Source organism: Lissotriton helveticus, chromosome 4_1 (assembly GCF_964261635.1).
Source record: "Lissotriton helveticus chromosome 4_1, aLisHel1.1, whole genome shotgun sequence".
Classification (NCBI taxonomy): Eukaryota; Metazoa; Chordata; class Amphibia; order Caudata; family Salamandridae; genus Lissotriton; species Lissotriton helveticus.
The window spans coordinates 2,048,884,120-2,049,460,835 of record NC_136063.1 but is presented as its reverse complement, the minus strand read 5'-3'; the positions used below and the strand labels follow the sequence as shown (position 1 = coordinate 2,049,460,835).

Below are 576,716 nucleotides of genomic sequence, written 5' to 3'. Positions count from 1 at the left end.
TAAATTGGCTCTCTTTTTCTGGACTAAAACATGTTCTGTAGTGATACTTTTTTTCTGGAAATGTTTCTTAGGAAAGATTTCGTTCTCTTACCCGGACCTTTTTTGGTGACTTGACAAGTTTTTATTGTAGAGGACTGCTGCAAGCATGTAGTAAGCTGCTGTGTTTGACGTTTTGTAGCCTTTCTCCTTCTTTGCTTCGAAGGCATTGTGTAATTTTGAAATGATCTGCAGTTGAATCTGTGGTAAAATATAATAAAAAATGTTATTAACCACTATTACCAAACAGTAAATCAATAACAGTCGTCAAAAAAATTAACACACTACTTGTCAATTCTACATACAATAATTTTTAGTGCATTGGCAAATTTAAAACTCACAAATAGTAGCAAAGAAATGGAATGCTTCTACATTTGACCTTTGCTCTTTTATATGTGAATCTGAACTAATTTTATTAGCATATTTCACTATTTTATTAAAGACACTTCACACAAGCTGTTTTTGAATTTGTATTTAATTTTAAATGAAACGGTTAACATGGTTACTTTTCATTTCCAGTAACTTTTAAAAATAAGTCTTTATAGATCCAAAGGCTCGAGCAGGTCAGCTTCCCACCCTATGTCATACAATTCTGACAAATCGGCATCCTCATCATATTCTTCATCATCCACAGGATTTAAATCATCCAAGGGATCTACTTCCACTGATGTTTCAATGACAAGTTCCATGATAAGATCGAGATCAACAGATTGCTCATTATCACTCATGCTTGATGTTGTCGTTATCTTTAAAGAAAGAGAACAACCATGAGATGTTGCAGAGTAAGAGACAAATCTCAGAGACTATAATAGTAAAATTGTTTAACAAGAGTAACATTTTGCAGATATTATTTAACCATGTCCAGCGATGCTTAGGAGGTGAGGCCTATGTCCAAGTTTTCAGTGAACAGGACTCATCTCTTCTTAACCTTGGATAAGCCTCACCAACTCTGTGTCCCCTGCTCATACTTAAATGTAAAGGGGCAGATTTATGTTAACTGGCGCATCCCCAGGGATGCACCAGTTAACGTGCGCCGCTGCTCTGCCACCCATGATGTGCCGCATTTACAATGTGGAGTACCATTGAGCAAAAACAGCACAGATGCGTCACGCATCTGTGCCGCAAAAGCGGCGCATTGCAGGAATCACGTCGTAAGCGCGACATATCTACTGCAATGCACAGGGGCAAGCCACACATTGCATGGTGCATCACTCCTTATGCCTGTTTCAAACAGGCGTAAGGATTTGATTCAGCAATGCCATAAAGCTGACTTAGTGAAATCTTCTAAATTTCACTGTGTTAGTTTTACAGGGATTTCATGTAAATGAATGCCCACCCTGCAACAAAATGCCCACATGAAACCTGACGCAGGTTTCATGTGGCACAGGACTTTACACCGTGACACATCTGCCTAGATGCATCAAGTTGTAAATATGTCGCAACATAGCGCATCTTTTGCGCCGCCGCTGCGTCACAAAAGTGACGCACAGCGGCGCAAAAGAGGCACACGGCCATCATAAATCTGCCCCTAACATTTTAAATGATTGGTTCAGGATGCCGATAAGGTGTGGCCTATCCAGGGGTTTGTTTGAGGTGAGGCCTACTCAGGGTTACAGATGAAATTTAGGCTTGTTGAAGAGTACAAAGGAGATAATACATGTGCAGGCCTACCAATGAAGTGAGTCATGTCCACTGCACTCTTTAACAAAGGCCAGACCTCCTCTGTCTCCCTGGACAGGCCTAAACCTGATCTGCACAATGTGATTCGTAATGTTAGGAAACACAGGTGATGTAATTGAAAAACGTGCAATTTCTTTTGCTCATTTCACAATCACATCACTTGTGTTTCCTTTGCTTAGGTATCTCATTGTGCAGATGTAGTCTAGCATATCAAAGAGTACGCAGAAGGTGAGCACTGTATGCAACAATTTTGACACTTACAGAAGATTCAGCTTCTCCATGCCCCCTACACAGTCCTAAATGTATACAGTTTAAACTGACGGTATCTTGTTGCAGATGAAGTGAGGCCTATCTTGCAACATGGTGCATCTTTTGCACCACTGCTGCGTCACAAAAGTGACGCAACAGCGGCGCATAAGAGGCGCACGGCCATCATAAATTTGCCCCTAACATTTTAAATGATTGATTCAGGATGACGATAAGGTGTGGCCTATCCAGAGGTTTGTTTGAGGTGAGGCCTACTCAGGGTTGCAGATGAAATTTAGGCTTGTTGAAGAGTACAGAGGAGATAATACATGTGCAGGCCTACCAATGAAGTGAGTCATGTCCACTGCACTCTTGAACAAAGGCCAGACCTCCTCTGTCTCCCTGGACAGACCTAAACCTCATCCGCACAATGTGATTCGTAATGTTAGAAAACACAGGTGATATAATTGAAAAACGTGCAAATATTTATGCTCAATTCACAATCACATCACCTGTGTTTCCTCAGCTTAGGTATCTCATTGTGCAGATGTAGTCTAGCATATCCAAGAGTACGCAGAAGATGAGGACTGTATGTAACAGAGCAATGTACATTACTCACCTCCCTTGACACTTACAGAAGCCTCAGTTTCTCCATGCCTCCTACACAGTTCTAAATGTATATCATTATCATCATAGTGACTATGAAACTCTTGCAGAACATATTGTGAAACCTTAATGACTTCAAGAAACGTGTTTTTAAACCGGCAAACAAGGAAAATTATTCTCACATATTCATGGTGGAAAGTAAAATATTTATTTAAAGAAGCAGACACCATTATGACCTTCTCATAAATGTGAAAAGCATGTCTTTTTAAAAAAAAATGATTTTCTGGTCATAATTTGAAAACACAACACAGCTCCTATGTAGAAGCACACCCTGTCAGTACTTAAATTTGCCAAGCACACATGGGTGTGTATTTACAAGGACCTTGCACCACGGGGAAATGACTTAAATTAAAATGGGGAAAATAACATCAAAGTGACTCAAAGGCCTTGTAAATATGCCCCAAGCAGCCTATGAAACTCTAGCAGTACATATAAAAAAACTAATTTACTTCAAGAAACGTTTTTAAACACATCAAGTAAACCAATTATTCACCCACATTCATGGGGAAGTGACTTAAAATGCCCTAACACACATGAAAGCGTATTTTTAAGGGCCTTGCACCATTTTTGCGTCACTTTTAACATGGCCATGTAACTCAAAGAAACAAAATCTTAATTTGCCAAGCACACATGGGGGCGTATTTACAAGGACCTTGCACCACGGGGAAATGACTTAAATTAAAATGGGGAAAATAACATCAAAGTGACTCAAAGGCCTTGTAAATATGCCCCAAGCAGCCTATGAAACTCTAGCAGTACATATCAAGAAACCTAATTGACTTCAAGAAACGTTTTTAAACACATCAAGTAAACCAATTATTCACCCACATTCATGGGGAAGTGACTTAAAATGCCCTAACACACATGAAAGCGTATTTTTAAGGCCCTTGCACCATTTTTGCGTCACTTTTAACATGGCTATGTAACTCAAAGAAACTAAATCTAAATTTGCCAAGCACACATGGGGGCGTATTTACAAGGACCTTGCACCACGGGGAAATGACTTAAATTAAAATGGGGAAAATAACATCAAAGTGACTCAAAGGCCTTGTAAATATGCCACAAGCAGCCTACGAAACTCTAGCAGTACATATCAAGAAACCTAATTGACTTCAAGAAACGTTTTTAAACACATCAAGTAAACCAATTATTCACCCACATTCATGGGGAAGTGACTTAAAATGCCCTAACACACATGAAAGCGTATTTTTAAGGCCCTTGCACCACTTTTGCGTCACTTTTAACATGGCTATGAAACTCAAAGAAACTAAATCTATTTGTAAAACACTTGACACAAAGCAACATTTTAAATACACAACTTTCTTCATAATTTTCTCCCTAAAGCATACTATTCTCTATCTAAATTAAATGAATCTTTTCTCACCTTAGCAAATACTTTTTGAGTTTCAAAACAGTCTCAGACACACACCAATTTTTCTTTAGCAGAGCAAAGGGTATGCACTCCAGAGGCTGCAACCAACAAAGGCACAGAAATGCTGTAATTCATCACACATATCTCTCATGTCACCCAATCAAAACTCTTCCCTCACTTTTTTCAAATCAACACCCTTCCCCCCTCTGCCCTTTCTGCCTTTTTTCCATAGCAACCACCTCCTGAAAGACCTGTCATGTTTACAAGTTCACACAACAATGTTTCAATTGAACTCTGAACTCTCAGTACACCTGCGTATCCAGTGCAATCTTTCATAAAATGATTTTTTCTTGACCATTCAAATTACATCTTTCAAAGAACTCATCCATGCACCCTAACTTTCTGTTTTCAGCAATCAAAATCCACCAATCACTGCTACTGAATCATTAGCACAGAAACTCCACAGTTTTTTTCATTACAAACTCCTACTGTTTTAACTGCCATTTGATTCCCACACTTCATCTGACTGCAGCAGAACCTCCCCTCACCATGTTTTCTGTCTGGATTGTTGGACATAGTTACATCCACTGGGCTCAAAGGTATGCTGATAACAGAAATTTACACAACCTCAATTTACAAAATGTGGAAATCAACTGGATTGGTCACAGAGGATTAAGATGTCACCAATTGATACCACTGGTGAAAACCTTTTTGCATTTGCCAAACCCTGACCTGTTAATTGTGCACTGTGGAGGAAATGACTTGGGCACTTTGACTGGGGTAGGTCTGGAAATGCTTTTAAAGGACACCTTTGAGCAATTTATGGCACTTTTTCCTCAAACTGCCTTGTTATATTCAAATATATGCCAAAGACAGAAATGGAGGTGGTCCAACCAATTTTGTCCACAAATTGAGAAATCGAGGAAGCATGTAAATAAGTCTGTTTCAGCTTACATGAGAGACCATGGAATGGGCTCCATCTACAACAATAACTTGCGTTACTACATGCAAGATATCTACAGAGGAGATGGAGTTCACTTCTCAGATGAGGGGAACAGAGTTTTCATCCTGAATTTAAGACTATGTATTGGTACCTACTTATAAGTACCTAAATCTACCACATACCCATAAGCTCTTCTCAGAGCTACCCTAACTATGATCACTCTAAACAAATTTTAAATGTAACTTTTTTTTTTACAAATTTTCACGATTTACGCTTTCCGGAACGCTACCCGGTTCGCGCACCGGACGCTAACCGCGCGAAATTTTTTTAAAAAATGTGTTTTTTTTTCGCACATATGGGCCTCCTCAGCCACCCTCAGAAAACCTAGGGGGTCAGGATACGTCTCCCGTGCCCCCTTATACCCATTTTCCACGTTGTTTTTCTTCCATCTTGTGATTAAATTTCACCGAAACACAAGATGGCGGACTCCCGTTACGCTACCGGTTCGCTACCCGGTTCGCGTACCGGGTAGCGCCTCTACCGCGAAAAAACGAAAAAATTTTTTTTTTGCCCCGCGGGACCCTTTAATAACCCCCTCATCAATCCTAGGGGGTCAGGAGGGGTCTACCTTGCCCCCTTTCATTAATTTCCCCCTTCGTTTTTCTTCACCTCTTGTCTCTCGATCCTACCGAGAGACAAGATGGCGGCCGCTCCGGACTGTTTAGAATGTTGACAGACACCGGAGAGCCAATCAGCTTCGCTTCGCGAAGTTCCGTTACGCGTCAAGTACGCGAACCGGGGCGCTAACCGGGGCGCGCCTACAGATATATATATTTTTTTGAACGTTCATTTATCAAAATCCACTGGAGCACATATATTGAGACCTAGCAAAGGCACATCGGGCAAACAATATCTACAATTTTGCCAAGTTTCGTGGAAATCCATTCAGCCGTTCGAGTGAGTCCAACCGCCCTATGGAAAATTGCATGTGAAAAACGCATTTTGGGACCCCCCTTTTTTCTCGGCCCCCCCTTGATGGAACCCCCCAAATTTTCAGGGGCTGCTAGAAACAAAATGTTCCATTTTCCTGAAAACTTCAGCCAATTCCGTCCTCAAACGCCAAAGTTATTCGACATAGAATTTTCCAAAATCCCATAGGAAAAAAATCCTAACTATATATACCTACTGGCGACCGCCAGTAGGTAATATATACATATATATATATATATATATTTATATATATATACACACACAGTGACATATATTGAATTATAGAACACAACAAAAGACTACCAAGGTCAAATAATACACGCACCCCCAATCGTCCTACAAACTGCTGGTGAACCACCAATCCTTCGGAAGGAATGGAAGCAAATATTTTACAGCTATCTAGCATCTGTAAATGGCATGTACTGTCACCCCTGTTAAATAAAAAGCACCACTCATAAGTGACATCTCTCAGGCTGAAGGACAGATGGCCTTTTATTTTCAATGAAAAGGGCATTGATGAAGAAGGCAATGAAATCTGTGATGCCTTCGAAAATGCCATGCAATGCTTGTAAAAGCATTACACAAAGAAAACAGATGTAGTCATTATGAAGCAAATTTTTTTACACATCCTCAGAAAGAGAACAAAAGCACTGCCCAATCTGTGCGCACTCAAAGAAATTGACGCGGTGTGTTAATTTAGAGAAATGTAAAAGCAACAAAAAACATTGGAGAGACTTTTCTTATGTAAGGATTTCAACACACAAGAAGCAATCACCATTGCTAGCATACAGGCGGAGTCAATACAATAGCTCAAAGAACTAAATATTTTTTAAAAATATTGTGACGACGTCAAACGTCCTAAAAACGCAATGAGCTATCATTACCTTCTGAAGGGCTTTTTTGAAAAGAATTTCTAATTTGAAAATTTCATTTGGTGTCCAGAGCGTCTTGTTCACTATGGGAGTATACATAAATCTTGTACATAGAAAACATATAGTAAGTGAATCCAAATTAGCAGAATAAATGTGACGTTATGTTAGTTGGCTTTGTTGATCATTCATAGACCTGAGAGTTTCTTGAAGCTGGACGTAAATGTTGAATAGAAACAGGTAGTTAACAGACTCAATAGTTTGGAGCTGTTTTCTAAACTCCAGGGGCAGATTTACAAGACACTGACGCATCTGTAGAGATGCGTCAGTTTCCCTGCATCAGCCTGCGATACCCTTGTGCCACCATGGATGCGCCGTATTTACAATACGGCGCACCATGGCACAAGGATTGACAGATGCGTCCGAAATTCGGACGCATCTGTTGGCCCAAAAGTCACGCATTGCAGGAGTTGTGTTGCAAGCATGATGCAAATCCAGCAATGCATGGGGAGGCCTACATTCATTGTACAAAGGAACAGTTACAGGAGTAAAACCATTAACCCAGGTGAGACCGGGTGAAGTTTGTAACAAAACAACAATGTCTCAGCTGGAAGTCATTCGAACAGGGCAATTACAATAATAGTATACATCACAAAAGGCTGGAGCAAAAGAAGGGAGACCACAATAGAAATGGCAATGCGAAAAGATATTATTTGTGGGTAGTTGTACCAGCGGCGCAGTGACACAGGGGTGAAAAAATACAGCATGAATGGCGAAAGGGTAAGAACAAATAATAATGTGGTCAATAATGCAATGCAAATATATACAATATCGGTATTTTTTATTCTGGATAAATAGATTGACCACAACAGCGTCAAAGTTCTGTGCTGGGTAGTCGACGGCGTTTCAACCAGATCAATTTCAGGTCATCATCAGGACAATGGTCACTAATTCCAAGGTAGTGCTGAGAATAGCACAGAAAAGGTAATGCGGTGGCCTTAATGGTCCAGCAGAAAGGGATCAATCAATCTGGTCGTCCAGCAGAAGGGTGACTAAATGACGGTTAGGCGAGGCCGTGAGTCAAGGGTAATCCCCTGTAGTAATGGAGGATCTGGCGTGGGGAGCAGGAAGACTGGAGACTAATCGGGGCGTGGTCCGTCAATCCCCGTTACGGTTGCAAGATCCGGGTGATTTGTAGATCTGAATCGGGAGATCCAAACTCCGGGAAGTCCGGTACGAAGCCAGCTTCAGGAACGCGTGATCGGTAACCGTACCACAGAGAGGGGAGCCGGACGATTTGTGGAAGAGGAGGCAATCCTCTGATTTGCAGGAGTGGGGGGGGGAGAGTAAAACGCCCAGGGTTTGGGTAAAGTTCAAGAAGTGGAGCAGTGAAATCTTGTAGATTTCACTGCAGCACTTCTACAAGGCTTTCCTGCATGGGAATGCCCACCGTGCATACATCATGCCTGACGCAGGTATCATGTGATCCAGGGCTTTACAACGTGATGCATCTCCCTAGATGTGTCACGTTGTAAATTTGCCGCAGTGTTTACACCGCCGCTGTGTCACAAAAGTGACGCAATGGCGGGGCAAAAGTGTTGTAAAGGGCTTGTCCCCAGGTGTGTATTCAGGAGTCTAAAATGTACAGGAAGTGCATTCCTTACTACCCTTTGTGAGCAAGATTGGGGAAGGCATTGCATCCCATGGTGGATCTTCTTGTCCCCTGGGTCTACAGAAGAGCCATGTTAGAAAAGTGAAAATATTTTGAAAGCAGATTGATAAGAATATGGATGCTAAACCTGAGAGGTGTGCGGATATAGAGCCAAATGGACCAGCCATAAGGTCTTAAACAGGACTCTGGTAAAAATGGGCAGCCAGTGAAGTTGCAGTAGCAGCGGGGGATGCCCTCGCAGAATGAGAAGTGGAAAGAGCTACTTCGTGATGGGTACTTCTAGCCGCAGCTTTCTCGCCTTTAGGCTATCTCCATGCACAGGAATGGATCCAATTAATTCTACAGCAAACCTTCTGAATGCAGATACATGGCGCCATTTGGCTCTGCGCTGACTCTGAACCTGTGGATGTCAGTTGCTGTCTTTCCACACCCTAAATGCGGTTCCAAAGCTCCACTCCCAGCTTGATCTGTTTTCCAACAACTCCAAAATGTACCCCAGAGATTATGCCAGCGACAAAAATGACAAGATTCAAGTTATGCCATGACTGCAGAAAGCAGATGTTTGTCACGTATCTGCACAACATATGTCTTTGGTACCAGGGCGACTTGAAGTTATGTGATAAGAAGCCTGTCCCGTGCAAAGTTCCACTCACCATCAAAATCTCCAGATAAGTTGAAGATGTGCCATGAGCACAAGAAAGCTAACCAGGACTTGACCCCATCCCACCACTAGAAATTAGGTGAGAAGGTGCTAGGGTGTTAAAAGAAAGCTCATACATAACAAGCATATTTTGACTTGGCCCAGTCTTGCAACTGGTTCCAGCACACTCCGAGTTCCCCATGTCATGGTCCATCATGCAGCAAATAGTAGCCTTCTATGAGGGCGTGATGTAGCTTTTTCACTCTTTCAGACATTTCAGGCTCGGCTCCCTCTGGCGCCTCTTCAGGCCCAACAGAGCCGCAAGGGGCTCAATTTGGACTTTTGCTGGTGGGCCTGCCTTTAGCATCAACTGACCCAGGATACCTCCTGTTCCCGGGCCTGTACTGATATCAGTTCCGAACTCCACCCTGGTCCTTGTGGGGCCGCCAGTGCATGTTGTGCCTGCTCTAATGCTGATTCTGCCCGAATCAGCCCGGGACCCGACTCTGACACAGGTTTCTGACCCTGAGCCATTGTTGGCTTAATCCAGGCCTATTTACAAGATTAGAAAAGCACAACCAGTCAGTATCGAACCAGACTCTAGTCCTTGGCCTTTGCCTTTAAGCCAGTAGTATAGAGACTAGGGCCCAGATGTAGGTAGCCAAATACCGGTCGGTAACGGCCGAATTCGGCCGTTACCGACCGGTATTTGGCTTTTGAGATGTAGGGGGCAGGAAACAGGCCATTTCGGTAATTTTACCGATTCGGTAAATATACCGGTCGGTAAATTTACCGACCGTTATTTTTACAGAATCGGTAAAATTGAGATGTAGGTGGGACTCTTCTGAGTCCCACAAGCCCTACAAATTCGGTATTTTACCATCAAATTCAATTTGATGGTAAAATACCGATTCAGGTGTGCATGCACATGTGTGCATGCACACCTGTGCCATATGACAGGCAGACCTGCCCTTAGGGCAGGTCTGCCTGCCACATGGCCCCCGAACCTTTTTTGGGGGTGCTAGAGGGTGTCAAAGTGACACCCCCTGCACCCTTGTCAAAGTCGGTATTTACCGATTCGGTAAATACCGACCGGTAATGCCCCATTCATTCCTATGGGCTTCAAAGCCCATAGGAATGAATGGGGCATTACCGGTCGGTATTTACCGAATCGGTAAATACCGACTTTTAAAGATTCGGTAAATCCACATCTGGATTTACCTACATCTCGGTACTTCTATTTTACCGATTCATAAATACCGAATCGGTAAAATTCGGTATTTATGAGTCGGTAAAATAGAATTACCTACATCTGGCCCTAGGTGCCTTATTTATGTTGACTGGATATACCTGGACTTACAAACTGCAGTGGGCGAGATACATTTCGAGAGACTGAGCTGAACTACTTACCTGGGACACCAAAGGAAGAAAGTGCAATTTTTCAGTTCTGCGATGGGCAGCAGAATTATCTTTAGTTGTTTACTGCTGAAAATAAAACAAATTTATTAAGTGAGATCCTTCAATCAGGTCCTATGTCTTCAGAGCCAGAATCTGAGCCACTATTGCTATTCAAAGAGGCTCTCAAGGATGGTAATGCACCGTTACTACGCGGGCAATTACTACAATGTACTTTTTCTCCGCATTTTTTAGTGCACGTTCACCATTTAGCATGCTTTTACTTCACAAATGCATTTAGTACGCATTTCTTTACTATGAGCCATGTGAGTTACTAGGAGACGTGACGTGCCAAGAGGAGAGAGGTAAGAGGGACTGTGTATCTTTTTTAAGGGAAGGAGTCTGAGGAGTAGTTTTCTTTGTTTTAGGGTAGTGCAGGGGGTAGTGTTGTAGTGTTTAGGATAGTGTTGTAGTGTAGGGTAGCGTTTTAGGGTTTTGGGAAGTAACAGGGGGTCATGTAGGGTAGTGTAAAAGTATAGGGGACGGAGTGGGAGTAGAGGTAGGGAAGTGCTGGGGGTTGTGTTTTAGGGTTTAGGGTAGTGTTGTAGTGTTATAGTGTAGTGTAGGGTAGTGTTTTAGGGTTTAGGGAAGTGACAGGGTGTCGTGTAGGGTAGTGTAAAAGTATAGGGGACGGAGTGGGAGTAGGGGTAGGGAAGTGCTGGGGGTTGTGTTTTAGGGTTTAGGGTAGTGTTGTAGTGTTATAGTGTAGTGTAGGGTAGTGTTTTAGGGTTTAGGGAAGTGACAGGGTGTCGTGTAGGGTAGTGTAAAAGTATAGGGGACGGAGTGGGAGTAGGGGTAGGGAAGTGCTGGGGGTTGTGTTTTAGGGTTTAGGGTAGTTTTGTAGTGTTTGTGTAGTGTAGGCTAGTGTTTTAGGGTTTAGGGCAGTGTCATTGGGTTGTGTAGGGTAGTCTTTCAGTGTAGGGGACATACTGGTGGTAGGGTCGTTATGGGGGTAGTGTGTTAGGTTTAGGGTAGTGTTGTAGTGTTTGTATAGTGTAGGGAAGTGTTTTAGAGTTTAGGGTAGCGTCAGGGGGTCGTGTATGGTAGCGTTTAAGTGATGGGGACGGACTGGGAGTAGTGGCTGGGTCGTGCTGGGGTTAGTGTTTGAGGGTTTAGGGTAGTGTTGTAGTGTTTGGGTAGTATTTTAGGGTTTAGGGTAGTGTGAGGGGAATGTGTGGGGAAGTGTTTGCGTGTAAGGGCAGGACTGTGGAACAGGGTAGTGTGGTGCTAAAGGTAGTGATGCAGGGATTAGAGTAGTGTTGAGTATTTTACATAGTTTTGGAATGTTTATTTATTTTTTGAATGTATTAAAAATATTATAATACCTTTCTAAGTGACTGGGTGTTTATTAATAGAAAAAAGCGAAGTTAAACTATTCGGTGTATTAAATTACATACCTGAGTACTAATTAAAAATATATATTTTAAATTACTCCCCCACCCAAAACCCCTATTTCCCTGCAATCCCGTCCCAGGGTTTAGGTAACTTAAAAAAATAATAATAATAAAAATTGTCCTTCTTTGCGTAGTAGTGGTATGCGAAGAAATTAACAGCGAAGTAAAAGAAGATTCCTATAATTTAAATGCTTTTGCGTAGTAATGGTTTGCACATTAAAAATATGCGGAGTAAGGAAGTTGCGATGTAAAAACATCGCACTAAAAGCATGCGTAGTAACGGCATACTGCACAATTTCGCCTGAGACTTGAGCCGGGCGGTCCTCTTTTTAACCTGAGACTTTTATTGTATTGCCAGCACTTGCCCTGTGTGTCCGCTCCCCCCCCAGCACCAGCGCGCTGATCTTAATTGCGACGCTGTCATCTCACCGATTTTAGGGTGTAGATTTGATTTTAACAATTGCATTGGCACTTTAGTTTAACTTACCTAGCTAACGCTGCCTCCCCCCAGAGTTTCCGGCCGATTTAGGGCTGGGATTCCTGGGACTCGGGTGGAAGTGACTACGGCGGCCATCTTGGGTGAGTCACCTGTATAAATTCAACTGGCCATGGCTCCGCGCAGCGGACGCGTTCAGCGGGCGCACCGCATTCGCGCCGGAGGTGCGCCAGAGGTAAGCCCGTCTGTGCCCGTCCGTGCCGCGGCCGGGCACAGGGCCCCCCCCCCGGTCAAAATACGACAGTAACTTCATATACTAGAGAGGAGTTACTCTCATTAAACATTCCTAATGAGAGATGTCTAAATATCTTAAATGTGGCGGACTGTTATGATCCGCTTTTCTGTAGTTACTGCGTCCCGCTCACAACCCCTGAAGACTGTAATACCATACCCCGACCTTCCAAAACTATGAAGGGAGGTTTAATCAATGCAAGATCCATGTGTAAACATGCTGCACATATTCACGATATGATTGAAGAGAATGAGTTCGACTGGCTCTTCGTCACGGAAACGTGGCTGAAGGACTGGTGTACCCCTGATGTGGTCAATGCCTTACCTCAGGGGAATCATATCCAGCGCTCTGATAGGAAAATCAAACAAGGAGGAGGAATTGCTATTGTACACAGAGATTCCATAAAGTGTACCATCTTTGACCTCCCTGATGTAAAAGGAGCAGAGTGTCTATGCTTCTGCCTTCACACACATGAATCAAATGTCTTTTCTGGAGCTCTGATATATCGCCCTCCCGGTTCTCATAAGGAGTTTCTGGAGAGTTTTACCGAAGCGTTCTGTAACATCATCCCTAAATACGCTAACTTTACTATTTTGGGAGATATAAACTTCCATTTGGACACAAATACTGACCCCAATACCAGGGACTTTCTAGAACTCCTTAAAATGTGGGGGCTATCGCTATTAAATAGAGACCCCACTCATGAAGCTGGACATATTCTAGACTGTATTTGTACGAATCTAATGACCCTTAAGGCAAATAAACCATGCCCCCAGATATGGACCGATCATATGCTTATCCCTTTGGAACTAACTATAGCAAAGGAACCAGCGAACAAAAGGCAGCGATTAGTACCTTCCCAAAATAAACACGATTGGAGTAAAATTAGTCAGGACCCGGACTTTCAGGATCTTATGAAAGAGGGCAAACCTACTCTGACCGGTGATACCAAGGTAGATAATGAGATTTTTAATCACTGGATCACGACAAGTCTAGAATTAATCAGTACAAAGGGATTAAAGAGCATGTCCAAGAATAAGAAAAAAATAGCACTCTGGTTCTCACAATCTCTTAGAGAGAAGCGTGCGGAGGTTAGACTATTGGAGAGGAAGTGGAGACGCTCATACACAATAGAAGAACGACGAATTTATAAAGAAGCAAGAAATCAATACCATCTGCAGATTAAAGCTGCCAAAAAGGTATTTTACTCTGGGGCAATTTCATCAGCAGAAGGAGATCTTTAAAATAGTGGATGACTTCCTAAATCCAAAGATTACCAAGCAATATATCCCCCCTCTCAGACCTTATGTGACTCCATTGCAAACTATTTTGAGGCAAAGGTCCAGGAGCTCACAAAAGCTTTCCCGATACCATCGAAGGGACAGGAAAAGGGAACATTAGACCCAGATACCAGAAGGGCTGAGTTGAATGAGTTTCTTCCAATTAGTCTGGAAGACAGCAGACAGGCAATCCTGACTGGAAGATCCGGATCCCCTTTTGATCCGTGCCCCCCCAAGGTACTGCATTCTTTGATTGATTTAGTGAACCCGATCATTAATAACATAATAAATTCCTCCCTTGCATTAGCCACAATCCCTCAGGAATGGAGGTTAGCGGCGGTTAAACCTCTGCAGAAGAAAGCGCTGGCTGATCCCTCCATTTTATCAAACTTACGGCCAATCTCATTATTACCGTTCCTCTTTAAGCTCACCGAGGCAGTTGTAAATAAACAACTGACCAAATTTTTGGAGGATGAGGATCTTTTACACCACAACCAATCGGGTTTTAGAGCCTCTCACTCCACGGAATCAGCTCTCCTTTACACAACTAAGACACTGAGGGCCGCCATGGATCAAGGAGACAGGGCTGTCCTAGTTCTCCTGGATCTGTCGGCGGCCTTCGACACGGTCTCGCATGAGATACTGATTAACCGTTTAGCTACGGTGGGCATAGGAGGCACGGCATTGGCATAGCTGGAAAATCTCCTTGTGGATAGGGAACAGATTACTGTTCTTGGACAGTATTTATCAGCTAAAAAGTCAAATCCCACAGGTGTACCCCAGGGATCAAGGCTAAGCCCGGTGCTGTTTAATCTATACATGACACCTTTAATTGAGCTAATAACATCATTTAACATCAATACAGTATCATACGCTGACGATACTCAGCTCATTTTAGTATTAGACAGCAAGTCCAAAAGAGCAGAGGAGAATCTTGGAAATTGCCTCACTGCAACCTTCAATTGGATGAAGGCTAACCATCTAAAATGCAACACGGGCAAGACTGAAATTCTCCCTGTGGGTCCCCAAAATCTGTTTTCCCCTCAGATGTGGTGGCCCCCTAATGAGGAAATTCCGCCAAAAACAGTATCATCCGCACGTTATCTGGGAGTCAGATTTGATGAAAAACTTTGTTTTAAACAGCAAGCGGTTGCAGTGGCAGGATCTTGCTTCAACATCATTCGTGGACTTCGAACGTTTTTTAACTTTCTCCCTTTGGAAGCAAGGAAGACAGTTGCAGTGGCACTAATTTCATCACGCTTGGACTACTGCAATAGCATATATGCAGGAGTGAATAGAGCTACCCTGCATAGGCTGCAGGTGGTCCAAAATGCTGCTGCACGCCTGGTGCTTAATCTTCCTAGGAGGTCTTCTGCCTCTGCTGCCCTAAAACAGCTGCACTGGCTCCCCATACATAAGCGAGTGCTTTTTAAAATATTGGTAATTACTTTTAGAGCTTACCACAAAAAAGTGCCTAAATATCTGTTCTCACGGTTCAAGCCATACATACCAGCTCGGAACCTGAGGTCATCAGATATGTGTCTTCTGACAGTCCCCAGATTTAGATTGGCCACCAAAGGAGGAAAATCCCTGGCCGTTCTAGGTACCAAGGCCTGGAATAAACTCCCACAAAGCCTACGGCAAATTCCCACTGAGAGCGAATTCAGGAAAGCCCTGAAGACCTGGATTTTTAACTTACCAGACACGATCAGCAAACTGCTGGTCTAGGCTCTAAATGACTCTCAGGTAAAATGAAATTGATGTGAGTAATTTTTCCGGCCCTCCACTCTAGGCTACGGACTACAGCGCCAAGATGCTCCTTGGAGCGATAGAATGCGCTTTACAAAAACTGTTTTACATTTACATTTACATGCTAAGTAGCATCATATGTTACTCAAGGACACTCTCATAGCTACCTGGTCTAAGCCTGGCTTGGGCCCTCTAGTTAGTCGACCCGCGGCCAGGCAACATACACCGGTCCCTGGTGTTCCCCATTTTCTGAAGAGGCACTCATAATGCCTTTCCAACATACCATATGAACAGAGAGTCGAAACATTGATGCCGTAGCAAAGAGAATGTTCCCTTTGGCTAGTTTAGCCTCATGATTTTAGAATGTAGTGTATCTTCATGGCAGGTACACTTATGCTTTATAGGACATGGCCAATGAGATAATCCCCGAAGATCTCAGAGCCTCGCTGGCTAAAACAATTCATGACGGGCAGAAATTGGTGAAGTATGCCTTCTGTGCTGGCTTGAACACCATAATTGTGTTGGAAGAGCTATTGGCACCAGTGATCTTCTAACAAGGCACGGCTGGATGAAATCAACTGGGTTTTCAGGAGATCTCAAAGCATCCTTGATATACATGTCCTATGATGGCTTCAGCTAGTTTGGAGAAAAAGATAATATGGCGCTTAAGGACAGTCGAGCCACAGCATGATCATTGGGACTCGTATCTTCCTCCAAGCAGTTCCACCGAGAGTACACAAAATGTAGGGGGTTTTCCAGCCAGGGGTCTAGCTTACAGACAACACCAGCTCTTCCAGCCTGTGTAGCAACAACAGCCCATGTACTTCCAGGACAAAGGTCGTGGTGGTGGTGGAGTCTGTTCTTACTTGAAGAGATAGCTCTCCTCTAACTTTTGTTCCCTGTTGTCGGCCCTGCGGAATATATTGTCCCACTGCGGCACAGATAGGACTCCCACACTCCAAGGGTGGTTACACAGGTTGTACAATAGAATGTGGTGTGCGGCACACCCTCTAGGTAAGGTCAACTTAAATCTTCTTAGTCTAATAGTGGTGGATCTTCGGGTGCCGAGGAATGAGCCCCTCCTGGCCAGTGGGGACTCCGAATTTGAACAAAAGAACTGGGGGAGTGTAGGGAACACCTACACTATTTCCAATGGCACTCCGGATGGAGAGAAAATCTCCTTCAGAGAAAGTTTTAGGAATGTAACCAATGTAGTCAGTGAAAAAAACTATTCTTCAATCATCCATTGTAGCGTTTTATTTGAAGAGTCACATATTTTAATCATAGCGACTTCATTCGAATGGCATGTAATCACATTGTAATCCAAAATATCCAATTGCAATAACGGTGTCCCTATGCATTTCGGGACTGTCGCCCTTCCTCAGGGGACTGTTCAAAATCTGTAAGTGAAAATACAAAGGTTCAGGAAGTGGAAGTACCCCCACGGGGCAAGTACATCGAATAGAAAATGAAAATGTACCCTAAAACAAGCCGGGATATGCAGTGATGTGAAAGGTTGCCAATGGTGGTAGACGGTGGTGGAGAGTCTATGACGATAATGTGCTGTGTGAAAGAAGTGTCCGATAAAAAGTACATGCAAGGAGGAGTTTAACAAATGGCGGGTAAATGCAAAGGCGTGATTAAAACATGAGGTGCTCGAATAAAATCGGGGGTCCTTGAGTGGAGAGCGACCATCTGAATGATGTGAATTCCGGTCAACAGAGATAAAATGCCATCATAAGGGAGCAAAAAAAATGCAAGCTGATGGGTAAAGTCGTCCGAGGCAAAGTGTGCGAGCCAAGTGTGCATGCGTAAATCGCTGGTGAAACAGCTGACAAAAGAAGCTGAGAACGGTGCGTGTTTACCGGATGGTTCTGGAAAGACCTATCTAATGTCTCTCGGCCGTGTGAAAGTTCCGAGTGAAAACGCGGAAGTAAATAATTGCATCGGGCGGTGTGACGTGCATAGTGAAAACAAACAAAGGACTGACGTTGGTTAAAGGTCGATGAAAAAAACTACAGAATAAATTGTGGCGGGGAATGTAAAATACGATATGAGAAATCCACATAGTAGTAAGAACGTAGGAAAAATGAATATGAGAAAAACAATCGTGGTGATGCTAAAAACGATGAACATCGATATAGAAGACAGACACATGGGAGTAGCCATCTTAGGTGAGGGCAGGACAAACCAAGGAGATAAATGACGTAGAGTGCAAAAAGATCATAAGAAAAAGTGAATAAGTGAGAAATGGGTGAATATCAAAAAACATGGAGTGGTACATAGTGAATAATGTCAGAAATGACCATAGGCATGTAAAGTACAGAAAAGGGTAAGACGGAGCGAAGTAAAAAAAGGATTAAAAAAGAACCTATATGCATAAGAACGAAAAAAATATAGGCAAGAAAATAACAGCATGTAGATCAAAACATGTAAATCAAAGAAAACAGCTGTATTCAATTCTGTCATTAAGGCCTTTCGGCTGACAAGCATCCAGTCTCTTCATCCAAACAATTTCTCTTTGTAGAAGTCTTTTTTTGTTATCTGTGCCTGGTCTCATCGGAACAATCTCCAAGACAAGGAACCGTAATTGGCTGACATTGTGATGGTATGCGGTAAAATGGGCCGCAAGGGGTGCTTTGGTGGTCTAGTTCCTTATAGTACTTTAATTTTTCTCTCAGTTTTTCCTACGTAAGGTAGTCCACATGGGCATTTGAGTAAATACACAACATTTTTAGAGTTGCATGTGGCATTGGTCATGAGTTTAATGGTTCTACCAGATGTTGGATGATTCACGGTATTTCCTTTGATGATACTGTGACAGTGACTGCAGTTGTGGCAGGGTCTAGTGCCCGTGAAACAGGTTGGTGATTCAGTAGGTCGAGACTCCAAGATGTTCTTAATGTTCTTAGATCTTTGATATGCAAAGAGTGTTCTGTGGTTAAAGATTCCCTGAAAATCAGGTTCATGTTGGATCATTTCCCAATTTTTCAAAATGATGTTTTTGATGGCGATGCTTCTAGTGGAATATTTCGACACAAAAACCGGTCTCTGATTGCTCATTAGTTCAATGCGTGGGGTCAAAAGATCATGCCGATTCTTGGACGAAATACGTGCTTTGGCTGTTTGTAAAGTAGATTCCGGGTATTTCCGATCTCTGTATTTCTGAAGGATGTTGTGCTCAGAGAGTTCATATGATTCAGGTTCTGAACAAATTCTTTTGGCCCTTAGCAACTGAGAGTAAGGTAGGTGTCTCTTCAAAGATGTGGGATGGCAACTTGTGAAAAATAGGGCATTATTTCTGTCCGTAGCTTTCACAAACAGGTCGGTGACTAGTTTATTGTCCTGTAATGTAACCTGAACGTCCAGAAAAGGTAGACTAGTGGTACTTACAGTGTCGGTGAATTGTATATGATCATCTAAGTTATTGATGTAGGTAAGAAACTCAGTGATTTCCTCTGGTGGGCCAATCCAAATTAAAAAAATATCATCAATATACCGCCAGAGAGTGCGGATGTTTTTTGTCCATTTGTTGTTGTTCACAATGTGGTCTAGTTCCATGCGGTGCATGAAAAGGTTGGCGTAGCTGGGCGCTGCGCAATTACCCATTGAGGTACCAACTAACTGCAAATAGTAGTCGTTGTTCCAAGAAAAATAGCTGTGATAGAGCGTAAATTGTATTAACTCTAGTAGTAGAACTTTCAAGTCATCGTCGATGGGATGCGTCAACAGAAAGGATTCAATCGCTTCAATACCTCTGTTGTGAGGTATCGATGTATACAATGCACATACATCGATGGTGACCAGAGTGTAAATGGTGTTAGGTTCCAGGGTCACTTGTTGAAGTCGGTTTAAGAAGTCAGTGGTGTCACGTAAGTATGTTGACATGCTTTTGACTATGGTTTGAAGGTACAAATCAATGAATTTCCCTGTTGGTTCGTGTATAGAGTTCTTAGTGGATACAATTTGGCGAAAACGAGGCTGGTGCAGATTTTTGTGAATCTTCGGTAGCATATGTATGCTTGGACATTTGGGATGAGGTTGAGTTCAATATTTTCGATCTTTCTCAGTGATGGTTCCCATCGTTACGGCTTTATTCAAAATGGTTTTCAAAATCTCAGAAAAAGTCTCAGTCGGATCTTGTGTTAACTTCATATACAGATTAACATCATGAACGTGGTCGGTCACACTTTCATGGTAGTAGTCGCTGTCCATAATAACCAATGCTCCCCTCTTATCTGCTTTGCAGCAGACTATATTCTGGTTGCAAGAAATTTGATTCAGCGCTCTGGTTTCCCTGCGGTTGAAGTTGTTACGTTTTGGGGCTGGTTTTCTGAAACACTCCTTGATGGCATTCATAGTGATTGTTTCATGTGAATCAAAGATCTTGTGGCTGACAGGAGCCTGAAAGGTACTTTTACTTCTCAATTCTTTACATGTGTGTGCCACGGGGGGACCCGTGGGAGGACTAACGTTGGTGAAAAAGTGACGTAGTCTCAGATTGCGCATGAATTTACATAGACTCACTTCAGTTTTCAATTCAGTGGCGTGGTAAGTGGGAACAAATGACGTCCCTCGTTCAAGTGTGGTCATTTGGGAATTGGTTAAAGTCACTTTGGAGATATTAATGACTAAGGTTTTTTGCTCCTGGTTGCCTGGGCTATGGACGTGGTTGATTCTTTTGCGACTTCTACTCCTCCGGGTTCAACGGTGATGATGGGGCCTTTCTCTAAAAAAGGAACGCCAGATGTTGAGGCAATGGTTTGAGAAATGTTTTCAGGAGTTCTGGAGGGTGGAACATTTCTAGGGGGTCTTCCAAAGGATGTGCCCCCTCTTTGTGATGTTGATCTGTCGGTTGAACTACCCTCGTCTGATGAGGGATTGTTGTAAGGTCTTTGTTGTCTACGTTGGGCATAGACCTCAGCCCAACTGTAGACTTCCCCCAATTTATAGTCCATGGTGTCACGTTTATATTTTCTAATCTTTCTGTCATTAATTTCCTTTGTATATTTATCCAATTGGATGTTAATGTCATCCAAGGCTTTTCCCAGTTCTTCTTTAGACATGCTGGGGTTAGAAAATGTGCTCGTGGAGGATGGATCTACTTCCTGAATCAGAGAGTATGTGCGACTGGTTTCTTCGGGAGTGAATCCGAACGTTTCAGCGCGATTTGCTGTGGTGCTAGCAATCTCTTCATATGACATCTTGGATGGGTGCTCGCACAGATGTGGCCAGAGAAAATATATAAATGTACAATAGAATGTGGTGTGCGGCACAGCCTCTAGGTAAGGTCAACTTAAATTTTCTTAGTCTAATAGTGGTGGATCTTCGGGTGCCGAGGAATGAGCCCCTCCTGGCCAGTGGGGACTCCGAATTTGAACAAGAGAACTGGGGGAGTGTAGGGAACACCTACACTACTTCCAATGGCACTCCGGATGTGTTAGGCATGGAACGCATTTCCCTTTCACTTCAGGGAGACGGGCCAGGGCCGGACTGGTGGTGCTGGGCACCAGGCAATTTCCCGGTAGGCTGGAAGGAATGGGGGCCGGTTTTGTCACAGAGGGCCGGTTTTGTTACTGGGGGCCGATTTCAATTTTAGCAAAATCGGACCCCAGTAACAACATCAGAAGGCCACAGTGACAGTCCCTGTCACTCTGACCTCTGAATTTGGTATGTGCGGTGCGCGTAATCACCAACCACCTTATTGTGGCAGTGCATGCAACACCAGGAGCCATGCGGAAGCGCCAATCATTGGTCCGACTCGCGCATCGCACCCTAAACTCTCACTGCCATTGCCAATGAGAGAGTTTAGGGCATGATGCGCGAGTCGGACCAATCATCTGCACCCCCTTTCCAAGTTCGCCTGCCTGCAGCATAGTACACAGCGCGCCCCCACCCTCTTAGTCAGTTAGGGAGTCACACGCACCAGACAGCACAGCCTTAGTCTGTGTAGGCCTGAGGCCTCCAAGATGTTTAAGTAAGTGTAATTTCTACTACTTTAAAAAAGAATTAAAAAAGAACACACACTTGTTTGTGTACCTTTATATTAGCTAACAACATTTTAGAATGGTGCGCAATGAGATGAGCCAAAGTGCACGAGCACGGACCGGGCAGGAAGCAGGTCGTTTCACGCCATCATTCTCGAGATTCCCCTGGGACCGTGCAAGGCCCGGGCGTGTTCTTTTATGGTGGGTAAAGTCCTTCTGCTGATAACTGTTCATTTATTGGCCATTATCGTCTAAAAATATATTTACGGGCATCCGGTGCCTGCAGTTATATAAGTAATGAGAGAACGCCCCTAGGGGGCAGTTATCAAGTGAGAGTTTCTCTCCAGTCCTTAAATTACTAAAAGAATATTGAGCGCTTAAAGCCCAAGGGCCAGATGTAGGTCACCAAATACCGGTCGGTAACGGCCGATTTCGGCCGTTACCGACCGGTATTTGGTGATTGAGATGTAGGGGGCCTTAAATTCACCGATTTGGTATATTTACAGTATCGGTAAATTTACATATTCTGTAAATTACCGAATCTGTAAATTTACCGAATCTCAAATTTGTGATATAGGTGGCACTGAAAACAGTGCCACCGGCCCTTAAGAATTTGTTATTTACCATGACATACTATGTCATGGTAAATAACGAATTCCTGTGTACATGCACATCGGTGCATGTACACCTGTGCCACACAAGCCAGAATCAGGGGTGCAACAGGGTGTCAAAGTGACACCCTGTCCCCCTTGCAAATTCGGTAATTTTACCGAATCGGTATTTACCGATTCGGTTATTGACAATTGATTCCTATGGGCCTTAAGGCCCATAGGAATCAATGGCAATTACAGAATCGGTAAATACTGGTTCATTAATTACTGAATCATACCGATTCGGTAATTAATTCGGTAAAGTTACCTACATCCCGATTGCCAGTTCTTAAATACCAAATCGGTATGATTCAGTATTTAAGAATCGGTAATCTGGGATTACCTTCATCAGGCCCTAAAGTCTCACCCTCAACAGTCCACAAGAAAGAGGGCATGGCTTCTGTGGGGCACGTGACCCACATCAGACTTCCAGATGTACGTCATCACAGAAAATAAACTTAAGACTTGCGCTTTTATTTGAATTTCTATTTTTCTCTTCGTGGTATACACTTACCCTTAAGAGAAATAGCAACAATTATCGGAGTAGCTATAGTGTCTTTCTCAAGCACACATATGGCTCAATTTGTGAAGATTGTTGTGTGCCAAAATTGACAGATTAAATCACCCGTGGTTTGCCATCTTTGGATGTGTTCACAAAATGGTCAGGCATTAATGTGTTTCCAAAATGAAAATGGGGATGAAACATCCCCAAAGTAGTGGTGCGGAAAAAAAGGTTTCTTCTTCATGAGAAAACCTATTTTGGCTTTGGAGAAATAACCTAAAAAATTAGAAATATGATGAAATGTGAAAACGCAAATTTCTTCTCACTTTACACACCTACCTCTTATAATTCTACATGGGTAAGGAGTCAGTAATTTTAGTTTTCCAAGAAACCTTCAGATGTTGTAGATTTCCCTGACCTCTTCTGGAATTCCTTGAGAATACCAAAAATGCTAAAATCTACTCCAAAGGTATGTGTTGAAGAGCAGATCTTTCAAAAGTTCATGACTTTTGTGAAACTGGCCATATGACGTATCTTTTTTGGGACAAATAAATGGGATAAATGTATTAATCTTAGTGTGAAACTACCTGCAACAGTTTTCAGTACAATGTAATAAATTCCCACCCCTACTGAATTTTCAGATATTTGGAGACAATGCACATAGAATTAGGATAAAAAGGCATACACAAGAAAAGATGCACAAAGAATACATGTTCATTGCATGTTTCCAGTGCTTAATTTGTAATAAAATAAGTGCAGGGGTCCAAAGTTCCAGAAAGAAATTGAATATATGGGAGACATATGTGATTGTAGTTCTTTGTTTTGTCATATAATACAGACTTTAGATGACGCATGCCTTGCATTAGGTCTCAGAGCTTTTTAAAGTTTAGGTACAGTATTACACTTATAAAATGCAGGGTCTCTGCTACCCATTACTCAATAAGTGACCTTAAGCATACAAAATAATCATGATTTTCACACAAAAATATCCTATATTCAATATAGGCCTGGGTGAAGATCAACATGAATACTGTACCCTAGCTATGCCCCTTGTCTGCACAAGTCATGTGCAATATCCGATCCATTAGTTTTCCTTGCAGTATGTAAAGTAACATGGAGAACGTTGCATGAACGCCAAGTGCAGCTGTGAAAATTATGGGGAATATTCTAAGCAGGATTTTAAGAAAAAGGCAAAGTAAATGACACTCATTAAACAGGAATTCTGCTACCAGAATGCAGTTGCTTAGTAAAAAATATCGACAAAACCTAATAGTAATGTGACTTCTGTATCTTTATGATCACTGGTTGGAGGATTACCTCTAGGATTTGAATACATTTATGGATGCCAAGGTGGCCCCAAATATTCCTGTTAACATAGTAGACCCTTTTACCTGGGTTTTTGTGGTCCCCGCCCCAAGTGCATATAGACATCACAACTTTGAGTTATGCTTCGAATTTGCTGCTATGCATTTTGCATCATGATTGATCGGATTTGATGTCATTCCTATTTTATGCTCTTGCTTTATTTGTACTTTATATGCTTTGTATGTAGCTTTATGGTCTTTATTGACCGAATAAAGAAATAATCGACTTCTGCCCAAAACAGTAGATGTTTCCCAATATGCCCTACAGCAGAAGCCTTCTCATCTGCCCCCTTCTCTTTTCTGTGCTCGGTTAGAGCAGAGACAGGAAACTGATGAATGGGGTGGCAGACTCTTCATGGGGTCTACAGGCAGGTGGAGGTAACCATGTCATACCGGAAGCCCAGCTTTGGCTGACTGCTCTATCGCCATTTACAGTGGTAGCACCATGCCTGTGGAAGACCAGCATGTAAACGATGACGATCTTGTATGCGCAGCTAAGTAAGTGTCCCCGACGTGCCAGTAGAAAACCCATGAACAATATCCCAACAGGTAATTGTCCTTAAACAGAGAGGAAATTGAGCTTAGAAAACCCACTGTAAGGGCCAACTTTATTGTTGCCAATCCTCCAGGACCTGAACTTTACCTTGTTTTAGTTAATCGTTCTTACCACAGGTTTCTTTTAACACGTTTTCGTTTAAATATGATCCATCTGAACTTAGGTCACTTTTCTGAATGGAGCTGTCCTGAACAGGCTCCACTGTGTTCTTGCGATAATTTTTCGATGCAGGACACAATGCATTTTTTGATGTTTTGTGGTCACTACACGGCAGTAAGGACTATGGGCCCGATGTAGGTGGCAAATACCGGTCGGAAGCGGCCGAATTGGGCCGTTTCCGACCGGTATTTGGCATCTTGAGATGTAGGGGGCCAGATTTGACAGATTCTGTAAATTTACCGAATCGGTACATTTACAGAATCTGTAAAATACCGAATCGGTATTTTTACCGATTCGGTACCTTCCAGATGTAGGTGGGACTCTTCCGAGTCCCAAAGGCCCTACAAATTCGGTATTTTACCACCCAATCCAATTCGATGTTAAAATACCGAATTCAGGTGTGCATGCACATGTGTGCATGCACACCTAGCCATGTGACAGACAGACATGCCCTTAGGGCATGTCTGTGTGCCACATGGCGCAAATGCCTATTTTTGGGGTGCCAGAGGGTGTCAAAGTGACACCCCCTGCACCCTTGCCAAATTCGGTATTTACCGATTCTGTAATTACAGAATCGGTATTGCCCATTGATTCCTATGGGCTTCAAGGCCCATAGGAATCAATGGGCAATACCGATTCGGTATTTACAGATTCGGTAAATACCGAATCTTAACGATTCGGTATTTACAGAATCTGTAATACCTACATCTCCCGCCTTCATATTTACAGACTCTTAAATACCGAATCGGTAAAATTCGGTATTTAAGAGTCGGTAAATATGAATTACCTACATCTGGCCCTAGGTTTCTTGTTCCTATCCTTAAGGAGGCAGGGTTTTTTCAAGTCAAGCCCGCTCTCCTATATTTACAATTACTAAACAGCCCTAGGGTTATTTTCCATGTTGCCAGTTATTTGGTGGGTGCTGTTAGGGATAGGAACAAGAGAATGATAAACTGTAAATGATTGTATTTCTATAAAGTTGGATTTTTTTGCATTGTATATAGTGGATTTTTTATAGAGTAACGTAATATGGTAGATACATTTATTGTAATATGATTCTTTTAACAATTTTATGAAATCTGTGGGATATTTTTAAACACATGAATTGTACTGTTTTTATAGTGCATTTGATTGTATAGTATGCATCACCGTCTTTTTATGATATTGAATTATCGAAATAAAGTATTTTGACTGACTGACTGAGGTAATAGTATAAGACAGATAAGCATGTATGCAACAAGCATTACAATGACAGAAATAAGGAGGAGACCACTATTCAGTTGGATTGTTAATCATCTTATATATTTTTTTAAATTATTATTCATGGTCGGGCATATACAGTTAAAGCAGCACTGTATAGAACAAATTCTGTGACAACCATAATGCACTTGGTGCTCAAGAACCTGTATGTGAAGAACGTGGCGACGCAAGTGATAGGGTGAACAGCGTGGACAGCGCACAGTGAACAATGGTGCAAATAATGTACAGTGGGTGGCTCAAGTATGCTGACAAAGTGACATCACTGTATAAGGTAATTTGTACTTTATATTGAGCCACAATGAAAGGTGCGCCTAGTATTGCGCTGCAGAGTCGACGGCGTTTCGATCCTCTTGAATTGGGATCGTCATCAGGACATGGTTGTCTTGCTTATGAAGTGCTGCGAAGAAGAGGGGACAAATCAGGTGGAGGCTGGGAGGGGGGATTGCGTAGGAATGGCTCAGCGCCGCGAGAGGTGGCCAGGGACTATAGGCGGTAGAGATAGCAGCCTATGAGGGGGCGCCTGAATGGCCTGTGCTGGTTAGGAAAGGCCGTGCATGGCAACATGGTGATGAAACAATCTTGTGGGAGGATCAGATAATTAATTGCCAGAAGTAGGGACAGGGACGTGCATGTTAATGACCGACCCGGGGTGGTAATCGGGGGTGAGAGGGGAAGTGTGGAATCTAGGCGGCCGGCAGAGTTAGACTATGGGGTGCCGAAAAGGGGACTGGCCTGCGCGGGTGTAGCGGCGCTGAGGTGGTGAAAATGGCTAAATACCCGCAGGAGGGGCGTGAGGGTGAAGTCGGGGATTCAGGGTGTCTGCCGGATTTGGAGGCCGGAACATGCAAGCAGTAAACGTTCATAGTAGCTGTCGGGTGGACGGGGTACTGAGCAGTCAAGAATGATGGGGAAAAGACAAATGCGGGGAGGCGGTGGCTTGGGCTGGCGAGAGAAAGACAGCGCATACCTGGGTGGCGAGCGGAATCAAGGAAGTGTTCCGTCTACAGCAGATGGCAACGCGTCTGCACGAGGGCACTGGGGGAAAAAGGAAATCGTGAGCGCCGTGCGGGAGGGGAATTAAAAAGCGATGTAGAGAAAACCACGAGATACTAACGGGTTTCCGATGAGTCGAGGCCGAATATTCAGGCTCTGCAGTGAAACCACAGGTTTGAGTGGCCCAGCATCAGTGCAGCATTTCCGACTCCATCCAGATATCGCAGGAGACGGTTTAGGACCTTCTGTGATGGCAGACATGCTGCAAACTGACCTGCATCAGGCCACTCTCCCTTCCCCAGCCAGACTTCATGGCTGTGAAGGATGCATCACTGTCAGGTTGGGGTTATCGCCTGGGAGAGGTGGAAATCAGAGACCTCTTCTCTCGTATGGAGAGGCAGTTCCATAGTCAATACGTCTGGCTCTAAAAACCCTCCTGCCATCATTAAGGGGAGGCTGGTGCAGGTCCTTACTGACTACATGCCTGCAATGTGGTACTGCAACAAGCGTGAGGGAGTTAGGGCCCTATGCCTTGGGAAGTGGCCGGTTCTAGCATAACAGCCTTCTGATAGCCAAACATCTAGCAGGATCTTTGAAAGTTAGAGCAGATGTGTTAAACAGACATCTGCTACAGGAACACAAGGGGCATCTCTATCCCAAGGTGGCATGGCCCAGTGGGGCATTTCATACTTAGATCTGCCTCACCACTATCAAGAATGTGAAGTGCCAATACTACTGCTAACAGGAGTTTACCCAGAATGGTCACTGGGATATGCATTTCCACTGTGATGGGAAAAATAATTTCTTGTACTCCCACTGCTACCTCTTCTGCCTCATGTTCTGAGAAAAATCATCAGGGCAAGCTGTGCAGGTGTCATCTTAATGATCCCAAACAGGGTCAGGAGGGTAGGGTACCCAGAGGTCCTCAGCAAGAGCATTTGCCCATCGATCCAGCTAACACTTCGGGAGGAACTCCTGCATCTGCAATAGGGGAGAGTCCTGCACCAAGTCTCAACAACCTACACCTCCTTGCATGAAGATTCAACAAAAGCATTTAAATGTGTTCAAACTGCCGGCTGCAGTAATCAGTGTCAGTCTTGCAGCCCAATGCCCTTCCACAAATGCCACCTATGTGAGATGCTTGGAGAAATGTGTTGCCTGAGAAATTTGTTGTCTGGTGCGGCACTTGTCATACAAACCCTCTCCAGGCAAAAAATGTGGATGTATTATTTGTTCTATTATTGGCCCAGCAAGGACTTGCAGTGGGCGCAGTTAGGAGTTATCTGTTAGCCCTTTTGGCCTTTGTTCATTTACCTGATAAACCCAGTCTATTTAATTCACTAGTTGTGATGTACTTTATGAACGGTCTGGCTCATATGTTTCTCCTCAAGGTGTTCGGCATAAACAGTTGTCAACTTAGTGCTGACATTTCATGTGTGCATGTATTTTGACCCAATGCACAGTTGTTCACTGCTACTACTGACACTAAAAACTGCTTTCTTGATTGCCATCACTTCTGTGTTCCACATGCATTATCTGCAGGCACTCTTGGTGCAACCGCTGTACACTTCCTTCTTACCAGACAATTTAGTTTCAAGGAACCAAGCAGCCATCCTCCCCAAAGTTGTGACTTCTTTCAAGTCAGACATAATACTACACTGCTCCACCTTACCCTTCAAAAGAGAAGGAGAGGCTCCATCAGCTCAACTCTAAAAGGGCTCTGAGTTTCTACTGCACAAAAGAACACATTAGCATGGCAGGGGTACTGCGGCGGACGGAATGACCGTCAGCTGCTTTTCCGCTGGAGGCAATCGTCGCTATTGCCTGCCGGGCGGAAAAGGTCCATAATATGGTGGTGGTGCCTTGCAGGCACCGCCATCCATATTATGATGACGGTGGAAAGGCATGCAGAATTTACTTTGGGGGTCCGTTGCGGGCTCCCGGGGAATGGGGGGCTGCACTTGGGGGGTACCCCCCTACATTGGCATTCACAAGGTGGCAGGTACCGCGTGGTGCCTGTCATGTTGTACATGCCAATGCACAACATGCATTTTCAACATTGTGGCGGGTGCTGCTTACAGCACCGTCCACCACAATGTTGAATATGAGGGATGCGACCCCCAGGGTGGGGGTCGCATCCTAATTGGCAGTGGGGGACTGCCTCACCACTGGCGGCCGGTCCCAGCACCGCTAGGGTGGCGGACGGACTGAAGTCCGCCTGCCATCTTAATGGGGGCCTTAGTGTGGATGATTCTTTCAAGCACAGAAAGGGAAGTTGGTGCAGAAAAGGCCCCTATCAAAAGGGGTAGTCCTCTCCAATATAATCTGAAATGTGGTTGCCTAGAAGCAACCACCTGAATACCTACAGGCTCAATACTCCACAGCCAAGACAACTATAACAGCATTGGCAGGGGGAATGCTGGTTGTGGACACCATCCAGGCTGCACCGTGAACACAGGGCGCACACATTCAAATAACTTTTCTGTTTTGATACTAAGGTCCACAAGAGGGACCAGAAAAAGGGATATGAAAGATAAGCAATTTGTTCTTTGCAGTCTAATTCTGGATAACCTGCAAACATCGGAAGCAATACTTCCTAAGTCCTCAGTAGGCTGCATTGCAGTCTGGACCCAATCAGCACTCAGATTTCTGTACATTGCCCTTCCGTGAACAAATATCTTACACAGCTTGTGGAGATGGAAGCTACAAGGTGATGCAGCAACAGAAACTTGAGTTGACCTGTTCAATGTTTCATCTAATCTGACCTCCAGGCTTTTCATCATTGGCCAGAACCAATCTTCCCAACACACGGAACTGCCTCCTCTTAGCAAAATGTTTGTTTTGTCTGAATATAGGTGCAGCCAGTTTTCGACTTACTAGCGGTAGGGGCAGAGGCCTTGAGCAGCCTAAGGAGGTCCATTCAGCCTAAAGAAGAGCTGGGTATTATCCGCATAGGTATAAAATTGCAGCCCACAACTGTGAATCAAAGCAGCAAGTGGCTGCACTTAAATATTAGGTGATTTTTTTTTAAATGGCTTTTGTAGTATTGGAAATATCACTATGCACCTATAATGTTGCCTGCCAAAGAGGTAACTTAGGGGGGCCCATTAGGATGGCGGGCGGATCGCCCCTGTCGGGCTGCAGGGGCGATCCGCCCGCCATCCATACTGAAAGACCCCCCCGCCATTTTAGTATGGTTGGGGGGTCCGCGGCATAATCAGCTGTTAATTAGTATAAATTACAATGGCAGACGCTTTGCGCAGCGGACACGCGCTGGAAGCGAGAGCCTGAAAAACAGTGGCTGTGCTAGCATATCGTTTAGGAATTTTAATTCTCACTTGCAACATTTTTTAAATTGCACAAATTGTATTGTCTGCACTATCGCGCCTACCTGTACACCTCTGACACCCGTTCTCTCACCGCCTACTCCCTGGTCCACCACGGCATTTCCTGGTTGTTGTAGAGGGAGCCGCGGTTACAGCCATTTCCGGGTTAGAGGCAAGGGGAGGCGGGGATCCGCTGGTTGATGATCAGCTGGTTAATTAGTTTAAATTCCAATGGCAGACGCTTCGCGCAGTGGATGTGCACTGGAAGCGAGAGCCTGAAAAACAGTGGCTGTGCTAAAGTATCTTTTAGGAATTTTAATTTTCACTTGTGACATTTTTTTTTAAATGCACAAATCGTATTGTCTGCACTATCGCGCCTGCCTGTACACCTATGACACCTATTCTCTCACCGCATACTCCCTTGTCCACCACGGTATTTCCGGGTAGTTGTGGAGGGGGCCGCGGTTACCGCCATTTCCGGGTTAGAGGCGGGTATCCACTGGTTAAGAATCAGTTGGTTAATTAGTATAAATTCCAATTGCAGACGCTTCACGCAGCGGACTAGCACAGTGGGCGCACCGGCGGCGCGCCAAATGCAAGCCCATCTGCTCCCGTCTGTGCCCGAACTCATTGATGTCTTTTTCTATCATAAATAAGGTTGCTCTCCAAAAGGAATTCACTTTTTTTTGCATAAATTGTAGGTCACTTCCCTAACACAAGGAAGATATTCATGACCTCCTACTTAACACACAACCTAATGCCATTTTCCTTACGGAAACATGGTTGAATGAGAGCTCGGGCCAGATGTTGCAATCGCCCTACCTCCCAACTACACAATCCTTAGAAAGGATAGGATGGATAAAATTGGAGGGGGAATTGCACTTATATTTAAAAATACTTACACTTGTAAATGGGAGGACCTCCGCTTTAAAGGCTGTGAAACCAGTTTGTTTAAACTCTTGCTTACATCCCAATTTACCTTCTCCGGGATTTTGATTTATAGACCTCTGGGCCTGGCAGGTTCATGGGTATCGATGCTCTCAGAACGTATCGCCCCTCTGTTGTTGGAAGCTACGAACTTCACTCTCTTAGGAGACTTAAACATCCATTTTAATGACCCGACATGCACTATCAGCTCCACTTTGATTGCTGATTTGGCAGCCATGAACGTTCTACTCCACAACTCAGGTTCCACTCATAAGGCAGGGTATTTACTAGACACAATTTTCTCCAATTTAGCTAGTATTTCATGCCAGGCAGCCCTCCATATACTCTGGTCAGATCATTTTTTGGTTGGATTTAGGGTAAAAATGGAGATGCAGTGTAAAAATGACCTCTTCTTTTAAAGAGGAATTCATAAACTGGAAGAATCTAGATGTTGATCAACTTAATCAACATCTCTTAAACAATATTCCGGCCATCCCCTCTACCAATACAGCTGATGTGGCTTCTATTCATACCTGGTTAATGACATCTATTGATGTTTGTCTTCCTACGTCTAACAAAAAAATGAACAATCATCGTCCCCCTGCCCCTTGGTTATCTGAAAAATTAAAAATAGAAAAAAACAAATGTAAAGCTTTGGAGAGACGGTGGAGGAAGGACTATGCGCCAGAATCAAAACGATCTTATAAACTGGCAAAAAAAGTTTATCATGACCTGTGTAAAGCTGCTCGTGCTGAGCACACAAAAAACATCATTACATTGGCTCATAACAATCCTAAAGTCCTATTCAAAATAGTGAAAGAGTTGTCAGGCGCATCTTGCCAACCCTCGTCACCTGAGCTAAATGCAGCGCAATGTGAAGATCTGGCTGAGTTCTTCATTTTTTTTTTGTGTACATATCTTTTTATTGCAGCAAAATAAGGTGTACAAGCAGGTCACATATGCCATTTCAACCGTTGTCTGTCATAACTATGAATCACCAGTACACGTGTCACACAGCCATTTAGCTCACACCCCGAAGGTCGAGCGGCGCAAGAACGGAGAAAGTTATGAGCTGGTGATGACAGCATAGTGCAGCGACAGCCAGTAGTCCGGAAAATTGCAGGGCTGCTTTTCGGTCCTCTCACCCCCCCCCCCCCCCCCATTTCCGTAATTGCTTAACAACCCAACTAGACCCTCCCCTCCCTCTCCGAACAACATCCCCTTATCCGCCCAACTCTCCCATCCCCCTCCCCTAGTCCTACCCCCTCCGCCCCTCTCCCCGCCCCCTACCCCCCAGGCGTGCCAGAGTATCACCAGTGCGAGCTTGCATCCACCCCAATCAAACCAGACCCTAAACAGACCATCGGGAGTAATCAACAAAAATTGCCAGTCACCACGTAGGAAGCAGGGAAACAAGGGAGGGAGGCTAGGCCAACACCACCCCAGGCGGCGGCGCCGCCAGTTCAGGACTAGGCGCGGGGGTGTCTTCATCATCCAGGCCCAAAAGTGTGAGGTCTAAGACCAATTTTTCCCATGCCCTGGCCCTCTCCAGAGCAGTGTCAGTGCCCGCTCGAAGTGCAGCCTGCAAACGGAGCTCCCCCTCACACCGGGCCCATTTTTTAAGTTCAGCCTTCCATCTCTCTACAGTGGGGCCCCTACTCGCTTTCCATTGGGATGTTATGGCACGTTTCGCTAAAAGCAGACCCAGGTCCAGAAACTTGCTAGTGATTTTGTTCTTTGATGTGTGTGGGAACCAATGTAGGATGCAGTGCGCCATGGTGAGTTGCAAGTCCCTCTCCGTAACCTCCCTCAGGCAATCCACTACCTCCTGCCAGAAGGAACTTAATTTCTAATTTAAAACATTTGTACAGCGCAACGTACACCTTGCGGTTTCTTGGCGCTAGTGGTCAGTTCGACACCTGAGGAAAATCAGACCTGTAGTGGGTAACAAAGGGCAATTTATACAGGGAAAGCTTGGTTGAAGAGAAAAGTTTTTAAATCTTTGCGAAAAGAAAGATAATGGGTTGCGTAGCGAAGATGATCGGGAAGGGAATTCCAGAAAGTGGGGGCAAGAGTAGCGAAGTTGGTGCCGCCCCACTTTTTACGTTTAAAACGTGGGGTTTGGAGAAGGGATTTGGAGGAGGAACGAAGCTCTCTGGTGGGGACGTATTCCTTTAATAACGAGGAAATGAAGACAGGGGCAGTGCCTTGTCGAGCCTGAAAAACCATACAACCGGTCTTAAACAGGGAACGTTCTCTGACAGGGAGCCAGTGAAGCTCTTTAAGGAGGGGTGTAGAGTGATGGTACCGTGGGAGACCATAGACCAGGCGAGCCGCCTGGTTCTGAACCAACTGGAGTCTCCGCAGGCTATATGCTGGGATGCCGTTGTAGATGGCGTTGGCATAATCTAGCCTCGAGATCACCAGTGCGGCCATGATCAACTTAAGTGCCTGTAACTTAACTCCGGACAGGACCAGAACATATGCTGGAAATCAGCCAAGTCCGCCGAGCACCGCGGGCAGGCCGCCGGATGGGTCGGGAAATATTTATGTAGTTTGTCAGGAGTCAGGTAGGCCCTATGCAGGACATAAAAGTGCACCAGCTGAAACCTAGCGTTGCGCGTCCCATTCCGGGCCCGTTCCACTATGCTAGACCATGCCTTTTCAGGGATCTCCATCATCAGGTCAGTCTCCCATTTTGCCTTCAGAGACAGCAGCGGGGTGATAGCCTCCGAGACCATGCGCCTATACAGGCACGTAACAGCTTTGATCGTCCCCGCCATCATCACCACGTATTGGCACCCTAATGACAGTGGCGGTTCTGTCATGCCCGTTTTCCAGTGCTTGCGGATTGCCGTTGTCAGTGCCGCATGTAGGAGGAAATCTCCCCCCGCCAGTTCAAAGCGATCTCTCAGAAGGTCAAAAGGCAGCAGTACACCATCCTCATAAAGGTCTCCCATGGACTTCAGCCCCAGCAGGTCCCAGCTTTCCAATCGGTGCCATGAGCCCGCATGCGGGAGTGCCCCGCACAGCCTGAGCGGAATCTCAGGAGCGTATGGGACTGCAATACGGCCCCTCCAGAGATATCTATTCCAACATTTCCTGGCCGTCGCAAATTCCTGGGTGAGGTGGAAATCCCCCATAGGGAGTCTCAGAACAATGCGGGATAACACCTGGACCGGTCCCGCCGGCTCCCCTGACCCATCCTCCTCTCTCCTGGCCCTCGCGACCCATTGTGTCAGCCATTGCAGCTGAGCCGCCAGGTAGTACAGTTCGTAATCTGGCACCGCTAGTCCCCCTTCTGCTCTAGGGCAGAGAAGTGTATCGTGCGCCACCCTGCGCCTGCCCGCCCCCCACAGGAAGCCAATCACCATCGACCGCAGTCGGCGGAAGTAGCTCACCGGGATCCAGATCGGGAGTGTCCTGAAGAAATAGAGCAGTCTCGGCAGGGTCACCATCTTAAGGAGCGCCACCCTCCCCATTAGTGACAATGGGAGCGTGCTCCAGAAGTCGAAGTTCGCCTTAGTGAGCCTGATCGCCGACCCAATATTGCCCTCAAGGATGTCTGCCTTATCATGGAAGATCGAGGTACCGAGGTAGCGCAGACTCCTCTCCTCCCATGCCACTCCGTCCGTGGACTGCGGACACATTCTACGTGGGCGGGCCGGGAACAAGTAGGACTTCGTCCAGTTCACCCGGAGGCCAGACACCCTGCTCAATGAATTTAGTAGGGACTTAGCCCCTCGCAGAGAGGCAGCCGAGTCCGCCAGGAACATCAGCAGGTCATCTGCATACAATGCGATGTGGTGTACCTGTCCATAGACATCCAACCCCTGATATGCCTGTCCCAGCCGGGCTCGCGCAGCAAGGGGCTTGACCGCTATGGCAAACAACAGGGGGGAGAGAGGGCACCCCTGACGGGTGCCCCTGCCCACCGCCCACATCTCCGAGATAATTCTTCCAGTCCGGACCCTCACCGTTGCATTCCGGTAGAGCAACATTGTCCAATCTACGAAGTCCTCGCCTAGTCCCATTGCGCGCATGACATGGAAAAGGTAAGGCCATTCCAGGCTGTCAAAGGCCTTCTCCATGTCAACTGCGAACACCACCGCTTCATCCCCGTCATAGGTGTCAGCCTCCAAGACATGCAGGAGCCTTCGTATATTGAGCGCTGTGTTGCGGGTCGGGATGAAGCCTGACTGGTCCGCGTGGATCAACGTGGACATATGGGGGGGCAAGCGCGACGCCAAGATTTTACTCAGTATCTTATAGTCTAGATTGAGCATGGACAATGGGCGATATGCCGCCCTGTCCCATGGCTGCTTGCCCGGTTTTAGTAATGGGACGATAAGTGCCTCGCCAGTGGTTACCGGAAGGCTGCCCATCCGTTTCACCTCATTGTACAGCCACGTCAGTCGGGGCGCCAGGAGGTCGACGTAGGTGAGATAGAACTCTGTGGGGAGCCCGTCAGAACCCGGCGTCTTGTTCCTTGCCATACTCTTGATGGCGACTCTCACCTCCCTCTCCTCAATGTTACTCCCGAGTAGCTTCGCGTCTTCCGCCACCAGCTCCGGCAAAGCTAGACCCTCCAGGAATCCCTGGAAGTCGCCCACTGACGGTAGGACCCGGCTGCGATAAAGCTCCGTGTAGTAGTCGTGGAATATCTCATTGATCCCCTGCTGGTCAAATCGTGCCACCCCCAGGTGATCTCTGAGTTCAAGGATGACCGAGCTCCGACGAGCTGGGTTGGCCAGCCAGGCCAAAGGAGCCCCCGTTTTATCACGCTCCGAGAGCGCGCGTGTGAGATAGGCCTTGTAGTCGAAGCACCGGAGACGCTCCACCGTCGCCGCCACCAGCTCCCGCGCCTCAAGTAGGGCCTCGTGAGTGTACGGCCGCTCAGGCCTCGCTCTCTCCAGCCCCCGTAGTTTCTCGTCCTCCCGCGTAACGTCCGCCAGTAGCGTTTTCCTAACTCCCGACGCCGTCACCATACACTGTCCCCGCACTACCGTTTTGAAGGCGTCCCATTCAATCGCGGCCGAACCCGCGGTGCCCGCATTGATCTGAAAGTACTCCTCGATGTTTGAGGCTATTGTGGCTCGGAAGGGCTGATCGTCTAGCGCCTCTGGGCGCAGCTTCCAGGCGGGGATTCGTGGGCGACGCTGCGACCAGCGCAGTTGCACAAGGAGCGGGTTATGATCAGAGATCGTGCTCGTAAGATACTCACTGTGGCACACCTCTGCGTGCACGTCCTGGGAGCATAGGAAGGCATCTATGCGGACGTGTAAGTCATGGAGGGCGGAAAAAAAAGAGTAGTCCCTATCCGACGGGTGGTTCGCTCTCCAGGAGTCGACTAAATCCCATTGGCATTGCCAGGCAGAACGCGCAAGCGCCAGTTTGCCAGCCGGTGCATTCGGTAGGGGGGGGGGGCAATCTGTCCAGTGCAGTGTCAGTCACGCTATTGAAATCCCCACCAAGGAGCAATGGTTCCACTAAGAACGGGGCCAGCTTGTTGGACAGCAAGGAGAGAAAGGCAGGTTGTTCAACATTCGGGGCATACATACAACCCAGTGTCAGGTCCCTCCCATCCAGTTTGCCTCACACCATAACATACCTCCCCTCTGGGTCTATTAGTTGCTGTGTGCATTGGAACGGTACCCCTGCCCTTATCCAAATGGCCACCCCCCTAGCATATGCGGAGTAATCGGTGTGGTAGACCTGCCCCCTCCACCTCCGTTGCAGCGCCTTCCCCTCCTTAGCTAATAAGTGTGTTTCCTGGAGGAAGGCGAAATGAATGCCCCGTCTAACGAGATAGGCGTGAATTTTGTGGCGCCTATGCATGGTATTCATCCCTCTTACGTTCCACGTGATACATTTGTAGCCTAGGTCGGGTCCCATTGTAGATCCCATTGTGCTTCATCCACTCTCTCAGCAACCCCCCCGACACGCCCAGGTCCCACCCCCATCCCCCCCAACCTGAACAACTAAACTTCCCCAACTCCCACACCCCAGGACAGACAACCAACATGGAATCCCCATCCAAACTCTAGCAAAGCAAGTGTATCTCAGCAAAAGAGGGCTAGGGTGGTCAGGACACCGACCCCGACAGGTCCGAAGCCCCCCGCCCCCCATCTCCCCTCTGGGACATGCAGAAGGGCCCCCACGGCTCAGCCTCCACCCCATATCGCAGTGTCAAGTCCCAGGAGGCATCCCTATGTCGCCACCCAGCACCCAGGGGCAGCCTCAGCCCACAGCCCAGTACCTCACAAACGTGTCCAGAGTTCACCGAACCATTTCAGCTAAGGATTTCGTCTGCTGTTTGGGGAGTCACCACAGGTAGGTCCGCCTCCGAAAGATCATGCACACTGCTGGAGCCAGGACTGAGAGCACTGTTCTTCGACTGTTCCGATGCATTACTGGCAGGGCTGGCGTCCCCCTGACTGATGGCCGCCACCGCCAACACCGCCTTGGCTCTTTCCTGCTGCCATCCCGATGGGGAGCCAGACCTCCGCGTCGGCGTCGCTCCAGCAGAGCGCCCCCCAGGCGAGGTCGCCAGGGGGATATCTGCGCCGGACTCCCCCCTAGTATCCAGCCAGCTCCAAGCCTCCTGCGGCGTGAGGAAGAAGTGAGTGTGCCCTCCAGCGATGACCCGCAGCCGGGCCGGGAACAACATGGCATAGGGCAGCTGCAACGATCTCAATTCCTGCTTGACCGCCACGAAAGAGGTCCTTTGGCTTTGTACGTCTCTGGTGAAGTCCGGGAAAACCATGACCCTGCTGTGGTCAATTCGCAAGTCCGGCAGGTCCCTGGCCCTCTGGAGAATGTGGTCACGATCCCGGAAGTGCAGGAGGCGCATCACCATCGGTCCCGGCGGGGCTCCTGGTTAAGGCGGGCGCGCCGGGACTCTGTGGGCGCGTTCCAGGGCAAAAAATGGGGAAAGTCCCTCTGGGGCCACCTCAGTCCGCAACCACCCTTCCAAGTAGGAGACCGCATCCTGGCCCTCCGCTTGTTCGGGGACACCCATGAGGCGGAGGTTGTTGCGTCTGGAGCGCCCTTCGCTGTCCTCGGCCCTGAGTTCCAGCACTCGAACTTTCTGCACCACCTCCGCCAGAGACGCTCGTAGAGTAGCCACATCTCCAGGTAGGTCCTTCAGGGTTACCTCTGATGACGTCACTCGCTCCTTCAGCTTCCTGTGGTCGTCCTTCAAGAGGGACAGGTCCGATCCGATGGTGTCCATCCGTTTTTCAAGAGCTTCCCGCGATTCTACTGTCGCCTGCATGATATCACCCAAGGACGGATCTCGCGAGCGGGTCGAGCTCCCCGGCCCAGGCGCCGGCTCCTCTACCTCCAAGGGGTGCCCCGGGTCATCCAGTTTCAGTGCGTCGAAGCCCCTCTTTTTGCCGCCTCTCGCCATTCTGCCGAGTGGTAATACTGGTGTGCCTCTTCTGGGGTCCCCAGGGACTCAAAGCACCGTCGGTCGTTATCCCGGTCCCGCTGTAGCTGTCCGGCACTCCCTCGCCTTCGCGTCCCTCGCCAGGCGGTGCTCCAGGCCGCCAGCAGACTCAGGGAACGGACGTCGCACTCCCAGGAAGAGGGGGGGGGGGTCACCAGGATCTCCGCTTCAGGCGTAGGGCTCACTGGGGAGTCGTAGTGTGTTCGGCGCCTCCAAACGCCAGTCCCGGGTCAGCCTCTAGTGCGCGGGCGCCCAGTAGTCCGCCTCCCCTGGTCAGGCAGCGTGCCCTCACCTCGAGCAGCCCGGGAGCCTCTTTGATGCGAACGACAATCCCTGCCGCCGCCGTGTGCCCCACCGCCAAATGCAGCTCCCCACCGGCTTGTTCAGTATGCCAGTGGCGCTCTCCCCAGGGCGAGTGGCACCAGGGTCTCCGCCCCAGTAGCAGTGCAAACCCACCACGCTATGATGGCCCGGGGACTCTGTGCTCGTTAGAGCCAGGGCAGCCTCCGCCTCGCGGGCGGCGCCATCTTGGAGTCAGGCAGGCCGATATTTCTTCGCCCTCCGGTCGCTCCTACACCACGACACCAGGCGGAGCTCCCCACCTCTCTCAGCCTCGGGGGGACCCCCGCTGCAACGTGGAGTGTTTCCGCTGTCCTCCTGCGCCCCTCACCTTTGGCCGCTCATCCTCGTCAGGCAGAGCAGGCAGGGACACCAGCCGCCATTTTAGGCGCTCGCCCCTCCGGTCGCACCGCTCCGTGCAAGGAGACCGTTTCAAGCAGTCACAGGGCTTCCAGGGCCATCAATTTCTTCCCCTGTGCTCCCGGGATCCTCCCATGCGTGCCCGGGGGTCTGGGGCTCGAGCCGGGGGTCAGGATATAGGACGGAGAGAGGTGGGCGCGGAGGAGCTCCGGAGTCCCGCTTCCACCTACATCGACGCCTAAGCCACGCCCCCGGCTGAGTTCTTCATTGATAAAATAGAAAAATCTATACTGAATTTAATTCCACGCCAACTAATGTGGAGTTGCAATTAAAGATCAATGCATCTACATCAGGCTGCACCATTCCTTCCACGACACAGGCCACTATTGCAACCCATAGTAAGACGTTGGAAAACTGTCTGCGTCTAGATATTCCATCTTTTAGTCGCATCCTTTCTAGTCTTAAATCTGGCTCTCCCAAGGACCCTCTCCCCATTCCCATTCTTCAAAAACTGGAATTACCTCTACTCAATGTTATTATGGAACTGCTTAATGTGTCGCTACGTGAAGCAACAGTACCAGCGGCTTGGAAACATGCCATGGTCCTACCCCTGCTAAAAAAAAGCGAATGCTTCTAATTTCCGCCCGATTTCATCACTCCCAGCATTATCTAAAATCTTGGAAAAACATATCAATCAACAGCTGACGCAGTTTGTGGACTCACAAAAAATCCTTCACACATCACAATCAGGATTTTGAGCGGACTTCTCTACAGAATCCACGTTCTTAGGCGTTACAGAAACTCTTCGCAAACGTCTGGACTTGGGAGAAACTATGGCACTTATACTGCTTGGCTTGAGCGCTGTGTTCGACACCATGTCCCACACTGCCTTGTTACATGCTTTACACTCTAAGGGTATTGTAGGATCAGCACTCAAGTGGCTGTCGAGTTTTTTCTCCGATAGGACCTTTCAGGTTTTCTCTCCATCCGGTAGTTCTAAGGCCCATGCTTGCCCGCATGGAGTGCCACAGGGATCTATCCTAAGCTCTTTACTCTTCAACATCTATGTCAGCCCCCTGGCCACAATTGCTGAAGATGCTGGGTTGACCATATTTTCATATGCAGATGATACCCAGCTAATCTTCTCCTTGTCTATCTAATGTGTCATCTCTCCAGGTAGGGCTGCAAAAAATAGCTAGCTGGATCCATACTAACAGGCTGAAATTAAACGGGCGGAAAACCGAAGTTCTTATCCTCAGAAGAAATAAAGATCTCTGGGGCCCCCAACATTGGCCGTCTCAAATGGGCGATCCCCCCTACCGTCACAAACAGTCCGAAATCTCGGCATAATCATAGATTACCAACTTTCTATGAGGCAGCAAGAGGTTAAGGTCTCCTCAACCTGTTTCACCATCCTAAGATAGCTCAAAAAAATACTTTGGATGCTGCCTAAGTCTACGCAAAGATCAGTTATCCAGGCCTTGATTGTGTCCAGACTGGATTATGGCAACATCCTGTATTTGGGAGACAATAAGGGGGTGGTTTGAAAGCTGCAAGTGGTCCAGAATTCTGCAGCCAGACTACTTGGCCAGTTGCCTAGTAAGGCCTCCATCTCAGGTTCTCTCCGCGACCTTCATTGGCTTAGGATGAAGAATCACACTAAATGTAAAGCCCTATGCTATCTGCATACTGTTAAAGATCAATTCAAAATGGTCAGGCGATTTCAGTAGATGTTTCCTAAGTTAAATTTGCCTGGGGTAAAACGCCTCTAATACCATACGAAGTTATTCAATAAAGAGGCAGGCGCTGGCGACAGGAAGACAGGAAACAAGTTTTATTCCGACGGAATAGAACACATCAGATCGGACAACAAGGTATCGTCTCGAGGTGCTCTCTCAACCTCTCTGAGACCTGGTCTTTTATACACTGGTTTAAGACATGTGAACGTTCTTTATTACAACAAGGGCATTGTGAAGTATGAGAACGACATCCCCGGCACCCCCCCAGTTCCGGCCCATTCCAACACATGACAACAGTAGAAGCCCTTTCCCCTCATATGATTGGGAGGGGGTTATCACGCAGCTGAGTGTTCTGCCGATTCCTTTGGAATGTGTGCGCCTGATCGAATCTCAGGGGGTGGGGAGGTCGTGATCAATAGTGGTCTCTTTCAGGAGAGGCGAGTGCATACAGTAGTGGGCAATAAACTGTATCTTCGGGCTAAGGGATGACCAGCGGTTCGTACAGGCAGTCGGGCTCAAAGGAAGGGGTCATCAAAGGAGGGGTATTCATGGACGGAAAGGAGGTGTTGGTCAGGCGCGGGGTGTGATTCCCTGAGACAGAGTCATGGGGGGGCTTCATGACTTGTGCATGTGAGCGCGGGGGCAGCCAGGAGGCGCGGGGAAGGCTTGCAAGGTTCAGGGAAGTGTGCTGACGGGCGATCGTGAACAGGGAGACCATGGTACCTAAAATGGCTGTCGTGTATGCTCATACGTGAGTCCGCAAGATGGCGTAGATAATGTTTAGTACACGAACTAAAATTCCACAGTCCTCCCTTTAACATGTCTCGCCAGCTTGTCAGTTCGGATCGATCCCCATGAGACCACGCACCTCTATCTCGTATAGGGGACTCATGTGCTCAGTTTTAAAGTTCAAAGTCTTTGGGCACATACAGTTGGAAATGAGTGCACATAAAGATGGTAAACATTGAATACCTAAGCAACACCCACACAGTATCATGATTGGTATCAATATAAACGTGAACAATCTCCATCCCCAGTTCTTCAAAGTGTCCCAGAACCAGCCTCCAAGCGACCATCCTTCCTGCTCCTGGTGAACCTCTGAGGACAGTCTGTGGAGGTGTTCGATTGCTTTGTAGACTGAAGGTGAGTTATCTGGCACGTAGGTGCAACAGCTGGAGCCGATGATGCGGCATGCTCCTCCGCGGTCGGCCAGAACCACATCCAGAACAAGACGGTTTTGAAGAGCCACCAGGCGGACGGCCTGAAGCTCAGCCGTGTTGTTGGCGAGGATGCCAGCGGTGATGTTAATGGTTGTTTCTAATGCCTGAGTCAGGTGTCGGATAGCGCGGCTATTTGCCATTGGTCCCCACAGAGGAACAAGTCCCTTTGCTGCATCCAGGAACTGTGCTCCGGTGGAGTCGGCTTGTTCAACATCTCCGGCGCGCTTTTGCCGGTGGTGGTTGGCTGGAGCCACGTACGTGGGAGGAAGAATGAAGGCGATGTAGCACGTACCCCTCCAGCCTCTGGGGAGCCAAGTGTAAGCTTTGGTGCCACAAACAAAGTACATATTCGGGGAAGCAACAAAGGAGGGGGGGTCAGCTGAGACCAATGTTTTGGTGATGCGACAAGAACTGTGACCCACCAGCTGCGTTCCTTGTCCTTCGAGGCATACGAGTCCTGTGACATTGATGACAGACAGGGCCACGGTCAGGGTGGCAGCCGTTTGTTTCCGCAGGTGGGAGAAGGTGGGTCTGGCTGGATTGTGGAGCACTTGCATTTCGACCCTTTCTTTGGCAGGGATGTTCGTGAGGAAGGTTGAACCTGAAATTGCAGGACAAAAGGGCTTTCCTGTTTTGTTCAGCCAGAACCCATAGTAGAAGTGTGACACTGTCTGACCAGAAGCGACGTTGTCCTTGTGGCTTTCCTGCATGAGGATCAACCAGGCGAGGCAGGAGCCGTGAACTGAGAAAGGAGAAGGGATGAAGGGGATGGAGTGTCCGGTAGCATGCGGGAGCAACCCACAGATCCAGCAGTTTGTGGCATTTGCAGCAAGGTTGTGCTGGTGCAACAGTTGTACGAAGGAATTGTTCCAGAACTCCCTACGCCTTTCTCGGAGCTGAGGTGAAAGGGTGATCAGGTGGTGCTCTTTCATGGTGGTTGGCTGGACAGTGGTTGGCAACATCTGGTGAGCGGGTGTGCTTTCCTCCAAGATCCAGAAGGAAGTCATGAGGAGGAGGCAAAAGAGGAAGACAATGAAGAAAGCGATTGTCTTTGATTTGTGCAAATTGTCAGTCTTTGGATTCCTGTAGTGGGTATTTCCTGTTGCTTCCGACGTCTTCTTATCTGGCGCTTCCATCATCTTCTTATCTGGCACTTCCATCATCTTCATCTTCAAGGTGCTCGGTAGTGGGCAGAACCACAGACTTTGTTTAGCTTCTCTCCGGGTAACCCTTGGTTGCTTTGGGTCACCGTTCTGAGATTTTTAACTTAGTCAGTGGCCTACTTAGCCGAAGCTCCCTCCTTTCGACGCAGGAAATACCCTTCTCGAGATGGCACAGTGGGATCAGAGTGTTTTGCAAGTTCAAGGGCCTCGGTATCAGGATAGCAGTTCAGTGATGGTCGGTCTTTGTTCAGGAGCTCTTCTTGGGTGCTGACGTTGTCTGTCGTGGCCAGGGTCGAGGAAACCTTCTTGCAGTGGTGTGCATGCAGCCAGTTCTTCTTCCCCTCCACTCGAAGAGCCGTCCGAGTGGTGATCAGTACTTGCCAGGGGCCCGTCCACCGGGGTTCCAGACTCTTCGCTCGTTGAAAGTTCCGGATTAGGATGTAGTCCCCCGGTTGGATATCGTGACCGGGACCCCTGGAAGCATCGGGGATGGCCTGCTGCACCTGTTGATGAATGACAGACAACGTTTTAGTTAATTTGCATAAATAATCTGACAGCAGGACGTCGGGGACGTCGTGAATGGAGGTCGGTTTGGGGGCAGTCCAGAGGTTCATAGGCCGCCCAAACACAACTTCGTAGGGGGTCAAGTGGTGCTTAGTGGGAGTGGAGCGCATCGATAGTAATGCCAGTGGAAGGGCATCTGGCCACTTAAGTCCTGTGGTGGCCACTATTTTTGACAGTTTCAGTTTCAGTGTAGCGTTGTGTCGTTCAACCAGGCCAGCAGATTGGGGGTGGAAGACTGCGTGGAATCTTTGTTTTACCCCCAACCCCTTCAGGATTAGTTGGATAACTTCAGCTACGAAGTGGGGGCCATTGTCGCTCCATAAAATTCGACAAAGGCCGTAGCGAGGGAAAAACTCTTTCAGTAGTACTTTGGCAGTAGTCATGGCAGTGTTATCTCGGGTCGGATAGGCTTCCACCCATTTGCTGAAGGCACATACAATGACTAATACGTACTTCAAGCCTTGGCACCTCTCTAATTGGATGTAATCCATCTGGAGGACCTCAAAGGGGTGGTCGGGGATCCCAAACCCTCCCTGGGGTACCACAGTTCCTTTCCCGGGGTTGTGTTGTAGGCAGATAAGGCACTGCTGGACTAGGCGTTTGGCTGAGTCGGGGATCTTGTTGTTGTGCCAGACTTTAGAAATGAGTTCAATCATAGGGTCAGAGCCTATGTGTGCAGGGGAGTGTGCCATTGTCAGTATGGGGATCAAGTATGCATCAGGCAGCAACCATTTGTTCGTGTCTTTTGTCCGCCAGCAGTCCTCATCGTCCCTTAGACCCACCCGCGCCCACTCAGTCAGTTCTGTGGTGTGCTGGCCGATTGGATGTCCCTGATTGTTTCCCTAGCGTCGGTCCATTTTTCTGCTTGTGACCTGGTCACATACATGCGTGTCGTTGCCCTATTCTCAGCGGAGGTTCGGGCAGTGATGTCGGCTAGTGCGTTTCCCTGTCCAACTAAATCTGTCACCTTCTTGTGTGCCTGGCATTTGATCACTGCTAATCGTTTGGGGAGAAGAACTGCTTCAATCAGGGCGGAGACTAAATCTCCGTGAAGGATGGGCGTACCGTGGGACGTCAGGAATCCCCTTTCCCTCCACAGGACCCCAAAATGATGAACCACCCCGAAGGCATACTGGCTGTCCGTGTAAATGTTTGCCGTGGTTCCTGCTGCTATGATACATGCTCGTGTGAGGGCAATTAGTTCTGCTGCCTGTGCGGATCGTTGTGTGATGCGAGCGGTTTCAACTACTGTTCGAGCTGTCGTCACCGCATAGGCAGCAGAAGTGGTGCCGTCTGGGAGTTTGATACAAGAGCCATCTACCCATAGTTCTCCATCAGGATCTGTAAAAGCAATGTCTCGGAGGTCAATTCTACTCCTAGTCTGTTCGTCCGTGAGGGTCACACAGTCGTGTATAGGGGGCACATCGGGGTCATTTTCGGGCAAGGGTAACAGTGTAGCAGGATTCAATGTCGTGCATCTCTTCAGGGTGATGTGGGGTGCAAGTAGAGGCAATTCGTACCCTGTCAGTCGTGCACTAGTCAGGTGTTGAGTCTTGGTCTGGTTCAAAAGGGTGTCAACTGCATGGGGCACTAATTCCGTGAGAGAGTTCAAAAGCACAATTCCCTCACTCTGGCGGATAGAGACAGCAGCAGCGGCTACTGCTCGAAGGCAGGCAGGTAGAGCTCTGGCGACTGGATCAAGAGTGGCAGAGAAGTAGGCACAAGGGCGTTGTTTGGCGCCGATGGGCTGAGTTAGAACAGACAATGCGCATCCCTCCCTTTCGTGAGTGAAGAGGGAGAAGGGCTTGGAGTAATCTGGTGTTCCTAGAACGGGTGCCGAGCAAAGAGCATCCCGCAACTCCTTAAAGGATGCTTGGCATTCTGGAGTCCACGGGAGTGGGAACGGAACATCTTTGGCCAACAGGGAAAGTAGGGGTTTTATAATGAGACTGAAATTTGGTAACCATTGTCGGCAGAAAGAAGTAAGGCCCACTAATGAACGGACTTGCTTCTGCGTTTTTGGAGTGGGGGTGTCTAGGATGGTTTGGATTCGGTCGGGCGTAAGTTTCCTCCCTTCTTTGGACAGGAGGTGGCCTAGGTATGTTACTTGGGGCTGACAGAACTGCAGTTTCTTTTTGGAGACTTTGTGGCCATTCTCCGCAAGAAAGTGCAGGAGTTGGATAGTGGCTGTGATTGCAAGTGGAGTGGTGTCGGCCGCCAAAAGGATATCGTCAACATATTGGATCAATACCACTCCATCTGGTAGCTGGACGGCGTCCAGCTGTCTTTTGAGGGCCTGGGTGTAAATGCTGGGACTTTCAGTGTAGCCCTGGGGAGCTCTACAAAATCGGTATGAACGTTTTTTTAAAGTGAAGCCGAAAAGATAACGGCTGTCTGGATGGATGGGGATAGAGAAAAATGCATTTTTAAGATCAATAACGGTGAAGGTGGTGGCAGTGGACGGGATGAGAGTCAGGATGGTGGCGATGTCTGAGACTACGGGGTACTGTGGCACCACCACTTTGTTGACTTCTCGCAGGTCGATGATGAAGCGGTACGCTTTCTCATCTCCCTCACCTTGCTTCTTAACAATGGGTAGGATAGGGCTATTGCAGACATTACTAACCACTTCCTCTACCACTCCTGCATCCACCAAGGACTGAATAATCGCTACCAATGCCTTCTCGCCTTCGGGCGATATCCGGTACTGTGGGAGTTTCGGGAGTATTGCATCTGGTCGAACAGTTATGTGTACAGGATCGATCATCATTCGTCCTACATACGAGTCGTTTCTGGCCCATAGGTACAGGGGTAGGGTATCGAGCAAGGATAGGTCAGCATCTGTTATGGCGTACATATGTCGTGCGGGGTAGGGTCTGGACATGCTCGGGTTGTCGTACAGGATGACTCGGACTCCATCCGGGGAACACCTAATAGTAGCTCGGAAATGTTTCAGTAAATCAATACCCATAATAGCGTCAGGGGAGTTGGAGGAGAGCAGAAATGTTGTGTCAGTGGGATTGTTTCCTAGGTCAAAGGAGATAGGTACAGACAGGGGATTAGTGGAGGGCGTTCCATCGAAACCTATCGAGGTGATGTGTGAGCCAGACAAGGGTGCCCTTGGAATCAGTCGTTTTGATAATACACTACGTGTCGCTCCAGTGTCTACCAAAAATGGAGACTTTGTACCCAGGACCTTAGCAGTGACGTAAGGACCTTGCTGGTCAACACAGAGCTCGACTGGATCCCTCCCTTGCCCCTGGCAGTCCTATGCAGAGTCGTGAGCATTGTTGCAGTCGGACTGTTGGCACTGATTCTGTCGGGGGCGATCAACTGTGTTTGGTCTGCCAGATCGGTCATTGGTGGTGTCGCGGGTCTGCCCTCGTCCCTGCCCTCCAGTTTTGGAGCCATTTGTCATGTCCCTTGTCTCTTTATTTTTAATCATTTCCCGAAGGGCCAGGCATTGAGACTTCCAATGCCCAAATTCTTTGCAAAATGCACACTGGTTCTCATCGAGGTCGGTTCGTGGAGCGCCAGGTGTGGAGTTGCGGTCTCTAGGGGCCGAATTCCTAGGGGCACATTCCCCTATATCGTTCCCTTCCTGTAGTCACTTCATGCAATTGAGCAATCATCACTCGTTCCTTTAAGTCCTTTTTCTTTTTCTCATTCGCCCTCTCGTTCTCGTTCTTCTGGTGTTCATAATACTGAGCCATCTGAAGGATAGCTGCAGGTTTGGAGGCTCCCCAACTACTCTCACTCGTCTGTAACTTTTGGGAGACCTCTTGCGATAGCCCTTTTACGTAGTTTTGCACGAATAGGTGTTGTCCGGTTGCGGTGGTCATGTCTTGACCACTGTAGTCGGAGAACACTGTTTCAAATCGGGAGAAATATTCTGATACATCTTCCTGAGGTTTCTGACGACAAGCCGTGACTACCGACCAGTCTACCTTCTTTTCTGGGATCAACGTCTTTAGCTTCTGTACTATTTTGTCGGGGAGTTCCAGTATGTCTTTTACAGGTTTCTTTCCGGGCTCTCGCTGCCTATCTAGGTCATCGAGTTGTTTCCAGGTGTGTCCGAACAGGTCCGTGTGGTCGGCTTTCCGGATTTGCTTCCACACATCAGCCGGCAGACACAACCCGAAAAACAAATCAATGTCCGATAGAGTCATTATGGTTGAGCCCAAGGCTGTGCCTAGTTCTGTATAAAATGCTGTAGGGTTCTTTCGTAAATCGGGCAGGGTTTGTCTAAAAGTTAAAATATCTTGCCGATCCCATGGTTGGTAAACCCAGTTGTACACAACCCTCCCTTTTGCATCTGCGTGGTTGATATCATCGTTTGTTCCCTGACCTCTTGGGGGAACCCAATAGGGGGCGGCTTCTCTGATAGGCATCATAGTGTTGGCTGCTTCTAATGAGGGCTCAATCGTCTCAGGGACTGTGATCTTGACCTCTGGTTTCTGTTCCGCGAGGTGGCGGAAGACCTCAAGCGTTTGCATGAAGAGGTCCGTCACATCGCTCTCAGTTCCATCTCCAACATCGACCCTTCTATATAGAGCCGTCAATTTAGCAGGACCCTTATTCTGGTACCTATCCTCATATGCGTTCAGGGTGTGGTAGCTGAACCGTAAAATGAAATGCCGTCTGTGACTACCGGCATGTGAATTGTGCATATTCATCGTATATTCTTCGCTCTCCTTCCGTTCTACCAATGTTTTTGCTATCTTGTCGATTCCATCCCGCTCATCTTTGCTCAACCTATTTGGTCTGGCTGTTAGGTGCCTGCTAGTCTCATGTTCATCTGCTGTTGTTACCAATGCGGCTGGTGCGAAGGCCGTAAGAGCCGGGGCACTAGCGCTAGGGTCACCCACACCTGCACTTTGAACTGGTGAGTGTTGTGCTAGAGGCTGGCTGGGAGCATAAGGAGGAGGCATGTAGATAATTGGAGGACCGAGCAGTAACTCATCATTTGCCCGCTGTTTGGAGGGCATCTCCGGGTAGAGCGCAGAGGTGGTCCTGACAGGGCATTGGCCTGCCAGTCCTGATTCTTGCGTTTGTTTAACTTCCTCTCTTCTTCTTATTTCTTCATCTAGTTCTTTTGCGGCCAGATGGGCAGCTTTTCGTAACTCTTTCACTATTTTCGCTTCCTCTCTTTTCCTGCGATGTTCTGCTTCTTTGCGCCACATGCCAATACTATCAAGCATAGTGGGCGTTGCCTTGTTTATTTTTACAGCTGCTTCTAGTGTTTTTATTTTATTTTCATCAAAAGAACCTATCAGTGGCCACTGACTTTCAGGATCCTTTTTTGTATATTTATGCCATAACTTACTATAAGCTATAGCGACTAGTCCTTGCTTAGTAAACATGTCCTTATTAGGGGTGCCTTCCAGTGGAGCCGGATGGTTCATCTCTAATAAGCGGTCCGGGTTGACCCAACTATTAACCAATGGGGAGAAGATAGGCATGACGGATTACAATGGGGCACGAAACTGGACGGGTTTGGCGATAAGCACAGTAAGGCTGCGCCACTACGTAGTAAACAAGAAAAATGCCAATACTGTGCACTAGTTTTCAACCATTTGAATAAGACACTCCTAGTCGTTGCCTCAAAAAAGACCACTTTTTCAGTCAAGATTCTTCATAGAAAATTCAAAAATTCTTTATTTCTATTTTTCTTTTAACTTGTGGTTTAATTTGTTTTTTTTGTATTTCAAACGAGAAATTTATACATGTAAATGTCTGTACATCTATTTACAAAATCACACTATCATCATGATTAATGATAGACGAGGAATAGAGTTCTTTGGGGGGCAAGAGGACAAAAATGTGTAAAAGTGGTTTGTCACAATAATAACAACACAAATAGACATAAGACACGTGTACACAAAACAGTGAACATATATCAAAACATTTCAGATACGTGGTGGTAATTGGTGTCAGTTTTTTTTCAAAATATTCGCCAAAGTTAGATTGCTGTCTTTTAAGGTGGAACTAGAGCCAAACCTATTTACAATCATAGGAGTGGTATAATACAATCAGTGAGCTCCATAGATCAACACAGTAATAAAGACCAAAACTCTATTTCGCAATCGTTTCTAATCACTCTAAATTATATATAAATCTATTTAGAGCCAAAACTTGGCACCACACACGACTACCACCTCGGTCGACGCGTTTCGAATCCTAAATCATTGTAAAGGATTCTCTTCAGGACCAAACACAATTAATCTGTCGCTGGTTCTTAATGTAGTTAAAGTGGTGGAGGTTCTAGTCAGTGGTGAGTTTCAATGTCCTGTCCAGCTAAAGGTATAGTTCTCTTTGCACCCTCGGCGTGTAAACACACGATGGCGGAGTAATCAGGAGAAGACGGATGCTCTTTGGCAAAACAAACATCCGGAAATAATACAAATCCATTGCCAACTGGTGTGGTCACGCCGAGGGTGCAAAGAGAACTATACCTTTAGCTGGACAGGACATTGAAACTCACCACTGACTAGAACCTCCACCACTTTAACTACATTAAGAACCAGCGACAGATTAATTGTGTTTGGTCCTGAAGAGAATCCTTTACAATGATTTAGGATTCGAAACGCGTCGACCGAGGTGGTAGTCGTGTGTGGTGCCAAGTTTTGGCTCTAAATAGATTTATATATAATTTAGAGTGATTAGAAACGATTGCGAAATAGAGTTTTGGTCTTTATTACTGTGTTGATCTATGGAGCTCACTGATTGTATTATACTACTCCTATGATTGTAAATAGGTTTGGCTCTAGTTCCACCTTAAAAGACAGCAATCTAACTTTGGCGAATATTTTGAAAAAAAACTGACACCAATTACCACCACGTATCTGAAATGTTTTGATATATGTTCACTGTTTTGTGTACACGTGTCTTATGTCTATTTGTGTTGTTATTATTGTGACAAACCACTTTTACACATTTTTGTCCTCTTGCCCCCCAAAGAACTCTATTCCTCGTCTATCATTAATCATGATGATAGTGTGATTTTGTAAATAGATGTACAGACATTTACATGTATAAATTTCTCGTTTGAAATACAAAAAAAACAAATTAAACCACAAGTTAAAAGAAAAATAAAAATAAAGAATTTTTGAATTTTCTATGAAGAATCTTGACTGAAAAAGTGGTCTTTTTTGAGGCAACGACTAGGAGTGTCTTATTCAAATGGTTGAAAACTAGTGCACAGTATTGGCATTTTTCTTGTTTACTACGGATTACAATGGGGGGCAAAAGCCTGCACTACCTGTCTTTTCACTACTTGCAAAGACTGGACAGAATATTCTATTCTACGCTATTTGCAAACAGAGAATACCTCCAGAAAGAACCAATTTCAAACAGTCAATGTTTGGACAAACAATCAATCAATGAGGAATGAAATAGGCACGACGTGTTAAAGGCTTGCGTTGCCTACCCTTCACTATCTGCAAAGGGAGAGAGAATATTCCTATTCTTCCCCGTTTGTAGGCAGAGAAGATCCTTAAGAGAACCAACTTCGAACAATTCAATGCTCGATTCAATCAATCAATCAATGAGGAGAAAAGTAGGCACGACGTGTTAAAGGCTTGCGTTGCCTACCCTTCACTATCTGCAAAGACTAAACAGAGTATGGCGATTCTGTGCTTGTTTGCAAATAGAGAATTTCTCAGAAACAGTCAATAAGTAATACTAGTATTTTCAAACAATCAATCAATCAATTTCGCAATTTGTCGTATGTCACGACCTTACCCGGACCGCATGGACAGTTTCTCGTCTTCCGCTTCCAGCGCCCGATTGTCCTCTATTCTCTTGTTGCTATCGCGGCACTCCTGGTGGTTCCCAGTCAGGACCGTAGATCACTCGGGAGAGGTCTGCTCGGAATCAGTGAAGTTCAGATGATCGGCTGTCAGACGAGGGTCTATCGGACAGGAGCTCTCCCGATCGTTGCAGTTGTTCACTCTGTCGTCGGGACCTCTCCCACTGGATCCACGTGTCGCTGATGGGCCCCGCGTTTGGGACGCCAATTGTTAAAGATCAATTCAAAATGGTCAGGCGATTTCAGTAGATGTTTCCTAAGTTAAATTTGCCCGGCGTAAAACGCCTCTAATACCATACGAAGTTATTCAATAAAGAGGCAGGCGCTGGAGACAGGAAGACAGGAAACAAGTTTTATTCCGACGGAGTAGAACACATCAGATCGGACAACAAGGTATCGTCTCGAGGTGCTCTCTCAACCTCTCTGAGACCTGGTCTTTTATACACTGGTTTAAGACATGTGAACGTTCTTTATTACAACAAGGGCATTGTGAAGTATGAGAACGACATCCCCGGCACCCCCCCAGTTCCGGCCCATTCCAACACATGACAACAGTAGAAGCCCTTTCCCCTCATATGATTGGGAGGGGGTTATCACGCAGCTGAGTGTTCTGCCGATTCCTTTGGAATGTGTGCGCCTGATCGAATCTCAGGGGGTGGGGAGGTCGTGATCAATAGTGGTCTCTTTCAGGAGAGGCGAGTGCATACAGTAGTGGGCAATAAACTGTATCCTCGGGCTAAGGGATGACCAGCGGTTCGTACAGGCAGTCGAGCTCAGAGGAAGGGGTCATCAAAGGAGGGGTATTCATGGACAGAAAGGAGGTGTTGGTCAGGCGAGGGGTGTGATTCCCTGAGACAGAGTCATGGGGGGGTTTCATGACTTGTGCATGTGAGCGCGGGGGCAGCCAGGAGGCGCGGGGAAGGCTTGCAAGGTTCAGGGAAGTGTGCTGACGGGCGATCGTGAACAGGGAGACCATGGTACCTAAAATGGCTGTCGTGTATGCTCATACGTGAGTCTGCAAGATGGCGTAGATAATGTTTAGTACACGAACTAAAATTCCACAGTACCATAGCATTAAATCAGGCGCAGCTCCACAGTATCTTAGTACTTTGGTAAATCCCTACCTCCCCACCCGTCTTCTTCGATCCTCTACTCAGGCAAAGTTTCAAGTCCCCAGGATCAAACAAGCACGTATGGGTGGTCGGTCTTTTGCCTACTAAGCCCCTTCACTGTGGAATTCTCTCACTTACAACTTCGGCACGAAACTATTTATCATAAATTCTGCAAAGATCTTAAAACATGGTTATTCAACCAATAGGGTAGCTATTTCCTCTTGCATGGGTCCTGTTGGCCCCGGGAAATATCTGGGTAGCTATTCGCCTTAGAAATGTAATAATAATAATAATGATAATATGGTGGCGGTGTCTGCAAGACATCACCATCCATATTACGATGCAGGCGGAGAGCAGCCTTTCCATGGCGACGTTGCCGCCATGGAAAGAAAAGCGTTTTTTGCTGTTGGGGGCCCATTGCGGGCCCCCATGGTGTTGGGGTGCACATGGGGGTACCTATAGTACCCCCCTCATTGCCATGCACTGCGTGGCAGGCACCATGTGGTGCCTGCCATGTAATGCATGGTAATGCTGTGCACAGTACTTTTACATTGCGAGTGGGTCTGCAGCCAGCAGATCCACCCTCAATGTGAAAGGCCCAGGATGTGTTCGCCAGTGTGGCGGGCACATCCTAATGACAATGGGAGGACCGCCGCAACTTCGGCGGTCGGTCCCTGGCTCCCTTGTGATGGCGGGCAGACTTTGTCCACCCGCCATAGTAATGGACCCTTAAGTTTGAACTGAACAAGGGTAACTGAGTACCACTCTTGGTCGCAGGAGAGAGACCAAGGCCCTGGTTGAACTTCTGGTGATTTTGGCCTAGTACATTTCCAAAAATCTGAAAGGATTTTGTTATCCTTTTTTCTTATACCTGTCTACAGATACTTGAATTTAGGGGCATATTAGTGTTGCAAATAGTTAAGGAGTACAGTAAATCATTCATTTTGTTTATATCAGCATCTGCCTTCCTCTACTGACAACCATACAACCATTAAATTATCTTCATCACTCCACTTATTCTAATCAATTTCTTACGGTATAGAGTCATAATATCGATATGCCATAATATCAATGTTTAAATATCGATGTGACACAATATCGACCTGCAAGAATATCGTCGACCAGAATACTGACATGCAGGTAAAAAATATTGTTTTTGTTAATATCGAAGTTAATAATATCGTTAGTCAAAATATCGATGTTGATAATATCGAAATTTATTTTAGTGTTCTGTATTTTAGTATATGTGTTAAAAGTATAGTTTATTTTTCTAATGTATGTTTGAAATTTTTAAAAGTAATTAATTTTATGTTAAGTAATGTTTCGTGTTTTAGTTCCGTAGCTGATTGTGGGTTCATAGGGGAATAGGGTTGGAAGTAATTAAATTATAATATATTTATTCATAATTTTTAGAAGTTATTAATGTTATAAAAATTAAATATTGCGTTTTAGTTCCGTAGCGGGTTGTGGGTTTAAAGGGGAATAGGGTGGGAAGTAATTTAATTATAATTGATTATGAATAATTGTAATTAATAATTTTTTGCTATTTAATAATTTATATTGTTAATTATGTCAATTCGTGTGTTATTCATTAGTTATTAATTGGTTATTAATTATTAATTTGTAAATATGTTATTTGAGTCATTTTTTTAGGAGCGGGTTGTGGTTTTACAGGGGAATAGGGTGAAAGTAATTTAATTATACTTAATTAATACTTTTATTAATTAATATTTATGTATTTATAAATTTATATTGTTAATTGTGTTAAATAATTTGATATTAATCAATTAATTGGTTATTAATTATTAATTGGTAAATATGTTAATTGTGTAATTTTTAGGAGCATGTTGTGGTTTTATAGGGGAGTAGGGTAGGAAGTAATTTAATTATAATTAATTAATTAATTTTATTAAGATTTATGTAGTTAATATTTTAGATTGTTAATTGTGTAGAAAACAGTTATTAATTAGTTATTAATTGGATATTAATTACTAATAATAATTGGTAAATATGTTAATTGTGTGACTTTTTAGGGGTGGGTTGTGGGTTGAAAGGGGAGAAGGGTGGGAAGTGATTTAATTTTAATAACATTTGTATTAATTTTTTTATATAATATTTATTTAAAGTTATTTTGGAGCGTTGTGTGATATAATTTATTTTTGATGGTTTTTAAATTGCTTATTAATTGTTATTAATTAATAAATTAATTCATTGTAATTAATTTTGTTAACTGTGTATTATTTCACAATATTGGTGGTGTTGCTTATAGGGGAATATGGTGGGAGGTAAATCATTTTTGACTAATTATTTATTTCTTAATTAATGTTAATTATTTTGCAGGAGTGGGAATACTAAATTATTCCCCTCCGCTATTCAACACTTTCCCTACTGTTGCATTTGCTGGAGTGGGAATAGTAAATTATTCCCCTACGCTATCCAACACTTTCCCTACTATTACACTTGGTGGAATGGGAATAGTAAATTATTCCCACCAGCTATCCAACACTTTCCCTACTGTTGCACTCACTGGATTGTGAATAGTAATTTTTACCCTACTGTTGCATTTGCTGTAGTGGGAATAGTTATTTTCACCCACCCGCTATCCAACACTTTCCCTACAGTTACACTCACTGGAGTAGGAATAGTAACTTTTATCCCTCCAATATCCAACACTTTCCCTACTGTTACACTTGTTGGAGTGGGAATATTAATTTATACCTCTCAGCTATCCAACACTTTTCCTACTGTTGCACTCACTGGAAAGGGAATAGTAATTTTTACCCACCAGCTATCCAACACTTTCTCTACTGTTGCATTTGCTGGAGTGGGAATAGTAATTTTTACCCACCCGCTATCCAACACTTTCCATACTGTTGCACTCACTGGAGTGGGAATAGTAATGTTTACCCAACCGCTATCCAACACTTTCCCTATAGGTGCACTCACTGGAGTGGGAATTGTAATTTTAACCTCTCCGCTATCCATAACTTTCCCCACTGTTACACTTGCTGGATTAGGAACAGTAAATCAATTCCCTTCCGCTATCCAACACTTTCCCTACTGTTGCACTCTCTGGAGTGGGAATAGTAATTTTATCCCCTACGCTGTCCAACATTTTCCCTACTGTTATAGTTAATGTAGTGTGAAATATTTTTTTACAATTAAATATTAATTTTTATATTTTAACTTTATATATATATATATATTCACTGAAAAAACCATAGGTTATAGACCATATATAGTTAGGAATTAGCATTTACAAAACCTTGAAAATTCACTGAAAAAACCATAGGTTATAGACCATATATAGTTAGGAATTAGCATTTACAAAACCGTATTTTACTCACACAAAACCATTGAAATTCGCATATATAGTTAGTTGTACTAACTATATATCGCGCACCTGCAATCCACTGCTGATCATGTCACATATTACATCATTCATGACATGGTCAGTGACATCACTGATGACATCACTGATGACATCTCAAATGACATCACTGATGACATCACTGATGACATCTCAAATGACATCACTGATGACATCACTGATGACATTACTGAGCAAATCACTGATGACATTATTCATGTGATAATACGATGAACCTCTTCAGACTCTAATATAACCTTAGATACACTCAGTGTAAACAGACACTCACAGACTGTCACTCATCCATGGAGTTACTCACACACCTACTCAGTCATGCAAAGAATCAATCACACCTCCATTTTCTCAACTATACAGTTATACACACCTTACTTATTCAAACAGATACTAACACATATTTACTCTCTTATACAATCCCTGAAACAATTTCAGAATGATCCATACAGCCACTCACACATTCACTGGCTCTTATGCACAGTTATTTATATATGTCAACTCTCACATGTACTGTGTTTTACATATGTACTTACTTTGACATGTAGCACTGAGATATCCATTCACTCACCAATACACTCATGCACACAGTCAACCGCCCATACAGCTGTTTCCACATGCACTTTTGAACCCATACATCTAGTGAATCAACTGCTCACACATCTATGCACAGAGTCATACACCTCCCAGCCACCCACACACACACTCAGTCTCCCATAAAAATACTTGGGCAACCAATCAATAACCCATATAGTTACTCATATAGCTACTGAGCAACACATGCAGCAGTTTACAGAACAACAGACATAATGATGCACAAATTAAGACAGTTTAGTCACTAACCCATGCACTCAGTGAGACACATTTAATCACTCACTCATACAGTCAGTCATGCACCTACTAAATCCTTCATCCAGACAATTATACATCCACTCATTCTTCAATATGTAAGACATATTTTAACTTTACAGAAATACACAGTCACTGGATGTTGTCATCAGTGATGTCATCAGTGATGTCATTTGAGATGTCATCAGTGATGTCATCAGTGATGTCATTTGAGATGTCATCAGTGATGTAATCAGTGATGTCACTGACCATGTCATGAATGATGTAATATGTGACATGATCAGCAGTGGATTGCGGGTGCGCGATATATAGTTAGTACAACTAACTATATATGCGAATTTCAATGGTTTTGTGTGAGTAAAATACGGTTTTGTAAATGCTAATTCCTAACTATATATGGTCTATAACCTATGGTTTTTTCAGTGAATTTTCAAGGTTTTGTAAATGCTAATTCCTAACTATATATGGTCTATAACCTATGGTTTTTTCAGTGAATTTCAATGGTTTTTTAATAGCAAATATCAAAAGCTTTAAAATGTATTCTTCTTTAAATCGAAAAATATATTTTATATGTTTTTAATACAATTGTTTTATGTATTTTTTTTAATTATTTTTTTTTGTTTCGCTCCCGGTCCGCGAACCGGGTAGCTTCCCGTTAGCTCAATTTGGTGCCGCGACCCGGTCCGCGAACCGGTAAACGTTCCGTTTGCGCAACTGCCGCGTTAGAAAACAACATCGTGACGCGTCGCATAAGCGCGATGTATGGCGTTCTCGCGTAATGCGTCTTATGACGCGCCGCGTTAGCGCACCCGGAAGTGCTCCGGAGCGCGAACCGAGGCGCGAAGCGCAGCTCCCCGGAAGCGATCCGGGGCGCGGCGCGCAGCGCGTAACGTAAGCGTAACAGGTCATGTGACTTGTTAATAAAACTTTTCATTGGTTCATTTCACTTTTGGTTTCCTAATGATGTAAGGCTAGGTCATGTGACCTAAAAATAACACTTTTCATTGGTTTAGAACATTTTTTTTTCCCAAATGATGAAAGCCCGCACCTTTTTTCTCACTCTGACTTTCAACTTTGTGAGAGGAAGACCTATTTTCACTAATAAGCAATGGCTTCATTAGTAGCTGCAGCTGGTGCACCCCCACCACCACCACCACCTCCTAGGAAGAGAGGACCACCTCCTCAGGTAATCCTCAATCAAGAGGAGAAAGAAGAGGAAGAAGAGGAAGAGGAGCAAGGGGAGAGGCAGTTTTTGCCTGAAGAACCAAGGAGGTCCCATGTAAAAGAAGATTACATCTGGCAATTTTATTCATTTCCCATGGGGCCAAAAGAAAGTAAATGCCCGCTATGTTACTTGTCTCATCTGCAAAAAAGATTTGTCCAGAGGGACTGATAAGAAATACAGCTATGGCAATTTCACCATGCATCGCCACATGGAGAGGTGGCACCCTATTAATTATAGTGCTGCGCAGGTACGTCACCTGCAGGATAACCTCCCTCCTGTGGCCAGAACATCAAATGAAGAGGCTGTGACGGGACCAGAGGCGAGGGAGACGGTCTCAAATATCCAGCTGAAGTTTGGGAATGTGAAACAAGTGTGCGTTTATTGCGGCCAATTGATTTGCTACAGGGAGAGTAGCATAAATGTAATCAACGTTGCTATTGACAATCATAATTGTCCAAAACGCCCCAGAAAATAAATTATCTTTTTTTTTGTTGCTCCTGTTGAGCCCTTTATAATGAATCATTTTCGTTCCCCCCCCCCCAAAAAAACCAAAAAAATATAAAACCGTTCAAAAAATACAAAAAAAGTAAAAAAATGTTCAGAAAAATAATAAAAAAAATATAAAACAACAAAAAGAATAAAAAAAAGTTCTTTTCAGAACTACCTCCCCTTTATAAAAAAATGCTAGAATGTTTAGCACTCTGGTAACCTCTATTTCTTTTGTTTCGCGTGCCGGTACGCGAACCGGAAGCGAACCAGAATTATTTTTTTTTTTTTTTAAAAAGAAGAGTAAGTATAAGGGAAGGAAACAGAGAGTAATGTTAAAAGAAAGACAGCTAGAGGGAGTAACAGAGAGATACTGTTTAATAGATCTATTTACCGAAGAAAAGATGGAAGAGGGTATAATTGTGAAAAACAAAATAGATAAGGAAGTGAAAGAAAAAAAGGAGAGTTGAAGAATAATAAACAAGAGTTTCTTAGAGAATGTGAGTGAATGTTCAAATTAAGAAGAAAAACAGTAAAGGATGTGGAATGAGAGGTAGGGATAGAACCGGACTAAAAGAACAATCCTGAGGGAAAGTGTTAAGAAAACAGTGAGCGAAAGTAAATAGGAATAAAACAAGATGTATGACAGTGACTAAGGTTAAAACATGTGGAATAACAGAGAGAAAAAACAGAAAGCAGAAAAGAAGAAGTGACAGAAAAGGAATGATTGAAACAGCAAAGAAATGTAAATAACATAGGGGCATATTATCAACACAGGCGATAAAATTATCGTTGCTTTTATCGGCAGAAAACTGCAGCTAAAGCCACTTTTGCGGCAGAAAACTGCCGCTAAAGCCGCTTTTGCGGCAGTTTTCTGCCGATAAAAGCAGCGATAATTTTATCGCCTGTGTTAATAATATGCCCCTTAGTGTGCTTGAACTACAGGGAGAAAGCATAATGAACAAGTAGTGAAAGAGTGATGAGTCAGAGATAGTGAGAGTAATAGAGACGGAGTGAGTGAACAGGAGTGAGGAACTATGAGAACAGAGGGACTGAGAAAAGGAGTGGAAGGAGTGGAGTAAGTAAGTAATAGAAAAAGTAATGAGGGAAGTAGCAAAGGCAGGAAACTGAGGGTTAAAGAAATGAAGCAGAGGAACTAATAGAAGTTAAATGTGATAGAAATGTAACGAAAAGAGTACAAAACACTTTCCTTATAATTGTCGTTAACTTAGTCACTTGTTATTTTTATACTTTCAATCTGTGAAAGAAAGAACAAAAATTTGAAAAATATTAAAACATGTATTTAAAAATTAGAAAAGACAAGGGAAAAGATTGAAAATCATCCAATTTTACAAAGAAAAAAGTTAGAGATAAACATGCAGAAAAAAAGAGAAAGAAACGGTGATAGACAGTCAGAGACAAAAAGAAATTGTAATTGAGTAAATTACTAAGAGAAAAAAAGGAAGATACTTTCAGTGACAGAAAAGAAGGATAGAAGAGAAAACTAAATTGAAGTTGTGTAAGCTACTAAAAGAAAGTGAGTAAGGTAAACTATATAAGGAAAGGGTGAATAAGGAAAAGAGAGTGAGGGAGAGAGGAGACAGAGGAAGTGAAGGAAAGAGTGTCAGATACAGACTGAGTGAGGCAACAAAGAAAGATAAATGAGTGAGGGTGAGTTATACTAACTGATTGCACCAAAAAAGGAGAACCCAAAAATATTTAATTTAGAAAACAAAGGGAGGAAAGATGGAAAAGACAAGCGAAGCAGAAGGTCTAAAAGCTGGAAAATGGTGCAAGGAAGAAAAGAAAAAAGCAGAGTTGGATTAGGGAAACAAAGGTTGAAAGATAAGTGGAGTTAGAGAGCAAGGGTGAAAGAGAATAAAACAAAAGGCAATGTGAGTATGTAAGGAGGATTGATAGAAGGTAGTAAAAGATGAGTGAGCATGAGATAAGACGAGTACAAATTAAAATTAACTATACAAAGTACAGAATTAATTATACATGTTAAATGGTTTATTTTTGCTGTTCTCAGAATATATCAAATTTCACTAAAAACAGTGAGTTGAAGGTATTCATCATATAACAGCGGGGGAAAAAAACACAATCAAAATGATTGTGTTTAAAAAACCCATATAACATAACCAATCAGAAATAAGAACTCCTTAAAAGTAACTTACTTTCCATGACGTCGAAGGATGTCCTATGAACAGCTTATACTCTGTTGTGCTGTTATTATTTTCAGCCCGCCACTTTCTGAAAGAAAAGCTCCATCGTTTTGACAAATATGTTACATACAATAAATGACTTCTCGCTCTCTACCGCACTTCTCCTCAAGGCCAAATCGTGTAAGAGCCATTTATAACTCTTGGAATTCTTCTAAGCAAATCCCGTCATTTTCTTTTTCCGCAACTTTCAGAAAGAAAACGTCCAAGATCACTTTCACAATCCTGTACTAGTAATATCTCACCCTTCTTGCTCACTCATGTTCCACATTTCCTATGACACTGATACTGCTTACTATGAGGCACACTTACACTACCTCTATGACTACTACAATTATTTAATTCTCTACATCACTTTTAATCACAAAGCAATTTAAAACAGTCCATAAAATTATATCAACTCCTAGAATCATTATAGGCCAGTTACCTACCCTAAATTCTCTCTTCTGAAAACAGAAAGTAAGAATATTTTTAAGTCAAAAGGCAACATTGTTTCATAGTCAAATGTGAATCATTTCCGAAACATCAGCTTTTTTTACATTTTCAATAAGCTGTGTAATAAGCGGATGTTGTCAAAGGACCATCATGTCATATAATAGCTGCAGTTAGAAATGTTCTTCCTAAAATCAACGACTGTGTAGCCACAACATTTGTAATTAAAGTTGAAAACTTACTTTCATCAGGTTTATATAGTTGGAATTTTAAAATGACATTATAACCAAAAGTTTGTACAAATAATGTGCACAGCATTGCAGACTTACATTACCTCTACTCCATGTTTTGATTGGCTGCTTGAATTAGCTTATTAAAAGAAACAGTTTTTCTGAACTCATTCAAAGTGCAGTTATTTTTCCATGACGTCAAGTGTTATAGTAAGAACACCGTTTGCTTTGGGAAATACTCTGTTGTCCTTTAACTAATCCGTGCCCACCACTTTCTATAAGAAAACCTTCTTTTTTTTCAGGAACTACTTAAAACTCAAAAATAACTTTTTACTCTGTACTACACTTATCCTCAAGGCCAAATAGTGTAGGAGCCATTAGAACCTCTTGAAATTCCTCAGAGCAAATCCCGAGATTCTTTCCCTAAAATTCTGGTTGTAAAAACACCAGGTAAGAATTTTTAAGGTCAAAAGGCAATTTTTTTTTAAAGTTAAAACAGAATCATTGCAGAATGACCAGCCGTTTCTAGACTTCAAATAAGCTGTGTAATGTCCGGATGTTGTTGAAGGACCGTCATGATATATAATTGCTGCAGTTACAAAAGTCCTTCCTGATATTGACAACTGCGAAGCCACAAAATTTTTAATTAAAGTTGTCAATTTTGTTCCATCAGGCCTACATCGTTGGAACATTAAAATGACATACTGGCCTTATGTTCGTATAAATAATGTGGACAGCATTGCAGAATTACATTGGCTACACTCCATGTTGTGATCGGCTGCTTTTACTAGCTTATTAAAGGACACTGATTTACTGTCTGGCAAAGTTAAATATATAGGGGCAGATTTATCCCCCAGGGATGCGCCAGTTAATGTGCGCCACAGTGCGCCACAGCTCTGCCACCCATGGTGCGCCGCATTTACAATGCGGCTCACCATGGGGCAAAAACGGCACAGATGCGTGTCGCATCTGTGCCGTAAAGGTGGCGCATTGCTGGAGTTGCGTCGCAAGCGCGACGCAGCTCCAGCAAGGCTCGGGGGTGTCCTATCTGACCAATGCTGCATCAAGACCTACGCCTGCTTCAAGCAGGCGCAGGCTTTTGACGCAGCATTGGCCTGAAAGTGACTGAGTGAAATCTTATAGATTTCACTCAGCCACTTTTGCGAGGCGCACCTGCCCCGGAACGCCCACCCTGCGCCGGAACGCCCACAAGCGGCGCAGGGCTTTACAACGTGACGCATCTGCCTAGATGCGTCACATTGTAAATCGTTCGTAGGGATGCGCCACGTTTACGCCGCCTTGCGTGACGCAACAGCGGCGTAGACGTGGAGCAAGGGCCTCATAAATCTGCCCCATAAATCTTTCTGTGTCTACACTAGTAGTACTTGATACCCTACAGTTCTCACAGTCATGCTGCCATTGATAAGAAAGGCCAAACAGATGATGTACATCTACACCTTCATCTTGCAATACATCAAGCATATACATTAAAAACTCCTGACAATCTTGCTGAATATTTTGAGAGAATTGCGTTTGACCTGAACATTTGTCTAACAGATTTCGAATTTCAGACACACTTTCTATTTTTGTTCTATCAGTGCTACATTTCTCTAACACAGAGTTCAGTAAACAGCAAAAACTTTGATCCGAATTGATCACAATCTGTTCTTTTAAAGTTTCTAGAGAAAAGACAACATTAACCACTACATTAGCATAGCAGTTGACACCAGAACTATTTTCAAATTGAAAACCAACAACATCTTCAACAGAATCCATTTTCTTTCTGCTTATAATTTCGGGGTCATCGACTTTTCGTCTTTTTGCTACAACCTCCCTACTATTGGTCACATTTCTTCGTTTCCGGCCTACCACACGTTTCTCAAACAAAGGATATTGAGGCAAATGTGGTGCATACTCTCTTCTTAACCTATTGTATTCCTTAACACAATCTAGATCCGCACAAATGTTTGTGACATCACACTCAATCAAGTATAATCCCGATAAAGTTCTGACTCGTGACAATGCCACATATGCCATTCCCTCCTTGAACACAGAACTGCCAATATTCACCAATGCACTGTCTACACTTAAACCTTGCGATTTATGGATTGTCACCGCATATGCCAAGCAAACAGGAAACTGCTTACGGCGAACATATAAGTCTTTTACAAGCAAAAATCTAGCAGAGCAACGACCAATTAACTGTACTTCCTCAATGCCATCAAATTTAATTTTTAAAAATTCAATTCCATCTCTATTTCTGTATTTCTCAAAATCAACAACATTACCCATTGATCCATTTACCAGACCTCTTTCAACATGTAAATTCCTTCTCAAAATGATACGGCAATTTAAGCACACATTCAGAGTCTTTTCAAAACCAGCAGTTTTAGATATAGTCTTCTCTAATAAATCCAATTTTGATTTCAAATTCTCAGACAAAATAATTGTTGCTCCCATATGCTCTATTCTGTCAATAGCTTCCAGTTTCACAATCTCTTGGTTTTCTAAATTCAACATTTTGTTGTTGAAGATGGCACATTCTGCAAGAGTTGGCATCAAACATATTCCAGATTTCTTCTCAGTAATTTTCCGAAAAATATTCTCTGGCACAACGTCTTCTTCTGGATACAAATTTGACAGTAATCGTGCATGTAAAGCTTCTTTCCCATGCTCGGTCAATTTTCCGATCCTAACATCTTGTAGAATATTCTTATAATCTTCATCTTTCGCTTGACGCATATTTTCATGCAGTTCAGCATAATTGAAGTTTAACCATATATTAACGTTGCCAATGCTCCCTAGGCACTTCCTGGTATCTTCATGTGTAAGTAGTTTAAACACTGGTTGTCCTTTCACTGGTGTCAGCTGCAGAAGATCACCGAAAACAATGATGTGTTTGCCACCAAATAACACATCATACTCTGTTTTAAGAACTTCTTGCATTCTCAAATGCACAAAGGCAAGCATGAGATTGGAAACCATGCTTACTTCGTCAATGATAAGAAGTTTCATTTTCCTCAAGACTCTTGAAACTTCACAACAAGCATCTCCAGATAACTTGTGGTATTGTAATTTGTTATCATGCTCCACTGGCAGCATCAGTAGACGATGCAAAGTAATACCTTTAATGTTATGTGCTGCCAGTCCAGTTGGAGCGGTGACAACACAAGACAGCGATGACTCAGTTCTTTTCTGCAAATAACATGAAATTGCTTTAATGAGGAAACTTTTTCCAGTTCCTGCTTCTCCACTCACGTACAGTCGGACAGGCTTCAACGACATACATGAGCACTCTTTCTTCTCATGACTTAATCCATGATCAATTTGGTTGGTAACTTCGTCATATATTTTCCTCTGCTCAACGTTGAGTTGTCTTTCCAAATCTTCTAAGTTAACCGCATCCTCCTGAGCATGTGCCATGGCTCTTTCCACTTCAATCATGGCAGTGGCAGCTTCATTTTTGATAACTGGTCCTCCTAGTGGATCCTGACTCAATGAAACAGAACTCTGACTGTCCTGAGAACTGTCTCTAGCAATCTCGGCTGCAATCGTTGCTTCCTGCTCGATTTCCGCATTCAACATTTCTAGATATTTGGGAAAAACAGGACATTCTATGGTGTCCTTGGCGGCATTGAAAGAGTCTTCGTAACAGAGGAAATCTCCAAGCAGTTCCTCTTCTGCACGCCAAGGCTTGAAAAGTTGCAAAAGAGCTAAATAGAAAAACTCTTTTCTTTCAGGAGATTCGCCACTCAATTTTCGATGATTTACCAATTGGCATTTTCTTTGCTTGACCAGACATCCCTCAGTTCCAATTACAGCATACACTCCTTTATCAATATCTTCTTTGATGTTCCTCTTGAATATGTAATTTTGTAGAACCTCATACAGACAAACATTCTCGAGGTGACTGCTTCTATTTGGATAATATGTATCCAACATGTTGGTCTTCAAAATATCTGTACTGTTTGGCTCCTTTTCCGCCAAATACTCAATTTCCCGTACAGGTTTCAGAACTCGATTACGTGTTGCAGCAAGACCAAGACTCGCCCAAATGATACTCCTAGATTTGGCATAGAGACTTGCTGAAGATAACCGGTCAGAACATTCGTAAGCTCCGATTTCTCGATGCGACAACATCTTCAAACTGAAACTGTACAACTTCTTACTGAGGCTCTTTTCATGGGAAATGTCCTCCCACATATCCTTCAATTCTGTCTTTTCTTTTTTTGTGATGTAAGATGTCACATACCGAGCCACAGCCATACAGTTATCAGCCACAAACTGTATATCCATGTTAGCATTCCACATGGACAAAATCACTGGGTTGTAGTCGTTGATGTACTTGGACTCTTCGTTTCTTTTCAAATTGTATGTATTTTTGGGTGATTTCCTCGTCACATTATGTCGCAGCGAAGACATCAAACTGTTAACTCTTCCTTTAGAAATCACCGGTCGTGGAAAGCTGTAACGACATTTTGTGTAGAACTTGTCCTTGTTTCTGAATTTACGACGACAGTACTTTCCACAACGATGGCTTTGGAAGCGTAAAACTTGTTCTCTTAGGCTTTTGTCTTCCTTTGTCTTTGGAACAGCACATGTAGAATACTGTTCTATGAAACTCATCACTAAGTCATCCGGATCTGTTCCAAATTTGGGTGCATCTTTGATCCAAAGCAGCATATGTATATGAGGAGCACCTCTTGCTTGATACTCCTTTCTCCAGAAGAAATCCAACACCTCTCCAAGAGGTGGATTTTTCTTGTTCATGATGAAAGACATCATAGCTTCAAATCTAAGATTGAAGTACCTGCATACATTCACTGGATCCAAAGAGCGCAGTTCTCCGGGTGTCTTGAATTCGATATTTTCAATGTTTCCATTTGCCTCTCGTAGAAATTCAAGTAAGTCTTCCCAGCCATACTCGGCACAGCTGAGAGTGAGGAACCATGTGGGAGTTCCTAAGTTCCTCAGCATACATTTTAAATCTCCATGTCGACGGTACCAGTACTCATTAGTACCACGCTGACATGCCATGAGATTAATCAGGTGAGAATCCAAAATACTGTCTTGCACATTGACTTTATCCATAAAGTCCCTTGCTGAGATATTTTGCATCTGTATACCACTTTTCAAGATGTGGTTCACTGCATATGACAGTCCAGACAGATCGCTTTCAAACAGTAGATGAAACAAATAGGGAATGCATTGACGAAACCTAGGATCTTGTGCATACAATCGTAAAGTCCGGTATTCAGAAGCAGGAATTTGATCAGGTCGCTCATCATATCTTCCTCCTTGACCTGTTGGAAATAGTTGTGGGAAACACCGAGCTTCCAAACTTTCCTCCCAAACACTAATGGGACTCCCTTTGGCTTGTTTCATTTGAAACAACTCAATAGCATTCCCCATGACTTCCTTGGAATGCAAAGGATGAACACTATAATGTTCATATATTTCTTCATTTTTAGAGGCTTCTACTTTCTCAATTTGTCCAGCACACAAATCGCTGTCCTCTTCTTCACTTACTTCCCCTTCTGCAACATATACATTCTTGTAGTACTTATTGTTTTTCTTCAAATACAATGTTGCCTTTTTGACTTTCCTAACATCCACTAAATCTTGCCAGATTTTCTTACTCTTTGTTGGAACCCCATTAACTAAGATAACCAGAGGTTCCTCTTCCACTTTCTCTACTCCAATTGTATTAATGTTTTTCTTCAAATCTAGTGGCAAATAAACAACTCTTCCCTTTAATCCTCTCTGTAAATCTGATGGAGGCAATTTCCCTGTCTTTGGCTCCATTCGTACAATAGCCTGAAAGGGATGGACACTTTGAATCAAAATAGATTCATAAGTATTTAAATCCTTCAATTCAGAAGGAATCTCAACCAATTCCATATTATTATGAACCGCTCTAGCAGGCATCTGGTTTTGATTTAATTTGTTACAACAATAAGTACACACACGTTGATCCGATCCCAAATCAAAACAATTTTCTACCATCAAGTATGTTGCAAAATCCTTCCATTCACTATTATTTTCCCTTTCACTTTTTGCATATAAATCCACTAACTTAGTCTGATTCTTATAATAAGTGCGTCGACAACACACACAAGTGAAATTAGGCCTCTCACTTGATTTCACCTGAAACATGGCAATTTCCTTCTGAAAATTATCTGTACTGGAAACCTGTACACTCTCTTCCACATTACCTTCTTCTTCTGGGTCAATTTCAACATTCTTCTCTTTACTTGCAAAGTAACAAAACTCAATTTCTTCACAAATATTCTTCACATCTACTTCAGAACCATGCAAAAGAGCAGTGCATAATTGTTTAAGCATAATTGCTGGACTCTTAGCATAATACAACATTCTAACTAATTTCCTCACTTTATTATGATGCACTGCTAGCATCCTGAAATGATGAAAAACACTCTGGCATACTCTCCTGGAAAGACAAGCCAGTGAATGACCATGCAAACCTGTCACTTCTCTCACTCTGCAAGGATCTAATTCTTGCAACCACTTCATTTTCTGTTTTAAAGTTTTCTTATTAAATGTCCGTACAAAATCACAAAGCAAATTGATGGAATCCTGTCGCACACTGCAAATACTACTACACTTCCAGGTGTACACTGGTCCCTTAGGACGTCTTCCTAAAACCTCATTACCAAACACCTCTTCTGCCTCTGTTGACACAAGTTTTTCTTTTTCAACCGGACAACCATCTTTCACCTCATATGCTCGACCACTGGTGTCAACTGCATGCACCAAATCATTATCCTGGAAATAACTCTCCTCATTAAAAAATGCCTCACAACTTGAACTATGCATCCATTCTCCTGAAAAAACTTCACAAAAATTACTACGATTAACTGTTCTCTTCCATCTACTATTTGTTTTTAAATCATAAATTACCTTGTTTAGTTTCCTAATTCTATTGATTATCAAAATAAATAACTTTCGCTTAATTTCGAATGCCTGATCAATAATTTTCTCAATGTTTCTCTTTCTCTTATAAAAAGTCACTTCCTGTTGACCTTTCTTAATATTTTTTAACAAATTGCCAATTATCCTGTTGCGGAACATTCGTCTACGAATGTCCCTAAACTGATTTTTCCTTCTACTACCATGCACAGAGTTATCTCCTGCTCTAGCAGTAACATTTTTGAGTGGCCTTTCCTTTCCGTTTAAATTGGCTCTCTTTTTCTGGAGTAAAACATGTTCTGTAGTGATACTTTTTTTTCTGGAAATGTTTCTTAGGAAAGATTTTGTTCTCTTACCCGGAGCTTTTTTGGTGACTTGACACGTTTTTATTGTAGAGGACTGCTGCAAGCATGTAGTAAGCCGCTGTGTTTGACATTTTGTAGCCTTTCTCCTTCTTTGCTTCAATGGCATTGTATAATTTTGAAATGATCTGCAGTTGAATCTGTGGTAAAATATAATAAAAAATGTTATTAACCACTATTACCAAACAGTAAATCAATAACAGTCGTTAAAAAACTTAACACACTACTTGTCAATTCTACATACAATAATTTTTAGTGCATTGGCAAATTTAAAACTCACAAATAGTAGCAAAGAAATGGAATGCTTCTACATTTGACCTGTGCTCTTTTATATGTGAATCTGAACTAATTTTATTAGCATATTTCACTATTTTATTAAAGACACTTCACACAAGCTGTTTTTGAAGTTGTATTTAATTTTAAATGAAACGGTTAACATGATTACTTTTCATTTCCAGTAACTTTTAAAAATAAGTCTTTATAGTTCCATAGGCTCGAGCAGGTCAGCTTCCCACCCTATGTCATACAATTCTGACAAATCGGCATCCTCATCATATTCTTCATCATCCACAGGATTTAAATCATCCAAGGGATCTACTTCCACTGACGTTTCAATGACAAGTTCAATGATAAGATCAAGATCAACAGATTGCTCATTATCACTCATGCTTGATGTTGTCGTTATCTTTAAAGAAAGAGAACAACAATGAGATGTTGCAGAGTAAGAGACAAATCTCAGAGACTTTAATAGTAAAATTGTTTAACAAGAGTAACATTTTGCAGATATTATTTAACCATGTCCAGCGATGCTGAGGAGGTGAGGCCTATGTCCAAGTTTTCAGTGAACAGGACTCATCTCTTCTTAACCTTGGATAAGCCTCACCAACTCTGTGTCCCTTGCTCATACTTAAATGTAAAGGGGCAGATTTATGTTAACTGGCGCATCCCCAGGGATGCACCAGTTAACGTGCGCCGCTGCTCTGCCACCCATGATGTGCCGCATTTACAATGCGGAGCACCATTGAGCAAAAACAGCACAGATGCGTCACGCATCTGTGCCACAAAAGCGGCGCATTGCAGGAATCACGTCGTAAGCGTGACATGTCTACTGCAATGCACAGGGGCAAGCCACACATTGCATGGTGCATCACTCCTTATGCCTGTTTCAAACAGGCGTAAGGATTTGATTCAGCAATGCCATAAAGCTGACTCAGTGAAATCTTCTAAATTTCACTGTGTTAGTTTTACAGGGCTTTCATGCAAATGACTGCCCACCCTGCAACAAAACGCCCACATGAAACCTGACGCAGGTTTCATGTGGCACAGGACTTTACAGCGTGACACATCTGCCTAGATGCATCAAGTTGTAAATATGTCGCAACATAGCGCATCTTTTGCACCGCCGCTGCGTCACAAAAGTGACGCACAGCGGCGCAAAAGAGGCGCACGGCCATCATAAATCTGCCCCTAACATTTTAAATGATTGATTCAGGATGACAATAAGGTGTGGCCTATCCAGAGGTTTGTTTGAGGTGAGGCCTACTCAGGGTTGCAGATGAAATTTAGGCTTGTTGAAGAGTACAGAGGAGATAATACATGTGCAGGCCTACCAATGAAGTGAGTCATGTCCACTGCACTCTTGAACAAAGGCCAGACCTCCTCTGTCTCCCTGGACAGGCCTAAACCTCATCTGCACAATGTGATTCGTAATGTTAGGAAACACAGGTGATGTAATTGAAAAACGTGCAATTTCTTTTGCTCATTTCACAATCACATCACTTGTGTTTCCTTTGCTTAGGTATCTCATTGTGCAGATGTAGTCTAGCATATCAAAGAGTACGCAGAAGGTGAGCACTGTATGCAACAATTTTGACACTTACAGAAGATTCAGCTTCTCCATGCCCCCTACACAGTCCTAAATGTTTACAGTTTAAACTGACGGTATCTTGTTGCAGATGAAGTGAGGCCTATCTTGCAACATGGTGCATCTTTTGCATCACTGCTGCGTCACAAAAGTGACGCAACAGCGGCGCAAAAGAGGCGCACGGCCATCATAAATCTGCCCCTAACATTTTAAATTATTGATTCAAGATGACGATAAGGTGTGGCTATCCAGAGGTTTGTTTGAGGTGAGGCCTACTCAGGGTTGCAGATGAAATTTAGGCTTATTGAAGAGTACAGAGGAGATAATACATGTGCAGGCCTACCAATGAAGTGAGTCATGTCCACTGCACTCTTGAACAAAGGCCAGACCTCCTCTATATCCCTGGACAGGCCTAAACCTCATCTGCACAATGTGATTCGTAATGTTAGGAAACACAGGTGATGTAATTGAAAAACGTGCAAATATTTATGCTCAATTCACAATCACATCACCTGTGTTTCCTCAGCTTAGGTATCCCATTGTGCAGATGTAGTCTAGCATATCCAAGAGTACGCAGAAGATGAGGACTGTATGCAACAGAGCAATGTACATTACTCACCTCCCTTGACACTTACAGAAGCCTCAGTTTCTCCATGCCTCCTACACAGTTCTAAATGTATATCATTATCATCATAGTGACTATGAAACTCTTGCAGAACATATTGTGAAACCTTAATGACTTCAAGAAACGTGTTTTTAAACCGGCAAACAAGGAAAATTATTCTCACATATTCATGGTGGAAAGTGAAATATTTATTTAAAGAAGCAGACACCAATATGACCTTCTCATAAATGTGAAAAGCATTTCTTTTTAAAAAAAAACGATTTTCTGGTCATAATTTGAAAACACAACACAGGTCCTATGTAGAAGCACACCCTGTCAGTACTTAAATTTGCCAAGCACACATGGGGGCGTATTTACAAGGACCTTGCACCACGGGGAAATGACTTAAATTAACATGGGAAAAATAACATCAAAGTGACCCAAAGTCCTTGTAAATATGCCCCAAGCAGCCTATGAAACTCTAGCAGTACATATCAAGAAACCTAATTGACTTCAAGAAACGTTTTTAAACACATCAAATAAACCAATTATTTTCCCACATTCATGAGGAAGTGACTTAAAATGCCCTAACACACATGAAAGCGTATTTTTAAGGCCCTTGCACCATTTTTGCGTCACTTTTAACATGGCTATGTAACTCAAAGAAACAAAGTCTAAATTTGCCAAGCACACATGGGGGCGTATTTACAAGGACTTTGCACCACGGGGAAATGTCTTCAATTAAAATGGGGAAAATAACATCAAAGTGACTCAAAGGCCTTGTAAATATGCCTCAAGCAGCCTATGAAACTCTAGCAGTACATATCAAGAAACCTAATTGATTTCAAAAAACGTTTTTAAACACATCAAGTAAATCACTTATTTACCCACATTCATGGGGAAGTGACTTAAAATGCCCTAACACACATGAAAGCGTATTTTTAAGGCCCTTCCACCACTTTTGCGTCACTTTTAACATGGCTATGAAACTCAAAGAAACTAAATCTATTTGTAAAACACTTGACACAAAGCAACATTTTAAATACACAACTTTCTTCATAAATTTATCCCTAAAGCATACTATTCTCTATCTAAATTAAATGAATCTTTTCTCACCTTAGCAAATACTTTTTGAGTTTCAAAACAGTCTCAGACACACACCAATTTGTCTTTAGCAGAGCAAAGGGTATGCACTCCAGAGGCTGCAACCAACAATGGCACAGAAATGCTGTAATTCATCACGCATATCTCTCAGGTCACCCAATCAAAACTCTTCCCTCACTTTTTTCAAATCAACACCCTTCCCCCCTCTGCCCTTTCTGCCTTTTTTCCATAGCAACCACCTCCTGAAAGACCTCTCATGTTTACAAGTTCACACAACAATGTTTCAATTGAACTCTGAACTCTCAGTACACTTGCGTATCCAGTGCAATCTTTCATAAAATGATTTTTTCTTGACCATTCAATTTACATCTTTCAAAGAACTCATCCTTGCACCCTAACTTTCTGTTTTCAGCAATCAAAATCCAGCAATCACTGCTACTGATTCATTAGCACAGAAACTCCACAGTTTTTTTCATTACATACTCCTACTGTTTCAACTGCCATTTCATTACCACACTTCATCTGACTGCAGCAGAACCTCCTCTCACCATGTTTTCTGTCTGGATTGTTGGACAGAGTTACATCCACTGGGCTCAAAGGTATGCTGATAACAGAAATTTACACAACCTCAATTTACAAAATGTGGAAATCAACTGGATTGGCCACAGAGGATTAAGATGTCACCAATTGATACCATTGGTGAAAACCTTTTTGCATTTGCCAAAACTTGACCTGTTAATTGTGCACTGTGGAGGAAATGACTTGGGCACTTTGACTGGGGTAGGTCTGGAAATGCTTTTAGAGGACACCTTTGAGCAATTGATGGCACTTTTTCCTCAAACTGCCTTGGTATATTCAAATATATGCCAAAGACAGAAATGGAGGTGGTCAAACGAATTTTGTCCACAAATTGAGAAATCGAGGAAGCATGTAAATAAGTCTGTTTCACCTTACATGAGAGACCATGGAATGGGCTCCATCTACAACAATAACTTGCGTTACTACATGCAAGATATCTACAGAGAAGATGGAGTTCACTTCTCAGATGAGGGGAACAGAGTTTTCATCCTGAATTTAAGACTATGTATTGGTACCTACTTATAAGTACCTAAATCTACCACAGACCCAAAAGCTCTTCTCAGAGCTACCCTAACTATGATCACTATAAACAAATTTTAAATGTAACTTTTTTTTACTAATTTTCACAATTTAGGCTTTCCCGAGCGCTACCCGGTACGCGCACCGGAGGCTAACCGCGCGAAAATTTGAAAAAAAAATGGGGTTTTTTCGCACATATGGGCCTCCTCAGCCACCCTCAGAAAACCTAGGGGGTCAGGATACGTCTACCGTGCCCCCTTCTACCCATTCTGAACATTATTTGCCCTCCATCTTGTATCTCAATTCTACCGAAACACAAAATGGAGGACTCCCGTAACGCTGCCGGTTCACGTACCGGGGCGCGCACCGGGAAGCGCTCGCTTAAAAAAGGTGGGAAAGTAATTCACAGAAAAACCACTGGAGACACTTTCACCAAATATAGATTAGCTCATACTACATACCAATCCCTACCATTTTCACAAATTTGATTGGAATTCCATTTAGCCATTTAGCCTGTAGACCTCTCTAAATACCCTGAGGTAAATTACTTCACAAAACACATCTGAGGTGTTGGAATTGACAACCAATTAAAATGTTACTTTCATTTTCTACTTTTTTTACCTGACATTTGATTGGTTATGTACCTGAATATATATAAAGAAAGAGAGAGAAACACAGCCATTTTGACTACTACTTCCTGAAGTACATTGCAAGAGCATTTTCACTGACAACTTAAACTTGTTTTTAAAAGGTAAGATGTTATTTTGAAAACTGAAGTATATTGTGCACTTTAAGTTAATATGGAAAACTTTTTCTGATAGTTATATACTATCCCTCTGTAATAGTTATAGATTTAGATAGACTTCTCTGTTATAGTTATGGATGGATTTAGGCTTGTCTTGTATAATTATGAATTTACTTAGGTTTCATCACATACACTGTTTTATATTTCTACTTCCAGTCTGATACCATACACTGCCCAAAGATAAATTCACTGTTAAAAACTACCTATCTAAAATTAATCCCAACAGTGCCCTATCTCTACTGATATATATATTTTTTTTATGCAAATTTCAGGCAAAAGGGAAGGAGAACAAAAAGTGTCATTTGAAATTGTCCTTGCAGAGACCAATCAAGAAAACATTGAACCAAATGACATTGAATTCATGGATGAATCACGGGACCATGAACTACTACAATGTGTACAATCTATAGATTTCCTCCTTCAAAATGAGGACATTTCAGACACTCAAATGTTGCAAGTTATGTCCACTCAAAATAAGGACATTTTGGACACTCAAATGTTGGAAGTTATGTTCACTGAAAATGACGACATTTCGGACAGTCAAATGTTAGACGTTCTTTTAAATTTAGAAAAACAATCACAAAAATAAATGTATATTTAATAATCAAAAATTGTTCGAGACTTTAATCATTTTTATATGTAATTCATGAACTAGTACCAAATTGATTATAATGTAAAGTCAGACTTATAGTATACTGTGCAACTTTTTTATGTTACATAGTAATTTTGCTCATAGTTACTTCCTTTCTCCAACTATATTATCTCCAATGTGTATTTAACATCTCTTTATCATCTCCTGCCTCCATATTGTTTCTGCTTTCCTGACACACTATGGTATGAATTCCATATTCCACAATAACTTCTGAAACAACATGCAAGATATCTACAAAGGAGACGGTGTATATTAGTTTTTTAACTCTGCATTGGTACCTACATATTGCTACTTAAATAAAAAAAATAAAAAAAAACAACAAAACGAACAATCAATAAACATACAATATTTGAAAAGTCTATCATTCTTTTTTCCTCATAGTACGCTCCCTGGACCGCTTCCCGGTGCGCGTACCGGGCGCTCCCCACGCAAAAAAAACATTTTTTTTTTTTTTGCCCCGCGGGGCCCTTTTAAAGCCTCCCCATCAAACCTAGGGGGTCAGGGAGGATCTACTATGCCCCCTTATGGTCATTTCCCCCTTTGTTTTGGCCTCCTCTTGTCTCAGGCGGCCGCTCCGGACTGTTTAGAATGTTGACAGACACCGGAGAGCCAATCAGCTTCGCTTCACGAAGTTCCGTTACGCGTCAGGTACGCGAACCGGGGCGCTAACCGGAGCGCTGTTACAGATATATATTTTTTTTAACGTTAATTTATCAAAATCCACTGGAGCACATATATTGAGACCTAGCAAAGGCACATCGGGCAAACAATATCTACAATTTTGCAAAGTTTCGTGGAAATCCATTCAGCCGTTCGAGCTAAAAGTGAGTCCAACCGCCCTATGGAAAAATGAATGGGAAAAACGCGTTTTGGGACCCCCCCTTTTTTCTCGGCCCCCCCTTGACGAAACCCCCCCAAATTTTCAGCCAATTCCGTCCTCAAACGCCAAAGTTATTCGACATAGAATTTTCAAAAATCCCATAGAGAAAAAATCCTAACTATATATACCTACTGGCGACCGCCAGTAGGTAATATATATATATATATATATATATATATATATATATATATATATATATATATATATATATATATATATATATATATATATATATATATATATATAACACAGAAAGGCTCCTGCCGAGATACTGGGACCCAACGAGGGGTGGCGTACACTCCGGCGGAGCGTGCCGGTAATCATATGTCAAAATCCTTTTGCAAACCTCATTCGTACGCTCTCAGGAAATGAGTCCAATGACACGAAATGCTGGAACACTGGTTTATTCCACACAACGCGTTTCGCCTTGCGGCTTGTTCACGTGTAGAAAATGCAGAGACCAAACCACAGTGATAAAGTTAATAGTGAACATAGAAGAAGGACACCGGACCAGAAAGTCAAAATAAACAGTGGCCATCTTGAGTAAGTCAAATACGTAAGCCAAATGAACACAAACGGAAATGTTTCCATAATTTGCACAATAGTTAAAGTATGACCAAAAAGATAATTAAAGTATAATCGCCTTGATAAATACAGAAAGTCTCATAGTAATGGCAAGTGCCCCTATCTAATGAGAATGTCAAACAGTAATCATATGCAGTTTAACAGTGTGCCTCTCTTGGTCGAAAGAATCTCCATCTGAGTTACAGTGCCTTACAACACAGGTCCAGTCACAAGGCACTGTAAGACCTGTGTTGTAAGGCACTGTAACTCAGATGGAGATTCTGTATAGAAGTCAATCTCAGCATCCTAATACCAACATTACTAACAGCAACCACAATGAAAGCAACATTTTGAGAGAGACTGAGTCTGATATTACAGAAGGAAGTGTATCAGGCGATGAAACCACCTCTAGGAAACAAGTCAATTTTTTAGACGAGTTCAGGGTGATGCAACAAGATCGTCAGAATGCAAGAGAGCATGCGTCACCGACACCAAGGGGAAGAGGACGCGGACGAGGCAAGACAAGGGGAAACGCCGCAACCGCAAAAAACGACTCAAACAACGCTGGGAATACCGACAAAACAAAGGGCGCCATGGGAAATCGAACAACGCGCTCAAACAAAACATACTAATGGATGCTCCAACGGTAAATAAAACAATTGTGAATTTATCAAAAAAACAATTGACTGACTTTGAAAAAAGAACTTTGTGCTTGGGGTTATCTTTTTGTCCTTCTACACATTTTAATTGTACTGATACTAGGATCGATACTTTCAAGTTTGTGCGCAAACTTAAATTAAGGAAATGGCACAAACTTAAAAGACTGGGGCAGCATGCTAGAACTGTGTCAAATGTTGATATAGATGCCAACAATTTGAATTTTGAGATTGGTGATATAGACGCTTTGGTTACCATAGCGGAGTTGGATACTCTTGAGACAACTTTAGATACACACACAAGTACGACACAAGTATTAGATGACATGCGATTAGAACAGAGCGCACCAGCCAAAACTGATTTTAGAGTGAAATCTACCTTTATGCCTATACTTCCCCATGACAGTGTAGACACCTTCCATGAGTGTGTGATTAAGGGGCTGTTAGACCTGTCTGCTTCTGAGAGTCCCCTCACACTATGATTTATTTTGTTCCCCCGTGCCTCCTAAAATTTATCGCTTTTTCTTTGTCTACCAGGACCTTTTTGTGTGTTGTCCCATGGGGCTAGATGCTCTTTGATGCCCAGTTGCTCACCAAGTTCCTGGCACCTATGTACAAGGCGCCTGACGGAACCGGTGGCATAACCAACTGGGGTTGTCAACCCTAAAATGGTGGACACCATTGTCCCCTATGAGAGTGACTCCCATTGGAGCCCCTCTGACCTCTGACCCTTTGAAGGTTTTGGCGCACTTTGTGTAACCTGCAAACCTGACAGGAATCCCCTCAGGAGTTACAAGTACACAAAATGGCTGCCTTAGGAAGCCCAGTACGGTGGCTCCTAATGACCAAAAAGATACCTTGAAAGGGCCATGTCATTGACATAGCCAGGGAAGGTTCTAGAACCTTCTGGCTCGTGCTGGCATCCTAGGGCACTGGCTATAAAAGGCCCAGTCCCTGGCGGCCATGTTGGAGAAGAATGATCAAAGAACACCAGAAGAAGAGGACTTGACCCCAGATTGACACCTGCCCTGTTAACCCCCTGAGGCAGCTGATAGTTCAGGCAGAAGAGCAGCAGAGGTTGCTGGCGTGGACCCTGACTGGCGTTCCAGTCAGAAGCGTGAGCAGTGTCCTCTAGCCTTCAGCGCCTGGTCAGCGAGTGCCCAATTGCCCCTCCGAGACTTTGTCATAGTTAGAGCCTCCCCGCCCCCCCAGTGGTGAGATCGCAACCGCAACTCCTAAAGTGCCACCTTCAACTTAAGTGCCTCCTGGCGGGCGTTCGGACGTCTCCGAACCCACCGCCGTCGACGCGCTGTTTGTGGATAGAAGGTGAGGTGCTGCGCTGGGGCGGGGAAAGGCTGGCCTTCATTGGGGCGAGATTACTGTCTCTGCCCTGCCCGAGTGACTTGGGAGCTGGTGTGTGGGCGGGAACCCCCCCGTGAGTGAGCTCGGAGGGAGGATCGCGGAGCCCCTGGAACCCCCCTTCGCCCTTGGGAGAAGTGCCATACTGACTGGAGCGCTTACCGGCGCCGCCGAAGTGAGGTGGGCCGTCTCTACCCCTGAAGTTGCCGCGTTGTTGTGGAACTGTGATGTGGTCTAATTTTGAACTGTGCGCGCAGGTGTTTTGGCCCCTCCAGCAGCCCGTTCGACGGTCCCAAGACTCGTGAACTGGAGCCGCCTTCGGAAACCCCGCCTGCGCTGACAGAAGCGCACAGACTCCTCCGGCAGCAGTAGCATTGAACCGGCTGACCGCGGAGTGTAATTGCCGTAGTCATTTTATGCCTTTATCTTCCAGATATACGCGCAATGAGTTGTGAGTGCAACTAAGGGATTATCACGCGTATCTTGTGCCCAGAGACCCCGAAGCCGTGAACGCTTAAAAAACTGTAAGAGCACGCATTCCGCATTGAATGACAAACGTAATGTGTTTACCCTGAAAGTGATTAATTGGTGGCAGCGATACCAGAATGACCCTGTGATATTTATTCCAGTCATTGCTGATATTTATTCCAGTCATTGCTGATATTTATTCCAGTCATTGCTGATATTTATTCCAGTCATTGCTGATATTTATTCCAGTCATTGCTGATATTTATTCCAGTCATTGCTGATATTTATTCCAGTCATTGCTGATATTTATTCTAATGTATTGAATCCTGATATTTATCCAGTATATTTATTTATTAGAGTCCAACTATTTATTCCTGAGAAACCAGTACACAGCTAATCAAACCCATGTAAGAAATGTGAATGTGATTACCTAAGTGAACTTCCTTCAAACCCAGAGAACTTTTACATAAACGAAACGTATTTTTCTATAACAGTGGTGTGGTGTCCTTCTTTTTGTGTGGTGTGCAGGGAGTTATTATTGGGTCAGAGCCGGCTTAACACTACAGCCTTCACTTGCCTCGTCACTTGAGCCAAGCTACCCCCTTTGTGCTGGGCTTGCCCATCGCAGGTCCAACAGGGGCTCACTGATCTCAGATGCAAATGTGGGAAAAATAATGAGAGGAATTTTAACAATATGTCCTTAAACCAACGCAAATTCCTCAAAAGCCTCCATGATGACACCTCCATAGTTATCCGCCCTGCGGACAAGGGGGGTAATATTGTGATTCTAGAGAGAGATGATTACATCAGTGAAGCTATGCGACAATTGAGCGATAGCAATTTCTATATACCTGTGACCTCCCTGATTTATAACCAGAGTATTACTTCTATCTGGGACAAACATGTGAACTGGAAAGACAAAGGTTTACTTACATGGGAGGAGTATTGTTATCTCAAAAGAGACTATCCTAAACTCCCAATCTTGTACCTTTTACCTAAGATTCACAAGCACGATACCAAACCTCCAGGACGCCCTATTGTGTCCTCCATAGGGAGTGTCGGGGAACATATTTCCAAATATGTTGACTTTTTTCTGAGGGAATATGTCTGCCGATTACCCAGTTACATCAGGGATACCAAAGATTTTTTGGAATAAATACCAAAAGTTCAACGAAGGACCCTTTCTAATGTCAGCACCTGACCCTTTATCACCCCTAAATAATAATTAGCCCCAAGATAACTAGAGGGGAGTGTGTGCACACTGACTAGCACCCATTGTTACTGTGCTGATTCCTAACGGAATTATATACAAGTCAAAGCACTGCAAAGGTGCACCACAACAAAATATTGAGCAGATTACAATGCTATTAATAAGCATGAATGAAAACGTTTTGCAAATAACAGGATGTTCTTAATCTTCAAATGATCTTTATTTTCATCAATACAACAATGTACAGCCGACGCGTTTCGTCCCAAGCTGGGACTTCTTCAGGGCTGTCGGCAAAAACATACAAACAAGTGATTACTATACTAGCTACGTTAAGTGATAGACAATTTGACAATCACACAATTTACAAAACAGTTATTTTTAAAAAAAAAGAAGAAACAACACATGTTAAAACACGGACCTAGGAGCTTGTACCAACAAATGACCTCAATCCTCAGAGAGCATGGTGAGAAAGAGGCTTCCGTATTTGGATATCAACAACTATGTACAATGGAAGATATATTTACAGAATTTTAAAAAAGGATTTCTTAGTTAGGCAAAGGGAAAAATGCCTATGGGGGAAATAACAGATCAATGTTCATGTCTTGATGGACTATTTTATACAAAAAATCTCTGTACAATATACACAGCTTGTGGAGATGATCACCTACAGTGGGTAATTACAAATTAGTAGGGAAAACAAAACTTCATAGATAGATAACATTTACGAAGTCATAGACCAAAGACAGAAAGTTCTCTTGTCTGACCAGGTCCTACATGGTATGTGAGGGCTGAGAGGAGTGGGCAACCCCCCCCTTGGTTCTCCCCCTCTTCCTACTTCAAAAAAATAACTCTGCAACAAGGTCATACAGGGCTCAAGAAATAAAACCAGCTGGGAATATGTCTAAGCTCTAATGTTCCTAACAGAACCGTATTGGGAGTTGCTCTCAGCCTTGAACAGTATCTGAGCAGGTTTAATAATATTAAAAAACCCGTCTCACACAAGCAAATATATGTATTATATCTAATTACCTTTTATAAATGTGAGCTGTCCCATAAGGAGTATTCACAGATGCAGTCTTCCAATATGTGTGAGTTGATGTATGGGAAGTCTGATGTATCCTTTTATCATTCAGTATGGAACAGAACAGGTTGTACCTCCAAGTGACACAGAATAGGAAGAGAAATATAATCAGATTTGACAAGATCCAAAGTGAAGGACAGAATAGGAGACTCCTATGCTTAGACATATCTGATAAGGACAATAACTTAACTTACTATATATCTATTTGTTTGGTCAGGACTTGTTCAAGTTAGAATCCTAAGTTAAGGAGAATAGGACTTCTCCTGAATTCATGTTTTTGAACATCATATACATGTTCTGAAAAACATATAAGCAGAAATAAATAAATGAATGACAAAAAAGAAAAAAATTCAAATAAAGTCTGACGTTTAAGATATAGAGATAGAGAAACTGTCACAAGACAAATTACCTGTAGTAATTATCCAGGAAACCAAGGACAAGCAAATCCTCTAAGTTCCCAGTAGGAGGAGGTGGGCACTGTATTCCAGTAGGCCTGCCAGGTAAAAAATAGATTTAGAAAATGTTTTCTGTCATTCTGTAACTTCTTTAAGTATCAAAAAGAAAAAGGAGAGCCACTATGCTGTAGCCATCTCCATGTGCATAAGTAATCCTGCCCGTGCACATTAATAACCCCCCAATTTTACATGTATGGAAACTTAAAGCATCTGGGAAGATAGTAAAGCATTGTCCAACCCCGTGGGCTAATATGGGTCTGTCCTTATCCACTGAGCAATAAGTAATTTGCATGAGTGGGGATTTAGAGGTAAAGGCCCCAAAGGGCAAGTCCCCCAAAACCAAATACAGGCCTAGAGTATAAGCTTCCTGATTCTGAGCAGTACTTCACCTGACTTTTTTTATTATTATTATTATTGTTGCAACATGAGCCCAAAAAGCAGTATTGGGTCTAGTGATAATAAATGGGCAAGGTAGGCACTAGAAAAGAACTTATTCTAAATTTTATTAAGGCTGAGTAAAAAGGCAAGCCAAACAACCTAACTTGACCTATCAATCTTACCGCTTGTGTTAAAAGCAGCCGGCTCCCATCCACCAGACCTCCGTCCCGACGAAACACCCGTGAGATCGCTGTGTTTAATCCTTGTCATAGCTGCACCGGTTTATATACCGGTACTGATTTGTTTGAAATGCTCTCAGCTGTGAAATTCCCGCCAAAGAAGAGCCATCGCCTCACTACAGCAAAGCGGCGGCCATCTTGTAGTGTATCTCAAGATGATATAGGAACCAAGATACATTTGGCAACAAACAGTGCAAGTACAAGATCGTCACCCATATTTGCAATTTCATTGTGTGAAAAATAATCCTAACCATTGGCACATTTGAACTCACATAGATTTAGATTGGACGGCGAAAAAATGGATTTGTATCGTTTTTCCTAAAAGGTGGTAATTAAAACCAGAAATGATGCTCTGGGCCCCTTTGATAATGATTTTACTCATTATGCCTGTCACAGATTGAAGAACAAGAAAGTCTAGATACATAATCCAGACGGTATTTGCAAACGCGACGTATTGAAGTGGGCGGAGTCTCGAGGTGTACGGCAAAGTGTGCCAAAAATGCCAGTTAACGCAGCGGCCATCTTGGCCTAGGGGTTTTAAGCCGGACAATAAGGGAAAAAGGCCGAGGCCTGTGACGAAATATATTAAATTCAATAGGGTTATCACAGTGGTTTAAAGAAAAATGGCAAATCACAATATAATGCCAATATCCATATTTTTATATGATCCCATCTCAACTGGGACATATGTCCCAAATATCCCATGCAAAAGAGCGATGTAAGGCGAGGTGCGCCTGCGGTGAGGTATATTGCATTTATTGGGGTATGACCAGCAGAATTTGTAAGGCAAATGATGTTAATGTGCCAGTGTGCATATATTTTATTGGGAATCAAACAGCCACTAGAACATAAGACCAGGGTACTCCATACAGAAGGGACAGTATCTGGCAAAGTATGCCGAAAGTGTGGTCAAAACGGCGGTCATATTAACCTCCGTTTTTTAGAAAAAATTATATGATAAGACGCCCGAAGATTGTTAATAAGCCAATATACATCTGCTTAATTTGGGCCAATCTCCCATCTGAAATCTATTTTAACCCGAATATGAAAAAGTTGTGATTACTATATATCAAAGGATCCCTGTGTTTTGGGTTATACCAATTTGGCATTCCAGAAAATGATATTACTAAGGACACCAAATAGACTGGAGTTTCCAAAGTCTGTTGAGTAAAATGAGGGGGTGAGTCCCGAATTGTAAGGTAACGGGCGTCATCGGGGGGTCATTATAAACCATACCATAACACAGTGGCCATCTTTGCCTCTGTCCTTAAGCAAGAAGTTTAGAACAAAAAGTTCAAAGCAAAAAGGACCCGAAGTCTTTGGCAATTGTCATTCGGTTTAGCGTATTCCTAAGCCTTATACCTAAATTTGTGAGTTTCACCAATGTTGACTCAGCCTTGGACAGAATAATAATAAAAGTTCCACCAACTTTTAGAAGTAGATGACCCTTTGGGCCATCCTAGTCCCCAGAAGCTGAAAAGGAGAATATATAGAAAGAAGATGAAAATAGATGAAAAAAGATGACAAAAAAGGGGGGGGCGAGGGAAGAGGAGGGGGAATATGTAGGTTTAAGAATCGAGTGTATGTATATCAGGTGTGAGGGAGTGCACCTGCATATAACATTTGCACAGCTTATCACTACATAAATGCACATCCATATAGAATAATGGTATATTTTGTCAAGTCTCATTTTGAGAGTCTGATAATATGCCTTGTCCCTTACAAACAAGGAAAGTTCTTTGCAGAGAGCAACCCCCACGACGGACCTCACTAGTATGACACGCAGTTGGTTATACATTAGTGCAGTGTATATTAAAAAGGGGTCCAGAAACCAAAGACCAGATTCATGCTAGGAAGTGGTGTAACTCATCTTCGGTGTTATGACCGAGTTCAATACAGCGTAGTCTACATATCCAGCCTGCTTCTCGTTTTCTCAAAGCTAGTTCCCTGTCACCTCCCCTTGGGTGAACGGGTTGGTGATCAATGCCTATGAACCACATGTCCTCTGTGTCTTTATGATGTTGCTGCATATGAAAAGTCATGGGGTGTCTCATATCCCCGTTGCGTCTTGCACGGACATGTTCCTGAATCCGGATCTTAAGAGCTCTCTTGGTGCTGCCGACATATATTTTATTGCAACCACATCCCAATATATAAACTACATATTTGGTGTTGCAATTGATCAGGGAATCTATTGTGTAGCTTTTATTGCTGTTAAAGCAGAAATCCTTGGTCCTATTTCTCCCCAGGGCGCACATATTGCAGTCACTGCAGGTAAAAAAAACCTTTGTGGACGGCAACAGCCAATTAGGCCTCTTGTTGGATTCTATATAGCTTGGACACAGTATATTCCGGAGATTTTTTCCCCTCCTGTAGCATATTTTGGGTGTCCCAGAGATCAGTCCTTCTAAGCTTGGTATATCAGCTATATAGTGCCAATTTTTCTTAAGTATGTTAAAAAATTTTCCACTTTGGTCTGAATACTGCGTGCTAAACGCGGGGGGTCTACTATAGTTCATGCATTTGATTTTAGTTTCTAGCGTGCTCTGCCTGGTCGTTTTAAGGACTTTTTTGTTCGCTCTCCCAAGAGTAACCTTTGGATAGCCTCTTGCAAGGAACCTTTGTTCTGTTTCATGAATGTTTTTCTTAAACAACTCCTCCGTGCTGCAATTTCGGCGCATACGGACCATTTCACCATAGGGGATATTTTCGATTACGTGCCCACCTCCTCCTACTGGGAACTTAGAGGATTTGCTTGTCCTTGGTTTCCTGGATAATTACTACAGGTAATTTGTCTTGTGACAGTTTCTCTATCTCTATATCTTAAACGTCAGACTTTATTTGAATTTTTTTCTTTTTTGTCATTCATTTATTTATTTCTGCTTATATGTTTTTCAGAACATGTATATGATGTTCAAAAACATGAATTCAGGAGAAGTCCTATTCTCCTTAACTTAGGATTCTAACTTGAACAAGTCCTGACCAAACAAATAGATATATAGTAAGTTAAGTTATTGTCCTTATCAGATATGTCTAAGCATAGGAGTCTCCTATTCTGTCCTTCACTTTGGATCTTGTCAAATCTGATTATATTTCTCTTCCTATTCTGTGTCACTTGGAGGTACAACCTGTTCTGTTCCATACTGAATGATAAAAGGATACATCAGACTTCCCATACATCAACTCACACATATTGGAAGACTGCATCTGTGAATACTCCTTATGGGACAGCTCACATTTATAAAAGGTAATTAGATATAATACATATATTTGCTTGTGTGAGACGGGTTTTTTAATATTATTAAACCTGCTCAGATACTGTTCAAGGCTGAGAGCAACTCCCAATACGGTTCTGTTAGGAACATTAGAGCTTAGACATATTCCCAGCTGGTTTTATTTCTTGAGCCCTGTATGACCTTGTTGCAGAGTTATTTTTTTGAAGTAGGAAGAGGGGGAGAACCAGGGGGGGGGGGGGTTGCCCACTCCTCTCAGCCCTCACATACCATGTAGGACCTGGTCAGACAAGAGAACTTTCTGTCTTTGGTCTATGACTTCGTAAATGTTATCTATCTATGAAGTTTTGTTTTCCCTACTAATTTGTAATTACCCACTGTCGGTGATCATCTCCACAAGCTGTGTATATTGTACAGAGATTTTTTGTATAAAATAGTCCATCAAGACATGAACATTGATCTGTTATTTCCCCCATAGGCATTTTTCCCTTTGCCTAACTAAGAAATCCTTTTTTAAAATTCTGTAAATATATCCTCCATTGTACATAGTTGTTGATATCCAAATACGGAAGCCTCTTTCTCACCATGCTCTCTGAGGATTGAGGTCATTTGTTGGTACAAGCTCCTAGGTCCGTGTTTTAACATGTGTTGTTTCTTCTTTTTTTTTAAAAATAACTGTTTTGTAAATTGTGTGATTGTCAAATTGTCTATCACTTAACGTAGCTAGTATAGTAATCACTTGTTTGTATGTTTTTACCGACAGCCCTGAAGAAGTCCCAGCTTGGGACGAAACGCGTCGGCTGTACATTGTTGTATTGATGAAAATAAAGATCATTTGAAGATTAAGAACATCCTGTTATTTGCAAAACGTTTTCATTCATGCTTATTAATAGCATTGTAATCTGCTCAATATTTTGTTGTGGTGCACCTTTGCAGTGGTTTGACAAAGATTTTTTGGGTCAAATTGAGAATCTTGTGTGGTGCTCCAACTATTTGTTTGTAGTTTTGGATGTTCATTCCCTGTACACTATTATTGATCACCAACAAGGGATTGAAGCATGTGAAATTTTTTTGTCTAATCGAGCGCTTAGGTACAGGGAACACACCAAAATGGTTGTGGAGATGATACTTTTTTGTCTTCAAAACAAAATTTTTTCCTTCAATGGCGCCCTCCACAGGTAGATCAAAGGTACTGCGATGGGGTCGTGCTTTGCACCCAGCTTTGCGAATCTCTTCATGGGGTTCTGGGAACAGGAGATTTCTGCAAGCACGACCCTGTCTGGGGATTTGTCCAAAATCGTCATGTGGCTTCGCTACATTGACGATTTGTTCATTGTGTGGAGTGGCACCAGGGAAGAAGCAGAATCCTTTATTGAGAAATTGAACACCAACTGCTATAACATTCTCCTAACTGGTAACATCAGTAGTACCACAACTGAATACCTTGATGTTAAATTACAGATTGTTAATAACACTGTTCGCACCTCCCTCTTTCGCAAAGCCATCGCAGGTAACAGTATCCTACATGCCCTCAGTAGCCAACCTCAATCATTGAAATGGAGTATTCCATATGGTGAGCTACTGAGGGCCAAGAGGAACTGTAACTCTAATATAACCTTTGAGGCTGAGACTGGCAACATAGTAGAAAAGTTCCTTAAAAGGGGGTACCCACAGTGGGTGTTGAACAAAGCACTCAAACGAGTAGCAGACGTCGACAGAAGGGATACCCTTGGTGAGAAATCCGACATTGTTTCTTCTCAAGAAACGGATGTCACACGGTTGATCCTCACTTTCAATTCTGATTCTCAGAAAGTTAAGAGGATCATCACAAAAAACTGGGATATCTTGAAGACTGATGGTATACTGGGAAACTCCATACCTGAGAGACCAAATATAACATACAGACGTAGCAAAAACATACAGGATTTTGTTGTGAAAAACGATGTGACGAGCTTTACACCCAGCACACAACATGGTTTAGTTGGCTTTTACCCATGTGGCCACTGTAAGGCCTGCAAAAACAGTACATACAAGAACACGGTGACCTACAATGGAGTAACCAAAAAATTGACACAATTCCTGACCTGTGGTATGACTTTTGTCATTTATGTCATTATGTGTACATGTGGGCTGTGGTACATTGGCAGCACTACCTGTGCTGCGAAGAAACGTGTCTTGGAACATCTACGAGCCATAACCAATCATGATCCTAAATACCCAGTGGCTAGACACTTTGAACAGCAACATTTTTCCAACATCTCAGAATGTAGCTACATGATTTTGGAACATGTTCCCAAAAAACCGAGAGGAGGTGATAGGATTTTGGCTCTCAGAAAGAAGGAATCACGGTACATAATTGATTTTCAGAGTAAGACCCCGGGTGGCCTCAACATGGATGAGGAATTGGCAGTACACCTGAAAGAATAACCACACATTTATGGGGTTCTGTTCATTACTGTTATTGAAATTTGGGTTTTCTAATATGCGTTTGGAATGCATTGAGTGATGATGTAAATTGACTGCGTGTTACAACAGCAGTGTAGAAATTTTCTTGTTATTTTTTATTTTTTCTAATTCTTATCTTTTCTTCTTCTCTCTACAGGAGGAAAGGAAGGGGCCCTCTCACGAACATTCACCTTCACGGGGCCACCTACCCTTTGCACTCCTTAGTTGAGACCACGTATGTTATTCACTTTTGTATCATATGTGAACATTCCAGATTGGCAATTTGAATTTCCTTTTAGACATTTGTCCGTGTGATTTGGCACTTGCCAGCAGTAACTGGACCTGTATTGTAAGGCACTGTAACTCAGATGGAGATTCTTTTGACCGAGAGAGGCACACTGTTAAACTGCATATGATTACTGTTTGACATTCTCATCAGATAGGGGCACTTGCCATTACTATGAGACATTCTGTATTTATCAAGGCGATTATACTTTAATTATCTTTTTGGTCATACTTTAACTATTGTGCAAATTATGGAAACATTTCCGTTTGTGTTCATTTGGCTTACGTATTTGACTAACTCAAGATGGCCACTGTTTATTTTGACTTTCTGGTCCGGTGTCCTTCTTCTATGTTCACTATTAACTTTATCACTGTGGTTTGGTCTCTGCATTTTCTACACGTGAACAAGCCGCAAGGCGAAACGCGTTGTGTGGAATAAACCAGTGTTCCAGCATTTCGTGTCATTGGACTCATTTCCTGAGAGCGTACGAATGAGGTTTGCAAAAGGATTTTGACATATATATATATATATATATATATATATATATATATATATATATATATATATATATATATTTAATTTTAATATTTATATTACAGGTTTATGTATATATATATATGTATTTATAATTTTTTGTTATTTTCGAACATTTTATAATGAAATTAAATAATTATTTATTAATATTATTAAGTTGATATATATATATTTAAATATGTATGTTGATATTTGTTTTATATTATATGTATTATTTATCATTTTTAACTTTTAAAAAGAATTCTATGTTTTTATTATTTATATTTATTATTTAATTAAATGTACATTATTTTTAAGATATTTAAAAAACGATATGTTAAACAACGATATTTTAAACAACGATATTTTTTGGTTTCGTTATTTTTGTACTTAACTTTGTAGAGATAGGATGTTGATATTCTTGCAGGTCGATATTCGGTCCGTCGATATCCATTTCTTACTGACAGGTGTATTTGATATGCAATCTGTAGGCAGATTCAAATTGCCAAAGATCAGGTACATTTTATATTGGTATATGGTGAGAACATCAAAATACTAAGGGGCCCATTAGGATGGCGGGCAGGTCGCCCCTAACTGGCCGGCAGTAGCCACCGCTGGCCCGGCAGGTGCGATCCGCCCGCCATCCACGCCTGATTGACCCCCCACCATATTAATATGGCTGGGGTCCGAGGCGGACGGAAAGGCCGTCTACCGCTTTTCCGCCGGTCGTTTCGTCGACCGGGCGGAAAAGGGGCATAATATGGTGGCGGTGTCTGCAAGACACCACCATCCATATTATGATGCAGTCGGAGATCAGCCTTTCCATGGCGGGGAAAGGAAGGTCGTTCTTGCTTTTGGGGGCCCGTTGTAGGCCCCCAGGTTGTTGGGGGGTGCACATGGTTGGTACCTATGGTACCCCCTGCATTTGCATGCACAAGGTGGCAGACACCGTGCGGTGCCTGTCATGTTGTGCATGCAAATGCACAACATTTATTATTTACATTGCGGCAGGTGCTGCTTACAGCAATGTATAAATGCGGGATGCGCCCGCCACTGTGGCAGGCGCATACTAATTTGAATGGCGGGACCGCCGCAACATCGGCGGTTGGTCCCGTGCTCCAATCCGGTGGCCTGACATCGTAATAGGCCCCTTAGGAAGGTGTTACAAAGAATCCTAGACAATGGGTTGCCCTTACAAAAGGAAAAATTAAGATTTTTTTAGATCTAATGTGTTATATTTAGGTCATGTCATCGGGATGTTGTTCTTCCAAAACATTCTTGATATAGGTTGTATCCATATTACCTTCTTCAATAAACAAAGAGGAATTAGCATCCTTCAAAGGAATGTGTAAATTTCATTACAATTTTCTTTAAAAAAGACTTTCCAGAGAAGGTAGAGTCGTTCAGAAGGATAAAGAAGAAAGGTATTGATTTCTCATGGAATGCCTTATGTGAAAAAAGTATGCAAGAAATATAAATAAAGTTGGAAAAAGCAGTAGCTCTTAAACCATGAAGTGAGAACTTGCAGTGCTTTGTAACTGTAGATGCGTGCAAATTGGCTGTGGTGCTGTTGTTAACGCTTTTTCATATATACAGATTTTGAATAATAAATGGTACATGTGAAAATATAATTTCAATAATGAATATAGTCCTAACCGATGACATGATGATGAAGCACTTGAAACGAATTAAAAATGAGGCTTAGAAGTGTGAAAATAATGTCGTTCAGTTATGCACATTTTTACCTCGATACCATTTTAATAAAAATGGATGCAGTTTCTGATGTTTTGCTCGCTGGGCTCCTGCTCATCTCATTCTCAATCAATGCTCTTCTGCAAACACAGAACAACATGACGTAACCAGCTGTTTCTTTAGAGAGTGTGTATAGTGTATGAAATCTCCACAGTGTTCTGAATGTAGCACATTGAAGGTCACTTCCTGTGGGAGGTCCGGATGCCGTCTTGCTAACACATTAGTGTATTGGTCTTTGCTGGAGAATGTTTCAATATTCTGGATTGCACCTCTGGATATCTGTTGCTGTGGAAGGTAATGGAAGATTTTGTTTATTCTTAGAAGTGGGTTAGTGTTATAGATAAAGGTTGTGACGACCCTTTTTAAAAGTTGTCTAAAAAGTACTGTTGATTATCATGCTATGCTGAATCTGCAATCTTTCCTAATTGTTTATGCATAAAATGTGTATAAAAATCCCTGCTTTTAGGTGGTTTGGGGGGGTGACTTTTATTTTCCTCATGGAACTTTGTGTTAGCTGAGCGCGCTGCGCTGGTGAATCTCCATAGCTTGCCTAATTGTAGGTTTTTAATATTCCCGTTTTCGATATTTTTGTTTTCTTTTCTTTTGCCTTTGCCCCTTTTTAATCTTAGAAATCTGTACTGCCCACTTACCTGCAGCATAATTGTAGAAAGCACAGCTGTTTGGCGGGTCCCGTTTTCGGCACTCCCGAGTTAGTTGCTTTCGGCGGCCATATTGGGGGGGTAAAGGTACGCACGGCGGCGCCTTTCAGACGCGGTGACGGTCTAGTGGTCACCAGGACGCTAGGCGGGTACTTAAGCAGGGTAAATCTAGGGGAAGCCCTGTTTGTGTTAGCTGAGCGCGCTGCGCTGGTGAATCTCCATAGCTTGCCTAATTGTAGGTTTTTAATATTCCTGTTTTCGATATTTTTGTTTTATTTTCTTTTGCCTTTGCCCCTTTTTAATCTTAGAAATCTGTACTGCCCACTTACCTGCAGCATAATTGTACAAAGCACCGCTGTTTGGCGGGTCCCGTTTCCGGCACTCCCGAGTTAGTTGCTTTCGGCGGCCATATTGGGGGGGTAAAGGTACGCACTGCGGCGCCTTTCAGATGCGGTGACGGTCTAGTGGTCACCATGACGCTAGGCGGGTACTTAAGCAGGTCACATTGACGCGCAGTGGAATCGCGCAGCGGGATTGCCGGATTTTTGCCGGAGTTATGCCAGAGTTCTGCCCGTCTGCGCCCGTCCGCGCTGAGGACGTGCTGCTGGACGAGCCTTGCGAGGAGGATGATGTTTCTTCGGCAGTCAGTCAGGTAGTCCGCTTTTATTCCTTGGCTGATCTGACAGCTTTGAAACCCTCTCCCCTACCCTGTCACCATAAATCTACTCCTGAGACCCTGGTTAGCTCTTCCCTCTGCCGTTTTTGTTACAGTGACCCTCCACCTATCTCTGCTTTCGGAAGTTTACAAGCCCCCTCCATTGATGGGGCCCCCCTCTACTCGGAAAGGTTTTTTTTAATTAATGCCCGATGACTCATCAAAAATAATATCGCTTTCCATGACTTTGTCTCGGCTAGGAACCCTTCATGGGTTTTTAAAACAGAAACCTGGGCTTCGGATTCGTCGGGTCCGGATCTTTTGAATGCTATCCCGGAAGGTTATGCGCTACATAGATCTGATAGAGTAAAATGTAGAGGGGGAGGACTGGCGATTCTTTATAAATCCTCTCTTGTATGTCGCATTAAAGTCCTCTCTGAGCCCTCTGACCCCTTCCAAGCCCTGTATTTCTGCATATCTTCTTCGCCTTCGATGTCCTTTACGGGTCTTCTTATCTATAGACCTCCGGGTCCTAGATCTAATTTCTGTCATGATTTGTTCGAATTTTGGAACCTTACTTTGGTAAATCTTATTTTACCATTTTGGGGGATCTAAATTTCCATCTTGATGACCTGAATTCTAAAGACACTCTTTCCTTGACGGACCCTCTCACGGCTTGTGGTCTTCTTCAGCTGGTGTCCAGCCCCACCCACCTGGCAGGGCACATCCTGGACGGGGTGTTCTCCAACGACCCCAGGCTTTCTTCCGGCCCCCCTATACCATTGGTCTGGTCTGATCATCTGGCCGTGCCCTTAGAGTTGATTTTCTCTCCAGGACCTCTGACTTCCCAGGTCTCCGCTAACAGAATCCCCAAGAGATGCCTTAGGAATATTACCAATGAGGCACTTGCCCCCCTACTAGGATCTGTGGCCGATCTGGCTTCCAGAGACGCCGGTGCGGCTGCACAGGAGCTTGACAATTCCATCTTGAGAGCAGTTGATGTTCTAGCTCCTGCATCCCTTTGCTATTCAGCAAGGGTTAAACCCTCTGCCCCATGGTTCACAGAGTCCTTGAGACTCCTGAGGCAGAAGTGTAGGAGGCAGGAGAGGAAATGGCGGAAAACCTGGGAGTTGGCTGAAAGAGATTGCCACAAGCGGTTACTGCGAGAGTATAAAGCTACGATCATCAGGGAAAAACAGGACTTCTTCTCAAAACGCACGATGTCCCTTACTTCACCTAGGGAGCTCTTTAAGATTGTCGATTCCCTGTGCTCCTTACAGGAACCGGACCCTGTCGTAGGCCCGCAAGATCTCTAAGACGGTATCTCAGAATTCTTCCACTCCAAAATTGTGGATATTTACATCATGTTAGAAGCACAGAGAAAGATTCTTGATGATAATTCCAGTTTTACCCAAGACAGTATAGAGCCCTGGTCCAGAGACTCGGCTAAGACCCTTATGGTCTTTCCCCTTCTTACCATCGAAGACCTTGATTCTCTGTTGAACAAAACGAAGTCGGGCTCTCCTTTGGACCCCTGCCCTTTAAAAGTTCTGAGGGACTGTAAGGATACCTTGTTATCACCATTACTGGAGGTGATGAACGGGGCTATCCTTCAGGGTACCTTACCGGCAGCTTGGAAAAGGGCGATTGTTAAGCCCCTTCTTAAAAAGTCTACTCTGGACCCGGAAAAATTTTAGGCCTATCTCCCTGCTCCCTGCCCCTGCTAGGATGCTGGAATCTCACCTTAATTCCCATCTCATCGCTTTTCTTGATTCCTCTGGCTTCCTGGACCAGTCCCAACATGGGTTCAGGAAATCACACAGTACGGAATCAGCACTTACTGTGGTGATGAATAATATCCGAACTAAGGTTGATCAAGGACAGCCCACCCTGCTAGTCCTTTTAGATCTGACGGCAGCGTTTGATACCCTATCTCCCTCGATTCTAACAACTCGTCTGAGGGAGGTAGGGTTGCGGGGCCCAGCGCTTAGCCTGCTGTCTTCCTTTTTAGAACTCAGGGAGCAGAGGGTTAAGCTTGGAGAGTTCCTCTCCCCTGCTAAACCGTTGCAATGTGGGGTTCCGCAAGGGTCAGCGTTAAGTCCGACCCTGTTCAATATCTATGTGGCCCCAGTTGCTAGGTTAGTTAAATCGCAGGGGATGGAGGTTGTATCATATGCAGATGATACACAAATTATGGTGTCCCTGGCCCACTCGGTCAGCACCACTGCATCCAGCTTCAGGAACTGCATGCAAGTAGTTGCAGAATGGATGATTCGAAATTCCCTGAAGCTGAATGGCGACAAAACTGAGGTGCTGATCTTTGGTAAGGACCAGGATGTTTGGTCCAGTGAGTGGTGGCCTTCATCATTGGGAGCTTGTCCTACACCATCGCTTTCGGCCAGGAATCTTGGTGTCATTTTTGACACCTCGTTGACCATGAACCTTCAGGTAAATCGAACTGTGGCCACCTGTTGGGGGGTCATTAGGATCCTGAGGAGAATCGTCCACTATCTCTCCCCTCAGGCACGTAAACAGATCGTAGTCGCGTTGGTGTCTTCCCGACTAGATTATTGCAACGCTCTGTATGCAGATATTAATAAGGGCCTTATTCAACGCCTTCAGATCGTGCAGAACGCTGCGGCGAGATTTGTGTTGGACGTTCCTAAGTCTTTCTCTGCTACCCTAGCCAGGAAGAGTCTCCACTGGCTTTCGATCCAGCACAGAATTGTGTTTAAAATTCTGTGCTTGGTTTTCGGAGCGCTCCAAGCAGGAACTTCTGATGCCTTAGGCCCCCTCCTAACTTTTTATTCTCCTATTAGGAGCCTTCGTTCCTCCCATATGAATCTTCTATGCATCCCGCGTAGTAAGAAAGTCAGATGGGGAGGCAGGGCCTTTGTCACCGTGGCCCCCCGTTTGTGGAATGCCCTCCCCTCCGACATTAAGGTACAACCTTTGTTGTCTCTTTTCAGAAAGGCATTAAAAACGTGATGCTTTATTAAGGCTTATCAATAAGCTTGCTCTGTGGATATTTTTGGATTTGGCGCCTTGACGCCCTTCGGGCTAAGTTGCGCAATATAAATTGGATTTCATTCATTCATTCATTCAACTCTGGCTGTTTGGGTGGGACTTTCTTTTCCTTACTAAACTCTTGATGGAGCAGATTTCATCTGGAGTCAGTCATTGCTTTATTTTTGTGCTTCAGACAGACTGCATTTAAATTGGCATGCACATTTTGGTGCAAGTTAAAAACATGGCACATGAAAAATATGAAACTGAGGCCTAGTCAGTCTGAAATGCTTGTGCTGAATTAACATTTGTTTTGCAGTGTAGAGAAAAGTGGCCTTTTTAGCTTTGAAGATTAATAGAATGAGTTCTCTCTTCCCAGTTCACCCCTTGCAATCTAGATTCACTATTCCTGTCTTAAGAGACTTTGGCTTGTTGCATATTTGAATAAACATGTTTAGTTTAAAACACCTCTTTTTATAATGTGTGTGAATTAACAAATGCACCAAACACTACACAGGGGGCTAAATGCTTTTTTGCATGAAAAGCTATCTAAAACATTAAAGCATGTTGCTGTGTGCGCTGTATTAACTGTGTGCCCTGTATGAACTGTGTGCGCTTTTAAAATTTACACTAAAGCATAAAAATGCTATGTTGCACATTGCACATTTATTTTGCATGTTGTCATAAATAATAGATAAGCTGCTTGAAACTAATAGCTTGGCTAGGTAAATATGTATATGGGGTATTGGTATAAGAGAGGGAAACATAATGGGCTGATTTCCATGAAATTAATATTCTCTTTTGTGTCTGTTTTGTTTTTGGGCATACCATTAAATGGCTGCCTGTGAATCCATCAAGTATATGACTTGCATTACAGAGAAGAGAGCAGGCGCATACTGTGACAGCTGGCCTCAAACCATGAAGGAGTCAAGACCACTTTGAACTGTGCATTCCTGTGATTGTGCCAATGTACCAGTGTTAGCTAAAATATCCTTCCTGCTGCGATGTGACAGGAAAGAGGAATTAGAAAGAAACATTTTTCTTAGTAAATGTTGCAAAAGCATATAAAATGTATTCATAATTTGTGCTTCTTTTGTTAAGACTGGTATGCTCTAGAATTTTCAATAAGTCAGGATAGTGAGACCTCATTCCATCGTGACTGACCAATCAAGTACAAGCTTTTGTGAAGATGAAACATTTTTGTGTAGTCTGCCAAGAATTAGAGTATAAATAATGACCTCTTTGGAGGCGTGGTTGGCTTTTAGCTCACTTTTGCTTTTAGCTCATTTAGGCTTTTTTGCTCATTTTGGCTTTTGGCTTAGATTCTGCAGATCAGTTGACTGGGGGTGAGTGTTTGTATTGTCAACGCTCCATCCATCACCACCTTTGGTTTTTCTTTGTTCGCCCTAAGTTGGCAGGGTATGCTCAGACGTGAGTCCCTTGCTCACTTTGCCACTGGAGTCAAGCAAGCCCGGCTGAAGACGGCTGTAAAGCCAGAAACTGGTCCTGGGAAGCTTGATTCCGGTCCAGGGAAGACATGGCTTGGCAGTTCGGGCTGGACTGTTCCCATGAGGCACAGGGTCAGACTGATTTGCATATGGCCATGTCTGAACTGGGGTGGCGGAGTGAGCTAAAGAACGGTGATGGATTAAACCCAGATCAGTTGACTGGGGGTGAGTATTTGTATTGTCAACGCTCCGTCCATCACCACCTTTGGTTTTTCTTAGACTCTGCTTCATTCATATGGGTTAGGTACGAGAACGTCGTGGGAAGAAATTGCTGAGGGTAAAGATTGCGTCCGAGGAGAAAGAGGGTTCCCTTACTCATGTTTTTTTTCAGAGAGTCCTTGCACGTTATATTTTGGTACGGCAGGCCACATTCCTTTGAGGTCTTGTGAAGGGCGCCCTGTTTTGCTCTTTAGACACAGACAGGAGCAGAGAGTGCAGCTGATTAGGATAGAATTAGATGCTAAACTTTAAGTTTAGGCTTTGACTAATTAATTAGGTCTGAAAAGATTTATTTGTCTTATGCATTTATTTTTCTTAATGGGAGATTTTTGCAAACTATTGATTAGCCTTACAAGACTATTTTTCTTAGAAACCCTGTAAGAGTTTTGACTGATATTTTGCGCCATATTTTCCTTTCTACATGTGATGCTTATATGCAGACTGTAATATGTTCTGTATTAATGCTATTTTTCCTGTTTTCCAAATTCTGTAACCTGATTGATATTTTACTAATGAATAAAGGCTCAGAGAAAAACTTAACTTTTGACTAGAAAATAAAACCCTTTAAAATACTCAACAACTCTCTTCATTTGGCTTAAATAATAATTGCATTTTTGACTGTTCATGTTTATTTAAAGTCTCCTGAAGGTAATACATGGTGTCAAGGGCCCAACACCTTTTCAGCGGTAAATGGAGGTAGCATTAGGGTTTTGCATTGAGAAATTACCAGACGAAATTACCGCTGCATCAGTTTTTGGTAGCAAAGGATGGTTATTATTGATTAGTTTGGTGATTAATGATTATTGATTTCACCATCAACTACTCAACTAATGGATCATTGACCTTAAGGGGGAAGTAAAATAATTGCCCAAGTTAGATAAATGTCTAAGTCCTGATTCCTGACTCAAATGCTTAGAACCTGAAGACTGGCAAAGCAGTACTGGAAGGTGATGCAAGAAGGTGATTGCTGGAGTGGTGTGAGTATCAATAGGGTTGTGAAATGTTGTTAATGTGCAAGGATTTATTTTTGAAGTGTTGAAAATATTAAGATTTTTTTACTGTTGGTGAAATATTGCTCATTTGAATTGATGGTGTTATTGATTATATTGGTAATTTCATAGGACATAATTTTTTTGATTGAAATTGAGACTGACAGCTTTGGAGAAAAGAAATTGCATTGAACTATTGCAAAAATGAAAATGTTTGAAGGTTTAAAGAAACTGCTGGGAGGTAAATGAAAAATTGTTTTTATTGGTGATGCTCCTGAAGGAACACCTGCGCATTTTATGTCTACCAATTTGAGACAAAATACATGTATGTGGGTTTACCAATGGTGCAAGATTACTGAAAAAGAGGGTGATTTGAGGTTTCCAAAAGATGGTACTTTTCAATTGTAAATTATTGACAAATTAAGGGAAGTGTTATGTAAAATAAAGACACCATCTAAAGCTGCACAATTTGAGGCCTAAAGCATATGGGAAAAGATAGCAAGACAGAACGCAAGTGAGGATAAAAAGGTAAAGCACCAAATACAGGAGAAGGGAATTAATTATGATAAAGAGCTTCAAATAAATAATAATTCAGGGGATGAAATAATGGATGCATTGTTAACTGAGTGTCCACCACTTTACGTGGTTCCCATTAAAAATACTGAAAATAGTGCACCAGTAAATACTACAGTGGCTACTGCTTCTGTTGAACAGAGAGAAAAACAGATTGCGAGAACTGTGCAGACATCCCAGGTTGACCCATTACTAAGCTGTTGATTCAGCACTGACAGTGATACCTCCAGGTGTTACTATTTCAAATGTGCCTGTTTCAGTCCAAGAATTGCAAACTGCGCATGCACAGATAATGCCTAGAAAAATTATGACTGTCCCAATAAATATGGTCCCTACTGAAAAGGTTCAAAGAGCTGCAGAAGGAGTGATTTTGAACGTTTCTTTTAATGTCGTGCTTGGAAATATTGGCTATTCGAAAGCTGGCTTAATTAGACTAACATTAAAGGCAGCGTAAGAGTTCAGATTGATGAAAGGGATTTTTTTAAATATGCAGTGTAATTGGGACGGCTTACCAGTCCGACCAGGTCATCCAGTCGTTCTCCCCAGTCTCCCAGAGCGTGGGCCGGCGGCACAGATTTCCGGATTAATATGTTCTGTATTAATGCTATTTTTCCTGTTTTCCAAATTCTGTAACCTGATTGATATTTTACTAATGAATAAAGGCTCAGAGAAAAACTTAACTTTTGACTAGAAAATAAAACCCTTTAAAATACTCAACAACTTTCTTCATTTGGCTTAAATAATAATTGCATTTTTGACTGTTCATGTTTATTTAAAGTCTCCTGAAGGTAATACATGGTGTCAAGGGCCCAACACCTTTTCAGCGGTAAATGGAGGTAGCATTAGGGTTTTGCATTGAGAAATTACCAGACAAAATTACCGCTGCATCAGTTTTTGGTAGCAAAGGATGGTTATTATTGATTAGTTTGGTGATTAATGATGATTGATTTCACCATCAACTACTCAACTAATGGATCATTGACCTTAAGGGGGAAGTAAAATAATTGCCCAAGTTAGATAAATGTCTAAGTCCTGATTCCTGACTCAAATGCTTAGAACCTGAAGACTGGCAAAGCAGTACTGGAAGGTGATGCAAGAAGGTGATTGCTGGAGTGGTGTGAGTATCAATAGGGTTGTGAAATGTTGTTAATGTGCAAGGATTTATTTTTGAAGTGTTGAAAATATTAAGATTTTTTTACTGTTCGTGAAATATTGCTCATTTGAATTGATGGTGTTATTGATTATATTGGTAATTTCATAGGACATAATTTTTTTGATTGAAATTGAGACTGACAGCTTTGGAGAAAAGAAATTGCATTGAACTATTGCAAAAATGAAAATGTTTGAAGGTTTAACCACTTGGCTGCTAAGGGTGCTCGATGAGCTCCATTGACTTTCCATTGAAATCAATGGAAAGTCCATGACGAGTTACCCTTGTCATTAGCGCTGAAGGGGTTAAAGAAACTGCTGGGAGGTAAATGAAAAATTGTTTTTATTGGTGATGCTCCTGAAGGAACACCTGCGCATTTTATGTCTACCAATTTGAGACAAAATACATGTATGTGGGTTTACCAATGGTGCAAGATTACTGAAAAAGAGGGTGATTTGAGGTTTCCAAAAGATGGTACTTTTGAATTGTAAATTATTGACAAATTAAGGGAAGTGTTATGTAAAATAAAGACACCATCTAAAGCTGCACAATTTGAGGCCTAAAGCATATGGGAAAAGATAGCAAGACAGAACGCAAGTGAGGATAAAAAGGTAAAGCACCAAATACAGGAGAAGGGAATTAATTATGATAAAGAGCTTCAAATAAATAATAATTCAGGGGATGAAATAATGGATGCATTGTTTTTTTTTTTTTATTTTTTTTTTTTTTTAAAACCTTTATTGAATCACAAAAGCATACAGACACGGGCCTACAACCATCCTGGCCGGCCTCAAAAGCAATATGCAGCACAAACGTAACCATAGAATGGCTCAACAGTCTCCAATGAAAGACCAACCATTGGCCAAAATGACACAAGTAAAAAGGTGACCGTAGAGCACAGGATAAATCAGGTTAGATTTTAAAGTTTATGGATGAAAATTAAATCACCATGCGATCCGCAGTCCACAAGGAGGGGGCAAGGAACCCAACAAGTTATCAGAAATGCCAAAAATTGCAATCGGAGGAGTAGCTGAAAAATACGATATCAGGATAAAATCACAGTTAAATCAAATAAAGAGCAGAAGGCCATGAAGCAACCTCCAAAAGTCAAGTCATCGTTTACACCGGATCGTAACTTATAAATCCCAGCGATGCCAGCAACAATAAAGCAGGCTAGAAGATCAGGATCGACAGCAGTTGTACAGGATGTGAGAGGCGTCCAGTTCAAATAAAATTTGAGGATTCAAAGTAAATGCAACAATACGACATCATTCGCTCTACAATGCACATATATGCACAATAGCCTACGATCCAGCGCAACAATGAGAACATAGTAAAAGGATAGAAGTCCGAAAGCAGTCTATCAAGGCACAGTTACCCACCCACCAAGCGAGTAATGTGAATAGGATCATGTAACAAAAAGACACAAATAACCATCCACCCGAGGAACCTAATCCCCGGACTCCAACTATAAAGGTAGAAGGAAGAAATATTAAGACATAAGAAAGAAAGAAGAGGAAAGAAAAAGCGGGCCATAGAGACAAAGAGAAACGAAAAAACACACCCCACCCCCACCCTCCACCCAGCATGCAGCGGAAGGCCACGGCCCACCCCCCCCATAGGCATGCCTGTCGCCCCAGAAAAACCCGAAAAAGGGAAAAGAAAAGGGGGAGTGAAAAAAAAAGGGGGGAGAAAGGGTATCACAAAAGTATGGAGGAGGGTCATATACATAAGTCCAAATCAGTTAGCATAGAAATCCTCGGCCGCCCAACCCCGGCCCCCGACCCAAGGCAACGATAGTCAACTCCACCGTCCATCCCCCGCAGCCCCAGCAGTACCAGCCACCACAGTCAATGATAAGGGAGCGGTCTCATCCCTGGCCCCTCCGAACGGGGGCAGCGATGGAGTCCAGCCGCACGGTCGCCATCTTGAACAGCACAATGAAGCGAAGTTGCCCCAGCAAAGAGGGACACCGTCCAACAAGGTCTATCCATCCGAATGCCAAGCCTGCGATGATGATAGAAGGGGGGGCAATGTAGGGCAACAGGTCACCAACGTCCGCCAGCCAAAGCGGTAGCATACGAAACAGGAGAAAATCATAGGAGTCACCAGCAGAGCACAAGGCATCCAGGACCAGCTTACAAGGACGAGTCTTCGGCCCGTTCATAAATCCACCTTCCTCAAACTCCACGAACCGGGCAATCGACACAAAAGTATCAGCGGGTGCACGCACTTGCAACGCCCCCGAGAGTGCCCGGGCAGGCACTCCGCTGCATTCGGGAAACGGATGTGGCGCAGTGTCCTGCATTCAAAAAACAACTCTTCCCACCGGGGAGATGGAGAGGGAAATAGAGTCCAGCTGGAACCCCAAATATCGGCTAACACTCCGTAGATCAGAACTCAACGTACCCAGGGCACATAGGATATCTCGGATCCCCGGTGGTGCGGCAGAAGGAAGGGGGGCAGCCAGTCCCCGCACACGGGACCCTCGAAGGCGCTGTGGGTCCAGAGGCTGGTCTCCATGAGAAGCGCCGCGTGGCCGGTCACCCCCTCCAGATTCCGAATGACCCGGCCGGAGTGAGGGTACCAGAGTAGCACACATCATGTCCACACAATGCGCGGTGCCAAAGCGATCGGGGCTGTAAAATATCTCACCGGCAACTACCTGGAGAAATCACAGGCATAGGGGACACCGCCATCAATATGGCATCCACCGCAACTCCGGAAAGGATAGGCAGTCCTTCAGCGCCGGTCGCGGTTCAGAGCAGAGACACAATGTTGCACGTTTAAACACAACAGTCCCCAGGTGCGAGAATAAGCAAGACCGGCAAGACTCCTCGGAGGGTAACCCAGGATAATAGCTGATCCCGCTGGTCGTGTCCACCCCACTGCAGCATCAGACGAAATGGCAAAGATGGCCGGCCATCACGAAACAAAGACCCAGGCAACATCAGCCAGCGCCGAACAGGGAGTGAGAGCGCTCCGGTATTTCCACTGCGTGGGGTGCGGTAAGAGATACACCGCCGGATGCAGAATCGCCTCCCGGTCCCGGAAAATCAACTTAGAAGCAGGATCAGTGGCATAAGGAGGTGCGGGCCGGGAGGACAACGGAGAGGTCGGCGGAGCCGAGAAGTCAAGCGGCCATCATGGATCTCCGTTAAGCCCCTCCGCCCAATGGATGCATTGTTAACTGAGTGTCCACCACTTTACGTGGTTCCCATTAAAAATACTGAAAATAGTGCACCAGTAAATACTACAGTGGCTACTGCTTCTGTTGAACAGAGAGAAAAACAGATTGCGAGAACTGTGCAGACATCCCAGGTTGACCCATTACTAAGCTGTTGATTCAGCACTGACAGTGATACCTCCAGGTGTTACTATTTCAAATGTGCCTGTTTCAGTCCAAGAATTGCAAACTGCGCATGCACAGATAATGCCTAGAAAAATTATGACTGTCCCAATAAATATGGTCCCTACTGAAAAGGTTCAAAGAGCTGCAGAAGGAGTGATTTTGAACGTTTCTTTTAATGTCGTGCTTGGAAATATTGGCTATTCGAAAGCTGGCTTAATTAGACTAACATTAAAGGCAGCGTAAGAGTTCAGATTGATGAAAGGGATTTTTTTAAATATGCAGTGTAATTGGGACGGCTTACCAGTCCGACCAGGTCATCCAGTCGTTCTCCCCAGTCTCCCAGAGCGTGGGCCGGCGGCACAGATTTCCGGATTATGCAGCGCGGAAAACTGCAGCACCGTTGAGACAAATAGTTTGGGTGAATATACACTTACGCCAGATGTAGAATTGAAACGAAGACCGATTTTCCGCTTTACAAGGTCCTCGGCTGTGCATAGTTTCTCGGCCCGGTTTGGGGGTACAAAAGAGGTGGCAGACACTTGAACCTTAGTGATTGGGAGTACAAACGAAAATGAATGTCAACCCCAGCGCTGAAACAAGCGGAACTAAGTTTCCATGGCTGAATGTAATATCTTTCAGAAGTGTAGTGTAAGGAGATGTCTTCTCAGGGGGCAATCTAGGTGGTAGGGGCGGGATCAACACTTGTAAGACCTGATCAATCCACAAGAAAACATGAATCCAGAGCTTGGGTTATGGGAAACGTGTCCCGGCACAGAGAAACTAGAGGCACTCATTAATTCATATTGCGTTAAGCACACGGAAAGAACTGAAAGGCTGCGTTGAATTTTACAGATCTTTTAGTTAGCGATGGCCTTTACTTCCAGATATGGGGTTTATCAAGGAAAGCGGGTCATTGTGGGGGACAACTGGGTTTTTGAAATCTTACGGACATTGTTTCCCATGCAAGAGCGGGGCCAGGGTTTTTCTTCCTGCAGCACATGAAATATGGAGAAACAGTGTTGAATATGTGATCTACTCGTTCTACAATGCTGCCGCCGTACGTAGTATTTTGCATTTGATGGGTAGCAAGTACGTCACATCGTCAGTATCACATGTTGGTAGTTTAACTACGTATAGGAAGCGCTAGGAGCAAATGTACAGCAGATATATGACTGGGTTTTTGATGCTGTCAATATATGGGCACAGTAATTACAAGGCTAAAAGATCCCCATAATTGGTGTCCAGGGCTCTTCAGTGAAAAAAGGGCGCAGGCAATGATCTTGGCTCCCTGTGATTGCTTCCTCGCCGCAGACAGAGGATGCTGGCAAAAAATATGTCTTTGAGATGTGGAGATAGACATCTAGGCTGCAAGGTTAGTTATAAAATTAATGATAAGCTTCTCAATTTATCGAGACCAATGATCAGAGCATGCTTGCAAAATCTGTCTTTGAGATTTGGAGATAGACATCTAGGCTGCAAGGTTAATTAAAAATTAATCATAAGCCCCTCAATTTATGGAGACCAATGCTCAATGTATTTTGGAGAAGCCAATGCTCAAGGTAGTTTGCCTCTAGGCTTAAAAATTAGATATTGTTGGTAGGGCAACAAAAACAAAAAATTGCATACAATTGCCCATATATTTGAACGGGAAGATATGGAACAAGCAAAGGGGGTCCATAGAAGGGAAGTCCATGCCATAAGTATTGCGGCATGGGTTCATACCAGTATATAAAACTGCAGCTTACAAGAGTTAACAATCAGTGCGCGTGCCTGCCGTTAGGCGTGCTTTATGGAGAAACAGTGAACTGTTACTCGAGAAAAAAGCCTGTGTTAATTATTATTGATGCAAATGTTGCTAGAATGGTAATCAGTTTCAGTAAGAAAACTTTATTTGGTTAATTACAACCATAAAAGTATACCCTGTACATAAAATTGCTATTAAAACATAAACAAGATCATATTAAAAACATGGCATATGTACATAACATAAAATACACATTTCCTTCATACAAGATACAAATGTCCACCTACGAATAATTAGGTCGAGTAATTGTTTCATCTGCATCAAAACACTTCCAAGGAATTCCATGCCGTACCATTACCCTTTACATGCACAGCATCATCCTACCCCGAATGCGCAGTAGATTAAATTTACTCTGTACACTTGAGGAACACTCTGACCTTACTCATAAATTTCCCCATAGCACAAGCAATGTCTAGGTTCGTCATTTCAACTAGAAGGCTAGCAGCTTGCATCCTATTTCTGATCATATATTTTTTAAATATCGGGCATAAAATCTCTTTTCGAAAGTCTAAAAACTTCATACAATCTAGTAAAATATGCACAATATCGCAATGATTACCTATTACCATTACTATTCAACATAGAATTTTTGATCTCATTATTCCCATAGCAGGGATTTATCCCCATTCGCACTTTTAGTACCTCCCGTCTTAGGTGGAAGCTCGGCAATCTGTCTAAATAGGGATACTGTTGGTTAGATTCCCAAGCCAAGGTCATATGCGACACCGAAACTTTCCGCGAGAGGTATTCTCTAATGTATATGCGGGAAGTCTCAGCTCCCAGTGTTCTTAGTTCTTTCTTAGCTATACTTGGATGGCCCAGTTGCAGGCATAGTTTTAAACCCAACTCTCCATATGCTTCACTTAATGCGGCTCTTGTCTCTTTCGCCCAGGACAGTTCACTAGTGACAATTAATTTTTAGGCGCTCTCCAGACCCTAGGCGCTGCCAAAAGCGAATTAGTGCCATGCAGGCAGTTGCCGCCCAAGAGGTAGTGCCCAACTCGAGTCTTGCAGCTTGTACCATAGAGGATTTTGGCAGTGAGAACAGGCTTTTTCGGATATTTCCCTCTTCTTTATCCCAGCCTTTTTTCCCACTTAAATAAAGCACTTCTGCCCCGTACAGGAATTGGGGAAGGACCATTGCTAGGTAGGCTTTTATGACCGGTCTATCTGAGTTTTCTTCATAAACACTTAAATCTTTTTAGTCCCTTCACAAAGGCAGATGCCCTCATTTTAAGGGCCTCCAGATGGGTATACCAATTAAGGTTACTCCTAAACCAGATTCCTAGGTATCTGTATTCATTCACCCTCTCAAGTGAATTTGTGCCCAGACACCAAGGGAACCTGGTTTTACTCCTGCCGAAGCATAAAATGTTGGTCTTTTCCATGTTCACTGTTAACTTTTTATTTAGGCAATATTCATTGAACATGTTTAATTTTCTCTGGAGACCTATCTGCGTCAGGTCCATAAAAACTAGATCGTCTGCGTTTAATAGACAAGAGACATGATTACCGCCCACTTTTGGGCTATCCCCTTTTATCCGCTTAATTTTGCTGGTAGGTCGGCCAAAAACAGGGAAAAAAGCACAGGGGCAAGTACGCACCCCTGCCTCAAGCCATTTCCAATCTGGATACTCCCAGATAGTCCACCCTTCTCATCCAAGATTATCTGGGCCCAGTTTTCAGTGTGTAAGGCTTTTATAATCGCCAATAGGTCTCCATGTAGATTGTATCCTTCCAGGGTTGACCATAGCTGCTCCCTACTCACAAGATCGAACGCCGCGCGGAAGTCCACGAAACAGCAGAATAAATTACCCCTCTGTTCTATCGATTTCCGCGCGATGGCCCAGAGAGCAAAACAGTGGTCCACCGTCGAATGCCCTTCTTTGAACCCACCCTGTTCTGGGGGTACTATCTGGTTATCCTCTGCCCAGTCCTTTAGCAGGCCTAGGATTACTTTGGAGAATACCTTTTCCCCAATGTCAAGGAGATTTATTAGGCGGTAGTTTTTGGGGGAGTTTACATCGCCTTTTTTGTGTATCTGTCTAACAATAGCCCCTTTCCAACTTTCTGGTATTAAACCTGTCTTTAATATCCCCTGAAACATATTTGAAAAAAACTCAGCCCACCAGTCAGGATTAGTTTTTATAATAATTGCAGGTAGGTTGTCTGGGCCGGCAGCTCGAGTTAAGTTTAGACAAGCTATTACTCTCTAAATATTGTAGTGTAGTTCCTATATTCCCAATAGGCTCTGCGCATTGGAATAACATAAACGATAGTTTAGACGTAGGACTGAGGTCGACTAGGTCTCTACTGAATATGTTAGACTTAATTATGAATGCCAGCTAGCTCACAGGTCACTAGAAACTTTCTCAAGTGAACAGGAAGGTGTTAACTTTCCTGAATAGACAAGAAGGGATTAGTTTCTGACAACCGCATAAACATGACAACTTTGCTCCCTCCAGAATAAGGAGTATATCTCCAGAGTCGTGTGAAAACAATAGACAGCTATTTCACTCAGTCAATCGTGCATGCTTAGTTTCACCAGGAGTGCAGAGAAATAGAGAGACGTGCGTTTTCAATAAAAGTTGTTATTTATTGAGCAGTCCTCTTTCTCATGCAAGAGAAGTGAATTGCCACAATGGTTTCTAAGCCATAAGATACTTAAAACGGATAAAATATATACATACATAAAATCATTGACTAAACGTACTCAACTGGTGCTTCTAAGATACGCCTACCTCGGTGTACCTAACCTAAGCCTAGTACGTGGGAAGGAGTAATGAGCTGCAGTTTAAGTTAAGTTAGTTTTTGCCAAGAATCTGAATCAAGAATTCTCTAAGGATCTAATCAGCTCCGTACCTTGGTTATAGAATGAAGGAGGTCTTGTATCTCTTTCTCAGGACTCGATCTCCCAGCAACCCGCAAGGGTGACTGGAAACACCGGAGCTGGATTTCTCGGCAGGAGAAAAGACAGCGTCTCTCTCAGTGCGTCAAGGGGAGGGTCGGCTTCCTTCGGCACTCGCTACAGCTGGGCTTCGGGTAAGTAAATAGCCGATCTGCTCCAAACCACCGTGTGTTTGCTTAAGGTAGATGCTGGTATATTTATACCTGGAAGGTGCCGAGTTTGACGTAAGGTTGGACATAAGACGTCACTAAGAACTTGCAGTTCTTTCAGGACTCCAGGAGTTCTAGGACAAATCAAAACAAAAGCAGGGAAAATTCCCGGGCTGCTGGAGGCTTTGGTTTGTTTAAAGAACGCGTTGTACTTTCTAGGAGTCTATGGGAGTAGCCTTGCCGTATTTGGACTGCATTGGCTATGACTAAATATGGATATGATTCTTATGCCTTTATAAGGATATGATTTGTTATAACCACATAAGGGCATGAATCGGGAATATGTAAATAGGGTCCTAGATACGTTCACAACAATATAGCCTGGGGTGAAATGTACTAGTATATCCTCCCTGACTCCTGGCCAGCTTATCGATATTATTTCCCCTTTGCTAGGCCATTTACCATATATTTCCTCAAGGTAGGCAGCCCACTTATCCTCTGGAACGGAGCACTGCAGGGATCCCACAACTTCCCCCATGCATTCCTTAATCAATTTCCAGAACCCTTTAACATTTTTTTCCTCAATGGCCTCAAGTAAGTTAACCCAACATTTTTCCTTAAAGGACCTTTTTTTCTCTAATTGTTGACTTGTATTTTAACCTTGCTTTCTTTAGTTCTAGTGATGATATATCATTATAACTACGCCTAAGGCCTCTTTCGTGTTTCTTAATAGCGGCCTTAGCATTCCGACATTCATCATCAAACCAGGGTTTATTGGCTGGAGGTGCACTAGCTTTACTTTTTAGCCCATGATTTCCCCGTTTGATTTTTATCCTGAGACACTCCACCAGTCGTCTTATCATATCCTCATACCAGGGTAAGGCCTCCCCTGGTAGGGGGTTTTCTAGCCCAACTAATAACTGGAGAGCTCTCAGTTTCTCTAAGTATTCTTCACTAATCCGGGTTGTGATCCGCTTTGGGTATTCAACATCTATTTGTAACACTCATGGTCTTGGCAGGACCCTGTTTACCTGTAATACCATCAGCAGTGGGAAATGGTCGCCACCCTCTACCCCAAGTACTTCAAAGTGTTTTATTAGATGAAAGCACCATGCTTGAATAAATACATAATCTATGGGGCACAGTTGCTGCCCTTTTTTAAAGGTACGTTTAGCGGGCCGATCCGTTTCTTTCCTTCCGTTAACACAGATCAGGCCCATGGCTCCCAACAGCTGCCCGAGATTTACGTCTTGGGTGGAGATATCACTATAGGGAAACTTCGCAAGTTCTATACTATAGCCTCTTAGCACATCACTCTGCCATGAGTCAATTTTTTGGGGATTTAGTCTATGGTTGAAGTCGCCCAATATTAAAAACACATCTTTAAGGTATATCTCATATAATTCCTCCAGATCCTTCTTTAAACAATACAACTCCACTTTGTACTCCTTTGTTTTCCCTTTATGTATGTACACATTTATGATGCATATACCTCCGCCACCCACGTTGTTATTGGTTATCAATACTCTACTGCCTAGTGCCCAATTGCATCTAAGTTGAAGGGATTGTATATCTTTCACTATCCTTGTTGATACTAGGGTCATCTGGCCGCCTGATGGCTTTCCTACTTGATTCTTTTTTGTCGGCCTTACATGGTGAGCAAAGCCTTCAATAACTAGGGTATTGTCGCGCAGCCAAGTCTCCTGCAGACAAACAATGTCGGACTTCCCAAGGATATTTTTAAACCATTCCTCTATCGCTATTCTTTTATATCCGTTTACATTCCAGGACAAGATGGATAGGCTGTGTTTCCTAATCATTATTGCTCAAGTACCCCTCTTCTTCGTAGCCCATATATGCCAATTCTCTGTAGCTATTTCCCACCAAAACATCACCATCCTCCCAGTCTATGGGGCATATTACCAAGGGCCATTATCGCCGCCTTAGCGGGACTTTTTCCCGCTAAAGCGGCGATAATTTTATCGCCCTATTACCTAGCTGTCGCTAACACCAGTTAGCGACAGCTAGTAGGAGATAGCGATCATCTTGCGGCCCACTTTGCATGTCAGCGATATTTATCGCTAATGACATGCAAAGTGGGCGTGCCAAGATGTTAGCGACTGGAAACAGTCGCTAATATCGCTATTTCCAATTATCAACAGAGCCTTACTTTTGGAAATAGTCGCGCTAAGCGCGAATATCTCCAAAAGATAACGCCTGCCCAGAGCAGTTCTTAGCCATGTTATCCAATGGAAGGTGGATAACATGGCTAAGAGCATTGTCACGATAATGCATGAATATCGCTGATTTTTCAGCGATATTCATGCATTTCGCAGGATTTTTACCGCTTTTGAGATAAACCTTGATAATATCAAGGTATCTCAGCGGTAAAAATCGTCGGAGCGCGGCGATATAATTTTAGCTGCTAACCATGCATAGCGATAATTATCGCTATTGCTTGGTAATATGCCCCTATGTTTTTGGGGATTATCATGATTTCAAGGGCTTCCTTTGTACCCCGACCTGATGTAATCATTTTTATTTGCCGGTCACCAAACCCGCATGGTTCCTGAGGAATGTTTTCCCTTGATTCACCATCATCACCTCTTCTCTCTTCAATATTCTAATCCCTTCCCTTAGAATCTCAGCCTTTGCTTTTTCCATAGCAACTTTTATTAATGCTGAGTGAAGGAGGACTTTTGTTACTTCATCCCTGCTGATGTTATTCAGGAACCCTACTTCTTTGCGATCATCTGTGCTGACATATTTTACACTGGGACATTTTGCAAATGAAGCGAGGAGCTGGGACCGATTTAGGGGCTTTAGTTTCTTTGCCCTTTTTCCGCCCTTTTCCTGACCTAAGGGTTCAAAAATAGCCAGGTGTCCACCATCCTAGTTTGCTGTGAGGTTTGGGATCTTCCAACCACCCATCCTTTCTTAATTACTTCTTCTCTACCTCCAGCCCTACAGCTAATCTCAGATGTTTGATTGCTATATCCTACACATATCAGCGTCTCCATCCCGCCTTCTAGTTCTACATCCTCCTTCCATCCTGGGTAATTCCTCCAAGGGGCCTTGGTATTCTTTACTGTACTTTTACCTGCTACCCTCTTGGCTTGGCCCCCAGCACTATGGACTCTTTCTCTTGTATCTACAAAAGTTAGCTTTTTTGTTTCTAGCCACACCACCTTATCTCGTGCCCTTGTAACTGGGGTTGCCCCCTTCCCTTCCTCCTGTTGCTTTGCCAAGTGCTGGTTATATGGGGCCTTTTTGCCCATTCGCCCCCTCGGGATAGTTTGTTTTATACACCTCCTTTCCCCCTATCTCTTTATAATCATAGGACAGCTGTTGGTTCCTCTTCTTTGGGTCTGCTCACCTTTACTACTTCCTCTTCCCTTACCACTTCATCCTCCTTTGCCACTTCATCCTCCCCTACCACTTCGTCCTCCCTATTCTCTTAAATATACTCCTGAATTTCCACTGCTCTTACTAGAGTGGGCATTAGGCCTTTAATCTGAATCAGCTCCCCTACTATGTTCTTAAATTGGTTACTTTGTGTTTTTAGAATTTCATTGTTTAACACTGAAACCTCTAAGATGCCCTGTAATGTTTTCTGGAGCATTAGCATAACCTCAAGCATAGATGAGCTAGATGAACCCGTCACCTCAAAACTATGTGCGGCAATGCCTGATAAATCAGTACGAGCAACATAGAGGTTTTCCCTTCTTGGATTCACACATGGGCTCGAATCCCTCTGGGCAGAGTCGCCCCCACCCGAGATATTACTCTCTTTCCCTTCCTTCTTCCTCCACTTCTACTTCCATTTCCTGAATAATTAACGACTGAACTAACCGTGGAGAAGATGACAGGCGGGGTTCCAACGGTATTCCAGCAATGTCAAAATCAGTCTGGTCAAGGGATTCCACATTTATAGCTGCCTGGTCCTCAATGATTAGCGGCGACTCTAACACATTTGGCTCCTTTTCTGGCGTCTCTTTCCCTTTAAAGTGTTTGCCTATGAAGTCCTTGATGGATTTTGAGACTGCCGATCTGCCCTTTGCGTCTGCTTTCTTCGAACACTCCAACACCTTCTTTGGGATTAAGCCTGAGGGAGGGGTAGACCCTCTCGCTGGTGTTTTACTAACGACGGGTGTTGCCATATCCCCGATTATCTTTTCCACACCTCTCGATGTTTCAACCAAGTCCTCCACCCCATGGCTTTTATTCCCTGTTTTCTTGGGGTTTTTAGGGGCCTTACGTGGCTTGTTTTTTCCTAAGGCCATCTCTTTTAATCCCCTTCACTCCTTCCTTACGAGGTGCAGCGGCTTTGTTTTTTTTTTCCTCCTTAGCTTTCTTTAGATTTCCCAGTTCTTCCGGTGCAAAGACACCCCTTCTTCCTAGTGCCCTCAAAATAACTCCCCTTAATGTTTCTTAAATAGGGGGAAATTTCACTTACCTCTGTTCTGTGGGCCCGTGCTCTCGCCTCCACCACTGCTCAGCGATATTCTCAAGGTGCTGCCTCTGGCCTGAGTGCACGGCCACACAGAGCTTCACCCCTTTAATCCTGCCGGAGGATTGGATATCCTCTTTGTCTTTCAGGCTTCCGTTGTTTCTCACGTTTGAAACTTTAATCAGCCTCCTATTATTTATTTATTTTCCCTCATAAGCTCATATGACCCTTTCTATAGTTTGGGCCTTTAGGAGCTCCTTCCCTCTACCGCGTCAGCTGCAGGCAGACTGCTCCTACTCCCGGCCTCGTGGTAGGAGCTCGCGGTGGTTTTAAAGGTGCGCCTACCACAAGACTCACTGAATGTGGCTCGTGCCGCCCACGCCGCCCGTGCCGCGCTGCTCGCTATCCGGCCCGTGATTTACCTCCAATTCCTTTCAGCCCCTTTCAGTCCCTCACGTTCTCCCGGGTACAGCAGCCCACCGCGGCGTTACAGCGTTGCAGCATCTCAGAAACCGGAAGTCCGTTCACCGAGGAAGGAGCTAGCAGTGGGAGGTTCCCGTAGAGCACGGAAAGCACGTAACCAGCGCGTTACTCACGCAGAACAGAGAGTCAGAAAGTTTGAGTGCCAGAGTCTTGAAACTTTGGCCAGCCCCCGAACATTATACCAATAGCGCCACCGTGTGTCAGAATGTTAATATAAGCAGATGCATGGTACCATTAATGCATATGCCCTCTGTAGAGATTGTGGGGGTGATTAAGTGTCTTAGAATTGACTTAGCTGATTTACCGGTAAAGATCCTAACGTAAGACAGTGAACATAATGTACTATATGCAATAAGCATGTTCCGCAGATAGCCGCCCGTATTAACTACAAGTAACATACGGCTACTGAACCACATGTAAATGGAGCATGCATGAGTCCAAGAGAACACATGTCAGGGGTTTATTTTAATCATTTCAGGTTGGCGTGGATGGTATGTTACCTATCCAAGGCAGTACTGTGGTGAATGGAGGGGTAAAAGGGCTTTGAGCCATTTTACAGCTCGACATGGATAGCAATGTGCTAATCCTATGCTTAAAGACTTTCTGCTGAACTGGCGAAAGACTGTGTCCCTTTCTATCATGGCATGGAGGCTATTGAGCTAATCCTATGCTTAAGGGCTCTGATAGACAAGCAAACATTTGAAGTGAGGTTATGGGCTTCCAACATCATGTCTTATCTCAGCTATGTTGGATTTGCACTGCTCAGAGTCACTTAGCTTTAGGTCAACCAGCCCTGAAAGGAGCGGACGCTCTATTACATTATTCCAAGCGCTCTCATTTGAAAGTACGACGTCAATGTTACTCATGTAAGAACAATGATACTGGGCTTAGCGGGGGGAATCTTTAATAAGGGCACTAGAAGAGCTTCAATTGATTTTCCGAACCTTCCTTAAGTAACCATGAAGACGCTATTGTTTTATTGTAGATACGGCATATGCCTTCGGTGGAAATTGTAACAATAACGAGGTTTACGGTTTCTGGTAGCTATAAGTGATGCGCCATGGCCTTTAAGCCACATTCTGGTAGTGGGCTTGCACCACTGGTAGGGCCTCCCGCGGGGGTGTCCCTGGGAAATGGGTTTTCAGACTTATCAATGTAGGGTTAGCTCACAAAGTTAGTGAATTACCAAACATGGGCCCAAATCTTCTTTTCTCTACATATAGGTTACCCCTGGGGCGGGCTTCAGGTTGCAACAAGGGATTGTGAGGGGGGTATGCTTTGCATATTACAGCGCTTTCTGTACATGGTGTAGAGGTCAGGCCTATTGGTGACGTCAAAACAAGTACACCCCAGGCGCTATTGCATTCACTGTAGACTCCAGGTCTTTTCTTTCATGAAGGTCATACTACCAGGCACCCTCACTGTAGCACTAATTCAAATGCTCCACATGTGACACAGACTGATGCTATGCTAAACACTTGCAGTTGCAAGTTTGATGGAAATGCATCTGGTGCTAATCGTAGCTAAGGCTTAGCATATAACAGCAATGTAATACGGGCATGTTTACTGCATCTTTCGTCAGGAAGCCAGAAACACTAATCGTTTGTATTTGTTTTTCCATTTATGTATGTCCGGATCCATGGCGGACACCTGGGAAGTGCTCCACACCGCAACAACTGCAAGAGGGGGACAGCCAAGGGGACCCGTACATCAGGAACCGGAGTGGCAAGCACCGGCATCAAGTCTGATGGGCGATCGATCAAGGGCTCAAGAGGTGCAAACACTGGGTTGATTGTTTATTGGTGTGTTAACATAGGTTGTGCTGGCCGCAGTAATGTAGCAGGATGTTGCTTCGCATAATATGGCAGTATGTTTCTTATCGGGAAACAGTATTTCTACCCGTTACGGCGCCTGTGCTCGCAGGTACCACTGTGGTTATGGTAGTGTATATTGGTAGGTTACCAATTGGTCGTGCCAGTCGCAGTAATGTGGCAGTACACAGGGGTGAGCCTTGCCAGCTTGGCCAAACCCAGGAGTAATAGGCGTATGCAACGCCACAGCACCCCTTGGTGGGAAGCAGTACTCTGCCTTTACGGCGCCCGGGATCCCAGTTGCCATCATAGCAGACACAGCGCGGTGGGGATATTCCATAGTTAGGGGGTAGGCATACACTGAGCATTTCCCAGAGCATAGTAGTCAGGTGTGGGGGATTCACGGACTTCACGATACGCCAGAGGGACATTTTAGCGGGGCCCGTAGATCCCCGGGTAGCCTTTTCAGTTGCACCTACAGTGGGTGTCAGCGTCAGGAGTGCTGTGTCTTATCGGGCACAGCGTAATGCCATCAATTAGGCCCATCTGTTGGCCCTATGGCGGCAGGTCTAATTCTGGATCAGACAGCCCTAGCATATGTAGCACGCACTTGGGGAGGGGGCGAGAATGGAACAGGTATACCAGGACACTGGGGTAGAAGTAATCTAAAAGACTAAATGTGATATAGATGACTTTGAATCACAAGAGTTATTTATGCATGTTTTTGGAAATAAGGTTTTTTGATTTATATATTTGGAGTTATGTAAATACATTTTGAATCTCCAAACCTTTATGCCTATTAAATAAGAAGTCTCTGACAAATAGAATTGTGGTGAACTTTTGAATTTTTGTCTTTCGAAACTGCTTTTTAAACTTTCGTAATGCCTTTTGTCTGAATTGAACAAACACTGACACCTCTCTAACATACTTACCCCTTGACCCAGGTCAGGTTGTTTTCAGGGTATACCCCGTTGAAACACAACACTAATCTTGCGGAAAAACAAAGGCATCGTCAGCATATAGCGAGATCATATGGTACTTGTCCAGCTCGTGAATGCCCCAGGCTGTCACTCGCTGCCGGCACTGGCAGGCCAGGGGTTCCATGGCAAGAACAAAGATGAGGGGGGAAGGGGGCAACCCTGCCTTGAGCCTCTGCGAATGGGGAATTCAGACGATACCACCTGTCCTGTCTTAACGCGGGCTACTGGGTCCGTATAGAGAGTATGTACTCATCTAAAGAATCCTGTGCCTTACCTCATATTCGAGGAGGCGGAAAGCAGGTAATCCCACCCCAGGGTGTCAAATGCTTTCTCGATATCAAAGTACACCGCAACCCGGGTGTGAGCGTCTGGCGGGGTGTTATGGAGGAGGCGCAGGAGGTGGCACATGTCAAGAATGTAAACAAGATCAGGTAACAGCCAGGGATTGGACAGCCGCACTACCTGGAATTGTCACTTATATATAGTACATTGTGATTGAACATTGCCGACATCAATGGTCAGCTGGGTAGTGACCAAGCTTAAACATTGAATATATACAAATAGAGAGGCAAACACAAACAATTCATGAATGTAATGAATTCAAGAAGTAAGTGAATAAAAGTCGCAGGTCCTCGTCGTTGTGTTGGTTACTTTTCTTTATTGATTTTTCTCCTATTTCTTTTTTTGTCAGAACTAGCGCAGCCAACGCGTTTCACCTTAAAGAAGGCTTCATCAGGGCTGCAAACATGAAAGATAACACACATATGTAAAACCCTGTACAGTTCTATGTGACACTAAAATAAGTCTATTTACAAAACAAGACATATACAAAAGTACACACTATACACAACAGTACAGTCTCATTATCAAAACCCATTAATGAAACGTACATGTGAATCTCTATTCTCCAAAGCAATGCTTTTAGTGGAGTTGGCAGGTTTAATTGACTGTTCCATTTAGGTAGACCAGTGAATTTCCTTACATCCAGTGAGTGTCAGACACGAGCACTAATGCAAACGTATGGACAATGCCACATAAAGTATTTAACATACTTAAAACATAACTGAAACAAATACTGAATATGAAAATATATTCACATCCCAAGATTAAGAAGCACCAAAATACTGAAGTTAGACAAGATGAAAGGAAGACACAAACAAATTCCAAGGCGTGCGTGGAGTCAATACAATCATACGGGAATTAGTGAATGAGCGTGCTTATTGAAGTGCACTTTAAAAGATTACACAGAACGAGTACCTCATGCTGTGGTGAGTGTCTTATGCACATACCTGGATCAATTTATAATGTGTAGGGATAGCCCAGAAGAAAGAAAAGTATTTATAACTTCATGGTATTCTTTTTTTTTTTTATTCTTTTTATTAATGCACACAAAGTAAATCATAAACACATACAATAAAACACTGGGTTGCATCGTAGCAAGTATTACAAATAGGTACATCCTCCGAAACAGAGAAATACAACAAAGATGTCGACATTTGGGTTCAGGGATCTTCCGACAATACAGGGTCATCCGGTACGGCAGGGGGGCGCAGATATCACCCCTATACACATTCCAGGGCCCCCAAATTTTGCCCCATTTCTTGGGCCTCCCCCTGGCCACATACACCGCCCGCTCTCTAAACATGCACCAGTCCAGATCTTCCATCCATTTTCCAATAGTAGGCGCCTGATTCGCCCCCCATTGTTGAGCGATATTACGCTTGGCGATGCCGCATGCCAGTGTGGCCCACACCTTTCCATGGGTCGTGAGGTCAGTGGGATCCCAAACATTCAAAAGACAACGCCGCGCATCCAATTCAAAGCTCACTCCCCACGCACCTTGGCATGAACCGCGGACCAATACCCCCGAATGAGAGCACAGTCCCACACCACATGAAAAAACGTTCCAACCTCGCCACATCCTCTCCTACACTCATCACTAACAGCCAAACCCATTCGCACTAATCGCGGGCCGGTGACATAGCTGCAAGGGAGGATCTTTAATTGGATCAACCTGAATCTCATTTGGATTGCAACGACCCCTGGAGAGGCCACTGCCTCCCTCCAGTCTTCATCATCAAGGATCAGTCCTTCAGCTGTCCATTGGTCTCTAAGACCCACAAGGGGATCCTCCGTATGGTTAACTAACTTTTTATAAATCAAAGAGATCGTCTTTGCTGGGAGATGACCGTCCAACACTCGATCCTCCAATGGGGACGCCTCTGGGAGTCCCATCCGAGGGAACGGCGGCCAGCAGCGCATGCCTAATCTGGAAGTAGCGAAACCGCTCACTCCCTTGCAGCTGATAGCGTTCCTGCAAAGTTTCAAACGGGAGGATTCCATCTTTACCCCAGAGATCTCCCATTCGGGAAATCCCTATGAGGTCCCACTTGTCAAAACCCTTAGATTTCCAGAGACTTCCCAAGCGTTCAGCATTCCAGAGAGGCGTAGCCAGAGTAATCCTTCCCTCCCATTTAAGAGAGCGGGTAGCCTCATGCCATACCTGGACAGCGACCGCCATTGGCCCCACCAGGGGAAAACGCCCACGTCTAGCATACAGTACCCTGGAAAACTCCCCCCCGGGTACCTGACCGCGATCCATAGCATAGCCGGGATTTACTGGCGAGCCATAGATGGCATGAGTTAACGCCGCCAGTTGGGACGCCCAATAATACTTACGTATGTTAGGCAGGTCGATCCCCCCGTCATACCACGGCAACGTCAATTTTGTAAATGCGATTCGGGGCCTGCCATCCCAAAGAAGTTGTCTCTGGAGAGACTCGACCTCCTTGAAATACGACGGGTGAACCGGGTCCATAGAGTTTTGAAGCGCGGACAAGAAACGAGGAAGGGCCATCATCTTAAACAGAACAGCACGACCAAGAAGGGAGAGCGGAAGCGATTTCCATCGGACCACATCTCGCCTAAGCCGAACCAGGGGTGGCAGCAAATTATTAGAGTACCTACTCCGAGGGTCCGAGGAAATATAAATACCCAGATATTTGAATCCCTCCGTTTCCACTTTAACCGGACAGCTGCAGGAACCTCCGGGGGATCGCCATTTAAGACAAAAAGGACCGACTTTGCCCAATTGATGGCAAAGCCGGAATATCTTCCAAACACCTCAAGAACGTCCATAAATGCTATGAGCGAAGCTCGGGGATACGTCAAATACAACAAGATGTCATCCGCATACAACGATATCTTATCCTCCCACTCGAGCGTCCACCTAATCCCTTTTATCGATCTGTCCCAACGGACCCAAGCCGCAAGCGGCTCGAGTGCCAAAGCAAATAACAGCGAGGAAAGAGGACATCCCTGTCTGGTGCCCCTCCCCAACTCGAATTCAGCCGATCTATGATTATTGACAACTACTCGGGCCAGTGGTCCGGAGTATAAGAGGCGGACCCAAGAAACAAACTCCGGGCCAATGCCCACCTTGCCCAGGACGGCAAAAAGATAAGGCCATTCCACTCTGTCAAACGCCATGGTGGCATCCAAGGATAACAAAATCGTTGGCTCATGTAGTTGTGATGCCCCACCCAGAACCCCATGCAACCTGCGTAGATTAAGAGCCGTGTTACGGCGGGGCATAAAACCCGACTGGTCCGGGTGAACCAGTGTCATGATGATCTTAACCAATCGGGACGCCAGTAGTTTCGCTAAAACTTTGGGCTCGGCATTCAACAAAGAGATCGGCCGGTAGGAGGAACACTTCGTCCTCGGCTTGCCCTCCTTGTGCAGGACTATGATATTTGCTACACGCTGATCATACGAAAGCTGACCCCTCTCCCTACTTTCTGTAAACATTTCTCTAACGAAGGGAGCCAATTTATTCGCGTTCACTTTATAGAGCTCAATGGGGAGCCCATTATGGCAAGAAGCCTTACCAGAGCGAACCCCTCTGATCGCCTGTGCCACCTCGTCGTTAGTAAATGGGAAGTCCAGGAATTTCCTGTCCTCTTCTGATAGGGTGGGCATTGGGATGTCACGAATCAAGTCCGCTTTTCGGACTCCGAGTATGTACATTCAGCCGCGTACACCGACTTATAATAGCCAGCGAATGCGTCAACAATCTCCTGCGGATCCGTTATTTTATCTGAACCAACGGGATTCAGCACCGGTACCAGCTGCGAACCCTGTTCCCCCTTTTCCAACCAGGCAATTAGCTTTCCTGCCTTATCCCCGTGTTCGTACACTCTACTCTGGGTATCCGCCAATTGTGTCTTCGCATTATCTCGGGCCATGCTCCGATACTCATCCCGACGGAGGGGCAGGCGATGCTGACCCTCCGGGGAGGAGTCAGACGACACCTCTCGCTCCAGTATAAGCAGCTCCGATTCCACCCTGTCCATCTCAGCGCGCCCCTCTCTCTTCTTACGGGAAATAAACGATAACAGTTCCCCTCTAAGGACAGTTTTATACGCTTCCCAAAGGGAACATTTGGAGTCCACCGAATCAACATTCTCCTGAAAATAGCTATCGGCCACACCCGCGATCTCTTTCCTAGCCGCTGGGTCTCGGAACCGCCAAGCACTAATAGGTGCGACCCTGGCCACATCACGCCTGCCAAGGTTTACACTAATCCAGCTAGGCGAGTGGTCCGAAACCCCCCTTGCCATGTGCCCCACCTCTCGGAGCCACGCCGCCTGTCCCGCAGGTATCAGTACATAGTCTACCCTGGAAAGGGACTTGTGTGCAGCCGTTCCGTGAGGGTATTCAGTGTCACCGGGGTTCCGTAGTCTCCAGCCATCCACCAAACCCACAGTCTCCACAAACTCAGCCAACCACCTCCGGGACGGCAACAACTCCCGAGCCGGGCTCCTGTCAACCTTTCCCATCCATAACAGCATTAAAATCCCCACCAACAATCAATAACACGACAGGCAACGTAAAAAAAATCTTGCACAAATCATGAAATGTATCAAACTGAAGGGCCGGAGGAACATAAACAGACAAAAAGGTTACAATTTGCCCCTCCCACAGCCCCGAGATACCAGCATATCAATTCAATTTATTAGTCTTTATTCGGTACTTAAAAAGACACCATAAAAGCACATACACAATATACACATGAAAATGTTGTTAATTTTTTTTTTAAATCAGCTAAAAACACGTATTTCATTAAGCTAGGAAAAAGGAGTTGTCTATACAGGTTTAAATGGTATTAGAGTCAGTTTTCTCTTGTGTTCCTTAACCGTAATGCAACTCGAATAAAGTTCACAATACAGAGCAGTGTATGAGCATCTGAGGCTTCCTGTAGAAACTTCAAGGCCATTTTTGCTTGTCTGAGTTTTGTTTCTTTCAGAATCCCTACTAAAAACTTGCGGCTTGGGGCAGAGTAAAAGGGGCATAGCAAAACAAAGTGAAGGGTATCCTGCGGAGACCTAGCGTCGCAGCCGCAGGTACCCTTCGCCTCCACTGTAAGAGTGAACCCAGGGGGAACCGCAAATAAGTGGTGGAGCATATTCAGTCTAAAACGGGTCATATGATAACAATCCTGAGCATTATACATGACCCTCAGGTATGGTTCCATTCCTTGCTTCACTGTTAGTTGGCAATAAGATAAGACAGTGGGCTTTCGTCTTTCCCTCTCTGCCCTGGTCATACTTAACCGTTCCGAGAAAAGTCTTTTAACCATTGTTTTATTCTCAGCAGTTAGGGATTCTGGGGCTGCAAAGAAGTTTTTACAATCAATATCCTCCATAGAGTTCCTAATGTACTTCAGCCAAGGTATATGAGCCCATTTATCCCGTTTGAGGCAGTCTTTTATAATTTGCCTTGTGAAGGACGCATCGGGATTTGTCCAGATTTTAACCCAGGCTAGGAGAGGTTTACTTCTAATACGATCTTCAATGTACGACTCTCCAACTTCCTCATGAATGATGAAGGCCGGTGCACTCTGTGGTAATTTCAGAATTCTTCTGAAGAACTTATTTTCTTCCACCTGTATCAGTTGCAATTTTTTATCAATAAAACCCCAAACTTCTGCACCATAAGTGACCTTGGCACAGCATATTGATCTATACAGATTTAATATTTGCTCTGGGGACCATCTGCCCAGTCTTCTCCCGAACCCCATAATAGCGCCGGATGACGCCGCCAGTTTAGTTGCATGTTTCTCCACCAGGGGTTTAAAGGTCAACTGATTGTAAACAGTACGCCAAGATAAGAAAAAGTCTTAACCTGCCCAATTTTATGTGAACCAATATGATAAGTAATTTTCCCTTTTTCTTTAGGTCCTGTTGACATAATATAAGATTTTTCCAGGTTTGTTGATAGATCAAGTTTGGCCATAAAATCAACAAAGCCATCAATCAACTTCTGCAACCCCAGGGGGGTTCTGGCTAGCAATACCGCGTCGTCGGCATATAGTAATACCGGCACCGCGCGATGGCCAATTTGGGGCGAATCTACCTGTAACTTAAGAAGTTCTTTTTCCAGGAGGTTTATATATATAGAAAATAGGAAGGGCGCTAAAATGCAGCCCTGCCTCACTCCACTGGTGCATACAAAGGGGTCGGTCTTACTTCCCTCTTGGTTATATCTCACACTTGCAGACGTATTCCAGTGTAGATTTTTTAGGACATCTACAAGGGATTGATCCACTCCTAAATATAGCAATAATGACCAAAGTTTTTCTCTGTTTACGCGATCGAAGGCCGCGGAGAGGTCCATAAACCCCATATATATATTCCCACTACCAGCGATGGTATATTTTGCTGCCAGTAGGTACAGGTTCAAACATTGATCAGTGGTGGATCTACCCTCCCTAAAGCCATATTGAACATCTTAGGACCTGGTGCTCCTCAGCCCATTCCTGCAAACGGCGTAAAATGACACATCCCAAAACTTTCGCCGTCACATCTATAAGGGATATGGGGCGATAGCATTGGGGGTCATCACGATTCCCCTTTTTATAATTCGGCACTATAGTTGCTGTTGACCAAGAGCGAGGCAGTCCTGCCACCACTGCCTCGTTCAAAACCCTCGTGAGCAGCGGCGCCCAAAGATCTATATTACTCAAGTAAAGATCAGGGGGTATTCCGTCAGGGCCGGGTGCTTTGTTCTTGCTGAGCCCAGCTATTGCCTATTTTACTTCTTCCAGGGAGAAGTCCAATTTTGGGTGTTGTGTTAACCTTGGTCCTTCTCCTTGGATTAGATGTCCTGTGTAGTTATAAAGACTCTGGAAGTGAGTCTGCCATTGTTCAGGTAAGATAGTATTCATTATTTTAGGTGCTCCTGGGTCCTGGAAACATGGGGTATTAATGACCTTCCAAAAAGCTGAAATATCTCGCCTTTCTGCAGCCTCCCTTAAATCCTCCCAGGCTTGAATTTGTAGACTCTTTTTCCGTTCATTCAGTGTTTTTTTGTATTCAATTCTGTTTTGTGCTATTATCAGCTTATCTCTGGGTCTAGTATGGAGGCTAAGTTTCAGTTTTTTGTGCACCTTAGTGCAAACAGAATCAAACCACCGTGGGGTGGAAGGCACTTTGTTATTTTTTGATGTCCTCAGAAGATTATCTACGTAACGTGCGATTTCTTCAAATGCGCTAACCACTAGCGCTCCTTCCACTAGGGGATCAAGGCATGCATTTATGGCATTTAGACCCTCTGTTATCAGTTTTTTGTAAAATCTGTCTTCATCAATCTTAGCCCACTTAATCCTTCTTCCCTGATCCACTGCCTTTTCCGTGACATCTAATCTCTTAGTAGATTTTTTAAAAACAAACCTTTTTAGCGCAAAAGTCAGAGGGTTATGGTCACGAAAGATGCTAGTGTCTATGGCCATGTTGCTAATATTTTTCTTTAGTAGGGGTGAGACTAGAATGAAGTCAATATAAGACTGGCAGCCTCTACCTCTAAATGTTGGGTTGAGGTCTCCCTTTTCACCCAACTTAACGAGGTCCAGAGTGTGGACCAGATTATGCCTTTTCGTTAGTTTCTCTAGATCCCATCCCTCCGTTACATGGGCAAAGTGTGGCCCTTTCAAAATAGTGCATCTTGACCAATCTCTGTTGAATGGTTTTAAATTATCACAGAGATGACAATTAAAATCCCCCAAGAGTATTATACTTGGGGGGTTTGGTGTCTCATTCGAAGAGCTCAACTTTTCTAAGCAGGAGTCCAGTTCCTTAACAACGGACCCCTTTCCCGTCGTACCAACGGCATTATACCAATTTAGAAAAATAAGATTGAAATTTTTAAAACGAAATCCGACAACTTGTATATTATGTGAGTCCCAGTTATAACTAGACCATACTCCCTGAATTTGAAGGTTTACATACATTATTAGTCCTCCCCTGGCTCTCCCCGATGGTGATTTTATGGCCGGGACAGCAAAGCATTTGTACCCTTCTAAACTATATGGATTGGGATCAACAGCCCATGTTTCTTGTAGGCATATGATTTGAAATTTAGTAATATAATTATGCCATTCCTGAGAATCAAATTTGGCTGCTAGTCCTGCAATATTCCAGGATATAATTCGGATGTTTTCGTGATTATCCCCCGTACGTTGTTCTTTTGGACCCCTTAGAGAATGTTCCTCCTGGTCTACCTCTATAGTTGATATATGGGTACAGACTTCAGGGCTGATGTCACTAGCCTGTCTGCTCGGCACAGGGGTTTTCTTATGAGTTAAATGTTCTTTTATTTTATGTCTCCCTTTTTTTGACTTAAAACTCTTTTTACTGGGTCCTTTAACATTGTTAGATCCTATAATACTAGGGGTTCCTAATTCTATTGCAATTGACCCTTCCTCCTCAGATCTTATGGGGGTGTCAAGAGCACTAGATTTTTCCTGTGCATGTCAATCGACCTCTTCAAGTGCGCTAAACCTATTCCAGTGCGTTAAAAAATGATCATAGGTTGGGGTCGCTTGATGTGGCATTTGCCATTGGGCCGGTCTGTACTGGAATTCCATCTGATGGGCCCTATTCATCGGGATTCTAATTCTCTGTGCAGGTCTTTGCACAGGTCTTTGTGGTGTATAGGGATAGAAGTATGATAAGTGTACGGGATGGATTTGGGTATGAGATGTGCTAGGGGGTGCATTGCATATATAATTGACTGCTGCAATGTCTCTAAAGTTAACTGTTATTATATCCCCTGCTATTATTTTTGTTCCTCTCCCAATCCAATCCCCCCTCCTTACTGTGAGGATTTCGCCACAAATATTATGGGGTAAGGGTTGATTAATCTGCAACCACTGTGCACATTTGTTCTTTAGTTCCAAATATGTTTCCCTTTTACCCTCTCTTAATGGTGGAACTCCTGTCAACACAACCACAAAGGGCAAAGCTTCAGGGGGAAGATTAATTGTCCTAAAACGGGTCGATGTTGATTTGTTTTCCGGGGCGTTCGCTAGCGGGGTGGAATTTGACCTAGGATTATCTTTTGGAGTTTGAGCTTTGTTTCCATTTGATACTTGAGCAGTTCCTTGACATTGTTGTTTAGTTTGGGCCTGTGTTGTTGTAAAAAAGTAAGAGGTTCCTTTATATAAAATTGTAGTTTATTTAAAGTTGTATTGAAGAAGCACAGCACATCCGTTAGGCTGAAGATGCAGGAGATAAAATACAGTTGGAGTAGAATCTGGAACCAAGGATGTAGGATGCAAGCACGCATCACACATTCCAGGCTCCAGCACAATGGGGCAAATTACAGAGAATAAACAAGCACAGGAAAAGCAAGAATGCAACACATCTTATCCCTATAAAAGAAAATTTAACACAGATACCTACTAGGTGTATTCTTAGGTCTAACATCAGATTTGACCCTAGCAGCAACGGACAAATCTTTATGGGGAAAACTTTGGGAAGATCCATTAACTTTCACATGAGGAGATACATTAACCTGTGCACAAGATGGTGATGGAAAAGAGTCAGAGGAATTGGGACACCTTGCCAACCTACGAACATTCCAAACTCTACCATCTTGTGTGGCAACACTGTTTTTGAACACTTTGACCACCTTAATGGGAGGGAAAAATTTAGAAGATCCTTTAACCAGAAATCCAGGTTTTTTCACCCTCACCCACTCACCTACAACAAAATCATGAAGTTTGACGTTCATTTTTGAATCAAATACAACTTTCATACATTGTTGCTTATTTTCAACACGTTTAGCAACACTCTCAACATCGACTTTAGAATCATTCTTATTAAGCTTTTTAACCCACCAGGGGCAAATGACAGAAGTAGGTTCCCTACCCTTCAGAAGTTTGAAAGGACTCACACCTGTGACGGAGTGAGGAGTGATGCGATAGACCCAGAGTCTATTCCTGACCACATTCAACCAAGAATCGTCAGAAGAACTAATCCCCGTAATGCAATCCTTGAGGACACGATTAAAACGTTCTACCTGACCATTCTCCCTAGGCTCATATAAAGAAACAGTATGATGTTTAATGCCACAGCTGTCAAGAAACTGTTCCACTTCAGAAGAAATCAGCTGCGTACCATTATCAGTGACAAAGGTCTCAGGAAAACCTTCCCTAGCAAAAGTCTCTTTCAAGAAAAGCAAAACAGCCTGAGAAGAAACATTACTTACAAATTTAACTTCCGGCCATTTCGAATGGTAATCTACCAAAACTAGGGCAAAACGGGCATTCAAAGGCAACTGTTTAAAAGGGCCGGATATGTCAAAAGCCACCTTTTGCCAAGGGAATTTAGGCCAAGCTACAGGTTTAAGAGGAGCAGAAGACAAATGAAGCATTTTATCGCTGCTAATACACTGAGAACATTCCCTTACCATCCTATCAATCATTTTGTCAATGCCCGGCCACCAGAAATTTTCTCTAACCAGACGTTTCATAGATGACATACCATTATGACCTTGGTGGGCCAACAACAAAATCTTCTCTTGTAAAGAGGCAGGAGGAATTAGCTTACCAGTCTTGAAAAGAAGACCACCAAACTCTTCAATCTCCGAAGCAACTTGGGAAAAAGAAGCCAAGTCAGAAGGAATGGACTTACTATTAGGCCATCCACCTTTTACAAAGTCCAAAATTTGTTGACAAATAGAATCCTTTCCCATTTCTTTAAACCATTCTTCCTCAGTTAAAGTTAAGAACTCCTGAGATATACAATCTTCAATGGAAGCAACTACATCAACATCCAGGTCAATGGTAGAAACCTTATCAACACTACATGGTAACCTGGAAAGAAAATCTGCCGTGACATTGCTTTTTCCAGGAACATATATGATCTCAAAGTCGTATTCCTGAAGACGTGAAGACAAACGAGCAATCCTTGCAGTCGAGTTCCAACAACCCCCAGGGGACAAAATTCCTACTAACGGTTTGTGGTCCGTTCTCAAAACAAATCTGTTCCCCCACACATAATTTCTAAAATGTTCCACAGCCCAAATGCAGGCTAGTAACTCCTTTTCGATAACAGAGTATCTTCTTTCAGTGGAAGATAAGGTTCTAGAGGCAAAAGCTACGCACCATTCATCCTTCCCAGCACTCTGACTTAACACAGCACCAATGCCATACAAACTAGCGTCCACAGTGATGATACATCTCTTATTAATACAAAATGATTTAAGTGTAGGAGCATTAACAATCTCACTCTTAATTTGTTTGAAAGCAACATCTTGCCTGTCCGTCCACACAAATTTGGCAGAATTCCTAGTCAGTTCTCTTAAGGGTTCCATCTTGTTAGCGAAATTTTGAATGAATTTACTATAATATTCGCATAACCCCGCAAAAGAGAGCAACTTTTCTTTAGTATCAGGGGCTGGTGCTTTCATAATGGCATCTACAAGATTTTTTTTTGGTACTACACCTTCTCCAGAGAGGGTATGTCCCAAATATTCTACCGATTTACAGAAGAATTTACATTTGCTGGCCTTAATAGTTAAACCAAACAGTTCTAACTTTGCACAGACATCCTTAAGATGAGCATGATGTTCACAGTTATTTTTGGAAAATACAAGAATATCATCTTGAAAGCATTTGACAAATGTTAGGTCTTTAAAAATGTGATACATTGCCCTTTGGAACACTGAAGCAGCTGACGCCAGACCGAATGGCATTCTCTTAAACTGAAATAATCCATGAGGGGTGATGAATGCAGTAAATTGTTTAGAGTCTTCAGTGAGTTCGATCTGGTGATAAGCAGATCTAAGGTCTAATGTTGAGAACACACTAGCCCCATCTAACATGCAAAGCATTTCATTTATGTTAGGAAGTGGGTGACAATCTGTAACCAAGCTCTTATTAAGTGCCCTTAAATCCACACATAGCCTAATACTTTTATCGGGTTTAATGGCCAAAACAATGGGGGAAACCCATTCGAACGATTCCACTTCCTCAATTATATCATCTTTCACCATGGAATCAAGCATGTCTCTAAGTTCGTCCCTAATACTAATCGGCACTCCCCTTAATTTCTGTTTAACAGGTACAGAATTGGGTTTGACTTTGATCCTGTGACTAAACCCATTCAATTTGCCTAATTTGTCTGAAAACACTTTAGGAAAGCTACTAGAGATCTCTGTGAACTCAGGTGATTCAGTAGAGTCTCCATCAGATATAGCTAGAACTAACACAGGGTCCTTAAGCCTAGGGTTTAAGGAAACACCAAGTTTTGCTTGATCCCTCCACCCCAATACATTCACTCCCTTCCATGCAACATAAAGTTTTATACAAGCAGAATTACTTTTGATCGTAAGCACAACTTCCTTAAAGCCGATAAAATTGATCCTGGACCCATCAAAATTGAAACCACCTATATCAGGTTTCGATAAAGAATCAATATCAATTAAATCCCCAAAGGACTTAATACAATACTCATGTGTGATAATGGTCCAAGGAGAACAGGAGTCCACCATAAGCTCTAATATTTTGCCCAAAATAGTAACAGGACTCTTAGGAGAAGATAGTGTGTCTGTTTGAGATAAGTCTATAAATTCCTGTACAGAAACGAAAATACCAAATTCCTTAATATCTGAATCATTACAAGCTTCGTCATTGACATATGATACATTTCCAGAAGGACGTTTATATGTAGGAAAGGAAGACCTTTTAGTGTCTTGGAATGGTCTTGCGGGAGTCTTACACATTTTGGAAAAATGTCCAGAGCGTCCACATTTATTACATTGTCTAGTAATGGCTGGACAATGTGGAAAAGAAGCAACGTGGTCAGGATTACCACATCTAAAGCAAAAGATTTGTCTAGCCCTCCCATCATTCCTGTTGGCAGGCACAACATTTCTCTGTTCCTGGGGTTTAACTACACTAACTTCGCTAGAAGAGGTAGAATTACTCGAAGAGGTGGAAGCAGTAGATGCTTTATCTAGTGTTTTTATCCATTTATCAGACTGTTCAAGAGCTTTAGCAGTACTAATCGCTATTTCCAAACTAGGATCACCTAAGATCCACAACTGCTCTTGAACCTTCTTACTCTTTACGTGTACAATGATCTGATCTCTGATCATTTCGTCTGTCATAAGGCCAAAGTTACAATGTAAAGATAACGCACGTAAAGCTGTAATAAAATCATCAAAACATTCTTTTTCATCTTGAACCCTGGTATAAAACTTAAACCTATTTAGTGCGACACTAGTAATAGGCTTAAATCTCCCTTCAATCCTAGAAACTGCTTCGTCATAAACATTGCTATCACCCCCAGATCTTACATGAGGTAAAGTTCTAAAAACGAATTGCCCTTCTGAGCCGAGACAGTGTAGAAATATGTTCTTTTTCCTCTCCGCAGACATGCGTTCTCCATCCATGGCTTTGAGATATGTAAAAAATTCTTCTTTCCATCTTGTCCATGGAATAGGTGGATCACCCTTAGACTGTAAAAATTTTGATGGCGGATCAAATTGCATGTTGGAAGTAGGAAGAAATGAATGTCAAAATAACTGTCTGAAGATAACACTAACAGAAATGAAAAAAAAATTCTAAAAATATCCAGTAGATGGCAGTATAATAAAAGGAGTACAAACTTCTACTGAGGATTCCACAAAAATTTCGGAATAAAACTTGGAATATAGAAGAAGTTTGGAGCCAAGTAGTAGTCATTTAAGTCACTGAAATTATATTCCCAAAATAGTATTGATGAGGAAAGAAATATCAAGTTTATGTCCATAAAAATTATTTCAGAAATAAATAATTATAGGAACACACGCAATGAGAGAGTGCGTGTAATACAGTACCTTTATCCTTTCGGTTCGAGCAAAATGATTAAAATGTGTTTGCCCGGTGAAAATGAAGTAATCCTTCGTGTGACACACACTCGGTGATTTGGTTGTTATGGCAACCAACACGGCAGGTCTGAGTGCTGCGCAAAGGCTTGAGAAACAATGCGCGATGATGCGCGATGACGCTTGATGACTCACAGAGGCTGGTTCCCAATAGCCAATCAGGAGTAGCAAACACTGCGAGATGCTGATTGGTCCAAGCGTCGGTGTTTGCTGACGTAGTGCAGCTGCCGTTTTCACGAAGAAAACTGAGGAAAACTCGAAGAAATCAATAATAAGTAGAATACTTAGCGCAGCTTCACCAGAGTAACAGGAAAATATGCAGGAAATGTTCCTTTTCCTTCCTGAAGTAGACAGATCAACATCTGATGATAATAACGTGGATTCTTTATGTTTCTGCTCCTGTGCTTCGAAGAGATGTGGCAGAAAATAGATGAGGGTCCCTCCGTCGCCAATGTAAAAAAGTAAGAGGTTCCTTTATATAAAATTGTAGTTTATTTAAAGTTGTATTGAAGAAGCACAGCACATCCGTTAGGCTGAAGATGCAGGAGATAAAATACAGTTGGAGTAGAATCTGGAACCAAGGATGTAGGATGCAAGCACGCATCACACATTCCAGGCTCCAGCACAATGGGGCAAATTACAGAGAATAAACAAGCACAGGAAAAGCAAGAATGCAACAGTTGTCTCATTAGTACTGCCAAGATTTAGAGATATTGGGGCTTTTTGTGCATCTTGAGCGTTCATTTGTTTTACTCTTGTTGGTTTACTTGATGCCAGTTCAGTAGTTGATGTTACCTTATCTTTTAAAATTGTTTTGGGTGAACCCCCATCCTGTCTCGCTTTTATCGAGGCACCGTCCTGTGCCAATTGTCTTGCTGTGCCAACTCCCTTAATATTTACCAGAGAGGTTAATCTGTCTATTTTTGACATAAGGGGTTTAATCAGCGCAGTGATGGTATCTTCTAGATCAGCTTTCAGATCAGCCACCATATTAGTAATCCAGCAGGGGATTCCCGGTGTGGGCGGGTTTATGGGTGCCACTAAGTTATGGTTTGTAGTCTTACTTTGGCCTTTTTTCCCCTCATGGTTTGAGTGATCTTTGGGTCCTTTTCCCTTTGTGTTGTTTAATTTTGCCTTTTTTGTGTTTATGTTCGTTGTCTCCTTCTTGTTCTCAGTAACAGCCTGAGCACACGGGAGATCCACAAAAGAGGAAGAAGTGACACCAAAACTGATATCTGGGTCATCTATAGCCTCCAAAGTAGCTACAGAAATATACGTATCCCCCTCCTGTGTGTCTCGAACGATAATCGTCGGTGGTAGGGACATCCTTCTCTCCGTATTTGCTATTGCATCAGCTACGACCCCTATTGTCTGCTGTAGCATTTTGTCAATAGCAGTTAAAGTTGGTACTGGTTGAGGGGTGTCCATTTTTTGTTTAGTGCTCGACCTTAGTGTAGGCATCCTTGTACTTTTTGCCAGCTTCCTCATAATAGGTTGCTTATCAACACAGAGTAATACGTTTTACTGGTCGTTCTAATGTACTGAATGCACAATTACCTTTTCACACGATGGATTAAAGGGGGGTGCCCCAGCCCAGCCTCTTCTGGCCGCTGAGGGCCGTAGAGGGCCCGCCCTTTGCCCGGGCTTTGCCCTGGGCGTCCCGCTAAGCGTTGGGCTAACCTTTATGTAGGCGGCGTTGCAAGCATGGGGCGTGTCTCCCAGGGGGCGCGTCCAGCAACACCTGGTCACCGCAGGGACTCCTGGTGTATTGAGTCCCTGCTCGCGCTCCGCCTCCCAGGCTCCTTCGGTCTTTCTTCCTCAGCGGATTGCCCAAGCAGCGTCAGCCCCTCACCGCTAACCGCGATGCGGCACCCGCGAAGGGGGTGCTGCAAGCTGTAGCGCGGAAGCGGCGGTAACCCTCAGCAGAGGGATAAAGGGCAGCCTGCACAGTTTCTCCACCTCAAGCAGCAATGGTCTGTCAATGTCGGCGTTTCAGCGTTTAGTCTCCTGTCGAACTCCGGGTGCTCCCGCCTTAAGTTTGAACAAGCATGGGGCGTGTCTCCCAGGGGGCGCGTCCAGTAACACCTGGTCACTGCAGGGACTCCTGGTATATTGAGTCCCTGCTCGCGCTCCGCCTCCCAGGCTCCTCCGGTCTTTCTTCCTCAGCGGATTGCCCAAGCAGCGTCAGCCCCTCACAGCTAACCGCGATGCGGCACCCGCGAAGCGGGTGCTGCGAGCGGAAGCGGCGGTAACCCTCAGCAGAGGGATAAAGGGCAGCCTGCACAGTTTCTCCACCTCAAGCAGCAATGGTCTGTCAATGTCGGCGTTTCAGCGTTTAGTCTCCAGCATATCTACCCCTATTGTCGGTCCACGTGGCCTGTATGGCCAGCGGGAAGGATTTCTTGATCAAGATCCCAACCCCTCTTGATCCAGTCGTAAAACCAGCATGCACAACCAATTTATAGCCTCCTCTATGAAGTGCCATGCACCGCTTTCCCATAAGATGAGTCTCCTGCAATAACACGACATCTGGGGAGTGTCTCCGAATCAGCTGGCCAACCATACCCCTCTTGATCTTATCTCCCTGCACCCCTGCATACAGCTTTCGCTCATCCCCAACTAGCAGTGTGCCTGTCTCCCCCTACTACACCACAAAAATCTAAAAGTAGAAAATAGAGGAGGGCCAACGGACTTGCTCCCCCCCACCGACTCTTTATGGATATACCCGCATCATAAAATAACACAATGACATATGAACACTAATCTGCTGGCAATCCAAGCATTAGCCCCCATTGGAACATTCCCCCCAAAAATTATTCAATAAACCCCTGTTGGCCTCACGCTGCACCAAATCATTGTTCTTCTCCTTCCCCTTGATCGCGGGACTCCGTATCCGGCCACTGAATGGTATCCAGCCAGTCCGCCGCCACTTCAGGATTATCGAAAAACCAGGTCTTCCCATCCAGTTCCACTCGCAGGCGGGCAGGAAACATCATTGCATACCTCATGCCCCTGTCTCTCAGCTTCTTTTTGATCGAGAGGAACCGCTGCCTTTGCTTCTGGACCGCCTGCGTGAAGTCCGGAAAGAACAGGAGCGTCGCATTCTCAAACTCCAAAGGGTCCACCGCACGGGCCGCTTGCAGGATGGCGTCACGGTCTCGGAAGTTAAGGACACGCGCTATGATCAGTCTAGGATTTGCCCCAACCCGGGGCCTGCCACCTGGCACCCTGTGAGCGCGTTCCACCGTGAAAAACTTACTGAGGCTCTTGGGTTTGAGATGATTAAGGATAAGGTTCTCAACAAATAGATCCGTGGCCTGCCCCTCAGCTTTTTCCGGGACTCCCAGAATGCGAACATTGTTGCATCGGGCCCTCCCTTCATACTCATCGAGCCGGCGATCCGTAGACTCCCTTGAAGCCCGAAGATCACGCACCTCCTGCTGCAACTGGTTCACGTCGTCAATAAGGCTTGTCGTTTGGTGTCAAGAGTCTCCATCTGTTGGCCCAGGGACGTCCAGACCCCAGTGATAGCCGCCATGAGGTCTCTTAAGGACGGTTCCTCTTCCGCGGATTGACCATCGGAGCTTCCACCAGGACCCTTCTTGGACTCGAGAGGCGACCCCTTGGGCATGGTGTATCTATCTAGCTTATCCGACTGCACCTGCCTGGCACCCCTGGTGATCTTGGGTGCCTATCGCTCATAGTCCGTCCTAGTCACTATGATGCACCCCCAGGGGCTTCCGCCTCCACACGCAGGAATAGTTGGGCCAACCGTCGAATAAAGGGACCGACGCCCTCACCCACACGGCCACTAAACCAAGTCTGGACCTGGCCCTCCAACACTCAGCAGCAACTGGGCCAAATATCTCCACCGGACCACACAGCGTACCGCTCAACTCCGGCCGCAGACCGCCGGGCAGAGGAGGGACCACACGGGATGTCTGGCGCTCAGGAGAACCAGCTGCACCCAATCCAGGCTCCAGGACAGGCATACGGGTCCAGCGCAGTCCCCAGATCAAAGGGGGCACCTCACCACATCCAGGCCCCCCGCGGCGACTCACCGCTCATTCCAAGGGACCAACCGTCCCTCGCCGCAGCCACAGCAAGTTCTAGGCGGGTCCCCGCGACAGGGCTCCACCAGGGCCCACCAGAAAGGTCTCCGAGACAAGGCGGCCGCCTGGAGCCTGAAACCAGCAAAGCTGCCGGGGCACGATCCACGATTCAGAAAAGGGGGTGGTGATGAACAGAGTGTCTGAATTAAGCAGACCACTCTTACCCAGTCCAAAGATCAGGGCTTGATCCATCACCGTTATTTAGCTCACTGCCCCATCCCAGCTCAGAACCTGGCTATATGCAAATTAGTCTGTCCCTGGCCCAGTGCATCATGGGAACAGGGCAGACCAAACTACCAAGCCAATTCTTCACCAGAAAGGAGACAAGCTTCCGGGGACCGGTTTCTGCCATTTCAGGCGTCTTCGGCCCGGCTTGCTTGAATCCTGATGGAGCAGTGAGCAAGGGACTCATGTCTGAGTATACCCTGCCACACCTATAGTGGCCAAAAACGATTCAGAAAAGGGGGTGGTGATGAACAGAGTGTCTGAATTAAGCAGACCACTCTTACCCAGTCCAAAGATCAGGGCTTGATCCATCACCGGCACGATCCACAGCCCCACAGTAGAAGGAACTTCAGGGCTCAAATAGCAGGCCAGTCGTCCACATACCCCTTATCTGGCTTCCCCCACGTCCAGGGGGGGGGCCCAGGATGATATGCAAGGCCCGGTCCACAGCCCACAGTAGGAGGCACCTCAGGGCACAAATAGCGGGCCAGACCTCCAGGAAACACCCTTATCTGGCTTCCCCCACAACTGGGGGGGCCCAGGATAATATACAGGGCCCGAGGGGAGAAAACAGCCTGCGATCCTCGAGACCGCCGCAGGCCAACTCGCGCACCTCCCCGTAGCCGCTGTTGTTCAATCGTGGCCGGGGGACCACTGGCACTCAATACCCCGGCCTCACAGGGCTACAGGCCGCAAACTGCCGAGTGAGGCAGCGCGGACACCGGGGCACGCAGGAGAGCCGGGAATGTCCCAACCGGCATCGCTTTGTTTCCCCCACCCGTCAGACGGGTCGGAGGACAGGATACCCAGCAGGATGGCGAGTCAGGAGGCGGAGGTCGGCCGGAGCGGATTGTCAAGCGGCCATTTTGGTCGCCGGCTCGGCTCTTCCCCCGTTCATGGTATTTTTACCATAAAATTGTATAAGCCACACAAGAAGTAACACGATTTCTCTTCAGCAGATAGTCAGGCTTATTTGAACTCTACAAAAATCCAAGATTGATAACTATTATCGATCTTTATTTGCCATACACGTAGTAAATGTACCGCTCAATAAAGTTTTATCAATCTCAAGAGTTACACATCTTTCACAATTGCTACAGGTTGTTGTACCACAGTTTGTCGGTGTTTCCAAAATTCAAGGGTATAGGCAGAGTAAGCCCATGCAAGTGTCCTCATTTCCCCATTGAAATCAAACAAAAATGGATTCCTCTGTATAAAAGAAAAGGAGAGGACAAATAAAAAAATAATCTTTCCTCAGATTAGACCTTCATTGTATCAACTCATACTGGGTATGGGCTCATACTGGGAATCAGACATTTATTCAGTGATCATAATATCACCAGAGTTATCTATTACTATCAACGTAAGCCAACCAGAAAAGACAGGATAAATGACTGGGTGTCCAGAAGTTAAACAACATGAACACCGTAGGACTCCACATTGTTCCGGCATACACTTCCATAAAAGTCAAAGTACGCTACAAGTTGTGGTGCCTACTAGGAATACTTATACTAGTATAACACTGTTGATCAATAACTTACACCAATTTCACAACATAAAGTGCTTACAAATTAGGTGATATTTTCCCAAGTGTATTTGTGACCCGTAGAGCTTGCTGTGATAGTTCCGGAAGGCCCCATAAATGCCCAGTTGCGTAGTCAACAACACCCAGTCTATGGAGCGAATCACGCCAAGAGAGGTACGTTGTTGGTCATCGTGTACTAGTCACACAAGCAGCTTTCCCGATTGGTCTCCAACTCCATCTGCATGCTGCAGAGCCGTGCTGCGTCTGTAGTCGTGTTTGCTCAAAATCTGTTCAGCTTCGTTCCTTGCGCAGGTATTGGAGCTGTGAAAGCCTTTAGCTCCATGGAGATCCATGTCAATCGTCAGAAGTCTTCCGATAGCCTCCTGTGGAGCCCCTAGGAGGACGACAGGCACCGGCAGCATGCCACAACCTTGTGGGCATCCCATTCAACTGCCGATGAGGTTGCAGTGTTGGTGTTGAGCTCACAGTAGCATTCCAGGCGCTGGGCGAGTTCAGCACAAAATGGCGGATGAGATAGTGCCTCCACCTGCAGGCGCTAGGTGGGCATAAGGGGGAGCTATCGGCCCCAGCGCACAGTGGTCAGCAGCAGGCAGCGATCACACAAGGTGTGCGCCAGGAATTCTGAACCAACCAGTTGGGTGATGAGGCTGAGCGTGCAACATCATGCACAAGAGTAAAAGGAGTATTCTCAGCACCCTGGGTGCAGAAACCGCCAAGTGTCCAAGTGACACATGCGGTTTAACCGTTAACATGGATGGAGCACAGAGCAACCAGAGGCCGCGGCTCGGAGAGGGGGGGTGGAGCGTTCAAGCGCCAAATCTGTAATGTAATTAAAGTTACCTCCCCAGAGGGCGGGGGAAGACGGCTCATGTAGAAAAGCTGGCAGGTATTATAGGCGTGTATAGCAACCAACGACACGGGCAACCTGTCAAGTTGGCCCTCAAGTGCCACGTATCTGCCCGCTGCATCTATCTTGTGTGCAGCTATAGTATAAGGAACACCCAGCGCCATCTAAATGAGTACCCCGCGAGCAAAGGAGGAGGTCACTGTGCCATGCACCTGTACTCTCCATTTGGAGCGAAGTTTTCGGAGTTCAGTGGCGGTGAGGTGTGTCTCCTGGAGCATGGCAATATGGACATTGCACTGTTTAAGATACGCATGTGCATGGTAACGATTCAACGGTGTGGCCATGCCCTGCACATTCCAGGTCATGATGTGATATTGGGGGAGGAAAGCGTCAGACTGTCCGTCAGTCATTTGCTCCATACCTGGAAATAAAGGAGGAAGGCATGCACAGTGCATACCAACCTCCAGGCCAACCCAAGAGATACCAGAAAAATGTGTGTCACTTTGTAGCATGATGGCAGGGAGAGAGCACTGTCTTAATCAGTAGTAGAGCAACTCATACAATCATACCAATAAGAATAACAAACCTAATCTCCCCAAAGACATTTGCCCAGTCAGGGCCCATCCAGAAAAGCATCCCCAAATTAAGCAACAAAGGCAACATTAAGAAAGAAGAAACATGTGAGTGGTGTGGCATCTAGTTGGCAGTTTAATGTGGCCCACGTGGCCAGGTGTCAGTGTCCTGTGAGTCAGTAGTGTGGGCCCAGCATATAAGAGCACCTCGCAGTGCCATACCCATTGCGCCTTACCAGGAGGCAACAGCGTTTGCTTAGAGTGAGTCACTCAGCCTAGGACCACAGTGTTGCCCCAGTCATCTACTCACAAATCATCTGCAGATCGAAGGGTGACCATCGGTCCATGCTGTTCCCCCGTCGAGGAGGACTGGAAGCTACGCGAGTCCAAGCCCGACTCCGATGGGTGTTTGTTCTGTAAGGCGGCAAGAGAGTTCATGCTATGGAGCAAAGCCTCTACCACTGCGCAGGCCTGCTCCTCTGCCGCCTAGTTTTTAGTAGTTCGCGGTCCAGGAGGATGTCGTCTGTGGCGTCGCAGTTTGGGCACCAGCCAGTCGTCCAAAGAGGGTTCCGGGGGATTTGATGGCAGCAGGTCCTTTGCGTAGAGTGAGGTCCAGGCGTCCTCTGGAGATTGAAAAATGTAGGTCTTGTCTCCATCGATGACAAGAAGCTTGGCAGGAAAAAGGAGCGCATACTTGAGGTTCAGGTCCCCGAGGCGTTGCTTGACCCGGTTATATGATAACTGGCGACGCTGCAAGTACACAGTGTAGTCGGGGCAAGCCGATATCCAAGCATTTTTGTGGGACCGAGGGCCCATGGTGTGGAAGCGTTGCAGGATCAAATCACGATAACAGTAGTTGAGGAGGCATGCTATGATAGGTTGAGGGGTTGCCCGCGGGGAAGGGAGTTGGCCCGTGGTGTGGTAGGCCCTTTTTGATTGAGAAGAAGTTTAGAGCTTTGCCTTCCAGGCATTACTCCAGGAACAGTTCAATATTAAGACACTCTAATCACTCAGGAAATCCCACCAGGAGGATGTTATTACATCTGGACCTGCCTTTGCGTCCTCTGCTCTGCGGTGTAGCACGAGAAGCTCTGCTTCTACCTTCTCTAAGCACTCCTATAATCCCTTGGTCGAGGGGTGCAAGACCACCAGTGTTGATTGGGTTTCCCCCACGTGATCAAATAACTTGCGCTGGTCAGCCAGTAGTAAGTTTACCTCACTGAAATTAAGTCAAGGCTTGCTTCCAGGGAGGTCTTGGTGTCCAGTATGCCCTGTAGCACCATGTCAAATTGTGCAGAGGGGGTTTGTAGAGTCCTTTCAAGTAGTTGAAGACTGCTTAGGGACCCATCTCCCGGGGTCCACTTCAGCATCTCCGCAGCTCGAGTTTGCCAGTCTGGTGCGCTTGCAGCCCTTCTGACCCATGTCCACCAAAGACCTCAAGAACATTATTCTAACTATCTCTGCTGCCTTACCAGTAAGAAGAATCATCAACAATTTCTTAACTGAGGAGGAGCTTCGCGCGCACCCAAGATGGTCGCGTGAGCACAGGGCTCCCGGACCCTCGCCACCTCCATCGACTATCCTGTACTTTATCCTGGTTCTGACGACGGGTGTTTATTGGCGTAGTTCTACTGATCATTTATCTGTTCCCAAAAACTTTTTGGGACTTCGGGGTCCAGAGCTACAGATCGCCGCAGTTTTCTGGCCTGCTCCTAGGTGACGCCCCGAGCTATCTTGTCTGGCCTGCCGTTCAGTAAGTGAACAACAACGGACTGCCGGACTTGCATGGGCTGGCGACTGCTTTTGGTTTCGATTCCTGTCCGGAGATCAACCTGACTTTGTTAGCTACGTAGACGGCCGGACGTGCCTATATTTTTGGTCTATCCGCTTCTGATGCCGATCTGTCGTGGCTTTCAGTTCTGAGACTGGCACCACCTTCGCCCTTTTGGTCCTGCATTTGCCACCGCAGTCATCATTTTCACCCGACAACAGGCGACCCGTACGGGTCCAGGATCTAAGATGGCCACCAAGCCAGAGAGTGAGAGGCGCAAGACTAAACCGGGCGTTCGAGGGAGTGCTTTGCAAACGAACATTATGGACCGGTACACCCTTACTAAAGGATCGCCGGGCGCAGCATCTAAACCCTCGACGACAATACCGGAGGACTCATCGATTGAGGAAGAGCCTTCGTTGCGGGATCTCATGGGCGCCCTTTCCGGTATGAAGGCTTCATTGGGGCAACAATATGAGGCCTTGACTCTCAAACTGGATACGGTGTCGATTGATGTCAATTTGATCAGGGCGGATTTGGCGAAGACAAACGAAAAGGTCAAATCCCTGGATCTCAAGACCACTAGCCTGGTCACTGACGTCTCTGACTTACAGGCTGCAGTCGGGAATCTGCGGAAAGCTAATGACTATTTCTCTGGGCGCCTAGAGGACTATGAAAGCCGTGCCAGGCGCAATAACATTCGCCTGATTGGGGTCCCGGAATCATCGACTGCTGCCTCGACGGACTTATTGGTGGAAGACCTGGTGCTGAATCACTTGGCGCCCAAGGGTCTCAGCAAGTTTTTCGCTGTCGAGCGTGCACATAGGATCCCCGGCGGCACACCTAAATCGGGTGCTAACCCACGACCCATCATTGCGAGGATCTTTCATTTCCGGGACAGAGACGCTATCCTGCAGGCTTCGAGGCAGTCTGGTCCCATTGCCTTTGAGAACTCTACTGTCAGCTTCTATCCGGACTTTACACAACAGGTCCAGAAACAGAGGCTGGGGTTTCAAGGAGTCAAGAAGAGACTCCGGGAAAGGTCTATGAAGTATGCCATGCTCTTCCCGGCCCGTTTGCGGGTGGTTCATAGGGATCGTACTTTTCTCTTCGACCATCCTGGGGTCGTGAGTGACTGGCTTGACTCGCTGCCTGCGGATCAAGAACCTTTTGAGGACTCTGGCAGATCGGATCGGGCGGACGGTGGCCCGACGGAGCAGGAATAGTTGTCGACTTTGACCCCGTACCCTTCACATTGGCTTTGAACTGTGCTATGCTGTGTCATTAATGTTTGCAATTAATAGTCCTTTTGGGGGTGGGTGGGGGGTGAGCGGGTCCTTTCTCCTCCTGGGTTTTCTTTTCGTAGATTAGTTGGGCGGTTGGGCGACAGGCACACTGCAAGTTTATGGGGCTTTTTGGTCTTCAGCAGGGGTGCGGGGTGGGGGGTATAGTTGTTTTTGCATTGTTGGGGGGACTGGGTTGTTGGTTTGAATTTTATTGTTATTTGCAAGGTGAAGGAAAGGCAGATCTCCTGTTTTTTGCAGTTGCTTTGGGTGTGGGGCGGGGGAGGGGCTGAATTCGGGGATGGGGGGTAGGGGACTTCAGATATTGTGTTGGAACGTGAACGGGTTGGGGGACGGGATCAAGAGGAGGGTGGTGCTGCAATTGCTGAAACGTTTGTCTCCTGATGTTGTCTTACTGCAGGAGACTCATTTGCTCGGCAACAAGTGCTACGCTCTGAATAGGAGTGGTTATCGCCTTGTGGCGCACTCGGGTTTCACTTCGGGCTCCAGAGGGGCGGGCATTCTGGTTCGGACCTCCCTCCCCTTGGCCATTGATGATGTCATACTGGATGATAAGGGACGATACGCCGCCATTGTGGGGCGCTGGGAAGGGAAGGTTCTTATTCTGATTTCCGTGTACGTGCCCCCGGGCCTCCAAGCCACCACATTCGCTGATCTGAGTGGACTTATCCTGGGTCTCCCCGAGGGTCTGCTTTTGGTTGGGGGTGATTTTAATGCGGTGGTCTCGAGGATGTTTGACCGTCACCCTCCCAGGGAACTGCCGAAGGCCCAGACTTGGTTGAGTGACTTCCTAGAGACGCTGGGGCTCACTGATTGCTGGCGCTTGCTTCACCCGGGGCAGTTGCAATATACCTATCATTCTGGTGCTCATGGTAGTCTCTCGAGGTTAGATCATATATTATTGCCCTCGGCCCATGCATCCCTCATACGGGAAGTTAAACATCTGGCAAGGGGTATCTCGGACCATTCTCCGCTTTGGCTGGTGGTTGATGCACGGCGGGGTTCGGCGGGCCGAGTGGCTCCGATTAACCCCTGGTATTTGAAGGACCCCAGGGTCAGGGCTGAGCTGGTTAAAACACACGATTGTTATTTTGCGGAAAATGTGGGCTCTGTTTCCTCCCCAAGTTTACTTTGGGAAGCTTACAAGACTGTCATTCGTGGCCAGGCCCTCTCGTTGATTGGTAGCGTGAAGTTGGCCAACCGTGCTGAGATGGTTCGCCTGGAGGGGGAGGTCACAGCCCTGGAGGGGTGCTTGGAATCTGGGGTCACCGCTGAGGGGTTATATCTATTGGAGTTGAAACAACATGAATACAGGGCTCTGGTCACGGAAGCTGCTAAGGAAATGGGAAGGGAACAGCAGGGCCGCCTGTATGATGTGGGTGATAAGGCTGGGAAATTACTTGCTTGGCTGGATAAGAGGGAGAATGCAAGTCATGTCGTCCCTGTGATTGTTGCGGAGAATGGAGAGTGTTGTACTGACCCTGCTGATATTGTTACATGTTTTGCCGATTACTTCCGCGAGGTGTATTCCCAGGTGTCTGATCGATCTGAGCAGGACTCCCACCTGCTATTGCGGGATATTGCACTTCCCCGATTGCCTGACATTGATAGGGATGCTCTGGATGCACCGCCTACTGTGGACGAGATTGCCGCTGCTGTCCGTTCGGTCCGATCCGGCAAGGCTTCGGGCCCTAATGGGCTCCCCATTGAGCTATATAAACTACGCCCGGACACGCTAGCTCCGCATCTGCGCTCTATGTTTCTCGAGTCTTTGGAGGTGGGCTCTCTCCCACCAGACCAGAGACTGGCCACTATAGTCGTCATCCACAAAGATGGTAAACCTCGGGATCGCTGTGCCTCTTTTAGACCCATTTCGTTGATTAATGCGGAGCCTAAAATCTTGGCCAGGCTGCTGGCGACACGTTTGGCGACTGTCATTGGGGACCTGGTTCACCCTGATCAATCCGGCTTTATACCGCATCGCAACACGGCGCTTAACCTCCGACGGTTGCATGGCGTCTTGGCACGAGCCGAGACGCTGCGTGAGCCTGCCATCTTGGCGTCCTTGGACGCTACGATGGCGTTTGATACAATAGAATGGCCGTATTTGTGGGCGGTTCTTGCCAAGTTTGGTTTCGGTCCGGAGTTCGTTCGGTGGGTCAAATTGCTTTACGCCGGTCCCATGGCTCAGGTGGTGGTCAATGGTCGGGTCTCTGCACCCTTTGCACTGGGCAGGGGTACGCGACAGGGCTGTCCCCTGTCCCCCTTGTTGTTTGCTCTCGCCTTGGAACCGCTGGCGGCCTGGTTGAGGTGGGAGCCGTCCCTGAAGGGCATTAGATGGAATTCGGAGTTTGAGGACCGTGTATCTCTCTATGCTGATGATATTCTGCTGTATCTCACATCTCCCCGTAAATCCCTCATTGTATTGTTCGATGTCTTAACGTCCTTTCGCAAAAACTCGGGTCTTGTCATCAATTGGTCGAAGTCCTGTGTATACGTCCTGTCGGAAGACGCCCCTCTTCTGCCAAGTGGTTGTCCTATCGCGATTGTGAGAGATGGATTTAAATACCTAGGCATTTTTATCACTCTGAAACCTGAACTGCGGTTTGACCGGAACTTGCTGCCCCCTCTTCAGCGCCTTCGGGCAGATGTTGTTGCTTGGGGGAAACTCCCTCTCTCTCCCCTGGGTAGAGCGGCATTGTTTAAGATGATGTCACTGCCCCGCTTCCTCTACGCATTGCAAAACACACTTGACGTTGTCCCGGCTAAATATTTCCGTGAGGTTGAGAGTTTACAGAGACAACTGGTGTGGGGGGGTAGGCCCCGGATCGCCATCGCTAAACTGTCGCTCCCGTGGTACGACGGTGGAATTGCTTTGCCTGATATCCGTCGCTATTATTGGGCGTCTCAATTGGGGGCAATAAATCATTGCATGTATGGCCCTTGGCCGAATCCGGCCTTCGAGATGGACAAATGGTTGTTGCCGGGGGGTGACTATAATAGAGCCCTCTACTCGAGACTCACCCCTCGAAACGTAACGGGCCCCACTAGGACGGCTGTCCAGGTGTGGAGACAGGCTTCCATGGCGCTTGGGTGGACTGATAAATTAACTCGTGCCACCCCACTGTATGCATCCGATAGACTTGGCTCTCTCTGGCAGTCGAAGGGGTTTGATAGGTGGGACTTGATAGGTATCAGCAGGATTGATGATGTTTGGAGTAAGGGGAGAATGAAGACGTTTGAGGAATTGAAAACTGAGTACGCTCTGAGCGATCGCGAATTTTTTCGCTATGCGCAGGTCCGCCACGCGGTGCTCTCGGTCTTCCCTTCGGGTGTGGAGATTCCGGAGTCGTCCCCGCTTGAGGACAGGGTACTGGACGGACATGTTCCTGATAGTACGATTTCGCTTATTTATAAAAAGTTGATTAACTCCAGGTCTGATCTCCTGTTTCGCCTTAGAGAGGTCTGGATTGGTGATGGGCTGGAGCTGGACGATGAGGACTGGCAGGCGGCGATCTCCTCCCCTAAAGAGGTGGCCATCCAGGCGCGCCTTAGATTTGTGCAACTTAAAATCCTGCATAGGGTGTATGTGACTGGTCCCCGTTTGGTGCACATGGGCTTTTCTGTGGATGGTTTGTGTCGGTGTGGATGCGGTCTCCTGGGCACCTTTTTCCATATCATTTGGGAGTGCCCTGAGGTAGTGCGATTCTGGACCCGTGTGCACGAGGTGATGAGTGAGGTTACGGGGGTGCGATCGATGCCGGAGGCTAGGAGATGCTTGCTGAATGTATGGGAACCGAACGACTACTCCGTTTCGCAGCTTCGATGGGTGACCTTGGGCAATATGATCGCCAAAAGAGACATTGCGCAACTGTGGGGCGCTCAGGGACCACCCGGGATTCGGAAATGGAAACAAAACATGGACTGGTGCATGTTCAGGGAAAAAACTGTATATATTTCTCGGGGTACCCCCCGAAAATGGGGGAAGATATGGACTCAGTGGAACACTTACCGTGGCGATATATGTTCCCCCCCTCTCCCTGACCCAGATGTTGCACCTACGTCCCCGTAACCCGAGGGTTCCTCCACTTACTACTGTGTATTGGATACATTTTGTTCCATCTGCCCCCCCGTGCGAGACTCTTTCTTGATAGAACATACGCTCATTGGTTGACCTTCCCGCTCCCGCACCATGTAATGCAACGTTGTTTATATTGCTGTCTTCTCTTTCTCTTTATTCCTTGCAAATTGTTTGTGTTTGTATTTATAAAATTAATAAAAAGTTTCAACAAAAAAAAAACAATTCCTTAACTACTGGAACAGTTCCAGAAGATCTATTTTATTTTATTTTATTTTATCCATTTGTAAAGCGCCTGGTTACACCACCGGTGTGTCCCCGCGCTAGAAAAAGACTCTCAGTGAGGTAGTGGAGAGCCCTTTGCGGGAATCTAGAAGCATGTGACAATAGTACTAGTGGATCCAAGCTGATTTGACGGTGGGAACAGCCATGTCTTTGGATTTTTGCAAAAGGTAGTTTCACGGGGTTCTGCTCTTAGGTCTGCAGGCAGTGTGCTCGAAATCTTGCCTGCGAGGTATCTAAAGGAACACGCACCCATCCTTGCTTTCTGTATTCTCGGCACAGTTACCAGTGCCCTGCCTTTGGATCCTAGGTTGGGACTCGGAGTAAAGGATGTTATCAAGGGTTGAAGATACTGCAGACCTTTTTAGACATGATTTGGTAACAATAGCACATTGCCTTAAACGTGATTCTCTTCTCCACAGGCAGCCAGTGCAAGCTTGCTAGAGAGAAAAATATGATACATACGCCCATTGAAAAGAAAACAAACCTTGACAACGTTAACCCCATCAAATACAAACCAAATACAAATGGACTTTTCCTGGGTAAACTGATAGAAAGAGCAGCATTTGTCCAGATACCACAATTCATTAAAGACAGGGCTCGAAAAATCATACATTTTTTACTGAAGGTCTAGTAACTTTAATAATCTACTCGACCTAACTGTAATGTACTTGACCTGTGTACTGGTCTCACAATGTGTGATCCTAGGCAAAAATGTTGTCTTATGGAGTCGCCTTTTTCTTTAATATCACATATGAGAGCACCTTCAAATATAAAATTCACTATTTCTACTGTACAAAAGAAAAGTTGCTTTATCGAAAACACAGACTTGGGGTCTGCTGTCCCGTGCAGGCCATCATCACTATGTTTGCAGGCCCTTCCCAATGGGTCGCAAATTGCGAACTGTCTCATGAATATTAATAAGACAGGTCCCTTGCGACCCATTTGAGAATCGCAAACAGTGTTTCAGACACTGTTGTACATTCCATTTTGCGAGTCACAAATTGTGAGTCGCAAAACGTCACAATTTGTGACAGGCTAAATGGAATGGTCGTACATCTGGCCCTTAGTTCACTAATAGCACTGTCATCTAGGCAGGAGCAGTAATAATTCCCAGTTCATATTTAAAAACTAACTTTTCATAAATATATCTAAAGCATGATGTGAAAGTGCACTGCCATTTACAAATGGCATATCTTCCATTTGAAATGGCCACAAACCTTTTCCACTAACATGTCGTTTCACCAATGAAAGTGCATAAATAATGTTTGGAAAAATATTTAAAAATTGCACATCCCCAAGTGAAGTGTTCTAATTTGTTTTGAACCTATAAAAATATTTTTTACAGCAGAATTACAAAAATGTGTCTTCATAACTAATTAAATATATTTGAAATGTTTGAACAGTTCACTTAGCTATTTCAGTGTTGTATTAGAAAAAAGGCTAACATCTTACAGCCTTTTATTCCACATGCATTGCACAGTTCAATTATAACACAGTTCACTTTTCAAACTCCTCTAAAATCAGTCACAGAAAAATAAATGTAGAAAGACAAACTGACTTTTGACCTCTGTCTCTGAAAGCCAGCAAATGTGACAAGATAAGATTTAAACTCATCTTTATTGCTCTTTCACTTTGTGAGTGATTAATATGCCTTTAAATCTTGTTATCTTGTCACATTTGCTGTCTTTCAGAGACCAAGGTCAAAAGTCAGTTTGTTTTCCACAGAAGAGGATTTTCAGCTCCCAAATAGGGTGTGTAGTCTCTAAAAATAGCTCGTCCTGATTTAATCTTGCTTACTTTCAGACTTCCAAACAGGATTCCGTCCAGGGACAGGCAAAGATTCTACTCTAATTGCCATCTGGGAAGACCTAAAGAACACATTTGACCGGAACAGGGTTGCTGCACTACTTCTCTTGGACCTCTCAGCTGTCTTTGACACCATTGACCATGACACTCTAATACAAATACTCTACGAAACCGGCATAGAGGGGGCTGCTCTCAACTGGATCACATACTACCTTCAAAACAGAACTAATGTCATCCATACCCCCCTTTCTCATTCAAACTTTGACAAAGCAGGGGTCCTTCAAGGCTCTATCACCTCACCCATGCTTTTCAACATTTACATTAAGTCATTACCAGCAATCAATTTCACCTCACATGCTATAACTATGCAGATGACACACAAATACTCCTTAAACTGGAAAGCCCCAAAGACATCGGAAACTCACAAATTTTCAGTTGTCTCAGAGCCGTCGATCAGTGGATGACATGGAGCCACCTCAAATTGAATGATTCCAAAAAGAAAATGCTCACATGTGGCGACTGGAAAATTATGACCCACTCATCGCCTGGCCTGCTGGCCTGACGATCTGGAAACACCGTCTAAAGTATAAAAGGAAATAAGCAACCTCTGAAATACCATGGACTCTAAGCTATCAATGAATGCCCAAGTGGACAAACTAGCAAGATCAAGCTTTGTTACTCAGGGCTCGAAAAATTCGAAAAATGGTACTAGTCCTGCAGGTCTAGTCCCTTGGAAAATCACCTCGACCCAACTGCAATCTACTTGCAAAAGTGACAAGTTAACAAGATTTAAAGGTAGCTTTATTGCTCATTCCCTATGTGAGCAATAAAAATGCCTTTAAATCTTGTTATCTTGTCACTTTTGCTCCGTTTTCAAGGACAAAGGACAAAAGTTAATTTGACTTCCTACTCGCCAGAAAGTGCGAGTAGGAGCTAAAAATAGCTCGTCCTCATCACCTCTCCCTCGCAAATGCGAGCGGGCGAGTGGATTTGTCGAGCCCTGTTACTATAAAAACTCTGTGACCCATCTTCCCCCACCTGAGATTTCCACACAAAGTCCAGGCTACTACCTATATTGTACTTGTAAGACCTTGCACCATTGGCGTGGGTCTCCCTTCCATTTTTTACTGGTGCCTCATTGTTGTTGCTGGTATTAGATGCTTTGGGCACTGTGCCACTGCTATTCAGTGCCACAGTGCAAGTGCTCCCTACTGTAAATTGATGTATGGATTAGTGATTCCATGTTTGGCTATTTGGTTTACTTGTCAGACCCTAGTCTAGTGCACTGAGTGTGCCAGGGCGTGTAATCCAAATGCTGCTGGTGGGCCTGCAGCACTGGTTGTGCCACCCACAGATGCAGCCTTGTAAAATGTGTCCAAGGTCTGCCATTGCAGAGCCAGCTTGCAGTCTGGTACTGTCATGCTGACTGGGCAAGTGCACCCACTTGCCAGTCCCTAAACCTTCCAGTTTCTTCATATCAGTCACCCCTATGGTAGGCCAAGCCCTGAAGTGTGTGGCATGTCCTAATAGTGAATTACAGCCATTTTCGTGTTTCACTATTTCAAGGCTACCTGTTCTCCATAGGCCAGAATGGGCTGTTAGAGTTATTACCTTTTATAATCCTAACTGTCTCAGAGAACATGGTAGAAATTTGAGTTTAGTATGCCTGAACTCAGAATAATAAAATACATCTTTTAGTAAAGTTTATTTTAATATTCTGTGTTTGCAAATACCACTTTTAGAAAGTAGGTATTTGCTTGTCTAACCATTCAAACCTGCCTCTGCTAGTTTGTGTATTCCTATGTCTGGTTTTGTGAGTGACAGGGCTGGGGAATTCCAGGAGACAAGCTGAGTCACCCAGTGGTGAATAAAGAGATCTTCATCTAGATGGGAGGGAGGGGTGCACCTGAACTCTGAATAGGGCTGTGCCTGCCTTCCACAATACTGGCTCCACCCCCTGGGGAGCTGCTGATGTCTCTGCCCTGCACACTGAAAGAAGAGAAGGAGTCCTGTAAACAAAGTGCTCCAGGACTGTACTTGCCTTCCACAATGCTGACTCCACCTCCTGTGGGGCATCTTATGTGCATGCCCTGCACTGTGAAAGGAAAGGCAAAGTCTGGTAAACAGAGTGCTTCAGAACTGGTTTGGACTGGGCAAAGGCCCCTCTCCCCTCAGAGAACAAAGGATTTCTGGGTATAAATATTGGGACCTTGATCCCATGAAATTAGATCACTTTGGACTACAAGAAGAAACCTTTACTGAGGAGAGGAACCTGAAGAAACTGAGGAGAGACTATTCCCAAGCTGAAGTGCTGCTTGGGGAATTGGCCTGCAGTAGTTGCCTTACTAACAATATCAACAAGAGAGATAGGGCGCGAGTAGACACTCCTGTACCCAATAAGTATATTTTAAACAACTAAGGAGTGACTTAATGAAAACGAAATAAGACAAAACAAGGTGTGTTAGGTTATGCAATGGTCCCTACCTGGTTGGCGTAACTGTAAGGTTGGAAAAATCCAATCCTAGCAATCAGGAGGTCGCAACCCAGTAAAATAGTGTAACTACACATGACTGGAAGGGACAAGTAAACCTCTTTGTTAAAAGGACCCTCACTCACCACTAGTTGGTGACATGCTTCATCATAGGGTCCCCGCTGGGGTGGCCGAATGCCCTCCCAGCGTGCTACAACGCCTGATTTACAGCGGAGCGGGTTGGTGTTGAGTGTGACAGTGATTTAACTCAAAAGAAATTGTTGCAAAATAAGTGAGTGCAGAATTTAAAAATTACAAGGTTGAAACCCGGACAAAATCTTCAATGTGGGCCAACCTGTATCCAGATTAAAAAGGCAGACAAAATAGGTTCTGAATTCGGAGACCTGTGTCCTTAAGTGAGATATAAGGTCAACATGTTTCTGCTGTAAAAATGCAGGATCGCACAGCATTCGTCAGGGCCACAGACAAATAGCACTCCGGTGGTATGTACACACTAAGGTACACCCTCCTGTGAGGCACTTGATGTGAAAAATGAAAGAGTATGGTGGAATTACTCACGGATATTGCCCGTGTCGGCACACTGTGATTCACAGCAGCCCAAGTTACCTGTAGAGAAAGGAGAGGGACACACTAACACATAGACACACAAATCAACATGTTATCCATTTTTACAACATGTAGCAAGGTAACGTGAGAATTATCACATCACCTCTGTTTCCTTAACACCCTGTTAAAGTGGTGGGATAAAAGTACCCTCATGATCATGAATTCGATATAGAGGGATGTCTAGTTACAGACTACTAAACAAGATTATTCATATTAGAATAATGGAACCAAAGAAGGAGGTTCCTGAAACGCAGTAGATTTATTTAAATCAGCGTATTTTGGGCTACAGTTCTAGAAAGGCTAAGAATTCCTTACCCCTCCATAGTTTATACTTAAGCCGGGTATGTAATAAATAATTAAAGCAGAAAAAAATGTAGAGACTCATAAACGGCAAAGGGGGCCTCACAATGTGGAAACCAGAGCGACAACGTGCATTAATCTGCAAGGTTCAATAGCGTGTCAGCAAGGAGCTCAGAGCACTTACAGCTAGAAGGAGGGAAATTCTCTTCATGGGTCAAGACAGCACGGGAATTGTTCACGCGGTGTAAAATCTAGCGTGTAAGGAGGAAAACAAGATGTTACCAAACCCTCCGTAGTTCGACGGTCTTCGAGGCAGAAGGCAGCTGCACGGTAGACAAGCAGTTTAAAAACTTACTTTTCCACTCGCGACTCCCCGTCCAAAACCTATGCTACAGGACTGCCGTCTGCCCGGAGGTAGTAGAGATACCCATGTGAGCTCTTTTCAATACCATAGTTGTTCCGGCCACGTGACTGGCGTGCCCGGACATGAAAGGGGCGTAGCACGGGGCGTCACAAAGGGCGAGGCGGAGAAGCCTTAAAGGGACAAAGCCAATTTGGTCACCCTGAAGGTAATGCGGTTCGAAACCCCGTTCCGCCTCGTTGGTGAACCAATAAGTAGAGGGAAATAGGATGTTAATTTTGAGGAACAGTAGTTCTCTCCAAAAAATGTGATTAATATTCATAACGATCACAATTAAGGCAAAGACGTGCGTTGATTAAAACGAGCCAGTCCTAAATGGGAGGCTACGCCTTCATACTATATGATAGGCAGCCAGTTTGTCTGCGCCCATACCTTCCGAAATAATGCATCGTCATAGAATCTTCTTGGGGCATTGATAACTAATGGCCCATTTGGTGCTGTATTATTATTGAGATATGCTTAGATCATGATGCCATCTGAAATGGCTCTAGTACGGTTACATTCTTGGTTCACCTTGTTTCACCCAGTCACCTGTCTGGGATATGGTATGCGCTAAAAAAGGTCGAGAAATAAGGCATGTTGTCACCAAGCAAAGCAACCACCTCTTCTTTTGAAAAAGAGGGGCCCTGTTCTTCCATGGTAGATTTATGGTCTCGTTATTAATAAGTCTCTGCCAATAATAAATCAGTAAGTCTCTCGCAGCTGCACGCTGCTCTAAGAACCAACAATATCAACAAGAGAGATAGGGCGCGAGTAGACACTCCTGTACCCCAATAAGTATATTTTAAACAACTAAGGAGTGACTTAATGAAAACGAAATAAGACAAAACAAGGTGTGTTAGGTTATGCAATGGTCCCTACCCGGTTGGCGTAACTGTAAGGTTGGAAAAATCCAATCCTAGCAATCAGGAGGTCGCAACCCAGTAAAATAGTGTAACTACACATGACTGGAAGGGACAAGTAAACCTCTTTGTTAAAAGGACCCTCACTCACCACTAGTTGGTGACATGCTTCATCATAGGGTCCCCGCTGGGGTGGCCGAATGCCCCCCCAGCGTGCTACAACGCCTGATTTACAGCGGAGCGGGTTGGTGTTGAGTGTGACAGTGATTTAACTCAAAAGAAATTGTTGCAAAATAAGTGAGTGCAGAATTTAAAAATTACAAGGTTGAAACCCGGACAAAATCTTCAATGTGGGCCAACCTGTATCCAGATTAAAAAGGCGGACAAAATAGGTTCTGAATTCGGAGACCTGTGTCCTTAAGTGAGATATAAGGTCAACATGTTTCTGCTGTAAAAATGCAGGATCGCACAGCATTCGTCAGGACCACAGACAAATAGCACTCCGGTGGTATGTACACACTAAGGTACACCCTCCCGTGAGGCACTTGATGTGAAAAATGAAAGAGTATGGTGGAATTACTCACGGATATTGCCCGTGTCGGCACACTGTGATTCACAGCAGACCGAGTTACCTGTAGAGAAAGGAGAGGGACACACTAACACATAGACACACAAATCAACATGTTATCCATTTTTACAACATGTAGCAAGGTAACGTGAGAATTATCACATCACCTCTGTTTCCTTAACACCCTGTTAAAGTGGTGGGATAAAAGTACCCTAATGATCATGAATTCGATATAGAGGGATGTCTAGTTACAGACTACTAAACAAGATTATTCATATTAGAATAATGGAACCAAAGAAGGAGGTTCCTGAAACGCAGTAGATTTATTTAAATCAGCGTATTTTGGGCTAAAGTTCTAGAAAGGCTAAGAATTCCTTACCCCTCCATAGTTTATACTTAAGCCGGGTATGTAATAAATAATTAAAGCAGAAAAAAATGTAGAGACTCATAAACGGCAAAGGGGGCCTCACAATGTGGAAACCAGAGCGACAACGTGCATTAATCTGCAAGGTTCAATAGCGTGTCAGCAAGGAGCTCAGAGCACTTACAGCTAGAAGGAGGGAAATTCTCTTCATGGGTCAAGACAGCACGGGAATTGTTCACGCGGTGTAAAATCTAGCGTGTAAGGAGGAAAACAAGATGTTACCAAACCCTCCGTAGTTCGACGGTCTTCGAGGCAGAAGGCAGCTGCACGGTAGACAAGCAGTTTAAAAACTTACTTTTCCACTCGCGACTCCCCGTCCAAAACCTATGCTACAGGACTGCCGTCTGCCCGGAGGTAGTAGAGATACCCATGTGAGCTCTTTTCAATACCATAGTTGTTCCGGCCACGTGACTGGCGTGCCCGGACATGAAAGGGGCGTAGCACGGGGCGTCACAAAGGGCGAGGCGGAGAAGCCTTAAAGGGACAAAGCCCCTTTGGTCACCCTGAAGGTAATGCGGTTCGAAACCCCGTTCCGCCTCGTTGGTGAACCAATAAGTAGAGGGAAATAGGATGTTAATTTTGAGGAACAGTAGTTCTCTCCAAAAAATTTGATTAATATTCATAACGATCACAATTAAGGCAAAGACGTGCGTTGATTAAAACGAGCCAGTCCTAAATGGGAGGCTACGCCTTGATACTATATGATAGGCAGCCAGTTTGTCTGCGCCCATACCTTCCGAAATAATGCATCGTCATAGAATCTTCTTGGGGCATTGATAACTAATGGCCCATTTGGTGCTGTATTATTATTGAGATATGCTTAGATCATGATGCCATATGAAATGGCTCTAGTACGGTTACATTCTTGGTTCACCTTGTTTCACCCAGTCACCTGTCTGGGATATGGTATGCGCTAAAAAAGGTCGAGAAATAAGGCATGTTGTCACCAAGCAAAGTTACCACCTCTTCTTTTGAAAAATGAGGGGCCCTGTTCTTCCATGGTAGATTTATGGTCTCGTTATTAATAAGTCTCTGCCAATAATAAATCAGTAAGTCTCTCGCAGCTGCACGCTGCTCTAAGAACCAACAATATCAACAAGAGAGATAGGGCGCGAGTAGACACTCCTGTACCCCAATAAGTATATTTTAAACAACTAAGGAGTGACTTAATGAAAACGAAATAAGACAAAACAAGGTGTGTTAGGTTATGCAATGGTCCCTACCCGATTGGCGTAACTGTAAGGTTGGAAAAATCCAATCCTAGCAATCAGGAGGTCGCAACCCAGTAAAATAGTGTAACTACACATGACTGGAAGGGACAAGTAAACCTCTTTGTTAAAAGGACCCTCACTCACCACTAGTTGGTGACATGCTTCATCATAGGGTCCCCGCTGGGGTGGCCGAATGCCCCCCCAGCGTGCTACAACGCCTGATTTACAGCGGAGCGGGTTGGTGTTGAGTGTGACAGTGATTTAACTCAAAAGAAATTGTTGCAAAATAAGTGAGTGCAGAATTTAAAAATTACAAGGTTGAAACCCGGACAAAATCTTCAATGTGGGCCAACCTGTATCCAGATTAAAAAGGCGGACAAAATAGGTTCTGAATTCGGAGACCTGTGTCCTTAAGTGAGATATAAGGTCAACATGTTTCTGCTGTAAAAATGCAGGATCGCACAGCATTCGTCAGGACCACAGACAAATAGCACTCCGGTGGTATGTACACACTAAGGTACACCCTCCCGTGAGGCACTTGATGTGAAAAATGAAAGAGTATGGTGGAATTACTCACGGATATTGCCCGTGTCGGCACACTGTGATTCACAGCAGACCGAGTTACCTGTAGAGAAAGGAGAGGGACACACTAACACATAGACACACAAATCAACATGTTATCCATTTTTACAACATGTAGCAAGGTAACGTGAGAATTATCACATCACCTCTGTTTCCTTAACACCCTGTTAAAGTGGTGGGATAAAAGTACCCTAATGATCATGAATTCGATATAGAGGGATGTCTAGTTACAGACTACTAAACAAGATTATTCATATTAGAATAATGGAACCAAAGAAGGAGGTTCCTGAAACGCAGTAGATTTATTTAAATCAGCGTATTTTGGGCTAAAGTTCTAGAAAGGCTAGGAATTCCTTACCCCTCCATAGTTTATACTTAAGCCGGGTATGTAATAAATAATTAAAGCAGAAAAAAATGTAGAGACTCATAAACGGCAAAGGGGGCCTCACAATGTGGAAACCAGAGCGACAACGTGCATTAATCTGCAAGGTTCAATAGCGTGTCAGCAAGGAGCTCAGAGCACTTACAGCTAGAAGGAGGGAAATTCTCTTCATGGGTCAAGACAGCACGGGAATTGTTCATGCGGTGTAAAATCTAGCGTGTAAGGAGGAAAACAAGATGTTACCAAACCCTCCGTAGTTCGACGGTCTTCGAGGCAGAAGGCAGCTGCACGGTAGACAAGCAGTTTAAAAACTTACTTTTCCACTCGCGACTCCCCGTCCAAAACCTATGCTACAGGACTGCCGTCTGCCCGGAGGTAGTAGAGATACCCATGTGAGCTCTTTTCAATACCATAGTTGTTCCGGCCACGTGACTGGCGTGCCCGGACATGAAAGGGGCGTAGCACGGGGCGTCACAAAGGGCGAGGCGGAGAAGCCTTAAAGGGACAAAGCCCCTTTGGTCACCCTGAAGGTAATGCGGTTCGAAACCCCGTTCCGCCTCGTTGGTGAACCAATAAGTAGAGGGAAATAGGATGTTAATTTTGAGGAACAGTAGTTCTCTCCAAAAAATTTGATTAATATTCATAACGATCACAATTAAGGCAAAGACGTGCGTTGATTAAAACGAGCCAGTCCTAAATGGGAGGCTACGCCTTGATACTATATGATAGGCAGCCAGTTTGTCTGCGCCCATACCTTCCGAAATAATGCATCGTCATAGAATCTTCTTGGGGCATTGATAACTAATGGCCCATTTGGTGCTGTATTATTATTGAGATATGCTTAGATCATGATGCCATATGAAATGGCTCTAGTACGGTTACATTCTTGGTTCACCTTGTTTCACCCAGTCACCTGTCTGGGATATGGTATGCGCTAAAAAAGGTCGAGAAATAAGGCATGTTGTCACCAAGCAAAGTTACCACCTCTTCTTTTGAAAAATGAGGGGCCCTGTTCTTCCATGGTAGATTTATGGTCTCGTTATTAATAAGTCTCTGCCAATAATAAATCAGTAAGTCTCTCGCAGCTGCACGCTGCTCTAAGAACCAACAATATCAACAAGAGAGATAGGGCGCGAGTAGACACTCCTGTACCCCAATAAGTATATTTTAAACAACTAAGGAGTGACTTAATGAAAACGAAATAAGACAAAACAAGGTGTGTTAGGTTATGCAATGGTCCCTACCCGGTTGGCGTAACTGTAAGGTTGGAAAAATCCAATCCTAGCAATCAGGAGGTCGCAACCCAGTAAAATAGTGTAACTACACATGACTGGAAGGGACAAGTAAACCTCTTTGTTAAAAGGACCCTCACTCACCACTAGTAGGTGACATGCTTCATCATAGGGTCCCCGCTGGGGTGGCCGAATGCCCCCCCAGCGTGCTACAACGCCTGATTTACAGCGGAGCGGGTTGGTGTTGAGTGTGACAGTGATTTAACTCAAAAGAAATTGTTGCAAAATAAGTGAGTGCAGAATTTAAAAATTACAAGGTTGAAACCCGGACAAAATCTTCAACGTGGGCCAACCTGTATCCAGATTAAAAAGGCGGACAAAATAGGTTCTGAATTCGGAGACCTGTGTCCTTAAGTGAGATATAAGGTCAACATATTTCTGCTGTAAAAATGCAGGATCGCACAGCATTCGTCAGGACCACAGACAAATAGCACTCCGGTGGTATGTACACACTAAGGTACACCCTCCCGTGAGGCACTTGATGTGAAAAATGAAAGAGTATGGTGGAATTACTCACGGATATTGCCCGTGTCGGCACACTGTGATTCACAGCAGACCGAGTTACCTGTAGAGAAAGGAGAGGGACACACTAACACATAGACACACAAATCAACATGTTATCCATTTTTACAACATGTAGCAAGGTAACGTGAGAATTATCACATCACCTCTGTTTCCTTAACACCCTGTTAAAGTGGTGGGATAAAAGTACCCTAATGATCATGAATTCGATATAGAGGGATGTCTAGTTACAGACTACTAAACAAGATTATTCATATTAGAATAATGGAACCAAAGAAGGAGGTTCCTGAAACGCAGTAGATTTATTTAAATCAGCGTATTTTGGGCTAAAGTTCTAGAAAGGCTAGGAATTCCTTACCCCTCCATAGTTTATACTTAAGCCGGGTATGTAATAAATAATTAAAGCAGAAAAAAATGTAGAGACTCATAAACGGCAAAGGGGGCCTCACAATGTGGAAACCAGAGCGACAACGTGCATTAATCTGCAAGGTTCAATAGCGTGTCAGCAAGGAGCTCAGAGCACTTACAGCTAGAAGGAGGGAAATTCTCTTCATGGGTCAAGACAGCACGGGAATTGTTCATGCGGTGTAAAATCTAGCGTGTAAGGAGGAAAACAAGATGTTACCAAACCCTCCGTAGTTCGACGGTCTTCGAGGCAGAAGGCAGCTGCACGGTAGACAAGCAGTTTAAAAACTTACTTTTCCACTCGCGACTCCCCGTCCAAAACCTATGCTACAGGACTGCCGTCTGCCCGGAGGTAGTAGAGATACCCATGTGAGCTCTTTTCAATACCATAGTTGTTCCGGCCACGTGACTGGCGTGCCCGGACATGAAAGGGGCGTAGCACGGGGCGTCACAAAGGGCGAGGCGGAGAAGCCTTAAAGGGACAAAGCCCCTTTGGTCACCCTGAAGGTAATGCGGTTCGAAACCCCGTTCCGCCTCGTTGGTGAACCAATAAGTAGAGGGAAATAGGATGTTAATTTTGAGGAACAGTAGTTCTCTCCAAAAAATTTGATTAATATTCATAACGATCACAATTAAGGCAAAGACGTGCGTTGATTAAAACGAGCCAGTCCTAAATGGGAGGCTACGCCTTGATACTATATGATAGGCAGCCAGTTTGTCTGCGCCCATACCTTCCGAAATAATGCATCGTCATAGAATCTTCTTGGGGCATTGATAACTAATGGCCCATTTGGTGCTGTATTATTATTGAGATATGCTTAGATCATGATGCCATATGAAATGGCTCTAGTACGGTTACATTCTTGGTTCACCTTGTTTCACCCAGTCACCTGTCTGGGATATGGTATGCGCTAAAAAAGGTCGAGAAATAAGGCATGTTGTCACCAAGCAAAGTTACCACCTCTTCTTTTGAAAAATGAGGGGCCCTGTTCTTCCATGGTAGATTTATGGTCTCGTTATTAATAAGTCTCTGCCAATAATAAATCAGTAAGTCTCTCGCAGCTGCACGCTGCTCTAAGAACCAACAATATCAACAAGAGAGATAGGGCGCGAGTAGACACTCCTGTACCCCAATAAGTATATTTTAAACAACTAAGGAGTGACTTAATGAAAACGAAATAAGACAAAACAAGGTGTGTTAGGTTATGCAATGGTCCCTACCCGGTTGGCGTAACTGTAAGGTTGGAAAAATCCAATCCTAGCAATCAGGAGGTCGCAACCCAGTAAAATAGTGTAACTACACATGACTGGAAGGGACAAGTAAACCTCTTTGTTAAAAGGACCCTCACTCACCACTAGTAGGTGACATGCTTCATCATAGGGTCCCCGCTGGGGTGGCCGAATGCCCCCCCAGCGTGCTACAACGCCTGATTTACAGCGGAGCGGGTTGGTGTTGAGTGTGACAGTGATTTAACTCAAAAGAAATTGTTGCAAAATAAGTGAGTGCAGAATTTAAAAATTACAAGGTTGAAACCCGGACAAAATCTTCAACGTGGGCCAACCTGTATCCAGATTAAAAAGGCGGACAAAATAGGTTCTGAATTCGGAGACCTGTGTCCTTAAGTGAGATATAAGGTCAACATATTTCTGCTGTAAAAATGCAGGATCGCACAGCATTCGTCAGGACCACAGACAAATAGCACTCCGGTGGTATGTACACACTAAGGTACACCCTCCCGTGAGGCACTTGATGTGAAAAATGAAAGAGTATGGTGGAATTACTCACGGATATTGCCCGTGTCGGCACACTGTGATTCACAGCAGACCGAGTTACCTGTAGAGAAAGGAGAGGGACACACTAACACATAGACACACAAATCAACATGTTATCCATTTTTACAACATGTAGCAAGGTAACGTGAGAATTATCACATCACCTCTGTTTCCTTAACACCCTGTTAAAGTGGTGGGATAAAAGTACCCTAATGATCATGAATTCGATATAGAGGGATGTCTAGTTACAGACTACTAAACAAGATTATTCATATTAGAATAATGGAACCAAAGAAGGAGGTTCCTGAAACGCAGTAGATTTATTTAAATCAGCGTATTTTGGGCTAAAGTTCTAGAAAGGCTAGGAATTCCTTACCCCTCCATAGTTTATACTTAAGCCGGGTATGTAATAAATAATTAAAGCAGAAAAAAATGTAGAGACTCATAAACGGCAAAGGGGGCCTCACAATGTGGAAACCAGAGCGACAACGTGCATTAATCTGCAAGGTTCAATAGCGTGTCAGCAAGGAGCTCAGAGCACTTACAGCTAGAAGGAGGGAAATTCTCTTCATGGGTCAAGACAGCACGGGAATTGTTCATGCGGTGTAAAATCTAGCGTGTAAGGAGGAAAACAAGATGTTACCAAACCCTCCGTAGTTCGACGGTCTTCGAGGCAGAAGGCAGCTGCACGGTAGACAAGCAGTTTAAAAACTTACTTTTCCACTCGCGACTCCCCGTCCAAAACCTATGCTACAGGACTGCCGTCTGCCCGGAGGTAGTAGAGATACCCATGTGAGCTCTTTTCAATACCATAGTTGTTCCGGCCACGTGACTGGCGTGCCCGGACATGAAAGGGGCGTAGCACGGGGCGTCACAAAGGGCGAGGCGGAGAAGCCTTAAAGGGACAAAGCCCCTTTGGTCACCCTGAAGGTAATGCGGTTCGAAACCCCGTTCCGCCTCGTTGGTGAACCAATAAGTAGAGGGAAATAGGATGTTAATTTTGAGGAACAGTAGTTCTCTCCCAAAAATTTGATTAATATTCATAACGATCACAATTAAGGCAAAGACGTGCGTTGATTAAAACGAGCCAGTCCTAAATGGGAGGCTACGCCTTGATACTATATGATAGGCAGCCAGTTTGTCTGCGCCCATACCTTCCGAAATAATGCATCGTCATAGAATCTTCTTGGGGCATTGATAACTAATGGCCCATTTGGTGCTGTATTATTATTGAGATATGCTTAGATCATGATGCCATATGAAATGGCTCTAGTACGGTTACATTCTTGGTTCACCTTGTTTCACCCAGTCACCTGTCTGGGATATGGTATGCGCTAAAAAAGGTCGAGAAATAAGGCATGTTGTCACCAAGCAAAGTTACCACCTCTTCTTTTGAAAAATGAGGGGCCCTGTTCTTCCATGGTAGATTTATGGTCTCGTTATTAATAAGTCTCTGCCAATAATAAATCAGTAAGTCTCTCGCAGCTGCACGCTGCTCTAAGAACCAACAATATCAACAAGAGAGATAGGGCGCGAGTAGACACTCCTGTACCCCAATAAGTATATTTTAAACAACTAAGGAGTGACTTAATGAAAACGAAATAAGACAAAACAAGGTGTGTTAGGTTATGCAATGGTCCCTACCCGGTTGGCGTAACTGTAAGGTTGGAAAAATCCAATCCTAGCAATCAGGAGGTCGCAACCCAGTAAAATAGTGTAACTACACATGACTGGAAGGGACAAGTAAACCTCTTTGTTAAAAGGACCCTCACTCACCACTAGTTGGTGACATGCTTCATCATAGGGTCCCCGCTGGGGTGGCCGAATGCCCCCCCAGCGTGCTACAACGCCTGATTTACAGCGGAGCGGGTTGGTGTTGAGTGTGACAGTGATTTAACTCAAAAGAAATTGTTGCAAAATAAGTGAGTGCAGAATTTAAAAATTACAAGGTTGAAACCCGGACAAAATCTTCAATGTGGGCCAACCTGTATCCAGATTAAAAAGGCGGACAAAATAGGTTCTGAATTCGGAGACCTGTGTCCTTAAGTGAGATATAAGGTCAACATGTTTCTGCTGTAAAAATGCAGGATCGCACAGCATTCGTCAGGACCACATACAAATAGCACTCCGGTGGTATGTACACACTAAGGTACACCCTCCCGTGAGGCACTTGATGTGAAAAATGAAAGAGTATGGTGGAATTACTCACGGATATTGCCCGTGTCGGCACACTGTGATTCACAGCAGCCCGAGTTACCTGTAGAGGAAGGAGAGGGACACACTAACACATAGACACACAAATCAACATGTTATCCATTTTTACAACATGTAGCAAGGTAACGTGAGAATTATCACATCACCTCTGTTTCCTTAACACCCTGTTAAAGTGGTGGGATAAAAGTACCCTCATGATCATGAATTCGATATAGAGGGATGTCTAGTTACAGACTACTAAACAAGATTATTCATATTAGAATAATGGAACCAAAGAAGGAGGTTCCTGAAACGCAGTAGATTTATTTAACCCCTTCAGTGCTAATGACAAGGGTAACTCGTCATGGAGTTTCCATTGATTTCAATGGAAATTCAATGGTCCTCATTGCACCCCCCTTAGCATCCAAGTGGTTAAATCAGCGTATTTTGGGCTAAAGTTCTAGAAAGGCTAAGAATTCCTTACCCCTCCATAGTTTATACTTAAGCCGGGTATGTAATAAATAATTAAAGCAGAAAAAAATGTAGAGACTCATAAACGGCAAAGGGGGCCTCACAATGTGGAAACCAGAGCGACAACGTGCATTAATCTGCAAGGTTCAATAGCGTGTCAGCAAGGAGCTCAGAGCACTTACAGCTAGAAGGAGGGAAATTCTCTTCATGGGTCAAGACAGCACGGGAATTGTTCACGCGGTGTAAAATCTAGCGTGTAAGGAGGAAAACAAGATGTTACCAAACCCTCCGTAGTTCGACGGTCTTCGAGGCAGAAGGCAGCTGCACGGTAGACAAGCAGTTTAAAATCTTACTTTTCCATTCGCGACTCCCCGTCCAAAACCTATGCTACAGGACTGCCGTCTGCCCGGAGGTAGTAGAGATACCCATGTGAGCTCTTTTCAATACCATAGTTGTTCCGGCCACGTGACTGGCGTGCCCGGACATGAAAGGGGCGTAGCACGGGGCGTCACAAAGGGCGAGGCGGAGAAGCCTTAAAGGGACAAAGCCCCTTTGGTCACCCTGAAGGTAATGCGGTTCAAAACCCCGTTCCGCCTCGTTGGTGAACCAATAAGTAGAGGGAAATAGGATGTTAATTTTGAGGAACAGTAGTTCTCTCCAAAAAATGTGATTAATATTCATAACGATCACAATTAAGGCAAAGACGTGCGTTGATTAAAACGAGCCAGTCCTAAATGGGAGGCTACGCCTTGATACTATATGATAGGCAGCCAGTTTGTCTGCGCCCATACCTTCCGAAATAATGCATCGTCATAGAATCTTCTTGGGGCATTGATAACTAATGGCCCATTTGGTGCTGTATTATTATTGAGATATGCTTAGATCATGATGCCATATGAAATGGCTCTAGTACGGTTACATTCTTGGTTCACCTTGTTTCACCCAGTCACCTGTCTGGGATATGGTATGCGCTAAAAAAGGTCGAGAAATAAGGCATGTTGTCACCAAGCAAAGCAACCACCTCTTCTTTTGAAAAAGAGGGGCCTTGTTCTTCCATGGTAGATTTATGGTCTCGTTATTAATAAGTCTCTGCCAATAATAAATCAGTAAGTCTCTCGCAGCTGCACGCTGCTCTAAGAACCAACAATATCAACAAGAGAGATAGGGCGCGAGTAGACACTCCTGTACCCCAATAAGTATATTTTAAACAACTAAGGAGTGACTTAATGAAAACGAAATAAGACAAAACAAGGTGTGTTAGGTTATGCAATGGTCCCTACCCGGTTGGCGTAACTGTAAGGTTGGAAAAATCCAATCCTAGCAATCAGGAGGTCGCAACCCAGTAAAATAGTGTAACTACACATGACTGGAAGGGACAAGTAAACCTCTTTGTTAAAAGGACCCTCACTCACCACTAGTTGGTGACATGCTTCATCATAGGGTCCCCGCTGGGGTGGCCGAATGCCCCCCCAGCGTGCTACAACGCCTGATTTACAGCGGAGCGGGTTGGTGTTGAGTGTGACAGTGATTTAACTCAAAAGAAATTGTTGCAAAATAAGTGAGTGCAGAATTTAAAAATTACAAGGTTGAAACCCGGACAAAATCTTCAATGTGGGCCAACCTGTATCCAGATTAAAAAGGCGGACAAAATAGGTTCTGAATTCGGAGACCTGTGTCCTTAAGTGAGATATAAGGTCAACATGTTTCTGCTGTAAAAATGCAGGATCGCACAGCATTCGTCAGGACCACATACAAATAGCACTCCGGTGGTATGTACACACTAAGGTACACCCTCCCGTGAGGCACTTGATGTGAAAAATGAAAGAGTATGGTGGAATTACTCACGGATATTGCCCGTGTCGGCACACTGTGATTCACAGCAGCCCGAGTTACCTGTAGAGAAAGGAGAGGGACACACTAACACATAGACACACAAATCAACATGTTATCCATTTTTACAACATGTAGCAAGGTAACGTGGGAATTATCACATCACCTCTGTTTCCTTAACACCCTGTTAAAGTGGTGGGATAAAAGTACCCTCATGATCATGAATTCGATATAGAGGGATGTCTAGTTACAGACTACTAAACAAGATTATTCATATTAGAATAATGGAACCAAAGAAGGAGGTTCCTGAAACGCAGTAGATTTATTTAAATCAGCGTATTTTGGGCTAAAGTTCTAGAAAGGCTAGGAATTCCTTACCCCTCCATAGTTTATACTTAAGCCGGGTATGTAATAAATAATTAAAGCAGAAAAAAATGTAGAGACTCATAAACGGCAAAGGGGGCCTCACAATGTGGAAACCAGAGCGACAACGTGCATTAATCTGCAAGGTTCAATAGCGTGTCAGCAAGGAGCTCAGAGCACTTACAGCTAGAAGGAGGGAAATTCTCTTCATGGGTCAAGACAGCACGGGAATTGTTCACGCGGTGTAAAATCTAGCGTGTAAGGAGGAAAACAAGATGTTACCAAACCCTCCGTAGTTCGACGGTCTTCGAGGCAGAAGGCAGCTGCACGGTAGACAAGCAGTTTAAAATCTTACTTTTCCATTCGCGACTCCCCGTCCAAAACCTATGCTACAGGACTGCCGTCTGCCCGGAGGTAGTAGAGATACCCATGTGAGCTCTTTTCAATACCATAGTTGTTCCGGCCACGTGACTGGCGTGCCCGGACATGAAAGGGGCGTAGCACGGGGCGTCACAAAGGGCGAGGCGGAGAAGCCTTAAAGGGACAAAGCCCCTTTGGTCACCCTGAAGGTAATGCGGTTCAAAACCCCGTTCCGCCTCGTTGGTGAACCAATAAGTAGAGGGAAATAGGATGTTAATTTTGAGGAACAGTAGTTCTCTCCCAAAAATGTGATTAATATTCATAACGATCACAATTAAGGCAAAGACGTGCGTTGATTAAAACGAGCCAGTCCTAAATGGGAGGCTACGCCTTGATACTATATGATAGGCAGCCAGTTTGTCTGCGCCCATACCTTCCGAAATAATGCATCGTCATAGAATCTTCTTGGGGCATTGATAACTAATGGCCCATTTGGTGCTGTATTATTATTGAGATATGCTTAGATCATGATGCCATATGAAATGGCTCTAGTACGGTTACATTCTTGGTTCACCTTGTTTCACCCAGTCACCTGTCTGGGATATGGTATGCGCTAAAAAAGGTCGAGAAATAAGGCATGTTGTCACCAAGCAAAGCAACCACCTCTTCTTTTGAAAAAGAGGGGCCCTGTTCTTCCATGGTAGATTTATGGTCTCGTTATTAATAAGTCTCTGCCAATAATAAATCAGTAAGTCTCTCGCAGCTGCACGCTGCTCTAAGAACCAACAATATCAAAAAGAGAGATAGGGCGCGAGTAGACACTCCTGTACCCCAATAAGTATATTTTAAACAACTAAGGAGTGACTTAATGAAAACGAAATAAGACAAAACAAGGTGTGTAAGGTTATGCAATGGTCCCTACCCGGTTGGCGTAACTGTAAGGTTGGAAAAATCCAATCCTAGCAATCAGGAGGTCGCAACCCAGTAAAATAGTGTAACTACACATGACTGGAAGGGACAAGTAAACCTCTTTGTTAAAAGGACCCTCACTCACCACTAGTTGGTGACATGCTTCATCGTAGGGTCCCCGCTGGGGTGGCCGAATGCCCCCCCAGCGTGCTACAACGCCTGATTTACAGCGGAGCGGGTTGGTGTTGAGTGTGACAGTGATTTAACTCAAAAGAAATTGTTGCAAAATAAGTGAGTGCAGAATTTAAAAATTACAAGGTTGAAACCCGGACAAAATCTTCAATGTGGGCCAACCTGTATCCAGGTTAAAAAGGCGGACAAAATAGGTTCTGAATTCGGAGACCTGTGTCCTTAAGTGAGATATAAGGTCAACATGTTTCTGCTGTAAAAATGCAGGATCGCACAGCATTCATCAGGACCACAGACAAATAGCACTCCGGTGGTATGTACACACTAAGGTACACCCTCCCGTGAGGCACTTGATGTGAAAAATGAAAGAGTATGGTGGAATTACTCACGGATATTGCCCGTGACACTGACACTGTGATTCACAGCAGCCCGAGTTACCTGTAGAGAAAGGAGAGGGACACACTAACACATAGACACACAAATCAACATGTTATCCATTTTTACAACATGTAGCAAGGTAACGTGAGAATTATCACATCACCTCTGTTTCCTTAACACCCTGTTAAAGTGGTGGGATAAAAGTACCCTCATGATCATGAATTCGATATAGAGGGATGTCTAGTTACAGACTACTAAACAAGATTATTCATATTAGAATAATGGAACCAAAGAAGGAGGTTCCTGAAACGCAGTAGATTTATTTAAATCAGCGTATTTTGGGCTAAAGTTCTAGAAAGGCTAAGAATTCCTTACCCCTCCATAGTTTATACTTAAGCCGGGTATGTAATAAATAATTAAAGCAGAAAAAAATGTAGAGACTCATAAACGGCAAAGGGGGCCTCACAATGTGAAAACCAGAGCGACAACGTGCATTAATCTGCAAGGTTCAATAGCGTGTCAGCAAGGAGCTCAGAGCACTTACAGCTAGAAGGAGGGAAATTCTCTTCATGGGTCAAGACAGCACGGGTATTGTTCACGCGGTGTAAAATCTAGCGTGTAAGGAGGAAAACAAGATGTTACCAAACCCTCCGTAGTTCGACGGTCTTCGAGGCAGAAGGCAGCTGCACGGTAGACAAGCAGTTTAAAAACTTACTTTTCCACTCGCGACTCCCCGTCCAAAACCTATGCTACAGGACTGCCGTCTGCCCGGAGGTAGTAGAGATACCCATGTGAGCTCTTTTCAATACCATAGTTGTTCCGGCCACGTGACTGGCGTGCCCGGACATGAAAGGGGCGTAGCACGGGGCGTCACAAAGGGCGAGGCGGAGAAGCCTTAAAGGGACAAAGCCCCTTTGGTCACCCTGAAGGTAATGCGGTTCGAAACCCCGTTCCGCCTCGTTGGTGAACCAATAAGTAGAGGGAAATAGGATGTTAATTTTGAGGAACAGTAGTTCTCTCCAAAAAATGTGATTAATATTCATAACGATCACAATTAAGGCAAAGACGTGCGTTGATTAAAACGAGCCAGTCCTAAATGGGAGGCTACGCCTTGATACTATATGATAGGCAGCCAGTTTGTCTGCGCCCATACCTTCCGAAATAATGCATCGTCATAGAATCTTCTTGGGGCATTGATAACTAATGGCCCATTTGGTGCTGTATTATTATTGAGATATGCTTAGATCATGATGCCATATGAAATGGCTCTAGTACGGTTACATTCTTGGTTCACCTTGTTTCACCCAGTCACCTGTCTGGGATATGGTATGCGCTAAAAAAGGTCGCGAAATAAGGCATGTTGTCACCAAGCAAAGCAACCACCTCTTCTTTTGAAAAAGAGGGGCCCTGTTCTTCCATGGTAGATTTATGGTCTCGTTATTAATAAGTCTCTGCCAATAATAAATCAGTAAGTCTCTCGCAGCTGCACGCTGCTCTAAGAACCAACAATATCAACAAGAGAGATAGGGCGCGAGTAGACACTCCTGTACCCCAATAAGTATATTTTAAACAACTAAGGAGTGACTTAATGAAAACGAAATAAGACAAAACAAGGTGTGTTAGGTTATGCAATGGTCCCTACCCGGTTGGCGTAACTGTAAGGTTGGAAAAATCCAATCCTAGCAATCAGGAGGTCGCAACCCAGTAAAATAGTGTATAGTGCAGTTTAAAAACTTACTTTTCCACTCGCGACTCCCCGTCCAAAACCTATGCTACAGGACTGCCGTCTGCCCGGAGGTAGTAGCATAGGTTTTGGACGGGGAGTCGCGAGTGGAAAAGTAAGTTTTTAAACTGCTTGTCTACCGTGCAGCTGCCTTCTGCCTCGAAAACCGTCGAACTACGGAGGGTTTGGTAACATCTTGTTTTCCTCCTTACACGCTAGATTTTACACCGCGTGAACAATTCCCGTGCTGTCTTGACCCATGAAGAGAATTTCCCTCCTTCTAGCTGTAAGTGCTCTGAGCTCCTTGCTGACACGCTATTGAACCTTGCAGATTAATGCACGTTGTCGCTCTGGTTTCCACATTGTGAGGCCCCCTTTGCCGTTTATGAGTCTCTACATTTTTTTCTGCTTTAATTATTTATTACATACCCGGCTTAAGTATAAACTATGGAGGGGTAAGGAATTCTTAGCCTTTCTAGAACTTTAGCCCAAAATACGCTGATTTAAATAAATCTACTGCGTTTCAGGAACCTCCTTCTTTGGTTCCATTATTCTAATATGAATAATCTTGTTTAGTAGTCTGTAACTAGACATCCCTCTATATCGAATTCATGATCATGAGGGTACTTTTATCCCACCACTTTAACAGGGTGTTAAGGAAACAGAGGTGATGTGATAATTCTCACGTTACCTTGCTACATGTTGTAAAAATGGATAACATGTTGATTTGTGTGTCTATGTGTTAGTGTGTCCCTCTCCTTTCTCTACAGGTAACTCGGGCTGCTGTGAATCACAGTGTGCCGACACGGGCAATATCCGTGAGTAATTCCACCATACTCTTTCATTTTTCACATCAAGTGCCTCACGGGAGGGTGTACCTTAGTGTGTACATACCACCGGAGTGCTATTTGTCTGTGGTCCTGACGAATGCTGTGCGATCCTGCATTTTTACAGCAGAAACATGTTGACCTTATATCTCACTTAAGGACACAGGTCTCCGAATTCAGAACCTATTTTGTCCGCCTTTTTAATCTGGATACAGGTTGGCCCACATTGAAGATTTTGTCCGGGTTTCAACCTTGTAATTTTTAAATTCTGCACTCACTTATTTTGCAACAATTTCTTTTGAGTTAAATCACTGTCACACTCAACACCAACCCGCTCCGCTGTAAATCAGGCGTTGTAGCACGCTGGGGGGGCATTCGGCCACCCCAGCAGGGACCCTATGATGAAGCATGTCACCAACTAGTGGTGAGTGAGGGTCCTTTTAACAAAGAGGTTTACTTGTCCCTTCCAGTCATGTGTAGTTACACTATTTTACTGGGTTGCGACCTCCTGATTGCTAGGATTGGATTTTTCCAACCTTACAGTTACGCCAACCGGGTAGGGACCATTGCATAACCTAACACACCTTGTTTTGTCTTATTTCGTTTTCATTAAGTCACTCCTTAGTTGTTTAAAATATACTTATTGGGGTACAGGAGTGTCTACTCGCGCCCTATCTCTCTTGTTGATATTGTTGGTTCTTAGAGCAGCGTGCAGCTGCGAGAGACTTACTGATTTATTATTGGCAGAGACTTATTAATAACGAGACCATAAATCTACCATGGAAGAACAGGGCCCCTCTTTTTCAAAAGAAGAGGTGGTTGCTTTGCTTGGTGACAACATGCCTTATTTCTCGACCTTTTTTAGCGCATACCATATCCCAGACAGGTGACTGGGTGAAACAAGGTGAACCAAGAATGTAACCGTACTAGAGCCATTTCATATGGCATCATGATCTAAGCATATCTCAATAATAATACAGCACCAAATGGGCCATTAGTTATCAATGCCCCAAGAAGATTCTATGACGATGCATTATTTCGGAAGGTATGGGCGCAGACAAACTGGCTGCCTATCATATAGTATCAAGGCGTAGCCTCCCATTTAGGACTGGCTCGTTTTAATCAACGCACGTCTTTGCCTTAATTGTGATCGTTATGAATATTAATCAAATTTTTTGGAGAGAACTACTGTTCCTCAAAATTAACATCCTATTTCCCTCTACTTATTGGTTCACCAACGAGGCGGAACGGGGTTTCGAACCGCATTACCTTCAGGGTGACCAAAGGGGCTTTGTCCCTTTAAGGCTTCTCCGCCTCGCCCTTTGTGACGCCCCGTGCTACGCCCCTTTCATGTCCGGGCACGCCAGTCACGTGGCCGGAACAACTATGGTATTGAAAAGAGCTCACATGGGTATCTCTACTACCTCCGGGCAGACGGCAGTCCTGTAGCATAGGTTTTGGACGGGGAGTCGCGAGTGGAAAAGTAGGTTTTTAAACTGCTTGTCTACCGTGCAGCTGCCTTCTGCCTCGAAGACCGTCGAACTACGGAGGGTTTGGTAACATCTTGTTTTCCTCCTTACACGCTAGATTTTACACCGCGTGAACAATTCCCGTGCTGTCTTGACCCATGAAGAGAATTTCCCTCCTTCTAGCTGTAAGTGCTCTGAGCTCCTTGCTGACACGCTATTGAACCTTGCAGATTAATGCACGTTGTCGCTCTGGTTTCCACATTGTGAGGCCCCCTTTGCCGTTTATGAGTCTCTACATTTTTTTCTGCTTTAATTATTTATTACATACCCGGCTTAAGTATAAACTATGGAGGGGTAAGGAATTCTTAGCCTTTCTAGAACTTTAGCCCAAAAATACGCTGATTTAAATAAATCTACTGCGTTTCAGGAACCTCCTTCTTTGATTCCATTATTCTAATATGAATAATCTTGTTTAGTAGTCTGTAACTAGACATCCCTCTATATCGAATTCATCATCATGAGGGTACTTTTATCCCACCACTTTAACAGGGTGTTAAGGAAACAGAGGTGATGTGATAATTCTCACGTTACCTTGCTACATGTTGTAAAAATGGATAACATGTTGATTTGTGTGTCTATGTGTTAGTTTGTCCCTCTCCTTTCTCTACAGGTAACTCGGGCTGCTGTGAATCACAGTGTGCCGACACGGGCAATATCCGTGAGTAATTCCACCATACTCTTTCATTTTTCACATCAAGTGCCTCACGGGAGGGTGTACCTTAGTGTGTACATACCACCGGAGTGCTATTTGTATGTGGTCCTGACGAATGCTGTGCGATCCTGCATTTTTACAGCAGAAACATGTTGACCTTATATCTCACTTAAGGACACAGGTCTCCGAATTCAGAACCTATTTTGTCCGCCTTTTTAATCTGGATACAGGTTGGCCCACATTGAAGATTTTGTCCGGGTTTCAACCTTGTAATTTTTAAATTCTGCACTCACTTATTTTGCAACAATTTCTTTTGAGTTAAATCACTGTCACACTCAACACCAACCCGCTCCGCTGTAAATCAGGCGTTGTAGCACGCTGGGGGGGCATTCGGCCACCCCAGCGGGGACCCTATGATGAAGCATGTCACCAACTAGTGGTGAGTGAGGGTCCTTTTAACAAAGAGGTTTACTTGTCCCTTCCAGTCATGTGTAGTTACACTATTTTACTGGGTTGCGACCTCCTGATTGCTAGGATTGGATTTTTCCAACCTTACAGTTACGCCAACCGGGTAGGGACCATTGCATAACCTAACACACCTTGTTTTGTCTTATTTCGTTTTCATTAAGTCACTCCTTAGTTGTTTAAAATGTAGTTGCCTTACTGCCAAAGGAATGAGAAAGGAACTTTGTGTACTTTGCTTTCAACTTGTGAAGGATCTCCATGGGCTTGAAAAAGAGCTTGCCTCCTACGGAAGTCTCAGGGACAACAGACTTCACCCCCCAGCCTTTTTTTGTGGAAGTGCCTGCTGCTGTTTTGGGCCTTCTGAGGAACTGTGTGCCGCAAGGAGCTGGAAGCGCGACTCAACGAGAAGAAGCGTGCCGCCGTCGCTGTGCCTGACTTCGCAACTCCGGAGAAGGAGGGTGTCGCCGCTGGAACTGTCGCACTGCACCGCATCGGAGAGAAGCGTGCTGCAACGAAGAGGAAGCGTGTCGCCGTCGCTGCTGCTGCCGTCGCAACTCTGAAGAAGGAGGGTGTCGCCGCTGTGGTTGTCGCACTGCACTGCATCAGGAGAAGAATCTCGCAATGAGGTCGGAGCGTATCGCCGTCGCTGTGTCTGCCGTCGCAACTTCGAAGGAGGGTGTCACCGCTGGAACTGTCGCATTGCACCGCATCGACCAAGAGCACCTCTCATCCCCCGAGAAGCGTGCCGCCGTCGGAGCTGCTGCCGTCGCATCTTGGATGTCGCCGCTGTAGTTGTCGCATCGAGCGGAAACTTCACTCATCGTGGGAGAAGAGCTTCGCCGCTGGAGCTGTTGCCGTCGCATCGTAAGGGTGTCGCTGCTGCAGTCCATGCATCGGACCGAGAGCTTCTTGCATCCCCGAGAAGCGTGCCGCATCTGGAAGATCTTCACGTCTTTATTTCTTTGCACCTGAACTTTGCCGCATTTTCCATCGCTGCGACATTGCTTGTCGTGGAAGCGCAACACAACTTGAGGTAAATTGACGCAGAGTGTCGCATCTAAGAACAGAACTGAACTAAGCTTAAATCTACCATCTTAAAGTAATCATAGTGTGTATTTTTGTCGTTTAATGGTCTTGTGGTAACACTGTATAAAGTATACTTATTTTTTATATAAAACCTGTGTGGTGTCCACTTGTAGTGTTGTCACTGGGTTACTGTATGTGGTCACAACTGCTTAACTTACAACGCCTCTGAGATAAGCCTTGACTGCTCGCGCCACGCAACCTAGAGGGTGAGCAGGGGTTATTTTAGGAGTGTAATCCCCTTGTCCTGACTAGAGGAGAGGGTCCCTGCTTGTCACAAGTACCTACCTGTGCCAACCAGAGACCCCCAAATCTAACATTGGTGGCAGCGGTGGGATTCTGGATTTGCATTTGTGACTCATGTACAGTGACTGGTGAACACTACTTAGTGAGTGCAGACCATAACGATACCGCATACTTTTCGGTAGATTTCTTTTTGATTTTTGGATTGCCTATTTTTGTGAAATGCCTAATTCAGTAGAGACAGTAGAGTCTGTAGCCTCCCTTAATTTTCGAATGGGAAGATTAGAGGCTGGAATGCTACACAGTAAAGCAGATGAAGTTCTTTTGCAAGAAATTCAATGTTTCCACTTCTGGATTTAAAGTGAAGGAAGAATTCTACAAGGTGCTGAGGGCCTGGGTAGAAGCAAGGAAAACTCCTGTGATTGAGGAGGATGAATTGGCAATTATGCAACAAGGGCCAGTGGGCCTACGAGGAAGGAAAGTACCTTCCCCCGCATGAAGCAGTGCTTCTAACAAGAGTCTGTCTCCAGAGGAGCTGGAGGACAGAGAGAGATTAAGAAGGCATGCAATGGAAAAGACCAGGTTCAAGGTGGATAGGCAGTTAGAATTAGAAAATAGAAAGTTAGATCTTGAGGAAAAGAAAATGCAGTTTGAGCATGAAAAAGTTTTGAGGGAGGTGGAGTTTAAAACCAAACGTTTAGAAGTTGCTCCCTCTGGTGGCAGCATACCGTCAGTACATACAGAAAGTAGAGTGTATATTCCCAAGGATGTGGTGAAAGAGTTTTACAAAAATGATGATATTGGTCAGTGGTTCAGAGCCTATGAGGTAGCCATGTCTTCCCACCGGGTCCCCGAGAGAGATTGGGGAGCGGGGTTGTGGGGAAGGTTCCTTAGTGAGGGGCGGGATACATTGTTAGACTTGCCTTCTGAAGTCCACAATTCATACAGCCACATGAAAGATGCATTGATGTCTAGATATGGTTTGACACCTGAGCTCTATAGGCAGAGGTTCAGGAAATGCAAAAAGTTAGAAAACAGTACTTGGGTTGAATATGTCACTTTCTTTTGCAGAGTTGGGTAAAGGGCAGCAAGGTTAATGATTTTCAAGGTCTCTTTGATTTGATTGCATGGGAGCACTTGTCTGATAATTGTTTTCCAGAGCTGCGCCAGCATCTGATAGATAGCAAGCTAACTAACCCTAGGAAGCTTGCTGAGGAGGCGGACCGCTGGGTCAGTACCAGGGTCCACAAGGGTCACATGGGAGACTCAGCCAAAGATGGGCAGGGTCCCAGAAGAAGAGTGGGTGGGACAAGGGTAAACAGAAGGAGTTCCGCAAAGGGCCCTAACGTAGTCCCCAAGGGAACCCCGTGAAAGGTTCCCAGCCTCCCCCTGAGAGAAAGCAAGGGGCCCGACAGGTAGTCCTGTTCCCCAGGGGCCCCTGAAATGTTACAAGTGTGGTGATCTGGGTCATAAGGCGAATGATCCCAGGTGCCGCCTGTTTGGTAAACAAGCACCCACTGGTGCTCCGCCCCGGCAGATGGCTAGTGTAGCCTTGTGAGAGGAGATTGAAGTCCAAGGTGGGGGGGGGGTCCCCGCACAGATGACCCTTGTCTCTTTAGGAGACTGTGAGACGGTCTCAGAAGCTCAGCTACCCAGGAACACTAAGAAATAAGGGCAGCGAGTGACCGTCAATGGCCAAAAGGTGGAGGCTCTTAGAGACACAGAAGCCAGTGTGACAGCTGTCAGGTGTCACCTGGTGTCTCAAGAGCAGATTGTACCTCATGCATTTTGCCAAGTTGTTAACGCCGACAACACAGAGAGTCATTGTCCAATGGCTCAGGTTCCCTTTGAGTGGGGGGGGGGGTCTCTGGTACTCTTCAGGTAGCTGTGAGGCCCGCCATGCCTGTTGACTGTTTGTTAGGAAATTATTTGGAGAGCTCCCCTTGGGAAAAGGTGGAGGAGACAACTCACTTAAAGATGGTTGGACTGCCTGACTGGGCGTGCGTGACCACCTGTTCAATGTCAGCCAGTAGGGGTTTTCAAGAGGACCTGGAGCCTGAGAGGGAGGCCCAGGACCCTGCCAAAGAGAGAAGTGGTGAGGGGCGCGGGAAACAGGCCCCCGAAGTTCCCACGGCCCAGGAGGAGGTAGACCCTGAGGGGGATGCCCTGGAGCCTACAGGGGAGCAAGTAGCTGACCTGGGGGACCTGCCTGAGCTGACCCATTGGCAGCAAGAAGGAGGCCCCTCCAGGGAGGAATTCTGCCGGGAGCAGAAAGAATGCCCTTCTCTCGTGGGTGTGCGGCAGCAGGCTGCAGGCCAGGCCAATGGTGATCAGTCCGGTACACATTTCATTTACTGGATACTTCCACTTTTTGCTGATGTGCCTCATGTGTTTTGCTGGTGTTAGCTGCTCAGGGCACTGTGCCACTGCCAATCAGTGCCACAGTGCAAGTGCTCCCTATGAAAAGTGTATACATTGATTGGTTTCTATGATTGGTTTATTTGATTTACTATCAGTCCCCAGTAAAGTGTACCAGGAGTGCCAGGGCTGGTAAATACAAATGCTGCTGGTGGGCCTGCAGCACTGGTTGTGCCACCCACAGAAGCGGCCTAGTAAAATGTGTCTAAGGTCTGCCATTGCAGAACCTGCGTGTAGTCTGGTACTGTCATGCTGGCTGGGCAAGTGCACCCACTTTCCAGCCCCTAAACCTTCCTTTTACTTCATGTGAGTCACCCCTAAGGTAGGCCCAAGGGCAGGGTGCATTGTACGCATAAGGTAGGACAAGCCCTGATGTTTGTGACATGCCCTAATAGTGAATTACAGCCATTTTCGTTTTTCACTATTGTAAGGCTACCTGTTCTCATAGGCCAGAATGGGCTGCTGGAATTATTACACTCTATAATCCCAGCAGGCTCAGGGAACATGGTAGAAAGTCAAGTTTAGTATGCCTGAACTCAGAATATTAAAATTCTTCTTTTAGTAAAGTTTATTTTAATATCCTGTGTTTGCAAATGCTACTTTTAGAAAGTTAGCATTTGCTTGCCTGACCATTTCAGCCCGCCTCTGCTAGGATGTGTATCTCCTGTCTGGTTTCTGTGAGTGACAGGGCTGGGGGATTCCAGGAGACAGTCTGGGCTGCCAGGTGGTGAATAGAGGGATTACCCCCAGGATAGGTGGGAGGAGTGCCCCTTAACTCCGAATAGGGCTGTGCTCTGCCACCACAATGCTGGCTCCACCTCCTGATGTCTCTGCCCTGCACCCTGAAAGAAACAGCAAGAGTCTCCAAAACAAAGTGCTTCAAAACTGGGTTGAACCAGGCTCAGGCCCCCTGGCCTGCAAGAACAAAAGATTTTGCGTATAAAAGTGGGAGCCCTGCTCCTAAACATGAGATCCTGCTTTGAACCAAGAAGAACCCTCTGCCTGAGGAGAAGGAACCAGGAAAGCTGAAGGAGGAAGACTGTCCCTTTCCTGGGGACTGGCCTGCAGTGGTTGCCTTGCTGCCAAAGGAGAAGAAACCCTTTTCAAAAGACTTGCTTTATTTTTGCTCAAAAAACTTGTGCTTCAAACCAACGGTCTCCAAGGGCTTGGAACCGAGCTTGCCCCCTGAACTGAGCCCCGGGACCATTGGGCTCATCCTGCCTTTGCCCGTCTGCTGCTGGACTACTGTGTCTCCCCCCTCGCCGGAGCCGTGATCTCTGGTGTGCCTCGCCCCTCCTTGGGCTTTGAAGTTGGTGCCTGGCCGCCCCTGCCTGGTGAGAGTCCCGCTCGAGTCGAGCCGCTCTCCCTACGCTTCGTAGGGCCGCCCGCCCCCCCGTCACCTCGTCTGCTCCGGAGCGCGTTGTGCGCCCATCACCCCTCCCGCCGAAATCCGATCGGAGTGCTGTTCTCTGCCTCGGACGGCCCGTACATTCGTGACGTACCCGGCCGCCCCGCTCTGCACTCCTGAATCGGAAGGGCCGCGCCACACACTAACGGGTCTCCAGTACGGTCCGTACTAGGAGTCCAGTGCCGCGCCTGCCTGCCTGGAACATCGCGTCCCCTGCAGACCCGAAGGTACGTTTCACCCCCAAAGCGTACTGAAGAAGTACGCCTCGCTTACTCAAGAAGTACACCTCGAACCATCAAAGATTAACTGAAGGTACTGTGCCCGAGCTGTACTGTTTGCCGCACCCCGGACGGAAGTGTCCGCGAGGCGCGTATCAACTGGCAAAGCTGTTTTTTTTGTTGTCCCCAACGCGGTACGAGTCGCAATGAAGCCTACGACTCGCACCGCCCTTTGTAGATAGAGCCTCTGGTACGCTCTGCACCGTGCGTCGCGCCCCTGACTGAAGTGTCCGCGAGGCGCGTACTGCCTGGAAAGCCTTTTTTTTTCCTATATCGAGGTACGAGTCGCACTGACGCCTACAACTCGTACCCCCATGCAAACCAGCCGCGCCATACGCAGCATACCGCGAGGTGCGTGGGACCTGGTAGGGCCTTCCTGTTCAACTCACACAGATCACGCCAGAGCGCTACGAAGCGCACAGCCTTGAACGAACCTTGCCAAGAACGGAATCTTGCCTTGAGTGTTGCGGTACAGTTTTTAAGTTAATGGAACTTGCGAATTAAGCCTTTTGAAGCATTTTTCAAGAACTCTTGCCTACAAAAGTACTGTGGCCTCATCCTAAAATAGTTATTATGGTCTTGTAATTTAAACCTGCATAGAAACTTATTTTTACATAAAGCATACGTATTTTTATAAATATACACTGGTGTCTATTTGTGGTGGGTCATTTTTATTACTGTATGTGGTCATAAATGCTTAACTAAACTAACGCCCTGAAGATTAGCTTTGTCTGCTCGCGCCACGCAACCTAAAGGGTGAGTAGGGGTTATTTTTAAGGAGTAAGTCCCTTGCCCTGACTAGAGGAGAGGGTCCCTGTTTATCACAAGTGCATACCTGTGCCAACCAGAGACCCCCAAATCTAACACAACTTCATTTCCAAGTATATTAAGTCCCTGTGGCAAGAGTGTGGTGTAACCTACAAGTTCACCACTCCTTACCACCCCCAAGGAAATGGGCTGGTTGAAAGGTTCAACCGGACCCTGAAGGGCATGATAATGGGTCTTGAGGAACCCATGAGGCACAAGTGGGACGTCCTCTTACCGTGCCTACTCTTTGCATACCGTGAGGTGCCACAGAAATCTCTAGGGTTCAGTCCCTTTGAGCTTCTCTATGGACACCCAGTCAGAGGACCTCTGAGTTTGTTTAAGGAAGGCTGGGAGCAATCTCCCAGGAAACCTCCCAAGGATGTGTATAGCTACATGCTGGCCTTCAGAAACCAAACTAGGCGTTTCAGGCAACTCGCTGAGGCGAATCTGAAAGCCAGCTAGGAGGAGATGAAGCGCTGGTATGACCAGAATGCCACTCTGGTAGAGCTTCAACCTGGCCGGAAAGTGTGGGTCATGTCCCCAGTGGAGCCCTGTGCGCTCCAAGATAAGTGGACCGGACCGTTTGAGGTTGTGGAGCCCAATTACCTATTTGGTGGACTTGCGGTCTCCTAAGAACCCCTTGAGGGTCCTACATGTCAACCGCCTTAAGCCCCACTTAGAGAGGTCTGAAGTGGGCATGCTCTTGGCCACAGATGGTGGGATGGAGGAGGAGAAGATGGGTCAGTGGATGGTGTTAATCTCTCTTCCACCCTGACCCCTGAGCAACAGAATGCCTGCCGCCAGTTGCTGGGCCAGTTTTCTGATCTGTTCTCCCTGGTTTCTGGTGTCACAGATTGGTGCGTCCATGATGTGGACACAGGAGACAGCTTACCTGTGAAGCACAAGTCTTACAGGGTAACTGACAGAGTAAGGGCTTGCATTAAAGAGGAGGTCTCAAAGATGCTTGCACTTTGGGTGATTGAGTCATCTAGCAGTCCTTGGGCCAGCCCAGTGGTCTTGGTCCCTTTCGGATGAAGAATGCCCCTGCCACCTTATAGAGGTTGGTCAACCAGGTGTTGGTTGGACTGGATGAGTTCAGTGCCGCCTACCTGGATGACATCGCAGTGTTCAGTGCCAGTTGGGAGGAACATCTGCGCCACCTCTGGGAAGTGTTGATGGCGCTGCAGAATGCAGGCCTCACGATCAAGGGGAGTAAGTGCCTGATCGGGCAGGGTTCTGTGGTGTACTTGGGACAACCCAAGATTGAAACCATCCTGGTTTGGGAGCAACCCAAAACCCAGACAGAGGTGAGAGCCTTCCTAGGTCTCACAGGGTATTGCAGGAGATTTGTCAGGGGGTTTGGCAACATTGTTGCTCCCTTGACAGAGCTGACTTTCAGAAGCAGCCCAAGAAGGCGATCTGGACTGACACCTGTCAGAAAGCTTTTGAGGCCCTGAAAGCTGCCATGTGCACGGCGCCCGTGCTCCTGGCACCCAACTTCTCAAGAGAGTTTATCGTCCAAACAGATGCTTCAGAGCATGGTGTGGGGGCTGTTCTGTCACAGATGAATGAGGAGGGCCTAGATCAACCTGTAGCCGTTATCAATAGAAGGTTACTTACCCGGGAACAGAGGTGGAGTGCTATTGAGCGTGAGGTATTTGCTGTGGTCTGTGCACTGAAGAAGCTGAGACCATACCTGTTTGGGGCTCACTTCCGGGTTCAGACAGACCACAGGCCCCTCAGATGGTTGATGCAGATGAGGGGTGAGAATCCAAAGCTGTTGAGGTGGTCCATCTCCCTACAGGGTATGGACTTTACGGTGAAACACCGCCCTGGTACAGAACACGCCAATGCTGATGGTCTGTCCAGATTTTTCCGCCTTAGTGAAGAGAACTCCCAGGAGTTAGGGTAGTTCTCCCCACTTTTCAGCTGGAGGGGACACGTGTTAGACCTGGCACCATTGCCGTGGGTCTCCCTTCCATTTTTTTGCTGTTGCCTCATGTGTTTTTGCTAGTATTAGATGCTTTGGGCACTGTGCCACTGCTATTCAGTGCCACAGTGCAAGTGCTCCCTACTGTAAATTAATGTATGGATTAGTGATTCCATGTTTGGCTATTTGGTTTACTTGTCAGACCCTAGTCTAGTGCACTGAGTGTGCCAGGGCGTGTAATCCAAATGCTGCTGGTGGGCCTGCAGCACTGGTTGTGCCACCCACAGATGCAGCCTTGTAAAATATGTCTAAGGTCTGTGTCTGTGTGCAGTCTGGTACTGTCATGCTGACTGGGAAAGTGCACCCACTTGCCAGTCCCTAAACCTTCCCTTTTCTTCATATCAGTCACCCCTATGGTAGGCCCAAGGGCAGGGTGCATTGTAAGTATAAGGTAGGACAAGCCCTGATGTGTGTGGCATGTCCTAATAGTGAATTACAGCCATTTTCGTTTTTCACTATTGCAAGGCTACCTGTTCTCCATAGGCCAGAATGGACTGTTAGAGTTATTACCTTTTATAATCCTAACTGTCTCGGAGAACATGGTAGAAATTCAAGTTTTGTATGCCTGAACTCAGAATAATAAAATACATATTTTAGTAAAGTTTATTTTAATATTCTGTATTTGCAAATATCACTTTTAGAAAGTAGGTATTTGCTCGTCTAACCATTCAAATCTGCCTCTGCTAGTTTGTGTATTCCTATGTCTGGTTTTGTGAGTGACAGGGCTGGGGAATTCCAGGAGACAGGCTGAGTCACCCAGTGGTGAATAGAGAGATCTACATCTAGATGGGAGGGAGGAGCAGTGGCGTCACTGGGGTTGGTGTCACCCGGTGCGGGTAACTCATGGTGTCACCCCCTCACGACTTACTGCATGGACCACCTCTGTCGGAAATGTACGGTGCTAGGTACTGTCTTATTCCCTCTAGCTCCCTCTCTCTGTCTAGCTCCCTCTAGCTCCCTCTCTCTGTCTTACTCCCTCTAGATCCCTCTGGTTCCCTCTCTCTCTGTCTTACTCCCTCTAGCTCCCTCTGTCTCGGTCTTACTCCCTCTAGCTCCCTCTCCCTCTGTCTTACTCCCTCTAGCTCCCTCTCTCTGTCTTGCTCCCTCTAGCTCCCTCTCTTACTCCTTCTAGCTCCCTCTCTCTCTGTCTTACTCCCTCCAGCTCCCTCTCTCTCTGTCTTACTCCCTCTAGCTCCCTGTCTTACTCCCTCTAGCTCCCTCTCTGTCTTACTCCCTCTAGCTCCCGCTCTCTCTCTTACTCCCTCTAGTTCCCGCTCTCTCTCTTACTCCCTCTAGCTCCCTCTCTCTCTATTACTCCTTCTAGCTCCCTCTCTCTGTCTTGCTCCCTCTAGCTCCCTCTCTCTGTTTTACTCCCTCTAGCTCCCTCTCCGGCTTGCTCCCTCTAGTTCCCTCTCTCTGTCTCACCCCCTCTAGCTTCCTCTCTCTGTCTTACTCCCTCTATCTCCCTTTCTCTTACTCCCTCTAGCTCCCTCTCTCTTACTCCCTCTAGCTCCCTCTCTGTCTTGCTCCCTCTAGCTCCCTCTCTCTCTGTCTTGCACCGTCGACCTCACTCTCTCTCTGTCTTGCTCCGTCTAGCTCCCTCTCTCTCTGTCTTCCTCCCTCTCTCTCTATCTTAATCCCTCTAGCTCCCTCTCTCTGTCTAGCTCCCTCTCTCCCTGCCTTACTCCCTCTAGCTCCCTCTGTCTCCCTCTCTGTCTTACTCCCTCTAGCTCCCTCTCTCTCTCTTACTCCCTCTAGCTCCCTCTCTCTCTGTCTTACTCCCTCTAGCTCCCTCTCTCTCCGTCTTAGTCCCTCTAGCTCCCTCTCTCTGTCTTGCTCCCTCTAGCTCCCTCTGTCTCTCTTACTCCCTCTAGCTCCCTCTCTCTCTGTCTTGCTCGCTCTAGCTCCCTCTCTCTCTATCTTTCTCCCTCTAGCGCCCTCTCTCTGTCTTGCTCGTGCTAGCTCCCTCTCTCTCTATCTTACTCCCTCTAGCTCCCTCTCTCTGTCCAGCTCCCTCTCTCTCTCTTACTTCCTCTAGCTCCCTCTCTCTCTGTCTTGCTTGCTCTAGCTCCCTCTCTCTCTATCTTACTCCCTCTAGCTCCCTCGCTCTCTGTCTTAATCTCTCTAGCTCCCTCTCTCTCTGTCTTACTCCCTCTAGCTCCCTCTCTCTGTCTATCTCCCTCTAGCTCCCTCTCTCTTGCTCCCTCTAGCTCCCTCTGTCTCCCTCTCTCTCTGTCTTACTCCCTCTAGCTCCCTCTCTCTCTGTCTTACTCCCTCAAGCTCCCTCTCTCTCTGTCTTACTCCCTCTAGCTCCCTCTCTCTTACTCCCTCTAGCTCCCTCTCTGTCTTGCTCCCTCTAGCTCCCTCTCTCTCTGTCTTGCTCCGTCTAGCTCCCTCTCTCTCTGTCTTACTCCCTCTAGCTCCCTCTCTCCGTCTTAGTCCCTCTAGCTCCCTCTCTCTTTCTTGCTCCCTCTAGCTCCCTCTGTCTCTCTTACTCCCTCTAGCTCCCTCTCTCTCTGTCTTGCTTGCTCTAGCTCCCTCTCTCTCTATCTTTCTCCCTCTAGCTCCCTCTCTGTCTGTCTTGCTCGCGCTAGCTCCCTCTCTCTCTATCTTACTCCCTCTAGCTCCCTCTCTCTGTCTAGCTCCCTCTCTCTCTCTTACTTCCTCTAGCTCCCTCTCTCTCTGTCTTGCTTGCTCTAGCTCCCTCTCTCTCTATCTTACTCCCTCTAGCTCCCTCACTCTCTGTCTTAATCTCTCTAGCTCCCTCTCTCTCTGTCTTACTCCATCTAGCTCCCTCTCTCTGTCTTACTCCCTCTAGGTCCCTCTATCTCTGTCGTACTCCCTCTAGCTCCCTCTCTCTCTGTCTTCCTCCCTCTAGCTCCCTCTCTCTCTCTTACTCCCTCTAGCTCCCTCTCTCTCTGTCTCCCTCCCTCTAGCTCCCTCTCTCTCTATCTTACTCCCTCTAGCTCCCTCTCTCTGTCTAGCCCCCTCTCTCTCTGTCTTGCTCCCTCTAGCTCCCTCTGTCTCCCTCTCTCTCTGTCTTACTCCCTCTAGCTCCCTCTCTCTGTCTAGCTCCCTCTAGCTCCCTCTCTCTCTGTCTTGCTCTCTCTAGCTCCCTCTCTCTGTCTTACTCCCTCTAGCTCCCTCTCTCTCTGTCTTGCTCCCTCTCTCTTATTCCCTCTAGCTCCCTCTCTCTCTGTCTTTCTCCCTCTAGCTCCCTCTCTCTGTCTTACTCCCTCTAGCTCCCTCTCTCTCTGTCTTGCTCCCTCTAGCTCCCTCTCTCTTATTCCTCTAGCTCCCTCTCTCTCTGTCTTGCTCCCTCTAGCTCCCTCTCTCTCTATCTTACTCCCTCTCTCTGTCTAGCTCCCTCTCTCTGTCTTACGTCCTCTAGCTACCTCTGTCTCCCTCTCTCTGTCTTACTCCCTCTAGCTCCCTCTCTCTTTGTCTTACTCACTCTAGCTCCCTCTCGCTTTGTCTTTCTCACTCTAGCTCTCTCTCTCTCTCTGTCTTACTCCCTCTAGCTCTCTCTCTCTCTCTTATTCCCTTTATCTCCCTCTCTCTCTGTCTTACTCTCTCTAGCTCCCTCTCTCCCTTTGTTACTCCCTCTTGCTCCCTCTCTCTCTGTCTTGCTCTCTCTAGTTCCCTCTCTCTGTATTACTCCCTCTAGCTCCCTCTGTCTCCCTCTCTCTCTTACTCCATCTGTCTTCCCTGGATTTGTATAAACAAGAGTGCGAGCAACAGGTGGCACTGTAGTGAAGAGCAAGCTGAAATTTGGAACTGGTTCACTGGAAACCTGAAGACTGCAAGATACTGAAAAATAGGAAACTATGCACCCTCAGATGAGCTAGGCTGCTATAGAGTTGCCTTGTGAGCAAAGAAAATTACAGTCAAGCATTGCAGATCTCCTGCGAGACACTGGCGAGTGTGAACAGCATGAGGAACAAGCTTGCACAGGGAGCGACAGTAAAGGTGAGAGCAGAGGCGAGGCTGCAGGGCAGATTGGTGTCACCCCATGTGTTGGTGTCACCCGGTGCGGGCCGCACCCCCCGCACCCCCCTAGTGACGCCACTGGGGAGGAGTGCACCTGAACTCTGAATGCCTGCCTTCCACAATACTGGCTCCACCCCCTGGGGAGCGGCTGATGTCTCTGCCCTGCACACTGAAAGAAGAGAAGGAGTCCTGTAAACAAAGTGCTCCAGGACTGTACTTGCCTTCCACAATGCTGGCTCCACCTCCTGTGGGGCGTCTGATGTGCATGCCCTGCACTGTGAAAGAAAAGGAGAAGTCTGGTAAACAGAGTGCTTCAGAACTGGGTTGGACAGGGCAAAGGCCCCTCTCACCTCAGAGAACAAAGGATTTCTGGGTATAAATATTGGGACCCTGTTCCCATGAAATTAGATCACTTTGGACTACAAGAAGAAACCTTTACTGAGTAGAGGAACCTGAAGAAACTGAGGAGAGACTATTCCCAAGCTGAAGTGCTGCTTGGGGGATTGGCCTGCAGTGGTTGCCTTACTGCCTAAGGAAGGAGAAAGGAACTTTGTGTACTTTGCTTTCAACTTGTGAAGCATCTCCAAGGGCTTGGAAAAGAGCTTGCCTCCTGCTGAAGTCTCAGGGACAACAGACTTCAACCCCCAGCTCCCCAGAGTTCTTGTGGAAGTGCCTGCTGCTGTTTTGGGCCTTCTGAGGAACTGCATGTCGCAAGGAGCTGGAAGCGCGACTCAACGAGAAGAAGCGTGTTGCCATCGCTGTGCCTGCCGTCGCAACTCCGGAGAAAGGAGGGTGTCGCCGCTGGAACTGTCGCACTGCACCGCATCGGAGAGAAGCGTGCCACAACGAAGAGGAAGCGTGTCGCCGTCACTGCTGCTGCCGTTGCAACTCCGAAGAAGGAGGGTGTCGCCGCTGTGGTTGTCGCACTGCACTGCATCAGGAGAAGAATCTCGCAACGAGGTCGGAGCGTGTCGCCATCGCTGTGCCTGCCGTCGCAACTTCGAAGGAGGGTGTCACCGCTGGAACTGTCGCATGCACCGCATCGACCAAGAGCATCTTGCATCCCCCGAGAAGCGTGCCGCAGTCGGAGCTGCTGCCGTCGCATCTTGGATGTCGCCGCTGTAGTTGTTGCATCGTGCGGAAGCTTCACACATCGTGGGAGAAGAGCGTCGCCGCTGGAGCTGTTGCCGTCGCATCGTAAGGGTATCGCTGCTGCAGTCCACGCATCGCACCGAGAGCTTCTCGCATCCCCGAGAAGCGTGCCGCATCTGGAAGATCTTCACGTCTTTATTTCTTTGCACCTGAACTGTGCCGCATTTCCCATCGCTGCGACATTGCTTGATGTGGAAGCGCAACGCAACTTCAGGTACATTGACGCAGAGTGTCGCATCTAAGAACGGAACTGAACTAAGCTTAAATCTACCATCTTAAAGTAATCATAGTGTGTATTTTTGTCGTTTAATGGTCTTGTGGTAACTCTATATAAAGTATATTTATTTTTTATATAAAACCTGTGTGGTGTCCACTTGTAGTGTTGTCACTGGGTTACTGTACGCGGTCACAACTGCCTAACTTACAACGCCTCTGAGATAAGCCTTGACTGCTCGCGCCACGCAGCCTAGAGGGTGAGCAGGAGTTATTTTAGGAGTGTAATCCCCTTGTCCTGACTAGAGGAGAGGGTCCGTGCTTGTCACAAGTACCTACCTGTGCCAACCAGAGACCCCCGAATCTAACAGTACTGTTTAAACTTGATTACGCCAATAGCCTCTACCAAGGATCATTTTTAATAACTATGCAAAAGCTACAACGGACTCAGAACTCTGCTGCCAGACTACTTTTATATATAAAGCCACAAGCCCACATCTTCCCTGCCTTGAAGGCCCTACATTGGTTACTGGTTGCCAGAAGATCTACATTCAAGCTGCTTTGAATCACCCACAAACGATACATGGAACAGAATCGCTCTTCATCAGGAATAAAATCACCAAATACATCAACAAAGGAACCTCTGCTCTAGATTGCCACCTCGGTTCAAAATCCCTCCATTCAAGAAAAACCCCATAGGTGGCACATCTTTCGCTGTTCAAGCAGCCAAACGACGTAACTCTTTACCCCCAAACATAAGATCCATGGATAACTACCTTATCTTCAGAAGGCTACTCAAGAGTTCGGTCTTTCCCATATAATCACCATACTCAAACATAAATATACAACATATCCCTCTGTATGTAAGCATTTATTTGGACTATAGATGTGAACCTACATATGTGAATTGCTTTGTATAAATGTGTATAGTAATCATGTTTATAAATATATAGATAGTCGTTAGTTCTGCTTAACAAATGTACAGATGAGGCAGACAGCTTCATCACTAAACTCAATGGCAATGATCACAACATTGTTCTCAGCGGTACCAAGAGTCAAACCAGCATTGAGTACCTTGATGTGACATTAGAAATTAAGAACAATAAAGTTCATACTTCCCTTCATCGGAAAGCCACTGCAGGCAGCAGTATCCTGCATGCCTTCAGCAGTCACCCCGAGAATCTTAAATGGAGTATTCCTTATGGGGAACTGCTGAGGGCCAAACGGAACTGTAACACTGCCGATGCTTTCTTCACGGAAAGCAGTATCATCTTAGACAGGTTTAGGGATAGGGGCTATCCCAATTGGGTCCTCAAAACTGCCAAAGAAAGAGCTGACAAGGTGGAAAGGGCTGAAACCATTACGGAGAACATCACCAACAGTGATAACAGAAATGAGACCACCAGATTGATACTCACTTACAGTTCTGATGCACAGGCCATTAAGAAAATAATCACGAAGAACTGGGGGGTACTTAAAACTGACACTGTCATTGGTGACGTCATCCCAGAAAGACCCAGCATCACAAATCGTCGTGGCAGAAACACTAGGGACATGCTTGTCCATAGTGATGTAACTTCATACCCTCCCACCAACGTACAGGGCCTTGAAGGTTTCTTTCCGTGTGGCCATCGCAAAGCCTGTGTCAACAGTAGGTCATGCAAGCAGGTTAACCACAACGGGATCACTAGTAGTATCGGACAATTTTTGACATGTAGCCCAACGTTTGTGATCTATGCTATTATCTGCACTTGTAATAAGTGGTATATTGGTAGCACCACGTGTATGGCCAAAAAGCGCATTCTTGAACACACACGGGCCATCACGAATTTTGATCCCAAGTACCCAGTGGCATGACACTTTAGGGAACAACATTTTTCCAATGTGAAAGATCTTAGCTACATAATTTTGGAACAAGTGGTTAAGAATCCCAGAGGAGGCAATAGGGTTCTCATGCTGAGACAGAGAGAGTCTACGTTGATTATTGACTTCCAACAAAAGCCCCGGTGGGGATGAACCAAGATGAGGAGTTATCAATTTACCTTAAGAATTAGATTTTGGTTTATCGACACACGTTCCTCATGATCTTACCATTCTTTTGCATTGTTAGTTCTGTGCCCTAGTATTAATATTGCTAGTAATTTTATTCTCATGTTATGACCAGTTATTTATTTGTTTCTAATTTGTGTGTTTTGTGTTTTTACTTTCAGGAGGATGAGAAGGGGCCCACAGCAACAACACTCACTCTGCACGGGATTTCTTCCCTTCTTCTTCTCCTTTTTCACGAGCACCAGAACAACCTGACACGCACCATGTTTCTGTCTGACTGCCAGGGGTAAAGCTTTTTACTTGGATGTATGGACTGCAACTTCACAGTTATTATAAGCTCCCGATGTTCTTTATTGCCCTCCTTCCGTTTTTTATTTCCATCTTTTTATACAACATTCTGGCACTTGCCGTTAACATAAGTTGTGTTTTTTCTGTGTTATGGGCACAGACGTGCATTGATCACTAGTATTGTTTTAAGGGTGGGGACGATTTTGGGCACTTGCCGTTTCTTACACTTCCTGCATATTGTTAGGAATTATTTTAACAATAGACATCATTTATTACAAGTCAGGGGGTTTCTTTTTCCTTTAACTGATCCTGGTAGACCTGCAGGTTGGTTTGCAATATGGGCATTGAGGTAGATCTCTTTTTTGCTTTGTATTAACTTTATTGAACAGCCACAGGAACACTTACTGTCGGAAGGCGCAGCTTTTACGTGACCTAGGAGCTTGCGTCACTGTGGCCGTTTGCCCATGAGTTTTACTAAATGTACAGCGTCCGCGCACTGAAATTAGGTACATGGGCTATGCAGTTACATCCAGTTATATATATTAGTTATATATATATTCTTCCCAGGGAGCATGCAGTATTGTATATTGTGGACACAATTGTGTGCAATTTGATGAACCTATATATATATTCATTCATGCAAAATCATTTTCCGTATTTGACTGTTATATTCCGTTATGCAACATTCTATGTTTATGTAATAATACTGCCACGATCCATTTACATTTTGTACACGATCGTTACCAAGTCTCCTTTCTATGTTTATTTTCCTTGGCATATTTGTACACTGTGAATGGTGGGTTATCTTCACGTGATCAAGCCATTGCAGATGGCGCAACGCGTTGTGAATTAAACAACACAACCCACATTTGGATGCTGGGTCTTATAGATGTCCTGAGAGCGCGCTGAATTTTGGCTTCATTTGGGTATATATATATATATATTCACTGAAAAAACCATAGGTTATAGACCATATATAGTTAGGAATTAGCATTTACAAAACCTTGAAAATTCACTGAAAAAACCATAGGTTATAGACCATATATCGTTAGGAATTAGCATTTAAAAAACCTTATTTTACCCACACAAAACCATTGAAATTCCATATATAGTTAGTTGCACTAACTATATATCGCGCACCCGCAATCCACTGCTGATGATGTCACATATTACATCATTCATGACATGGTCAGTGACATCACTGATGACATCACTGATGACATCTCAAATGACATCACTGATGACATGACTGATAACAACATCCAGTGATTTTTTGTTTCTGTAAAGTTTAAATATGTCTTACATATTGAAGAATGAGTGGATGTGTAAGTGTCTGGACGAAGGATTTAGTAGGTGCATGACTGACTGTATGACTGAGTGATTAAATGTGTCTCACTGAGTGCATGGGTTAGTGACTAAACTGTCTTAATTTGTGCATCATTATGTCTGTTGTTCTATAAACTGCTGCATGTGTTGATCAGTAGCTATATGAGTAACTATATGGGTTATTGATTGATTGCCCAAGTATTTGTATGGGAGACTGAGTGTGTGTGTGGCTGGCTGGGAGGTGTATGACTCTGTGCAGATCAATGTGTACTTGTATCAATGATTGTATAAGAAGGTAAGTATGTGTTAGTATATGTTTGAAAATGTAAGGTGCTCTATGTTTAACTGTATAGACAAGAAAATGGAAGTGTCATTGATTCTTTACAGGACTGACTAGGTGTGTGAGTAACTCCATGGATGAGTGGCAGACTGTGAGTGTCTGTATAGGTGTATGAGTGCATATGATAGTGTTGTAAAGATGAGTGATTGTATGTATGAATGATTGTATGGGTGAATGAGTGAAGGTGTGTGTAGACGTAGGAATCAGTGAGTGCGTATGTAGTAACTAGTATTGGTGTGTCAATGGTTTCAAAAATTATACTCTGTATTTAACACTGGGTGAAACAGAGGTTATATTAAAATGTGAGGAGATGCATTGTATTGTCACATGAATGATATCATCAGTGATGTGGTCATTGATGTCAAATGAGATGTCATCAGTGATGTCATCAGTGATGTCATTTGAGATGTCATCAGTGATGTCATCAGTGATGTCACTGACCATGTCATGAATGATGTAATATGTGACATCATCAGCAGTGGATTGCGGGTGCGCGATATATAGTTAGTGCAACTAACTATATATGGAATTTCAATGGTTTTGTGTGGGTAAAATAAGGTTTTTTAAATGCTAATTCCTAACGATATATGGTCTATAACCTATGGTTTTTTCAGTGAATTTTCAAGGTTTTGTAAATGCTAATTCCTAACTATATATGGTCTATAACCTATGGTTTTTTCAGTGAATTTTCAAGGTTTTGTAAATGCTAATTCCTAACTATATATGGTCTATAACCTATGGTTTTTTCAGTGAATTTCAATGGTTTTTTAATAGCAAATATCATAAGCTGTCGAATGTCAAGTACGTGGTAAGTAAAAACATTTTCGTGTTTATGCACACTGATCTGCTTTGAATGCTGCCCCCCCCTCATTTCTATTAGGAGTACTCTCTCTTTGCAGATAGTGAAAGGTAGTTAACGCAGGCCTTTGCCCCCGTTGTAATACGTCGTGCCTGCTTCTCTCTCCATTTGATTGATTGTTATCCAAGCATTTACTGTTTTAGAATTGGTTCTCTTTGGTTCATTCTCTATTTACAAACAAACACAGAGTCGCAATACTCTGTTTAGTCTTTGCAGATAACGAAAAATCGTGTAAAAAAACAAAAGGAATCGAGCAAAATCAGTAGGCCACTAATGGGATCTCTTTTTGACCTCGCTAAAATAGAAACATTAAGAACAACCCCTCATGACAAATACGAAACTAGTGAGATGAACTGAACTCCACACCATGATGGCTGCAATACAGCTCGGCTCCGCCACCCACCCCGCCCAAAATAACGATAAAGAGCGGCTGCCATGATTGCTCGCGGAATGGCCACGACGGAGCTACGAAATGGTGGTGCTCTCATGCTAACGCCAGCTTCAGTCTGAAACATCCAGAAACACTGTAGACTACCAATTCGATCAGTTCCGGTAGCGCCCCAATGTAACCCGGTAGAGAAGAACTAGCCCTCCCCTCTTTGACTGATGGTTCTTGTTGCCTGTCCCTTCTGTTGTCATTTAACAGAACTATTTAGCCTGCTGAAAGGGGTTGTGTTCCGACCGCTGGATGGCGGAGACATTTTGACTATATTCTGGACCTGCGTTGTCGCGTAATGCGTCATATGACGCGCCGCATTAGCGCATCCGGAAGTCATCCGGGGTGCGACGCGCAGCGCGTAACGTAAGCATAACAGGTCATGTGACTTGTTAATAAAACTTTTCATTGGTTCATTTTACTTTTCTTATTGTAATGATGAAAGGCTTGGTCATATGACCTAAACATTACGCTTTTTATTACTTCCGAACATTATTTTTTCTTAAATATATGTTATAATGTTCCAGGCTAATGTACTTTCCCGGAAAATTTACAACTGTCCTGCAAGTAAAATATATTCTTTTTTCGAGAAAAAGGGCGTTTCTTCGTCCCATGACGGAGCCGTTGAGCAAAAGAGGGTCGACCTGCTGTCTTAGTCGCCGATACGCCTGAATATGAGATTCTTATCGATCACTTTATGTTGCAGGAGTAGAAAACACAACAGCCCTTGACCATTTATCTTTACTGCGTTCCTGCATATTATACCTTTTACCCTTCATGTAATTGGTCTGCTTTATTTCACTTGCCTTTTAATGATTCTAAAACAGTGACTATTATTAAAAACTTTACCAATGTATATACTACTACCATGTTTTCTTTTAAAAACCTTTATTGTGAAAATTTCATTATACAAATACGAGCCTATAACCACGTGGGCCGGCCACGGAGCAAACTGTAATCGTATATGATGAGTAGACATTTACACTGTAGAGGAACGTAACGGGCGGGCCATTAGGTTGCAAGAACTAAGGTGTCTAACAGTTGCGGAATCGGTGGACGTACATTTTATAATTAAAATACGACAGGGCCAGTTACAATAAAATTATCTAGATATACATTTGCGGGCAAGTACCATGCGTGACGTTAATTCGAACTTTCAATAGTACAGTAATCAATAACACATCAGAACTTAATATCAATAGGGATGTCGAAATACTCAATCAATTCTCGTCCCCGCCCGCCATGTGCTTCAAAACTGCATACGTATCCCGTGATCTCAAGGTTCTGCAACCAGTACACAACAAGGAGTTACGAGTCCCATTTATTCCGGCGCCATTTTGGGCGAGGACGGGCAGGTCCAGGATATAGTCAAAATGTCTCTACCAACCATCGACTATGATGATGTTCATATGCTGTATTTATAGAGTAACACTCATCTGTCCACATGAAATTAATTTGCCACAATCTAAACATGTCATTTTAATCTTTCCAAAGTTCTTCTAAATATTTGGGACCGTTTCCCTTGCCTCTGATGCTGTCAGTGCCACTTCTTTGATGAATGTACTGGCAGGTCGGGGGTTCTCCTCCAAATCTCTCTTTTATGCAGCACTATAATTAATTGGTGCCACCTCTCCATATGACGATGCATGGTATAGTTACCATAACTATATATTTTTTCGGTTCCTCTGGAGAGTACATCGTGGCAGATGAAGCGTATAACGTACCGGGCATTTACCTTTTTTTGCATGTAGAGGAAAGGAAAAAAAAATCGAGCGTCCGAGTTCTAAGGTGTCCCAGGGCCATTTTAGTGGACCAGGCCCAAATCCAAAGAACAGGCCGCCATTTTGAGAGTCCTGTTGCAGCCGCCTGTCGCTGTAGCATCAAGAGCGGCCAAAACTCAGCTGAATGGCAACTGAAACGGTAAAGGGGCGCCCCACTACAGCAGACGAGCCTCCACCTAGGAAGGCCCGTTCACGCCGCCTCCCCCCCCCCTTCGGGCACCCCACGCCGTTATTCGGAGCAGTATTGTAGGATGACCACACCAGTGCAGCAACTTGCTAGACACCACCTCGGTGGTAACCGAATCTCAGCGCCTTGTGGTATCTTCTATTCAGAAAACATTGTTGTGCTGCCTTCGACCTATTCGCCGCAAGTGCGCACGCAACTCAGCTGCATAGCTTGCTAGACACCACCTCGGTGCTAACCGAATCTCAGCGCCTTGTGGTGTCTTCTATTCCAAAAATATTGTTGCGCTGCCTTTGGCCCCATTCGCACATCGGTCCGCTACTGCCGCCATCTCACAGGCCAACGGGGCGCCCCACGCCGACTTTCAGCATTGTAGGATGGCCACACCAGTGCACCTTACTAGACACCGCCTCTGTGCCATCCGGATCTTGGCATCTCAGCGCCTTGTGGTGTCTTCTATTCAGAAAATATTGTTGCGCTGCCTTTGGCCCCATTCGCACATCGGTCCGCTACTGACGCCATCTCACAGGCTAATGGGGCGCCCCACGCCGAGTTTCAGCATTGTAGGATGGCCACACCAGTACAGCAACTTGCTAGACATCACCTCGGTGCCATCCGGATCTTGGCATCTCAGCGCCTTGTGGTGTCTTCTAGTCAGAAAATATTGTTGCGCTGCCTTTGGCCCCATTCGCACATCGGTCCGCTACTGACACCATCTCACAGGCCAACAGGGCTCCCCACGCCGACTTTTACCATTGTAGGATGGCCACACCAGTGCCACAACTTGCTAGACACCACCTCGGTGCCATCCGGATCTTGGCATCTCAGCGCCTTGTGGTGTCTTCTATTCCGAAAATATTGTTGCGCTGCCTTTGGCCCCATTCGCACATCGGTCCGCTACTGACGCCATCTCACAGGCCAACGGGGCGCCCCACGCCGACTTTCAACATTGTAGGATGGCCACACCAGTGCGGCAACTTACTAGACACCACCTCGGTGCCATCCGGATCTTGGCGCGTTGTGCTGCCTTCGGCCTATTCGCACATCGGTCCGCGACTGACGCGAACTCACAGGCCAACGGGGCGCCCCACGCCGACTTTCAGCATTGTAGGATGGCCACACCAGTGCTGCAACTTGCTGGACACCACCTCGGTGCCATCCGGATCTTGGCGCGTTGTGTTGCCTTCGGCCTATTCGCACATCGGTCCGCTACTGACGCCGCCTCACGTGCCAACGTATTTTCTCCGCATTTTATACCCTATGCCGCATAACAGGTCATGTGACTTGTTTATAAAACTTTTCATTGGTTCATTTTACTTTTGGTTTCCTAATGATGGAAGGCTTGATCATATGACCTAAAAATAACACTTTTCATTGGATGAAAACTTTTTTTTTTCCCAAACGATGAAAGCCCCACCTTGTTTCTGGATGTTTCACACTGAAGCTGGCGTCACCATGAAAGCACCACCATCTCGTGGCTCCGTCGTGGTCATTCCGCGAGCAATCATGGCAGCCGCTCCCCACCAGAAGCCTGCAGGAGTCGGGGGCCCCCAAAACTTTTGTTGAATCCTCAAGGCGGAGGGGACGCTTTCGAGAATGGGGTCCAAGACCTAGCAGACAAGCGTCCGATTTCCAAGGTGTCCCAGGGCCATTTCAGTGGACCAGGCCCAAAAAGAAAAGAGCCTGCCGCCATTTTGAGAGTCCTGTGGCAGCCGCCTATCGCTGCACCGCAAGAGTGGGCGCAACTCAGCTGAATTGCGGCTTTTGACACAGTGGACCAAAAGCGGACGGAATGGCAACTGAAACGGTAAAGGGGCGCCCCACTACAACAGACGAGACTCCACCTTGAGAGGCCCGTTCACGCCGCCTCCCCCCCCCCGGGGCGCCCCACGCCGTTATTCGGAGCAGCATTGTAGGATACCAAAACCAGTGCGGCAACTTACTGGACATCACCTTGGTGCCATCGTTCTGCTGCCTTGGAACTATTCGCACAACAGTTTGCTACTGATGACCCACCCCCCGCGACGCCCCACGCCGGATGCCGAAATCAGTGCGGCACCCAGGCAACATCACCTGGGTGCCGTCCAGAAATCTGGACGTTGTGCTGCGTTGGGACTATTCGCACAGCCGACCGCTACTTCGTTGTTTTTCCCTAAAAATGTTTATATGTTTTTACTGTTTTTGTTTTGTTGTATATATTTATAAGTTATTAAAGTTTTATAATCTTACTACTTTGTTGGAGTGCTATATATTTTTAATGTGACACATAATTGTAAAAACTTTGATGTACAAAGAGTCATCCCTGGAATCTTCCGCTTCAGGCTCGGTCCCCTCCCCAATCACAATACAGGATGGTTTTCAGATAGTAGGAACGCGTGTGCTGTGATGGATCTCATCGAGTGTGGGCCTTGATCTACTATAACTCCTTTGAAGAGGGGTGATTCTTTACAGCTGGGGCCATAAACTACATCTGCAGGGCTAGCTGATAGCCTAGGACCGGCCTGGACAATCGGACACAGAGGAAAAGGAGTGTCAGAGGGTGCGGTAGTGAATAGGGCGAAAGGGAGGTGTCGGGCGGGCACAGGGTGTGATTCTCAGGGAAGAGCAGCGCAGATGGGGGGAGGTTTATTACCCATGCATAAGACAGAGAACGAGGGTGACCAGTGCCTGGGGGAGATGCTTGCGAGGGTGGGGAGCCATGCTAAGGATCGACAGCGTGCAGAGAGTGGGTCTGGTCAAGGCATCTAAAATGACTGTCGTGCACGACAAAAGTGTGGCATTTGAAAAAAGGCAAGATGGCGCAGACAATGTTTTTCAACACTTCCTGATTTCCTTCGAATCGAACGTTAACAGACGTTGGGGCATATTACCAAAGTTAAGCGATATTTATCCCTAACGATGCTTAGCAACGAATTTTTTACCGCTAAGCATCGTCAGAAATTATCGCAGATAAACCTTACTATTATCAAGGTTTATCGCAAATGCCATAAAAAACGACCGCAATGCATTAATATCGCTGAAAACTCAGCGATATTCATGCATTACCGAGCTAATGCTCTTAGCCATGTTATCCACCTCCCATTGGATAACATGGCTAAGAACTGCTCAGGGCAGGTGGTAGCTTTTGGAGATATTCGCGCTTAGCGCGAATATCTCCAAAAGTTGGTAATAGGAGATAGCGATGTTAGCGACTGTTTCCAGTCGCTAACATCTTGGCATGCCCACTTTGCATTCATTAGTGATAAATATCACTGACATTCAAAGTGGGGCCCAAGATGGTCACTATCTCCTACTAGCGGTCGCTAACTGGTGTTAGCAACAGCTAGGTAATACAGAGATAATTTTATCTCCGCGGAGCGCTGTTACAGATATATATCTTTTTTTGAACGTTAATTTCTCAAAATCCACTGAAGCACATATATTGAGACCTAGCAAAGGCACATCGAGCTACCAGTCCCTACAATTTTGCCAAGTTTCGTGCAAATCCATTCAGCCGTTCGATTATTATTATTTTTTTTTTTTTGCCCCGCGGGGCCCTTTTAAAGCCTCCACATCAAACCTAGGGGGTCAGGGAGGATCTACTATGCCCCCTTATGGTCATTTGCCCCTTCGCTTTGGCCTCCTCTTGTCTCTCGATCCTACCGAGAGACAAGATGGCGGCCGCTACGGACTGTTTGGAATGTTTACAGACGCCGGAGAACCAATCAGCTTCGCAAAGCTCCGTTACGCGAAAAGTACGCGAAGCGGAGCGCTGTTACAGATATATATCTTTTTTTGAACGTTAATTTCTCAAAATCCACTGGAGCACATATATTGAGACCTAGCAAAGGCACATCGGGCTACCAGTCCCTACAATTTTGCCAAGTTTCGTGCAAATCCATTCAGCCGTTCGATTATTATTATTTTATTTTTTTTTGCCCCGCGGGGCCCTTTTAAAACCTCCACATCAAACCTAGAGGGTCAGGGAGGATCTACTATGCCCCCTTATGGTCATTTGCCCCTTCGCTTTGGCCTCCTCTTGTCTCTCGATCCTACCGAGAGACAAGATGGCGGCCGCTACGGACTGTTTGGAATGTTTACAGACGCCGGAGAACCAATCAGCTTCGCTTCACAAAGCTCCGTAACGCGTAAAGTCCGCGAACCGGAGCGCTGCCTGGTCCGCTGTTACAGATATATATCTTTTTTTGAACGTTAATTTCTCAAAATCCACTGGAGCACATATATTGAGACCTAGCAAAGGCACATCGGGCTACCAGTCCCTACAATTTTGCCAAGTTTCGTGCAAATCCATTCAGCCGTTCGGGCTAAAAGTGAGGCCAACCGCCCTATGGAAAACTCAATGTTAAAAACACGTTTTGGGACCCCCCTTTTTTCTCGGCCCCCCCTTGACGAACCCCCCCCAAATTTTCAGGGGCTGCTCAGAAACAAAATGTTCCATTTTTCTGAAAATTTCAGCCAATTCCGTCCACAAACGCCAAAGTTATTAGACATAGAATTTTCAAAAATCCCATAGAGAAAAAATCCTAACTATATATACCTACTGGCGACCGCCAGTAGGTAATATATATATATATATATATGTATATATATATATATATATATATATATATACAAACTTTCACTTCACGGCCGTCGCTCCACACACCTCGGGTGCTTCCAAGACGCGGTGGTGAGCCGCGTAAACTTTACAGCACAGTCCACTGAAATCGTGTCAGCCGACACAAATAGGAGCACACCGCAAGTCCGTACAAAAATGTGTTTAATTTCATAAATGAAAAAAAAACTCCAAGCGTTGACAGACGCGTTTTGCCGCTCTGGCTTTGTCAAGGACATTGACAAAGCCAGACCGTCTTGGAAGCACCCGAGGTGAGTGGAGCGACGGCGGTAAAGTGAAAGTTTGGATATATATATATCCATTCAGCCGTTCGATTATTATTATTATTTTTTTTTTGCCCCGCGGGGCCCTTTTAAAGCCTCCACATCAAACCTAGGGGGTCAGGGAGGATCTACTATGCCCCCTTATGGTCATTTGCCCCTTCGCTTTGGCCTCCTCTTGTCTCTCGATCCTACCGAGAGACAAGATGGCGGCCGCTACGGACTGTTTGGAATGTTTACAGACGCCGGAGAACCAATCAGCTTCGCAAAGCTCCGTTACGCGAAAAGTACGCGAAGCGGAGCGCTGTTACAGATATATATCTTTTTTTGAACGTTAATTTCTCAAAATCCACTGGAGCACATATATTGAGACCTAGCAAAGGCACATCGGGCTACCAGTCCCTACAATTTTGCCAAGTTTCGTGCAAATCCATTCAGCCGTTCGATTATTATTATTTTATTTTTTTTTGCCCCGCGGGGCCCTTTTAAAACCTCCACATCAAACCTAGAGGGTCAGGGAGGATCTACTATGCCCCCTTATGGTCATTTGCCCCTTCGCTTTGGCCTCCTCTTGTCTCTCGATCCTACCGAGAGACAAGATGGCGGCCGCTACGGACTGTTTGGAATGTTTACAGACGCCGGAGAACCAATCAGCTTCGCTTCACAAAGCTCCGTAACGCGTAAAGTCCGCGAACCGGAGCGCTGCCTGGTCCGCTGTTACAGATATATATCTTTTTTTGAACGTTAATTTCTCAAAATCCACTGGAGCACATATATTGAGACCTAGCAAAGGCACATCGGGCTACCAGTCCCTACAATTTTGCCAAGTTTCGTGCAAATCCATTCAGCCGTTCGGGCTAAAAGTGAGGCCAACCGCCCTATGGAAAACTCAATGTTAAAAACACGTTTTGGGACCCCCCTTTTTTCTCGGCCCCCCCTTGACGAACCCCCCCCAAATTTTCAGGGGCTGCTCAGAAACAAAATGTTCAATTTTTCTGAAAATTTCAGCCAATTCCGTCCACAAACGCCAAAGTTATTAGACATAGAATTTTCAAAAATCCCATAGAGAAAAAATCCTAACTATATATACCTACTGGCGACCGCCAGTAGGTAATATATATATATATATATATGTATATATATATATATATATATACAAACTTTCACTTCACGGCCGTCGCTCCACACACCTCGGGTGCTTCCAAGACGCGGTGGTGAGCCGCGTAAACTTTACAGCACAGTCCACTGAAATCGTGTCAGCCGACACAAATAGGAGCACACCGCAAGTCCGTACAAAAATGTGTTTAATTTCATAAATGAAAAAAAAACTCCAAGCGTTGACAGACGCGTTTTGCCGCTCTGGCTTTGTCAAGGACATTGACAAAGCCAGACCGTCTTGGAAGCACCCGAGGTGAGTGGAGCGACGGCGGTAAAGTGAAAGTTTGGATATATATATATCCATTCAGCCGTTCGATTATTATTATTATTTTTTTTTTGCCCCGCGGGGCCCTTTTAAAGCCTCCACATCAAACCTAGGGGGTCAGGGAGGATCTACTATGCCCCCTTATGGTCATTTGCCCCTTCGCTTTGGCCTCCTCTTGTCTCTCGATCCTACCGAGAGACAAGATGGCGGCCGCTACGGACTGTTTGGAATGTTTACAGATGCCGGAGAACCAATCAGCTTCGCAAAGCTCCGTTACGCGAAAAGTACGCGAAGCGGAGCGCTGTTACAGATATATATCTTTTTTTGAACGTTAATTTCTCAAAATCCACTGGAGCACATATATTGAGACCTAGCAAAGGCACATTGGGCTACCAGTCCCTACAATTTTGCCAAGTTTCGTGCAAATCCATTCAGCCGTTCGATTATTATTATTTTATTTTTTTTTGCCCCGCGGGGCCCTTTTAAAACCTCCACATCAAACCTAGAGGGTCAGGGAGGATCTACTATGCCCCCTTATGGTCATTTGCCCCTTCGCTTTGGCCTCCTCTTGTCTCTCGATCCTACCGAGAGACAAGATGGCGGCCGCTACGGACTGTTTGGAATGTTTACAGACGCCGGAGAACCAATCAGCTTCGCTTCACAAAGCTCCGTAACGCGTAAAGTCCGCGAACCGGAGCGCTGCCTGGTCCGCTGTTACAGATATATATCTTTTTTTGAACGTTAATTTCTCAAAATCCACTGGAGCACATATATTGAGACCTAGCAAAGGCACATCGGGCTACCAGTCCCTAATATTTTACCAAGTTTCGTGCAAATCCATTCAGCCGTTCGGGCTAAAAGTGAGGCCAACCGCCCTATGGAAAACTCAATGTTAAAAACACGTTTTGGGACCCCCCTTTTTTCTCGGCCCCCCCTTGACGAACCCCCCCCCAAATTTTCAGGGGCTGCTCAGAAACAGAATGTTCCATTTTTCTGAAAATTTCAGCCAATTCCGTCCACAAACGCCAAAGTTATTAGACATAGAATTTTCAAAAATCCCATAGAGAAAAAATCCTAACTATATATACCTACTGGCGACCGCCAGTAGGTAATATATATATATATATATATATGTATATATATATATATATATATACACAAACTTTCACTTCACGGCCGTCGCTCCACACACCTCGGGTGCTTCCAAGACGCGGTGGTGAGCCGCGTAAACTTTACAGCACAGTCCACTGAAATCGTGTCAGCCGACACAAATAGGAGCACACCGCAAGTCCGTACAAAAATGTGTTTAATTTCATAAATGAAAAAAAAACTCCAAGCGTTGACAGACGCGTTTTGCCGCTCTGGCTTTGTCAAGGACATTGACAAAGCCAGACCGTCTTGGAAGCACCCGAGGTGAGTGGAGCGACGGCGGTAAAGTGAAAGTTTGGATATATATATATATATATATATATATATATATATATATATATATATCCAAATGAAGCCAAAATTCAGCGCGCTCTCAGGACATCAATAAGACACAGCATCCAAATGTGGGTTGTGTTGTTTAATTCACAACGCGTTTCGCCATCTGCAATGAATTGATCACGTGAAGATAACCCACCATTCACAGTGTACAAATATGCCAAGGAAAATAAACATAGAAAGGAGACTTGGTAACGATTGTGTACAAAATGTAAATGGATCGTGGCAGTATTATTACATAAACGTAGAATGTTGCATAACGTAACATAACAGTCAAATACTGAAAATGATTATATATACAAATAAATTAACTTAAAGTACTAAAGTAAAGCAACACTTGAATGTCTGAGTTTATTAAATACAACTTGAATCTACATATATACCTTCCATGTTCTTATGTATCTTTATATCTATTAGTTTACTTCTAATTCAGTTTCTCCAATGCACTACCCAATATATCACCCTATATCATCTCAATTTACCTCTACCTCCACTCTCTGACTCATCTCAAACCGCATTCTACTACTCTCTCCAATGCACTACGCTATTTCTCACCCTATACCTCTCTCAATATATCCTCTACCTCCATTCTCTGACTCATACCAACCCCATACTACTACTATGATTTCCACAATAACCCTTTCTAGACTCTTCCCTCCTCTACCCCTCCTTGCATCATCTCATACCTCTTTTACTATTCAGATCTCCCAAACAAGCCTTTCTAAACCCTTCCCTCTGACTCTTCCCCCCTCCACCTCCACTTTACTCATCTCAAACCTCCTCCTAATGCTGTGCGCTCCACAAAAAAACCCACTTTCTAGACCCTGCCCTCTTCTATATTTCCCTATACTAATTCCCCACTAATCTTGTTTGGATTCCGGAGTAGCGTGCTACCCGCCAAAAAGCTTTTTGCCATCAGGGGTACCAAGCACTATATAAATGCAAACCCTTCACTCTTTTTTTATCCTTTCACTATCCTTTTTCAATCCAAATAAGAAACTCACATGCCCACCGCTCAAATTAATTTCATATCTCCCTATACTAATTCACCACTGATCCTTTTTGGGTTCTCGCCGGAAAAAATGACTTGACGCATTGTTCGGGGTAGTAAGCGCTATATAAATGCAATTACAATAAAGCCGAAGACAATATAAATTCATTAAATGTTTGCTTTTGAACATGATAATGCTAAAAGTGTAACGTTTTCTCAAAAATTCGAGGTTTCAGGGTATATATTGTTTCCCAGAAAGCATACTGGTCATACCTGCGTGGGATTCAGAGCAAACACTTGGGCTCCTCGGATTGCTCCTCTCTCTTTAGATGCTGCTACGTTTTTTTGTCAGAAGTGGAACAGTGCCAGCTTTCACTGTCCATGTTCCGAGGCTGTTTGGTTTCCTATTCCGAGTTTTTGCTGCAGCTGAGTTGAGCGGCTCCTGTCTCTCCGTCCTCGAGCGACTTACAATTTCTGGAGCGCTCGAACGGAAACGAAAACTGGAGATAGCGGATAGAACTGCCACCCCGCAGCCTAACGCGGCCGTAGCGGCCTACCTTACCTTACCTTACCTGCGGCAACCAGGACCCCGGCAACCAGGACCCCGGCACCGGATCCCAGATCCCGGAACTACGGGCTACACGGCGTGGTGCAGGCTAAGCGGCGGCTGGCGGTGGCGGTAAGCGGGAGTTGTGGGTCGGCTCCTTCACAGTCCAGCCGTTTAGCCTGCTTCAGCCTGCTTCAGCCCCCTAGCAGACTCGGGTTGCACTGCCTTTCCTGCCACCTGTGCTGAGTTGTGCTGCTTGCTTTGCTCACAGCTTTCCTCAGCCCTCCCCAGCCCCGCTGCCGCCTGTAACTAACCCCAGCTTTTGCCTGACAAAAAATCTGCAGACTGCCTCGAATTCTCTAGTGCTCTCAGCAACGGGTGAGTGGGTCTGCGCCGGCGGACGACACCAGCGTGACAGCGGAGACAGGCTGAGGAGGCGAGACGGTTTGGCCACAGGAGGGGGTAGCGTACCTCCAAAAACAACTGTCCTCACCTCACCTTTTTTTTTTTTTTTTTACCGAAGGACCAGGTTTGGAGCAGCCTTGAGCAGCCTCGAGCAGTAGGGACAGGAGTAGGCAGCTGCCGTTGGTCTCCAGCTGAGTGGTTTCCTTGGCACATCCAGTGCACCCGGATTTCTGCCTGCTGCCTTTTGCTCGTCCTTTGTTACATTTCTCACTTGATATCCCAGAGAGGATGTTGAATTGAAGTTGGCTTTGCCGTGCTGTGTGATCTTGGGCGAGCACTGGCATAGGGCGTGTTTGCAGCATTCAGGTGGAGGAGGCACGAGGCCTGGGCTTTGTGGCTCGAAGCATAGCCTAGCCTAGCCTTATCGTGCCCTGACTCCATTTATCTATTAAACCTATTTTCCCCCACCCCCAGCCCTAATTCCACACAACCTGCTGTTCCTAGTTCTTTTAAACAGCCTCAAAGTGAAAGTCCGGAGGGCATTTTCTCGAGGTGGTTGCCCGATATAAAAGCCAAGAATCTGTCAGCAGTGTGTTAACAAGCTCACACCATTGGGATAGAACTCCATTAAAACTCCATCAAATCCTTGGCGAAATTAAAAAAAAAAAAAAAAAAGCACTTTTCAACTTTTCAGAGTGAGTAGCTACCACGCCACATACGCAACAACCACGCTGTTTCTCCCTGACGGCAGCTGCTCCAAACCAGAGGGGTGCAGACAGGCTTGGGAGGAGGAGTGGAAAATAGAGCGGAGGTGGTGATGTTTTGCGCTTACAGAGTCTAGGAAGCACCAGGCTGTTAATGAGAGTACGCAAGAGAGCTGCAAAACACTACGTAAGCTCACGAACTCAAAAGATCTCAAAAGAGAAGAGGTGGTGCTGAGCGGAGTGGTCTTTGTGTGATCTTGTGTGATCTTGTGCGTTTCACGATGAGGTCTGGTCTCCAGCGTGGAGCCCCGCAAAACTCTAAACGAACCCAGTCGACTGAGGTGAAATCAGAAGTGATGGTAGGGATTGGAGAAGACCCAGTCGGACTTAGCAGGGATAAGGGAAAAGGAGGACAGGAGGGAGACGTGTTAATTAACGGAAGAAGTGCTGGTTCAGAGGAGAATGTGGTTATCCCAGCTGAGGAAGGGGCTTTATCCGCTTCTCTAAGTAAAGACTATGTTCATATGAAGTCTCCATGTGTGGCGCAGTCGTCTATAAAGAACTACTTCTTCAAGTACCATCAAATACAGTCAGATAAAGATATTCATAAAGAAAACCATAAAAGAAAGTTCTTTGAGAGGGACGAACCTAGCGGGGGGTTCAGTGAGCGCACATTGTCCTCTCCCCTGTCCTCCCCATTGTGTAAAAAAGAAAAAGAAAGTTGCCCCGCTAATGATCTGACCCAAACTAAGCTGCCTGTAAAAATGGATGTTGTATCGGTTAATCAGGACAGGAAGATTTTAGTGGAAGAGGTTGTGACAGATAGAGCACTGACATCCGCACTCGCACCCTCACCCCATCCCTTAATTGTAGCAGGGCGGTTACAAGCTCTGGCTCAAATTCACGTCTGTGACTCTACAGCGCTGGAGGAGCCTTGGCCGGCTAATGATTCTCAATTTGCCAGTCAAGAGTTGGGTTTTGAGGGGCTGGATGTAGGGCGTGCTTTGTCTCCACTGAAGGCACTGAATGAAAATAAATATGATAGTGTGATTGATAATACGTATGTACAAGGAGCTGAAGCTGGAGATGGAGTTGAAGTTGGAATTTCAACTTTCAAAGATGGATCCAGCGAATCCATTCTAGTTACAGAGGACTCACAGCCTGTCCCAAATAGCTGTTCAATTAAAGATGGTAATAGCTTGATTAATCTGGATCAATCAAGTATAGATATGGAGAATAGCTTTAAGAGCTTCACTATTAATAAATCATTGCTCGATCAAGAAGTTGGTAGCCCTGAGAAGAATTTTAGTACAAACGATCAATGTAGCTCAGACCTTAAAGAGAATATACCGTCATCATCTAAAGCTGAGGTTACCCAAAAAAAGAGTGAGGTTAGCACAGAGCAAGGTTTATGGGATTGTTTAATACATACCATGGGCTCAATTACTAATGCGCTAAATTTCCACTCAGACAAATTGGATGTTCAGGTGGATATAATAAACACTCTGGCAACCCATGTGGCGGGTATTGACACAAAACTCTTGCATCTAACCAATCTCATTATGAAAGTTCAAGCAGATAAGGATACTTCATATATAACCTGCACCTGTGCACAGTTGATTGATAAGATCTCGGATCTGCCTTCAATAGTAAGTTCCATGGTCCAAGAAGTAAAATCGTTGTCTAGTAGAAATGGTCAAGGTAGGGATGAAATGACTGCACCATCTAATATTTTAGGCAGACCGATTGATGATGTTAAACCTCAATATGGAAAATATGCTAGTAATACACAAGCTCTCATTGAAGTCCCTCATTTAGATTCTTTAGAAGATAGCTTGGCAATAGAAGGGGGGAGCAGTGATGCCTCTGGTGGAATTAATGATTCAAGTAATTTGGAAAAGACATGTTCGAAACAAAGAAAAGAAACAAGGGTTTCACCAAAACCAACAAATCTGTCAAAAAGGGCTAGGAAAAGGTTAAGGAAAACTCACAATAAAAAAGCATATGAACTACAAACTCTTAGTAAAGAAGTGAGTGTAGATCCTAAGTTATTGAAAGTAAAGGGATCTGAAATAAATTCATACTTTCCGATCTTTGGCCCCAAAAAGAAATCAGGACTAATTGTAAAGGTAAACCAATTAGAGTGTTGTACAAAAAAACCAGGGGAGGTAGAGGGCACATCCGGTTCCGTCCCCATAGGGGAAGCGCCAATAATAATAAAGGAAAAAGTATCCGATCAAATGATAAGTGTAAGGGCAGAAGTCCATAATTTGCAATTTGGGCAAATTAGGAATCCAGCTAAATCTACCAGTCATTTAACAAGCCTGAGTAATGAACTAGGGATTGAATTAAGTCGGATATCAAGTAATGAATTAGTGGTCGACCAAGGAGCTCAAAACAACATTGATAATCAGATACTAGCAAATCATACTGACAAGCAAGGTGATAATAGAACCATTCAGGGGGCCCATTTAGGGACACAAGAGCGATTAATCAAGGAAGGCGAAGAAGTGACTTTGCTGAGGGAAAGAGATGGGTCGCCATTTATGGAAAATACGTGCCCCCCTGTTACTATGGAGAAAGAGAATATTGAGTATTTAAACCAGTCGCCTGAAACAAGGAAAGTAGCCTTCAGCCCCCAATATATATCTAGAGGCCCGCACGATATTTTAAACCATGGTAATATCTTGAAATTACTACGTGTTATTACAGATCTTAAAGATGTGGTAACTACGGATCTGGAAGCAGTGGAATTTAAGAAAGAAGATGAATACCCCGATAAGGATATAACAATTACAACTTGGCTAAACCGGGACATTGCGGACAAAATAATGACGAATGTTAGCGTATTTAAGAAATGGGGTATTAAAGTTTGGCGACCAAAAGCGTCTTGTTATCCAATGGTGTTGATTCCAAATGAGCCCCTTGATATAATGCAGCAAAAAAGTGGTGATAATAAAATATGTATGGCTAGTCAAAAACGAGATGATAGAAAAACAGCCAGAATAAAACAGGTTAGAGTTTTAAAAAATGCATCAGGTGCATCTAAGGAATTAAATATAGCTTACGGCATTAAGATAAGGAGCGGTCAGTCTGGTTTGCGAACCTGTGAAGCATTGAAGAAAGTCCCAGAGTTACAAGACGATTGGAGTTGGCTCCCAGGAATATTAACCAAGCAAAATCTTGAAAAGAAGGATTGATGCTGTTCAAATCCTCTGACTCTTTGTTCCTGGAACACCAATGGCTTAAAATCGTTAATTGAAGATCAAGGGGTAATGGATTTCCTGAAAGCTTCTAGTATAATAATGTTGCAGGAAACCTGGTCGACGTTTAATGAACCCCTTATTGGCTATATTGAATATTGTAATAATGCAACACATGAAGCGAATTCAGGTCGCTCATGTGGTGGTCTTTCTATATATATTTCTACAAATCTTAAAGCATCTCACTTTGAAATAGACCTCCATGTAAAATGGCTCCAGTGTGTTAAACTAATAGCCAGTCACTCAATTATCTTATTAAATGTGTATTTAAGTTGTAAAAAGAAAGTTAGATCCTCTCAAATAATCCTGCTATGGGGAATGGTAAAAACTTTATATTATGAGCACTTGGATTCAGTATTTATTATTTCAGGTGATTTTAATATGCACTTTGTTCCTTTTAATAGGCAGACTCTTGACTTAAAACGGTTAGCTCAATGGACAGAATATGAGTTCAAAAAATACAATCTAAAGATTTTGCATGATTCAGATAATATTCCTACATTTAACAAAGCTGACTGTTCCTCTGTAATAGACTATACTATACTGTCTGAGAAATTATATAATTTAGTAAAAAATTACGAGATTGTCCCAAGGATTGAAAGCGATCACAATCCACAAGTCATTCTCCTTGACATTGATCCGGAGTATCTGCCAGAAACTAGGACTTTGATAAAAGCTCCAACGGCCTTTAATCTTAAAAGGTTAACATGGAATGGAAAAACTGAGGATAAAATCTTGAGCTTTCTTGGCTGTCTAATTCAGGATACGCATTCTGCTTATGCTGAAGGGCAGTCTATGGTTGAGCTTTGATCCCATTTGTGTGATAAATTAGTAGCTAAATTTGCAAGAGACGAGCCCTGTAGGGGTATTGCACTTAATCCTAGGAGACCAGGATGGTATTCTTTCTATTTAGTATATCAAAAAAGAAAACTTAGTAAAGAAATAAGATTACTTCATAGGAACAATAATAGGCTACCGCGTCTCAATATATCATGTAAAATTAGAGAGTTGAAACAGAGATACAAGAAGGAAATATGGATAGCAAAACAAGCCTATTATGAATTAACTTGGGCAAAAGTCCATCACGCATGTAAATCCAAAGATCTTCGGTTATTCTGGAGCAGTATTAATGATATTGAGAAGGGTAATAATAGAGGCAGCAGTGCTAATGTTGATGAAGTGAGTTGGGTGAGCTTTTTTAATGAAAAAATTGATACAGAATATTTAGATAATGATACATTTAGTAATAATAGTTTAGTTGATATGCATAAACTAAAAGATAGGGGGAGTGGGGGCGGCATTTCTCCCCCTCAATGTAGAATGGAAATGGAACCCTGGTCGCTCGACAAAGTAAAAAAAGCGATTAAAAGGATCAAATCCAACGGAGCACCGGGTCCAAATGGTATCCCAAATGCAATATTTAAGGCTGAATTGAGTAATTGGCCGGAGTTATTAATGCTTTTATTTCATGAAATTCTTAAATCAGGTTTTCTTCCGTTATCTTGGCACGGCAGTATCATACAGCCGATTTATAAATGTGGCCCGCAGGATAAACCGGCTAATTACCGTTTAATTACACTCACTGATGTAGAGGCAAAAATATTTGCTAGTTGCTTGCTGGATGAGTTAGAGACTTGGGCCTCACAGAAAGAGTTGATTCCTAAATTTCAAACTGGATTTAGAAGGGGCGAATCAACCCATACGAACTTGATTTTATTAACGTTATTAGGTGAGAGAGCCAAAACTAGGAAGCAAAGATTATATGTTTGTTTTATTGATTTAAAAGCCGCTTTCGATTCTGTGCCACGAAATAGTCTTTGGAGGAAGCTACGGAATTGGGGTATTCCAGAGTCTCTATTAAAAATGATTATACTGTTATACTCCAACACCTGGGTGCAAATCAAAATAGGCGATGGTAAACATATGACCCAACGTTTAGCTACGAATGTGGGACTAAAACAAGGCTGTGTTTTGGCTCCTTGCCTTTTTAATCTTTTTATGGCTGATTTACCAGCCCATTTTAAAACTATAAATTCGCATTCGCCTTTTATTCATGGTCAGGAAATCAAATATATGCAATATGCAGATGACACGATTTTAATGAGCCAAACAGAAATAGGATTAAAAAGGTTAATTAACTCTTTTAATGGTTATGTTACACAAAATGGTCTGACAATTAATATAAAAAAGACAAAGGTAATGACTATGGGAAAAGGGAAGCCTAGGATTAAAGAGTGGAATATTAATGGTATGGTAATTGAAAATGTGAAATTATACAAATACCTTGGAATCACGTTTGATGACGGTCTGATTTTTAGACAACATTTTAACAATCTTGAAGCCAGGGGTTGCTCACTTGCATTTGCTTTTAGAAAATTAAGAGACAAACTATTATGCCCCAACTACGACCATCTGATAAAGGTGATGCGAGCAAAATTAATGCCATCTTTGGAATATTGCTCAATTATCTTTAGGGGCAAAGACGCGAAAGTGCTCGACGATATAGAAATTAGAATATATAAAACTGTTTTTAAAATCCCCAAATATATTAGTCGAGCAAACATAAGGCTGGAATTTGGTTTGAAAAACCAATCTCTGGCGCGTCAATCTACATTCTTGAAGTCTCTTTTAACATTAGTCCGTTCGGAGGAAGGATCACTGGCAAAGTTATGCTGGCTTGAAATCTCAGAAGGGGAATATTCAAAAAATTGGCAGCTGTATTTTAATGAATGCATAAGTAACTTTGACTGCTCTAATTTGGCTGACGAAATGAGGAGCAGGATAGTTTTAAAAAAAGAAATGAATCAAATGGCCGCATTATTAACGACTATAGCGGATAAGGAGGAATTAAGGAAAAGAAGTCATTTCTGGTCAGTTGCTAACTCTTTCGGTAGGCTGTCACCTCAATCTTACTTGTCGTATCATTTAAAACCTAGGCTTAAGAATACATTTATGTATTTAAGGTTGGGAAGATATCCGACAAAGGATGGCATACCAAAATGGGAAAATCAATGGTCATCGAGCATTTGCAGGCTTTGTAGTCAAAGGGAGGAAACATTAACACACATAGTAACCATATGCCCAGTTTTGGCAGAGGCACGGTAGTTGATCCTAAAACCAATCTTTAATGAACTAGGAATTAGAACATGCAGGCAAGCAATTATTACCTGTTTGAGTGGGGTCAATATAAAGCTTACTTATCACTTTGTTAAGTTCATTATTATTGCTGAGAAGAAACTTAAAGACGAAGAACAAGTAAATAACCATTTTCCGTGATATAAAAATACTTAAAGAAACCTATTTTAAGAATTGCTTAAATCAAAATGTATGCCAGTTGAAGGGTCTATTAGTATAATTTACAATAGTTATGCATATTGAACTTTATTATAGCTTGCAAATGGAAAACAGCAAAAAAAAATGTATTTATATTTGAATTTCCAACTGCTAACACCTGTCACTTTAGTTAAATGCTGCTATAATAGTGATTGCTGCTAATATATTGTACTTTAGTTAATACCTGTATTTTAAACATTGTGTAAACGTTTTTAATATTATTATGGAATTGACTGTATTAATACAATTTTAGATGATCATTTTAGGAAGATAATAACTTTGTGCATAGTATATGTTTTTTTAATGTTGGTTGCTTTTTTCTATCCTTGTTTGTAATGATTTTAATTAATCAACAAATAAATACTTACTTACTTACTTACTTACCTGCGTGACTGTACAACTTCATTTAAATATCCCTTTGCTTCAGAGAGATTGTCTTTAATTCCCTTAACCTGTGAGATCTTGGGCAATTGTATTCTGTTTGATATTTAATGACACAATATCTATTTATGGTAAGTAAGGTGGCTTGGTAATTTAAAGCTGTTCTTAATCAGAAGATCACAGGATCCTGACTGATTCCAACATTCAACCTTCTAAGCTAAAGAAAATGAGTACTACTAATAATGAGATACCTTGTCCTGTTATTGTAAAATGTTTGACCCAGTCCAGAGCAGTGATTTGACAACAGAATTAACTCAGGGAATTGTAGTCTTGGTTTGCTTGTATTGCGCTATTAATGTACCAGATAATAGTGGTTTTGCTAATAAATTATGTTTATAGGACCTGCATTTTGCAAAAGTAAACTGTTATATCTAAGGTCTACCTTACATCTCACCTGTTTCTCTGCCTCTGCAATTCAGCCAGTGAGTGTAGAGTGTTAGTGTGAATGTGATGTCATAGGAATGTTTGGTATGCTGTGAGTGGACTGTCAAAAACAAATGTAACCACCACAACCACACCAACTGGTTGTGGCGATTACATTTGTTTCTCTGCTTCTTTGTTAGTTTTCGTGGTATTCTTACTTCTTGTTCATGTATATTTTCTGCAGTTGCTTTTCCGTTCTTTTATTTTTTCCTTCCTTTTGAAACTTCCTGCTTCAATTTTTCTCTGCTAAGGAAGGAGATGTGTGTCTTTTCTATTTTTGTATTCCTTTCGTGCTGTATTCTTTGCCATATTGTTCACACTTTGTGCTTTACTACGTTTTCTTTTCCGTTATTTCTTCTTTTTACATCACATTTCACCTTGCTTATTTTAGAATGTTTTTTCATACTTATGTGCATTTGCAATTCTTCTACTGCAATTTTTCTTTGATATTACTGTGATGTTACTGCAATGTTGCTATTTACATTTGCTTTCTCTTTGTTCATTTTATAAAGAGGGAAGGTGTGTTATATCTAAGGTTTCTACCTTACATCTTCCCTATTTCTCTGCCTCTGCTGTTCAGGCAGTGAGTGTAGAATGTTAGTGTGAATGTGATGTCATTGGAATGTTTGGTATGCTGCGAGTGGACTGTCAGTTGGATCCTGGGCTGAGCAGCAGAGAGGATGCTCCTGGTGGGGTTTATATTACATATCTACTGGAAAACCTATCTAACCATCTAAGAAGAATAAACTTATCATCTGTAACCTAACCAAGTCTTCTGGAACTCTTTACTATGACACAACATAAACTAAACAGAACAGTGTCCAATAGTTGAACTTGTCTGTGTGTTTGTTTAGTTGTCTGCATTTGTGTTCACTTGCATAGGGGCACAGTGAAAACTAGCAAGCCATGACAGCTGTCAAGCCATTCTGTGCCTCGGGTAACTGAAACCTTCAGTTTGTCCTTTCTTATTATTTTTTTGTACATCACTTTGCTTTCTTGTATTTTTTAAGACAATTTCTAAACCATTATTTGTGCAAAGGATGTGCTTTCTGATCTCTGTGTTATTTTATGGTTACAGCTGTTTTATTACATTTAAGATTAAGTGTCACTTGGTCCTGCGGCCTTAATATATGACACACATAAGCACACTAATAACTGGAAATGTCACACAGACACAGACACATTTAAACCTTGGCAAATCACGTAATCTCCCCGGGCCGTGCCTTCCAAAAGCAATGAATGCGTCCTTGTGTAATGTAACTGGTGCTCAAGTAAAGCGCTCCAAAACCTTAGGGTCGAGTTCACGCTGCATGAAAACAGCAACAACAAAAAATGCAAGACCTACGGCCCTCAAACTTCTGGATTATACACGCAGATCCCATGCAAAGTTTGTTGAGCCTTCTTGTACACCGAGGAGATCGGCATAACAAGCTAATAACTAGACTGCGCGATTTAAAGGGCATATGCGAGGGGTAGTAAAAGCTGAATACGTACGCGGTAATCCACACCCAACATGGCGGCACCCGCACACCGCGTATATACACAACTGTTGTTCAGTCCACTCTAAAACGCCATCACGTGAAAGGGCGGGACGATGCACTTGTTTTCCCATCTTGGTTGGCTGCTCGGAACACGTCGAGCCGTCATATGATCACCAGGTGGGAAGTAGCACCACTAGACGTTGTAGCCTTTGCAGAAGACGTGCGGTGCTGTGTCAGCTGGGGCCGGTTGTAGCTTGTTTCTCTCCTCCGTGTACAGCTGTGACCATGGCCGCCTGCGTCCGGACTTTCCTCCTACCCATCTGTCTTTTGCTGCTTTTCGGTAAGTGTCGTCACCTCCGCAGGTTGGTATTCAGGGACAGGTGCAGCACTTTCTAAGCGGATTAGACCGGAGAACCGGAGCTCTACAGGGGGCTTTAAAGCTGGGAATGGCTGGGTGATAAACATACTCCATGTCGAGGCTGGTAATTGTCTCCGCAGAGGTACCATGAAAGGTAGGCCCTTTGTTGAATGTCCTGGAGAGTGACTTGCCCAGGTGCACTCTTGGCTCCTGGCCAGCGCTGGAGAAAGAGCAGCTCCTCTACGGGAAAGGTCGAAGGCCTATTCTGTGCCCCAGCTTTTGTACCTCTATTGCTCGTTATGTTCAATTAGTGTGTGTGTGTATATATATATTTTTTTAAGTTGGAATTTGTTTTTCGCATAACATGAAGCTGACCCGGTGTTTTCCGTTATCACGTTTTCCCCATTGCTTGTAGAATTTAGCCTTTTCTCTTTGATATTTAGTTCTTGAACTTTTTCTTTTTCAAATCTATATTTCGCTCTGCACCTTGTAGAACGAAAAGTGGGTGTGGAATGTACCTGGCTGAATTGAGCATAACTGCTTTTCAGTATCGTGCGTATGTTCCCCAACATGGGTCCTCGCATATTTGTTTGCTACTCTGACTTTGTGATGCATTCCAAAAGAAAGTCTGCAAAGGGTCAGGTTCTAACCTTTTGGTAAGCTCATTCATGCTAGTAAACTAGCTCGTGGAAGTTAGTTTTTCTCTTTTAGAGGACACGTACGCGCTACTCAAAATCTTAATTACTTTTTTTTTTTTCATACCTTGTTTTAGCGCCGACCAGCTTCGTTCTGCAGGGTGAAACAGATTATGCTTTAGCTGTTGCTAATTACTTATTCATTGCTGTCGGCGCTACGCTATCGCCAGAATACGAAATAAGTGGTATTTAACCGGATCCCGGAACTGTCAGCTACTAGACTAGTGAGCCGGATCCGTGCTGGCCCAGTAAAACGTGCTGAATTAGCCCCGATGTAATTTGCCGACAGTGGGACGCCCTCAGGAGCATGGTGACTGCTTTTTTTTCTTTTGAATTGTTTGGAGGGGGGAGGGGTCTTGTATAAAGGCCCAATTTAAGGGTCTTGAGTTATTATTGTGTGGGGACTCGATCTTTCGGAGAAGTGTCTTGAGGAGGCCCAACTATAAGATTTGGGAACTGGGAGTGCCATGAATAAAAAGATGGTTAGAGTTGTCCCAAGTATCTGTAGCCTGGGTATGCTGGATGGTTTGTACGGTTGCGAGCTGCCAACCATACCTACTGTCCGGTTCTGACTCGTAGTTCCAGAGGTTTAAACCGATGTGCTTATTATTTTTCTTTCCGCTCGCCCCCTCTCCTTCACTCTGCTGTCTCGTTCAACCCATCCTCTACTTCCTTCCACCTCACTTTTCTCTCCACCTTATCCACATGTTTCCGTGCTGTGCTTTTCTTTCTCCACTCCACCCTCCTATTTCTGCCATCTTCTCGTTCCACCATGTCCTATTTTCACTGCCTCCAGAGTTTGCCATCCTCGTCCGCTTACTATCACTTCACCCTTCTATTTCCATTCGCACTTCTTGTTTCTTCTCCCCCCCCTTACCATCCTCCATATCACCCCAATTGCCCTCCTGTCTCTGCTTCATCTTCCCCTCTTTTTAATCACTACTTGTTTAATCCACCTGGTTTCTTACCATTCTTTTTGTCTTATCCTTTTATTTTTTCTTACTCATCTTTTCTATCCTCGTGCTCCTGTGATCACCCTCAGTCTCTCATCTCTGTACCCCGATCACCTTTTCCTCTTATTAAGATTGTAAAATCTTAAATTGTGTTTACTACTCCATTGAAGTCAGTTCTGAAGGTGGCTGTGGGTTTTTCAAGACCAAAGTTGAAAGGATACCACCAACTTCCTCAGCTGTGAGTACATTTTTAGGTTTCGACTGCAAAAAGCTGCGCAAGCAGCTTTTGCGCAGGAGAAATCTTATGAGAACTGTAGTGTGGCTTTGGGTCGGCCCTCGTCATTCATTGGCTGGCTCCATAAATGGAGCCTAGCCATTGGACGAGGGGCCTGTCCGTCAATGCCGGACCAGATTCGGGGGCGTTCCCGAGATTCTTTGGCTTTTGCCGACGTCACGCGACGTCAGCCGAAAGCCGGGAACGCCCCCGAATCTGGTCCGGCCGGGCCGTGCTTGCTGCTGTCCTGCCTTACTCTGTGTCCCTCCTCCCGCCGTCCCCCTCCCTCCTCCCGCCGTCACCCGGCAGACAATGGAGTTGCCTGAATTCTATCCTTCCTATAATCAGGCAAGCATGCTTGTTTTACAAATGTTACACGCTAGTTGATATAGCGATAAAGTGTCAATAACACCCAACACTTGCGCCTGACTCCAACATGGCAGCCCTTCAGACACGCCCATTCACGAAACGAAATGCGTTGCATTAAGGTACTGGTGTGGAAGGGGCGGGCTTCTCCCTGAAAGGCGTGGCTTTCCCTAGTAGAGGGCGTGGTTTCTGCTATCGCAGACCCGCCCCTACCCACTCAGGTGTGGTTTGATCCTCACCGGGCTCCGTACTGGAATGTCACCGCATGACGTCACGAACCTCCCTGCAGCCTAGGCAGCGTAGACAGCGGAGCATGAAGTTTGGGAGTCAACGGTCCTAAGTTACCGGGCATGGAGGAAGCGAGTCCGGGGATGGTGGCTGCTGAGCAGACGGCCTCGGAGAATTCCGGAGGTCAGTGGTGGGAGGGAAGAATGGCGCCACGGGGTGCAGTGGGGGCAAAATAAACATTTAAGTGATAGGGCTGGGGTAGGTGAGGGAAACATTAAGTGAGGTGGAGGGGGTATTCTGTTGGGATGTAGAGAGTGAGTAGCAACCGCCCTTTGACCTTATACCTGGTTCAGCCCCTCCATCCCCAGGGACCATTAGTCCCCATCTCCTGGAACAGTGCCTTTACCTACGTCCCAGGCTCTTACCTTTACCTCCCCTGGACCCGTACCATCAGCCCCCACCAGAACCTCTGCCTCTGGTCCGGAGTCCCCTTGCAGCACTCTCCGTCCTTCCGTGGACCAGTAAAACTCCCCCCTCCCCCCACATTTGACTAGGGTTTGCACGCCTCTTTTCTGCATTAAAAATTCTTTGAATGGCCCATTGACTGACTCCCTGTCACTCTTCATTCGTCTACATCGGCTTACCTCATTCCCTTTGGCAAGATGTCCATTTGTCCTTAATCAGCCCCACCCATCACCTCCCCTGCTCACCCTGACCGGTGTACCTTCTTTATCTCGTTTTTCACGTTCCTCCTGTGATGGGAATCCACTTATTGCTAAATTTACTCTGGTTATGATGGCCCGAGCCAGTCGCAGACTGTCACCTCCATGACTGGCTCTCACAATTCATCCTTCCTGGCACAGGTTTGTTACACCCACACAAAACACCCACAAACACATCAGATTTTTGTTTAGTTTATTAACAAATACGATGAACCTTAAGCTTAGACTCTAAGTAAAGTACATACAAGCTTCCTAGGTTACAAGTAAACCTATTGCTGCAGGCGCCTCACGCCCTTGTATGTAGCTGGCAGGCAAAGAAAAACCGTGGCGATTAATGAAGGAAGCGAATGCTTTAAGAAGTTATGCATTCTTAATGTTGGTTGGCATACATTATTTTACGCCCATCAACCTGATACCTATGAAACACTGATTATGATCTTTTAGATCACGTCTGTTTTAACCAGCCCTGCGCCTGAGTGAGCGTATGAAAGTAATAAATATAGTCTCACGTATAAATGCGGAAAGACCATATGGAAGTTGTTTCACGTAATGTAAATCGCATGTACCTCTTACATTTAATGGGCTGCTTCAGCCTACATCGCACTCAAAGTGAACACATTTTAAAGCCTTTGTTAGCACATAAAAACACATACTTTTCCCTCCTATTGAGTAAATAGAATGTGCTGCTTGTATTTTTAGGTTTCGCTGGAGGGCGGAGCTGTAAGCTCCGCTTCCAGAGAAATCTGTAGTTTCTAGTATGGGTGACTTGAACACACCCCTCTGCTTCATTGGCTAGCTCCATAAATGGAGGCTAGCCATTGGAACAGAGAGGCGTCCGTCATGGCTGGACCAGATTCGGGGGCGTTCCCGAGAATCTTTGGCTTTTGGCTACGTCATGATACGTCAGCCAAAAGCCGGGAACGCCCCCGAATCTGGTCCGGCCGGGCCGTGCTTGCTGCTGTCCTGCCTTACTCTGTGTCCCTCCTCCCGCCGTCCCCCCCCCCCCCCCCCTCCTCGCTGTCCTGTGCACGATTCCCGCCTCCCTCCCGCCGGCCGTCCATGTCCCCTTCCCCTCCCACAGAAGCAAAACAACCCTTGTGTCCCATTGTCTTTGCAGCATAATTTTTAAAAATACATGTATAAATCCTCCCGCTGTCCGTGCAACGTTCCCGCCCCCCTCCCGCTGTAAACACGCCCCCCGAATCTGAAAAAATTCAGGAGTTGCCGGCCGCCATTTTTTTTGGGTCCCACGACGGAAGATTAGTCACCCGGCTCACGGCAGACAATGGAGTTGCTCGCCCTGCCCTGCTGGCACTGGGTGTGTGTGGCTGGCTCTGGGTGTGTGGGGCTGGCTATGGGTGTGTGTGTGGCTCTGGGTGTGTGTGTGTGTGTGTGTGTGGTAGTAATTGCTGTCTGCTGAGCTCGTCCGTAGGGTACAATAGTTCTCACATTTGCGAGATATTAAGCTATTGGCTATGTAAATGACAATGCCATTTATTTATCTGTTTTCAAAACCAACACATTTTGTCATTTACAATGCCAATAGCTCTAACTTCTCCAAAGGCGAAACCGTTGCATTGTAAATGCTTGTTAGCTAATCTCTTTAGTGTTATAATTGGGGTATGCACTCTAACCTTTCCAAATTGCCCCAAAAAAGTGCATTATTTGTAGCTTAAATACGGGTTTATCCAGATCAGGAACACCTAGCAGTTCAGAATTTTTATATTGACGGTAGGACATCTAAGCGTTTTTTGCGCCTTCATTGTCCCGAATTACTACAAGTATTTGGTGTAAAAAGTCCTGAAGGGGTACCTACCCTGCTTTGTGGACGTCAAATAGGAGCCTACCCGGTCGTTAAGTGAAGCCCACCGCTTTTCTGCGGGTCTGCGACAGCACCATGAAGGTGCTGCAACAGTCTGAACAGAGATCAGCTGGCGCCTTAGCAGGGGGGTGTCAGCTGTATATTGCTCCTATTTGATGTCCACAAAGCGGGGCAGGTTAACTTTTTTTTTTTTTTTTTTTTTTTTTTTTTTTAGCATCAGATCGGCTGCGAAATCGCAATACAGCACAAGTACTGGGCAGTGGAGAAATAAACGGCGCTGAGAAAGGCGCAAGTGCAGGAAGGGGAAAGCCAAAGAAACAATGGCGCAGGAGACGATAACAAATGGCAACACTGTGGTCCATCTTTTCTCTATGGTATTGACCAAAGCTGAGACACAGATACTAGCCCTTGGAATGTCTTACTGCCTAGAAAGCAGCCTTAATTATGGAAGAACACGCATTGATGTATATAAATACATTAGAAAGCTTAAACTCCAGAAACTTTTCACCATCAAAAATGGAAACAAACTAGCGGAGAATGAGGGTAACCCAATTGCTTTTTCTGCTGGCATGCATTCTAATCTCCGCATCTGACGCAACCACCTTGCTGGTGATCAGTGAATTGAATAATGAAAACTATCAAATGGACATGGTCAGTAGCCAAGCACCAACCCAGGAGAGACTTTGTGTTAAACCTTGTTGAATCAAGTGCGGGAATCCGTCCTTTCAAGGCCAAATCTAAATTCTATCCTATGATGCTGAAGGATGCTATTGACATCTTTCATGAAAGAGTGACTGAAGATGTTAAAACACTATATTACAAATCCAACTATAACCAAGTAGGATCTAAACATCAAAATATGGAATATGAGAAACTCATCCGCAAATTGAGGAACAACAAGGATATTGTGCTAAATATGTCAGACAAAGGTGACAATGTCGTCATCTGGCCACGGGATCAATACTCAGGAGGCCTATAAACAATTGTCAAATGCAGACTGTTATGCCAAAGCCACTCTGCCTGAATAGAATAAAGCCAAAGATCTGATGGGATGGAAAAGGCCAGGACTTATCTCCAATCAAGAGCTTAAATTCATGATGAATGATTTTCCTATCATACCTACATTATATCTAATACCGAAAATCCACAAGGAGATGAATCCCACACCAGCCAGACCTATCCTCTCGGCAATTGGGGGCATGAGTAAATGTCACTGAATACGTTGGTTATTTTTTGCAAACTTTTGTGCAGTCACTGCCCTTGTATATAAGACACTGGGGATTTTCTAGACCAAATTCAACATATTGTTTGGGAAGATTATCTACTGCTCATTGCGATGGATATTGAATCGCTTTATACTAGTATAAACCACCATGCCGGATTGACTGCTGTCAAACACGACTTGCATAAAAGGCCTTTGACCTTTTACAATCGCAACATGATGCTTTTAGAGATGGTCAAGTGGTTTCTGGTATGGAATGGTGACCAAGGCAGTGCAGAAGATTTCATAGCTGAACTGAATAACAACAATATTAACCTTCAGTTCACCGCACATAAGTCAAGAGCAGGTGTCATTTTTAGACCCTAACATCTATGTATCAGGCAACCGACTAGAGTCTACATTATATAGGAAACCAACTGCTGGTAATGCCACCTTACACGCCATTAGCTCACATCTCAACCACCTCATCAGGAGTATCCCATATGGGGTACTCAGACTTAAGAGAATTTGCAGTACTAATAAGGAATACATCAAATGTACCCAGCAGACACTGATCAGATTCAGGGCTAGAGGATACAGTGATGTTATCCTTCAGCAAGCATGTGATAAGGCTGCTCCCAGGACTAGGGGCTCTCTTTTGGGCCCACATGTTGGAACACAGGATAATGAGCATAAGACCGAGGGAGAAAACAACAGCGCACCTCGCCTTATTACCGCATTTAATCGGCAACACAAACCGCTCAAGGTCATCGTTAACCTAGACTCCCCGCTGCACCCACCATCACCTTTTAGGCGGGCTGTTTCCATGAGAAATAATTGGTTAGAAGCAGCCCTGAAGTCATCCCTAATGGGGCTTGCCTACAACCCATTAAAGGTTTTTTCAAATGCACCTCTTGCGGGGCCTGTAAATTCGGCGTCAACAAGACCCACTATAACACTCCATTCAGTCCTACACCTGAACAAATCAGAGGGCTAGATTGGAATAGCGCAGGAGACCGTTGCCTCGCTGATGCGCTGGTAATTTGGTGATTTTTAAACTGAAAACTGAAAGTTGCACTGTTATAATTTTTGTTTTTGCACTGCATGCAATACCTTTTTGCCGCCTCCCCGGTCCACCACCGACACTAGGCTGGATTGTTGTGGAGGGAGGTCTGCATTCTACCCCTTACACACCGGAAGTGATTAGACTTCCGGTGCGCACGCATTGCAGGTCATACGGTGACGATAAAAGAACATGCCCCCCAGTACGCGCAGCGGGCGGGCGCACCGGCAGCGCCCCGAAGTTGTGCCAAAGGTAAGCCCGTCCGCGCCACGACTGGGTCCGGGGCCACGCTCCCTGGTCCAACCATACAACATTCAAGGGAATTCTTAATCGGGATAAACTCCGACCCAACTAGATGTATACAGCCATTAAATATGACAAACTGGGTAGGACCATGGAGTTGTAAAATATGCAGGGGGAATTTCGGGCCATGCAAAGATACCCAGGCAAAGAGTCAAATGGAAGTCCTGAGATGTGGCCTCATTAATGTTAGGTCAATGAGCAAACATGCCCTGCACAATTTTGACCTAACAGAAATGGACCTGGACTGCCTCTTCATGACGGAAACGTGGCTGACGCCCAACAGTAATCCGGATGTTACAAACGCTCTTCCCCATTGATACCTTATTTCTAGAGAAGATAGATCAATCCGGGGGGGGGGTCCCGATTGTCTATCGAGATACTTTCCACTGCCAAACCTTTGCGATCCCAGCCCTTAAAGGGGCTGAAAATATGGGCTTAGCAATAAAGGTGCATGATTCATTTACTCTCACTGGAGCACTAGTATATCGTCCACCAGGGAAACGCACAGACTTTATGGAGAGCATCGGGGAAGCTGTTAGTGACCTAGTTCTTAAATCTGCCAATTTTACACTCCTAGAAGACTCCAACGTACATTTAGACTCCGCCCACGGACCCGGGGGCAATATGCTTCAGGGACACGATGAATGTTCTAGGTTTAACTCAGCTCACAACAAACACCACTCACAAGGCGGGCCATATACTCGATTGCATCTGCTCAAATCTAGGGACACTCGGTGTAAAAATACCTCAAGTATTAACGTGGACAGACCACAGTTTTATTCCTTTTGACCTCCCAGTGCTGGCTGGCAAGACTGTAGATCGCCTAGGTATGACATCTGGGCTTTCCCAGGGGGAACCCTGGTGGAAAAACATGATGGGACAGACGGAGTTTTTAACTATAGCAGCAGGAAATAGACCCACCCCCATAGGAGATCCAACTAGGGATAGTCAAATCTTCATGGAGTGTATTAATACATTTAGCTCAGAAAACATTGACGCTGCGCCCAGGCGAGGCGAGGCGCCAGAAAGAAGCAGAGGCCCTCTGCCCCTTGGTTCTCACCGGCTCTGAAAGAAGAACAAAGTAAGGGAATGGCTTTAGAGCGGATATGGCACCTTAATTATGGAGAAACCGATCAAAAGAACTATAAAGCTGCTCGCCGCCGGTATTATGGGATCATAAAAACTGCAAAAAAGGAATATTATACTGAGGCTATAACCAAAAGCAACAACAAGCAGAAAGACATTTTCAAAATAGTCAGCACCTTCACTAATCCCAAAATTATGCAGAAAGAGATTCCCCCCCCTCCCAGAGTCTGTGATACAATAGTGGATTTCTTTGAGGAAAAAATTAAAACTCTCACAAAGGATTTTCCTCATCTGTTGACTCAAGAGAAGCCAGGAAACAGATGTCAAAACCATTGCCCCCATGTCCACTTTCCATCCAGTTAGCCTAGAGGAATCCCGGGCAGAAATTTTAAAGATCAAATCAGGCTCCCCTTTTGACCCCTGCCCTCTTTTTGTTCTTCACTCAATGGTGGAGATTGTCAACCCCATCATAAATAGCATTATAAAGTCCTCCCTCAATCTTGGCTCAGTCCCTGAAGAATGGAAACTGGCGGCTGTGAAGCCCCTGCAGAAAAAACAAGTGCCAGACCCAACAACACTGACCAACATGCGACCCATTTCCCTGCTTCCAGCTTTCTGCAAACTAACAGAAAAATTCGTAAATAAGCAGCTCACTGCCTTCTTGGAGGCCAATAACATCTGGGACCACAACCAAGCGGGTTTTGGGGCCCAACACTCGACGGAGTCAGCCCTGATTTTCACCTCTGAAACTTTAAGGGCCGCAATGGATCAGGGAAAGAAGGCGGTCTTGGTACTTTTGGGCCTGTCCGCGGCGTTCGATACGGTCTTACATACCATCTTGGTGGACCGTCTTGCCGCGCAGGGATAGCTGGAAACGTGTTGGGCTGGCTAAAAAGCTTTTTAGCAAATAGACAAGTGGTCACCTTAGGTCAATTTAGGTCAGAAGAAAAATGGCTAATTTCAGGAGTGCCTCAGGGCTCCTGCCTGAGCCCGACACTTTTCAATGTATACATGGCCCCCCTGATCTCAAATCATCCTTTAATATCCATACCATCTCGTATGCGGATGATACGCAGCTCATCCTGGTGATGGAGGATGACACCGGTGAGGCCGAAATGAAGCTTAAAAACTGCTTAAAAGCCACGTTCCAATGGATGAGCGTGAACCATCTCATATGGAGACTGATTCTAATCCACTGAAGGGCCCAGGCCAGCGACATACTGTTGTGCAGGCAGCAGAGTTGGCGCTTGAGGTGCTGGACCTTCTCCCATCCCCACTTACTGGTGACGGGCCAGACTTTCAGGAGAGGGAGAAATTGCAAGGCGGGAAGCAGTAGGTTCTATGAAGTCCATCGCAGGCTGAAGGGCATGTAATTAAGCCTACCCTATTGGTTGGCAGCATTGGAAGCCGGTTTGGGCCAGCCAGCCGGTCAAAGGATTGAATAATTGATGCCTAGGCATTTAGGGAACAAAAAGATGTTGGTTGGGGCACTGTCAGCGAACTTCAGCAGAGGACGACTGGTGACAAACGGGAAGTAAGGAACATCAACCTACTCTGAGGCGCTGTGAGCAATCACTGCGGGCACACACCAAGGAGCAGCAACTGACTGGAGAGGGCCCTCGCAGGAAGAAGGAAGCGTACCTGGAGGATGCGTTGAGGAAAAACATAATGCCACAGAACAGTAGGGCTGGCATCGAGAATCCCTCAAGAAAAAGAAGGCGGTCATGACAGCGACTCAGCGGGCTCCAGAAACATCACCGCATGCATCTCGCCTTGGGAGTAAAACTACCCCTGAAACTGCAGCCACTGTATACAGTGTGACCAGGACCTTGCCATTGCAATGCTAGGAAGAGTTACACAAGACTAATCACATACCAAGCTTAATCTCAACCTTACACTGCCTGATTACTAGGGTATGGAAGCCTGTGAGGAAGAGCAAAAGAGGAGGCATACTGCGAACTTCAGATACTAGGCCCACCAAGCCTCCCACCTGGATTCAAGCTTGCCTGGCTGAGTGGTGTTACCCCCAAACCGGTCCCAGGATGCTTGTTTCCTGTCCAGGGAGGATCTGGCCTGGCAGTTGAGGCTGGACCGTTTCCATGAGGAATAGGTTCAAGACTGATTTGCATATGGCTGAATCTGAACTAGGGTGGCGAAGTGAGCAGAAGAACAAAGATGGCTTTAACCCTGATCTAATAGGGGCTGGGGGTGAGTGTCTGAAGTTTCAGCGTTCTGTCAATCATCCTTTTGTGTTTGTGGTGGTTGAGCTAGCCAGAGCACAAGGAGACATCCATACCCAGGATTGGTTCATGAGATGGGTGCTGGGTATGACACGCTGTGGATATGTGGCAGAAAGGAGCCAAACCCGCTCATGGCAAGCCAACAGGTGGTTGTTACAGCAGTACAGAAAGATGAGCAACAAAAGAGGAGGCAGAGGACACTCGGTGTGGCGAATGCAAGAAAGGAGGTTTTAAGCCTGGCATCTGAAGCCATCACGATTTTGTCTAGTGGCTGCACTGCAGTCAATGCGCGGCTGTTGCCAGTGAATAGTGAGAATGAACCGTGCTTAACTGAATGGGACTTGCAACCAGAGGAGGAGGGGGGTGTGCTAGCAGGGTGCCTGCAATAGCATGGACTTTCACTGGCATGTATATTGGCATTATAAATAGTAGGGCAGCCAGGTTCTGCACAAGGGTATCTGGACCCTCCAATGAGGACACAACAAGCAGCACCTCTGGTAATGTTCGGAAGTATGCAAGAAGCAAGAGATGGTAACACCTTGGTAGCAGCACACACTGGCAACATTGCAGATCAACCAGCACCATTCAATGGGCCAAGCAACTGGGCCTCCCCACTACAACTCTTTTATAATGGTTGTTTTGACACCCAAACCAACAATTATGAAGTGGTCAGTCTCCTTGCCAGCCACAAATACATAGGCAAGTGGGGCGTGTAGGAAGGCTGTCAACAGGATACATGAGGAGTCCGCAAAACTGGTGGCACTCACTATGGTAGGCTATATGGGGTTTGTCCAGCCATGGTTGGCGCAATTGGTATAACTCCTGCAAGTGAACTATTTGGCAAGTCAGAGTTGGCCAGCAGGCACCATCCACCAAGAGCCTCAAATGTAAGCATGGAACCCGCTGCAGACACACCATTGGCTGAGGTAGGTGGCCTGTAAAATAGGCCAGGAGCCAGCCAACGTGAAGACTGGGCCACACAAATGCAAGCATCTGTCTTGTCAGAAGCAGCCCTTGAGATGGGGCAGTGCTGCAAGTGCAAACTAGAGGGCACAGGCATGCAAGGAGGGGCAGGACGGATGCAGTAGTTCTGCAATTGGATAAAATGGTCTCCTAGAAGCTAGGGGATGTTTGAGTGCAAGGACACATGCTCCTTTGATCAAATGTGGGTGGAGGAGGAGTTTACTAACTCGTCTGAATGTCCTGATATACATACACTGCAGACCTGAGAGCAGGAAGTATGTATTGTTGGCAAATGCTGCACTGGTTATCTGATTTTGTTATTGTTAAACATAAAAAGAATGATAAAGATTGTGATATGCAATCCTACATGTTGTGCGTTGCACCACTTGAAAATTGCTGAGCTTTCAAAAGCACTGCAATTTATTGTTTTAACCACTCCTTAACCCCCTGAAATATTTTAAAATGCAGCCTATTTGCGACCAATTAAGTATATCTTAACTGTCCGATTCTTGACTGCTCTCCCCGTGACTCCACCCCCTTTCTACTGCCACAGCTTGGCCTCCAGTTTATAGGGTTCCGGAGTCCTCCACACTGCCAACCTGCACTGCACTGGCTGCAACAGTTTAACTACTGAAAGCCGTGAGATAATTTAGAAACTTTCTTGCCGAGTTCAGCCGAGCAAGCATTCGCATGAGACCTATGGCTCGTTAATTATAAACGATTACAGCAGCAGGCCAGGTGGCTTGTCTCACATGCGGTCCACGCAAACTCAAAGTCCGTTAGTCTACAGGCTTCGGGACTTGTGATGTGCATTTCTGCTGCGGTAACGATAAGCTCTAGTATCCAAAGGCACCTTATTATAATCACAGATGCCAGTTGGCCAAAGTGCAGATTGGCTGCTCGCATTGTCTTTGCACTGGGGAGTAAAGGTATTTAGCGGCTTTAATACCCTGCTACTAGGATTGCCATCGGACTATTTATTGATTTTATTTTTTTTTAAAAAAAAATTTTTTTGACCGGTATTTTAATGTTCTGTAGGTACAAATATTAGCTGTCTCCTACGGATGGTATTTTGTCCCCCTTCCTTGCTATACGTACCTTGAAAAGTAGATGAGACACAAGTACTTTAAAATATGTTGTAAAGCGGTCTTAATGGCCCCAACTAAGTAAACCCAACAAAAAGGCTGTTAACCTGCATTGGCAAAGCCAAGAAGTCTCACCCTTGTTGACCTATTGGTGTTGTCAGATCATTTTGCCGTTGTTTTGCAGCCCCAACAACAAGCAAAATGCTATTTAAGCAATTTTTTGACAAGTCCTGTATGGCCTTTAATATGAAACGCATTGCATGCTCCTCAGGTAACAGGGATGCACTGTCCTGCTACAGGGGTACTTGAGATAAAGACTTTCTGACATCCATAGGGGATGCTAGTCGTAGCAGCAACTAACCCTGCTTGTCCTTTGCTACACCTAACATTGCCCTTGCCATCCCGGGTGACAAAAGGTATCGAACAAAGTAAGCAGAGCTCTGCGAGCTTGGTTTGCTTTGTGTAGTTTCTCTTCATCTCCTATTCTCCATCCCACCCCCTGAGCAGCGAATAGGAAGCTATATACTACCTAATCTGCCAACATCCAGACAACCGAAAAGCATACACATTTAGGTTACAAGAACTAGTAAAGAGCCGGTCATTACCCACAAATCTTAAAGGAAACCAAATGTCAATTGATTCACATAGTCTAATGCCCATTTCAAAATCCCCCAGTGTCGTGGGTGGATCACAATGATGGCAGGCATCTCCTTATGGGGCCCCATATTAAGAACAAATTGGGAGGGGAGCCCACGAATTGTGGACCAGTTGGGAGAGGAAGCTTACATGATAGCCAGACACCTGAAGCTTATGACTAAATGCTGTGCTCCAGTTGTGGGTCAGCCTGTGAAGGGCATAGATGAGGGTGAGTGAGCAAGCTTACATATTTTATTGTAATTGCATTTATATAGTACTTACTAACCCTGACTAGGCGTGGACGCTGTTTGGAAGCAGCACCACAGTAACCTCTTTTGCTTGGGGGTATAACAGGACCAAGCTCACAAAGCACTGTTGGATAATAATCTTGACCATAGTGCTTGTTGTAGTGTGTGGTGTTTATTTATTTATGTTCGGTCCTGGGGGTATGTGGACAGTCCACAAAGGAAGTTGGGGGGGGGCAAAGCATAACCAGATGGGGGGGTGCGGGGGGGGGGGGTAGTGGGAATAAGAAGCAGCAACGCGGGCAAGCACGCCTGTGGAGTACTGCAACAAAGTCTTACGTAAACGTGAGCATTGCCCCCCGTGTGCATGCATCCCAGTTCCTGCAGGGCATGAACTTTTTAGTCCATGCCGTGCTTTCAGCGAATGTTGTGCAGGAACTGTTTTTTGGGGTTCCCATTACAGTGCCCATTTTTTTAAAGGCCGCTCTGTGAATGCCCAAAAAAATCCTCCCAGAAAGGAGGCAACTCCTACTCTGGTGGGTGACCTCACTACAGGTAAGGCGGTGCGGCGGCAGGGCAGACCTGGCGCTTCACCGCCAAACTCTTAATTGGGGTTCTTAATGTGTAGGCTAACTGGTATCTTCCCGCATAGACTAGTTTCTAACCCATCCCCTATAAGGGAGAGCCCGTGCTCTGAGTTCAAGAACCATTGATGCTCCGCAGAATGTGTTCCGACCTCTTCTAGCAGGATGGATAGTACATCCGTATATCCAGGCCAGTGGCTTGAAAGCCTTTACCACCTTTGCTATAGATATGCGGCCCCACAATTGTGTTGCTGATTTGGAATCAGCCCAGGCAAATTAGATATTCAAGCGACGCGTTTGACTCCTAGGCTAGTGGACAGCCAAAGAGTGCTTTCACCATCTTGTTTCAAGGTTATGCCCTCTCCCCCACAGGAAATTGTCATATTGGAGGGCGGGGTGTAGTCACCCTAGTGGTAGGTAGCCCATTGGCTACTACCATATACTTCCCTAGTTCGAGTTTTTAGTGGACCCCCCTCCCCAGAGGACTGAAGAATGCCATACTGCATAAGAATTAAGGACCTGCACCGACATTGACACCAAACCCTACCTGACTGCTTGCTCCTTGACAATTGCAAAGACCCAATTCGTCCTGCGGATGTGATCATCCCCTCCAACACTTGGAGAACTGCCCAGCTCTGACAACTAGCGACCACATCTTCCTGGTTTACCATGCTGGTCATCTGGCCCACTGAGAGAGTGTAACACTGCAGGAGAAGGTTTTTGTGGCTCTAGGGGGCTATCCCGACCTCTGGCAAGGTTTGAGATGCTAATCCATCCAGGACCCCACCCTCCAATACCCAGAGTACCCGAGCACCAGCCAGTTTGTGTTTAGTCTGGGCACCACTGGTGTGGAAAATCTTCCTGCACATTGGGGGCTTCAGGACCGACATCCATGACGAGTGGCCCTGCTGTCTTGTTTTTTCCTCCTCTGCAGAAACGACCGACAACCATGAGTGCATAGACCTCCAGTGCCTGCCAGCCAAGATCCTCTGCACCTGTATACAACAACCCGGGAATGTGACTCCTGACTGCGTCCCCGAGGCATAGGGGTCCTCCCAACCTGAGCCCCTCCTTGAGTTAATCCGCACTGGTTCCCAAGTCACTCCTTGCAGCCTTTGCTTTCAGCGCCTCATTAACTTCCCCGGTGTAGCGCTCGAGGCTACCATCCTGGCTAGCACTTCTGCCCCTAGACACCCCAGGGCAGGTTACCTGAAACTGCTGGTGGTTCTTTGGACTATGGACCCCTAGCACCTGAAGTCCAACAGGGCACCCCTGAACTACAACTGCAACCTTTGTATGAGGATCATCTCCCCTATGATTCCCCGTCCGAAAAGGATATTGAATTAGCTATTAGGGGCATGCACTCTTCGGGTGCGATGGGTCCAGATGAGAATCCGATTTCTGCTCTAAAACCATTGTGAACTATGGAGTAAAATTCTCTATCCAGTATTCAAATTTTGTTTTATTAGCGGTACTGTTCCTACATCTTGGAAAGGGAGCATACTAGTTCCTCTCTTCAAGAAGGGAGCTAGAGATCTCCCTCAGAACTATCGCCAAATTGCACTTTTAGACGCTATTGGTAAGGTTTTTGCTAAATGTCTCCTTAATCTAATCAACGATTGGGTGTCTCTGGCTGAAATCTTACCCTATGAACAAACTGGCTTTAGGAAGAAGCATGGTACCCTTGATAATTTTGCCGCACTTCAAGTTTTAACAGAGAAATATGTTAAGGTTCGTGGAGGGCGAGTTTATGGCGCCTTTATCGATTTTCTCCACAGCTTTTGATAAAGTGGATAGATCAGTACTGTGGGGAAAGCTATTCGATTTGGGGATGCCATCCTCTCTCATTAGATTGGTTCGTGCTTTGCATACGGATACCTGGTGTAGAGTGTTGCTAGGGGGGGGGAAAGAGGTCTGTCTAAAATTATTGCTACATCCAATGGGTTAAAGCAAGGTTGCCTGTTAGCTCCTTTGCTGTTCTCTTTATATGTAGCCGATTTACCCCAGGCTCTTTCTGCGAGTACCGGTATTGCTCCGAATTTGGGGGGTTCCCCAATTATATGTCTTATGTATGCTGACGATATTTTAATTCTTGATTTAACGCCTAAAGGGTTGAACAATCGACTGCATGCATTACACAAATATGCAGGAAAGCATCACTTGACAATAAACTTCGCAAAAAGCAAAGTGATGTGTTTATCGGGCAGGAAAAATCCCAAATATGTGAACTTTCATTGGACTGTGGGGGGCCAAAAATTGGAAACAGTAAAATCTTATAATTTCCTAGGCAAAATTGTTATGAGCAATTTAAGTGAAAAAGCCCACATAGCCAATAATATCCGGAAAGCTATTGTCCAAGGAAAGAGCTTGGTGTCCTTCTATAAGGCCACAGGCAGAAGACACCTTTCGATATTGTTGGAGGTATTTAGAGCAAAAATACCCGCCTCCTTACTGTATGGAATGGAATTAATTGATATAAAATGTTGGCGTTTCTTAAACTCCTCTGAAGGTAAAATCCTACGTAGCCTTTTTTCTATCAATACAGCCAGTTCAACAGCTGCTCTTAGACAGGAACTTGGTTTACGTAGAAGTTGGGTTCAAGGTTTAGCGGGGAGTGTTTGCTGGGCTTTTAGCCTGGCTAAGGGTGAACCTGGCACGTTACGGTATCTCATTAAATCTGAGCTACTGGGGAATCTTAATGAACACTCCTTGATCCTAATTTTTTTTAGATATGCTGTGAACCATTTACAATTAGATGAAGAAGTTTTATTTTCTTTATCGTCATATCAATTGAAATTCCTTCTGAAGTCTGCATCTTGGGAATTAGGGTTTAGATTAGACAGAGTTTCGTATTCAGAATAAGGGCACCACTCCAGTCATTGATTCCTGTATGATTAGGAAAGCGCAACCTTATGTTCATTGGAATATTCCTCACAGAGTTAGGCGTTTGGTGCTTTTATTAAGGCAGGATTTACTCCCTTTGAAATCACTTATCAAAATGGTATGGTTCATCAGCCATATGTGATTTTTGCAATATGAATAATCAGGATTTGCCGCATGTTATGTTTGTTTGCCCAGCTCTAATGTCACACAGGCGCAAGTGGTTAAGACCGATTTGCCTCCAATTGAATATTTTATCTGCTTCTGCTTTCATTGTGGCCATGAATAATCCCCCAAATTAAATGTTTTGTTTTAAATTGTTTAATTTCTTTAAATGTTTAATGAATCTGTATTAGGCGAAAGTTTTGTTGTCCAGTTTTATTATGTATATTTCCATATTTTTTTATCTTTTGATGTATACATAATAATCCTATTTAAGTGTTTTTTTTTGGTTTTTTTTTTTTTTTTGGAATGTAATTTGTCTTTTATGTGGATCTCATGTGAGTTCCGTAATCATATAAATAAACTTAAACTACAACTGCAAGTACATGTATGCTGTGTGTTTTTTCCTCCATTAGGATAACCTTACCGCGTTTGAGGCTCATACCTCAAAAACAGTTGAGTATTTTTGCTATTTATTTGTGAAATCAACCACTCGAAAGTTATTCTAAAGATCTTGTCTAAAATTATATAAGACTATTTTTTTCCAAAATTGGTCCCATTTTTCTAATTGTGTATGCATCATTTATTGACTGTGTGGCGTGCGCAGCAAATACTTTTCGTAAATCTCTGATAAGCCTAAGGTGCTCAACCACACTTCCACAAATAGAGCAGTTTGGATTATTTAAGTAACCCTGTAAACCACATGAGGGGGCATCTGAACTTTTTGCATGGCACTACATAAAAAGCCAGTTTACTACATTGCAGATTCAGACGATCATAGAGTTTTGGGAGCAAGCATCCAAGTAGATGAACGCATAAATATAAAATGTAAACGTGCAGCAATTGATTCTCCCCCCACACCCTCCCCCCACCTGGAATATGGGGATTTGTCCCGAAAAGCCAATTTTTCTGAAAAAGAGAGGAGGTAATGTGCACCCTGTCATTGTGAGACTTATGAGGACAGTAGAATGAATGGGTATGCAGCCTTCTGTGCCAGGTGGGGAGTAGCCAGCAGATGCTGCTTGGCATACGTTGGATTGGTGGCGGTGATTCCCTCCGGAACCGGACGCTCAAGATTTGAACTAGATATCGCTGGTAGCGCGAAACTAATCAGAACTATAAATGCTGATTCTCCCATGCACGACTCCTCGAATGGCTACACTCAAACAAAATGGTGGAGGACATAGGGGATTTTGAATGGGGAACTTTCTCTGTAAATGTAGGCTGGTCACGCATAATGCGAGGGTGACACTGATCCATTACAAATATGTGCATAGAAATTAAATAACATCACAATGGCTACACAACTATACTCGTGTAAATTGGAGAAATGCCTGAAATGCAGATCGACAGATTCTTACTTACAGTGCCGGGGTATAAAAGACTATTGCAATGAGTAGGTCACCACACTGAGGTGTAAAGTGCTATTGTGTGTGCTAGGTTCTGTCCCCGGCTCTAAACATTCTTAAGTCCTGGGCAAGGTGGTAGAAGTAGGCTGGTTGTTGCTAAGAAATACATTGCATTGCAGTCTATCACGGGTAGACTCCCCACTAGGTGTTGGTTGAGGAAGGAGCTCTCCCGCTCTGTCAGGGGTGTGGAATTTAATTAAATATCTGTTTGTCCGTGGGACAAGTTTAAAAAAATAAATAAATAAATTACCTGTTCTATGGTAAACAAAAAGAATCCACTTGTTGCTTTGTTGCCATGTAGTGCAATGACAATGGCAGCAATCTCATATCTGAGCTCTGATGATGGCCTTGCAAATTGTGCCAGGGCTAATGCCATAGTCTGGCTTGAATACTAGCAATTTCCTTATTTTGGCAAATTTCTGCAGACCTACATACTGGGGCTGGAGAGAGCAGTAAGCAAGAGTCAGCGTTGGAATATCCTTTCGAGTCTGTGCAAACCTACTAACTTGCATGGTTTTAAGGGTTTTCACCAGCACTTCTCTAATCTTTTCCCATACTGAGAGAGGTTGGAAATTTACACCTGACCAGGGCAGTTGTAAAACTTCTTCCGATGATAGGGAAAAAGAGGTTGGAGGGAAAGTGGACTTGGAAACGCTCTACACATTTTCGCAAGAGCAAATCTACTACACAATTTCGCAAGAGCAAATCTACATATGCATATTTGCTACTGCTAAAATACAGTTCATTATTTTTTTAAAGTACGCTTTCCTGGTCTACTACTTTAAATTCTGGTGAATTCATGAATTGCGTTAATCTGCGCCAGTGCTAAAACATTCAACACGGGTGCAAATTTGTGAGTTTCTCTGAGTTGTGCCCCTAATTATAGGTGTGCGTTGACCAGGACATCTTGGTTTTATTAAAATTCTGTCAGCTGGCTTTCTTGTGAGTGACCGCATTCTGCTGTTTCACGGCGAGCATATGCGGACACAAAGCAGTTTGGAGTGCCCGGAATTACTGTGCCAATGTGTACGTTTTGAGACGACCGCTCCCACAACCGTAAAGTTTTACAAAAGCAATGTCAAATTAAGACTAGCTTTGACAAAACCAAAAGACTGATCACCGATGTCCAGCCTATTGGTTTTTCCTATTCTTGTTGTTTTCATGTTTCTCATGACCTTGTTGAAGCTGCTTAGATTTTTAGGTCTCTGCTAGCGTAGGCTGCGCACATGCGCAGTCTCGCGGACGAGATTTAATGACTTGGAGTACATTTTACTAGCGAGGTTAAGCCCCGTCCCTCTTTTCCATTGGCTGGCGTCACCGTTCATGCTAAACAGTGGCCAGCCTTTGGAAAAGAGCATCCTGTGACGTACTCTTTTCTCTTTTAGAGCCGTCCCTTTCAGACTGGCTTCCTTGACTTACTGCTGTGGTAAAAGGTTTCTTATCTTCTTTATAGGGCCATCTGTTTCGCCCCATAAAGAAGATAAGAAACCTTTTATGCCAGCAGGGCAGTCCGTCCAAGTGGGACAGCTCTAAAAGAGAAAATTGTTTCATTTTAGTATAATCGCAGCACCCGCGCTTTACTTTTAAAATGATACAAGTAAAGCGCGGGTGCCGCGATTATACCAAAATGAAAGAAAAAGATAGATTTATTTATTTTTATTTTGGTTGAATGGGCGGACAGGCACAGAAAAGGGAGGCGGATCGAGCCTACCCATCCAAGGCCCAGATTGGGTCCTGCTGCATGTGAGCACAATATGAGCCCTTGGGATTTTGAAGTGAAATATGGAGTCGGTGGAAGCATTGGGGCACTAACTGAGGGCGATATTGATCCCCCAGCAGTGGCCGGCATTGTTTATGAGCGAGTCCCAGCGTTGCGGGCTCGTGAGAACACCCAAGATGACGGCCGGTACATGATATGCAAGCGGGACCTCCCAGTCATTTGCCACCGGTGAGGCAGCGTGGAGCGAGCAGGACACACTTCTAGCCTGAACACAGCATCCCCTTAAAACCCCACTAATAAACTCCCTGCCACCGCGCGGACCTGGGGGGTGGGGGGGGAGGCGTGGCGTGGCGTGGTGGGCAGGCTCCCCAGACTCCAAATGCTCCCGACGCAACAGTCTCCACGGCCCGCTTGTTCACGACTTCACTGTTTTGACAAAGGCATTGTCCGGAACCTGGCACAGTGACACGCTGTACCTATATCTTTAAGTACCACCAAGTCTCCACACGTAATCTCCCCTTCACCCAAATGCTCATGCCATGCTGGTTGCAATGCAGACACAGCGGCAGTCCTACACCTTTGTCATGACACTGCCGAAAGAAGCTGCTCACCCAACACTCCTCCAAAACCAATCTAAGACTACCACCCTGGAAAAACAATCCCTCTATAGTGCACCCTGTCGTGGCAACAAGAATGTGCTGCACTTCAAAGACGGAAAACGATCCAACTGCAATTTCTCTGGCTGTATTGCCAGGTCACCAACACTGTTTCCAAGACGCACAACCCATGCTGCCTAGTCTCCATCGCAAAAAACAGTATTGTACCTGTGCCCTCTTATACAACACTAAAGGACTCCGGTAAAGGATGCAGTCATTTAACTCTCTCTGTGGACCGCTTTGAAGCCTTTGTGTTTTCACATTATGAAACTCTTGGATACCGTGAACAGCTGAGGTATTATAAAACTGCCTATCTCGGGCACCGTGCAGTAGAATCTCAACTTTTCATGACATTGTGACTTGTCCTCTTATTAAGATCTTGCTGAAGATGAGGACCTGGATCAATGAACACAGTCGAGAGGCAGAATTCGGTAATTAATTTTTCAACAATTGATCTACGTAACTACAAAATTGTTTTCAAGTATTTGGATCCATGTTTTTATTGATTAGTTGTTAAATTATTTATCCACAGCAAACACATGCCCCTTCAGTCCTTTTATCCCTGGACTGAACCAAACTCTGCCTCTTCCCTATCTCCCTAACTTAGTGCCCTCCTCGCCCCTCTGCTCCCCCTGCCGCACCTTTTCTCTATCCAACCTTACACCTGTTACCTCCCTCCTAACGCCCCCCCCCCGCCCTGGGCATCCGCACCCTCCAACGTTAGCCTCCTGCAGTCCGGGATTCATCTCCTTCCCCAAGCGTCACCCATATCCCCATTCCTCCTGCACCTCCTTCCGTGCCCTGTGACCTTCCCCCACATCACTCATCCAAATTAGCCATACTGAGATCTTCCAATCGCTGACCAGCATTTGCCCAAACCTGACCTGCATCCCCAAGTGTCCCAGCTTCCCACTCTACACGCCCTGCCCCCCTTGAAGGCCACACCACCTGCGCCAAGAACCCCCCCCCCGGTCCTCCCTGCCTTCCTTGCCCCAGTCCCCCCGCCCCCCCCCCCCTGCCCATGTGTCCGTAGCCCCAGTAGGAATTGCCACCGGCCTAGAAGGATGAAGGCACCAAGACTGCGTAAGTTATGCCCACGTCCCCACCTGCCAGTCCTCCTCCCCGCTGCCCCATGAGCACCGCATCCTCCAACTGGGTCCATACCCTGTCCTTCGCCATGGCCGCAAAATGTTCTGTGGCTTTCAGACTGACGTCTGATGCAAGCCATAGCCTGGCGAGCGGGGGGCAGGGACTCTCTGATTATTCTGCGGGTCTGTGGTTAATCCCCTTCCCCCTGTTTTGCAAATGAAGGGGGCTCTCCCCGGATCAGGAGCAGAGGGGCAGGGGCTGGGTAATCTCTGCAGTGGATCGAAAGACGAGCTGGGAAGGGGCAGTGCCGGAGTGAGCACTCTCCAGTCAGCAGGGCACTTAAGCAGGGCAAGGGGAGGCCCTGGACCTGCCCTTCACTGGTGCCTTTGTCCCAAGGAGCTGCCCACCCTAGAGCTGCCCATCTGTGGCGCCAAACACTCCTGGGGTTACCCTCCACCCAGAGGCTAGCCTCCCTGGACCTCCGCATCCTTGGCCACCCTTCTCTGGAGCTATCCACCCTTTGGAGATACCCCCTGGCCCCTAGAAATACCCCATTTGGATTGTCCCACCCTTGGAGTTACCTACCCCTGGAGCCACCCATCCCTCCTTTGGAACACGAAACGGCTCCCCCTGAAGCTACTGAAACAGTGGTACCCCCCCCCTGGAGCCACCCACCACTGCGCGGGAACAGGGGGGACCCCTGGGATCTGAGGGCCGACAGACCCTGGCCAGAAGATGTCCCGGTTCAAGAGGACAAAGATCACCGCGGAAGGTCAGTGTGTCCCGCTACACCCTCACTCCCCCCCCCCCCCCCCCCCCCCCCACACGTGTGCTCTGGTTTCGCCATCTCTCCCTGCATCGGATGAGGGGCTGCAGGGTAGGCTGCTGCCTGCTGGACCCCAGCAGTGGTGCAGTGCCCGGGGCTGGTAAGGCATGGAGCTCGCGCTATGGGCACTAAACTGCATTGCAGCTGCGTGGGAGGCAAGTACGTTGGCTTTGAATTACTAAAATGTGCGCTGACGGGGGCTTGTCACCCCGAGACACGCATGATGGAGGAGGCTTTCTCCTGGTAAAATCAGATGCAATTCCCTAGGCTGCCGGGGTGGATATATTTGTTGGTCCGAGTGGGCACCCTCCCAGCACAGCAGTGACAATGCATGTAATAGTGTTCCGCCCACTGACACATACACTGAGTGCACACGTTCATATTACAGCTGATATGTAAATGCGTCTTTTTATTACCTATTTTACTCCGTTTTGGTTCCCCTGCGCAGCGGTGACGATAAATATTGTATTATACCCATCACTTTTGCACATTTTTCCATGCACTTTTTTTCTGCAATCGGCACCTCTCCTCGGTTAAAGAAGTGTATAAGTAATTATTTCACGATCTAATTAATGAGTTACACGTGTGACATTCACACGGGCTAATATAGGCACTGTTTATCCACACGCAGTTAGCACAGGCTGCTAATTGCCCCTCTGTGCGCGGCAGAGGAGAGCAGGGTGGGGGACGCGTGTGCAGCTGCGCGGCCTCTCGAGCCAGGCGCGTGCACCTCTGGCGCTCTGTCCATGAAGGATTCCTCGTCCCGACCCGAAAGGCGACTTTCGGGTCTTCTCTTCAGGCGCAGGTGGCAAGAAACCCCAGCAGGGTGGGCGTGTGTGTGGCTCTGTGTGTGTGGCTCTGTGTGTGTGGCTCTGTGTGTGTGTCTCTGTGTGTGTGGCTCTGTGTGTGTGTGTGTGTGTGTGTGTGTGTGTGTGTGTGGCTCTGTGTGTGCGCAAATGCAGTAGGTCTCGCATTTGCGAGAGATTAAGTTATTGGCATTGTAAATGACAATGCTATCTGTTTTCAAAACCAACCCATAAATAGTTTGTCATTTACAATGCCAATAGCTCTAACTTTGTCAAAGGCTAGACCTGTTGTATTGTAAATGCTTTTTTTTTTTTTTTGTTTAAAAAAAAAAAAAACAATTCTCCTCCATTATGAATGTTTGGAAATACTAAAATGCATCTTGACATTTTACTTAATGATTCTTTTAAGAAATGGTACCGCTAAGTTTAGACCAATGTTTTTTTTCCTGTTTGCATCTAATCAGAGCATTCTGGGAGATTTCTACATAGCCTCATATTACGCTTTGAAAATGTTGCGTTTTTTTTTTTGTTTAGTTTTTTACTGGAACCACTGGCAGTGCAGTCTGAGTTTACGACACTTATTTAGAGCACTCATCCTAATAATATTGTCATTAATGCACCATATATACAAGTATGGACACCAATATTGCCTTATTTGCTGACCATTCTCTTCCCTGCTCCATAATGTGATGCTGTAAACTGGCAGCCAAAGGGTTTGTGTTGCAGGAGGGTTGAGCCTACTTGTCCCAAGGACAAAATAAACATGAAAACGTGTTGTCCTTGATCCCCCAAACAATATGCCCTGAACAACGGGCTATAGGAATTGCACACCCCTGCGCTGGGTGCTTGCAGAGTGCGGCGTACATCGCAAATTGATTTACAGGAACCCTGGCTAGGACGGTCTAATGGAATGGGGTATGGTAGATATTAATATATAAAGGGCAATGGAAGATTCTGACAAACGGACCAGTAACATGAGGTTGGGTAGACTGAGGGAGGAATGGAAACTTCTGGCTTTGCTAAGATTATGTAATAATAATTTTATAAATGATGGTGTTGCTAACTGAGCTTAACTGCTGGGGGGGAGGAATGTTATAAGAAGGCCGTTACCCCTTTTGTTGGAAACAATTGTTTTTTGTTTTTTTCCAAATTTTATGCAAAAGACCCATCGGCTCCTGCGGCCAGGCCACTTTGCTCCCTCCCCTCCCCGTCAAACTGCCATCTGACTTGCTGGTTTACCCCACTGAGAAGTTAGAATGTAGAGTACTTCAATGGGACCAATGCCTAGCAGACAAACTTTTCTGGACCTGTTCTTCAGACTTTGCCCGCTCAAATGTTTCCAGCCATTGATGTTGAGCCTCAAATATCCTGCTGAGGTTCCCACCATGGCCCTGAGCTTCAGTAGACTGCTGTCGCATCCAGCTGGCATCCTTACCCGCCAACTGTCTTGTCAACAAAGATTTTCTTCAGGGTGAAGACTATGGGCCTGATCAAGAGTTTGATGGTGCTGCGCCTGGTTCGCCCTGCCGCCGCCATCCAGATTACAGGTTTCCTCCTGTCTGGCGGGCTATTTTTGTCTTTCCCTCGACGGTGCCTCTAGAAATAAACGCGAAAAACAGTTCCTGCCAGGCATGGACTGAAAAGTCCATGCAGTCAACGAACTGGTGTGCATGCACACGGGGGGGAGCATATACTGTCCGCCCCCCCCCCCCCCCCCCCCTCTCTGTATGCATCCACTAGGCATGCTGCATCAGGGGGGCCTGTAAGCCCCCTTTGTTTTCTCTCCTTTCAGGGTTTTAGTGGCGGGACCGCAAGCATATTGATGCCACTCTGGCGGCTGCAGCGGGGCTGTGGTGGTCTGACCTCCCAAATTGTAACGGGGCGGTCTGGAGACTGCTACCACAGTGTCCCTATGAGTCTGGCAGTCCGTGGAAGTGAAGTCCCACTGTACAAATATTAGACTGAACTGCAAGAGATCTGCAGTGGTGGCTGATCAACTGCGATTGGGTCAGCTGCAGGCCCCTCTCCGTTCTTCCCCCTAGAGCTCAAGAAGTGACAGATTCATCCCTCTTGGGCTGGACCAGCCATATGAGAGGTGGATATCTGAGGTCTCTGTTCTCCGGCAGAGTCTCTGCTGTAGCTCAACTTCCTGAAGTGAGTGATTTGATTGGCATTGAAAGCCTTTCTCCCATCCATCAAGGAAAGTCTGGTTCAGGTGTTCACATACCTCATGGCAGTTGTGTTGTATCTGCACCAGTAGATGGCTCAAGGTCTTTCAGACCTCTGGAGAACCGTGGCTCGATATGGTCATCACCACATAGAACACACTGTCAGCATTTCTGCATGTTGGAGTTTCCAAAGTGTCTTTCACTCGAAGATGCGTTCCTATTAGACTGGAATGTCTGACTCCTGTAACCTTTTTCTGCTGCTACCACTCCCGCCCCAAGATCTCGATCAGGAGAGATCAAGCCCAGGTCATACTACTGCTTTCAGATTGGGCACAGAGTATCGTATACAGAACTTCTGGGCATGAGGATCTCCTGTCGCCGCCACAGTGCAGGGTTCTCCATCCAAACCTGCACCTGCTCCAACTCCATGCATGAACATTGATCAGCCATAGTTGGCGGTCCTTGACCTCTCACAAAGTCTCATTTTCATTTTAGTAATCGGGGGCCCATCAACACTTGTTTGGTCTGTTCTTAGCTGGCCCATCTCTGCTTTTTTGTGGTTGCCATATTAACACCCCCCCCCCTTGCCTGTTGTGGCATGAGTTTTGATTTGTCCTTTCCCTTTTAACCCAAGCACAGCTGCTCTCTCTACGACTTCTCACGGTCAAGATCGTTGTCTTGTTGGCATCACATCTGCCAGGAGTGTCGGCGATCTACAGGCTCTTACTACTCACCCTCCATACACCAGCTTTTTTCCAGACAAACTGGTTCCCCGTACCTGTGGCTCTTGCCAAAGGTGGTGACCCCTTCTTAAGTCATCCAAAACATCACAATGCCCATTTTCTTCGCTCTGCCTCACTCCACCAAGGGGGTAAGAGAGGCTACATTGCTTGGGCACTGTCCTTTTCCATTGATCACACAAAAGAACACCAGGTGGATGATCAGCTCTTTGTAGGGTGTATTGGAGCCAAGAAGGGCAAGGCTGTGCAGAAACAGACCATCTTCAGGTGGATTGTAATCTAGTCAAGATCTGCTATGCGTTACCTAACAAACAACCGCCTGCAGACTTGCGGGCTTGTTCCGCTAGAGCTTTGCTTACTGCATTAGGTCATGGAGTTCCTGTCCTAGACGTCTGTCAGGCTGCTGCATGTGCATCCTTCCACAGGTTCACCAAACACTACTATGTTGATTTCCGGTCAGTTGTGATGGAAACTTCGCCTGTCCGGTCCTTCGCCAGTTTGCAGGTCCACATCTACGGTGGTACTCCTTTTTGTATCGTAAGGTGAGGAACAAGTTGGTTACCTTTGCGAACGCCTTATCTGGCAGACACTGTATCTAGGTGCAGATTTCTTACAGATGTGCTCTGTTCTGTGAACTGGTCTTTTTCCACAGGATGTTCTGTATCCAGTCTGATGCCTGTGGATTATTCTATGGTAAGGAATCTTCAGCTAGACAGGTGCTAGGTAAGTAACTTGTTCATTAGGATTTAACTGGGCCTAGTAAGAGGTCCAATCTTCCTTGACAAGAACTAGCAAACACTAACTAATAATCCACTTCCTCACGCATGCATAACCGTAATCTACCCCACTGTCCAACTGTTCCCCAGCTGATCTGGTGCAGTTAACAAGTAAAACAGTTGTTCTGTCGGGTTGCACTGCCATCAGAAACCAAAGCAATTCATGCACATTTTGTGCAGGAGGAAAAGGGATTTAATATGTAGTCCATTAGCGGAGAGTTTTGCTCTTGTGGTTGAACACAGAACGTGCTGTAAAGGGGTCATTGGGTGCACAGAGTTTTTATCAAGTAGTCCTGCGTATCTTACAGTTGCCCCAGTAGGCATTCCAAATCGTTGCTGTCTTTTATGCCTGCTTTGGTTTGGAGATTCATTGTGAAATCTTTAAACAGATTGACCCTTTAACATCGTGAGTGATTTGGATCAGTGCAAACTGGCCCTAAGTAACTGCACACATATCAAACGCTCTTTACTATTCCAGTAAAATGAGGGCTTGAGCTCATATCGGATAGAGCATCCAAAAACAGATTGCTGTCTGTCTTGATGTGTCAGGAAGCCAGGGCTTTGTGAATATGCCCTCGGACTAGTGGGAGACCTGTGACAATTGTGTGCCATGCTCTTTACTACTCCCCGCCTCAACAATTCTTTGTAAACTCTGATTATCGGAGAATAATTTCTCTGGCCAACACCACTTCATATTGAGTTGCTCCTATTTGTAAAAGTGTCCAACTTAGTCTTGTTTTAAAATGGACTATCCAGTGAATGATGACCCAATGTCTGGCTTCCCAAGACACCATCAAAGGCACATTTTAAAATGCTTATCCCCGATTGTTAGTGGCGTGGGACTTGGTATGGAGACCTATTTTGTGTTTTGTTTTTTTCTTCTTTTCTTCCCGTTCTCATTTTCACTGGATGGGCCCCTTTTTTTACATTAATTTCAAGGTTTCTACGGTTTTGAAGTTTGGGGATCTTATATGCTCTTATGAAAATAATGCGTCTCATCGGTGTAGAATTTGAACAGTATATTTTGGTTAAGTACTCTAATCTGTACTGACATATTTGCAATATAAACAAACAGCTGTCAACCGTGAATCCTGGATGCGTTCTTGTCACAGTCCCTTCCTGAGTCAAGCAATGACACAACACTGATTGGAGGTACTAGTAGTGTAGGGCACATTCGATTTGATGCACCAACTAAACCTTGCATCTCTTCAGACAAACTGAAAACCATTTTAATTGGTAGTTCTGGTAAACTGTTTTTGAGCTGGTCATATCTGCTGAAGGCAGAAGTTGTCCTTGCAGGGGTTTCGCGAAACCTTTCTTGGGTATTCATTTCAAATTGTGCATGAATGAATTCCCATTTCTAGAGGAACTGTTGGATCCAGATTCCCATCTCATAATTCCCCTCCACCCCCCCCCCCCCCCACCCCCCAATCTTATTATGGTAGAAATATTGCCAGTGGACTGCCCTCTGGATTTAGCATCTTCCCCAGCAACGAAGAGTATCGTTTACTACCAATCTCTAAATCCGATCCTTCATTTCTGCAGTGCTTATGCTCCCATGCTCTGGTAACATCTGCTTTACTGTGGCAAGCTTAGGGTATATAAATGCAGGTGAATGTAAACTCTGGCCTTAAACCTCACTGTGATTACATAAGCACTTTAACTCCATGCCTTCAATTTCCCGCTGCGTTTTTAATCTATTTTTCCTTTTCATTTTGCAGGTGTTCTTCAGTCAAAAGCGTGGGAAGTTGCAGTGAAAGATAAAGCAAATAAGACCTGTTTGTACGCCAGCATTATGTTGAACATCACAATACAATATGAAACCAATAACGGTAGCTTTGTAAGTGCATATTATCATGTAGTGTTTTTGAAGCATCTTTAAATTTACATCTACATAATAGACTTGCTTTATTTTAAAATAAAAAATAGTTTTATTACGTTTTGGAAGGTTTTACCGTTCATCCTGTGGCCACTTTAATGGTAAACAAATGATGGGCATTATCTAGATTTACAGGCGTTAGTTTGAAATCATTGTACATCGTGCACCGTTCTCACAGTATAATTCATAACCTGTCTAATCCTCAAATTGATTGAATTTGGTGGTTAACCACAGTAACCTACTTTTTGCAAAAACCTGTGTAGCCTAGTTTTGTGATCTTGTACTTTTGAGTGCTGTGCCTATTCCAAGTACAAATTCAGTCACGTGAAAAACACAGCAGTCCTTAGAATCCTATGCTTCAAAGATAAACTGCCTCTTGGTGCTGTCTAAGGTGGAGAACAATCATCTCACTCACATTTATTCCAATCACTAGAAGACCCACAACAGACCTAGTAATTGGTCTTGGCAAAGATTAGCATACATTGATGTGCCATGGGCATCTTATGCTTCCCTTTATGTTTCTCAGACCACAGGGCAGATTGCCCCCATCCATAACCCCTTCTTGACTTAATTTTGCCATTTGCTGTGAGGTGGGTGCTCTGGGGACCACCGTTGCATCGCTGTCTCTCTCTGTGCAATGACCAGGGAAAGGTCCAAGAATGCTACTACCCTTCTTTGGTTTTTGAGGAGCATATAAGCTCAACGGGGATATTTCTACGTTGTCCAAATTTCCCCTAATTATTCTTACTAATTCAGCCCCAACCTTGACCAAAAGTGATATATCAAAGGGCAGCTACAGAACATATGCATAACGTCAGCAAAACAATAGCATCTCTTGTCGTCTTTGCCCATAATATTGTTCAGTTTGAGGTATGTGGTGGGGGGTGGGAGGGGGGGGGGGGAGAGGTTCAGCCTTGCGGCCCTCTGGAACAAAAGCAGTAGCGGGGTTTTCCACCAGCACCCCCACCACCCCGAGTTCTGAAATGTTATCCTATGGAAGGAAGAGCAAGATCTGCAAACCGGTTGAGTACATCAACTTACAGGATCAATTGCCTGGAGTTAAGGTGAGTGGGGTTCAAGGCAGCACCAACAGTAAACCACTAGTTGCACGAGGGCGGCCTGGTAAAAATCAGGACCAGGAGCCCAAAGAATTTCAATGGGGACTGGACTCATTACAGAGGCTGCTCAAGGCCCAGAAGTGTCTTTAGACGTTGGATTTTTCCTTAACGGAGCAGTCTCATTAGGGTGTACCTGTAAGCAGAAGCTGCAGGCGACATCGGAGTCCAGGAGAGGTGAAACCACAATGGTCTCTAGCTCTGGAGGGCTGGGGAACCTTGTTGGCACTATTGGCACACTTAAACCTGGGCCAAAGGTGACTGGTGCAGTGGTTGCTTCAGGTGTCTGTTTTTGGCAGTTCCAAAGGACTCCGTACTCTTTTTGAAGTTCCTGCTGAACAAGTCCTCTGTTCATGGGAGGTCTTGGGACTCCAGAAACTAGGGAGGACTCCCAGCCTACAAAAGAGACCCTACTGCAGTAGGAGTCTACATTGGGGCTGTTTTCGAGTTGGGTGCTTGCTTCAGTATTCTCTGGTTTAGTAGCTCTTCAGTGTCCTCTTACTTCATCGGAATCTACTTCTCTGGTGCCAGTGGCACTCCAAAATACTGAGTTTAGGGATGTTAAATGGATGTAAGGTAGTAGCCAATGGGCTACTGACCCTTTGGGGTCAATAACGAACTTCATGACCACTTCCTGGGGGAAGTGGGCATAATCCTGTCCAGGAATTCCTAGGTATGCCATCACAAAGATGGCTCCTACTGAAAAACGTATCCACCTCGCAGTTAGCCCACCTTAGGGGTGGTGGTACTAGCCTGGGGGTGGCATGCCTACCTGATAAGCTGATTTTCCCACCTGTCCAGGTGCCAAGTGTGCTCTGGACGGGTGTGGCTTCTTCCTCTCCTGTGACTGGATCAAGATCCACATGCCACAGGATGTGGCTCTTCTGAAGCTTGCCATGACAAAGAGGCTAATCGGAGGTCCTCCTGTGTGAGTGGTGCGTCGCCCTCCTTCCTGGACTGGCCTTTGTTCTGGGCCCCCCCCCGTGTACAGTACATGGTTTAAGATGGCTTCCCTGGTCACTTGCATTACAGCAATAGAGCTGACTAGCACAGGGGCATATCCTCTCGTGCAGATATGCCCTCCCATATATTAAGCACTCTGGCTTAGAACTGTCAGGTCTGCTGTTGGGGTGATTTACAAATCATATGCAGTGGTAGGGGACATGGCACACATGGATGTGTGACTTGTGTTTTCTGTTTTGTCTGCACCAAGAAACCCATCCTGCAGTGGCAGTTGGTGAGGGGTTCCTTACGGTGGCACAATTCGTGCTGCAGCCTGATGCCAGGTGGGATCTATTTTCCACAGACCATTCATTCCTTACTTTCCAGAGTGCCGCTAATTCTTTCTCAAAAAGTGCTTCTCTAGCCGAGCAGCCTTGACACGCGCCATGACTTTAGACAGCATATTATCTTGTTGTAGTCTGCCATCCATACATCTGCACCAGTAGCGACTCTTGGAGGGAGTGCTGTGTGGCGGGGGAGAGACCACGGGGTAGTAAAGTACGGCACTATGTCGAACCGAGGTAAGTTGATAAATAAAACGAAGTGCATTGCGCACGCTGCATCGCCACTTGGTGTTGCAGCGTGCAGTGTAACTCGTATTTATTTATGTACTTACCTCGGTTCGGCTGTGTACCGTAGCTTACTCCCCACCCCTCTCTGCACCGCGCCACAGCACTCCATCCAGGAGCCGCTACTGATCTGCACAAGTACTTCGTAATTCACCTGAAAATACAGTTGCTACCAAACCATTATCCCACTCGTTTCTTGTGTCCTCTTTGATAGTTTAAGGTAAGGTTATTTGCTGAGGAAATCAGTTATTTTGTTGAAAGCACCTTGAACATAAGACTGCCTACGCGTAGTTCAAAAGTTGCATAGACTGTTTGGTTAGTCTTTATTAAGACCTTGTGAGGTGAGAATTTTAGTTGGAGGTTTTTGGTAACTCCTAACAATTGCTTTAGCGCCCCAAATGAAGCCTCAAAGCTGACCAGTTGTCATTAAGTGGCTTTCTTTGTGAGGTACATCATTTAAGTGCTCGATAAAACATTTCTTTTATACCATTGTAATTTTCACATTTTTTATTAAGTGGGGAAGTAGATTCACTTCTTTTAGTGAAGTGGCTTTATAAGTCTCTAATTTAGAAATTTTTAGGGTTATCTTAGTGGTCATCGTTCTATTATCTGAATTCCCATTCCCCCAAATATACTCCATCCATGAAGACTAAAGCCATATTTGGTTTGAACGGTCTGTCGGGTCCTGTATGCTTAAGGATGAATGTCATATAAATGAGTTCTAGCATTCTGCCCCTACAACACCACAGATGACACTTTTTTTATTTTTTATATATTTTTATTGAATTCAGTTATAACATGTGGACAAAGCTCATCAAAACCACATACATTCGCAATGATACACCAAGTGCATGTTCGAGGAGGTACTGGTATGGAAGCGGAACATCAGCCATGATATTTACATTTCCAGCATGTCCAGACGTTGTGCAATTCTTTCGTTTGTAGTCAACGGGGGTTCGCATATCCCAGGTGGCCAAAAAAGACACAGGAGATTTGGGAATGGTATAGTAAGCAGATCTAAAAAGATGGGTTTTCAATGCCTTCTTAAAAGGCACAACATTCTGGATTGATCTTAAGAACAGTGGTAGAGTGTTCCAAGCAGATGCCGCAAGGACAGCAATTGACTGGCCTCCAAGGCGCACTTGCCGAAAGCGAGGTACACAACAAATTATGATCAGCTGACCGTAAAGATCGAGTGGGGGCATAGCGGCTAAATCTTCATCAGATACGAAGGCCCAAGGCCATTAACTGCCTTAAATGCCAGCGTCAGGATTTTGAAAGTAATCCTTCGTGACCCTGGCAGCCAATGCAGTTCTTTCAGATGGATACGTACACTCTCTCTACTGGGCACATTACAGCGAAGTCTCGCCGTCGCATTTTGAATGATCTGTAGTCTAGCGACTAAAAAGGCTGGAGTTCAACTAAAAAGAGTTGGCATAGTCGAGCCGTGATAGTATTAAAGCCCTCGCAACAGACTCTCTTGCCGAAGACGGAAGATATGGAAAAAACTTTCTCATAGCCTTAAGAGACCCTAAGCACAGCCCTGTAAGTTTCTTTATATGTGCCTCAAACCTCAGGTCCTCCCCAAACCATACTCCCAGTTTTTTTGCAGGGATGGTGACTAAACTTGGCAGGGGAAAATCCGGAGGCCACAGGAGTTGTCTAAAATTGGGCGCAAATTGGCCATACAACAACATTTCTGTTTTATCTTCGTTGCATTTCAGCTGCGCCGCCGCTAGCCAGCTGAAAACCGAAGAAAGACCGGATCGGATAACCTCCGTGCCTATTGCTGTACCAGGCCAAGTAAATAATAGTTGCGTATCATCTGCATACGCTATAATTTTGGCCCCCATTTGTTCAGCCATCACTATAAACTGGGTAAGATAAACATTAAAAAGCAGGGGGCTCAGTATAGAGCCCTGGGGTACCCTGGTGGTAAGAGGCTTGGCCGCGGAGGAAAACGGCGGGATGCAAACCCGCTGGGACCTGTCAGATAGAAAAGATTACACCCATTCCAGAGCTGAACCCAACACACCTATCTCAGCCAATCGAGTCAAAAGAAGAGTTCGGGACGGTGTTAAACGCGGCAGAGAGGTCCAATAAAATTAGGACCGCTCTACCGCCACCGTCCAAACACTCCCTAATAGCCTCTGTGATCTCCACCAAAGCTGACTCCGTGCTATGCGCTGCACGAAAACCGGACTGAGCAGGGTGGAGAGCCCCAGACGATTCAACAAAGGCATTCAACTGACGAAAGGCGAGTTTCTCTCCAATTTTCGCCATAGCTGGAAGCAGGGAAATTGGTCGATAATTACCCGGCACGTCCGGTTCAGCGCCCGTCTTTTTCAACAAGGGTAGGAGCTTTGCCTGTTTCCATTCCTCAGGCACCTTAGATGTCTTAAAGGATAAGCCCATTATTTGTGAAACCTCCCTTGCCACTGAGTCTGCCACTACTGCCAGCACCCGAGCCGGACAAGTATCGCCAGGGGCGCCAGATCTCAAAGACTTAATCGCTACCAACGTGTCTTCCACTGAGGGAGGAGAAAAAGCCTCCCAACGTATGGGTGGGTCTGAGGCCAAGGTCCATGTGTAGGGGGGTGAGAGGAGTACTTGGTGGTAGACTAGAGTTGTCTCAAACTTATTCTCGGATCTGACCTGTGCACCTACAGTGCTGTGTCCCCAAAGTTCTGCCCCATACATAATTGCGCTCCTGATTTGAACTTTATAAATCTCCGTCCAAGAGCCCAGTTGTGTAGATGTTACATTCCTATATAGTTTTTCCAGGCCCCCGGTCATCTGTGCTAGCCTCAGGCCTGCCTTTTCTTGATGCAGACCCCACCCAAAGGTTTCCGTCAGCGTAATACCCCGGGAGTGAAAGACTACCACCCTCTCCAGCAGGGTACCATTTAGGGTGGGGTTACGGCGATACGTTTTACTAGGATTAAATACCATATACTTGGTTTTTGAAGTATTAATCTCTAGCCCCGTGTCATTCCAGAATGTAGAAAAGGAGTCGAATTCTTTGGATACCCATACCTGTAGTGATTCAAGCAATTAAACACTCCCAAGCACCCTTTACATTGGCAGATTAACTCCTAACATGACCTTTGCATGTCATGCAGGTACCCTGTCATGAAGACTTACTTGAAGGATTGTTTTACCAGGCCTCTTCCTTTAATAGGACATGAGACTCCATTTGACTTCAGCAAGAGCATTTTAATGATTGGAATGAAAGGTCTGGGCCGTTGTCTTTGTCAAAAATGAAAAGCACATTTTGTATTCCTGGCAGAAGTTAGGCCCCGAAATGCGCGACCCCCCTTCCCAGGCTCCACGGCGCCCCGCCTCACAGATTGAAGACCACTGTTCTAAAATAACTTGCAAATGGCACAAACCAAAAAATTATCCAGATTAATTGATATTGAGGAAATTGCCGGTAGTCCTGGATTTTTCTTTTTATAGCCTGTTTCCAGTTACCAAAAACACAGCAGAACTGTATTTTATGGATACCATCAAAGATCTGGTGTTTATAGTTAAATTGACAGGTAATCGTATTTCATTGCCATTCGTTACCTGACTTCAATAAAATGTGTTTTCATTGCAGAATAATGCAACTCTTGCGAGTCCCAGTGAAGTGAAACATAATGGAAGCAGATGTGGAACTGCTACCCTTGCCCCGCTACTTTTTGTAGATTTGGGCCGTGGTCACACATGGAGCTTAAATTTTACACGAAGTAACTCCAGTTACGAGGGAAACGTGATTACCTTCACATACAACACTACTGATGCCGAGCTGTTTCCTGATGGCAAGCCAAACGGTAATTCATCCAGTTATTTCGAATGTTTTAAAGTTTCTCTTTTATTTTAATTGTTTCTGGGGAATTCCTTTATGCATTCAAGCATCATACTTATTTGCATGTACTCTGAACAGACTTCATGACTTAGAAATTTATTTATAATGAATGTAAGGCTGTATTGCTGATCCACCCTTGTTTTATAGCAAATCCTACTCTTGACAGTGGTAGTCCGCTTTCACCATGCTCAGAAAAGTATTGCTGAACCTGAAATGGCGCAAAGTAATCAGGAAGGACCAATCGACCAGGTTGAAGGCCTCCTCTGCGTCCAATGAGAACAGGGCTGCTCGGATATGTTTTCCAGTGTCAAAGTGCATGGCTGACTGTTTATCTAGGCTTCCAATTAATCAGGAAAGAGAAAGTGGATAACCCTGGTAGGCTGGGTGTGCGAGTCTGCACTGGATGACAATGAATGAGCAATTGCCAATTCTAAAGACTGATTTGTTGAGCATAAATGATTTAATTGCCACGTGTTGAACAGAGTAGGAATATTCCTCTCACCTTGAGGGAGTTCTCTAGTGTCCAGGATGTTATGCATTGTGGAAGTGAATTTTCAGAGGGGATAGAGTGGTATCCTGCCCCCCACCTCCCAAGACTTGAGAGGAAAAACTAATCAATGTGGCTCATGAAGAGCATTTAGGGGTAGAGGTGACTAAAGGCAGGTGTAGTAATAACTTCCACACGCAGAGAGGTTCCAACACGTTTATTCAGTTTATTTCAACACTGGTGCTCCCTGCTTGACAGGATCATAACAAACTGAACATTATACTGCAGCCTTCAGGAAACATAGCGGGCCATACCAAGAGGGAAGAAGACAGGGGGGGGAAAAGGAAGAAGGGGACGAAACCAAGAGGTAAGTTACAACACATCATCCTCCCTAGGGAGGCCACAGGGGAAAGGGGGGGGGAAAAAGGCAGAGGACCTCTATAAATGGAAGAGAGGATGAGGAAAGGAAGATGGAAAGAGTGAGTAAGATAGAGAGACTAGGAAAGCATAAAGGGAAGAGATGAGCAAAAAACGAAAACCAGCATAACAGCGGGTCCTGCAAGGTGGACCCAAGCCCCAGAAAACACCGGGGACAATGTAGAAGGAGGAATCCCTGGACAGCAACAGGGGCTGGCAGGGGGGTAAGAGGACAGAGGCGGGTGGGGGGGGGTTAAGACTAAGGCTCTAACTTCTATGCCGCCCCCTCGTACCTACCAACTAATATGTGACTCTAAATCCCCTGCTCTCCCGGAAATATATAATAAAGGAAGGGAAAGCAAGGACAAGACACCCAAAACTACCCATCCACCCCAAGCCCTAAATACTAAAACAAATAACTGTGAGGCATAAAGCTCCTGATAATATAAGGGACTGTCCACACGGAAATGATGTAGACACTGGGGAGGAAAGGCTGCCCCGATGACAAATCCTAAGGAGCCCACACATCAGGCTTGAAGTAAAACTAAGTTAAGAATTCACAAAAGGTATTGCTATCAACAAAAGGTTCTGTGATGGCCAACTAAAGACCAGGCCATAGTGCAATGTGGAAACCAGAATTGCCCCAGTAGTGGCTGCAGGACAAAGACACCTCAAGCTCCTAATTATCCGCTATGCCAGACAGCCACCTGTCAGTGCATAAGTTTACTTCGAAGAGTGGACCATGAACCAGATGGTGAGCCTCTTTACACTCCTCCATAGTCTTCCTAGACACTGGGGAACTCTTTTACTATTGTGCTCCATACTTTTCTCCCCCGTAACATCACTTCCATCCAGGTGAATGATAATAACTTTAAGGTCTTTTCCTTGGGTAGTTTCCTGGACCAGACTGCACTGCGCCTGCGCCTTGTAACACCACAGGCCTCATTCACTTTTACATCATCGTTGTTTGGTCTTGACCATCCTCTCACTTCGGGTCTATTTCCATACTCCGATCCTGAACCACTGGACATGTTCTCCTTCCATATTCTTACACACCACTCTCTCCAAAAATTGTGTTGAATAGGATTACTCCTTTCCTCCTTTACTCCTTTAGTTGAGGTTATCATACATTTACCTTTTCTAATTAACTCATTCCTTTTTTTCCTAACATCTTCACTTTTTTCCTTCAGTTTCCTTGCTCAAATTCTCTCTCCTTTCAAGTTCTTTATAAGTACCATGTTTGAGTTTGTCCTTAACCACATTTTTTTCCCATTCCACACTCCAAGCAGTTCCTTTCCATGCCACTTCGACATTATATGGTGGTATTCTTTCGTTCAACCGTTTCTCTCCAGATCACTCCTGTGTATATCCCTTTCTAGGTATGTCATTATTCTTAATTTCTTTTGTTCCGCCCCTCCCAGATCTGAGGGTTCATCTTCTGTGATGTAAATAGTTTTCCTAGTACTACTTTTCTTGTATCTCAAATCCAAATCTTTGCCCCCAATTATGTTAATGACATCACCTACGTACGTTTTGAGGGATATGATGGTCTCTTTGAGTTCTCTTCCTTCTAAGTTGATGATGCCCCCAGGGTTAACTTTACTCACGTTCATCCCCACTTTGTCATCCTTGTTATCCCTGTTAACTTCATAACTTTGTACATCAAGAGACATCAATTGCATATAATAATCCCCTGTATTTGCTATCATATCTTCACCAACATTTCTTCCAGCACCCTCCTGGTCCTTCTTTACATTGCTAATGTAGACTTCTTCCCCTCCTGCACCTAATTCATTCAACACTATTTCCATTTTTTCATTTGGAGATGAAGGTTGTTCCTCATTTTCTATTATTGCTGCAACATTGCGAAAAGTTTTCCTTCCACTCTTTTCTTGTAGTAGTAGAAATACCATCCCTTTCTAACAATGGCTCCGGCGGTGATAAATTATACCTATAGTATATATTCATGTTGATTTAGAAATAAAACCGGAAATGTAGAGCTCAAAGAGTAAGTTTCTCACGGTACTATATTAATAGCTGTGCACACAATAGGTGAAAAGAGTAGGTAAGCTAAATTCTCACAATGCCAGCCAGGGCGGTGGCGAGATAGCTATGGTTTTATACACCTTGTAAATACAGTCCACTTTTACTCAATTCTGTATCTTTTTTAATCTTTATACACTCGACTGGAGCAATATGGGAATAGGTTCCCTAACGGACATGACACCCACGTTTAATTCTCAACCCTGCTAGGAGTCTTCCTTACTCAAAATGGCCATTAGACACAATGACGTTATGACGGTAGCTCTTGACTGACCACTGAAGATCCGAAGGAAAACTCGATTGAAATACTTAAAGTGTTACCTTCACCTTTCCTTATTTTAGAATAATATACTTCAAAGATTATTTTTTTTTCTTTGCTGCTCTACTTCGTCGCGTTATATAATTGAATCCTCTATTTTCATAATAAGCACAAACGCGCTCTTGTTTAGTTAGAATCTCAAAGGGAAAACATCTGTTATGATAACAACTTTGCTCAGCTTTTAATGTAATTGTTCTATGAGCCTTGACCTCACGCAGAGTGTTTTAATGTTGAATACTCAAAGTCTTTTACTACCATACGCTCCCCTGTGCGCCTGGCCGCTTCTGCTCTTGTTTATTTTCAACTCAGACTCGGTGACACATCTGCTATGATAACAATTTTGCTCAGCTTTTAATATAATTGTCCCATGAGCATTGACCTCGCGCAGCGTGTTTTTTTAAATGTTGAATACTCAAAGTCTCTTTACCACCATACACTCTCCTGTGCGCCTGGTCGCTACTACTCTTGTTTATTTTCAATTTCAACTCGGACTCGGTGACCTTTCAATTCCTCATAGGGTGGCACCCACTATCGCTCAGGCGTGCTTCACACAAATTCAAAATGGGGTTTCAGAGAAAAGATCGCTCCCAGCCATAAAGACTCACCCAACAGCCTTTCGCAGTAGCTCATGTGCATAATATCCGGGTCTCATTACTCCCTTCAGTCGAAACTCACTGAAGCTGCAATACTGCTACGGTGTGGTTACGTTCCTATGTATGGCACTGAGGAGAGTTACACTTCTTTCCTTCCGGCGGTAAACACCAAAGAGGGAAACCACCACCGATTATGCATCACTTTTCCAAAACACGGTAGATCTGTCATGCGCTGCCCTCACTGGATATTTTCATGAGCTTTCATGCTAAAAATGACCACACGGCGGCAGTAAATTATTCACTTGGTCTAGCGATTGCGCTGTAAAATTTGAGGAGAATTATAATAATAATGACGGAACGATAGGCTTGCGCTACGATGAGATGAGGAGAGTTTCACTGCGAACGCTATTTGCGCTGAATAACCTCAAAGTGAGTAGCGGGAACAGAATGCTTCGTACCCTTGCCTCACTCACATTTCAACTCCGTCACCAAGGCTCCTTTTCCTTTTCAAATTTCAAGACGCTGTGACAACAATAAAAATACGTCTCCCGCTCCACACAGCTCTCCTCATAAGTTTAAGCTGCACCTCCTGAATTTTCGCCTTACCAAAGCTCAAACTCGGGTCTTACTCCTCTTTTCAGTCTCAATTTCACACGAACGCCCGAGGTAGCTCATCAATTCATTTCTTCATATATTCTCATTCCTTGTCCAAGCTCATACAATTCCAGGGGAGAGCACCCCACTGACCCTGGCTCAGCTCCGTTTCCTCCGTCGCCAAAATGTAGTAATAACTTCCACACGCAGAGAGGTTCCAACATGTTTATTCAGTTTATTTCAACACTGGTGCTCCCTGCTTGACAGGATCATAACAAACTGAACATTCTACTGCAGCCTTCAGGAAACCTAGCGGGCCATACCAAGAGGGAAGAAGACAGGGGGGGGGGGAAAGGAAGAAGGGGACGAAACCAAGAGGTAAGTTACAACAGCAGGTTATGGGAGTCGTATTGGTTGCCGGGTATAGATGATTAGGTTGAAGTGCTAGATTGTTGGCAATGCACTAATAATGATAAAAGCAAGAAGACTCGCCACCCCTCTATCCCCAGTTGAGATTCCATCAGAGCCCTGGACCAAGTTCTGTTTAGGCGTTTCTGGCCCTTTTGAGTTGATCACACATAAGGAATGATGTTATATTGTTATTTGAATACACTCCCAAATGTGTAGCTACAGTCCACACTAAGACTGTAATAGAGTTCCTCAAGGAGATGTCCTCTCTGGAGGGGTGGGGGGGGGGTGCTATGGCTTACTTGCAAAGTGATTAGAATGCTACTTAGGAACTCACAGCTCTCTATACCGGTTGTGTTCTGATGTATGAATTGCAGACAGTTGTTGCTGCCTGGAAGCTGCCAAAACAGGTGATGGATAGAATGCAGAACAATGTCATACATTCACCCCAGTAAAGAGATCTGTGCCTAAATCCATCGTTTTTATTTTGCTCACCATGCCATTCCAGTTTGAACCTAGCCATATGCAAATCAGTCTTGATCCTGTGCCCCATGGGAACAGTTCAGCCGGAACTGCTCACTACGCCACTGGCTCAAGCTATTCTGGCTGATGAAGGCTGATAGCCAGAAACCGGTCCTAGGATGCTTGATTCCGGTCCAGGTAAGACCTGGCTTGGCAGTTCGGTCTGGACTGTTCCCCTGAGGCACAGGGTCAAGACTGTTTTGCATATGGCCATGCCTGAACTGGGGTGGCTTGGTGAGCAAAGAACGATGGATTAAACCCAGATCTGTGACTGGGGTTGAATGTTTTGCCATTGTGCAACATTCCGTCCATCATCTTGTGTGTTTTGCTGCCTGGAAGCTGCCAAAACTGGTTTGCTGTGCTATTGTTGTACTGTACTGAAAAAGCTTCAATGAAACCAACACCTGGGTGTTTGTGTTTATTTGAAACCTAACACCAACACATGCTCACATAAAGATAAACACACATATAAGCATGCTGTCACTGACCCGCAAAGGGGTACACAACATACAGTTAAAAGTATTTTTTTTACTTGCCTTTGCTTTCAACAAAAGTCTAGCTCCATCTCCTGGTGCTCTATTTATTACACTAATAGTGAATAATGTGTGGATGACGTTTACCTTGCAAGCTGACAGGTTTTCCGTTACTTGGTAATGAACACAGCCTGACACAGTAAATATTAGCTTAATCCTAGATATTTTAGAAGTTCTAAAAACATGTTAAATTTGTACTCCTCTGAACTTTTCAATTCATAGGAACAGTAATCACCGAGACTCCTGCTGTACCACAGCTGTTTACTTCGATACCTCTTAAGACCAAGTACAAGTGCAACCATCCAGATTTGATACAAGTGGATAATGTTGTTCAGATATATTGGAATGTGATCCTCCAGGCTTACATTGAAAATGGCACAATTGGAGAGAACGGTAAGAATAGAATGTATTCCAAATTGGGTTTTAATAGTGTTTATGCTGTAAATCTCCTCCATATGGTCCTAATGTAGTCCTGTCCATCTAGTGTAATATTTTTCTGGAATCTCATTCACATGTTTGTTCTCTGCCACAACCTGTTTTTGCTGTGTCGCAACACAACGCCCTTCTCACTCTCTTATTTCAACATAGTACAATGAGCTGGAAACCTGCAAACTGTTGTCATGATCTAGCAGAGCCTAATGGTAGTATCTGTAGATATGTACACACTAAATGTGAGGCTACAACAAGAGACTAGAAGTGGTTGAAAAGCAGCATGCATCCAAACATTGCTTTCTAGCCAGGTTAGGCCTGCTTCCAGGACTGCCCGCCCACTCCACTAACTCTGTGGCTGCCGCCTCTGCCACTTTTCTCGAAACTAATAGACTAGTTCTTTGAGAAGGAATGGATGCAACAATGAGGAAAGAATATTCCCTGCACTTTGTCCCTGAAAGTGCCCTCTTTCCATTTGTGCTACTCATTGTTGCCCAGAAACACTCGGATGGTGGATTTTAATCTAGAAAGGGGAGGGCATGTTATCTATTGTTGGGGAGGTAGGGGAAGTGTTTAGAGTGGTCCTGGGTGATGTGGAATCTGCTAAGGGAGGCTGTAGGGTAGCTATAATGGTGGGTTGTTTGCCATTTTTAAGGCTTTTTATAGACCTGCAGGGTTCTGTCTTTCCATTTCTCCTGGCTTTCTGCACGTTTGTGGTCATGTTGGGAGTCTGGACAACGTAGCAGGTGGATTTAGGCTACCCTGGTGTCATTGGCTACTAGAAGCATTTCAGATGCTTTATTTCCTGGTGACACCTGGCCTACTTGATCCCCCAAATCACCTTCCATCTGCTTTGAGCTGCAAGAATTGCATTTGGGCCCCATTTCCATTTTCTGCATCTTGTAGGCCTTCTTGTCCCGGCTGCCTTTACTTCTATAAATGCCTGGCTCTTTACCAGTGGGTGTCCACAGCTTTTCCCTCATCAGAAGCAATGTCTTTCGCTTTTTCCTCCAACCAGTTTGTAACTAAATCTAATCTTCATTCAACTCCTTCATTCGCAATATGAAATTAGACTACCTTGCTATTTGGCTTGGGGTATATTCAAAATGAAACAGTTAATTACCATACTGAGGCAGAGATCCTACTCTATTGAGGGCTGTTTATGATTTTCAACCAATATCCTTTTCATTGGTGTCTAGCTAGATCACTCCTAAAGTCATGGACGAACACTGCTGGTTTTTCAACTGAGTGCGCTGAGGCTTGCGAACCATACCTCCGCGCCAGTACCCTGACCCTTAAATGTGTATGTTTGAAAGGCCTATAACCAGTTGGCATATGCTAGCTTACTTCTACACCACTAGAATATTGTATTAGAGGTACCCAGGGCCTGTAAGTTGGTGTCCTGTGAGAAGCTCGCCTGGTATATGATGTCCACTAATGTAAGTGGGCACCAGTCCAGACCACCTTATGGTGATTGAGGTGGTCTTGGACCACCTTAGAAAGCTCTCCAAGTGGTGGCTGTGGAAAGTAGCCTTCAGGCTTAGTCCAGAAGAAGTGTAAAGCAGTTGGTTTCACCAGAATGCAATCTTCTAGTATAGATAAGTGAAAATAACCACACAAATATTTATAAATATGTATTTATTATATAGTACTCTCTAGTATTTTCCAATGTCTCCTACATGGGAAAAAAACACAATGCACACAGTACTTTAGCAAAGAAACGCAGTAAATAGCACAAAATACACAGTGGAACCCCGGGGTGGGGGGGGCAAACCATATACTAAAAGTAGTGTAAGAACCACCACTTGAGTCGGGATGTAGAAATGCTGGGGACCCTTAGAACCTCACTGTAGTGGGGCGCCATCACGCCCCCAACAATCGCACTGTCAAATGTGCCAATGGCCTTCATGTTTCCTTATTATTCATTTTTTCATGTTCATCCATTTACTCCATCTCTCTTTCACATTTGTCATCCTTCTTAATCAGTTTTAATGCGAGCCTGCGCGCTGAGTGTACTTGCTGTTTGCGAGTTTTTACTGTTCACCCCATGTCTATCCGGACTTTGCGAATGAACAGGACCAAGGCAATAATTCATGTCAGGCAGCGTTTTATTAAAAAAATACCCAATGCATTTCGGGCTCAACGCCCTTCTTCGGGGGTCACTGTAAACAAATGACAAATAACCACAGTCACGAGTTGTGTTATTCACTTTAAAAACATTGCTTAATGCTAATCTAATTGATAAACATGTTACCCAGTGTGTATTCAGCATTTTAGTGTATTGCGCTATCTACTGAATGTTAAACGATTTGAATAATATGCTTTTCGTTACTCCAGATCCTAATTTTTGTTTCATTGCCGCTTTTCAAAAAGTTGAAACCCCCTCGTTCTCCTCCCCACATGTGAACCACTCATCAATCCCTCGGCATCTGCCTGTACCTCAACTCTATATCACACATATTCCCCTTCCCAATCTATTTCCATCTCTCTTCGCGCTCATTTACTCTAACGGTTAACTGTATGCAAACTGACGTGCCCCGTCTCTCACTTTAACCACGACCTCACAGTCATCATTATTCCATGTAAACTCTCCGTACCCTCCCCTCCATCTTAGGTGTTTTTTACTACCGGAGATAAGCTTACGATATGCACGCTTAACACATACCTGCTGCCTGTTGTTTAAAACCGTCTGTCCTTACTCCATCTGACTTCCCATGTGTGTCCTCCCAGAATCCCTCTCTTATTTAATAATGATGACTGTGAGGTCGTGGTTAAAGTGAGAGACGGGGCACGTCAGTTTGCATACGTTTAACCGTTAGAGTAAATGAGCGCGAAGAGAGATGGAAATAGATTGGGAAGGGGAATATGTGTGATATAGAGTTGAGGTACAGGCAGATGCCGAGGGATTGATGAGTGGTTCACATGTGGGGAGGAGAACGAGGGGGTTTCAACTTTTTGAAAAGCGGCAATGAAACAAAAATTAGGATCTGGAGTAACGAAAAGCATATTATTCAAATCGTTTAACATTCAGTAGATGGCGCAATACACTAAAATGCTGAATACACACTGGGTAACATGTTTATCAATTAGATTAGCATTAAGCAATGTTTTTAAAGTGAATAACACAACTCGTGACTGTGGTTATTTGTCATTTGTTTACAGTGACCCCCGAAGAAGGGCGTTGAGCCCGAAATGCATTGGGTATTTTTTGAATAAAACGCTGCCTGACATGAATTATTGCCTTGGTCCTGTTCATTCGCAAAGTCCGGATAGACATGGGGTGAACAGTAAAAACTCGCAAACAGCAAGTACACTCAGCGCGCAGGCTCGCATTAAAACTGATTAAGAAGGATGACAAATGTGAAAGAGAGATGGAGTAAATGGATGAACATGAAAAAATGAATAATAAGGAAACATGAAGGCCATTGGCACATTTGACAGTGCGATTGTTGGGGGCGTGATGGCGCCCCACTACAGTGAAGTTCATAACCCTGTTGCCACGTGGGCATGGCAATAAACTCAATCTGCACGCACTCTGGAGAATAAAAAGACAAGCATGAAAAATAAGTAAAAAGGTGTGCATCCTGACCCCCACTTACAGCGCAGACCCTTAGAACCTCCCATGGTAAGTAGATGGGGACCCCGCGGAGAGTGTGGGAATGCAACCATGTGCTCCGTACAAGTCTATGCGCAAGTCAATTTTCTATTTTATTTTTTTATTTAAGATTAAGTACCCTTCCCAGTGGACCCTGTGAAAGACAGAAGGTTGGAGAGCCACCCCACCTGTGGATACCCTAGTACCTACACCAGGGATGCCGGGTACGTACATGTGAAGTGGTGTTGGAAACCACTGTTGAACCCAATGGAGGACTTCAGGAAAGTGCCGCTGTGGAAGAAGTGTCTGGTGGAATCCGAGGATGGATTCTTAATGAGCGGTACCGGCAAGCAGAGGGGACTGAGTCTGTCACTCAGTGACCAGGGGACTTGAAAGACAAATGCCCTTCGATGGGCGGTGTTGCAGGATGGGTGACTATGCCCAGTCGCTTCAGCTATGAGGACCAGGCGATGCAGAGTTGGACCAGGAGCTGTGCACAAGCTGTCCCACGAAGGATATTGAGTGCTGCGACGTCTGACCGGCGGGAGCACCAAACAAGCCACGGCAAATGCAACCAACGCAGGCATCTTAAGAAGGCGCAACATCAGGACCAGCAAGGACCAGCAAGGTCCAGGTGGACTCGCCAAAAGCAGAGTAGTCCGGGCAAGCCTCGATTAATCAGTGGGCCCAAAATAAATAAGTGTGGCCCTCAAATGTACCCTCTGGCCAGAGGCACAGGAGTTGCTGGAGGACCTCGTGCAGCTCGCCAAAAAATGCAGGCCATGATGCACATGGAGCAGTGTGGCTGAAGATTCTGGTCACAGGAGATGCTTGAGGTTGGGGCTTCTTGGCATGAAGCCAACAAGCCTTTGCAACTGCAAGTTTGACACTGTGCACAGGGGTTCTGTTATTTCACCCCCACAAGCGATACTGACAAACTCTGTGAGGGCAGGCCTCAGGAGCTGTGGAAAACCACCACCTGTGTTGCAGGACCTTGGAGTCCGGAGGAGCTCAGGATCAGCAGACAAGTGAATTTGGCTGCAGTGCTTGTGAATGCAGTGGAGTGACTCCTTCACTCCAAGGGAGATTCCTTCAAGTGTCTTTGATGATTCGCAGGCCTTGGATGGTTCCTGCACAGATGATGCAGCAGACTGGAAGGGGGACCAAGTCTGGCCTAAACTAAGTCCAGCGAAGTCCAGAGTGCCCAGACGGTAGGAGTAGTGTCTGATCTGAATCGCATCCCACAACTAATTTAGGGACCTACACCCGGGTAAGCCCTTAAGCACCCTAGGGAAAGGGTTGAGAAGATTCAGGGGGACCCTTCTAGGGAGGGTCTGGATGGGAGTTAATCCCATGTCCTTTGTGCAGTTTCATGCGCGAGCAAACGGCACACAGAATTGGTTTGACCTGGACTATGCACAGGGACATCAAGTGCGCCCCTCATGCAGACTTTCTGGCGCAGATTATCGCACCCTCTGGGCCCCATTATACTAAATCCTGTCAGGGAGGTGGTCTCACCTCCCTGTGACAGGATGCCTATTCTACCTTCCTCTGCTCGAGCTTGGCTCTGCAGCAGGAAAGCAGAAATGTGTCCCTAGTCAGCAGCAACCATTGTGCTATCCGGGGCTAGAAGGTTGGCACCAGAAACACTGAGGGCCTATTGGAGGGCTCTTCCATTGCTTGGAATCATACCTTCCACACCGTTGACGTGTGGGAGGTATGGTTCCACCATGTTTGATACAAACATGATCGGTTTGTTGCAACTGTTTTCGAGATGATCATTGCGTAATTTCGTGGTGCCCCTCTACATATTGATATGGCTGCTTTACTGACAACCCGCGAGAATAGATTCTGTAGGCTGCAGGGGTGTCCTGCTCATGCAGGGTCACCCTCTCACTGAAAACCTAAAAGTCCCCTTGATAACAGGCCTTTGCAATTCTGAAGGCAGGGTGCTTGGACCCTTGGATATAGGATAAAGGAAACCCTTGGATATAGGAAACCTATATCTTAAGCGGTGCAAGCACCAACTTACACAGTCTGCAATGGCTGGCCTGTAGTTTCATTTTGCATGGTCTCCCATGGGTGGCATAATGCATGCTTCAGCCCTTGGGAGACCTCAGGGTTACCTATGCCGTGGGTACCTTAGTACCATATACTAGGGTCTGATATGGGTACCCCAGTATCCAATCTGGAATGTACCTAGGTATTAAACACAACAATTTAGGGAGAACGCAGATAGTGGGGTCCTGGTTAGCAGGATCCCAGTCAGACCTGACAAAAACAGCATCACATCAAGGAAAAAGTGAGGTAGAAGTTGATACTTTCTTGCATGTGCCCTGGGGACTGAAGAACTGATTGTGGCACAATGAGTTGGACAAGGTAAAACTTCTCCCAGCCTGCAACTGTAGAGCAGTTTAAAAACTACTAACTCGACTTTGCCATTTAAAGCGATGGCAAAGCCCAACCCCCTTTTTAATATGTACAAGTCACCCCTACAGCAGGCCTGTTGAGTCCAAAGGCAGGGTGCAGAATATTATAAGGTAGGACATGTGTTTTTAACAGTAAACTCGCAAGTAACTGTGTGCGTAATTTTTTTTTTTTTTTTACAGTGCAAGGTTGGTAACACCGTTGTAAGCGTGTAGCTCTGTTCTCCAACTCTGTTGTGCTAACTTCTGACTAGAACTACCAAGTTGCTTTAAGCTCGACTAGCTCCCCAAGTAGAAATTAATGTTACCTGTTGCCACATGCAGCTTTTAGAAAGTTATTCAGAAAAGGGGGTGGTGATGAACAGAGTGCCTGAATTAAGCAGACCACTCTTACCCAGTCCAAAGATCCGGGCTTGATCCATCACCGTTTTTTAGCTCACTGCACCATCCCAGCTCAGAACTTGGCTATATGCAAATTAGTCTGTTCCTGTCCCAGTGCATGATGGGAACAGGGCAAACCAAACTACCAAGCCAATTCTTATACTGGGAAGGAAACAAGCTTCCGGGGACCGGTTTCTGCCATTTCAGGCGTCGTCGGCCCGGCTTGCTTGAATCCTGATGGTGCAATGAGCAAGGGACTCACATCTGAGTATACCCTTCCACGCTTATGGTGGACAAAATGATTCAGAAAAGGGGGTGGTGATGAACAGAGTGCCTGAATTAAGCAGACCACTCTTACCCAGTCCAAAGATCAGGGCTTGATCCATCACCGTTTTTTAGCTCACTGCACCATCCCAGCTCAGAACTTGGCTATATGCAAATTAGTCTGTTCCTGTCCCAGTGCATGATGGGAACAGGGCATCCATCAGGATTCAAGCAAGCCGGGCCGACAACGCCTGAAATGGCAGAAACCGGTCCCCGGAAGCTTGTCTCCTTTCTGGTGAAGAATTGGCTTGGTAGTTTGGTCTGCCCTGTTCCCATGATGCACTGGGCCAGGGACAGACTAATTTGCATATAGCCAGGTTCTGAGCTGGGATGGGGCAGTGAGCTAAATATCGGTGATGGATCAAGCCCTGATCTTTGGACTGGGTAAGAGTGGTCTGCTTAATTCAGACACTCTGTTCATCACCACCCCCTTTTCTGAATCAGCTTTTAGAAAGTTGGCACTCTGTCAAATTTTCCAGCGGTCATTTGCCGAAGCTGACCAGGAAACAGCCTGCTGGCCTCCTGGAGATACGTGTTAACAGCTCCCAGGACCAGTAACAATAGAGGCCTGCCGCTGGAGGAGATATTACCACCTCCTGGATGGAAGCCACATGAGGTGTTAGCCCAAAAAGCGAACTTCAAAGAGGAAGCCCCCTTTGAAGGGCATATGGTGATCACACTCCAAAGGGGCTGCCCTTTTGTCAGGGTAGACAGGTTTGGTTTGGAGACTGAGCAGGAAATACTGGCCAAACCAGTTTTTCCTTGGGTGTGTAGCCACACCTCGGTCAGGCTACGGAGCTCCACACACCAAGAGAGGAGTTCAGCCATCTTGAAAGTTGGCAGAATAGAGCACTCTAGAGTAGCTAGGTGCCACAATCCACAAAGTTGTCGGCAGGCTGAGGGTAACCAAGTAGCCCATTGGCTACTGACATGACCTCTCTAAGGGCATATTCTGGGCATCAATGGGGGCACCTTGCACACACAACTCAGATTTCGTTTGGACTGTAGAAGTGGACTAAAAGCCTGGCCTGCTGTCCCTGCCACTGGCAAAGAAGCTGCATTGAAGTTTGACTGCACCTACAGCTCATTAAACTTGCGAAGAGAAGACAGTCTGTGGTGTCCCGCTTGTGGAGAAGTCTTCTCAATGTCCAGCCAGAAGCAGAGATCCTGCCAGCCGGTTGGTTCACTTCCTGTTTGCCTCCCTTTCTGTGGTCCTGTGCTACATACAGCCTTTATGGGCAAGTTGGTAGCTCAGATCACCTAATTGCTGCCACTCATTGCAACACCGCCCTGGAACTGAGACCTAGGGCCTGATGTAGGTAGGTCGGTCGGTAACGGCCGAAAATCTGTATTTTCGGCCGTTACCAAGCGGTATTCAAGAATTGGTATGTAGGGGCGTTATTTTACAGAATCGGTAAATTTACCGATTCGGTAAATTTACCAATTCTGTAAATTTACCGATTCTGTAAAATACCGAATCTGTATTTTTACCGATTCGGTAATTCCCAGATGTAGGTGGGACTCTTCTGAGTCCCAAAGGCCCTACAAATTCGGTATTTTAACACACAATCCAATTGGGTGTTAAAATACCGAATTCAGGTGTGCATGCACATGTGTGCATGCGCACCTAGTCATGTCACCTAGCCAGGTGACAGACAGACATGCCCTTAGGGCATGTCTGTGTGCCACATGGCGCACATGCCTATTTTTGGGGTGCCAGAGGGTGTCAAAGTGACACCCCCTGCACCCTTGCCAAATTCGGTATTTACCGATTCTGTAATTACAGAATCGGTATTGCCCATTGATTCCAATAGGCTTCAAGGCCCATAGGAATCAATGGGCAATACCGATTCGGTATTCACAGATTCGGTAAATACCGAATCTTTATTTACAGAATCTGTAATACCTACATCTCCCCCCTTCATATTTACCGACTCTTAAATACCGAATCGGTAAAATTCGGTATTTAAGAGTCGGTAAATATGAATTACCTACATCTGGCCCTTAGTGCTCAAAAGTTGCACCTGGACTCTCGTAAACCAGTCTGAGTGCAACTTGGTCACCCAGAAAAAAAGATGGTGTGGTTGTACCTGGTGACTAACCGTCCAGTGGCGACTGGACTTTTGCTTGACTCAAGGACTTTGAGGGACGTCGACTCATGTGACAGGAGTTGCCCTATCTGGAGTAGCCCCAGGAAGACCCCTGTATCCCTTGAATCGCAACCACTACATAGAAGTTCGTGGTAAGGGATCACTGACACTGAAACTGGACACTTCTTTTGCTGCCAAAGTAATTGTTTTTCGGACCTTGTTGGTCCCTTTGACTGGTTTCCTGCCGGAGTTCGTCACTTACTGGCAAGTAACTGCATTAATCGTTGATATCACTTTTTGGTGAAAACGTTTTAAAGTTTCATTCTTTGACTTTGCCAGTGCTTGTTTGTTGAGCGAGAAGTGTTATTCATAGCTGCCAAGGTTTCACCTTACCATGTGTGACATTTTCATAATTTCAGTGTTATTATGAGTGACATTTCAACCAATATGAGTGATACTTTCTCACTAGCAAAATGAAGACAAGGGAAACACATAAATATCACAAACTACATCAATTCACGAATGAGAAACCCTACAACTTAAGGCAGATACGGGGTAGAAAGTCACAGGGAACTCGCAACAAAACGTAGGGCATAAAGGTATGGGTGAATTGGCACTGACCAACACGGGCAGAAAGACAGAAACTGAAAAAAATGAGTGACCTTGTGTAATGTAACTTGTGTTTAGTAACACTTACCCCAACAATGCAAAGTCGATGTCACTGCCCCCTCGTTCCACGTTATAGAGTTTCACTCATGACTGGTGACAGACAGCACATTGCCCGCTCAGTGGTCTACTTCTCGTGGGTGTGATGCCCCCCTCCTCCCCCCCCCCCCCCCCGATCTCCTCTGCAAACGCCAACGACGCTGGTACTTTCCAGGGGTGTGTTGTCACTGCTCGCTTGCTGATTGTTAGCGAACAGGTGAAGGAGCATGGAGGACTGGTACATCTGCGAATAGCAATGGGTAGCGCGGTTCAAGAGGAGAGGACTCGAACTTTCGCAGCAGCATTCTCACTTAGCTGCTTTGCTGGACTGCAGTGGCAGGGCAGCCAGGCTGCTGGTACCTGGCACCAATCCGCCGCGGGCCCCATTGACTTCAAATAGTGCGCAGCAGCACAGTTTAATGACTTCGAGTCACGACCTCAATGAAAGCTTCCTGCCGAGTGTCTGTAAATACATACAGGCTGTCAAAAGATTTCAGCTGACCCGACTGGGCCATGCTGCAATGCATATCTTCACAACAGCCCTCTGTGGCAGAAGAGTTAAGACCTGGTGCGTACAAAATCCATGTTCTTCCGCCTCACTCGGAATGGTAGATATGACAACCTTCCGACGGGTGGCAGCTGGTTGTGTCACAGAGAGAGGGCTATCTGTTCAGTGAAGTGACCCCACTTGTAGCTATCAGTAGCAGGTAAACGACAGTCCGGAGCATCTCCAAATCCTTACGCCACCGTGCCCTGGACTAGTCACCAGGCAGAACGCGGTGCAAACTGAAGCAGTGTTCCCGCCTGCGCTACCTCAAGGTCAGCTCATTCCACACTTAAATGTACAGCACCCATTTGTGTCACTCTGTCGGCTGTTGTATTTGGTAGACCTGCCAAGTACCACGCATCGTCATTAACTCATCAGTTAATGACAATGCATGGTACTTGGCATTAACTCATCAGTTAATGACGATGCGGCCAGGTCAACAAGGTTTAGCGGGGGGCAAATCGATGTTTCATGACCCCAGCTCCCTCTTGCGGCCCCGCAGCGGCAGGCGGCCATGGCACGAGAGAAACTAGAGTCTCGCCTGCACTCAGATTCCCCTGCCGCTTCTGCCTAGTTCCTCCACACATCCGCCGGCACATCCGGATTATCCCGCCCCCCATGAGGTGATTGACAGCTGCAGTATTGACTGCTGAGAGGGCAGCCTGCCTTCCAACCCCCCCCCCCCCCATTTGCCGCATACATTGTTTCCAGGGCAACAGCAGGCAGCTGCCTGGGCAGAGTGTAGAAATACATAGTAGCGCTCTCAGCCACTCCACAGAGCTGAGAGCGCTCTGGTTAACTATTTGCGAACTCTGCTCAGCAACCAGCACCTCTCTCGGAGCAGTAGAGAGGCTGGCACAGACGCCACTGGTGGCGCGCCTGGCCCTTGGCAAAAATGCGTGACAATGCAATTCAGTGCGGTGATGCGGATCACCGCACTGAAATGCCTGAGCGTCACACCTGTTGCGTGACGCTTGGCGCAGGACTGGTTATTGCTTATTTAAAAAGCTATATCGAACTCTGTATGGATCTTTTTCGTTTTGGTGTCCATCAATTCATAAAAATTCAAGCTATATTTTGGGTCTCGCATTGGCAGTGCCTTTGCTGTCTCTTTGAGACCTGTGTATCTACTCTATGGGCTTGCATTACTCCCATAATTGTTGTTCTGTTTAAAAATAAAAAAGCTTGCCTGTAGGTGGCTACTCTGACTTTGTTGTCCCTTCTTTTGGCGTTTGGTGTTTGTCATGCCTACGGAGCTAAGGCCTATTACTAGTCTCTTGCACCTGTACTCTTAGTTTTTTTTTTTTTTTTTTCTTTTTTTAAGAATACTGATCAGCTTGTGCTTTGGTAATGTTTCCTTTTTGTTAACTTTCCGTGAGGATGTTTTTTTCTGGGGCTAGAACAAGTCACATGATCTGCTCGTCACTTATTCACTGGCTTTGTGAGGTACTGCGTGTGAATGATGTAATTTAAACCATCTTGCTTGGCACGGACTCGTGAGCCTAAATGGATTTCTATTTTTCTGTAAGTAAGTACTTTATTCGGTTAAGATTATTAACCATAAAAGCATACAAAATACAAAATTAATTTACATTAAAATAACAATACAATTTTAAATAAAAATACATCAGATTTCCTTACAATAAAACAATACAAAGTTGATAGGAGTGCTATCCTAGTTCTATCAGAGTACATATCTGGGCCAAGGGGTAGGTTCTAGTAGTTATAGGGAGGTAACTGCTGATATCTAGTTGGTTCAGGACCCCTCCTGCCCTCCCAGTGGTATCCCTCTACGCTCCACCTAATGCTTGGCGAGTATGCAGTTCTTGGGTAGAAATCGCACAGTTCAAGTGTTGATATAGGCCCGTCTCCTATTTGTGGCTCCCAGCTTTGCAGATGAGGGACAACCAGGTTGTCCCGAAAGTTGACAATGACCAGGTCTCCCGCTATGTTCTTAGGACGGGAGCCTATCCACCCCACCCTTCTGACATTTAGGATTGCCCCGTTGATGTTGGATGGAAGTGGTCTATTTTTTGTCAGCCAAAACTGGACTTTGTTTTTGAGATCCTGGTAACCTTCAATCTTCCCGGTGGCAAGCACGGGCACTCCTGACAGGACACATACGTAGGGTGCTGCCTCTGGTGGTAAATTTATGGATCTATTACTCCTGGCTAGCCCAACAGAACATTTACCTACTTTCGACCTTCCAGCTCTGGGAACAGAACTATGTGCCATTTTCAGTTCATTGGCTACCTCCTTATTTTTAATGACTGATAGTACAGGATCAAAAGGGTTATTCTGGGCAATTTTGCTGTGTGCAGTCGTGTCAGAGATTTTTGAGGCAGCAATTCTCTGAGATTGTTTATTTGATTTAGTTGGCTTGGTATTGTTGTCTATTGAGAGCTTTTCCCCAATTCTCTCTAACCTTTCGATAAGCGGGGATATAGAATTTTTACCAAATCTTCAAAGTGGGCCAACAAAATAGATGGTAAAAGGGATATAGGGGTTTCCAGTATTTGACCCACTTTAGGTGTCTCGGGGGTAATGGTGGCGGTAACCAAAGAGGGGTTTGAGGTTGTTTTTCGGTATTTCGATGGTTTCCCCTTATATTTCATACCTTTACGTTTTATGCTCTGGGTAGGAACATAAGGATGTACTAACCCCTGAGTGGTAATTTTGTCTGTTACAACTGGGATTTCCAGTGGACTTTTATTAGGTTGATGCGAATTCCTAATCTGAGGGCTTCCAATAGCCATGGGGCATGTTGTAAGACAGGGTTGTTCAATTCCCTGTTCAATGGGGATATACCTAGTTTTGCAAATCGCGTTTAATTCCCTCCGTAATAAAGAGTTGGGCGAGTCAATTAGGATTGGAGGGGATCGTTTGCTACCTATGGTGTCTTTAGGGAGGCTATGTTCTATTGACTCAAAAGCCGATGTTACCCTAGTTAGATAAAGGTCAAGTGTCCCCTTAAGTGACCCTCCTTGCGAGGCAGATTGTTTGGCTGATCCTTTAGAGGTCATAATGCGACAAGCCAATGACCCAACTGCCCACACCTTGTGTGAGGCCAATGGATATCTACAAAGACAAAGGAAGACTAAGGGGCTACGGAAAAAATAAACGGGAACAATCGTAGGTAGGCTCTGAATGGTTGGTCTCTAGTTAGGCATACCTTAGTTCATGTCTTTAGTCCCTAGAGAACAGCCAAGAGGAATGACTCAACCCGGCCTCCTCTGGCCTCTGAGGGCCACAGAGGGCTTCGCCCGGCGCGTCCCGCGCGCGTCCTCGCGGGACGAGGGACCTGACGCTTCTTTATGCGCCTCCTGGCGCGCCTGGTGATTGCGTGGGCGTTTACCCCAAAGGATCCTGGGTGTTGTAGTGTTGGACCGGCAGAGCAAAGCCCGGCCGGTCGTTCTGGTACCAAGAAGGGGGCGGAGCCAAGCCCGGCCGCGAGAGGACAGGAGCGGGCACAGCAGCGTCAACAAATCTCCCCCCCAGGTCACCTGCAGCAGCGTCCGAGGGCACCACAAATGAATCAACGTGGGGTAACAGAGCGAAAGAAACTCTGAGGCGGCAAAGCTAGTTTCAAAGGCAGTCCGTCCTGCTGCAGTATGCCGTAACTTTTGTGAAGAACTTCAATGCATGGCGGCGGTCACCTACACTTAGCTATTACAAGCCCCTTTAACGCCCTAGGCACCAAAAGCTATTTTTCTGAATGTCCTGTTGTGCACAATTACCTTTGGAGCTACTTTCAACACTCTCAAAGGGGCCTGTCTGAAGTCACACAGGTCGAGTCTGTTTTATCGATTTTAGAAGACTAGATTATAAAATAAAAAGGGGAAACATTTTTTTTTAATGCTTTCAGAAAACTTTTTAAGTTTCACTTTTGAGCGAGTATTTAGGTGCAGAGAGAGACGAGGCGTTTTTTAGCATTTCAGAAATATTTTGCTTTTTCTTTGAGGAGGCCAATGCGAGAATTGTCAAACAGAAGACCACTAGAAGCGTCTCCGAAAACGTAAAGTTATGTTGGATAGCGTTGACTAAATTCTGTTTAGCGTTTTTATCAGGCATAAGCGACTTATTAATTAGTGACCAGTGGGGAGCAGATTTTCAGCCTATGCACCCATGAAATGGAACCTCATCCTGGTAATCATTACGATGACCCCAGATAACCAATTTAGAAAGCACATATCACTATATATAATTACTGAATTAATATCTCCTCTAAAACACTAGCTTCCGCTCCATTCACTGGTTCTTTACCATTAACTAATTGGGGAGTAGCTATGCACTAGTGTAGGACGCATACCCCGATGATTGACTGGTCATATTGTTGCAATTTAGAGCCATAGGGTGTAAAGGCTACCTAATTTACATACCCTTATGCACATCTTGTCTGTAATGTAATATGTTATAAATAAAGTAACAAGTAATAAAATGCATGTGGCAAATGAGACCAACATTTCAAAACATTCTTTCTAGGACTAAATTGTAAATCTTTGCACCAAGGGCATTCTGTTTTGCAAAACAGTTACTGCACGTATTTGAGCAAGCGTGATTGAAGTGAGTGAATATAAAATTAGCAAATATATTGAGGACCACATCCTTTTGAAATGCAGAAACTTCTTTCATGCAAGTGTTAACCGTTTTGCATGACCCAGTAGCCCCTGCTAAACCTTGCTAACATTCTGTCCAGACTTCTAGCCCTTCTGCTTGCCCCTTAAATGTTGCAGTCTTTTATGACTTTTCCAGAAAGCAAGCAGGTAACTGTTCTTCTTCTTACCTTGTGTTTTTGTATCATTGGTACACTTAAGGTTTCATGTATGGCCAACCTAGCTTCCAGTGCATTTAGTTGTGTGACATCAAAGTGCTAGTTTCTCAGACCGTGCTAGTTTTTGGGACGGAGTCAAAATTGCTGGTAAAGATTACCATAATTGACTGACCTGTACAGATGTTTTAGTGAACTCTTCAGACCGGACTCATGGGTGCTCCTTCAATGGTATCGCAAGTTAATGATCTGAGGTCCTTTAGTTAATATTGAAGTCAGTAACTAGACTTAAAGAGCCAACGCCAAACATTAATTGATGCTGGAAAAGGAGTAGACTAAGTATTTTCTGAGCCATTCGGGTTTGATGCCTTAATTGTCCTGAGGTGAAGGCTTGCAGCCCCACTGAAGCTCTCCGTTGGATTCCAACCCATGATCTAGCATTCGAAGTTAACCAGATTACTAGAGCAGCCTCCTTACTGTGCATCTCAATAATACTTTTTTCCACTTGATAAAGTAATGCACATTACCACCTGGATAACATTTCTTTCATGTATTCTCAACTTTGATCATTCCTCACCTGCCTCTATTCCTTTAAGTCACCAAGCCATTGGGCTGTTTGTCCTAAAAAGCTGCCTATATGTTTCTGAAACTAATCTGTTAGGATGGGTCACCTCTTCCTAGTGAGAACCCCTCCCTTAACATGCCAATCTTCCCTGTATCCTAATTCTGGTTTTCTGTTTCAAGCCTTCTTGTTAGTTTACTTTCAGGTACATTTTTCTAGTCATGCCATCGGAAGTCACCCTGCAGCTATCTATTTCCCTGCCTACCTTCAAAGACGTTTTCAAAGCCTGTTTGCATGTTGAAGCCTTGCACATGTGCCTCCTTCATGGCCTGTCCCTCACAGATGCTGATAGATTGGCAGATTGTTCTGCTGTTAGTTATAATTTGGCTTTTTCTGTTGTGCTTATTGGCTGTTAACATCCAACAGGTTTTTAAATGCGGTTTTTGTGTTGGTTAGAACTGTTTGGAATTTAAATTGTGCTGGTGTCATTTGTGTAGTTTCAGGAATTTCATGACCTACTTGCGTGAAATTCCTGGAGTTATACCATTACTCCACTGGAACGCACTGGAACAGAACACGAGTGGCTGTTTCCAGTGTTTGTGTACTTTTTTCTTTTTGGCAGAAAATGCTTTCTTGCGTCAAATTGACACAATGGCTCATTTTGTGTTGAAGTTTTGCTGACATTTCGCCTAGTTATGCAAAAGCAAACTAAGCCAGTCTCGCTCACTGTTATTCATGATCAGTATATTAGCAGTATTTTTGAAAAATAATGTTGTACTTGTAACAAGCACCTTTATCTAATAAAGAATTTGGGTCAGTGTCCTGTTTCACTACAAAAGTAGGTGCCACTGTCTTGACTTGAATATATAAAATTATTGGGATATTAATAGTAGGCCCGACTTGTGCATATTTAAACACTGGATAAGCTAGTGATTTGCCTAGTCTGTCAAATAATGTGTGGCATTTTACATTTTTTATTTAGTTACAGAATGTGATGCTGATCTATCAACAACAGCACCACCTGCACCTACTATTCCTGCGTCTACCCCAGCTCCGACAAAACCAACTCCAAGTAAACCATCCGCTGGGACATACTCTGTTAAGACTGGAAATGAAACATGTCTTCTTGCCACAATGGGGCTACAACTGAATGTTTCTCAGGTATGTTTATGGCTGGTTAGAATTACTAAATGCACTTGACCAGATTTGATCAGTTATGTATTTTCATTAATTGGGTGTTTTATTATGTAGCAAAAACCTCGCTGGGGAGCACTGTTTATAGTAGTGTGGTGAATACAGACCTTATGGTGAACAATGGGTACAGTTTCCAGTACGGCAGAATTTAAGGAGGATTGGATTTGGAGTCCTCTGTAGCGTTTCAGAGGATCTATGTAGGTGGTTGAGGGCTTATGAGGTGCTCCTAGTTGACTTTGATTTAGTACCTTTATAAACTGGAGGTGTTAGGTTAGAAACCGGTTTTAAGGAGGTTTCCTCCATTCAGAAGGATTGGCTTGTGCTTTTTTCCTTACTATATTTCTTGGTTTGGATTCTGGAAATAGAACTCCTTGTATTGCTTCATCAACATGATTGCAATTCTAATTCAATCTTCCTTGTCCTTTCAATTAAGTGTGTGGAGAACTCTTCACCACTAGGGAGTGAGCCCTTGTTTGCAGAGTGGTGGTTAGCTTGCTTGTGTGATTTCAAATGGTTTCTTTGGATCTGTTCTTGGCGTTGTCTAGTTGTGACCTTCGGCATTGGCCATGCGGATACGTTTTTAGGTCTCGTCCTTTTCCATTGCGAAGCAATGGGAAATGGGGGAGAATTATAGTGCTTGATCGGCTAGTGAAACCACTGGCGTTTCTTCACAGTGCATGTGAGGTCACGTGGCCACAAAGCGGGTCACGTGACCGCACGAGCATCTCCCTAATCCGCCTGCCCCCACCAGGCTCGCATTCCCGCCCCCTCACCAGGCCGCACATCTGCCTGCCACGCTTCTCCTCCCCTCGCACGCATTCCGCTGCCCCTCCTTTCTCCCCCCGCCAGAAGCCTCGCAAAATCACCCCTCCTTTCTCCCCCTGCCCTGCTGCTCCCTTGATCCATTTTGGCTGACTCTCTTTAGGGCTCGCCTGCTGATGCGCTTCAGGCCCCTTCGCTGCTAACCTCGCCATTGGTATGCACAGCGCACTCTCTCCCCCCCCTCCCTCCTCCTCACAGCGCTACACGAAGGTTGGCACCCCGGCTTGTTTTCTTCTGTTGCATCTGTGGATTCACTATCGTGGTCTTTCATTCTCTTCAAGTCAAGAAATACTTTATTCGGTTCGAATTTTTCAAAACCATAAAAGTACAAGACACACCTAAACAATGGTCCAAAAATCACAATATATCATTAAAAAAGGTTACAATTATCAATCAAATAAAAACATTACAATTTTTAAAAAACTAGATTCAATTTTACAGTAAGCATAATTGTTGTAGGTAGGTATTCTACACCCAATTGATCTTTTTACCCAATCTGACTGCAATAGTTAAAAATTTGGCCACGTTATAGATTTCCCAGATATCATTTAACATCTGAAGGTATAATAAAGCTGGTTTAACCTGCCTAAACCCCCTCCCTTTTAGCAGGGGAATAATAAATTTTTCCCTGATAGATTTGAAGTGGATACAAAAGAACAGGTAGTGGGCAGTGTCCATAATTGAGTGTCCATCACAAGTACATATATTCAGTTCCGAGTCCCTGGTCCAGCCAGGGCGGCCAGAGATTAACAAGTGAACTTTATTCAGACGGAACTTGGTAAGAAGGTACCTATGGTTTGGGTTGTTTACGACCTTCAAGTAAAGTTCCGGATCATGGTCTGAGGAAACAATCAATTGATGCGACCTAACCGAGGGTTTTAACAACTCCCTGTTTTCCCTATTCATTCCACTGTACAACAAAAAGGTGTTCTTTGTCCACTTAAAGTCTGCCTTCACGAGGGCAGAGGGGTTATGGAACAATTCAGGCCTTCCTAGCTTAATACACAACTGCTCAACATAGTTCAGCCAGGGGATCTTGTTCCAGTGATCTAAATTAAGACAGTCCTTCAGGATTTCGTGATTAACTTCAAGCTCTGGGTTGAGCCACACAGATATCCATTTCAGGAGGGGAGCCATAGCGACCCCGTCCTCCAGAAAATCCACCCCGCATTCCTGATGAGCAATAAAGCTTGCCGTGGATTTTGGTAAGGAAAGAATGGATTTTAAAAAGTTATCTTCAATCACTTGAAGTTTAACAGGCCTAAAACCCCACAGGTCTGCGCCATACATAACAATAGCTATGCATTTAGCAGCGTACACTTTTAAAACGGCCTCTATAGGCTTCACCCCAATTTTACGTGAAAAGCCGAGAACTGCAGATATAGATAGTGTTAAGACCTTTTTTTTTCTCCAGCATTTGTGGAAGCCATGCAGAACGATCATCAAACACTACACCCAGATAAGGGAATCTGGGAACTCTAGATAATTTGTGACCATTACAGTGTAAGGTCAAGGCATGTTTTTTGGTCTTTGTTTTATGCCCTACTACCATTACATGGGATTTACCAAAATTGATGCTTAAGTCCAGTTTTATCATAAAATTATAAAAAGAGTTCAACAGACTTTGCAGGCCGACTGCGGTTCTAGCTATGAGAGCAGCGTCATCTGCATACAATAATGCGGGCAATATGTATTTCCCTGCCCTCGGTATATCTATACATGCTGTGCCCAATATTCTGCCCAGATTGTTAATATATAAAGTGAACAGCAGGGGGGCAAGAATGCAGCCCTGCCTAACACCGTTGGTAATATGGATTTTCCCTGTGCAGTTCCCTTTTCTGTCATAACGGACAGTGGCGGTAAGGTCTTTATGGAGGTCTGCTAGGAAGTACACGATATTTGGGTCAATGCCTATGCTGAGGAGCTGGCCCCACAACTTGGATCTGTTAACTCGGTCGAAAGCCGAGGACAGATCCATGAAGGCAATGTACAGGGATCCAGGCTTAGCTATGGTGTATTTTCCTATCAACAGTTGTAAGTTTAGGCTCTGATCGATGGTGCTCCTTCCCTTTCTAAAACCGTACTGAAGGGGTGAGAGAATGTTAGTCTCATCTAGCCAATCAGTAAGTTTACTGAGGACCACTCTCCCTATGACCTTAACCGCAGAGTCTATTAGGGATATAGGGCGGTAATTTCCCGGTTCCCCCCTGTCTCCTTTTTTAAAAATAGGGACAATTACTGATTGGGACCATGATGCTGGGATACCTGTTTTAAAAATGCTGTTGAAAACTCTGGCTAAAATTTTGGACCAGAATAAAATATCCACTTTAAAAAGATCAGCGGGAACCCCGTCCGGCCCAGGAGCATTATTGCTAGTCATTTTTTCAATGGCTAAGCCCACCTCTTCCTCATCCACCGTTAGGCTGTAAGGGAGTTGGTATAATCTGGTCATGTCCTCAGCCCTGGGGGCTTCCTGTTCATTCACAGATATAAAATGCAGGTGCCATTTGTCTTCTTGAATACCACAATCCAACTCCCTGTTATGTGAGTCCGCAAAAAATGGTTGGTTGATTGACCACGGCCCAGAATTTGGCGCTACTTTTCAAAACATCAGTTGAGGTCAGGTCGGCCCAAGCATCCTTTCTGATCTCGCGCCGTCTTCTCTCGATGGCGGTCTTATATGCTTTCCTAAGGGTGGCCACAAGTCTTCTATCTACTGGTTTCGATTTTAAAGCTGATTTTAATTTACGATTAACAGCGGAGCAATTATTGTCAAACCAGCCCACCCTTTCTTGGGTTTTCCTTTTACACTGTTGTGTCAGGTTCGACACAATATTGGCGCAGACCCTATTATACGCCTCTAACACCTCTGTGTCCCCCACCTGATCGTCCAAACAAAGTGCAAAGGCCTCCTGGCTACTTATGCGCAGTTTACCAAAAAAATCCTCCGGGATTATTTTACACCATTTAATTCGGCGGGCCTGATCCGATGTTCTTAAATCACATTTATCTGCTAGACTCAAAGTACTAACATTAACAGCTAGAACATTTTCAATTTTTAAAACAAGAAGATTGTGGTCACTAAAATGGGACCTTACAACAGTATAGCCAAAAATATGACTACTATAACTACTGCTTAGAAAAATATAATCAATGGTAGACCCACTGCCATGTCCCGTGAAAGTTGGAATACCCTCTTCCACCCCAAGAGGCAACATTAGACCATTTTCAGCTAACAGGGATTCTAAACAGGATCCCTGTTCTGAATGTTCAAAATGGATATTCTCTTCTTCTGGGGGACCAAACAAGAGGTTCGGGGGGCATTTTTCCTTACAACTATGGACATTGAAATCACCCAATAAAATTACAATACAGTTAGCCTCCATAGACTCCTGAAAACTAGTTAAAAAAGAGTTTAACCTCAACAAGTTATCGAGTGGGTGTTCTCTATCAAAGGAGTTGTAGAAGTTAACTAATAGTACAGCATTAAATCCCCTGTGTGTAATTAAGACTGCCAAACAGTAGGGGCTGCCAGTGGGAATTTCTTTATATGTGCCAGAGATTTTTGCAGATATCAAGGTAACCAAACCACCTCTGGCCCGCCCCCTCAATGAATTGACAGCTGGGAGGTAAAAGGTGGTATACCCATCCATTGTGAGCAAATTTTCAGTCGCCCACGTTTCCTGCATGGCAATTATGTCCATAGTGCCTATTAAGTCTCTCCAATGAGGATCATCAATCTTATTCCTAAGGCCCGCTATATTCCAGGTGGCCATTGCGATCACCCGCCTACTTCCTTTTTTCCCATCAGTCACACTCGAGGCTGTCCCTCCCTCCAAGCCCTGTCCTGTGGTTAACATTGGCTCAATAGTTGGCTCGGAGTTTAATTCTTGTGAGTGTTGACTGCACTGTAGTGTGATGTGAGGAGCAGTCAAGACTTGTATGGTAGGGGGGCCTGATGTTTGTCAATCTACCCAATCCATAAAGGACGGGTGATCGTAATGATTAAACGTTGGGACATTAAAATAATTTTCTTGCCCGTTTGCATAGTGATGGTCATGATATAAATATTTATTTTGGGGGCCTGCAGCAAACCCACCCTGAAAAGGTCTGGCTCTTCTTCTCCCAACCACGTTCCACCCGTCCTCCCCCCTCTCCTCCCAACCGCAAGATTGAGCCTCCCATGGGGGATTGAACTTCTGTCTGTAGTTAAGCTCCTGGGGGCCCTTTAACCAGCTCCACCTACTGTCGGGTTGATTCCCCTGTACATAAAAGTAGGAGAGAGGCCTGGCAGTGACCGTGCTCGCCTGATGGCGTGGTGTGCCAGCACAGATGTAATTTACTACCTGTTGGTGCTCAAAGGTGACCACAACGCAGTCACCTTGTAGGTTTTTCCTATTGCCTCCCACCCAAGGGGTTCTCTCCACCATTAGGATGTTACTAGGCATGCCAGGCGGTAAGGGGTAATTTTTTGACAACCAATGACAAACCTTATTTTTTAAGGCTTGGTAGGACTCCGTTTCAGTTGTTACAAGTTCAGTGACCCCAGTCAGGATCACTACATAGGGGCATGCATCCGGAGGAAGGTGGATGTTTCTCCGTGGTTCTCTCTTATCTTTCGGGGTCTGATCTAATTTAGGGGCCGGGGGTGTGGGAGCTTTAAACTTAACCTGGGCGGTTACCTGGGATTTTGCGGGATTCGTTGTTTGTTTTGAATCAGTGGTTTTTAAAGAAGTGCCACCTGAGATGGTAACATTGGTGGGGTTACTGGGTATAATTTTTTTAAGAGGAAGGGTGTTTTTGTCAGCTGTGAGAGGCTTGTTCGTGGGCTTTTTTACAGGGGGTATCTTATTTTCCAAACTAAAACTGGGAGCACTTATATCTTTATGAATGTTTTTTAAGATGGTTTCTAAGCAACGCAACCTGACCTCAATTGGTTCAAGCAGGATTTTTAACATTTCCAAGATGTTGTTATTTACCATGTTTAAGCTGTTCATATCCTCGTTGCTTCTAACATGGTTATCTATTTCATCACCCAAATCCAGTATTTCCTCTAAGCTACTATCTATGACCGTGTCATCTGGTAAGCCTAAGGATAAACGCACATTAGTTTGGGCAGCTCCATCCGAGTCAGCAGTGTGCGCAACCAGGATGCTGTTTGAGGGCGCCAGGTCTAAAGTGGTTTGATCTAGGTTTTGAGTGGTCAGTGCTTTCCTTCCTTTACGTTTGGCTGATTTGGACTTTTTTTTGGGAATTGCACCCTCTTTCAGACCCCTGTCATGTACATTAACCACAGGAACATTTTCGGGCTCATTTGGAGAATCGCTCTCTACTAACAAAGCAAGGTTAGGTGTTGCCTCCAAACCTTCTTGGGAACTAATATCATCATGGGCCCCCTCATTATGTACGATGGCACGGGTGTTTGAGCCAATCGCTGCGTGTGGAGTACAAGCCTGAGCTATAAGTCCTAAAGAAGATCTCCTGGCTATTGCCAAGTCCTGAGACACCCTTCTATCCATTAATATGATCCCTTCATCTATTAAAGCATGAGTCCGGACAATGAAATCATCAAGGGTCCCTGTCAGTTTTTTGGCTCCAGCAGCTGCCATACTTCTAGTCTCTCGATAGTTCATAACAGGCCCCAGAGATTTTTGAAGCGCGGGGTAGCAGAAATTAAGTGTAGGAGTTTATGATGGAAGGTCCAATAGTCCAAACAAAGGGGATAGCCCAGGCCAGGCTCCTCTGGCCTCTGAGGGCCACAGAGGGCCCGCCCTTTGCCCGGGCTTAGCCCCGGGCGTCCCGCACGCGTCCCGCGTAGCGGGGATCAGCTGTTCCTAATAAGGGATGAGGCGGTTGGGGGCGGGGCAACCAGGGAGAGCGTCCAGGTGCAGGTGATGGCAACACAGGGACTCCTGGGAAATGGAGTCCCTGTCCCTCACCTGGCGCTCGCAGCCCTGGTAGAGTGTTCTCCTCCCGCCCTGCAGCCCACACAAGACTCCAGCGAAGGTCCCACTCCTCAGCAGGAACACCCAACAGAACGGGCGATGCGGGACCCGCGCAGCGGGTACCGCGAGGTCCAACGACGGCAAAAAGGGCAACCAGGCGGAAATGGATTCAGCAGCAGAAACGTTGCAGGGATTAGCCGGTGAGTTCCCTGGTCAGCTACAGGCAGTTTTAGGCGTCTCATTCTCTTCTATCCCTTCGTAGGTGACCGCAAAGACTGTTTATTATATATTCGAAATTCGCAGTGTATACTTGCACAAGTGTTCATGTCGGTATACACATTTTATCTGACTACAAGCTCGTTTCATTACGTTGCGTCCAGTTTAACTAATGATATATCAAAAGGTGAGTGACTATATTATAGGAACTTATGAGCAATGACTTCTCAGCGCTACCTTTGGGAAAATAAAGTGAAAACTCCCTTGTTGGAGTTTGCCATCCCATGCAGGTTAAGGGAGTGAAAATATTAGATTATATAAGAAATATAAGAAACTACATTGCATAATGCCTGCCCTGCCATGAGGCGCTTGAACAAAAAGCACATTAACTGACAGATTCAGCCACTCCTAAAACTTCAGATGAGGTTTGACCATGTCTGGAGCTCTGCAAGACCCTTTGCAAATCCATCAGTTCTTATGGATAACTTTAAATGATGCTGCCTAGGTGAAACGGTTTGAAAAAGTAGTTTATTTTACTATCTTTTTAAAGCTAACTCATGTTCTACGTTGTTATGCAATTTATATAACACTGCAAATGATTTGCCCTTAGTGTAGAAGAGGTATCAACTATATTTCACATTGCATGCATGTGTTAATAATAGGATAGGAATACATGCAGTGCGCACAGTAGCATCGTTGATAGCACACAATAGCTCCGTTCACCCTGTCAAACTTTAAAGGGCGCTGTCATCCTCCTGGTGTGTCCTGGGCTTATAGAGCTTCAAATGAATAAACAAACATACTCGGAATAGCAAGTGGACAATGCATCTAGGGCGCGTGAACCTCGGGTCTGGATTTGATTGAGTAAACCGGGTTAAAGTGTGAGCTGCTCTAGCCTGAAAATGATGCAATACGAATGTTACCATTGTTACAACGTAGTTGTATCAGAGCACACACTGACCTGCAACTTTAATTAGAAATGGGAACAATGATGAATTGATAGATGTATTGAAACACACAAGTGGCAGGAGGCAAGGGTAGCTTCTCCGTTTATCAATATAAATAATCTTGACATCTATATGGATTTGGCCACAAAGGATAAAAACCTAACATTGCCCATGTACATGGAAGAAGCCATTTTCCCCAAAGTGTCTGCACCATTTTCTAGCCACTGCTTATTAGTCATTTGTTACAGGAGTTCAGAAGCTAATCTCACAGAATCCCTCCCACTCGCTTGAAGGCAATCTGCTTCCCCGCCCCCATTGGTGTTTCTGGCTTTTCTCACTCGCTAATACGTTTTTTCCCCTCCCACCCATCCTTTGATCTGCCTGTTGCCTCTCCATCCTTCAAAGCCCCTCTCTGTCGACACAGTGGCATTGACAACACAGCAGATGGCAGCATAAAACTTATTCCTGGCCCACTGCTCTGTAATTACTGAAATGAAGGACTTTGCTGTAACAATCCATTATCCACGCACACAGACATTGCATGTCGTCGGATAGGCCTACCGACCAGGCCAAAGTTAGATTATACACACATCCACTTTAATAATAAATAGATGCAGGGTCCGCACATCATTGTGAAGACGCATTAGGTCATCTGAATCAAAAATATACAAACATTCAAACATACAGGCTTTTATTTCTTCGCTTCGTGGTCCAACTTGCCGCTGGGTCTGAGATGCAGGAACTCCTCTTTTGCGCATGCGTCGGGTGGCCTTCTCATTAACCGTGTGACACATACCTACAGCCACAAAGTAGGATGGATGGATGTCTGGCTGTCGTGCTTTCTATCATACACCCTACTGTATCTGCCTGCAGAGGCTACCTGACATGATGAACCCGCTCAAGCTGACTGCGACATCCATGCAGGGTCAGAGGTTTACTTGATCAGGATGTGGCTCAACGGCTAGAGCGTACGACCTTGAAGATGGGGAACCGGGTTTGATCCCGGAGGGAAGATCAAACATCTTGTGATTCTGGACAAATCACTTATTTTCCCCGTGCCTAAAAATGAATGTGTCCGTCTGTATACACACATTCACTTTAATAATAAATAGATGCAGGGGCCGCACATCACTGTGAAGACGTGCATTAGGTCATCCAAATAAAAAATATATAAACATTCAAACATACAGGCTTTTATTTCTTTGCGACGTGGTCCAACTTGCCGCTGGGTCTGAAATGCAGGAACGCCTCTATTGCGCATGCGTCGGGTGTCCTTCTCATTAACTGTGTGACACATACATACAGCCTCAAAATAGATTGGATGGATGTCTGGCTGTCGTGCTTTCTATCAGACACCCCACTGTATCTGTCTGCAGAGGCCGCCTGACATGATGATCCCGGCAAGCTGACTGCGACATCCATGCAGGGTCCGAGGCTCACTTGATCAGGATGTGGCTCAACAGCTAGAGCGGACGACTTTGAAGATGGGGAACCGGGTTCGATCCCGGCGGGAGACTCAAACATCTTCTGATTCTGGACAAATCACTTATTTTCCCCGTGCCTAAAAATTAATGTGTGTCTGTAATGTAACTGGTGCTCACCTAAAGCGCTCTGATACCTACGGGTTGAGTTTACGCGTGGAGGGCTTCTACATAATATTTGTCTCTAACAGCCCTTCCGATGCCAACCACTGGGGTAAACGGCACTGTCTGCACAAGCCTCTCCGGCAGCCTCAGCCTGATGATGTCACTCACGAGGCCATCCTACATCATTAATGTCTGTCATTAATTCATACGTGTAGCATGTACCATTAAGCCTCTCAACCAAGCATGAATGCACTATTGATTGCATGCACCAGCTGTATCTGGAAGGGGCGGATCTTCATGTTTAGGTCTCGTATAGAGCCGCGCATGCATTAAAACTTATTAGAGACCACATTTTAGATGTGTTGTAGATCAAAAAGTTTGTACTTACAGGACTATAAGTAAGAAATTTGCGTGTTTATGCACCGCTGGCAGCATTTCAAAACACATAAATAAAAGGCATTGTCATTTACAGTGGCAATAGCTCAAACTCTCACAAATGCGAGACCTATTGCATTGCAAATGCTTGTTTTTTATACAAGCTTCTTGTCATTACTCAAACTTTTAAGGTGTATTATGGAAGGAAACTTTCTCCATGATTTCTCACTCAGCCTTAGTTTACCACTTTCCTCATTAAGAAAGCTATTGAACCAGGGTTTGGAATGTTTGCTGGAAATTATTTTGAGTTGCTTCGGAACAATTGAATCACATGTCATGGAATGTTCAGTAAGGTCATTTAAATTTGACATGTTGGAGGGTGGAGAAAGGAGGTTGTTGCTAATGGACGTTATATCAGTGTGGTGACATTTCTCAGATCTCTACACCACTGTTTGTTCTTTCAATATTGGCCTGGTCTAATCTGAACCTTTCCAAGATGAGAAGATTTGATAGTAATCTTGCCAGTCGCAGGGTGATCAGGCTTCCAGTTGTATGACCTCCTTAGCGATGATTAGATCGTAAGTGGAGTTTTTATTGTGAGTAGGTCTGTTGCAAAACTAAGTGAGGTTTATGTCGGAGAGGAAGGCCTTGAAGCTGTTCAGTATGGGATTGTTATTCCAGTGCAAGTTGAAATCCACAAGGAAGATATGGTTAGGGTGTTGGTCCAAGTTCGAGGATATGGCCTCTATAGTTCTTTCGATGAACAGGTTGTTTTCTTGAGGGCGGTAGCTCATGTGGGGTTTACACACCATCTCGTCATTGTTCCAAATTTCAATGGTAAGGTATTCAAAGAAAGACATAAGAAAAGTGGGTGTAAGTCTCAGAGGGATCGTGGAACAATTGGTGCATACTATCCTGCCTCCAACTTCATCAGGTCTGTCCAATCTGATGTCCTTATTGGGAGGAACTAAAATGTCAAGAATGGTTGAGGTGGTGTTGCGCCATGTTCCAGTTAAGATCAGGAGGTCAAGTTCTTGTGTAAGTATGGGGTCGGCAATGTCAGCTGCATGTCTTGCAGCTGATCTGCACTGAAGCATAGATTTGATATGCAACTTGTTTGTGGGGACAAGTAAGAAGTTATCCTTCATAGTTTTAACACTTAGACTGGGATCTCTAAATGGGCTGGAGGGAATAGTTTTGATATTAATTAGTGGAGTCATTATGAGTGGGGTTGTATGATAGCAGAAGGGAGTCAATGTCTTTCAGATAGATGGTCAGTAACCCTATGGGGTCTGGAATCTGGATTGAGATGGGGTCCTGACATGCATTGCAAGACCCTTGACCCTTTTAGGCAGGTCGCTCCACACCCTGCACAGCACCACCAGTGTGCCTGTGACCTTAGCCCAGCTGCCACTGAAGAAATTCAAGGCCCTCCTCCACCCGCAGGCTACCACCTGCGCCTCATCCCTGGTGGCCAGTGGTAGGCTGTAGGTTGCGCTGTGCCATTCCATTGTGTTTTGGTCTTTGGTATTTTCTCTTCGTTTCATTCCTCCCTCAACCTCTTCTGCTATTCTGTGCCCTCCTCTCCTTCTCACCGTTCCTCCTGTGGTGTTCCCGCACCCCCCCCCCCCCCCCCCAACTCGCTTCACTTCTGCCTAGTGTAACTGTACTGCTTGGTTGCCACGGTTTTCCTCGTGACATCCTGTGCCCTTTTTGCATTCTGTACCCCTCGCTCTTCCTCTCTCTCGCTGCTGCGTCCCCTGCAGCCCTGCCCCCTCCCCCGCTCGCTTCACTTCTGCCTAGCGAACCATCACCAACACTTTATACAAAAAACCCGGTGATGATAAACAAATCATTGCGAAAACAAGACTTTCGTTTCGGGGGTTCAGGGATCTAAAGTTCTCCTCCCTCCCCTAGTTTATGGCCGCTTGCTGAGGACCCCTTTTGAAACCAGCCCCTCACTTTGGAACATACCTCTGGGAGCCACTCTTCCCTGTGAGCGTGGCTGGTAGGCTTGTGGTACCGGATCGGGTCCGGCTCCCGTTCTTGGTTCTTCCGTGGGTGGCAGCTCTGGGGCTCCAGCGTCTCCTGTTCATCGAGGCGCTGCGTGGCTGGGTCGGCGTCTCCTTACAGTTCTGATTCCTCTCCAGCTTCTCCTGGTCTCGCAGCTTCCGTGATCCCAATACGCAACGTCCTCCGGTCCCGTACTGGTTGAAAAAGCTGCTTCCTCGTCCTCCGGAACTCTCATTGGTGCATGTGACCCGGTCACGTGATAGGTCTGCTCCGACTATGTGACGTTTTTCCGCATACAAATACCCCGCATACCATCACTCCGCAAAAATGATTCCGCAAATACTATAACTCTGAAAATGAACACAACGCAAACTTTTACAACGAATTTGCCGTTACCACGCATGCCTTTACAACGCAAAGGCATGCATGTTAAAGGTATACTCATTGTAAAAGTTTTAAAGGTAAGTGAGTACCCTGCAAAAACACTACCCTACACTACACCAAAACACTACCCTACACTACCTTACACTACACTAACACTACCCTAAAACAATACCTACACTACACAAACACTACCCTACACTACACCAACACTACCCTAAACCCTACCCTACATACACTACCCTACACAAACACTACCATTAACCCTAAAAGACTACCCTACACTACACCCACACCACAACACTACCCTAACCCCTAAAACACTACACATACACTACCCTAACACGACCCTAAACACTACCCTACACTACACATACACTACCCTACACAAACACAACCTTAAAACACTACCCTACACTACACAAACACAACCTTAAAACACTACCCTACACAACACAAACACGACCCTAAAACACTACCCCCTGCATGACCCTACACTACAACACTACCCTAAACCCTAAAACACTACCCCCTGCATGACCCTACACTATACAAACACTACCCTAAAACACTACCCCCAGCATGACCCAACACTACACCACCACCCTAAAACACTATCCCCGCATGACCCTACACTACATAAACACTGCAACACTACCCTAAACACTACCCCAAACACTACCCCTGCATGACACTTCACAAACACTACACCACTACCCTAAACCCTACCCCCCGCATGACCCTACACTACAACACTTCCCTAAACCCTAAAACACTACCCCCAGCATGACCCTACAATATACAAACACTACCCCTGCATGACCCTACACTACACAACCACCACAACTCTACACTACACAATCGCTACCCCAGCACGACCCCCACCCCTAAAAAATGAACCCAAACCCCCTTACCTCTCTCGTCGTCGTGGTTCCACACTCCTCCGGGTTCCATCTTCTTGAAGTCTATTATTTTTTCACAACGCATGTGCATTTATCATACATGCCTTTACAACGTAATTCGTTGTAAAGGCATGCGTGGTAAATGCAGCTGCGTTGTGGAAAAATGCGGAGTGATGGTATGCGAGGTCAATGACCTCGCGGAGTAATGGTATGCGGACAAAGTCCGCGGGGAAAAAAGTTCGGAGTAACGGTGCCATACCGTCTGCTCCTCCCGGAAGAGAAAGGATGTTGAATTAAAGGGGCCGCTGCAGTCCTGATTTAGCGTGTCCCATGGTGACTGTAAAAGAAGCACAGGAGAGACGTAAGGAGGTAGGTGGTCATCCTCCCCTTACGTGTCCCCAGTGAGCGTCTCCTGACACTGTTCATAAAAAAATTCCTCATTTGTCCTTGGAAACACAAGGGTCATGATTTGAATGGTGCAGCAGATGCAGCGGCACAGGGCCAAAAGGTTTAGGAAACGCTCTGAACACAGATTATTGCTAGTTTACTACTAAACAAGCAGTGCAATTTTAAATTAATTTGTAGGCAATCGGGCTATGATTTGAATGGTGTAGCAAGTGCAGTAGCACAGGAGCCAAATTGTCTAGGAACCAACTGAACACAGATTATTGCTATACTTTGCTGCAGAACAAGCAGTCACAAATGCTTTTTTGGTTCTTTTGTAACGATTACACTCAAAGTAACATCCTTAAACATCCCTGCAAAACAAGCTGTACCCTATTGGACTTTCCTGTCTACTTGTTACATTCAGCACTTTCATATGGCACATTTTCAGTTTTTGTATAGTACTAAAATGCTTCGAAACATGGACACCTTGGCAAGGGCATTTTGCATCATTACCACTTCAGCCGTTGTAAACACGATATAGATGCTTCTAACTTGCCATATGTCATTACATACCAAGCATTGGCAAAGCCAGGCTTGCCTATGTGAGATCTGTTGACTTTGTCAATTTTTTATAGCCATATTAAACAGCAGCACTAGCTTCAGTGCAGCATACCTGCATTTTTTTTCAGTGCTGTAACGAAGACAACACTGGCTGTGTTGTACAGCTTTTTTACGTTGCTTTCAGCTGTTTACAACATGGCTAAAAAAAAAATCGCAAAACTAACAAATCTCACATTGGCAAAACCCATCAGCTTTTCCAGTGCTTGTTCTTACTTGTACCAATAAGCCCATGTTCTGCTGGATAATTTGTCTACCCTTTATAGTTGGAAACTAGGTCTGGCGGTAAGGACACTTTGCCCATTTGGTTTGGAAATACTTTTTTGCCTTTGGTATCTATTCTAAAGGTGAGGAATCTGTATTTATTTAGACCTGTCCCATCAGAAGAACATGTTACCTTCAGTAACTATCTATACAGTGAATAACAATAGATTCCTCCCACCTCCCCATTTTGTGAAGTTCCCTCTTTTTACATCTTAAAAGATCCCAAGTTCGATCAGCGCACTGTCACCTACAATTGCTTTACGCTCCAAATCTAATGGCACACAAAGGCAAAAAACCAAACTTACGCTAGTGCTCATGGGTGGTGATTTTACGTGTCTCTGCTATTCACTTTCGGAGTTCGTTTCGAGTCTGCGCATAGCCGCATGATCCCCCTCTTGCTGTGCTGGAGCTTTGCTGGAAAATTTCCTGGATCCAGTCTGGGGTCTTGGGAGATTCAGTGGTGTGTGTATCCACCAGAAAGAGAATTACTGAAGGTAAGTAACTTGCTCTTTACTCCTCCTTTTTTCAACCAATATAATACTTTTTTTGTCCAATTTTGCCACTGTATATCTTTCTAGTATATAAAAGCTTATTCTTCCAAATGGGAGGTCTCCTTTATTATTTTTGTGCGATTGATGGAAGTATGCGCAGTTAATCAAGGAGCATTCTAACGTTCTGCACCAGGGACCAAAAGTAACCAAATTTGCCTGTATTTACCATGTCTCGTATCATAAGCCATTACAAGTCTTTACCTACATTAGACCTAGTCTGAAATCATTTGGATCCCTTCACACGTAAGAAGGTTATTTGACCGCTTTTTAAGTCTTTGAAACATACTCCTTTTCTATATGTACCTAGCCTAAGTTTAGGCAGGATGATTCCCATTTCATGTTAAACCAAATAAACGCTGAGATGATGCTGTATATACTTAGTCACAGGACTCCTTTCAGTTAACCTCCTTACTACATAATTGAGGATCTAACCTTTGACTATCATTGTAGCTCTGACCTTTACTAACTTGCTAGAGTTCCTCAAGTTTCCCTAGTTGGTTGATATAGGCCTAGATATAGGTGGTGACCAGATTCGTAGTCCTATTTATGGAGTTGGTTCATGAGCCCGAAGGTGCCAGGGAATTCTGGTAGCCTTTGTATATTTTAGTTGTAAGGGTACTGTTTATTTACCTATTCAAGTCCTTTTTCTTCTTTTGAAGTACTGATTGATAAAATACTCAATGGATCTGTTTCTGTGCGTTGAGTGTTTAAGTCCCTCCACCTTTTAGTGTAAGCCTACACTGTTTGACCTAGACACAGAGAAAAATTGTCCCATTTGAATGGGAGTTGTTGGCTTTTTTGGGGAGGTGGGGATTGATGGGGAAACTTTTCTCAGATGTAACTCAGTGCTGATTTTACTAATTCACTTTAATTTAGTGGAGTAGTGTGGCTCACTGGTTAGAGGCGGCAGACCCGGGAGCAGAAGTCGGCCCGGGACCAGGGTTCAATTCCCGACACGGCAGGGTTGTGGACTTGGGTCAGCGGACTCGATAATTCTCGCTTCGATGCTTACTCTAATCAGGGGTTCCACTCTGCAACTCTGGGCATTAGCTTGCCTAATCTCCACAACGGCCCCATCAATTCCGGGGATGCCTGGCTCCACCTTGGGGACTCCCAGCAGGGACCATCCCACAGGGAAAGCCAGGACGGGTTCCCCAGAGTTATACAGCGCCAGGAAACCCACGGACGGGTAGCAGTGCGCTTTACAAGCTCAAATACATACAAATACATACAACTGATCTTTGATGCTTTGCTGTGACTTAAGATTGCTACAAGAAACACCTCCTCACTGTATCCCTTTTGGGAGATAAAGGCCAACATGGGACCATAAGGTGTTAGAACATTCTGGCTTGGATCCAAGTTTACAGACCAATTAAACATGGAGTGTAGAAAATCTAGTGTAAATGTGGCTTTCTAACTTCTATTGGATAGCCCATTTCTAGGAGAATATGCATAAGCTGAAGGACCAGTGCCAAATGTCCCTTGGCATTTTGTTGGTTCTTTGGCAGATAGTGTTATAATTCAATCCTTCTAGATGCTTTACACGTTGTTGAACCTTAATTCTGTTCTGCCTTTATGCCACATGACCAATGTGTGTAATTGCATTTGCTATGCCACCATTTATTTTAGTCTCTTAAAAGCTCTCTAAACTATTGGCAACATTGATTAATCCCCTTCCTGCTTCCATCACTGTAATGATTCTATTTCATGATTTGTTTGCTGTTTTAGCAGGAGTTTAACTCCAGTTCTTCGTGTAGTCTGTGTTGGATGAACTGCTGTACATGCTCTTTTTTTCTGTTTTTAGATGCGCTCGCCGGTTAACATTAATCCCAATACAACAAGCAGCAGCGGACATTGTGATAACCACACTGCCACCATGGTTCTTAATGACAGCAACACTGGAGCTATTGAATTTGGCTTTGTTCTTGTGAGTATATTTATTAATATTGATGCAAAATTCCTCTTCAAGTAGGCTAAGTTAGTGGTAGTGTTTTGGTAGTCTCTTCAATGGAACATTCAGCTCGACTTGCTGTGAAGACTATTTGAATATAAGTGTAAATGGGATGCAAAGCCTTAGCCTTAGCCTTATAAATGTTATTACTTGGTCAAGTTTCTTGTTTTAGCAGCGTACATCTACTTTACATTTTATTATTTTTTTTTTAAATTAAGGGCTGGAACGAGATAACAGTCTAGCACTATTTCACCTAAATAAGTCACAGTTCGATGTGCTTATCCTTTAAACAATAGAACCTTGTGGTCCACGTTTTCAGTTTCTTTATGGGGGATGTTCATAATACATGTGTGCTAGGGCTGAAAACATGCCCTATTATGAAAAGGGGATGAGCAACTTCTAAGGATTTTTTTTTCTCATGAGTGTGGATTAAAAGACCTGCTTGTTCAGACTTTTTTGTGTTTTTTTTTTTGTTAGTTTTGTTTTCTCTAGCAGAAGCTTTTCCTTCCTTTTTGCCACTTATTCTAAACTCAGAAATATTTGACATTCTATTTTTGAGCCAGACCAAAACCTTATGCCCAGTTCTTTAAAGCCTCTTGGTGTGTACGGCAGTACTACTTGCAGATCTTTGAGCATAAAGAGCACCTGTCGGGCTGAGAAACTGTCAGCCTGGCAGACACCCTACAGGTTCGGGTCAGGCAGGCGCTATAAATGTGCTAAATGCAAAGACCTCTAACTGCCTCATTTCAATCTCCCCTTCTTATTCTTTCTGTCTCTACTCCGTTTTCACTCGTTTTTTTACTGATTTCAATATACCCCTCTTTCCTTCGTTTTTCACAGATTTAATCTTCCCCTCTCACTCCTGTGTCTTTCCCCCACTTTTCTTGCACCTTTCAGCTGTCCAGCCCTCCCTTAATGGCGGCCAGATGTGGGCAGCGGGTGTGCCAAAGGCGCGCTACAGGCAATCCCATCTACGCCAGTCCGTGACCCGACGGCGATCAGCGCCAGGAACCCTGGACCTCCTCAACGCTACAACCCAGCGGCACTCCGCGCTCTCAACCCAGGACACAACAACTGCAAGCTAGCATTACCAGCTGACACACACAGACCCTTCAACTGTCGGGTCTGACAGCACACCTGCAGCACCACAAAGACCACTGACCCGGCGCAACCCGCCAGCAAGACCACAACCCACCCGAACACCCTGCAATGCATCCTCCTCAACGTCCGATCCCTCCACAAACCCGCCACAGAAATCTGGTACCACCTCGACAGCACCACCCTGGACATAGCTTTCTTCACCGAAACCTGGAACACCACCTCTGGACCGGCCATTGCTATTCCCCAAGGATACAAGATCTCCAGGAAGGACCGCCCCACCCGCCTGGGAGGAGGAATCTCCATCGTCCACAAATCCAACATCCGCCTGAGCACGCTCCCCGACGAGCCCACAGACCTGAAGGAACACCTTCACTACAAGATACTGGCCAGCCCTACCACCACCCTCTGAGGAACCCTCATCTACCGACCCCCTGGACAGCACGGACTTTTCGCCAACTCCATCCCAGACATCTCCCCGCATGCCATTGCATCCACCAACTACACCCTACTGGGAGACCTCCACTTCACCTCTACAACTAACTGGACCCCAGCACCATATCCCTCCTTGACAACCTCCACAACATTGGACTCTGCCTGATCGTGACCGAACCCACACACTCGGCAGGACACACCCTCGACCCCCTCTTCACAACAGGTAACTTATCACCTTCAGCCACACCACTGAACTGCCATGGACTCCATCGATACGTCCACTTGACCCTCAGAACAACCACTGCACCTGTTCCCACGAAGAAACTGGACCAACGACCAGCTAACCTCATCACTCAGCAACTCCATAGCGGAAAACGACAACCTCAACACCACAACCCGATCCCTGCACAGATGGATCTCCGACAGCGCCAACACCATAGCCCCCCCTCAAGAAAAACCACACCCACGCCAGGAAAGCCTGATGGTTTACCACCAAATTTCGAGAGTCCAGACGCACTTGCCGCCACCTCAAAGGCCTGGAGGAACACCAAATCCACAGAAGTTAAACTTCAGAGCCGCCACCAACTCATCAGAAATACGAGGAGAAAAGCAATTGAAGACCGAATCGCCACTCATGCACACAACAGCTAACCACTCTTAAACATCAAGGAGTACGCCCAACCCACCTCAGAGTCCACCGACATCCCTCCCTCACAAGATCTCTGCGACAAACACTGCACCTTTTTCCACCACAAAATCAAGAGTGTCTACAACAACTTTGACGAAGAAAACCAACACACTGAACCCTAACCAACCATCCCCGACACCCTGAAGCCAGCGATCGACAACTGGACAGCTCTCATCACCGAAGACACATTTAAGGCGAAGTCAATCCACTCCGGGGCCCCCCAGACCCTGCCCCACCACATTTTCAACAGTCTGACACCATCACACCCATGCTCTGCCACACCAACCGCTCCCTGGTAACCGCTAGGTTTCCCGACTGAAAAGACGCCGAGGTCAACCCCCTCCTGAAGAAACCCTCGGAGAACCCCACTGACCTCAAACTACAGACCCATCTCCCTGCTCCAGTTCCCAGCGAAAGTCCTCGAGAAAGCCATCAACAGCCAACTCGCCACATTCATTGAAGAGCACAACATCCTTGTCTCTTCCCAATCTGGCTTCAGAACTAACCACAGTACGGAAACCGCCCTCCTCGCTGCAACAGACTACTTCCGCACCCTACTGGACCAAAGAGAAACAGCAGCCCTCATCCTCCTCTACCTCTTAGTGGCATTCGACAGTCTCTCACTGCACCCTAATACGCAGACTTCACGACGTAGGGATCTAAGACAAGGCCCTCAACTGGATCTGCTCCTTCCTATTTGGCAGAATGCAGCAGGTCAGACTCCTCACCCCACTCCCATTCCTCTTGGACTTTACACCTACCGTCTGCAGAGTCCCCCAGGGGTCCTCCCTCAGGCCTATGCTCTTCAACGTCTACCTGGCTCCGCTTGCCCCGATCGTCAGAACCTACCGACTCAACATTGTGTCATACACAAACGCCCAACTCATCCTCCCTATCCAATGAACCCAACACCGCCAGACGCAATTTTTGAGAAGGCATGGAAGCCGTCGCCAAATGGATGACAAACAGCTGCCTACAACTAAACGCCAACAAAACAGAAGTACTCATCATGGGCCCAAAGCCCAACGCTTGGAATGACAGCTGGTGGCCCCTGCCCACCCCCACGGACCACACTCTCAACCTGGGAATCATCCTGGACTCCGGGCTCAAAATGGACCACCAGATCAACTGTCTCGTCCTCCTGCTTCCACACCCTTCGCCTCCTACGTAAGACCTTCCAATGAATCCCCCTCGAACACACAGTCACTCACACCCTGGTCACCAGCAGACTCCACTACGGCAACGTACTCTACGCCGGAATAAACCAAAACCTCACCCGCAATCTACAGAACAACCAGAACGCTGCAGCAAGATGGTCCTCGGTCTGCCAAGACACCGCTACATCTCCCAGCACCTGCGCGCACTCCTCTGGCTTCCCATCAAAGTTAGTCACCTCAAGATGCTCACACACCAGGCCCTCCACGTCACTGGACCAGCATACCTGAACAGCCGACTCAAATTCCATGCACCCCAGAGGATCCTACGATCGCCCAGCTCTCCTACACTGTGGTCCCCTGCACCAGAAAGACCAGATCAGGATGCCGCTTCCTCGCAAGGAACCTCAAAACCTGGCTCTTTGGGTGAGTAGTCGCACTTAACAAACGCCTGATTGACACTTTGCTGGGCAGAAGGTTTCACAGCCTTGAGGGTGTGACCCATGACCAGGTATCTTTTGGCAGTTCCTTTTCTGAAGCCTCCAGCAACCACCACGGCCTTTGCTTTTCCCTCCTGCCACCAAATATACTTTCCACTTCAGGTAAGTTCCTATTGAATGTATGTGTGAATAAATGTGTGCATGCTGTGACTGTGCGTGAAGGGTGAGTTTTTGTGCGTGCTTGTGAATGATTGACAGTGTGTGCTTTTCTATAAAACTACTCACAACTTAATTGGAACATATAAAATTTATATTCAAAGTTACTTTTTAAAATTTTGGAAATTTTAACCATGACATAGCATTGGTTCGTCCTAATACACCTTGTAAGATTGGTACCTTAATTTCACCCCTCATAGTTCTGTGACCAGCTTAATTTTTCTGACGATGATAACTTAGTTATAATGGTCTTATAAGTACTGACTTCACAATACATTTATGGTCCTTTTTAAATGCTCTTTATTTTGTGGAAAATAAAGTCCTGTTTTTCCATAAAGTGGCTCTTATCCATTGCCATAATTTGCTTACTCTTTCCTCCCAGTAAGTGGTATGTTTGTCAGGAATGTCCTTGCATTGTTCCAAGATTGTCCCAGCCCATGCAAGATGGGTGTGATGCAGCCAAGTTTATCTGCTGGAGACTGGATATCACTGACCTCCTCGGCAGGGCTTTTGGCACTAGTGTGGCCATTGGCAGATACGCATGGAATCGCTCCACCATTTCTTTTTCAGGAGACATTCAGGCCAGTTTTATGAATATGCTGTTCAATGTCTCCTGACTGGTTTGAGATGAAACAGATTTGGGTCTGGAGCACTTTGTCAATTAAAGGGCCGCAGTACATTTCTTAGGCCTCTTTCCTTCCAAGCAATAGCAGTTCCACCCCCCTGTGGGCCTTTGGTAAGTTTTTTAATACCCCAATATGTGCAGCAATATCCACATTCCTTGCATGGCAGCGACTTTGTTGCGCATAGGAGTGACCAGGAGCAGCAGGGAGAGCTTACAGCCCAGTCTTTCGTACCTTCAGCTGCTGCCTGGTTAGCATGCCCTTGACTGAAATGAAAGTAACTTTAGTAAAGCGCATGCTCACCCGTAGGCATCCCAGCGCTAACGGCAGCAACTGAACACTTAGGCAGACATTAAGGGAAAAGATGAGTTTTTACTTTCTTTCGAAAGATCATGTAGTCTGCCTCTAAGCGTATGTGAAGTGGTAGGAGGTTCCATAGCTCTGCCACATTATATACGAGAAGAGTCTGCCCCCACTTCGAACTCTTCTGATTTTCTAAACTGTGATTAGTCTCTTGTTGTCAGATTTTGGGTGGTACGGCTGGACGGGAGCGCATCAAAGGAGAGCCTTTGTCAGAGTGCTTTATGAGCGATGCATAAAGCCTTAAACTGAACTAGTTCTTTAATAGGGAGTCAGTGAAGGGCGGCAAGAGCAGGTTTGGCCGACATACGCCTGGGAGTATTCCACAGCAAACGGGCTGCACAGTACTGCGCAGTCTTCTGATCGAAGGAGGTGGTACTCCAAGACATCGTGCGTTGGAATGATCCAAACGCGAAAGAATAAATGCTTGAACCAGCAGCCTATTAGCACTAAAAGGTAATAAAGGGAGGATCTTTCTGATCCGCCTCAGCATTATGTAGCAGCTTACCGCAAGCTTGTTCTTTAAAGTCTAGGTTGCGGTCAATCCACTCACCTAGGCTCTTAATGTTCTTTGGGGTTAGGGGCTAGACCCATGCAACTGGGCCAGAGATTATCTATAGTCAGTGGGGCTGAGTTGCCCAGTAGCATAAGCTCAGTCTTGGCTCCATTGAGCTTTAAGTATGATTCATCCATCCACTTGGAGACCGCTCTAAGACAAGAGGCTAAGCCTGGTGAGTAACTATCTTGATGGTTGATAGAGACCACCAGCTGGGTGTCATCAGCATAAGTGACTATCTGGCCGAAATAGTATTGCCATTTGGGGTACAGAGGGCTCAAATAGATATTGAATAGGGTGGGGCTTATGGAAGATCCCTGGGGTACCCCACAGTTTAGTAGCATCAGGTAAGACATTATGTCCTCTTCCAGGACTGCAAAAGATCTGTCTTCCAGGAAGGGGGCTGGAGGGAGTATGGGGTAGCAAGCGCTTTTGCGATCAAAACATTTCACGGTGAGTGTTTGCGGCTGATGTAATTCTATCTTGGTAATGAGTTTGGGCGCCCTTTATTTTGTATTTGTAGAGTTTAATTGCTGCTTTATATTCAGTTTTTTTGGAGACCAGATAGTCGTTTCTCCAGCTCCTTTCTAATCTCTCATGTTTGTTTGAGCTCCCGGAGATTCGGGGAGTACCAGGCAGTTTTATTAATTCCTACTTTTTTATAAATACGTTTTTTTGGGAGAACAGAGTTGAGGGAAGACTCAAGCCAGTTATTAAAATGGTCATTCGCCGTGACTGGATCCAGGTCCAGCATGGACAGACTATCTTCAAGGGTAGCCACCCAAGACTTAAAAGGAAGTTTGGACCTGGAACGGGTACTTTTTTGTCTTTATGGTTGGGATAGTGACAACTTGTGAGGCCCCTGAAAAAGAAATAAGCATATGGTCTGTCAAAGTATGAGAATGGGGTCCCTGACCTGAAGATTATGAATATTAGAAAATATAGGCTCCAATAAATGTCCTTTGGAGTGAGTGGAACCACTCCCTTTTTGTATCAGTTGGAACGTCCCCAGTCCCTCAACCAAATCTATGGTGGATGAGGGAAGTGATGCATCAAAAGATTAAAGCCTCCCAATAGTGTGAAATTGGAGAGGAGGCCGGCCAAATTATCAACAATGTCCGGAAGATACTGACTGAAGAGGCCTAACTGGCCAGGTGGGTGGTAAACTAAAATCCCTGCACAGTGATATCCTGTTGGAGGTATTATCTGACATTTTGTGCTAGAGTGGCAATCTGACATCTGATGGGTGGGTCCTGCAAATGGATTACACTTTACCATTCCTTGAACCTTCCATCTTCAGAACAAATGATGGAGGGCCATCTGTCTTTCTTGCAGCTGGTGGTGCATGCTGTTTTGGCTATAGGATCCAAAGAGGGTCCCCATGATGGCAGTCAGTTGTGGTGGCCTTGTATGCTACTTTCTGGTGCTGCGTGACTGGGGTCTCCACTTCATATTAGACCTTTGTTCTCCTAGTGCCTTTCTAAAAAAAAAAAGAAACAAAGTTCAAGATGCTCACACTGGCCCATGTCTTGTCTGCCCTCGACCCTGGTAGTGCTGAACCTGCAAGATGCTTATCTTCACAGTCCCCTTCCTGCAAGCCCACAGGTGTTACCCGAGGTTCCTAGTAGGCACAAGTATTTTTAGTTTGCTGAGCTCTCCCTTGGCATTACCAGTGTCCCTTTGGTGTTTATACAGGTGATGGCAGTGATTGCAGCACACCTTCAGGGGTCTGTGGTCCCAGTTTTGCCCTACCTCAATGACTGGCTGTTGAATGTGGGCGCTCTCCAGGCAGTCTTCACCCACCTCCTGATAACTGCATACGTCTCAAGTTTGGGATTCACTATCCACATGCTGAATTCGCATCTGATTCCTCTGTAGATTCTCCCTATTATTTGAGCCATTCTGGAGATGAGGCGGTTTCGCGCCTGGTCCCTGGAGTAGAGTCCAAGACATTGATGCTATGATCCTTATGTTTCTACATCTGTCCTCGCTCTGTTAAGACACCTGGGACTGATGGCCTCCTTCATCCTTCTTGTCAAGCATGCCAGGTGGCATATGCCGGCTCTGCAGTGGGACCTGGAATCCCAGTAGAATCTTTCCGATTTAAGTTCAGGTTTCAATTAGGTCAGCGGTAGACCCCTCTCCTTACCAATCAGAGCTCACAGTGGTGACTAATGCATAGCTTCTGTGTTGACGAGGCCTTCTGGTAAAGGTGGAGATCAGTCGTCTGGACTCCAGTCTCGGCCTTGCTCCATTTTGAAGCGCTGAGCCATCCTTTTGACCTTGAGATCCTTCCTGCCCTCCATCAAAAAGTTGGTGCTGGTGCCCACTGATTACCATTTCCACGTGGTAATGCAGCAAGTAGAGAGGGGTTAGGACATTCCGCCAGGAGACTTTGCAACTCTGGATGTGGCTAGACTGGCAAGGGATTTTTTTTGGGTGACCTGCCATCTGGTGGATTTAATGCCACAGCAGGCGAGCTAAGCAGTCTACTCCATTGCAGATCAAAGATGGCAGTCACATCTGGATGTGGTGCAGGGTCTTTTACAAGAATAGAGAGAACCATGGCTCTTTGCCACTGCCAAGAACACACTGTCAGCACTTTGACACATTGAATCTCGCTCAGATTTCACTCCAGGTGGAACACTGGACTCCTGTATGTCTCCCATCCAATACCTCAACTGTCTTGGGTTCTGAAGGTCAAGAACAATGGTGTCCTCATCATTCTAGTGTCCCCAATTAGGAATGGAGTATGGTTTGTGGAACTCCTGGACATGAGCATCTGTTCTCCTATCTGGATACATTTCCAGGAGGATCTCCTGTCACAGCAAGGCCAGGCTCTGCACAAGTGCAACCTACACCTCCATACCTAGTTTTTGGCAACAGTTTGTCATCTTGGCAGCCAGATGTCTCTCAGCCAAACCTGTATAGGCTGCCTTTGGGACAAGTTTGTAGCCTGGCGTTTTGCATGGAGTGGGTCAAGCGGTTAAGCAAAACTGTCCAGTGTTCTGTTTATGTTGTCCCTCCCCCTGCAAGGCATTGATAGAGGAACCGGTCTGCTCTTGCTGCATTTTTCTAAGTCTTCCAGACCAGCCATCATTATTTAAATTACTTGTTGTAATGAGTGTCCTGAAAGACTGGTCCTGTTTCCTCCCTCGTTTTGTTATGCCCTACGAATGGTATCTATACTTCAATCAATCAGGGATTTGTGAAGCCCACTACTCACCCGTGACGTTTTCGTAGTTGGGAGGGGTTCTCTTCCTGAATGCTTGCAATGTGGGGGGGCTCGTCTGATGCTGAGGGGTACTTTGTTCCAGGTCTTGGCAGCTTGGAGGTCACTCTTTTTGACGGGAAACCTGTAGAGGTCTTGTAGGTGCTAGGGCATGGTCTTGTCGTGGAATGGTGAGAATGAGTGACTGCGGCGTTCTGGACAGTCTGAAGTTTGTGGAGTAGAGATGTTGATACCGGCTTAGAGGGCATTCCCGTAGTCCAGTCTGCCTGTTATGAGCGTGGGTGATGGTCTTCCTGGCTTCAAGGGGGTCCACTTTACTGTCTTGCCGAGTATGCGGAGGGTGTTGAAGCACTGGGAAGATATGGCGTTGATCTGTTGGTCCATGGTGAGAAGAGTCTAGTATGATGCTGAGGTTGCGGGCGTGGTCTGTGGGTGTGGGAGGGTTGCCAAGGGTTCATGGCCACCAGGTGTCCTCACACGTGGAGAGGGTGACTAGGACTTCTGTCTTCTCTGAGTTAAGATTCAGACAGCTGCTGCTCAACCAGGAAGCGACGTCCTTTCTTCATTCCTTCTTGGAAGCTGTCTGGTGGTGTTGGGTTCCTCAGTGAGGTAGGGGATGAAATGGGTGGCGTTGGTGTAGGATACTATGCAGAGTGCATGTTTCCGGACTATGGCTGCGAGAGGGGCCATGTAGATGTTGAAAAGCATGCAGCTGAGTGAGGAACCCTGGGGGTACACCGCATCTGATCTCTGTGGGTTGGGAGAGGAAGGGCTGGAGTCTTATTCTTAGGGTTCTGTTGGCGAGGAAGGAGCAGATCCAGTCTAGGGCAGTACCCTGTATGCTGGCATTGTAGAGTCTTGCAGCTAGTGTGTTGTGAGAGTCTGTGTCGAAGGCTGCTGAGAGGTCTAGTAGGAGGAGTGCTGCTCTGGGTCCTTGGTCGAGGAGAGTGCGGTTGTCGTCCGTGGTGGCTTGGAGGGTGGTCTCTGTGCTGTGGTTGCTACGGAATCCAGATTGGGTAGTGTCGAGGATCGTGTTGGATTCTATGAAGTTTGTGAGCTGGTTGTTGACTATCTTTGGGTCTTAGGCAGCAAAAGGGAGGAGGGAGTTGGGCCGGTAGTTCCTGAGACCTGTTGGGTCTGCGAGGTGCTTCTTGAGGAGGGGTTTTACTTCTGCACATTTCCAGTCATTGGGGAAGGTGCCTGTTTCGAGGGAGCAGTTGATTGTATGTCATAGTTTAGGTGCTATGGCGCAGGTGTCTCTGTGGAAGATGGGTGCCGGGGAGGGGTGGTCGGGGGCTTTCATGTTGCTATTACATCGGCATGATTGTGAGGACATTACTCTTCTTATGTTCTGCCTTTCACCTGTAAGGAGCAGGAGAAATTTCACTTGCTGGATCTGAACAGAGCTCTCTGCTTTTACATTGATCGCACAAAAGAACACTAGGTAGACTGTTATGTTCTGTATCATTTGTAACACGCGCAACTACTCGGGAGTATCCTGGCGCGAATGGACATAGGCAGAAAGGACACCGATGAAATGAACTGAGAGGATTGTAAAGATGAGTTTTGAGGAGTTTCTTGAAGATACGGAGGTCCTGTGTATGTCGCAGCAGGCCCGGAAGCTTGTTCCATAGAATGGCCACTTTTACTGACCACGATTGGCCGCCCATCCTGGAGCAGCGAAATCGAGGAATGGCCAGTAGGCGACGAGAGGAGGAGCGGAGCGAGCGGCCCGGCTTGTAAAAGGCCACGCGCTTCCTAATGTACAAAGATCCCGAATCATGCAGGGCTTTGTGAGCCATGGTCAGGATCTTAAATTGGACCCACTGGGCCACTGGTAGCCAATGAAGGTCACGAAGCAGTAGCCTCGCACTGGATCGTTTGGCGATGTTGAATAGGAGTCTGGCCACCGCATTTTGAATCAGTTGGAGTATATGCATGAGGTAGCCAGGGATGCCAATAAATAGGGCATTGGCGTAGTCAAGCCTGGAGAGGATAAGTGCCCGAGCCACCATTTTCTTTGCCTGCTGTGGTAGCAGAGGGAAGAACTTCCTAAAGATCTTAAGAGTGCAGAAGCAGATACCAGTCAGTTTTTTAATATGCTCGGCAAACCGGAGATCTTCCCCAAACCATATCCCCAAGTTCTTGGCAGGGCTGCCCACCGATCATGGGCATAGAAAGTCTGGAGGCCACAAGGCCTCTCTAAACTGAGGGGGAAAGTTGCTGAACAGCAGTATCTCAGATTTTTCTTCATTACACTTACGATGTGCCTTGGCCAACCAGGTAAATGCAGCAGACAAGCACCTCTGCGCATCCTCTGTGCCCAATTCAGAACCTTTCCATGTGAATAAAAGCTGTGTATGGTCGGCATATGCCAAGATTTTGGCACCCAGCCCCTCAGCCAGGGCAATCAAAGGGGTCATATAGATGTTAAAAAGTAGCGGGCTCAAAGTAGAGCTCTGCGGGACTCCTGTTGATAGCTTCCTGGCAGAGGAAGAAAAAGGAGGCACCCAGACCTGTTGGGAGCGCTCCTCCCGAAAGGATCTCCGCCAAGCCCACACTGCCCGAGAGATGCCGATGGCAGAGAGCCGATCCAGGAGAAGCTGGTGAGGTACCGTATCGAAGGCGGCAGGGGTCCAATAAAATCAGAGCTGCGCTGCCGCCCCCGTCCAGGCACTCCCTGATGGCTTTCGCCACCTCAACCAGTGCCGTCTCTGTGCTGAAGAATGTTCTAAAACCTGACTGGGCTGGATGGAGCGCCCCCGATGTTTCAACAAAAGCCTCCAGTTGACGAAAAACCACCTTTTCACAAACTTAGGCCAGTGCCGGCAATAAGGAGATAGGCTGATAGTTGGAAGTCAGCAGGGGATCAGCAGTCGCTTTTTTAAGGAGCGGGAGAAGTTTGGCCTGTTTCCATTGGAAGGGAACACTAGCAGAGTGAAGTGACCGATTAATAATGGAAGTGACTTCAAGATAGACACTCCCCGCTAAGGCTCTAACTGGGCATGGGTCCGATGGAGAGCCCGACTTTAAAGATTTAAGGATGGCAAGAATGTCTGAGTCTTCTGCTGGCAGAAATTGGGAGAACCGAGGGCGGGTAGAAATGTTAGACAGAATAGCTGAGGTAGATGAGGTTGACAATTCCCTTACATCCGACCCTAAGCTGTCTTGAATAGATTGAATTTTGCTAATAAAGTAGAGCTCCTCGCACTACTGCGTGGAGGCACGAAGAGGTTTTTGTTCCGCGTTAGGAGACATAAAACTTCTTACGATTGAAAAAATCTCCTTACTGTTATTAGCCTTCAAAATACGCTCTGCGTAGAAATCACTTTTTGCTTTCTTGATTGCGGCATAATAAACCTTCTGGGCTGTCTGAAGCACCAGTTTAGCCGCCGGACAGTAGGCGGCACGCCACTGACGTTCCAGTTTCTTACAGCCCAATTTTAACTCTTTTAGGTCCCCCGAGAACCGTGGCTTTGAGGTGGACGTTCTAAGATGACAAGTGGCTGAGGGTTTAGAGGAGGATTCAACCCCTTGACCAATCCAGATGTTAAAACAATCGCAGCCTCGCCAATGTCATCTGCAGGAGCCAATGAAGTGTTAAGCAAGGCCTCGGAATAGGCTGGGATGTTAATCCTCTGCCTGACCGACGGATGAAAATAAGGAGGAAGGAGACGACCCCATATCCCAAAAAAACCTAATAAAACAATGGTCAGACCAAATCACAGGTAGGGGGTCCCGGATGTGCAAATCAAAATTCGAACAAACCAAATCGATCAGATGGCCGCCAGAATGAGTTGGTCCCTCCACCCACTGAGTCAGTTGCTTGAGGTCAAGTAGATCTAATAGAGCAGCTGAGTCGGACACCTCTGGGGTATCTACGTGAATATCGAAATCCCCCAAAAGCAGAAATTTAGTAAAGTGCAGCACACATGGGGCAATTAAGTCTCAAAGAACTCTCCAGGAGGTTGACACAATAATATGCCCCCCAGGGTGAAATGGGGTGACAGGGTAAAACTAAAGTCAAGCACCTCCACCCCCTTCAGTTCACTGACGGTAGAGTAGGTGAAGGCCCAGGCCTCCCGGAATATCACCGCCGTTCCTCTCCCCGTTGTGCGGTCCGCGCGAACTATGTGGAACCCTCTGGGGACAGCAAGTTCAATTACCGGTGCACATGAATCGACTAACCAAGATTCGGTGATAAACAGAGCGTCCAGTTTATTGTCTAACATGAGCTCGTGGATATTAAGAGCATGTTTCACCATAGAGCGGGTGTTGATGAAGCCAGCAAAAATCTCATGACCCTTGTCAGCTCGACTGTCCCCACCAAGTAGCACGGTGTCAAAACAAAAGTTACAGGTGGGGCATCTGCTGGCAAGGTTAGGCAACACATCCCACTGACTATTACTTGCACAGAGACACCGGTTCAGTGCCAGCAAGTCCTCGCGGCCATAAGCCTGTATGCCACGCAGGACAGCCAGCAGCATTGCCCCGGGACCTCCCGGGGTGCGGACGGGCGCTGACGGGCTTTCCTTAGGCAGCCTTAGGCTCGCCGCCGGCGCCCCCCCCAGCACATCTCTTTTAAGGGTAGGAGCGTGACAACAACTAGACCGCTCACCCTTCTACCCTTCTACAGGAAGTGAGGCAAGGAGCGTGACGACAACTAGACCGCTCACCCTTCTACCCTTCTACAGGAAGTGAGGCAAGGAGCGTGACAACAACTAGACCGCTCACCCTTCTACCCTTCTACAGGAAGTGAGGCAATGTGCAAAATGGAGACAGGAAGAATCTCCCTCCACTACAAACGAGCAAGGATTTGCGGTGGACCGAGGAGAGGGAAAGGAGTGCAACAGGTAGGTTCAGTATTGTGGGATACGATTTTAAAAAGTAGCAGCAATGTTTTATTAAAATGAAAAGTAGCAGCGACAATCTGCTCTTCATCCGATTCACTGGTGCAAAAAACAGCAAGGCTATACAAAAAAGGTACCATTTTGAGATTTATTGTGCCTTGGATTAAAATCTGTTATGCACTGGCCAAAAAGCAGGCTTCTGAGGGCATCCCGACTCATTCAACCAGAGCCAAGGTTGCTACCTTTAGTAGCATGTGAGGTTCCTGTTCTAAACATTAGTCAGACTACCATGTGACGTCACTCCATATGTTCATTCGGCACTGTCTGGACAGCCAGGCCTGCCTAGAAAGGCACTTTACCTGCTTGATCCTTCAGGAGTTTTTAGTTTGTATGTTCACTGACTCACCACCTAGGTTTTGCATCTAGAAATCCCTATCGGAAGAACACGTTACTTAACTTAATGCTTTTTATGTTAGAAACCTCTATCTAACCATAGATTCCTCACTCATCATCCCACCTCCTTGCTCTGTGAAACGATGACTTCACATACAAATGTCTAAAATTAGAAATATGCAAACTGGTTGTGATCAATCTGATTGGCGTAGCGTCTGCTGAAGTGTCAAAGCAACTGATGTCAGCACACTTGGGTGACTTCTTATATAGGCCTGGGAACGACCTAGCAGAGCAAAGAGCACCACCCGTTGCTTCAAAGGGGTACTGCTAAAGATTTTCAAAATAGTCTGAAAGGTGAGGAATCTGAGCATAGTCTATGTAAGATTTGCCGAAGGTAAGTAACTTGTTTGACACTACCTACCACTCTGTTGAACTGCTGCTATAAGGGACTGCTGCCCTGCTGGATTGCTGCCCTGTTGTCCTGCTTTACTACCCTCTTCCTCGGTACAAAGACTGGATCTTCAACTGTTCCAGGACTTACATAGTGACTCACAATGGCTAGTTTGCTGGCCTCCTGTTCACAGTCCAGGGACACAAAAGTCTACCTCCATCTTGAACCCACACATGTGCCTTGCCTGAGTGAGTCCTGAACCTCCCAGTGGTACCCACATGTCCTGGACCCTTGGAAGTGATGCTGAATCTTCCCAGATTGCCAGAATCTAAAAGCTAACCACCTCTGCTGCTCCTAAAGGGAGAAATGCCTATAGAGGAACCATCGGACTTGTTTTGCATTGTATAATCCTCCATTTTACTGAATGCCTAGAACAATCTTACAACAGAATTGAAATATATACAGCTGTGAAAGTTGTGCAGCAACTGTAAGGAGATGAAATTAAACAAGTTTGCATTAACTGCAATAGCAGCGTACCTTAAGAATAGACAACATCTGTCTCTTTTCAGAGTTCCAGTTATTAAGGCCTTTATGGAAGGACTCGAGAGTTAATCCCTCAAGACTTCCACCTACCCCAGTGTGAAATCTTAATGTCATTCTTACCAGACTAATGGCTCCACCCTTCGAGCAATTGCGTAAATGTGAGCTGCAATTTCTCACTTGGAAAGTTGCTTTCCTCATTGCTCTCATCACGGAGGAGAGTGGGTGAGCTTCAGGCACTAATCATAGCAGTACCATTTTTACAAGTACACCAGAAAAGTGGTTCTTAGTACTAACCGTACATTTCTACCCAAAGTAATTTCTGCCTTCCACATCAACCAATCTGTTGGGTTGCCTGTGCTTTTCACTCAACCAGATTCTGTGGCAGAACGTGCTCGACACACTTTAGATGTTAAACAAGCATTACTCTATTACATAGAAAGGATGAAGCCTTTTCGTAAAACTAAACTGCACTTTGTTGCTTTTGCTCCACCTCACAAAGGCACTCCCATTTCTAAATCTGATATTGCACGGTGGATAGTCAATGTATTCAAACATGCTATACAAAAGCAAAAAGGACTTTGACATTTCCCCTAGAGCGCATTCCACTAGCAAACTGGGGGCTTCTATGTTTTTTTTTTTTGTTGTTTTTTTTTTTTAGAAAACCTCCCAATAGCAGACATCTGGAAAGCTGCAACACGATCTACAGCTCACACATACACAATACACTATTGTGTAGAGGCAACAAGCTAATGTAGGCCAGGCAGTTCTTTGTATACACTTTCAAACCACTGCAACAGCTTCAGGTTAGCCACCACTTTGAGAGATTACTGCTGTATAGTCTATGCAAAGCCCATCCGCCTCTCCCGGGTACCTATACCCATTGCAGTATTATCTTACTTGGATACATTCACATGGACATCTTTTCTACTCTTACTAACTACATTCTCACCCTCTGCGGGAAAACCATCTAACAATGGAGTCCATGCCCTTGCACACTATCACTGAAAGGAGGAGTCACCTACCTTGTGACTGGAAAAGACTTCTTCGAAGAAAAACAAAGTGCAAACATCCGGACCCAACACTAAATGGCAGGCTTGTGCAAAGCATGTGAATTTACAGTTCTACATGCCAAGATCAGATACATATTGGGTAAGTAGCATTTTCCTTTCCAATTGCCACATGTGGTTATTTCCGTTTTGCAAGCATTCAATTTGAGATGGCTCCATTTCCTCCACTAATCCGTGGCTGTGAGCCAACTGAAAATGTGTGAGTTTCCAATGTCTTTGGAACTTTCCAGTTTAAGCAGTATGTCATTTGCATAGTTGCAGTATGTGAGGTGAAATGTATTGATCAGTGCCGATAATGATCATGCAGATGTTCAAAGGCATGGGTGAGAGGATGGAGCCCCTGCTTTTGTGAAGTACAGTGTAAGGATTTGCCAGTTTGTCTGTGAACTAGAGTAATGGGATGAGCTCCTTGTAGGCAATTTGGTTTAGGAAATTTGTTGAATGTATTAGAACTCTTTATTTGCACGTTTAGCATTTTGAGTTCTGTCTGAATAGTATTTTTTTCTTAGCTTTTTTAATTGACTGGTGTAATCTGAGTATCTGTAGGCAAAGTTTGTCTTGATTGGTGTTTGTTTTGAGTCAGGTACATTGTAGTTTTCAAATTTACTGTTTTCTCTTTTAGCTCTGTCTCAAAGTTCCCTGTTTTCTTTTGTTCTGTTGTGTTTTTAATGGTAATAGGAAATCAAAAGCCTCCTACACCCACTCGTAGTGTTTTTTAAACTAAATGTGTGTCTAGTTCTGTATTGGATATTAGTTGTGTTTCTTAATGTTCAAAATTGAGTTTGTTCCACGGTTGGTGGGTTGGTGGATGGATGCATGTAAGGTGATTTTAGTTCTGTTGCTTTGTGTTTTATGTTGGAAAGCAAGCAAATGGTCTGACCATGTGACTGGAGTAATTGATTGAAAGGTAAGTAGTTTATTTGCAGGAAGAGAGACAGCTTGGCAGTGGAGTTGCTTTAGGGTGTGTATTTGTCTAGTCATGAAGGTGGTAGTGGGTGTATGTTTCTAGTTTGTCGGCAAAGGATGTGTTGTATGTGATTTTGTTTGGCTGGTGTTTTTTTAGCAGTAGTGAAATTAGGTGATGTATTTTCTGTTAGGAATTTGTATGTAAAGTATTGGTGAATGTAAGTTGCAAGGTAAAGGGGATGGTGATGTGTTTTGAAATGAAGTGTGTGTAATGTAAGGGGATGAACAAGAGTTCACAGTTGGTGTTAGAATGTATTGCTAAAAGCAGCAATATATGTAGTGAAGTGTAAGGGTTGTGTGATTGTTTTTTTTTTAATATCAAGACAAAGAGGGTGTTGAATGAATAGATGGAAGGCTTACTATAGGTTTCTTGGTGACAGAAAGGGGTCTGTAAGGAGTAGGTAGATCAGGGAGTGTCTGGATGGTATATAATCCAGTAGGGTGGAATTGAGTTGTAGCTGAGATTAGTGGCTTGGTTAGTGGTATCAGATGAAGTGTTTTGAGTGTGCTTGAAGGTGCAAATGTGTGGCAGTTGGGGTAGAAGGATGTATATGTTTTTTGTGTGGGTTTTTAAGTGAATGCGGAGACATTGAAATGTGTAGCTTACTTTGTAGTAGGAGTAGAGTACGCTTGCTGTGAGTTATGTGGTTGTTGATTGGGTAGAGTAGGTGCTGGTGAATGGGGAAGATGGGCAGCATCTCTGGTCCTATGCCTGAAAAGGCCGAAACAGATGTCTGCTTCTCTTCTGAGAGACCAGAGGGCGGTTTTGAATTACTTTGATATTTGCTAAGTTATTTTGCATGCTAGTTCCTAGGTATGTGATGTAGTCTGCTGGCAACTGGGCGTACTGTTGGATGATTTAATAGCCTGTTAATTTGCATATTTAGTCTGTCAGAATAATAATAATAAAACCCTCTTAACCTGTAATGTTGGCTATTATGTGATGTTTTATGAGCAGTGATAATTATATGGCTTGTGTGCAGCTTTGGATAGTACATGTGAAAAACAATGTATGATTACAGATGCATGCTGCTGCCATGCTTTGAAAGCAGCTGTTTACTGTTTTTTTTCTACAGGCAAATGGACATTTTCACCTGGAAAACGTTACCATCACCCTAATAGACCAACCTTTTGGTGAGTATCGGAATGCATGAGTATTCGTGTTTTAATTTAGCTAATTTAGAATGATTTCAGTGTACATTGTAAACAAGCAGGCGGACCTGCGCACTGCAGTATCAATAAGTGCCAACCGATGGTCTTTATTCCCCCCCCATTTCCCTTTTCCCCCACTCCCTTCCCCACACAGACCGGTCTTTATTGCAAAAGCGCCCAATAGTCAGTCTGTGAACATTGGGCTTGACGATCGCGAATGTGAGAGTATGCCCCATTGCAGCATATTCAGTAGGTTACAATACAGGGTAGGAGCTTGTTCAATGTGCTAAATTGTTCTCCCCTCTCTCCCAGATCTGGCAAGACTCCAATCCTCGCATGTGTGTAAGTGTTATAGGCTGTACCTTCAATATATCCTTTAAACAACTTTTAAGTTAAGAATTACAGGGGGTTTGTGGAGTTTGAAATACTGAAAATACTTTACTATTTCCTGTAAATAGCTTTATCTTTGAGCGACTGGTCTACAACCACTTACGTTTTTAGAAGGTACCCCTTTGTTATTTGCTGATTGTAATAAGATGCTGCTTTTTTGTTCTTTCTCCTTTGCCACGCCCACTCTTTTCTAGACTGCACAATATTGGAATAGTTTGTAATCCACAAAATCAAATGATCCCGCTTCAATACTTATTTGTGGGATGTAGTCTCACCCCTGGGTCTGAATTGCAGGTTGTGTCCGACTGGCACTAAATGTTAGTTTTACTTCTGTTTATTCTTAATTTGTTTTGTCAACCACATATCTAGGTACTTCACAGCCAGATTGATGCTTTCTAAGTGATTGTCTACTCGATTTTCGTACTGTTGAGCTCCTATGCAACCCATTTACTATACCTTTTTCTCATTTTTAACAGAGTCATTTGCCAATAATAATCTGAGTTATTGGGATGCTACATTGGGGAGTTCTTACATGTGTCTCAAGCAGCAAACTATTGGCGTTGGTACAAATGTGTCCGTAAATGTGTTTGATGTAAGGGTCCAGCCATTCCAAGTGAAGAATGGAATTTTCTCTACTGGTAAGTCTGTTTAAAAGCAATTTATGGGTATAGATAAATGCTTGTTGTGTTGTATATAAAATTAGTAGGAATAACTTTATGTAAAGTCATGTTAGCATTGTACTTTTTTCTTTCAAAAAGATGTGTAATCTCTACAGTGCTGATTGCAACCTTGCATGTCCCATTTACTACTTTATAATTTACTGGTTTGCAGCATGTTTTCTATTGCATGTTGTACTCACTTCTGCCGTTTAGTGTTTGGTTCTGAAAATTGATTTGTTTGGCCATCCAGTATAGCTGAAATTATTTATTCCTGCACCTTCCTGAATCCTAAAATGTATTTCTATGCGGACTTCACCATAGTTTTCTTTATTAATGTGTGCTTGTGAGATGCTGTTCAGTTGAGGAAAGAAATTTACTTCAAGGAAATTCTTTTAAGAATGTGAAATGTTTAGTGGGACTTTGGCTCTAACTGGGATCATATTCAATCCCTAGCAACCAATTTTTTGATGCGCTGTATTTAAGCTTTCCAGCTATGTGAGGGACTTTGGAATGGGTAAGTAGTCGGGGGGCTTGAGACTCCGATAATACCATCCCAAGATTCTGCCTCTGGTGCAGCAGTCTGTTGCTGGAGATACAGTAATAACAATGTCTGAGATCTGCTTGCCCATGGACCTCAACATTCCCATTAAGCATTCCAAGCATCTCTGTATTAAAAGGCTATTATACTGAGGAAAGTACAGTGGGTTCATTACAGTATGTGGCAAGGGATTTTGCTGTAAATCTACCCCTCCCTGGTAGCCTTTTAAGGAAGAATATGCTGGAGCGGACAGCAGGAATCTAAACTAAACTAATAATGAAGCCCAACAATTTCCTCTTGGAACAACTGTTAATTGGTGGACTACACAAAGGGCACCCCATTGTAACCCCACATTATTAGGCTTGCAACAGAAGTTAACTTGACTCTTGAAAGGTAGTTGGGTCCTTTTCAGAGAAAAGGAGAACTGGCATGTTTCTCACTCCCCTCCTACAGAGTTTTTCTTTAGGAGCTGTAAATGTTAGTCAGACAAACCCCATCTGCTGGTGTTTATAAAGAGCCCTGCCCCAAAATCTGTATGCACTCACAATAGAATGTTTTTCACATGTATGATTATTTATTATAGGCTACCGGGGTGCAAGCCATGTGTTTTTTAGACACATTAAAAGTATAACAACTCCACAGTCCAACACCAAATTGAGGCAAAGGTTAAATAAGCCTCCAACTTATGTTATCACAAATCTTGATCCTATCAGTATAATTTTTAACCTCATCTCTATTACCATGGTTCAACAAATGTGTTACAATATGCGAAGCCTGCTTGCGTATCTTACAAGAATCAAGCCTGAAGCCAAAAATCAATATTTCGGCGTCTTCAGCAATCCGTCCATGTATCTTATCCTGGCATCACATTGTATCTTACAGAACTTCTTTAAGCTACATGTTCTATGTAGCGACAAGGAGTTTTCTTATACATCTAATTCACTGACGTGAATTAGATGACAGATAAACATTGGTTTAAAAACTGAAGACTCTCCTTTGTAACTAAAATATATACCAATTGCTACCTCCTGTCAAATGAACTCATGCAGTTACCTCACATAGTAAACTATATAACCGCTACCTCATATGTACGACGAAAAGGACAAATGACATAAACTATGCTGTATAGTGAATTCGTATTATAATCGACTAACCTGAGTGGAAAGTATAACCTGAGTGGAATGTATAGTAGTTATATAAGCACTAACAATAGCCATATAATTATCTATCTCATAACTATTTGTTGTTTGATGGTTAACATCATGTTGATACTTATCCTACTTCTATGTGAAGCGCTCTGATACCCACGGGTCTTGTTCGCGCTATACAAAACTTTCAATCAATAAATAAATAAATAAAATTATCAATACACTGGATATTTGAGCTATGCCTCTTATTGAAAATATAACTGAACATGACTGCTGCATTTAGTTCTTCTTTCCACGAGACCGGACAAACCAGTGTATTTTCTCTGGTAGGTATATCTCTGATGCCACTCTTCTGGATTGCATGCACCAAAAACGGAAATGTTTCTTCTGTCTTGTTAGCCTGAATCAAAAAAAACATGGCAATCCTAGCACTCATTATCTGCACAGATAAGTTGGGGTGCGTGCGTACTAGGCTCTGTACTTTCACCACAACCTTAATTGAATGTAAATGCACATTGTATAAATGGGCGTGTGCTATATAAAATGCAAAAACGCAAATAGAAGCCTTGCCCCATACTTCAAAATATCTTGGCTACCAAGTTAAAATGCCTGAGGAACTACATCTCTTACTGATTGGTGTTCACAATACAGTTAAAGCCCAGAACCCAATTGACACCATGTGCCTTGATGCAAATATAAATTTGGTCATGGTCTGTCTTGAATAACCAGCATAATTTTGGATCATTCATCGAGCTCTCTCCACTCGAGCACTAACATGAAAATATACCCAATATATGCCAGGTAATACTGCAGTCTTGAAAGAAACCCCTCTTTGCTAGACAAAACTCCTTCGCAATTGACCCAAAAAACCATGGCACATTTCTCTGGCTCAGATTTTCACTCTGCTTCAAATACATCACTTTCAAAGAGGCCGTCTCTGACTTCCTATTTTGAGGGGAAGTCACCAGCTACTGTCCTCATTACACACAACTTCATCACACTGTGGTAAGGCCTCTCTACAGTGAGCAAGCACGTCTACACTTGGGTGTCAACAGTTAAGCGTGCTACAAATGTAGTCTCACTGGTTTAAATCGAGATGGCCAGTATGAGGACTCTCAATGCAAAGGTTGGGAGAGGGGCATTAATGATGCCTAAAATAATTAAAAGCTGGATTCTATTAAGATAAAATGACACTTCCTCTATTAGGCCATGATTTGATGCAGTTTCACAGAAGGTGGCCTATTATTAAGAAGTAGTGATGTGATTTGAGAAAGATGAAGAGGACTTCCTCAGTGGGACACGGACACTGAGTGAACTTCTTACTACATCTCCATGCAGAAGAATGCAAAAGCCTGGAAATTACAATTTTGAGAAACTGGTAAAGGCAAGTACACTTTCGCGTAGTGAGCATAAATCTAAAGATGCTCTGTGTGACGCTTTGTGTTTTTCACCATATGGAGCCTGAATCAATGTGTTTGCACACACCTCAAATGCATTAATTACATTAAGACTATGGAAAGACCCTCTCCATATGAGAGGAATCATCTGAATTTAACAGTTTGTTACTACGAAGGCAAGGACCTGGCAGATGGTATGGTTACTTAGCTGGTATGGTTACTTAGCTGGTATGGTTACTTAGCTGGTATGGTTACTTAGCTGGTATGGTTACTTAGCTGGTATGGTTACTTAGCTGGTATGGTTACTTAGCTGGTATGGTTACTTAGCTGGTATGGTTACTTAGCTGGTATGGTTACTTAGCTGGTATGACTGGTTTTAATGGAATTTACCTGTAGTTAGTTGAATGTATTGCTAAGGCACATATTAAGATGACATAATACATTTTGCAGATAAGAACACTGAGCAAGCATTAGAAAAAGCCTGGATATAAAAACATTTACAGCAATGTATCCTCTACTGTCCTCCTACACCACTGTGCACATGGGTTTGTTTTAAGGATGCAATCCATTGGTGAAAGATACAGGCACTGCTCAAGGAGATTCCTCCTTACTTGACATCCATCTCTAGTGGTGATCAAGGTCCTGCATCTTTTCGGCCTAGTAGCATTGCCACAACATGTAGAGGGCTGCTACAGCTATGCCTGCCTCTGACCCTTAAGCTGCATACTAGGTCCTGATCTAAAATTGTGGTAATGCTGACATTGCACAATTTGTCATTTATTCTGAAATCTCAAGAGAATGAGCGCCCAGGTACAATAGACCACATTTTCATGTGCCTTGGGGTAGGCATCTAGCCCCTGATCTGAGGCTGAGCTTTGCTACAGAGTTTGCTGCTAAATGAACAGAGTACCTGCATTGTGCTTTAAGGCAGTAGTGCATTGCTTGGCAACAATTATTTATATGGCCCACTCCTTCCCAGGATCACAAAATACTTGTCTAGCAAAGACTGTTACCCTATATTCAATCAGGACCCATGGCTTCCTTCCACCCAACATGACTGCCACCTCCTGTACTCAAAAGGGTGTCCTCGAGCAAGTAACGTACCAGAAAGGGGTCATGGCATACACTCTACAATCTTTCTTATCCCAAGTACGTGAATGTTGTGGCAGAGCTATATTGGACATCAGGGCAGTAAACTGCAAAGTGCAATCCTTTCACATCAAGATGGCCACTCTGCTAGACATTTCTTTCTATAGGGCGATCCCAAGGATGCATCTAGCACACCATTGCTTCTGGAGATCTGTTTAAGTTGAAAATGCAATCGTCTCCTTTGCATCAGTTCAGCCCTAAGCCCCTCTATCAAATGTCAGTTAGGGGCTGCAGCACACTTGAGTTCCCAGGCTTTCCATATGAAGGCATATCTGGATGACCGATAAAGAGGAACTTCCTTCACTCCAAGTATCAAAAAGCCAGACTATTCACTTACAGTATGGTTTGGGATTCAGGATGAATGTTCCAATGTTTCATCTTTGCCCAACATTTCTTGAAAGTGTATTTTAATTTGATTTGCAAGGCCTTATTCCATTGGTGAAGAATTCAGGCACTGCTCAAGGAGATTCCTCGTTACCAGTCATCGGTCTCTGGTGGAGAGGAAGGTCATGCACCTTTTGGGCCTGGTTGCACTGTGTATGGCTTAATCATCTAGAGGGCTGGTTCAGATATTTCCTGCCCCAGGCTCTTGTGCTGCCTAGTAGGTCCTGATGTAGTTTTGGTTATGCTGTATTTACAGAATAAATTGTAGATGTAACTTGCACAGTCTCATGGAAGGCTGAGTCTTCATGGACCCACAGATGACAATCAATTCATGAATTGCACAGATAGGCTAGGGAGCTCATTTGGCCTTCCTTTGTGCTTTTCAAAAACTGCTATGCTCCTAAGCATGTGCATGTCAAACAATGCAAATGCATTTTGTTTTGAGACTGCAAGTGTATCATTTAGAACTGGGGTCTTTAGTTGGTAGGGGTATGCACCCTTGTCCAAGTAGGGACCACCGCTTCCAACATGGTAGCTTGGCGCAAAGCATGTAGGCTAAACACAGGCGGCAATGTGGTGTCCTTTTGTGAGTGCTTCTACTGTGTTACTGTTAGGGGGTGTTGCACAAATACTTTACACACTGGTTTTATAAAAATAAAAGAATCTTTATCACCGGTTTGTCAGGCTCTCAGATATCAAGAATCCCAATTGTACAGGTGAATGTTTCTGTGAATCTGTTGTAACTAGGTTAGGAGGAACTGTCTCTTAATGGGGAAACATTAGGGCCTGACCCTCAAGAGAAGGCAGTGATATGCTAGGAATTTCTGTCCCCGGATAATGGCACAAAAGCTTTGCGTTCACCAGGGAGCAGTGTTCCAATAGTCTGGGCTCCCACTAGGGGTAATACGGTAATGCTTCCCTCCGAGGTGGGATGAACAGACATGGGCCGCGATTATCACTCCATGCGGGGCCCGCAACTGCCTTAATGTTCCATCAGCCTCCAGCCCGCAATCTTTTAATTTACAGTCCCCGGTGATGGCAGTGTGGTGCTCAGTGACTTGCTTGCTGGCCGCATAGACCCCGGCCAGCCTGCTGGTGCATTAACACCCACCTAATCATGGCCCCCACCACAATCCGGCAATGCCTGCAGTGTCAAGCGTTGCCTTGAGTTGGGAGCGAGCTAGACACCAGCGTGTGGCTCCTTCGATGATCGTTGGCGCTGCACGGGGTGAGTGAGGTTTCCCTCAGGTTGCAGGCGCGGCCTCACTGGCTGACCTGGCGCAGACGTCCTGCAGGGCGGCCCTTCGTGCAGCGGGGACGTGGCTTTTAGGGAATCCCAGTTTCTGAGCAACGACTGGCTTCAGCACAGATCCCTTGCCTGCGACGTTGATACTAACTCTGACGCGGGCCAGTGGCGGTGATTTCGGGGGAAGTTTTCAAGACTGTCAGCAGCAGGGTCCAGTCCCCCGCGTACAGCGCTATGTGTCTTTAGCGAGGCGCTCAGCCCGGGCCAGTAGCGGTGATTCCAGGCACACACAGCTTGCAGTGCAGAGTACCGTCTGGTAGCCCGGGCCGGCACCGCTGCTCTTTGGCCAAACCGCGCTTCACCTCACAGCGCTTTCCTGCCACAGTGTCCTCACGGCGCAATCAGGTCCCAGGGCCGCGACGGTGATTTTGCATAAACAGCGCTTATAGTTCAGGTAGGGTCCCCAATCAGAGACTGATTTTGTAGGCGTACAGTGCTGCAAGGGCAATTTGTAAACAGATCGTTGCTGTCGTGTCTTTTTCGCAGTAAGGCAGTTCCACCACGTTTCTGGGACAGTGCAATTCTCATGGTTCCCCAGTAACTAGGAGGGGGACCAGTCATAGAGGGAAAATAGAGTGAAGACCCACTGGAGATGTTGTTACTGGGTCTCCTCTGGTAGGGCAAGATCAGCTGGCAGGCAGGGCAACTCGGCTAACTTGGGGCAGCAGTTTCTGGGAGCAGTCCGCCTCAGTAGTGTAGCAGTCCTCCTGGCACAGCATTCTTCCTTCCAGCAGATGGTCTTCCTGGTCCAGTAGTGTAACAGGGATGTCTGGCCAGAGCCCTCCTCATTATACCTGAAGGTCAGGTGGCCGGGAGAGACTGCACTTTCTTGAAGAATCTAGGGGGGTTGGGAATCTCTGGAAAAATCCAGGAGGCTCTGAGGTGTTCCCTTTCCTACCAGTCTGTCAACAGGCACAAAAGGCTACAGTTGCAAAAAGTCTCAGACCATGCAGACTACCAGCATGGGAATGAAGGGCAGGCCTCCCTGTAGTAGCGGGGCCTATGGCTGATGCACTAGGGTCACCATGCTTTTCAGTGAGAGCACCTGCACCTCGGCAATGTTTAGCAGTGGTAAGGGGCCCAGAGTCCTAAGTCCAACAAAAATGTGGGGTCCAGTAGGAGGCAAAGAGGGCAAAAAATGTAGGGGAAGACCACCCTAGGGCATTCACTCAATGTAGCACTAACTTGCCACCAGAGTATGCAATGCCCCATGTAGTACTATTAAGAGTTGGAAACGCCAGCAAGAAGGGCAAATAGGATAGACCTTTGGTAAAGTTACACAGTAGGGTCCTCCTTTTTAGGTTTAGTTCGCGAAAAGCGCGCGAAAGCGCTCTCGCTGCAAGAACTATAGTCGTCGGCTCAACCGACGAGTGGAGACAGATGGCCACGCGCAGCATTTTGCAATGGGATTAGGTCACGCGTGTGAGCTTCTGCCGTAGACCGCATGGCAGAAAGAATCGGATCACGACGCACGCCTCGTGAAAAGTTCATGTGACTGACTTTGGAAGGCTTTAGGTTTCGGTTTTAGTCAGTGCGTGGGCAGGGCAGCAGGGGGGGGGGGAGTCTGCAGAGGGGCGCGCGGAGCCGATAAACAGGCAGGCTTTGAAAATAGCTCGCAGCGAGAGGTACACTGATTTCACAGGAATAAAAAGGTTGAAAAGCACATCTAACTGAGAACGGAGCTGTGGGCCCGCCTACATGTTGGGTATATTGAGTGCTCCATTTAATTGGGCAGATTTGTGTTCTAGCGTCTCTCAGACTTCTCCAAACTTTCACAGCTACCGCAGGGCTGTCCCGTCCTCATGGGAGCCCTGTGTGAACGAGCACGACCAGCCTCTTTTGGCCGCATCACAGGCCCCGCCCATGTCACGGGCAAGGATGCCGGACTTCCTGCTTTTGGCCCTTGCTTGTTAAAGTACTCTATTATCCTTCAGTGTTTGGGTTGTGCTACATAAAACCAAAAATTTGGATAAGGTTAACTCCCCCATTATTTTCTCTAAATCTCTCGGCATATACATATTTATAATAATAAAATAGGCAGTAGATACTGAGTTTGCGCAATCTAATTTAACCTTATTTTATGTGTTTGTAAGAGAACCACGACTGTGCCAATCAAAACGTCGTGGCATTTCTTTAAAAATACGATAAAACGGATTAAGGTCATGTTGAAATGTTTATATTTGTGGAAGGAAATAAGACGCGTCTGAAATAGATCACTCGATGAGACGTGAAGAATCCAGAATAGCGTGCATTAAAGTGAACCTGGAGAGAGAGGTCGAAGTGTTGTATATCCGGTGAGCTGAGGTATGCGCAACGAGGGAGGGGCGGCCAAGGGTCTTTTACGCTGGGAAAAGGCCAGAAGAAGGGACATGAAGGTGCATTTGAAACAATGAAGGGTGACTGTGGTCGCTTCTAATCACAGTGAGAGTGATCGCCTTCCCTTTTGCTGTCTGCGCCATCCCCCGTATGGCAGAGTATACAGTTGCCCCACCCCCTCGTGGCTGTTTCTAACTTCAGCGAATTGCTTGCATAGGTTGGGTGCAGTCCTCATCACACCCCTCTGAGACTGGCTGCGTTAAACCAACCCTCATTACACGCATTCTTTAAGAGTGCCCGACCGGACTGCGTAGCTGTACCACCACCCCCCCCCCCCCCCCTTCTAGTTTTAAAACACATCCTTTCTGTCACTGGCTGCAGTCGGCAGAGAAACTGCCGAACCTTCAAATCCCAGCTTATGTAACATGTCCTGCTTTCCCATGTTATATAATAGACCCTTCTTTCGAACAAAACTAACCCCCTCACCACAATCGGGCCCTCAGTGGTGCCTGTAAATCAATTGCTGCACGCTATAGCCAGCCTCTCCCGGGCACTTGTTTTACTCACTCCTCGCATTCACCGATCAAGGTCTGTCTGTGCCTAAGTTTGCAACAGCTTCTGCTCCATGTGCCCAGGTCCCTGCATACAGGTTAGGAAAAATGGTCTCTGGTAGATGTTCCGACCACTTAAGTATTGCCTGCGCCCCCCGCCCTTGGTGTGGTCGCTATTGCCCCCTAGCAGCTGTCTCTGGCCAGGAGGTCCTCTATCCCCTGGCCTACCACGCGAGACTACGTCCCGGATAGGTGGTCTGTATCTTTATATTGTCTCTCCATGGTTGTGGATGTTGCACAGAAGCAGTCCCCATGCTTTGAGGGCACTGGCCCTCTCACTCGAATAAGTGGTCTGGCCCCGGCAGACTGAGGCTTCTTGGAGCTGGCAGCGCCAGTCCCTCACCCACCTCTCCGCCATGACTAATTACAACATTGTAGCAACCCTCGCCAGCACAAGCAATAACACGTGATAGTGCAGTACAAACGAAAACTAAGGCTCATTAACCCTGGTAGAATAATAACACCGAGCAGTCCTGCAGATCAATGCTATTTTAGTGGAGACATTTTTTTTCAATGCTTTATTCAAGCGTGCACTGCGGTCTTGTTAGTTTGTTACGATCTCACTAGCAGGTAATCATTTCCTTATAAACATATAGGGAATGCTACTAATTTGTACTACTACTGTGTGTATGGTTCAGTAGGTTATTTGCTAGTGTTGTACTGCTGTCAGTATTAATGCAGTGTAACGCTATTTACTCGTATTTTGTATATATGCACCATCACCTATTCTGTATTGGTGATTTAAATTGTGTTACCAATACAGAAACCTTTGCCTACTTTTATCCTGTCACCCAGGTAACCTTTCCAACCTGAATCTCGAGCAGTATTAGTTTTTTTTTTTTTCTTTTTAGTTTATATTTGTAACTTTAAATCAAATCAGGTGTTTTAAGTGTGACTACTCACCCGTAAGGGTCTCCAGGCGGGGGGGGGGTTGCAGGTTCCAGACCATCAAAAAGAGAGTTTGCCAAAGAGCCAGGTTTTGATGTTTCTTGCGAAGGTGGGGAGCGATGTTCTGTCTGAGGTGGAGCGGAAGGTCGCTCCAGGCACTGGCCGCGCGGAAGGAGCGGCCTCCCGATCTGGTCTTGCTGGTGCAGATAACCACAGCGTAGGAGAGCTGGGCTGATCGTAGGGTCCTTTGGGGTGCGGGGAATTTGAGTCATCTGTTCAGTATGCTGGCCCGGTGTTGTAGAGGCCCTTATGAGCGTGGGTTAGCATCTTGAGGTGACTCTAGCTTCGATGGGGAGCCAGTGGAGTATGCGCAGGTGCTGGAAGGTGTGGCAGTGGCTTGGCAGGTTGACGACCAGTCTTGCGGCGGTGTTATGGATGTTCTGTAGCTTGCTGGTGAGGTTTTCCTTTATTCCAGCATAGTGCATTGCCGTCGTCGAGTCTGCTGGTGACCAGGGCGTGAGTGACTGTCTTTGTGTTTGAGGGGGAACCATTTGAAGGTCTTACAAAGGAGGCGAAGGGTGTGGAAGCAGGAGGACGAGACTGAGTTGATCTGGCGGTCCATTTTGAGCTCTGAGTCCTGGATGATTCCCAGGTTCCATGCGTGGTCTGTGTGGGTGAGTGGGTGGGTGGACTTCCGAGGGCGGGGGGAGGTCACCAGCTGTCGTTCCAGGCGTCTGGGCCCATGATGAGTACTTCCATTTTGTTTGAGTTTAGTTGTAGACAGCTGTTTTTCATCCATTTGGCCACAGCTTCCATGCCTTCTCGAAAGTTGTCTGGCGGTGTTGGGTTAGTTGGATAGGGAGAGGATGAGTTGGGTGTCTGCGTATGACACAATGTTGAGTCTGTAGGTTCTGACGATGGGGGCGAGCGGAGCCATGTAGGTGTTGAAGAGCATAGGGCTGAAGGAGGAACCCTGGGGGACTCCGCAGGTGTAGGGTCTAAGAGGAAAGCGGGGAGTCTGACCCGCTGCGTTCTGCTGGAGAGGAAGGAGCGGATCCAGTCGAGGGCCTTGTCTTGGATCCCTGCGTCGTGAAGTCTGCGTATTAGGGTGCGATAGACTGTGTCGAATGCCGCTGAGGTCAAGGAGGATGAGGGCTGCTGTTTCTCCTTTGTACAGTAAGGTACAGATGTCGTCTGTTGCGGCAAGGAGGGCGGTTTCTGTACAGTGTTTTTTTCTGAAGCCATATTGGGAGGAGTTGAGGATGTTGTGCTCTTCGATGAATGTGGCGGGTTGGCTGTTGATGGCTTTCTCTGACTTTCGCTGAGAACGGGAGCAGGGAGATGGGTCTGTACTTTTTGAGGTCGGTGGAGTTCGCTGAGGGTTTCTTCAAGAGGGGGTTTATCTCAGCCGGTTTCCAGTCATTCGGGAATGAGGCGGTTGCCAGTGAGCCGATGATGGTTTGGCAGAGCATGAGTGCGATGGTGTCGGCGGCTTTGTTGAAATTGTGGTGGGCGCAGGGGTCTGTGGGGGCCCCGGAGTATATGGACTTCATCGACTTCAGTGTGTCTTCGGTGGTGAGGGCTGTCCAGTTGTTGATCGCTGGCTTCAGGGTGTCTAGGGTGGTTAGTGAGGGTTCAGTGTATTGGTTGTCTTCGTCAAAGTTGTCGTAGATGCTCTTGATTTTGTGGCGGAAAAAGTGCTGAGTTAGTCACAGATCTTGAGGGAGGCATTTGGTGGACTCGCTGGTGGGTTGGGTGAACTCCTTGATGTTGAAGAGTTCTTTGCTGTTGTATGCATGAGTGAAGATTCTGTCTTCCATTGTTTTTTTCCTCGTTTTTCTGATGAGTTGGTGGTGGGGGGCTCTGAAGTTGTTGTGGGCGTCTGTGGATTTGGTGTTCCTTCAGGCCTTTTCGAGGCGACTGCAAGTGCGTCTGGACTCAAAGTTCGGTGGTGAACCATCTAGCTTTCTTGGCGTGGGTGTTTTTTCTTGAGGAGGCTATGGTGTTGGCGTTGTCGTTTTTCACGATGGTTGGGGTGGAGTTGCGGAGTGATGAGGTTAGCTGGTCGTTGGTGATTCTGGTCCAGTTTCTTCGTGGGAGCAATCAATCATGGCATTTGTAAAACGCGCTACTCACCCGGGAGGGTCTCAAGGCGCTGGGGGGGATACGTTACTGCACGAACAGCCAGGTCTTGAGTTGCTTCCTGAAGGAAAGGTGGTCCTGGGTCAGCCGAAGGTGGATGGGGATGGAGTTCCAGGTCTTGGCTGCCAGGTAGGAGAAGGATCTTCCTCCGGCGGTGGCTCTGCGGATGCGTGGGACGGCGGTGAGGGCGAGGCTGGTCGATCGCAGCTGGCGGGAGGGCGTGTAGGTCAGGCGGTCGTTGAGGTACTTGGGGCCCAGGTCGTGGAGAGCCTTGTGTGCGTGGGTGAGGAGCCTGAACGTGATCCTCTTGCTGACGGGAAGCCAGTGCAGGTCTCTCAGGTGGCCGGAGATGTGGCCGTGTCGGGGGATGTCCAGGACGAGTCGTGCGGAGGTGTTCTGGATGCGTTGGAGTCTTTTCTGCAGTTTGGCTGTGGTTCTGGCGTAGAGGGTGTTCCCGTAGTACAGTCTGCTGGTGACTAGTGCCTGGGTGACCGTCTTCCTGGTCTCGGTGGGGATCCAGCGGAAGATCTTACGGAGCATGCGCAGGGTGCTGAAACACGATGAGGAGACGGCGTTTACTTGTCTGGTCATCGAGAGGGAGGAGTCCAGGACGAAGCCCAGGTTGCTTGCGTGGTCCGTTGGCTTGGGAGTGGAGCCCAAGGCAGGGGGCCACCAGGAGTTGTCCCAGGCGGAGGGCGATGATCCCAGGATGATGACTTCCGTCTTGTCTGAGTTCAGTTTCAGGCGGCTGTTCTTCATCCATTCGGCGACGTTTTTCATCCCTTCGTGTAGGCTGGTTCTGGCGGTGGTGGGGTCGTTGGTGAGGGAGAGGATCAGCTGCGTGTCGGCGTAGGAGATGATATTGAGGTTGTGTTGGTGTGCGATGGCTGTGAGAGGGCTCATGTAGACATTGAAGAGGGTTGGGCTGAGTGATGATCCTTGTGGTACGCCGCAAATGACTTTGGTGGCCTCGGATCTGAACGGGGGGAGGCGGACTCTCTGGCCTCTTCCGGCAAGGAACGAGATGATCCACTCCAGTGCCTTCTCTTGGATTCCTATGTTGCTGAGGCGCTGTACTAGGGTGCGGTGGCAGACAGTGTCGAATGCTGCAGAGAGGTCCAGGAGGATGAGGGCTGCTGTTTCCCTGTTGTCGAGGAGGGATCTGATGTCATCGGTGGCTGCGATCAGGGCTGTCTCGGGGCTGTGGTTGGCTCGGAAACCGGACTACGAGGGGTCGAGGCATCCATTCGTCTCGAGGAAGGTGGCGAGCTGTCTGTTGACGGTCTTCTAGATGTCTTTGGCAGGAAAAGGGAGGAGCGAGATGGGGCGGAAGTTCTTGAGGTCGGTGGGGTCCGCTGTTGGTTTCTTCAGGAGGGCGCTGAACTTGGCGTGCTTCCTGCTCTCCGGGAAGGTGGCGGTGTGGAAGGAGGTGTTGATGATGTCCCGTAGATGGGGTGCAATGATGGAGTCGGCCTTGTTGAAGACGTGGTGGGGGCAAGGGTCGGTCGGTAGGTGATCCGGAGTGGATGGTGTTCATCGTGCGGGTGGTGTCTTCGAGGCTGACGTGGGTCCAGTTGCAGAGGGTGGTGGTGGGGGGGCGTTGGATCAATGGTTGGGTGTGTGGTTGGTGCGCCAAAGTTGTTGTGCATGTCGCTGATCTTGCGGTGGAAGAACGAGGCGAGTGAGTCGCAGAGGTCTTGCGAAGGAGTGATGTAGTTTCCGGCGCTGGGGTTGTAGAGCTCTTTGACGTGGGCGTTGTTGTCCAGTCGTTCTTTGAATGCTGTCTTATTGGTGGTGCGGATCAGCTGGTGGTGCTTGCGGGTGGCGTGCTTGAGGTCGGTCATGTTGTCTGTGGTCTGGTCGTGGTGCCAGGCTTTCTCGAGGGTGCGGCAAGTACTGGTGTCTGTGGATGTTCTGAAGGTTAAGTGGACGCATCGATGGTCAGTCCACGGGAGTTCGGTGGTGTGGCTGAAGGTGATGGAGTTTCCTGTTGTGAAGAGGGGGTCGAGGGTGTGTCATGAGTGTGTGGATTCAGTCACAATCTGGCGGAGTCCAATGTTGTGAAGGTTGTCCAGGAGGGATGTGGTGCTGGGGTCCAGTTGGTTGTCGAGGTGGAAGTTGAGGTCTCCCAGTAGGGTGTAGTTAATGGACGCGATGGAATGTGGGAAGATGATGTCCGTGATGAAGTTGGTGCAAAGTCCGTGGGGTCCAGGGGGATCGGTTGACGTGGGTTCCACGGAGGGTGGAGGTAGGACTGGCCACCATCTTGAAGTGAAGGTGTTCCATCAGGTCTGTGGGCTCGTAGGGGAGTGAGCTCAGGCGGAGGGTGAATTTGTGGATGATGGCGATTCCTCCTCCAGGGCGGGTGGGGCGGTCCTTCCTGGAGATCTTGTATACTTGGGGAATGGCGATATCCGGTCCTGAGGTGGTGTTGGTCTAGGTTTCAGTAAAGAATGCTACATCTGGGTGTACTACTGTCGGGTGGGGGGGGGGGCGCGGGGCAGCATCAGCGGTGGGGAATAACGGGCTAAAAAAGGCAAAAGGCAAAAAGAGAGAAGTGCAAATAAGCCCGCAAAAGTGGAGGAAAGACAGAGGACACAGGAGAGTGAAAGGGGGAGATTGAGATGAGGGTAAAAAAACGAGTGGAAAAACGGAGGAAAGACTGGAGAGTGAAGGGGGGAGCTTGAAATGGGGGGGGGGGGACGACAGAAAATAGAGGTTAAGAGCCAGAAGGAGAGTGAAGTGGGGAGAGAAGTGAGGGAAAAAAAGAGTAAAAAAGGAGAGAAAGTGGAGCAAGAGAATGGAGACAGAGGTCCACTGGACCACCAGGGACGAGGCGCAGGTGAAACCTGCAGGTGGAGGAGGACCTCTAACACCAGCACTCGAGAGTGCAGGGGCTCGGAGGAAGGCCTCACTTAATGTTGGAGCTGCGAGGGAGGGAGAGCAATTTCATTGACAATGAGTCAGTGGTCTTGCTCGCCTGTCCCCACAGTGGCTGCCATTGAGTAGGGGTCGAGGAGGGCTGAACAGCTGGGAGGCGGGAGCTGGATTGGGCCGGTTGCACAAACTGTCTTAACTTGCAAATCATCTTTGGAAATGTGAGGCCAGCAGACAGGTTCTTCTTTGAGAATTGTAACGACAATAATTAATCGAAGTGTGTGTGTGTGTGTGGTTTAATGGTCATATAGATGTAAAACGTTTGGTTGGGGTGCAGTGTCTGTATCCCAAAAACATTCTGTTCATAGCATGTGAGGCTGTAAATACAAGTGCTCTACATTCTCTTGCCATCTAGTGTTAGGCTCTGTTTTCAACTTGTTGTTTTTCTTTGAAATAGCTGTTCCTTCCTTAGTAATTCACATAGGCATGTCTCCATTGTTAGACTGTTATACCCCACTATCTGGCTCAGACGTGTTCCAATGGTGGTGTTAGACTCTACGTGTTCGATGTTTGCCGTTATTGAGGCAGTATCTACCCAAACAAGTTACTAAGAAAAGCTTTGTTTCTTCTATCTCGACATGCTTTAGTAGTCAGTCTTGTCCATTGGCATCTGAGTCTAGACCCACCACTGTGATCGGAATCCGCAAATGTCTAATGGAGTGATCACTTGTCACTTGATAAAAGCAGTTATTCATCTCAAACCTGATATTTAATTTTTCCCTATTAGTGCCTTTAACCAGAACAACTCGCCTGCACTGCCTGTGTGCACATGATATTTTTTCACAGAAGTAAACTTCTAACAGTTTAGTGAAGAAAATAAGTGACCTCTTTCCAGTAGGTACGAAAAGAAAAACTTGAGGGGTTGAAAATATGTACAACTAAGTGAGCATTCTAAAAGAATAAGATTACTTAAAACATGCATCATTGCTGCCCTATTGATGGGAAAGTATTCAATTAAACAGTAATACTTGCAATCCATCCTATAGCAGCTTTTATTTCAATTATAGAGCATTGTGGAGTCTGGCTTCGAAGTCCATGACAAAACATTGAGTTCATATGGAAGGTCTTGTAACTGAGCCTGCGAAATGAGTGAGTGGTATCATTCATAACTGAATGGGCATTTTGTAGTAAGTTCAGAACTGGTTCATGTCCTTTCTCATCCACAGAATTACCTGGTAAATAATGAGCAAATGGCCATCAGAAATATTAAGAAGTGTATGTTCCATGGAGGTTCTACATTTTCAACAATATTTTTCATCCTATGTATGGAACTACTAAGCCTGCATCTCACAGGCTCAGGTGTCAAAATGCATCAACATTCAGATCTATTCAATTTAGATCTCAAACATCTTTCCAACCAAGACCTCAGTTTTCCCAATACTGTCTCTTTAAAAAAAAAAAAAAAAAGGATTGGGGGAGGAGAGGGGGGACCTTGAGTGTTCCCCTAGGAAAATTCAAAGGCCATAGGGTATCATGCGGCAAAACTCTGTCAAACATCCGAAGACTCCACCATGACTGGTCGAAGGCAGTTGAGGTCTTTGGATTAGTCAAAAAAGCAACACAAAATCCAATTTGGTATCAACCCATTCCCTCCATTGTTTAACTCCTGGGAGGGTGAAAGGGCTTCAGCATGTCAGTCTCGCTCCAGAACTCCTGAAGAGCCAGTACCAAGTTTGGTTCTGATGCAATCGGAATCTCGAAGCCTTTTAGTGACCTCGCAGCAAATGGAGGCCTTCAGGAAGTCCAAGTTGTGGATATTTGTCATGCTGCCCGCTCCTTCTGGCGTGCCTTTTGGCCCCAAGGATCGACCGAGGCCTCCAGTCTAGGTCCCCCAGCAGGCTTGCCCTTGTCAGTTTATGCTTCTTGAACTCTCTTTGGGTTCGGCACCAACTGTGATGCCAACTTCGGTTGTAATACCACTCCCTGTGGCGGTTTCCTTAATATCAACAATGGTGCTGAATGAGATTCCACTACATATAGGTGGTTTCCAACTTCTAAACAACGTAATCACTACCTTGGCTAGCACCACATCTGCTGTGGTGGCAGACAGGCCTCAATTGGCCAGTGGCAGGCCCTCTCCTTAACCCACCCAGAGCGGACGGTGGCTCCTGATGCATCACCACCGGGCTGGTGAGGGCGTTGCGGAGATCAGAAGACTCGTCTGTGGCAGACCCTAGTCTCAACAGGAGTTATTTGGAGTCCTGTGCAATCCATTTGGTGTGAAAGGCCTTCCTACCATCCATCAAACGGTTGGGGCAGTTATTCATTGACACCCCCCCCCCCCCACCACCACTGCAATATGGTACTTCAACAAGCCAGGCTTAGTGGGAGTCTTGGATCCTGTGCCAAGGGCACTGCACATCTGGAAATGGGTGATACTCCAGTGGATTTCTTCGGTCATGAAGCACCTGGTGGGATCTTTAAATTCCAGGGCAGAAGAACTCCGTTGCCGACTCCTAGCGTATAGCGAATGGCAGTTGCATGTGGTGGTGGTGCAGGACCTTTTCAATCAGTGTGGAGAAACCTGTCTCGATCTTTTTGCCACCACTGAACATGCAATGTCCGTATTTTTGCACACAAGTTCCCAAAAAGGCTCTCATGGAGACCCATTCTAAAGGGGAGCTCAGGATTCATGTATGCTCCCCCACCCTTCTTGGCTCTTTCTGGGGAAGATCAAGACTGACTGGGCCAAGTCCTCCTGGTGGCTCTGGTTTGGGCCAGAAGGGTGAGGTTTCCAGAACACCTCGGAATAAGACATCTGTCAGTCAATCAAGCTGCTGCTTTGAAATGGTCTTCTGTCACAGCTGCAGGACAGGGTCTTGCGCCCAGGACTGTGCATCTGCACTTCAGAGCATGTAGATTTTTGTTTTATTTTTTTTATTGATCATTTACAAATCATGAAAGCAACAATTACACCACTAGATCAAATAGAAAGTACAGTAAGCACGTGTGATACAGCAACCTTGCTTGATGTTATAGAAAGGATGCAATTTTCTTTTTGTAACATTACTAACAGTAACATAGGTGTTTGTCAGAGTGACCAGTAATGAAAACAATTCTAGCAGCATGGATTCGAGAAAACATAAATACAATATTGCGGTATGCCGGGTCTGGAATGGCAATCGGACAGTGCCGTAGAACAATGATATAAGCCTGAGTGGAAAGTACAACTCAATGCGCATAGCAACCACTGTAGTCTAAGCTTTCTGTACCAGGACTCCCAATGACCTCGGCAGCTCCATAAAGTGCAATACTGTCCGGCAAACCCAGTAGAGCACTGGTAGAAGCACAACAGGCTAGGTGTGTATAGCCGGGCTCCCAGGAGCAGTCTCGGCTGGGGACGGTCTGCCACGTGACCACTGCAGGGAGGGTTCCCAAATGTCTCTCGGGCGTGCATTTGATGGCATCAGTTCCCAATAAGATCCCAGCTGTGCATGCCCATATGTCACATCAGATAGCCAGTCGATGAACCTCTGTTTAGTTTTCCGCCCCCAGGTAATAGCCACCCGCCTCTTGGCGTATAGTAACAGTAGTGCATGGAGCTTCCGACTCGCAGGTGCAGTGTTCGCGACCCAGCCAAGGATTCCCAGTAACGGCGATGGGGCATCAGCCCTGTCAAGGATTTGATTAATAGCATCAAATATTTCGATCCAGTACTCAAAGTGCCGGGCAGTGCCAAGCCACGTGTAAAAAGGAAGCCCCCTCCGCCCCGCATTTCCAACATCTGTCATCTTCTCTAAGGCCCATGCGGTGAAGAGAGATCGCGTGCGGTAGAATCTATGTAGGAACTTGAAGTGTACAAGTCTAAGTTTATAGTTTGGGGATAGTGCCAGCAGCTGTCCACAGCAGAAAGTCCACTGCTCATCAGTCAGAGGCCCATCCAGCTCGTCACTCCATAATTGCTGCGACCTGGGCACCACCAATGGGGACTGTTCCTGCATGGAATTGTACAGCCTGGACACAAGTTTTTTGCGGGATGCTCTAGCTAGTATGTTTTGTAGTGCCATTAACTGCGGTGGCTCCTCAGGGAAGCAATCCCAGAGTTCCCTGCATGCAGCTTTAGGCTTGTGGTATGTGAACCTGTCAGCAAAAGTCACCGGGTGTTCTGTTGTCTCTGTGGGCAACTCCAGGAATATACCCTCTGGGTATATGTCTGCGAATGTGCGCAAGGTAGTGCCAGCAGTGGAGATATCGCCGCTGTTGGCCTCTAAGCAGGGAAACATGGGATTTTGTTTGAGGGGTATCGCGGGCGCATACAATAGGGGAACAGAAGACCGCTTCAATAGCTCTCTCCAGGACCAGCGGAGCATGTCCGCTGTGTTGATATCCTGTGATGGTCGCGGTGATTTGCCTTCAAGCCAAGTGACCGCTCTGCCAAAGTTGAGCTTCCAGATCTCTTGTATTCTCCTGCTTATCCAAATCCCCAAGTATTTCACTTCATCTGCCTCCCATCGGAGGGGATAGTCTGAGTGTACCTCTGTGGTGCTATCAGTGAGTGGAAATACAACTGACTTAGACCAGTTTATGGAGACGCCAGATAGACCCCAAATTTGACAAACTCCCGCAGTAACGGGTTAAGGTTCTCGGTGGAGTTTTTTACATAAAAGGTCACATCGTCCGCATACAGGGAGATGAGTAGGCTACAGGAGCTGAATGCAATGCCCCTTGCTGTGTGGTGCTGTCTAATCCTAGCAGCAAGGGCTCCATAGCGATGGCGAATAGGAGGGGGGACAATGGGCAGCCCTGTCTGGTCCCTCTGGAGATTGGAACTGGGCCATTTAATCTTATTCTGGCTCTAGGGGCGGTATAGAGTAAGCGACTCAAATTTATGAATAGTGGACTGAACCTCATGCGTGTCAGTATGGTAAAAAGGAACTCAAGGGAATCAAAGGCTTTTGTTGCATCCAGGAATACCACAGCAGCCTGCGTGTCTGGGTGGAGGTAGTGCAGTGCAGAAAAAAACGTTCGTAGATTGTGTGGTGGAGAGGCCCGGTATGAACCCAGACTGATCCGGCAGGGCCACATATGGGAGCAAAGGCTGTAGGCGATCAGCTATAATCTTAGCGTAGATCTTGACATCCACATTAATGAGAGACAGAGGGCGATAAGAGTCCATGCATTTATCATCTTTGTCAGGTTTAAGCAGTGTGACAATAAGGGCCTCCCTCATCGAGTCTGGCAGTATCCCTACTTCTTGCGCTTCAACAAACACAGCGTGTATGCGAGGAGCAAGCTCCTCTGCATAAGTCTTGTAAAAGGCTGCCGTTAGTCCATCTGGACCTGGCTCTTTGTTTAGTGGCAGCGCTTTGATGGTGGTTGCGATCTCCTGTACCGTTACAGGGCGGTCCATGTATTGCCTGTTCGCGTTGTTAAACCACACAAGCGCTATGGATTCTAAAAGCTTCAAGGGTCTCATCTGATGAACCGTGTGTGGATTTGTACAGTGTGGCGGTGTGGTAAATGAATTATTTACACTATCATAATTTCTATAGATGCAAAAAGGATCAAATATAAATGAGGAGCAGGGTCCGTGGTGTTAAGAGTCAATGGGCTTTATTGCATTAACTCTAGTTAAGGGAGAGCTCCTTTCACCAAGCAGGTTCAGGAGAGTTCTGAGCTTTATTCACAGAGTACAATATTTATACATTCTTTGCATACATAGGGAGGAGCCCTTCAAGCAGAAGGAAAGAAAAAGATATGAGCATGTAGGCGTTCACTGTAATGAGTCCTAGGTGGGTGGGTGCATAGAGGGGGCAGCAAGGTCAGCAAAAACTCGCACTGCCTGTTTGCGTAACTTTATCAGACTTTTACACGAGGGCTGTTTCCTTTCTGTTGGTCAGGGAGGGCCCTGGGTGTCAGAGTGACTAGCATGTCTGGTCTTATCTCTAGCTCGGGGCAGCATGCAGATTGCTCTCATCTGTAGAAGTGTTGCTGCTTCATACTAGCAAGTTGGTTTGGCCCTTCCTGTCCACCCCTTGTGTAACTGTCTTGGAGGTTTCCCTTGACATGGGCCCCACTTATCTCTGAGAGCCGACAGCAAAACTGGGCCTTATCTCTGCAGAGGGGCTTCTGCTCAGGGCCGGAATGCAGCTTTATCAGGTCGACCCTTGTTTGACACTGAAGACACCCCGGGCTGGGCCTCTTCTCCGTGACTGCTCAGCAAAATATCTAATGTGCTGCAGAGAAATGTAACGTGTGCCTTTTTCAGGGTCTGGCATGGAGGGGCCTGGTGACAGAGAAATAAGGCCTCTGAATGTGAAGTAATGCAGGGGTTTTTATTCAACATGGCAGATGGTGAGAGGGTAGCGCGTGGGGGCACAAATACATATAAATATGTAATTTTCTTCATTCCCTCCTTGTCCCCAAGCGCACCCCTCTAATACACCTCTATTTTCATCAGGCCGTTAATGTGTTCTTGCAACATGATCTTTTCATTTTTTCTGCTCTGCACATGTGGACGGGGAATGCAGGCAGTGGCGTACAGACCGCAGATGGCCGGGCCGCATTGGATGCAGAGGCAACAACTGAAGATGATAAACAGTATTGATCCTACTACAGTCAACACTTTCCATCCCCATGTTGATACTAATCCCCACAACCAGCTGCTTAAGGACCATTCTCCTTTATCCATGTCTAGCTGACTTGACATCTTGTGTAGCTTGGCAATGGCCTGGTATACCGTAGGTGCGTTATTTGGAATAAACACACAACAACTCATGGAGATCAATCTGCATACACCACCATGGTCAGCCAGAACGATGTCTAAAACAATGCGATTTTGTAGGGTCATGAGTCTATCCGCGACCACCTCGGCTGTGAGATTAGAGAGGGCACCTGCCGTTGCATCTATCGTATTTTGCACCACTTGTGTGAGGTGGCGGATGTTCCTGCTGTTTACCATTGGACCCCAAAATGGAATGACTCCGGCAAAGAAGTCTCCCGCCTCCTGCCCTGCTCTATCTTCTGTATCTATGACCCCCCTTCGCCGTCTGTTATAGACAGTCAGAGGCTCAATTTCATGATAGTCCGCAGGGGCAGTGTAGGTGGGGGGGGGGGGAAGGAGAAAAGCAATGTAACAAGTGCCGGACCAGCCCTGTGGGAGCCATGTATAACCTTTATCCCCACATATGAAGTAGGTGCCCTGTGCGGCTATAAGCCGTGTATTGTTTGTTCCATTCAAATTTACTGTGATTGCAGATGCTATCACCCATACGTATCTTTCCTTTACTTTGGACACAAAAAGGGGCTTTCGTTGATGCCACAAACAGGTGAAACGGATCTTTTTCTCCTGTCCATATACTGATAATATAACTTATTAGATCTGTTACCGTAGTCAGCATAGGCTTCCTGCTCTAGTGGGGTACCACATGCCCTGTTCTTTTCACCTCGCCAACATAAAATGTATAGGTGATGTCGGAGCTGAGACTGCTCTTTTGTGTCCGTGTTGGCCATATAGGAAGCTTTGTTTGTTTCCCACCAACCAGTACAAGAGCCTTCATAAGAAAAAGGGAGAGTGATGAAAGGCATGCCTTTGGCAACTGTGTGGGGAAGAAGACCGCACACCCAGCAATTGGATGTGTTTATGGCCAGTTGATGATGTTGTAAAAGGGTGATGAAAGTATTGTTCTTAAATTAATTTCTTCTGTTCTCTAAGTGTACTGGGAGCTCAACATGTGAGTGTACTGTGGTGGCGTTCTGTGAGACAGCAGGTGGATAGAGAACATGTAAGAACCAGCCAATACTTATTACCACAATGCTCATAAAAATTACAATAATCAGACACTATACATCTGCTGTGTAATAGCTTGCAGTATTTCTCTCTCATATTAGTCCTTTTTTCTTTACTGTTCACTAGTTTATTCAAGTCAGACACCATGTTCAACCGCTTCACCACCGAGTGGACTTAGACAATCAAACGTCGACTGACCTTCTAGATCTCAGTTTGGAAGTGTACTCTTGCTGGGGAGTCTTTTCCAAAAAGGGGGGCTCAAAGTCTGTACTGTCTTTGTTTTTAGCAAATGTTCCAGTAGTCCCAAAGTATTTTTTACAGTGACTGGCATGCAGCCCTTTCTTCCCTCGACTTTGATGGCCGTCCTCGTCGTCAGGACTAATTTTGGTGCCTTCCACCTGGGGTCCAGAGGGCTCGTCCGGTCGAAGTTCCTCACTAGCACCCAGTCCCCTGGGGCTATGGCATGGTCCTCGACTTGGGTGTTGTCAGGGAAGGCAGCGGCAACCTGCGAACGGCAAGAGAGTAGTGCAGACATCAAGGAAGCCAGGTAATCTGTAAGCATAGTACTGTCAACATCAGTTATTCTTTTAGGTATTGGTGTACCCCACATATTCGGCGGTCTTCCAAAGACCACCTCATATGGGGATAGGCCGGTTCTAGAATGAGCTACCATGTGCATGTAAAAGAGGGTAACCGGTAAGGCTACCATCCAATCCACACCCTTTTCTGCACAGATTTTAGCTAATTTTGTTTTGAGGGTCTGGTTATGTCTCTCTACTAAACCTGCTGCTTGGGGATGCCTTACACAATGGAACTTCCAGGTATATCCCAACAGAAGGGACACCTGTTTCATGAGCTCAGAGGAGAAGGGCTGGCCATTGTCTGAGTAAATGACACGTGGCAACCCGTATCTCGGGAAGAACTCCCTCCCTCACTAACTGTTTGGCTGTTGTAACTGCAGTATAATCTGGGACGGGGTAAGCTTCTGTCCATCTGGTTAGGGCACACACCACTACCAGGACGTACTTGTGACCTCTACATCTGTCCATTTGGATATAATCCATTTGGAGAACCTCAAGGGTGATCAGGGGGATGAAATCCACCCTGTTCCACTGAGATGCCTTTTCCAGGGTTGAATTGGCAACAAATCATGCAAGTCTTCACTTTCTGCTTTGCTGCCGCTCGCAAGTGTTTGTTAAACCAGATATTCTGCAGGCCATCCAACATTCCCTTCTCTCCCAAGTGTGCCGGGCTATGTGCTGTCTCTATTATCACCTGTACCATAGAATCTGGGAGGAACCATGTCTTTTTGTTTTTAGTCATCCAACCCTGGTCAGTCTGGACCCCTCCTTGTTCAGTCCATTTCTTTATTTCATCTGGAGTGGCATGGGTCTGTATATCTTGTACATCTTTGGAGGGATCCCTGACTGTCATAGTCCTTGTCAGTGGTAATACCTATGAGTTTGTCAATTGGAGTCTGAGCTGTCTGTTTAGCAGTTCGGTCTGCCAGGTCATTACCTTGGGAAATGACATCTGTGGCCTTGGTGTGTGCTTTGCATTTCAGGATCGCTATGGCTGTAGGTAGGTGTATTGCTTCTAACAAGGCCTGTATGAGAGGGCCATGCTGTATCTTTGCCCCGTGTGAGGTCAGAAAACCTCTCTCCCTCCATAGTACCCCAAAGTCATGAACTACCCCAAACGCATATTGTGAATCAGTGTAGATGTTAACCCTTAACTGTTTTGCTCGTTTACAGGCTTGCGTTAAAGCAATGAGCTCTGCTGCTTGTGTTGACATGATGTTCGAGGCATGTGGGCTGCTAAATTCATATCTTAGCATTAGATCGCCGCCTAGTGTTGGGCTCGGATGATTGCACATTGTTGTCCTGGAAGAGTCTTCGAAGTATCCTGAGATAGGTGGCTCCTCCCCTGGACTACAGTGCGCATGGGCATCGGCTCCATCCCCAGATTGTTTTTTTCCGCCATTGGGTTCGGATGTGGTCTCGACGTCTTACTGTCGGAACCAAGTAAAACTAACTTTTAGCGGCCAAAAGGCCTCGATTTTCTTGCGTCGGTATTGTCTGCGCACGGTCTCGAGTCTTCCGTCTCTTGGAGCCGGAATAAGCGGAGTTTTCTTCGCTCTCTAAACTTTGAGGCCTTCTCATCGCGACACGACTGCAAGCCTTTTCGGACATGGAGCGGAGCCCGTTTAAGTACTGCCCGCTCTGTGGGTCCAAGTACCCACACATTGATCTACACCCCGTCTGTAACAAGTGCCTTTCGCCTGACCACGACGACGGAAAGTGCAAGGCCTGTGCACAGTTCCGATCAAAGAAAACTCTCAAGCTTCGGCGCGCGGTGCGCTTGGAAGCTAGGCAAGCGGCCCCGGATCCGGAGAACATCTTCGGCGACCAGGACGAAGAGGTCCAGGGTCACCATCTACAAATCTCCCCACCGGAGACGGAGGTCGAAGCGGATCCGGGAGACGACGACGGAGTCGCGGGTCAAGACCTCGAATACGTCGAAGAGGTAGGAGACGACGATGAGATTTATGGGGCCGCGGCAGACAGCTCGGGGGACGAGCTCTGCCCCGAAGGATACGAAGATACCGACCGGGACACGGGATCGCCTGTCGGCCTTACCCAGGACCCGTTGCCGCAAGCCACAGCCCCGCCTTCAGGCCCGGCTACGGACTCACTTGCTGGGCACACTGTTTCGAAACCGAAACTGAAACCGTCGGGATCGACGACACCTAAAATGGCCGACCCAAAAACGAAACTGAAACCTAAGGACTCGAGTGTCCCTAAGATGGCTGCCGTGCCGGTGAAGAAAACGGTGCCCGTCACCCCATCGGCTCCGTCGACCTCCGGTCCGCAGAAGCCGAAGAAGTCTGTCGATTCCGATGCTGCAAAATCGAAACCGACGCCCGAGGAGGGGTCCTCCAAGAAAGATGGTCGGCACGGATCAGCGGCTACGACGCCGTCCAAGCCCGCCAAGGTCGGCTCCAAAGAGGCTACGCACAAGAAGTCTGCGCCCCAGCCTCAAGAATCGGCGGTGCCGAAGACGGGTTCCGCGCCCAAAGCGCACAAGGCCCACAAAGACGTCGGATCCGAGGGACCGATCAAAGCATCCTTGTCGGCGACGAAACCCACGGGGAGTGAACCGTCCCTCATTGCGGAGTCACTGCAGAGAATCAGGGAGAAAGCCTTTGCCCCATCGGCTCCGATACCATCGCCGCAGCCGCAAAAGGACACTCCGGCAAAGCCTTCTGGAAAACTCCTCTTTCTCTTGCCACCTAAGGAGGCGCCGAAAGCGTTTTCAACAAAATCGGCTCCGAAACAAGTTTCTTCGCCGGCTGACCCTCTTCCACGTCGGGTACTCGAATCGGAAGACGATTCAGAGCATTTCATTGACGCTGCAACAGGCAAGCTGACCCTCTATAAAAGGAAAATCACTTCGGAGCCAGTGGACTCCTACATCATCCCACTAAAGAAAAAGAGGGTGCCCCTTGACGCCTCAGGCCTCACGGAACCAATCCAGCCTCCTCCAAGACGGAGCCCTACTCCCTCCCCAGAGCACTCTGTGGGTGAGGGGTATGATGAGGATGAGCAGTACAATTTCCCTATCGATGAACCTGATGTACAACCGGATTCATACGATGACACTGGTGACCAGAACACCCAAGGTGTGGGCCAGGACCCGCAGCTCTTTAATGCACGTGCATCCCCGACTGAGGACTCAGCAGGCTTTCATGCACTACTTGAAAGGGCGGCAGCCAATCATGATGTGGACATGCATGCCGACCCAGTTGAGGAAGACTTCCTTTTCGACACCTTTGCCATCTCTGAAAGGACAGTAAAAACACTTCCTATGCTAAAAGGTGTCCTCAAACATGCTGGGGACATTTTTAAGGAGCCTACAAGAGCGAGAGTGGTCAACCCTCGCATTGAAAAGAAGTATAGGCCTGCACCTGCGGACCCCGCCTACATCCGGGGACAATTGCCACTGGACTCTCTTGTGGTTGCCAATGCCAGGAAACGTGCCAACTCCCAGACAACGGGTGAAGCTCCTCCCCCGGATAAAGAGTCCAAAGTGCTAGAGGCAGGGGGCAAAAGAGTAGCTGCACAGGCAGCAAACTTTTGGCGCATCGCCAATACACAAGCGCTCCTGGCGCGTTACGATAGGGCGCACTACGACACCCTAGAACAGGTTGTACAACACCTGCCTCCACAGTTCCAGGAAGCCACACAACTGCTCATTAACGAGGGGAAGCTCATCTCAAACGCAGCCATCAAGTGTGCGCTTGACGCTGCAGATACAGCTGCTAGGGCTGTCAACACTAGTGTTATGCTAAGACGACAGGCGTGGCTACGCATCTCAGGCTTTAAACCGGATATTCAGACAACAATTCTTAATCAGCCGGTCAATCCTGATAGTCTGTTTGGTCCAGATGTTGACACCACCCTAGAGAAAATAAAGAAGGACACGGAAACTGCTAAATCCATGGGGGCCCTGCAGTCACAACAGTTTCGTGGCAGCAATTTTCGTCGCTCAGGCGCACGTGGGGTCACCAGAGGACAAATGGGTCAACAATCCCAGTTCTCGAAAGGTGGGGCACAATCCTCTTTCACAAAACAGAACAAGGGAGGTTACAGGAATAACAGCAACAGAGGTCGCGGCAGAGGAAACAACAACCCCCGCTCCTCTACTCCAAGCAAACAGTGACTCTCTGTCACCGCCCCCCGACCACCTAACACCTGTCGGGGGAGACTGCAGCAGTTCCTGCCCGTCTGGAAAAACATCACCACAGACAGGTGGGTGCGACAACTAGTCCAGTATGGTTATTGCCTACAATTAAAGTCCACTCCACCCAACATCCCGCCAAGGCAAAGGCCTATGTCCGCAGAGCACTTGCTCTTATTGCAGCAGGAAGTAGTGGTGATGCTGCAAAAGGGAGCAATCGAGCAAGTGCCGGTGGGAGAGGAAGGAACAGGGGTATATTCCCTGTACTTCCTTATTCCAAAGAAGGACGGATCTCTCAGACCCATTCTAGATCTACGCCCCCTCAACCTGTACATACTATCAGAACATTTCCACATGCTTACGCTGCAACAGATTCTTCCCTTGCTAAACCAAGGGGACTTCTTAGCAACCTTGGATCTCAAGGATGCGTATTTCCATATTCCACTACACCCGTCACACAGAAAATACCTCAGGTTCACTATTCAAGGAAAACACTACCAGTTCAAGGTCCTACCCTTCGGAGTCACAACAGCCCCGAGGGTGTTCACCAAGTGTCTGGCGACAGTAGCGGCGCACCTCAGGAGGCAGAACATCCATGTCTACCCCTACCTAGACGACTGGCTCGTACAAGCCAAGTCAGAGCAGCAGTGCGCCGCGGACATGTCAACTACAATTCACCTTCTTCACGATCTGGGTTTCTCCCTAAACTACCCAAAATCGCACCTTCAGCCGGCACATGTCCGGCAGTTCCTAGGTGCAACGATCAACACCCTGACGGCCATGGCTCAGCCAAACCAAGTCAGGATAGACAGCATGCAGGCCCTGATCCAAAGGTTCAGGCCACAACACTCGCTGCCAGCGAGAGTGTTCATGCAGTTGATAGGCATGATGGCCTCCTGCATCTTCATAGTCCCTCACGCACGTCTACACATGCGCCCGCTCCAGGAGTGCTTAGCGAATCAGTGGACACAGGCTCGTGGCCAATTGACAGACCTAGTGTTGGTTACCAGTCGGGCATACGACTCTCTGCATTGGTGGACTCCACACAACCTTTGCAAGGGCCGACTGTTCCAAGAGCCTGTGCCGCAGATTGTCCTGACAACGGACGCATCTCTCCAGGGATGGGGAGCTCATGTGCTCGACTTCACGGTGCAGGGACTATGGACAACGCAACAACAGAAGATGCACATCAACTATCTGGAACTGATGGCAATCTTCATGGCGCTCAAGTCCTTCATTGTACATCTGTGCAACAAGGTCGTGCTAGTCCGGACGGACAACATGACCGCGATGTACTACATCCAAAAGCAGGGAGGCACCCACTCGCCACAGCTGTCTCACCTGGCTCAGAGCATGTGGAAGTGGGCCATTCAGAGGAACATTTTCCTCATGGCAGAACACCTCCCAGGGAAGGACAATCAGATGGCGGATCTGCTCAGCAGGTACAGCCATCAAATGCACGAGTGGGAGTTACACCCATCTGTCCTCCACCCGTACTTCCAGCAGTGGGGTCATCCGGAGATAGACCTGTTTGCCACAAAAGAGAACGCAAAATGCCAACACTTTGCCGCCAGGTTCCCTCACCCACAGTCGCAGGGAAATGCGATATGGATGAACTGGTCAGGCAAATTTGCGTACGCTTTTCCGCCAGCCCCCCTAATACCGCTGGTCGCAAGAAAGCTAAGGCAACACGAGATGACCCTCATCCTAGTTGCTCCAACGTGGGCGCGCCAGGCTTGGTACACCACGTTCCTCGAACTCTCAGTGGTACCGCATCAAAGACTGCGCCTCACGCCCAGTCTTTTGACGCAGAACCATGGAGAAATTCAGCATCCAGATCCGCAACAGCTCAACCTGGCGATCTGGCTCCTGAAGTCCTAGAGTTTGGGTACCTTAACCTACCTCCAGAATGCATGAGCATCATCAAGGAGGCGAGGAAACCAACTACTAGAGCATGCTATGCTGCTAAGTGGAAGCGTTTTGTCATCTACTGTACATCTAATGACATCAACCCACTAGATGCATCTATCCCCAACATCATCTATCTGTTGCATCTCTACAGGTGCAATCTGGCGTACACTTCCATTCGGATACATCTATCCGCCATAGCGGCTTATCTTCAGAACAGGCAGCACCTCTGTCTTCAGAGTGCCCGCCATTAAAGCCTTCCTTGAAGGTCTGAAAAGAGTCATTCCCCCAAGGACACCACCAGCTCCGGTGTGGAACCTCAACGTCGTTCTCACCAGACTGATGGGACCACCATTTGAGCCACTGCACTCATGTGAGCTCCAATTCCTTACGTGGAAAGTGGCTTTTCTTATAGCTATTACGTCTCTGAGGCGTGTCAGTGAGCTGCAAGCGCTCACAATACAAGAGCCATTCATTCAAATTCACCCAAATAGGGTAGTGCTACGCACTAACCCTAAATTCCTTCCTAAGGTGGTGTCACAGTTTCATCTAAACCAGACCATTGACTTACCAGCATTCTTTCAAAACCCGCAAACGGTGGCGGAAAGGATGCTCCATACATTAGATGTACGAAGGGCGTTGATGTACTACATAGACAGAACACAACACTTTCGAAAGACAAAACAACTCTTTGTTGCCTTCGCACCACAACACAAAGGCAACCCAATCTCCAAGGCAGGGATAGCCAGGTGGATTGTTAAGTGCATCCAGATATGTTATCAAAAAGCAAAGCGCACTTTAACAATACCCCCCAGAGCGCACTCCACACGCAAACTGGGGGCATCCATGGCTTTCCTGGGGAACATTCCTTTAGAGGACATTTGCAGAGCAGCCACGTGGGTCACACCACACACCTTCACAAAACACTACTGTGTTGATGTGCATTCCAAACAGCAAGCTGCTGTAGGACAGGCTGTTCTCAAAACACTTTTTCAGGTTTCTGCAGCTGGCACGGGCAACCGCCGCTGATGGAGGGACTGCTATGTATTCTATGCTAAGATATGAATTTAGCAGCCCACATGCCTCGAACTGAATATGCTACTTACCAGTATGCATCTGTTCTTGGCATGTAGGGCTGCTAACATTCATATCGCCCGCCCTCCTCCCCGGTGCCTGTCGCAGCTGCAGATATACTATTGTATTTACTCATTAGCATGGACATCCTTTACACTTTTCACTCCATCTTCTGCCACAATGGCGAAAAACAATCTGGGGATGGAGCCGATGCCCATGCGCACTGTAGTCCAGGGGAGGAGCCACCTATCTCAGGATACTTCGAAGACTCTTCCAGGACAACAATGTGCAATCATCCGAGCCCAACACTAGGCGGCGATCTAATGCTAAGATATGAATGTTAGCAGCCCTACATGCCAAGAACAGATGCATACTGGTAAGTAGCATATTCAATCTATTCTTTGTGTCTCTATGATCTCATGGTCAGTAGTTACGGCAAATGCTGCCACTAATTCTCCTTCCCCTGTTCTCATGCATGATCCATCTACATAAAACGTTATGTCAGGGTCTGGGAGTGCAACATCTGTCAAGTCTTGTCTTGGCTTCGTCACTACATTCATTACTTCCACACAGTCCTGGGGTGTGGTGTCATCTGTGCTTGAGGGTAAAAGAGTGGCAGGGTTGAGTATGTCCAAAACACATACAGTAAAGGGGACCCATGGGCAGTTTAATGACCAGCTCTGAATACATGCCCACCTAACAGTAATCACAAAAGAGTATCAGAGGGTCACGAGTGAGACAGGCAAAATTGTCAAAGACAGAACAGGTGCGGCGCTCCCACTAGCTATATGCCTAAGGGGCAAAGATTATAAAATGTGCCAGATCAAGATCAGTATCTGGTCTCTGGCTCCCATCAGTCACCACTCGGAACCGCCCTTCATCATTTGGGGCTCCGAGGACCAACACTGTACCAGATCTTGGTGTTCTAGCAGGAAGGGGTAAATCTTCCTGTTAGTCAGTAAGTGTTATTGTTATGGTTGAAACCATGTGTGTTGGTGAAGTGACAGACAGGGTTAACAAAAGTGCAGTGCAAGAAACAAACCAGGAAAAGTGTAAGGGGGTGAATAAAATTGGTTTTAAGGAGCAAAAACTAATTTAATAAGGTATAACTCCTAGCACCAATATTAAAAATAGCTACGACAGGGTGAATTTATAACCTGTCTAGTGGTGTGACGTGGTCGACAAGTTTCAGCAAGATTGGCCACTAGCCTTGCTTTCTTCAGGACCTATTAAATACAGCTACTGCATACAAAGAAACCCAACGTGAGAAAAGTAAAATGTAGTGTAGGAACGACACAGAGAAGTCACCTGAACCTCCAGGTGGTGTCTGTTCCAGATCTCTTCATACACTCAGCAGTGGGCTGAAATAAAAAATTTAAAAGATATGGCGTGAGCTACTCCCCCCATACATCTGTCTGAGACAAACCTGTCTAGTATACCTTGTGCAATAGATCCACATAGGTGTGGTCCACGATTTGGACTCTGAGCAGGCGCATTGACCTTGTTAGTGAAAAATACAAATAGTGGAAATTGAAGCATTTCAAGTTTCACAGGGTACTTCTTACCTGATTAGTAAGAAGTGTACACCTCACCTCGCCTGGCTGCGGCTCAGGACTGGTGAAGCACCGCTCTAAAAAAAGGTGGATAAATTCAAAAAAGAATCATCTACCGTATCATGACTGGATTTGATCAATGAGAGCACATGTCATCGCTAGATGTTAGCAGTTAGAGAGTGGCGGTAAAACATGTCATGACCGCTTTTACCCGGAGAATATATCATATTACTTGTTACCTTTAGTTACAGGACCCCTTGCCCACTAAGTCATGCCCAAATGTAGGAACATCTAATGTCCGTACTATTGGCGAAAAAACAGCGTGCCCCATGAGGGAAGGACTGCAATGGTATGGAACAAGAAGACTCAAAGGAGCCCGTTCGTAACAGACCGCATACTCAAGAATGCATGGTTAGGCTCTAAGAGCGCAAGCTGTAGCTCTAATAACGCTGCGCGCCCTCACCTATCCGTCGGTACTTCTTAGCGGCATCTGTGCCGTCTGGGGAGGTGCCGGCGGTGTGTTGTGGAAGAGAATATATAACGCGTGCCCTCATTGGTCCCTGACGTTCACGTGACGCGCTAAGGAGTGCGTCACGCATCAGTGATACAACGAAGGCTCTGGTAGGTGCAGTGTCCCGGCTAGGTAGCCAATAGCAGGCTAAGTCGATGTAAACAAAGAACTTAGCTGAATCCTTCGAGACTTGAAGTCAAAGTTCTACAAATTTGTATAATCTGCCGAGATTCTGAATATAATTACCGCACAGGTGGAGTAGATGGCATCGTCTGGGACACCTTCGTTTCAAACGGGGCTGGCCATAACGATTAGATCCTAGGTCTCGCAACGAAAATAGTCACAAGCAAAATGTCAAAAAGTCATATGAAATTGGTCACCAGTTTGTCATGCAGGAAGACATAGCGGGCAACAGGAAAAGTGTTGGTATATAAATATACAGCGTATTCTCCCAGGAGTATAACTAGGGACGATACAGATGTCACATTGGCTTCAACTACACTGGCTTAGAGCTGTGGATGCATTAGATGACCATAAGGGCTAATAGCCACTCTGAGTCAAAGGCAACAGGGAGAAGATTTAAAACAGGGAGATGATTTAAAACGAGGACCAAGGGATGTCATCATTCAGCCCCGTACGGTCAGTCCCCAACCTTAGTACCCATTTCTGTTCTTTCTTATGCAGAAAATCGCTCACATTTGTGACATGGGATGGAATGAATGGTTTCTCCAAAACCGTCCATTTAAAGGACGTGGGTGTGTGACCTTGCGTGATGAAATGGTTGGTGAGTTTGGTAGCCTGTCTCCTGCAGTTGATGGTACTTCTGTGCTCAGATAACCGCACCTTTATTTTGCGGGTGGTCATCCCCACATATCTAAGCTGACACGGGCAGGTTATGAGATAGATTAGTTTATCGCTACTGCAATTCGTGAACTTCAGTTGTCTCCAAGGCCTAGAAGTCCCGATGTCTATCTCAGTTGTTCTGGAAGTTTGGGCACATGATTGACAAGTGCCACAAGGATGGTGGCCAGACACAGGGGGTAGATCCCAAAGGGTACCTACAGCTCTCGGAGTCTCATCGGGAGGTCTGGTGTGTACCATTCTGTCCCGCAGATTGGGTCCCCTTTTAAAGGAGAATAGTGGTTGTAAAATAGAGTGTGTTCCTGAGTTTAAGATGGGCCAACGTTTCTTGACCGCTTTCTTAATACTGTGGGACAGTGTGCCAAAAGTGTGTACAAAAGTTAGCCTTTCAAGGGGTGCTTTCGGAGTGGTAGGTTCTAAAAGTGCTGTCCTATTGTTGTTGCTGGCTCATGATCTCATGATTAGGGCCACGTCCACGGGTTTAGAATCCGAGTTGTACAGAAAGCCCATGTCCAGGAACTCTTTGTTGTTGTATGACAGTCACCATCCTAAGTCATTGCGGGACAATCTGCCGTTTGGACAGTTCCTGCGGGTCCAAAGAAACTGTTCCACCAGCACTGCTTTCCGAACGCATTCCACTGCACTTGAAAGCCAGCTTGTTGCAAGAAAATACCCTCCTCGTCTGGTACATCGAGCTTTGAAACGTGCCAGCAACAACAATAGGACAGCACTTTTAGAACCTACCACTCCGAAAGCACCCCTTGAAAGGCTAACTTTTGTACACACTTTTGGCACACTGTCCCACAGTATTAAGAAAGCGGTCAAGAAACGTTGGCCCATCTTAAACTCAGGAACACACTCTATTTTACAACCACTATTCTCCTTTAAAAGGGGACCCAATCTGCGGGACAGAATGGTACACACCAGACCTCCCGATGAGACTCCGAGAGCTGTAGGTACCCTTTGGGATCTACCCCCTGTGTCTGGCCACCATCCTTGTGGCACTTGTCAATCATGTGCCCAAACTTCCAGAACAACTGAGATAGACATCGGGACTTCTAGGCCTTGGAGACAACTGAAGTTCACGAATTGCAGTAGCGATAAACTAATCTATCTCATAACCTGCCCGTGTCAGCTTAGATATGTGGGGATGACCACCCGCAAAATAAAGGTGCGGTTATCTGAGCACAGAAGTACCATCAACTGCAGGAGACAGGCTACCAAACTCACCAACCATTTCATCACGCAAGGTCACACACCCACGTCCTTTAAATGGACGGTTTTGGAGAAACCATTCATTCCATCCCATGTCACAAATGTGAGCGATTTTCTGCATAAGAAAGAACAGAAATGGGTACTAAGGTTGGGGACTGACCGTACGGGGCTGAATGATGACATCCCTTGGTCCTCGTTTTAAATCATCTCCCTGTTTTAAATCTTCTCCCTGTTGCCTTTGACTCAGAGTGGCTATTAGCCCTTATGGTCATCTAATGCATCCACAGCTCTAAGCCAGTGTAGTTGAAGCCAATGTGACATCTGTATCGTCCCTAGTTATACTCCTGGGAGAATACGCTGTATATTTATATACCAACACTCTTCCTGTTGCCCGCTATGTCTTCCTGCATGACAAACTGGTGACCAATTTCATATGACTTTTTGACATTTTGCTTGTGACTATTTTCGTTGCGAGACCTAGGATCTCATCGTTATGGCCAGCCCCGTTTGAAACGAAGGTGTCCCAGACGATGCCATCTACTCCACCTGTGCGGTAATTATATTCAGAATCTCGGCAGATTATACAAATTTGTAGAACTTTGACTTCAAGTCTCGAAGGATTCAGCTAAGTTCTTTGTTTACATCGACTTAGCCTGCTATTGGCTACCTAGCCGGGACACTGCACCTACCAGAGCCTTCGTTGTATCACTGATGCGTGACGCACTCCTTAGCGCGTCACGTGAACGTCAGGGACCAATGAGGGCACGCGTTATATATTCTCTTCCACAACACACCGCCGGCACCTCCCCAGACGGCACAGATGCCGCTAAGAAGTACCGACGGATAGGTGAGGGCGCGCAGCGTTATTAGAGCTACAGCTTGCGCTCTTAGAGCCTAACCATGCATTCTTGAGTATGCGGTCTGTTACGAACGGGCTCCTTTGAGTCTTCTTGTTCCATACCATTGCAGTCCTTCCCTCATGGGGCACGCTGTTTTTTCGCCAATAGTACGGACATTAGATGTTCCTACATTTGGGCATGACTTAGTGGGCAAGGGGTCCTGTAACTAAAGGTAACAAGTAATATGATATATTCTCCGGGTAAAAGCGGTCATGACATGTTTTACCGCCACTCTCTAACTGCTAACATCTAGCGATGACATGTGCTCTCATTGATCAAATCCAGTCATGATACGGTAGATGATTCTTTTTTGAATTTATCCACCTTTTTTTAGAGCGGTGCTTCACCAGTCCTGAGCCGCAGCCAGGCGAGGTGAGGTGTACACTTCTTACTAATCAGGTAAGAAGTACCCTGTGAAACTTGAAATGCTTCAATTTCCACTATTTGTATTTTTCACTAACAAGGTCAATGCGCCTGCTCAGAGTCCAAATCGTGGACCACACCTATGTGGATCTATTGCACAAGGTATACTAGACAGGTTTGTCTCAGACAGATGTATGGGGGGAGTAGCTCACGCCATATCTTTTAAATTTTTTATTTCAGCCCACTGCTGAGTGTATGAAGAGATCTGGAACAGACACCACCTGGAGGTTCAGGTGACTTCTCTGTGTCGTTCCTACACTACATTTTACTTTTCTCACGTTGGGTTTCTTTGTATGCAGTAGCTGTATTTAATAGGTCCTGAAGAAAGCAAGGCTAGTGGCCAATCTTGCTGAAACATGTCGACCACGTCACACCACTAGACAGGTTATAAATTCACCCTGTCGTAGCTATTTTTAATATTGGTGCTAGGAGTTATACCTTATTAAATTAGTTTTTGCTCCTTAAAACCAATTTTATTCACCCCCTTACACTTTTCCTGGTTTGTTTCTTGCACTGCACTTTTGTTAACCCTGTCTGTCACTTCACCAACACACATGGTTTCAACCATAACAATAACACTTACTGACTAACAGGAAGATTTACCCCTTCCTGCTAGAACACCAAGATCTGGTACAGTGTTGGTCCTCGGAGCCCCAAATGATGAAGGGCGGTTCCGAGTGGTGACTGATGGGAGCCAGAGACCAGATACTGATCTTGATCTGGCACATTTTATAATCTTTGCCCCTTAGGCATATAGCTAGTGGGAGCGCCGCACCTGTTCTGTCTTTGACAATTTTGCCTGTCTCACTCGTGACCCTCTGATACTCTTTTGTGATAAGGGTTGAGTATGTTACATCTTTTAATCTCTATGTGGGGTTGAAATAGTGTCAGCTCGTATCCTGTCAATCTTGCTACAGTCAGGTGTTGTGTCTGTGTCCTATTCAGGAGAACTTCCACTGCGTGTGGTACTTGTACTGTCAGGGAGTGTCCCAGCACTATCGCGTCACTTTGTCTTATGGCCAAAGCTGTGGCCGCAACAGATTTCAAGCATGCTGGCAGAGCCTGTGCTACAGGGTCCAGTGTACTAAAAAAATAAGCACATGGCTTGTGTTTCCCTGCTTGGTCTTGTGTGAGAACAGATAGGGCTGTTCCATCCCGCTCTGTCACAAACAGGGTGAAGTGTTTTTTGTAATCAGGAGTGGCTAAAACTGGCGCTTGACATAACGCCCGTTTTAGTTCCTCAAATGCTAGGGTGTGCTCTGATGTCCAAGGGAGGATGTTCGAGGTGGCCGCCTCCAATGTAGTCAATTGTATGAGTGGCTTGACTATGTGGGCATACTGGGGAATCCATTGTCTGCAATAGGAAGTAAGGCCAATGAATGCACGTACTACTTTGTGTTTTGGGTTGTGAAATCTTGGAAATCAATTTAATTCGTTCTTGTGTCAGCTGCCTACCCTCCTTGGACAGCAAGTGCCCTAAGTAAGCCACTTGCTGTTCACAGAACTGTAACTTCGAAGGGGACACCTTGTGCCCCTTGTCCGCCAGAAAGTGAAGGACCGTGAGGGAAGCCTTTTCACAGTCAGGTTCTGATCTTGCTGTGATGAGAATGTCATCCACGTACTGTATTAATGCTGTGTTGGTAGGCATACTTATACTGTCAAGTTGTCTCTTTAATGCCTGACTGTAAACACTGGGGCTTTCTGTAAAACCTTGGGGAGCTCTTGTAAATTTGAAGCTGCGTCCTTTTAAACTGAATCCGAAAAGATATTGACTGTCAGGATGTATTGGAATGCTGAAGAATGCATTCTTCAGGTCAATGACCGTGAAAAATGTTGCCTCAGAATCAATGGCAGTAAATAATGAGGAAATGTCTGGGACCACTGGGTATTGTGGGACCACACATTTGTTCAGTTCTCGAAGGTCAACTACAAGTCTGTAAACTGGGGGTGCTTGAGGGTCTGTGCGTTTAAGAACAGGGAGGACGGGGGAGTTACACACATTCGAGTCTGTCTCCACCACCCCCTGTTCAATGAGTTCTTGAATTTTTAATAAGGCTGTTTCAGCCTCAGGTGGAATCCTGTACTGTCGTATTCGGGGTAGGACTACTCCTTCCTTAAGAGTGACCCCGTGTGGTGTTATATCCATGTAACCTACGTCAGTCGAACCTTGTGCCCATAGATACTGTGGGACATCCTGAAGTCTGGGATCAAAATCTCTAACCGTGAAATGCCCTTTGAAATCGCGCAAAAACAGTCTTACTCCTTCTGGTGAGCAACAGATAACTGCTCCCAGTTCTTTTAGGGTCTTTATACCTAGTAAATTTTCTGGACTTGTTTTAGTGAGTAGTAGGTCTGTGGTGCGTGTCAGTGGACCCACCCCTAAAGAGACTGGTTCTGATACTTTGTTGACAATTGGCTTTCCAGAAAATCCCAGGGATATATTCTGTGAGCCCGAGAGAGGTGCCCCTGGGACCTAGTCATGACTGATGGTAGTCCTGCTTGCCCCTGTGTCAATCAGAAACTTTCTATCTTGCCCCAGCAAACGAGCATGTACAGAAGGACCCTCTTGGTCCACAGGAACTGGGATAAGGGGCAAGCGATCTTCCCTCTCGAGGCTGTTTCATGAAAAAGATTGGTATTCTGGGTAGTCTGACTGCGTGTACTGATACATTTGAGGTGCAGCGGGCGTCTGGACCTGCTGTGGGGTGGGGGCTTGGGTCTGTTGAGTGTTGTACTGTCTGGGTGTATAGGGCCGTTCCTTTGTTTTACCTGTGGCAATATTGTGCTTTAGGACGGGGCATTCCCTTACAAAGTGACCCTGTTGTTTACAATAATTGCAGGTCCCTTTAGTGGGCGCGGTAACATTCTTGTTCGTGTTTGCAGGTAATGTTTGGGCAACTAGCACCTTCATTTTTGTATCTTTCAATCGCTTCTTTTCTGCTTCCCTTATTCTATTTTGGTGGTATTGCAACATCTGTAACATTTGTGAGGGGCTATTTGCTTGCCAAGTACTCTCAACCTTCAGCACCCTATTCCTAATCTGAGGAAGGGCGTTATCTACCAGTTTGGTCACAAAAAGGTGGGGATAGGCCTCACTACTGTGTTTTAAACCACTGTTGACAGCAAAACATTTCTCCAACCTAGTGTAGTAATCGCTCGTGTCTTCCTCTGGTTTCTGTTTGCATGCTGAAATTGCATCCCAGTCTTCCTTTTTGGTAGTCAATAGTCTTGGTAAAATTTGTATAAGGAGTTCGGGGAGCTCCTTAATTTTTTCACCAAGGCCATCCCCCGGGGCCCTACCTGCATCTTCAGCTTGCAACTCTGCCCATTTCAAAGTTTTATCTCCCACATCCCAGTCTTTCTCTTTAAGTTTCTCGTAAATGCCTGCTGGTAACAAGATCTTTAGTAACCTTAGGATATCAGGGTAAGTATAGTCTCCTATACGGAGTATATCTTTTATTTCTCTGTGAAACCCCCCCCCGGGTCTTTATCATGGGAAGGTAACAACCTCCATTTCCAGTATTTCTAGCTTGGTGAGAGGGGTATAGACATATACCCGCTGGACAGAGCCATCTTGTTTTCTTATGGGGTGGACCTCTCGCAGAGTGTACTGTCCTCTGGGGCGAGGATCGGGTGTCATTGAGGCGGACAGGAATTGTTCATATTTGAGACGCAAGTCTAAAATGGTGTTAATCAGTTCTGGGCCCTGTTTCATCCATCTATCTAGTATTACCTTTTCCAGTATTTTATATAATTTGCCAGGGTGGTGATATTGGCTCTCATACAACGTGATCAAGTGTTGGACCATATAGATGCTGGCCAGGCGTTGTTCGAGTGGTGGGAGGCTCAGGAACATCTGGGCCACTATGTCTGGATTATATACATGATGTTGGGACACCCACTGGGTGGCCGACCGAGCCAACTCCCTCATGTGGCGTGAGGGGTGGCTCGTCGTCCATCCAATGGTCTAGGGCCTTTTCAGTTGTTTGAAACAAATCCTCAGGAGAGATGTGTGTTTCCTGGTTAACCCTTGTTTTCTGAGGTCGATGGTGTTTGGCGCCATTACAGTGCCGTGCTATGCCCAGAAAATTCATTGTCTGCCGGCTCGTTGTTATCCCCTTCCTCTGACACACTATCCCTGCCTTCCTTCTCGACGTTGCGTACTGCTAGTATTTTCTTTTTAATCTTGTTCGTCATTGCTTCTGTCTGCGCTGCCTTATCATGTTTACCGTCATTGATGTTGTCGCTCCACTCTATTAAACTAGCCTCCACATCCCCATCACCCCATCAAGTTCCCTGATCAGACAGTTGATAATAAAACGGAGGATGTTGTTCTTAGCTTTGACTTTTCTATTTTCCATAGCTTGAGCTACGCATTCATGGTTCCGTCCTGTTCTGATGAACTCATACAAGGCATTTAAATGTGTATTCATATCAGGCAGTCCATCTAGCTCTGCGATGGCTTGCCTTACTCGTATTGATATGGCCCGCATTGGACCAGTAATACCTGGCTGTAAATCATATATACATCTAGGGAGTTCGACGTCATCCTTTATTTCCTTATCCCCCACCCCCCGCACCCCCAGAAGCCTGTTGTTGGTTCTGGACTGGCTGGGGCACGGCCTCTGGTGGGAGCGAGGGAAATGGTGCGTCTATGTAGGCTGGGGGTGGCTCTGCTAGGTAGGCGGAAAGGAACGCCTCTGGTGCCGTTGGTTTAATTTTAAGGGGTACATCTTGGGGAACGTCCTCCTTGATCTCCTCTGAGAGTACAGGGTAGATACCAGTAACGAGAGCGTTTCTCTCCCTATCCATCTGTTCTGATCTGACCTGTTCACCCTCATCTTGTAACTTCTTTTCTTTAGCCTGTTCTGACATCTGTCTACCTTTCTCAGCTTTGTTGAGTTCTTTCTGGGCTCTCCTATTCGCTTCTTTGCGCCATAAGTCAATGACTTCTTTTTGAGAAGGCCTTGATTTCCTTTTCCATAGTTCCTCTTCTAATCTCATGATACATTCTGCATCCCATGTTCCCGTAACAGGCCATCTATACATTGCCTCTAAATCCTTTGTAAAATCTACCCAGAGATCAAGGTATAAAACGGCGCCTATGCCATGTTTGTTATACATAAAATGGCCGGGCGTATCTCTTGGCGGGACATTAACTGCCTCTTCTAATATTCCCTTTTTAGTGCCTATTTTACGCAAATTTGAAAACCACGGCATGCTGGAACCTAACTAAAACAATTTCAAACTCAAAACATATACAACATATACTTATGCACTGAAATACAGTACAACCATACCGGTCTCGTGAAGGAGACACGTCTTTACCGTGTTCGTTAAATGAACCCGTCTTTATGCGTTCTCAGTGGTACTCACCGGGAAGCAGAACTTGAAGGCCTGGTCATCGGACGCTTGACGCTTGCGCAGGAATGGCGGACCTCTGAAGACCTCGGACTCTGCTCTCTCACGGGTTGGGCTCTGGGTCAGGATGCTCCGCAATCTTCCTCACCGCCTCGTGTGGATGTCTGGTCGCAGTCCGCCTCCTCCGTGGGCCTGAGGGAGTTGGCGGGAAGTCCCGCTGGCGTGTACACTTGAAGTCCGTCTAGGCTGTAGAAGGGGCAGGGGCCGGACCTACATCGCCGGCGCGTGGGGAAGGGGGTGCGTCCCTATTCGGGCGCCAGGTGTGGTAAATAAATTATTTACACTATCATAATTTCTATAGATGCAAAAAGGATCAAATATAAATGAGGAGCAGGGTCCGTGGTGTTAAGAGTCAATGGGCTTTATTGCATTAACTCTAGTTAAGGGAGAGCTCCTTTCACCAAGCAGGTGCAGGAGAGTTCTGAGCTTTATTCAGAGTACAATATTTATACATTCTTTGCATACATAGGGAGGAGCCCTCCAAGCAGAAGGAAAGAAAAAGATATGAGCATGTAGGCGTTCACTGTAATGAGTCATAGGTGGGTGGGTGCATAGAGGGGGCAGCAAGGTCAGTAAAAACTCGCACTGCCTGTTTGCGTAACTTTATCAGACTTTTACACGAGGGCTGTTTCCTTTCTGTTGGTCAGGGAGGGCCCTGGGTGTCAGTGACTAGCATGTCTGGTCTTATCTCTAGCTCGGGGCAGCATGCAGATTGCTCTCATCTGTAGAAGTGTTGCTGCTTCATACTAGCAAGTTGGTTTGGCCCTTCCTGTCCACCCTTTGTGTAACTGTCTTGGAGGTTTCTCTTGACATGGGCCCCACTTATCTCTGAGAGCCGACAGCAAAACTGGGCCTTATCTCTGCAGAGGGGCTTCTGCTCGCCTCCTGCTCAGGGCCGGAATGCAGCTTTATCAGGTCGACCCTTGTTTGACACTGAAGACACCCCGGGCTGGGCCTCTTCTCCGTGACTGCTCAGCAAAATATCTAATGTGCTGCAGAGAAATGTAACGTGTGCCTTTTTCAGGGTCTGGCATGGAGGGGCCTGGTGACAGAGAAATAAGGCCTCTGAATGTGAAGTAATGCAGGGGTTTTTATTCAACATGGCAGATGGTGAGAGGGTAGCGCGTGGGGGCACAAATACATATAAATATGTAATTTTCTTCATTATAGTAAGTGGCAAAGGACTGTAATATCTCCCGCTGGTCTGTCAGTGTCTTCCCTGTGTGATCAACCACAGTGTGTATTCGTGCAGGAGTGGGAGTGGATTTAATCATCCTGGCTAGTGTGCGGCTTGATCTGTCACCTTCGCCATATCTGCGGGCTTCAGCTTGCTTTCCTAAAAATTTTAGTTCGCGCTGCGCCTCTTCAGCAAAACTTAGCAGCTTGGCCTTAATCTGCACAGCTAGTGCAGGTGGCAGGGTCTCACAAAATGACCGCTCAAGGACCTTCAGTTCACCCTCTATCACTGCTAGACTTTAGGACCCCGGCCCTACGTGCGATACACTGCCCCCGCATAACCACTTTAAACGCGTCCCAGAGGACAGCGTCAGTCTTGACCGTGCCAGTGTTGGTAGCAAAGTAGTCAACAATGTCTTGCCTGATCTCTTCAGTGAAAGCGGCATCTTGGAATGCATCTGGTGGAAGATGCCAAGAGAAGGCACTACTCTGGATGCCTGGAATGTCTAGTTCTAGTAAACAGGGGGCATGGTCCGACAGAGACCTGGCCAGTATATCCACTCGTGTGGTCCAAGTGGCTACATCCGCAGAGACTAACCAAAAATCCAATCTTGACCAGGCAGCATGGTGAGCGGATATACATGTACCCACCCTTGCGTCCGCGTTGCGAGCCCTCCACACATCGACCAGGGAGCCCTCGCATATGACATCCGTTAGTGCCTGGCGTGCCTGTGGGTGCATTTGCCTAGACGCGCCCCTTCTATCAAGTGTGTCTTCAAGCACTACATTAAAGTCTCCACCCCATGTGATAGAGGAACAGCCAGTAACATCAATCTTAGCCCAAACTTCTCTGAAGAACTCCGGGTCGTCTACATTCGGACCATATACGGCAACCAACACCACCACTTTGCCCATCAAAACCCCGTGCAGAATGACATAGCGCCCCTCCCCATCAACCAGTGCAGATTCTTCCCTCCAATCCACGCCTCGGCGCATAAGAATGGCCACACCTCTGGCATAATTGGAATAAATGGCAGAGTACACAGAACCCCACCGTGAGTGCTTAAGCCTAGGAGAGCAGGAGGAGTTGATATGTGTTTCTTGTAGGAAACCGATATCTAAGTTGTGTCTGAGTAGGTAGCTGTGCATGAGTCTGGATTTTCTGTGATCGCCTAGGCCCCTTATGTTCCATGTTAAGAGTCTGGTCACCCCCATTGATCGTAACAATCAAGCACACGTCCTCCCACCACACGACCCAGGGCGCGCAATCTAGTTTGCAGTAGAACATGCTGATTACAATACATCGGACGATACACCAAAAAACTCCCAGCCCAACACCTCCTCCCCCCCCCCCCGACCCACACCAACCCCCCAAATAGGTTGTGTCGAAACCCCCCCCCTAGTGCGCCAAGGTCGCCCAAACAAATGGCGCAAAACAGTAAAACAGTAGCAACGTGGGAGACACCCCTTGGAGGCGTGGCATCTCAAGCGTACACCCCTGTTCTCACAGGGTGGCTGCATTAGTTTGGCTATTTCTATAATGAACAAAGTAGGAGAAAAGTCAAACGCAACTTCACAGCCAGACACATTCGGCAACCTACGGCACCGTCATAGGAGCACAGTGGTACTTGCAGAGGACAAAGCATGAAATCACCAAAACCAGGCCAAGTGTGGCCAGCAATTAGTTTCCATGTGGGCCAATGATCAATCATTGTCGCTCAGTTGGCTCGCGGTGTCAGCCCCAGTGTCTGCCTCCCTCCATGAACTGGGTTTGCATATGTGTTTTGCAAATTTCAGGGTGGACCTCGTGTCCAGAAAGTGGTGAGTCGTGCCATCGTGCACAACCCGAAGCTTGGCTGGGTACATGAGTGAGTATGGGATCTGTGCCTGGAGCAATAGTTACTTAGCAGGCAGAAACTCCTTGCGCGCAGCCTGCACCAGGGGCGTGAAGTCGGGAAAGAAGGAGATAGTGTTCCCTTTGTGTGATATTTTCCCCTTCTCTCTAGCCAATCGCAGTATGAGGTCTCTGTCCTGGTAGTTTAGCAGTTTGGCTAATATCGGTCTTGGCGGGGTACCCAGGGGCAGCTTCTTCCCCAGTGCTCTGTGGGCCCGCTCCACAGTGAAGACAGAAGACCGATTGGGATCGAAAAGTTCGTGTAATAAGTCGGACACGAAGACCTCCATTTTCCCCATTGCTGTCGTTTCTGAAATGCCCGTGATACGGACATTGCATCTTCGAGAGCGCGCTTCAGGTCATCTGCTTTGGCGCAGAGCACATCTATCCTCTCTTCCAGGCTGCTGATATGGGCCTTGGTTCCCTGTTGGAATTCGCAGCACTCAGTGTGCCTGTTCTCCAGACTGTCAATGCGCGTTTCGTGTGTGGCCACCTGAGATCTCACACTGTCCAGTTGAGCCGTCATGGTGTTGAGTTTTGCATCGATACTTTTCAGGCTGGATCTCCCCTCCAGAAGCAGTGCAGTCACATCTATGTCTTGAAATGTTTCTGTGGATGGCCCCCCCGCCGCACCAGTGTCTTGCTCGGCCTGCTTGGACGTCTTCTTTTGCTCAAACGTGAGCCTCAGTTGGCGCGGGTCGCACTTCCCCATGATCAACGGTCTATCATCTGATGCGCTATGAGATAGGATGGGTCAGGGTTCCCCGTCACACACGGGCTTATTTTATTTGCGTTGTCAATTAAGGGAGCACAAAACGCGGGGACAGCAAGACTGGCAGGTCCCGGCACAAGTCTCTAGGTTTCGACAAGCGTGGTTGCCCCTGTAGCTTCCACAGCGGCAGGACCGGGGGAAGTGCCTCCAGCGGTCCCAAGCACGCCACTCCGCAGGCAGCGAACAGATGACCTAAAAGTCGGGGTATGTCAGGCCCCACAAGCGTGCACAGTCCCAGTGGCAGGCAGAACTCCACCAACACAGAGCAGCGCGTCTCTAAGCAGCTTTTGGGTTCACCGCAGCAGTATCACAATAGTTCCTGAGCGCCACCACCTCCACGGTAAGCACAACCCGCTAGGCCAGTATAAGTATGAGATCGCGGCCAGCGCAACTAGGGCTCCAGTGTCGTGTGCCAGCGGATCCATAGGGGCGCCAATATTAGCGCCGAGGGCCCTGCGCCAATAATGTCCGTCCCGCACGAGCGTCTAATTTCGATGTTCGGTCCCAAACCAAGATGGTGGCCGCCCACGTTGTCGGTCAGCTAGGATAAGGCCGTTCAGTTCCTCGGAGGTGCGGCGGGCATACACAGTGTTATATTTGTATGTGGTTGGACCTACCTTATTCCGGAGCCATACCCCATCACAGATGTTGCGATCGTCTGGACCTCGCCCGCTGCGGAGCTTCTCAGCGGTCCGGGCCCATGGCGCCTCTCCCTCGAGTAGCGCACAGCTCCCGCACAGACCTCCAGAGCCGGCTGATTCCTCAGCGCGTCCCCACCGGTGAAAATGGCGGAGCCCGTATAAGGGTGTTGCGGGTGCTCTAAGGCTCTGATTTTTTTTTTTTGGTCGATGATGCTTCAGGTCGCCTGTCACCGCTGCGCACTGGCCAGACGTGCGTGTGACTCGAAATAGCAGGATTAATGCAGGATCTTGGTTACAGCCAGCGGAGCTCGCTGGTTAGGCGGCCATCTTGCTGCTCGTCCGGCCACGCCCCCCAGAGCATGTAGATTAAACAGAGGTGGCTAGTTTTCTTTGATCTTCTTATGAGGGGGTGTTAATATTCTGCCAACGTGGCACCCTCTAAGAATTCAGTGTATACTGGGATAAGTTTGTGGCTTGGTGCATCACCCACTATATTGATGTGCTGCAAATTAAGCTGTGTGGTTTGTCGTTGGCCCAGCAAGGACTTGCGTTCAGCACTTAAGACTTCAGCACTTAAGACTACTTGTCCGCTCTTTTGTCTCCAAGGTTCAGCCTTCTTTGTTTAAAGTACCGGTTGTGATGAGATTTCTTAAATTGTTTCAGCACATTTCAGCTGAAGCTCTTTGTGATGCCTTGTATTTGTCTTCTAATGCACCTTATATGAGCCAATGCACAGCTGTCCCCTAAGTTTCTTGATCCGGAATTCTATGTTCGAGGCATATGAGCTGCAGAGTGTACACTTAGCATTAGATCGCCACCTGGTTTTGGGCTTGGATGATTGCAGGTTGTTGTCTTCTTGGAAGAAGTCTTTGTAGTCACGAGATAGGTGACCCTCCCTTGGACAATACTGCACATGGTCATCGACTCCATCCTCAGTTTTTTTTCCGCCACTGGGTTCGGATGAAAGTTCTCCGCTCCGGCTAGAAAAACTTTTCCAGCAACTTCGAAGCGTAAACTTTATACAAACAATATCAACCTCGAATATATTACTTTCGCCGCCATCCGCTTCATTCCGGTGCATCGACGCGGGCCGTTGGGCATACCGGCGCCGTGCGGCCTACACCTCATGGACAGGACTCGGTTCAAGAGATGCCCGAAATGTCGAGCAAAATTCCCTCATAGCGATCATCACGAGGTCTGCAACCTCTGTCGATCGCCAGATCACAACGAGTCGACCTGCACAGCTTGTGCATCCTTCCGATCGAAAAAGACCATTCGGGATCAGAGGGCCTGCCGACACGAGATGAGTTCAGCCCCAGCGCTGGAGGACATCTTCGATGACTAGGTTCCACTCGTCCCGGAAAAAGATTCGCCTGATCTCCAGATCCTATCAGAGGCAGAGGACTCAGATGACTCGATTCCATCTCGTCAACCCGTGAGTACTCTTGCCTCTGCACCACAGACGCTGCCCAAGCCAAAGGCAACGGTCAGCACTCCGCCCAAGGGGCCCAGTCGAGACCGAAATATTCCCTCAAACGCTACGCTTTCAGGCTCGGCTCTGAGAAACTACTACGCCTTCCAGTGCCTCGGCACCGAGCAAACCACACGTGCCAATTCCACCTCTTCCAGCATTACCGAAGCACAAACATCCTTCGACACCGAAGGATTCTTCGACACCTGAAGCCAAAACACCCTTCGGTAACAAAAGGCAGAGACCCTTCGGCACCCACGCCTAAAGACGCACCGGTACCGAAGCCAAAAATTGTACCGGATCCGAAGGAAGCTTCGGCTCAAACAGTCTGGTTCCAAAAATAAAGATGCAAAACCAGAGTCCGATGCCGCGAGGCCAACGAGACCTGCTTCCACTCCAAGAACTCCAACCTCGGTACCAGAGACTGCAAGGCCTGATTTAGAGTCCCCTAAACACTCGGACAAGCCTAATAAACCAAAACCACCTTCGGCACCGAAGAATTTGCCATAAGACACTAACGCCTCCTAAAGCAAAACGCACCAAAACACTATCGGCACCGAAAAAACCGACGCCAAAGAAGGTGGTAGAGGAAGAACTGTTTAGACCAGATCCTAAACAAAAGAGGCTCTATATCAACCCAAAAACTGGACATGTGGAAGCTATTCCTCACAAAAAGAGACCAGCAGAAACACCACTTATACCTGTAGTTCCTGCCAAGAAGGATTGTGCAACTTCTCCAATGCATCCTTCCTCTCCTTCACCTTCTTCCTCTCCTATCCCTTACATTTCACCTACAGGTTCTCCTGTTCAATCTCCTGCATCATCACACCACACTGAGTATGATCTAGGTAGGGGGATGACATACCAGACCCCCATGCATACCCTGTAGATGAAGATATCAATCCAGATACATATCCTACAGATGACGATATGAGTTCCCACCACATAATGTGCCTGACATTCCTGATCCTCAGTCCTACCCACCAAAACCTTCCCCTTCTGAAGATAGTATTGAGTTTAACCACCTCTTAAATAGAGCTGCCCTTTACCACGGGGGTTTAATGCACTCTGATGCCATTGAGGAGTTTTTACTGGATACATTTGAGCAGTCACAAAGGTCTACGCAAATACCCATGATCAAAGGAGTCATTAAACATGTTCCTGAAATAATTAAAGCCCCTGTACGCTGTAGAGCGTTAAATCCAAGAATAGAAATATAGACCAGCACCATCTGATCCAGTCCATATTAAGGGACATCTGCCACTAGACTCTTTAGTAGTGTCCAATGCACAGAAAAGAGCTAATTCCCAGACTTCTGGTGACACGCCCCCACCTGACAAGGAATCCAAAGTTATTGATGCGTCGGGTAAACATATTGCTGCGCAAGCTACAAATATATGGCGCATAGCAAATACACAAGCCCTTCTCTCACGCTACGACTGGGCTCACTACAATCAATTGGAAAAACTATTAGAGCACCTCCCAGATCAATTCAAAGATCAGGCAACAGAACTCATACAAGAAGGCAAATTAATATCCAATGCCTCAATAAAATGTGCACTATATGTAGCTGACACTGCATCCAGAGCAGTCCATACTAGTGTCATACTCCGACATATGTGGATACGCATTTCCGGGTTTAAGACGGAGGTGCAAACTACCATCTTAAACCAGCCTTTCAATCAGAACCAATTGTTTGGGCTGGAAGTAGACACTACACTATAAAAAATGAAAGGACACAGACACAGCTAAGTCTATGGGAGCGTTACAATCCACACAGACTTTTATAGAGGAGGCTCCAAGCAAACGGGAACAGATACAACATCTTTCAAAACGCACACACAAACCTCCTCTAACAAAGGCTACTTTAGAGGAGGATACAGAGGCAATAATAATAAGGGAAGAGGTAGAGGTAACAACCGCTCCTCTTCCACTCCAAAATAGTGACTTCCCTCTGCTCCCCCAACAGCATTCCACTCCTGTAGGGGGCAGATTATCACAGTTCCTACCTGTTTGGAACTCCATCACAACAGACAGGTGGGTGATACAGATTATCCCACATGGCTACTGCCTAGAACTCACAGCAACCCCCCCAAACATACCACTCAGGCAGCGTACAATGTCTTCAGACCATCTGACTCTCCTTCAACAGGAAGTTCTAGCGCTTCTACAGAAGGATGCTATTCAATTGGTTCCTTTAGAAGAATAAGGAACAGGAGTTTACTCCCTGTACTTTTTAATCCCCAAGAAGGACGGGACACTAAGACCAATTCTCGACCTCAGGCCCCTCAACCATTACATACAATCAGATCATTTTCACATGATCACTCTGCAACAAGTACTCCCACTACTACAACAAGGCGATTTTCTTTAAACACTAGACCTAAAGGACGCCTATTTTCACATTCCTATACTTCCTGCTCACAGGAGGTATTGGTTTCATACAAGGACAGCACTATCAGTTCAAAGTCCTTCCATTTGGGGTCACAACAGCACCACGAGTGTTCACGAAGTGCTTAGCAGTAGTAGCGGCATATCTCCAGAAGACAACAGATACATGTCTTCCCTTACCTAGACGATTGGCTCATAAAAGCCAAATCATTCAGTCAATGTGTCCAACACACAAATCGGACCATTCAAACGTTGCACAACTTGGGGTTCACAATAAACTACACCAAGTCGCACCTGCAGCCTTCGCATGTTCATCAATATCTAGGAGCTACCATAAACTGGAGGAGTGTGGCTCAATGGTTAGAGCGGCAGATCCTGATGCAGAGTTCTGGCCAGGGACCAGGGTTCGATTCCCGCCTCGGCGGGGTCTCTGGCTCAATTTCCTCGGACCTGTTAAATTCTCGCCTGGGTGCCTAGTCTAATCACGGGCCCCACGCTGCAACTCTGGGCAATAGCTTGCTTAGCCTCCACACCGGCCCCAACAGCGCTAAGGATGCCTGGCTTCACCCTGGGGGTGCCCAGGAGTTGACACTTCACAGGGAAAGCCAGGAGGGGTTCCACAGCGGTATGAGTATCAGCGCCAGGAAGCCGAATAGGCGACACCGCAAGGTGACCGTCTGGTGACAGTGCGCTCTATAAGTACCATGACATTTACATTTACATTTATATTTACACATCTACAGCTCTAGCGTATCCCAGTCCAGCCAGGATACACAGCATCCAGACCTTAGTCTCCATTTTTCAACACCAGCAGTCTCTCCAAGCCAGACTGTTCATGAGACTAATTGGCATGATGGCATCTTGCATCTTCATAGTTCCACATGCAAGACTGCAAATGCGCCCATTACAAGAATGTCTAGCACAACAGTGGAATCAGGCTCAAGGTCAGCTCACAGGCCTGGTGTTGGTAGACAACCGTACGTATCGCTCTCTGCAATGGTGGAACACCAAAAACTTGACAAGAGGACGGCCGTTCCTCGACCCAGTTCCACAAGTAGTGCTCACGACAGATGCATCCTCACAGGATGGGGAGCCCATCTCTTACATTATACCACACAAGGCCAATGGAACAACCAACAAACTGTTCCATATCAACAGGCTAGAGCTGCTAGCAATATTCTTAGCACTCAAAACAGTTCAATTAAAAGTACAAAACAAAGCTGTCTTAATCCGGACAGACCATATGACAGCCATGTACTATATACAAAAACAGGGGGGGAAACCCTCTCTGCAACTGTCCAAGCTCGCCCAGAACATTTGGAGATGGGCCATTCCTCAAAACATAAATCTGGCAGCAGAACACCTTCCGGGAGTTCACAATCTGATAGCACATCTGTTGAGTCGGCAGTCACAACAGATTCACGAATGGGAAATACATCCACAAGTTCTTCAGCCATTCTTCCAAAGATGGGGGCATCCACAAATAGATCTGTTTACCACCCACGAAAATGCAAAATGCCCAACCTTCGCCACCAGGTTTCCACACCCACGGTCCGAAGGCAATGCAATATGGATGAATTGGTCAGGCAGATTTGCATACGCTTTTCCGCCTCTCCCACTAATTCCACTAGTAGTGCGCAAGCTCAGACAACAGTCTCTCAAACTAATACTAGTAGCTCCGACATGGGCACGCCAGCCGTGGTTCACCACACTACTAGATCTCTCGCTGGTTCCACATCAAAAGTTACAGCTCACAACCTCCCTGTTAATTCAGAACCATGGAAAATAAGACCCAGAACCAAACCAACTGAATTTGGTGATCTGGCTCCTGAAGTCTTAGAGTTTGGTTACTTAAACCTACCACCAGACTGTATGAACATTATTAAGGAAGCTAGAAAATGCACTACCAGAGGGTGTTATGCCGGTAAGTGGAAGAGATTTGCAATTTATTGCAAAAATAATCACATTGATCCACTAGATGCTTCCATCCAAAACATCATCTGTTACCTTTTACATCTACAAAGGTCCAATTTGGCTTATTCTTCCATACGCTTGCAGCCTATTTACAGAATAGGCAACATCTATCTCTCTTCAGAATACCTGCAACAAAAGCATTCATGGAAGGATTAAAATGAATAATCCCACCTAGGCTACCACCTGCTCCCGTATGGAACCTAAACATTGTCCTTACAAGACACATGGGACCCCCTTTTGAGCCTTTACACATGTGATTTGCAATTTCTAACATGGAAAACTGCTTTCCTTGTTGCCATCACCTCTCTCAGAAGAGTTAGTGAAATACAAGCATTCACAATACAAGAACCATTTTTTCAAATACATTCTAATAAAGTGGTTCTTAGGTCTAATACTAAATTTCTACCAAAGGGTATCACTCCTTTTCATTTAAACCAATCTGTATAGCTACCGGTGTTTTTCCAAAACCCAGACTCTGTTGCAGAAAGGGCCTTACACACCTTAGATGTTCAAAGAGCTGTTATGCTATGCAGATAGGACTAAATCCTTTAGAAAGACAAACAATTATTTGTATCTTTCTCTCCTCCACAGAAAGGCAACCCCATCTCTAAGGGGGGGGATTGCCAGGTGGATCGTAAAGTGTATACAAATATGCTAGCTAAATATACACTAACAGTTCCTCCTAGAGCGCACTCCACTCGCAAACTAGGAGCCTCTATGGCTTTCTTAGGAAATATACCACTAGAGGACATATACAAGGCAGCAACATGGTCTACACTACACACCTTCACTAAACGCTATTGTGTTGATGTGCAGGCCAAGCAGCAAGCTGCAGTGGGCCAAGCTGTCCTTAGAACACTGTTTCAAACTACTGCAACGGATACAAGCGACCACCGCTAGGGGAGACGCTGCTGCACAATCGATGCTAAGTGTACACTCTGCAGCTCATATGCCTCGAATGGAAAATGCTACTTACCAGTATGCATCTTGGCATGTAGATCTGCAGAGTAGTACACGCCCTCCCGCCTCCCCGGGACTTGTATCCGTTCCAGTTCTCATATTACTTAGATGCACACGCATGGACATCCTTTCTCTTTACTTCTACTAACTCCATCATTTCCCATCATGGCGAAAAACAATCTGAGGATGGAGTCGATGACCATGCGCAGTATTGTCCAAGAAGACAACAACCTTCAATCATCCGAGCCCAACACCAGGTGGCGATCTAATGCGAAGTGTACGACTCTGCATCTCTACATGCCACGAACAGATGCATACTGGTAAGTAGCATTTTCCTTTTCGTTGCTGGAACCTCAAATAGCCACTCTGTTCAGCAGAATTATACACAATTTGTGTTTCGGGACAAACTGGTGTTGCGAATCCAATTACATTCCTGCCAATAGTGGTAGCATCTTTCCATGTAAGTTATGCTGTCTCCCTTTCCACTTTCTATGCCCGGCATCACCCTCTGAAAATAAACAGACACCATTGTTAGTACCCCAAGATCGGGTGGACGATCAACTTTGTGTACTTCTCAGGGGCATAGAAGGCCATGGTGGTTTAGGAAAGAACCATCTGTAGGCTAGTTGTCTGCATTAAAATCTGCTATGCTAGCTAGGAACCACACACCTGGAGGATTGAGGGTTCATTCCAATTCAGCAAAGGCTGCTACTAAGCTGGCACACAGTGCGTGTACTAGACTTCTATCAGGCTCCTGTGTGGGGGTTAGACCTGGCATCCTTTGTGTTGTTTTCCCTCTGTTTTGCCTCCAACCCGCCTGTGAACCAACTTTGTTTTTACTGGCATTAAGACTCTGCACACTTTACCACTGCTAATAAGTGCTTGCTCTGTAAAACATGGTAGAATTGGTTTGTGCCCAACTTGCACTTGGATAGGCTGTGGCCTGCCTCCAGACAAAGGGCTGGATACACCTGGGGTTAGTCGCAAATCCATTGTTGACAGCAGCCGCAATGACGCTGGTTCTCGCATCGCAGATTTGCTGATCCTTGGAACACAGGGCCTCGACTGCACAATGCATCCGTGGTGCGGTACCTCAGCAATGCTCTGTAAACCAGGATTTAAAGTACTCTTGTTCAGAGGGCCTAACTGGGGCCTTGTAGCTGGCCCATGCCCAAGTGCAGCTGGCCTGAACTTGTGACTTTGTCTTGGTCTGGCTCAACCAGATGTCCACAGTTGGCACTTTGTGCTTTTTGGCACTATTTTCACTAACCTCTTTAAAATTGTATATCTGCTAGCAGTGGCAACTAAAGAATTAAAACCACTTCAGCTGCACTCCACAAGACCAACCTTATTGCTGAGACATTTGCTGTCTATTACTCCATGCTTCATGCTGCCAGCATTACCCAGACCCTACCACAGCTAACTACCTCCCAATGTGCTCTCTCAGCAAGATGCAAAAAGAAGACCCAGCGTCTCCCATTACATTAAAATAGATGCAAAGCGACATTAACTCCTTAAACACTGATGAAACCACAGGCCTGAATAGGTTCCCTGTAAAATCTTTCCAACTATATTCCGCCATACTCTTCCCATCTCCTACCCCTCTTCCAAGATAGCATAGGGAAAGGATACCTGCCCCATGATCTGGGAGCTGCCACCATAGTGGATATACCCAGTCTGGATAAGGACCCACACTGATTGTCTTCTATCTGCCGATCTCCCTGATTAACATGGGGATGAAATTCCTGTCTAAAATCCTAGCAACTCGGTTGCTGCAATGTTATCCAATCCTGAGGCAAACCGGACAAGAATAGCTTCCTGCTGAATTGTGTACCCGACACTGTATTGGCCACCTATAGCTCATTTTAGCCAAATCCAGTGATCAGTAAGAGCAAACGGACCTCGTACTAATTGGCTTCAAGAAAGTATTCGATTCAATCATGATGCACCATATCCTCCATAAAAGGAACCTCCCACTCTGTTTTCTATAGATTATCCACACACTTTATAACTAGCCTCCGGTCTGAGTCGACGGTTCTCTCTGCCCCTTTTCCTGTCGAGCGAGGCAACAGGCAGGGCAGTCCCCTCTCTCGCCTCCTCTTTGGTCTTGTGATCAGCCCTGCAGCAGAATGGATCTCCCTGATTACCCCGCTAAAGGGCATAGGTTTGGATACTGGCAAGGAGGAACGAGTATTCCTCTATGCCAATGCCCTCCTGGTGTACGTACAGAGGCCAGTCCATCCATAGATCTGCAACACATGCAAGCATCTCGCATGCACGTGAACCACACTAAATCCAAATATGTTCCAGCGATAGGCCCCTGCTCTACTGAAGCCATGGCATGGTGCTCACGACCGGTCCCTTCACACATTTAGGAATCCGCTTTTCAACAGACTGGCAACAGTTCTGGGATCTCCATATTACCCCTCTACTACAAACTACCCAAAGGGAGTTGACGTCCTGGGAGAAACGCATTTGTTATTGTGCAAAGCACCCTATTTAAAATGGTGATTTTGCCAGAATTCCTACATGTCCTCAAATTTCCCTTACACCAAACCCCCTTCTCTTTTCTCTGAAATAGTGACTCCACTTACCAAATACCTCTGGACTGGGACACAACCCAGGGTCTCCCTGGCCAAATCAACACAGGGCCCAGTCAATGGCGAACTGGGGAGTGTCCCAGAACTGTGCTTGTATTATTGGACATCACAGTTGGTGGCCATTAATGATTATTTAGGGACCAAAATGACACTGTTTAGAATTCCGATCTTTCCAGGGTAATACCGGAGCCTACCTGAGCTCCATTGACTTGCTGGTACAACACTCTTAAACTCACTAAATGGCACAAATTAATTTCCAACGTGACTTCAACATGTGGAAGGATACCTTGCTCGCCAAAGTGTTGAGACAAACCGCTTTCCTCGCTTGGGAACTGAGCAATATTTCAGGTAGATGCATGGTCTTAGGCACATTTAAGCCCTTCACAAGCAAAACCGTGAACTTTCAGCTAAATAAAACCCAATTCTGCTGCTACCTCAACTCCAACATGCACTTACACAACCTCATTCTGTGACTTCAACCCTCTTGAACCCAAGTAACACCTAGGGCATAAGAGGATCTCTTGAATATATTGAACTTTAGTGATACTCACCAGCTTAGTGTGTGCACCTACGAGACACCTGGTACCAAGATGTCTTCCCACTAACTCCCGTGGGATGGCAGGAGGCCAGTATACTGCCAGATGCTTAACCAGATCTGCCAAACCCAGACTGATTCAGTTCAAATTTACACACCAGGTAGGTTTTTATCCCCAGAGGCTTTGGCACATGAGAACCAGAGCAGATGACCGCTGTCCTCTGTATTTGGTGGCACATGTGGTTTTCTTCTATATGAAATGGGATTGCCCTTTTATCACTACATGCTTTGCTACAATCCATGATATTCTTAGGACCCTGGTAGGATACAGTTTAATTCCAAACCAGAAGCGGGTGATCTTGGGCGTCGGTGAATAAGATGTGGCTCCTGTCTGCGCCCGATGTTTTGATGGTTATTGGATTGTTAGACAGTAGATACCTTGCCTGCTGCTGAATCTCACATGTAGCTCCCCACTCACCCTGATTCTTGCTGCGTGGTCCTAGGGAAAGGGCTGAGAAATTAGTATGCACTGCCAGCAGTTGTCCGCAAGTACCACAAAATCTGGTGTATGTGTATCGGACTACAAATTATACAGAACAATGCTGTGGGATTTTCTATACCTGATGCACTGGTCATGCGCTGACCTGAGTCACATTGTTTATCATACCTCTATCAAAATGTTAGTCAAAAGAATTTTAAAAAATGGTCTTCTGGCATTTATATATTGTATATCTGCCACTAGCCTGGCAGACTAGCTGTGTGTTTGAAGAGTGTTAGTTTTTTTTTGCCTTCTGTAGGATTGGAGGGTATTAGATGAGATATTCTTATGTGGGCTGTCTGTAGCACACCTTTTGCTGCTGGTACGTTTGCCAATGTTTACAGGTAAGAAAGAAGGAATTGGATTAATGTCCTCATTAAATACTTAGTAGACAGTATCTAGTTTCAGCATGCCTGAGCCATTATTTCTTAAGGCTACTTGTGTTATAAACAAAGTTATCCCAACCGGTGACCTCGTATAAAACACACATTTGTTTTTTCTTTTTTTCTAGATCTATTGTTTTTAGCTGACACAAGCCATACAAAATAAAGATTAGATTCCTCTCTTCCCCGTGGGGGGAAAAAAGAACCAGCAGAATTAGATCACCATTTATACGAAGCTAAAACTCTTTCCACACATTCCTAGTAAAGGTTCTAAGCTTTGTTAATAGTCTTCAGGTAGAAAAACAATTCAATACCTTAATCTCAAAACTACAGCGCATGAGATTTGTAAACTTTCCAGCATTCAGTTTCAGGATTACCAATAGTGCCTCAATGATAAATAAAATGTTAGAATGTTTTACCACTTCAGAAGATAACACATTTTCTTGCATCACTGTGAAGAAACAGTTAATCTATGTTCTGCCTTGGTAGTTGTACTTTTGAATGCCTTCAATGACTCCTTTACAGGACAGGTTTGCTCTAAAGACAATCTGTGACATATTAAAATAATTTATCAGATTATCCTACACTGCAATCTTATTTGGCTAACTTAACTTTCCTTTATCCGGTGGAGATTTTTAATTTTTAATATCCAACATTTTGTCACCTTTTAGGTAATCCTGTAGCATCAATTGATCAAAACTGAAATCTTACTTTGCAATTGCGGACAACTCCATATTGAGATGTTCTTCACAAAGTCACAATATTGTACCCTTATCAGGCACAAAGCTTGCAAAACAATATAGACGTGATCTACCACGGATTTCTCTGAACTCTGCATAGGCTTTCAAAACAAATATTACCCCTATTGATGGAGGTGCTCGGGCAACTCCAGCACTCTGGAGTATTGCCTTCAATCGAATGAATTCTGGGTAATTATTTGTAACCTGGGGCTGTCCATAGTGTTCCCAAGGGCCAGAATCTGCTGCTTCTCCAAGTTAACTGCCGATTATGCAAATAACCAGCAATTACAATAATTGCACATGTATCCTCTGTGAATAGCTCAGTGTTGCATGAATTATTGCCTAGTAACTAACAATGGATAGGTATGATTAGCACATCAGTGACTAAAAAATTGCTGCTCTCCTTCCAACCTACTTGTCATCGCTCAAAATAAAACTATCTTTACACAAAACGATCAGTCTTGTACCACAAACTGGAAAACGCCCCAACCTACTAATTTGTTTCAATTCGATCTGCCATTCTCTCAGAATGGTGCAAGCTGTTACCAACTAAAGCGCACATTGTAAGACTTTAACACATGGGTGCCCCTGTATCCACAACTTGTTTGTTCTGACTTACTCGAAAAAAGCATCCATTCTTTGAAAACATCAATGAGCATGACTTAATTTACACTTTTACTTGTTCAGTTCCTTTGTATAAACCTCAATTCGTTTTGCTGCATCTTATTTAAGTAAAACGAATTAGTCTGTACTCTTGTCAGCAGAAGCAATAGAATGTTAGTCTGGTACCTCACACCCATATCTGTCTGTGGTACTGTACTCAAATGGGTTGGCTGTTGGTGTATGCATTGCATGGTAGCCCTCTATCTTTCTGGAATGCTATTTGCAATGTATTGTTTGATTTTGTATGAATAAGTTTAGTGTGTGCTTTTGTCTATTTTTTTTTTTTTTTATACTCTTGTTAAGGATGTTTGCTAATAGCATTTTGTTCTACTTTTATCTGTTATTCATTGTTGCATCTTTTTTCTCATCAACAGCACAGGAATGTTCACTGGATGATGACGGCATTCTAATCCCAATTATTGTTGGTGCTTCTCTGGCTGGCTTGATTGTCATCATTGTAATTGCATACATAATTGGCAGAAGAAAAAGCTATGCTGGATATCACACTCTGTGAAAATGGTCTTCACTTCCCTTTTTCAAAGAAGCAAGTTCTGAAATTGAGACTAAACTTCACCATCCTTTGCAGGCAGGATCCAGTTTTTCTTTTTTTAGGGGACATTTTTTTTCCATTGGCCTCAGTTTGTAGGCTCTAAAACTTAAACTACGGGGTTAAGGTGCTTTTAACTACAGTGTAGTAATTGTCTTTTCTATCAAGTAGCAATATTAACAAATTGCTCAAATACAAAAAACTCCCATTTTCATACTTTGAGGTTGAATTTGGTTTATTTCTTTGTCACGTCAACTTGCTTCTTTGTTTTCTTTAAATCCTGTCTAAAGCGCATGATGATAGTTTGGCTTTAATAGTAGACCTAAGCAATACTTGCCAGTGATTGCGCTTTTCAAGCCGTTATTGTTTATGCCTACTTTTACCTATAATCTGCATCCACCTCAATGATTGACTAACATTTTCTAGGATGTCAGTGGCATAAGTGTCCTCCAACTCTTCATACTCTGCACACAACTAATTGTACATAGAGTTGTAGTCTGTTTTGCTAGGCCCTTTGGCCTGGCCGTACGTGTTGATTTGCTAACATTGGACACAAGCACAAAGCTGGCATTGTCTTGCATTGGGAACTGTAGAGCCTACCTTTACAGGAATTTCTCAATGATGTTTTGTTACAATAAGGGAATACTTGCAAATGCAAGTCTTAAATTAAGCAAAGTGCACTTAACTTTATCTTGCTCAGGACCTGGACTTTTGCTCCTCTTCCTTATTTTCCCATTTCTAATATTGACTGTTCTACTTTTAAGTGCTGTAGGGCACTGTTGTACTTCGTGAATAGTATTATGTTATATGATTGAATCTGTTTAGTGCAAATTAGTTCTTGGATTGCATGTTCTTCGCAACCTTCTACTCGTGTAGTGTAGATGATGGATGATGGGAGCAACCAAGTTTAACTGATTTGCTATACAAACTGTATTAATGTTGGCTGTAGTGGCGAGTACGGCATACAATGGCATTTGGTACCCCACATCTGCAACACCAGTTGCTCCTTGTGAAAGTGCTTGAGAGCCATTGAACCAATTTAGATTCCAGATACACTCAGTATTTTACCGTTGATGTATCCTTTTGTGGCTTAGAAGCACCAGTCTCTGCCTCTGTGATTTCAACCCAGCTGTTAGTGTTTCCTGTGTGTGTGTGTTATGCTGAAGCTCTTGCCCTATTTAAAGCACTTACAAACTAAGCTACTATTTTATCCTTGTCTAAACTGAAAGTTTAGCTTATTTCAGAGCCGTTGGCTGTCAAACCAATACTAGAAGCGGTGAGTGAGTGTCTGAATTGCCCTGAATCGTGAGAACTTTATATTTTCTAGTTTTACTGTCTTTTAGTGTCACTATGCTGTTGCACCTGAAATGAAGTGTTTACATTTGCTAAGAATAGTTAACATGTTCTGTTATGTACAAATTACAGTTGTAGCAAATATTCAATTGACAATAACCTCTTAGAATACATTTAGGTGCAATTAACTCAAAATCGTTTGAAAGCGGTTTTAATAGGTTGATTTTGACAAGCAACTGCTTTAAAGTGTGTGCCTTTTTAGAATTAACAATTATTTCTAAAAAGTTTGAAATTTAATTACCTGGTAGTCTGTACAAAACTAAATTTAAAGGAGTTACTGCAGAGCTTTGATTTGTAATAGCCTGAAATAGGTTACCATAAAATTTCACAGTTCCGACTTGTACATTTTTGTCATCAAGTAGAAATGTTTCCGAAGACTTTGCTTATAAAGTTCTTGCAATTTTAGCCCATATTTGTGAGTGCAACACAAAATAAAGATTCTGTTTCCTAACCATAAGCTGTTGGATATTAATTGAAACCAATGCTCAGTTTGGACCTGCTTTCAAACTCCAGCTGAACTTTGCAGCTCCCGTGGTCCATACTGTCAAACTTATCTAGTGAAATCTCTACTGACATGGGAGTATACCAACCACATTAATTTTATTTATGGTGCTTTGTATAACCCTTAATGCTAGACCTGAGGTGTTTAGTTAATTAATACTACTTTTAATTTACCACTTTTCTGAATGTATGTCCTACAGCCTGCTGTACATACCTTGTGCGTGAAGATGTGCACCACTCCATTACAGCTTTTCGCCAAATAATGTAAGTTTCAGTGTTCACTTACACTAGTGTCCCCTTAGCAGGCATTCTTATTTTTGCAGTTCAAGTTTAACTCAGCATGGGTACATTCTTTGCCATTGACTATTTCTGGCAGCTGACTCTTGTGCCCTTTTGGAAAGTATAATTTCAACAGGGAGGCACCTGGTTCTTGTTTTCTCTGTGCAAGGTTAACTATGGGCTCATCATTGTCATGCTGTAATTCTGATCCTACTCCACAGCGTAGGCAGAAAATGTATGTAAGTGGCAAAAATAACTGTAGTTGAGCCCGGCCTCAAGATGAGCCCAGTCAAGCTTTCATTTGAATATAAAAATGCAAGGTCTGATCAGTCCCCCTTATGAGAAGTGATGGTGGGTAAAGAATATCAAAAACCTTCAAACATCTAGATGAGCCTCAATGGCACCGATTTCCCTTCAGCTTGAACATCTTGAATAATTTTGAAGGCTTAACTTTCGGTGGTACCTTTTTTACCCATGATCAGTTGGTGTAGTGGTTGTTCTGGTTTTAGATGTGCGTGAGCAATTGTTCCTCATCTCGGGCCGAGATCTGTTAAGGGCAATAATAATATATTTGCACCTGAAACAGATGTAACTACTGGCAGCACTGTACCTTTACAAAATAATAGGAACAAGAACCAATTGTGAGCAGTCACTTCTGTGCTGAGTAGAATTTGTTTTACCCCCGGATGCACTCCTGCTAGTAGCCTAAGTATTCCATGGTCCCCATTGTAGTGCATAAAGGCGCATGTTGTGTCCAAAGACTGCAACATATGTAATAGGGCTTGAGTCTCAGAAGCGAGAGTCATGTGATCTTCTGTGGTTGCTGGTGATGAAGTAGCTGCCTAGTCTCCTGCACAGTGAGTGGTAAGGCTTTGAACTCTGCCTGCTCTTACCTTCAACATTGGCTGCAAACATGCACTCAGTGGGCTGAACTGCTGCGTTTAGTCTTGCACTGGGTAGAGAACCAAGAACAAAAGTGATGCAGTTCTGCTATCGGAAAGATGGCAGAGGAAAATTCAAAAGTTTGGCAGTGTGCAGTTTCCACTTAGGGTGAATGGCCTCAGGCCCTGCAGTCAAGCCATCCCGAGCCCCATGTGTGACTCTTTAGTGTCAGCTACTCTGCAGGTAAGGCACGCTTCTCCTACCAATGGTTACTATTGCCCACTGTAAGGAGCTCCATTCTAATGAGGTATTCGTTTTCTAGTCATATGGAGCTACTTGACATCAGAGCAGACTATTCTTCAATTTGTCCATGGTTTCTTCTCAAGGTCTTCTCTGGATCTGGTCGTTTCCTACACAAGGACCTCTTGTTTGTTTATCCTTTTACATGCCCAGGTAGCACTATTGTGAGGAAGGTTTATTTAGGGGCATCCTTGATGGCTGCAGTGAAGCAAACCTAGCTGCTCCTGATGTGTTGGTTGGTAGAAGTTCCTCCAGGACTGGGCTATCCAACCTTTTCTTTATAAGAGCTACCTATGTTAAGTGAAAATCACCCTGAGCTACCAATTGTATTAGTGTTATAGTGAGCACGTCAGACAAATTACATCAGTAGCTAGCCAATGCAAGATTACCAGCAGTGATCACCCCGGGCCATCAGCTGGTGAGGCCTGCAGTAATGTAAAAAAGTCTTTGAGGTTAGAATGCCTTTAAATGGCTAGTGTATGACTGTCATAGCTGCAGTGCCCCTGGCAGGAAGGTAATGTTGGTAATACGTGTCTTCAATGCTACATGATTTATCACTCAATCCTTAAATTGAAGTATATTTTGAAAATTTAACCAATTTTCTGCAAACATCAGCTTATGAGTTATGAAAATACACACACTTGCATTTTGAATATGGTATTTTCAATTTTGCACACATATATTCAACAGAGCAAAAGTTTCTAATTTAATAGGCTGATATGCACAGAGGAAAGCCACTTGCAGATAGCTGCAGAGCTACCCGTTGCTCACGGGCGATTCAGGGGAGAAGCCTGCTACAGGTCCTGCCTATGATGAGAAGTTAAGAACTGGAGCAGAGTATCTGCCCAGGGCCCAGTAACCTGTCCACAGGTAGGCTGAACTGAGAAAGCAAAGTGTTTGAGGCATGTGAGCAGTAGATCACATGCTTTGCATACTCCTGCCATCTAGTGTTTGGTCCGAATGTTTGCCAGTTGTTTTTCTTCAAAGCAGTCTTTCCAGTCACAAGGTGGGTGATTCCTACTTTCGGAGATTGTGCAGGTCGTTATCAACTCCGCTGTTAGACTGTGTTTTTTTTTTTCTGCCATCTGGTTCGGGCGTGAATTGCTGTGCTCGGTTTCAACACTTTTTCTAGTTCCCCACAGTTTGCAATCTACTTACCCTCAACTGTATTGTTGTTCGATTGAGTTTTCCATTCCCTGCGTATTGTTCAGGAGAATCCCTTTTGATCCGCAACTTCGTGGAATGCGGTTGGGCCTAGCTGCGTCGGGACAGCTAGCAGTCAATGGTTCAGACTCCATTTAAATTCTGTCCTCTGTGCCAAGCCAAGTATCCGCGCACCGGTTTGCACAAAGTGTGCATCTTGTGCCTTACCCTGGAGCATGACTAACAAGACTGCGACGCGTGCAGATCCTTCCGATCGAAGAAGATGCTTCGTGACAGTCTGGCTGGACGTCACGAAATGCAACAGCACAGTGGCTCTGCTCTGGATCTCTTCGGAGAAGGTTCCGAATACTGTCTTTGACGCTCACTGAGCTGAGGAAGAACACATTTCCCTGTCAGAAGCTGACTCCAACATGGACGAAGACATCCCGCAGGATCAGCGTGCCTGGAGTACCGATACTCCCTTGCCCTAACCTCTGCCAAAGAAAAAGGCTCCTGTCCCTCCTCTGCCTTCGGGCCAAAGTGGGTCCTAAGACGTTTCCAACGCTCCACCTTAGGGCCAGGCACCAAAATAATCAGGCCTTCTGGCTCTGGATCGAGTCGGCTGCATTCAAGCACCGAGCCGAAACACGTTTTGGTAACAATCCCTTCGGTACCAAAATCATCTTCGGACCCTAACACTTTGACACCGAAAACAGTGGCTCCAAAAATATTGGTACCAAAACGCTCCTACTCCATCAAAGAAGCATCGTTTCGACGTCCCGCCTTCAAATCCGGACCTGAAATAAGATGAACTGGTCATCAATCCCAAAACGGGACCTATTCACACAAAATTTCCATTAAAAGGTAAACCAGACACGGAGGACACTTGGTACATTCCTCTTAAGAGAAAAAATGTTGGTACTAATCCCTCTCCTCCTCTGTCACCTCCTTCCCCAACTAACCCTAATTTAATAATACTCACAAATTCACCACCACCACAATCACCTGGCAACCAGTATGATGGGGATGGGAATAGACTGTAATAGTCCTGATCCATGGAACGATTATAATACAGATCCAAATGCACCGAACGATCCAGACTCATACCCTACAAAACCCTCTCCTCCTGATGGTAATGTAGGGTATATAGTTAATAAATAGAGATGCTGAATAGCGTGGAGTTCAGCTTCATAGTCACTTAAGGAGGATTTTCTCTTTGAAGCACGAGGCTCTTCCCTGAGATCCACTCATACACTGCCCATGCTTAAGGGCATGCTAAAAAATGCGGATGACATTTTTAAAGATCCCGTCCGCGCAATAATTCTTACACCAAGGGTAGATAAATATAAATCTCCACCAACATATCCAGAGGATGTCCAGTGTCAATTACCATTAGACTCCCTAATGGTTTCTAATGCCCGTAAACTGGCAAACTAACAAACCTCAGGGGATGACCTTCCTCCAGACAAGTAATCTAAACTAACAGATGCCTCCAGAAAAAGAGTAGCTGCACAGGCAACCAATCACTGGTGTATTGCCAATACCCAGGCTCTTAGCTAGATACGGCCAAGCCCACTATGATGACTTGGAACAATTGCTCCAATTTCTACCTGATGAACAGAAGGCTAAGGCACACAACCTAATTCAGGAAGGGAAACTAATTTCAAACACTTCTGTTGGAGGCAATGAACACCAGTGTCTTGCTGAGAAGGCCCACCTGGCGTAGAATTTCAGGGGTTACACCTGAAATTCCCCTGGGCGTCACCGGCCCCATGGTATAGATGGAAGTCTATGCTTCTATCTATTGATAAAGGGAATCTATTTGGTCCTGTGGTAGACACTTCCAATTGGGATTATTGTTGTTGTTCCTTCTACGGGGGGGCGGGGGTTGGGGGACGGGGCGGTTCTCCAAAAGCATATATACAGACAACACCTACACCGTATAGAGGCAACCTCATCGAGAGGTTACTTTCAAGGCAGATTTAGAGGCCATAATGGCAAGAGAAGAGGTAAAGTTTCCACACCCCGCAGCTCCCCCTCAACAGTGACTTTCCTCCTTTCCCCCCTGACCAATCCACACCTGTTGGGGGACATCTCTCAGCTCCTCCCCATCTGGCATACAGTAACTTCAAACAGATGGGTCATAGGAATGATCCAATCTGGTTATTGCCTGGAGCTTACCAACATTATCCCCCCTCCCCCAAAACATTCTTCAATGTTCACACAGTCACCAGAGCAGCTACACCTCCTCAAGCGGGGGAGCTATAGAGCCCATACCTTTACAATATCAAGGATCCTGTGTGTACTCCCTATAATTTCTAATACCCAAAAAGGAAGACTCTCTCAGGCCTATACTAGACCTCAGAATTAAATCTATATTCACTCAGATCACTTTCACATGGTGACACTTCAATAAGTGCTTCCACTCCTACAGCAAGGTGAGTTTGTCTACTCTAGACTTAAAGGACGCATTCTTCCATATTCCAATACACCCTGCTCATCTCAAATATCCCAGGTTTGTGGTAGCGGGACAACACTACCAGTTCAAAGTGCTGCCATTCGGAGTCACCACAGCTTCCAGAGTATTCACCAAATGCTTGCCACCTTCTAAGACAACATATTCATGTCTTCCCAGATTTGGACGATTGGCTCATCAAAGCCAGTTTTTACCCGAAGTGTCTCCAGCACACTCCAATAATAGTACAGGTACTGGGCAATCTCTGGTTCACAGTAAATGTGTTGAATGCTCATCTCCAACCCTCCAACATGCGAACATACGTGGGAGCCACTCTCGATGCTCAAAAAGCTCCAGCCTGTCGCAGTGCAGCCAGAATCTGCATTATTCAGGCTTTAATTTTAGTTTCGGCCCAACCAATCCTTACCAGCTCAAGTATATATGCAACTATTGGGAATGATGGCGTTTGCATCACAATAGTTCCCATGCAAGAGTTCAAATGCGACCTCTTCAGGAATGCTTGGCACATCAGTGGAATCAGTCTCGTTCAATTGTAAGATCTAGAGTTGATTGGCAGCCACACCCATCGCATTCTGCAGTGGTGAAATCAACAAAACCTATCCAAAGGGCGGCCTTTCATCGGCCCACAGACCGTGCTAACAGACTCATCGCTCACTGGTTGGGGAGCTCATCTCCAGACTCTCACAATTCAAGGTTTGTGGAGTCACAAGCACCTTCATATAAGCAGTATTTCTAGCGCTCAAATCCTCATAGACTCACCTTGCAGGCAAAACTGTCCTGATGCGCACCGACAACTTGACAACCATGTATTGCATACAGAAATGGGGGAGGGGTGGAGACACTCTATCCAGCGGTCAAGCCTTGCCCAAGCCATTTGGAGGTGGGCCATACATCACAATATTACTCTCCTGGCAGAACACCTCCTAGGATTAAACAACCTTATTGCAGATCTTCTCAGCAGGCAGAGACGACAGATTCACAAGTGTGAACTTCCCCCTCAAGTTCTCCTCCCATTCTTTCCAATGTGGGATTTTCCACATAAAGATCTGGTTTGCAACACACCAAAATGCCCAAACCTTGCCTCCAGGTAGCCACACCCATTTTCCAAAGGCAATGCACTATAGATTAACCTGTCAGGGGTATTTGCCTACACTTTTTTGCCTTGTACTCATTCCACTAGTGGTTATGAAGCTCAGACAAATATCCCTCACTCTGATCCAAATAGCTCCCACATGGGCCCGTCAACCTTGGTTCACTACCCTGTTGGAGTTCTCTGTAGTTCTTCATCAAAAACTACAGCTCACACCAAGTCTCTTCACACAGAGCCATGGAGAAATACGACCTCCACATCCCAAAGATCTCCACCTAGTGATCTGGCACCTGAAATCCCAGTTTGGCTATCTGAACCTTCCTTGAAAACACCGATAGAAAGTGGGTCCATGGGAGAGTTAACTACCACACACAGTTACGTTCCCCATATACAGACAGTGTAAAAACGAGAGGAACTGTGGGTCTGAACACGCTATCCGTTGAACAGTGTCTGACATACAACTCAAAGCTAAATAGAACTGTAAATCAAAACAAATGTGATTCAAGCATGAAAAGATACTTCCATGCTATGAAAGTAACCATCAGGTATCGTCCGGTACCGCCCTTGTCGTCATCTGGGCCTCCTCACACCAAGGAGAGCATTCTTGCAATCACTTGAATACTGTGGAGTGGATGCTCCAGTGTGTGTATAAGGTGTACGGCAGGTGACCGTGCAGTGATAACTGAAAAAGCAGTGCGTGAAGAAAAAATGAGAAGTGTGTAAGCAAGGTGAGGAATATAAAATTGGAGAACCAGGAGGGAAACAATTTATTGGGTACCTCCCATGTTTCCAATATTTAAAAATCAATGCGGGAACATAGTAGGTTTAAACAAATAACTACTATTTAGATCATAATGGTCGACATGTTTCTGCAGTCTATGGACCCAACAAGGTGTCCGCTGCTTTCAGCATGACCACATCTCGCTACTGCTTGAAATCAAGGTGAGTTAAAAGTTTTACTTTACGTGCTGTTAATGTAACCAGGACGTCCCTTGATGGGTAAAGGTCCTCTTTGGTACTAAAGAGTAGTAAAGTCAGACAAAGACAACAAAAGACAAACAAAAGTAGGTGTCCGTTAAGATAATAAAGTACAACCAAATAGAGATATGAGTATTATATATCCCCAAACGATGTCATACCATGTACATCTAGGGCTCAAATTAAAGCCCATCTTCCGCTTACCTGTTAGGCAGGAGGTTGGCACTATGCCTCACCTGGCTGTGGCTCAGGTAGGTAGAGCACCGCTCTAATGAAGGCAAAAAAACACAAACTAAAGGGAAAGGTCAAAGCGAAGTGATATCGAAGTTCTTACTCCCACCGATGTGCCTGATGGTGTCTGCTAGAAAAAGATAAGCCTGGTCTTAGAAGGTGTTGAACAGGTTTAGCGTTATGACAGAAATACTCCGGCGCTAGAGCGCAATACAGTGATGGTATAATGATCTAAAAATAGACCAGATCTATTGTGCCCTCATGTACCTGAGAATGATTATTCTCAAGGTATATACTGTGTCAATGAACAGAGTTGGAGTGCTGGTAGTTCTTGCGGGTAATGCCACCTCAACGATATTAACAAGGTGGAAAGCACTGCCTTTCGTCCGACATAGTGACCAGATCGACCACTCATCCGAAAGCTCGCATTAACCCACAGTAATCTAACCTACACGGTTTCTGTCAAAGACGATACATGTCTTAAGGGAGCATATGGCTGTTCTACAGACCGGATCAGTAGTTATACACGGTACCGGCACGAGGCTTGCTCTTAACATCAAAACAGGGGCCTCGATTCGCTGTGCGCGTGGCAGAAGGGCTAACAAACTCACCTAACCGTCGGTACTCTGGGCGTCCCTCTGGGCCGTCTCGGGAGGTACCTCAGCGGTGGCCGGCGCCATCTCTGTATTCGGATGTCGCAACGTCGCAGCGCATGACGCTGAGCATGTGACCTCAGGGAATCATGAGAAAGGTAGTTCTAATGCGTCCCGTAGTACATGGTAAACAATCACGGGAAGTCGTGACAAGATTAGGTCAGCATTAATTTGCCCTTTTTGGTCTAACTCGAAAGGTCATCATCAATATCATTGTTAATAATTTGCAACACATGAAAAGCCGCGCTGAGCTGGTTGCCGCACGGCAAACTGGAAAATGCAGTTCTTATAAATCCCATAGTTCTTTAATAGAACAAAACTGAGTGGAACCAATTCTCCCACTTCAGTAGTGGTGGTACCCAATATGAGTCATCCTACATGTTTAGTGTGTAAATATAAGATGGATTAAGGATGAACATCGTTCTAAAAACAGTAAGGTTAACACTATGGTCATAGCGTTGGAGCACCTTCCTATATATCCAGTGAGGTGTACCTAACAGTGTGGTCTGAGCAGCATATAAAAAGAGGACTCCATCATGAGGACATCCACAGGATATCCTCATTCAGGCCTGCCTTATCCGGATTAAGTTTATAGACCCATTTTTGTTCTTTACTGAAAAGATATTTGCTAACATCTAAAACGTGGTCCGGAATCCGAGGTTGCTCAATAACCATCCAGGTAAAATCAGTAGGTCCATGGCCAACTTCCAGAAAATGGTTGGTTAAGCGAGTAGCTTGTTTTTTACACCGAATGGTGCTCATATGTTCAGATATTCGTACTCTTACTTTCCTGGTACTCATGCCAATGTATTTGAGCTGGCATGGGCAGGTTATGAGATAAATTAAATTCTGGCTGTTGCAATTAGTAAAGCGCCTCTGCTGCCAAGGACGATTACTGCCAATGTCCATACTAGTTGATCTAGAGGTCTGAGGACACGCTGCCACAGGGATGATGCCCTTCGACAGGTGGCATGTCCCAGAAAGTTCCGACAGGACGTGCAACTCTGGTCTTGAGTCTGGTGTTCACAAGTTTATCTCTCACATTAGGCCCCCGTTTGAAGGCAGAGAGGAGGTGGAAGTTTGTCTGAGCCAGTATTGAGGATGGTCTAGTGTTTTCTTATTATTTTCTGTATGTTTTTGGATTGGGTACTAAAGATGTTGACACATGTAATCCTTTGGTTCTTTTAGGAGTAGAGGGTTCAAGCAGAGACTGTTATTTGCTGCTCTCTTCATGGATTGGCGCACTAGCCTACTGGGATATTTCCTTGTGCATAGTTGTTTCTCCAGTGTTTTGACATGTTCGCGAAAGGTATCTCTCGTGGAGCAATTGCGTTGAATGCGCAAAAACTGTCCGTAAGGCAGATTGTTTCTGAGTGCCTTCGGGTGACAGCTGTCGTAGCGTAACAAGGAATTCCGAGCCATAGGTTTCCTATATAACTCCGATCTCAGGCTGTCTGTGTGGTTGTTATCAAAAGGTCTAGAAATGCCAGATGGTGTTTGCTATGCTCAATTGTGAAGCGCAAAGTTATTCTTGGTGGTCAACCACTGATGAAATTGTAGTAAGTCTTCACAAGTGCCCCGCCACATGACCAAGACATCATCAATATATCTTTTCCATACTCGCAAAGCAGCGTAGTATGGATTGGTTGGTGTTAAAATGTGGTCTTGTTCTAATTTGTGAACATAGAGGTTCGCTGGGCTCGGAGCAAAAACGCTGCCCATGCTGGTCCCAGATGTTTGTAGGAATATAGTATCCTCAAACCGAAAGGTTTTCTTTCATAGCTAGACTTGCCAAGTTCATAATCAGGTGTACTGGAGTGATGGATTCCAGATCTCTCTCCATTAGGAGATTCTCGATCACTTGCAATGTGTCATCTTGGGGAATTGACGTGTATAGAGATTCAACATCGAAATACACTAGGTCAGTTGTGACATTGAATTCTATCTCTGGTAGAATGCGGGGCACATCCTTAGTGTCTTGGAGAAAAGTGGGCACCTCCTTGATCATGGGCCATAAAAAAATATCCTCAAAGGTGGATAAAGGTTCCAGCTGGGAACCGATCCCGGATATTATCGGGCGGCCTGGAGGGGGTCTTGTTCTTTATGTATTTTAGGCAGCACATAGAAGTAGGGCATAATGGGGTTGGTGGTGCGTAGATACTGTGCTTCGTTAAAAGTAACCCACCCTACAGAAAGTGCCTCTTCTGCTATGTGTCCTATGGTGTTTGTCAGCCTCTCTGTAGGGTTTTCTCTGAGGGGCAGATAGGATTTGGTGTTATGTAGTTGACTTACGCATTCGTTACGGTATGTGGTGGTATCCAGCAAGACAATGGCGCCACCTTTTGTCTGCTGGTTTGATCGTGAGCGAGTCATCAGTGGTAAGACTCTAAGTGCTTCCTGTTCTCTTTTAGGCAAGTTGATAAAAGGACGATGTTCTTGTTGGTACAATTTCTTCAAGTCACTCTCTACGGCTTGTTTGAAGGTAAGAACTTTGGCCGGTAGGCCTGCCGTGGGAGGATTGAAAGTAGATGGTCTTTTGAGACCAGTATTCTTGTCCGTGATGGCAACCACTTCTTCAGTGTTTTTCGCAAAGAAAAAACGGAGACGGATTTTCCTGAAGAATTTAGCCATTTCAACTTGTGTCAAAAAAAGATCTCCAGTGTAAGTCGCCACAAAACCATGTCCTCTGCTAAGGACATTCTCTTCATTTTCTGTTATTTGTCTGGAGCTAAGGTTGATCACCAGGCTGCCCCCGCACTCTGTCCTGCTTGCTCCTGTGGGATCTTCCTCCCGCTCCATAGATCCATGGAGGGGGCGGCAGGTTACAGTGAACCTGTCCTTGTTGTGTCAGTCTCCTCCCTCTCGATCTGCCCCGGCCAAACCCTAAAAAAGGCTGCATGTTGAAGTCTGGATTAAATGGAGGTGGACTGTAGGTGCCCATTTGTTGTGGCAATTGAGGGCCTCCTTGCATCCAAGGATTCGGTTGCCACCATGACATGTATTGATTCTGTTGGTAATTTTGCCCTCTCCAACTACGGCGATTGCCTCTGCCACGATTCTTATTAGCTGAATTGCCGAGGTTAGAAGAGTCTGAATCGCTGGATGCTACCTCAGAACTGGATGTGCCGTAGGTGGAACCTCCTCTACGCCCATTCCTATTGAATGCAACTGGAACGTAGGTCTCACTGGTGTATGGATAAATCCTTTCTGAGGAAAATCTAGCCAGGTCTTTCTTGAATTTCTCAAGTTTGAAGAGCGCAGAGTCCTTGAATTCTTTATTATTTGTGTTACTCTCATCTTGACTTAGTAAACAACTTCCCAGAGATAGTGGTTTTGATTTGGCCCTCCAGGACTTGTATTTCAATTAAGATCTTATCTGCCACTTTTTTGCCTGTCTTGATTATCAAGACCAGCCAATCTCTGGTGCACCTCCATGCGATAAGGGACCAATCTTTTAAAAATTCCTTATCTAAGAATAGTCTAGGTGCATTTGTGACTAACCCGGTTGGGGCACAGTTGCCTCGTTAATATTCTGCCATTGTGATACCATGTATGCAGGTGCGGGAGTGGCTTTTTTTTTTTTTAAGTACTAATATTTTAGCCCACCCATCTTCGCTGATACTAACTGTTGATGGCATTGAATCGAGTATACTTGGATTTTCTAGCAGGATTAATTGAATTTGTTTCGTCAAAAGCTAGTCCCCAGTTAGTGGCCATACTGAAGATGAAACTTAAGGCAAGTATGGTGTGAGTGACCAGTCACTACAATGACTTTAAGATATCAAATTGACCGATGCCCTCGTTAGTGCAATGTATACTTATTATGCGGTAGAAGATATAGATTTATAAGTGAAGGGACCCGCAGCTGAGGCTGCACAAGAACATGAAAACACCGATAGAAAGTGGGTCCAAGGGAGAGTTTAACGACCACACAGTTACGTTCCCCATATACAGACAGTGTAAAAACAAGAGTAACTGTGGGTCTGAACACGCTAGCCGTTGAACAGTGTCTGACCTACAACTCAAAGCTAAATAGAACTGTAAATCAAAACAAATGTGATTCAAGCATGACTAGATACTCCCATGCTATGAAAGTACCCATCAGTTATCGTCCATTACCGCCCTTGTCATCTGGGCCTCCTCACACCAAGGAGAGCATTCTTGTAACCACTTGAATACTGTGGAGTGGATGCTCCAGTGTGTATAAGGTGTACGGCAGGTGACCGTGCAATGATAACTGAAAAAGAAGTGCGTGAAGAAAAAATAAGTGTGTAAGCAAGGTGAGGAATATAAAATTGGAGAATATTATAACAGTTATATTTAGCTTTGAGTTGTATGTCAGACACTGTTCAACAGATAGCGTGTTCAGACCCACAGTTACTCTTTTGTTTTAACACTATCTGAACCTTCCACCAGACTATGAATATCAGTAAAGAGGCCAGAAGGCCTACTACAAGGGCTTGCTACACCGCTAAATGGAAGTGGTTTGTTATATATTGTAATAACCATATCAACCCTGTAGATGCTTTCATTCAAAATATTATTTCCTACACTTACAGCAGTCCGGATTAGCTTAGACATCCATATGCTTACATCTCGCCCCAATATCTGCATACCTTCAAAATAGACAGCATCTTTCCCTTTTCAGAGTACCAGTTATCAAGGCGTTTATGGAAAGTTATTCCACCTGCTCCAGTTTGGACTCTAAACATTGTGCTTACCAGACTAATCGGTCCACCCTTACGAGCCATTGCACAAATGTGAACTGCAATTTCTCACTTGGAAAATTGATTTCCTCCTTGCCATTACATCACTGAGGAGAGTGGGTGAGCTTCAGGCACTAACCATAGAGGAACCTTTTTGTCAAATCCACCAAAACAAAGTGGTCCTTCGCACAAACTCCAAATTCCTACCCAAAGTAGTAGCTGCCTTTCACATTACTCAATCTGTTGAGTTGCCTGTGTTCTTTCCTGTACCAAATGCAGAGGCAGAACAAGCTCTAAACACATTAGATGTCAAACGAGCCTTATTGTATTACATAGAACAAAACCATTTTGTAAAATTAAACAGCTTTGTGGCTTTTGCTCCACCACACAGGCAATCCTATTTCTAAATCGGGTATTGCTTGGTGGATAGTTAAATGTATTCATACATGCTATGCAAAATCAAAGAGGACTTTACCAATACCCCCTAGAGCGCACTCCGCCTGCAAACTAGGGGCTACTATGGCTTTCTTGGGCAACATCCCCATAGCTGACCACTGTAAAGCTTCAACATGGTCTACACCGCTCACCTTCTCCAAGCACTATTGTGTAGATGTTAGCGAGACAACAAGCTAATGTAGGCCAAGCAATACTTGCAGTTGTCTGAAAGAGTACCCCAACAACTACAGGTTAGCCACCGCTTTGGGAGAATGCTGCTGTATAGTCTATGCAAAGCATGTGATCTTCAGCTCAAGTGCCTTGAACGTATGTTACTTACCCAGTAAGCATCTGTTCTTGGCATGCAGAACTGTAGATTTGCGTGCGCCCACCCACCTCCCCTGGTACCGGTTGCAGTTCTCTCTTACTTTATAGACATATGCATGGACATCTCTATTCTACTCTTACTAACCCCATTCTCACCCTCGGCAGGGAAACAATCTAACAATGGAGTAGATGCCCATGCGCACTATCTCCCAAAGGAGGAATCCCCTACCTTGTGACTGGAAAGACTTCTTTGAAGAAAAACTTGCAAGCACCCGGCCCAACACTAGATGGCAAGAGCATGCAAAGCATGTGAAACTACAGCTATACACGCCAGAACAGTTGTTTACTGAGTAAGTAACATTATCCTTATTCATGGCCTGATGGGTCTGGTAAAGTATATCTCCCGCCCCTATGAGATCAGGGACATTTCCAGAGTGGACTTCTTGATAGTAAAAATGGAATTGTCACTGCACATGGCATTTCCATCCTCCAGTAAGTTCTCTCAGCCCATCAGGTCGCCGGAGCCACTAACGTAGCTCCGGCGACCTGATCCAAGCACCATCCGTGGGAATCTCTGCTTAAAAGAGGTACAAGTTGGCAACTCGCTACACCAGGGTACGCCATGGAGCAGCCGGATCGGGGAAAAAAAACAGACTTCTACGGCCCAGAGATTGCCGGGCCCCTGCACGAAGCCAGGTGGGCAGCCACGAGCAGCCTAGTGGTGACGTGATGCTGGTGGCTGCAACACATCAAGAGAACCGACTCACCGGGGTCGAGCCCAGAACGTGGGTGCACAAAACGCGCATAAACCAACCTGCACCGCGCAAAGAGATGAGCTGACTTGCTTTCCGGGGAGGGGGGGCACTTCAAGAGCGCTCCGCTACACTGTGCCGGGAAGAGCCGACCCACCTGGTGCTCCCGTCCGGTACACACACAGCAAGATTGGATTCAGACGCAGTGGACATCGTAGAGCGAAGGTGGAACATGGCCGGAGCCTTCAGATGTTACTGTGAGTCCTGGGGGCAGATGAGTGCATGAGGGGCCTGCCTAAGGGAGGCCTAGGACCGAGCCCAGCTGTTAGACCAACGAGAGTGCCTTCCACCCCGGGACGGAGAGATTGATCCATATGCAGGAGCCACTGAGGGACCCTGAAATTGGAGATAAAGCTGCAGCTACAGGACCAAGGAAATGCTCCTGGGGAGAGTGGTGAGCCAGCGAAGACCGAGAAGGGCCCTGCCATCCCGGTCCGTGCATGCGGCGGCGAGTACCTGGTGGACCCAACTCCCCTAGATGCCCCCAGGGGGGCGCTCGGGCACCGGCTAAAGGTAGGGCAAAGGGCAGCCGTGCCTAATTACAGACAAAGCTAGACAAATATGCGTGGCAGCAAGGACCCAGTGACCAAGCAAAAAGCTCTGAAGAAACTCAACAGTCCAGTGTCGCGCAGGTCAAAGACCGCTGAACCAAAGCTGCAGTAGTTCATGGTGGCGATCACGACGGTGTGCACCTCACTCAAACAGGATAGACTTTCTCCTCCGATCAAGGAGGACATTTGAAACTCGAATGCCAGAATCAGAGGTGGATACCGCTACCAAGGCACTGGTATTTGACATAACTTCTCTTAAAAAGCAGGTCAGTGAGCTACAACGGAAAGGCTGGCAGAACGGCTTGAATATTATGACGGGAGGGCCAGGCGCAATAATGTGCGCATCCTAGGAGTGCTGCGGAGGGCCCTACGGCTGACCTCTTTGTAGACTATCTGATTTTGAGTCCTCTCAAGGCAGAGGGCCTATTGCACTACTTTTCGATAGTTCGCGGCCCGAGGGTGCCACAGCGGTGAAATGAGGCCAGGTGCACACCCGCGGCACATTCTGGCACGAGTGTTTAATTTTCGGGACAGATGTCATCCTCAGGCAGCACATAAATCCCCAGACATCTAGTTTGAGAACAACAATGTCACCTTTTTCCCTGACTTCACATTGAAAGTGCAACAACCGTGCAGACGCTGGATTGTTAAAAAGGCCCCCCGAGACAAAGGCGTTAAGTATTCCATGTTCCTGGCCAAGCTGCTGATTGAAGCTGAAGGCAAGGCCTGGTCTTCATCAGCCCGCAGGAGACCTGGATCTGGCTGTCGAACTGTCGGGAAATATGCACAGACAGGCAGGGGTGACAGACAGCCACAGCCCATGGGGCGGGGTGGCTGCTGACTCTGGCTAGAGCCCGGTAACACAGACCTGAACAAGAGGAACACAAGACTGAGTGACGAATGACCAGGTTCCTGGCAAGGTCAGACCTACAATGACCCAGTAGTGGAGTCTCTGTGTATCTAAACTTCCAATATTGTCTACTGTATGTGCATATGCCTGGGAAAGATTTAATGGGTAGCGGGGACAAGGGACCTACAGTCTTACTAATGATTTCAAGGCTCTCTAAAAGATGTGGGTGCCGGGGAGGGGATTGAGCCACCACCCGGAAAGTTTCAGGGGTGGGCGACAAGCACTCTGCACTGTTGGGGAGGTGGGTGGTTCCAGATCTGCCATGCAGGGAGACTGGAAGAAGGGGTTAGGGTATAGACAGTTAGGAAAGGGGGGTTGAGGTGCGGGGGGGGGAGAGAACTTAAGTTTTGTTAACTCCGCTAATGCAGTAGGAAGAACCAAACATCCGACTATATTGGGGGGGTCACATGGAGCAGCGGACATTCTCCTGTTCCAGAACACCATGGGGTGATGGAATTCTCACAAATACACCAAGACCTAGTTATAGATGGTATATCGTCATACCCTGTGAATAACAGTGGAAGGGAGCTACGATTCCTCACATGGAATGTTTTTTTTTTTTTTTTTTTTTTTAAACCTTTATTAGCATCAAAAGGATATACAAGTCTAGGCCTACAACCAAATCGGCCGGCATCAATATGTAAAGCGGTCAAAGGTTCCAAGGCAAACAGTACAGATTCAATCAACAAAATGCAGCGGCAAAACAATCCATAAAAAGGGGAGAAAACACCTAGGAACCAGACGGCCAAAAAACAGGAGTAAAAAAGGTTAATTTTATAATAGGGGGATGAGGAGTACGATAGGCTCACTTTCAATATAGAGGTGTCCGAATTCCCAAAACCATCCTCGGCGACAATAAGGGGGGCATGGGGCCGTAATACAGGAGAGGCAACACAATACACACCGGGAGACAGGGACATTTTAGACATAATCTACACGTGTTCTTTATCATCTTCACATGCCACCACCCAAACCACAGCCGAGCCAGGACAGAGGGATCGGACAAACAGTACATCAAAACTAACCCGTCATAGTGACCTCTAGGAAAAAAAAGGGGGGGGGGCGAGGAAAAGGGGAGAGGCGGAAAGGAGAGGGAGGGGAGGAGGGCAAAGCGGAAAAACAAGAAAAGGAAATGAAACGCAAAAACGAAAGAAAGAAGACCACGCCGAAACAGGCGTCCCGTGGCGAGAGTACAGGAGAGAACAGGAGCATCCATAACAAGGAGGGTACAGCAGTCGAGACGAAAAGTAACCAACCCAGAAGAGGAGGATCGACTAAGCCACACACCCCACCCCAAACATACCACGGGATGCAAGGACAGACGCGGCATTACTATAAAGAGACACAAAAGGGCCATAGAACCATAAAACAAACAACAAATAGAACCCAGCCCACCCATCCCACCCTGCACCCCTGTAGAAGGCTATGGCCTACCCTTCAGACAGCGTGCCTGTCGCCCTAAACCAGAACCCGAAATATAGCAAGAAAGAAAGAGAAGAACGAGACAAACAGAAACATAAAGAAAGAAAACAGGAGGGAGGAGCATGAGAACAGAAATCAATACGGTCGGCCGCAGCCCTCCGCCCAACCAGACAATCGCAGCAAAAACAGACCAGGACGACACCATTTCAAGCGCCATACAACTTACCGAGGAGAGGACCTCACACCTCTCAATGGGTACAAACAATTGTGTCACGAAGTCGTACCGCAATAATCCCCAGGAGTCGCGCATATCACCCCCAGCCCTTCCGAACAACAAATCCCACCCACCACATGACAATGTAAAGTGAGCTACTCAATACAAAAACAGCACACAATCAAAAAAAAAAAATTCTGCCATGTAGACAAGGGGGGTCAGTCGATACGCAAGTGAGAAAGTCCGAGTAGAGAGTTTTTAAACATCAGCAATCGCAGCACGGGTGATGAAGAGCAGGAGATCAGTTCCGCCGTTCGGGAAAGCGAGGGGTTCTCTGTAATAGACAAATGCGAGGCCATCGGTGCAGGCGCAGGCGGCAGTCCACCAATATTTCTGGGCATCCCAGCCGAACAGGGCCGCTGCACAATGTCCAAGTCCCCGGGGTCAGAACCTCGAAAAGCAGGGAGTTCCAAAGTCACCGGCACACAAAATGATCGGCGATCTGCGGCGGCAACACCTGCAGCAGTCGAGGGGGGCGAGGCAATGGAGTCTCTGACACAAGAGGGAGGCAAGAAGAAACGGCTGCTCAAAATGGCGGCAGATCGTGGCGGGCTCCCGGGGACATCGGGGGCCAGGAATGTGCGCAGGGATCGCAGAGCTTCCAGGATATCTGAGTGTAAGCTCCGGCTCACCATACCAGACCCCCGCGCCATCAGGCAACCCAAGCCCGCCGCCACGAGGCGATACAAGATCCAGATGGTCGGCCGCCATTTCGCGAAGACAGCCCAGTCGCCACCCTCCGCGACTCTCAAAAACAGTTCCAAAATGTAGGACTTTACAGAACTCCGGGGGGCTCCCAGCAATGGCAGCCTTGGTGCAGAAAGGATGTCTGCCCAATGCGGGTCTCCGCCTACACCAGCACCGGCGCCCCAAACAAGCAGAGTCCGGGCGAAGAGGTCCAGGGCGCCGGACACAGCAGCGGCGGGGGGGACCCCCTCACAGAATCAGTCCCCGGTGCATCGCCCCCACATCAGCCTCGCGGCCACCAGGGCAGGCCCGGATCAGGATCGCCGGGATGTTCGCACAACGGCTCTCATCATTGGTTCACTCTCTCGACCGGGGCCGACAGTCGTCGGATCCCACAGGCTAGGTCCCGGTCTAGGGTTCACGGAGGCCCCGGCCTTGCGGAGGGCACAACTTCGGAACCGCTGCACGTCGAAACCTCTGGGCCAAACGGTAAGTACAAGCGAGGTGTTCCGTCTCCAATTCTCCGATAATGTGTCGTCTCCGGACAGGATATGATACAGGATATACGATCAGGCCGGAGGGCTGCGGGAGCCGAGCTAAAAAGCGACCATCACGCTCGCGAGTTAGGCTCCTCCCCTCACATGGAATGTTAATGGACTAGGTGATAAACTCAAACGAGGAATCCTGCGCTAATATGGAAAACGTCAGGCGCCTGAGAGTCTTCCTGCAGGAGACCCATCTTGTTTGCAACACCTGCAAGGCCCTAAATCGGTGGGGATATCAACTCATAGTGCATGCAGGGTTCACTTCTGGATCCCGTGGGACAGGAATCCTCATACGCAAGTCCTGCCCATACATAGTTCACAATACATGGGCTGACTCCCAGGGCAGATGTGCAACCGCCACAGGTATATTTCCATATATGCTCCCCCAACACTGCAACAGCCCACTTTAGCGGACCTCCGTATATTAATCCTCGACCTCCCAGTGAGTACCCTGGTGCTCTGAGGTGACTTCAACCTAAAACTAGACTGATTGAAAGACAAGCGGCCCCCCTAGACCGGACCAAAGAAGGTGCGCACAACACCCAGTCACGCATTGACTACCTATTTACATACATGATGGATGTCCTGGGCTTTGCTGAAGCTGGGTGTCTGGCTAGGGGTATTTCCGACAGCTCTCCATTCTTGGCCCGGATGTGGGTGGACTCTGCTCCCAGCACAACCATCCCTATTTGCCCAAGAGCACTAAAAATCCCATATACCAAAACAAAGTAGCTAAAGGAGGTTGTCTTCTACTTTGGGGAAAATGCTGGGTTTGTGGACTTAAAGCAAACAAACATATCTTAACTGGTATAGCTAAGGGGAACGGTTAGGCATGCAAGTACACTACTTTATACGAAGGGAGAGACTAGGAGAATCTTATTTGTGTGTTTTTTTTTTTTTTTTTTTAGAATGTGCATTCAGCATCATGTATTTAAGAACATAAATAAACAGTTATAACAGCATTGTAAGCAAAAATGCGTGAACAACCCAAATTGAACTTGGTGCTTAGTTGTATAGGTGACACAATAAGTGGCGATGCAGGTGACCATATGTGGTCAGTGGACGAGAACGGTGCAATGTGCTAATATGAACAAATATATACAGTGAATAAGATGGTTCCAGACACAGATTTTCAAATGGGAGAAGTTACAATGATTTTGTGGAACCACTAAGGCTGCACGTTTAGTTGTGCTGAAGAGTCGACATTTTGATCCAGTTACTATGGATCATCAGGACAGGGTTGTATGATTGTCTCATTGCTGTATAACTGTATATTTATTTATGTTCTTAAATGCATGATGCTGAATACACATTCTAAAAAATCAACCAAGAGTCCCCCGGTCTCTCCCTTAGTATTGTACTTGCATGCCTAACCGGCCCCCTTAGCTATATCGGGTTAGATATTGTTTGCTTAACGTACCTACCCTAATCTCAACATGGTTTATGGGTTACACTCCTGTTAAATACAGGATCAGTGGACTTGGCACAATCTCTTTGAGGTGCGTTTGGAGCTGTCATAAAACGCATAGCCTTAGCCCGACAGTGGGGCACAAAAAAACTTTTGAAACTCATTGTGACACTTAAGGGAGAAATTTTGGACATTGAACAGAAACTAGATAGCACCGACGACGCCTCTTATCAACCAGACCTTAGATGATAAAAAGCAGGATTATAAACCGCTATTGACAGTCTGCCACATCCAGACAGCAATGCATGTATCAAAAGGAGCATGTGGAGAGGACTGGGAAATTGTTAGCTTGGCTGGAGAAAAAGGACCAGGCAAGCCGCTGGGTCCACTGTCTGAGGGGGACACTAGGGGAAGAGTTGACCAAGCCCAATATATTGCGAAGGCATTTGCTACTCCCTTCGAATCCATTTATTCATCCACCACCACTTCCCAGGCTTTTGACTCCCAAAACCTTCTGGCCACGACCAGTGTTCTCTCTCCCGCGGAGAGTGAAACCTTGGAGGGGGATATAACTGATGACTAACTGTAGACTGCAATCTGGGATATATGGTCGGGCAAAGCTGTAGTGTAGTTCCTATATCCCTGATAGGCTTGGCGCATTGGAATAATATACACTATAGTTGTGGCATAGGACTGATGTCAGTATGCCTCTATAGAGTACATTAAACTTAATTACTTGTGTGTGTGTGCCAGCTAACTCAGAGGTTACTAGAAACGTCGCGAATAAACAAGAAGGGATTAGTTTCTGACAACCGCATAAACATGACAACTTTGTTTCCTTTAGAATTGTAACAGTCTCAATCGTGGAAACAATAGATAACTGTTTCACTCAGTCAATCGTGCATGCTTCGTTTCTACAGAATTTACACAAATATGTAGACAGGCATTTCAATAAACAGGTGTTTATTGAACAGTCTTATATCTCATGCAAGAGATATGAACTACTACAATCGTAAGAAAGAATGCGAAGTATAATACGTACAGCATTAGCAGTAATATTGGATAATACTGCAATACCCTGGTTTGTGGCTATGATATATAGTCATAAAAATACATACGTAAATAACACAGGCTAAAATGTTAATACTCATCTGGTGCTTCTAGATAGTTCTACACCAGTGTACCTAACCTAAGTGTAGTACGAGGTAAGAAGTAGGGGCTGTTTTCTAAAGTATAGCTAGCTATAGTTTACTTTTGCCAGAGTTGCCAAGAGTTCCTCTAGGTTCTAGTCTGCTCCATACCTTAGATTGAGACCCAGTAAGAGATTCCAACCTCTCATTATAACGCCCCGCAAGGGGAATCCGAAACACTGGAGCTGGATTCTCTGCGAGGACGATGACTGCGTCTGGTCAGGCGGTACTCTAATTCCTTCCGAACTTGCCATGGGAGCCGCAGCCATGCAAGTATGCAGTCAGGGGATAGCCGTGCCTTGCCATGGCACGTGAAGGTATATTTATACCTCAAAGGTGTTTAGGAATGCCAGTATTGACCTAAAAGTCGGGCAGAGGAACGTCATGAATGAACCCCTAAGGAATAGATGTTCATGCATAATAAAGGAGCTCTTGGAGAAATCAATCCAAGCAAGGGGAAGTCCTAAAGGCTTAAGAGTCTGTTTTTCCAAGAATTCGTTGTGACGTGGATGGATGTAGGTGGCCATGCCTGTATTTGGTTAGCATGGATAATGCCTAAATAATGGTTGTATTTCTATGCATATATACGGGCAATGTGAATTGTACCGATCTAAGGGCGTAAATCAGGAAACCTATATACGGTATCTAAATGGACACACAACACCCACTCCAGTTTCGAATGACGTTCCTAAATTCTAAACATGCTAAACTTATCTAAAATATAGCTACACATGAATTGCTAAAAACATGTCTAAAATACATTGTAAAAAATGCATTAAAACTGTTATGCATAAAAATGCAATGGTGCTGTACATATTAAAGCAATGTTTCATTCTAAGCATACGTTTGGCATTTGAATACTAAATGAATGAATCCTAAACATATAGACATTATGAAATGGCTCGTAAATACAGAAGAAAAAGGGCAGAAACCATTTCATGTCAGGTTACATAATACAATTTGTGGTTTGAGAAGGTGACATTGTCTCTGGCAATGTTTCAAATAATTCTGTTCTCTGTGAATAGTTCTGCTGTAAGCAGATTACTTTGCTAAAAATAGAAAAATACAAATTTGGAGAAAACATTCATAGGAAAAAGTTCCAAGTTTAATCTGTTTTGAAATAGAGAAGGACAAATTTAGAGTCTCTCCGGAACACTGTGTACCTGAATCAAATGTCAGTGTTGGGGCTTGGAGAGAACATGATATCTTCAAATCCTGTAGACAAAAAGTTGTCTACCGTTGTAGGTGAGTTTTTTTTAGACTAATCACACATAGGTGAGAAGCATCGCCTTCAGCATCGGATGCATCAGCAATGTTTGTATCCGATGTTTCATGTGTGCCTGTTATTTCCTCTCGTACCTCAGCAGTAGCAATTTGCGTCTGAGATCTGAATGAATGCCGTCATCAGGATTGGCCGCTGGGGACAACACACAGCATGGGCTGTTACCGGGTCCAGCAGAGTATCGATATCCGTTGGCATGACTGATGGGAGTGTTGGACAGATGTCTAGCAGGCATTCTTCACCGCAAAGCAGGCAGCGTAGAACAGGTAAGATGCAATCTTGCCAGAGTGGTCTAAATGACAGAAACCATGTGGTATTCAATTCTCGTAGATTAGGTAAGCCTAAAATTTGGACGATGCGCTCACGACACTTCATCTCCAATAGAGCCCTCTCTAAGTTGCTTGGAGTGACGCTGGTGATTTGGCTAGCCATATTGTAGCAGTAGGAGCAAATACAGGATCCCTGCAACGAGTGCTAAAAGTAGTGGCAGTCCGCCAAACACAGAGTGCACGAAGTTGGGAATTATTCAGAGGAATGCTTGAAAAGGTGCTAACAGTCCTGAACACACGTTCTTAAATACATGTACAGTACCGCTCGTATCAGACCTGTTTAAGACTGTTCCAGCATTTCTGAGAAGTGTATAGGGCAGTTTGTATTCAAAAGGGCTTGTATCTCGGCTGAAGTTCTTTGTGACTTGTAGATCATGGGTTTCTTTCGCCGTGGTCAGAGGCACTGTTTATTGTAAAAGACTGGCTTTCAATCTGTTTAGAGTATCAATTGGTATAGTAGAGATGTTCATTGAAGGTCATAAAGGCGACTCCCTGACTGTGTCTATTTGGAGGAACACGACTTAACATACAGCAAGTGACCCAGGATGTAATCGTTACTAGATACGGAATACCTGGCATCATGCCACAGCAGCTGTGATTATTCAACATAATGTAACTTCCATTTGAAAGTTGGCCAAAAATTGGAATAATCAGTGCAGCTGGTGAACCTTGCAGGATAAGTTTTTAGTTGAACCATCACTGGCCTGAGTAAATTAATACACTGGCATAGGATAGAACTGCTTAATGCGTTTTCAGTTTGTACTGCTAAGAAACACTTTACAGCCCCCACTCAACATCTGTGCGTGTAAGGTAAATCCCAGGATGTCTTGATGTATCATTTACCCAACCTTTCATATGTGCCTGCTGGTATATGTTTTAGGCAATACTGACAATGGAAAGTTGTAACAGGCAGAGTTATTTTACCAGGTATGATCTACTCAGTAGCTGGTTTTTCTGCCACCGTGAATGGTAGTTTTTCAATGCTCCACACCGCCTATAGTCTGCTCCCCTTTGTGCCAGTTTGATCTGTTTATCAGTGAAATTGAATTCTGAAAACTGTGACTTAGTGTTGATTAAACGCTAAGGCACTTAGCCTGCACGCAAGTTTTGTGGCGCTCAGTCTAATAGCATGATAGAACGTAGTTGAGACTGACCATGTTACTGCATGACCAAGTCTTGTTCCATAATTTCTATGGCAGAGGATACAATTCTGTCCAATGAATATATCCTGGAAGACTGTTAACCCATTGTCTACTACAGCGAGAAATTTCTCTAAATTAATGCAATCAATTTCTTGTATTCTTTCTGCAGTTTCTGCTTGGGTAACCTTCCATATTTCATTATAAGCAGCGTAGATACCGGCATATATATGTAATGTTTTTGACCCCGTTTTCTTGCTTCTAGCAAGAATTCCCTAAGGTCTGCGCCTTCTTGAAGTAAAGTTAGTGTTTCAAATTCTCTAGTGTAGCTTTCTGTAGCCAATCAAGGCAAAGTTTCCCTACTCTGTATGTTATTACACCTGGATGCTGTCTTTGAACATAGCATGGGTATGGCCTATTGATAGTTAAACCCTGTTCAGGAATAGATCTTGACAGTTGTTTGTGTCTGTGGGCCAAAGCAACCATTTGTTCAAATCTGGATCTGATCTGTTGTGATGCAAAATAGTATGTACGTCGGCCTCCCCCTGTGTAGTGCTATTACTTGCAGGTATGGGTGGAGTATTCATGTCTTTGATCTTGGCTATCCCAAGGCAAGATGTTTGTTGGACAGTGTCATTCAAAAACATAATTTGCTCAGGGATAATACAGGGTCTAAACAAAGCTTCTACCCCCTGTACTTGCTAATCTTTTGTACCCCAGACAGATTTTGTCTCAATGTTGTCTTTCCAAAAGTCAAAACCCTGTCTATGTCACGGTCCAACGATTCCTCAGGATCGGAGAGATGCTATAATGGGGTCCACCTCCAGCTTTCCCCGCGCTCTGACTTATACTAGTTAACAGAGCACGGTAGTAAGCAGGTGAGGGAAAAATACGCCGGGGTGGGAACCGTCGTGGAAGGGATACCTGTAGGGAACAAGAGACCATACATTAGTGGTGTTCTACCTACTACTCCACACTCTTTCTTTCGCTAGGACTGTTCCCCACCTGATTCGTCTCAGATGTTATTCCCCTTCCTTTTCGTATTAATAGTATGAGATCTTCTCTCACAGCATGGGATAGGGTTCCCTGAAAGAACAAATACTCTACGTTAATCTGATGATTTCCCCACAATGATGACTATCACTTCTCAGTCCCCCATACATACCATGCGTTCTCACCCCGTTGAAGTATGGATTCTGAGGGTCTACTAATCATAAAGCTCCTGTGGTTTAGTCCCTGAGTAATACAAAGAAATAGGGCACAAGCAAAACCCAGTTCGAGCTACCCTCTGGAACTGCCGAAATCTAGATTGTCTCAATCACGACTATATACAAGGGAAACACTCCATGGTCCACTTTACAGAGACGGCAGTATTGTATCCCTCACCATCTTTTAGGAACAATACTTTCTTACCGGGATAGTTGTTTTCTGCCCAGGCTGTAAGAGGGCAGCAATCCTGCGTCACCCTTACAGACTTTGTGCACTCCGACGCGAGAGGGGGCAATCCGGCGTGTCTCGGACGGACCTTGTGCTTGCCGACTCGAGAGGGGGCAATCCGGCGTCTCTCGGACGGACCTTGTGCTTGCCGACTCGAGAGGGGGCAATCCGGCGTCTCTCGGACTGACCTTGTGCTTGCCGACTCGAGAGGAGGCAATCCGGCGTGTCTCAGATCGGCTCAAACAAACAATATACCGCGAGGGGGGGAAATCCGGCGTCCCTAGCGATATAACCAAAGTCACTAGCAACAATTTGGAAGGGAGGAAACCCGCGTCTCCCTTCCAACAAAACACACCCTAATCCTCCTACCAGAGAACCCTCTGCCGTTGAGCCGGTGCCTCCAACCGAACGGAATTCACAGCAGTGAATTACTCTTCAGGAACTAATGTTCTCCCCCGAAGGTACGGATAACCAGAACGTCCGCAGTCACAGGAAACCAACAAAGACAAAAATCACGTGCACCGCACCTGGCGTCTCTCCGTGATTTAAAGCCTCTCCCACTCCTCTTGCCCATAGGAACTCTGGGAGATGTAGTTCTTAGTCTCATCATTGGGCAGGCACTCGTCGGACCCTGACAGTCTAGACAGTTTGGTAATAAAGGCTGCAGAATAAATCTGTCTTGTATTGGTTAACATATTTTACGTTCCTGTTTTGTTCACATTTTTAAAGAAATACGTGTCTGGATTTGAGAAGTTAAACCCTGAAAAATATGGAAATTTCTTTGCAAAAGTGTTTGAGCTACCCTTTTGAGGTGTAGGACAATGTTCCCATTGGTTATGCATAAATACATTTCTTGGTGATGCAGATTTATGCAAGAAATGATGACCATAGTGGTTATAACAATACATTTGTTCATAGTCTGAAGAACACTCTAAATATTCATGATTTGTGAATACTGCTGACATTTCTAGATCGGACATCATGTTATTAACAGTCTTGAAGTCCCAATCATCAGAAAAGGTACTAAAGGTTATAAAGTCACTTAAATACATTTTAAATAAGTGTGGAATCTTCAAGAGTTCCGACGGGCCAAAATGTCTATCAGTTTTGTCCCAAACTATACCATCTGGTATAGGGATGGCTGTGATGTTCACTGCTGACAATTCTCTTGCTTCACGATGGGATGACTTGTGTGGCTGGAAAAGTAAGTTCACTTTTGCTTGCTGTGTCCATTTGAATATATCTGCCATTTATCAGCATACCCAGCGTTATTACCAGAGCTAACCAAAGTAGAAAGAAGAATATTCACAAAACACTCCATAGTTCAACCCATGGTGAAACCAGATAGTCTTTTTCAGGAGATGAAAAAAAAATCAGTTTGTTCTTGGAAAGTTCTTTGTGCTGGTGTCGTTTCAGGTTCGCTGGGATCCTCCGAAAACGTATCAAAGTTAATGAAATGGCCAGAGGCAGTTCAGTCAATGGTTGGAATTGCACAGGATTTGTTGAAATCGCTGGAACCATTTGATTACTTGTTACTTTGTTGTAGACAGGTGTATTGGGACAAACTGTTATTTGGGTTTCAAGAGGAACGAGTTCAATAGTTTTGTTGCTTAGTCCTTCATTTCTCACTGTAGAATCTTCAAAGGTGATGAGTTTTTCAGTTTGAACCTCTTGGATTGTAGCTAGTGGAGTAAGTCTGCTACATTTTCTAAGTCCACTTGGCCTACTGCTTAGTATCGGCCACATAGTGTGGTTTGATCAGGTCGATGGACACAAATCTTTTCTCCTTTTTACCAGCAAGGGGCGGCAAAAGTACTGTTCTTGGTCCGTGGAATGTAGCTACTGGTTGTCTGTAAGAAGGCCCAAATTCCTTCTTGTCCGCGATCTTTTCTCTGACTAGATCACCAAGCTTTGGGATCCAGACAGGCCTCGCTTGGACGGCTGGTTTTTCCCCAGTGGTGGTTGGCTTCAGGAACACGTCGCTTTGTTTCGATCTTAGTTCACTTAAGTCCTGTAAAACAGCCAAACTATCTTTGATATCAAATTCTTTATTTTCCACCACTGCCTTTCAGGTCAAGGTCTGCTACCAACATTCTAGTCCCAAATAGGGCCTCATATGGAGTGACACCTCCTAGAGAACTTCTTGATAAATTGTTTAATGAGCGTTGGACCCCATAAAGATGTTTGACCCACCCATCACCCTAACCTAATACCCTAGCTGTTATAGACTGCTTTTTGTCCCTTTTTTTCTTTCCACAATAGATTTTCCCTCTGGATGGAATGGAGAAGAATACCGCAAGGCTACACCCAAACTGGCTATGGCTTCTTTCTAAGCTCGAGAGCTAAACTCAGGACCCTGGTCAGTGTAGTGTGCCAATTGTGTATGTGCCGATAAGGACTCGCAAATCTTTTATAACAGTTCGAGCGTCAGCCGAGCGCTGAGGCCACATCCATAGGAACCTTGATTTAGTGTTCGTGGGATTGCATTTGTCCAAAAGGACGCCTGCATGTAGATAGTCTAATGCTGTCTAAAAATGGTGTCCGCACTGGGCTGGCTATGTTATAATCAGGTGTCTGGTGGCATTCTGTACTGCGATCTTCTCTATTGCAGTCTATGCAGTTATTGATGAAGATATGAATCAATGTATTAATTCCTGGCCACCAGTACATCTTTTAGTTTCAAAATTGTTTTAGAGATCCCCTGATGTGTCAGACTCTCCCGCAGATGTGCTTCGTAAATCAAAGCTGCTCTTGGTTCCATGTTTGGGATTACCCTATCCCCCACTCCAGGGATTCGAGCAAACAGAACGCTGTTCGCAATTATATATGAGTATTTAAGTGGAAACTTTTTAGGTAACACTGCACCACTGCCTTTGTTTGAAGCATTGACAGCCAGTATGATTTCACGGTCTATTTTCGTTTTTGAACGAGTGATTGCAGCTATGGAATCCGTTTGCACAGCACCCTTTGCGGCTTCAACAGCCAATGAATTCCCTTCAACGTGCACGCCATCACGTTGATGACTGTGTGTGTGTGTGTGTGTGTGTGTGCGCATCACTTGAGTGTTTTGTAGTCTGTTTCACAACTGGAACTACTTGTTCTCAAAGCGTTTTATGCTTGATTGTGCCACCTTTTGCATCTTTGAAACCATTTTGAAGCCAACTCTGTAAATATTCATTATATGATTGAACACAGTAAAAAGAATCGCACACTAGGAGTGTGGGGAATTCACGATCCGTATTTTCAAGTGCCATTTTGAATGCTTGTAGTTCAGCTTGCTGAGCTGTACAATCTCCTAGAGATTGTGTTTTTGTGACCATTGGTCTGAATTTGCCATCGTGCATACGACCTTTAACGATCGCGCATTCTGCACTGTAAGCTTGCTTACTTTCCGTAGCGGGTTGTGCTGATCCATCAGTATAAATTATAAATTCGTACTGTTCAAGAGGGAGAATTTCAGTAGGCAGAGGACATTTGTGTTCGTATTGCAGGAATGCTTGTGTTTTTAAATAAGGATCAAAAACCTATTTCAACATCAGTCGCAGCAGGTGAATTAACCCATTGTATCCTACTTGGATGTAAAGCTTTTACATTCTGAATGCTAGCTTTTGTAACTGCCTCTAAGGCTGGTACAGGAGTTATGACCATATGCGTTTCCCCTGAGCTAGGGCTTTTTTTTTTTTCTTTTTTTTTTTGCTTTTACGAAACTGCTGTCCATTTTTTCTGCTGATGTCAATTTCATTTCTGCTTGCATTTATAAATGTGATTTGTATGCAATTGGTACTTTTTCACCTTCTTTAAAGTTAAGTAGGTGAATCTGCATTGACCCGGAATAATTCGGATCACCAAATTGTTTACGTTATGCGTGTTTGTAAGTGTTTTGTTGCTAACATGTCAGCTTGAAGTGAATGCAGGATATCTGTGTGTTCCTGTGTCCAATGTGTGATTTTAAAATCAGGTTTGAATAATTCGTGGAGAGGTTTAACCCTTTCTGCGTAGTTTAGAATGCAAGTTCTTCCAAAATTCAGGAAACGTAGAATCAACTAAGTTTTTCAGTGTTTGTGGAGGTTGGAGCAGCGCACACTTTTCTAAAAAGTTGCCTGCCAGGCTTTTGCCCAGACTTGTTTTCTTGCCTACACTTGTTTTTCCCTTCCTGTGTCCAGTTCTCCCGCGGCCCCCGCCCATTTTTCCCGCCGCTGCGTCCCTGCGGCCCCGCCCACCTGCAATCCCAATCCCATTTGCTGCCCCGCTCCCGCCTCCCAGCTGCTCCTCCCTCCCACATCTCCTCATATGGAAGCGTGCTGCTGGCGCACCTAAGGCAAGCCCGTCTGTGCCCGTCCGTGCCACCGCGCCCAGCACCAGAACCCCTGGACACCACGAACACCATGACGCCCGACACCGCTACGATGCCAGAACCCTCCACGCACTCAACACCGGACGATCACACACTTGCTTCCTGGCCGCCCCGAAGCGCACACATGGAGCTTTCCCCTGCCGGAACTGCAGCTTCACAAGCATCCGCCCCACCATGCTGCCGACCAGGAAAGAACCCAACCACCTCAGATGCATCCTTCTCAACACCCGCTCTGCCCGAAAACATGCCGTTGAACTTTGGGACCTACTCGACTCAACCTCCCTAGACGTCGCCTTCCCGACGGAGACCTGGCTGAACCCCGCCTCGGCACCCGACATAGCCATAGCTGTCCCGGAAGGCTACAAGATCACCCGCAAGGACCACACCAACAGAGCGGGAGGAGGAATCGCCATCGTCTACAGGAACACGCTCTCCACCAACACCGACGACACCCTCCACACCGCCGAACACCCGCACTTCCAGATCCACACCGACCCCAACACCACCCTCAAAGGAACCCTCATCTACAGACCGCCCGGACCCCGACCACAGTTCAGCGACTCCATCGCCGACTTCGTCAGCACACATGCCCTCACCTCCATGGACTACATCCTCCTCGGGGACCTGAACTTCCGCCTCGAGCAATGACGACCCCAACTCCACCACCCTGATCGACAACCTAGCTAACCTCGGACTCAGACAACTCGTCACAACACCCACCCACTCTGCCGGTCACACGCTTGACCCCATCTTCTCCACAAGCCCCACGTCTCCTTCAACCATACCACCGAACTCCACTGGACCGACCACCATTGTATCCACTTCACCTTCACAAAACCAACCACGCACCACCGCACCCAACAGATGCCTCACCGCATCGGAACAAAGTCACCGAAGACCAGCTAACCACCACCTTCGCCCAGAGCCCACCCGCCGACCTTACCGACCCCAGCACCGCTGCCCGCAACCTGACAGTGGATCAACGACTGCGCCAACACCCTCACACCGATCAAGAAAGCCAGCTGGTTCACTGAAGACCTCCGGGCCTCCAAGCAAACCTGCCGAAAGCTGGAGAAGATCTGGCTCCGTGAACGAACACCGGACAGCCACGCCGCCCACAAGAATGCCACCTGCAGACACCATCACCTCATCAGATCCGCCAAAAGGGCCTCCTTTAAAGACCGCCTAGACAACAACGCGCACAACAGCAAAGAGCTCTTCAACATCGTGAAGGAACTCTCCAACCCCAGCTCCAACACAGACGTCCCACCCTCGCAAGACCTGTACGACTCGCAGGCCACCCTCTTCCACCGCAAGATCAGACATTCACGACCGTTTCAACACCATGACCGCCCCGGCAACCACTGAGACCTCTGCCCCCCACGACCACCATCTGCACCAACTGCCTGCTCTACTGGACCAACATCAACGACGATGACACCATCAAGATCATGAACACCATCCACTCCGGATCTCCATCAGATCCATGCCCACACCACATCTTCAACAAAGCCAGCACATCCATCGCACCCCATCTCCGGAAAGTCATCAACACCTCCTTCAAGACAGCAACCTTCCCGGAGAACTGGAAGCACGCCGAGATCAACGCTTTACTCAAGAAACCTAAGGCGGACTCCAAGGACCTCAAGAACTTCCGGCCCATCTCCCTGCTCCCTTTCCCAGCAAAGGTCATCGAGAAGACAGTCAATGAACAACTGACCCGCTACCTCGGAGAACATACTGGACCCTTCCCAGTCCAAGTTCCGCAGCAACCACAGCACCGGGACTGCCCTCATCGACCCCACCGATGACATCAAGTCCATGTTGGACAACAGAGAAACGGTGGCCCTCATCCTCCTGGACCTTTCAGCCGCCTTCGACATGGTCTGTCACCACACACTACGAACACGCCTCCACAATGCTGGGATCCAAGAGAAGGCCCTGGACTGGACCACCTCCTTCCTCTCCGGCAGAGCACACAGCGTCTGCCTTCCCCCCCCTTCCACTCCGAAGCCACCAAGATAATCTGTGGCGTACCCCAGGGCTCATCCCTCAGCCCAACTCTGTTTAACATCTACATGGCACTGGTCGCCCATCGGCACAACCTCAATATCCTCTCCTACGCTGAGGACACCCAGCTGATACTCTCCCTCACCAAGGACCCCCACACCACCAAAACCAACCTTCACGAAGGAAAGAAGGCCGTTGCTGAATGGATGAGGAACAACCGACTGAAGCTACACTCGGACAAGACGGAGGTCCTCATCCTCTGATCCAACCCTTCGGCCTGGGATGAGTCCTGGTGGCCGACCACACTGGGAACTGCTCCAACACCCACCGACCATGCACGCAACCTAGGGGTCATCCTCGACTCCACCCTCTCCATGACTAAACAGGTCAACACCGTCTCCTCCTGCTGCTTCAACACCTTCCGCATGCTCCGTAGGATCTACAAGTGGATTCCCACTGAAACGAGAATAACAGTTGCCCAGGGCCTTGTCAGCAGCAGGTTGGACTATGGAAACGCCCTCTACGCAGGAGCCTCGGCCAAACTCCTGAGACTGCTCCAACGCATCCAGAACACCTCTGCATGCCTGATCCTCGTCATCCCTCACCGCAGCCACATCACATCCCACCTGAGAGACCTGCACTGGCTCCCGGTCAACAAGAGGATAACCTTCAAGCTCCTCACCCACGCACACAAGGCACTCCACAACACCGGACCAACGTACCTCAACAGACGACTCGGCTTCTAAACCCCCACCCGCCAACTCCGCTCCGCCGACCTCACCCTCGCTACAGTACCCCGCTTCCGAAGAGTGACCTCAGGTGGCAGATCGTTCTCCCACCTCGCCGTCAAGACCTGGAACACCCTCCCCATCCACCTACGGCAGACCCAAGACCTGCTGACCTTCAGAAAACTCCTCAAGACCTGGCTTTTCGAGCAGTGGCAGCATTCCCCACCCCAGCGCCTTGATACCTTCACGGGTGAGTAGTGTGCTTTACAAATGATGATTGATTGATAGTTCATATCCTAGGAAAAGGGCATTTAGATGGGCAATTGATTTTTAGAAATTGAACTTATAACCCTCAGAGGCAAAGCCCAATATAATGGTATTCACCCTGTTCAAGTCCCTATCCAGGTCATAGTCTGTCAGATATCCACATATGACAATGCCTCATCAAAAATTTGTAGTAACTCTGTTACTCTTACTGGGAATAACCCGGGCTGTTCTTGAACCCTTGAGGGAGTTGACAGAAGTGACGATGGGTCCCCATTATTGAGAACGCTGTCAAATACCTGATTTCAGGTGCTATGTTTTGACAAAAGAAACTGTTAGAAATATCTAATGTGGTTTTATATTTTTTACGCACAATGTTATTCATTAATGCTGTACTGTGTGCATTTTGTACTGCAGATGTTTTACGACAAGAATTTAGGTGTATGTAATCCAAAACTAGACAATATGTATTGTCTGGTTTGGAAACAGGAAACTAAGGATTGCTCATTGATGAGGTGCATGTTTCAATCATACCTCGGTATTCAAGTTGATCTAAGATCTCCCTGACCTGTTTTTTAGCTTCTTGCTTAATTGGGTACTGCCTTTGGGCAGTAGGTTGATTGATTTTTTTAACTGGATCTTATGATTAGGTGAATCCCCATCCCTTCCTACATGATTTTTGTATAATGATGGGGCAACTGGCCATTTCCTGGCATAAGTATATTTTAAATGTACTGGAACATGTGGGTACTCCCTGACAAATACTGGTGGCCAGTCCTGTTATGCTAGAAGTATATCGTAACCCTTTTAAAGTCTGCCAAAAGAGTGCTTTCACTTTTCTTGGTATGTCTCCCTCCATACGGAGTGTTATTTCATATATCTTTTGTGTAGAACTCTCTACTGTCTCTACTTATATGTACTCCTTAAAGACCCCTGTCTCCAGAAGTTCCTTCAGGTTCTGGCGAGCTATTGTACTTCTGCTGCACTGTCCAAAATTGTGTGAGCCCATTCTCTGTTCTTGAGTTGTGTTATCAGAATCCTCGGCATGTCTGATCTTCAGACCTGCTACCTTCTTTTTGGAGAACTGAGGTTTGATTTGTTTTTCTGAACGTGTTGATCGTCAATGGACTTCATGTGTTCTTTTTTATTTTATTTTATTTTATTTTTTTATCTGACCGGCCTCTTCTTTTGGATGTCTGTGACTATATCTGACAGGTACAAGAGGAACTTGTAACAGTATCTTGATTCCTGTCAGGTTTTCTCAAATTATCCCTATTCCTGAGGTTATACCACCTTTCAGAGGGCTCCTTTTGAGGAGACCTACCTCTGGATTGAGAACGTTTCTCTTCTGAATTGTTTATTTTCCCAATTCTTTTTAGAAGAGGTAGGATTTTGTTTAATAGAGTCCTTCTCAGGACCTCCAGACAGTTGTGGTTTAACTGGTTTCCCACCCAAACTGTCTCTGCCTATTTCTTCATAGGGTTTTTCAATTATTCTGGGTAGTTTGTGTAGATGTTCTGTTGCATCAAATTCCCTTAATTTCTGGTGGATTGCCAATGATGCTGCTTCTCCTTTAATATTAGATAATTTTATTGTTGAGACATGGTCGAAATTTTTCAGTAACTTCATACCTGAATTCAGAGCTGGCTTTCCCGTATTCGTTTTGAATTTGTTTCAGGACATCAGGTATTACAGCAATAGACTAACACCATGTGTTTTAGTGTAGATGGCAGCAAAGACTTTGCCCCAAGTGGTGCAGTCTTCCAGATGTGGTGTTATCCCAATTGGTAAACAGATTGTTAGAATCCTGTGTTTCTCATGAGGGCTGGTGTTGGGAAATACCGCTTTGATTTGAGTAATTTTTTGAGTTATCCAGAATGGAATTTGTTCACGTTTTGTGGGCATTTTACCCATGACTGCGTGTAACGTCTGTAGAGTAATTTTTAGAGTATTACCCTGGTGAGGGGTTTGATTTGGAAAAGTTAATGGTGGTTGGACTGTAGAAGTCTGCATTACATATTGGACTAATTGTCTGTACATTTGTATTAACTTTTAGTTGAGTAAGTAATTCCTCGTCTGACATCAATGTCAGGATGAGTTGTGTAGCTGGCTAAAATCGGCCATGTTGCTCCGAATCTACCTAGTGGACCGAGCCTGGTAATGTGACTTAAATGTTTTAGGGCGCCATTAAACCAGAGCTGATGCTCCTGGTATGCGAGTGGAATTTCAACATCCTCGAAAGGAATATATTCCTCAGGTGGTTCATCTTCTTTGTAGAAATGAAACAATTGTTTTACTGGATGTGATTCAGGGAATACTATCCATGAGTAGAATACCTCTGTCTGGTGAGATTCATGTGCCTCTATCACAAAAACTGCTCTACCACCTCTAGGTGTTAGACCATGTTTTATAAGTTTTAGAGTGATGGCTTTCCTTAAATTTGGATGGATAGGACTCGCATCCTCATCGGTTTCATTAAAACCTGTATTATCAAAAGCTGCTGCGACATGGTCGGGTACAGCTATACCGATTCTGGTGTTTTTATCCCCGTTTTGGGACATTGTTTAATGAAAATTGCAGAGCAAGTTTCAAGGGAACAAAGAAGGTGCACAATATTTTGGAACACTGTATCCTTCAATGTTGAGAAAACCAAACCGCTAATACATATGATTTCCATCTCCTACTCAGCTATGGCGGATATTATCCCTACCCGCTCCAGACTCCTTATGGAGTTTTAGGAGTAGGGGTCTCTGAGAAAAGCACGACTGAGTAACTTCAGTATCTAGCGTCAAATTAGTGCCTTACCAAACCGTTGGGCACCATGTAGTGTAGTTCCTATATCCCTGATAGGCTCTGCGCATTGGAATAATGTACACTATAGTTGTGGAATAGGACTGAGGTCAGTATGCCTATATCGAGTACTTTAAACTTAATTACTTGTGTGTGTGCCAGCTAACTCAGAGGTCACTAGAAACTCATTCTACATTCCCAATTGTGCCCTGCGATCGGCCAACCAATGCCAATTGATCATTCCCAAATATAGATACGCTCGACTGAGTGGCCAATCTATTTCAGTTAAGGCAGCTTATGCTTGGAATGCCCTCCCCCTATCCCTTAGAGCCTCTCCAACCATCACTGTTTTTAAGAAAGAACTCAAGACTCACCTGTTTAACGCCCCACTTTAACAGACTTGCTCCCGATCTATCACTCCTGATGTTAAACTACTCACCGCGCCAGGATACCCCGTGGTAATAGAGCGCGCTATAAAAGTTTTAATAATAATAATAATAACTTCTTGACTAAACAAGAAGGGATTAGTTTCTGACAACCAGCATAAACATGAAACATTTTTTTCCCTTTGAATCGGAACAGTCTCAGATATGGAAACAATAGATATCTGTTTCACTCAGTCAATCGTGCATGCTTTGTTTCTACAGAGTTTACACAAATATGTAGACGGGAGTTTCAATAAAAAGGGGTTTATTGAACAGTCTTATTTCTCATGCAAGAGATATGAACTGCTGCAATCGTAAGACAGAATGCGAAGTATAATACATACAGCGTTGGCAGTAATATTAGATAATACTGCAATAGCATTGTTTGTAGCTATGATATATATTCATAAAAATACATACATGAATAACACAGGCTAAAATGTGAATACTCATCTGGTGTGTCTAGATAGTTCTACCCCAGTGTACCTAAGTGTAGTACAAGGTAAGAAGTAGGTGCTGTTTTCTAAAGTATAGCTAGCTATAGTTTTGTTTTGCCAGATTGCCAAGAGTCCCTCTAGGTTCTAGTCTGCTCCATACCTTAGAATGAGAGAGGTTGGAATCTCTTTCCGGTTCGCAAGGGGAATCAAACAATGGAGCTGAATTCTCTGCGAGGTGGATGACCCCGTCTGGTCAGTGCGTCAGGCGGGGACTCTAATTCCTTCTGAAGTTGCCATTGCGAGTCGCAGCCGAGCCTTGCAAGTATGCAGTCATGCAGGTGGTATGTAGCTGTGCAGCCGTGCCTTGACATGGCAAGTGAAGGTATATTTATACCTCGAAGGGGTTTAGGAATGCCAGTATTGACATAAAAGTTGGGCAGAGGAACGTCCTTAATGAACCCCTAAGGAATAGATGTTCATGCATAATAAATGAGTTCTTGGAGAAATCCATAATCCAAGCAAGGGGTAGTCCTAAAGGCTTAAGAGTTTGGTTTTCCAAGAACTCATTGTGACATGGATGGATGTAGGTGGCCATCCCTGTATTTGGTTAGCATGGATAATACCTAAATAAGGATTGGATTTCTCTGCCTAGATACAGGCAATGTGAATTGTCTATATAAGGGTGTAAATCGGGAAACCTATATACGGTATCTAAATTGACATGGGGCCAAATGAGCTCCCGATCTATTTCTTTAACAGCCAACATGGTGGCACTTACCTTTTGTGACATGATTTTTAGACAGCTATCAAAAGTGTCCTCCCAGATGAGATTAAACTGGCATCAATAGTAGTCATTCACAAACAGGGCAAACCCACCGTGGAGTGCGGCTCATACCTCCCTATCTCGTTGCTTACAGTAGAGGGAAAAATCTTTGCGAAACTGCTGGTGATGGACTTATCCCTGTAATCCAAACATTTGTACACCCCAATCAATCATGCTTCATGCTGGGTCGTAACACTGCCCTTTATCTTCGCCACCTGCACAGTTCTTGGCAGGACAGATATCATACAGGAAGACTCAGCCCTACTCTCACTCGACACCAAAATGGCGTTCAATAGTATCAAATGGCCCTTCCTGTTCACCGTGTTGGAGCGCATGGGCTTCGGACCCAAGTATACAAAATGAATATCACTCCTCTACACGACCCCACAGTGCAAATAGTAGTTAACGGTCACAAGTCTCTGCGATTCCTCCTAGGTGTAGGGGCACCTGTCGGGGCTGTCCCGTGTCATTGCTCATGTTTGCATTGATTTTGGAGCCTTTGGAGGATAAACCAAAGTTACTCACCTTCCCTTGCATATCACTTGATTACTGATCATCTACTAGAAGGGGTCACCTCTGGGTCTTCTTTGGATGCTTGCCCCCTTAAAGTCTTAAAACTTGGAAGGGGAGTTATTGTCCCTGTCGGAGGGAAGGTCGGAAACAGAAGTGAGGAGGCCATATGGGTTGAATATTGTAGGGTTTTTATTAAGGATATTCTGTAATCCAGAATAGGGGTGAGAATAGTGGGGTAGTTGTAAGTTAACAGCCTAAGAGTCCAATGTCCTAAACGGTGCTCCCGGGTGCTTCCTAGATGCTCACTTCTCAGAGGGTGGTCAGGTGAAAAACAGCTCAGGTGAACTGGGCGAATTCTGGTGTTTCCCCTTTTGGTAGTCTTCCCGGAGTACTCCAATGAAAGGAAAAAAAACAAAGGTCACTGATCCTATCTGGGTATCTTTTTTAACCTGATCCGTCACCACACCGTGTGCAACTTCAGGGATTTTTGAGTGGTAGGTAGGGTAATACGTGAGGGATTTCTTAATCTTTTAAGTGAGTAATCGAGAGTTACCATGGCGGTGTTATCAGGGAATTATGATACCGGGAGTAACAAGGGCGGCGTAATCAGGGAATATAGTACAGAGAATAATAATGGCGGCGTGATCATGGAATTATAGCACCCGGACTATTCAGGAAACAGGAGAGCTAAAAGTAACACTATTTCCCCAGAGGGTTCCAACCCGCGCTCTGCCCTTAAAATTCACCCGCAGTATCCGGCCCTTAAAATTCACCCGCAGTACCAGTCACGTACCTGGGTCAGCCACAACTCTCCTGAGTTGTGGCTGCTTGTGCGTGTCCTCTGGGCTCCACCACTCCTTGGACCAGGTCTCAGGGTCTTCGTCGGGGATTTCGTCGGTGGTTCTTCCTCTTTCTAGTGAGTCCCTGGCTTTTTCGGCGCCTGTGTCTTCCTCCTTCGTCTCCTCCTTAGCTGGCGCGCTGGTGTGTTCCCCTTCCGGCTTTTTCTTCTGGTCTTGACCTCTGTTCTCATGATCCCATTGGATAGACCTCTGAGTCCCGCGGCTTCTGTGAACGGCTTCCGGGTCAGGTACGCCATACTGTAGGGTGGGGGAAAGATTCCTGGTTACTGGGCTGTCCATGCTATTGTTGTCATTGTCAAAAAGACAGTAAGACATCTGGATGAAATGGCATTGGGGAGAGTTTCTGCGGGTGGTGTCTCCTGTCCCTGACCTTCCTCACCTCCCCCTACCCTCCTTGTTTACAAGAAAAAGATCCTGCGGGTACCTAGCGAGGAAATTTGCGTTCGCTTGCTCTTTTCCTTTTCTGTGGAGGACAGTGTACTGAAAGGGTTGAATGGTGAGAAACCACCTCAGGATCCTGGGGTTATGTCCTTTGTTTTGGGATAGCCATTCCAGAGGGGCATGGTCTTTATAGAGAAGAAACTGCCTCCCATCAAGAAAGTAGCGGAGAGCATCTACCGCCCACTTGATGGCCAAGGCTTCTTTTTCAATCACCGCATATCTGGTTTCTCGAGGATATGGTTTGCGGCTGAGGTAAAGAATGGGCCTCTCTTGTTGTTCATCTATTTGAGATAATACTGCCCCTATACCACTGTCAGAAGCGTCTATTTGTAAAATAAAAGGTTTCTCGTAATTAGGGTTCAACAGAAGGGGTTGGGAAGTGATTAGGCGTTTTAGATGTTGGAACGACTCCTTTTCTGTGGGAGAAGGGTTTTTCAGATGTTTTTCTGTGTGGATCTCTTTTTTTCAGCAGGTCTGTTAAAGGGCTGGCGATCTGTGAGAAACTGGGAATAAACTGCCTATAGTAGCCAAGAAGACCTAGAAAAGACTTTAGGAAGGGAACTTGGTAGATGGCTGTAACTTTCTCTTCTTGGGGGTCTTATACATTCTTCCCCTATCAGAAAACCTAAATATTTTACAGACCTCCGTTGCCCAGAGTCTGGACTACTGCTGTGAGGTGTTCCTCCCATGAATTGCTATGGATGATTGTCATCTAAATAAGTCGCGGCATATGGACTGTGGTTTTTTCTAACATCGCATTCATGAGCTGCTGGAAAGTTGCAGGGGCCCCATGTAGTCCGAACGGCAATAATTTAAAATGGTACAAGCCTGAGGGGGTACAATAAGCTGTTTTCTCCCTGTCTTGAGGCTTTAATGGGACTTGCCAATACCCCTTCCAGAAGTCCAGGTGCCGATATATTGAGCCGTCCCTAGTCTATCATTTTATTGACTCTAGGGAGGGGGTAGGCATCAAACTGTGACACTTTGTTCACCTCCCTAAAGTTGATGCAGAAGCGAATAGAGCCATCCGGTTTAGGCACCAGTACTATAGGCAAACTCCACTCGCTTTTGGATGGTTCGATAATATATTCCTACCCTTGAAAAGGGTTTATCTGTAACGGGTAGGGGTTGTAATGGTACCCTAGGTGGAATATGACTAGTCTTTTGGCAAGCTGCACACTCTCGACAATATTTCCTGACCTGCTGGTATATTCCTGGCTAGTAGTTTCTTTCTAAGATAGCCTTCTCTGTTTTATCCTGCCCCCCCCCCCCCCCCCCGGAAATATCCCCCAAGTAGATGACGGTGGGCTAGGAATCGGACTTTTTCGAGGTAGGGAAGAGGTACTAGCAATTGTACAGGCATAGACTTACCCCCCCTTTTCTGTATAACAATCCCCTCTTTATAAAGAACTGGGGACCTACTTGTAGTGGGTCTTGTTCAGTTGCTCTTCTCCAGTCTTCCTGTAGGGTGTTGTCTTCCCTCTGAGCTGTATGGAAATGTTGGTCATGATCCCATAGAGGGACATTTACTTGGGTCACAAGGATGGGTTTCCCATTTTTTTCTTTCCTTCCTTCGTTGTTGTTTACTCTTCCTATCTTTCCCTTGTTCCCACCCAGGGTCTATTTCATGGAAGAATGGGGCTTCTTCTCTCCAGTCTGGACTTTGGTTAGGAAGTAACCTACGAATGTGTGGATAATCTGTACCCAAGAGTATGGGTTCCGGGAGATGGGGAAGGAGTCCTACTTTGGGGAAGGAGTCCTACTTTCATATTTACGGGATCGCTGGTAGGTGAATGCTGCACTTCCACATTAGTCATGGGATAAGTTGTGCAGTCTCCATGAATACATTGTATATTGACAACCCCTGTGGTCTGAGGGGTTCCTCCTGGTATCACCTGGGGGGGGTCTCATAAGGGTTTGTCGGCTTCTTGTGTCAATTAGGGCCTCTCTGGGTTCCCCATTAACAGATATCTGTCTCTGAAAAGAAAAGGGTTCTCCTTCTGTTTGACAATATAAGGCCCTTACATACCCTATCTCCATGGGTTCCTCTTTTTGTGGGCACACCCGTGCTGTGTGTCCAAAGGTGCCACAATGGAAACACTGAGGGCCTTCAGGGGGAGGAGGGCGTGGTATGGGCTGTACAGGATTGGGGACAATGTTTATAGTCTCAGGTTTTCGAGGGATAGGTTGTGGTCTAGGGTTCCTTATGGGATGAATTAACTGTTTCCATGTACCCTCTTCTTTGCCTTTTTGTACTTCTTGGGCTCGAAAGTAGGCTGCGGCCACTTCAACAGCCTTTTCTAAAGTTAGGTCGGTATGCTGTTGCACCCATTTTTGGATAGGTGGATGTAGAGAATTGAGAAACTTCTCTAGATAGATTTTTTTCTAATATGTTCTCTTTAGTTGCAGTGAATGGTTTCAGCCACCGGTCGGCAACATCTTTGATACGGTAGCATAACGCTCTGGGATTTTCTTGTGGCCCTTCTCTTATTTGACGTAGCTACATCCGATAGGTATCATCGTCGATCACCATGCATTACACCTTTTTATTTCTGGATAGGGAGTGGTCCCGAGGGGGTTAGGGGCCTGATAGGCAGCCTGAAGGTCACCAGAGAGAAGGGGTCCCAGGTATTGTCCCCACTGATCTTCAGGCCAAAGGGCAGCTCGAGCGAGTCTCTCGAAGTTGGATTAAAAAAAAAAACTGGTCCTCTCCTGGAACATATTTTTGTATAACTACTGAGGGAGGGGCTGTATACCCTTGTGGCTGTCCCAGCGCTTCAGCGAGTTTTCCTATGGTGGTTTCTTGGGTTTGACTTTGTCCAGTGAGAGTTTTGTGTAACGCTACTCTTTCGCTTTCTGCGATCTCAAGAAAACTGGCCATAATTTTCTCAAGATGGTCCTGTCCTTCCATTTTCTTAACTACGGCCTCATTTCCTCCGATCCCACTTCTGACACCAAATGTAAGGGGGAAGGTCGGAAGCAGAAGTGAGGAGGCCGTATGGGTTGAATATTGTAGGATTTTTATTAAGGATATTCTGTAATCCAGAATAGGGGTGGGAATAGTGGGATAGTTGTAAGTTAACAGCCTAAGAGTCCAATGTCATAAACGGTGCTCCGGGGTGGTTCCTCGATGCTCACTTCTCAGAGGATGGTCAGGTGAAAAACACCTCCAGTGAACTGGGTGAATTCTGGTGTTTCCCCTTTTGGTAGAGTCTTCCCGGAGTACTCAAATGAAAGAAGAAAAAAAAAAAGTCACTGATCCTATCTGGATATCTTTTAACCTGATCCGTAACCACACCGTGTGCAACTTTGGGGAGTTTGAGTGGTAGGTAGGGTAATACGTGAGTGATTTCTTAATCTTTTAAGTGAGTGATCTAGAGTGACAATGGCGGTGTTATCAGGGAATTATGGAAAAACAAATTCTGCAGCACACTTGTAGGAAAATTAGAGTTAAGGCGATGTCTCAATGGACATAAGGTTCAAAGTTCAAGGGCGAAGAAGTTATCCACAATAGTAAAGAATCTTCTTTTATTGTTCATACATGAGCCAGCCGACACGTGTTTCGTCGCAAGAAACCACACTGTTTCCGCGACTCCTCAGGGCTGGGGAGGATACAAAATAACGGATGGAGTATACAATGATACAGAATGAAACATGTTGTAATGGTGACTGTATAAGGTGTGTAGTTGTGGGGTGAGTAAAAGCGGTGAGAAGTTAAATGTTGACATTTTCTGTGTGGATGCACACAATACCACCCAAACACCGAAAAGAGTAGACCAGTACAGTGTAGTAGAATGGGTGGATCGACAGTGTCTACAAATGTGATGTCTAACACAATTATATAAGTTGCATTTAAAACATTCCTATCGGTGACGCACAGAGAAGAAAAAAGTGAGTAGGGTACAATGAATGGGGAAGTGAGTGGGATTCCTGGTCAAAAATAAAGAACGAGGGTGTGCATCCTACCTGTAGGAGTGAAGGTATAAGATCAGCAGGTCTATGATACACGAGAGGGGAAAATAAGGGGGGGGGGGAGGAAAAAAGAGAAAAAATAGAATAACGTCACAGGGTGTTCTGACGTAGATCAGTGTTGCATCAAAGTGCGCTTAACTGAACATAAGTCAAACATCAGACTAAAAAATATCAAATCAGCCTTATCACTGCACTTCACGGAAGAGAAACATAACATTTCACAGATCAAATTCATTGTGTTGGAAACTGTTCCTAAAATTGAAGGTCGTGACAATTCCAGCCATCTACTCCGTAGAGAAAATCAATGGATCCAGAAACTGTCAACCCAGAAGCCAATGGGCTTGAATGAGAGAATTGAACTTGCATGTTACCTGTAATTAATTGCTCCTATGATCATTTATTGTGCCTATTGCGTTGGTATATTTCACACAGGACACTCATCACACTCATCCCTAACTAACATTAGGCTTAAGGTCTAACACTCGTTGATACCATCCACCACTACGGTGGCGCAACAGACTAATCTCTCAACCTCACACTCCCCACATGCAACACACAGTGGATCGAGTCCTTTGATTTTAATTTCATTTTTTTATTTTTTTATTTTTTTTGCGTAGCATACTCCAGATTATATTGCCAACTGGTAAACATGAGTTCGTGCTAAATTGTTTTACCTTTTGGAGTGGGCATCTAGCTGCAGATGGATATCTACCCTCGCTTTAGCGAGTGGAACCACCCAACTACGTTTAGTCTTTTTTCTATCCTTTTTGTCATGTGACTACCCACATGACCAGATAACTCTCTGTTTGAATAGGGAAGCGCGTCTTCTTCGTGCCGCATTTACCGAAGTGAGCACTGGATTATTTACACCCGGAATCTAACTATTCAGGTTAGTCTTATCCCAACGTTTTTCTCACTGACCATCCCTCTAATAACGCTTTTAGACCGCGCAGACCGCACTAATAGTAAACCAGTCCCTTTACTTTCCTTCTAGACTTCGAACCTCTGATTTGGAAAGGCATGTAAGTGACACTGACACACTGTTCTTTATTTGAATGTTTTCTGTTGCAATAACCTGTCTTTGGTACAACGAAGTCCAACCAATTTAACAACTGACTAGTACATTACATTTTTAGCCTAATGCTAATGAGTTAACCATGTTGCTTTAACTGTTTGTTTACCCGTTTTTAATCATATATTAACAGTCACTCATCATATATCTTTTGTAGTGTCGTCTCCCTGATGAAGGGCATGAATCTAATGCCCGAAATGCATTGGTGATTTTGAAATGGACATTGCCTGATATTATCAAATTGTTTGCAAAAATAATCAAAAAAGACTTTAAATGTCAATCATGAAATAAAATGAACATTTGAGAAAAACCTCAAACTGGAAGTCTTCCTCATTCAGAAGACGATTTAACGAGTGCCCACGGGGGATGATTCTAGATTGTTCTAGTCTCACTATCTCAGCACAATACCACCCAAACACCGAAAAGAGTAGACCAGTACAGTGTAGTAGAATGGGTGGATCGACAGTGTCTACAAATGTGATGTCTAACACAATTATATAAGTTGCATTTAAAACATTCCTATCGGTGACGCACAGAGAAGAAAAAAGTGAGTAGGGTACAATGAATGGGGAAGTGAGTGGGATTCCTGGTCAAAAATAAAGAACGAGGGTGTGCATCCTACCTGTAGGAGTGAAGGTATAAGATCAGCAGGTCTATGATACACGAGAGGGGAAAATAAGGGGGGGGGGGAGGAAAAAAGAGAAAAAATAGAATAACGTCACAGGGTGTTCTGACGTAGATCAGTGTTGTGATCAAATTACGTGAGAACGGGTGTCCCGGGCAGGGGCACGTGCAATGGACGGAGAAAGAATGGAAAAGAGAAGAAGGAATTCTCACCGCGGTGCCGGTGATAATTCCAACCCGGCTCCGCTCGAGACCGGGTATTGTTGAAATCGGATACGGATATCACAGAATGGAGCGATGTTTATCGAGCAGTGATGTGATGTTCCTGGGAACAGGGAAAAGGTCTCAAAAGTGGTAGAAATAAGTGAGTACAACAGCGCGAGCACCTTTCCTGTAAGTGTACCCATGTGTCAAAAGGAACTGAGAATGTTGCTCACCTTAGTAGAAAACCTTGAAGAGGACACAGTTTCTCGAAGTAGGAGTATTGATGCTGGACTAGACCTCTGTGTCTTCAGAGTTGAAGGCAAGTGGCCTTAAAGGTCAGTAGGTCCCTGTAGGGATCCATAGTCATCAAAAAACGGACAATCCACATAGAGGCCGAAATGGAGGAATTCGAGTTGACAGGGGGACAAAAAAGAAAATAAAGCAATCAGAGTGAAGGTCCTTGTATTGGACCTTCCTTGAGCACTGGTAACAGGAAATCACCCCAATGAAAATTTCAGTCTAAAAGGGAGTCGGTTGAAAACAGTGGCTTACATAGAAAACGCTCAAATTAAAACATACTGGTCGCAGGCTATTTTTGCTATCAAATGCACCTGTAAGAGTGATTCGATATCTTAAGAAATGCCTCTCAGGCTCACGTTATCAATGCGAGTCCGCTTAAATAGAGGCGCTTGGGTCTCACTTCAGAATGAAAGACCCTTATACCCGTTAGGTTCCATTGCTCTGCATTGTAAAGTTTAGAAAGCCGTCTCAAAAGACCCTTAGTGGGTTTAGACAATATAGGAAACCCTGAATGAAGCTGCACTAAAGCATTAACTCTGGGAGAGTAACTTACCCGAGATGCGGGGATGATTCGGCCGTGATTCTTTCGAGTCTGCGTTTCTGTTCCGGGTGCGGTCACGTGTCCCCGCACCCGGAAGTGAATTTATAGTCTTAAACCTGCCGTGTCCCGGATGTCGCTAACTAGAGCGCTGACTCTGGTTACCCAGCATTATAATCGTGCGCGAAACTAAATTGTAAACATTTTTTTTAAAAACAACTACAATAACAGGACTATGATTGGGAATGTAAAATCGAGAAATTATATGAATATGAGTAGTTTAGTGAGTTGAAAAAGCATCAGTACTGGTGAAACGGAAAATGGGTGCATATCTTAACGCATGCAAAGTGTTCAAAGGAACAAGTGAACAACAGTGACTACATGTTTAGATCAATCTAGAGAGATTCACATATTGTCGCAGAGCAAAAAATCTAATTTACTGAATGTGATGGTACTAAATGACACTCTCGTGACATTATATATGAAGGGTGCATTATCATAGAGCAAAAACGCAAATATTACTGATTGTGATGGTACTAGATGACATTCTCGTGACATATATACGAAGGATGCATTAGTGTTAAATTCACATGCTAAATGATTCGCATTTTTCCTCCTTTGTGGAAAGTCTTTTCTAAATACAGTAAGGAGCGGAGAATTTGAGAGAGAATCCCCTCAACATATGATGCATGAATACGTAGACCCTCATGTAGGTCTCAAAGGGAGTATAGGGATTAATTAGACATTAAGTTAAGTTGTCTAGTCATAGCTCACCTGCGGGGAAAAATATTGCAGGAATTTAGTAACTGGAATAGTTAAGTAAGGTAATGTTTAATTAAAGGGGATATGATCTTATATAGGAGACACATTGCTTTTAATCACCCAAAAAATATTGCATCTCGTGATCAAAATTCAATCCGTGGTCGACGCTCCGTAAACGGAGAATCCATGTAGCTTCTAAGCGTCTAAGTCTGAGTTCCCGGTTACCACCCCTAACCCCTAGAGGTACAGTGTCTATCCCATAAAAGGATACCGTTTTGTCAAGGTTCTGGTCCGAGCATGCAGCCGCATGCAAGGCCACAGGATATCTGGGATCCTGTTTTTGAATAGCCCTAATGTGTTCTGCTATTCTGTCTTTCAGAGGACGGATGGTACTGCCCACATACATTTTCTTGCAAGCACATTCAATAATGTAAACTACAAACCGTGTGGTGCGGTTAATGTTCATTTTGATGTTGAATTTGGTTCCTTTTGTGTCGTAAAATTCTTTAGTCTTGTGTTTTGCCCAACGGCACATGGAATAAATCCACATTTAAAGAATCCAGTGTTTCGTACTGTGAGCCAAATGTTAGTTGTTGAGTCTCTTGGGATGGTAGGACTAAGTCTGTTATGTAGCGTTCTTCCTCTTCTGTATGTGATCAGTGGGTATTCTCCTATGTATTCCTGAATACTTTAGTCACTTTTTAGAATACCCCAATGCTTAACTAGACTTCTGCGTAGTGTTCTGTTTTGACTGGTATAATCCGTAATCAAACGGATCTTGGATGCATCAGATTCTTTATCAGTCTGTTTTTTCTTAAGTGTATCCCGTCTTTTGATATTTTTGAAACTAGTGGTCGCTTTTTGTAGTAGCTCATCTGTGTACCCTCTTCTTTTGAAGCTGGTGTTAATTTCCCTCAGGTTGAGAATGAAGTCCTTGTCGTCACTACAATTTCTGCATGCTCTTAGGAATTCACCATAAGGAATGGTGTTGATTTGGTGTGGTGGATGGGCGCTGTCTGCACGTAGGGTTGAATTGCAGGCCGTGCTTTTTCTGAATAGTCTGCTGTTAATTTTGTTGTTAGCAATGTAAATCTCAAGGTCCAGAAATTCTACTCTGTCTAGACTGGACTCGATAGTAAAGCTCATGTCCCACGTGTTGTGATTCAAGTATGCATGAAAGTCCTTCAAATGTTCGTGTGTGCCTGACCAGATTAAAAAACAGTCATCAATGTATCTTCCCCAAAATACTATTGAGTCTACAAAAGAAACCCCATTTGGTCCCCAAATCAGGTCCTTCTCCAATGCCCCCATGAAGAGATTGGCAAAGGAAGGGGAAAACTTAGAGCCCATGGCAACACCTCTTGTTTGTTTGTACCATGAGTTGTTGAACATAAAGACATTGTTCTTGAGGATGAGTTCCATCATTGCAATCAACATGTTCGTGTGTTGCCACATGGTGGCCGGTCGATTGTGTAAGACTTTGGTTATTGTCTCCAACCCTAGTTCTGGTTTGATGCTCGTGTACAGAGACACCACATCCATAGTGACTAGAATGTTACCTTGTTGCCACTGTAGATCAGATAGGAGGCTCAGAATGTGCTTCGTGTCCTGGATATAGGAGGGAAGATTACGTACTAAGGGTCCTAAAAATAGGTCGACATATTCTGATAGTCGTTCAGTAGGGCCCCCTATACCGGAGATGATTGGTCTGCCAGGGGGGAAAGGGAGGTTTTTGTGGACTTTAGGCAGTGTGTATAGCCATGGGTGCGAAGGTTTGAGGACTTTTAGATAAAGGTATTCATCCTCATTGAGAAGACCCTCCTCTTTCCATTTTAGTAGAGATTTGTTGATTAAAGTCGTCAGGGAGGCAATCGGGTTGTGGTTCAGAGGTTCATAGCATGAGATGCTGTGTAACTGGCTCAGAATTTCGTCATTATAGTCTTGTTTGTTCATAACCACTATGTTTCCGCCCTTATCTGCCTCTCTAATGACGATGTCATGATCTTGGCTCAGAGTGTTTAGGGCTGCCCGCTCCACAATTGTCTTTGTATCTGAATGTGTCAATCTTTCGAGTTGTCAATTCTGTCAATATCTTCCAACACCCTTTTGTGGAAGTTGTCTATTGAATTCCCACCCGGTAAGGTGGGGATCCATTTAGATTTAGATCTGAGCCCACTTACAATGCTGAAATCAGACTCAATATTGAGTTCTTCTAGTAGTTTTTCGGTATCATAAGGAGATTGTTCATGGTTGGTTAAAGAGAGAAGAAGCTGGGTAGTATGAATATCATTGATAGTAAGGACACCAGGTTCAAACTCAGTCTGAATGTTTGTAGTAGTTTTATTGGAAGTGACACGATTAGAGAAATGTTTTTTTAACTTTAGATTGCGCACAAATTTAAACAGATCAATTTTCAATTTACAAACATCAGTGTTAGTGTAAGGGTTAAAGTTAAGACCCTTGCTTAGTAGAGAAATCATAGTGGGGGATAGTATTCTATTACTATCGAGTCCAGTCTAGACATAGTAGAATTTCTGGACCTTGAGATTTACATTGCTAACAACAAAATTAACAGCAGACTATTCAGAAAAAGCACGGCCTGCAATCCAACCCTACGTGCAGACTGCGCCCATCCACCACACCAAATCAACACCATTCCTTATGGTGAATTCCTAAGAGCACGCAGAAATTGTAGTGACGACAAGGACTTCATTCTCAACCTGAGGGAAATGAACCCCCGCTTCAAAAGAAGAGGGTACACAGATAAGCTACTACAAAAAGCGACCACTCGTGTCAAAAATATCAAAAGAGGGGATACACTTAAGAAAAAACAGACTGATAAAGAATCTGATGCATCCAAGATCCGTTTGATTACGGATTATACCAGTCAAAACAGAACACTACGCAGAAGTCTAGTTAAGCATTGGGGTATTCTAAAAAGTGACAAAAGTATTCAGGAATACATAGGAGAATACCCACTGATCACATACAGAAGAGGAAGAACGCTACGTAACAGACTTAGTCCTACCATCCCAAGAGACTCAACAACTAACATTTGGCTCACAGTACGAAACACTGGATTCTTTAAATGTGGATTTTGTTCCATGTGCCGTTGGGCAAAACACAAGACTAAAGAATTTTACGACACAAAAGGAACCAAATTCAACATCAAAATGAACATTAACTGCACCACACGGTTTGTAGTTTACATTATTGAATGTGCTTGCAAGAAAATGTATGTGGGCAGTACCATCCGTCCTCTGAAAGACAGAATAGCAGAACACATTAGGGCTATTCAAAAACAGGATCCCAGATATCCTGTGGCCTTGCATGCGGCTGCATGCTCGGACCAGAACCTTGACAAAACGGTATCCTTTTATGGGATAGACACTGTACCTCTAGGGGTTAGGGGTGGTAACCGGGAACTCAGACTTAGACGCTTAGAAGCTACGTGGATTCTCCGTTTACGGAGCGTCGACCACGGATTGAATTTTGATCACGAGATGCAATATTTCTTGGGTGATTAAAAGCAATGTGTCTCCTATATAAGATCATATCCCCTTTAATTAAACATTACCTTACTTAACTATTCCAGTTACTAAATTCCTGCAATATTTTTCCCCGCAGGTGAGCTATGACTAGACAACTTAACTTAATGTCTAATTAATCCCTATACTCCCTTTGAGACCTACATGAGGGTCTACGTATTCATGCATCATATGTTGAGGGGATTCTCTCTCAAATTCTCCGCTCCTTACTGTATTTAGAAAAGACTTTCCACAAAGGAGGAAAAATGCGAATCATTTAGCATGTGAATTTAACACTAATGCATCCTTCGTATATATGTCACGAGAATGTCATCTAGTACCATCACAATCAGTAATATTTGCGTTTTTGCTCTATGATAATGCTCCCTTCATATATAATGTCACGAGAGTGTCATTTAGTACCATCACATTCAGTAAATTTGATTTTTTTGCTCTGCGACACTATGTGAATCTCTCTAGATTGATCTAAACATGTAGTCACTGTTCACTTGTTCCTTTGAACACTTTGCATGCGTTAAGATATGCACCCATTTTCCGTTTCACCAGTACTGATGCTTTTTCAACTCACTAAACTACTCATATTCATATAATTTCTCGATTTTACATTCCCGATCATAGTCCCGTTATTGTAGTTGTTTTTAAAAAAAAAATTACAATTTAGTTTCGCGCACGATTATAATGCTGGGTAACCAGAGTCAGCGCTCTAGTTTGCGACATCCGGGACACGGCAGGTTTAAGACTATAAATTCACTTCCGGGTGCGGGGACACGTGACCGCACCCGGAACAGAAACGCAGACTCGAAAGAGTCACGGCCGAATCATCCCCGCACCTCGGGTAAGTTACTCTCCCAGAGTTAATGCTTTAGTGCAGCTTCATTCAGGGTTTCCTATATTGTCTAAACCCACTAAGGGTCTTTTGAGACTGCTTTCTAAACTTTACAATGCAGAGCAATGGAACCTAACGGGTATAAGGGTCTTTCATTCTGAAGTGAGACCCAAGCGCCTCTATTTAAGCGGACTCGCATTGATAACGTGAGCCTGAGAGGCATTTCTTAAGATATCGAATCACTCTTACAGGTGCATTTGATAGCAAAAATAGCCTGCGACCAGTATGTTTTAATTTGAGCGTTTTCTATGTAAGCCACTGTTTTCAACCGACTCCCTTTTAGACTGAAATTTTCATTGGGGGTGATTTCCTGTTACCAGTGCTCAAGGAAGGTCCAATACAAGGACCTTCACTCTGATTGCTTTATTTTCTTTTTTGTCCCCCTGTCAACTCTAATTCCTCCATTTCGGCCTCTATGTGGATTGTCCGTTTTTTGATGACTATGGATCCCTACAGGGACCTACTGACCTTTAAGGCCACTTGCCTTCAACTCTGAAGACACGGAGGTCTAGTCCAGCATCAATACTCCTACTTCGAGAAACCGTGTCCTCTTCAAGGTTTTCTACTAAGGTGAGCAACATTCTCAGTTCCTTTTGACACATGGGTACACTTACAGGAAAGGTGCTCGCGCTGTTGTACTCACTTATTTCTACCACTTATGAGACCTTTTCCCTGTTCCCAGGAACATCACATCACTGCTCGATAAACATCGCTCCATTCTGTGATATCCGTATCCGATGTCAACAATATCCGGTCTCGAGCGGAGCCGGGTTGGAATTATCACCGGCACCGCGGTGAGAATTCCTTCTTCTCTTTTCCATTCTTTCTCCGTCCATTGCACGTGCCCCTGCCCGGGACACCCGTTCTCACGTAATTTGATCACAACACTGATCTACGTCAGAACACCCTGTGACGTTGTTCTATTTTTTTCCTCTCCGCCCCCCCCCCCCCCCCCCCCTTATTTTCCCCTCTCGGGTATCATAGACCTGCTGATCTTATACCTTCACTCCTACAGGTAGGATGCACACCCTCGTTCTTTATGTTTGACCAGGAATCCCACTCACTTCCCCATTCATTGTACCCTACTCACTTTTTTCTTCTCTGTGTGTCACCGATAGGAATGTTTTAAATGCAACTTATATAATTGTGTTAGACATCACATTTGTAGACACTGTCGATCCACCCATTCTACTACACTGTACTTGTCTACTCTTTTCGGTGTTTGGGTGGTATTGTGTGCATCCACACAGAAAATGTCAACATTTAACTTCTCACCGCTTTTACTCACCCCACAACTACACACCTTATACAGTCACCATTACAACATGTTTCATTCTGTATCATTGTATACTCCATCTGTTATTTTGTATCCTCCCCAGCCCTGAGGAGTCGCGGAAACAGTGTGGTTTCTTGAGACGAAACACGTGTCGGCTGGCTCATGTATGAACAATAAAAGAAGATTCTTTACTATTGTGGATAACTTCTTCGCCCTTGAACTTTGAACCTTATGTCCATTGAGACATCGCCTTAACTCTAATTTTCCTACAAGTGTGCTGCAGAATTTGTTTTTCTTTTACTTGGTGTGTCCCCAAAACACATCGTGAGGGGTTACAGGGCTTTGCCTCTCAGCTGCACGCACCTTTTTGCCTTCAAACATCTAACTGTGCGCCAACCTAGCAGTGCGCCCAGAGTTTGCCTCACACCTGAAACCCTGCTCTTTTCTGTTGTATCAGGGAATTATGGCCCCAGGAGTAACAAGGGCGGCGTAATCGGGGAATATAGTACAGATAATAATAATGGCGCGTGATCATAGAATTATAGCACCGGGACTATTCAGGAAACAGGAGAGATAAAACGAACAACACTATCTCCCCAGAGGGTTCCAACCCGCAGTACCCGGCCCTTAAAATTCACCCGCAGTACCAGTCACATATCTGGGTCGGCCTCAACTCTCCTGAGTTGTGGTGGCTTGTGCGTGTCCTCTGGGCTCCACCACTCCTTGTACAAGGTCTCGGGGTCTTCGTCAGGGATTTCTTTGGTGGTTCTTCCTCTTTCTAGGGAGTCCCTGGCTTTGTTGTCTCCTTCGTAGCTGGTGCGTTCCCCTTCTGTTTTTTTCTGCTGGTCTTGGCCTCTGTTCTCGTGATCCCATTGGACAGACCTGAGTCCTGCCGCTTCCGGGTCAGGTACGCTGTACTGTGGGGCGGGGAAAAGATTCCTGGTTACTGGGCTGTCCATGCTATTGTCATCGTAAAAAAGACGGTAAGTAGGCCATCGGGATGAAATGACATTGGGAAGAGTTTCTGTGGGTGGGTGTCTCCTGTCCCTAATCTTCCTCACAGTCCCCTATTTCACTGCAGTACTTAATATGGCCATTACTCAGGGGCAGTATCCAACCCCTTGGAAAACTGCTGTGGTTAAACCACTTCTAAAAAAAAAAGCCATCTTTGGATCCTAATTATCGCCCCATTTCTTTGCTACCAGTTTATGGAAGGATATTTGAATTCCCATCTTAGTAATTATCTATCTGACCATCAGTTGCTTGACGGCTTACAGCATGGCTTTAGAAGCCATCATAGCACGGAGTCCGCGCTAACAGCAGTTTTTGATAACATCTGGGTTCAGGTCGATGCAGGGCATACTACCCTGCTGATCTTGGTCGACCTCACCGCAGCGTTTGACACCCTCTCTCCTTTAAGGCTGGTAGAATGCCTCAAGAAGATAGGGGTTGGGGGCACGGCCTTGGGGCTTCTTTCATCCTTTCTCAGCAAGAGGGCACAGTAAGTGAAAATGGGCCTCTTTTACTCAGCCTACAATCCTTTGATATGTGGGGTGCCTCAGGGCTTGTCCCTAAGCCCTACACTTTTTAATATCCTCACTGGCCAGGGTAGTGAGATCCTTAGGATTTGAGGTATTGTCCTATGCTGACGACACTCAAATTATGGTGTCTATTACCAACCGCATTAGTGAATCTGCTGCAAATTTTAAAAGCTGCGTGCAGGCAGTCTCTGCTTGGATGGTTGAAAACTATCTCAAACTGAATAGGGAAAGAACTGAGCTCTTAATTTTTGGCAATCAACATGATACCTGGTCTAATGAATGGCCTGATACCCTGGGCAGCTGCTCTTCCCCTGTATCCCATGGGATAAATTTGGGTGTTATGGTTGATTCATCTTTGTCTATGAACCTACAGATTTGTAGAACTGTGTCTACTTGTTTTGGGATAATTGGGCAGCTTAGAAAAATTTCCCAGTTTCTTTCTTTTGGTTCACAAAAACAGGCAATAATTGCCCTTGTAATGTCCAGACTCGATTACTGCAATGCCCTCTAATTGGGCATAAATAAGGGTCTGGTGCATAGTCTTCAGCAAGTGCAGAATGCAGCATCAAAGCTGGTGAAGGACTAACGGAAGTACCATTCAGTCTCAGCCTCCCTCATCTCGTTGAATTGGTTCCCTTTGGATCGCAGAATTCTTTGAAGATTCTTTCCCTTACCCATAATGCTTATTATGGTGAAGGATCTGATGCTATTAAAGTTGTTTCAGCGCTATGTCCTTACCAAACATCTTAGGTCTGCCAGCAAGAATCTGCTAGTAGTCCCCAGGCAGGGCCTTCTCCACTGCTGCTAGGTTGTGGAATGCTCTTCCTGTTGGAGAGTGAGAGAGAAGACCAGATAACCTATTTCGCAGTGCCTTGAAATCCTGGCTTTTTACACAAATTTTGACATGAACATCTTTCATTTGGCTGTGCATTGGTTCCCCCGTAGTGCCTTGATGCCCTTGGGCTAAGTTTGTGCTTTATAAATGTAATATTATTATTACGCGGATGATATACTAATATAGCTTGCCGCCCAACTGCCTCTATCTTTCCTATTTCGTATATTCGGTAGTAATTCAGGGTATACTATAAACCGGACTAAATCAACAATGTTTTTAATTCATGGGTCAAAACCTAAGCTTCCCAGGTGGTGCGAGGTCCCAGTGGCAACGGAGGGATTCCGATATCTGGTGATATACGAGACCTCAAATCCATCGGTTTTTGAGATGCCAATTTGCAAGGGCCCCTTGTATGCCTCCAGTAAGACGTCCAACATCAGCTGACCCATCCCTCTGACTCTCCTTGGCAGGGTGGTGCTGTTCAAAATGCTGGTGCTGCCTCGTTTTCTGTACGCCCTTCAGAAAACCCCTTTCAGAGTACCAGACTCTTATTTCTCCAGTGTGCAGCGCAGGTGTTATTGTGGGGTGGGAGGTCACCTCTGATCACACTGCAGAAACTGACTGAAGGGTGCTATGATGGGGGTGGAATGAATCTCCCTCCCAGGCCTCCAATTGTATTAGGTGTCCCAGCTCACAATAGTAAAGTTATGGGTCCACAACCCACATACTGACCCAGGTCACCAGACGGGCATCTGGTTAATGGGACAAGATGGATACTGTAGGGCTCTGTACACAGGACCCAGGCTCCAGCATCTAACTGGCCCTACCGTCCGCACATTAGAAATTTGGCATATGCTTATCAAGAAGCTAGGGTGACACAAGAAGATTAACTAAGTTACACCCCTCTGGGGGCTGAAGGGGTTCAGCAGGCTCAGAGAGTATCCACTATCTCTGCAGTAAACCTTCAGATACCTACAAATCAGCCATGCACTTAAAGCCACAATCACTGCGGGGGACACCGATCCCGGAGGCGTTCGTTCTTGAAGACAGACTCCTCCTCAACCCCATGCCCCTAAAAGCTATTTCCCTGACCTATAGGAAACTGATTAATAATAGGCCTTATTCATTAGCTCACCTCAGGCAACAGTGGGGAGCAGACGTGAGGGAGTTAGAAGAAGATTGGCGGAATGCCCTAGCCTCTCCTGCGATATAGCCATCCCCATGAGATTAAAATTGGTCCACCTCAAAATCCTCCACAAGGCCTGTATGGCTGCAGGAGCACTGGTCAAGATGGGAAAGAGAAATGATGCACTCTGCCTACGACCTTACTCAAGTGAGTGTACCTTCCCCCCCCCCCCCCCCCCCATATACTCTGGGAATGCCCAGCCAGCCATCCAGTTTTACTGGACAGGGGTTATATCAAGGCTGCACAGGGCGAGGAGGCGGGGGGGCGAGAGGGAGGGTGCGGGGTGGGGGCGAGAGGGAGGGTGCGGGCGGGGGGGGGGGACGACGACGACGAAATTCACTATTGCCCTGAAGCTATATATATTAAATATATGGGATGCCACTGATTTTAACCACCACTGAACAATCCTGGTTCACCCTGGGATTGGCCCTAGCTAAATGCATGGAGAGTCGAGGAACTTCTGGCAGTCGGAAGATGGGAGGCAGCCATGGACAGAGCCATGATTGCAGAAAAGGATGTCTTTAAAAACAGGGGTTGCCCTAAAAAATGGGACCATAAGTGGGTGGCATCGAGAGGGATCTGCTTATCTCCCACTGTTGAACTCTGTAATAACAAAGGGGAGACACAAGACCCAGCAGGTGATGTGGAAGAACTATAATGGATTTGGAGATGTCCAAGAAAGACAGGTCTACTGCAATATGTAAATGTGATGTACCCCGTATTTACTCGACTGTATACTACAATGCTGAGATGTTGTTCTTTAAAGTTTGTTCAATAAAAAGAATATAAAAAAATCCCCATGACATTCGGGCCAGCACTGGCTGAGTAATACCTTTTTTATTATTTAAAAAAAAAAGATTTATTTTCTCTTTTTCTTGTATTGGTGAGGTGTGAGGCACAGTAGGTCTCGCCAATGCAAGAGAGCTATTGGCTTTATATGTTTTTTTTTCTTTTCAAGACTGTGTAACGCAGCGCAACTACTGTGCATCATGGCTGAAAGTGTAAAAATAAAAAAACGCTATGATGTTGTCGACGCTTGCTTCATAATGCTTTTTTGGGTTGTGATGGGAGGCAGGCCCACACAAACAGTCCGAGCAAGCTACATGAGGGACATCGTGAGGAGGACAGGAGAGGGCCTAAGAACAAGTAGAAGCAACACCATGCAGGAGGGTCTTTGGAAGGGATGGGAGAAGCAACACAAAGGGCAACATGGAAGAGGGACGATGAATCGACGGCAAATAATGACTGGGTAATTAATGAAGACTGAAAAAAGTATAAGGGAAAGCATGAGCAGTGGAACAAGGAACAGTACTTGGGCTAAGATCCTGTTGCGGGACAAACGCAGGATCTGACCAAAGAACCAAGCAAATCGGAGTGATGATGAAGCCAGTCCATGCTAAGCAACGGGCGGGCTAACAAAATGTCGTACAAGTGTCCGTGCATGCGATTTGGCACAGCCAGTGCTTATGTGTCAAAAAATGAAAAAAGAAATCTTTCAGCCATGCTGCTCAGCAGCTGGGCTACTGGGCAACAGGACTAAAAACATTGACAAAGCCAATAAAAAACACAAAGCTGAGGGCATAGGCTGATGAAATCTGCGCCCAACACATGAATAGTGTCCTTGAGTGACTAATGGTGCACGAAACCAGGGAGTTCTTCCTCCCCCCACCCTATACTCCCCACAAAATAGGAACAAGCCCTACAACAAATTGCAATACAAGGAGGTTTCAGCACTCTACAATAATATTGATGTTTCGTATCGCAGTCCACAAAAAATAGCACATAAAGAAAGAATATCCAAGTCCAGGGTATATATTTCTCAATGCAGTGTTCACTTTATTTTTTGTAAATCGATTTTCTCTCTCTTCACAATTCCATTGATCATAGCCAATGCATTTAGTCTCCTGAGAGACTTCTTCAGGGCTATTAAGAAAATACACAAATACATTTATTTAAAACGACGGAGCTTAAACCCTTTAACAAATGTTAAATATACAAATAACAAATATATATTACAAAATTATGTCTTTTCAAAATTATGTAAAATGAGTTGTACATAGTCACATACCTAAGGATAATGAATGGTCAGACATTTTTAAGATTAGATGTTCATACCAACAAAGGATCAAGAATTCGTCGGTAGCTGTATTTCTATGGTCAAAATCATTAAATTAGACATCAAATAACATCAATATACAATGGAGAAAATTGTGTCAAACAAACAATAGACCCCATACAATCCTTCATATAGCAATAAAAACCCATACCTTCAACGTACGTCATAGTGTATTCCTCAAGTGATCGCAGTGTTTCAAGCGATTAAGTACTTCTGGTATTCAAAGGCTCTGAAATAATAGACATTTTGGGGATGAAATTCTAAGTCCCTAGATCAGATATACATACAAACTTCCATTTAACATCACTGGTTTGACACATGACTTCCTTGGTAAAAAATCAGAAACCCAAAGAAGCCAGGCCATGCTAAGCAATGGGCGGGCTAACAAAATGCGCTGTCTCAGATGTGACCTAAGAGATTTGGCACGGCCAGCGCTCATGGAAAAAAATAAATAATCTTTCAGCCATGCTGCTCAGCAGTTGGACTACTGTGCTACATGACTAAAAACATTGACAAAGCCAATGGGTTGCGTAGGAGAGACCTTTTGGCTTTGCTGAAGCTTGTTGCTACCTACCTCTTTATAGTGTATTCTGTGAGACCTTACAGGGTTGTAGGTAAAATTGAAAGGCAGTTTTACCAATTCTTTTAAAAATTTGGGCAGTAGGATGGTCATGAATATATTACTTTAATTCAGTGCTGTCTTACCCATATCAAATATGACACTGAAATGTAGCAAGTAGCCCTGTTGCCACGGATTTTAAGGTATTTGGTGTAGTGGATAGGAGAGGGAGTTGAACATCTGCCATCGCACTGAATGTAAACTGGAGATCACCTTTTTGCTGTGGCAGAGCCTGTTCACCTTTTCATTCTTGCATGCTTTGTAAATTGTACGGTGTGGAATTGGGCGATTAGTAGCACCTATTTATTACATGTTTTATTGCATGGTTGATATTAAGGTACTGTGGTTTTTGTCCAGCACCCTCGTTTCTGCTCCCCAAATTGGGTGAAAGAAGAAGCTGTATCCACAACATACAGGACAATTCAACTGTAATGACAAACTACAGGGCTGTGTGTACAGCACCAATTGCTGGGACTGTACTCGATTTGATGGAGATTTTAAGATGGGGTTACTCCTGATTCCTAGTGAGACTTCAGCATGACCTCAAGGGGGGTGGAGGGAGGTGGTGGGGTGTGGGGGTGCTAAAGAGAAAAAAATGTCCTCATATATCTAGAAAAGCTGAGATTGATATGATTCAAGTTTTAAATAGAGCAGACATGGAAGTTAAATTTGCAATTAGATATCCTTTCTTCTATGATGAAATATGAAATATGGAGAATAAAATAAAAATAACTTGGAACGTCAACGGATTGAGGGAGAGTAGGAAATGTAATAGAATCTGCGAATTTTTGAGTAAGTCTGGGGCTCATATTTTTCTTCTGGAAGAGACTCACCTTGAGCAGCAGGAATGTAAGGCAGCCTTTAAAAACCAGAAGTGGGTACGGGATCTCCTCTGTTCTGAACAGAGTGATAGCACCAGAGGAGTGGCTATAATTATTAGAACCAATAGTGGGATAAGAGTCGAGAAACACGAAACTGATTACACAGGCAGATGGCTGACTGCATCTTTAGCCATAAAAAATACACACTTGACATGTGCAAATTATTACGGACCAAATCAGGATTCTCCAGAGGCTTTAATAAGCTTAAAAACTAGCTTTCTCGACTTGAATGCTCGTATCATCTTAGGAGGTGATTTTAATTTAGTACTTGACCCAAGCTTGGACCGCACCTCTAGGGTTGCTGCCCCCCCTTACACAAATCTAAAAGAGAGCTCAGAAGTATAATGAGGGATTACGAACTATTGGATGTCTGGAGAGTTAGAAACCAGAAAAACAGAGACTACTCATTTTATAGTAATAGACACAGACATCATTCACGCATTGATTTTTTCCTCATCGACCAAAGTCTACTTCCTGAGACCGTGTCTACTTCCTATATTCCAGCCATATTATCTTACCACTCCATGGTAGAATTAACGGTCAGATTTTCACAAGGTATTCAAGCCAGACGGTGGACCTTGGATAGATCCCTACTATTAGTCAAAAAGGGAGATCCCTGGAGTCGAATAGTCGACTAGTAACTATTGGCCTTTCCTATTTAGGGAGAAAAGGTCACAAGATACAATAGGTGTTAAACTAACACAGAAATAGGTTTTCCACACTGAGATAGAATCGTTTACAGTCTATATTTATTAAAATTACAATCAATTAAACAATAAAAAACAGAGTAAATTTATATACTTTTTACAACACAATTTAAAATCCAAGTGGAAAGGTACCTTGGAGGGTTAAAAATAATCATAAATATTCCACAATGTTACACAAACACAATATAACGATGCACAGTAAATGAAGACACAATCAAAGCATATTCACGGTAAATAAACAACAAACTGCACATAATCACAAAAAAACCCTAAATTTTGATGTGGCCAACCAAATATCTATGCCAGTCTTTTACCCGATCCAATGGCCTAAATCCGTTTTGTTGTTATAAAGCTCTAGTGGAAGAATGAGGTACCCATCTAAAGTTTTATACGGCCCTCATTGGATTCTATTAGAAAAAAACAAACAGTGCGTCGACGCGTTTCGGTGCTGTACTCTGGATTTGGTTGCACCTTCCTCAGGACTTCTTATTTTCCGGGGTTTCGGGGAGTGGATGGTTACACCATATCTGTGGATATATTAGGAAAGATGTGCAAAATCAATTATCGTGAAAAATAGCTATTCTCTCCTTCTCTTTAGAGGGTGGGTGTCTAGTTTATGTCTTCCCCACCATGCATTTCAGTGCCATTCTTGTCTCACACTTTCGATTATCTGGCGCTTGTATATTTATTCAGTAAGTATCCATTTAGTCTTAGTGCCTTCACCAGTACATATAACTCAGTCTTCTACCTGTTGCCCGCTGCTGTTACTCTGGGACGCTTATACATATGTTCACAAAGTACCCAATCCGTATTGTTTTCACAAGTACATACAACAATTCAGTTTTCTGTATATTGCCCACTACTTGTATTTAAGGGCAATCCTATTGGCCTGAAGCTCTAAGGCCACACCTTAATCCCTCCGAGTCTTTTCTCAATGCGGAAGACCTTTTAATTCAGGGGGGGGCATAGGTACCTAGGGGGGATAAAAAGATATAGATTCTCACCCTTTGGGTCGTGTGGGGGGCGTATCAGGATATGGTCAGCTGTGAATTTCAATTAGCTTCTGCGGATAATGTGGTCTTCTGTCAAAAAAACACAGATTTGTATTAGGGATAAGTTAGAATACATTATGCCCTAACTTCTGCACGGGTCTATGGGTTCATATAATTACCTCTCCCCTATGATAGGAGCTCTTTGTCTTGAGTTTCCTTGTTTTGAGCTTGTTCAGCGTATATTCAAGTCTCGTGCATCTATGATAAGTATTCTGTCAAATAACCACAGACTTGTATTAGGGATAAGTTGGAATATCCTATGCCCTGACTACTAGACGGTTCTTTGGGTTCATACAATTACCTCTCTCCTGCGGTAGGAGCTCCTTGTCTTGGGTTTCCTTGCTTTGAGCTTGTCAGGCGTATGTTCAAGTCTCATGCATCTACGGTATAATATATATTTTCACTTTACTATGTCTTAGGGCCACCTAGGTCTAGTCTAGTACCCTCTCGGTAGGAGTGTCTTACCTGATAAAGTTTTAAAACATTCTTAGAACGGGCATAGGATTTCTTTAGTCTTCTCCAGAACTGGATATGTTCTGTAGAATAGAGACAAGTGTGAAATAGTCATATGTTTCTTGTGTTTTAAATGCTGAAAAAATAGTCTGCTCTTACTTCTGTTCTTACTTTGTAGGTAACTAGGAGATTTAAGTGACACCTTTATTTCTTTATATTCTTTTATGGTTACTGCTATTATGTGCCCTCTATCTCCATTTACCCCCATGGTACATAAGTCCCTATTTGTTGCCCCTGTTCTCTAGTGTTTAAGAGGAGCCACATTGTTGTACTAGTAATTGGCTTGCCCCATACCACTCAGGTTAAAGTCTGTGGCTCTGGGTATCCACTAAGAATCAAAAAATGAATTAGAACAAATTTATTTTACCTACTCTCTGCTACAAGAAGGTGTAGGGCTAAAGTTGTCCCATATTTCAAGTACCTTTAAGATATAACTCCCTGTTTTTTCTACAAATAGCATTTAAATAGGATCCCCTCCTTAAAAAAGCATATGGGCTTCGTCTGCACTTACCGGATTAGCGCTACGTCTGAGCTTCTGCCTCGTTCGTCCACTCGATCTAGTGTGTGGTGTTTGGTGTGTGCATTTATACCTCACCATGATCGCTAAAATGATTGCACCTGACTGTGGTCGCGCTGATCTCACGCTTCCAAAACCGCTGTAGGCGTGGGCGCCATCTTTGAACGGGGTTGAATGTATCACTATGTGCCATAAGATCAACCTATATCATACTTATACGTATATCTACTCCATCCTAGATGTATCTACACCTGTCTACTGACTAATCCGAGAATCTGAGCCGCCATCTCGTAGTTATAATGCCCAGGCTCGTCTGATCGGCATATGGTGGCGTTTTTTGTACAAATGTCGTACTTCTCACGGAAATGTCCCATATTAGTTTCTGTTTTCCAGTGTTTTTAAAAAACGGCTAAAATAGTATTATCGTAGTATACCTAGATTGTCCAGGTTTCGCAATATGTGTAGTTGTTTGGACCAATGGGCCGCCCTTCTATGTCCCCTCGTTACGGGCGCCATCTTGGACTGGTATGTCCTATGTCTTTTATTTACGCACTTTCAGTCTGATTTGAGTGCACATCAGTTGCATTTGCCCTTATGTGTGATACCTTTGTTCCCGGTCACCCATACGTGTATATTAAAGGAGATCCTCGCTGGTTGGGGTTTTTTTTATATCAAAACTTGCCTTGGTCTAATATAGGGCTATTTGTTCATGCTTCAGATAGTGGAGAGGTGGTAACAGGGGGGGATCGGCTAACTAGATGAGAGCCTCCCACTCTTCCCTGGAATTCAATCCTTTCCTGATGGTATTGAATTTCACCATATACCATTGTTCCTGTAGTTTTCGTCTCTTTGTGCTATCTCCTGATCTTGTGAGTTCTCTAACTCTTTCCAAGATGACCCATCTGAGGTCCTTAGTAGTGTGTCCTTTTTCTTTCCAATGAGACACAAGTGGGGCATTTTCTTTGTTGGTGTTTATCGCAGACTTGTGTTCCCCTATCCTGAGTCTCACTTCTCTGCCAGTTTCACCTATATATGCCTGGTTGCATGGGCATAGAATCATATATACCACATTTTTTGTCCGGCAGTTGTTCAAGGTGGTGATTGTGTGCGTGGCATCATTATGTGCCACTGTTTTAGTTACTATACACAACTCACAGATACAGCAATTTCCACATTTATTATTGCCTGTTGCTTTCTGTCCACTCAAGGTGGTTTGGGTCTCTATTCTGTCCTCTCTGTATGTATGCACAAGATTTGACCTCAGATTCTTATTCTTCCTGTATGCATACAGGGGACGTTCTAGCGGAGTAACATCTGGACCATTGTTTAAAATTTTCCAATTGTGGTTAATTATGTTCTTGATTTGGTTGGCTATGACTGAGTGTTGGCTCACCATCACTATTTTGTCCTGCGTCTTCTTATTATCTGCCTTTTTTATGAGGCAGTCCCTATTGTAGCATTGTGCTCTCTTCAGTGAATGATTAATCAATTTTTTAGGATAGCCTCGGTCCTTAAATTTCTTTTTCATTTCTTGGGCATGTTTGTGGAAATCTGCTAAGTCCGTACAATTTCTCCTGAGGCGGAGAAACTCACCAAAAGGTATCGAGTCTTTCTGGCTCTTAGGGTGGTAGCTGGAGTAATGTAGGATTGTATTCCTGTCGGACTCCTTTTTATACAATTCCACCTTCAGTTGTTGATCTTGGCTCTTAATGCATATGTCCAGGAAATTTACCTTGGACCTGCTGTATGTTGCTGTAAATTTAAGGTTTGGGTCCCCTAAGTTAAGCCAACTAAGGAATTCTTCTAGTAGCTCTACAGGTCCCTGCCATATGAAGAATATGTCATCAATGAAGCGAGCCCAATTTCGAATATTTTCAAAAAAGGGACTCACTTCATTGTATACGTGTCTGTTCTCAAACAGGCTCACGTATATACAGGCCAGACTCGGCGCGCAAAAACTCCCGCATTCTATGGACTACCCAAGGTCCACAAGAGTCTAAATAACCCCCCCCCTAAGACCAATAGTAGCATCAATAGACTCTTTGTTGGAACCCTTGAGTCAATACGCTGATAGATTCCTCAAGCCCTTAGTAGCAGAACAGAAATCATATATCCGAGATACGGCAGATATGATAGCCAAAGTGGAAGGGATCCCTTTTGATGTGGAAAATGAACTGATGGTGACTCTCGACGTAGAGTCACTCTACACCAATATACCACAAAGGGACACCATTGTGGCAGTCAAGAACCTCCTAGAAGAGACAGAGATACGAGGAGGCAACAAAGAGTTCATTGTCCAATGTGTATCGATGGTCTTACTCAACAACATTTTTCTCTTCAAAAAAGACCTCTATATCCAGAAGAAGGGGACCAGCATGGGCGCAACTTGCGCGCCGAGTCTGGCCTGTATATACGTGAGCCTGTTTGAGAACAGACACGTATACAATGAAGTGAGTCCATTTTTTGAAAATATTCGAAATTGGGCTCGCTTCATTGATGACATATTCTTCATATGGCAGGGACCTGTAGAGCTACTAGAAGAATTCCTTAGTTGGCTTAACTTAGGGGACCCAAACCTTAAATTTACAGCAACATACAGCAGGTCCAAGGTAAATTTCCTGGACATATGCATTAAGAGCCAAGATCAACAACTGAAGGTGGAATTGTATAAAAAGGAGTCCGACAGGAATACAATCCTACATTACTCCAGCTACCACCCTAAGAGCCAGAAAGACTCGATACCTTTTGGTGAGTTTCTCCGCCTCAGGAGAAATTGTACGGACTTAGCAGATTTCCACAAACATGCCCAAGAAATGAAAAAGAAATTTAAGGACCGAGGCTATCCTAAAAAATTGATTAATCATTCACTGAAGAGAGCACAATGCTACAATAGGGACTGCCTCATAAAAAAGGCAGATAATAAGAAGACGCAGGACAAAATAGTGATGGTGAGCCAACACTCAGTCATAGCCAACCAAATCAAGAACATAATTAACCACAATTGGAAAATTTTAAACAATGGTCCAGATGTTACTCCGCTAGAACGTCCCCTGTATGCATACAGGAAGAATAAGAATCTGAGGTCAAATCTTGTGCATACATACAGAGAGGACAGAATAGAGACCCAAACCACCTTGAGTGGACAGAAAGCAACAGGCAATAATAAATGTGGAAATTGCTGTATCTGTGAGTTGTGTATAGTAACTAAAACAGTGGCACATAATGATGCCACGCACACAATCACCACCTTGAACAACTGCCGGACAAAAAATGTGGTATATATGATTCTATGCCCATGCAACCAGGCATATATAGGTGAAACTGGCAGAGAAGTGAGACTCAGGATAGGGGAACACAAGTCTGCGATAAACACCAACAAAGAAAATGCCCCACTTGTGTCTCATTGGAAAGAAAAAGGACACACTACTAAGGACCTCAGATGGGTCATCTTGGAAAGAGTTAGAGAACTCACAAGATCAGGAGATAGCACAAAGAGACGAAAACTACAGGAACAATGGTATATGGTGAAATTCAATACCATCAGGAAAGGATTGAATTCCAGGGAAGAGTGGCAGGCTCTCATCTAGTTAGCCGATCCCACCCTGTTACCACCTCTCCACTATCTGAAGCATGAACAAATAGCCCTATATTAGACCAAGGCAAGTTTTGATATAAAAAAACCCCAACCAGCGAGGATCTCCTTTAATATACACGTATGGGTGACCGGGAACAAAGGTATCACACATAAGGGCAAATGCAACTGATGTGCACTCAAATCAGACTGAAAGTGCGTAAATAAAAGACATAGGACATACCAGTCCAAGATGGCGCCCGTAACGAGGGGACATAGAAGGGCGGCCCATTGGTCCAAACAACTACACATATTGCGAAACCTGGACAATCTAGGTATACTACGATAATACTATTTTAGCCGTTTTTTAAAAACACTGGAAAACAGAAACTAATATGGGACATTTCCGTGAGAAGTACGACATTTGTACAAAAAACGCCACCATATGCCGATCAGACGAGCCTGGGCATTATAACTACGAGATGGCGGCTCAGATTCTCGGATTAGTCAGTAGACAGGTGTAGATACATCTAGGATGGAGTAGATATACGTATAAGTATGATATAGGTTGATCTTATGGCACATAGTGATACATTCAACCCCGTTCAAAGATGGCGCCCACGCCTACAGCGGTTTTGGAAGCGTGAGATCAGCGCGACCACAGTCAGGTGCAATCATTTTAGCGATCATGGTGAGGTATAAATGCACACACCAAACACCACACACTAGATCGAGTGGACGAACGAGGCAGAAGCTAAGACGTAGCGCTAATCCGGTAAGTGCAGACGAAGCCCATATGCTTTTTTAAGGAGGGGATCCTATTTAAATGCTATTTGTAGAAAAAACAGGGAGTTATAATCTTAAAGGTACTTGAAATATGGGACAACTTTAGCCCTACACCTTCTTGTAGCAGAGAGTAGGTAAAATAAATGTGTTCTAATTCATTTTTTGATTCTTAGTGGATACCCAGAGCCACAGACTTTAACCTGAGTGGTATGGGGCAAGCCAATTACTAGTACAACAATGTGGCTCCTCTTAAACACTAGAGAACAGGGGCAACAAATAGGGACTTATGTACCATGGGGGTAAATGGAGATAGAGGGCACATAATAGCAGTAACCATAAAAGAATATAAAGAAATAAAGGTGTCACTTAAATCTCCTAGTTACCTACAAAGTAAGAACAGAAGTAAGAGCAGACTATTTTTTCAGCATTTAAAACACAAGAAACATATGACTATTTCACACTTGTCTCTATTCTACAGAACATATCCAGTTCTGGAGAAGACTAAAGAAATCCTATGCCCGTTCTAAGAATGTTTTAAAACTTTATCAGGTAAGACACTCCTACCGAGAGGGTACTAGACTAGACCTAGGTGGCCCTAAGACATAGTAAAGTGAAAATATATATTATACCGTAGATGCATGAGACTTGAACATACGCCTGACAAGCTCAAAGCAAGGAAACCCAAGACAAGGAGCTCCTACCGCAGGAGAGAGGTAATTGTATGAACCCAAAGAACCGTCTAGTAGTCAGGGCATAGGATATTCCAACTTATCCCTAATACAAGTCTGTGGTTATTTGACAGAATACTTATCATAGATGCACGAGACTTGAATATACGCTGAACAAGCTCAAAACAAGGAAACTCAAGACAAAGAGCTCCTATCATAGGGGAGAGGTAATTATATGAACCCATAGACCCGTGCAGAAGTTAGGGCATAATGTATTCTAACTTATCCCTAATACAAATCTGTGTTTTTTTGACAGAAGACCACATTATCCGCAGAAGCTAATTGAAATTCACAGCTGACCATATCCTGATACGCCCCCCACACGACCCAAAGGGTGAGAATCTATATCTTTTTATCCCCCCTAGGTACCTATGCCCCCCCTGAATTAAAAGGTCTTCCGCATTGAGAAAAGACTCGGAGGGATTAAGGTGTGGCCTTAGAGCTTCAGGCCAATAGGATTGCCCTTAAATACAAGTAGTGGGCAATATACAGAAAACTGAATTGTTGTATGTACTTGTGAAAACAACAATACGGATTGGGTACTTTGTGAACATATGTATAAGCGTCCCAGAGTAACAGCAGCGGGCAACAGGTAGAAGACTGAGTTATATGTACTGGTGAAGGCACTAAGACTAAATGGATACTTACTGAATAAATATACAAGCGCCAGATAATCGAAAGTGTGAGACAAGAATGGCACTGAAATGCATGGTGGGGAAGACATAAACTAGACACCCACCCTCTAAAGAGAAGGAGAGAATAGCTATTTTTCACGATAATTGATTTTGCACATCTTTCCTAATATATCCACAGATATGGTGTAACCATCCACTCCCCGAAACCCCGGAAAATAAGAAGTCCTGAGGAAGGTGCAACCAAATCCAGAGTACAGCACCGAAACGCGTCGATGCACTGTTTGTTTTTTTCTAATAGAATCCAATGAGGGCCGTATAAAACTTTAGATGGGTACCTCATTCTTCCACTAGAGCTTTATAACAACAAAACGGATTTAGGCCATTGGATCGGGTAAAAGACAGTGGCATAGATATTTGGTTGGCCACATCAAAATTTAGGGGTTTTTTGTGATTATGTGCAGTTTGTTGTTTATTTACCGTGAATATGCTTTGATTGTGTCTTCATTTACTGTGCATCGTTATATTGTGTTTGTGTAACATTGTGGAATATTTATGATTATTTTTAACCCTCCAAGGTACCTTTCCACTTGGATTTTAAATTGTGTTGTAAAAAGTATATAAATTTACTCTGTTTTTTATTGTTTAATTGATTGTAATTTTAATAAATATAGACTGTAAACGATTCTATCTCAGTGTGGAAAACCTATTTCTGTGTTAGTTTAACACCTATTGTATCTTGTGACCTTTTCTCCCTAAATAGGAAAGGCCAATAGTTACTAGTCGACTATTCGACTCCAGGGATCTCCCTTTTTGACTAATTGTCTTTCTACCCTGTTCCCTGGGGGAAGTGGGGTACCCTCTCCTTTTTGAAACTAGATCCCTACTATTACAGGAAGGGCTAAAAAGTGATCTGCTGAAGCAAATGGAGTATTTTGAGTTTAATAGTGCCACTGCATCTGATCAAACAGTCTGGGAAGCTTTCAAGTCTTATCTAAGGGGGATTTTTACCACCATAACGATACAGAGAAATAAGACTAGGAGAAAGACAGAAGAAGATTCGCTACTTAAAATAAAACAAAAAGAGCAACAGCTACAGATAGCCTCCCTAGAACAGCAGACAAACTTGAATGCCATACAGAAAGAATCGGAGAGCTTAAAAACTAAATATCAGGCTAACCTGGATAAAATCATTAAAGAAAGGTGGGATTCAAGCATACTGCAAAACTTCTCCTACGGAGAAAAATGAGGTCGCATTTTGGCATGGAAGGCTAGATCTGATCGAGCTAGGAACCAGATAAGTAGGTTAAAGATGCAGAGCTCTGGAGATATATCATATGATAATGATGAGATCTTGGAAGAAGTTAAAACATATATGCAGAATCTATACACGGGAAATAAGGATAAAACATCAACCGAAGGTGCAGCTCATTGGTTAGAGGGGATATGCCCTCCACATTTAACTAAGGCTGATAGTTTGTTTTTAGGCTCTCTCATTAAAGAGGGGGAGGTACACGATCAGTTGAAAAGAATGGCCAGGGGAAAAACAGCTGGCCCAGACGGGCTTCCAGTAGAAGTATACCAAATAGGATCTGATATCATTATTCCCATCCTCACGCCTTATTCAATAAAATACATAAGGAAGGAGAGCCTGCCCCTCTGACTTGGTTGGAGGCCACAGTTACGTTGGTTCTGAAGCCCAATAAGGACCCCCTGATCGTGGAGTCCTATAGGCCAATCTCGCTGCTAAATACAGACTATAAAATCTTTGCAGGTATTTTGGTGGTGAGTTTGGCCAAAGTAATTAAATCTGTGGTTCATGAGGATCAGAGGGGTTTTATGCCAGGCAGGCAGCTGAATGAACTGACTTTCCAGGCCATTGCGGCAATCGATTTCGCTACAGAGGAAAAAATCCCCATAACTATCGTAGCAATCGACGCCGCCAAGGCATTCGACCAGGTCAGCTGGTTGTACTTGTGGGAAGCCTTGTCAAAATTTGGTATTCCAACAAACTTTATAGCATCCATAAAAGCATTGTATTTTAATCCCAAGGCCAGGTTTCTTGTGAATAATGTACTTACAGACTGGGTCAAAATAACACGCGGCACCAGACAGGGTTCCCCCTCTCCCCCTTATTGTTTAATTTATATATAGAGCCCTTAGTAATTCAGTTAAGATCAGATGTTTTAATTAAACCTTTCTGCATAAATGAACTAGATCTAAAATTTGCCTTATATGCTGATGATATCTTAATGTATACTTCCAATCCCGAGGTATCAATTCGCTGACTATTTCATCTGGTGGAAGTCTTTGGAGAGGCCTCAGGTTACAGAATCGACAAAGAAAAAACAGATCATGCAGTGGAACCAGGAGAACCAACTTCCCGAATCGAAGACCCGGATGAGATATCTAGGGATACATTTGTATCAGAACATCGCTGAGACATCAAAAGTAAATTTGGATAGAGTCTACAAGGACATCTGTGGGCTTTTGCACCGTTGGTCTGGACTGCCACTAAATATCTTCGGGAGAGCAAACCTATTAAAGATGGTTATTTTGCCAAAGGTCACTTTCCTTTTTAACTCAATACCCTTAACATTCAACCCTAAAGATATAGCCAAATTGCAGGGAAAAATAGGATCTTTCATCTGGAACTCTAAATCGCCCAGAATCTCCCTCAAAAAATTGAGAAGAAAACTGAAAACAGGTGGACTTGCTATGCCGGACATACTTCACTACTGCCATTCTTTTCACTTTAAAAACTTAAGACTAATGGCTGATAAAGCTGATACATCTTGCTTGGGTCGGCTATTTCAGGCGCTACTACATGGTATTCCCCTAGGACACGAATCCTTCTTATTTAAATTTGGGGACCCAAGATTTTACAAGAAGGTCAGATTAAAGGTGTTAGGGACGGCTCTGAGGAATTGGGTGTTTGTCAGAAAAAAAAACTAGGCATCCCGTATTACACGCCTCAGGCCCCCATATGGGGTTCCCCGGGGACACCGGAATGCCTTAGAGACCTATTATTGCTTCCCCTCAAAACAGCTGGTATTATACAGTGGCAGGACCTTCTTGATAACTCACAGCTATTGGGGTGGGACTCACTCTTTAGGCTTACAAATGGAACAATCACCAGGTTCAAATATTATCAGTTATCTAGCTGGTGGACTACCATATCTTGGGATGTAACAACTAACCCTAAGTTTGAATTGGTAAAGAAGAAAGGGAGATGGAAAAAAGAGATTTCCTTTTGGTATTAGGCACTGAACGAGAAAGATGAAGTCACAGAACTTGAACTTAATAAACTGTGGGGAGGAGCGGAAGCTCTGCAATGCGATAACTTACCAGCTCTATGGGGAGATTCCTTTAAATTGCTAAATACAGTTGTGAAATCGGCCCCCTTAAAACGAAATCATTTGTTCACCCTATATAGAGCGTACATATCCCCCCAAAAATTGGTTAAGATAAAAAATTTAGAATATTGTTGCCCACGATGCAGAGCTTCCGCCGCAGACGACTTGCACATGTTTGTAGAGTGTCCAGGTTTGTTACCCTTATGGTCTAAAATTGAAGAGTTTTTAACAGAAGTTCTGGGTATACACCTTGTGATTAGCCCAAGGATAATCCTCTTTGGCCTAGGGGTAGAGTATCAGCTTAACGATATGAGGATCAAATGTATGTTTTACATAATGATCTTAGCTAGGGGGGGAAATCTGTAAGGCCTGGAAGTCGGAGAATGTTTCTACCTTTGCGGAGTGTCTGAAATACATCATATATATTAGTGAGTCTGATATAGCATGCGACAGCTCTAGCCAGGATAAGATCTGGGCGGCCCTTGTGGCTTGGCGGAACAGATGAGAGTATTCCTATGATTTCACCTGTGTACTGTTGGCGCTTTGTCTCCAACCTAATCAAGGGCCTTCCAGTTTAAAGGGTATGGAGTGGACATAGCAAACAGCTAAGCCTAGAGGGGTTTTCTCTTTCCTCTTCTACTTTGGATTAAATCCTTGAGGCCGGTACATTGCAATATGGAGAGGAGGAGATTCCCTATCTAGAATACCCATTAATGGTATATGAGGAATAAAAAAAAAAAAAAAGAGACTTCAGCATGTTACGATAGACTTTAAGGTAAAGATGATGAACCTAACATAATAATGTGTGGCTGCAACCTTTAACCTCTCCAAAGCATGAAATGCAACCCACTACCTTTTAGCGATTTGAAAACAAAACATCAATCGCACAAATGTGTGAAAGCTTCTTCCACCCAAGTTTTGATGCATACTAAATTGTCTTAAAGCAGCTAGAATTCACTACTGGGTAATAAAGGAAGCTGGGCTGGGAAGTGCTCCCTGCCGACGAAGAACCACAACAAATGGGAAACTGGAGGGGAGGTGGCAAGCAACATGACAAACAACTGGATGGGGCAAACACAACAGACATTGTAAATACCTGCACGCTGATGGAGGGCTTTCATGAGAAAAAAAGTAGCCCTGAAAGACAGAGCAGTAGGACACTGGGCAAGGAAGCAGTACTTGTTGAGCCATGCTCCAGTGAAAGAGCAAACATGAGAAGAGGAAGTAAACATGGCACATGCTGACCAAAGAAGCAAGCAAATGAGTATCATTAAGACTAACCCATGGTAAGCATTGGCTGGGCTCCAAGTCCCCTATAAGTAAACCAAACCCCTCACAAGCGACCGCGAAGGTGCTTTTTCAGGCAAGACCAAACAGGTAATTCCTAGAAGGTGAGCACTGGTAAGATTCAAGACTTCCAGTCAAAAGGATGTTTAAAAAAGCTATGCTTTATGTGAGGGAAAACACAGGGAGAGAGAATAGCCATTGATTAAAAAGCATACAGCTCGCCCAAGATATAGGAGGCTCATATCTAATAACAGACTGCCATGTAATGAGGAAACATGAATGAAAACGTTGCTATATCCAGAGCCACACATGTAAAGGGCGCCCGCCAGTATCACGAATATAGCTAACCTACTAAGCAAAACCTTGTCTATGGCAAGATAACTATAGGTCCCAAAAAATAAAAGTAACTATATCTTCGTTATCACACAAGTCTATAGTGGAGTCAAACTGCATCGTGAATAAACAGTCATGTATAAATCTTTCACAACTATCGGGAAATGGTGGATGTCAATACCGATTAGCGGAGAACTCTGTATGGGGAATTTTATGTAAGGGAACCTATAAATGTAAAACACACAAGATGATGGACGGAATGTTGCACATTGGCAAAACATTACCCCCGCCCCCCCCCCCCCCAGTCACAGATCTGGGTTTAATCCATCGTTATTTTGCTCACCACGCCACCCCAGTTCAGAAAAATACATCAGGGGCGGCTCTAGGCTCATGGCGGCCCTGGGCAGGGAGCGTAGGTAGGGGGCCCCGGAAAAGGGGGTCTGGGTGGGGCGGAGCGCGGAGGCCAGTGAAGAGTGGGGGGGTCAGGGTGTTTGGAAGTGGAATAGAGCCAGAGGCCGCCAAATCCCTGCCAGGGGCCACCACGCAAATATGTATCCATCCTCAGAGGATTATTATATTAAGGATAAATATTGGTGTGGTGGCCCCTGGGGTTTGGTGGCCCTGTGCAGGTGCAAAGCTTGCACATGCCTAAGGCCACCCCTGAATACATGTAACCATGTCGAGGCCAGTTGTATAGGCTTCGTAAAATATATATTTTTTTAAAGCAAACAAATGAGACTGACCAAGGAAAACAGTGGTAATCTTGGACTGACCAATACTATCTGAAGACTCTTCAAGGCTTCTGTAAAAGTGAATTCTTATACTTGCTAAAACTAGTAAAGTGCCAAATTTAAAGTTTACGAGTAGCACAGTCAATAAACTTGAAATAACAATGCACATGTGTTGAGTTTCACATAGCTGCTATGAAGGAAAACAGTGAGTCACTCCCCTCCGCCAAGCACTTGCAATGACGATCATTGCACTTCTAGAAAGTTAGTCTAGTCCTGGTTCTCAAAACGCTGGCAGCAGGTACCACGCTGTGCGCTACTTTGATTTGTCCAAACTGTGGCGTGACAAAATGCACATTTCTAAATGTATTATTTTATTTATTTGCAAGCTTATACCGCGCTAGGACTCGACTCCCGAAGGAGTATCTCCGCGCCTCTGGCATCATCTAGGAGCAAAGAAACCCAAACATATGTTGGTCATCTCTAGATAGTTAACCTAGTACTGAAAGAGAAAAGTTTTAAATGTTTTCCTAAAAGGAAGGTGTTCTCTGCATAGTTTGATTTCCATGGGGAGATCATTCCACAGCTTCGGGCCAGCCACTGACAAAGCTCTACCCCCTTGTCTAGTCCTCTTAAACTTGGGAACACATAGCAGTTGTTGATCTTCTGATCTAAGAGATCTGGAGGGGACATATAAGTTAAACCTTTTAGTCAGATAGTCGGGGCCATTCCCTGTGAGACATTTGTGAATGACACAGCATATTTTGAACCTCACCCTTTGTTTCACTGAAAGCCAGTGAAGTTTGGTTAACAGAGGTTTAGATGGAGTACGAGAAGGGACATTAAGAACAAGACGTGCAGCGGTGTTTTGTACAACTTGTAATCTTGCAATGATCCCCTTGTTGGCAGCTAGCAGCAACCCATTGCAATAATCTAATCTACTCAACACGAGCGACTGTACCAGAAATCTTCTGGTGGTATCAGGGAGCAGGGGGAACACTTTCCGGAGAAGCCCAATAACATGGAAACAGGAGCCCACCACTTGATTTCCATGTTGTTTCAAGGCAAGCTCCTGATCCAATTTTACTCCAAGATCTTTTACAACCTGTTTGGGCTCAGGGACTGGGCCAAGATCTTGAGGCCACCAGTCAGGAGTCCACAGGCGTTTAGCTTCCCCGAAGAGCATCACCTCCGTTTTGGAAACATTGCAGTGCAGGAAGTTTGATGCCATCCAATGGGCAACCTCTTTCATCCCCCTGGCAAAGGAGTTTCGCACTTCAGGTGTCATCGTTTTGAACGGAAAGAGGAGTTGAGTATCGTCCGCGTACGATACCGGGATGAAGCTGTGGGATCTCATGATGTTAGCCAGGGGGGCCTCGTGGATGTTAAATAACGTGGGGCTCAAACAAGAGCCCTGTGGCACCCCCTTTGAGATCTCCACCTCCTCCGACCGATACGGACCCAGGATGACACTCTGGGTACGCTTTGTAAGAAAACTCCTTAGCCAGGCCAACGCATTTACTATCCGCTATCCTCCTGTTATTATTCCCTGCAAATTAGTGGACACAAAGATCTGTGCAGCAGGAGCAGTTCTCTAACCCCCACCTCCACCCGTCACCCCGCCCTATAAGACATTCTAAATGCAGCCTGCTTCTGGCCTTCGCCTTGTTGTTCCACCGACTTTCTACTGCCCCACCATGACGCTGAATTTATGGGATCCTGGAGTAATGTTTTAGTTTTTAGAAATGTTATTCTAAAACTGTTTGCTGTACCTAGGGCGTAAATGATAAAACAGGCAGTTTGTGTTTTTTAAGATTCACTTGCAGGTGGTCAGTCCTAAATCAATTTCGTGATAAACCAATCATGCTGTAAATCAATATCAAAATTATTCCTAAATCAGTCACTTTGCAAGGCCAGCGTTGGAGAGTATCCTTAACGGTATGGTAATAATCACAAAATATTGTCTTAGTTATTGGACTCCTTGAGGTGGGTGTCTCAAACCTCTTTTGGGGTTCACTCACTACATTGTGCACCTGGTACCGGCTAACCTGTCTTGGCTGCGAGTGCAGAGTTCCTTTTTCTGGGGACCACCTTTGCTTGCTAGCTGACTCGATCAGGCATCCCAAGGCAATCTGTATACATCTGCCACCCCATATGTGAACAGGTGTGGCCCGTACTTTCCAGTTGCTGATCGTGAATGTTACTGCAATGCCACCTGCCAGCTCCTCGCTTTCATTCTGTTCTGTTTTCTCACAAGCAGCCCGCCAGATGCAAAGCTGCTGTCAAATTAGCCACAAAAAACTTTCTGGCCTTTGTTAGATAAATGCACCCTGACCACAGCGTAGAACTCTGCATTCTCCGATTAATCAAACTGTGTGATATATATATATATATATCTATATTCCAACCAGATTGCCCTGCAAAATTTACAGACAACAATGTTTAACTTTGTTCTTGATTTGTCTACTGTACTGTTTGATTGTGCCCACTCCATTGTTGTCTCTGTATCGTTTCTGTTCAGTACTACATCGCCTAGGAGCCTCCCCATTTTGGATAAGCCTCTCCTGATCTTATTCAGCAAGTCCTTTATCCCTAACATGCCCAGGTCACTGCGGCCTAAGTGGACGGCTGCTATGTCAGAGGCCAGCAATCATCTCAGCTGCCTCCTTATGATCTGCTGCCGCCCCTACCTCCTGCCTGGTGTTGTGCAGCTTTTCCCCCTGCGCCACGCTGTGACCGGTTTAACCAAATTTGAGCCCTGGACACATGAGTAGCCAATCACCCTTTCCTTTGTAGGCCTGTCTCCTGTAAAAGTATTTATGAAAGTCATCCATAAGGGTTGTGTGTGTGTAGTTAGAAGAGCGTGACCCCCACCCCGGCCTTCCCCATTGTGAGTTATGAGAGGTGGGGTTCTTATAAGACTTGTACATAGTAGACTGCTGTTTGCTGATAGCCATAATTGTCTTCGCTTGCATCCTCTGCTGAGCAGTGGGGAAGCTGCCCCTATCCTAAAAGAATGCATACCAAATTGGGACACCGGCATTCCTGCTTCTACTAGAACTTTGCGCATGGTTGATGAGAACTTGAATATCTTCCATGCTTGACCATTTCATGGAAATCAACTCGGAAGTCTAATTTCCCTGTTTAATTTTAGCTGTCTTTCATTGTATTTGTAAACCAACTTTCTGATGGCTAATTCTAGTTGCAGATTGCTCACCTTGTAAGTCTTCCTTCAGGTGTCAGTCTGGAGCTAGAAATTCAAAAGCAGTACAGTTTGTGGACCAGTAGGTGGCGTCATGCGGTTCTGCTCCGGAAGGGATGAGAGGGCCCACATATACGTGCCAATCAGGAGAGCTGCTATCAGTTCCTTCCTTTCCACGCCTTCAGATGTGGATCTGGAGCTCTACTACTCTTTAACGAGTAATTTCCTCTAAATTGGTCTTCTGCCAGTGTACAAGGGAAATATGTCACTGTTGAAATGAGGATCCGAAGCATTGGATTAAAAATAGGATATTTAGTTCACAGTTGATGAGATAAAGCACAGCCCGTCTGGCAGCAAGTAGAAATCCAGTAAACTGACCAACGTGGAACCTGGTATGTAAGATGCAGGCAGGCATCACTACATTCCATGTTCCAGTAAGCAGTACATAGACATTAGCATGCGACACAGAAACCAATAAAAGGAAGAATGTAACACATCTTACCCCTAAAGTCTTCTAGTTTTAATATTACTTTTGACCCTTGAAGCAATAGACAAAGCAGATTGTACATCACTGCCAGGAGTAACCTCCAACCTATGCACAAGATTACCATGAGTATTATTAAATGTATGCATCAAGTTAATATCACTACATTTAGCAACTCTACGAACATTCCAAATTCTTCCGTCTTGAGTAACAACACTGTTTTTAAAGACTTTCACCACCTTGATGGCAGGATAAAATCTTGAAAGTCCTTTAACAAGAAAACCAGGTTTTTTAATCCTTACCCATTCCCCCACCACAAAATCAGGAAATTTTACATTCATTTTAGAATCTAAAAACATTTTCATTTTATGTTGTTTATCTTCAACTTGTTTAGCAATGGCTTCAAGATTAACCGTAGAATTGGTTTTATTCAATTTTTTGATCCACCAAGGACAAATGTCGGAAGAAGGTTCCCTACCTCTAAGAAGCATAAAAGGACTCACTCCGGTGACTGAATGAGGAGTAATACGATATGTCCATAACCTCTTCCTTACAACATCCAACAAAACTTCACCAGATGAAACAGCATGATGAATACTGTCTTTAAGAACACGATTAAAGTGTTCAACCTGGCCATTCTCTCTAGGTTTAAGGATGTAGTAATATGTTTGACATTACAACTTTTAAGAAATTCTTCAACATCAGAAGAAATAAGCTGTGCACCATTGTCAGTGACAAAAGTTTCTGGAACCCCTTCCCGAGCAAAAATCTCTTAAAAAAACAATAATCACCTGAGATGAAGCATTTCCCACAAATTTCACCTCAGGCCACTTAGAGTGATAATCTACCATGACCAACGCATAGCGAGCATTGAGAGGAAGATGTTTGGAAGGGCCTGAAATATCAAAGGCTACTTTCTGCCAAGGAAAACTTGGCCAAGGCACTGGTTTAAGGGGAGCAGAAGACACATGAAGCATCTTATCACTATTAATACACTTGAGGGCATTCTCTTACCATTCTGTCCACCATCTTATCAATGCCAGGCCACCAAAAGTTTGCCCTAATAAGGCGTTTCATAGAGGACATACCTATATGTCCCTGATGAGACCATAACAAAATTTTCTTTTGTAAAGAAAAAGGAGGAATGATCTAACCAGCTTTGAATAGTAAACCACCAAACTCCTCAATTTCAGAATGTACATGACAAAAAGGAGCTAACTCTGCAGAAATACCACTTTCTTTAGGCCATCCTTCCCTTACATATCCAAAAATCTGCTGGCACAAAACATCTTTGCTCAATTCTTCAAACCACTCTTCTTCACCTAAAGTCATAAACTCCTGAGAAACACAATCTTTAATAGAAGCAACAACATCATCTTCTTGCTCAACCACTGAAATATTATTATCACTACAAGGTAATCTCGAAAGAAAATCAGCCCCCGGTACATAAACAATCTCAAAATCATATTCTTGAAGACGGGAAGTCAAACGGGCTATCCGGGCAGTGGAATTCCATCCATCTCCAGGAGATAAAATCCCCACAAGAGGCTTATGATCCGTTCTAAGAATGAATCTATTTCCCCACACATAATTACGAAAATGTTCAACTGTCCAAATACAAGCTAATAGTTCTCTTTAAATGACTGAATACCTCCTTTCTGTGGAGGACAAAGTTCTGGACGCAAATGCAACGCACCACTCTTCTTTACCAGAATACTGACTAAGAACCCCTCCCAACCCATACAGGCTGGCATCCACTGTAATAATGCATTTTGTATTAATGCAGAATGATTTAAGAGTGGGGGCATTTACAATCTCATTCTTAATCTGTTTAAAAGCAAGATCTTGTCTGTCAGTCCAAACAAAATTAGTTGAACTCCTGGTCAACTCGCTAAGAGGCTCCATTTTAGTGGCAACATTTTGAATAAACTTAGACAATAACTTCTCTTTATTATCAGGAGCAGGGGCTTTCATAATAGCATCCACTAGAACTTTTTTAGGTACAACACCCTCCCCAGAAAGAGTATGACCCAAATACTCCACTGACGTACAAAAATATTTACATTTCTGATGGTAAGACGCTGGTCGCATGCGGTTGACTCCAGGCAGGTAGGACATCTAGTTAAGCAAGGCACTGCATAGTCGTTCCTAGAGGGGGGGCTCGACAACGGACACAGAAGTCTCACCCCCAGGAACAATGTTCAACAGTTAGGACTATAAGCACTCTGCTCAGTTGGGGAGGTGGAAGGTTCATTGTCCGCCGGGCAGGGAGGCAGGGTGGGGGGTCGGGGTTCACAACGTTTTGAGTTTCCTTTGTTTTAGTTTTAGATTTTTGTTACTGCAAGGTTTAGCTTTTCCTGAGCACACACCATATCCGCTAGAATTCCATGACACACGCACGGACACACGCCCCGGACGGAGGCTACTGCACAAGAGCGAATGTCCATGGTTGGGTCGTCCTGGATCATATCTGGTCTTCCCGTCGCGGCGGGCCTTAGGAGGTCCTTTCACAATAGTCGACGACCAGGTCTCAGACCGGGTCATTGCCCAGTCAGAGCAGATATGCCCTTTTTATGGAGAGTATGGCTGATCCGGACACTTTGACAACGGACCCACAATCGCAAACATTAGTGCCCCCCCACTGACGGTTATCTCGTGGAACGTAAACGGACTGGGGAATAAAATTAAAAGGGGATTAGTTTTACATTATTTTAAGAGGAAGGCGCCCACTCTGGCCCTGCTGCAGGAAACACACTTAGTAGGGACTGCCTGCAAAGCGCTTAACCGGTGGGGCTTCCAAATGGTCGCCCATGCAGAATTCTCCTCCGGCTCCCGCGGTGTGGGAATTCTCGTTCACAAAAGCGCCCCTTTTCTCATTAAACACACTTGGACTGATGACAGGGGACGATTCGCAGCAGTTAATGGTCAATGGGAGGGCAAACCCTACAATATCCTGTCAATATATGTCCCCCCAGCACTACACCAGGACACTCTCCAGGACCTGGGGAAACTACTGCTCGAACTCCCTGAAGGGGAACTAATCATGGGGGGCGATTTCAATACAGTCTTAGACACTACGATTGACCGACACCCGCCGCGAGAGCCCACTCGACCCCATCACCTATTTAAAGATTTTCTAGAGGCCCTGGGACTGGTGGACATGTGGAGACTGAAACATCCCTATGACCGCCAATACACCTTCCACTCCGGAGCACACAATAGTCTCTCCAGGATTGACTACATGCTGACTCAGACAGTCCCCCCAGAGAGGGTGTCTGTCATAGAGCACCTCCCCCGGGGGATCTCTGACCATTCCCCCATACAGTTTAGTTACACAGTGCAGGCCTCTAGACGGCAGAGAATATTCCCAATCTATCCGGGATATTTAAAACATAGACCGATTCTGAAGGCCATTACGACCTCCACCACTCACTACTTTGCCGAAAACACTGACTCGGTGGACTCCCCCTCCACCCTTTGGGAGGCATACAAATCGGTGAGTAGAGGGCAGGCAATCTCCTCGATCACTAACCACAAGAGAGAACAGAGGGCAACCATAGGGTCCTTAGAAACCACCTTACACACTGCTGAAAGGGCACACGCCTTAGACGCCACAGATGACACAACCTACACCCTTGAGCTGGCGAAGCACGAATACAGGGCGTACGCAGAAGCTATGACCAAAACGAGAATGACTGACACATTGCACAGAGTATACGAACTGGGGGATAAAACTGGGAGAATGCTCGCTTGGCTTGAATGGAAGGACAGGGCGAATCGGTGGATTGCAACGATGGAACTCCCAGACGGCACGCACACGACCTCTCCCGCAAAGATAGTGGAAGTACTAGCTACCCACTATGAAACTGTATACGCCGCGCGTAGTGGGGTAACAGAGGAGGAGGAGGACGGCTGCATGACATTCCTCCAGGACATTCCCATGACCGCATTAGCTCCAGAGGACATGCCGGCACTAGAGACGGACTTAACAGGGGAGGAATTGGTGAAGGCCCTAGCAGCACTGCACACCGGAAAGGCCCTAGGTCCAAACGGGTTGCCAGTTGAACTTTATAAAACACTGTCTCAGCAGCTCACTCCACACATGCTTGCCATGTATAATGAACGTATGGTAAAGGGTACACTCACGCCGGACCAGAGACTGGCTACCATTATCTCGGTGCACAAACCGGGCAAACCTCCTGACCAACCGTCTTCCTACAGACCAATCTCCCTGATGAATGTTGATACAAAAGTCCTTGCGAAGATCCTAGCCCTCCGCCTACAACCCCACCTCACAAATTTAGTTCACCCGGACCAATCCGGCTTCATGCCGGGAAGAAACACATCCCTTAACCTGAGGCGTATTCACGGGGTCATGCACCGTATACCTCTACTGCGGGAGGATGCAGCCATTCTCTCTCTCGACGCGAAAATGGCATTTGACCTTGTAGAGTGGCCATTCCTCTTCGCTGTGTTAAGAAAACTGGGGTTTGGTCCAAGGTTCTGTGGATGGGTCAGACTCCTTTACACTGGCCCCCAAGCACAGGTGGTGGCAAACGGCCATACGTCGCGTATAATAACATTGGGGCGTGGAACAAGACAGGGATGCCCGCTCTCCCCACTCCTTTTTGCGCTACTCCTAGAGCCACTAGCGGTGAAAATCCGGCTGGACACTCAAATCAGGGGGATAGCCTGGGAGACTGGTTGGGAGGACCGCATTTCCTTGTATGCGGACGACGTCTTAATCTACCTGACATCCCCTTCCGCATCCCTGGCCGTCCTGCTGGACATACTCAACGCCTATGGTGAGGTGTCGGGCTACACCATTAATTGGACAAAATCATTGCTATATGTCCTACGGGTTGACCCACCAGTACTACCCCCGGACTGTGCGATCCAAACGGTCACCAGAGGGTTCAAGTACCTAGGAATCTACATAACACCTCAAGAATCGACTTTTATGGAAGAAAATCTGCAGACACCTCTACTGAGGCTGAAAGCGGATGTTTCCCATTGGCGATCTCTAACGCTGACACTACTGGGGAGGGCTGCGCTCTTTAAGATGTTGGCACTCCCCAGATTCCTATACATTCTACAGAACACGCCGTTCCCGGTCCCACTGCAGTACTTCAAATCTATAGATGCGGAGGTCTCTACGCTCCTGTGGGACGGAAAACCACCCCGCATCTCGCACCCCAAACTGTCCCAGCCTTTCGTCTTAACAGGGAGGTACTGCCCCCGGATCAATTAATGAAGGCGCTATATTCCAACAAAAGACGTCACACACTGACAGGCCCAACAGCCCACACGGTCAAAATTTGGCATGCAGCGCAGAGGGCACTTGGATGGGACGGTGCGCTTACACTAGCCACACCCCTTTGGGACATGCGCCGTCTCGGTACACTAGCGAACACTAAGGGCTTCCGCCGATGGGACCTTATTGGCATTTCTAAGATAGGTGATCTGTGGAACAGGGGGGCGGTTATCTCTTTCCCCGCCCTTCAAGAGCAATACGGAATGGCAGACACAGAGAAATATAGATATATGCAAATTACGCATGCACTACAGAGCGCCATCCCGACAGGTACGGCACTTGCAGAATCATCCCCCCTAGAAGACAGACTCCTTACGGACCAGATAGACAAGAAAGCAATGTCGCTTACTTACCAGAAACTGATCAACAATCTCCCGGATCCTACAGTAGTGCTTCGTAGCAAATGGGAGGTAGAACTAGGAGACATCGAGGACGAAGACTGGTTACATGCCCTAGCATCGGCCAGGGAGGCCTCCATACCGTCACGGCTTAAGCTGATACAACTGAAAATAGTGCATAGAGTTTACTATTCCCGTACACTTCTACATAAACTAGGCCGTTCACAAGACCCAAATTGCATGCGCGGCTGTGGCTCCCCTGGCACATTCTATCATATATTATGGGACTGTCCAAAGATAGAGAGATACTGGGACCACATACTATCAGAAATCTCCGAGGCAGCAGGGGTGGAACTGCAGAGGGAACCTAGATGTTGTTTGTTAAATATGTAGTCGCCAACTGATATGAACCGAGGATTGCAAACGTGGGCTACACTGGGTCTCGCACTGGCGAAACGCAATATCGCTCGAAAATGGGGCTCTGGAGTGGTTCCATCACGTGCGCAATGGGAAAAGGACATGGACACGGCTATGGTTGCTGAAAGGGCTGTCTATATACATATGGGTTGCCCCAAGAAATGGTCCAAGATCTGGGGAAAGTGGAACGAACACTAAGGGCAGATATGTGCTCCCCCACCGGAACTGTCGGATCCAGAAACTAGTCCATGAGGGGTTGAACTAGAAGCAGATTATTATGAATGTGTAAGATTTATGTTGTTCTAGAGGGGAGGGAGGGGACGTACTCCCGCACTGTTGGGGTCTAAAACTGAGACATATGTAACGTAGGAACTGATGGGAGGGTGGGACCGGCCGTGAATGAAGGCTCAAATCTCGTATAGAAATCGCGAGGACCCAAACAATATACGTATATACGATGATAGTCATGATTGATGTACTAACAATGTATTGAGAAGTGGAGATACGACCTAATGTATAACTGACCAATTACTTCTAAATGTATTTGGTGATGTGTAATTTGATGAAAAGCTGAATAAAAGGTTTAAAATAAAAAAAAATATTTACATTTACTAGCCTTGAGCGTTAATCCAAATAGTTCTAACCTCGAACAAACCTCTTTAAGATAAATGTGATGTTCACTGTCATTCTTTGAAAAAACAAGAATATCATCTTGAAAGCACTTGACATATAATCCCATATCTTTAAAAATATGATACATACCTCTTTGAACGACCGAAGCCAAACCAAAAGGCATCCTCTTGAATTGGAATAGGCCATTAGGAGTGATAAAAGCTGTAAAGTGTTTAGAGTCCTCAGTAAGCTCGATCTGATGATATGCAGACCTGAGATCTAATGTGGAAAACACACATGCACCATCCAACATGCAAACCATTTCATTAATGTTAGGGAGTGGGTGACAATCAGTAACTAAATTAGTGTTCAGTGCTCTCAAATCTACACATAATCTGATACTTTTATCCAGTGCTAAAACAATGGGAGATACCCCCTCTGAAGACTCTATCTCCTCAATTATGTCATCCTTAACCATAGTATCCAACATATCCCTGAGTTCATATCTAATACTAGGAACTCCTTTTAACTTTTGTTTAATTGGAATAGCATTGGGTTTCACTTTAATTCTGTGACTGAAGCCTTTTAGTTTTCCCAGTTTGTCAGAAAATACCATAGGAAAACATTGAGAAAAGTCAGTAGATGCCGGTAAAGTATTTGGCTCAACATTAGACATAGATACAGCAAGAACTGAAACAGGATCTTTCATTCTAGGATTTAAAGTGATCCCTAATTTGGCTTGGTCCCGCCAATCCAGCACATTCACACCTTTAGAGCCCATGTATAATTTGATGACAGATGAACTACTTTTGAAAGTAATAAGTACTTCCTTAAATCCAATGAACTCAATTTTAGAACCATCAAAATTGTAAGCAATAATATCTGGTACACATAATGTATTCATATCTACCAGGTCTCCAAACGATTCTGTACAGTACTGTTATGTAATAATAGTCCATGGAGAACCAGAATCTGCCATCAGTTCTAAAACTTTCCCCCAAATATTTACTAAGCACTTAGGAGAAGGAATTTTGTCAGTCTGTGAAATATCAAATGAATCCTTGATAGACACAACAATACCAGACTCAATAATTTCTGAAACACCCTTCCCTTCATCAGAAACACACGAAACTTTACCATTAGCAATTTTGGAGGAAGAAAATGACGGTCTCTTAATATCATGAAAAGATTTGACGATATTCCTCCTATTAAGGTTGTATGTCAGTGCATGGAGGAGAGTGCTATGAGGCAGGTTGCAGAGATCCTTGACTTACATCTCCCTAGAATGGTGGTCAAAACTAATGTTCTGGTGCTGGTCCTTCAGCCTGGCCAGGGTCCTACTGAACCTCTTGCCATTCAATGAGGCCTTAACTGATGCTCTTAGCCGCTGGGGCAAAGCCATACTCTGTGCCCCCATTCGACAGACCGGTAGCTTGTCACTACAAGCCAGCAGCTGGCAATTCTGACTTTTTAAAAAAAATTATTTTTATTAGAACAATAACACAAAAGAATAACAGCATCGGGTGCACATTGATTGACATCATTGTGAGGTTTTGGTTGTCATTCGCATAAATGCAGCAATTATACATGCATGAGATTCGGGATCACAGGGATTCCGCCGGTTCATCATCTTTGTCGCCTCGGGGGCGTACACAAATCGCCTCGGTATCTGCTCCACGCTCCCCATATCTTCTCCATTTCTCCAGACAATCCCTGGTCACAAACACTGCCCTTTCTTTAAACATACACCAATCAAGATCCTCAACCCACTTAGTAATCCGGGGCGGCTGGCTGGACCACCACAATTGAGCAATGTTTCGCTTTGCTACCATGTATGCCAATATCACCCACTGTTTCAAGTACCCATTCAAGTCCGAGGGTTCCCATACGTTCAACAGACACCTTCGGGCCTCCGGACGTATCTCAACACCCAGTACCTCTGTCATTTTATCGTGTATCGCCGTCCAGTGGGTTTGTATCTCCTCACAGTGCCATATAATATGTATGAAAGTGCCAAGCTCTCCACATCCTCTCCTACATTCACCGCTCATCGAACATCCCATGTGCACAAGCCTAGGTCCTGTGATATATGACCGGTGTAAAATCTTAAGCTGCACCAGTCTGAGCCTCATCTGAATTGCGACCACTTTGGGAGAGGAGACTGCCTCCACCCAGTCTTCGTCGTCTAACTCAAGTCCATCGGCTCCCCACGCTACTCTTATTTTCCCCAATGGGTCTTCCATATTATTTACAAGCTTCCTATAAATCAAGGAGATAGTCCTCTCCGGCAAGTGACCATCCAGCACACGATCCTCAAGAGGAGTAGCCTCCGGGAGGTCTGCATCGCCAGGGACGTGAGCGAGAAGAGCGTGTCTGATCTGCCTGTAACGAAAGTGTTCAGTAGCACTTAAACTGTATTGCTTCTGTAAAGATTCAAATGTCAACACACCGTCCTTCCCCCATATATCCCTGATCTGGCTGATGCCAATGAGATCCCATTTATCAAACCCTTTAGTCTTCCACAGGCTCCCAAGCTTCTCCGAACGGAACAGCGGGGTAGCTAATGTCAATCTACCCTCCCATCCCAAACTACTGGTGGCTGTCTACCAGACTTTTACAGCATATGCTGTCGGGCCCATCAACGTGAACCTCCCGGGTCTGGCATATAAGGCTGTAAGAATATCACCTCCCGGTACCTGCCCACTGTCCATAGCATAGCCTAGATCCCCGGGAGGTCCATATATCATGTGATTCACCGCTACAAGATGCGAGGCCCAATAGTATTTCCTCAAGTCTGGGAGACCAATGCCCCCGTCATACCATGGGAGGGTTAACTTGGTAAAGGCTATACGTGGCTTGCCTTCCCAGAGAAGCTGCCGCTGAAGCGCCTCAATCTCCTTAAAATAGGATAGCGGCACCGGATCCATTGTGTTTTGGAGCCTGTATAGGAATCAAGGTAAGGCCATCATCTTAAATAATACCGCTCTCTCAAGCAACGAGAGAGGGAGAGCCCTCCATCGCTCCTCATCCTTCCTAAATCGGATAAGGGGGGTCCCAGATTTTTATCGTATCTCATCTTCGGATCTAAGGATATATATATATACCAAGATAAGTAAATCCTACCAGTTCAACCTTTATTGGGCACAATTGTGGAATCACAGGCGGTGCCCCAGACAAAACGAACAACACCGACTTTGACCAGTTAATGGCAAACCCGGAGTACCTCCCAAATAAGGCCAGGACATCTAAAAAATTACTTAAGGACGCCCTGGGGTTAGTAAGGTATAACAGAATGTCATCCGCATAAAGCGAGATTTTATCCTCCCAGTCGGGCGTCCACCGCAGGCCACGTATTGACCGATCCCATCTGTCCCATGCCGCCAGAGGCCCAACGTGAGTGCGAAGAGCAACGGGGATAGCGGACACCCCTGTCTCGTTCCTCTTCCGAGGGGAAAATCAATAGACTTACAATTATTAACTATCACTCTGGCCAGGGGAGTGGCGTACAACAGTCTAACCCAACTGATAAACCCTGAACCAAAGCCTAACTTGGCCAACACAGCAAACAAGTAGACCCATTCGACCCTATCAAATGCCATAGTAGCATCCAATGACACAAGGACTGCTGGTTCTAGTATCTTTTGGGCACCACCCAGGATCCCATGCAGTCTCCGCTGGTTCAGGGCAGTGTTCCGACGCGGCATAAAGCCGGATTGATCGGGGTGTACCAGGGTTGTAATGACCCTAACTAACCTGGTGGCAAGCAATTTTGCTAGAATCTTCGGCTCAGCGTTGAGAAGTGAAATGGGCCTATATGAAGAAGGAATTGTCTTAACCTTGCCAGTCTTGTATATGACCACAATATTTGCCACTCTCTGGTCGTATGGAAGCTGACCCAGCTCCCTGCTTTCTAAAAACATGGCCCGGACAAACGGAGCAATTTCATGAACATTCAATTTATACAATTCGATCGGGATTCCGTTTGGACCCGTTGCCTTCCCAGATTTTATGCCTCTAATCGCCTGGGCAACTTCATTGTCTGTGAAAGAGGAACCCAGATAGTTCCTATTATCCTCCGAGAGACTAGGCATGACGTTATCTTTGAGCAGTTCACCGTTATCAGCCTCTGTGAAACCCCCCACCGAGGTATACACTTCCTTAAAATATACAGAAAACACATCCGTCACTTCCTGTGGGTCTGTAACCCTAACGGATCCTGGCCCCTCTATCTCCGGAACTAACCTAGAGGCCCACTCTCTACGCTCCAACCAAGCAATCAGTTTACCGGCTTTGTCCCCATGTTCATAGATCTTACTTTGCAGGGCCCGGTCATGAGTAATTGCTCTTTCTCTTGAGAGGTCTTGATATTCCTCTTGCTTTAGCTTCAGCGAATGCAGGTCTCCCGGATCAGCAGACTCAGCTACGTGTTTCTCTAACTGCGTCACTTCCGCCTCCACCCTCGTCACCTCTGCCTGGTGTTTCTTTTTTTTTACCAGCCACCAAGGAGAGGACCTCACCCCTTAGTACCACTTTATACGCCTCCCACACCGACTGCGCCGAGTCTACCGTGCCCACGTTTTCTTGGAAGAAATGCTCTGAAATCTGGAGTATCTCTTTTCTAATGGCCGGGTCCTTCAGGTACCATGCCGAAATGGGAGCAATCCTTCCCACCGCTGGTTGCCCCACCTCGACCCTTAACCACACCGGAGAGTGGTCTGAGATATCTCTACCAAGATATCGTGTTTCTCTAATTGTATCCGCTAGGGCGGCCGGTATCAAAATGTAGTCTAACCTGGACATACTATTATGTGCTGCAGATACGTGGGTAAAGTATTTCTGATGCCGGTTCTGTACCCTCCAACTATCGACCAACCCTAGCGTTTCGAGGAAATCAGGTAGCCACCTCTGTGGTGAGGGGGGAACACGCGGCTGGCAACGATCCAATCCCCCATCAAGTACTGCATTGAAATCTCCCCCCAACACCAACAGTCTGACGGGCAGTGTCAGAAAAATGGCACTTAAGTCTCTAAAAGTGTCGGACTGAAGGCCGGGTGGCACATAGATTGACAGAAAGGTGACCGTCCTACCCTCCAATCGCCCGTGACGCCCACATATCTACCTCTCTGGTCTGATCAAGTGGCCTGAATGTCTTGCGGAAAGGAATTCTTTGTTAAGATACCTACCCCTCTAGACCCGGCGTAAACCCCGCATGCACCACAAGTTTATATCCCCCTTTATGGAGGGCCATGCAACGATTCCTGACAAGATGTGTCTCTTGCAGCAATACGACTTCAGGGGAGTGCCGTCTGATTAATTGACTCACCATTCCTCTCTTTATCTTGTCACCCATACCATTAACATTCCAGCTCAATACCCGCACCCCGATCCCAGATTAGCACCTGACATTTACCCCACACCTCTTGCATCTAGTTTCAGCATTGTCACCCGATGCGATAAACAACGAAACTCAAACCCCAAAACTGTGTAAACCCCCTGCTCCCTGGGTCCCTCCCTCCCTGCACCCCTGCTTATGGCTTACGCCCATCCCCAACTGGCAGTGTGCCTGTGGCCCTCCACTCAAAAGCAACTCTTTAACTAAATATAGTAACGGGGAGGAGAATTGATGAAACACGCCCCCCCCCGGGTCAGGTCAAACATTAATACAGCTTTCGGAGCTACCCCGCCGCCCTCCCCAACACCGCATCAATATCTCTATATCACAGTGGGGACAGTCTCTCGAAAGAATATTGTCTCAATGTCTCATTTCTACCCTTCGTTCTCACTTGCCCACCTACTGGTCTTCCTCTGCTCCACGTTCATGGCTCTCCGACTCGGCGGAGTGGAAGCCATCAACCCAATCCGCTGCAGCCTCAGGGTTATCGAAGAACCAAGTCTTCCCTTTTGCCTCCACTCTTAACCGTGCCGGAAACATCATTCCATATCGCAGGCCCTTGTCTCTCAATTTCTTCTTCACCGGCAGGAAACTCTGACGTTGTTTCTGCACGAGCTGAGTGAAGTCTGGAAAGAAGGAGAGCGGCGAATTTTCGTATTCGAGGGGTCCCTTTGCGCGGGCCGCCTGCAATATAGCATCACGGTCTCTAAAATTCAGGATTCTCGCGATCATTGGGCGGGGAGGGACGCCAGGCCTAGGTCTACCTCCGGGGACTCTGTGTGCTCTCTCGACTGTAGAAAAATTCCCCAATCCCTTGGGTTTAAGATGATTGAGGATAATGTCCTCAACAAATAGGTCCGGCGCCGGGTCCTCCGCCTTTTCAGGGACTCCTAGGATGCATATATTGTTCAGTCTGTCTCTCCCCTCAAAGTCGTCTAGCTTTCTATCCATCAAAGCCCGAGACACCTTAAGATCACGTACCTCCTGCTGAAGTTGCGTCATGTCATCCAGCAGGCTAGTAGTCTTTATGTCTAAGGATTTAACCTTCTCATTTGCTTTTGCGAGGTCTGCACGGATAAGATTGACCTCTATTGTGACGGTGTCCAATTTGGCATCAAGGACTCCCATCTTATGTCCCAGCGAAGTCTGTAATCCCTCAATGGCCGCCATCACATCCGATAGTGTTAATTCCGCCGCTGCATCTGAAAAGTCTCCCGACAGTGTTTGCGCCTTTTTTATCTCCACCGGTGATCCCTTCGGCAGGGTATACCTGTCCAGTTTGTTAGATTGGATCGATTTAGCCCCTCTCCAGGACCTGGGCTAGGATTTGTCTGGATCGCCTCTTGCCGCCATTATGATCGCCCCTTTGCGAGACTCGTCATCTCAGCACCACTTCAGGTCTCCGCAATTCCAGTTATTTATATGGCCTAGGACGTCCACGTATATCAGATTATCCATCTAACGTCCTTTGGTAGGTCACCTCCGTGTGTGATCGATTCTACTACTAAAACAGCATGTTGGGGATGCGACCATCGTGACTGTGATATCCTGCCCCTAGTCCTGCCCCTCTTTACAACTGTTCTGGCGAGGGGTCCTGGCCACAATGAATGACACCATAGCCTTGGGCATATGGCCAATGATTGCGCTGCACTTCCTTTACAACACTTTGCCCATTCTAGATTTTACCAACTGTGTCAAATGCTGGATAGACACTGCATTGGCCAAGATGTTGATCTTTGGGCGTTAGAAACAATGCTCCCCTCGGACACATTTCGACTGGATGCTGGTAAGGTTTGTGGCAGGATCTCATGAACAAATCACATATCATCCGAAGGACAAGTTAGACACTTTTGAGAACATTTGGTCCCCCTTTTCTTCCATGACCAGCTTGAGTTAATACTGGATTCTATTCGGCTCCATGGATAGAAGGGAGAGCTCTATTCCGGCCTGTGAGTCCTTTTTCCTCTACTTATTCTACCCATTGAACGGCAACGAGGGGAGCAACAGTCTGTTATGGCTCACAATAATCTTTGTACCCTATTAAATGTACTGATATCAATAGTTGATGTAGCCTTAGGTATTTACCTTGATTGCCTGTATTTTGTTCCCTTGCAGAATCAACTAGTGTTAATACAGTGTTCTTTGCTTTGCTTTCATATGGATTTGTATGAGAGTCCAATGGGCTATTCACAACCAGAGGGCCACGGTGACTCTTCGAGCACGCGCCTCAGGGTCAACTTAGTAGTGAAGGCAATCTGGCCCCCTGGAGCCTCAACAGCCTCGGTGGAAAGTCTCGCCGGCAAAACCAGGTGCAAGCCGGCGCGACACAGCAGCACTCTTTGCCGGTATCCCCACCGCTCCAAAAGTCTTGATTCAGCACTGAGGGGGAGGGGGGTAACCATCCAGTCTCCGTGTCCCCGACCCCACTGATGATAAACAGACCCCCGCAGCAGCTGTTCAGGAGAGTCGCTGCCGCTTGCACCACGGCGCGGTCACAGTCTCTCTGCCTCTGGCCCCAGTCCGTGCCCCTCTCCTCTGCGTGCGGGTGCCGTTTCACAAGTACATCGATTCGGTCCCCGCCTCCCCAGTGGGACCGGAGACACCCGTCGGGTCGACACTTTGCCTCTCAGCGAGGACTGCCTTCGCTCGTCAGTGATCTCAGCACCATCCGTTCGTGCGGGCACTTCCGGTCGCCAATGCCACTGTTATCTAATTACATCTCGGACACCAGCGTAACTCGAGTCCCCAGGCTTGTCCTGCCTTATGGTCACCACCTTTCCTCGTCACAGGTCCGGTCTTCGTCAACGCAGCGAGACCGGAGTACCATCTGAGGTATTGGCAGTATCTCGGGAGTCGGGAGGCATATTCCAATTAAAGGAGAGATAACCGGATTATCCAGCCGGGGGGCTAGCTACGCAGAGCCGAGGTCCTATGTGGCCATCTTGCTCGACGCGTAGCTCCTCCCTCAATTCTGACTTTTTAAATGTAACATCCTATGCCAGAGTCTGGGATTCCAGATGTCCCTCAGCAGTCAACCCTAACTCCTTCCCCCCACAACTCCTCTTGTGAGTCTAAACCTGAAAACGTTTTACACATGGTTTCATCGGCTAGTCTTGCTTTGTTTTGTCAATGCCAGGACACATTTGGTTAAATCCTGCCCGCTGTTTCAGAGGACATGCGGGCATCTTCATCCCAAACCATTCAGGACAGCAGGGTTGCATCAAATTATTCATGGGTGGGACAATCTGTCCTCCAACATGTCCTGCTGGGCTATGTCCTCCCATTTGTTTGTACTCCACAGTGACTGACTGAGAAATACATGTCCAATTTGCAGCTGTAAGTGCAGGGCATTCTTCCCAACGGAGCTATTGAGAATTTTGACCTTAAATGTAAAAACCAAGTGTTTGCTACACCCTTGTGCCAAAGAAGGATGGAAGTCTTTTCCTATTTTTTATCCCTACTTTCTCAATCTTCCTGTGGACGTAGTAATTCAATATGATCATGCTAGCCCAGGGCTTGTCTGTCCTGTCTCCCGAAGGTTGGATGGCAACGTTGAGCCTGTATCACTTATTCCCATGTTGCCGTCCTGCGGCGCTACAGGCGCTACCTGTGGTTCAGTGTGCCGGGAGCATTTCTAGTTTGGTGTGGTGATACTCTTTGGCCTCATCAGAACCCCTTTGGTGCTCTTGAAAGGGATGGCTATGTGTGTAGCTCATCGTCCCGTGTAGCAGTTTTCAACAACTGGCTGTTGAGGGAGGCTCACCCCTGGCAGTTGTAGACCGAGAACAGTACTTCTCCCAACATTGTTGGGTTTCACTATCAACATGCCGAAGTCACATCTGACACCTTTGCAGCCACTCCCGTTCATCTGAGCTATGCTGGATATAAATAGTTTTGTACCTTCCCCCTGGAGTGGAGGGTCAAGGGTATTGGGGCTGTGAGCCCAAGGGTTCAGCCTCTGTCCTGGATCTTAGATGGCGTTATGACTGATGGGACTCCAGGTCTCCTGCTTTCCGACAGTTGACTACGCCAGACGGAACATACAGACTCTGCAGTGTGAGGCTTTGAAAGATCTGCTTGGATTGCTTTTAGACTGCAATTGGGCCGATGGCAAACCACTCCCCTTACACTACCCAAAGCGAACTGTTGTACTAAATCATCGGAGTGTCAAGTTGTAACACGATGTATGTTAATTTTAAGTCCAGAATTTAGTCACTCCTCTCTTGGTCTCTCCCAGCATCAACTTCCTTTCTTCTCCTCTTTATGTAATGTTTACACATGACTTCATTAGACATTCCATTGCAGAGGATATCACAATGGTGTTCACGGATGCATCACTACAGCGCAATTAGAAGTGAAGCTGAGAGCACCCTGGTCTCTGGTGGAAGCCCTCCTTTACATCGGTTTGCCGGAGCTGCAGGTGATTAGCTTGCTGTTGGGTGCCTTCCTACCATCCATCCATCCATCCATCCATCCATCCCTCCCTCCTTCCCTCCCTAGTTCAGGTTCTCATAGACCACACTACCGCCATGTGGTACTACAACAAACAGGACAGAGTGAGATCTTGGGTCATGTGTGGGGGTTGTGCAGCTCTTAAAGAGGCTGACTCTCCTGGGCGTTTCTCCGTGTGTCGGCCACCTCATGGGATCTCTTCATACAAGTGTGGGCAAACTGTCACAGATGCCTAGCGGCTCACGAATAACATTAACTGTAAATGGCACAGGATGTTTTCCAGCAATTAGGAAAATTCTGACTTTATCTTGTTGCCTAGAGCATGCAAAGTCAGGATTTTTTTCTACACTAGAGTTCCTGAACGTGTTCTCTCAGAAATGCATTCTGCCTAGAGTGCCGCTCAGGAGTCCTGTATAGCTGTTCTCGACCCCTCTTGGTTGAGTTCTGAAGAAGATAGACTAACCGGGCCAAGCAGTCCAGGTGGCTCAGTATTGCGCCAGAAGTACCAAAACTCCTGGGCATGATCATCTGTCTTCTGATCTAGCCACAGCAAATGAGGATCTACTGTCTCTGCAATAGAGGGGGACCTGCACCCAGGTCTCTGCACCTTCATGCATGACGATTGGCCGACAAATCACAAAAACGTTCTGCCATTGGTCAGTCATCCGTCTACAAAATCTGTGTATGCCCGGATGCTGGGACAAGTTTGTGGCTTGGTGCAGCACCCGTTCGATTGACCCGCTACAAGACAAACTTTCAGAAGTATTTTTCTCGTTGGCCCAGATATGACTTGCACTGGGCACTGGTAAAGGCAATTTGCCTGCTTTTTTGAGGTTACCAGATTGTTGTAAAATGTCTGAATCACCTATACTACCTCGAATGTATTCACAAAGTGAGGAATCTGCAGTTAGATTACTGCTTTTGAGTTTCAGCTCTGGGTGAGGACTCTGTAGTTGGGTAGACTATCCATCATAAAAAGTGTTACTGAAGGCAAGTAGGTTGTTTACTATACTAACGGCATCCTGGCCTTTTCTGTTGGCATTTTGGTAAATGCAAGTGTGAAAGAAAAGGGTTGTTCAGAAGGTCATAATTGCAGATCCAATTTATCCTGCTTGTGAGGTCTTTTAATTTGGTGACAAACTCTATAATGCATTCCACAAGTTTCATATCTCTGTTGTATTTTTTTTTTCTTCCGCTTTGTCTTTTTATCTGAATCCAGTGCATTTTACAAAGCAAGGCACTGAGTTCAGAACAACGGTTGGAGCGCTGTAAAGATCTTCTCGGGCTGGAAAAATCATTAATGTGAGGCAATAACTGGAAGAAGGCCAAACAGTAATCGAACACTGCTGTCCTGTTTGGAGAGATAAGAGTAAAAACCATTTGTTGATGTAAGGGAAAACCGTTTAAAGCATGATTTTTTACTCCTACATTCTCTTCTCTGAGTCTAAATTTGGTCAATAATCCCCCCTCATCTCCCCAAAATCATTTCCAGTTTCATATATTAAAATAAAGTTGTGTTCTAGAACTATTCATAGAGCGTCTAAAAATGTAGGCCTAACCTAGGCCTGCAAATATTCTATCAGTGGTTGCTTCTCCTTTGGCGCAGAAAGGATGTTGCTTTGCCGTTCACTAACCAATTTTCAATGGCTAGTGCCAAATAAATTTAATATTTCCTTTTAGCTTAGTTCTTTTGAGATCAACGTGTAGAAATATAAATGGCTACTAATGTAAATTTCGTTCCACTCTATGCTTCTTCAAAAAGAATTAGATCAAATTGTTTCCACAGTTTTGCCACCTCCGAATTCTGTAAATTTTTGCCTGACTAACCATTTATTACTTGGTCTTTTGTGGGGGGGGGGGGGGGGGGGAGTGTTGATTTTAATCTATTTGCAGCAGTCTTCAATAGCACATGTATTCAGTTTGGGCATTTTGGAGCTAAGCCTTAGGCTAGTCTTACTTATGTGCTACTGCCTTTTCTTTTGCTGTGACCCATCACTGGTCTCATGTTACTACTGATGTAGATGATTATTTTTTTCTGGTCACAGATTTTTAAAAAAATGATTTACTGTGGGGGCGTGGCTTGGTAGCCAACATGGGGGACGTGTTCTGAGCTGGCTCCGTCCAGCCCGCCGTTTATCCGACATATATCCTGACAATCCGGTCTCACTAAGACTGCTATTACCGTGTCTGGGACAGAGCACTGGCTCCTCTGTCGACAGGTGCCCTTTGAGAGTCGAGAGCCGCTGTGGAGCTGAGATTCGGCAGAGGCGGAAGGGAGGCCTGGGTGGGTGCGGAGGGCCCGCGAGTGTGAGGAGGCGCCACTGCGGAGGTTCCGGGGCCGAGTGTGGGGCTTGGCCTGGCTGGCGGACACACGAAAGGCGGAGGGCGGTCTGGAGTGACAGCAGGGGACCCGCCGACTGTCCTGTGGTTTTGAGCCCGGAGGATTGGGCCAACTTGCTGCGGTAAGGCAGGGCGGCCCGGCGGTCAGGTCGGACCGCGGTGGTAAGGAGTGGGGCTTGGTGCAGTTGGGCGCAGCTAATCCGGAGACCTGAGGGGAGCGTCTGGGCGCGAGGGAACAGGCGGCTGGCGATAGGGGCGGCGGGCCTGCACTCCTGAGTGCTTCCATCCCTCGGTGTTGTGGTTGTGACCGGCGGCACCATCGGGCCTGCTGTTGGGTGCCTTCCTACCATCCATCCATCCATCCATCCATCCATCCCTCCCTCCTTCCCTCCCTAGTTCAGGTTCTCATAGACCACACTACCGCCATGTGGTACTACAACAAACAGGACAGAGTGAGATCTTGGGTCATGTGTGGGGGTTGTGCAGCTCTTAAAGAGGCTGACTCTCCTGGGCGTTTCTCCGTGTGTCGGCCACCTCATGGGATCTCTTCATACAAGTGTGGGCAAACTGTCACAGATGCCTAGCGGCTCACGAATAACATTAACTGTAAATGGCACAGGATGTTTTCCAGCAATTAGGAAAATTCTGACTTTATCTTGTTGCCTAGAGCATGCAAAGTCAGGATTTTTTTCTACACTAGAGTTCCTGAACGTGTTCTCTCAGAAATGCATTCTGCCTAGAGTGCCGCTCAGGAGTCCTGTATAGCTGTTCTCGACCCCTCTTGGTTGAGTTCTGAAGAAGATAGACTAACCGGGCCAAGCAGTCCAGGTGGCTCAGTATTGCGCCAGAAGTACCAAAACTCCTGGGCATGATCATCTGTCTTCTGATCTAGCCACAGCAAATGAGGATCTACTGTCTCTGCAATAGAGGGGGACCTGCACCCAGGTCTCTGCACCTTCATGCATGACGATTGGCCGACAAATCACAAAAACGTTCTGCCATTGGTCAGTCATCCGTCTACAAAATCTGTGTATGCCCGGATGCTGGGACAAGTTTGTGGCTTGGTGCAGCACCCGTTCGATTGACCCGCTACAAGACAAACTTTCAGAAGTATTTTTCTCGTTGGCCCAGATATGACTTGCACTGGGCACTGGTAAAGGCAATTTGCCTGCTTTTTTGAGGTTACCAGATTGTTGTAAAATGTCTGAATCACCTATACTACCTCGAATGTATTCACAAAGTGAGGAATCTGCAGTTAGATTACTGCTTTTGAGTTTCAGCTCTGGGTGAGGACTCTGTAGTTGGGTAGACTATCCATCATAAAAAGTGTTACTGAAGGCAAGTAGGTTGTTTACTATACTAACGGCATCCTGGCCTTTTCTGTTGGCATTTTGGTAAATGCAAGTGTGAAAGAAAAGGGTTGTTCAGAAGGTCATAATTGCAGATCCAATTTATCCTGCTTGTGAGGTCTTTTAATTTGGTGACAAACTCTATAATGCATTCCACAAGTTTCATATCTCTGTTGTATTTTTTTTTTCTTCCGCTTTGTCTTTTTATCTGAATCCAGTGCATTTTACAAAGCAAGGCACTGAGTTCAGAACAACGGTTGGAGCGCTGTAAAGATCTTCTCGGGCTGGAAAAATCATTAATGTGAGGCAATAACTGGAAGAAGGCCAAACAGTAATCGAACACTGCTGTCCTGTTTGGAGAGATAAGAGTAAAAACCATTTGTTGATGTAAGGGAAAACCGTTTAAAGCATGATTTTTTACTCCTACATTCTCTTCTCTGAGTCTAAATTTGGTCAATAATCCCCCCTCATCTCCCCAAAATCATTTCCAGTTTCATATATTAAAATAAAGTTGTGTTCTAGAACTATTCATAGAGCGTCTAAAAATGTAGGCCTAACCTAGGCCTGCAAATATTCTATCAGTGGTTGCTTCTCCTTTGGCGCAGAAAGGATGTTGCTTTGCCGTTCACTAACCAATTTTCAATGGCTAGTGCCAAATAAATTTAATATTTCCTTTTAGCTTAGTTCTTTTGAGATCAACGTGTAGAAATATAAATGGCTACTAATGTAAATTTCGTTCCACTCTATGCTTCTTCAAAAAGAATTAGATCAAATTGTTTCCACAGTTTTGCCACCTCCGAATTCTGTAAATTTTTGCCTGACTAACCATTTATTACTTGGTCTTTTGGGGGGGGGGGGGGGGGGGAGTGTTGATTTTAATCTATTTGCAGCAGTCTTCAATAGCACATGTATTCAGTTTGGGCATTTTGGAGCTAAGCCTTAGGCTAGTCTTACTTATGTGCTACTGCCTTTTCTTTTGCTGTGACCCATCACTGGTCTCATGTTACTACTGATGTAGATGATTATTTTTTTCTGGTCACAGATTTTTAAAAAAATGATTTACTGTGGGGGCGTGGCTTGGTAGCCAACATGGGGGACGTGTTCTGAGCTGGCTCCGTCCAGCCCGCCGTTTATCCGACATATATCCTGACAATCCGGTCTCACTAAGACTGCTATTACCGTGTCTGGGACAGAGCACTGGCTCCTCTGTCGACAGGTGCCCTTTGAGAGTCGAGAGCCGCTGTGGAGCTGAGATTCGGCAGAGGCGGAAGGGAGGCCTGGGTGGGTGCGGAGGGCCCGCGAGTGTGAGGAGGCGCCACTGCGGAGGTTCCGGGGCCGAGTGTGGGGCTTGGCCTGGCTGGCGGACACACGAAAGGCGGAGGGCGGTCTGGAGTGACAGCAGGGGACCCGCCGACTGTCCTGTGGTTTTGAGCCCGGAGGATTGGGCCAACTTGCTGCGGTAAGGCAGGGCGGCCCGGCGGTCAGGTCGGACCGCGGTGGTAAGGAGTGGGGCTTGGTGCAGTTGGGCGCAGCTAATCCGGAGACCTGAGGGGAGCGTCTGGGCGTGAGGGAACAGGCGGCTGGCGATAGGGGCGGCGGGCCTGCACTCCTGAGTGCTTCCATCCCTCGGTGTTGTGGTTGTGACCGGCGGCACCATCGGGCCACGTGGGTCGCCGTCTGTGGTTAGTTGGCTGTCTCGCCCCACCAATGTTCCCCCCTCTCCATCGGTGGCACACGGTGGACCCCTGGGGGTCTGGTGGCAGCAGCGGCAGAGTGGAGGGCCCCCCTAGTGCATCTCCTGGGCCTCAGCGAGGATCTGCCGGGCCGTGTAAGGGCCACGGTGGCTGGGGCAGGTCGCACTGACCCCCTTCCTTTGAACGCGCCGTCTCCACTGGGGCCTCCGACTTGGAACTTGGTGTGCCCCCCCCCCCCCATTTATACAGACTGAATTGATGCCGGGGCTGGGGGACCGGCCGGAGGCTCTGTGGGGTGGCACCCACCGCAGTGTCATTGTCCCGGGCCTGTTGTGCCTTTGGCGCCGTATTGGGGACAGGGCATCGGCGGCACGATCGGGCCGAGAGGCTGGGATCCGGGAGTTGAGTCGCTGGCCTGCATCCCATCACCCATTCTGGGACACTCATCTGGCCCTCTGTGGTTAACGGGGTCTTGTGGGACAGGCCGCGGGCGCGTGGACTGAGCTCGGCCTTGCCTGCGGGTCGGTGGAGGGATTGTGTGGGGCCAGCTGTGCAGTGCGGGCCGGCCTGCGTGCCCAGGTGGATCTGATTGTAGGAATAACAGGAGAAAACCCATAAACCTTGTTGGGATGGGTGTATCGTGTGTGAAAGAACAATTCCCAACAGGTATTATGCAGAGACAATTTCAAATATGTATGCCATAAGCATTACAGAAGGAACAGAAACAAGGAGTCAATTGATTTAGAGAAAGGTAGTATTATTCACCAAGGAACAGAAAGGGGAATTATTCATAAGCAATTACAGTTAAGACAGCACTGTAAAGACTAGATCTTATGACAACCCAGTGACACTTGGTGCAAGGTGCTATGTACAATTGGTGAAGTGAGCGTGCAAGTGCTTTAAGAACAGCATTGGCGGCGCATTCAACAAAGTATATACATCAATCAAAGGCTCCAAAAACAAGTTACAATCACTTGGAAAACAATTATTTCTTCAGGAGCACTAGGCGTGATATGCGTCATGTAATTCAAGCTGAAAGGTCGACGGCGTTTCGATCCCCATTAGTCGGGATCGTCATCAGGACAGAGTTGTCGATAGGTACAGTGAATGCAGCCAAGCAATGATGCGTGGCTAGCAGGAATCCGAGGCGGCAAAAATGGGCCTGGTGCTGATCGTGGCTTGGATTTGGGCGGCACGTGGGGTAGACAGCGCCTGAATTAAGCAGGGCGTCAGACGGCAGTGATGGGCTCATCTGGCGTGGAGTTTACCGGCAATGAAAGGTGGATCTGAGGCCCCCCCCGGGTTTGACTGTGTCATTGGGTCCAATACAGAGGAGCTGCAGTAAACAGTCCCGGGGAGTCACTGGGTTTGAGTTGGACCAGCCCTGACTGTGTACTGCGCGGCCATGACCAGGGACAAGGGAGGCAGCGGCTCGACTAAACAGGGGCCTATTGATAAGTTTACCGGCCCGAGGCAGGAGCTTCTGGGGGCCAACCGGAAGGGGTGCCGGACAATGCGGCCTTCATGGCCGCCATCACCCAGTCCAGGGATATGTTGGATGCAAAGATGGGGGCAGTTGGAGCGAACGTTATGCTGCTGCGGTAGGACCTATGCAACTCGGTGTCCCGTATCTCTGATGCCGAGACTCGCATCTCAGGGGTGGAGGATGACGTCATATAATTGAAGCGGAAGGTGGCTGCAATGGAGACCGTCCAAAAGGGCCTTATACTCCGAGCGGAAGATGCAGAAGGACGGGCCTGATGCAATAATCTCCGCTTCTTTGGGTTTCCGGAGGGATGTGAGGAGGGGAACATGGAACGCTTGGAGGGCTGGCTTCCCTCCGAGTCTCTGTCCAAGTGCTTTGTAGTGGAGCGGGCCCATCGGGCACTAATGCAGAGACCTCCAGTGGGGGCCCGCCCGCGGCCTGTGATCGCCAAGTTATTGAACTATCTGGACAGGGATACTATCTTGAAACAGGCCCGTGCCAAAGAACCCTTGTTCTACAACAACGCCCGTATCCTGATATTTCCCGACTATATGCGGCAAGTTCAGCAGCAGCGCCAGTCATTCATGGCCGCTAGGGCATGGCTGAGAGAGCTTAAACTTCCACATGCCCTGCTTTTTCCAGTTCGCCTTCGGGTGGTCTTTCGCTCACGCACCCACTTCTTTGACAGCCCAGAGGAGGTCTTTCGATGGACGAATGAGACGGTGCGTGTGAGGCCTCATACCCCACCGGGAAGAGAGTCTGACTCATCCGTGAGTGACGTGGCTCGGCGAGGTCCCCGTGGTCGGAGGCAGAGGAGTAACAGGTGGTCGAGGTCCAGGCGGCGCTCGCAGTCCAACGGTACGGCCTCCAGAGGGGGGCTGGCCTTGGGAGATCAGACATTGGAGGCATAGCAGGGGACGCCGGTGTGGCGTCCCCTGCTATGTCACTTATGGAATACTAGATTGTCCTGAACTGGGCTTGTTACCATCAGGAGTGAGCTGGCGGGAGCCCTATTGGATGTGTATGGGATGTGAGTTGGGGATCCATTGGTTGGGGCGGAGCCCCTCCCCCCGTTGGGGACTGGAGATCAGCCCTGCTGCGACAGATACTTCAGTGTTTGGGTTGAGGTATGGAGAGGGGGGTTGGTTGGGTAGGGGATGTTTTCATTTTCAGGTTGCACTTTCACCACAGGCCCGACACCGGCTACACACACACCACTTAGTATTTGTGTTGCATGGTGAGGTGTTCCCCAATGGCTAGTACATCCAAGGGTGGGCATGGGATGCAGGGTGGCCTTCGTATTTTAAGTTGGAACGTCCGAGGGGCATTAGATAAGGTCAAGCGGGGGGGGAACAATACTCCAACACGCGAAGCGCTCACGGGCAGATATTCTTATGTTGCAAGAGATGCACCTCATGGGCACGAAGGCTTTATGCTTGCAACGATATGGATTCCAACAGGTCTTTCATGCAGGCTTCCTAAGGGGTTCCCGGGAAGTGGCCATATTGGTGCACTGTAGGGTCCCCTACACACATGAACAGCAATGGTCAGATTTGCAGGGGCGCTATTTGTTTATCCGGGGTAGGATTGGGAGGAACCCCTGATACTGGGTAGTGTGTGCGCTCCACCACCGTTACAATGGAATCTAATTGAGCGGCTGCGGTCATTGTCATTGTGCGCGGATATGCCTGATGTCATGTCGGTAGTAGGTGGGGAATGGAACGATGTCATGCAGGTGGCACGTGACCGGTCTGGGATTGGAGACGGTCTCAGAGGTGATATACTGACGAAATCACATGCTCTTGTGATGGGGATGAATTGGGTCGACACATGGGGCCGGGCGCATGGCGCGGCTCGGGGCTACACCTACCTTTCTGCAGTCCATAAATCCTTCTCTAGATTAGATTATATATTTGTTCCTTGGGCCAGGGTGGGGATACTGCCTCGAGGTCTCTCGGACCACTCCCCGGTATACATAGACACTGGCAGGGGAAGGCAGCCTTTCCGGTGGCGCCTAGCGGTGTGAAATCTTCAGAACGCTGAATATACTGCCCATATGGGAGAATACATCGCCCAGTATTTGACAGAGAATGTGGGATTGGTGTCCAGTGCGGCCACGTTGTGGAAGGCGCTGAAGTCCACTCTGCGGAGGGTGGACAGATCTTGGTGCGCGGCGGCTCATAGGCAGCATAGGGAGGAACAGACTCACGCAGAGGCGAATATAGAGTCACTTGAGCGGCAGAACCGAGAGTCTGGGAGTGATCTAGGAGTGAGGCAATTGCTTCTGGCCCGACAGGAATGTGCAGCCATGCTGATGGAGGAGGCACACCAGGTCTGGTTGGCTACGCGCAGTAGGGTGTATCAATGGGGGGACAAGTCTGGGAAATTTGTTGCTTCACCTTTGTCAGGGCACTTTTCATGCCCAAGCCCTCCCGGGAATATTGAATCCGCTGTGAACCCCGATTACGGATCCTCCGGCCATAGCGGAGAGCTTTGCTACATACTTCGCCAACCTCTATGCCCCCCGGGAGTGCCTGGAGGCTGCCACAGTTGAGAAATTAATTACGGATTTGCCACCCAAGGTGCTGTCTGATGAGCAGCGGGACCAGCTGGAGGCCCCCTTATCGGATGAGGAACTGGGAGCGGCCCTGGGAGAACTGAATCCTGGGAAGGCGCCCCGACCCAATGGGTTTCCGAACGAGTTTTTTCATCAATACAATGTGCAGCTGGCCCGCCACTACTGGGCTGTAGTGGAGGAGGAGCGGGACAAGGGGGTGCTTCCCCCGGACTGGAGGCACACGGAGGTGGTAGTGTTTCACAAGCCCGGACGCCCACCTGTGACATGCATCATACCACCCCATTTCCCTTTTAAATGTGGAGTCCAAGGTTCTGGCAAAGGCGCTGGCCAATCGGCTGCTGCCACACATTGCGTAGCTGGTGCACCCTGATCCGGCGGGATTTATGCCTCCGCGGGCTACTCGGCACAATATTAGAAGGGCGCAGGTGGCGGATGCGGCGATTCAGCTATTTGGGGAGCCTGAGGCCTTACTTTTGGCGGACATGGACAGGACATTTGATTCCCTGAGTTGGGTAGATCTGTTTGCCCTGCTTCCTAGGCTCAACCTGGGCCCGCGATTCCTTTCTTATGTGAAACTATTATACACCGATGTTAGACCTGGCACCTTGGCGTGAGTCTCCCTTCCACATTTTGCTGATGTGCCTCAAATGTTTTGCTGGTATTCGATGCTCAGGGCACCGCGCCACGGCCAATCCGTGCCACAGTGCAAGTGCTCCCAATGTAAAGTGTATATGTAATTGATTTCCACGATTGGCTTATTTGGTTTACTATCAGTCCCCAGTAAAGTGCACGAGGAGTGCCGGGCTTGTAGATACAAATGCCGCTAGTGGGCCTGCAGCGCTGGTTGCGTCACCTACAAAAGCGGCCTCGTAAGATGTGTCTCGGGTCCGCCATTGCTGACCCTGCGTACGGTCTCGTACTGTCACGCTGACTGCGCAAGTGCCCACACTTGCCAGTCCCTGAACCTTCCCTAACCTTCATATCAGTCACCCCTATGTAGGCCTGCGGGCAGGGTGCATTATAAGCGTAAGGTAGGACAAGCCTAGAGTGTGGCATGTCCTAGTAGTGAATTACCGCCCTTTTCGTTCTTCACTATTGAAGGGCTACCTGTTCTCTTAGGCCAAGATGAGCTGCCGGAACTATTACACGCTATAGTCCTGGCTGGCTCAGGGAACACGGTAGCACGTCGAGTTTAGTATGCCTGAACTCGGAATAATAAAATACTTCCTTTAGTAAGGTTTATTTTAATATTCTGTGTTTGCAAATGCTACTTTTAGAAAGTTTGCCTTTGCGGGCCTAACTGTTTCAGCCCGCCTCTGCCAGGATATGTATCTGCTGTCTGGGGTTGTGTGAGTGACCGGGCTGGGAGATTCCCGAGGACAGTCTGGGGCTCCAGGTGGTGAATAGGGTGCTTACTCCAGGATGGGTGGGCAGAGTAGTCCTTGACTCTGAATAGGGTTGTGCTCCACCACCACAATGCTGGCTCCACCTCCTGCGGAGCGTCTGATGTCTCTGCCCTGCGCCCTGAAAGAAGACGGCAGCGTCCTGTCAACAGAGTACTCCAGAACCGGGTTGAACTAGGCTCAGGCCCCCTGGCCTGCAAAGACAAAAGGAACGCAGTATAAATAAAGGAGCTCCGCTCCTTCCAAATCAGATCCAGTTTTGACCACGATGAACCTCTGCCTGACTAGAAGGACCAAGAGAAGCTGAAGGACGGAAACCAGTCTGTATCCTGTAAGACTGGCCTGCAGTGGTGCCTTGCTGAGAACGGAGAGGAAAGGACCAGTTAGGACTTTGTAGACTTGTGCCTGAAACGATCTCCAAGGGCTTGATCGAGAGCTTGCCCCCTGAACGGAACCCCAGGACCATTGGGTTCTATTCTCCTTGGGCCCATCTACTGTTGGGCCTTAGTTCTCACTCCCTCGCCAGAGTTGTGACTCGGGTGCCTTCGCCCCCTCCCAGGTCGTGACAGCTCGGAGCCTGGTCACCCCGCCGCAGAGAGCCCCGCTTATCCCTGAGTCGCTCTCCGCTCCAGTGCCGGGCCGCCCGCTCTCCTGTCACCTCGCCGCTAACCGAGCGCGTTGGGCGCCTCTCATCTTCTCCAGCCGGAATCTGCAAGGAGCACATTCCATAGCCTCGGACGGCCCGTACGTCATAACGTACCCGACTGTCTCGCTTTGCCTCCTGCATACCAAGGCTCGTACCGCACCTCAAGAAAGGCCCCCCCGTACAGTGGTACCGGAAGACTGGTGCTGCACCCGTCTGCCCGAGAACGCGACGCCCCTCACAGATCCACGAGTACGACCCGGCGTGCTAAGAAGTAGTACGTCCCGCAGGCCTGAAGGGCGCCTCGCCCCGTGAGCTGCATCGACCCCGGATCGCCGCAACCCTCCACAGTCCTGCTTCCCCGCCTCACTCCTCGAGGGGGACCAAGCCGGAGAGACCCTCTGGAGAACCGTCGGCCTCGTCCCGGGTCCGCCCTCACCAGTAGCCGTGCCTGAAACGCCTCAGACTTCCGCAAGCAAGGTACACGTGAACTCCGTCTCGAGTTCATATCGGATCCAGGGTCCGCAACGTTCTTATTTCCCTGTCATCGTACCTTGCTGAACAACGAACATTTAAAGACTAATTGCCCATTGTAATCTGGTGGCCTCAAATCGCTAAACGTTATTTGGTCTTGTGATAATCCTGCTTGAATCTATCTTTTATATAAAGTATACGTATTTTTTATACAATCATACGGCTGGTGTCCATTTGTGGTGGGTCAGTGGGTTTACTGTGTGTGATCATAAATGCTTAACTTACTATCGCCCTGAGGATTAGCCTTGTCTGCTCGCGCCACACTACCTAGAGGGTGAGCAGGGGTTATTCGAAGTAGTAGTTCCCTTGCCCTGACTGGAAGTGAGGGTCCCTGCTTGTCACAAGTGCATACGTGTGCCAACCAGAGACCTCCGGTTCCAACAACCGGCCTGACCGCGTCGGTTTGTGTTGCGGGCGCAGCCTCCTCCACCTTTGCGATTCAGAGTGGCACGCGGCAGGGTTGTCCCCTGTCGCCATACTTGTTTGCCCTGGCTATGGAGCCCCTGGCGGCTTTGGTGCGCATGGACGCTCTGTTGCATGGGTTTGAGTGGGCCATGGGCCTCTCCGATAGAATAGCGTTGTATGCGGATGACGTTCACTTCTTGATGGCCTTTGGAGAGAACAGGGCCACGGCTTCTGCGTATAATGCAGATTTTCGGGGAGACGTCACGTCTCTATATGAACCCCTGCAAATCCACACTGTGGGTCCTGGATGGGTAGACTAGGGTGGGTGCATGAGCGACCGTGGTTCAGTCGGCGGTGGGTGGATTGAAATTATGGGGGTAGTGCTCTTGGAGGTACCGGCAGTGGCCTGGGAGCGTAATATGGCACCTGTGTGGGAGCGGGTGCGGACTGACATCAAGTCCTGGTCTCGAATGCCCCATATGCTGTTCGGTAGATTGGCAATTTTTAAAATGGTAGCGCTCCCCGACTTCTCTACCAGCTGCAGAACCACCCGTATCCAATCCCGGCTAGATGGTTCCGACTTGTGAACTCCGTGTTGGGGCAGTTTCTGTGGGAGGGAGGGTGCGTGTGGCAATGCGTACATGCTTCCTCTCTACTTATTGCGGGGGGTTGGCAGCCCTGGATCTCCTCTCATACTATCAGGCCTCGCACCTGCTGATCCTCAATGAGTGGTGGTATGGGGACAGGAAGGACCCGGCGTACGCACTGGAGCACTGCCTTATGGGCCATCACACCCTACACACAATCTTGTACTCGGCGAGCCTGCGGAGTGCACTGCCGCCGACTACGAGGGTGGTGTTCATGATTTGGAGGCAGGCGCTGCGGCGCATGGGCTGGTGGGGCGTCTTGACCCGGGAGACTCCATTGTGGAGCAATGGGAGGCTGCCCCAGTTGGTGGCCCTTCCGGGTTTAGGGAATGGGACGCCATCGGTATTTCCACTTTAGGCGATGTAGTGGGCGACACAACACTTAAATCCTTTCGGGATCTCCAAGAGGAGTTTCATATGCCTCAGACGCAATTCTATCGGTACCTGCAACTGCAGCATGCGTTATCCCCTAGCCTGCAGGGTCTGGAGTCCATCCCTGAGTTCAGCCCCATCGAAGCTAAACTCTTTATGGGGGATTTAGGGGAAAAGAAGAGCTTGCGCATATATCAAACCTTGGTCGTAAATTGCTCCTCCACGCTTCGGAAGCTTCGTGTGGCCTGGGAGGCTGACGTGGGCGATTGGAAGAGGAGGACTGGGTAGAGGCTCTGGCAACCCAACGGGGGCAGCCATTGCAATGCGGCTTCGCCTAGTCCAATTCAAATACCTCCACAGGGTCTACTTTACTAGGACGCGATTGTGGCAGGAGGGGATGATCGCCTCCCCGGTATGTCTGCGTTGTGCCTAGGCGGAGGGTACATTTATTCACACAGTTTGGCAGTGCACATCATTGATTGTTTCTGGAGGGGGGGGGCTTTGCTTGTCTCTCAGAGGTCCTGGGCTGGGAGCTTACCCGCACACCACAGCTGCCACTGCTGCATGTCATGGAGGGGGTGGGGAGCAACATCTATAAACGGCTCCTTTTGCTCTTGGGAATCACCCTGGCAAGGCAGGACATTGCTAAAGTCTGGAAGGCAGCGAGGGCTCCATTGGTGGCAGCCTGGAAAAACGGCCTGGATTTTTGCATGGGCCTGGAGCAGCCCATTTTTGTGGCCAGGGGGTGCCCACGCAAACATTATAACATTTGGAACCGATAGGCGGAGTATCGGGGCCTTTGGTTGGAACCCCCTGCGATGGAAGAGCCCTTGTTGCCAGTTTAAGTAGAGGATTCCATATGGAAATAGAGTGTAGGAGTAAAGGAGGTAGCGGGTGGGAATCTGGATCTTCTGAGCAATTCTCCTTGCATAACCGTGGACAAGGTGATGTGGACTAGTGCGACCTTTTGGGGGGTGGAGGAGTTTGGGGGGGAGGTGGGAGTTTGGGATGGGGTGTGTTACTCTGTTATGCTCCAGTATATGGGGCTATTTACGGGGGAGGGGGGGCGAAAGAATACAAAACAAAAGTAGTTTGCTGTCTTGGATGTACTGGAAATGTTTTGGCAGATAACTCTGGTGTGCAGGGCACTGCACGATATATGCAACCTGACTAAATATTTTTTTTTAAAACAGATTATTACTGTAAATAATTCGGGTATATGGTATCCCACCAGAAGTAATAAAGCCACTAACCCGTTAGGTCTAGGATAAGGTTTCAATAATTTAAACCTAAACTTAATCCCTGGTATCTTTGGTACATAGCAGACAGGCTTAACTTCTTTAACATTTGTAAAGAATTAGCAAGTACCATAACTGTTAAGCCAATAGAATTTTTTTTTAAAAATCCTGCTCCAATTTATAAAAATAGAGTAAAATTTAATCAACAGAAAGACACCAACAGCAAGAATCCAGTGAGGGCAGCCAAATATTAAACTTTAAAAATACAATAGAAAAAGCATCAAGAAAAAGTATAGTGTCAATCGGTCACTATCCCCAGATTACCAGGATCTAGGCACGGTTTCAGGGTAGCTACGATGGAGCATAGATCTGATATGCCAAGCAGATTCATACGGGTACAAGATTTGATATTGGAACTTAGTGCTAGATGTAGGTAATTCCCATTTACAGACTCTTAAATACCGAATTTTACCGATTCGGTATTTAAGAGTCTGTAAATGGGAAGGGGGCAGATTTAGGTAATTCCGAATTCAGGAATACCGAATCTGTAAGATTCGGTATTTACCGATTCGGTAAATACCGAATCGGTATTGCCCATTGATTCCTATGGGCCTTGAAGCCCATAGGAATCAATGGGCAATACCGATTCGGTATTTTCCGAATCAGTAAATACCGAATCCTGCAAGGGTGCAGGGGGTGTCACTTTGACACCCTCTAGCACCCCAAGTACAGGCTTGTGTGACATGTGGCACACATACATGCCCTAAGGGCATGTCTGTGTGTCACATTGCACAGGTGTGCATGCACTGATGTGCATGCACACCTGAATTCGGTATTTTACCACACAATAGGATTGTGTGGTAAAATACTGAATCTTAAGGGCCTGTGGCACTCTCAGGAGTGTCAGCTACATATGCATTTACCGATTCGGTAAATATACCGATTCTGTATTTTACAGAATCGGTATATTTACCGAATCGGTAAAATTACCGATTCTTGAATTTACATGCCCCTACATCTGAAAACCCAAATACCGAAATCGGCCGTTACCGACCGGTATTTGGGCTCCTACATCTGGCCCTTAGTGTCTGAAATGGAAGTTAAAATCATTCAACGAGGAAAGGTTGCTGATGGAATACGAGGAAGTCTTCTCAAAGCCGAATAGCTGTCCAGGCCTACTGAAGCTGTTTGTTTTAGCGAGAAAAGTTCCGAGCTGAAACGTCACATTTTGAGGCCAGAGGAAGCCCACATCCCTGGATTCTTTTTAGCCTTCACCTGGTCAAGATTTCTACTTTGTGTCTCCTTTTCAGAGATTAGAATCCTCCAGCAGGGCAAGGCTGCAGTCTGTATCAGCTATTGAGTCCTGTGAGGCCAGATACCTTCTCGCCACGGAATGGGTTTGCTGCTGCAGAGAGCCTCCAAGTGGGAGTAACCGGTTTCTTCAGCCCAGCAGAGTGACGCCTTATCTGGATTGTCTTGGGTGGTTGATCCCAGTCCTCTTGAAGCCAGAAGTTAGAGGTTTTTTTTATAAGTCCCACAGCTTTTTAGAGATTGTAAAAGTCCATTTGGGTGCAGTCAAGGGTCCCAGGACTTACAGCTGTTGGGTGTCAGGACTCACTCAAGAAGGGTCCTCCAGAAGGGTCCAGTTGCAAATTATCAAGGGGGCACTTAAGCCGCAGGAGGGCTTTTTAGATTTCACCTACGCAGCACATGCGCAATCTGTTCGGGACATCCTGTATTTACTGTACAGGTTTTCGGCATGCTTCTCGCTTTTCATTCGTGCCTTTGTGTGTTTTTAAAATATGGCTCTTTTTGGTGGTGAATCCGTCCCAATTTTTCCACCTGTTCTTTTTTAGTTCACGGCCGTGCTGACTGGTAATTTCACGTTTTCTTTATTTTCTGGGCATTTGTGTTAGTTTCAGCACAGAATTCTTTTAGTTGATTTCTGGCTGAGACACAAGCGCTTGTGTGTTTAGTTGCGCCGTTACTGTTTATTTAATTTTTCTTAGGAATACTGTTCGTGTCCAGCACATGTTACATTGCAGCTCCTCTCACTCCCCCTTGTTAAAAAAATGGCGGCGGCTTACGATGGCCGTGTGCTTTTCCTATTTTCTGCTTCGCCCGCTTGCTTTTCTATCGCGCTGCTCTAGCAGTGTCCACAGCAGTGGAAAACTGATTACGCATCAGAGGAGTCAGTGTAACTGGCATGTGCTGGGACTGCTGGCAGAGACAGGAGGCTTTTAGTGTTTGGGAAGAGGAGGGTAGAGAGTTAGTCGCGCAATAAACAGACCACGCAGTGTATTAAGCGTAAAAGGCCATTTATTAGACCAGGCTGCGTAATCTTACATAACAGTAAACATTAACAAATAAATAACGTCAAACCCCAAATCAACACTTCACTTCTCACACGCTTCACCCGTTCCACCTCATCACAACCACTCCATATCCCATGCCGTACCTCATCCATATCCACCAATCACCTGTCATCCTGCCCGCTCCTTGTGTCCTTCCAGTCATGCCTCTGTCTGCCATTCGAACTTCCCCCCCAAGGTATGGGTGTGCTCGCTCTTGACCCCCCTATCCCTTCAAAGTACCGCCTAGCGCAGCTCTGGCCTAAAGTGGCACGCCACAAACAAAAATCCAACCCAAACCACCTCAAACTGCAGGGCGGGTGGGTGGCTTTTTCTCAATCCTCCCGATGGTGCCAGGCAACAGGAAGAGGAAGTCCCCTTCCTCCCCTGTGCCTTACATACCCCCCCACCTAACTCCTCCCCTTCCGCTGCCTGTCCTATCCCCTGCGCGAAAACCCCAGGGGAAGATTAGTCTGCGACTGTGCTTCCCCCGGGGCCCGGCATGGTACAGCTACCAGGTCATCTCAGTCACATACTGTTTCTTCCTCCCCTAGCATGGTTTCTCATCACATGATTGTACTTCCTCCTCACCCCTCTCCCTTCACCTCCCACTTGATCTCACCATGCCATTCCACATTCCACTTCTACCGTTCTGTACGTTAGCCACAGCCCTGTCGTTCAGTGTCTCCAACGCGGGGCTTCTATTTCTAGTACTGGTAGAAGGGGCCCTAATTGTTAAAAAAATTAAAAATTATAATAATTCTGGGGCAGGCTCTCCACACGCAATGCCCCTCTTTTCACACTTTGACTGCCCCCTCTCATTCCTCACACTCCTTGTCTCCACTCTGTACTGCCTGCTCAGACATGCTGCCTTCCTGGACCTGCTCGCGGTATGCACTTCTCCCACCTCTCACCCGTCCTCTCTCTGGTTGCCCCTCCCACTCATCATGATCTAGGTTCTTCTTTCACTTCCACTCAAAAAGGAAGATCTGCACAGCCAATCTCTTTCGTTGCTCTGTCAGCTCACATGCCTCTCTTGTTCAGGTGCACATCCTCTATGCCCCACCATCAGCTGATGGGTGGTCCTTGCCTCTGTGAACACCTGGCTTACTTTAACGTTAATTAAGTTTCTTTAGGAAAACCAACCAGTCCCTGTCTGTTGTACTCTATCACACACTTCCCGCCTCTCTAATGTGGTTGACTTAAGGACGTGGAGCACAGTTTGTTTCCAGTGCCTTTTCGAGGTTTCTGTCCTTAAAACCCACGCTCTCTTCCTGTTCTTGGGGTGTATTCTACATACACAGGCACATCCGCATGCATCTATTGCCTGCTCTTCCCTTCTTTCTCTCTAACACTTTCTGCTCCTCTGTCTTGGAATTCATTCAGCACTTCATGCACAAATTACCTATCCCTCGGTCTTCCTGTCTGTCTATTCTGTGCAGCTCTCACCCCTATCTATCCACCAGTTCCCTCTCCTCACTGTGTACACAGCCTGCTCTGAAGCTCCCTCCTCGCTTTGGCTTCCATGGGCTATGTCTGGGGACCCCAGTTCGAAGCACAGGTGCATTGTGGCTGTCCTGGGCCTAGTCATCCAGCTGGGCATTGCTGTGCTGTTAGTCATCATCCATCTGATCTGGTCCTAGACTGTGGTAATGGTCATTCTGCTCCTGTTTTTCATCCTCTTTCTACTTCACCTGACTGGTGCCCAGTTTCCCATGGGCCTCATCCAGACTGGGATCTGCACACCTGGCAAGGGCCCCTCCAAGCCAGTGCTCAGATGGATGCCTTCCACCGTGGCCAGGATAATGTGCTGCGTGGCTAAACACTTGTAAGTTCCCAAAGGCAAGAGATCATGACTGTCTGTGATTGTTCCTGGTTGTGTCCCTGTAGCCACATTGATCAGCCAACTAACGTGTCTATTGTTTTTGCCCTGGGTAGATATGGGAGCAAGTGCTGCCCTTCTGGTTCCCCCACAATTGCAGTTCTTCTGCAGGTCTAGAAAATATTCCTAAAGTGCCATAAGGTGCCACGTTTACAACTGGCTAATGCTAGTGGATGGGGTTGATTCCTGGCTCATCTCTAACTAATGGGGTACAGTGAGCACGGAACCCACAACTGGACATGCCCTAAGTGTTATTGGTATGTCCAGACGTGGGTCCTGTTCTCACTGTGCCACTAGAACCAAAGAGGTATCTGGCTTAGCCCTGATTGATGCAAAACCTATCCTAGGTTTCTTGTTTTCTGGTTCAGGGAGTGCATGTCCTGGCCGCTAGAGCTGGACTGTTCCCATTGGAGCAGGGTCAAGATTGATTTACATTTGGCAGGATCCAAAGTGAGGTGGCATAGTGGGCAAAAAACAATGGACTGGGATGCGGTCCCAGGTTATTGTCATTGGCTGAGATTAATTCAGACATTCCATCTATCACCTTGTTGTTGCAGGTAAATCCCTCTCCTTTGTGTTCACTCGAAATTGGATCTGGAGGTAGCTTCCCTCCCACTGTGTTTGGAGCCAGCCTGGCTGGTGGAACAAAGGTTGCATTCCTCAGGTTTCAAACGTCCTTTAATTGTCAAAAGAGATGACTGTTACAGATTAATGAAGCTCCTCAGTCCACAATAACTGGTCTTCCTGCAAGGGGAGGAAAAACGCCTCTCCACACCCAGGCCATTTTTTCTTCTCTGAAAACATTTTGCACATCCTATTTAAGGGCAAGCACTGGTAGGCCGCTGGGGTCAGGCTAATGCAGATTAGCTCCCAGGAACGTCAGGCAGGGTAAAGGTAACAGTGTAAAAGTTTCTTTTCATAAATTCTTATGACAAATCCAACTTCACAATTGAATTGGGCTTTTAATAGTAGTGTTAAGCTGAGATAGCCCTATTAGCATTTACTCTCTCCTCTAGTTTTACTGTGGCAGGCTCTGGCTGTCCTATAAGAAAACTAGCTTTTTGGTGGGTTGTCACTATAGGCACATTGTAACATTAAATCTATAAATGCCCCTTGGAAAAAGTGGTATTTTCTCACATAGGCATTTATATAATCTGCACTTTCTGGAGTTGCCAGTCACATATATTGACTTGTTACTTTGCCTTCCAATGGTTAGAAATGTTATTTAAATGGCACAAACCGAGATGGGCCATTGAAAGCATCCTAGTATTTCTTCTATTAAGATTATGAAAATTGGTCCTGTATCAGCAATCTCAAGAAAATATTATGGCCAGAGTTTGGTCAGAGGATATTCCATATACAACTGTGTTACAGTTTTCAAAATGACAAAGTTGGGAAGGGGTGGTCTGATTTTCTTGTGAGATGAGTTTACATTTAAAGCGGTAGTTTTTCACACTTTCAAACAAAACTTACATTTTGGATATTTATAATGCTAGTGAAGCTCTCATGAGGGGTGTTAGAGAAAACATTCTCTATCTCCAGTAACATGTCTTTACCCTTGTGTATCTAACTTCCTGTGGCCTAGAGATTGCCACAGGGATGGGAGCTTTGGCCTTAAGTGCATCAAAAAGTCCAAGTGATGCACACTCTTGTCATTGACTTGAAATAACATAAATATTAGCAGCTTTTGTGGAGGAAAATAAATGCCTACATCCTACTCATGTTATGAATAGAAGGGTTAGACCCATGTAGTCAGTGGGACCTGGGTAGTTGATTAGGATATATGAAAGGGGTCCCAGACCAAGAACAAAGAAAAATGTTTATCAATCACATAATTATTTAAATAGATTCAAGAAGCAAAAAATGGTGCTGAGTGTTTTTATTATCACTGCACCAAAGGACATTCAATGTTCGAAAAATCATACATATAGTACATACATTGGGGTGCGCCCACAAACAGGGGAGAGGGAGAGGTGTGAGGGAGGGGGTGTATTTCAATTAGTTGTACATCACTATTCAAATATTCATAAAACAAGAAATTCAGCCTTCAAAACATGATTGTCATAGATCCACAAGGAAGAGGTCAAATAACACACAAGTCCAATGAACCAATTTACAAAAGAAAAGAGACTCCCATGATGATTGTTACTATCAAGCTCGGGTTAGGAGTTCTAGATTGTAGAGGATGGTCTACGTTTCGACCCAAAGGTGTAGGACTGTAGATCCTTACTCGCGGGTCTTCATCAGGACGTGGGGGACAGGGGAGTGAGGATAATGTGGGGCTGGTTCCTAGGCACAAATTTGAAAAAACACACTAAGTTACTTGAAACGGTCTCAAAAGAGTCCCGACATGATCATTCATCAAGACACCCAGAAGGTGTGTTTAATTGAGGATTTAAAGGAAGAATAAAAAGGTTTTTTTGGGGAGGAGAGGTTAACTTATACTGAGGAAGAGGTCTAGAAAAAAACAATTTGCATGGTTTGGTTTACCTGACGATGCAGGTAGAAAGACGGCCTGCCCGTAGGGCGCGGTCCGTGGTCAAGCTGTCCCTTGTTCCAGTGTAGGTATCGTCTGGAATGGAGAAACTGACATTGAAATGACAGGTAACCAAGAGATTGAAGCATTTGCTACACGGTCGGGGCGTGAGCAAAGGGCCTACCTTAATTGATAGACACATTGGTAAAGATCACCGGTCTTGCCGTAGTGCCTGGTGTGATTGAAAATTCTCACAAGTCGGTATAGGATCGTGTCATTTCTGAAAAAACGAAATTATAATTAAAAATATAAAAATTACAAACGGAGTAGTAGTCATATGCGGATGGCGATTTTGACTAGGGGCACAATGTGAGAAAGGGCACTCACCCAAAATAGGAAACGCCAAAGAATTACAGGGAGGGACAGTCGGGCCTCTCCACGCGTCTTCGGATTAAGGATTGCAAAGTCCCCGTGTAAGTGCGCTCAAGAGTTAATCAGGGGCATTCGTCTGTCATCTGTAAGACAACCAAGTCACAGAAGGAATTAGCGTTTCGCCCAAGAAACGATTGGGTGGCGAACGTGGGAAAGGGGCCTCGCTATTAGAAACTCACCCGAGGTGAAACCGGGCCGCACTATGGAGCCGGCGTCTCTCCGCATCTGTCGGCACAGCGAGGGAGTGTTGCCTAGGTAACCGAGTTCGATTAGTAGACTCGTAGAAAAAAGACTCTAGCACGTTGCTAGGAGACCAGGTGGCGTCCATAGGGATGTGCGAGGAGGAAAGACTCCCATGTCAATTAGAGCGTGGGGTGGGCCATATCATAAAGTTAAACAATTACACCAGACACGTCAAGTGCGGACAGGGACTGCCAGCCAACGAGTTCAGAGTGTGCACATTCGATGATATCACGTATCTGGCTATCAGATTAAGAGAGGCCTAAAGAGAGGCCAAAAATGCCGACCATTCCTTCATAGTGGAAAAAAGGAATCAAATGATGACCAACATGCACATTACTATTTACACCATGTTGTAAGCCATAGGCGGTGATACTCTACTGACGCGGACCTGCCAAGCATGGTAGTCTGGCGTTCGTAGGGCATCAAAGGGACTAAGAGACATGAATAATTGCAATAATCACAACAATACCACAAAACGGCCTGTAATGCATGATGTTCAGGCATACAAAGTTTCAAATGCCCCTATGTCCAACAAGAAAAATAAACTAAGTAAGGGGGGCGGGGGGAAGGAGTCACGGACCTGCCAAAACACGGCGGTCAGGCGCTCGGTATTCACAGAAAAGGGGAAATAGACATTCTTTACTCACACTGTATTTATCATACTAGTCGTACATTCATAATGGCAAACTGTGAGTACCAATAAAACCAGGTTGGTAAAACATTGGGGCCGATGCTCTTGTATCGCGGACCTGCCAAGCATGGTAGTCTTGCGTTCAAGGAGCATCAAAGGCACTCAGAGAAAAGGTTGAAAGAAAGAGATACAATGGAATGATTATAGGGGAATGAGGTATTAGGTTGGACACCTATCAATGTTCAAAGTGTTGCCATTTGCGCAAAACTGCTCTCAGATTCATTCAGGCCCCGAGTGACAGAGTCAAAAAATCGGATCCATTTAATCTCCCTTACATTAAGGACCGGTTCGATATTACCACCCCTTGGGCCTAGTTTGACCTGTTCCAAAATTGTCCACTTCAGACTCTCAGGGGGATGATTGTTGGCATTGCAGTGGTCAACCAGAGGGGCACCAGTGACCTTGCACCTGACACGGCTGCAGTGCTGCAGGAAGCGTACTTTGGCACGTTGTTGTGTCTGTCCCACATAAATCAAGTCACAGGGGCATATTATACAATAGACCACATTGGTGGAATTACAGTTCGTGTGTGACTTGAGGGGAATTTGGTGTTGTTTGTGGGTAAAGATCTTAGTCTGAATCGTATTTGGACATGCTTTGCAGGACCCACATCGGTAGTGTCCTACAATGGGTGGCAGATTCCACATTGTAGCAATTGATGGTGCTTCCGGAGTCGTGAGGAAAGAGCGCACCACATGGTCTCTGATGTTCCTTGCTTTTTTGAAGGCGTGCAAGGGCGGGTATTCGGTGTTGAGATCCTCAGCTATCAAATTCCAATACTTATTGATAGTTTTTTTTATCATGTTACTTTTTGTGGAGAAGGTTGTTAAACAAATAAGGCGTTCCTCCTTGTTGTTGGATTTTTCTCCTGATTGTAGTAGAGTTTCCCTGGGGTTGAACCATGCTCTTTTCATGGCTTTCTTGACCAAACGCCTTGGATATCCACGTTCCAACAGTCTACCCATTAGTATTTCTGATTGTTCCATGTAGTCATTCTTCTTGCTGCAGTTACGGCGGATTCGCAGAAACTGGCCGAATGGCAGGTTATCACGGAGGCCCCTCGGGTGATGGCTGGAGTACAAAAGCAAGGAATTTCTCTCCGTAGGTTTCCTGAAGAGAGTTGTTTGGAGGGTCTCATTTTCCACAAAAATTGTTAGGTCCAAAAAGTCAATAGCCTTCTTATCAAATTTGATGGTGAATTGTATATCAGGGGACCTCTCATTGAGCCAGTCGAAGAAGGTGGTGATTTGATCCTCGGTTCCTGACCAGACGCAGATGATATCGTCTATGTATCTCATCCACATGAGTATTTGAGATCTGAAAGGGTTTACCTCGGCGAATATGAAGGTATCTTCGTACATGGACATAAAAATTATGGCCAGGTCCGGGGCAAAGGCCGCCCCCATCGCCACGCCCTTGGTCTGAAGATAGAAACAATTCTGGAAGATAAAGAAGTTCCTCATCATAGCTATCTTAAGTAATAGGATGATGAATGATGTGGGTACCCGGACTGGTGCCTCCCGTGTGTCCAGTGCGCTAGTCATTGCCACAAGAGCCTCCTCCTGGGGTATGCTGGTGTACAATGACACAATGTCACATGTTGCCAAGAGGTGTCGGCTAGATTCAAAAGGATGTCCATCGATCAGATTGATCGTTTGGGTTGTGTCTCTCAGATATGTTGTTGTAGCCTCCGCAAGTGGTTTTAGAAAAAAATCTATGTACCTGCAGAGAGGTTCCAGCACTGAACCACATCCAGAGACGATAGGCCGTCCCGGAGGCTGTTGAAGGTTTTTGTGGACTTTAGGTAACGTGTAGATGGTAGGGAGTCGAGGGTGCTTCTTGTTCAAGTACTGGAATTCATGTTCTGTAAGGAAACCTGTAGTGCAGGACTTGGACAACTACACCGGGGAAATTCTGCGACAATTAAACGACGGGATCAGTTATAAAAAACTGGGAGGTGATCCTTCCAAAGATCTGATGGCTGAAATCCTGAGGGTCACACAAGATGGTCGACAACAAGGTTTCCTTACAGAACATGAATTCCAGTCCGGGTACCCACATCATTCATCATCCTATTACTTAAGATAGCTATGATGAGGAACTTCTTTATCTTCCAGAATTGTTTCTATCTTCAGACCAAGGGCGTGGCGATGGGGGCGGCCTTTGCCCCGGACCTGGCCATAATTTTTATGTCCATGTACGAAGATACCTTCATATTCGCCGAGGTAAACCCTTTCAGATCTCAAATACTCATGTGGATGAGATACATAGACGATATCATCTACGTCTGGTCAGGAACCGAGGATCAAATCACCACCTTCTTCGACTGGCTCAATGAGAGGTCCCCTGATATACAATTCACCATCAAATTTGATAAGAAGGCTATTGACTTTTTGGACCTAACAATTTTTGTGGAAAATGAGACCCTCCAAACAACTCTCTTCAGGAAACCTACGGAGAGAAATTCCTTGCTTTTGTACTCCAGCCATCACCCGAGGGGCCTCCGTGATAACCTGCCATTCGGCCAGTTTCTGCGAATCCGCCGTAACTGCAGCAAGAAGAATGACTACATGGAACAATCAGAAATACTAATGGGTAGACTGTTGGAACGTGGATATCCAAGGCGTTTGGTCAAGAAAGCCATGAAAAGAGCATGGTTCAACCCCAGGGAAACTCTACTACAATCAGGAGAAAAATCCAACAACAAGGAGGAACGCCTTATTTGTGTAACAACCTTCTCCACAAAAAGTAACATGATAAAAAAAACTATCAATAAGTATTGGAATTTGATAGCTGAGGATCTCAACACCGAATACCCGCCCTTGCACGCCTTCAAAAAAGCAAGGAACATCAGAGACCATGTGGTGCGCTCTTTCCTCACGACTCCGGAAGCACCATCAATTGCTACAATGTGGAATCTGCCACCCATTGTAGGACACTACCGATGTGGGTCCTGCAAAGCATGTCCAAATACGATTCAGACTAAGATCTTTACCCACAAACAACACCAAATTCCCCTCAAGTCACACACGAACTGTAATTCCACCAATGTGGTCTATTGTATAATATGCCCCTGTGACTTGATTTATGTGGGACAGACACAACAACGTGCCAAAGTACGCTTCCTGCAGCACTGCAGCCGTGTCAGGTGCAAGGTCACTGGTGCCCCTCTGGTTGACCACTGCAATGCCAACAATCATCCCCCTGAGAGTCTGAAGTGGACAATTTTGGAACAGGTCAAACTAGGCCCAAGGGGTGGTAATATCGAACCGGTCCTTAATGTAAGGGAGATTAAATGGATCCGATTTTTTGACTCTGTCACTCGGGGCCTGAATGAATCTGAGAGCAGTTTTGCGCAAATGGCAACACTTTGAACATTGATAGGTGTCCAACCTAATACCTCATTCCCCTATAATCATTCCATTGTATCTCTTTCTTTCAACCTTTTCTCTGAGTGCCTTTGATGCTCCTTGAACGCAAGACTACCATGCTTGGCAGGTCCGCGATACAAGAGCATCGGCCCCAATGTTTTACCAACCTGGTTTTATTGGTACTCACAGTTTGCCATTATGAATGTACGACTAGTATGATAAATACAGTGTGAGTAAAGAATGTCTATTTCCCCTTTTCTGTGAATACCGAGCGCCTGACCGCCGTGTTTTGGCAGGTCCGTGACTCCTTCCCCCCGCCCCCCTTACTTAGTTTATTTTTCTTGTTGGACATAGGGGCATTTTCTTAAAGTTCGAAACTTTGTATGCCTGAACATCATGCATTACAGGCCGTTTTGTGGTATTGTTGTGATTATTGCAATTATTCATGTCTCTTAGTCCCTTTGATGCCCTACGAACGCCAGACTACCATGCTTGGCAGGTCCGCGTCAGTAGAGTATCACCGCCTATGGCTTACAACATGGTGTAAATAGTAATGTGCATGTTGGTCATCATTTGATTCCTTTTTTCCACTATGAAGGAATGGTCGGCATTTTTGGCCTCTCTTTAGGCCTCTCTTAATCTGATAGCCAGATACGTGATATCATCGAATGTGCACACTCTGAACTCGTTGGCTGGCAGTCCCTGTCCGCACTTGACGTGTCTGGTGTAATTGTTTAACTTTATGATATGGCCCACCCCACGCTCTAATTGACATGGGAGTCTTTCCTCCTCGCACATCCCTATGGACGCCACCTGGTCTCCTAGCAACGTGCTAGAGTCTTTTTTCTACGAGTCTACTAATCGAACTCGGTTACCTAGGCAACACTCCCTCGCTGTGCCGACAGATGCGGAGAGACGCCGGCTCCATAGTGCGGCCCGGTTTCACCTCGGGTGAGTTTCTAATAGCGAGGCCCCTTTCCCACGTTCGCCACCCAATCGTTTCTTGGGCGAAACGCTAATTCCTTCTGTGACTTGGTTGTCTTACAGATGACAGACGAATGCCCCTGATTAACTCTTGAGCGCACTTACACGGGGACTTTGCAATCCTTAATCCGAAGACGCGTGGAGAGGCCCGACTGTCCCTCCCTGTAATTCTTTGGCGTTTCCTATTTTGGGTGAGTGCCCTTTCTCACATTGTGCCCCTAGTCAAAATCGCCATCCGCATATGACTACTACTCCGTTTGTAATTTTTATATTTTTAATTATAATTTCGTTTTTTCAGAAATGACACGATCCTATACCGACTTGTGAGAATTTTCAATCACACCAGGCACTACGGCAAGACCGGTGATCTTTACCAATGTGTCTATCAATTAAGGTAGGCCCTTTGCTCACGCCCCGACCGTGTAGCAAATGCTTCAATCTCTTGGTTACCTGTCATTTCAATGTCAGTTTCTCCATTCCAGACGATACCTACACTGGAACAAGGGACAGCTTGACCACGGACCGCGCCCTACGGGCAGGCCGTCTTTCTACCTGCATCGTCAGGTAAACCAAACCATGCAAATTGGTTTTTTCTAGACCTCTTCCTCAGTATAAGTTAACCTCTCCTCCCCAAAAAAACCTTTTTATTCTTCCTTTAAATCCTCAATTAAACACACCTTCTGGGTGTCTTGATGAATGATCATGTCGGGACTCTTTTGAGACCGTTTCAAGTAACTTAGTGTGTTTTTTCAAATTTGTGCCTAGGAACCAGCCCCACATTATCCTCACTCCCCTGTCCCCCACGTCCTGATGAAGACCCGCGAGTAAGGATCTACAGTCCTACACCTTTGGGTCGAAACGTAGACCATCCTCTACAATCTAGAACTCCTAACCCGAGCTTGATAGTAACAATCATCATGGGAGTCTCTTTTCTTTTGTAAATTGGTTCATTGGACTTGTGTGTTATTTGACCTCTTCCTTGTGGATCTATGACAATCATGTTTTGAAGGCTGAATTTCTTGTTTTATGAATATTTGAATAGTGATGTACAACTAATTGAAATACACCCCCTCCCTCACACCTCTCCCTCTCCCCTGTTTGTGGGCGCACCCCAATGTATGTACTATATGTATGATTTTTCGAACATTGAATGTCCTTTGGTGCAGTGATAATAAAAACACTCAGCACCATTTTTTGCTTCTTGAATCTATTTAAATAATTATGTGATTGATAAACATTTTTCTTTGTTCTTGGTCTGGGACCCCTTTCATATATCCTACATCCTACTCAGACAGGCTTTAGATGCAATCATAGTACGGAGACCGCCCTTCTTGCTGTGGTTGAAGAAACTAGAAAAGTCGTGGATACTGGAGGCTGCGCTGCGATCATTTTATTAGATCTCAGCGCAGCCTTTGACACAGTAAACCATCTAATCATGATTCAAAGACTTATGGAGGTGGGAGCAGCAGGGACTGCCCTGAAATGGTTGCATTCCTTCCTCTCAGATAGATCATTTGTGGTCTTTGAAGAGGATGCCCCCTCGAAACAGATCCCCCTGCAGTACGGAGTCCCCCAGGGATCTTCGTTGAGACCCACCATGTTTAACATCTACATGAGGTCCCTTGCAGATGTGGTGCTCCCCTGGGTGATCCAGTTGGTCACCTATGCTGACGACACCCTGTTGGTGGTGTTCCTTTGCCGACATAAGTGACTTGAATCTGGCTTCTTGTCTGGTCAAGGTATCCGAGTGGATGGATCTGTCCTTCCTCAAACTCAATGGCTCCAAGACAGAAATAATGATACTAGGACATGTGGCCCCCTGAATTTAGATTTCTTGTGGCCTAGTTGTCTTGGCCCTCCACCTCCACCCAAAAAACAAATCAAGAGCTTGGTTGTGTGGTTGGACGTCAACCTTAACTTCTCAGTTCAAGCACGTAAAGTTGCCGTTAACTGCTATGGTCTGCTCAGATTGATAAGGAAGATTCTGCCTCTCCTTCCTTTCGAAGCTAGGCGTATTCTGGTCCAAGCCCTTATTTTATCGCGATTAGACTACGCTAATGCAGTCTATCTTGGCGTGCCACAAGGAACTATTAAGATTCTACAGACTGTCCAGAACTGTGCTGCCCGCCTTTTAATGAATGTTCCAAAACGTAACTCTGCTAAGAAAGCACTCTCCCAGTTCAGGAAAGAATCTGGTTTAAGGCTATGTGCATTGCCCATAAGTCCATTATGGGCGACGGACCCCCGCTGATTCAGCCCATGATGCAATTATATCAGGTCACCCGGACTCTCAGATCTAATAACAAAAAATTTCTGGTAGTCCCGAGGATTAAACGGGCACGGATGGGAGGCCGACGGCTAAATTCTGGAACCAGCTTCCTGACCATATTCGTCTTGAACCTAACTATCTCCGGTTCAGGAAACAGCTGAAAACCTTTCTTTTTCCATGATCAGCGATGAATGATAAAGTGTCACAGGATGCCCTCGGGTAGCCATGCGCTATACAAGTGTGCATTCATTTTGCAGGTGTTATTGGCTTACTGTTGGTGCTTTTATAACTTGCTTGACCCTTTGGTTTAGAATCAAAGTCCTGCTACTCAATTGCTTTGTTTAGGAATTTAGAAAGTGGATTGTTCCATGAATTGTAACAATGCCTTATTTGAGCATCATAAAGAATAATTAGGTATCAAGACCAGGTTCCCTGCTTCGAATAATGTTATTATTTTGTCAGAACCCACTCAGAGGGCCACGGGGCAAGCAGGAATTACTTTTTATTCCTGATGTCCCAGGGCCCACTACTATGGGTCCCGCTCAACTGGGTCAAGCAACCCCTTCTGCACATGACTCCTATGTAGCATCACATGAGCAGTCAACACTCCCAGGCCCAGCTCTCCCTGTGCTGCTTCATTGCTCTTGCTCCGGTCTACCCCTTGCTTCTTCCCTGATTTAAGTGCCTTCTCCTTACTTTTTCCCCGTTTTCATTCCGTGCTTTCATGGTCTTTTCTGTTCTTGCCCATCCCGTCTGCTGCTAGTTTTCCCTGGCCCCACCCACCACCTCCCAGTGAACTTACCTCCTCCCAGGACTTAACAAGACAGGATTTAGGTCATCTACTAAAACTTCAAACCCCCTGCCACTGACAGCATCAGCCTGCTCACACCCACGAACACAAATCCCGAACACCTGCTCACCCATTGCAACCCTCTCAAAACTCAAGCGACAATATTCATCATGAACTCGGTACATTCAGGAGTACCCATGCAACTCTGTTCCCACCACATCTTCAACCTCTGTAGAAAGACGATTGGCAATGAGCTCAAACAAGTCCTGAGCACCTCCGTCACCTCTGCCTCCTTCCCTAAGGACTGTAAACACACTGAAGTGAGGCCCTTCTGGAAGAAAGCATCCGCCGACCCATCAGAATTAAGAATTACAGTCCATCTCCCTGCTCTTCGTTTCAGAAAGATTCTCGAAGGCAATCAATAACTCACGAGCACCTGGAACACAACAACCACCTGGTCTCCTTCCAGTGTGGATTCCGAGCCAACCACAGCACTGAGACAGCCCTGATCGCATCCTCTGATGACATCAGAGTCCTCTTGGGGCTGTCAGCCGCCTTCGACAGTCTCCCATCACATCTTTATCAACCGACTCCACCACAACTGAATTGCCCTCAAATGGATCGCATCAAACTTCACCAGAAGAACCAAGAGAATCCACCTCCACCATTCACGTTCGCTCAAGATCCTCATCTGTGGCATCCCTTAAGGATAGTGCTTCAGTCCCACCCTCTTCAGCATGTACATGAACCCCCCCTCAAGCCCCCCCGGCCAACACCGTTGGATCACATGGACTCAACATCTCCTATGCCAATGACACCAAGCTCATCCACTCGCTGTCAGAAGACCCTTCCCTCCCACCAGTTCCGGCTGGACAGTTCCTATGTGAGGTATCATTTTGTTTCTGGAGAACTAAGGGAATGCTGGGTGGTAGGACATTTGTGCTGGCATGGTGATCCCATGTAAAAATGTGTGTAAAATGATTTTTTTCTGGCTATATTCGAGGTTTGCAGGGGATTCTGGGTAGGGAAATGTTGGGAGATCCATGCAAGCCGTACCTTCCTGGACTCCCACAGGTCTCTTGTTTTCAGAAATGTGTGGGTTTGGTAGGTTTCCCTAGATGACCGCCGATCCTGGGGCCAAAAACCCAGGTGACCCCCATTACAAAACCAGGTCATTTTGTAATTGTTAATTTTGATGTCTCCACAATATTTTTTGGGCCCTTGCCTGACGCGGGTACTTAGCCCACCCACACGAATGAGGTACCATTTTTATCGAAAGACTTTGGGAAATTCGGGGTGTGTGGAAGTATGTGGATCCTCGCACATTCTAGAACTTTCCATAATAGAAATGTTAGTAAAATGTGTTTTTTTGACAAAGTTTGAGGTTTGCAAGGGATTCTGGGTAACAGAACCTGGTGATGGGCACACCAGTTACCCCATCCTGGGTTCCCCTTGGTGTCTGGTTTTAAAAAATGTGCAGGTTTGCTAGGTTTCCCTAGGTGCCGGCTGCGCTAGGGCCCAAAATCCACAGGTTGGCACTTTGCGGAAAAAAAGTCAGTGCCTTGTGGGCTTTCTGCCAGGAATGGGGGGGGAGTTTTTCCCGATCTGCCCTCAAGGGGTGCAGAAAGACTGTGGCTATTTTTTGGGAGGCCAGGGGCATTGGTATGCACCCCCACATATAAACAAGCATTGGCATTGCCAATAGGTCTCGCTTGTGGGACATTATAAGTGTTTAGCCATGCAACAGTTGATGCTGCACCAAGGATATTGTTCTGCAGAATTAAATACTTATAAGGTCCCAAAGGCAAGACCTATTGGCTATGCCAATGCTTGTTCTGTTTCTATTGCTACTGCCTCAGCCCAGTGGCTGTGGCAGGTGCTGCTTCGATATGAAAAGTGCATGATCTAATAGTCTACTGCTTGCAGCCTACAGCCTGTCTGTGTGTCTGCATGAGCAGAGAACATAATACAAACAGGGCAGTGTTAAATGTAGGTCTGTGAGCCAGTCTCCATTATGCATATGGCATAAATGATGCCGTTTTAGGAGGAGGCCTGTAGGTCTACCCAACCTGAGCACAGTATGGACACACATAGCAGATAATTTAGAATCTGTCAGCGGACACATGCCAATGCTATGAAGAGTGCTTTTATATATCTCCTGTCATTATTAAAGATGCCATTCCCAGGCTGGCTCCAGCGTTCCCCCTGGGAGGCAAAGGCATGAAGGGACTTGTGTGCGCGCCAACTGTACACAGACAGGGGTGAAATAATGGTATTCATCACAGCTGACGGTGACAAATCTGCATATGCAAGAGCGAGAGATGGCGGGAAGGGGGAGGAGGGAGTAAATGTTTCAGGAAACGAGGGGCATATGAACAGGTAGTAGAGGAGGCAATGAGATGGGAACTGGGTAAGGCAGGAATGGGGACGCAGAAAAAGAACACCAGGGAGAAAGCGGGAGAAGGAATGTCAAGTATTGTTTACGTAATACTGGAGTACGGGAAGACATGCAAGGTGAGGGACTGCAAATGGACGGAGTGAGGTACACAAAGAAAAAAATTAAAAGAGAAGAGATTATTTCTGACATATAAAATAAAGAGCAGGCATGTGAGAGGAGAGACGTGAAAGAGAGAGAAGAGGAAAATGAGGGACGGGTGGAGATGGCAAATAAAGGAGAACGACAGGAAAGGAAATGCTGAGGCGAGAAGACGAGAGAAATCGGGAAGGAGAAAGAAGGAAGAGGCTATACAAATTGAAACAAGTGTTTTTCAACCGAGTGCATGCAACGCGCACGCAGCCACTTTGCATTACCCTTCAATTGGGAATAAGATGTTAAAGAATGAAAAAAACAAGAAGACAGAAAGTCTGGTACACTGTGAAGTGTCAGCTTGATGTACCAGCTGAGAAACGAAACAAGGCCATGATAATTAAGTGCTTGAAGATCGGCACTAAAGATAGTAATCTCTTCGTTCCCAGCATCAATGAGATGCAAATAAGCAAACAGCATGACGCGAAAACTCTTTGTTTCATTCGTTAAAAAAACAAGGAGGGCGTGGGAGAATGGAGGGGGGAGTGAGAGCAGAGATCGGGGTGGAGGAACATGGAGAGAGACAACAATGAAAACATTAAAGCATGGCGCTCGTGAAAGGGCTTCATGCTGATATTGTATGTATGCGTGTAAATTAAATAAAGAAGCACTTCCAAAAAATTACTGGTGGCACGTAAAGTAAAATAAAAGTGTCAGGGAAACTGAATATTTAATTGTTGTTGATGGTCCCAAGGCAACAGCGTGAGCAAGGAAGTCACCGCAGCTGCGGCCGGGAAACTGAAAGTACGGGAATGGAGGGGGGAGTGAGAGCAGAGATCGGGGTGGAGGAACATGGAGAGAGACAACAATGAAAACATTAAAGCATGGCGCTCGTGAAAGGGCTTCATGCTGATATTGTATGTATGCGTGTAAATTAAATAAAGAAGCATTTCCAAAAAATTACTGGTGGCACGTAATGTAAAATAAAAGTGTCAGGGAAACTGAATATTTAATTGTTGTTGATGGTCCCAAGGCAACAGCGTGAGCAAGGAAGTCACCGCAGCTGCGGCCGGGAAACTGAAAGTACGGGAATGGAGGGGGAAGTGAGAGCAGAGATCGGGGTGGAGGAACATGGAGAGAGACAACAATGAAAACATTAAAGCATGGCGCTCGTGAAAGGGCTTCATGCTGATATTGTATGTATGCGTGTAAATTAAATAAAGAAGCATTTGCAAAAAATTACTGGTGGCACGTAATGTAAAATAAGAGTGTCAGGGAAACTGAATATTTAATTGTTGTTGATGGTTCCAAGGCAACAGCGTGAGCAAGGAAGTCACCGCAGCTGCGGCCGGGAAACTGAAAGTACGGGAATGGAGGGGGGAGTGAGAGCAGAGATTGGGGTGGAGGAACATGGAGAGAGACAACAATGAAAACATTAAAGCATGGCGCTCGTGAAAGGGCTTCATGCTGATATTGTATGTATGCGTGTAAATTAAATAAAGAAGCATTTGCAAAAAATTACTGGTGGCACGTAATGTAAAAAAATAAGAGTGTCAGGGAAACTGAATATTTAATTGTTGTTGATGGTCCCAAGGCAACAGCGTGAGCAAGGAAGTCACCGCAGCTGCGGCCGGGAAACTGAAAGTACGGCCGGCCGGCCAGCCATGATTAATTAGTTAGGGGAGGAGAAGCCGCAGAGCGCACGCTGGCCGAAGCCCTTTGATGTGCTGTGCGGCCGTGAATGCGCGTGCTTGTTTGCTCACGTGATTCACGTGAACTTAATGAAAACCGCAGCGCAAGAAGCCCTTGGTTTCACTAGGATTTCGAGCACTTGAATTCTCGCTCCGCTCAATGCGCTTGCGCGCATTGATAGGTCGCGAGACCTAAAAAGCCAGCAATGTCTTTTGTGTCTAGTGGGCTCTCTACTGGCCCCTCGGGGGGAGCGGGAGGGCTTCTGCCTCCTGGGGGTGCAGAAAGACTGTCAACTTTATAGGTGGGGAGGCATTGGCATGCCCATTCTGGGCAGCCTCCACCATTGAATTTTGCAAAAAAGATTCCCTCATGCCTAGTGGGCTTACTGCCCCCCGGCAGGGGAGGGGGGAGATAAGGGGCTATTGCCCCCATCTGCCTCCAAGGGGGGGGGGGGCAGAAAGACTTTGGCAATTTTTTTTAGAGTGGGGCATTGGCATGCCCATTCTAGGCAGCCCCTACTCCTACGTATTAAAAAAAAAAGAAATATTCACGGTGCCTAGTAGGCATTCTGCCGGGGGCAGATCAGGGGCTATTTCTCCCATCTGCCTCTGGGAGGTCGAGGGGGGGCAGAAAGACTGGTATTGTTTGGGGTTATTGGCTTGCTCATCCTGGGTAGCCCCAACCCCTAAATCAAAAAAAATCCCTGGCCTCTAGTGGGCTTTCTGACCCCCGGTTGGGCAGGTTTAGGGATACAGTCCCATCTGTCCCCTCGGGGGGAGGGGCAGAAAGACTGGAATTTCGCTGAGGGTGAGGTGGGGGCACTGTCATGCCAGTTTTGGGCAGCTCCCACCCCTACATCAATACAAACAAATCTCTGGTTTCTAGTGGTCTTTCTACCCCCCTCTAGGGGGGGGTGTAGAAAGACTGTATTGCCCAAAAAGTAATTGGGGAGAACAAAGGCACTTGCCCCAGGGGCTGCTCTCTCCCTCCCTGGTGTCTAGTGAATGCATCCCTGCTTGGGGATCGCCGAGGGTGCTGAATCCAAAACGCAACTCCCCCCCCCAACCCCCCATTGAGGCGTTCAGTGTGCCCTCTCAATACGGAGACTCAAACGGCATAAGCCAGTGGTCCATACTCATCCCTACATGTCAAAGAACTTGTAAAGCAGGAAAAGCACAGCCTGCGCCGCACTATCAGGGAAAAACCGAAGTAGTGCTGTCACCCTGAATCATCGTCCAAGCTTTCCATTACCTTCTACTGTATACACAACAGCTGCCCCAATGGGGAAGGCTGACCCTAAGCAGGCGAAGCTTTGTTTTGAAAACAAACGTCCAATCTGAACGAATGATGCAGGCCACGAGCTGGACACTGCTCAGGGATCCAAGGAACACATGGAGCAACAGGAGGAAGACCTGCACACTATCTTGCTTAACGTGCGCTCCATTATCAAAACAGTAGACAACAAGATAGGCACTCTCACCTCAAGCCTTGACACAGTTAAAAAAAGCGTGGACGCTGCCGAGGGCCGGCTTGATACTCTAGAGAACAGGCTATCTGAGACCCAAGACTCTCATGCTGAATCCAAAATGCAACTCCTTAACATGGTAAACTTGTTGGCTGTGATAAAAGCTAAAAAATTAAGATTTGGAGGCACATTGTAGGTGCAACAACCTACGTATAATTGGACTGCCAGAATCTACTGCCATCCTGAAAATGGACCCATACATAGACCTACTACGTGATTTATTTGGACTCGCAAGTCATGATCGTCGAGCGGGCGAATCGCTCACTAGGCCCTAGACCCCTGCCTGGAGCAACACCGCATCCTATAATAGCACATCTTTTCAACAATGGGGACAGGGATGCAGTTCTCAGAACAGCCAGGGACAAAAGCCCTATAACTCATCAAGGAAACTCCCTTTCCTTTTTCCCTGACTACACACCTACTGTCCAAGCAGCACGAAGAGAGTTCATGCCAGCGAAACGCATTCCGGAGAATGCCTCTAATTCATATGCTATGCTATATCCAGTCAAGCTCAAATTCACATAATGTAAATGTAAATGTGCTGGATTTGTAAAGCGCACAGCTGCCCGTGAGCGTCCCGGCGCTTGCTTAGGGAACCCGTCCTGGTATTCCCCTGTGAGAAACCCCAGCAGGGTGTCCACAAGGTGAAAGCCAGGCATCCCACCGCGAGGGGCCGTAGTATGAAGTAAAGGCACAATTCTTCACAGAAGGTAAGTCAGTCCTTATGTACACCAAACACATATTCTCAAAGAAGTCGACGCTACATTCCTCGTAACAAACTGCTTCGGGACAGAACTTAAGCGACAATGATTGATATGCTTATTAAGTAGTTATGCATCTAATTACACACATTTGTCTATGATTGTATTAATTATGATAATGCCGTTCGTTATTCCGGCCACAGCAGAATGTGGTCCGCTGTTCATGGTTATATAAAGGTGCAAGTTTTTCTTTTGGCAGATTTCGTCTCACACGCCAAACCCTGGTCACCCTGCCATATAGCCATAGGGAGCTCTCCCATGTGCTGTTGCTTTGTTAAAGGGCTGTTTTTAAGGGAAGGAGGGAGGCCATTAATCACAACCTGATTGGGAGGTTGATGTGGGTGGTGGGAGGAATAGGGAGTTTCCAGTATATTCAGAGGCATGGTCATTAACTGCACAGTATTTGAACAGAATGAATAGCCACTTGTTTTTTTCTAAAGGCCACTTTGGCTTCTATTCTCCACAAAGAGAAAGGCACGGCAATACTGTTCATGTTTTATTGTATGATGCTCAAAAGTGCGCTCCTCCTACACATATTACACACCTTATATAATGAGAAATGACTGAGACCAAATTCCTCACATGGAACGTTGAAGGGCTTTAATGATTTTAGAAAAGCACAATTGATACATACATACTTGAGTAGGCACCGCATAGATGTGTGCTTCCTTCAAGAAACCTGAAATACGACTCTGACCCTAAACTAAAGAATAGATATTGGGTAGGGATCCACTCGGCCCCATACTCTAACTACGCTAGGGGGGTTTTGATATTGATTAGGCAAGGCCTTGGCTGTTCAACCACACATATACAGACAGACCCAGAAAGGCAGTTTATTTTAACTGGTACCCTCATGACAACGACGGTCACCTTAGTGGCAATTTACGGTCCAAATGTGGATGACCCACAATTATTTCTAACTGTATGGGCTAAGATAATGGCAATAGGAGGAGACCCGATCATTTGGGGCGGAGACTTCAATGTCTGTCTCAACAATGACTGGGATAGAGTCGGAGCCCCTCGTAACCCACATCTCAAGGCAACCCTGCAACTAAATAAGTATTTTCTTGAGCACGGTCTTACCGATATCTGGCGCAGCAGGAACCCAACCACAAGAGAGGAAACATGTATTACTTTGCACCTTAATGCCTGGTCCAGAATAGACTACTGGCTTGTCACATGCGATATTGCATCCTGGACCATAGACACACTACATCTCGCACTCTCTGATCACGCCCCAGTGGTATTGCAATGGAATATACCTCAAACATTACCCCGTGCATTCAGATGGCGCCTTCCACCACACACGCTCCTAGATGCTGTATTCAGAGAAGAGATTAGAACTGCGATTACACAGTATTTTTCCACTAATGAAGGGTCTGTGGACTCTTCCTCAACATTGTAAGAGGCATTCAAGGTGGTGATCAGAGGGGCTTGCATCTCCAAGCAAACAGGGGTGTTGAAATCTATTCGATCTACTTTAGTAAATCTCGAGCAGGACATCCAATCCACAGAACAATTGTTATTTCAGACTAGGGAACCTAGGCACTTGACAGCCATATGAGGAAAAATCTCAGAATTTGAAGAAGCACGCAGCTATGGGGAGGGCAATAGGCCTGGTAAAACCCTTGCTAATGCACTCAGACAGCGCACATCTCCTGCCTTTATTGCCGAGTTATTGGACGAAGACTCATATCCTAGAGTGGGCAAGATGCTACGCATGAGTATCTTACTAAATAGTATTCCTCATTATATACAGCCACGCAAAATGCACCCCACCCTGAACTGTGTGAATATTTAGACTCAATCGAACTACTATGGTTAAGTGACGCCCACAGAGCTTACTTGGACAAGCCTTTTTCAATAGCAGACATCGTACAAGTCATTAACAGCTTACCTGGCGAAAAAGCACCTGGGCTACATGGTCTGACCTCCACATTTTATAAGACTTGTGCAGAAGAGCTGGTGCCCTGACTGTTAGATGTATATCTGGAGTCATTAGAGGTAGGAATCCCTCTGCCATCTATGCGGGCGGCAGTAATCCTTTCACTTTTAAAACCAGACAAGGCATCTAATCTTTGTGATTCATAGAGACCGCTGTTGGTGATAAATGTGGATGCAAAGATCCTAGCCAAACTAATAGCCAACAGACTGCAGCCGCTTTACCGCTCATCGCTAGGCTAGACCAATCCAGATTCATACCGGGTAGGTCAACAGCCCACAATTTGCGCACATTCTTCGCCACGGTACACTAGATTGACCCCCCTGCCATTGCAGTGTTTCTTGACGCAACAAAAGCGTTTGATTCTTTGGAGTGGCCATTCTTGTTTACTATTCTACCTTTATTGGGATTCAGTTTTAACTTTGTTAAACTAATAAGCCTGCTCTATGCTAAACCCACAGCCTGGCTCAGAGCAAATGATCTAATATCGGAACCATTCTGTATAGCCCGTGGCACTAGGCAAGGATGTCCGCTCTCACCACTGCTGTTTGCAGTGGCGATGGAGCCTTTAGCTGCAAGAATTCATCAGCACCACACCACCCGCAATCTGGGATTCACAGACAGAAGCCTCATAATATCAATGTATGCAGACGATATAACATATACTTGTAAACCAGATGAAAACCTCAACCCTGTACTGAGAGAAGTTCTTTGATATGGGGGAATGTCTGGCATACAGATTATCTGGTCAAAATGCTCTATTTTACCTCTGACTGATGCCCCGCTGGAAACCGACTTGGAATTCCTGCTTAAACGGGCAGATGGTGCTGTCAAGTACTTGGTGGTGTGGCTCAGTAGAGACTTACAAGACATATGGCAAATTAACTTTGGTAAGTTTTTGGACTGGCTGGAGCGCAAATCGAAATTCTGGCCTGAGAATCGCTATAACCAAAATGATAGTTCTTCCTAAATTTCTATACCTCTTTATTAGCATACCCATAACCAAAGCCTTTTATAATTCCCTGCGCTCTATCATGATTGCCTTAGTTTTGGCCAGGAGACAACCTCAGGTGAGTTGGGACTTGCTAACACGCCTGCTATCCGATGGTGGAATGGGTGCTCCTGATTTTGAACTTTACGCATTATGTGCACAAGCCCAATTCCTTTATTCTTGGATACATCCCACCCCGTTCCGGTCGCACGGGCCATGGACACAGATGTGGCTGATTCCACCCCTCTACACGTGGCTGTATATAAACCTGACCACAGATCTACCAACAAAATAAATACAGTTGAAACCCTGCGTTGGGCCTGGGAAGGTTTAAGGAAACGTGTTGGGACTCCACTGCTCTGCGCACCTTCCACTTCAATTGTGCACCATCCGCACTTTCCCTCTCTTAATGATAAGGGTTCAATAGCACGGCCACGTAGCATCGGAATTCCCATATTGAGGGGCCTGTACCCACAGGACAAATTTCTGTAGCAGACACAATATCAAGAAAACACTAATATACCACTCCTGAACTTATTCCTATATTTCCAACTCTGTGCCACTTGCAAGACAATACAATCGACTTAACCACACCATCACCTCGCAGATTAATTATTAAATTATATACCCTCATGCAAACAAATACCTCATGGGCTGCCCCCAGGGCACTAGCACAATGGAGGACCGACCTGGAAGAACTGCCTACAGAGGAGCAGTGTTCGTTTTGTTCACAGCTGAGAAATTTATCCCGAACTATAAGCTGAGACTTATCCACTTCTTATTCATAGCTAGGATGTATTGCACTTGCTCAAATTGGGGTTAGGTCCGGATTTGGGTTGCTGGAAGTGCAGACGTTAAGCCTCTACCTTTCTGCATATTGCGTGGAGTTGCCCACCAATTGCAGAATTTTGGGAAGGGGTGTACGATACCATACAAGCTGCAAGCTGTCACAAGGGCAGACTAGCTATATATTGGGGCGCATCTACAACTCCGTGTGTTGCTGCAGGATATAGCCTATTGTCAGGAGGAGTTAGCTGCATTCTGGGACCTTATGCCGGCAGCATCTCGCCCAAGGGACATATGGGAACCCTTCACTACCTGGCTTAGAGGACAAGATGCAAACCGGCTTCGGAATCCCCAGCAGCAGGCCATGGTAGGTACGGGAAGTGGGCTGCCGACTTTGAGTAGGTCGGGCCCACCCTGCGGGATTCATGTTGCTCTGTGATGAAAATCTCATCATTTTAAGCAACCACAGGAGGAAAGCTCCTGTTTCCTTCGCAACTTAGCGCATGCAACACCACTTACGGTCACGATAATTACATCTGACCATCACATTCTTCACTTATATGCCAACACATAGGTCCTTACGAAAGCTAGCATACGCCGCAGTCTGGATAAAACATGTAGACCTGACCCTTCGTTCTTGGATATTAGAGCCGTAATTTAACCTCTACACGTATCCACCCCTTTTTTATGTACTGCCAGAGGGCCCACCATTAAGTACTTCCCTTTATTCAAAGGGACCCCTGTGGACAGTTATGAACTTCACCTTGGTACCATCACTGTACATTCACCTCACTACAAACCAGCTCCGCTGTAGTTCAGTCATTGTAGCACACCAAGGGTGCACTCTGCACCTTGGGTGGGACCCGATAAGGAGGCATGCCCCTAACTAGGTTGGTGGATGAGGGTTTTCATTTAGCTTCTAAAGTGTGCGCTAGTTCTTATTGATTCTTGTAATTCTAACCAGGGGAAATGAACTAGCCCCTACAGATACTCAGTCCTCCCTCTCTCCTTTGAAATATATATATGTTATATACATGTCTGAACAAAACTTCAATAAATAAATTTAAAGCTTCATTTAAGACAGAGATGTAACAACGACTATTAAGATGTCATCATGATGATCATGAAAACATACGGCAACCCCGCTCTGTACAGCGACTATTAGACACTAGGCTGGATATGGAGGGCCACCATTCCTTCAAGGGGCCCCTGTTATATATGGTGCGGGCCTTGGAGGTTTTTTCCCCCCATAGTTGGTTTAGAAGATCTGTGCCTTACTGGAAGGGGCTGTGAAATTGCAAAACCCTACGTTAAAGCAGTGGCCTCAAATATTGCTCAGGATATGGTGGGATCTGTGACTCCAGCTGTTATTGAATGCATCAACAAACAACCCCAGGAAGGTGCTGGACTTGTGTACAGGCCAAGCACAAGTATTGAAAGGTCTTCACGCCGTAGGGGCCACCGGTTCCACATTACCTATATTTAAAAAAAAGGAGGCATTGTTCTTAAAGTGCTCACAAAAAGATCTGTAAGGCATAAGAGATCCTCGAAGAACAAGAGAACACCCACTACTGTAAATATTTGTTAAAACGCAACAAACAAACATGACCTTTTTACATTGTGCATCGGAAGAATGCACCAAATCAGAGTTAAACTTTTCTCTAAAACCCACTCGGACCATTATCAAACCGTTTTTTACATGGAAGTATCGTCTTTAGCAGCTTTGATGCAGTTACCACTGATAGTTTTTGTGGCAGGGTCCAAGGATATCTACATGGATCTCAACAATACTCTCCTGCATCTTGTTTGTAAAGTCATAAAAGTGGGCGGTGCCAAATTACCGGCCACTGCAAAGTGGCACGATCTCATACCCCATTGCGACCATGTAGTCAGGGGAACATTACCCTTGGCAATTGACTCATCACATAAAGTGATAGCACGTACGCCTACATCAAGAGTATCAAATTATAGCCATGATGCCTTGGACACCCAGCTTTCAGCAGGGCTCTTCTACAAGGATCCTTATGCACATTTTGAAGACTAAGAACTGAACTGTGACAATTAAGGCTTTAATAAGAGCAAACTTTGCCGCCAGCAGTGGACCGTTTGACATCCTCGGGCATATACATTCAGACCTATTCTTCCAAAATTAACTGCTCATCAACTGTATTGATCTTAGGCTCAGGCTTAACCCCACCAAGGACTCGTTCTGTTTAAGTGGGGATGCGGAACAGTATAAACTGGTCATATTGTCTGGAAGTTTGTTTGTAAAGAGTGAAAGAATCCCCAAACATCAGACTGGCTAACGCTGAAACCTTACAGTTATCGAATGCCAAATATGCAGTTGAAAGAGGTGTTCTGAAGATATTCAGCATCATGGCTGGTACAAGATTAACCCAGCAGAAAATATTTTTGGGGGAGCAACTACTGATACTTATCATAGGTTCTGTCGACAACACAGATTTTAGCAGTCTCTATACCTCAAACCTTTTCAATTTCACACTACAACATCAACTACGTGGCATTGTTCCAACATGGAGCTGTGATTCCTGCACAACCATGCACACCAGCTTTGGAGATGCAAATTTTATCAGGGAATATCTGGGATTGGTTCCAAAACCGGGAAGCACATGCGTAACTCTGAAGTCCTGTCAAGAGAAGGATATGGGATGGGCTCCACGCCATTTGCTTTCGATCTGCCCCCTGACATGCAAGAGGGTGACAACTACAACTTGATAAAAAATGGTAATCTAAAAGCAGAAATACTTTTTTAATTAGCCCTTGGCTATGAATGTGAACATAGTTGTATTCTCTGTATTCAACGTCATTCAGATCAACCACACTTGGCAGATTTTTACTATCTTTAAAATATCGTAAAATGGACACTGTTCAGATTTGGATTTCTTAAGTAGTCTTAAATATGCTCAAATACTTTTTAGTCGTTTTTTACAAAATATATATTTAAGTATGTAAAAAGAAAAGCTGCTGTGAGTATGGAGTATAACAAAATACAGGTACAGTATTCTCTCGTCATCACATGCAGGGAGCATTGTATATATTTTCTGAGGGTGTGACATAGAATTTTTTACGACTTGCTTACAAATGACAGTATTTTTATGAAATATGTGAAAGAAAACTCGCGGTCTACATCAAATGCTGTTAAAACAATACGCAGTTCGTCAAAAGTGTAAGGTTGTGTAACACCTTATGTGTAATGGTGACTGTCTAGAATAAAAGAATAAAAACTAAAATGCAGACTAGTATCTTTATGCAGACACCAGGACAAACATTGAAAATGTTTTTAAAACATGACCGATACTTTGGAAAGTTAAAGAGTTTATTTACAAAACTGTCTTCGTACTACAGGCATCACATTGATAAACTTACTAAAATGAAAGAGGAAACACTTCAAAATGTTAACCGTGGCACAACTATACACACAATCACAAGCACACATACAAGGGTTCAAAAGTCAGAAGAAACATCAAGCATTTAACCATGTGTTCATTTTGGACAATGTCTTTTTTTTTGTTTTAATACTTTTTTATTGACTTGAGGCAGCAAAAGTAAACCAATAACACACCATTGTTATAGTGTTGACATGGACCATGGCAGTATATCAACACATTGTCAGTTCTTTTAAGTTTAAGCAGGAAACTCTCCCTCCCTCGTCTCCTCTGTGGACCCAGTTAATCTTCATGTATCAAGGAATGTAATGACCTTACTGTGGGCGCAGTACATGGATTCCCTCTGTAAGCATTCCACTTGTTCCACACACTTTTCCCATGTCTTGAAGCACCCTCTGTGTACATAAATAGGTATTTCTGACAACATACACCAATCCAAGTAATTCTTCCAGTCCCAAAGGGCTGGTTGGGCTTCCGCCCCCTAATTGGCACTTGGGGCTAGATGTAGGTAATTAAGATTTACCGCTTCATAAATACCGAATTTTACCGATTCGGTATTCATGAATCGGTAAATCTGATGTAGGTATTCATTCTGTAAAAAATACCGAATCGGTATGATTCGGTATTTACCGATTCTGTAATTACGGAATCGGTATTTGCCATTGATTCCTATGGACCTTGAAGCCCATAGGAATCAATGGCAAATACCGATTCGGTAATTACAGAATCGGTAAAAATACCGAATTGCCAAGGGGGACAGGGTGTCACTTTGACACCCTGTAGCACCCCAGTTTTTGCCTTGTGTGCAATGTGGCACACATACATGCCCTAAGGGCATGTATGTGTGCCACATTGCACAGGTGTACATGCACAGATGTCCATGTGCACAGAAATTCGTAATTTACCATGCAACAGTATTACATGGTAAATAACGAATTTCTAAGGGCCTGTGGCACTGTAAACTGTGCCACCTACATTTGGAATTAGAGAATCGGTATATTTACCGATTCGGTAATTTACCGAATCGGTAATTTTACCGAATCGGTAATTTTACCGAATCTGTAAATATACCGATTCTGTAATTTTCAGCCCCCTACATGGCAAAACCCAAATACCGGTCGGTAACGGCCAAAATCGGCCGTTACCGACCGGTAATTGGCGACCTACATCGGGCCCTTAGTTTCGCTTCGGTAGCATCAGGCCTAGTGTAACCCATGTTTTGTCTGCTCTTCCCAGGGCTGTAGCCTCCCAGATATGGAGGAGGCACCATTTGGCTGCAATAGAGTTTCTCTCTGCATACCTCTGAAATGCAGGATACCACCGCCTCCCAGAATGATTGAATTTTAGGGCAGTACCAGAGAATGTAATAAAACGACCCTTCCTCCCCACAAAGTCTATTACAAAATGAATCTATCTACCGGCCCATCTTGAGCAATATATTACAGGAGATATAGGTTCTGTGTAGAATTTTGAGTTGGACTAGTCTAAAACGAGCTCTGATCACCTCCTCTTTAGGGGTTGCCAATGCTTCTGGCAAGTCATCTTCATGTAGATTAACTGTATCGCTTTCCCAGAATTCCCTTAGGATAACACTCAGGTGCGTCAGGCGCATTAATGAGTTTCTGATACAATGACTCTCTTTAAAGTTCCAGAGGCTGAGCCTCGTTGCCCCAAGAGGGGGATAGCCAGGCAAAGAAAGTGGATGCTGACATCTTAGGTAGAGGGTTAAAAACAGGTGTTGGAGTACTTTTGGGGCTGTAAGTCGGATCTTTCACGCTTTCAAGCAGCTGCCTGTGTTCAACATTACCAACAATTGTCGAAGAAAAGTTAAGTTCCGCAGAGGCTTGCAGAACCTTTCCCCATCCTTTGGGCGCTTTTTGGAGTGATAGTGGTTTGGATGCGTAAGACCTTTGACCAGGTCGTACATGTTGGATCCAGCAACCAGTTGACCTTTGTAGAGGAATATGCCTCTATCATTCCTTGAGGGCAAGTCTTTAAAAGATGCCATTATACTTAGCAACGTTTGTGTGGCCCCTCTGTATCTTTGACTTATATTTTTAAAAGTTCTTCAACAATGCTGTCTGAGGGTGGTGGTGGCTCTTGAGGCGTTGAAGGGGGTGGTGGAGTTGAGAGCATATAGTCGGCCTGTTTTCTTTCAGCATTCAACTGCATGTAATATTTTAAAACATTTTGAAGAGTCTGGAGTAAAGACCTACTTTGTGGTAAGGTTTTTAAATCAGAACAGTTCAAAATGTCTGTCTTTCCAGTATCTGCGTCTCATTTTTTCCGGATATCCCAGGCATCACCCTTGGACAGCTGTTCCAGCTGCTGTTGTACCAAGTACATTTTCTTGGAATGGGCCGTCAGTTCCCAGTTAGGAGGCTGGTAATGAGCAGTATAGCAATGCCCAACAAAGAACCTATAAATCTTCTCAACTCCTTTACCAGTTTCTTCTTAGAAATGAGAGAAGCTTTTTTATTACTGAGCTTTTTCTTAAGAGGGCGCGTCCTCAAAACAGAACTGGTGCTCTGATATTGGGACACTACATTTTAGGGTGTTTACAGTGCTTTCTGAAATGGCAGCCACTAAATCGTCCAAAGCTGCACACAGGATTGCCTTTCTTTGTTGACTGCCAACTGTGACTAGCATTTTTATGAGGGCTAGATTATGGTGTAGGTGCGCCGACATGGTCAATACCGTGTATTGTAAGGCCTAGAGTGTAAATATTGCAGTAGTCTCTTTAACAATTCTTTTTATAGGCTTTGGGCTAGGTTTTAAGTGTGTAAGTGATGGAGAGATTGGGTGGGAAAATACCAGAACGCAGTATGTAGTCTTCTAGAGTATTGCGCTTTAAGTCTACCAGTACCTAACTGTGGGGTTTTTCAATAGCTGTTCAAGGCTTCTAAGAAAACTGTTTCTTGGGTGCAACTGTTTAGCAATAATGTATATCTGTTTGTATTGTGGGTTTTTAAATAAAGCCAGGTATGAGGTGTTGAGAGCTATGGAACTACTGCTCTTACTCTTCTAAAACAAGTTCTGAACGATGTAACACAGCCTTATGATTGGAAAGGTGTGAATATTGATTAACCGCTTTTGGTATTTCAGGGGGATTCCCCCTCCCATAAGGTTTTCTACAATCACCATGTTTGCAAGGCCTGTAGGAAACAATGTATCATTATTGAAATTATTCAGTATGCCTTTTATAAATTTGAAATTAGGGGTATCTTAGGGATAGTTGCATATAAAGATCTTGTTAACACGAATAAAGCCCAAAAATATTGTTAGGGTTTTGGATAAAACACTGGGAGCGTTTTCTAATAGTTTCTTTATATAATAGCTTTTACTGCAATGTGAGGGGCCTGCTAAAATTCAGGAGAATGGGTGCTGCAACCTGGTGTCCAGATTGAGGGTTGCAAGACTCTAATGCACCTTCAATAACTCTACGGTAGGGTTTTGTAGTCTTCAGTCCAGACCCTTTATTCAAACACTATTCTCAAGGCTTTATGGAATGGCTGTGTTGTAATTCCCCACAGCTTTTTGGACTGAACTATGCTAGGTTGTTTTACAACGATTGTTTTCTCTTTTTCACTGTTGCTCGAGGTAGAGTATTCGCTAATTAGATATTTTAGATTGTCAAAATTGGTTTTTATGCTGTTTACAGTTAAGGTGATGCCTTTGGCTTACATACATACAACATTGTTAGAAGTTCTGTAGTGATACGTTTTGGGCCCCTATGATGTGAACTGGACTGTGTACTCCTTTTCTGGCTTGCCTAGATAACTGCTGAGTTTGGGATCTTCATCCCCTAATTTGCTCACAAAAATAAATGGATACAGACTTGTGAAATCTTAGTAATGAATTTTCTCACCCACAGCACTTTACAACTGTATAGCATTTGTACGACCCCCAAATAAAGCGTCGTGGGGATCCAAAGTTTCGGGTAGCTCATTGTTAGTAGTGAAGGAGCCGAGTTCTGCATCTGATAACATATCTAACCTCTTATACTCACAGAGGGATCTCAGAACAAAACCACAATTTTCAACATATTGCACCTTTAACAAAGTATGCTTACGCAAGTGTTCAAATTTGGTGCCCAAAAGCTTATTATTCCCGTGGGGTTTGTAACATGAGAGACAACTGTGGTAAAAGTATTCTTTGTATTCAAAAGCTGTTGGCGCACCGTTAATTAAAGCGTACCGATCTAGGAAAGAAGGGCCCACATGTAATTCACCACCCTGGAAGGCGTGTTGGATGAAGATGTTTTCCTTGTCAGCAACGTACAAGAGCCACTGGAGGGGTAGAATCTCACTTCTGTTTACCGTCATAGAGGTCGGTGGCAATAGAGTAATGCTTTCAGGTTGTAAAAACATGTTTGTAGATCGACATACACATGGAAGCCAGCGTGACTTATTGAAAAGGGTTGATGTACTCAATGGATTTTGTCATCTTGGTGGTATTGGGTTTCAGAAACATTTCTTGTTTTGTCATCTCTACAACATCATTTCTGAAGATATTGCAAGCTTTTTTTCAGGATTATCACAGCCTGACAGCAAGCTTTCAACTCTGCTTTAAAATTAAACTTCTCACTGTTTTCACCATACCACTGTAAAAAACGTTCTCCTCAGGATCATATACTCAACACCATTTCGGTCGGGTGGAATCACGGTACCCTTATAATTTTGCTTCTCCCAGGTGTTAGAAAAAAAGTGGGGGACATAACCTTTACAACGTGGAAAACCAAAGGCTTGGCAACTTGCTCAATTTCATAGGGAGAAAATTCAAAGCATCTGTCAACCGTATATGTAAAGGTGCAGCAGTTAGCAGCAACAGTTTGGAGCCCTTGGTGATGAGTTCTGCAGATATCTTTTCACAAAGCGTATTTTCCAAAAGAAAAAACGAGTCATAAGCTTTTGGGTCATCAGAATATACCCTTTGAATTTTGTCTGAATGAATGTGCTAAGGAATTTGTTTACGCAAGAAGGGCTATCAAACTCCCAGTTTTCATTGGAAGTTAGATGATGTGCAAAAGTAGGCTGGTGCACTCTGGTCACTTGGGTACACTTTACACCGAAAACTGTTTAGTCTTCTGTTTTGGTATAGGGCCGGCCTTTAGTCACGTAACACGTTTTCTGTCCCAGGCGGAAAAGATGCCTTACACCGGGGGCATGTCATACCTTTCAAATCATGATCAACTGCTGTGTAGCACCTGCAGTGCAGGGATACACTGAATAACCCCAGTGTGTATGCTCAAGCAGTTTTGTGCCAGAATAGATTATATCTAGGATATCTCACCTTCTGATCTGTGACTACGATAAAGCTGTCCTATTGACACCTCTTAAAATGCATTTCATACTGATGAGCTGCCTGTGTGTTGTAAATGTGGTCGCAATGGGTGCACATGTGCTTAGCTCTTAGCAAACCATTCAGGTTCAAATTACCATAAAAGTGATTTTCATGATGGAGAATGTAAATCAGCTTACTTTTCACAGGCTCTCCAGGTGTGAAGTACTTTCACAATCTGCTGTAGTAAAAAACGTTTACCATGACTGCAAAATAGTTCTCAAAAAGACCCAGCTCTCCAAAGCCTACCAGTCTGTTCGGTTGTATTTCAAGCGCAGCATAGGCTTTAACCACTCTAGACAGGACGACAGCAGTGGTAGTGCTGCGATCCATTAGTAACCCAGCTATGCTAGCTACCAGACACATGTTGTCTGCGCCGGTGGTAAAGTTGAGCAACCACTTTTTTTTTGTTTTTTTATAAATGACTTCACAGTAGAAGATACTCTTTAAAAGTCTAGAAACGGGCCCCAAATGAGGGCCATTATTCTGAAGGTCCCAAATGTTATTTCTGATTTACTCTGTAAAAGTTTAGAGGGGAGGTTAGAAATGGGGGGCTCTAGTTGGCAAGGGCTTGCACCTTTGTCCAAGTGGGGACCCTTCTTCCTGGTCAGGATAAGGGCGTTACACTCCTAAAAAAAAAACCCTGCTCACCCACTTGGTAGCTTGGCACGAGCATTCTGCTTTACCTTAGAGGCAGTGCTTAAAGCATTTGCACATAACCAACAGTAATAACACTACAAAAGGGCACCACACCAGTTTTAGAAAAATATCCAATATTTTGTATACTTAAAATAAGACCAAAATTATAAAAATCCACAATACAGTACATAAATAGGTATACTTTGCAAGAATACTTGAAAAACACAGTTTGTACGAGTCGTGAGCTCCGTCCGGGGCTACCACGATGCTGAAAGCAGAGTCTAACAGTTCCAGCCAACCGCGTCGGTACGGGCCAGTGAAAGCGTAAACAGTCTCTGTAACAGTACCTTCCTCGTTGCGGCTGACACATTGGTGCGAGCCGGTTGCGTTGCAAAATGGAAGCGGTGCAGGGTGCGGTGTCCTCTCGATGTGGTGCAGGCAGTGGCTCTGTGATGACAGTCGAAATGACGTTGGTGAGACCAAGGCTTACAGTGCAGGGCGAGACTGTGCTCGATGTGGTGCTGGCAGGTTGAGGTGCAGGGAACAGAGCTGGCTAGCAGGAGCTGGCATTGGTTGGCCCAGACAGCCGTGTGGGATGAGACATGTTTCATGACACTTACAAGTGGTGCCCCCAGCCACGATGTGCTCACAGGTGTCGAAGTCCCTAGCAGCAGCAACGGCAAGACCAGGATGTTGAAGTGAAGCGAGGCAGTGCCCATAGGTCACGGTGCAAGCAGAGGCTCAGTGGAGGCTGCGGTCGTCGTAGTCCGTGAGACCAGGGTTGCGGTGCGAGATGTGGACGGTGCGGTCTGCGGTGCCGTCAGGACACAGAGCCAGCAACTTAGTCGGTGACTGAGTTGGGTTGCGCTTCACTTCTCTGTGGCAGCTGCAACAGCAGTTCCAGAAGCAGTACCCAGAGGTTGGTGAAGTCTTTGCAACCCCTGAGACTTCAGAACAGGAGGCAAGCTCTTTTTTTTATTTTTTTTTATTTTTGTTCACCAAAACAAACAGTCAGATACACACAAGTGCATTATTCATGTCATTGCATTACAGTAATTTCTCGAGGTCTACATTTGTCCTACCTTTCGGTGATATCTTTACAATCAGTACTGCATTTCTACATGATCACCCAGTACACCTCTACCCCCGCTCCGTCAAACAAGTACAATTGGACTCCACACCCTGTACATTTCAATTGTAAGGTAGCATATTGGAGACATTGGCCTCCTTCCTCGTGTAGGGCATGGGGCAGAATCTGTTCCCACTCCGGGTGTATGTGCAGCTACGTGTTAGTCCGCAGGGTTCCCGGTGTGTTCATGAGTCCCCCTGCCATGCTGGCAAATAGTCCACCAGCGGCTGCCAGAAGTCTCTAGGTCTGGAGGACATGGGTAAACACTCTTCATACGTCCCCATAGTCTCTTTGCAATATAGCATGTCTGACACCCAATCCTTAAATCTAGGTGGCCGTTTGCTGCCCCACTTAATTGCAACTCGTCGTTTGGCCAACAGAAGCGTCACTGCCAGCAATTTCCGTCTCCTGACTTGTTTAACCCTGTGTGTGCCCAGCAGGCAGGTCAGTGGGGAGTTTGGGTCATTATCGGCTAACATTTGTGACAGCGCCGCTGTCACCTGACTCCAGTAGTCTTCCAGTACCGGGCAGGCCCACGCTATTTGGACAAAGTCCGTGCCTGGCGTCTGGCACCTCTGACACCTGTCATCAGCTCTAAGGCCAATCCTGTGTAACTTCTCTGGGGTGTAGTATGATTGGTGTAAAAACTTAAAATGTATGATGCACAAATTGCAGTTCGACGTGAGCAGCTGAAGCTGGGCACAGCTATAATCCCAGTCAGCCTCGGCTACAGGTATCTCCGTCTGCTCTTCCCATCTGAGTAGTGATCTATTTGCTCCCTCCGTCTGTTCATGTTGGGATGCGGTGTAGAGTTTTGTAACCAGGTTGGAGCGGGTGGGCGCCGTCAGTAGAACCTGCATGGCCTGCAGAGTCGGCGGCTCCTGCGGAAACGTGTCATATAAGTCTTTAATTGCTGCTCTCAGTCTGTGATATGCGAACAGCTTCAACGGCGTTCTGTGAGCACTCAATTCTGGGCATTGCATGGAGATAAACTTGTTGTGCGGAAATATCGCGCACATCGTCCGGAGGCCCATGTCCTCCAATTCACCACACATCTTCCATTCACATGTCACCGATAGGTTGGGGTGATTCGCCAGTGGGAGCGCAGGCGCGTATATAGGCAGTTTCTGTGCCCGGGTCGCCAGCGTGTGCCAAGCCCTGGATGTGCACTTGAATGGATGAACGGTGTCATTTGGATAATAGCTCACCGTATCCGCGAGGTATTGTGTCAGCTTTTTAGGACGGATACTGTCTGTTTCCACCGCAATATGCGGTATGTGCTCGTGAGGTTGCAGCCAATAGTGTGCGTGTTGTGCTTGTGCACAATAATAATATAATTGTAGGTCAGGGGCCGCAAAGCCCCCTTAATGGTATGGCTTTGTGAGTGTTTTCCATCCGATCCGTGGTTGCCTTCCGGCCCAGGTCAGAGGCTGTAACGCGGTGCGTAGCTTCCTAAAGAAGGCATTCGAGAGCCACACTGGAATGTTTCAGAACAGATAAAGGAATCTGGGTAAAATTATCATTTTTTGCAGTGCGATCCTGTCAGCCAACGATAACTGGAGCTTAATCCACCTTTCCACCGATTCCTCCAATTTAGTCAGCGCCACCCCATAGTTCTGTCGTATTACCACCTCGGGGTCTCGTGGACCCAAATACCGAGATATTTCACAGGTTCTGTTTCCCAGGTCAAAGGGTGTCCAGTGCAGGCTGCGCAGTCACCGTCGTCAGTGGTATCACCACTGATTTGTCCCAGTTTATATTTAGTCCAGCATATTGTTCATACTTTATGTACTCCCGGATTAGGGGGTTCAGGTTTGTGTCCGGATCACGAGTGTATAAGATCATGTCGTCTGCGTATAGCGAGATACCGACAGGCCTCAGTTCGAACTGTAGCGCAGTTTCGGGGTGGTTTTGCCTGATTTTGCAGGCCAAAGGTTCGACTATGAGCGTGAATAAAATGGGTGACAGTGGGCACCCCTGTCTGGTGCCGCGGCCTATGGCAATTCTGCGGGAGGTGTTTCCATTTATGCGCACTCTCGCCGTAGGTGCGTTGTATAGCATAGCTATCCATTTCAGTAATCTTTGCGGGAACACCATTCTGACGAGGACCGTAAGCATAAAGTCCCATTCGACAGAGTCGAAGGCCTTTGCGGCATCTAGGAGCGCCGCAGCGGCCGGTACATCGGGATCCAGACTTTGATACATGTTGAATAGTGTACGGATGTTCTGCGTGGTAGACCTTGTGGGGATAAATCCCGCCTGATCGGGGAGCACTAATGACCGCAGGAGCAGCTGTATTCTGGTAGCTGTCACCTTGGCCAGGATCTTCACATCTATATTTATGAGGGAGAGGGGGCGATAGGCATCGCATTTAGTGAGATCCTTCCCGGGCTTAGGAAGTGCTATCAGCAGAGCTTCCCTCAGTGTTCTGGGAGGATCCCCTCCTCATAAGACTCCTCATACACAAGGGCTAGATGCGGGAGCAGCAGGTCTCGAAACTCCTTGTAGAATTCGCCCGGTAGGCCATCTAGCCCCGGGGCTTTGTTATTTGGGAGCGAGTTTAATGCGTCCTCAAATTCGTCTTCCGTTATGGTATGGCACAGAAACTGTCTGTGTGTGTCCGAAAGCCAGGCAAGCCCTATATCATCTAGGTATTCGTGAATCTCCTGGTCTGTTTTCTTAGTTCTAGGAATGTACAATTGAGAATAAAACTCCCGGACGCATACTAGAATACTGGGAGTATCATAGACCATCTCGTCGTCCTCGTTCCTGATGTGCGTTATGTATGTGGTGTTTCGTCTGGCTCAGATCTTCTGTGATAGTGCCCTACCCAGTCTGCCCCCCTCCCCATACGCCCGCGCTTGGTAGTGTAGCAACCCAGAGCGCCCTTGATCATCTGTGTCCGTGTCTATGAGAGTGAAAGGGATGCCGCGTCTAACTAGCAGTAGGACCCCCCTCGCGTAGTTTGAATGGGACGATGCCACATAGGCCTGCGCCCACCTATTTCCGACTGTCAGTTCCTGCAGCGGGTTTAGGTGTGTCTCCTGCAAACATGCTACATCAATCTCATGTCTGTCCAGGTATGCCATCACTTTCCTGATCCTACGCGGGTCCTGTAGCCCTCACACATTCCATGTCAGTAGGGACAAGGGTCTTGTCTCCGTCAAGTCATGTACCATAGAGTGCCGACTGATTGCCATCTGCACTCGTTTGTGTGTGTAACATGTCGAAATCCTCGACTCCTAGTGCATGCACTGCGTGTCTCCCCTGCCGTCCGGTGAATTTTGCATTTTCTCCCCCTCCCCTCCCCCTCCCACTTCGTTCACCCCACCCCAACGAAGCCATGTCACCCAACCTCCCAACCTACTCCCCTCAAAAAACAAACAAGAACTTGGTGTGTTACCTCGTGGGCAGGAGCTGCCTTGACTATACCCCCCGACGATGAGATTCAGGGGGGAGGCTACACAGTGAATAAAAATGTCAACAGTAGCTTTTATGGGCTCAGATTTTAGGTCTCTATAGCATATACCCCAGCAATCACACCAGAAACCCATCGCTTCCAACAACAGCATGATAGCAATGTCAGTAATAATACAGCGTGCGAAACAGTGAATTTTGACTTATCTGGCACTTTGAACCCCCAAAGTCCGCCGAACGGCCCATTTTCCATGTCGCAGGCAGTGTCCGCCACCAGCAGCAATGTTCCATGGTCATATCGTTCGGGCTGCCACTGTCGTCGAATATTTGTTGTGCACGGAACACTGACAGCGACTTCAGATCAACTTAGGCAAGTCTACCTGTGTGAGTTATTCCACATCAGACATGACCTCCCTGTCCTGAGGCCATTCCCTCGGCGACCTTCGTCGTCCCCCAGTCGATCTCCGCAGTTGCAGGTATTTCTGGATATCTTTGGGCTCATTGAAGAATTTCACCTTGCCGTCGTCAGTAATCTTCAATCTCGCTGGGTAGAGCATGGCGTACGGGATTTGCAGATCACGCAGTTTTTGTTTTGCTGTGTTGAACTTTTTCCTCGCTTCTTGCACTGACTGGGTGAAATCCAAATATAAGGCTATATCCATGCCTTCATGATGCAAAGTTTTCAGTTCTCTCGCTTTCCGGAGTGCCGCGTCCCTGTCCCGATAATTCAGAATTTTAGCTATTATCGGTCTGGGCCTTGCACCTGGCGGCGCTTTCGGGGCCAAGGATCTATGGGCCCGTTCAATAAGAAAGACCTCCGAGAAGGTGTCCCTCCCCAGGAGTGCAATCAGGAGTTGTTCTACATACTTTTCCATCGGTCCCGTGTTTGTCGTTTCCGCCACTCCCATAATTCGTATGTTGGATCGACGGGACCTGGCTTCTAAATCTTCGGTCTTTGCCTGCAGTGCTGCTAGTTGTTTATCCACTTCAGTTTGCTTGCTAGACATCTGGTTGGTAGTGTCCTCCACGTCCGAAATCCGCCATTCCGCCATGTCCAACCTCGCCGTGTGACGATCCAACTTCTCCGACATGCGGTCCACTCGGTGAGTGAGAGTGTCAAGTTTACCATCTATGTTCGACAGTGTGGTCTGGATGGATAGAAACATCGATTGGACATTTTCAGTTGGCAGTTCCCTGGGCTGCGTCTCCGGTGGTGTGTTCAGCTGTTGGTCTGCCTCTGATTACCCCGGCTGTTTCTTTTGGGCCTCAAAGGTAAGTTTGGGCTGGTTCCTATCCGGTTTACCCATGGTGACTGGCTTCGATTTATCAAGATGGCTGGTGGTCAGTTGCCGGGCTGGCTTAGCCTTTTCTCCCCCGTTCTTTTGTGGAGTATCTTCAGCGATTCAGGCGTCTGGCTCCCCACGGGTGGCGTTCACCCCCCGCTCACCTCCAGCAGTGCAGCCTGCCTCTGAAAGGCCTCAGGACCGGCGCGCACGTGGGCCACTCCTCGGGCTTTGGTGGCAGGCCCGCTCCTCGATGGCTCGTCACTAGTTGTGTGGTGGGCGTAGGGTCAGCACCAGGTGTCCGTGTTCTCTCGCCGCCTCTCAGTGTGCCCGTATCCGGCCTCCGGCCCGCCGCCGTGGAGGGGCAGTCTGATATGCGGCTTTTAGTGTGCCATCTATTGTAGCCCAATCTGCGCAGATGAGGAGGCAGGAGAGCGTACCTTTCTTCGTCTCCCTCTCGGGGGCCCAGCAGGGTGTCACTGCAGTACCGCTTCCCGCTCACGTCTTCTCGCCACCCCAGGGGATCCGTTACGCCGATGGGCGATGTCGCTGCCCTGCTCCCCTATCCTTACCGCGTCTGCACCTCCTCGTCCACTCCGGATGCGTCTGCTATGTTCGTTTCGCTTGTAAATGCACTCCGCTGACTAGCGTTCAGTCACCTGCTGGGATTTCGCACGGGACCCCCGCCACTCCGCTCCCGCTGCGTCCCTGTACTGATTCGGACAAGGCGCCCGGGTCCTCGCGTAAGCTCCGGGCCGGCGTACGTGCCCTATGTCTCGGGCCGCGATGTTACTGCAGGACGGTGCTTCCCGGTGATCCGGGCGCCACAGGCCTCTTCGCACCAGTGGGACAAAACTGCACTCCGGTTCGCCTCAGCAAGCTCCGCTTCCTGTCGAGTGTGGACCTAATGGTCAGCGGTTGTCTGCTAGTGTTCTTGGCTAAAATCGCCCAGCTACATGTAGGATTTGGATGGTTTATTTTAGCCTCCCCGAGGAGCTTGCGCACTACGCGGCCATCTCGTGTCGCGGCTAGCTCCTCCCCAGGAGGCAAGCTCTATTTCAGGCCCTTGGAGATACTCAATAAAGAAGTTACAGAAAGTTCAGTCCAGTACTTTCACTGCCCAAGACAGAAGCAGCCACTGCATGCCAACACAGCAAAGCACTCAGCAAAGTGGTTGTTCTTCCTCACACCTTCTCCAGCTCTTCTTCTTGGCAGTCTTCTTGGTCCAAAAGTTCTAAACTTCTGGGGTCTGAGCCAAGATATTTACACCCCAAAATCCTTTGTTCTCTGGAGGCAGAGAGCATCTGTGCCCAGCCAGAACCAGTTCTGTCCTTTCTGGTGCAGCTTCCTGGCAGGAGATGGAGACAGCATTGTCAGAGGCAGACCAGGCCCATTCAGGTGAAAGGAAATCTCCCCCCCCTACTCTAAATGCAGCCCAGGTCTAGTCCGCCCATCCCTGACCCATCTAGACTCTCTGGAGCCACTGCTCCTCCCCATCCCCTGTGATCCAAAAGCCAGACATGCAATACGCAAACCTAGCAGAGGCACACTGGATGGCTAAGCAAGAAAATCACCCTCTTTGAAAGATGCATTTTAACATTCTGAGTTCAGGCATACTAACCTTTATCTTCCTACCTTGTTCCCATGGGCAGTTATGTTTATAAGATGTTATAAGCAAAGTCCCCATTCTGTCCTATGGGAGCAGGTAGCCTTGCAATAGTGAAAAACAAAATGGGCAGTAATTCACTTTCTGGACATGCCACACACCAGGGCATGTCCTACCTTTCACATACACTGCACCCTGCGCACAATGGGTACCTAGGGTCTACCTTAGGGGTGACTAACAGGCAAGAAAAGTAAAGGTTAGGGCCTGGCAAGTGGGTACACTTGCCAAGTCAACATGGCAGCACCAGACTGTACACAGGCTCTGCAATGGCACGCCAGAGTTACATTTACATGCTGCTTGTGTGGGTGGCAGAATCAGGGCTGCTAGCCCACCAGCAGCATTTGATTTACAGGCCCTGGGCGCACACAGAGCACAGTACTAGGGACTGTCTAGTAATCAAATCAGCCAATCATGGAAACCCCAATCCATAACAACAATTTACAACGGAGCACTTGCACTCTAACACTGAACAGCAGTGGGAAAGTGTGCAGAGACACTAAACCAGCAAAAACGGAGTTAAAGCCAGGAGGTCAGAAAACAAAAAGACGGGAAACATTCCTGAAGATGCCATGTTCAACGGGGTTTCTAAAAATTCCAGAGAGTCCAACACATCTCGGGGCTGTCAAGACCTTGCCCGTGGAAGCAGACCTAAAAGAATTCATTCGGCCCCACATCATGTAACAACCACTCTACGAGCAATTGTACGGCTTGGTAAATAGCTGAGGAAAAACCCTCATCAAACCATAATTCTTCATAATACTATGTAGCATTAAACCTCTCTACATTTCTCCAGTATCTTCTGATGCGCTCTGAAAACACCATATCTGAATCCTCAAATTGGGGGTTTGCCTGGATGTTGAACTCTCCGGCGCATCATCTGGGGGGCTTGACTCTGCTTCTGCGGCAGTGTATTTTTAAGCCTCCTTGTAGAACAAATTCTGTCTTTCTTTAATTTACTGATTAAAAGCCTATTAGCTCACTTTTGTTTCTTACCGGCCAACCCATTTTTAGACAGCACACTGGAGCCAGTGTGAGTATTTGCTGAAGATGCCCTCTCCGATCCCTCAGCTGCAGCCTTTACCTCAAGACTGTCCTAGTGTTTGGTGTATCCGGGTCTCTCGTCTTTGACCCGTGAACGCTTGAAACATCTGGTGCGCCTGCGTCCCTCTCCTAAATTTGTGTCTGGGGGTCCAATCAGTGCCATTTTAGGATACGATGTCTTGGCATTTGGGACTTTTAGGCCCTGTGTGCGGGGTTGTAATTTTGCCGTGCAGACTCTTAAGAATCGTCGTGCATTAGCAAAGATGTCTTGCAACTTATTTTTATATTTGGAAATTTGGATGTAATAACCTCTATCCTAGCGGTTAATTCACAAGATTGTAATACCTCTATTCTACACCTTTGTACCCTCTGGATTATCTCCTGCTGTACAACCCTGAAGGGTCAGTTCTCTGTTTGTCATCCAAAGTTTATGGCCTTAGATTTCAGCTTAGATTTAGTTTTTGACAGCCTGGTGCATGTTTTTCATATATTACCCTAGTACAACTTTTGGGCAAAAAACACCTATTCTGGAGCATTATCTGTGACAGTAGCGGTGGGTCGTATATTGCCCTTAATCTCCACAAGCGTCAAACGAGATTCCCAATCTGAACACCCAGCGCAATATCTGCCAGCTGCTCCCGAGGATACCTCACCGCTATATTCTGTTTCAAAGCTTGGATTATGACCTTCGCTCCATCCTGTACTGCAGGCGGGTTATGTTGAGGCGGGTGACGAGGTTTGCACTTTACACGGGGCTGGTGGGATCGCACATGCCTGGAGGTGTAACTGGTGACATAGGATATGGGGAATTTAATGTTGGTCATAATAGCTCTGAGGTGTAGGAGGCACTTGGGCTGGGAACACATTGCTGTTTACATGTTCTACATTAGAAGGAACACTGTGAGCAGCTGTGGAGCTGGCTGGTGTTTCAGAACTTGCTGGCACCCCTGGCAGGCCCTTGAGAAATCTTGTACCTACATAAGATGTGTCTGTTTGGGAATGATAGTTTTCAAACTCTTCATCAACTAGGGTTCAGGAGATTTTTATTGGAGGCTGTGGCTCACCGGTTAGCCCCCTGAGAAGCCCTGTACACTCAGACTACAGGTTAGGATGATCATTTTTAAGCCCTTTGTCAAAAAGACTACGTGTGAATCTTATAGGTGTTTCCTCTTTTGGATGATAATTTTCAAGCACTTCGTCCTAAAGGCTATGTGAGATATTTATCTTCTGTTGTAGGGATCCTCTGGAGCGCACATCGATATTTACCCTCTCAGTCGTTAAACATTTTCCTACACGAAGATTACGGGGATACAGCTGTGCGATAACTGCTTTTTAAGGATATATGTCTAAGAGGACGGTGTGCAGGTTCTGGACCGTTGGTGTCTTCTTTTTTAAGGAAAGGTGACTCTATTTTGGTTTGCTTAGAGTGAGCTCTACTTCCTAGTATTTACATGACCCTGGCTGTAGTGTGTTTGCGGCTGGAAGTGTGCACCCTTTGAGGAATACACCCAGAGCCAAAAATGGCCTTCCTGTATGCATGTTTGCCGTACTGGTTGACGGTTTTGCTGGTAAAGCAGTGTAAGGGTTAGAGTAACAAGTGTCTCAAAGTCCTGTGTTTGCAGAGTCTGCATCTCTCAACGGTTGTTGGTGTTGGACGTTTTGACGGATCTATATGAATGATTTCCTTTAGAGGTGTCAACGTGTGCTTAATCTTTCGTGGTACTCCGGCGCCAGTCTTTTATATTTGCTCTATGATGGAAACAAACCATAAAAAATATTAGTGAAATAAAAAAAAAAGCCTAAATGACTCTTTACAACTATCTGATTCTATTTTTTTGTATAGCCCTTACTACATGCTGGAACACGATGCTGGAGACAAAAACTACATTAGGGTTGTTTTGTCTCTACACCTGTTTTGTCCCTGTGTGGAACCCCTTTCATTATAGACAGTCAGTCTGTAGGCCCTGAAGACTTCCTTTTGTTTAGCGAGATCGCAACCTTTCCAGGACTCATTGAGACTTCAGCCAGCACCTTTGCTTGAGGGTCTACCTTTTTCTGAGGTTTGGCGTAATTGAGCTTCCAGGGGAACTGTGAAGAAAAAAATCACTCACGTTTCCAATGTAATACACTGATTTAGCACACTGTGTAAGGGCATGTTGTAGTCTTGTGTTTTGGAATGTACAAAATTGCCCCCCACTCCTAGGGCTCACAGGGTAATCATGACCATACATTCATACAAGACCAAGCCATATTCACCTGTAATCGAAGGGTTATGCTATAATCTGGCCGATGCGTCTTTCGACTCGAAGATGTGTTTCAACTCTTTCATAGCTGGCCGCACCTCCGCTTTATAACTTGTAAAAACATATACACAACAAAAAATAAAAAAAAGTGATGGTGAGACAGTAAAGTTAACAACAGCCTCAGAACTATGACGCTCTAAATATCTGTACCTTGCTGAAATGTAACCTTTTCTTCGTGGCTCCATGTTAATCCTGGGAGATCCTGTGTGCACAGCAGACCGATTTGATTTAAGAACATCTCTAACAAGCAGTGCACGTCATAGTTGATTGAATCAATTTAAAAAATATTCGTAACATGTGCTGCTTCACAATAAAATAAATCTTGTAAAGTTGCTGGAACGGGCATTCTTATCGACCTTTGTAGCACAAAGAGCTCATTAAGACTTGAACCTGCGCTAAACAGTTTAGGCGCCTAAAACGCAGGTTCTGCCTTTTCAACGTGCACTTTTACATAAACCTTTATTCCTCTTTTAGACAAAAAACAGTTTTCTTTCCCTAACCCTGCCCTATTGCTCAGGTCGTTTGAAAGCTTAATCAAAGCATGCTGCCGCCCTTTAACCCTTTACAAAACCATTGGTTTTAAAAAGTAGGGTTAGTTGTATATTTTTCTAAACACACAGAATTTCATGTCACCAATGCAACACAGTGAAACAGACCAGAGGGATCAGCCACCCTTCACTCAACTGTGATAGAGGGCCTTGAGCCCTCCAAGGCTGCCTTGTCAAAATGTGCACCTTTACATAAACAGTCAGTCCACTTTTAGGCTAAACACATACCGTTTTCTTTATCTTCCCGTACCCTGTGTTATTGCTCGGGCTTTTGAAAATACAAAGCATGCTGCCACCCTCGCTTGCTTTCCTAAACAGGTTCCACTTTTGAAATGAAGGCAGTGGGATATTTATTGCATTAATTTAGATATCATAAGTAATTAGCATTGCCAAAGCCAAACTGTGTTGTCTAGCTTGTACAATAGTCCCCCTCCCCCACTTTTCTTTTTTTTGGAAGCATATATCCCTATGACTATAATCATTTATTTGTACTATAGATATGTACCTATCTTTGTGTATTGCTTTGTATAAACATGTAGAATAATTATTTAAAAAAAAATACATTAAAGTAGAATAACACTTGACAACTGGAGTTTATCTGGTGCCTCTTTGGTCTACATGTACTTCTTCCATTGTGCATCTATGTGCCTTCCATGTACTTGGATCTGTGTGTTTGTTGCTTTCCTCCTGAAAAGCATATCCAATGCACTACCCTATTTCTCATCCTGTACCTCTATCAATATCTTTTTTTTTTTTTTTTTTTTTTTTTTTATTAATATAAACCTTTATTTGAGTATGCAATAAAATACAAGGATGGGCCTACAACCACACGGGCCAGCCGCTAAAGAGGAGAAAATACACAATATATACTTCCGTAGCGGTAACGATCAATCGTCAATGCAATACTCCATATAATATACAGAACAAAAACAGATTTTGTTTTATGAAAAAGAACAGACACACAAAAAAGGCGAAAGTGTATTACTGAAGGTCAGCCCAAAGGACGGGAGGGGACAGCAACAAAAATGGAATCAAAGCTATAAGCTCCAAAGAGCCCGGATGGGGGGGGGGGACGGGGCACGAAGGAGAAAAAGAAGGGGGGGGGGGAGCCGGAAAACCAGCACAACCCCTATATGCAAGGTTCCAAGAACGCTCGCCTAAGGAGACCGGGAAAGCTCAATGTCATCCACAAGGGGAGGAGTACAGATGGCACCACGATATTCATTCCATTGACCCCACACCCTAGTCCATGCCCTGGGTCTGCCCCTAGCCACGTAGACAGTCTTCTCACGGAACATAGACCAATCCATGTTGTCTTCCCATTTCGATAGTTCAGGGGGCTTGGAGGCCCCCCAAAGTTGAGCAATATCTCGCTTCGCAACCATATAACCCAGGGTGGCCCACCTAGTCTGGGCCACCGAGCAGTCAGTGGGCTCCCAAACATTCAAAAGACAACGACGAGGTTCCGGACACAAGGACACCCCTGTCACCACCGCCATAACCTCAAGCACAGCCGTCCAGTAAGCAACCACCATCGGGCATTCCCAAAGAATATGTAGGAAAGTCGCACTCAAACCACATCCACGCTTACACAACCCATCGGAAGAAAAACCCATCACAAGCAAACGAGGTCCCGTAACATACACCCGATGAAGGATCTTCAATTGGACCAAACGGAGACGAGCCGGGATAGCCACCTCTTTAGGAGAAGAGAGGGCCGACTGCCAATCCTCGTCATCAAGCTCCAAACCATCACGAACCCACGCCTCCCGAAGTCGGACCAACAGATCAGTCCGATTATTAATCAGTTTCTTATAAATCAGGGAGATAGTGCTGTCAGGAAGATGTCCGTCAAGGACACGGTCTTCAAGGGGGGAAGAATCAGGCGGAATCTCACCAGGAGCAAATACAGCGGTCAAGGCGTGCCTAACCTGTAGGTATCGAAAGAATTCCCGACCACTCAAGCCATAATCAGCCTGGAGGGCCTGAAATGTTCGCACAGAGCCCTTGGAATACACATCTCCCACTTTAGAAATTCCAATCATGTCCCAGCGATCGAAACCCTTGGTAGACCAAAGACCGCCCAGACGTTCGGAAGCATAAAGCGGCGTGGCTAACGTCAAGCGATCTTCCCAGCCCAGGCTCCGAGTCGCGGCCCGCCACACCGCCAAAGCAATCGACGTAGGACCCACAAGATGGCGCCCAGCAGGGCGAGAGTAAAGCACTCTGTTAAAGTCACCTCCCGGAAGCTGAAGTCTATCCATCTCAAACGCCGGATTACTACCCGGCGAGAACATGATGTGGTTGATAGCGGACAAGTGTGAGGCCCAATAATACCTCTTAATATCGGGGAGTGCAATGCCACCGTCATACCAAGGAATGGAAAGCTTAGCCAGAGCAATACGCGGGCGTCCATCCCAGACAAGTCGTCTCTGAAGGGCCTCAATCTCCCGAAAATAGGACTGAGGGACAGGATCATAATAATTCTGGAGAGCGTAAAGAAACCGCGGTAACGACATCATCTTAAACAGGGCTGCCCGACCAAGGGGAGACAAGGGAAGCCTGCGCCAACGAGCAACGTCCAAACGCAGTCGAAGCAACGGAGGAAGGAGATTACGATCAAAGCGAAGAGACGAGTCCAGAGTAACGAAAACTCCCAAGTATTTGAAACCATCCCGGGCCACCTGAAGAGGGAGCCTGCTCGGTAATGGAGGCAAGACACCAGACAAAACATACACACAGGACTTGGTCCAATTGATTACGAGGCCCGAGTTAGCACCAAAGGACACAAGAACGTCAAATAAAACAGATAAAGACTTACGAGGGGAGGTAAGATACAAGAGGATATCGTCCGCATAGAGCGAGACTCGGTCCTCGAAGTCCGGGGCCCAGCGGATCCCTTTAAGGGACGGTTCCCAGCGGAGCCAGGCCGCCAACGGCTCAAGGGCGAGCGCAAACAGTAGCGGGGACAAGGGGCAACCCTGGCGGGTGCCCCTGCCCAGGGGGGAAGGGAGCAGACACCCTACCATTCACAACAACCTGCGCCAAAGGTTCCGCATACAATAACTTAATCCAGCTAATAAACTCGCACCCGAAACCGAATTTCTCAAGAGTCGCCCATAAATAAGGCCACTCCACAGTATCAAAGGCCATGGAGGCATCCAAGGACGCCAAAATGGCCGGTTCAGTCAGTAGCCCCGCCCTCGCTATCACGCCGTGAAGACGACGTAGATTCAAAGCAGTGTTGCGATGCGGGATAAAACCAGATTGATCCGGATGAACTAAGTCCCCAAGAACCGATAGGAGTCGGGTCGCCAAAAGTTTCGCCAGAACCTTTGGTTCAACATTTAACAGGGAGATGGGTCTATATGAGGAACAAAGGTCGCGAGGTTTACCGTCTTTAGGGATGACGACTATCGTCGCCAAACGCTGATCATAGGGAAGGAGGTTATGCTCACGTGATTCCAAAAACATATCGCGGAGATATGGCGCCATTTTATCGGGTCGCAACTTGTACAACTCAATAGGCAAACCATTTGGACCCAACGCCTTGCCCGAACCGAGCGAACGAATGGCAGTAGCTATTTCATCAACCGTAAAGGGGGAGTCCAAAGCGATACGGTCCAAATCAGAGACACAGGGCAATGCAATATCACGCAAAAGGAGGCGAGAGTCAGCCACATCCCTCACAGACACAGGAGCATACACAACACGGAAATGTTCCGCAAAACGATCCACAATGGCGATCGGATCAATCACATTCTCACCACTCGCAGACTGAATCACAGGCACCACACGATTAGCTCTTTCTTTCTTGTCCAACCACGCCAGGAGTTTACCCGCCTTATCACCAACATCATACAATCTGCCTTGTTGCTCACGAAACATCACTTTTGCAGCGTCAGTAACTAGGGATTTATATGCAAACTGTTTTAGACCCAGGGCATGAAGTTTCTCAGGCGTGACACCAGATCCCAACTCGTCCTCCAAGGCAGAAATTTCCCCCTCGAGGTCCACTACCTCCCTCTTCCCGGCTTTCTTAGCTTCAACAATCAAAGAAAGGGCCTGTCCACGAATCACAGTTTTGAAGGCTTCCCACAGGGACACCGCCGAAGGGACCGACCCCTCGTTTTCCAGGAAATAAGCATCTATGGACTTGAGCAAGAGGGCACGAGTCTCAGGGGAGGAGAGATACCATGGGTTAATGGGAGCCACTCGGCCCACTGCCTCTATCCCAACCTCAAAACGAAGCCAGAGCGGCGAGTGGTCAGAGATGCCCCTTGGCAAATGTATAATCTCACGGACCGCCGACGACCGGGCAGCGGGCATCAGGAAATAATCGAGCCGAGATAGGCTACCATGGGCACCAGAGTGAAAAGTGTATTGAAGCTGAGTAGGATGTAACAATCGCCAGCAGTCCACAAGGCCAAAAGTATCCAAAAACCCACCCAACCAACGCTGGGCATGCGGGGTATCCCTGGGGGGATGGCGATCGTGAAGGCCAGAAAGCACTGAATTAAAGTCACCGGCAAGAAAGAGTACACTATCAGGAAGGTCCAACAAGACACGGCCTAAATCAGTGAAAGTAGCAGTTTGCAAGCCTGGGGGGACACAAACATTAAAGAGGGACAGGGTGCGGCCCTCATACCTGCCCACCAGAACAATATATCTCCCACGATCATCCCGAATCACCTCATCTATCGCCAGAGGGAGGGAGTTACGAACAAGGATACCCACACCCCTGGATCCTGAAGTAAACCCCGAGTGTGCCACAAGGCTGTAGCCCCATCTATTCATTGCATTACATACATTCCCAATCAAATGGGTCTCTTGCAGGAAAACAATGTCCGGTGACAAACGTCTTATATATTTCAACACCACACTGCGCTTGATGCGATCTCCCAGGCCATTAACGTTCCAGGAAACAAATTTCAACCCCCTACCCCCCATCCCACCCACCCGAGCCAGGACCCCCCATCCAAGAGCTAGACATCAGAAACATCAGTAAAGACAGAAGCAAGTCGCCTTGAAAACAACACACAAAAAAATAAGAACTTCCCATCCCCCCTCCCCCAAGCTGAAAGGAAACACCCCCCACCCTGCACCCCTGCAAAAAGCTAAAGAGCCACCCCAACCTGCAGTGTGCCTGTCGCCCCATAACCCCTAGTCTACACAAAGACCCCGGAGGAGGAAAGGTCTCCGTTCCACCCGCCCCCAGACTACAGTAAGAGCAAGAATCAACACACAAAAAATAAATAATCACATTGCAGAGGTACGCCGGCCACCACTCCTGGGAACGTATTCAAAACGAGACATCAGAGTCAAACAATCAGATCTCCACACCACCTTCGGCACCACCAGGGTGAGCGGCAGACTCAGTCTCAGGAGGACGGTCAGGCAAGGAGTCCAGCCAGTCATTAACAGCATCCGGTCTATCAAAGAACAGAGTACGCTCATTATACTCAACACGAAGTCTGGTAGAGAAAAGCATAGCATAGCGTAGACCCCGATCTCGAAGACGTTTCTTAGCACCACGAAACTCCATCCGTTGTCTTTGAACCTGTTGGGAGAAGTCCGGGTAGAAGTTCACTGTGGCATTCTCAAAGGCCACCGGGCCCTTCACCCGTGAGGCCTGCAGGATAGCGTCCCGATCCCTATAATGAAACAGTTTAGCCACAATAGGCCTTGGCGGAGCACCCGGCTTAACTTTGCCCCCCGGGACACGATGTGCGCGTTCAACCGTGAAAAATTTGGTAAGCCCGGAGGGGGCAAGATGGTTTAAAATCAGACCCTCAACCAGGAGATCAACAGAGTGGGGTTCAGGGTTTTCCGGTACACCAACCAGGCGAACATTGCAGCGACGTGCCCTGTTTCCAAAATCCTCCAGGCGTCGGGTCATGAAGTCGTTCATCCGACGAAGATTCCCAACCTCTGTCTGGAGCTCCGAGACGTCTTTCGTGAGGCTAGATGATTTAATATCCAATGACTGCACCCTCTCATTCGTCTTGCCGAGATCAGCACGAATCAGATTCACCTCAATGGCCACGGTGTCAAGTTTGTGGGCCAAGGCCTCGTACTGAAGGCCGGTGGATTCCCTCACTCCCGAGATGGCGCCCATGATATCCTGTAGGGAAGGCTCCGCCGACTCTTCCAAAATTCGTTCAGACGCCGTACTGTGGCCAGGTAGGGCAGCTCCGGGGGACCCCTTAGATTGAGTATAACGATCCATGACGTTCGTCTGAACCGGCGCTCCGCGCAGAGGTGTTTTCGTCTTGCGCGTTTCTCTGTCCCCTCTGCCCGCCATTTTGAAGATGCGGCACGGGACAAGCCACCAGGGTCGACGGGCCAAACACCCAAAACTCAGGATCAAAAGTACACCAAAAAGAAGGGCTCAACTCGGGAGGAGGCCACCAAACCAGCAAATAGACAGGAGGAAAGCCCCGTGTCCGAACTGTCTCCAAGTCTCAGCCAAGCGCGATACGCACACTCGTGGCACAGGTCGAGACAGAATCGAAACCGAAACTCAGGAAGGGGGTCTCACAAGGCCAGATCTCCTGCCGTTGTTGTTCAATTCCAGGACGGCCACAGATCTGCACCCCGTCCCGGGCGCACCTCAAGGGCGGAGCCCAAAAGTTCAGACCACCGTAGCTCAGGAGTACGAGATCCAAAGCAAATTCCGAAAAGTGCCAGGGTAATCAGCCAAACGTCCTCTACTTGAATTCTTACAAGAAATCAGGATCTAGTCAGGATAAATCGCCGGGAGCGGCGAGGGTCCGGAGAGCGCTGTGCTCAAGCGGCCATCACGGATGCCCGCCAAGCTCCTCCCTCATCTATCAATATCTTTAATCTACATATACATACCTCCTTTATGAATCTATATACTTTCAATGTACATATGGATCTATATATTTATCACTTTCTTCTAATTCAACATATACAGTGGCAAAAGGGCAGACAGTGGCAGTGTCTGCTTGTGACCCGTCTGTATCGGTAATAAAGAAGGGCACTCAACAGTGCTTTTATTAACACTGAACTGAATAACACTTTTTAAAACTGAATTTGTGAATTTGCATTAGTGTGCAGCTGAATCACTTTCTTTTAAATCTCACTGAATTAACTGTGCCTTTTTATGTGTGGTTACTCACGGCTTGCTAATCACGCACAGAGCATCTGAGTTGATTTTGTTTTCCCGCCCTGGTCCGTCACGGCGTTTCAGTGCCGATTGAACGGAGGGCAGGGAAAGAAGGCGAGGTACTACCGGTCTCCTGGGCAGGACGGCAGACGACGGTCTGGTGTGGAGGGGGGAGGAAACTATTTAAATCGCATGCCTGTACGGACACGCAGCGGCGAAAGGACAGACAGGGGCAGTGTCTGCTTGTGACCCGTCTGTAGCGGTAAAAACGAAGGGCATTCAACAGCGCTATTTTTAACACTGAACTGAATAACACTTTTTAAAACTGAATTTGGGAATTTGCATCTGTGTGCAGCTGAAAAACTGCTTCTTTTAAATCTCACTGAATTAACTGTGCCTTTTTAGGTCTCGGCCTGCGTAGGCTGCAATTGCGCAGTCTCGCCGGCGAGATCTTATGTTTCTCAGTGTGGGGCTTGAACCCGCCCCTCTTCTCCATTGGCTGGCTTCCTAAACAGAGGCCAGCCATTGGAGGAGAGGGGCGTCTGTCCATTTAAGCCCCGTCTTTTTGGGATTCGGGGGTGTGTTTTTTCGTTTCTTTCTCTCCTCTTCCCATTGGCTGGAATTTTACATTCCAGCCAATGGGAAGAGGAGAGAAAGAAAAACACGCCCCCAAGTCGGAAAATGACGGGGCGTTTCTCCAAGGCATTCCTGCCTCACCTCGGAGAAACATGGTGGTGTGCATGGCACTTTCCGTCACGCTGTGAGCCGCAGCTCTCTTTAGTATTATTTTGTCTGTCTGCTGTGCCATCGAAGCGCTCGGGCTCGTGTCTGTTAGCACCCTTGCTCTCACCCAATGGCTGATTCCGAATATATCTCGCTGCTGCTGCTTCTGAAGAGGGAGCCAACCAGCGAGGAAGGGAGACCGGCTGCGCAATAGACAGAGACCCCCCGAGCCCCCTTGAGCCGGTAAGTTCATTCACACATCAGAGCAGTCATTGGCATCTGAACACACCTTCGTCGATACCGCTTCAAATATTCTGATTTACTCACTGCATAGCTCGATCACGCTAGTGCCAAGTTGGCGGTGTTGTGTGTGTGTGTGTTGGCAGAGAAGTGAGAGGAAGGAAGGGGGCTAATGGGGTGTAAAAAAGCACATGCAACTAGTAAAAGGATTAAAAGCACAGGGAAGGAGGAGCCGAAACAAAACAAACCGCGAGCGCCCCGGAAGCGAAAGTGTCGACGGGGGCGAGAAGGTCCTCGGTGAAAGTGACAGGAAGACACCGGCCTACCGGAGTAGGCACCGTGGCCCGAGAGAGGTGAGGACCGGGGGGAAGAGGCGGTCGCTGCCAAGATAGACGGGTGGTGGGCAGGGAAGAGGAGGCGGACTCCCTCCATCCTGCGGGGGCATGGTGCATCCAAGAGCCCGGTGGGCACCCAGAAACTGGCTGTCTCTAGGGGGACAGCGACTGGCCTGCTAGGGCCACCCTGGCCGTGCACAGTGCGCCCTGTCCTGCAGTGAGGGGCGTCTGCCAGGGTCATGTGCATCGCGTACCCTGTTAATTTAATCTGGCCTCCAGGGCATGTGTGCTGTCCTTCCTGGGTCATGTATCCTGCTCTCTCTCCCTGTAATGTAGACTGCCCTCTCTCCCGGTCATGTATCCTGCCATCTCTTGCCTCTGTTCCCTGGCTGTGCTCGTTTTTTCTTACCTCTGTTCCCTGGCTGTGCTCGTCTTTTCTCGCCTCTGTTCCCTGGCTGTGTTCGTTTTTTTCTTGCCTCTGTTCCCTGGCTGTGCTCGTCTTTTCTTGCCTCTGTTCCCTGGCTGTGCTCGTTTTTTCTTGCCTCTATTCCCTGGCTGTGCTTGTCTTTTCTTGCCTCTATTCCCTGGCTGTGCTAGTCTTTTCTTGCCTCTGTTCCCTGGCTGTGCTCGATTGTGAGTGTGGCTCTGTGTGTGTGTGTGTGTGTGTGTGTGTGGCTCTCTATGTGTGTGTGTGTGTGTGTGTGTGTGTGTCTGTGTGCGTGTGTGTGTGGCTGTGTGTGTGGGGGGGCTCTGTGTGTGTGTGGCTCGGCTCTGTGTGTGGGGGGCTTTGTGTGTGTGTGGCTCTCTGTTATGTTATATGTTATAAAGGTATTTATATCACGCACTGCTACTCAAGAGTGTCCACGGCGCGTGGAGAAACAGTAACATGGGAGGCAACAAGGGCTAGATAGATTGTTTAAACAGATGAGTGTGTGTGTCTCTCTGTGTGTGTGTGTGTGTGGGGCTCTGTGTGTGTGTCTGTGTGTGTGTGTGTGTGTGTGTGGCTCTCTGTGTGTGGGGGGTTCTCTGTGTGCGTGTGGCTCTGTGTGTGTGGCTCTGTGTGTGTGTGTGGCTCTTTGTGTGTGTGAGGGGGCTCTCTGTGTGTGGGAGGGCTCTCTGTGTGTGTTGGGCTCTGTGTGTGTGTTGGGCTCTGTGTGTGTGTTGGACTGTGTGTGTGTTGGGCGCTGTGTGTGTGTTGGGCTGTGTGTGTGTGTTGGGCTGTGTGTGTGTGTGTTGGGCTGTGTGTGTGTGTGTTGGGCTGTGTGTGTGTGTGTTGGGCTCTGTGTGTGTTGGGCTCTGTGTGTGTGTGTTGGGCTCTGTGTGTGGGGCTGTGTGTGTGTTGGGCTCTGTGTGTGCGGCTGTGTGTGTTGGGCTCTGTGTGTGTTGGGCTCTGTGTGTGTGTGTGTTGGGCTGTGTGTGTGTGTGTGTTGGGCTCTGTGTGTGTGTGTGTTGGGCTCTGTGTGTGTGTGTGTGTGTGTGTTGGGCTGTGTGTGTGTTGGGCTCTGTGTGTGTGTGTGTGTGTGTGTGTGTGTTGGGCTGTGTGTGTGTGTGTTGGGCTGTGTGTGTGTTGGGCTCTGTGTGTGTGTGGTTGCGTGTGGCTCTGTGTGTGGGTGCAAATGCAATAAGTCTCGCATTTGCGAGAGATTAAGCTATTGGCATTGTAAATGACAATGCCATTTATTTATCGGTTTTTAAAACCAACACATAAATAAAAATGTTGTCATTTACAATGCCAATAGCTCTAACTTTTGCAAAGGCGAGACCGTTGCATTGTAAATGCTTGTTATGTGTGGTTACTCACGGCTTGCTAGTCACACACAGAACATCTGAGTTGATTTTGTTTTATCGCCCTGGTCCGTTGCGGCGTTTCAGTGCCGATTGAACGGATTGCAGGGAGAGAAGGCTAGGTACTTCCGGTTTCCTGGGCTGGACGGCAGTTGGCGGTCTAGTGTGGAGGGGGGAGGAAACTATTTAAATAGCATGCCTGTAAGGACGTGCAGCGGCAAAAAAGCAGAAAGTGGCAGTGTCTGCTTTAGACCCGTCTGTAGCGGTAATAATGAAGGGCAAATAATGAAGGGCACTCAACAGCGCTTTTTTTTAACACAGAACTGAATAATACTTTTTAAAACTGAATTTGCATTAGTGTGCAGCTGAAACACTGTTTCTTTTAAATCTCACGGAATTAACTGTGCCTTTTTATGTGTGGTTACAGCTTGCTAATCCCGCACATAGCATCTGAATTGATTTTGTTTTACCGCCCTGGTCCGTCGCAGCGTTTCAGTGCCAATTGAACGGAGGGCAGGGAATGAAGGTGAGGTACTTCCGGTCTCCTGGGCTGGACGGCAGTCGGCGGTCGAGGGGGGAGGAAACTATATAAATCTCATGCCTCTACGGATGCCCAGCGGACGCGCGCAGCAGGCGCACCGCTGGCGCGCCATAGGTTGCAGCCGGCAAGGGCCTGAGGCCAGAACCCCAGCCCGTTTCTCATCATCTTACACATACACCGCAGAGCAATTATACTCAATGTGCCCCCAATCCAAGATCTATGTAAACATAGTATACAGATGGGTTCTAGCACACATAAATGCAGCCACTGCTCTTATACAATGGCGGGCAACAAGGGACTAACTAACCAGGATCAGGAATTTAAAATAATGGTCTATTATAGATCCCCCAATAAGAAGATTCTTCACCAGAAATTCTTGAGGCCTCTGAATTATGGGAGCGTCTGACTTGATCGCCAAGTGAACAGAGGGAGGGGGGTGAGGGGGGGGGAGGATAGCCATCATCCATAAGCTATCTGTACAATGCTCACTAGAAGCTGTGACCATTGAAGCCAGTGAGGCAGGCTTCTGTACTATTATAGCGAATGCTTATTATGTTATGAAAGGCTTTTTAATTTATAGACCACCAGGCCCTATTGTACAGTTTGCATCTAGCCTCAGAACTAGTAATACAACCGGCACTGCGGTACTCCAAAGCACTGGTGCTAGGAGACATGAACTTACACTTTGATGCTATTAATAATTTAATACCGCAGCACAGGAGCTCTGTCAGGAGTTGGCTGCGTCACAGCTGGTGCTGCAATCATCACTCCCGACTCACCAACATGGCCACCTATTCGATCCAATTTTTGCCAACTGGGGGGAGCTAACAGTTGAAAATCCTACCGCAGTCCCATGGACAGACCATTATATGATTCCTTTTAGCACCAGGATTCCCAACACCCCTCTCCTGCCAAAGGCAAGGTGAGAGAGACTGCAGAGGAAATCTGCTGGGTTCTCAGCAGCGATTTTAATCACGCCCTCCAGCAGGGCGGTCCATCGGGTGGAAATGATGCAGAATCCGCATGCATCTTGCTTGACAACAGGATAACTGAGGTGTTAAACAGTCGCTCCATGGGCTACTAGTGCACTAAGGAGACAGTCAAATTCTGCCCCTTGGTTCAACGTAGAACTTAGGGTGGTTAAATCATCATGTAAGAGCTTGGAAAGAAGCTGGAGAGGAGACTTTTCAGATCAATGGAGGGCCACATATAAAACCATCCTTAAACACTACCACGCGCTCATTAGGAAAACTCGAGCAGCGTATTATAATACGAAGATAGAGCAAGCCAAAAACTCCTTTAGAGAGTTATTTATGATTTTTAAGGATCTATCATCACTAGCCAGAACCACAGCTCCTAGCAGCGACTCAGTGGAGTCTTGCAACCGGATAGCAGACTTTTTCTCTGAGAAGGTTGTAAAGATTTATAACACCTTCCTGAAGGAGGCACGTAATGGGAGGTCGGAGGGGATTGAACATGTATCATGGAGGAAGCACTCCGCCTCTCCAGTTTTAACCTCCCCACCTGCGATGATCTCAAAAAGACGGCCCTGAGTATTAAGTCCGGCTCATTTAGGGAGAAGGGACCCTATGACTCCAAAAAACGCTGAGGGAGAGTATGGCGGTACTAATACCCTATATTAGACACATCTTAAAACTCTCCTTTGATTCAGGGGTGGTCCCACAAAAGTGGAAAGAAGTGGTGGTTATCCCTATAAAAAAAAATGCCGAGTGTAAGTGCGAGTCAGCTGGAGAACGAACGACCAGTCTTGCTTCTGCCATACTTTGCTAAAATAGCAGAAAAAGTGGTCAATACTCCACTAACAATGCACATTGACCAGCACGGCCTACTCCATCTGACACAATTAGGCTTTCGGGCCAGGTACACCACGGAGTCAGCACTGCTTCTGTCTACAGAAACCATACGTAGCCATGCGGATGAAGGGCAGATGGTGGCATTGGTCCTATAGGACCTCAGTGCCGCATTCGACACAGTCGCCCACCCAATCCTCCTACAGCACCTCAAGGAATGAGGGCTGGATAATCTAGCCTTGAAGTGGCTGAGATCTTTTCTACAGGACAGAAGTTTCCAAGTGTCCCAAAGACCACACTTCTCTAAGAGCATTAAGCTGGCTCAAGGAGTTCCCCAGGGTTCCATACTTAGCCCTACTCTTTTTAATATTTATTTGGCCCCTCTGACAGACGTCATCAGAAAATACAGCATTATTGTTGTGTCATATGGGGATTACTCGCAACTAATAGTGTCTCTATCTCAATCCCACATAGAGGCAGCCACCTCCTTCGCCTTCTCTTTACAGGAGCTGCTAGCCTGGTTGTCGAGTAACTATCTAAAATCGAACGGCAGTAAGACGGAAGTCAAGATTGTTGGGAAGGCTCCCTCAATATGGTCAGCGAGGTGGTGGCCGCAGACGCTAGGCACTACCCCCACCCCCAGAAACCAGGTTAAGAACTTGGGAATGTGGCTGGATTCCAAGCTTTCGTTTGATTACCACACTAAGACAGTGGCCGGACAATGTTTTGGAATAATTAAAGGCCTTCGGAAGATTCTGGATGTGCTCCATGTAGCCGCAAGGAAAACTTAAGTCCATGCGTTGGTAACTTCCCACCTGGACTATGGGAACGCTCTATACCTAGGTGCCAGTGGTAAGAGTGTTCAGAGACTCCAATGCATCCAGAACGCGATGGCTCGCCTTATTCTGATGCTGCCCAGGAGAGCCTCTTCCAGGAATGCCCTGGCGGCTTTGCACTGACTTCAGGTGAGGGAAAGAATCCTCTTTAAGGTTCTGTGTGTTAGTCAGCGTATCCTGTAGGTAAAGGGACCTAGCTAACTACAGAGCCTAATGTCACCTTACACTCCATCTAGTGCCCTGCGGTCCTTGGGGATGGGGCAGTTTAAAATCCCAGTAATCAAAAGAGCAAGAATGGGTGGGATTCAGCCGCTAAGCACTGGAACACCCTCCCCCAAGGTCTCCGGACGGAACCATCTGAAAACTCCTTCCGGAAAAAAACTAAAAACATGGCTCTTTCAGATATAGAGCATGCATCTCACTGAGATTGGCCGCTACAGAGATGTACGAATAGCTGTGCAGCGCAGGGACACACTAGCTAGTGTAATCAGGCGCTTTACAAGCTCATTTATTATTATTATCCAATGCACTATCCTATTTCTCATCCTATACTTCTCTCAATATATATTCTAACCCAACTTTCTGACTCCTCTCAAACTTTTCTACTACTCTTTTCAATGCACTACACTATTTCTCACCCTATACATCTATCCATATATCCTCTACACCCGCACTCATTTATCCCAAACCCCATACCACTACTATGATCCTCAAAATAACCCTTTCTAGACTCTTACACTACCACTCCTTCCATAAACTGACACCTTTTACTATACCGATCCCCAAAACAAACCTTTCTAAGCTCTTCCCTCTGAGTCTTCCCCTCCACAACCCCTTTTTACTAATCTAAAAGCCTCCTCCTACTGCTAAGACCCCCCCAAAAAAAAAATTTAAGTCCTTCACTCTCCTGTCCCTCCACTATCCTTTTCAATCAAAACAACAGACTAACATGTTCATCTCTCAAATTTCATATTCCACTATACTAATTCACCACTAATCCTTTATGGGTCCCAGAATAGTGTGGTACTCGCCAAAAAAGTGTTTCAACACCTCATACGAGGTAAGCAAGCATTATATAAATGCAAACCTTTTCCCCTCTTCTATCCCTCAGCTACCTTTCTGTATCCAACTGAATAACACATCCACCACTCAAACTACTTTCATATTTCACTATACTAATTTTCAACACTTATCCTTTATGGGTTCCTGAGGAGCGTGTTACTCGCTAATAAAGCGATTCAACAGCCCATCAGGGTTACAAGCGCTATATAAATGCAACCCTTTTCCCTTTTCTTCCCCTCCCCAGCCCTTCTCATTCCAAATAACTGACTAACATATCACCACTCAAATTACTTTAATATTTCACTATGCCAATTCAACACTAATCCTTATGGGTTCCAGAGTGTGTGCTCCTCACCAAAAAAGTGCTTCAAACCTCATCAGGGGTAGCAAGTTCTATATAAATACGAACATCTTACCCTCTTATATCCTGCCGCCACCCTTCTCTAGACAAATAACTTAATAACATATCCACCACTCAAATTACTTCATATTTCACTATACTAATTTTCAACACTAATTCTTTATGAGTTCCGGAGTAGCGTGCTACTCGCCAGAAAAGCACTTCAACACCCCTTCAGGGGTAACAAGCACTATATGAATGCAAACCTTTCTCCCTCTTCTATCCCTCCGCTATCCTTCTCACTCCAAATAACTGACTAATATACTCCACTCAAATTACTTTCATATTTCACCATACTAATTCACCACTAATCCTTTATGGGTTTCCGGAGTAGCGTGCTACTACCCAAAACAAAAAGGCGCTTCAACACCCCATCAGGGGTAACAAGCTCTATATAAATACAAACCTTTTTTTCTCTACAAACCTTTTTTTTCTCTTCTATCCTTCTGAATCCAAATAACTGACTAACCTATCCACCACTTTAATTACTTTCATATTTCACTATACTAATTCAACATTGATCCTTTGAGTCCCGGAGTAGCGTGCTACTCGCCGAAAAAGTGCTTCGATGCCTTGTCAGGGGTAGTAAGAGCTATATAAATACAATTACAATACAATACAATATGCCTGAAAAAAAAGGCTGCCCCTAAACATTAAAGTGATGCGGGTCCTCTGTTGCTTGTGTTCCGGTTCAGGAAGGACCTGGCTTGGCAGTTTGTGCTGGACTGATGAAACTGGGTTTAGACTGATTGCATATAGCTGGGTCCAAACTGAGGTGGCATGGTGGGCAAAAATGATGATGGATTGGGATGTGGACCAAGTGATACCCAGTGTCTGAGATTAATTTAGGCATTCCATCCATTACAGTTTTGTGTACTTATTGTACCACCTAAACATGGCCACCATATGCTTGCAATAAAAGCTTGACATTTTTAAAACCTTCACTTTATCATTATTGGTGAAGGCGACCGGAATAAAAGACCTAAAGGAGTACTCAAATCTCAGGCAGATACAATATCACTTGCACACTTTAGAACAGCAACTTTAAAAAGGAGATGGAAGATAAATCCTCATCTACCTAGACACCTCAAGTACAAGTTAAATGGTGATTATTTAAAAATAAATTGCATGTTAAACCAGTTTTGCCTCTTATGAAAAAAAACATTTTTTTAAGGGGAATTTGAACAAAGCAGGCTATTTGTAGTTCCACAAAGTGAAGGGAGCCAATGGTAAAATGGGCTCACCCATTACCCATGATGTGATGGGCAGAAGCAAAATGTGAGTGACTGTTCAACAGACCTACAGATGGAGGTTTCTGTCCAAAAACCCCTGTACATATGTCAAATATGTATGAATTGTTTCGGGAAAATCAATAGTCTGGCGAGACAGCTAAAGGTGTCTCAAAGGCCAGACTTAAATAGGGAATCCGGAGTAACATAACCTAATGTGTACTTGTAAAGTGCACATTCATTCTTAAGATTATCTTGATGCTGAAATCACAGATCGTTGACACCCAACTGAATAGTTCTCGCTTTGTCAACCTTGAAAGGATGAAAAGCTGAGGCAATCACCATGGGGGTTGAACCTGGACCCTGAAATCAAATACAGATCCCCTGGAGTGAATAAATTAGTCCACTTAGCCATGGGACTACAACTGCATAAGAGGTTCTGAATTTTCAATGAAAATGTTGAAACATCAATAGAAAACAGTGGGATTCAAACTTCAACGCCATTTGATGTAACGCAGTAAAGTGTGCCCTAGGATCCCTCTTTAGTCCACTAGCAATGCAGTGAGGTTGGATAGATTCGGCAGGATCATCCAATCGGTCCTTGGTGGACAAAAAATTTGAAGTCGCTACTTTATCAACTACTGAATCTCTCCTTCCTGGATTCTCCGAAACGTTCAGAAACTTCATGGGTAGCAGTACATGGATTTCAGTGGGAGTAGTCTCCTCAATCACTATCCAGGGACCGCAACCAAACATTCAGTTCGAACAGGTTCTGCTGGCTTTCTCCAAGCTAGTGCAGCACACGGTTCCTTGCACCCTAGTTGTTCTTCCTAGTCCTTGGAAGACTTTAGGCACAGTAACGTATCGCCTGGGTTATTCTTGAGTTCTTATATGCAAGAAGCTAGCTTTCCTAGCCATTGTAGGTGTCCTTTAGAGTCAAATATACAGGTGAGAAGAGGCACATTCCTAAGTCCTCTCTTGGGCAGAGAACAATTATCTCCAATAGCTGTCTTACTGGATCCAAACAAGCAGCAGTCTGTCGTTAGGAAGTGGGTACCACAAGTTTAGGAATAATACTGCTTGTATTATTATTGACCTACATTGGCTCAGGGTTGAAAACCGCATCAGGTTCAAAGCCCTGAGCTACATGTTTAGGATCAAATCCGGCACCGCACCAAAATATCTACAATCCCCTTATATCCCGGGAAGAGTACTGCGCTCCCAGACCGCAGCTAACTTTTCGACCCCGAGATTTAAATTAGCGAGAATGGGAGGTAGATCCTTTTCTGTCCTAGGGCCCTCTCTGTGGAACAAACTCCCCCCCCACATTCGTAAGGAAGATAATTACGCCAGATTCAGAAAGAACATAAAGACCTGGCTCTTCCAGAAATAAGTAGAATACTTTTATCCTTTGCTACTGTTCATCGACGAGTCAACGGCGCCGGGAAACCCTTTTTGGGTAGCTGTGCGCCATACAAATGTAATAAATAAATAAATATTATGATACTCTCAACCTATCTAAGCAGAGTTCTCCAGTATTATGTTTTTAAATGATTCACATGCTTGAATCTTTCCTGATGGTGAGGTGGGAGTCCCATGATAGTAACATTAAGTAGTGTAAACCAAAATATTGTACATCAAAGCTTAAACAAGAGACATTGGTAACCATTCACATCCTTTTAATAAAAACACCATACCTCCAATTTCTTATCGCTTGCCGCATGAAGGGAGTCTTCGGGAACTCTGCTCAGTTTCTTCAGTGTGACAACTAATTTTCTACATCTTTGACTGTACTCCCAACTTCTAGAAGGTAACACCCTGCCTGTTAAAGCAGCACAGAAAACATGTCAGTACAATCTAAAAGGTCTTTTTTGAGACCCTGCAAATCCTTAATTAAACTTCGGCTATTCTCTGAGGACCCACATAAGGAGTGCAAGTAATGTTATACATTTTCTGTCAAACACTTAAGGACATGGAGCCAAGGCTTCTTATGTGTCTGCATAAAAAGATGTCAATGGAAACTCCAGTTTCTGGAGATGAAGGAGAAGGAAACGCCCTGTCCTCTCTTCTCAAAAGGACTCACAAGAGAAACAAGAGGAAAAAGATTGTTCCAGGAAACCAGTTAAAATGGTTTGATTCTCAAAAGCAAAGACAGTAAGCAGAGTGAAAGGTGTCCATCTTCATAAGCTGACAAAATTACAGGGAAGAGATTCTTCACCCCCTGTCTTTGTGAAGAAACCCCAAATCCGATCTCAGCTTAACTCCATTGGTGAGGGAATCTATTTCCTCAGATAGGAAGTCTTTTACGGATCCAAAGTTGCTGAAGCACACATGCATGAAGAAAGTCTACAAACCATTGTTGATTGATTGATTGATTTAAAAATTATATAGCGCTTACTGTCACCCCACGGGTATCCTGGCGCTTTCGACTAAAAACTGAATCACGATTAAAAAAAGGTCACATCAGCCCTTACCTAAATAGAAGATTCCTACTAGGCTATGGGGAAGAGCCAGGTTTTCAGGTTCCTGCGAAATTCCAGCAGGGCGCTAATCTGTCTAAGGCTCTGGGGAAGTCCGTTCCACAGCTGAGCGCCAACTACACTAAATGCTCTACCTCCTAGCTTGGCCCGTTTGAACCTAGGCACCGTGAGTAGTGGGGCACTAGATGATTGCAGCTGCCTGGGGAGTTGATACCTAGAGAACCTTTCCTGCATAGGGACTGGCCCTAACTCATGTATCGCTTTAAAAACCAGGCACAGGGACTTGAAGCGAATACGTTCCGTCACCAGTAGCCAGTGCAGCTCCCTCAGTGCCATTGTTGTCGAGGAGCGACGTTGCCACCCAAGAGCAAGTTTAGCTGCCGCAGACTGGATTCTTTGGAGCCCTTGTAGAATATATAACGGGGCCCCTAGATACAACGAATTGCAGTAATCCAGCCTGCTACCCACTATGCTACTAACTACCAGTGGGCGAGCCTCTTTAGGCAGCAAGGGCAGAATCTTACGCAGCAAGCGTAGCAACGCAAAGCGGTGCTCATCTTATTGACTCAGCTATCGACATCAGGATTGACAAAAATGTCGATAACAAGCACATCAAGTACATTACAACCATTGACTGTGACATCTGAACCAGATTCTTTCTTTAAACATTATCACATCGTTGTCGTACCTTTCTACGAGATCAGTAACCATTCCTATCAGACCAGACATCTTCAAAATCCCACCTTTAAATTGGGAGGTTCTGATGTTGATGCAGCATGCAGCCCTTTTCAGTTGCATGTTAAATACCAGGATGTAGACGATGATGATGGCACCAGATATCTAGAAGGGAATTGTTTTCTTTAAAGATAGGCCTGAGGCAAGGCGTAAATCTAATGAAGCCTTTCAAGAGCAGTATGCTTAAGTGGGCCCACATTAGCAATATACTTATCAAGAGCCTAAGATGCAGGTTCCAATTTTTCCTGTTATAGATCTTCAGCAAATGCCCAATGATTAATATAAGAGATTCCCTCAATCAGATAATCTGCCTCTACTGATGCAACCAAAATCATCTCCTCAAAGGACTTCTCCACTCTCGTCTTGTCTGCTGCATCGGGGGCAAAGTCTAATTGCACAGCCAATACAATATCCCTTAGTGCAGGACGTTGGAGTGTCTCCCCATCCAGGATGACTGTGGAAGATGACGTGGAGCCAGAAGATGGAGGGATAGGAGAAGAGTGGGATTAGTACCACTCTTGGTTCCCCCAGAACTACCAGCTGGTAGTTCTTCTTTGGGCGAAATAGGAGGCTTCCACATGCTCTCTGAAAGAAGTTAGATCTTCCGGTACCAGTAAAACAAACTGACTGATTACTCTACTAATTGAAGTAGACCTCAAGAAAGTCTGTAAAGGCTATTTCTATTGTGGGTTACAAATGGGAGGAAGGATTGAAATTGATGGAAAAACCCTGCTACAGTGGTGGCAGTGGTACTTGTGCTATGTAGACTAACTGTGAAATAAAAAGACAAAATGCCTAGGAATACTTACTACATTGTATCCACTTGGAGTAAACATTTCATTTTCATATTGGGAGTAACAGCAAGAAGCTTAGAGATTATACAGAAAGGTAGGTAATAAAGGTTTATTGCATAATGGTTGGCAATTGTTTCAGCTGATAACATAAATTCTAGCGCCTTCTTCAGGACACAATGAGTAATCATGCACTGACAAAGTCTAATAACAAATCCAAGACTTTTATCCATTCCGGCCAGTGAAGGCTGAAAGCATTCCCAAAAGTGTTCGAGGAGGATATTCTTCAGAATAAGATTAACATTTTAAAGGGTAACAAATGTAACGACGAACCAAGTATCCATTGTAGTCCATGTCTATTCCAAAAACTCCTAGATGTTATTACAACTATAGTGTCATTCCACACTTTTAATGCAAATGAAATGCCAATCCAGGTCTTATTCTGTAGCAAGTCAGATTTCACTATATATCCTTGGAAGCCGTGCGTTTATGTACCCATGCATTTCGGGCTAATGAGCCCTTCATCAGGGGTCTGAAATATAAGTGAAGCTCATCAGTTGACGAAAATAATCATGAATATACCTGTAAACAGTTTTACTTGGCGCCTTACAACAGATAACATATATTAAGTTGTATCAGCGCCTTTGCTGCATCAGGCTCCCCTGCTGCATCAGGCTCCCAGAGGCTGCTGTTGCTGCGGAGTCCATGCAGGCCCCCCACTCGAAAATAATAATGAAAGAAGCACATTTGCAACATTCTTTTCTTGTGTTTGAATTAATAGCCTATAAAGTTGGTCTACCTAAAATAAGAATCTAGGCCACATTTCCTGCATATAACTGACTTGCCTCTTTGGTCACTTAAAGCAAGGTCATTGGGCCCAGATAGGATGGCTTTTCAGTTCATGTTTAAAAACTCCTACTTTTTGGAAATACTTTGCAAATAAACTGATATGCTAAGGTCAAATGCTTCTGCTTGTTAGAGAAATACTCTTTCTTGAATCCCAAAGGCAACTTATTATAATCTAACGTAATGTTTGTTGCGCGATTTAGATGGCAAATGTTTTCAGGGCTCGGCTCGTACAGTGGCTCTTAGAGCCAGAGCCAATCCTTGGATCAGCTCTCCCTGTTAATTAGTTGGCTCGCCAATCTCTATTCACTGCCTGCTCTGCATTGGACTTCAGAAAGTTGTTCATTTGTTCTTAGTCCCCTTCTATGGCACAGAGCGTCCACTCCTCAGTCTGTTTCATGAGTCAAGTGTGCTGCCAGCAAAAAGAGAAATCAGACTTGTCACAAGCTTTAAGTGGATGAAAAAGTGGGGAGGCTTTAGATGGTATAAAAAAGTGGGGAGTCTCTAAAAGGGGCGCAGCCACAAGAGTAAATAATACATGTCATGACAAAGTGTATTGACATTACAAAACTGTCTCAAGACATTATTAAATGAAGCTGTATGTGTGAACTGCACCTGTTTTTGCTATTGTTATTAACAATGGTTTGGAGAGGTAATTGCTACAGATTTACATAGCTGAGCGTTTCACTCACATGCATCATTGGTTTCTTGGTGCACATAGACTTGTCTGCAGAACACATAGATCTTACACTGCCGCACACAGTGGAAATTGATTGGAGGGAACATTGCTTGTAATTCCCTATTATATGATGTCAGGGGTATTCCGGGCCTTTAAGTTGGAGTGTCCCCCAGGGACTGCAGCACTTGTTGTACCACCCTGAGTGGGACAAGGTAAAACATGGCTCCCAGTCTACCACTACAGACTGGAAGGGCAATTTTAAACTTCTAACTCAACTTTGCATTTAAGGTAATGGCAGAGCACAAACCTCCCTTTTGCATATATGTAAGTCACCCCTAACGAGCCCTAAGGCATGGTGCTGTATGTTAAAGTGGAACATGTACTTTTACACGTTCAAGCAGTAAAAACCCTAAATTGTCATTTTTACTGTCGAAAGGTTAGTAGCCCGATTAGCAAGTCAGAGTTACAGGCTGACGCCTCAGTCCTGCTAACGTCTGAATGGGACTATTAAAGTAGGTAGTGTAATGTATCAAATGAATCAGTGCAATAAATCAGATTTAATGGTTAAATTAAATGTGTCACTGGTGGGCAAAGTGCACTTAAGAAGTTGCTACTTTAGTTGCCCAAGGTTTCCGGTGCCTGTTTACTGTTGTACTCTGGATCTGTCCTGCAGACAGCCGTCTGCTCTCCTGGGAAGATGTGCTAACTCCCAGAAAAGACAAAAGGAGATGCCTGCCATTGGAGGAGGTGTTACCTCCACCAGGCAGGAAACCACATGTGTTGGCCCAAAAGCCGAGCTTCAAAGATGAAGCCGTCTTTGAAGAACAAATGGGGAATGCTTGGGAGAGGGGCTGCTCTATTGTTCAGACAGACCGGCTGGCACTAGGGACAGAGACAGGGAAGACAGTTGTCAAACCGGTTTTTCAGGGCCATGTAGATCCCTTGGTAGACACACCAGTGTTTTGGCCTAGGGAGCTCTGGATGCCGACAGAGGTTCTGTCATCTATGTTATGGGCAGACTGGTGCATACTGGGATAGCCAGATGCCACACTTCCCAGGAAGTGGTCATCAGCAAGAGGGAACCAAGTAGCTCATTGGCTACCACCCATGCCCTAACTTGAGGGCATTTTCTGTACATAAATAGGGTATCCCTGGCACCCGGAATTCTGATTTCGACTGAACTGGAAGGACCAAAGAAGGAATCCTCTGCTGCACAGTGGAACCAGTAATGAGAAGCTGCATCAGCATGGACTGAACCTGGTGGCTAGCAAAGGAGAGGGACTGTGCCTACAGTGTCCTGCTCAAGGAAAAGCTGTCTCCAGAGCCCAGCCAAACCCAAGAGTCTAAGGATCAGTGAGCTGACCTGTTCACAGCACAAGCACACAACAGCTGAGAAGCCTGCTGGGGCAAGCTGGTACCCCAAACTCTTCAACCCGCAGCCAACTGCCGCCATGCAGCACCAGGGCCTGGTGCGCAAAGTTGCACCAAATTCGCTGAGGCCTGGCGTGTTGGGGTGCAGCTAGAACCCCAAGACCAGTTATCAAGCCAGGAAGGTTTGGCCTGTGACCGCGATATTGGCTGACTGGTAGTTTAGTGGTGTCCGAGCTTCTGCCAACACCAAGAGTACTTTGGGGGGGACATCGAACCTGTGACCAGGACCGCCTCACCCTCTTTGTGGACCAAGGAGTAGTCGCATCAAGACCCCTGTCAACCTCATTGCATCCACAGCATCTTTTGAGCATCAGGACCACTTCCATAGGAAAACTCTCAACAGATAAACGTGCCTGGAACTGACTGAGGACTGCATCACCTACTGAGGTAGTTGTTTCTGAGGACCTTGCTACTTACTGGAGTTTCATCGCCTAAAGTGACTCAAAGTCACTGTATTCCAACTAGCCCAGACTTTGCAGTGATAACGTTTCTGTCAAATCGGTGAATTTGTCAATGCTTGTTCAAAGTTGAGTGAAATAATGCAATTTACTATACCTAGTAAATTCTATCCCTCCAGAAGCCTCTACTGGATCGTTTTATTGTGGTGTATAAAAATACATTAAAAAGAAGTAGCTTTTGAAACCAACGTTTCAAAAATATACAGTTTAACATATTAAACTGGGCGTATCTCACACTAGCGCGGCTCAAGCGATTTTATCCCGAAACACAATTTGAATGCCCACGATGCCACCCGCCCAGCGCCACATTTGTGCATATGCTCTGGACATGCCGCGGACTGCAGGCATACTGGTCAAAAATACACACCACGATACGAACAACCACTGGCTTGGTAGGCCTCGACACATGGGAGGCTTGCGCCCTGGGCATATTCAAGCGTCCGAAAAAGAAACGAAATTTGAAGTGTTAACCCTACTCCTAGCAAAACGAAGCAGCACATTACATTGGCGTTTGCCTACAGGTCCTTCGGTAGAAGCATGGAGGGGGGCGGTTATAAAATGGGGCGCTGCAGAAGAAGACTCGATCAGTTTAGAGGAGGCACGAGAAATACGTCTCCACCCCATTTCCATGGAATGGACAGCGCAGCTCCACAGCTTTAAACAGGCATACACAACACCTACGGAATCCCTGGCGGCCAACCTGCCGATGTCATGCCCCACAATGCCCCGCACCCGGCACACAACCGCCTGCGGGAATTCCCCTCCCCGCCCCTTCACAACACAAGGCCGCCGAAAACAACGCGTTTCTACAAACCCTAAAACCCATCCCTAGCGCCACTTTGCAAGTTGCACCCTCAGTTGGTTTGTTGAAAACAACAGTCAAAGACAATCCAAACCAGCAGCAGAGATACACTAGCTAACAGGGCTCAAGTCCTAAAAAAAGAAGTGGGGGGACACTCCAATTTAGGTGGGGTCACAGGAAGTGACATCACGGCAGGAAGTGACATCACAACAGGAAGTGCCATTACAACAGGAAGTGACATCACAACAGGAAGTGACATCACGTGGGAGGCAGATCTATCATTTGCACATATTGCAAGATTTAACAATTGAAGCTGCTCAGTACTTAAACCTGTGACTTAAGGTCCCTGTGTGGGGGAATTAACAGCCTAAATATGGATGAAGTTTGGCATACAACTACATTAGTCAAGCCATTAAGTGCTGTAAGTGAGACATACTAAAACATGGCACAATGAACAAAAGCAGAGTTTGTGCATTGAAAAACCCCCAAAGAAAACCACATGCTAGAAACCACAATAGTGATTATCAAAACTATCAAATGTATTACGCTACCTAGAACACCACATTTAAATAGGCTTCTGACACAACTCCAGCAATGCGCCACTTTTCGCACTGACAGATACGTCAGTTATACTGACGTATCCGTCCTTCCTTGCGACATGATGCGTCATATTGTAAATATGACGCATCATTGGTGTCACAAGGAGAGTGCACTGAAAAGTGGTGCATCGCTGCTTTCACGCAGCGATGCGCCACTTCTCGTAAATGAGGCCCAAAGTGATTTGCCCAGAATCACAGGATGTTGAAATAATGCCCGGACTCCAACTTAGTTCCTGAGTTCCAAAGTTGGAATCTCTGGTCAAGGTAGCCTCCCAACTAGGCCTGTGGAAACACACCAGTGCCTCCTCCCCCCACACACCTTACACTCAGTGCAGAAAGACACAGCCTAAGATGACAACACCTGGCCCCTAGCAAAGCCCTTGAATAATCTCTCCCTCCCTGTCCACCAACGCCTGAGTATGATGTGATGGCCCAGTGGGGGAGAGACCAGGGGAAAGACAGTGCTTTTGGGCTGGGTCGAACCGAAGGTGGTGATGTGAAAATGACCCTACAGCCAGAGCCACAACTGGCCCCCAGGCAGGCTACTTCCCACTCACCCCCTCCCCAGCCCACTACAGCCTCAGGGATATGTTATGTTATGTTATGTTAAACTTATTTATTAGGCGCACAGATGATCCAGCGAAGGAGCGTCCTGGCGCCCGCCAAGGTAGCAACACAACACAACAGAACAGAAAAAGTCCAAGGGAAACTAAGGAAATAAAAAGGTTTTTACAGCCCGCCGAAAGGAGAGCAGATCCCCAAGGGCGCGAATCTCGAAGGGAAGGGAATTCCATAACACAGCGGCACGCACTTGAAAGGAGCGGCCGCCGGCACGGCAGCGCTTAAACCGGGGGACAACAGCGAGTTCCAGGTCAGAGGATCTTAGAGCACGGCCTGGGATATAACGGGACAAAAGGTTGGAAAGAATCAAGGCAGGTGATCCCTTGATGATCTTATAGGCAACACAAAGGACCTTAAACTGGATCCTTCGGGCGATCGGCAGCCAGTGCAACATGCGCAAAGTACTGGTAGTAGAGCAGAATCTAGGCAGGCCCACGACAGCTCTCGCCGCTGCGTTCTGAACACGCTGCAGGCGGGTGATTTCAGCCTGATTTAGGCCCAATAATAGGGCGTTGGCATAATCGAGCTGTGACATCACAGTTGCCTGGATCACGAGTTGCCTGGTATTCGCATCAAAAAATTTTAGTACGGGTCGTAATCCCCGCAAGATGCCAAAGCAACAGGCCGCCGTGCGTTTAGTGTGGCATTCGAAAGAAAGGGATGGATTGAGCCAGACCCCAAGATTTTTTCGCTCAACGACCGGGATAGGTGTAGGGCCCAGGTCCGATGGCCACCACCTGTCACCCCAGAGTTCCGTGTGCTTGCCAAAGATCATAACCTCCGTCTTACTTGCGTTCAGCTGGAGACAGTTGGAAGTCATCCAGCTGGCGACCGCCCGAAGTCCGTTCTGGAATCTGGGGGCATCCACATCCGCATCCCCGCTGATTGTAACCGCTAGCTGGGTGTCATCGGCATAGGACACCATGGTCATACCCCAATACCTGACAACCTCAGCCAGCGGTCTCACATATAGAATAAATAATGTGGGACTCAGCGCGGAGCCTTGGGGGACCCCCAGTTCCAGAGGATGGAATTTGGACTGATAGGGCGGGACGGCCACGCAAAAAGAACGGTTGGCAAGAAAAGATCGGAACCACTGGAGCGCAAGACCAGTGACACCCGCTTCCTCCAAGCGCCGCAGAAGGATCGGGTGGGCCACGGTGTCAAAGGCGGCGCTCAGGTCTAATAGCACCAGCGCCGCCGTTTGGCCCGCGTCGAGCACGGAGCGCAAATGCTCCACCATATAGAGCAGAGCCGTCTCCGTGCTGTGCCCTGCCCGAAAATCATTCTGCGTCCTGTCCAAGATGTTAGCCTGTAGAAGGTGATCAGAGAGGACAGAGTTGACATGCGCCTCCGCAACTTTAGCAGGCCACGGGAGAAGGGAGATTGGGCGGTAATTCTCAGGCCTGGCAGAAGTGGAAGGAAGCAAAGAACAAAGTTTCTGGGCCGGCCTCTGAGGTGGGGTGGATGGGGGCAGTGGCGGCTGAGGTGAAGATGAGCCATCGGCCGTTATCACCTGACACTGAACCCCCCAGTGAGGCTGCTTTATTCTTCGAGTCCCGTCTCTGTTTGACAGCCCAGCACGGGAGAAGGAACACTACTTTGTCGGTTTGAGAAAGGTCTATAGTCAAGTGAATTATAAAACAATGTGTATAATAACCACCATTAATGATTACGGTATTAGCTGTCGAAAATAAGTAAACTCGCCACCCAAACACTGCCAACACAATGTTTATTAAAATCCGATCTAAGATAGCCATTCTGAAGAAAGTAATCAATGCTGGTAATGTAAAAGTCTTTGGCACTGCAGCAGATTTAGCCTCAGACGATGAACTAAAACAACTATGTGTCTGTCTTGCCACATGAATACTTCCCTTAACATGCTCTGTACCGTTTGTTTTCCTATTTAGTCACAGTCTAGAACGTTTTTCTTTTAATTTGAATAATACTATCATAAAAGCCTTGATAGCGGTCATTGTGATATAGCCTTTAACTAACCCTAGGTGCAGGGGCGTGGTGATCAGCAAGCAGTCCGAGGCTGGTTTGGTCGGTGCACGCTGTGCGCTCTTTATCGCATTTTGAAGGACCAAATCCAGCGCAGGGTGGACGGCGTTTTGATAAGAAGGGGGGACTAAGTGGGGGGATGCCATCCACCCGCGTGGTACCCCGACTCGAGTCCTGCTAGCTAAACTCAAAACCCAAACACTATACTATCACTCCAGGGCAGTCTTGAACGCTTATGTTACATACGCTGGACACACAACACATCCGAACACTCAGACTACCTAATCGCACTACACGCTGGCAACATAATGTAACTAATAGTTGAATAATGCAACTGATGTTGTTTCTGTATACTGTCTGATCTTGAAAACTCAGTAAAAAGGTTTACAAAAAAAGAAACCAGGCCGTCTATTTTTATAAATTGGTGTTCGATTTCATTGGGGTCTTGTTGATTTCTTCTTCAATTGTTTTGGTGCTGTTTAAATGCTTTACACTTGCTCCTTTGTGTACGCCTTGCTGCTCAGAGCCACAGCCACCCAGGGTTGAGCAGAAGGAATGACAAACGAAACCCAAGGGTCCTAAACGGGTTGGTAAGTGTATTACAGGGTGAGGTTGCACAACCACACCATATGATACACCCCATTTCCTCACACTATCATGGCATCTGTTTCCTGGTGTAGTGGTCATCTTCCATAACTTTATTACATACAGAGTGTTGCGGGCTGTGATCTGCTCATGTGAAGCTGGGCTAACCTGACTGCTGTACGAGCCTATAAGATATATCTAAACCAAAGGATAGTTTTACTTTCTTAATGCCTTACTTTGTCGGATCTCTGTAGCCTGGAAAAAAGGAGGTGCTTAAAACTTTTTGAAAAATGATCGAGGAACACAAACAAATTTCTTGTGCAGAACTATAAAATAGACCGCTTTCTAGCAAATTTCCATGTTAAAACTGTGATGTAAAGTGTACCATTTTTTACCATTTCGCTCTACCGTAAAGTCGATATGTACTCACGGCAACATCTTTCCCTTGTGCTGTCACTGTTTTGTCTCATTTCTTATAAACCTATTCTGTCACCATTTCGCTCTGTAACTGCACATACACCAGAGTTGTTTTTCTACAGTGTTTACAGTGTTTTCTATTAAATGTTTTTGCTGCCAATACATATAAATCCTTGGGTGCTCTTTGTGCCTCTACTTAATTTTGGAAAAGGTGGTCAGAATCAGAATAGGCTAGTGGTCAGACAGCTGTCAGGGCAGCTAGTGAGGTGAGTGGGCAACCCTGCTTCGGCAGTCTAATCTATGTATCTGTGTCGTGTCATCTGGGATTGCGAGACAGCAGTGCGTGGTCAAGAGCTGGTGGATCACAAGAATTGCAACCTGATGAGCATCCAGTTCCTTTTTTTTCTTTTTCTGGAGTTTTTGTATGTTGATGTTAGTGCTTGGGACTCGGATTTCTTGTCTGCATTAAAATGGGCGATTATTTAGAGCTAATCTGCTATTGCCTAGACCCCTGATTTCCAAGAACATTCTGTCTTGTTGGATAACTGTTGATGGCTGAATTTTACTTGCTTATTTTAATGTATTCAATATTACACTGTACTTCCATAATGAATTTAGACTTTTCAGATAAACAATTCTAACAAGTGGAATTGCTTCCTATTGATCATAACCTGCATTAGCAATAAAATGCTGGATTTATTAGAAGTAAGTGCAATGTGAATAAAAGTTTTTTTTCTTTCTCGTATTTGTTCACCTTTGCGGGTACACAGAGCAGTATTATAGTTATTTATAACTTAGCATTTTATGAGTTCATTTTAACCTCTGATTCATATATTTTGTCTCCAAATGCAGCTGAAGATTGCCATGCAGATAAAGACAACTTCCTTGTACCCATAGTAGTGGGAGCAGTTTTGGGAGTATTAGTTGTTATTATAATTGTGGCGTATGTCATTGGCCATAAGAGACGCAACGCAGCTGGATATGAACATTTCTGAGACATGCACTGTACAATCGCCTACAAAGTATGAAGAATTAAAATCAAAAGCACAACTATTGTAGAGATGTGAAATTAACTTATGGACACATTTTTAATGCACTTTAGGCATGTATAAGCTGATTTATTGAAGGCAAATATTACATTGTGCAATCTTTAAGCAAGGTAAAAGTCAAGTCTTTTAATTGATGTAAAACGATTAGTGTCTTAAATCTACTGTTAAATGTGTAGCATATTTTGAGTTCTTGCAGCTCGTATTTCTATAAGTATTGTGAGAAAGCGTTTATGAACTGCCAGATATTCAAATTGATCTGAAATATTTTTTTAAATAAATAGTGTAACTATATAAGACATTTCATATTGTTTTTAAACTGCCTACTACTCAGCACATCAAAGTCAAATCTTGCAGTTGCAGTTATGTTGATCCTGTTCAAGCTGTTGTGCACCATGCCAACATTGTACTCAGTAAAAAGCCTATCTTATCTCTACTTCCTGTTCCAAGTACCTATGTGCACCCCATCCAAATACTCCTGGCTCAACCCACACAGCAAAATTAAATGCATTAAACACAAGCATCAAAGTGTAAGGTTCACAGTTCTAAAATGCATAAGCTTCATCATGAAATCCAAGCGGAACCTACAAGTATTCAGGTGGGGTGATGTATTAAAAACTAAACCTTCTACAAATCTAATTCCAAGTGCCTGCCTTCGTAATATTTGAGATTGCCACAATGCATACACTAAAGTCCAAAGAAGTCACAGTTAGACCTTCCCATATGTGAAAAAGGTTTAACACTAGGCTTTAACAACTAAGCCACTCAAGGGCAGATTGAAACACATAAGATCTCCATCGCCATAAGATTTTTACTGCATCGATTTTTTAAAGTGAGAATTCAGTGATACATTTTACATATGGTAATCCAGGATGTTTAATTATATATCCATTTCAATTTCTACCCTTTAAAAAATGAAATGCTAAATGAGCACTGAGTTACTAAATACGAATTTCTGTGGCATACAATCAATGGTATTAAATACTGGTTGAGTTGCATCTATGTCTGAAATAGGGGCATGTGACCATCCTCCTGCATTATCATATTAACCAAAGATGAAACCAAATATCTCATGTTATTCAAATAATATATCATTTATGCAGAAAAATAATAAATAGAATTTAAATAAACTTAGTATTGTTTGTGACCTTTCTTTGGAAATTTCTGATTCCATCAAGTGAGTAGGTAGAAACCTTTTTTTAAAATTATTATGACATTTGTAATTAACCTCAGGATATACCGGAGAAGCACAACTTTATTATTTTGATTTCTAATACAGAATTGCAAATCAGCTTTTTCAAAGGGTAATTTGAAATCACTAAGGTTTTCATTTCTCGCAGAGAATATATTCAATTTGTTGTTAATAATATCCTTCAAAGACGTTAGTCTTAATGGGATCCTGAAATGCCAGACGTTATCCCACAGGTGATGGACAGTACATAAACCAGACTACCTTGGAAAATGCTTCCTTTCTCTGTAATTCGCTGATGATAAATCTGGAAGTTCATTATCATGCAATATCTTCTCCAGAAAGTATCTCAATTTCTAATGGTAACTCTTGAATGGAACTCAATGCACGTTACTCATGATTCATTCACGGATCACATAACTGTCTTCTCAACGCTGAGGAGTAATTTTGAATTTCTTAATACCCCAAATGAGGAGCAGCTATTGACAGTTGAAGCTATCAGATCTCCATTTGAAAATCAATTTATTTTTATTTAACAGCTTTATGTAGATTTCTTGCCCCCACTGAGTCTAAAGAATGTCATCACGTATCTCGGTTTAGATGAAATAACAGTACAAAAAAGGATGATATTTAAGCAAATATAGGCAAAAGCATCAAAGAGTAAAGCACCATTATGGATTACTTGTCTAAATTCCTACTATGGTTGGCAGATGCTTCTTTTACCTTTATGCTGCTCATCGCTTAGTTATTGTATGTTTGTGCCTTCTTACCAATAGCCTTAACTTGGTGAGAACATTATATGGGCATCGTGGTTGGTGAGTACAAAAATGAAAATTCTTTACAAATAAATTACTTTCAGTTAGCTGACAATTATAGCAACTCTCCGGCCAGAAATGGCCACAATGTACTGAATAGGAGAAATTAAGAGAGCCTGCTTGAAACACAGAAGGAGATATTAAAATAATAGTGCCGAACTCTGCTACTTTTGTGAATGTGTAGTTTGGTACTTTTACCCTAGTTCTTGTGTTTTTTTAATCTCTCTAGGTGTTCTCTGTGAGAAGTTGGCATGGTATATGATGCCCACTATTCTAGTGGGCACCTTGCACCAGTCCAAACGACCCTTATTGATGGTAAGTTATAAATTCAACCTTATAGAAAGCTATCCTAGTGGTAGCTGTGGAGAGCAGCCTTCAGGTTAAGACTTGGAGACAAGTTAAGCAAGTTGTTTTACCAATTATAATCTCTTGAATGGTTAAATTAAAGCACAACACACAAGGTATATATCAAATATATATGTATTTATTCTAAACACAACCCCTCTGCACTCTTTATGAGGTCAGAGGTAAAAGTACAAAGCAAGGAACTTAATTAGCATATGATAAGTTGCACAGTATACGTTATGCCCTAGGGGCCTCACAAACCACATACTAAAATAGTGGTATAAGAACCACGAGTGAGTTAAAAGGCAGGCCTACGGCCTGTGGAATCGCTGGGGCTGCCTAGATCTACCAAAGGTTAGGATGTAGGAGGCCCACGGGAGACGCGTGCAGTGTCTAAACACAGCCGTGGGTTACCATTGACTTTCTATGGAGAACGAACAAGTTATAAAGTTACAGTTTAAGGGTACTTCTAGGTGAACTACGATGGAACCCTTTTAGACTAGGACACTTCGAGAGTCGAGACCAATGGGAGCACCGGAGTACTCGTGTTACCTCACCCAGGGAAGCCGGATGCATTGGTGCCTTTTGGTGTCGGGTTTCGGCGTCAATTCCAATGGAGAGCTGCGAAGAAGTGCTGCCGGCGACCAGAGGAAAAGTGTCCGGGTGGATCCAAGGGTAGATCGGAGATGTGAAGAACCTGAAAGCAGAGGAGACAGTCTGGGTCACTAGCTAGGGACCAGGATGGCAATAGGAAGATGCCAGCCGATGTCGGGTGATTTCAGGTGAGAAGGTGAAGCTTGTTTCTTCAGCCATGAGGACCAGGAGGCATCGACGACAACCAGGAGCTGGATTCAAGCTGTCCCACAAATGATCTAGTTGACTGCGCTATCGGTATCCGGATTGGACCCAACAAGCCTTAGCAAACGCAATCCACACAAGATGTCAAGATGGGCTTCGGTGCAGACCAGCAAGGTCTGTGGAACTACCCCTTTGGAGAGGAGTTGGAGCAAGCCTGGAGCAACCAGAAAAGCTGAAGAAAGTGAAGATTGGTCTTCGTGGGGGCTCACTAGCCAATGGACTAGGAACCGCAAAGACGCGTCAAGCTCAAATGCAAAAAGCGGGCCCACAGGACACTGTTGGACTGTGGGCCTCTAAGCTTCGGTGCAAAAGGTTCTCGGGGCTGGGGCATCAAGCACCCCAATGCACAACTTCGGGATACCTCGGGAAGTAGGTGCAGGTTGCAAAATGAAGGATGTCCAGGAGTTCCGGTCCCATGTCTCTCGTGTCCTCTACGGGTCTCAGCTTTGCTGGGAGCACAGGTCAGCATCAGATGTCTAGAAGTCCATGTCCTGTGTCACAGATTCTTCGGGATCCGGCGGGAGCCTCGAAAATGCAGACCGGCAAAGATGCAGTTGGTGCCTGTTTGAACAGGATGGTCACTCCTTGACCACCAGGGAGATTTCTTCCGTCTTCCAGTCGATATGGAATGTCGAAGGTCCAAGATAAATGTTGCAGAGTTTCATCCAGGGTAATCTAAAGTCCTAGGGACTGGGGTTCTATACTTAAAGTAAGTTTAGGGGTTGGACTAACTCTAAGGTCCCTCCGATGGGTGGACCTGGGGAGGGGGTGGTTACACCCCTTTCCCTTTGTCTAGTTTCGCGCCAGAGCTGGGGCTGAGTGCCCCAGCAACCGGTTTGAACTGTGAAATGCATGGAGCACCTTGTGTGCCCTAGGAAGTGTCTGAAAAGCATTCCCTGAATGCAACCTTCCCTGCCCCAATACACCAAAGCCTGTCTGGGGAGGTGCTAGCACCTCCCTGGACAGGAAACCTATTGTCCAGGCGTCCCCTGCTGGAGTTTCGTCCAGCAGCAGGAGGGCAGACTCGTGTCTGTGGCAGCAGCATCCATTTTGTGATGCTGGGGCTCTGTTTAACTTTAACCGGGTTTAACATTAACTACATGTCTTCTCCCTCTAGAAGTGTGGAATGCTACCCCCGCCACCATAATTGGTGGGGGGGAGTGGGGTGTAGTATTCCAAAGTGTTTGACACCTTACTCGACATGTTTTGATAAAGCCAAACCAATGTTCGCATTAACCGCGAGGATTATAATGCACTTAAGAGTATATGGTATGGCTATATCATAGAACAGCTATAAGGAGATTGTTCCAAAGGCTGCAGAGGGCCTCAGCTCATGCCAGGGCACCCCCTCACACAAAACCAAGCACTCTGCCTCCAGGATTGTCAAGGCCTGCCATAGGAGTGACTTATAGGTTACTATGTGTCTATATATAAGGTAGATATAGATATACTATATCTAAGTAATGGGTGATTACACCACCTTACCCAGGCTGTAAGTACAGACCTGTGGTGTCAGTTTGGAAGGCTAAGCAAGGGTTGCACAATACATGCTGCAGCCCCTGGTAGGCCTAGGGTGCACCTATGCAAGGGGGTACCTAAGGTACCCAGGGCATACAGGGGCTCACAAGGGTGACCCAGTAACCAATCTGGTATGCACCTAAAGTACATTGTATCAAGTTAGAGAGAGTACAGCTAGGCTGTGGGCCTGGTTTGCAGGGCCACAGCCATACTAAAGTCGAAAAACCAGTGAAACACAGCAAAAAGGGGGGGTAACCAAGCAGACCCTACTCTCCTACATTCTCAAAATCAGAGAGATTAAAAGGAACGGACACTTGCGTGACTGTTTGAAAGTTGTACTGTCCCTTAGATAGTTGTTTGCCCCTTCTACTTTTTCATACTCTATGGACAGCTTGTTATTCATTTACATTGTCATTTTTTTTAAAACATTTTATTGCAAGTTCCTGGTTAGTAGATTACAAGGCTTACACGAAAACGTCATCAGATTCACACATATATCACAGTATACATGCAATCAGCATATGCTTTTGGTAGGTACCAAACTAGATATTGGGACAAATTGTGAAGTCAAAGCATTAGCCGGAACCAGCACCACTGTTGACAACATGGCAGAAGGGTCCGAGAAGGTAAACAGATACCAAAATCAGAGGTTAAGAGGAATGCAGAAGAAAAGGAAACCATAAAAAAAATGGCGACATGTCTGGTAAAAGTCTACATGGAGGCTAACAATGAGAAGATAGATGATCATTCCAATCAGTACGCCAAGTTTCCAATCTTCCCACCACCAAGCCATTCTGCTGGCAAGGTCACTGCATATACATGCAAGGCTGTAAATAACTGTAAGGAGAGGGAAGAGGAAGTGAAACGGGCAGAGTCATGAATGTTGTGGTGGTAAGGCATGAGAGGGTAAGGAATTGCAAGATGAACTTCAGCTCAACCATTTAAGGGGGTCCGACGTCGTCCTGGACTTACTTCTGGAACCAAAAGATCAGTTCGTCCCACAGCGCCACAATGGGCCACTACCGGAGTCATCTGGCCTCCACCCTGTGTAGATCCCACGACTCCGCCTCCTCCCACTGAAGTATGATTTTGCACTAGTGGAAAATAACTGGAGAAGATTATTTCTATTTCATGGTGATCAAGTGTCTGGCTAATAAGAGGGTGAGATCTATAAACCTACTAACAACATTGCCTGTTTTGGGGAATTTAAATTAGATTAAGAGATTTTTCTTTAGAGCAATCTATTGCGACCGGTTAGGTAGGTCAATATGGTGCACAATTTACACCACTAGGAGAATACTACATGGCGGGGTCCAAATCATGTCATTTCTGCATTAGGAGCAAGGTAGCGGGGGCCATTGGCACTGGCATATATTTTTGGGATGTGTAGAGGCGTCGGCTATGCCCGATGTAGCAAGGTGAACTGGATGTATTGGAACCTGGCGTTCCGTGAAACGTTGTGCGACATGGAGAGAGAGGGCTTTGCCCCATTGTTTCAGACTGAGAGTACTCCCAATGCCAGAGTCCCGTTTGACAGAGGATCTGCAGTGTCTCCCAGGATAGCTTTAACAAGCCATGAGAGCAGTCTATGGATGGGTCCACTGGTGAAGGGTTTGAGGCAATAGGTGAAAGATGGCTCTGTGTCCATAATATTCTATGTGGGAGTGAATCTAGCGAGTAATTGGGGATGTGTCAAGAATTATCCCACAAGTAACCGTGTTGCTCGGTCAGTGTGTTAAATGAAAGAGGTTGCCTAAGCATCTAATCCCGGCATTCCCCAACTGTTCAACAGGTCCAGATTCCAAGCACCCTCCAAAACAGCGACGCATTTCAGGGGAATCTCGAGTGCATATGGCACTATGTTGGATGAGCATCATCACTTACAATGTTAAATGTGACGTGGGGTGGGTCCAATGGTATGCGAAATGCGCCTGGGCACAGAGATAGTAGAGATAAACATGGGGGAAATCAAACCGTACCTGTTGGTAAGGTAGGGAGAGAGCACTCCACTTAATTCTAGATTGTTTCCCTCCCCTGATTAAGGTGATTATGTGCGATCTGAGAGTCCTAAAAAACTGTTGGGTCAATGTAATTGTTATGTTGATAAATAGATACAAAAATCTAGAGAGTACAATCATTTTCAGTAAGGCTACCCTATTGGCCAATGACAGGGGCAATCGTATCCACTTCGCCACTTGGTCCTCAAGTTTAGAGTTAGCTTTGCCATAGTTATATCTGATTACTAGCTCCGGGTCCCTGTGTACCCATACCCCTAAATATTTAAACAGATCTGTACTTCTCGCAAATGAAAATTCCAATTGGTATGGTAAGGTGATTTGAGTGAGGGTGAAAATAGTAGATTTTGCCCAAATAATACTTAAACCAGAGTAATGCTCATATCGAATGTATTCCCTTTGACCAGTGCTAGGTGGGTATACGAATCACAAACATGGAGCACCACCCTATTTGCCATGTATTACCAAACACCTGTTTAGCTATTCCCTATAACAATGTCGTATCGTATGCACTCTGTAGTATGACAATGCTGGCCGAATTTCACATACTGTATCCTTGTCTGTATGGCACTATATATGGTACTGTGTTGTCAACCCGTTACCTTTGTTTAAAATTCAATAAAATAGATTCAAACAAAAAAATATAGGGGTAATGTCTTGTTTGACCAGCCAAGCCAGTAACTTCCCAGCTGTGTTTCCTTCAGCCTGCATTTTCATTTATATTGTTATAACAGCTGAGTGAACATACACTAAAACCAATGGCAGGAATCAAGTTGAGGTAAGAAGTACTCTATGCTGGTCGTATTTGGTGTACGTTCATTCAGCCCTTTTCAAGTTGTTGATGGCTTAATCTTCCTATTGAAATGTATGTGGTAAATGAGAAAAATACTTGTTTTGTTACTATCTTCATAATTTTGCCCACCTTTGACTAATCATCATTAAGGGAGGAAAGACTAAATTTAGTCCTGAGATTTGGTGCACATTGGTCAAGGTAGGGAAACACTTTTAACAATGAAAAAATGGGCCTCAACCTTAACACAGTTGTGCAAATGCTTTGGTTGAGCTGTCCAACTGAAGACAACATTTCTGGAAAGTTACTTGGACTACCCTTCAAAAATAAAAAATAAATCCTTGGTTTTCTTCCCATGTGAGCTGCTTCACTTTTCATTAGTGGTCCAACAAGACTCTGCTGGTAGTAAAAGTAAACCACATGTGACGGTGAATCTACATTTCCAATTGATGCTCGCACCATCCCTGCGAAGATCCCTGTGAAGGTCCTGATGCCCCTCATTGGCACCAAGATAGGTCTGGACCTTATCCTTGCCCTACTTTTGCAGTGCTTTGTTGACGTTGTACTGACTTCATTCATGAAATCTGGGGTTGCACAGTCTTTGTAGGGTTAGACTAAAGTTAGTGTAAATTTCCTTTGCTATTCTGCCAGGAATCCATCCATCTCTCCAGTGCCTTAACTTTTTGAATTCATTATTTCTGTTACCTCTTTCTCTGTCATGTATAATATGTTTGTAGTTGAGAGTATATTTGGAAGGCATGGAAAGGTCTGTGAATAAACAACATCAAAGTAATGGGTTTCTTCGCAGGAACCGCTGATGCGTGCAGCTTTTAGTAGCATTAGAGGAAGAGTGCATTTGTGGGAATGATATCCTCCTCTTTGTCGTTGCTATGATATGCTTTCTGCTTTATAATTTGTACCTATAGCCTCACAGCTTTTTTACAGTGTACATAACATTGATCTCTGGTCAGTTTGTGGAAAGGCTGCCCACCTTGCATGAACGGAATGCACTGGCCCTTCTGTTATGGTAACAGGGGTCATGGTTACTAACTTGATCCACGGCATCTAGGCGTCCTGCTGAGTCGTGGTTGCCAAAGTCAAGCTAACAATGCAGAATGCTTAAAACAGTACAACAGTAAGAAATAGCCAGAGAGATTTGAACATTATAGAACATATCACCTAACCTATATTGAAAAAGTGAAACAATACAAAAATTGAAAGGGTCATTGAATAAAGAGACTACTCACTTTGTACTGACAAAGGGTAGTCACATATTTTTACAAATGCTTTCTAAATTTTAAGGTGTATATTTATATAGAATTCACTAAGACAAGCATACCTAAAAAAGTATCTTTCACTAAGACAAGCATACCTAAAAAGTATCTTTCACTAAGGCAAGCATACCTAAGCAGAATCTTTCAAAAGGATAAGTATACCTAGAGGTATCTTTCACTAAGACAAGCATACCTAAACCGTATCTTTCAAAAAGATAAGTATACCTAGACGTATCTTTCACTAAGACAAGCATACCTAAACCGTATCTTTCAACAAGATAGGTATACCTAGATGTATCTTTCACTAAGACAAGCATACCTAAACCATATCGTTCAGCAAGATAGGTATACCTAGACGTATCTTTCACTAAGACAAGCATACCTAAACCGTATCTTTCAGTAAGATAAGTATTCCTAGATGTATCTTTCACTAAGACAAGCATACCTAAACTGTATCTTTCAACAAGATAAGTATACCTAGACAGTATCTTTCACTAAAACAAACATACCTAAAAAGTATCTTTCACTAGGACAAGCATCCCTATACGTTATCTTGTACTAAGACAAGCAAACCTATATGTTATCTTTCACTAAGACAAGCATACCTAAACCGTATCTTTCAACAAGATAAGTATTTTTATTTATTTTTATGTTAGGAGTTTTATATAGCGCTAGCTGGACCAGCGGGCATCAGAGCACTTCACAACAAGTGACTTATATGCAATAAAGCAGCGCAGAGATCATAGTAGAACTTAGTGATACGTGAAGAGTAGAGTTCAGACATAAGGAGTAAATAAATTGTACGGAAAGAAACATGATGAGTGCAGGTCACACAGAACGAGTAGCCGATAAGTTTTCTTATTAGGGGCGGAGGGAAGGGTTAGGGTTCCGGTAGGGGTCCGGGCGGTAGCGGATGTTATTGTCACAGGACACAGAGTTAAAGTCAGGTGGAGTGCCGGCGAAGCCACTTCCGTGGATCCTATTGGTTCGCAAATGAGCAATCGAGGAAGAGGACTTTGAGCAGGCATTTGAATTTTGCAAAGTAGGGGATTATTCTGATGTGGAGGGGAATGGAGTTCCAGATTTTGGGCGTGTTACCAGCAAACGACCTGGCCGTATTCTTTTGTTTGCATGTTTTCAGGGGGTTGAGTAGCAGAGTATTGGAGCTCCTGAGGTTCCTGGCCTGGCCGGTCTTTTTGAGTTTGGAGGCCAAGTATTCCGGTTTGCCTGTGTGAAGGGCTTTGTGCGTGAGGCAGGCTGTTCTGAAGCTGGCCCCCATTTCAATTGGGAGCTATTTTAGTTCTCTGAGTGCAGGTGAGATGTGGTCGAATTTCTTAGTTACGGTGACCAATCTGGCTGCTGCATTGAAGGTTGTTTTGAGGGGGGCGAGGTGGGATTGCTTGAGTGGCTTGTTGTAAGTCCTTGGGCGGCAGGAGGATTTTTATTTTGTGCAGTAGCTTCAAGTTGAGGAAGGCGCTTTTTGCAGAACTTCTAATGTGTTTGTTTATGTCCAGTTTCGGGTCTAAGGTGATACCTAGAGATTTTACCGAGTCCGCCAGGCTGAGGTTGCCATTGAGAACATCAATAGCTTTGCGCCATTCTGCAATTTGGGGGTCCGCTTCTTTGTTGGAGATGAGAAGTATTTCCGTTTTCTCTTGATTGAGTTTTAGATGATTACTTGAGAGCCAATGATGTACCTCTCTGAGCGTGGCATCGAGTTTCTGGATGTCAGCAATGGAGGTGGTTTCCAGATAGATCTGTGTGTCATCAGCATATAGGTGGAAAGGGATATTGGATTTTTTGAGTAAGGTAGTGAGGGGTACAATGTAGATGTTGAAAAGCTGAGGGGAGAACACTGACCCTTGTGGAACACCCCTGTTTACGGGGTGAGGTCAGACTCGAAGTTTTTGATTTTTATTCTTAGTGAGCGTTTGTGGAGGATGGAGGAGAACCAGTGTAAGACCGTCTCTTCAAGACCTGCCCTTTCTTGTAGAACCTTGATGAGAAGTTTGAGGTCGACCGTATCGAAAGCTGCCGATAGATCCAGGAGAATGAGAAGGCAACATTGTTCCGAGTCAAGTGACTTGTGTATATCATCTATGACATTAAGGATCGCAGTTACAGTGCTGCAGCCTTTTCTGAAACCCGATTGGTGGGGATCTAGAAGGTTGATGTTTTCCAAGTGTTGGGTCAGTTGTGGAAGTACGCATCTTTCCAGGATTTTGTATAGAAGAGGTAGGTTCGAGACAGGTTATGTATACCTAGACGTATCTTTCACTGAGGCAAACATGCCTAAACTGTATCTTTCAACAAGATAAGTATACCTAGACGTGTCTTTCAATAAGACAAGCATACCTAAGCCGTATCTTTCACTAAGACAAGCATACCTAAACCGTATCTTTCAATAAGACAAGCATACCTAAACCGTATCTTTCACTAAGACAAGCATACCTATACGTTATCTTTCACTAAGACAAGCATACCTATATGTTATCTTTTACTAAGACAAGCATACCTAGATGTTATCTTTCACTAAGACGGGCATACCTAGATAGTATCTTTATCCAACAAGCAGTGACAAATTTACTCACTGAAAAATCAACTTTAGGTAGCGTGTTTGAAAATGAGGTGAAATATCTTCTAGATACTTTGTAAGTGATGTGGTTCACCTGGGGTGGCTGACACTTAGGTGCTGGCAATACCTTTGACATGAGCACTGGAATAAACTCACAATCTGAATCAAGCTTGATACACACTACGTGACACCTGATCACCCTCGGGAATCTGGGTACACAGACAGTAAAACACGAGGGGGGTTTTCTAGGAAAATATTTCATTGAAATACACTTCTTGGAGTGAATCGAATATGGAGTCTCAATGTAACTGCTTAATCCGTATCAATTATATTCATATACAACAAATTATTCATCAAGGCTCGCAGGGTGCAAACATTCTTTTTAATCCGTATTTCATTCAATGAAGAGATGGCCTAGCCTTGGAATGACAGTTCATTTGGAAAGCAAAGTGGTACAAATTGCAAGTACACAAATCGTTATTAACAGAGGAAATCAAACCAAACAGTAACTTTTACATAGATATGTTTGAAAGAGAAAGTTTCTGACACAATGGGGCATATGTGCAATAGAAGTGGTGGAGCATTGTGTTAGCATCCTTGGCTTAACGCCACACTCCTACACTTCTGAAACGCAGGGCTGTACCATATTTCCAACCATATGGTGCAGCTCTGCGTTTCCCCCTGCATTGGCCCTAAATTTAGCTGCATAGTGCCAAGGGAGGCACCCTTGCACTATAGTGTAAGATTGTCTGCGTTGCAAGGGAAGATTGTTTAAGTGCAGGAAGGCCTCCCCTCCTGCACATAAACAATCTTTAAATGGTGTTTGGTAACTTCTATTTGTGCTGCTTAATGCAGCACACATAGAAGTTGCAAAACGTACATTTTTTTAATGATTGTTTTTGCAGGAAGGGACACGTTTCTGCACATAAACAATCAATGGCATTTTTGCTGTTTCCATGTGTGCTGCACAACGCAGCACCCATGGAAACAAAAACGAACAGCAATTAACCATTTCTCCTCATTGCACCAGGGTAAGACTAGGTTTTCCCTGGTCTTAATTTTGGCTCTGACCCAGATTTATACCACCGCTGTAAATATGGGGTAGCGTCAAAATCAATGGGTGTTGAGGTGGAACACCCACCACAACACCAATTGCCCTCCCCTTTCACGCTAAGTATAGCGTGAAAGGGTGCCTTATTTACAAACATTAAGCCACATTAAGTGGCTTAACGCTGCCTTATACAAAAGGCATAGCCCCCATCGCCACCACAACATCAGGAAAAGTTACATTGTGGTGGCGATAGGAGCTTCTAAATATGCCTCTATGGTTGGTGTTTTGGTCATACGGCCATCACCTGGAATTTAACATATTTAACCTGAAATTTGTACATAGCTCTAGTACTCAATAGGTACAACAGATCAAGGGGACAAGTTCTAGATCTTACTTCAATGTCTACAGCTAAGCAGTTATAATCATTCACCCATTATGGAAGTATGAATCAGTCAGAAAGCAGTCCTATATTGCCCATCAATTAAACAATGAAAATTCAAGAAGATAGCTGTTCGGCAAGGTTTCAACACAGTGACAAGTGACGCAATACACAACACCACGAATGAGTGAAGCGATCCAACTGCAAGATACACTACGTGCCCATCATAATCCCCACTATGTTTTCCCCCCCTCCATCTGATGGCTATGGCTCGAAGTATAAAGCAAATAGCAATGGGGACGTAGGGCACCCCTGCGTATCTCCATCCGTATCTGTATGGGTGCGGTAAGCGGGATATTCACATTTAGATGGACCCTTGAACACTGATACCCACTAAAGAGCCATGCGGTGAATTTGTCCCTTGTCTCCATTTCCACTAGTACCGCCTGAGGGAAGGGCCAATGACCGCAATAAAAAGCCTTTTCGCCATCTGTGGAAATGAGGATTGCCCCCCTTCCCACTCTCCCTGCTTTGTCAACGAGATGTAGTATTCCTAGTGTTATCTGCACAGGAGCGGACCGGTATAAATCCCGATTTATCCGGCTCCACAAGATATTGCCTAGGCTCCCCCAGGTGCTGCGCTAGGATCCCAGCCAAGAGCTTAGTATCTACATTTAGCAAAGACTTTGGGCGGTAGGAGGAGCAGAATGCAGGGACCTTTGGCAAGAGGGTGATGACAGTTTCTTGTATCGTGGGCAACATGCTCCCTTGCTCCCTATTGCATTAAATAGTCTCACAAGCAGTGGGCCAGTTCTCTGCAAGATGTGTTGTAAAACAGCGTGGAAAAGCCAACAGGCCCCGGGACTTTTGCAACCTCATTGGGAGATCGCAGCGATGACCTCTTCTACCATTATGGGCTTCCTGAGAGCCTGTGTCTGTGCATCTGGCAGCTGTGGCAGGGAAACGGTGTCCAGGAAAGCTCCTAATTCTGGTCCCATGTGCTAGTCCTCCGTGTAGAATGTGGAGTAGAAAGTGGAGAATGCTTTTTTGCTTGGTGCTGTTGTGGTATGTTTTCCCCCTGTCCCTCAAAATATGATTGACCTCTACAATCTCAAAGGAGTTATGCTCCTTATAGAGGTTCTTGAATAGTTACACCTTCCTCTTTAATGTTGCTTGTGTTTGTGTAGACTTTTTCACATTTCTTGATCTTGAAGTTGTAATATCTGCAATGGTTTCTTCTGAAAGGCCATGCTAGGAGTATCCACACGGTTTCCTCCTGTATAATGTACTGAACTTTTACTTACATTTGACTCCTTAGAACCTTCTATGCAATCTATTCCTAACTATCCTTTTCTCAGCTGTAATGCTCTTTGAAGGGCCCTCTTATTCTGAATTTCTAATGCCCGATATTCTTATTTGGAAATTCTTGGCTCCATATACCTCTTGTACAAGTATACGATTCCTCAATGTGCTTATCAAAATCCCCCCTATTATTGCTTGTGAAGCAGAGTTAGAATTCTATACAAATAAGTAATTTGTTGTTTTCTCGACTAGTAGCTGACAATTAGAATACCACAGTCATTTCTTATCAAACTCCCAAATTCACCTCGCCTCCTTTTATTCCATTTAGTATAAAAAAGAATATTGTCTGTACATATTTCATTTAATCTGCTTACTTACTAGGAAGTAGTTAAAGCTTGAAAAATGGTCACACTGATCTGAATTTTTTAAGTCAATCGTGAGCAAAAAAAATCACGAGAAGCAAATGTCAACAACAGAGTAAAACCACAAGGTCTTATTTACATACTTTTATTTACATTTTAGCTTTTCAAAACCATAACAAGGCTACAATAAATTGAAAACGTCAGTCAACAGCGTATCCAACACAGTATATAGAATATTCTTTTATTCAACCCACCATAAGGCCTTTCTTTATCACTGCTAGAAGAAGTGGGACCTGCAATGCAAAAAGCAAGTCATCGTAAGCCATATGGCTTGTTTCCACTCCAAAATGGACACAGCAAAGTTTATGAAGCACCAAAGAGGCTTGTGCTGAAGCAATCCTTCCCTTCAGACCAGCAGTTCAAAACAGGTGCTATGTAAAAAGAAGCATAAAAGTTATCTGCATACGTATTTCTGCAGTAACGTGGGGTACATTTCTGTGAATGCACGAACAAATTATTTCACATATATAGCACAGCCCAGACAGATTGTGCTCTTGAGGCGGAAGCCGAGAGCTTTTTACTTGTTTAACTAATTTCTTTTAAAAAAAAACGTTATTGTCACTTTAACCTGTGTGCACTTGCCTTTTGCCTTCACTGCTTTCCTGCGCAGCCGAGTTATCGCTGCCGCAGCCCTCCCAAGCTTTTCCCGCCGCCAGCTCGGCGAAGACCGAGGCCACGCCCCCTTGCGAGGCCACGCCCCCACGCCACCCTTTAAAAGCGCTGATCGCTAGCGCTCGCAGCCCAGACAGATTGTGCTCTTGAGGCGGAAGCCGAGAGCTTTTTACTTGTTTAACTAATTTCTTTTAAAAAAACGTTATTGTCACTTTAACCTGTGTGCACTTGCCTTTTGGCTTCACTGCTTTCCTGGCAGCCGAGTTATAGCTGCCGCAGCCCTCCCAAGCTTTTCCCGCCGCCAGCTCGGCAAAGCCGAGGCCACGCCCCCTTGCGAGGCCACGCCCCCCACGCCACCCTTTAAAAGCGCTGATTGCTAGCCCTCGCAGCCCAGACAGATTGTGCTCTTGAGGCGGAAGCCGAGAGCTTTTTACTTGTTTAACTAATTTCTTTTAAAAAAACGTTATTGTCACTTTAACCTGTGTGCACTTGCCTTTTGGCTTCACTGCTTTCCTGCGCAGCCGAGTTATCGCTGCCGCAGCCCTCCCAAGCTTTTCCCACCGCCAGCTTGGCGAAGCCGAGGCCACACCCCCTTGCGAGGCCACGCCCCCCACGCCACCCTTTAAAGCGTTGATCGCTAGCGCTCGCAGCCCAGACAGATTGTGCTCTTGAGGCGGAAGCCGAGAGCTTTTTACTTGTTTAACTAATTTCTTTTAAAAAAACGTTATTGTCACTTTAACCTGTGTGCACTTGCCTTTTGGCTTCACTGCTTTCCTGCGCAGCCGAGTTATCGCTACCGCAGCCCTCCCAAGCTTTTCCCGCCGCCAGCTCGGCAAAGCCGAGGCCACGCCCCCTTGCAAGGCCACGCCCCCCACGCCACCCTTCCACGCCCTATAAATAATGTGCATCTCTCGGACGCGCAGCGGACGAGCGCAGAGGGCGCGCCGCCTGCGTGCCGAAGGCGCGCCAAAGGCGAGCCCGTCTGCGCCCGTCCGCGCCAGTACGGGCCCTAGGGCACGCCACGCCGACCATCTTATCTCGTAGTCCCCTCAATCCCTCAAAGACTTGCAAAACCCTACCACCTCCCTACCTCCATCGACTATCCGCCGGATACGCACTGCCGGTATCATGCACCCCGACCGACCCCACCTAAGCGGTAGCACCCCACCAGTTACGCCAAATACGAATGCCACGACCATTAGAGTGTTATACTTAAACACTCGTTCTTTGGTTAAACACTCTGAGGATATCTTCATTCTGCTATCTAACACCAACCCGGACATGCTCCTACTCACGGAAACGTGGCTAAACTCTGAGTATCTCCCTGATATTTTGGCCGCCCTCCCCCCTGACTACTACATCCTTCATGCCGACCGCCCTGGTGATCGCCCCGGGGGGGTGTCAGCCATCATATCCAAACGCCTGAACTCCGTCTCTTCCTATTCCCTCCCCATTCCGAAGGTGGACAATCTACTTATCAGTGTGCAAACTGATACCGGTACCCTTACCCTTCTACTCTTGTACCGGCCTCCCCATCCTATGCCATCTTTCTCCACCACCCTGAGTGAACAGCTATCTAGCCTTCTAACATTGCACTCCAGTTTCGCCCTTCTCGGCGACCTAAATTATTGGTTTAGCGATGTCAATGCCGGCTCCCATGCCACAGAGCTCTTCGAGACTCTCAACAGCCTGAATCTCACCCAACAGGTTACCCAACCCACCCACAACAAGGGTCATATCTTGGACCAGATTTGGACCTGCAATCTGGCCATATCCACACCAGACGTCTCTCCATGCGTCTGGTCCGACCACAACCTAGTCGACACCTCCATCACTGTAGCCGGTCAGATCCCCGCTCCCTTGATGGCTGGGGGCTCCTCACGGAAATGGAATACATACGATTCTCAGGGCTTCCTCACTGCCCTGGCTGACACCTGTCCATCCTTCCTCCCCTCTAATGACATCGACGTATTGGAACACGATCTTGGTTCCTGGCTCGAATCGGCCAGTGACCTCTTCGCCCCCCTGGTCAAATTCCCCAGCACTAGGCACCGCAACTCCCACAGGTGGTTTTCTGGTGATCTTAAGCTTCTAAAATTAAAAACTCGGCAGTCAGAGCGCACCTGGAGACGTGACTACTCCGACCAAGCCCGACAGTCCTACTTAGCTGCGCGTAAAGAATATAAAGCTGCCATCAGCCTAGCCAAAATGGAACACTTCTCTAACAGGATCTCGTCGGCAGCTGATAAATCCAAAGAGGTGTTCAGAGTCATGGACGAACTCACTACTGACGACAGGACTCTCCCAGCCCAGACTCCCACTCAGGAGGCTTTTGACACCCTCAGCTCGTTTTTCTTGGACAAAATCACAAAAATCAAAAACTCTATCCCCCCTCTCCCCAGTCACCCCCACCGGTCTCTTGCCCTAACAATCCCTTAACTCTCTCCTCCTTCCCGCTCCTTGACCCTACCTCTTTAGCAGAGTTAGCAACCCGGGTGAAATCAGGCTCCCCGATGGACTGCTGCCCGCCATCAGTCCTGAGGAGTATATGCCTGCACTTACCAGACTGTATCCTACCATTACTCAACAGGGCACTCAGCAGTGGCACCGTTCCAACTTCCTTCAAGGAGGCTATTTTAGTGCCCCTCCTCAAAAAACCTGGAGCCGACCCCGCGGAGCCCTCGAACTACCGCCCCATCTCCCTCCTCCCGTACTTCTCAAAATTGATGGAGGCACACGTCACTCGGTGCCTGTCAAACTTCATTGAATCATCCCATCATCTTGAGCCTGACCAAGCTGGCTTCAGACCTGCCCACTCCACGGAGCATGTCATTCTGGCAGTCCTGGACACACTCAGGAGCAGCGCGGACGCGGGCTCTCCCCAAGCCCTCGTCCTCCTGGATCTCTCGGCCGCGTTCGACACGGTGGACCACGACATCCTTCTCCACCGTGTCGAGCAGGCTGGCATCCAGGGCGCTGCGCTTGACTGGGTCAAGTCATTCCTCACCGGGAGAACACAGGCAGTTCGCATGGGACCTTACACCGCCACCAAGGCACCCACGCACTGTGGAGTCCCCCAGGGCTCCTCCCTCTCGCCGCTCTTGTTCAATTTTTACCTCCGGCCCCTGATCAAATCTCTTCAAAAATGGGACATTGTCACCTTCAATTACACTGACGACTTGCAGATCATCCTCCCGCTCAACTCACCTCATGCAATTAACACCTTTCACGCAGTTATGATTCACATCCAAGGTTGGATGAACCAGAACCAGCTGAAACTGAACCCCGGGAAGACTGAGCTCCTCCTCCCGGGACTCAGTCACGCTCACTGGGGCCCGCAGTTCTGGCAGTCGGAGCTAGGCCCCCCCCCCAATCCCAGCGAAAACTGTAAAGAGCCTGGGTGTGATCATCGATGCTGAGCTCTCTCTCAGAACACAGGTGAGAGCAGTAATATCCTCCTGCATGTACCAGCTCCGGAAGATCCGCAAAGTTCGCCACCTACTTCCCTCCGCTGCACTTACCCAAGTCGTGATCTCACTTGTGCTCTCCCGTCTAGACTTTTCTAATTCAATCTACCATGGCCTTCCATCATCCCTGACTCACCGCCTCCAGGTTGTCCAGAACCAAGCGGCCCGCCTTATCTTCAACATCCCAAGATGGCAATCTGCCAAACCTCTGCTCCATAGCCTTCATTGGCTCCCTATAGCCCAAAGGGCAGCCTTCAAGGTGGCATGTCTCACCTTCAAGACCCTCCATGGTTCTGGCCCTGAGTTTGTAACATCTCTCATCCACCCCTACTGTCCTCAGCGTGACCTCCGCTCGGCCCACCATCACCTACTTGCCACTTCCAGAATCAAAACTAAGAAATTCGGCGGTCGCCGCTTCTCTTATCTAGCCCCTGCACTCTGGAACCCCCTCCCTCTCTCCATCAGATCCTCATCCTCTCTTTTGAACTTCAGGAAAGTACTTAAAACTCGCCTCTTCCCTCCCCTTTGTTAGAACCCTGCTACTTTGCTTGCCCCTCACTCATTCTGTCTCTCAGCGCCAGGAAGCCTCGGCGCCAGTGCGCTTTACAAATGGCACCTAAGATAAGATAAGATAAGCTCTGATAACTGAAATTCAGAAAAATCGTTTTTTTTTGCTTCTCAAGTCTAACTTACTTTTCGGTGAAGAGCTTTTTAGTTATCTTGCAAATTGATTAGTGTTGACAGTACATATTTATTTTCGACAAATCTGTCTCTACAGTTCCACACACTCAACCAGTCGTCTAAATAGGAATAAACGTGAGATGAGTAAAGTGAACTGCAGCCCTGTAAGGCAGCCTTGTGCTATCCATACCAAAAGGGGTAACAGACAGGTGAGTAAACCACATTTTGAAAAAGGCACATTTTGAGCTTTTGTGGAATATAAAAAAAACTACATTGGGAGTGGAGTCCAAAACGTTTGAGTTAAGACAGGAAAGGATACACTCTCAAATCGAAGGCACCTTCATTTAGTAATCATTAGACAATCCTAACAGAGGTTCTGGGAGTAGGCTTAGGTTTACCTTACAAGCCACACAGACAAGCTGGCCATCTGTTGCAAAGATGTTTGTAACATAAACAGAGGGTTTTACAAATAACCAGAAAAGATGAGCTAAAACAGGAAATCTCTTGGTGAAGACAAGAATAAGACTAGCTCTCGCATTCTATACAACCAGCAGATATTAAACTTATTGGCTCAAGTGCTAATACTATTCTTTTGAATATTGTGTAATGTTATTTTTACAATGTGTTTCTGAGTGTAGAGCAAACTATTGCGTAGTTTGCATATTTCAGTGGATATAGATCAACACAGTCTGACTGTTTTGTATATTTCTACTGATGATACCCTCAAAATCATCTCTAACAACGAAATTCTGATACTTCTATTTTCTGCGCACCTTGTCAGTCATATATTGACTTAAATATCGTGAGTCACACACTAATTTTCGAAATCAAAACCACTCTGGCATAAGCTTTTTAAATATAATTGCACTCTACGGTGAAACTAATGGGGCATTCCATAGTAAATAAAGTAGATTTAACTTTTATGACTAGTTTTTCCCGGAGGGCTGTGTATCAATTAAAATAGACTCAAGACTGTAAGGCAGGGTACAAACCCTTTTGTTTGTTCATGAGGCCCTCACCCACCAATCTGGTTGGTGGCATGGTTCATCATCGGGCCCTCCCAGTGACACCGAGTGTGTCCCGGGTGTGCTTCGATGCCTGAATACAGCGGAGCAGGTATGTTTCTGAGTGTGCAGTGTGGTGACTTGAAGGTGAAAGTTTAAAATCTATACAGGGATCCCAGTACCCGAGGGTAAATTATATTTTAATAACTGGGTCACTGTTAGCATTAAAAAAGGCTGATGGATGTTATAGGAGTGTTTAATTAGGGTCTCCTACATCCAGATGTGGTCTACATGTTTCAGCCAGGCCTTTATGATTAAAACTGGCTTTCCTCAGGACCAACAAGGGACTCTGCGCACTACCACCTACTAAAAACCCACAGCTAGGAACTCGCTGTTGCGGTTTGATAGCTTGCACCCCAGACCCTTAGGAGAGAACCTACCTTTTGGGCAATTCCTGCAGATCCTAAAAAACTGCAGCCACCTAGCAGACTACAAAAGACAATCCCGCACCTTATCACACATACTACAGGAGCGTGGATACCCCAAAGCCATTATTGCCAAAACCAGCAAAAGGGCCCGCAATATAAACAGAGAATCGCTACTTGAAACAGTGACAAAAGAATAGGAACCACCACCCATGACCTGTGTCACCACCTATAATACAGCGTCAAATCAAGTCTCTAGTATCATCCGGAAACATTGGAAGATAATCAATTCAGGCACCAGAGAATGGGAAACCCTGCGCTTTGAATTTAAACGTGCTAACAACCTTAAAGACAAACTTGTGTCAACACGACCACGTGCCAGTCCTAAATCAATGGCTAATTCAGTCCTCAACTGTTGGGGCCTCCCCAAAGTCACTGGCCATGACCCACGTAACAACTGCAGTGTGTGCCATCTCACTAAACCAACAAAAAAACTCTCAACCTTGAACCTGGCAAAACCTTGACACAATGCCAACACACGAACTGCAACTCCAGCAACCTTGTATACCTCATAACATGCCCCTGCGGGCTCCATTATGTGGGCATTACAACCCGCAAAATCAGGACTAGAGTGGTTGAACACAGAAGCACAATCAGGTGTGGCAAAAACATCAGCAGACTGACGGAGCACTACCTCACGGCACACCACACCCCCAATGACATGTCCTGGACTGTCATTGAACAATTTGACATTAACCAAACAGACAATGACCGGATTCTTCATACAAAAGAACAGAGATGGATCTATCGCCTCTCCACCCAGCAACTGGGTTTGGGCTTGAATGACTCCATACCTTGGAGCTCGCTGAAGACATGACTTTGTTCTCCCCACATGAAACACACTCTTGATTCCTCTCCGTGCTAAATGTCCCTCTGTTGTATTAGCCAGTTATAATTCACCTGGCCGCACAACTTAACCCTACAGCGCTTTTTAAGTCCTTTTTCACCGTTAGCGCTCTTTATTTCTCACCTGTTCATGTTACTATACCTGTACACTAATCTGTGTACACTGGGTACAGCTTACAGAACCACACCCAATGCGCAGGCGCCGAAAATCGGTACCGCGCATGCTCATAGCAGAATACACTACTCTCCCGCACATGGGCATGCTCACAGCAGGATACACTACTCTCTCGCACATGCTCAGCATAGCCATGACTCAGCGTATCCCCGCACGTGGGCATGCTCACAGCAGGATACACTACTCTCCCGTACATGTGCAGCATAGCCATGACTCAGCGTGTCCTCGCACTGTCTGTTTTCTCTGTCCTTCCCCGCACAGGTGTTCTGAATGATGCAGACTGCATTTAAGGCACAAACACGGCCCAGGACAGTCTTATGGAGGCCGCAGAGACAACAAGAGGTTCAACACAGACACTGACCGAAAGTTTTGTGAGTGAACCGAGCGCCTCAGCTACGAGACGGGTAATCTCTCTCTCCACAGGTCCCTAACCCCCTGAGGCCCCTCTTTTTCTTCCCAGGGTCCACTCCTCTGCCGGACTACTCCATGGGGCTAATTTGGCAACAAGCCAACATGAGGATAATCTTCCTTTCATGCACCTACCACTGTTTTATGTGTTGATGCGCTTACGATGTTCAGCCCACCACAAAACTTCATGTATATATGATAACTTTCACCTTAGTCATAACACCAATATGGCTACACCATTTGCCGCTTATTTATCGTCTACACAGCACAATAGGTATTGGCAATTAAACTTTTTTGTGAATATGTTACCATACTAAGACTCTCCCCTGTATGTGTGTTTTGTCATACTTGTTGTATGTCCAGTAATGCTCTAAGAGGGAATCCCCCTCACACATGTAAAGCACCTTAGCGAGTGCTACACATTTTCAAAATTACACAATCACCTAAAATTAAGTAATCTGCACCTATACACTTTGGTCCTGAGGAAAGTCACTTTTAATCATAAAGGCCTGGCTGAAACATGTAGACCACACCTGGATGTAGGAGACCCTAATTAAACAGTCCTATAACATCCATCAGCCTTTTTTAATGCTAACAGTGACCCAGTTATTAAAATATAATTTACCCTCGGGTACTGGGATCCCTGTATAGCTTTTAAACTTTCACCTTCACGTCACTACACTGCACACTCAGAAACATAACTGCTCTGCTGTATTCAGGCGTCGAAGCACACCCGGGACACACTTGGTGTCACTGGGTGGGCCCGATGATGAAGCATGCCACCAACCAGGTTGGTGGGTGAGGGCTTCATGAACAAACAAAAGGGTTTGTACCCTGTCTTACAGTCTTGAGTCTATGCAAATTCACAAATAGGCTAGTCCTCATTGATTTCACATATAAACCCTGGGGATACGGACTAGCTACCTAGTCCTCTCTCTCTCCTTTGATAGTGATATCAATTAATATAAACATGTTCTCAATGGATGGCATGTTTCTGCTAAATGTTTAGCTTGTTGAATAATTTGGAATTTGCAAAACGGACAAAAGCCATAATGTCATGTTCCTCTTTAAAATGCATTCGCCAAATTAATACATCAGTGCTAATGGAAATATGAAATGTTTCAACAACACTGGCTTCTTCTACACGATGAATCATTTAATTGGTGATGCTTGGGACTGTCTATTTATTAAATAGCCCCAAATGTCCCAAGCAAGGCGATCTGTACTTTTTTCCATTTTGTCCGTTGAGAGTAAAAAGTATATGTGCTTTCCACTAGCAAGCATTTAACCAAACTTGATTACACCAATTTTATGTTAGGATTTTAACAGTATCCAACTTGTAAATAAATGTAGAACTCTGAAAAATGTACATAACTGCTGCAACTTAAATAAAGTTTTCAAAAAGCATCCCCTGTGTAAAATGAATCATAGTTGTGTTTGAAGGCAACAGCAGTCTAATGATGGATCAGTCCATTGTGCCTTAAAATTATGTAAAATACCTTTCTAAAGCTCTGAAACTGACTCGTATTTGATTTTGAGATGGCATTTTTAGAGATTTTTTTTAATGTTTCCTGTTTGGGTGAGATTGTATTTTAAATTTTCTAGATATGGCCTTCCATTTTGGGAGTTGTGTTAACTTTAATCCTGAGGATTCCATTAGTAGTCTTTCTGCTATAGTCAACTTTAATTGCCATGAAAAAGTCTGAGGAATAATTCAAGCAGGGTGGAGGTACCCTTTCCTATCTCTTCAGTTAGTTGAGAAAAATGCCATATTATTCATTCTTCTCGCTGACCTAATTTCAGCAAATCATAGAGGCTTGCAAAATGGCTTTTAATGCTATATGATTCCATAAGAATTAACAGAAAGTGATTTATTTTACCTTTATTCAGTCTCTAGTGTCTTTAAAGACTGACAGAGCCTCAGAAGCTTGCCATGAATGACAATACACCATAATGAACTGGGGTACCAGAAGTGATATCTCCCGCCACTGAACCCTGATGACATCACATGGTTGACATCTTGTTCCACTTATAGCCTCCTATTTGTCTCCTCTTTCCTTCAAGAGGCTAAGGAAAAGCAAGCAATAAGGTAAATATCCTTAGAGCCAGCTGTAGATGGCTCTACTGCCCATTAATGGTCCGCATTCAGTGTTAAAGGACCGAGCCACTACCATAGTCTAGCCTTGGCAATACTAGAGGTTTAACCACCGATTTGTAGTAATGGCCGGTAGAGCCCGCTGCTACGCTATTAGAACATTCCGCCCCTAGAGTTCTCATCTGTAAAACAAAATCCTCACGGAGCCTGAGGAGGTTGAAATCCCATCGGGCTCCGTGAGGCCTTTGTTCAAAGCAATAGCTGTGAACAAACATTGGAATGTTGATACTCTGGGTTTCTACCAGCCATTAGAAATCTGCAGCACTTCCTCAATGGATTGCTCACATTCCAATGTTCTAATTGGAGTTAATGTTGTAGAATTGTTGTAGTTTGAGAGTAGAAGTAGTATATCCAAAAATATGGGGCCTAGGCACCAAAGCACAAGGAGCTGGTGCTGCCCCTGACTGATATCCTTGAAGCCTGATCACCTGAAAGCAAAGTTTCATGGGCATAGGGGCAGAAAATGCCACACCTGGTGACCCTGATTTAACACCCAGGTCTTTCTTTTTTCATTTGAATAATTATTTCACTTTCTTTATCTAACATTCCCCACACCATTGTTTTTTAATTGAATAGTTTATTAGACAAATGAAAGTCCATACAAGCTCATCACTATTAAAATGCAAACATTATTACGTTAATCATTTTTTTAAATGTGCCATTGCCTAAAACAAGTTACAAATCTCTTAACGATGTTATTAAAAACAGTGCATCATTTCTTAACCTAATAATGTAATTCCCTAGTACTTGTAGAATATAAAATACTGGAAACTAATCTTCAGAAACTATGGCAAGGAGCTAAACCTGGCCTTGCATCATTAATAATCTACACATATTTCTGGGATGTAAACATTACAACTAGTTAAATACAGCCAAGAACAATAAAATAACGGTAATATCACATGGTCTTTTTGACTACTCATGCCTTCAAGCTCTTTCATACATGGGTAAATCTCAGATGCATGTCTGTCAGGCACAAGTCTCTTGATGTGATGGATGATCAATGGTAATACTCTATCAGTTAAGGCGATGAACTTATGCCTTTTTCTTAGAGATGCCCACTTAGAATCACTCATTCAAAACCTCTCTCAGGCCGTATTTATAGTTTGATGGACGGAATACTCCATCACACCCGTGTCGGATGTCCTGCCCACAGTATTACAAGTGCATTATAGTTTATGGTGGATGGGATATCTATCACGTTTTGACAGAGTATCCTGTTCACCAAAGGGTAAATAAGGCCCTAAGCTACTTTTAAGCAAGGCACACCCATGCCATCTGTCTCGCAGCAAAGGGTACGTAAACCCAACTCAATTCCAATGCCTTCCCTGCTGGCTCTGGATGGTAAAACAAGTACAATAGCAGTCGAGGAGTTTGTTCTAAAATTAAAGGAAAACTTCCCATGAGGTACAACTGGAGAAATCTTCTGTCGATAGATTTTAATCAACGACTCCAAATTGTG

At 45.6% G+C, this 576,716-nt stretch overlaps 1 protein-coding gene across 2 annotated transcripts; it reads left to right on the top strand.

Moving 5' to 3' along the window:
• The first annotated feature begins 210,374 nt into the window (after positions 1 to 210,374).
• On the top strand, positions 210,375 to 551,324 carry LOC144829518 (lysosome-associated membrane glycoprotein 2-like). Of its 2 annotated transcripts, none has more exons than XM_078688734.1 (9): positions 210,375 to 210,685; positions 240,123 to 240,241; positions 246,568 to 246,781; positions 252,955 to 253,125; positions 269,542 to 269,720; positions 286,565 to 286,687; positions 304,800 to 304,857; positions 305,742 to 305,903; positions 364,187 to 366,169. In XM_078688734.1, the coding sequence occupies exons 1-9, from the start codon at positions 210,631 to 210,633 to the stop codon at positions 364,324 to 364,326; spliced, it is 1,221 nt and encodes a 406-aa protein (XP_078544860.1). In that variant the 5' UTR covers positions 210,375 to 210,630; the 3' UTR covers positions 364,327 to 366,169. The 2 variants fall into 2 exon arrangements, with proteins under 2 accessions (XP_078544860.1, XP_078544861.1); XM_078688735.1 differs by lacking the exon at positions 364,187 to 366,169 and adding an exon at positions 550,695 to 551,324 and having other exon boundaries at positions 210,435 to 210,685.
• Positions 551,325 to 576,716: the final 25,392 nt, after the last annotated feature.

Coding starts and splice junctions, on each gene's coding strand:
- LOC144829518 (XM_078688735.1), top strand. CDS start 210,631: ATGGCCGCCTGCGTCCGGACTTTCCTCCTACCCATCTGTCTTTTGCTG. Junction 269,721..286,564: donor TACAACTGAATGTTTCTCAG/GTATGTTTATGG, acceptor TTCTGTTTTTAG/ATGCGCTCGCCGGTTAACAT. Junction 286,688..304,799: donor TTGAATTTGGCTTTGTTCTT/GTGAGTATATTT, acceptor TTTTTTCTACAG/GCAAATGGACATTTTCACCT.